The sequence below is a fragment of the Phodopus roborovskii genome, unplaced genomic scaffold, assembly GCF_943737965.1.
Source record: "Phodopus roborovskii unplaced genomic scaffold, PHOROB, whole genome shotgun sequence".
NCBI lineage: Eukaryota > Metazoa > Chordata > Mammalia > Rodentia > Cricetidae > Phodopus > Phodopus roborovskii.
In genome coordinates, this window is record NW_026126567.1 from 7,515,706 (window position 1) to 7,991,281 (window position 475,576).

At 46.3% G+C, this 475,576-nt stretch overlaps 1 protein-coding gene across 3 annotated transcripts; it reads left to right on the forward strand.

Annotated features, from left to right (window-relative positions):
* The first annotated feature begins 201,123 nt into the window (after window positions 1-201,123).
* On the forward strand, window positions 201,124-460,750 carry Asap1 (ArfGAP with SH3 domain, ankyrin repeat and PH domain 1). Of its 3 annotated transcripts, none has more exons than XM_051202528.1 (30): window positions 201,124-201,302; window positions 232,849-232,934; window positions 272,684-272,810; window positions 350,914-350,986; window positions 364,559-364,704; window positions 382,460-382,534; window positions 383,024-383,073; window positions 384,018-384,147; window positions 385,295-385,380; window positions 389,979-390,054; window positions 391,113-391,235; window positions 397,381-397,481; window positions 399,587-399,656; window positions 411,846-411,933; window positions 413,987-414,035; window positions 416,763-416,926; window positions 417,898-418,031; window positions 419,697-419,788; window positions 422,306-422,492; window positions 422,919-423,004; window positions 425,254-425,369; window positions 425,484-425,551; window positions 427,561-427,668; window positions 429,391-429,619; window positions 437,292-437,462; window positions 446,967-447,036; window positions 449,364-449,422; window positions 454,193-454,692; window positions 456,615-456,737; window positions 458,015-460,750. In XM_051202528.1, the coding sequence occupies exons 2-30, from the start codon at window positions 232,876-232,878 to the stop codon at window positions 458,087-458,089; spliced, it is 3,435 nt and encodes a 1,144-aa protein (XP_051058485.1). In that variant the 5' UTR covers window positions 201,124-201,302; window positions 232,849-232,875; the 3' UTR covers window positions 458,090-460,750. The 3 variants fall into 3 exon arrangements, with proteins under 3 accessions (XP_051058485.1, XP_051058486.1, XP_051058487.1); XM_051202529.1 differs by having other exon boundaries at window positions 201,126-201,302; window positions 391,113-391,199; XM_051202530.1 differs by lacking the exons at window positions 201,124-201,302; window positions 272,684-272,810.
* The last annotated feature ends 14,826 nt before the right edge of the window (window positions 460,751-475,576 follow it).

The following is a 475,576-nucleotide window of genomic DNA, read 5'->3' on the forward strand; positions in this document are numbered from 1 at the left end:
TTTGTGCTGCTCTGGAGCCTGTGTCAACCAGCATTTCCAAGTGAGAATGCTGCTCTCAGATTAGCTGTGGGCTCCAACCGTACCCAATCTTTTATTGATGAGTTACGGGGCTCGGAGCGCCCTGAAGGTAACACCATGGGCCTGTTTGAATTATTGATTGCATAGCCACTCGCACATTTCCATCTACCAAGCTGGAAGATCAGGGTACCATTCCTTGGTGGGCATCACGCTTTCCCAATCAACTCAATGAACCTGCTTTGTCGTCTACAGAGAGCAAGCTGCCCTCAGAGGCAGTCTGTTTCCGTTCTCTCACAGTCTCTTCGCAGTCCACTAGCCCCGCCCCTCTGGTGGCACTGACATCATCAAAGCAGAAAGGACAAACGTTTTGAGAGTGTTTTACAAACTGTTCACTTTCAAAGTACAGTATCAACTGTTCTTCATGTGTCAGTTTTCCAGGCAACTGGATATTCATAAAAAGGAATAAAATGAGCTCTGCCTACAAGTGGATTCTTGATGCTGAGACAAGCCTGAGGACCATATGTGGCTCAGAGGCTTCATTTGATTTGACAGGACTAAGCAGCGGTGGGGAAGCCTCCATCCCTGGTTGGTAAAGTTGCAGGGGAGGGGCACCACACCCTGCAAACACCTCTCACCTGTGCCCTGAAAAGAAGGCTAGGTGAGGCTCCCCATTGTGAAGTTGGAAGAATAGCACCTCGGTTTGCCTTTGGGACCTTGGGAGAAGGAAAACACAATATTACATCTTCCCCTGGGGTGGAAGTTTTAGCAACCAGAGAGCAGAAGAGGGATGAATACTAGAGTAACACAAAAAGTAATTGCATTGCTGGAGAAAAGCAAAAGCAACACCTTCCCATCCAATGTTACAGGGTCCCCTTCATCCAAGGCCATCACAGCCCTGCTTGATTCAGTCTTCCCTTCTGTCTCCCTATGCTTTTCGAGGGAAAAGGCAAATTCTCATCTTCTCATGCAAACCAGATTAAACTTCCTTATAGTCATTCAAGGATTAATGAGAAACACAGGGATTGGCTGATGTCTAGGCGTTCTCCACCAGTCTCTCATGCACCCATTTCTGCGGTCAATGGTAACTGCCACTCAGAGCAGCAGCAGGCCTCAGCCCATTCCTAACCACTGGAGTGTCAACGTCGAGCTTCCCGCACCACCACCCATGAGCCCTGATTTCAGCAGTGAAAGGGTTGTGGGTTACCAAGCCCTAACCCACTGATGACAGGGATGGGTCAACAGTACTTCTGAGTGACAGCACCTGGCGAAAATGACCAAGGAAACCTCTCGAAGCTGCCAATTTATAGGCCCTTGAGAGACCATCCTCTGGACACTAGCTGTAAGGGAAGTCCCCTCCCTTGGTGACACTCGGAGGTTAACCAGCTCAGATGACCTCCAGAGAATGTGCAGACAGCAAAGGTAAATCGATTGCTTTTGTGTTGCTAGGATAAAATACCTGAGAGTCAGCACGGGTTCCTGACCCACAACCTCAAACGTCGCCACCTGTTGAAGAAGAAACATTTAAAACACGAAACTTTGGCGGCTTCAGAACCATAACATTTCCGTCCCCTAAAGGTTCACGGCCACCTCACAAATCAAAACAGACCTACCTGGTTGGTCTTTAAAGCCCCGTAGTCTCTGCAGTTCACTAAATCTCTTAAAACCCAAGGCAGTGCCTTAACCGTGTGCTTCTGTAAAATCAAAAAGAAAGTTAAACCTCCAGCCTCCAAAAGCACAAAGGACACAGTCCTGTCTCAAATCCCCACCGCAGATAAAATCCATATAACTATATTTTCTCTCTCCAGTTTTGCCCTGTAGATGCCCTTTTTTCTGATTTTTACGTGTGTGTGTGTGTGTGTGTGTGTGTGTGTGTGTGTGTGTGTGTGTGTAACCTAAACACTGGCACTCTTTGAGACCAGAAGAGGTCTTTAGATGATTGGAGCTACAAGCGGTTGGAAGCCACCCACCATGGGTGCTGAGAACTGCACTTGGATCCTCATCATAGGCAGGATCACGCTCAAGCCTTGAGCCCCTATAAGGCCCTATTCTACAGTAAAGTTGGGGATGATGAGCAGCAGTGGAAATTGTTACATTTGGCACCAGAGTGTTGCACTCAAAACCAACCCAATGCTTTGTCAGGAGGCTAACTAAAAGATTTTCCCCACTACCAGCCTCTGCAAGGAAAATGTATTTCTCTCCTTGAAATAAAGGCAAGAACTTTTCATTTGAACATTACAATCTTCTTTGGGGGCAAAGGACCATTCCGTCCATGAACACATGGTAGAAAGGAGCTTTGTATCAACAAAACCATCATTTAAGGAAACGATAGCAAAGCCAAGTTGAGGTGAAATATGCTCCTTGTTCCCAGGCCCTCATTTCCCCACACTTGAGATGATAAACACTCTGGGACTGAAGAAGATGCCCAGTTCTGCCACTGCTAGCTAGAGAGCCACATCTCAAGCCCTGTGCAATACAAGGTGGGAAGAAATGTCAAGTTGTACCTTGCACCGAACTCATCTCTCTCTCTGGTCATCCTGCATTCTAGTAGTAGATACTTCAGTAATGGACTCTGTATATTATGTGTTTCTGTGCAATAGATCCTGAGAATTTAGTGAACCAGAGACCCAGAAGAGGCTCGACTGAACTGCTCTAGCTCAGGGTCTCTCATGATGGTCATGGCCAAGAGCTCAGCCAAGGTTAGCATCCAGTTAGGTCTGACTGGCCTTGGAAATCCACTTTTGAGTTAACTCCCTCACTCAGGAGAAAAGCTGGCTTAGTTTTTTGCCGGCTAATGGCAGAGTCTCCACTCCATGCCACATGAACCTGTCCCAGGGTCTTCCTCAATGCTTGGCAGCTGATTTGTCTCAGAGCAAATAATCCAGTCAGGAAGGCATGGTGCCTTTACCCAACTTGGACACGACACACACCTTTCCTTCAACTGCACTGCAGTCTTTACTACAAATCAGCAAATCTCACCCAGAGGGAGGAGACTTGGTGGCCTTTAAGAGAGTAGGCAAGCAGGGAGATGGTGGCGGCACACACCTTTAGCCCTAGCACTCAGGGTGGGACACAGAGTCAAGCAAATCTTCTGTAAGTTCGAGGCCAGCCTGGCCTACTGAGCAAGTTCCAAGACAGCCTCCAAAGCTGTAGAGAAAACCTGTCTCAAAAAATAAAGAAAAAGAAAAGAAAGGAAGGAAGGAAGAAAAGAGAGGGAGAAGGGAGAGAGAAAGAGAGAGAGAGAGAGAGAGATCCAAACTCCTCCCCTTCCTTGATAAAGAGCCCGAGGCAAGAGGACTAAGTAAACAGTCTCCAGTTCCTTGCCTGTGATCCTGTTTGTACAAAAACTTGTCACCATTGTGCAAAAACATTCAGCGCTGTCCTTGTATGGGACAAACACTCAATAAAGAAGAGCTAATGTACTCATCACTCACTGCTCACCACTTATAGAGGAAGAGCTGTGCCCGCCCAGTCCGGGGCTTGGGTGAGGGAGCCTTCAGCAGGGTTCAGCAAAGGTTGTGGTTGGAGGAGAGGGCTCTCCGGTAGAGGCTGTAGATTAATTGCATTAATATCTTTCTCGCACATGGGCACTTCCCTCTCACCTTTTGCAAATAAAAAACCACAGCTCACAACCCGCCAGCAGCACTGGAGACATGCCGCTGTCACTCTCTGATGCGCTCCAGTGGTCCTGACCTTTTCCATCTCAGAATCTTTGCAGCAATAATTGAACACGCTATGGGCGCTTACTCGGTCCCGCATCTGCCAAGATCTCTGGCAAGCTAAGTAACCTCAGTCAGTTAGGAGATTATGGAGTCCCTGCTGGGCTCTCTGCAACCCATAATAGCAGCAAACAAACACACACACACACACACACACACACACACACACACACACACACACACCTCCTTACCCCTCATCCAGGAACACCTGCCTCCTTTAATTCACCCATCTCTTTCCTAGGCAAAGGACCTGCCTTGGCCCCTCGTCAAACGAAAAGCAGCCTCTCTCGCTAGCCACTGAAGAGCCTGCTCCATGCCCTTGTTAATTCCTCCCATCCATCCGCTTGCCCCCCAGACACTTCCAAAGCCCAGAAGAAGAAACACATTACTGACCACGTCTGCCTTTTGTCAAACACAGTGAAGGCCCTGTGTGCCCCTACAGAACACACATGGGTAGAGTATCACTCCTGCTGGACAAAGGAGATGTGAAAGGAAATGTTGGCCCCAGCACAGCGCCGATGGGATCCAGAAACTGTTCCTAGATCGCGAGGACCTCTGGACGGCTCAGTGTGGAGTCCAGGGAACAGCTTCACCTGGAGGCTGCTGTGAATGCCCAGTGTGTTCATCCGAGAGCAATGAAGCTGCCTCGAGGCAAAGGCGGCCTCTCCTCTGCAGCCTTGCAGCCCTGTTACAGAGGCTTCTTTTCCTCGTGGCTATAAATGGGCCAAGGACAGCACACCGGTCCCTGCTAGTTTATTTCTCCACTGGAGGCTGACATCCATTAGCGAAAAAAGCTCACACGAGTCAAAACTTAAATTTTCATACCCCCAATCATTTTTAAAATTGCTCCCACGAAGCAGATTGCAACGACTTAGAGCCCGCTTGACTTGGATTCTCCAGAAGCCATACCAGCATCTGATGACCCCAATAAGACTGTGCCAAGAAGACCCCAAACTAGGACTTCCCTTCAGACTGCAGTGACCCAGAGACACCTCCCTGGCTGCTAGGCAGTGGCACGGAGACATCTGTGTCCCTCTAACTGTCTGCTCTCTCCACCAAATCCCGGTGTGTGCTCCTGCTCCCTCACTGGTTTTCCTTAATCCGACTATAAACGCACACACCCTTTGGAGCCCTCAGCTGGCTCTCTTCAAGAGCTCAGACACCAGGCTCCTTTAGATGAAAACAGGGCTTTCCAAGATGCCCGAACAGACACCCACCCCACCCCCCAAATGAAGGCGTGATCTGGGCGATGTAAACTTCGGAATGTCACGGCAAGTCAGAAGGCAGGAAGGGTACAGTGAAAACTTCCTGACACAGGAGAGCCTTTGGATCGGCTTTACAGACACAGGCTTTCCTTTGCTGCCATCTTGTGGTTACAAAGGTAAACAGCAGGCTGGGGGGGGGCATGGCAGAAGATCTCACAAGGACAAAGTCCTGTGCTTCCGGCAGTTTAGACAGGGGAGGAATTCCCACCTGAAGGGGCAGGGGACCAGGTTTAAACAGGTATAGTATTTCCTAGACCTAGCATCTTAGTGGAAATGCCGAATTTTTACTAAGACCCCGCTTTTCACGACGCCCTCTTGCCTCTCCATAAGTCGGCCAAGAGGTCTCTGAATTACAAGACACAGATGGCAAAAATCTAAGAAAGTCAAAACTCTAAAGGACATGAGCCCTGGAGCACGATCATGGAGACACTGTGTCAGACCTCAACCTTATCGCTCTGACTTCATAGTCTGGAGAAAAACATGGCCTCTGCTCGACTGCAAAGTGAGCCGAAGATGCCCATTATCTATGCTCTACTTATTCGCAGGCAGTTTATTTATTGAGCACATAGCGAGTGTAGCCATTGTGCTAGGAGCTGTGGGCATGACCTGCTTGAGTGATCCATTCCATTCTGCTCATGAGAGCCCAGACCTGGCTGTCAAAACTTGCATGCTCTCTCTCCCACTTATTAGTGCTGCGGGAACCTCTGGATCCTCCCAGCTGGGCTACCTCCTTCTGTCCTTGTGTCCTACAGCACTTTACATTGTCCCCATGGCCGATCCACAGAGATGACTACCCTTCCATCTTCTGCCCCAGCCAAAGAGCAACACCAACAAAACCATGCTGATGAGGTGCCCTATTAGCAACTTCCCAGACTCTTTTCTAACTCTCTTTGTCCCCAATTGTTGCCACACACACACACACACACCACAGCTGCATACACACACACACACACATGCACACATGTACATAAACACCTCACAGCTGCATATACATACACACAAAGACAACACACTCATGCACATAAGCATGCATGCATACACACAGGCAAGCATGCTTGAACACACACATACACATGCAAGCACAAATACACACACACACACACACAGACACACAGACACCTGCTATGGCTCCCACAGCCACAAGGCATACTCTCTGCAACTGACTTCTATCCTCACCTCCTCTTGATCACAGAGAGCTAGAGACACTGCAGTCACACTGCTCACAACGGGCAACTGTGAAATGGCATCTTCTGAGGAATTCTCTCTTGCTCTCTTTTGGGCTTAAACCTCTCCCTCAACAGCAACGTCCCTCTTTCCCACCTAAAAGCCAAAGTTGACCTTTCCTCTCCATCAGGTATTTTTTTTATTTATAATATTAACTCATTAACTCCAAGTAAAAATATTTATTTTGAGAATATGCAAATTAATGCACACACTAATCCTAAGCAAGTATCAATAATAACATTTAGATATGTTCATTTTTATATTTTAATAATCCTTTGAGAATTTCATATATACATACAATGTATGTGTCACTTAATCACATTCATAACCAAATCATAATGTTTAAACATATTCACCCCTACTCTTACCTCCAACTCCTCCCAGATCTCACCCTTATCTTATTCCAACCCTTACCTTCTTCCAACTTCATGCTTTGTTTTCGTTTGTTTGTTTGTTTTTGTAGCCAACTGATTCCAATCTGTGCTGTCCATATATTTCTGAGTGCAGAGTCATTCACAGTAATATGGTCAACTTACTAAGGGTCACACCCTTTAAGAAAGCTGACTTTCCCACCCTAACAAGCCATCAGCTGTCAATAGCTCTACAGCATGTAGAGTGAGCCCATTCTTACTCTGTTGAAATGTTGGCTGGCTTGATCTTGCCATAGCCTGCATGAGTTCATGAGTGTATCAGTTCTACAATGTTCAGAAGACACTATTTGGCTCTTTTGCAAAGCCTCTTGCTCTTACAATGTTTGCACTCTTTTGTGATGGTCCTTGGTCCTTTGGAGGAAGGGGAGTGATATAATTGTATCTTTAGTCAATGTTCTTAACCACAGACATATTTTACTACTTAGCACATAGTTCGGCCATATTACCGTGAGACATTTCAAATCTCTGAAACTGAAACACATTTCACAAATAAGTTAGCATCACTAATCAGCAGCATTTTTTTTTTTGTTTGTGGCTTATAAAATAAATCTGTGGCTTTCCCCATCAGTTTACCACAGCCAGTCATTCAGAACCTTCCCAGAGCCAAGGGGCTGCTTCTTTCAGCAAAGCCGTGGGTGTTTAAGGGTTGGGCCATACAAAAATGGAGCTGTAGCTCCAGGGAGGACAGCTGGAGTCTCCTGCTTCTCTCCTTGACTGCACAGATTTTCCAAACAAATACTTTTCTTACATAACTCGGTGAATACACACCAAAAATCACTGAACCATCCTCTTTAGAAGGGCAATTTCATGCTACATAAATAACATCCAAAAAAAAGACATTAAAAAAGAACAAGTTTCTCAAGCTAGACATGATGGTGCATGACTGTAATCATAACACTGGGCAGACCAGGGCAGATCAAGTGCAAAGCCAAGGCCAGACTTCTCTACATGGCAAGATGTGTCTAAGTAGAAAGATGACAGATGGATGGATGGATGGATGGATGGATGGATGGATGATAGATGATAGATAGATAGATAGATAGATAGATAGATAGATAGATAGATAGATAGATAGAGCAATGCTTATCAAGCAGGATAGTTAGAACAGCAAGAAGAAAGGGCACTTGCCACTAAGCCTGAGGACCTGAATTCAAACCCCAGGTCTCATACGGTGCAAAGAGAGAACCGACTCCCACAAGTTGTCTTCTGACCTATTTCTGCTTATTCCTTGTTTGCCTGTGCTCATTTCTCAGAGTCTTGAATGGCTTTAGGGATTATTTTCATGCAATTTTGATCTCGTTTTGAGTCAAGGTCACTCACTCTCCTCTTTTAGCCACCATAACCAGCAATCCCAATGTTCTTTGAAGGAGACAAAGTTATGGTAATTGTAGCTTATTGTGGTGAGTGTGTTGTGATGTGTGTGAGCATATATATACCCACATGCCTCTCTCTGTATGTGTGTGCACATACAGCCACAGGCCTTTGTATGTGTGTGCAGCTGTGTATGTGTGTGTGTACGCAGCTGTGTGTGTGTGCAGCTGTGTGTGTGTGCAGCTGTGTGTGTGCAGCTGTGTTATGTATGCAGCTGTGTTGTGTATGTGTGTGTGCAGTTGTGTGTGTGTGTAGTAGCTGTGTGTGTGCACAGCTGTGTTATGTATGCAGGTGTGTGTGTATGTGTACTCAGCTCTGTGTGTGTGTGCAGCTGTGTGTGTGCAACTGTGTGTGTGTGTGCGTGCGCACGCGCGCGTGCGTGTTATTGTTTAAGATACCATTTACGAACCAGTATTGCTCAGCACCAGCGTTCTAGCCTGTCTGTGTAAAATCCGGAGAAAGCAGGACAAGGCACAGAAAGGGAGAGCTGCAGCCAGCATCTCCTTGTGGAAACCCAGTGCCCATCCATTGCTCCTGTAGAGCAGGTGTGAAGGACATGGGAGGGGCATGGACCGGGACTTTGCACTCAGCCTCACAGCCTTTCTTCTGGGTTTCTGCTTTGGATTCTTCCCCCTCCTCTCTTCCCATGAGTGATGCTAGAAGCCCTGTGGTGGCTGTGTTGGGGCTGTGTCATCACATTCAATCATTATTCACTCATTCATTCATTTTACAAATACATATTGATTCCGTGAAAAGTTTTAAGAATACAGAGAAGGAGAAGAAAGAAAGAACTACCAAAACCTGCACATTAACAGGAAATCCATCTCATTGTAATAAAATGAGATGCCTCCCACTGTGGCAGAAGTGCAAGATGCTAAATTAGCGTCTTTAAAAAATTGGAAAAGTACTTTAAAAAGTACGTTTCCCCATGTTTCAGCTAGCCTTAGCTACTGTGAATTGAAATTAGCCATTGCCCCATATTTGCCACACAGCATTTATGTAATCACTCCCACCCTATCTCTTGTTGCTGGAAATCTCAAAATTATTGAAGACTCCAAGCAGCACCGGGGCACCAGGACCCAGGCACCCCCTTGCCCAGATTTCATGCTATTGACTATGCAATGTACAACTCACGTTCTTTGGAAATCGCCATATTGGATTCCATTGTGGAGAGACATACTCTTGATCTTGGGGATGGACTAGCTGGTATTTTGATGGTGTAAAGTAAAGCGAGGGGGGTTGGACCCCACGGAGTCCATGGACACTGATGACATTTAGAGGGGACTGGGTCTCTGTGAAATGTGAAAATATACTAACTGTCTAACAGGTGAACCCAGTTTGAGAGGCACAAGCTCTGGGCAGTGTGAAGACAGAAAAGTCTCCCCTGGTTATGAAAGCCAGGAAAGTCCCCAAAAGATGGAAAGTGGAAGATGGTGGGAGTGGGGGTGGGGACTCAGGCTGTGGCTCTTCTCAGCCAGCTAGTGATGTGCTGACCATTGTTTCAAATGATTGGGGGTCCATGTGTGTAGAAGTCAGATATTCAAGGGTGGGATGGCACCGAATGGAAATATAGGAAGCTGTGCACAAAGTGTAGCTTGTGTAACATATACATGGGTTAATAATTATGCGAAATAGTAGCCAGTAAGAAGCCTAAGCCGTCAGTCAAACAGTTTGATAGTTAATATAGCATCTGTGTGTTTTGTTTGGGGCAAATCGGCTGAGGCACCAGGCTGGAAAGAAACTCCAGCAACTGAGCAGTAATTAAGGGTAAAGGGGCCAATGACGTCAGGGGTGACGGAAAGTAAAGATCAACATTTGGAGTATGGGGGCCTTAGGAATGCTCTGCTATGGCGGGGATATGTCTATACACATTTTCCCAAGTGAAAAAGTGCTCAGGGAAGCTATGCAGTCCAGTAGATGACAGGTCAACGCAGGTTCATCACCAGAAACACCCCTCTAGCAGGAGACGTTGATAATGGGAGAAATTGCATGTGTGGGGACACGGTTTTATGAGAACTGTTTACTTTCTGCTCCATTCTGATAGGAACCTAAAATTTGTCTAAAAATACTTTTAACAATAATAAGAAAAAAAATGTACAGTTGTATGATAATTATAAAGCTTGATGATTTTAAAATCTCTTATTATAAAAAGTTCAAATGCAGATGAAAGGCAAAAAGAATAATTTCCTGAACACCTGAATATCCTCTGGTTACTCAATAATCATACCCATTTAGCCACATCTAGTACTGTGGTGCTTCACCTCTGAGTTTCTCCAAATCTGGGATTCTCGGGCATAAACCCCAGCACAGTTACCACACCTGGGAAATGGATAAAATGGGTGTTATCTATCTAATATATAAACCACAGATAATTTTTTCTATTGTCTCAGCAATGTCTCAAAAGCTCTGGTTCTCTGTTTTATTCTACTTCCGTTTTACTCGGGTGTGGATTACAAGTATCCCATGTCACCTTTAGTTTTATAGAAATGTACAATTTTTAATTATTAGAATTAAGGAAGTGAACCAGCAAGGTGGCTTAGCAGAACAAGCACTTGCCATGCAAAACTGATAACCTATAAGCTCAACCCTCAGAACCCATGGTAGAAGGAGAGAATAGATGTCTTGTGACCTCCACATGCATACTGTAACATACCTTCATTCAAACACACATATGATATTTGCAGCAACAGTAATAATAGATTTTAATTTAAAAAAGAAAGCAAGCTGGACATGGCAGTACATTCCTTTAATCCAAGCACTCTGGATACAGAAGCAAGAGAATCTCTGTGAGTTCAAGGCCAGCCTGATCTACATAGTGAGTTCCAGGACACCCAGGACTAAATAGAGAGACCCTGTGTCATAGAAAAAAGGAAGAAATAAAAAGAGAAAGAGAGGGATGGAGGGAGGGTGGATAGAAAGGAGAGAGAGAGAGAGAGCACAAACCAAGTAAGAACCCTGTGCCTTGCACACCATCCTGCTTCAGAGAATATGTAAATGTTTACACCCATTGCAGCGGTTCCTATGAAACAGAATGAATGGACCACTTTGCTCACTCTACCCAGATCCCCTTCAGCTCCTGTTTGGGTAAAAACAACAGTGTCAACCCTTATAAAATAGCAGTGATAACAGTTAACTGACATCCCACATCCTTTATTTATAGTCTAGGCACTTATTCATATCTCAGCCTTAGTTTCTCACCTGCCAACTAGGTCAACGCAGTGCTTGCTTTGGAAGTCTGTCACAAAACTTACAGATCACAGATAGTCCATTGGCTCACAATTCCATTAATGTTATCCAGGTTCTTGATAGGGTATCTTAACTACAGCGTGCCAAGAATCTGAGTGCCCTTGGATTTCTATGAGTAGCACAGAAACAACAGAAATTTATTTCCCACACCTCTGGACAGTTAAAAGCCCAAGAGCAATTTTCTAGCAGATATTTCCAAGTTCACGGACAGCATCTTCACATGGGGTCTTCACATGGCAAATCGGACAAGGCTTGGAAATTTTGTTGCTCATATATATATATATATATATATATATATATATATATATATATATGCCACCACCCAGAGACAGTCTCATGCCATAAGCTCCCCAGAATGAAACCTGAGAGCACCTACCACTAAGCAGTGCAGACCTATAAAAGGGTGTGGGTATTGCATGCTGAGTGGAAGTTCTGAAGACATCTGTGCCTTCCATCTAGTTTCTGCTGGAATTGATTTCTGTGTCTCTGTAGCGGTAGGGACAGTAGCTAGGTCCTGGGTTTCTAGAGGCTTATTTCATTAATGAGAGAGAACCCACTGGAAACGATGAGATCACATCTGGTATTGTTAACCCTGACTGCTCTTCTCTTCCTGATTGCATGGGACTTGAACTACCTTCTCACCTCTGTGGTCCTCAGTTTCCTTAATTGGAGACCAACAGCATCGACCAAGATGCCTTCTTCTAGCCCTGACATCCTCTAATCCTTTAGGATGGACTGAAATCAATAGTCTAACCCACGTGTTGACTCTGCCAACATCATTAGGTACAACAACAACCAAAAACTAGCTCAAGGCCAAGAAAGGAAGAAAACGCAGAGAGGATTCTATTAAAATAACAGAAACAAAATATACGTTTCTTAAAATTTTCAAGTGCAGAATGTTTTCATCGGGAATGACAGAGCATCAGTCAAGCTCTCTATCTTCTTCAACAGAATCAATTTTCTTCATCATGTGGGACCTATAAAAACAAACCACTGGTCCCACTCACACACAGGGTGAACTCAAGGTCAATCCCCTCACATAACTCCCCAGTCTTCCGGTCATGGCCCTTTCCTTACTGAACATCTTCACATCAGTTCCACAAACAAGTCAGTGCTGGAGAAAAATAACAAAACATTCTAGGAAAACTTCACGAAAGGATTTGTGTTTCCTTCCATATAATTTCTAGACTATCACCAGGAATTTGTGGATGCTGAAGTGTTTTAATTAATTTTACAACCACAAAGCCCTTTTATAAAATGTTCACTTCATATCACTCACCAGTCTAATGAATGACATCCAAATTCTGGCAAATCAGCAGTGCTCACTGACCAAAGGAAAACGTAGATCTATTCTCTCAGGAAGTACTCTGCTTCCTGTGTTGAAAACATATTGGGGGATTTTAAACCACTGACTCCACCCTCAAATCATCTGTTGTCTGATTAGAGATGTCAGCAGAAAAACTTAACACCAACTCCACTGAATAGACAGACTCGATCAATTCAATCTTCTTCACAGTGGAGATCCATTTCAGTAGCTGCCTGTGAGAGACACATTACCAAGACAGCAAGTGGTTACTATGTGTCTACAATATGCCAAGCGTATTATAAATGCTATGAGTGGATGCCACTTCATTTGATTCAATTAACGAACTACAGCAAAGACAGTAAAATAAAGGAGAAACTCTACCACTTTGTGCCCATTGATTAAAAATAAAAAAAGATGCCCTTGATGAAAGGGCTGACTAATTTGCTCTTCCTATGCTAGGCCTCAGATCCACTAGCTCTACCAGTATGAGCTTGTGGCCCCCATTGTGGATGGATTTAGAACTTTTATAAAAGATTGTTGTATAGCAATTCCCTTTGAGACAAAGGCATCCACCTTGTAGGAAAAGTCGTTAAGACATAGGATGCTCCCGAACCCCATAATGGCTCCCTCTATCAAGATATCTCTTTCATTGCTCTCCCTCTCTGCCCCTCCCCCCACCTGACCATCCCATTGCCCCATGTTCTCATCCTCCACACCCCCACCCCAGCACTTTACCCAGGAGACCGTATCTATTTCTCCTTCCTAGACCAATCCATGAATGTCCCCCTTAGGGTCCTCCTTGTTACCTAGATTCTCTGAGGCTATGGACTGTAGCCTGGCTATCCTTTGCTTTACATCTAATATCCACTTGTGAGTGAGTACATAAACCTGGTGCCAGGGAAATTCCCAGGAATCCACAAGGATGACCCCAGCTAATGTTCCTAGCAATAGAAGAGAGGGTGTCTGAACCAGCCTTCTCCTGCAATCAGATTGATGACTACCCTAATTGTCATCACAGATCCTTCATCCAATAACTGATGAAAGCAGATGCAGAGATCCACAACCAAACACTGGGCTAATCTCATGGAGTCCAGTCGAAGACAAGAAGGATTATTACATGTGCAAAGGAGGTCAAGATCATGACGGGGAAAACCACAGAGATAGCTGACCCAAGTTAGCAGGAGCTCACTGACTCCAGACTGACAGCTGGGGGACCTGCATGGGACTGAACGAGGCCTCCTGGATGTGGGTGACAGTTGTGTGGCTTGGTCTGTTTGTGGGAGCCCTGGCAGTGGGACCAGGATTCATCCCTGGTGCATGATCCTTATGGTAAGATACCTTGCTCAGCCTAGATACAGAGGAGAGGGCCTTGGTCCTGCCTCAACTCAATATGCCAGGCTTAGCTGACTCCCCTGGGAAACCTTACCCTCTCTGAGGAGTAGATGGGAGGTGGTGGGAGGTGGAGGGGGCAGGAAGAGGGGAATCTGTGACTAAGCAAAATGAATTAAAAACAATTTTAAAAAGACATAGGATGCTAGAAGTAAGGTGAAACAACAGAATGTTCCAAGGGGAGAAGACACTTTTCATCCTACAATGAAGCTCCTAAATGCAGGAAATAAACACTTCAATAGCTTCAGGAAGTCCATGAAACTGACCAGACTCACTCTCCCTCCACAAGCATACATGAGCTGTATGGACTGCTGAGAGATATTTTCAGACAAGTTGAACTGCCTGGGAAAATCAGAAACAAGTCAAGCTGCCTGGAAAAAAAAATCAGCGATAAGCCAAACTGCCTGGAAGAGATTCAAAATAACTGAGCTTCTTGGAAAAGACATTCTTCAACCTCTGAAGCTGCCGGTAGGTTATGTGGTTCACTCCAGTTTTCCAGATTTGGTGAGCTGTCATCCATGCTTGGGCAGGCTATGGTGAGTCTGCTGTCTTCAATTCATTTCTGTTCCTGTAAATACGCCCAGAATAACTCACTGGTTCACCAGGTTGGACTTGGCCTGTGCCTCTACCTTGATCTTTTCTTGGTTCCCTATCTGAGGTGAGTAGACATTTGTTCACATCTCCCAAGGAATATTGCCACACAACATAGTGTATGTCATGGCTTTGCTTGACAGTGCAGAGATACATTCCAAAGTTGGAGAAAATGAATCATGTTCACTCGGTTTACTGATATGACATTGGAATGTTTTCTCAATCTCCAGTTGTCAGTGCGGGGCCTTCCTTCCCAGACACTTTTCAGTTTGATCACACGCAAAGGGTACCACCACCACCACCTTCATTCTCAATACAATCCTCCTAATCTAGGTAACAAAGTTCAGTGCATCAGATTGTAATATCATCAGTCATGTTAGCTTCTTGCCCTTCCTTGAGATCATTGCAGAAAGGAACTGAATGCTACTGCCCTGCAATTACAAAACTCAACTACTTGATCAGGACCTAAGTAAGTGCTGTTTCCTACAATAGCTTTTCTTTCAACTGAAAACCTGTATGTTACACAATCACTTACTTTTCTGATGGATTATATCAACTTAAAATCCAAGAGGATGAGTAGGATTGCCTTGAAGGAATATGATATGTTACACCTCTAAGAAGTGGTATATATTCTTTAAGTGAATCTTCTATATCTTATTTCTAGAATCAGCTGCTAAGGTCTATGTGGGTTCATTTTGAATCTGTAAATCCTTATGACAATGCTATTCTGTATCAACACCTGACTGCCATACTTCCTTGGCAAAATAAAGTTGTGAATGCAATCTTACTAAAATGAAATGAGGGTGGTGAGTGTCAAACACCTGTGCAGTATAGTGTAAATTATTTTAATAACCAAGATTTGTGTGTGTGTGTGGGGGGGGGTAATCAAGAGATCAACATGATCAGATTTTTAAAAGCTGTGAACAGCTGAGGGAAAAGGCTGATTCCAGAGATGGCTATTCAACCTGCAGTCCACCGGTATGTTCACACTGGTCACCAAATGGTATTGCAGTTTCCCACACTTTCCTGTGTGGGACAGCTACTCCTCTCATTTCACAGCCTCAATATCTAAAGCAAAAAGAGGTCGCGGACTTGCTTGAGGTTACATAATCAGTAAACAGACCAACTCAGTCCAAATTTACCTCAAAACCTTGCTGATTGGAAGTAAGATGGTGAGGTTTCCTATAACATGTTTATGTGACTGGATAAAAAGGAAAGATACATTACTTAATTTACTGTGTCTTTTATTTTTATGTTGTTTTCATTTTTGTTTTATTGATCTGTTTTTGCAGTGCTAGCAATTGAACCTAGGACATCATGCATTCCGGGTAAGCACGCCACGGAACTACACAGTCAGCTAATACGTTGTTTTAATTTAATAATTTAATTAGGTTTGGTGATGCATGTACATGTTCATGTACATCTATGCATGAGTACATACACATGTGAACATACGTATGGAGGCCAGGGGTCAATATCAAGTGTCTTTCTCTATTGCTCTCCACCTTATTTCTAAGTCAGTCTCTCCATGGGCCTGGCGCTCATTGATTCAGTTAAACTGGCTATATTCAATGGGCACCAAGGATCTACTTGCTCCTTAGCCCCACACTGGGGTTATAGACCTATCTCATTATCCTTTACGTAGATGCTGGGGATACAAACTCGGGTCCTCATTCAGGGATGGAGCCAAACATAACATAATGTTTATCATTGAATATAATATTTAGTTTTGTTAATTAAGTTACTTTAGATTAACTTTGAATTTAAATTCTACTTGTTTCAAGAGGTTCATTGCAATGTAGTTTTGTTTAGTTACCCATTTTCCCTTTGTTCTGAACCAAAAACAAGAGCATTTCCAGTCTTCTGATGTAAGCCCCATTTTCTTGGGCTGGGTTCCTTGGACACTGGCTCCAAGATGAATATTTTTCACACACAAATTTGTAAGTGAATGCACTCAGGAACAAAAGCAGTAAGGACATGAAGAAACTGGCGTGGGCCAGAAGACAGAAGAAAGAAGATGGTGGCGAACTGTGGCGTACTTAGCACACGCAACCTGAACATGCCCACAGAAAACGACAGGGCTGAAATAGCTCTGACACTGGAGCCAAGGGGGTTGTGTGGCTGTGTCTCTGCATCCACCAGTTATTGGGTATAATGAGAGAGGCCTTGGACACAGCAACTCTCTTCAGCTAAAACTCAGCTTCTTTATGGGGCCTCAGCTTTGTGCTAGCAGCCCCTAATATGTACGGCAGCTGAAGGAATACCTCACCCATGCAGGGAAATACACCTTCCACCATACTGTTCTCTGCTGTCTCTTGGGAAACTCATCCCAACGTGCAGTGTTTCCTTCCAAATTCTGGGTAGTCTCGTCTCCTGGAAAAACTAAATAAAGAGGAGGGATCGGTGGGGTTAGCCATAGCACCCACCGCCACAGGTGATCCTAAGATTAAAACAGACATTATCACATCTTCCACCCATTTCCAAGTCTCCATTTTTAGCTAGTGTTCCCGTCGGTGTCAGTTCAATACTCGGCTTCCGGTCACCATGCATTAGGCTTTGTCTCCCTATACCCATCAATCAACGAGAGTGAAAGGAAAAGCACCTAGATTGGTGAAAGCATCTCCCCAGCTGGGAATCAAATAAACACACAGAGCCCAGGATTGCAGACTCTAGAGGAGGGCTCCCATCCCCCTTGGGTCACCGGAAGTGGTGGTAAATGACTGTTCCTATTTCTACCCCTCCACTCCTAGAGCTGTGTGTCTTATTACCAAGACAGAACGCCATATCCTGATCTTTGATTTGGCATCCAGAAGGACCTCACTAACACTCACAAAGTATTTTCCCTAACTGAGCTCAGGCCAGGAAGAGACCCTGAATACTTCAGGACAAGGAATGTGTTGATTCAGTGGGCACACAGCATCCACTACATAAAGGGAAACAAGACATGATTTCTGAGTGGGTTCATGAATAACTAATGGATAGGCCACAGGGAAGCAGGTGAGGACTCTGTTACATACTTCAGGTGCTAATGTGACTCATCACTGGTGTTAGGTTTTCTGGGACTCATCTACTTTACATGCTGGCACCTGGCATAGTTGTGTGACATAAAAACAGATGCTACTAAAATCTGCTTTTCCCTTTCCTAAATTTACCTACTTTAGAGTGGATTATTATTTCCTCCCAAAAGCTAATTGTATTTCCCACTTTTTAGACAATGAAATATTTTATAACTTGTCCAAATATTGGTTTCATAACTCATAGCTAACAGGACTTGCGTTGACCCAGAATGTGGCACTAGATCTCTGTTCTTGACCATGACAACACAAACATGATGAACTTACAGAAAAATAGCACAGTGACACAGAATAGACTCAGTGATTACCTTTTCAAATCCTCGCCACTGGCTACTGAGATGAAAATTAAAAAGAGCGCCTACTCCTGAGGAGTTGAGCAGGGAAAATCTTTTGGGCAGATGGTTTTAAACTTGGACCCGAGGACAAGAAGCTAATATTGAGAGGGGGACATGGGAGGCGCTGGAATAAGATTGTGTTGGTCCCAGTACCACAGTGGCTACAACTTGGTAAACAAAGAGGAAGAGAGAGAGAGAGAGAGAGAGAGAGAGAGAGAGAGAGAGAGAGAGAGAGAGAGAGCGCACCCACAGAGGCAAACAGCCCTGACTTTACATGAATGGATGTGGCTTCACTTAATGTAAGGGAAATTTGTTTTGTTGAGATCAGTGTCAACATCTGCTTTACCACTGGCCACCACCATTGGGAGAATGGGTTGGGTAGAAAACAAGTGCAATCAGACGAATGAAAGGTTATAATGATTACTGATCGAGTGCACATATCCCCTACCCTCACTTCTGTCTCTCTTCATCCGGGTCAGAGCAGAATAAACACCTCCCAACCCAGCAAGGCCCACTGACCTCTGATGAGGGGCAAGATCATTCAAAAGAAGAAAAAAATGTATAATCCCTTTAAGCTAGTTCTTTCCCTTAATACCAAGACCTCTTTCTCCTTTCGATGCCTCAAATAATGGCTAATAATAAAATTAACACTTTCTCCCAACAAACACCCTAAATTAAGAACTTAGCGTTCCATTTATAGTGTCCTTACCTGGCATAATTAGCACCACATGTAAAACAGGGGCAGTGGTTGGTAGTTTCCTCCCCGGAAGGCCATTTTTAGGAAGGCTACAGATTGTGTCTCGGGTACGCACCACCTCCATACCACCCCCTCCCAGCTGTTTCCTCAAACTGGGTGTCTGCTCACCTGATTCACTCTAGTTCTCATGGTAATGGAGCAACTTGGTAAACGGGGAGAGGGACGCAAGGCTAGAGCATCCAACATGCAGAATGTAACTAAGCTAAGCATAGTAATAGTAACCTCAGGGACACTGTGTGTCTGGAGCTTGCTGTAGGTCAAGGAACGTGTTAAGAGTTGGGAACATTTTCCCAAGGCACTACACGTCTCTCCAGTTCGTTACTAGATTACTGCCCAAGGTCCCACTGAAGTTAGCTGTGTCCCCAGCTCAGGAAAATGCCACCAGCCATGTACAGGGACAACAATATGGCAGTTGCTTTTGCTTACAAAGATCCAGTCCTTGACTTTTTCGAAAAGTTAACTTACATAATCATGTGTTTTCCAACACTGAGTTTAAATCTGGGGTTTCTCCTCTCCTCCCATGCTAAGTTGCTTACTTCTCAAAGCTTTTTTTTCTCCCTACCAGCTTGTGCTACTCCCAAGAAAGCCAATTCTCTCATAGAAAGTTCCTGTAAAGATAGCATGCCACCTTGCCTGGACTCCTCCATTTTCACTGTTGTGAGGAAATGACTGAGTAACTTTCTAGAGAACAAAGGTAAGGCTGATTTAACACTGTAGAAGGGGGGGGGGGTGGAGAATGGAGCCAATAAATGAGTCTCATGCAATGGCCAGCTTTACTCAGAGCATCAGACAATTTATCCTCTGAGGGTTAAAAAAGAGTCACATGAGTAAGGGGTGTGGTCACAAGGACAAGTTACACAGATGGAAAACATGTTTTCCATAGATACATATGAACAAATAATAATGGCGAGTTGTAATAAATAATCTGGAATAATCTCACTCCTATCCAGTACAACTGAAGGGCACAAAAGCGCATCCCAGGAACAATTTTGAAGAAACTGAGGTTACAAGACTCTTGTCTTATTTTCTTGGGAGTTTTCTCACAAGCACTGAGAATTCCTCAAATGACTCTACTCTTGGGCACTGTCCAGACAGCTGAGAAAAAATCTCAGCACAGGATTCTGAATTCAACCCCCAGAACCCAAGTATAAATGATAGGGTTAGGTGGAAAGCTCTATAAACCCAGTGGTAAGGAGAGGCGGAGATGGTAGATCCTAGGGTTCACAGGCCAACCAGTCTAGCTTACCTGGTGAGTTCCTGGCTAAAGATCCTGGGGAAAAAAAAAAAAGCAGGCAGTACCTAAAGATCAGCACTCAAAGTTGTCCAGTGAGCTACACACATACACTCTTACATACACACACACACACACACACACTCACACACACACACACACACATACACACACTCAAACACATACACACTCTCACACACAGTCATACACACACAGTCACACACACACACTCTTACATACACACACACACACTCACACACACACACACTCTTACATACACACAGACACATACACACTCTCACACACAGTCACACACACACAGTCACACACAATACTCACTCACACACTTACAAACACACACTCACACACACATACACACACATACAGGGCACAGTCATAAACACACTCACACACACCACACACACACTCTCTCACACATACACACATGCTCTCACACACATACACACATGCTCTCACACACTCACACTCACACACACACACACACATACATACATACACACGCACGCGTGCACACACAAACAGTGGGTTGCATTATATTTAGTTCAGTTTTGCAGACTCAGGGTCACAATGAATATGCCAGCTCACCTCCAGTCAGTGGCCTCTTAACCACATGATAGGATGGTAGACGGGCATTTTAGAGTGCATACCAGAGGCAGAGGTCACTTCCCCAAAGAAAGCCTGAGTGGGGCTGAGTGGTGACCTTCTCAGGCTTTTTAATAACTCTCACAATGAGAAAACCTGAAACCCACACAAATAACTTAATCTCAGGGCCCATGTTCCGCTCGCTCGGTCGAAGGCTTTATCACCAGGCTCCACTTCCTAAAGGTTCTGTCTGCTTCTTTCTCTGGCTGGTCTCTAGAGTTAGAGCTGAACCTAAAGAAAGTATGATGATGCTTTTAATACACTGACTGTGCTGCCCTAAAACACTTTATGACTTCCAGGGGCTGGTGAGATGCCTCCATGGGTGATTAAAGAGCTTTCGGAAGGCCTGAGTTCAGTTCCCAGCATCCATATCAAGTGGCTTATACCCACCTGTAACGCCAGCGCCAGGGGATGATGCCCCCTTCTGGCCTTCACAGACACTCACACCCATATGCACATACAGACACACACACACACACACACACACTTAAATTATTTTATCGCTCTATGTCTAATCTTTTTCAGTTATATAATTTACCTCTGAGCACAGTTTCTTCTGTTACAAAGAGAAATTGAATTGGACAAAACTGGCTTGAACAACAGATGATTTGTGGTTGGACAGTCCTCACAGTTGGAACAGGTTCAGAGAAAAACAGTCTAAAATGTGATAAGGCAGCATTTTGTGTTCAGAGATCGAAGGCAAAGCACATTTGAACATGGTCTGATGTTTGTCTGGCTGAGACTGAGTTTTGGAGTTTTGTTTTGTTTTGCTTTTTTAAGAGAGAGAAAAATGATATAAAGGCAAGTAGGTAGGGAGTTGGGGAAGATCGGGGAAGAACTGAGAAAGGGGGAAAACATACCATATGAATTTTTTCAGTGAATAAAACAAATAAACAAGTTCCACCACGTTGACAATAAACCATCACACACACGGGGTAAGCTGTGGGACGCTGAAGCCACCTCCCAGCCCTTCAATACTATCTGGCTCCACGGATTTTATGGCAAGTTGATAGGTGACAGCTCAGTGATGGCTCTATGAGGGACAGCGGGGGTTTTGTTTGTTCCTGTGAGGGAAGCGGTGATGCCTTCCAAACCCCTTGCATGTTAGAGTAGAAACTTAAAGTCTATGATTTTCTATATGTGCGTGTTTGTTGCATGTGTGACTATCCATGTGCACTGGCAAATATGTGTGTGTGTGCGCACACATGTATGCTTTCTCCAAGGATCCCTGGTCTCTGCCTTCTGACAGTTGAGATTGCAGGCAGGCCACTGCAATAGGATCTGAAGTCTGGTATTCATGCTCTACCCACTGACCCATCTCTATAACACCAGTCTATCACATATATTTAATGCCAAAGGTAAATGTAGATCTATGATTGATAGCAGTGTGTGCATTTATTTCTATTGCCTGAGAAATTAGCTACTATTGATTGGAGTATACTATATGCCATTTACATAGGGGCCCCTGTAAAAGTTTTGAATACAAGTATATCATATGAACGGAACGTCACTTGAGACATTTTAGTGAGAACATACTCAACACACGTGAATATGGGTTCAGTTATTGTAAATAATCTCATTGTTACCTGTAAATGAATTATGTATATGCTTCATCACTTCTACATATCAAGGATTCAAAAGTTACATGTTGAGAGAGATAACAGGATATGGGAAAGTTGAAGGGAAAAATGGAGTGTGTGTGATCATACTTCATTGAATGCTTGTATAAAATTCTCAAGAATAAAAATTATTCCCACGCTGATACAGTGATAACAGGAGCACAAATGTTAGTCTCCACCATCCTAACCATAGACTACATAAGAACAGCAACAACAAAACAGAACAAACATTGATTAAAAAGAGAAATCATTGGTTATAGAGCAGTCACTTCCAAAGAGCCAGCTGATTCAGTATCCAGTGAGAATTTGTTCCTCTTGGAAAGGGTCTTATGTGTGTACTTATGTAGTAGAAGGGGAAAGCAAGGGTCTGCAAGCTCCCCCAGGCACTAATTCCATTCACAAGGGTGAAAATTGCCCTTGTGACCCCCCCAAAAAAAACTCCAACTCTTCAAGATATTCCATTGGCTACAATTTGTCACACATAGACTTGGAAAGATGTAGGCTCTCAAGCCAGTCATCCTGTGACAGGATGTGTCCTCCACACATGTGTCTCCTTTTACCCCCTTGCTTGTAATCTGACATCAGCAAATCACAGGCCATTGTAGAGCTATGCTTTCTCGGCTGAGGGGTACACATTCTTCCACGTTGAAACCCTTCTAAAACTGAGATGCCCTGTGCACACTTAACACCACTTTTCCTTTATCCTCTTAAGCCATGTGTAAGTTAACAGCACATTTTTAAATCTAGTAGCATCTTAAGAGAAAGGAGATCCGCTTGTGCTGGTTTTCTTCCATTTTTTTTTTTTTGTTTGTTTGTTTGTTTCTGTTTCACTAGGGCCTTGTTAAGGCAGAAATGGAAATATATTCACTCTGGCATTTTGAGCTGCTAGCACAGGGGAGGCTTAGGAAAGGAGGAATGACTGAATAGACAGACAAGCAAACAAAAGCGTTCGCAAAGCAGAAAAGGAAATACATTTTAAAACGCCCCAGTGGACATATCCCTGGCCTCTCTCCCTCTGTTCATTTTCTACTCTTCAAACATCCCTCTGGTCAGAGGTTCGGTCTCTGGAGGTGACATTTTCTCCCTGGAGGAAGTGCTTTAGAAATACTCTCTGGCTTACTTTTCATGTCCTGTCAATGTCACAGAGAAAATTATTCACTTGGCATACTGCTTTACCCTGCAGGCTCTGGGCCATTTGGATGGTGCTGACAACCCCTTCTGAGACTGCAAAGGTTTTACTCTGACCCAAGACACCCAGTGACAGCAGCTCCTGCCAAATGCCCCTATCCCTGCACTGGGTACATGCCTTTAAATATCAAAGGGCCGGTATTATAAGTGTCCAGACTTTCCTCACACCTGCAAAATGAACATCTCTGAAGCCTGATTCTCACACACCTATAAGAGGTTCCTTAACACTACTATGAGAAGGTGCTAAAGCATAAATGACGATCCCAAAGGGCCCAGACTCACAAGGTACAATTAATCTACAGGGAGCTCAAGGCATTGAAGATGTGTTTACATAAGGTCTGGGGATAAACCTCGGTTGGTGTTCTTGTTACTTCTCAGGCATGAAGCCTTGCGCATGTAGCCACAGACTGACCCAAAACAGTAAATGACATCATAAACAAAATGGACCTCACAGATATCTATAAAATATCACACCTACAAACTACATAATATACATCCAGCTTGGCACCTAATGGAAATTTCTCTAAAATATTGGGACAAAAAGCAAATCTCATCAGATATGAAAAAAAACAAAAAAAAGAGATCTGTGTATTCCATCTGACACCAATGGAATAAAGCTTGAAATCAATTGAAAAAGCTCTAGAATATATGCAAAGTCATGAAGTCAACACATGATTGTTCGATGAATTGGTCACTGGAGAAATAATGGAAATTGTAAAACTTCACTGAACTCACTGAAAATTAAAGCACAATAGACAAAAATGCAATAAAAACAAAGCAGTCCTCAGAGGGAAAGTCATAGCTCTAAGAACCTATACACCCATAATCCCAGGACTCAAGAAGTTGAGGCATGTGGGTCACAAGTTCAAGTTCAGCCTACCCCTTTCTCAAAACAAAAAAGTATCAGTAAAAAAAAAAAAAAAACACAGAAAACAGCATGATGCTTATATGGTATATCCCACATGTCTAACATATGTGTAGTTGAAATCTCAAAATTAGAAGAGAGAAAAAATCAGGCATAACAAAATTGTAAGAACATCTGACTGAAAAGTTTCTAAAAATATTGAAAGATATCTATAAACCATGGATTGAAGAAATTATTTTACCTACAGGTTATAAATAACCCAGATGTAGACAGCTGGCAGTCTCTCAAGAATTTAAACATCTGCCTACCACATGATCATGTAGATTGTTTATACACCATAAGTGAAATTCATTTACAGCAGGGGAAACTGAGGCCCGTACACCTTTAGCTGTACCATCTGAAAGGAAAATAAAAGCCTGAATGAGGGCTCCAGATTGTTGGCTGAGACCTGAAGCTAGACCATGGTTGAGAGAATGAAATTCTGCAATCAACAGACCTGAATTTGAGACAGGCACAGAAGACCCTGGGAGCAATCAATTTTCTGTGAAATGAATGTAATATAATATTATGCACATAAGGCAAAATCCAGTGCTTAGAAGGAAAAACAGACATAGTTCAGACATTTCCTGAAATATGCCACAGCTCAAATAATGTTGGTGACATTAACAATAGTGTTCCCATGCTAACAAGGAGGAGGTCAAACTTAGACATTGCATCTCCTAAGCTACAGCTGGAGTACACCCCGGAGGCCAGTATGCACATGACCTGCCTGTTTGAAAGGTTGTGGCATTTCTTCCTACCTTTAAATTCAATTATTTTACATTTTTCCTTCACTGGGATCCCACAGGCAAGATCGCTTCTCCTTCTTAGCCGACATTTTCTTACTCTGTATAGCATGTTGCGTTTAGATTCCCCAAACCAATCAAATGATCAGACTGTCTTTTCTTCTCTTTCCGCAGCCACCTGCAGAGTTCACTAATGTCTGTTCTAGCCCAAGACTGGGAACAGCAGCCCTTAGTTAACAAGGAAGCCAAAAATATCACACTCCCTCAATGGAATAATTGATTCACTTTTGACCGGGCTTTCTTTCACTGTCCTTATTTTCAAAGTGATGCAGAAGGCATGCAGGCTGCTCTGTTCCTCTAACATTGATGAGATAGCCACACACTGGCACAGAAAACAGAGCTTCAAGTGCCCTTTCCATCCGTTTATCCACATAAGATGCACCAAATGTCCATGCGCCAATGCCAAGCACACTCCAGGGACCAGCAGCGCCCGTGAGCAAGCCAGGAAAAACAGTCCCTACCCCCACAGTCCTCAGATCAGTCCTGGAGGGACACAGCACGCCAAAAGGTCTTAAAATACATATAAAATTGTCATTTGGATAACAGCTGAGAGAATAAATCAGAGGCCCAGGGGTACTGCAGATACTGGAAAATGGTGTCCCTCTCCTCTCTTCACTGAGCTAAATATGGAAGGGAGTCTGGTGGTGAACAGATAGGAATTTAAGGAGAGCTGGCACCTTATTCGAATCAGATAAGTGGGACAGATAATATGAGTCCGAATGGCTGAGCATCTCTGCCAGCCTCCCAGAGTCTCTTCTGGAGCGACAGGCACAGGAAATCTAAACGCCACGCTTCCCAGAGTTTGCTGCAGTAGCTGTAGATGTAATAATTAGGAACTGTCTCCCATTGCTATGCAGAGGAATGTCACTGGATTTGGCATCATCATTTTATCCTACCAGGTCTAAAGAGGGTATGCCTTGAGAAACTGCTCCCCCAGCCAAGCCACTACTGACTTGAGGAATCTATCTATGCCTCTTCACAGGATCATCACAATTTGGCTTGTTGACAGTTTACACCTCTACCACAACAGAGGGGCCAGAGGGACAAAGACTCTCACCTGAGAATCAGGCTGCTGCCACCTGCTGTCTTAATTGCACAGTACCTGGGGGAGGGGTTAGAGATATATAGGCTGGGAAAGATGGGGACTCCATCTTTTGGGGGATACCCTCAATACTGCTGAGTAAGGCTTTCCAGGTGTGGACTGTTGGTGAGGAGGAACACTCACAACCCTGTAAGGAAACCTTGATAAACTCATTGGTTCTCCAGGGTGAACTTGAATAGAATCCTGCCTCAGTTTATCATTTGACCTGAGAGGACCTTGTCTGTGTCTCCCCCTGGGAAGGAATTTTAGCAATTGGGTTGCAAACTCTAGTGAAATAACCACCACACCTTTCTGACCCCCTAGGACCAAGACTTCAGGGGACAGTGTGTACTTGTGACGAATTGCTGGGGATGAGTCTGATTATCCAGCATTACAGATGTCTTTTGTGCCCTGATACAGCCCCTCACGCCACTGAGGTTTGGCACTGCTGTGATAGGCAGCTTCCCACACCCCACCTCAAGCCTAGGCTTTGTCATCTCTTTGTTCTCTGTCTCAGAGATTTTCCAGCATTTTGAAAATCCCCAGTCCATTAAGATGTATTGCGGTTAAATAAGGACCAGGATAAACAAATAGGCCGAATAGATGTTTATTCAGGGAGAAATAACTTACAACCTAGACAGATGAACACCAGGAAATTCAACCCGATCCGATCCTCTCCTGTCCGAGTCACGCCAGAAAGAGAGAGCGCCTTTCCTGGCCCCCTCCAACCTCCTTCCACAGGTCACTTCCGCCCATGGCTCCACCCCCCCAATGGGCGTGGTCAGTGCCACAGAAGGACTACCTCACTACAAAGATGGATCCTACAAATCCGAATGTGTTTACATGCCTGGGATGTCACAGACTAATGCCTCAACCTTTCACTTGGGAAGGTTCATTCCATCGATTCCCTAGCAGTGGGGGGGGGGGGGGGGGGTTATAGAGGAAGTGACTCCAGGTATTGTAACCGATGGTTAGTGGACATCTTCCCCATCCTCCCCATCTCTCTCTACAATCCTCACTCAGCCTTGGAGATCTACATGAATATCAGCACCTAAGCCCCCATCGCAGGCTCTGCCTTGGGAAATGCAGACACACAGATTGGAACACACAGAGTGGCTCCCTCCTTGGGGCAACTGTGTAGGATTTGTTCATAGAGTCCCGCTAGATCTAGCTCCCCAGAACGGCTAAAAATGTGTGTGTGTGTGTGTGTGTGTGTGTGTGTGTGTGTGTGTGTGTATTTCTCACAGGCATGCCCAGTGGTGTGTGTCCTATGTTATTCTAGATCCTGTCAATTTGACTATCACTACTGAATTCTGTGAAGGAAATTGAAAATAGCCTAGATGTCGATCAACAGCTAAAAGGATAAAGAAGATGTGCTACAACCACATAATGAACTATCGCTCATCTGTTTAAAAGAATGAAATCATGAAGTTCATAGGTGAATGGATGGAGATAGAAAAAAAAATCATTGTTGAGTGAGGTAACCCAGACGCAGAAAGACAAATATGCTATGTATTCACTTATATGTGAATGTGACTAAGAAAGCTACAGTTCATATAAACACACAGATTAGGTATAGAATAAGGGCCTGGGGAAGCAGGATGGATCTCTCTAGAAAGGTAAAACAGAATCTATAGTTAAGAACATACAGTCATGGATGATGGATGGACAATGTGCAGGACTGGAATAGGAGAATTAAAGGGAAGAAGGAGGGAGGGAGTACAGAAGGGACAGCTAAAGGGGGAAGCTATTTGGGAAGTCATATGGAAACCTAATACCATAGAAAGTTCCTAAAATATATGAAGGCAATCCAGATTAAATCACCAAATAACAAGGGAGACAGAGCCTCAACTGGATATCTCTCATCATCAAATGCAGTTTCCAGTACTACAAGATGGGTTATTCAAGTTGTTGGCCAAAAATATTTCACAGAACTCCCCAAACAACCCAGCCTACTGTGAAGGCTATTGGCTGCTCTCCACAAACTGGAGGTAGGGCCCTGTTGCTGAAGACAACGCCTATTATAATCCATTGAATACAGTGAAGTCAAACTGGTGCCCACCCAGAAGCCTTTACCCCTACAGACTAATGTTGATGGTACTGGAGGATACTGTGCAGGCTACCAAAGGAGAAAGGTAAGCACAGACCCAGCCGCAAAACCTTTGCTGTACAATGAGGATCTGCCCACAAGCTGTACTAATGTACTAGTGTGATTGTGATAGTGGCACAAAAAGCTTGTGGGATCAATTGATCAATATCTGATAGACTTAAGGCCCACTCCAGGAGATGGAACCAATCTCCAATGCTGCTCCACTGGGCAAGAAGAACCTGAGACCAGATAGGCCAGGGACCTAGGCAAAGACCAAATATTACTGTTCTGCCAGAGGAACAGAGCAATAAAATGCCTCCTAATAACATTTTGCTATACTTGTGTATTAGTGTTTTGCTCAGCCATCATCAGAGAAGCTCTCTCCTTCTTCTGAGTTTGGGGACAAATACAGAGACTCACAGCAGAGACCTTGAAATACTCAGTTCTTAAATGGGATGTCTCCATGAAATCCCTCTGCTCAGAGCCCAGGGAACTCTACAGAAGAGGAAGTTGGAAGAATGTAAGAGCTAGAGGGAATGGTGGACATCAAAGAAACAAGACCTTCTAAATACTTCAAGACAGACACAGGTATGAACTCACAGAGGCTACAGTGGCATGCACGGTCTGCATCTGGTCTGCACCAGATGAGGTCCCTGTACTGACAGGGAAGTGGACACACCCTCCATCCTTAACTCAGAAGCTGTCTCCAACTGCTACCCCCAAATGGAAACTTAGGGTTTTTCCCAATGGATTTTCAGTAGGACTATAAACCACTTTTAGGGGCGGGCCCCATGAGGTGGTCAATAGAAAATGACCCCAATGGCATCCTTAGGGATTCTTTGTTTCATAAAGATTTGTCCGAGCATTTTTCCTATGGGTCTTTTGCACATACATTACAGTTCCTGGTTTTGTGCTGTTGTGGGATTCTTGTGTCTGTGAGTGTATATGTCTCTGGATCTCTGTTCATTTCTTGTGCTTTTCCTTTGGCTCCTTTTCTTCTGTTTATTTTGTTCTATTCTGATTTGTTAGTTTTTGCTTTGTCTTATGTTATTATTATTCTTTAGAAGCCTGGTTTTTTTTTCTTTCTAACAAGAGACAGAAAGGTTATGTATCCATTCATGTAAGACGGAAGGTGAGGAGGACCTAGGACAAGTTAGGGGAGGGGAAACAATAAGAATACATAATAAAAAAGCCTATTTTCAATAAAAGAAAAATAGAAAAAATAAAAATAATACAAGGTATTTAATACACTTATTAAAATTAACCTACTAATTTAATATTTTTCCTTAAGGACCAAGTTTTTTGAATAGCTTTATTTTCCTTCCAAATACAAGAAACTTTATATTTAGGTCATTTAAACTAGGCTATTCCCACATTTCATGTTCTTTTCCAATGGTTTAGTTGTCTTGTTTCACTTAAATACAAAATAACGTGTGTGTGTGTGTGTGTGTGTGTGTTACTCTAAATGATATCCATATATTTTACTGGTTTTCTTTTTTCTTTTCTTTTACCAGTTTCTTATGGTACCTTCCTTGATGCCTCTATGTTCATTGTTCTTCTTGGTGATTTTTTTTTTTATTTTCAAAGTTTTTTTCTTCTATAACTGCTTTTATTTTGAGTACGCCTAAAATATCTTTCTCTTTATTTTATTCTTGAAACATTGTTTGGTTTGTTTTTTTTTTTAAACAAAATCCTAAGCTGTTACTTATTTTTCTCTGCACTTTGGGTGGATGGGATATGAATATGTATTTCCAGAACTTCAAAGCTAGTTTTAAATATATCATTCTTATGAAAAATGTTGGATCTGATAGCGTGTTGGTGTAAAGGGAAACAACTGGTAAAGACCAGAACAGAGCATGTGGAGACAAGGCAAAAATGATGTAGATGTCATAGGGAAAGTGGACTATGAGAAACATCATCTATTTTCGATTATTTTTTAAAATTAGCATACAGAGTACTGGGTTCCATCCTGGCACTTTTGAACATGTGTGTCATACTTCAGAGAAACACATTCTTACGGCATTCTGAATTCCCTCCTCCCTCATCATGGCAGCCAGTTGCGCTTGCAAGATATAGACAACCTAGCTGAACTATAAATGACAAAACGAGAAAAGCACAGGTAAGGACGCTTCCCAGAGCCTTCCCCAGCATACCCAGACAATAGGCAAAGATGCCGTCTGATGAGGGGAATCATTAAATACAGCGTCCATCGGAAGGAAGGAAGGGGCTGGAAAAAGCAAGTCATTGAGGCAGGAAGAAATATCTAAGATGTCTTCAGAATCTCTTTGAGAGAGGTCCCCATTCGCTGGAACAGATCAGCCTTTGCTCCATGGATCTCTCCCTCCATCTGTCCTTCCAGTGGGTCTATAGCTCAGATGCTACTCACAATTTTCTCTTCCCAGTGCTGGTAAGAAGAGCAATGGGTGTGGATGGTCATATCCACACACTGCTGAAGGGAGCCTGAACTCCTCTTCTAGAAATCAGTCTGCTACTATTTTAAAATGCATTTGTGACTTGTTCTCTCTCTCTCTCTCTCTCTCTCTCTCTCTCTCTGTCTCTCTTTCTCTCTCTCTCTCTCTCTCTGTCTGTCTTTTCAAGGTTTTCCCTTATTCTAAAAGGACTCCATGCATACAGAACACTTATGAGGATATTTACTGCATGAGTTTTTGTATTACAATTTTTTCTTTGAAAAAAAAAAGAAAATGTTCATATGCTCTATATAAATATCAAGGAAGAAGAAATATATTTGTGTATGTAAATACACTAGAAATAACTTCAGTATTCATCAAGGGGGAGCTGACAAAAAAGATCCATGACACATGCAATGAAATACCTCTTTGCTATTTGTCTTGGTTACATTTCTCGTTGCAACAGTAGAGTGCCCTAACAAAAGGGCAATAAACAAGGGAGGGATTATTCTGGGACACAGTTCTAGGTTACAGCCCATCACAGTGGAATGTCAATAGGTTAAGTGCTTGATGCAGCTGATGAAGTTTCATCCCCAATCAAGAATCAGAAAGAGATTAATGCTTGAATTTTCAGCTACCTTGTGGTCCTAAACCCAAGCCCAGGAAATGATGCCTCCCTACTTTAGGATGGGTCTCCCCACCTCAGTTAACATACTCACTCACTCACTCTCATGCCAGGAGGCTGGGCTAAGCTTAAAAATCCCTGAAGGTGTCCCTGGAAGTTTGTCTCCTAGTTGACAACACATCATATCAAGCTGAGAGCACTAAGCATTGCATTATTATAAACAAAAATTTGTGTGATTATCTTCTTCTGCAGGAATGTCCATGTCATTACATGAATTAGATTAAGTGAAAAGCAAGAGGAACACGGGATTCGGGGTGAGCAAGGAGCACACTTGGAGCACCTTTTTGTGCTTTGGGGAATTCATCCTGAGATCTGTTTTTAAAATATACTGGGATATCAATTAATCACTATAACATAAAATCAGGCAGTAGATGTGTGATCAAAACGTTTACATTGGCTGGTTGTCCTTTGGTAAATGAGTGCTTACTTCTATCAGAAACTAACAGTTTTTTCTAAGTATTTGCTTCACTTTTAAAGCTCTCCAGAAAAGTCTGAGTGTCATGTCCACCCCGTCACCCATACTTGATATTGCTTTCTTCATAATGTCAGCCATTCACATTGTGGAGAGGCGTTATGTCATCACCTAAACTGAGTATCTGAGTATCTCTCCAAGTTGAGACTACATTCAGATGTCTTCTTTTGTTCAGTGACTGTTCGAGACTTTGGCTTATGTTTAACTGGAATTCTTATCACTTCACTTGTGGCATGTATGAGTTATTGATACATTTGGGGTTCTTTTGTCTCACCTTTAGGGTAACACTAGGCAGGGAAATGGAAAGAAAGGAAGAATCTTTACAGGATGTGCTGGTGGAGGACCACTTAATGTTGCTTAATATACTCCATTTAATAGAACATGGAAATGGAAGGTCATTTAGTGTTGCTTGGGAGATTTTGTTTGTTCCTAGGCTTTGTCCTCCCAGGAGCAGCTATAAATTAGGTGTTGATGATTGCCCTGAAGTGGCATAACTGTATCTCAGAAGGTTAGAGAGACTAAGCTAAGCTCTCTGGTTGATGTGCAAGTTGCATTCCACGCCTTGTTCCGCCTAGAGTTAAAGAGATCTATGTGTCCAGATGGGCCTCATTCCCCTCAAGTCCTGGGTCAATGAGGTTAATGTGAGCCTCTCCCCAAAGAAAACCATTTATTGCCTGGTCTAGGCATTCACTAAAGGACTCTAATCCGCTAATGGCCCTATCGACAGAGACATGTGTCAAGTATCTTTCACCTAGGGGCCATATGTCTGTAAGCTTTAGATTTTAAGAAGCAGCAAATCAATGTTGTTACTCCATCTGCAGATTCTGTACCATGAGGAAGCTGCATCCCACAGATGGGCCACCCTGCTTTGCCATTAGCAATAATAGGTTTCTAACATTTGCCTCCTGGTAGCCAGTAGATTTTGTCAAAGGCATGAACTTTCAAATGCCATGGGGAGCCTGGAATAAAAAAAATTCTAATAAAAGAAATTTATATTTTTGAGAGAAAGGGCACCTCAGAGGAACTAACCCAGTCCTGTCCTAGGAGAGCTGACAATGAAGTCATTTTTCTCAACACACAAATTACACAATGCCTTCCCTTCATCAATGGTTACCTCCACCCATTGCAGTAATAGAAAACAGTGACACCACGCATTTCATAAAATACAACCTGCCATCAGTTATGACTTGTACCACTATTTTTTACAGCCAAGGATGAGAAAGTATCTGCCAGGGTCCAAAGTATGACGCACAGTCACTGAAGACACGAATCAGTCACACCAACATCTTTGAAAAGCTTTCATCTATTTTTGAGGAATTTGACAATTTCTGTTCCCATCAATTCCAATGCTTTGTGTTTAGCAGGAAATCCTCTTGCAAAGATCACACTAATGAAACGTAATAAGCATCATATCTTGTAGTTGACACTGTTCTTGGAGCCAATAAGCATTTGGCTTTTGCTTTCCAGGAAAAAGTGAAATTATTATTGCATTGTGCTGACTAGTCTTATGTCAATTAGACACAAGCTAGAGCTATCTGAAAGGAGGAAACCTCAACTGATAAAATTATCCCACAAATTCACCTGTAAGGCATTTTCTTCATTAGTGATTGATGGGAAAGACTCCAGACCATTGTGGATGGTGACATCCTGGGCTGGTGGTCCTGGATCCTATAAGAAAGCAGACTGAGCAAGACCTTTGGTGCAAGCCAGGAAACGTTACCTCCCCATGCCCTTTGCATCAGCTCCTGCCTCCAGGTTCCTGCCCTGTTTGGGTTCCTATGCTGATTTCCTTTGATGATGAACAGTAATATGGAAGTATAGGACAAATAGACAATTTCCTCCCCAACTTGAATTTTGCTCATGGTGTTTCATCAAAACAATAGAAAGCCTAGATAAGATACCTATAGATAACTATTTGCTTTACTCATTACAAACCTACCTTCTTTTCTGTTTTCATACCTCTCTGATCCAGGGGCAAATCACGGTACATTCTGCTTAAGATGTTGTAAGTGGAAAACTAAGATCAACACCCAGAGTACCAATAACGTGATTGAAGTCAGAACAGCATAGACACATATTCTCATGTGCATGGCCAGTGCAATCTCTGCTGCTTACTGAGATGGTGTTGCATATAATAAGCTAAGGGCATTTGCTGTTCTAGCAGAGGACCTGGGTTTGAGTGCTGTCTTAGTTTGGGTTTCAATTGCTTTGAAGAGACACCATGGCCATGCAACTCTTATAAAACAAAACATTTAATTGGAGCTGGATTACAGTTTCAATGCTTTAGTTCAGTCTTCATGGTTGTGTATAGGCAGCCATAGTGCTGGAGAGGTAGCTAAGAGTTCTACATCTTGATCCACAGGCAACTGTCACACTGGACATGGCTTTCGCATATGTGAATCCTCAAAGCCCACCTCCGCAATGACACACTTCCAATAACAAGGCCACACCTACTCCAACAAGGTCACGCTTCCTAATAGTGCCAATCCCTATGGGCCAAGCATTCAAACTCACGAGTCTATAGGGATCATTCCTATTTAAACCACCACAATTCCCAATACCAACAAAGTAGCTGACAATTGTCTGTAATTCCAATACCAGGGAATCTGATACCCTCTTTTTTGTCTCCCAATGTACCAAGCAAATACACTAGGTGCATATTCATACATGCAGACAAAAACACTCATACACTGAAATTATTTTTAAGAGGAACAAAAGACAAACCTCTCAAAGTCACATAGCCAACAAATGGCTGAATAAATCTCACTGAGGTCCCATTGTTCCTGAGAGCGCCTAAGCCTGTTAATTTGGAGAGTCTTAGACTGAGTCAGTAATTAAGGTTCGAGGGCCTGCGTCTTTGAGTCCCGTCTGTACACTGCAGCCCCATTTTACACAGCCCTGGCCTTCAGTTGTGCTTCAGTGATGTCTTGCCACACTTGAGCCTCTCGGCCTTTCTACCTGTTCTCATGGCCTTCTCTCTCTTTGGTTCCCTTCTCTTCTATTAATTCCCCCGACCAATCCTCCCGAATCTTTTGAGACTCAGCTCAGACGCCACCTGACTCTAGAAACTTGCCCTGGCAGTGTCTTTCCAAACCATGGTTAGTGCTTTCTGGTGTACTGTGTACTGCTCGGTACTGAAACTTCCCTATAGAAGACCACTCATCACGGAGCTAATTGACAGTCACCGTTCCCTGGCTCACATTCCCGGCCAGTGACTTCTCTAATTGGACAGACTTTCACTCTGCTGTCAAGCCCTGTGGCTATCAATCGTGCAATGATTTTATTAGCACCACATCTAACTAATGAGCTCTCATCACATCCTCCAGACAGAGCCCTGCACCCATTAGGCATGAGTAAAGTGTCATAATGAGTGCAGCTGAAATGTACCCACGGTCACAAAGCAAACCACGGCAGAAGGAGCCTGCCCGCCACACCGTGGTGTGAGGCAACAGTGGTTAGTGCCCTTTAAAGCCACACTAGAGGGCTCATCATAAAGCTAGGTGAGGAGTCATGAGAAGCCATTTCTTTGGGGAAACAACAGAAGTGACGAAGCCATATTAGGGTACAGGGAGTTAGGAGAGGCACCAGCGCCAACTCATTCCATAAATGTCAGACCTGGTACGTGATTTTAGAGACTTGAATCCATGGGTTCTAAAAGTTTTGAAGTCAAAGTCCATGAGAGGCAACTCTTGGGTAAAGAATGGACCCAAAACAGAAGTCCCCAGTGTCACCACTTGTTGTAATCCAATGTCCCACAAGTCAGAAGATCTGCCAAACCCAAAGACAAGCCATGACAGCAGGTGGGTTCCTATAAGTAGACGAGAAATTATAAAAAGACCACTCTCCTCCTGCAAGGCTTTTTCTTCAGCCAGGAATTTGCTTCTACAAATTTAGGAACAAGACACATGAATCAGACAGAGTTAAAAAAGACTCTGAACCATGTACAAAAGCAAGTGCTGGCATGCTCTCTCAGGATGGAGCTACCAGCTGATAGCTACAAAAATACCAACAGATCGGTCATCTGTGCCATGAAAGATGGGCAATAACGCTGGACAGCAATGTAAAAGGTTAAGACTGGAGCCAGCACCAATTCAGTCAAAACAGAAAGCCTTCAGAATTCACCCCAAAGTCTTCACAGGTGCCCTAGCATCCAGACTTCTAATCAACTCCAAAGTGAGGGAAACGTGGAATAATCTTAGCCCTAAAAGAAGACTCTTTTGTCATAAAGGACAAGATGGGTAAGCAAGACTAAGGACTAAGAACAAATTGTGACATCACTGGGCTTCTACTGATATGTAGCACTTCATATTCATTATGTGACTAAGTAAGTGTCCTAATTAGGTATCAGGAATTTTAAACTTTTGAAAAAAAAAAAAACCCAAGAAATAAATGTTGTTAAAATGACAGAGCTACCCATCACCAGATTTCAATTGTACCCTTGCTGGGGTGTAAAGGATAAGTCTGGAAAACACAACCAGTACCAAAACCCCCTAATGAGGAAGCATTTTGTGAGTGTAGTGTAAGGTACGGGATAACTCTCCTTAGATGGTTGGTCAGGAGTGCTCCAGACAAGCTGTTGTCATTGATCTTGGTTTCCCGCTAGAACTTGATAAGACCCCAGATGTAACACACATTGGTTATAGGACTTAGAGAAACCAAGTTGATACTGGCCAAGGTGCTTCCTCCTTGCTGGCTTGCTCTCATAGTACTGGAAGGCAATATGTAGCTTGGCAAGTTTCCCTGTCTCCCTCATCACCTAAGGCAATGCTAGACACAACATAGCAACATTGTGTTCCTAACATTGGATGATGAGCTCATTTGAATATTTTACTTACAGCCATGTTTACAGATCTCATTAAACCAAACACACATGACTTTCTCTGCAAGAGGTATGACTTACCCCCAAAGTAGTAGTAGTTGTTATTAGAGTTCACAGAGACAGAAAGTAGATGAGAGGTCAGCAGAGGATGGGAGACAGGGGGACGTAAGGAGCTCCTAGTTGTTTTTGGATTTTGGAAATCATGACAATACCTGAACAACTCTGCAAATGTGACTAATTTAAATATATATATATATATATATATATATATATATATATATAATAAAAAACATAATTTAAAAATTAGAAAATTAGCCAAGTGGTGGTGGTGAACGCCTTTACTCCCAGCACTCAGGAGGCAAAGGCATGCAGAACTCTGAGTTTGAGGCCAGCTTGGTCTACAAAGATACACAGAGAAACCCTGTCTCAAGAAACCCAGAAAATAAAAATTAAAAGTTGAGAGGTGCTATAGGAGTGGGTACTGGGTTTAAGTGGGCCCCAGACACTGGTATAAAATAGATTCAAACTTCTATCCAAAGAGAAAGGGGTATGGAAACAACAAAAAAGGCTAGTGGGCATTTACCACTACTAATTTGCCTATTATTCATATAAAATATAGAAACGTCATGCTGGTAAGGAACATGGGAGCTGTTACCGTGGAAATGAGGGTTCTGGGAACTGAACTTGGGTCTTCTGGGAGAGTACTACTGACTGCTGAGCAGCCTCCCCAGCCCCTGAAAATAGATATCTTGTCTCCTGAAGTCCAGTTGTGCAATCTCGACCATCTTGAATAAAGTGCCATGGCAAAATTTTCCTTCTTGGGAATCTCTTTCTTGCTTTATCACGACATTTCTTATAAGATGCGATGACTCAGAGCTTGTAGTTCCAAAATTCTAACAAATTCAAAACCTGAGTTCCCCCCTACCCTTCTCAGGGTTTACACGCCGGCCCAACCATTTCTCAAATCTGCTGAAGTCCAGCAGTTGCTTTGGCCAAAAACCAAGAGCCAAAACCAACAGTCGGCAAATGCACATATCTAGGACCTGTTTATTATTCTTTTGTGAGGCATAATCATGCATTGGTATAGGTCAGTTCTTATGATTCAATTACTTGTTTGCTAAACAAAACCATCATTGTAAAATTCAGCAGTCATGGGTGAAATCATTACAATATGGTAAATCAAAATAAAGTATAATTTACTCAAATGCTAATGGTTTCTATACAGATGATCATTTTTAACTGAACATCTTCCTCAAGAATATGTTATGTGCATAGACATGAGTAGACATCCTGGTTCCCCAGTTTGAGGAGTTTCCTGGACAGGAACTCTTCGGTGTGAGAACTGAGGCTAACTGAGACAAGTTTCAGACCACCCTATGTACCTCGACTGGGTGACAGACACTAAAGGGGGAGGGTGTAGAGAGAAGGGAAATCATCAGACCCGTTGTCAAGGCATTGCGATAGAGCAGAGGTGGTTTCACTGCTAAGGGTCCTTTCACTGTGTGTTCTTTCAATGTGACCGACCTCCTCCCTCATCAACTCATCAATGAGGACCCATCACTGGCAAGAAAGTAGAGGGATGTGTGTAAGTAGGACTCTCAGAGTAGAGATGCATATAACACACTTGTTATTCATCTTTGGAACACTAAAATAGACTTTTCAACATAATGTTTTCAAAGTTACACTTGCTCAAGATATGTCATATGTATTTCTTAACCTATAATCAGCATCACAAGAATCAGACCTGGGTAGAGTAATTCAGAGTTTCGTCTAGGAAAAGTACAGAATGCTTCAGATACAAGTCCCATCACATAGGAAGGAAGGTGGGTAGCCATTCTGACCCACTGCTAGAAGGAGAGAGATTAGGGTAACACTAATCATATATATGTGATGACTTATTCCTCCAGAGCAAACCTCCCCATCTACAGTTCCAGCTCCCAGACATCCATGTCCAAATCTATCCATGTGTCCAGAAATCCTAAGACCTCCTTGCCTGCCTTTATAGAAATAAGAAACAAGAGAAGAATTTGGGGTATTTGTTGAATGTATCTCTCGACAGCTTCCATTCACTGGTCCTACCTCTTCTGGGGCACAGTAATCTGTTTTAGTGCAATAATGCATCCTTCTCAAATGCCAAAGTCTTCGTCACTTACAATAAATACTTTTATCTCTCGGGTCTGAAAATTGGCTGTAGTGGCTGGAACAGCTACTTGCAACTGTAGTCAAGTCCAGGTGTGTCCCTCCATTCTCTAATACTGAAGCTTGTTGCTCCCTGAAGTTAACTCTCTTTCAAGAAAATTAAAGAAATGACAGCAAATTTTATTTGCCTCTGTTTCAGTGTGTTCACTCACCTAACTGAAACCAAAGTCGGTCATCTCAACAAGTGCACCAAAGGAACAGGAAAACATAGGCTTCCCCCTTATCTCCCTTAAGGAAAGGAGTGAGTAGATCATAATAGAAGGATTGATGGACACACAATATAGTCAGCCACATGAATTTCACAGGTGTAATCAATGCCCTCCTATCCGAAGCACTATCTCTAGTCATTTTGAGACAGATTCAAAAGTGTCATCACATTCAATGATTCAGTACATTCACCACTTTGTAGTGCCCTCATCATCTGGGAAGTCTACTGAAGAGTTCCATGACAGCTGATAGGCTGTGCCCTGGTGTGAAAATACGTGGAAAGCCCATGAGTATGAAAGAATGGAACACTAGGTTTTCTAATCTAGAATGGTCTTAGATCAGCGTCTCCTCCTCACATCATGCTACACTGAAGTAAACAAAGCTATCCATGGCCAAAGGTGTAGCACCTTGGAATACTCTTGCTACAGCATTTTCCTGGCTGCAATCTCAATTTAAAGACCAGTTTTGTTTGTTTGTATGTTTGTTTCAACACAATGATGCACCTCACAGCTTCCTTCCATGAAGCTCTGTCTGAGGTATCTCATATAACTCTTCCCCTCTGGTGCTGGAGGGTCCTTTAGAGACAAATGGTCTCCGTGCATCCAAGCATCCCCTTTCAAAGAAAGATGCACACCTCTTCCCAGCAGCCCAGCTACCTCTGAACATCTCTAACTGGTCTTTCTTTATTGGCCAACTACTTGTTTATTGTTAACACACCAGCCACCGTCCTAGGTCCTGGATACAGAAAACAGTGACACATGGATTGCCCCTCACAAAGACTCAGTGAGACTCTGGTGTCTGTAGGATGATGAAGATGCACCGTGAGAATTAAAGGAGCAGCCCAAGAATGACATCTTTTTGTTTCAGAAACTCCTCTTTGTGTTGAGTTGACATTTTTCCTTATATACTGCCTTAGACAGATTTCTGTTGCTGTGATAAAACACTGACCAAAGCAACTTAAGAAAAAGAGTTTCTTTTAGCTAACAGTTCCATATCACAGTCCATCACTGAGGCACGTCAGACAAGGACTCAAACAGGGCAGAACCTGAAGGCAGGAGCTGATGCCGAGGCCATGGAGGATGCTGCTGTTTAAATGACTTGTTCCTCATTGCTTGCTCAGCTTGCTCAGCTTCCGGGACAACCAGCCCAGGGCTAGCACCACTCACGGTGGCTGGGTCCTCCCAAATCAATCCCTAAGAAAATGCCCTATAGGCTTGCCTACAGTCTGAGCTTATGGTGACATTTTTGCCCCCCCCCCAACTGGGGTTTTCCCTTCTCAAATGTTCTATCTTGCGTCAAGTTGAAAAGAAGAGGAAGAGGAAGAGGAAGAAGAAGAAGAAGAAGAAGAAGAAGAAGAAGAAGAAGAAGAAGAAGAAGGAGAAGAAGAAGAAGAAGGAGAAGAAGAAGAACTAGCTAGCACATATAGTTTTAATCTGTTTGTCCAAGTGGGACCATCTCTGTAGGGCACTAACCTAATCTTTCTTCTAAATAGCAGCCCATCTGGTATTTGAATTTACTGATCATTTGTCCCTGAGCACAAGGTGTAAGGAATTCATGAGCTGAATCTCCCAAAAGGTTGGCATTATCTGTAGTAGATAATCAAGGGTCTGAGGGTGTTTTGGGGAACGGATCTCTCTCAAAGGGTCTATTTCCAGATCTTTGACTGGTCACTGCAGACTGTCATTTGTCCAGCTGTAGTGAGCTTTAAGCTGGTACGTGCCTCTCACAGCTGATGGCATGGAGCAAGCATTCCAAATTTGGTGTGGTTCTTCTCCTCTCTGTACCCTCCGCTCCCCCATCAAGTGGGTTGTTTTTTGTTTGTTTGTTTGTTTGTTTTTGCCTTCTGTAGCATCGTTTTGCTAAAACTCAGGGGTTATCATTCCTCTTCACCACCAGGTGGCGGTATGTGAGATCAGTGGGATTTCCTCCAGGCAGCAAAAGTCATACAGGAGAAACGCCCCTGTGTTAAAGCCCAGCTGGCGACAGTCGACTTCCAAATCAGAGCTCAAACACAATAAATAATTTCCAGGAATACTGTATTTGCTTTACCCCTGGGCATTAGATGACAAAGAGACTGCAGCCTGCGGATCCCCAAGCGGAGGGCACAGCAAGGCGGGAAGTAAAACAAAATCAATGGTCGGATTTTTTTTTACCACTGCCTATAGAAAAAAAAAAAAACAGAAACAGAACAAAACAAAAATGAGAAGCTAAAATCTCATCCCGCATGTTTGGGAATCACCCTAAAGAGAAGCCAGCATGCGAGACTCTTCATTGTGTGGAGACCTTGCTGTGATGTTTGTCATTTGATCACTGTTTATTAAGTTGAAAAGTACATAGCATGTGTCTCCCATGTGCCTGGCCCAGGCTTCGTAACATCTAAACTGATGTTCAAGTGTGCAAAGAGCTGCAGCATCTGACTGTCGGAGGCATCAGGGAAAACTGCATGCTCCACGCAAATGAAAGGAGAGAATACTGCGCTTGTGCTGGGGTGAGGATGGTGATGGGTTTAGGAGAGGTGTCCTTGAAAAGGGGCTAAGAGAGGGAAGCAGTCCAGATGGAGAAAGCACATACCAGGAGTGTGAGTAATCTCATTTGAATGACAACATGGATTCAGAAGACAGGAAAGGAAGTGACAGGGCACGGGGCCAGGAAACTAAAGCCCTACTTGCCAAGACAGCAGAGGGGAAAGAACCTCAAAAGGCTCAGCTGGAGAGATCAGTCACGGGGTATCTGTCCAGGTACAAGGGAAGGGCCGGGCTCACCTATGCACCAGCCTTGGCCATAAGTGTAGGAAGGAGGGGCAGGGGAAAGAGATAACTCAGGAGACTACTGAGGTCCATCGCCAAAAGATAAGGGCAAAAGACGAGATTCAAGGCAAGGTGGGTATCTAGCTTGGGATGAAAAGGAAACAAATAGCAAAGAGCGTGGAAGACAAACCAAGGTTATTAAGAAGGTAAAACCCACTGAATGAGTTGGCAGAACACTGTGGGCTAGACCAGGATAAAGCGGGGTTATGGATGTAAAATAAGGAGATGGGGGGAGGTTATGAAGTAGCATAAAGATGTGTGATGGAACTGGGATTTGGCTTAGCGCTAGAGTATACATCTGGTCTTATGCTCAATGCCTAGAGTGAGCTAGTGGGAGGGTGAGAAAAATATGCATATTTATCCCTTGCCTCAGTTCTAATACCTTGGAATGTCCTTTATTAACCTCAAGGCTGTGGTCCATAGTCTAGGCTAACAATGTGATTAACAATACTATGTGTGTTCATTTGATATGCGAAGATCAGCCGCACGAGCAGACAGTTGTACCTACATGGTCACGCTCAAGAAAATCTGAAACAAAGGGTCTGATGAACATCGGTGTTCTAAGACCCTACAAGTGATACCTCCAATTTCTAGGGTAAGTAAGTGCTAACTGCACAGGTCCACCAGTAGGGGACCACCAGAGACTCATCTAGATCCCTCGAGACCTGTGTACCATTTCCCTTTGCTGGTTCTGACCTGTGTCTTTCCATCGCATGCCCCCAGGGATGTCCAATCAGCAGCGCACAGGCTTCATGCAGCCAATGACATCTATGAATGTGACTCTGATACCATAAACTTACCTAAAACATCATGACTTTTCACGATTTTTATTTTGTAAGTTTATTCTGCATGAATGTTATGAGTATCCACATCAAATCATAATGCAAAAAAGATGGATGCCCCTGAAGGCACTGCCTGGGCCATTTTGGAGACCACTATAAGCAGATAGGCTATGAGCAACAAAGTTATGTTTATCACAGTTCTAAAAGCTGCGAAGTCTAAGGTCATGAGACTGGCAGATTTGGCATCTAGTGAGCACCCTTTCTGGTTCCTCAGACAGATGTCTTCCGACTGTGTTCTCATGCAACGGAAGAGTAAGTAATCTCGCTGGGGTCTCTTTCATAATGGCACTCACTCTCCCTGTCAGTGAGAGATCCACTCTCATGACCCATTTACTTCTGAGAACCCATTCATAATACCATCACCTTGAAGAATGGAGTTACAGCATGTGAAATCTGGTCTTTGGGGAGCACCTGGCCAATAATAGCATGATGATGATGACGACGACGATGATGACGGTAACAACAACAGCATCGCTGAGTCCTCAGTGAATTTCTAGGAAGTAGCAGAACCTGGAAGTCTTGGAGATTTCCCAACATGCACAGGTAGTCTGCTCAGGCAGGATTAATTATAATACCCAACACTATGCCCATAGCCCATAGCATAAGTGACATTGTCTCCTATAAACCTCAAACAAGCCATCATTTTAGAATAATTGCTTCTGCTTTACAGGTGAGGGATAGGATCACACCGGTGTGTCAGCTGGTTAGCCAAACACCCCATAATTTGTATTCAAACCAGGTCTCCATTCTTCCAACATCTGGGTGCATAATGAAGGACAAAAGTTAACACTGAAATTTTAACAAAGATTTTTTGTTGTGTGTGTGTGTGTGTGTGTGTGTGTGTGTGTGTGTGTGTGTGTGTGTTTCCTCCCTTGTGTATTTACCTGGCCCCCATACATCCTTGGGTCCTGCGTTCCTTTCCCTGCATCTAGGCGGCAGGTAGGACAGCCAATGGTTATTAGATGAGAAGAAAGATGACCCAGTAAAGAATAAAACAAAGTCTGCACTTTAGGGCATCCTGTTGTTTAAAACCTAATCCTCTAGCACAAAGACAAAAGGGTCTGTATGCTGTGTGGTGAGCGCGGTCTATGTATGCTTCGGGCTCTCTGAAACCACAGAAAGCAGCTTGCCTGGAGTGGAATAAAGGCCAAGGAGAAGAGAGAATGAGAGCCCTCTATCTACCCCAGGGTAGCCTAGGGGACAGCGAGATTGCCCAAAGGTCAAAGTTCCGAATTCTCAGGGAGCGGAAGGGACATTGGTGTGTTGGGTGCAGACATTTTCAGGAGAGCCTACTGAGTCCCCAAGTCTCAGTGTGACATCAGGGCCACAGAATGAACCTGGAAATGGCTGTCCCTCTACATGAGAGTGATGTCAGAGCCAGTCATGTGATCTCCCTCCCCAGCCAACGGAGACTGACTCACGGCAAGAGAGGACACAGCCTCGGATGGACACATGGCTGAAGCACAGATGGGAACATCACCTCGAGCGACGACAGCACACCACGCCTCTGCTCAGAACCCGAGAGATCAACAAGACGCAGGGAGCTAAGCTGCCCCTCCCCGTGAAGATGCCCAAATGGGCTGAAACCATGCATCCACCCCTCCCCTACACCGACAACGGCCTGAAAGCAAAACTAGAGTCCCTTGGGGGAGATAAAGAAAACTGCATTTCTGGTGCAGAGTCCATGACTGGGGGCCACAGTGTGCCCAAAACTTACCACGAGCACCAGGGGTGCCACACGGGTGTCTCCCTCAGCTGTTTCCCTAAGCAGATGGACCCAATGTTGGTGACACCCCATAGGTAGCAACACTATTTGTTTAGTCTGCCAGGACCTGCAAGTGAGAATTTCTGCTTCTACAGAGGAGGCTTCCAAGAAGTCCTCTCCTGGCACGGCTAAAAACAGGCTGCCAGCAGTGTGGATGGCTCCCGCGGGAGAAGGACCACGTGCCTGGGGCCTGGCTAACTTCTGCTGTGACCAACACCAGGACTGAGTAAGTCAGTCTTCACTTTGGTCCCCCGCCCGTCCTAACATAGATCTGATCATGCCTTCACCGCTTAGCCACGGGCGTGAAGTAAGGAAGAAGGGAGAGCCAGAGCTGAAAAGGTAAAAAGGAAAGGGAAAATGTGATGAGGTCCTATCATCCTCCCTTCCCATCCTCACACCTCTGCCCAGCATGCATCTCCAGGCTGAACCTTCCTTTTTGACAATGCATGCCTTCCATAGATCTCTCCAGCCTACAAGTACCTGTGCAAACCCAACAAGGCCTTCCCATGATACACTGTGCCCACAGGATTGTCCCTGTATTCCTTTCTCCAGCCTGATCACCTGCCACACAAACCCGACTAGACAGTCCACATCCCATTCTTTCTACTCACAGATGCTCCAAGTCTATTCTCATTGTCTACATACTGTTCCCACAGGCTTTCACACTGACTCCTCTCAACCTTATCCTACAAACAGCCTCGTTTAACCGTATCTTTAGTATTTGTACCATGTCATTACATGCTGTTACACCATGTCTATTGAGTTACAATTATTGTCAACACTGAACTATGGAGTTATGATTATTGTCAACACTGAACTATGGAGTTATGATTATTGTCAACATTTTAAACATACAGATACATAAAACTCTAGGGATATAATAATGCCCCATCTCTCTAATCCCCAAGGTAATGTGCCAAAAATGAGAATCATCTTCATTGTATGGGTGGGTCCTCATCATCGAATCTCAGCCTCGAATCTCTATCCCTCTGCGTGGTTCGATAGGTCATTTACTTTTCCTCTAATTTCATGCAATACTTTAGAATACCTACTACATGCTACATAGTATATACAATAGTTTGTTTGACTCCCTTCAACAAATTTTCAAAAGCTGCTGTTGATTCCAACTTTCTGTATAGAAGTTGAATGTCCAAGGATAAGTTTCTGTTCGAGTTACATAGCCACCAAAACAACCCTTCTCATCCAGTCTCAAATTCCATGCAGGGGTATCTAATCATGTCCATCACTTGCTTGACTTCTGATGAACAGTTCAGACTCTCAGATACAGAGAACAGAGGGGAGGTATCCTGAACAAGAGGGTTCAAGTGCCCCAGTCTCTGGAAAAGTGTGGTGGTTTGGGTGAGAATGAGCCCCACATCTGATATGTTTGACTACTCAGTTACCAGATAGAGGAACTGCTTGGGAAGGATTAGGAGGTGTGGCCTTATCAGTTGAGGTGTGCCACTGGGGCAGGCATTGAGGTTTCTCAACTTTCTCTGCCCTGTGCTTGTGGATCAAGGTGTAGGCTCTCAGCCACTGCTCCAGCACCATGCCATGCAAATATTCCACCATGCTGCCCACCATCATGGCCATGGACTCACCCTCTGAAATTGTAAGCCCTTTTAATAAGTTGGCCCCGGCATTGGAAATAATGGAAAAGCAACTAGGACAAAGACAGTGGACACATCAGCATCTTCCACACAGTTGTCTAACCTGGAGACTCCATCCTCTGGACACAGTGATGGAGCTTTCCAGATACACTGACAACAGAGCCTACCATCACATCTATCAGGCTAAATCCAAGGCCTCCTCAGCACCAGTCCGTTGTTTTTCTGGGATGACAAGACCTCTCCACCACTCTGTGCCTCACTTTCACTCTGTAACAAAACACCTGACTGTGGCTTCAACTCCACACACGACATTTTCCCCCATCTGAAGTCCACTCCCACCTCAGCCTAAAATAACTTTCAGACAGGTAACAGCACTCTGGTCTTACACATAAGGGAGTGTGCCCAGATGGTAAGAGCTGCTCAAGATGAATGGCAGGAACCTTTTAGATAAGCATGAAATTTGCAGTTTCCAACATTTGTCATCATTGGTTAGTAGGTCAGCTAACCAGGGCTAAAAAAAAAGAAAAAAAGAAAAGAAAAAAGAAAAGAAAAGAAAAGAAAAACGTGCTCCAAGGTCTGAATGTTAAGATGTTAAGGCCAAATGATTCTATGCTTTTAAAACTGAGATTTAATTGACTACAGAGAAGGGTGAGAATGGTCACCGGAAGTTAAGCATTCAGTAAAGGGTAAAGTCAACAGAGATCACTGAGAACAGGCAGGAGAATGTAAGGATGCAATGGCATCACCATGGTTACTACAGACATAGATGCGGGGAGTGATCGAATAAGATGGACCGGAAAAGACCTGCATCTAAATCACGCCACATCAGTCCTTACCATGCTGTCTTTCCACAACACTACCTCACATCCTACACAATAGAGGCATGGTGCATTATCCCTGACTACACAGAGGCTGGTACCTAATACAGTATCTACTATCTCACCAGGAGTTTTTAAAAATAAAATGCTGAAAGAGAGGATGAGGTCCCGTGGTCTAATGAGGTTAAGCGCAGAGTGAGCTGAAAGAGACACATTGTTTCAGAGCTTTAAACCTACCAGGTCTATATCTCCCTCCATCAACAAAAATGTATCCAGATGCCCCAAGAGTACCTTGAGTAATGAGAACTTAGTTTCTTCCAAGATGTCACTTCTATCAGCTTCAGGGGTGACAATGTTTTTCTTTCTAACTCCTTACAATGACTTTTGGGACAAAATAAGTGTGTGTTTTGTTAAATGAAGCCCCCTAATAGCTCCTGACTATGTCCAGGTGACAGTAAAGTTCCTAACCAGTGCCCCCGTCCGTCCATCGAAACCCTGACCCTTGTTTGTGATCTCAGGGAGGCCTCTACCATGGTCTCCTCTCCATCTAGCCCCCTGCAGTTGGCAGCACTAAGGACCTCATCCATTCTCACCCTGCAAACAATACATGTGTCTGTGGTCAGCCTAAACACTATGTCCACACCTGAACAGCCTACCTGTCACACAGCCGCTTCAGCCTATCACCCCCTGTATTTGACATGCAGACCTTATCATCTCTCCCCTACAGACTGTGGAATGTGAAATGATCCATCTGTGACAGTGAATTTCTAATGTATGGTAAGTGAAGTGGTGGCTACACACAATGACACATAAGTCTCTCTGCCCGATGGCTGCGGTTGTTCCTCTCTACCTTAGTCCCCCTTCTTATTTTATTCTCCAGCTTTAATGGGTAAAAGTTATACAACGAGGCATGTGCCTGTACACACACACACACACACACACACACACACACACACACACACACACTGAAATGTTAGCTAACATATCTCTTCTCACGTATCATTTCTTATGTGGCTTTCTTCTTGTTTTTGGTTGGTTGGGTTTGTGTGTGTGTGTGTGTGTGTGTGTGTGTGTGTGTGTGTGTGTGTGTAAACATGTAAGATCTTCTCACAGCTTTCCTTTGGGGTCCGTACACTTTCAAAGGCAAGTGTGGAATGAGAAAGGCGAGCAGCAGGCTCTGTGGCTTTAGAAGAGAGGCCATCCTCTGGTGTCCTCTCTGCTCTACCACAGCCCTGTAAACTCTTTCTTCCCATCCTTCCACTCAGATCTCCACTAATCTCATGTGGAAACAAAGGGCCTGCACTGTTGGATTTTGAACAACTCCAGTTCTATAAGTGTAGCATAAATAATGTCTTCGCTTTGCATGTTTTCTCATCTCTCTCTGCCATTCATTACTCAGAAAGCCTTCGTCGAGTACAGCCAAGACCTACATTAAAAAAAAAAATGGTGACTTACGGGGGACGGTGGAGGGAATGCCCTGGAATACTCAGTGACTGACATTACACTGTGTTACTCTCTGGGGCCATGACAAAGGACCATTGTTAGAGTCCAGCAGTTTCCTTGGCCCCAGGTTCAATGAAACAAATGAGTTTTCCTTAGACTAACTGAGTTAAGGACAGACTTGGACTCCAGACAGATGTTCCACACACATGACTTGACACAAGACTTTCTTATTGTTTTTGGAAGCCCTAAGAAAGCCAAGCACACACTTACTTTTTTTTTTTTTAATAGTCTCGTGAAAATGAGTCAGTTTATAGTGTGTTTTGAACTGAATTTTACATTCCTGTGGGCTGGTAGGTCTTGAATTGGTTAAAAACCTACCTCACAAGGAGTAACTTGGGAACCTCTGGTTCTGATTTATAAAACTCAGAATCTGCCAGGAGTGACGGCACATGCCTTTAGTCCCAGCATTCAGGAGGCAGAGGCAGGTGGATTTCTGAGTTCGAGGCCAGCCTGGTCTACAGAGCTAGGTCCATAACAGGCAGGAACTACACAGAGAAACCTTATCTCTAAAAACAAAACAAATGAATAGTCAGGTCAGAATCCCAGGTCTTGAACTCAGGTATACCTGAAGACAGCACTCTGAATGCTTTGTCGTACACCCCATAACGGGTGGCCACACAATCAACACCATGGCTTCAAAATATAACAGTCCGCTGCAGAATTTGGAGTACACAGCAGGGGTCAATGGGAACATTCATCTCTGATCCATTCAACATCAGCAAGAAGGCTGACCTCGTCCATTAGGTTTCAAATGCTTATGTCCTGGCCTGGGAAGACTGGGGCATGGGGAAGTGGAACATCAGGATATGTACTTGGACTTTCCGTAGGATCTCTCCACATGTTCTTTCTCACACGTGATGCTCTCCAGGTCAGCTCGAAGCTACAAGTTGTACATCCCAAGTCAGTGCTAGGCTGCATTTCCTCTCCTGAGCTGGCCCTCTGGAGTCACCTGTGCCACAGTCTGTGGATCGAGGCAGTCTCATAGGTTCTACAGAGTTCGAGAAAGGGAAGCACAGACCTCACCACCCATCACAGATGTGTCAAGTTCACAGCATTGGAGGAATATGTGGGGTGGGGTGTAAATCAGTGTTGCCATCTCTGAAAAATACAACCTGGAGCCCTCCCCAACTATCAAGCACGTGTCAGTGACCCCAGTACAGAAGAGAGGGGGGGAGATGTACTTGCTTTAAAAGGGAAAATGAGTCCTGTAGTGAGTGACCTAGTGATGACGTAGTCATGCCTGTCCCACCGCCCATCATCAGGGGGCGGGGTCAGCAGATGGCTGGTTTTCAACACTCTGTATTTTGACCAGTTGCGAATTTCTTTAATGGTCTCTGTCTGCTGAAGGAAAAAATAAAAAAAAAAAAAGCTTCTTTGGTGATGAATTACTTATAAATATTAAGAGCACTTTATCTAGAACCTTCATTTTTTAAAAAGTAATGTTACTACTGCTGAAGATGAATTTTTGTATTCTGTGCCCTTTTTGGCATATGCCATAATCATTTTGTTTTAATAGTTTCTTCACAGCTATGTAATTTCCTAGCTAGTGGATATATCATAACAAATTTGACAATGTAGACTAACGTAGTTCTCCTATATTATTAGGTATGAAGAGGAACATCTAAAAATCAGATCTTTATTTCCCTCCCCCTCCCCCACATTTTGAATCATTGCTTTAGGATATATTTCCAGTGGAGAAATTGCTGTACCAAAAAGAAAAAAATAACTTAAAATCTTTGATACATATTGCCAAATTCTTCCTCTCTGACATTTTATTTTTATGTCTGAGTTGGTTTCATGATTAAGTTATGGTTCGCATGAGGACACAAGTTGTATATTTTCAACTGATAACTCCATCTCTTATCATAGAGCCTGTCCATATGGGTATATTTTAATAATATTTATTTAATGAATAAAATGATTATGCTTAGTCATAGCCCCTTACCATGGTAGGTCCTATTCCTCCATGTTCTCATTAGATAGACCTGAGTGTGCTCAGGGTGGATCCAAAGGACAGCTTCCTAAGCAGTTACCACCCAGGACTTTTCTAGAAAATCTCCTGCCAGTGCAGATCTTATATATAGGCTGACAAAACCCATGTTTCTGGCTCCTTGTTCAACATAAATTCTCCCTCACTTTGGCACACATCTGGAAAAGATGCATATTTAAAAAGCAGTCTTGTTAATAACAAAGACAGTGTACATATAGGACACACTAAAGCTTGGTTATTTAGTTTCTGGTTTTCAAGGCAGCATCTTTGCTTTGGGGTTTAGCTGGGAAGCAGTCTGGTCTTGAGCAATTGTCCCTATCTGCTCTGCTTGAGGAGGCTGCTGGTTGAGAATGGCTTGCCTCATCCTGGGGCAGGCTAGCCCCAGCCTCCTGACCTGGGACTACTAAGGGTTCCAGAAATGAGAATAGAAACACACAGGGCTTCCTGAGGCCACTACCACTGTATTCCTTCACCCAGGCTTCAGCGGGAGGCCGGTCAGACTGAGGGATGACTCCACCCCTTAGGCAGGGGCGCTGCCAAGCCCCACACACAGCCTGCAAGGCAGGAAAGGAAGGAATGCAGAACCAACCACTTTTGTTATTGACCACAGTGTTTTCCCCAAGTAGCAGAAAAAGTTGGTCTGCTGGGTGGGGTCATTTAATCCTGTCCCTGTCAAACTTGACAGTTCTTTGCCCTCAGTAATTTATAAAGTTTCTCAGGGATGAAAGGGATTTTAAATGGACTATTCTGGCTAATTTCTTCCATACTGTCACTTTAGGAGGATGGAACAGACAGTGCCTGCCCACCCTAGTTTGTAAATAGATGACAAGTCTCAAGGAAGCTTCCCCACCTGGTGAGCAGGTAGGCCTGGCCATCCTCTGCTTGTGTGTGCCCCAACTGCAGAGGGACCTACATATCTCTTTCCATTCAGGAATGAAAGCCACAATTGCATTCACTTCTAAATTACCGATCCTTATTCAGAAATTAGTTTCAAGGGTTAGGGAACAGTAAAATTAGAACAGATATTATCTTGAGTCCATTTTCACCCACCCTAGTTCTGGTAACAGGCTTCACTAATCTCCTGGATTTAGGCCCAGAGCTCATAGAATCCCCCAAATGCCAACAATCCTCATGGCAGTGTCTGTCTACAGGATGTCATTACAGAGACAAGGAGGAGATAGCCCTGCACACACCCCCACACCCTGCCAGCTGGGAACTCCCTTAGTGGAAAACCATGCTATCTCCTTCACAGTACCACTCTGCCTGAATGTGCAAGCCACTAAGACATTATTATTATACTAATTCTGCACTACATTACGTAAATGTGTGCTTATACACAGTGTGCACATTTCTGCAATAGGAAACTGAAGATTGCTTTCACAGTAAGAAAGTATAATCTATTAGGAAACTCATTATTACTCTATCACTATATGCTTAGGTATATAATGTAAAGTTATATATAGAATATGCATGTGTTACATAACTCTGCATAGCACATAATTCTTTGTATAAAAATAAGTCTGAGATATAATTTAATAACTTTCAATGAATACAACATATGAGACTCTGGACATCAGACAAGGGAGAATAATAATTTGTAAGAGGAGAGAAACAAATTAGATAAGCTGTACAGTCCCCTTAGTTTACTGTGCTGAATGGTTCACTTGTCTGCCTCATGTGAGCGAGGGACAGTAATGACCTCCAACTTCATTCCTACATGTCAAACCTTGACCTGTCTGTATTCTATTCCCTTACCTTCTCCCCTGCCCAACCAAAAAATATCACCATTTTATTAACAAATAAGGAATGCATCATGACACAAAATGGAGATTCCAACTTGGATATTCAGCCATTAATACCACTTTATTTTCAGACTACACACAAAAGGAACCCCCAAATTTATAGCCACTGCCCCAATTGTTCCTCATAGCTCTGTTCTCAACAACAGCACTGGGAACCTGGGTCCTCTCACCCTCCTTTGCCCTCATCCTTGGCTGTTCAACCTTGTACCTCAGGGTACAAGATGGCTGGCTTTCCAAGACCCAAGATGGCTGCTACATGTCTAGATGACGTGTTGTGAACAAAGTGTCCTCCAGAACAGCCTCGTCCTCTAGTCATCTCAAAATCCCCATGGGGAAGTAGCAGGGGGTGCCCCCCGCCCAGGTCCACATTTCCTGCCTCAGAAGCCAGTGCTGGTTTTGTCCTTGGAAGCAGAAGTTCACATGTTCCTGCAGTGGCTCTGGTTAAAAACCAAGGTGATTTGTCGATTCATTTCTAGCAGGGAATTTAAAGCCGTAATTATCAGGTGTGGCTTCTCCCAAAGAAGAAGTATAAATCTGGCTGCTACCTGTAGCTCTCTGTTGTGACTGTGAGGTAGACACACTAATTATCTGCAAGTGCTGAAACAGATCTAAGGCGTGGCTGGTGGAACCCATATCTGTTTATGACTATGACAGAGAGCCCAGACTGGCTGAGCAGCTCTGTAAGCTAAGCTCAGTGCCTGTGGCAAAAGCAGTACATTCATCCAGGCTTGAGCCAATGGTTCATACCTCGCTATAAAGACAACAGCTGCATCCAGAATTTCAAAGAGAATGCAGTACATCAGCCAAGGACACAGGCACTGATGGAGCTGGAATCCTTTAATGGGTGTGACCTGTACTCTTAGCCAGTTCGCTTTGCTCCTTAAAGCTTCCCTTTCCTAATCCGTGAAAAGAGAGTAGTGCTTACAGCATCCTCTCTAAGGGAAAATATAAAAATTCTGAGAACTGTCTGGGTCACACACATGGTGCTGGCTGTAATTATGCTACTCGCCATCTCTTTAATGGAATGTTTCTAACTACCCTGAAAGACAGGTGAAGCTTGGGCACTGAGATAGCTTAAGGATGATAGATGATTGGGACCCAGATAATGGTTCCAAAATGGTATCTTCCAACCTCCCTGCCCCCATGTGATCAGGAACTCACAGCAGTTGTGTGAGGGAATAGCTTGATTGGCCAAGTTATCCAAGCAATTAGATCTCAGGGTCCACAGAGAGCATAGTTTCTTCTTTCTAGCTCGGCTGGTCCAAGCTCATCTCCTTTACACTGAGGACTAAGTCCAGATCTGAACAATTCGTGAAGGGCTGGTTCTGTGCCCCTCTCTGATGGCCACCTGTCCTTTACTTTGGTCTATGGTATCTCTTTGTTCTGTCCACCCAGTCATGTTCATTTCTATTGGCAGACGTTGGTCCCTGCTCATAGCTTAATCCATTATCTTATTCAAGATTCAGGTCACATATCACTCTCACACCACACATTCCACAGTAACCATTGGCCACTCATCCCTATAAAATTTATTATCTGATGATTCCTTTGTCACAGTACTTCATGCACATTTAAGACTAATAGGGACAGGGGTCTTCTCTAGTTATGTCTCTAGATTCTAGAATAGTCCTTGGCATATGCTGGATAAACCAAATAAAATATACATTGAATGAATGAATGAGTGAATGAATGAGATCTATAGGTACTTCTCACTTCCATCTCCTTTTGTCTCTTGGAGACCCTGCTACTAGTACAAGATGGTAGATATCTTCTGGGGACTTAAGGCAAGTTCCCCTCAGATTTGATGGATGATGGAAAGCTAGCATCTCTGAGGAGAAAAACCAAAAATGGCTTTACGCTGTGCAGATTTATTTTTTAACTTTTATTAACTAAATTTGTTCTTTCACAATTGACACATGTATATAATGCATTCCTTAATCTTATCCCCACCCTGGCTTACGGAGAAATGTCTCTATGCAACAAATGGTGGTGTGTCCAGAGACTCTTCATTACTCAGGGTGCCGAGAAGAAGGAGCAGTTGAGTGCTTAACCCTAAACAGGACGCTTACACCACTCTCTTTACGGCTTGGGAAATACTGTAAGAGAAAAACGGAAGGAATGAAAAAAACCAGAAGGCAGGGAGAAGGGCTGCAAGATACAATCAGCTGAGCATGTCACAGCCAATGCGCACACGCATGCCAGCAACTGCACTTGCCTGCACTGTGCCTGCATAATCGCACAGGGCCTGTTCACTGCCATTTAGAAGGCAGAAAGCCTCATAGGGCCCTACCTGTTCATGCTGAACTTTTGCCTATTAATTGAGGTAGCACAGATTCTTTTTAAGAGCATGTTTTCCCGCCAGCCTGGTCCCACAGCCATGTCAGCCCCAAATAACACACAGAGACAGTGTTTTAGACCTAAAGCTGCTGGCCTGTTACTGGCATTTCTTTTTGACTAGCTCTGTCTTAAATATTAATGCATTTCTATTATTCTAAGTATTTCCACGTGGTCTTGTCTTACCCGAGAGAGGGTCTAGAGTTGGGCTCTCTTGGTCCTACATGTTGAATCTCCCTAATTCTCCCTGATTCTCTCCTTGTCTCCTAATCCCATCTATCTTGCTTTCTTATTGGCCAATAGTGCTTTATTCATTAACCAATAATTGAAACATATTTACAGAATGACATCTCCCATCAGATTCTAATTGTTCTTAACAAAAAAAGTCAGAGTCAGATCTTGGGGTTCAAGCTGAAGATCAGAGAAGCAAAGAGTTCTCACCTCTACCAATGCTCAGACCCAAAGGGTTATCCTGCCCTCAGACTTCTCCCAACTGCACTGCTCCTCAGACCACAATGAGATCCTGTCTCATTTTATCTTATATTCCTCCCTAGTGCTGGGATTAAAGGGTGGGGTCCTAAGAACTGGGATCACCTTTGTATGAGCTCTGTTTCTCTTTTTTACACTGACTCTCTCTCATGTAGCCCAGTGGCCTTGAACTCACAGAGATCCATCTGCCTCTGTCTCCTGAGAGCTTGGATTAAAGGTGTGTGCCACCACCGCCTGGCCTCTATGGCTGTGTCTAGCTTTGCACTCTGGTCTTCAGGCAAGTTTTATTTGTTAGATCATAAACAAAATATCACCACAAATGGATTCTAGGGAGGAGTCATGATTTTCCTTAGCTATGTGCACATGTTAAGTGAATCATAACTGCCTTTAACTCCAGTTTCATACAAACCTGGCACCTTCCTCTGAACTCCACAGTCACCTACATTTGCACAGACACCCCCCACCTCCCACACACAATTTTAAAGTCAACAGGTAAATCTTTGTGAATATTTTACTATGCTCATCTATTATTGTCCTTGCAAATAAGAAATCAATGGAAGAGAGAGGGGAAAAAGCTGAACATCTGGCTCCCAGGCTGAATGGATTAGAGGGCAGTAGGAGATACCTACATTCTCCGAATAGAAACAGTATCAACTGATAGGGCTGTGGAAGATAGGATGTAGCCCAAGGCAAGTGCTTCTACATTCAAAGATGAGTGAGCTCATTAAAAAGGTGCTCAGTGTTTGATGCTGGAAGGTACAAGATGCCTCCTCCAAGGAGGAGGATGGGAAGGCTAATTTTATGTGACAATTGGACAGTACCACACCGTGTCCAGATATCTGGCTAAACATTATACCATGAGCTCGTGATGGTGTGAGGGGATAAGATTAACATTTAAGTCTGTAGACTTGAGAAGAGATCATACTCACCTGTGTGGGAGTCTTAATATAGTCCATTGCCTGAATAACACAGCATAATATGATACAATAAGACCAGACGTAAAAATCACATCCAGGCTGAACAAGGCAACCCATTAAGGAGGAAAAGGGTCCCATGAGTAGGCAAATGAGTCAGTGACCACCCCTGCTCCAATGGTTAGGAATCCCTAGGTCTGTAGTGAGATATTCACACACACACACACACACACACACACACACACACCTGTATCACTGACTGCGCTCCTTTGGGTGTGGTCACAGGTGCAGACGTGACTGTTTAAAAGGAATGAATTGGGGCTCAGAAGCCCTTTCAGGTCTCTGAGAGCCCCCGGGTGATGGGGTCGGCATTGCTGAGCAGGACCCCATGACAGTCACTTGTTTTGTGTAAGTTCTTTCCCTAAATAAACTCCACCTTAATTATACTGATCCAGTGAATCCTGAGCTCCATGTATCATAAGTCAGACCCCTAAGGCTCCCTGATCTCTTCAAGGCCATCAGTCCCAGTCAATGATTCAGTAGGCCATCCATATTCTCTCGGTGTCCCCGATTCCTCTGATTCCTCCCATCCCTCCTCCCTATCCTCTGTGGGTCTCCCTGAGCTCTGCCTAATTTCTCTGCGTCAAATCAATAAATAAAAAATGTAAACTTAAGTAATGGATTGTGTCCTAATAGCTGATGAAGAAGTGATGTGATCTCACTAGGTCCCAGTGTGTGATGTTTTGAATGGGAATGGTCCTCTTAGGCTCGTGTGTTGCAATAATTGATTTCCAGTGGGCAGAACTGCTTGAGATGAATTAGGAAGCGTGACCTTATCGGAGGAGGTGTGTTAGTAGGAGTGGGCTTTGAGGCTTTAAAAACCTGCGCCGTCCCCAGTTAGCTCTTTGCCTCATGGTTATCATATGATGTGAGATCTCAGCTCCAGCTCCAGCACTGTGCCTGCTGCCATCATGACCTCTGCAACCATAAGCCCCCCAATTTAAACGCTTTATTTTAAGTTACCTTGGCCATGGTATGTATATTATCACAGCAAGAGAAAAGTAACCAAGACAGCACCTGAATGTGCACAGTGGGAACAGAGGAGTTTGTGTCTATGAATGAAGGATAAAGGGATGAACGTGTACCGTGACTGAGGCAGCTAAAGAGGCCTGGTGGTGCATGTTCTCAAGAGTGCTGGCAGGATGACACTCAGCCATGCTCGCTTGCTCTGTTACCAGCTTGGGGCTTGAGTGGGTTGGATAGTAGCCCAGCCAAAACTTCGTCCTGCTGGAATATAAGAACATAACACTTTGGGGGCTGGAGAGATTGCTCAGAGGTTAGCACTGAGCTCATATTTGCAGCTAGGAAGTTTAATGAGGCCAGATTACTCCAAGGCCCTATTCTTTACCTCCTTCTACCCTGAATATCTTACTATTGTCACTCTATCTGTCTGTCTGTCTGTCTGCCTATCTATCCATCCATCTATCTATCCTTACTTCCTTCCATTGTTGCATCCTTCTTTCTTTTCTTTCTTCCTTCCTAACACAACCCAGGCTTTGTTCTACATTGAGACTGCAACAGGAATGATAGACACTTCAGGTTAAGAGTTCTGTTTGCAGTTGGTAATAAATTCCTGCTTGTTTGATCAGATGTGCTTGATCACATGTAGGCAGAAGGTACATGGGCAGGGATATAAATACATCAGGATGTGAGCCTCCGATTGGATGTAGCTGGAAAGTACACAGACAGAAAATATGTCAGGATGTATGCTTGTCCCCGATTGGACCTGATGGAAAATGTGAATTATGGCTTTTGCTTTATAAACCCCCTGAAAACCATGCCTCGCAGACATTTTCTGGGAACCTAGAGAGATGGACCTGGCCAGGGCCATCAACTTGGCCAGAATTTCATTTAAAAAATTGCTTTATATTTGGTTTTATATTGTGGTTGTGGGTTATTCTCTACCAGTGAGATTAACATTAGCCCTGACACATCAACATAGTAGTTAACTTCACGCCCAGTGCTAGGGCTGCATGTGGCTGGTCTTAGGGTGGCCCTATTCTCTCTATAGCTGATGGGTTAAGGAATGGTCAGGCCCTAATTCTGACCCATGAAACATGAGAGAGAAGTCTTCTAGGTAGGTGGTGGGATGGAGAGCTATGTGGATACCATTGTTCCTAGAAAAGAATCACAGAAAGAAATTTGCCCCTTCATTCTCCAGATTTTGTCATGTTTAGATAGAATACTTGGAGCTACTGGCACTATCTTGACACCTGCCTAAAATGCCAAGTAAGGATGGCAGAAAAGGGAGACTTGGGGGGAGGGGTGGCGAGAAACTGGCACTGAGTGCTATTGTTGAATGGCTGATTCAACCAGATTCAGCTTTGCCCTGGCCCCTGGAATTCCTGATTTGCAAAATAATGAATTCTCTTTTGTTTAAACCAGCTTGAGTCAGGGTTTTGTTCCCAGCCATGAAAAGCATCCTGACTAAGGGAGGATTTGAAGCAGCCTCTCCTCCCAGACCCAGCAGCTGAGCTGAATGCTACTAAGAATAATTACCAACAATGGGCTGCAGAGGCTGCACACAGAGTCTGGGGTGAAGCGGGTGGAACACAAGAGGCTCAATAGGCGGGGATGGAGGGGATGGAGAAAAAGAAAAGAAGCAGCTTAACGAAAGGAGATGAGTGTAGATGAGTGTGGAAGGTGCCTGGGATCCTGGGCTAGACCACAGTTCCCTAGGCGAGCAGAGTAAACCAGAGCTGCCACCAGAGTCCCACCATCCTCCTCACTCTATTCTTTTGAGCTTCTGATGCTCTCTCTCTCTCTCTCTCTCTACGGTGACCCCACAGCCAACACCTAACCATTCCTTGTGCAGCCACACCACCTTTCTTTCCACACATATGGGGTACCACTGGACTATGGTGTACAGAGTGTAGCGCCCCAAGGAGTCTTAAACGACCAAGGAATCCAACCCCCTCACTTTGTGATTGGAGATGCAAAGTTCAAGAAGAGGAAATAGATAACCTTGTGGAAGAATCAAAACTGAGACTAGGTGCCCTCTGTCCCCTGTAGCACAATTCCCTCAAGCTGACACAAAGAAACTTTGGGTGGTCATATTATCTTAGGAAGGACAGCACCAACAAGTCATAGTAATTTGTTTTCTACTAGTAACACTTCTCACAGGTTTGTTGTTGTTGTTGTTTGTTTACTTGCTTATATGCCTTAAATAATGATTGAGATTGAAACATAAAAGCATTCTTTCTAGAGTCTGTTAGTCTATGGGACATTGCTTTTCCCGGAGCCTCTTCCAGGAATAATATTCTATAAATAGCAAAGGCACAGATAGACTGGCCTGCCAAGGAAGAAAATCAACATATAAGAGAGGCAGAGTTAGGAAGGATTGAAAAGTAGACAAATTAGTGGATGGATGGACAGACTGATGGAGGGATAGATTAATGGATGGATGAATGGATGGATGGATGGATGGATGGATGGATGGATGGATGGATGGGTGATGGATAATGGATCTATATAGATGTATGGTTGGATATACGATTGGAGAAAGACACTGTCATTTGAGTCCCTAACTTAAAGCTGACTTGTTACATTATCCCATATACCCTTCAGTTAGCACTGACTGCATATGGATTGGGCTTTTCTTCTGCTAGTGGTGAGTTTTCACATTATAGTGAACAACAAATGATACACAATTTTCAATAACTTATCTAAAAATATTTATAACATACTTTCATATCAATGGGGCCAAGCTAGACTCTAAACTTATGCTTATTGTCAGATCTCCCTTTTCTGTCCTTAATTTCAAGACCAAGAATGAAGGAAGGAACACTTCCTCCTAATACTCCTGGTGTTAAAGGAAGTCAAAGAGCTACTATGAACTGTCTTTTAAGACCTCAGTCTACAACTGGCAACAGCCACATTTAGCTACACAGCACTGACCAAAACTAGTCTTATTGGCAAAACCTAAATTCAACAAAGGAAGAAAACTATACCCACAGGGAAGTCAAGGCAAGGAAGAGAAGTAAAGAAAGATTATAGGTATTTTTGCAAATTCACAAAAGGGGAGGGTCTTCTTGATTGACAGCTTAGCACTGGAATATTCAACCAGATGATTAGTTTGGAGTTCCTAGGAAATATTTAATAGCTAAACAAAATGGGGTGTTTTCCCAACCTTGCCTATCCCTCACTTTCAAGACATCACGTTTTCCTCCACTCATGTTTTCACTCCACTGTCTTTTCATCAGCTTTGACAAACTATTGATTTTTCTTTCTATGTTTAATATGGACTTTTTTTTTTAACTGTTGCTGGCCATGGTTAAATACTTCAAGCTGTCGTGAGATGGAAGGGTCTGGGAGACAGCAGCTCTGTGTGGGCTCAGTCGACATATCTGCACAGCAGAGGTTGTATAGTCAGTCATTTAGCTGTTTCTGTTACAGTCATTACTTTCTGGAAATAAACCACGCTGGGAAGAATGACAGCTCTGCCATCAATAACAGCAAGCATAAATTTCATACGCCTAAGACACTGGGGGCAGAGATAGAAGTCATTAGGCATGTTCTCTGTTGGGAATCTTAAGCCTCAAGTGAACCAACTTCGCACGTAATTTTGAAGAACATGCAAATTTGAAGAATATGTCCTTGATTCTAAAACTATATTGTTTAAGGTGAGTTTAAAGAATCCACTTTAGTTTGTAATCCTCTGTAGCAATCTATTATTTATTATTTATTAAAGCTTACCTGAGGGTACAGAAAGCAAAGCTAGCCACAAGCCACAAAGCCAGGCAGTGGTGATACACACCTTTAATCCCAGCAGTCATACTAGTAAGCCATAGAGCTAGGTAGTGATGGCACACACCTTTAATCCCAGTATTCAGGAGCCAGAGGCAGACAGATCTCTGTTAGTTTAAGGCCACAGTGTGCTACACAAAACTGATCCAGTCCTAAAGACAAACAGCTCACACAAAGGTGATCTCAGCACTTGGAGCCACACATCTTTAATCTCAGGATTTGAGCAGTATAAAAGGAAGAAGTAAAGTCAGTTTTAAACATCCATTCTCTAGCCACACTGAGGGCAAGACAGCCCTTTCTGTCTGAGATAGAGGTAAGAGCTAGTGGCTGGCAGCTTTTGTTTTCCTATCTTCAGCCTGAAGCTTGAACCCCAGTATTTGTCTAGGTTTTTATTTTTCATGTTACAATACTCTGGGGATGGAGACTTTTTGGTGACAGGTAAAGAGCTGGTATATTTTTCAGGGACCACACTAAAGGAAAAGAAAGGGTCTTCTACATAGATCTATAAACCATTTAACATGAATCTATCTGGTCATCTGCCTTAATGAGTATAATTAAAGGTGGTGCATTAATCAAGGCATATATTATGAACAATACATTGTCACATACAATGATCTAGTTCTAAGCCTGATGGGACATTTTGGGGCAAATACTTCACCTCAGTTTTTCCCTTCTATAAAACAGAGGGATGATATCACTGACATTACATGATTGTTAAAGAGTTCAACTGAAATAATAATAGAATCAATGTTCTTGCTGTAAATCAAATATAGACTTTATATACATGTAGTGGTTATTTTTCAGTCAGGAGACACGCCTTTGGACATGTTTGTGAGGGTACTTCCAGCAAGGATGAACTGAAGGCAGAAAATCCATCTTGAATGTAAGCAGAACTGTCCGTGGCCTGACACCCAGATTGAATAAAAGGTGAAAATGAGAAATCAGGCAAAATGCCTGCACTTTTCTGTTTCCTGACCACTGAGATGTGAACAAGCAACCCTGTGCTCCTACAACCACAGAATCGAGATGCTCATGCAGCTATCCCTTCTCCGCCATGATGAACTGTAACTCCTCAGACTCTGAGCCAAAATAAATCCTTCCTCCCCATTTTGTCACAGTGGTAACAGGGTTGATATGCCGTGTTTATTCGCTGGTCACAGCACACTCTGGGTGTGCTTCCTTCTATGGAGAAGGAAATGAAAGCATAGAGAATTTAAGGGATATGTAAAAGTCGCAAGTGCTGGTGACAGAGTGAGTTGAACATACATGCCATTGGGCACACAATCCTATCCACTCTACCATTATACCTCTCAGATGAAATAAGTGTGTGAAGTGGGCAGACTCCCAGGACATACAAACATTGACCTCTCACGTGCAGTTGGGTGATTTGTTTGTCTTTTTGATCATACGTGTGTGTGTGTGTGTGTGTGTGTGTGTGTGTGTGTGTGTGTGTGTAGGGTTCTGCCCTCTTTCAGTTCAGTAACCCCAATCAAAGCATCAAGCTCCCCTGTTTCCCACCCCTTCTGTGAAAAGGTGCCAGTAATTTTCTCTCCCAATATCATATAAAGTGACTGTGAGGTCCAAGTAATAAGAACCAAAGTCCCCAGCACCTTTAAATCCTCTACAGATGCCAGGTTTCTTTTATGACTGCAAAAAGCTATGCAGGGTCTCATAAAGAAATGTGCCACCCACCCTCTCTAGAATGGCCCCTTCAACATGCCCTCCTTGTCTTTCAACAAACCACAGCTCATTCTGATGGGGCCATTTTGGCTCAAGCACATTTGGAGCTTTTCTGGGAAATTGCCTTCTTAGTTGGCTTATAAATCAAGTGAGAAAAAATTGGTATTTGGGCCTCACAGACAGCCCTCCATTTCATTTTGGGAGCAAAAAAAGAAAAAAAAAAAAAAAAGATGCTTCTAAGCTTGCTTGCCTATCTTATTCATAAGAAACCGTTCAGAATAAATTATGCCTATTTAAAAAAAAAAATCAAATCCACCCCTAGAGAGGGAATGGCTTGACTCTTGAAAATTATCAGAGAAGTCTAATGCGGGAAGCTGAAAGCAATATCATCATTTCACACTCACAGCTTGTATACAACTGAAACAGAGGCTAAGGCCCATTGAACTGGCTTGCTGGGTTTGGCAACAGTATCAGGAAATGTATACCCATGATCTTCTCTGACTTGAAAATTGCCCTTGTAGTCATATCATTGAAGGCACTGGAATCATTGTTCTATTCGGTCCTTCCAAAAGGCATTCACTGGATGGTTATGGTGGCTAATGCCATAATCTCAGAACTTGGGAGGCTGAGACAAATGATGACTTGTCTTAGAGGACTAACATGGACTACATATCAAGTACCAGACCAGCCAACACTCCACAGTAAGAGCCTATCTCAAAAAAAGAAAGAAAAGAAAGAAGGAAAGGAAGAAAACACACTCTGCTTTCAAAACATTCACACTCTAGTTAAAGGCCCAGACCATAGCACACACAGGAACACGGAAAGTGTGGTGCTTGCTCTGAGGCAGCTGTGAGGTTGCCGTGAGAAGCGGGAAGGCAACAGAGCCTGATTGGAGAACTCTGGTGAGGGGCACTGAGCTGGGCTTGTAACAGCCGGTAATATTTTCAGAGGCACAGAAGATGCAAGGCCCTGAGGATATTTTTATGCATGCCCAGACCTCTGATGTGAATGGGTGTGGTGCCTCTGAACACAAGGGAAACTGACCGCACAGTGGAGGGTTTGACTCCCATGGCATAGACCTACATACCAGGTGCTAACATGTGCTAACATCCCAAGTCCAGGCTTGAAGAGTCTAGAAATCGCCCCTGCACGTTTCAGGAGTGATCTGCCCTCTAAGTCACATCTGCCAGCCAGGCTGTGTGGCTGCTGAGACCCTGAATCTTCAAGCACTTTTGGAATGACCCTCCTTCCTTCATTTATGTTTCTTTTTTCTTTTTTCTTTTTCTTTTTGCTCTTGTTTCTACTGAGTTAGTCTTCTTGCTTCATAGCTACTTGGTGCCATTTAGGTTTCCAAGTACAGAAGTTCCTAAATTGGAATGCACAGCTTCTTTGTAGGGTTTCAGGAGGAATTCCCGAACTTGAAGGAAACAAAAAAAAAAAAAAAAAAAAAAAAAAAAGCCTGTGGGGTGTGTGTGCGTGTGTGTGTACATATATATATATATATATGGAGAGAGAGAGACGGAATCTATAAAGAGATAAAATACCTACCTTTTAAATGTGAAATGTGTGTATATACCCCTACAATGTTTTATACATATACACACACACATGCTTTTTTTTTTTTAAACTGAGATATGACAAATTGATATCTTCTTTCACCCCACAGAGAAGCAAATACCACAGTGGAATTCATGGAGTTCCCACCTATGGCCTCATCATAGCAGGAGTATCTCATACTACTTAGGAAAGTTCTGCTATAGAATCTTAGAATGGTGTTTGTATTTCTTAGGGCTTTGAATGTCAGTTCTTATTGGACTTGCCATTGGGCCTAAGTACTTAACACTTAAAAAAATATATCCTTCTTTATTTCATAAGTGGAGTTTGATTCATTTTAATAGCATTGGTTTCTTTCATAATCTTTATTGAATTTATATATTTCAATCATTACTTTGAAAAAGTGACTATAACAAATAAATACCAATAATCCATGCATAGATGTTGTTCTCTGCGCTCTGAAGATAAACTAGCATAGTTAACTCTTTCCATCACTCACATAATTAATGATGTGACTGTTACAATGAAGAAATTTAGTCATAAATATTAAGTGAATGCAATGCCTGCCACACAGCCAGTGAGTAGCAGGGCTGATTATGAGGTCCGTTCTCAGAATCTGAATTGTCTGGCCTTTCACAGTAGCCCAGAAGGGATACAGGGAATGGTGCCCAAGCCTCAGTTTGGCCCTATAGGAAGATAAGAAGAGTAATAACCCTGCCTGGACTGGTGGAAGATAAGAATTTTAGTCCAAGTGGACAGGTCTATATCTCAAACTAGCAGTTGAAGTGGACATCATCCACACAGGACTACTTTTGCAGGTATGCATAATATTAGAGTGAAGAGGTCATAGAGGCTTGCAGCAAGGGTCCCCGAAGCTGCTAAAGGCAGGGAGTGTCTAAGGGTCGGATTCTCTACATGGAGTTCCCAAGTTGCCAATGTGTGAAGCTGGGAGGGTAAAGCCTGAGTTGCGGTGAAAACCCGGTCTATCAGAACTACCAGGGCATGAGAACATGAGACATCTATTAAAAAAAAAAAATAGCTGGCACCAATTGGAACCAGCCCAAGAGAGAGGCTTTGTATGCTGCAAGCAGCAGATCTCTGGTAGGGCTCCCAAGCCTGCTGGAGCCCAGATGACTGCATCAATGCCACAGATGCTGAGCATCAAGCTACAGGGTGTGGCTGGTGTTCTCTCTACTGGGTTTTGGCCCACTCTGATCCAGTCCCCCCTTCCTGTATTTCCATTCCTCCATTTCAGATGGGAATTTTTATACTGTGTTCTACATTGCAAACTGTAACTTGTTTTTAGGCTTTAAAGGGGATGACTGTTGAAGGTGATCACCTTAAGTCTCAAAAGAGACTTTGGAACTTTAAACAGTGTTGAGCGATTAAACCACAGGGACTTAAGAAGTTAGAGTGGATGCTGTTTGTACTGAGATGGCCATGAGGCCTATAGGGTCCAGGAAGAAATGCTACAATATGACTGTGAAATATCCCTCACAGAGACATGTATTTTAATATTTGATCCCCACCTCATGATGCTGTTGGGGGGGTTGTTGTGGGGTCTAGCTGGGTTGTTGATGAGTGATGGGCCTTGTGAGTTATTGCCAGGCTCCAGTTGTAGCTTAGGCTGTGTGATTCCTGTGATGTGACCAAATAGCTGCCAGGTGTTCTTACAACCATGGACAGGGCCCAAAGGCCGCCATGCTTTGCACCATTGTGGACTGTACCCTCTCAAACCTTGAGCCAGGTGTTTTGTCACAGCAAAATGGGAAGTATCTCCTTTTAGGGAGGGATTCCACAATGGGAACCAAAGATGGCCATCTACCTATGTTTTTTTTTCTGTTGGTGGGACCGTATATGAAAGGTAAGGCGTTTATCACCCCTGAACCCTGGGTATTACATACTTTACAATATTTGCTCCATCATGGCGACAGTGGGGGGGGGAGGTGTTTGTGTTTTTAAATCATCCCTCCAAATCGAGAAGTGCTTCCACATTGCTTAGGAGCCTCTCTGGTATAAAAAAAAAACAAGTACATGAGATATTGCTATCAATACGGGAGCGTTCTCACGATCCTATAGCAATGTTCTGTTGTTAATAATCTAATAGCAACCACAGAGTCCTTCCTAAGTGTGCCCATTTCAATTCCTCTGTGGCCTTCCATCCTCTGCCTATGCCCCCTCATTTCCTATTTGCCTGAAAGACTCTTAGTGTCTGGCACAGGATCAGAGCTCAATATATACTCTCCACTCTGTATGCTTGCTCTGCAAAGCCCAGCCAGTCTCCCTGGGGCCACAGTGCCCACTTTCCACGTCTACTCTCCTTTACTTGAACCTCCATACATTAATGGCACAACTGTCTCCTGATCATTTATCCCCACATAGATCACACATCTCTAGCTGATGCTCAAAAGTACATGTTGGGTTAATGAATAAATAATATCTAAATTTGCCCTGGGAGCTATAGTTACAGATCATACTCTCAGAAAGCAATAACCCTCAAGGAGCCAGGTCAGGTGATACTTTGCTGAGGAGAAAAGTATAATCCCAAGACCCCCCCCCTGCTCCCCCCGCTCCCCCCCCAAAAAAAAAAACAAAGTTCAGTTACTGATTGGTGTTTGGCAGTGTACTCTCGTTCTAAATACATCCTTTCACTTACTATCAAGCGTAAGAGGTTTGGGCAGCTCTCCAGAGGTCAAGGATGAGCAGAGAGTATGGAAAGGGTAAAGCAGTACACAAAAGCCATCATAGTCCAACATGAGGTATCCAGGAAAGCTTGTTGGAGGCACAGCAGCTCAAAGAAACACAAAGCACCACCAAAACGCACAGGTTAGAATTTATACAGAAAAAGCAAGGAGTAGATTAGGGTGGAAATCTCTTTGCAAAAGAGTTTCAAGGTGACACTATTAGAGGCATAACCTCTTCACACAGGTCGAACTTCCTGAGATCCTTCTTTCTCTCAGATTTGCAGAAAGCCACCTGTACTTCTGGAACCAAGGAGTCAGGGACAGTCCTTAATGCATAGGTATGTAGGAGTGGAGTCAGGGACCATCCTTAATGCATAGGTATGTAGGAGTGGAGTCAGGGACCATCCTTAATGCATAGGTATGTAGGAGTGGCCATCTAGGCTGTGCCTGCCATTCCTCCCTCTCTAATTGCTGGAAGCTCACCTAAGAAAGGAGGCCCTCCCAACCCCCCTGCAGAAGACCACAGGACATGCTGGCAGCTGGTGAGAGGCACTCACTTTGGGCTGAGGTCGGGGGATGCATTTTGCATTTGCCTCGATGCCTGGGTGGTCTTCAGGGCTGGTGCCAAGGAGCACACATTGTAACAATTTAGCAGGGAGACCACAGGCGTGGTTGGAGAGGCAAAGACCGGAGTGGGTTTTGAGATTGTCTCCAAGCCCCTCGTCTGCCCGCTACTCCCCTGCTGCCCACAAGATGAGAAGGTGACTTTGGCCCAGGACACTCGACCTCTTCCAGCAGTCCCTCTCTAGGCATCATGGCTGACCTCCCCTGGCCTTGGGTCACTCAGATAGAATATTAGTGGTGAGAATGCTTAGCATCCAGTGCCTTGTTTAGACCTCAAACTAATGAAGTCTGGAGCAGAACAAGAGAGTAGTAGTCTTTGTTTTCCAGGAGGCTGAGGGACACATTCTGTACAGTGACTATTTATATTTATTAGCCGTACTGTTCTAGAGACTTCAGTAGATACAGAAAGAGATTGATCAGATAACAGCTCCAGCTGTTGTAACTCTGACATGAGCCTGGTTTTCATTTTCTTTTAGTTCACAAAGACCAAAGAGAAGGTGGTGGAGGAGTTGTGAGAGCGGAGTGTGACAAAGGCCTCACCAGCCAAGTCCAAGAGGCCTCCAGCCCCAAAGGCTGAGGGCCTGGGCCCAATTAAACCCAAAAGCCCCCTTGCAGAAACAACACTCTTCTGTCTTCATTTCTGTTGCTGTGATGAAATACCTCAGTTAAAAAAAAAAAAAAAAAAAAAAAAAAAAGCAGCTTGGGTTAGGAGGTTTTTAAATTTACAGCTCTAGGTTACAGGTCCCCATAGTAGGGAGGTCACAATAACAAGATTTTTGAAGTGGTACCCACACAAAGTCAAGAGCAGAGAGGAAGGAATCCACACACTCTTATTAACTCTTACATGGTCCAGGACCCAAACTAGGGTATGATGCTGCCCATTGTGGACTGGGTCTTACATCTCAATTAACCCAATTTAAAAAACAAAACAAAACAAAAAACCAGCAAACAAAATAACAACTCCCTCACAGGCAAACCACCTGGTCTAGGCAGCCCCTCACTGGGCCTCAGTGCTTAGTTGATTGTGTCACGTCGACGGTTCACACTAACTGTGCAAATAACCACCATGCAAACAAAGCTAGCACGTGCCAGGCCCCTGCCAGACTGTGTGCCAGACTGTCTTGAAAGCAAGCTTGGACTGGATGGCAATGACCTTCGACACTGACCTCATTTGAGAAGCAACCAAGCCAGGGAAGCTGAGGAGGTGAGCTTCAGGGTCAGACAGCCTGTTTCCCATGAGGCTCAGCTTATCCATCTGTAGGTAAGAAGAGATGTAGGTTCCCTCCCAGGTTAATTCAGGAAGATGAAGATCAATAGGAATTGAACTGCTTAGTGCAGTGTCTTAACATCCACTTGCTGTGAAGGGAGGGATGATCAGGGTAATATATGATACATCTGAGGCACTAGATAGTTGTCAGGTGTTAGCTCTCTGGCCCCCATAGCTCTCCAGCCTGAGGGGCATCTGAGCTCTGCATGCCTACTGCTTGGCACAGAGTAAACCTTCCACAATCTTTGGCTTACATGGGAGAAAGGAGGCTGTGGAGCTGGTGCATGGCTTCTTTGGTTCTGTTATCATTTTGTACTGCAGCATCTTTCTGCAAACATGAGCCCACTCAACCACACACATGCACATACGCACACACACACACACACACACACACACACACACAGAGAGAGGAGAGAGAGAGAGAGAGAGAGAGAGAGGAGAGAGAATGACACGACACACACAGAGAGGGAGACACACAGACACACACAGAAAAACATGCACACCCACACACACCAGCAGCATCCCAGCAGTCTCTAAGCTCCAGGAGACAACATCAATCCCGAGAGGCACTCCTTTGCCATGGTGCAGTTACTTGCCAAGACTGATCCTAGGACAGAGCTGTAGCTGAGCTGACAACCAGGGCTGACATTCTGCAGGCTGACCCAGCAGGCCATGCTTTCTTCCCCTTCACCTGATGGTGACCAGTGATCTGGGCCCAGCTGTGCCTGGGCAGACACTGCTGCTTCTCCAGCCAGAGCGGCAGCACTTGGGGTGGGCGGGGGTGGGGGGGATTGAAAGGAAAACATGAAGGACTCTAAACTGAGAAAGAATGTTTAATGGACGTATGCTTTCCTATGGCAGCCACACAAAGGCACAGGCAAAAATAGCTACTGCGAACTGCGTCCCTGCTTTAAAGCCTCCTTCCCCTTCCCAAGGAGGTGCATATCTTTGGGGAGTTGGGCTTGTCTGGGAAGAGCTGCAGGTCAGAGAGCAGCTGCAGGCAAGGCGAAAGGCGCATTGCAGGGCAGGGCAAGGGGTTGGGGGGGGGCAGCTATGTCTGCCTACCAAGAGCAGCTGTTGGAGCTGGGATTGTGGAGACCTCGGAGCCTACCTCCCACCACACACCTGTACAGAACCCAGGTGGGGCCACCATGCCCACTGGAAGGAAAGTCAAGGTTGGTTCTCTTCGTTTGTCTTCAGGGTTAGGTTTACTGCCCTGTAGGTCCAGAACCAAGAGGCCACTGTTCGGATGGCCGGGCCCTTTCCCCTTGCTGAGGAAATTAAGGCCCTGTTCCAATGCAGCACACATTTGGGTTCCTCTAAAGTCAACAACCCTGTGCTACAGGCCAGTGACAGGCTGGGTCAGTTAGCTGAGTACTTGGGGTCAGGGATGGGCCCCACATAGCCTGTGTTTCCACTGCCTGTCCTTAGGAGTTGACTTCAGGCAAGACCCCAGTGGTCACTGGGGGGCAGTGACTCAAAGCATTCCCAAACTCCATCTGGGGGTGTTGAGTTTCTTTAAGGGCAATACTGTGCTAGAGCACACGGAAATCCATCCTCCCCACAGGGTCCTTGTTACTATGTCCTTCTCATAGATGATTTCTGCCCGGCCTTGGTCTTCGGTTCCTCTGCCTCCTAATTCTTTTCACTCTGTCTCTAGAACCATCTTTCTCTAATACAATCTCAACCATCTTATGATATATATATATATATATATATATATATATATATATATATGACTTCCAAAGTGAATGTGAACTCCTCTTCGGCTCATGTGTCTGTCCGTGTATCTGCTCATCATCTGGGGATGCTGAACCTTGAAAATGTAGAGCCTTGCTGAAGGAAGTAAGTCCCAGGGGCCAAGCCTTAAGATTTCTCCTGTCCAGTGAGCTTTCTGACCAGCAATGCAATGCAGCCAACAATAGGACCCTGCCGCTGGAGCCCTGCCTTCCTACAGCCTAACCCTTCTTCACTTACATTGCTTCTGTGTAGAGTATTTGATCACGGCAATGGGACAGTAACCAATGAACACTCCTAGTCTCCAGAACTGTGAGAAAATTAACTTCTTTTCCTTAAACCGCCCAACATACAGAATTTTGTTATGCTGGCCCAAGCAAACTCACACAGATGGTTTTTAATCTTTAAGCTTTTTAATACAGTGAAATGTATGGTTGGCTTCCTAATGCCATACTAACTCCCCATCTCTAGTATAAATATCACTTGGTTATGATGTAGTCTTTCTATATATTGTAATTTTTAGTTGCTAACATTATTGAGGGTTTTTTTTTCCCACCTAGATTCATGAAAGCTATTGGTCTACAGTTTCCTTATACTGTCTTTGTATTATTTGGGCATCTGCATAATAATGACTTCATGAAATGATTGACAAAATATTCATCCCTCTTCTATTTTCATAACACTATTGTATGAAGGAAGCTTTTTTAAAGGTTGACAGAATTTGCCATGATAGTCTTCAGACCTTTTTTTGGAGGGGCAGGGATTCCTTTGTGGGAAGACTTTATTCTCTCTCAGAGGGGGAAAAAACAAACAAACAAAAGACCTTATTTTGGAATCCGTTTTCTGCTCCCCCAACTCCTCCAGAGTGATACAATAAGAAAAGGTGACATTTGCATACATGTTGTGTTGTACAAGAAGACAGAGCCACCTGATGCTCAGAGAACCTGGTTCTTTTATAAGGAGAACAAAGGACACTTGCCCTTTGCTGCAGTTAAAGACACCTCCATCTTCCATGCCACAAGCAGACCTGCCCTGAGCTCTGGAAAAGGAAGCTGTATTCCCTAAGACTGCTGGCTACAAATACAGCCTTGAATACACTCCAGAAGAAAAGCAGCCAGTGCCTCTCACTGCAAGGCATGCAGGCACTGCATAAAGAAATGCCTTCAACAAGCTGTTAGGAGCTGGGTCCTTGTAACAGCTCTGCCTGTGCATCCTTGGGACAGCTGAGGAGAAAGGGGGGGGGGGTTGGGGGGACTTATGTCGCTTTCGTTGTTGATGAACGTGGCGTTCTCTTGCCAAGTGCTTGCTGTATGGGTTCGGGTCTGGTACTGACTGCATCCTCCAACACTGATGTGTCAGTTTGAAATGCATCAGCTTCTTTCAGCATCTCTACTCCTGTTCACTCTGGGTGCCTGTCTCAACAGTCACCTGTCAAAGCTTCACAGCGATTAATCCCAGTAAGGGCTTCAGGAACCCAATGTTGCACCAGCCTTGACAATTGCAGAAATCCTTACCTTGTGTTTGGAAATAAAAATTTTAGCCCTAGAAATATGATTTTCTTCATACCACTAAGAGTAAACACAATTCAGGGCGTATCTATATAAAATAAAAAAGTATTTCTGAGTTGTGTTGTTCTGATAGTAAATTCAAAATTTATGGCAAATCATGACTGGCTTGAAAACAAAATGCGAAGTGTACAGCTTTTCTCCCCCCTTATTTAGAATTAATTGTTGTGGAGAACAAAGTGGTTTTGGTACAAAAGAAGTTGTATTTTGAGACTCCCATAGATGGGTCAGCTCCATTGTTCACTTAGGTTTTCTTTTGCTCTGACCACACACTTCAGAGAAAACTGTGATGTCCATTAAAAAACAAAACATAAAAAACCAGGGCAGACATGAGATACCCTGAAGCTGTAAACCTGTTCTCGCTTTCTTTCAGATCAGACACTCTATAACCACTCTTTAGAATGTGTGTTGGCAGCAGAATCTCTTAGATTTCTCCCAGCTGAGAATATCTTTACTTCCCTCTTATTCCTGAACAATGGTCCCTCCAGGTACACTTTGCAACTGGCAGCTGCTTTCCTTCAACATTCAGAAAGAGCTGGGCCAGCAGCTTCCTCGTGGCCTGCCCAGCAGCAGGTGAAAAGGCCCGTACAACTCTGGAGCACTTTGTCAAGAAAATAATCCTGTTTCTCACTGGCTTTTTCTGAGATTCTTTCCCTTTGCTTTTACTTTCTCGGGGTTTAATTCACAGCATTTCTTGAATTTCCCTTGCACTTATCTCTGCGGGATTTTCTTGGCTTCTCTAACATGTGTGCCCGTGTAAATGTTCAACTTGACTGAATCTAGAGCCACCTATGACGTGGACCTCCAGGAGTGACCGTGAGGGGCCACCCTGACTTCATTGACTGAGGTGGAAAAGACCAGCCCACTATGGGTGACATCATTCCACAGCTGGGGTCCATTTGCACGAGTTCTAATTGGTCTTAATAATAAACACCCGCAGCCAGACATGGGGCAAATGCTGAAAGATCGGAGAGAGAGAAAAGCATGCCACAGCCAGCTCTTACCTTGCTAACGCCTCAGCCCAAGGAGACTGAGCTCGTGTCTCCTCCTTCCTTATGACTCCCTCCCTCTGCCCAGCCATATCACTTCCGGTCTGTCTGTACCGCCCTCCAGACCTCTATGGTTAACTAGCCGCTCTGCCCTCTGATGGGCGGGCAAGCTTTGTTAGAGTATAAACAAGGTATCACTACAGGTTCCTAGACTGTGGATGTGGAGAAAACGTGCTGAGCAGTAGAATGAATTCAGAACTCTCTGATTCCTGATTGTGGATGTAAAGGACCACCGGTTCCAAGCTCCTGCTGCCTTGATTTCCTTGAACTATGAGCTGAAACAAAACAGACTCTATCCATTGAACTATGAGCTGAAACAAAACAGACTCTATCCATTAAGTGCTTGTTTGCAGAGTTAACCACAGCAACAGAGAAAAACCTAGACAACCTGCAAGTTAATATATTTCACCCCAATTTGAATGAATTAGCTATTACTTTGTTGAAATTTCTAGACTCCTTTCTCTTTTAAACTATGATGATACAAATAGGAACTCTTTATATTACTGTTCTATAGTTCTACCTCCTTTTTAGATAGATAAACATATGATGATAGAGAGATAAATGATAGGTAGATAGATTACAGATAGGTAGAGAAATGATAGAAGGATGGATGGATAGATGATAGATAGATAGATAGAATGTCCTACTTTTGCATAAATTCTGTTCAATTTCAAAGTCCATAAGGTCACCTCGACTCTATTATTGTTTTTTTTGGTTTTTGTTTGTTTGTTTGTTTGTTTGTTTTTGCAATTACACTTCTGCTTCTGATCGGCTCTTTTTAAATTATCTGCCTTTCTTCCCTGTACTTGCCCGTTATTTTCAGTGCTGGGGAGCAAGCTCCAGGCACTATCTACCATCACCCTGCACTGAGCATCACTTTTGCTACCAGGAGTTTTTCTTCAAGAGTCTAGTTTCCCTCCTGACCTCTTGGGGTAAGGTGATCTCAGCTTCCCTTGCTTAGGCCTACCCAAGCGACAGGACTTTCTGTTCTTCCAGGAGCCTTGTGAGAACTCTGCTTAGCCGATCTACCTCTGCTTAGGCCACCTACACCTCTGCTTAGGCCTGCCTACACCTCTGCTTCACCAGCCTACACCTCTGCTTAGGTCTGCCTACACTGCCTAGGAATCAAGTTTCAAACACCAGCCATGAGGCTGGACTATAGCTCTGGGAATTTTTGCTTCAAGAGCTGAGCCTACCAGATTTTCAAAAAAGACCTTACATCTACATTTCCCCCAAATTATTCCATAAAATAGAAAATGAAGGAGTACTTTCATATTCTTTTTAACCAAGCCAGCATTAACCTGATGCCAAGACAAGATAAAAACTCAACAAAACAAGAGAAATATAGGACAACCTTCCTGATAAATACAGACACAAAATTATCTCATTATCTAATGAGATGATTACTAGAAAAGGCCTTGGACAAAATCCAACACCCCCTTATGATAAACGTTCTAGGAATACAGGTGACATATATCAACCTAATAATGTCAATATACAAGCCCACAGCCAGCATCATGCTAAGTGGGAAAAAATGCAAAGATTTCCACTAAAATCCATGTTTTAAACCTGTTCAATATAGTGCTTGAAGTCATAGCTAAAGACAAGGGAGAAGGAGGCAGAGATACACAAATAGGAAAGGAGAAAGTCAAAGTAGCTTTATTTGCAGATGGTATTATTATTCTATATGTATTAAAAAAAAAAAAGCCCCTACAGGTCTACAGGTTCCACAAGAACACTCCCAAATGCAGGCAAACACATTCAGCAAAGTAGCTGGATACATAGCCAGCTCAAAAATAATAGTAGCTTTTTTATATACCAATGATTAACACATGGGGAAACAGGAAAAGAAATCACAATAGCCTCAATATATAAAATGTGGAATAAATCAACCATGGAATGAAAGATATATAAAAGAAAAAAAAGGTGGAAAGACATTTCCTGCTTATGGGTTAGTAGGATTATTACTATGAAAATACCCATTCTACCAAAAGTGATCAGTGATCAATAGACTTATAATCCCCATCAAAATTCCAAAGTAATTAGGAAACACAAAAGAGTCAGGATATCCAAAAATCTTGAAAATTGGAAACACAGATGGGGGTATTGCCATCCCTAACTTCAGCATTACCATAATAAAAACAGCATGGTTCAGACACATTGGTCAACGGGAGGGAACTGAGGGTTCACATACATGCCCACACTCCTATGTTCATCTGACTTTTGACAAAGGGGTCAAATCACACATTGAAGAAAAGTGTGTCTCCAGCAAAGGATGCTAGTCAAACTGGATGGGTGCGTGCAGAAGAATGAAACTTAGTCCTTATCCTTCACCCTGCACAAAACTTAACTCTAAATGGATTAAGGACCTCAACAGAAAACCTGATAGCCTGAATCTGATAGAAGAAAAAGTAGGTAATTAATACACTTGAACTCAGACTCCAATAGCACAGGCATTAAGAACAAATAAGTGATAAACAGGGTCATATGAAAGTAAAAACCTTCTATGCAACAAAAGGCACCAAAATTTGAGTGAAGAGGCAGCCTACATAGTGGGGAAAATCATTGCCAGCTGTACATCCGACAGAGGGTTGTTGTCTAAAATATACAATGAATGCCGAAAAGAAAGCCCCAAAATACAAAGAAATAAACACTAAAATAACCACCCGACCTAAAGTGGGCTATGAAATTGAACAGAGAGTTCTCAAAACAAGAAATACAAGCGGCTGAGATAACATTGTTTTAAATATTCAATAGCCTTAGACACCAAAGAAATGCAAATTAGAACTACTCTGAGGTTTCATCTTACCCCAGTTAGAATTGCTAAGATCAAAACAACAAATGATTTTTTAAAAAGTGCTAGCATGATGTGGGGAAGGTGGAACATTTATTTACTGTTGGTGGGCGTGCGAGCTGTCTCACCCACTGTGGAAATAAGTATGGAACAGGCAGTGTGTGTACCATATGATGCAGACATACCACTCCTGGGCATACACACAACAAGGACATACATGATCATCCGTGTCCTTTGATACTCTATTCACAATGGTAAAGAAATAGATGCAGCCTTGATGTTCATCGGCTGATGAGTGGTGGGTTTGTTACTTTCCTGTTGCTGTGAGAAAACTCTGTGACCAAAGGAACTTTACAAGAAAGAGTTTATTCTGGCTCATGGTTTGTCTGCAGGCATGGAGGCAGGGGCAGGGAACTGAGTGCTCACAGCATGTTCTGCAGGAATGAAGCAGAGAGAACAAACTGGAAGTGGCAAGAGGATTTTTGACTTTCAAAGCCCACCTCCATCGATATAGACTCCTCATCAAGGCCCCACCACCTAAGCCCCTCCAAACAGCACCACCAACTGAGGAGCAAGTATTCAAATGCCTAAAACTATGAGGGGGATGTCTTCCACTCAAATCCCCGCAAGTGTAACATTCCGTTACATGATGCAATACTACTCAGCTGTAAAGAAAGGTGAAATTTTAAATGTTCAGGTAAACTGATGGAGCTGAGTGAGGTACCCCAGACCCTAAATGACAAACACTCCATTTTTCTCTCTTCAATTAGGGAAATTATAGAAGTTAAAATAATAGTAAGGGACCATGGGGGAGAAGGGAGGTAAAATATAGGTAATATGAAGGGGGGAATGGTAATAATGGAACAGGGTTAAATACGCTGAAGAATGGGAAAGCAGTGTAGAGGAGTCAGTACGGGATGAGATTATCAACATTAAAGAGCTTTGAAAAGGCCATATGAAAATTTACTCTGTTAAATCTTCCTAAATAATACATACATACATACACACACACACAAACACATACACACACACACACATATATATATATATATATATATTATATATACACACATCACATAACATGATATATATACACATATTTATATATACACACATATACATGGATATTCACTCACATGCATATAATACACATACATATACAATACACCATAGGCTAGCAAAAGTAAAAATCCTAGTTCTAGGTAGGGTTACTTCTTTTTGAGTTGTTGGTCAGTGAGGTCCCAAAGACTGCCCCCTAAAACACGGGCTGTTTCTATTGCTTTTGGTTACTCTCCAGAATTAAATTTAAATATATCACTTAAGATCACACATGACTTATGTGACATGATAAATCAAACTGATACTAATTTCGAAGCTTCATCCTCACTGGCTAGTTCTCATAGCGCTGGAAGGTCCTATGTATGCTGTGAACCTTGTGAGGTATAATAGCAACTGTTCAGCAAGTTGTGCCCACTGGTCCAATAGTGACATGTATGGTATAGGAGCAACCAACCACTTCATAATTGGATTTAAGGTTCATTCCCCAAGATGAAACTCACACCCACTACTGTTAACATGGCTAAAAACCTTGTGCCTGGCTGGATCACAGGTCCTAGAAGAGAACCTAATAATACCCTGTCATATGGACATAGTAGTAAACTGCCTCTAAGTTGTTATCTTCACATTTGTAGATCAGCGCATCCCTTAACCCTTACCAGGGAAGGGTTTTTTTTTAGTAGCCAACAATTAACACAGACCCACAGCATTCGATTTTCAGAAAACGAGAAGCCATGGAGTACTCAGATCTAGATGGGACACCTACAGCGATCATCATGGAAGAATGTGTGGAAACCCAGTCATAGCCAGAGGTAGTGGAGGTCTGAAGCAATAAAAGCGTTTGCCTGAAATGACAGCTCCGTGGCACACACAACCTCACAGCAGCTGTGACTGTACAAAACCTGCAAAGAACATTCCAGCAAAAATCGTGGAACACGGGAACAACTGCATGGGAGTGAAAGGCCGTCTTATTGACCAAAACATATTATATATATATATGAAATTGTCAGACAATAAAAAAAATAATATTAGTACTCGTTGTTTAAAAAAAAAAACAAAACTTTGATATGACTTAAAGTCCTTGTCAGATCATTGTAACATCTGATTCCGTTCAGGGTTGGAATATATTGGGTTGGAGTATATTAGCTATCTTCCTCTTTCATGTTGCAGTCTTCCTGACTAATGCTGTGACAAGCAAATGATGGCACTGTCCATGTTTTGATAGTCTCTCAAGTGGCTCTGGGCCATGCTTCACCTTTTTTAGCAGACAGCTCCCTGCTTTACTATAGATGAAGGGCCCAGCGATGTGTGCATGTTTAGCTCCCTCCTGGGCTCCATCCCGCTGACTCCCACTACTTCTCTGCAGAAGAGGAGAGCAGGAGTTCAACTGCACCCTCGTCCCTCTTTGCATCTTTCAGGGAAAGATGGAGCAGCATCTTACACCACCTGGTCGCTGTCAACTAATCTCAACTTCCCTGCAAACCTGGCACCTCACTCGCGAGTGCATAGCTCGCTCATCTGCAAAGTGGGGGCCTTAGCACACCTTGCAGGCCCTGGCCAGCACTAGCGGAGAGGATAGAGCGATAATGAGCTCCACTTCCGGCAGCCTTACTCTGACTCATGGACACAATTTCTCAGGGGAACTGTCTTACATCAAGAGTCGAGGCAGTAGAAATGGAGCCCTGGCTTGACCTGCCTTGTACTGTCTTCTTTGTATAATGTGAATAATACTAGTTCCCTATTTGTGAGCATTCTGTAAGATAATATTTATAAGGTATGTCTTTTAGGGCATATTAAACAGTAAACATTTACAAACTGAATAGTTGTTATAATAGCAGTCTGGAAAATTAGCCAATTATTTAATTGCTAGGAACTGGAATAATAAATGAACAAGATGTCTCGCTGCCCTCTTAGAACATGGCTGACATTAATATGATGTGTTAAGCAGGAGGCTTGCAAAAGAAACAACATGCTAAGAAAGCATGGGCAAAAACTGTCTTTAGAGGAAGTGATGGTAGAGGCAGGCCGTAATTTCTCAGGGGCCAACATGGGTATGAGAGTAAAGCAGTATTATGGGCAGAAGGAATGTTAAGAGAAAATCACAGAACTGATGTAGACATTTCTAAGCATGGCTTCCAAAACCCTTTGTCACGTCAAGAGGTGAAGCTGGTGTCTCCTATTCTGGCGACTGAGTCACACGACTGCCTTAGCAATAGAAGTCTATAAAAATGAAATTGGACTTTTCCCAAAGCCAGTCCATTTCCTGTATCTTTGAACGCACACTTGGAACTTGCTTGGTGCATTGCGAGAGAGACAAGCCACCACCCAGAGAGGCTACATATAGCTACCCCAACAGACAGCCCCAGCAGAAAGCTTGGCCAAAATCTAGAACCGACTACAAGCCACATGGATGCGCCATATGGGAAGCAAAGCTTCAGTCTCAGGTCAGCAGCCCTGTAAGATGCTACCTGAGACAGAGGCAACCCTTCCCTGCTGAGCCCTGCCCCAATGAAGACACATGAGCTAAATTAATGAACACTGCTCCTTTAAGCCATTACGTTTTGTGATAGCTCATTAAGAAGCAATAGTTGAGAAAGTTGGCAGACTATTTATGAATTGCTGGTTAGCCTAACTTTGGGAGGAACAGACACAGAGAAGGAGGGAGTCTTTACACACAGGAGAAGTGGAAACAGAGTCAGGAAGGCCAAGTGTGGAGGTTGTGTCTATGTCCGCATTTCTCCTGTGACAATCCAAAGAAATAGTCTACTAACACGGTTACAAACAATATGTTAAAATATTAAAGATTCTTTCCAAATATATGTTGCCACTAACGTATACATTTGGTTTCTGTGGAATCCTATTAGCGTATTGTGGAAGCTATGATCTATGAAAAATGCTTTAAGAAATTCTTTTCTGGGGATGGAGAATTGGCTCAGCAGTTAAGAGCACTTCCTGCTCTCCTAGAGGATCCAAGTTCAATTCTCAGCTCCCACATATAGTAGCTCAAAACTGCCTGTAACTCCAAGGGATCTGACATCCTTTTCTGGTCTCCACAGGTAATCTTACACATGTGTAATATGTGTGTGTGTGTGAGAGAGAGAGAGAGACACAGAGAGAGAATTTTAAAAAATAAAAGAAATTCTATCCCCTCTATCCAAGTGGTTTGAATATTTCAGAACTTAACCTTATTTCTACAACTTAGAAAAAGTTTTAGTTGCTCTGATGGTTAATGTATAACCCACAAAGTTCTCTCTCTCCCTAAAACTTACATTAGGAATATCTTACTCAGGGGGAAAAAGGGTTTATGTTTTCTAAGAACCAAAAGAACACTTTTTCCACACTTTCCACGAAGACTTGTCAGGCACAATCTGTTTGCTGGCTGGCTTGTCCTAGGCTCAGCTTCTCTGTCAGTACATGTATACCATCCATTGCCTTTATTTGGACCAGGTGGATTTCTATAGATTGAACCTCTGTGATTGTTTTTAGAGAATGTGGATGTATACAAAACTATGTCTACAACTTCAGCAAAGATTAGTCTTGTGGATAATGGGAGGAACAAGGTCACATATGGTTTCTACCCATTCAACAAACCCTTTACTGATCATGGGGCTGGTTGCAGAACACACAGAAGGAATCTGGACAAATGGGGGAGGGGTCTTGTCTAACAGAAGGTCATTGATCAAAAGCTTTATAGTCTAGAATGGAAGGGAAGTCAAAGGCAGGAATAGATTCAATAACGGCAAGCTTTAGCACATGCCTAAAGGAAAACACTTCAGACATGGTAATCAGGAAAGGTGATCTCAGAAGATGACAACTGAAGATACTAAGAGTAAAAAGCATATACCTAGGAACTTCTGCATTTTCTAGAGTTTTGCCAGTTCAACTGTATAATTTTGCAAGGTCCTGCCGATGGCCCACTTATATTACTAATCCTGATGGATAACTAACAACCAAAGTAAGAATATCATCTTTCCATTTTTGTTGGAAAGCATTTTCATAGAGTGAGTTCCTGACACATATCCTGACACAAAAGTATATATGCAAGTGTTTATTAAAAAGGCTTTCCTAGAACAAAAACAGTAGGAAGATGAGGGCATGGAAATGTGCGGGAAGACAAGCAAGGCTCTTTATGAAGACAAGATTAGCATCAGGAAACTGGGCTCGATTTCATAGGGAGTTGGAGACTGGACAGATCATGCCCAAGTTGTCCATGTCAGAGAGCAAGGGAGCTACAGAACTAACATCCATCTAAAGCTAACTCCAAGATGATACAAATTCCTAGGCACTTCTGGTCTTTGCAGGGGAAAAAACTAAGCAGCTTATAGCTGTCTAAAAGCACTTGCCTGGCAGAGAGTCAGGATCCAGCTGATGGGGATGGGAATACAGCCGTCTGAAGAGTCGCCTCCAACATCCTTGTCTGTAAGCATATGTATCTATCTCTTTCAACTGAGGTCTCCAGTATTTATTGCAGTCATTACTGTCTTTTGAGAGGTTATCGATTCCTGGTTGGACCTCCAAGTATTCATTCCTAACCTCAGTCAATACTGTTTCAGAATTAAAGTTGTTGAGAAAGCACTGGGCATTCTCACACAAGGTAAGAGAGGGTCACAGTCAGCAGAGTGTTACAGCCAAGACGAACCCAAGCCTGTGAAGTAGACGATTGCTTATGTTTGAGTCCAAATAGGAGAAGAGTTCCTATAGTACAATGAGTCTATACAAAAAAGATCGCTGGGTGCAGGTGATGGCTATATCCTCAGCATTTTATGGGAGGAACTAGAGGGTAGCAAGGAGGACAGACATAACACACTGGCCTCTCTGCTAACAGCTCAAGTGGGCAGTTTCAGGAAATTTATGTTTTGGCTACTTTAGTACTTGCCTTAAGTTTAGGGGCATCTAATATATCTAACGTCTAAAATACATGCATATGATTTTTTTTTTGAGACCAGGTTTTGCCATATAACATGGGCTAGCTTCAAACTCACAGTGATCCTCCTGCCTCAACCTCCCAAGTGCTGGGACTACAAATGTGTGCTTTCAGGCCTGGCTCACAGATAACATTGATGCATAAATAAATTGCATAAATTATCTTTGATTTAAGTTATTCATAGTCTGTGTTGCTGCCACTTTGTTTTGAGGTGTTTATCAGCTGTAGGACTTCCCTGGTAGAGTTTTTCAGGTCACTTATGTAAACTATCATATCATCTGCAAATAGTGAAAATTTGACTTCTTCTTTCCAATTTGCATCCCCTTGATTTCCTTTTGTTTTCTTATTGCTCTAGCTAGATCTTCAAGTACAATATTGAAGAGATATGGAGAGTGGGCAGCCTTGGCTTGCTCCTGATTTTAGAGGAATCACGTTGAGTTTCTCTCCATTTAGTGTGATGTTGGCTGTTGGTTTGCTGTAAATTGCTTTTATTATGTTTAGGTATGTTTCTGTTATCCATGATCTCTCCAAGACCTTTATCATGAAGGGGTATTGGATTTTGTCAAAGTGTTTTTCAGCATCCAGTGAGATGATCATTTCTTTTTCTTTTTCAATTTGTTTATATGGTGAATTACATTGATGGATTTTCATATGTTGAACCATTCCTGCATCCCTGGATGAAGCCTTCTTGGTCACGGTGGATGATTTCTCTGATGTGCTCCTGGATTCAATTTGCCAGTATTTTATTGAGTATTTCTGTCTAGCAAACCTGTCTAGTGTTTGGTAGTGGGGTATTAAAATCTCCCACTATAGGTGTGTGAGGTTTTATATGTGATTTGAGTTTTAGTGGTGCTTCTTTTACAAATGTGGGTGTCTTTGTATTTGGGACATAGATATTCAGAATTGAGACTTCATCTTGAAGGATTTCTCTTGTGATGAATAAGAAATAACCTTCTTCATCTCTTTTAATTGATTTTTAGTTTAAAGTCTAATTTGGTAGATATTAGGATTGCAACACCTGTTTGTTTCTTGAGTTCATTTGATTGGAAAATCTTTTCCCAACCCTTAACTCTGAGGTAACGTCTGTCTTTGAAGTTGTGGTGTGGTTCTTGTATGCAGCAGAAGGATGGATTCTGTCTTAGCATTCATTGTGTTAGCCTGTGTCTTTTTATAGGAGAGTTAAGACAATTAATATTGAGGGATATTAATGAGCATTGATTGTTAATTCCTGATTATTTTGGATTTGGTGGTGGTGGTGGTATTATGTCGGACTTCCCATTTTTATTTTGGCTGTTGGTGCATTTAAATAAACATATTTAAAGACACAGAAAGGAAACTCACTCTGTTTCAACATAGTATCAGAAAATTTGCAACTTAGCCAGCCTGTGCTGCCTCAACTCTTAGGGGCATTTTGTGGGAACATTTCAAAAGCACAGCCTGAGTGTCTCTTAGTCTCCCTGAAGGGGAAGGCCACACAATGAATTAGGAATCTAACAATTGTAGATGATAGAGGGGTTCAATGGTAAATGCTTCCCTGAGGTTTCACTCTTCCATCTTAGATTCTGGATAAGCAATCTAGTTTCCCACTGTTCCGTCAAAGCCTCTGAGTCCCTTTTACATGTTTGTATGAGTCAAGCACACATTTAATTACTAATTATCTTCTATTGCGGATACTGATGATCAAGACCCCTGCATGCCCAAAAAGAAATCTCACACTTTCCATACTGAAAGTGAGGATGGAGCTATTATATTTGCTAAGGTCCTGTTATGTACCCTAGCACTATTCCAGGCCCTTGGAATACATTGGTGAGGAAAATAGAATAATCCCATGCCTCTGTGTTGAGCATATTGCCATGAGGTTGATATTTCTTTTCTTCCCAGATGCTGGGTTGAAAGCCAGAAAGGATGACATACATCTATGCCCACACTTTCATATATTTGTCTTTGGGATATTATCGTCTTGGATAAAATCTTTTAGAGCCTGTAAAGTTATGCAGGATCTCTAAAAATATAAACAAAGTGGATTTTATCCTCAGTATAATTTTTAGCCTTCTAATTGGTTTCTAAACTTGCACTTGAGACTTACCATAAAGTGTGAATAAATCCAGTCACAGCATTTGAAAAGCAATTAACAATATGCCCTCCCAGTCTACCAGGAATGCATTATTGCAGCCTCTGAGACCTTCCCCTGCTCCTAACTCATACAGTCTCTGACCTGGGACTGCTAGCATTAGATTCTGGCCAGGAACCTTCTCTGTGCACAGCCTGGTTCTAGGTGTCTGTTGAGTGATGCAAAGGCTGAAACATGACCTCATCATCCAGATTTTAGGATCCTTGGGGGATACGCTTTGCAAATGCTTCCCTCTGGCTCCAAAACAAACAGGAAGAAAATCAGCATCTTTCCTTCTGACTCTGGAAAACAATTATCGTTAGCAAGAACTGGAGTTGATAGCAATTATAAGAATGACAAGAAGCATGATAATGAGATATTATAAACAACCACCTTCACAGTACTTGACTTTGCCACAGTGTCTTAAAGATTACAGTGTCTGTCATGGCCTTCATCCTTGCCCCAACCCTGTGCAGTGAGCTTGGCATAAATTGTCAGTAGATTTGGTACAGGATTATGGGATCAATGCAAGTTTTCCAGAGAGAGTTTAGGGACCAATGATTGGTTTTAGCCGTTTAAAAAAAAATACACAACACATGTTCATTTTTGAATTCACAGTGAACAAAAAGAGAAAGTAAAATAAAAAATCCTACAACCTGGAGGTATACAATATGTGAAGCAATGTCTCTGAGGTCCTTCTCTATAAGCAGAGTTAAAATTGTGCACATGTAGGGCTATCAAGATGGTTGAGCAAGAAGAGAGACTTGCCATGGAGCCTATGACCCAAGTTTGATCCCCAAGACCTATATGGTGGAAGAGGGAAACCAACTCCTTGAGGTTGTCCCCTTACTTCCACACATGCTCTATGAAATATGTGAGGTTGCATGTGTACACACACACACACACACATGCACACACGTGAGCGCATGCACACACACACACCAAATTAATTAATGCAATAATTAATGAACACATATATTTAAAGGGAGTACATAATACTTTCTCTTTTCATATATATTGTATAGCAGACCTTTTCAATGACAAAAGATAAACCTACACAATCTTAATTTGAAACACTGTGTTTATGCAGCATAACTGAACATTCCCTTTTAAGTTTTGCTGCTGCAACATATAATGATGGACTTTTATTCTCAACACTTTTAGAATTATTCGCTTATTTAAAATTACTTATTAGAATGCCATATCGAAGTGTGTGTGTGTGTGTATGTGTGTGTACATATGTATGCATGTGATTGATCAGCTATATTGACTACATAGGAATAGCATGTAATCTATGACATGACATTACACATATATAGATTCAATTGGCTATTTGTGAGCATCCCGCGATCCCCATAGCCACTCCTAACCTGGATGAATATTTGTCTTCCCTGAATAATTTAGTTCAAGTCCATTTGGCAAGCTGAACAGAGGAGATGTTACTTCAGGGATTCAGATCAAGTGAGAAAGGGGGCCAAACGGGATGTTGGGTCAGCAATGTTGGGATGATGGCTACAATTGGGAGGGAGGAGGAAGGGAAATGAACTAACAAATGCTTGAATGCAGTAAGAGCCTGGCATCTCACTGCTACAGAGGACAATAATAAGAGAAAAGACAAGAATGATACATGGTGTTAAGTTAAAGACTGAAAGAGCCCGGAATGAAGGACACATGAGTGACAATGAGCACACATCCTACCATACCTTCGTTTCTAAAGAGCAGCCTCAATTCAGCAGAAGCCAAGCCCCTTAAAGAAAAGGTTGACCTATGGATTAATCCGAGAACACAAAAGGTACATCTGGAATATCATATGTTAGCAGAAATACCCATGCCAATGCTAAAAATGTCCAAAGCGTTCAAAGAACTATAGAGGTGCCTCAGAAAGCTTGAGAGAAATCCCATTGGCTGCATCTCTAGGCATTCCTACTGGCACTTGGACAAAGTGGAACACAGCAGAGGTTCCTACCAGGGGCCCCAATGCACTTAAGTAACTGCCGTGGAAAATCGGCCCAGAGCTGGTACAAGGAGTGCTTCGCTGGTCCCTCGTAAGCCTCGGTTCCTCGTCATAGACGCAGAACTATTGTCCCAACAAAGCTAAAGACAATGGTGAGCATGAGAAGGGGGTGGGGTGGGGAACTGATGAACATATAACGTCACGTAAGCGTGTTTATTTCCTCTACACTGTCCAATTGATCAGCTTTGCTTTGAAATACAGCCCAGGAAACAGTCCAAGAGGTAACTACGACCTTCATAAAAGCCAGTGTCTTTGAGTAAACTACTGGTGTAGGCCAGTAATGGTGCAGGGTTGCTAATAGCTGCCACTGCTTGACCACTTGCTATGTGCCAGGCCCAAGGAAAGAAATACTTTAAGAGAGTACCTTGATTCCAAAAAGCTGATTATAGTATCTACTGATACAATCTTTCTTCCCCTCTACTCTGTTGCTATAATGAATTATGATCTTTCTTGATATTGAGCTAGCTTTACTTTTCATTCCTTCAGTAAGTCCAGCTTGTTTGGGATATATTCTGCTTTGGACATATTCTTGACCCTATTCCTTAATTAATTATTTAGATTTTATTTAGTCTGTACCATCATAATTAAATTTGCTTGAGTAAATGCTTTTAATGTAGTATTGTTTTTAAACTTATACCCACCCTAAAAATTATACTTTTTCCAAGTAGTGAGTTGTCCAGGACCCATACAGTAAGAATAGTTGGGATTTGGACTCAAGTATGATTCCTTGTACATTAGACAGGCTCTTTTTCATATCATCCTTTCCTTGAAAGACACAGCAAGAACCCTGCCCCAGGAGATAAGGCCATATACTGATGCAGATACAGAGATTTGCTCAGAGCTAGTTCTCAGTCAGAGAGGACAACAGGGTACATCTGTCAGCAAGTCTTGTATTTTCCCTATGAGTTGAGATGTTAGTGCAGGTAACCCCAAAGATTCTTTCTAGATCTACCTGTTTTCTTGCTAGACTTACTTTGTTAGTGCGACTTAGCCAGTAAGTTTCTCTGTAGGGATGGAAGCATAGCATTAACTTTAAATCTAGGGGGTGGGGGAAGGGAGGAAAGGGGAATTGTTACGCAAGAAGATAATTTGTCTAACAGCCTTATTTCATTTTTTACAAAAATCTACCATATGTCCGTTCTGTTCCTACCCTTTTATGTGTGTGTTCTGCTTGCTTCAGCAACATACTTTCAAGCACATATAGAAGCCGAGCGAGCCTCAGGCATAAAATCTGTCGCTGATAATTGGACCACTGTCTTTTGCTTGCTGGAGCCTACTGGTATTTAACTTACTTCATCTGCCCTGCTGCCTAGAGCAGTGATCTGTCCTCACTTCAAACCGCCTAAATCACCAGGTTCTGCCACTCGTTTAGAGCACAGTCTGTTGGCTTTGCCCACAGCATTTACTCTAGAACCTGACACGGTGTTTGCCCTTGGCTTCCGTACGGCACCAGTGTAAGAAAGTGACTCTTGCCTCTGTCACCGGGAAGCATTACACACTGGTTCCCTCCTTTATTCTTTACTCTTTCCTATAGCCTGGATGTCTGGATGTCCATAAAATCATATGTTGAAACCTAGTCCTCAGGGCAATTGTATTAAAAGGTGGGGGTCGTTAGGAAAGAATGAGGCCATGTGGATGGAGGTCAGGTGAATGAAACAGAATTAGTGTCCCAGAAAAAAGGCTGTTGGTGGGGGATGTCCTTCTGTATGTTGTGGGTACATGCTTCTCTTATTGGTTGGTGAATAAATGCTGATTTAACTAAAATTCCCAAACAATAAAAATGAACTGACTTTTAGGTAAGGATTGCTTCATCTGTGAACCAGAAAGGAGGGAGGTCCTCAGTAGACAATGATTCTATTAGTGCCTTTGTGACCCAAGGCGAGAACAAAGCCAATGGCCAAAAAAACAAAACAAGTGGAGAAAGATACATTATCTGAACAAAGGAGTCCACAAAAGTTATTTCCAAAACGGTGTCCTCAAACAAGAGAATCACGGGGATTCTATTTAGAAAGCCTATGTAAATTCTCTGGCGAACCACTGCAGATCTAGGCACATCCCTGAGCATGCTCAGTTAAGGTCATATTCCTGGTCACCCTCAGCTTCTGGTCATAGTTTAAGAAGGAAAGAGTAGATACTTAGGAGAGTGTGCAAGCTCAAGGTCATTGACCACACACTGCAAAGGTTAAAAATAGCAGATAGGGATGCTTATGTCCCTGAGCACATACTCAGAAAAACATAAGGTAGAACAGCACTTTGAAAGTGTGTTAACATGGGTACCCTAAGGTGCCTGCCTTACTGGGCAGCTAACATTTTGGCTTCAGAACAGGAAACCTCTTAAATTTTTGTTGATAAGCCACTAAGTCTGTGGCGCTTTTGCTATTGCAGCAAATGGATAAAGACACTATCCATTAACTGACCCTACACTATGATGATAGAGTTAAAGAATAAATTGTCATTACTGGTTTTGTATTTCCCCTTGGAGTCTTCAGGATAAAATAGCACAAAATCCACAAAAGCATTTCATAATGGCCTCCTGGCTAGAGAGTCAGATACTGACCCTGGTGTCTGTGGAGGGGCCTAGAGCTGCTGGTCTCTAGAGATACTCACTTCTTCTGGAGTCTGTTCGGTCAGTTTGTCCCAGGACCCCAGGTGTCCTGTGAGTCCAGGAAAGCATTTGGAAATCCTTGGCTGAGAGGAATTCAAGAATCTCAGTGTTTCTGTGTCTCAATAAGCTTGATTCTCCTGTAAAGTGGGCATCTGAGTGCTTTGGTTTGACTTCCCAATATCTTCCTCTGTTTTTCTGGTCAGGACTCTAATTTCTCCTTCAAAGAAATGTGCCCTGCTCACACTCCATGTTCTACTCTAGGTCCTCTCAACCGTACCCTTGGCTTTTTCAGACCACTGGGTTGGGCTTCCACTACAGCTCTGACCACTCTTAGAATTTCATAACGTTGATAATGCCGCTCTCATCTGGTTGGATCAGATTTCCTCCCTGGGTCTTCTGCTGAAACCCGGTAACAAACAAAACCTTCTTAAAGGGGGGGGGGGTTTCTAGATTGGAAAGCTGTTTGACTGGAACTGCCTGCTTCCTGCCGTCTTCCCCACTGCACGGAGACTCTGACCCATGGCAAAAATAGGGGTTACCTTTTCAGAGATGAGAGAGGAGAAATACAGAAGAAATGATGTCTCGGAGACTTGGGCTCCTGGCTGAGGTTAGATCGTCTCCGATCTTCGTTGCTAAAGGAATTTCACTTCTCTAGTGTTCACAATTCCATGAGAAAAAAATCCTATCCCGGAAACATTTCTGAGTCTGGGTCATGCTATGCTGTCTCTCACCAGCGTCTGCAGGCTAAGGCGGGAATAGACCGACAACCATTGCTCCATGTTTGTCTGATAGGCAGGGTTGAAGTGGTAACAGTTTCCATGTAGCCTCCTCCAATCTTCAGCTTCCTCTCCACAGACAGATATCATCTCCTCATATTCTTGCTTCCATGGGTGTATAAAACACATCCTTACCTGTCTTCATCTCCAGACCAGAGGGACCTGTGCGTCTCTGTCATCCACTGTTTACTAGATGGATACCTCCATTCATAGGTGCCCGGCACATGAAGGAGTTCATTAGTAGAAGAAGGCAAGAATTGCCTCATCTGTGTTTCCGCTGTCCACTCACACTCTCAAGAGAACACAACCATATTTTCACGATAAATTTACCTAGATTGTGCCCTTCACAGGCTCATCTAAAGGCTGAAATTATAACTGAGGAAACTGAGGCATAGAGAGTTATGCGAGCTCTCATAGTGACTCAGGGAGTCAGTGGCCAAGCTCTGCCTTATAAAAACCCTGTCTCACAGGAAGGTCTGCTGCTCTTCCTAGGGCTTACCTGGAAGTCTTTCCTCTCAAGTCTTCTTTATCAAAAAGTTAGGAGGTTGACTGACCAGACTGAAAACAACACAGCACATTAGTTATTCTTATGTCCAAGACAGAGAGCACACGGTAGTGTCACAGAAACATTACCTCGGCTTGCAGGAAGGGATGTTCCTTTGGGTCCTTTCCTAGGAAGAGAAATCAGCAGATTTAAAGCAAAGCACAGAGCAGGCAAGGCTAGAAGTCACATAGTCTTATTCTCTCCCTCCTCCCCCAACGGTGTTCTCTACCTAAAGTTGAAATGGCAACAGTCCTGCAATTGCTCAGCCTGTGGCCCAGGGCAGGCCGTTTGAACCTTGAGCACAAGCTGCCTTGACTAGCACAGTATTACACTAAGTGCGTGTGACTCTGGCGCCCACATAATCACGGGCATCAGAGCACCTGGTGTGATGTACAGCCCCTGGACTCAGCCAGGTGGAATACATCCTGTCTCTTCCACGTCTAAGTCCAGAGAGTTCACGAGCTTAACCGCCAGCTGCTGTCTGTTATTGATCCTCAGTGTTTCCTAATACAGAGAGGTCTTTTTTTTAACATCTTTTTAAAAGTACAGAGAGAAAAGAGAGACGAGTCAGCTGTTAAGAGACCTTGCTACTCCCCCTGCAGACCAGAGTTCTGGTTCCCAGAGCCCACATGGAGTCACTCACAACCAATCAACTACCTGCAAATCTATCTCCAAAGAGTCTAATTCCTTCTCAGGTTTCCATAGTCATCCAGACACACACAAATAAAAATAATAAAGATGAATAAACCATCACAAACACCCACATGAGGCTCAGTGTACTTTTGGACCTATTGGTAATTCAGGCAGATGAGGGCTATGAATTCAGAAATATCTTAAATGCCTTTGTATCTGGTTATACACAGTGGTATCTATGAACATCGCACATTAGTTATCTAACAAAAAAATAGATATGACATGTTGGCTTTAACTCATAGGTCTCAGGAGGAAGCTTGTTCTACACATAGACCTTGCATGAGAGCATTAGTTCATGCCTATCTACTCCCTATCAATAACTCATGAGTTGTAAATAATATATAAATTATCTTAGACCCCAGTGAGTCTGCATGTATGTGAGCAGGAAACTGTGCTGTGTTTCTCAATGGGCCTTGTTTGTTGTCAGTAGTCAGAGTTCTCAAAAGACATAGAAATAACATGCTACAATTACGTGTGTGTGTGTGTGTGTGTGTGTGTGTGTGTGTGTGTGTGTGTGTGTGTGTGATATGTCAGGGAGGAGAAGCAGAGAGCGTTTGGTTGATTAGTTGGTTGGTTGATTGGTTGGTTGGTTAATTGATTGATTGACTGATTGGTTGGAGGAATGATCTAACATAATTTGGGGGTTGGCAAACCCAAGGTCTGAAGGACAATCTTCCAGCCCAGAAACTGAGGCAGAGATAAGAGACAGTATTTCTTCTTTTCTAAAAACTTCATTTTTTTGTGAAGTTTTTATTTTCAACTAATTGGATGGTACCAATGCATGTGGGTGGGGGAAATCTGCTTTACAAGAAAGTAACAGATTATAGATGCTTGCCTAGATTGGTCCAATCAGACATATAAAAGTCACATCGCAGACATTTTCCTCCACCACTTTATGCAGTATGCATACTTAATATATAATGTATGTTTCCAGCTACTCAATAGACAAACATTTAAGGACTATTTTAACCCTGTCTTCTTTTCTTCCTTTGATCTATTATGTTTCCTAAACAGGGCACCATAATGGAAACAATGAGCCACTCCAGCTACTTGTAAAGGCTCAGAGAGATTGGCAAATATATCCCACGTTTTTCTCACCAAAACAGCCTACTTTACTTTTGCCAGAAAGCGTATCTGGTCTGCTTAGCAAGCTAAGTGTTTCATATACAAAAACAAAAACTGTAACTTAATAAGTTCAGTGTACTGGATGATATTTTGAAACAGACAGTTCACCATGTGAAGATATTTATAGGTGTCCTGGTCAGGAAAATATTGGCAGTAAACCAAGATACAATGAATTCAGAATGTTCCCTGTTGTGGGGTGGCACCGTGTCAGAGCCTTGGATGAAACTCAAAATCAAAACTTATAGGGCAGCTTCGTACCCAGCTCCTGCAAGAGGAAACAGACAACAGGTGGCTCACTACCACAGCGTCCAAGCAGGTAAGATACACACTGCTTGCTTTCATTGGTCAATCCCACTGCTCCTGGCTATAGACTCCCCACTTCTCAGACACAGTTTGTACTCAGCCGACCTCATTTGTGCTCTTTGGGAGTATACTGGTTTTCACTCTGTCTATAGAACAACTCACCAAAGAACAGTGTATAAGAACACATCTACCCAGGGTTGACTGCACGGGTTTGGATCCAGCTTCTACCACCACCATGACTGATTAACTAAATAGTGGATTCGACCTCTACCACCACACCACGACTGCTTAGCTGAATAATGCTTCGGTCTCTACCATCCTTCCATGACTGGTTAGCTGAATAATGTTCCAACTTCTATACTACCACCATGACTGGTTAACTGAATAGTGGATTCAACAGCCATCACCACCACCAAGACTGGTTAGCTGCATAATGAAATCAACCTCTTCCACCACCCCCATGAATGGTTAGCTGAATAATGTCCCAGGATTCATTTGTCTGTATTAACCTATCTGTAGAACAGGGAAAATAAGAAGGACGCTTCCAAGATAGGTTATGGATCTCAATAATTATCAGGTTGCCTGCTCCATATTACAGTTCTGTGCTGATTACTTTTATGTCAACTGGACACATCTGAGAGGACGGAACCTTAATTAATAAAATTCCTCAATAAGATCAGGTTATATACAGCCCTGTAGGGCATTTTCTTAATTAGAGATTGATGGGAGAGGACCTAACCCATTGTGCATAAAGACATCCCTGGGCTGGTGGTCCTGGGTTCTACAAAAAAACAAAACAAAACAAAACAAAAAAACCCCAAAAAAACAACAACAACAAGAAAAAACAGGTTAAGCAAGCCACAAGGAGCAAGTCAGTAAGCAGCACCCCTCCATGGCCTCTGCATCAGCTCCCCCCTCTAGGTTCCTACCCTATTTGAGTTTCTGTTCTGACTTCCTTTGATAATAAAAACAGTGATGTGGAAACATAAGCCAAATAAGCCCTTCCCTTCTCAACTTGTTTTGGCCGTGGTGTTTCCTCACAGCAATAGTAACCCTGACTAAGACAACTTGCCTGATTGTATTGCCTTTAACAAGGCCAATAAAATAGCCTGCCACAGGAACTAACAGATTTCAGTGGCTGCTTCAGATAAGAAACTATTGAGATGAGATGGAGGACAGGCTGCTTACTCACTGAGATGGGAAAGGCAGGGAGGGTGCAGGACAGTGATGCCCGCAGACAGGACAGAACCAAGCGTAAGGATGGAGACTGGAGCAGTTGAGGAAGCCCCAGACCGACAACCGGTTGCCAAGAGGAGAGGGAAAGAGCAGGGAAATGTTCTCTGAGCAGACAGCACAGATCAGTGTGTGGCAGTTCCTGGTCCTGCCCTCAGCTGTCTGTGTGCTATCATCCCACATCTGAAGGGCACGTGTTCAGAAAACTGTGTCAAATCTCTTTTATTCTGCTTCAGCACTTAGAAATTACGTACTAATGATAACAATTACCATTACGTTATTTACGTTTCTCCTTTATAATGACAAAATACCTGACAGACAAAAGTAAGCGGAGAAGAGTTCGTTTGCAGTCAGGTAGAGAGGGGTCAGTTTCCTTTATCAGGAGGTCGGGAGGGGGAGAACGCTGGCATTTGATTGGGCCTCTCCTTTTCCCTTTTAGTAGATCTGGAACCTCTAGCCCCCAAGATGTTGCCACCCACATTCAGAGTGAGTCATCCCTCCCTCAGATAAAGACTGTCTGTAAATGACAGAAGTGTGCCTCACAAATCTAATCCCAGTGACTCCAAATCCAGTCAATTGGCAATGAAGATTAACTTCCACAAACACCAACTATTATTGTGTGCATTCTGGGAAATAATACAGAACACTTAGTTGAGCAACTAGCTCACTGTAGGATAGCTGTATTATTATTGTTGTTGTTGTTGTATTGCTGTGCTGTTGCTGCTATGACAAATTATCACAGAGCAGTGGCTTAAAGCAATATGATCCATTCTGTTATATTCTAGAGACTGGAAGTCTGGAATCCAAATTATTGGACCAAAGGCATTAGTAGGATGGGCTCTTTCTCGAGGCTGTGAGCAGATGGAGCCGGCCTCTTTGACTTTGGCAGCTTCTAGCAGTCATGTGTTTCTTGACCTTCAAAGTGCAGCAGTCTGATCTCTGCTTTCAGCATCATTCACTCTCTCCATGTCCCTCTTTTGAGGGTACTGTGCTTACATGTAGGGCCCTCCTACACATTAGGCTAATATTTACAAATTCTTTTTACTATCCATGCAAGTAACAGTCCCAGATTTGGGGGTTAGAAAACAAATTGGGAAGGAGGACCATTATCGATCCAGCCATGTAAATTAATAATCGTGCCAGGCAGGTAGTGGATAATAGCACAGGAAATCAGAGGTGTGCAGTAGTCCAGATCTAGATTTGGTGTGTATCAAGAGGGTGAGTTCCTCTCATGGTGTTTGGTTGTCTTGGTTCCTACCTGCCAGAGTCAATGCTCAAAAACCACCAGCTGAATGTTCCGGGAGTTTCTTAACCCTTAAAAACTCCACTCTGGTAGTTGTCTTCCCAGCATTATCTGTGTTCTCACACTCACCTCTCTACCTAGCAGATGCCTCTCCTTGAGTAGCACTGGTCCTGGCTTCAGAGTTGGCCCAGAGGTGGATATGTTAGCCTCAAGGGTCTAATCCAAGATGGCGTAGGTTGGTTATGAGAAACCCTCACATGTGATGAATGAAAGAGGCCAGTCCTAATGATGAAGGCAGAAAGCACCACGGAATGAAGCTACTTAAACTAGTAATAGAGCCACCAAACTGTGTCTGAAGTCCTACCCCTGGGCAATGAGATAAGTGACTCGTCAGTACTGGAAAGTCAACTGAGAACACGAAACGAATTCAACCTAGACCTCAGAGGCACCACAGACAGTGTTATTTCTCCAACCAAGAATGATATGTCTGGAGTTGCTTAGTGTGCTTGCTCCCTTGTTCTGACAGTAGTGAGAGCTATGTGATGGCTGTGGGCAGGATATCGGGTGAACTCCACCGTAGGGAGAGCCGCACAGAGGCTAGCAACCATATCTGCAACCCTCAGCCAGAACGAGGGACACAGGCGGCGTCAATCACCAGAGGCTAAGTCACCTCTCATATAAATAGCCTTCTCCCTAGGTAAACTCTCCTTCAGAGATAATTACTTGAGAAATATTGTCCCTTGATTTCCCTGAAAGCAATCTCAGCTGCACTTTAATTCTCTCCAATCAAGATGCTATAATAAAAGCTCAAGAGGAGTGTGAAGTAAATTGACTTTTTTTTTTTTTTTTAAGAAGGATCTGGTAAGTGCTATGAACTGCTCTAAATCAAACACTTTGTTGTTTCATTTAATCACCATAATTCTCTGGGCAGTACCATTGCACTCATTGGACTCATGGGAAATTGAGGCCCCTCAGGCTCAGGACACTTACCCAAACTCATGAGTGGATGAGCCCAGATCTGAATCCCAGGCACGAATCCTCAACACTGGGCAATATTTCCATAGCCTCACATGGCCTCCTCTAAAAATACCACTAGCATCATCGTCCTTGGGATGTTGCCTCATGCAATGACCTCCACACCATCATGCGGGACTGCCCAGCCCAGCAGAGAAGCACGGGGAATGTGCCAAAGACAGGATCAAGGACAATGAGCAGGCACTCGGTGGCGTGCTCAGGTGAATTCACCAGGCAATCACAAAATCCCACTGGGTACAAAAGTAACTTGGGAACATCTTGGGGACCAGATGGTCTGAGGCACACCCCAAGGACAGCTGAGCTCCCAGATTCCGTAATTGCCGTGTTCTTAAAACAGGGGACAATCACAAAAAGGCCAATGACTCATGCCTGAAAAGGCATAGAAGTTGTTGTCGTCGTCCTCCCCCACCCACCCACCCATCCCCCAGAGGCCACCAAGCTTTGTTTGAAACTGAAGGAGAAGCTGCTGCTTCTGGAAGTAACAGGATGGAAAGGGCCCCTTGCCTCAGCAGTAAGCTAGCAGCTCATACCAGGAAAGAGTTCTGTCAATCAGCTGTCACCTCTGACACCAGCTCCCACAGAGAGCCACAATTGTGATACAGGAAGCAGAAAGAATGCTTGGCCACCCGATTGGCCGCCTGCCTCCTAGGGTGGATGATGAGCTGGGAGGATGCTTGAAATACTCAAAAGTATAATCAGTGGTAAAGTCCATCATCTAGGGTTGTTGTCAAGGAAATAGGTTAACAGCTGCAGGTTCCCAAGAGACACTTGGGGCCTTGATTGCAGAGGAATAACCAGGTTCCTTTTCAGGACTGAAAAAGAAATTCCCTCTCCATCCCTTCCTGTTCCTTCATGTTCTCATCTCCCATCTACCTCCCTCAGCCAGCAGTTTGTAGCCTGGTCTGTTCGTGGGGTCCCTGGCATTGGGACCAGGATCTATCCCTGGTGCATGAACTGGCTTTTGGGATGTCTTGTTCAGCCTCAATGCAGTGGGGAGGGGTTTAGTCCTACCTCAACCTGATGTGCCAGGCTTTGATGGATCCCCATGGGAGGTCTTACTCTTTCTGAGGAGTGGATAGGGGGTGGATTGAAGTGGGAGGAGAGGGGAGGCAGAAGGAAGAGAGGGAGAAGGAACTGTGGTTGGTGTGTAAAATGATTAAAAATTTAAAAATGATAAAGGAAAAAAGAAAAGAAAAGAAACTTCATGTTTGAGGATGTATACAGAGCTTGAAACGAGGGGAGGCAGAAGAGGACCTCTGACCTGGTGTGGAGACAGAAACAAGACAGAGTTCTTGGACCCTGGAAGTAGAAAGCAGAGACCACATTTGGACTAAAAGAATACCTGAAATTCATATTTAAGTGTATAAACAAGGTGGTAGAATTTTCAAAATGGATTTTCCAGAGTGGCCGTGTTTGTAGTTGCCGTGGTGCTCTGGAGGTGGTGACGGAAATATCTGATGATCGTGTGGCAGAAGAGGCTTTGATGGTCTCAGTGGTAGTGAAGGGACGGAATGGCTGGCTGTGGCAGCAGAAACAGATATTTGTGTCCTAGATTGGGTGATTAGAGGCTGGCAACACTGGAATTCGTGGGAAGGTCAAGATGGTTGAGATGATATCACCATCACCGTTATCATCACCATCATCATCACCATCACCATCATCATCACCATCATCATCCTCACCATCAGTGTATTTTGTTGGTTAAGGGATGACGTCATGGGTAGTAAAGACAACAAGAGGCGGTGATGAGGTTAATTTCACATATGTGAAAGTAGACTTGGCTAAGTTGCTATCATTTATTTCTGGCCTCTTATTCTGCAAGAAACTCTCCTGGCCACTGAATCCAATCACCAATTCAGTCTTTTAAAAATGCCCAAGTCCTCACTTTTAAACTCTTCTCCTGGTCAAATAGATGAAAGAAGGATTGGGCGGTGGGAGACTTGGTGCTCCTGTGTCCAAGGAGGCCTTGAATGAAAAGATCTTAGGGTCTTTCACCATTCCCTGGAATCACCCCACCCATTTCCCAGGCACCTCAGCCTCCTTCAGCCTTGTAACAAGCTGGCTCAGCACAGACATGAGGGCAGGCTAGGCTCCGCCTAAGGGAGCAAGTCTGTACAGAGAAAAATCCCATCCCTTCTACTTCTTGGCTTTGCCCCCTTCATGAAAGGTCTTTGAGCCCTTCATGAAAGAATTAAAGACAATAATATGTGCAAAAAATCCTGGTTCCTGGGCATGCCACAGTCCTCAATCAGACATAATCAGACAGAACTTCAAGAAGCAGACTCTTCATTCTTCAGAACTGTCCTGGCAGGAGCAAAGGTACTTTTAACACTTGTGCCCTCCTTCTGTGCCAGTTGTAAGATTTGGAGACACTAGTCTCCAAGGAATTGGAATTTCCCCAGCAATCGCATGCTGGCAGAAGGAAAAGGCTGAAAACCCACACCAGGCAGATAGGAAACTTCTCCCACAGAGACATTTCACAGTATTTGAACAATTTGTTAGACTTCGTTGTAGGACAAACTGGAGCCCAGGCAATGATAAATCGATGGGTGGGAACACACCTTACGCAGAACCACCTAGTGCCATGTACTTCTCACACTCTATTTACACCTAAACCTCATGCCAAGACCCTAAAGATGGACTTGGGCTGTGGGGAGAAGGTCACTCGGGTTCCTCTTCCCAATCGCGTCACATTGAATAATCCCCTTTCTCCTCAAGTAACTGTCACATGCCTTTCTGTTGAGGACAAGAGGCTATGCCTAGCTTGTATGTGGTGTGTGTGTGTGTGCGTGTGTGTGTGTTTCACATGCCTGGGAGGGCACAAGCACATGTATGCTTGCATGTATAAACCAGAAGCTGACACTGGGCATCTGCAGTCACTCTCCACCTCATGTTCCTGACACAGGGTCACACATTGAACCTGGAGCTCACCAACTGCCTGGAGTAGATGGCCAGCAAACGCCCAGGATCCTACTGCCTCCATCGCCGGGATCACAAGCACACCACCACACCTAGCTTTTTTTTTTTTTTAACTTGGGTTCTGGAGATCAAACCCCATGTTCTCTCTACTAATTAAGCCTCTTCCCAAGCCCCCACTCCCCCCCGGCTTGGCTCTTTTGATAAATGAACACCTCTTATAGGCCAATCCAAACACACGGGCTGGTTTGACCCTAGAGGTCACTTTCAAGGTTGACTTAGCTTCATATAGCAAGATGCTTTTCCTCTAAAGCAGTGGTTTTCAACCTTCCACATGCTGTGACCCTTTAACACAGTTTCTCACGCTGCGGCCACCCCACCCCCCATCATAAAATTGTTTTCATTGCTACTTCATAATGATAATTTTGATACTGTTATGAGTCATAATGTAAGTATCTGTGTTTTCTAGTGGTCATAGGTGACCCCTGTGAACAAGTTGTCCAACTCCCCAAAGGGTGGCAACCAGCAGGTTGGGAACCGCTGCTCTAAGATGAGGTTTTTAAATGGACCCCATCCAGTCTCACTGGTAACTGTTAGAGGAGAGAATTTAAAAGCCAACATGGGAAAGATGATGAGAAGACACAAGGTAAAAACCTCTGTCTGAGATGAGCTATATACACACAGGGGCGCATTCTCAGCCTCTGGTGACGAAGGCTTTAATGAGTTTATGTAGTAATGAGGAGTGAGTCCAGGGCAGGCCTTTGTCATAACCACTTAGGTGGCATCATTCCTTGCATGCTGGAAGCATCCAGAGGACATGGTTCTTCTTTCCCATCAGGAGGTTAGGAAGACTCCAGAGAGAAGGTGGCATAGAAATTAGGTTTTCTCACATAGAGATTTAGAGAAGGAAAAAAAAAAATCCAGGTAGACAAAATTCAGAATAATTGCCACAGTGAGGAGAAAAGACAAGAGGTTGGACAGACAACCAGCTTGGGGGGAACGTGTAGACCAGGTTGCAAGAGGACTTGAGAACCTCATATTTGGTTCTATGATTCTCATAGGACCACTGAGGCCCCAAATACAGACTGAGAATAGAGAATGACCTGTCGAAACTCCCACCCCCCTGTTACAGATGAGAAAGTATGGTTCAGAAAATGCAGGTGGTTAGGTCAAGGTCACACAATGTTAGAAGCAGAGAACTTGCCAGAGCACCTGGAAGGCTTCATCTTCTCGGCTTACTACATCACACATGGTCCCTACAAAGCTGAAAATGGAGATTTATAGACCCCATAGATCAGAAGCAGGGGAAACAGCCCCCTCCATCATCCTTCCAACCCCAACATTACACTGGGTCATAAGAGGGGCCAGGAGAAACAGTTAACCCAGCGATTTATGATGCAGGAACAGAGACCACCTACTGTGCCCAGACCTGAAGCACATTCCATGTCAATCTTGAAAATAACATTGAGCGTCCCTGGTTTGCCGGCCATATGCTAGCACTTTCTGCTGCCTTGGTGTCAGAATACAGTAGTCCTTACAGCCCTGGGTTCACATGACTGTGGGTCAGGAAACAGAGCTTCAGGCTGATCACGAATAAGACACAATTTACTCTTTAGTAGCCCTTATAGCCCTGAGTTCTCATGACTGAGAGTCAGGAAACAGAGCTTCAGGCTGATCACGAATAAGACACAATTTACTCTTTTGGCTCTTGTGTCTGGAAGAAAATGAATCCCAGATCATGCTGTCTGCATGAAGGGATGGCTGGGGGCTAAGCTCTTGACTGAGAAACCACCGGCAGCTGCAGACCCTGGAGAGGGTTATAGAAAAATCAGCCAAGACTCTCCTCTGGGTTGGGGCCTCAACTTACAGATGGTGTTCATTTCATGGGTCCAGCCTACCAAAGGTCACAGAAAATCATAGATGTCCTCAATAGAAGAACTATTGAGGACATCTTGGCCATCCCTCCTTCAAGATGAGACAGAAAGAAGAAATGTATCTCACACAAGGTCATAGTTAGGGAACTAGTAGAACCAAGTCACCCAGCTCTCAAGGCTGGTGCTTCCTTCACTGACTCATCATCTTCCTCAAGCAAGAAGAAAGGTTACAGGTCCATCAGTCATTATTTGAATGGCAGTACAAGACCATCTTCCCTGTCTGTCATCTACCATCATTCCTGCAACAGAAGCAACTTTTCAGCTAACTTTCAGGTTTGGGAAACGGGTTATTGTTGGCGTGGAATGTGTTCAGTATGGATAAGTTGACTGAAATAACATCTCACAGCCTAGGACCTTGGGGAATCCAGTGAATAGATAGCTAGGAAGAAAAGGGATTAGGGAGAGATGATAAGCGAGGGCTCCAAGACACTGAGGCAGGAACTTGGTTCTTCCGGGTGGTCGAAGGGAGCTGAAAGAATTGCAAAGTAGGAGAAAGGACAGTGGAGGTGGCCCGTTGACACTTCACACTTGACAAGGCCATCCTTGAATGGAGAAGGACATTTCCATGCATACTGGAATCATGAGAGGTGGCTAGCAGATAGGTGAGCTTACGCACCCAGCCTCACCATGCCTCCATTAACTTCTCTACCAGAGTAGAGCCCTAGCAGTTACACCATCATTCACTTGGTAGTTATAGACAGGATGCCAAGATCTGGGAGCCACAGAGTTAAGGAGGAAGTCTCCTCCCAAACTCCTGTGCTTTCCTAAGCTACGGGGAAGTGTTGGACTACAGTGGCAGGATGGAAACATGCTGCTTGGAGACTCACCGGGCAGCAGCTGTGAACCTGGTAGAGAGAGACAGGAGGATGATGTGGAGGACGGTAGAGCTAGAGGCAGAAATCGGTTAGCTAACGGCTAAAGATGTCTCAGGGAGAGGTAAGTTCTTCCATTCAGCAATTGGTTGGTGTTCTTAGAGTACACAGGCATAGTGATGGATTTGACAGCCCCGGCACTGTTTGCAGAATAAGTAGTAAAGTCAGATAATTTACATAAAAACTAAAACCCAAGATTTTTTTTAACCCCTAAGTGTAAATGGAGTCCTTGACTCTTGTCCCCACCCACAGCACTGTTTCTTCCTTGAGCAACAATCCCCTCCCCTCCCTCTCCTCAAATCCTCCAGACTCTTCCTCTCCTCCAGCTCTCTGCAGCCACTGAAGAGGCTCTTCCCATGGGAGAATAATGAGTTTTTTCTTCGTTATCTTTGTGCAACCCACACTCATATGAACACATGGACGCACACACACACATCAACAACACCCAGACCCATTCTCTGCTCCTTTATCATTGGACTGACAAGATGCTATATCTGATCATATGACAGCACGGTTGAGCCTGGCACGGTGTGTTCCTTAAATGGATCCTCCCAATCCTTCCACACAGAGGTAAGTGAACTTGCACCCAAGAACCTGTCGCTCTGCACACACCACTTCCTCTAGCTGTGCCTCAGACTCCGGTCTGTAAAGAAGACCCTCACTGGAGACGCCCATGTACCTGGGAGAGCTAAACTCAAAGCTGCCCCTTTAAGGATTGAGGCAGGATGCTGATGAGAGCCAATGGTTTCATCAGACTGCAGCGTCTTTCCCATTTCCCCATCTCTCCCACAGCACAGGACAGAATCATCAAGCATATTGGCATTATCCAGAGCCTATCAAGCCCCAGGAGACACACTCTGTTAGCTGAGTCATATCTCAGCTGACAGATGCTGTTTTAGCCTCTCAGATCTGCCTGGGGATGAACAGCATTGGAGCAGAGACCCAAGGGTAAATGTCTGCAAGCCTCTAATGGAAGAAGGCCTCACCCGGATGACCCTTTCTCAGCAGGATGTACAGTGAAGCCTAGATACTCCTCCCCCATGGCACACTAAGGTTCCAGCAGCCACTCCCAGACCAGATCCCAGCCCTAGGGATTCAGGGCTCATTGCACAGGCCTGAGAGCTGGCAGAGAGGAAGTTGTCCCCAGCCAGGGTTGGATTTTCATTACCAGCCCACCCGAGTGTTCCTCTGCTGTGCTTTTCAGGAGTGAAAATGAGACGGAAGGTCTAACAGGCTCAGGAGCCCTCCTGCTTTTTTCAGGGGTATAGAAGTAGGTGCAACGTGACCTTGTGTTTGACAATAAAATGTAAGCACAGAGCAGATTCCCGACGCGTGTGTGTCCCAGATGTTTCTGGACTATTTACTTTTGTTAATGGAAAATGGCTGAGTTAAGCACCCTCACAAGCATTTCTAAAGGGAATGTGTGTCTACATGTCTCATATCTGAGTGTGGACTTAGGAGGAAAGAAAAAGATGTCAGACATAGGGGAAAGCCCAAGAAACAACCCTGTCCAAGTGACAGCAGATGACAAAAGCCTAAGCCTACATTTAAGAACAAAAAACCATTTGTCTAATTATTGAATGTGCATGAGGCACCAAAGCTCTCCTTATCATTTAAACCATATGCCAAGGAAGAGGCCAAACCTCAGAGCAGGCAGTGAGTGCCCCGCCCAACCAGCCACATACCCAGTAACAGAGGTGGGATGTCAGGTTTCAAGCTCCAGATCAAAAACCTGCCCACCACCCTACTCAACTTGGAAATGCCAAGCACACACACAGGGATCACAAGAGGCCTTAGGAGGGTCTGTAATGCATGCATCTGCTTCATGTCAACATTTCCTTTTCATGCCTTAAACCGGTTCAAATGCCAAGTAAGTTTCTGCCTCACAGGAGAAGCACTGCATTCTGGCCTACAAAAAAGGACCGGCCTCAACATCTCCACTTCCCAATGGCTCCTGGAGAGTGAGTCACTGAGCTGTGACCAAGGCTGGGTTCACAGAAAGCAAGAAGGACATTAATGTGGCCATGGTCAGGGCCAACTGCACACAAGCAAAGGGCCCAAGTTCTCTGTGTGCGTTTTCTACTCCTCAGCCAAGACCAAAAGCATTGTGAGGACAGCATTAGCACTCCCTGGGCACAGACTTGGCTCTCAGTAAATGGTGATGATCCCTGGGTAACTATGGAGTAATTGGTCAGCTGAGAAGCAAATGTACCTCTCACCCTCTAGGAAGCTGAGACACAACAGGCCCTGGCTTGAGCTTCTGAAGCCTCAAAATCTGCCCCCTGCGACACACTTCTTTCAACAAGGCCACACTCCCTATGGGCCTATGGGGGCCATTTTCACTCAAACCACTAAGACAAACATGAAGGTCACATGGCCTTCTTGGTATGTTTGTAGGACCTGAAACCAGTCACACTTTGCCTTATAGAAATGTGCAAATAATATAGGAGTTACAGCTTGAGGAAAACAAAGGCAGCTATAACCTTTCATCTTCACATAGTGAATCCTAGGATGAGACCTAGCAGGCTCATCTTCTTCAGAATCTGCAGCCAAGCATGCGTACCAATGACTGAATACCAGAGGAATAGAAGGAAGTCAAGAAGGCTAAGCTGTTGTGGCAGGGAGGTGACCACAGGAGAGGTGTTAAATGAAGACAATGGCTCTTAACCAGTTCACTTAGACTTGTTTTGACATTAGGACCATTCGTGTGTGTGTGTGTGTGTGTGTGTGTGTGTGTGTGTGTGTTTGTGTGGTAGGGTGAGGTGTAAATGGAGTAACTGCTTAGGGCAGCCAGACTTGGTCTCCGATTCAGTCACAATGACACATACTCTTGAGTTTTTTTGATATCTTTCCCTTTTCCTACGGTTCTGGTGAACAAATTTCCAAATCTTCTTGATTCTTTGCTTCGCATTCTCTGTAAGCGTCAAACCTTCCCAAGTCTGTTTAAACTTCCACTCATATCCTGATGTTTCTTTAAAAGATCCCAGTTTCCCTCTGAAGGTAGCAGTACCCACAGGGAGACCTTAGTTTTGAGCACTCTTTCTTCCAATTTGCAAACTAAGGCAATCAAACTAGCAAAGCAGCTGTTCATTCATTCAAGTTTTCCTACCAAGGCCAGTGTGAGCAGAATTCATCATTAATTCCTTAGATCCCATGATCTCTGCAACCTAGTGTACAATTAGCCTGATTAATATAAATATTAGTGACTTTTCAATTGCTCTGATCAAGGCAACTCATAAAAGAAAACATTGAATTAAGTTTATGGTTTCAGGGGTTGAGAGTCCAGACTGGTAGAAGGGAAGGGCGGCTGAGAGCTCCCATCTTGACCCACACAGCAATGAGGCAGAGAGCAAGCACTGGAAATCACCAAGTCTTTTAAAACCTCAAAGCCCAGTCCCGGTGACACAACTCCTCCATTGAGGTCACAGCTCTTCACCCCCCCCAAACAGTTCCACCATCTGGGCTCCACATATTCAAATATATGAACTTATGATGGCCACTCTCTACAGCCACCACGGGAGCCCAGCTTCTCTTTGTTTATTCAAAAGAGATATACTGATCCCTCATTTGTGTCAGGCGGTGTTGGGGTCTCAGTAGATGGTGATGAGGTACAGCACATATTATATGCCAAGTTGTGTTCCAATTAAACTGTTCACATATGTGGGAATTGAGGCACAGATAGTGTACTAACAGTAAAGGAAGATCTTATCCCCATGCCCATATATGCCAATGTATATCTCTAAAGGAGTAAACGGGATAGTTTTGAGAGCTAATATTGTCAACTTGATGGAGTTTAAAATCACAGAGGAGACAGACCTCTGGGAGTTTCCACAGAGCATTAACTGAAATGGAAAGATCTGCCCCTTGTATGGGTAGTGTTATCCCCTGGGCTGGGGGCCCAGATTCAGATTAAATTTAAAAAGGGAAATTTGATGCTATAGGAGAATCCATCTCTCCTCTTTCTGCCTGCAGGTACAATGCAACCAGCTCCTTCATACTCCTGTTATCATGACATCTCCATTATGAGGGTCTCCCAAACCATATCCCAAAATAAACTGTGGTTTCCCTATGTTGCTTGTGACAGGTATTTTGTTCCATCAACAAGACAAGAGTCAACCAAATGCCAACAGCCACAGTTGAGCAAAGAGGAAAAAGCTAAGGAATAACTGCAAAAAGCAAGCAGGGGAGAAGAGGAACTCAGGTGGCAACCAGGAAAGGCAACAATTAAAGAAACGGTCAGGCTGAAGACACAGGATGGAAGCAGGCAACTACACACTGAGCTGAGGGAGAGCAACCCAGGCCCAAGGCCCCGTGGTACTCAGGGACCAAGTGACAGGAAGCCAGAGAATAGGAAGAGTAGCATATCGGGGTTGTGGATAGAGGCAGTGTAAAGTCAGACTCTGTAAGTGAAATAAAGGGTGTAGGGTAGGACCAAGATGAGCCACACTCATCAGCTATCAAGGGAGATGTGTGAAAACCTCATAACAAGGACACCAGCTAACAAGGTTAAGCTGTGCACTCTGCCAAGGCAAGAAGCATCCATGCCGAAGATAGCAACCTGGGTTCAGATCCTTGTTTCCCTCCATTGTGCAAAGTATTTACCTTTTCCACATGTCAACATCCTTCTTATATGACGAATGGATAATAATGTCTCCTTATAAGATTGAAGTGAAGATATAAAGAAAAATCTATTGCAAAGTGCTTTAAACAACCCAAGTTCATTGTCAGCTGTGTGCAAATATTAGCCATTACATTCCCATCACTACCTTCACTTGCTGCTAAAGTACAGCTCATGGTAAGAGCATTTTGGCAGCCCCTGTAATTAAAAGTAATAAATGCTCAGCTCAGGGAACTTGGAAAGCAGAGAAAAGCACAAAGAATTATGCATATTCACACTATCGAAAGAAAACCATAATCAATATTTTATAGGTTTGTCATTCCTCTCTGAGGTACCCCTGTAAATTTCAGTGATTTTATTATGTTTATGTAAAGTTCTATAGGTTGTTTGAAAAAAAAATCAACAGCCATCACAGGTTAGGATTTCCAAGGGCAAACCCTAGCATAGTTTTTAGGGGGGTGTGTTATAGAACAACACCCGAGAACCAAGAGAGAGAAAGGAGGAGTGGGGTTGGGGGTAGAGACCAAACTAATGCAGATACTGTTTATGTATGTATGATACACACACACACACACACACACACACACACACATACACACGCACGCACACACTCGCCTGCATGCATCTACATAGACAGTGGAGGGGAGAAGAAGAAGGAAAAGAAGGAGGTTCGTTTAATGGGAACTGTGAAATCCCTGATTCAGAAGACAGACCACTTTTCTTCTTTTTCTAGTTGCTTGTATTGAAAACAGGTTGTTCTCCCATACAATACATCCTGACCACAGTTTCCCGTCCCTCCACTCTTCCAAGACCCCCCATAACATCCCTCTCTCCCAGATCCACTCCCCCTCCATTTCCTCTTCAGAAAAGAGCCGCCCCCCAAGGATGACAAGCAAACAAGTCAAAACAAGATACCATAAGACCGGGAAAAAGCCCTCATATTGAAACTGGACAAGGCAATGTAATAGGAGGGAAAGAGTCACAAGAGCAGTCAAAAGAGTCAGAGATACACCCACTCACACAAAAACTCCAAGCTTAATATCCATGTGCTTGCCGCTTCAGTCTCTGTGAGTCCTACTTAGTTGACTTGTTGGGCCATGTTCTCCTGATGTCCTCCATGCCCTCCGACTCCTACAATCAATCATAAATCATATTAGCATTGGTTGCCTACACTGGGTATCTTCAATAAAGCCATATGTTACCCTATGCATTCAACAAGGCTGCACTATGGGTTACAACCTTTAAGTCATCAAACTGAGCATATACAGCGATTGCCACATCCGTCTGCATGCCCCTCTGAAGAGAGACCTTCAGTCTGGAATGCAAATGTGTGCTTCGGCAGGACACGGACAGTGTCTCCAGATTTATCACCCTAGAATGCAAGTGTCATAAATGCATCTCCAGCAAGATGCATCTCTAAATCTCTTTGACACAATACACTCTGTCTCTATTGCCAGTCGTGTTAATAATTCATCTTTTAATCAACCGTGCCAGTATTCTCCACTCAGAATTCTTGGATTGTTTGATATACATAAACGTATTCACAGAGGAGTATCCTCAGCAGGACTTGACACAACATAGGCCATCTTTAGGCAAAGCTTTAGTCTGGGACATACATGGTATTCTAGAATGTTCCGCACTTGGCAGAAATGACAGATGTTTTTTATATTAAAATTTTTTATTTTTCATTTTACATACCAACTCCAGTTCCCCCTTCCTCCCCTCTCTTCACACCTATCCACTCCTCATAGGTGGTAAGGCTTTCCTTGGGCAGAAAAATGACAGTTTATAATTCCACACCCTTCATGATCACTCATTACAGTAAGTCAGAGAGCAGCATCCACATGTAAGGCTCCTCCATCTTTTCATCTTAGATTCAGGATTGCCATTATGTTTACAAGACCTGACACATTTTGTAAGCTCAAGGCACGAGGTCCAACAGGGTGACAGAATGTCTCATAGGGGGATAGATATGGTCACAGGAGATGTCATCAGTCATCACCTAAAGATTTACACAGAAATTGCCCTCCAATAAATACGGGGGGGGGGGAGGAAATTGTAGATAATGGTCGAGGGAAATACAACATGGTTGCGATTCGGTCAAGCATAATCTGAAGTGGGCTGTTTGCTACTTTTTCTTCATCCAGACCTCTTCCTTCCACTCCTTGTTTCCTAGGAGGTCTTGGGTAATTCGGTGGGAAGCAGAGCATCTTTTCAGCGTAATGATATCTCAGGATAATACTGCGAGAGAAAACTCCTGTAAGTCTCTCTCCATCCCTCTTTTCCTTGTTCCCCATCCCTCTTCCCCTATTCCTCTCTTCCACCCTAAAAAGATGAAAGGCCAAAACAACTTCCTCAAGCAAGAAGAAGGAAAACTGCCAGCGGAGAAGAGTGTAGGAGAGGAAAGTAGTCGGTCAGGAGGTGGAGGTCTCCCACCGCATGAACGCCAGTGACGTCTGTCCAAAGCGAGACTGTACGGAAACTGAAAAACTTCACTCCGAGACGTCGCAGTCAGTGCCTTGCAATTTGGAGACACTCATTTCTGAGCAGTTGTTATTCAATTTTTTCTTGCTGGCGTGGAGTTTTTCTCAAGGGCTTTCCCAACAAATTTAAGTACAGCAAAGAGAAAGTCATGGGGAAGTGTCTAGAAATTCACCCACGACACATTTCCTCTTCCAAGTGCACCCTCCGGGGAAGCTTCTAGAATCAGGGTCTGCCACCAATGACTGTGGGTTACTCCCGCTCATTTCTCCTTGACTGCATTTTCAGAGAAGCCCCCCCTCTGCCTCCCTTCATTGAAGGGTACCACCACTCCTCACATCCCAGATTCCTCCCGGATAGGGTTACAAACCGCCCCAAAGCCAACGTCAGAAAAAGTCGGGATTCTAGACTCACTGGTCCAGATTACCACTGACAGACCATTCAAAGTTCAAGAGCAGAGGTCTGTTTACAGAGGATTTTGTGTCTTCTGCTCTCCCCAGACCTCTGGGTTCAAATTCTTTAATAGTTCCATTTAATTTCAACTTGAGCTCCCAATGCTGCCAAGAGGTTTCTGTCTAATGCTGGCCATATCGACTTTCCCTCCACCTGCCTGCCTGCCTGCCTAGAACAATTATAAATCACCTCAGAAAGGGCCACAGTGTTCTCCATCCCTGTCCTTCTCCACCCCAGTGCAACATCACTAGAAAGGTGACAGACATTCACTTGCTGATCTCCAAACAAACCTGAAAGGAGGCAGCACACTCCCATTCCAAAGCAAGGCAACGAGGCTCAGAAATATTGACTTGCCCAAGGCAGGGCTACTACTGGGCTGACATTTAAGGCTAGTGCCCCCTCGTCATTTGTCAAGATGCTCATCCTAACACTGTTGACGTCTATGCCTGTATCCCACTAGAACCCAAAATTCTAGAGGATAAGAACTGAATCACAGTGTGTGCGTGCGTGTGTGTGTGTGTGTGTGTGTGTGTGTGTGTGTGTGTGTGTGTGTACAATTCCATGATACAGAACAGGGCGCTTGTCTGCTGTAAATAATCTGACCTGAATTCAGTGACTGTCCACACACAGCAGCTCCCTGTTGTCCCTGAGGGATACCATTCCTGAGTGGACAGATCTGCATGCTGCTGGACAATTCAACTCCTAGTTCTCAAGCTCATCCTGGTATTTAGAATTTCAGCAACTACTCGAAGAGAGTATGAGTCTTGGGACATCTCATAAAACGTGAACCCCAGTCACCCTGATATCTTGATAAAATGCAGATCTGGGTAAGATGGTAGACTTCTAGCTGCAGTCATGTGACAGAGGAAAAGATTCAGAAGGAGGAGAAGGAAATGGACAGCCCTTCAAAAATTCTCAGAGGGATGCCAGTCAGAACTGAGCTCTAGCCACTCAGCTCCTGACTTCAGGAAGAGAGAAGCAGAAGCCTCATCCTAAAGGTCAGCCGATTCATTACTGAATTCTACCAGACCTTCAAAGAATAGCTAAGACAATCTCCACAAACTGGTCCATAAAAAGGAAAGGAAAGAAATATTCCCTAACTCAATTATGGGGCCAGATACAGACATAACAACGAACTACAAGCCAATGACCCTGACAACCATGTACACAAAAATTCTCTGTAAACTAGGCAAACTGGATTCAATCATCAAAAAGACCATTCCCCACACTATGGTTGACTTCTTTTCAGGACTTAGGGAATGGTTTAACATATGCAAGTCAATAAATGTAGTACATAAAATAAATAGACTCAAGGGCAGAAATCACATGACCATGTCAATAGGTAAAAGGAAGGCCTTTGAAGAGTCTGACATCCCTTCTGTCTAAAAGTCCTGAAGAAACTAGGAATGAGAGGGATGGAACTCACCATCATAAAATCTACTTATGAGGAACCTATTGCCAATATCATGAATGGGGGAAACCTAGAAGCATTTTCTCTAAAATCAGGGTACCCATTCTCACGAGTCTTACTCAACACAGTGATACAAGATTTAGCAATAATAATGAGATAAAGGAAGAAATAAAAGAGTATGAAAAGTAAAAGGAGAAATCAATTATCCTACTCATAGACAATATGATTCTACATTTAATAGCCACCATCAAGTTATGATTCTAAATTTAATAGCCACCATGAAGAATACTCCTAAAGCCAATAAACACTTTCTGCAAAATAGCAGGATACAAAATGAACATATAAATTCAGTAGCTTTCTCTATGATGACAATGAACATGAAAAATAAGAAAAATATAATGACATGATGAGAGGAAAAAATCAAGAAAGTAATCCCACTTTTTCAGCAGCTTTCAAAAATGAATGGCTTGGAGCAAACATGACAGAGGAACTAACAGTTGTTTCAAAGCTGCCATTCAGTTGCTGTCTAAATCATGGAGAGGTTCCCTGGCTTTAAAAACATGCAAGGTTATAGACGCTCCAGAAAAATCTGCCTCATTGAGGATGAACATAAACTCAAGTCTACAGGTTGGAAGAGTCATTCTTGTGGAATTTGGAGGTGAATTTAGGACTACAGTGGTTTGATCAATACTTCAGGAAGCAACAGATAAATACCTGCTTTTAACGTTAATCTCTTCCCTGTTGCCTACAGAGCACACCCCATAATATAGTCTTTATATTTAAGGTGCTGGCTTCCATGCTACATAAAATGAGTTCAGAGAGGGCCAGCGGAGAGTCCTGGCTATGGGAGGCACACCAATGGGTGCTCTTAAGTGAATTCTGAATCACTAAATCCATTCGACTGAGGAGACTGTGGCTGTCGTTAAGGTTTTCAACCTATTCACATTCTTACGAGAGACATTTACGGAGTCTCAGTAAATGTCAGTGTGTACCTGGAGACGTGTACTCAGGAAGTACTTAAAACTGAGCATCATTCCTGTCTTCATCATTGTGGCCATAGATTTGTGCACCTGTCTTGTTTGTGGACAGAGGAAAAAGCCCATGCATCTCTAGAGTAATGGCTTCTAAAGTATGATCCAATGATGCCAGAGGTCCTCAAGACCGCCAAGGTGCCTCTGGTGACATTCCCGTCACTGTACTACATTCGTGTTTACACTGAAGCAGGCATGAAATCGGCAGTAGGTCAAGCTGCTGATTCCTTAGGAGGGATACAACAGCAACACCAAACTCTTCGGTGGTCATTGTGCTCTTCCCTAGAAAATAATGAAAAATACACATTTCTGAACATTTAAAAGCTGTTTGTTGTGCTGAAAGCTCAGTGGTTCAGAGTACCAGCTGCTCTTCCAGAGGCCCGGGGTTCAATTCCCGGCGCTCACCAGGCAGCTCACAATTGTCTGTAACTGCAGTTACAGACCTGTCTCCCCCTTCAGGCCTGCATGGGTATAGCACACCAGTAATTCCACATTTATACATATAGGCAAAACACCTGTGCGCATTTTAAAATGCTATTGAAAGCTACTTGAATTTTAGAGCATACTTTTTTATTACCCGCGTTTAACTGTCTGTGTGCTTGTGTGCGTAGAAGCCAGAGGACCACCTTGGGTGTCATATGCAGAAAATCATTTGAAGGCGTGTTTATAATGATTTTGTCAGACCCAAAACAAATCATAAATGAGTGTTTATTGAGGAACACTTACACAGAGAAATATAAAGAACCGTGGGAGCGCTTCTTTGCCCTTCCTATCAGGTTGACTCAAGAGGAAAAAAAAAACAAAAACAAAAAACAAAAACAAAAACAGAAAAAAACCTGTGCAAAACAAAAGAAGCTATGCCTCACTCTTTCCTCTTCCATCTGCCTGAAGCCACGCCCAAAGGGGTGTGGCCGCCGTCCCAGGTTCACAGGCAAGACTGCTACAGCAACAGCTAAACTGAGCCTCAGAGGTTCTGCAGGATTGGCCTCCTCAGCACTGGGATTTGTAAGCATGCGCCACCACACTTAGCATCTTTTAAATACGTCCTGAAGATCAAACTCAGGTCTCTATGTCAGGAAAGCACTTCATGTCTGATGGAATTATGAAAACTGTTCATTTTATCTTGTCGTTGGATATAAATAAGCCTTTTATATTTTGTGAAACAAGCTGGCAAGTGTAGGTAAAGCATTCTGTTCCCTAGCACTGTCCCGTGCGGTCTCAGGGAAAGGGCTTGTGAAATAGTTCTGAGTTGCCAGCTGAAATAGCTGTGATTTTCATGGAACACCAGTTTTAGTTGAATGAACACCAACGGATTATGATTATTCCTAGCTGGGTGTTGGGCAGACATTTTACTAGAGATGAGTGAAGCAAGTCAGTCATTTCCAGAAAGGCAGCTGTCCGTATTTGCTGCCAACGGGGAAATTCAATTTTCTGAGTGGAGATTAAAGTTTCAGACAGTCTCCTCGTGTACAGTGACTCATGAGCAGAGCAGTGCTGATTGTGGTAATGAGTGCAATGTTTTGAAATGTTCAATGTAGATACGTCAACAATTAGGAGAGCTGCATAAGCTTGGTAAACTAATGACGAATGCATGTTGTTCAAAACCACCTGTGGGTTGAAAATAAATATATCCTATTTCTGCTTCCCAGGGAGATCCAGGTGCCCCCTAATCCTTTCCCTGCTGCCTAACCTCTCTGGGTCTATGCTTTGTCGTGTTTGGTTGTTATCTCTCAGAAGCCTGTTCTTTTCTGGGAGACTGAAGGGAATGGATCTGGATAGGAGGGGAGAGGAGGAGGAGCTGGGAGAAGTTTAGGGAGGGGAACCTGTAATCGGGATATATTGTATGAGAAAAGAATCTACTTCCAATAAAAGGGAAAATCTATTCAAATTGTGAGGTGAAAAAAATTAATAGAACCAAAATCAATTTTCTTTTCTGCAAAGAAGCTGAGTTTTCTAAGTGCTGTTGGGCACAGTAAGATGTAGCTTGAAACTGTTGACTCTAGGTAATGCTAAAATGATTGTCTCAAATTTTACCCTGAGTTTGGGGCCACAGTGGCAATTATAGAGGAGCTAAATTTGGATCTACCTGACATGTGCACAAATCCAAAAGTCGCGCTCTATCATGTGGTCCCAAATTGAATTCAGACAGGTTAATTATATATGAAGAATAAATTATGCCCTACAGGTGGTTGCTTGAGACAAAGTCACTCTGAGACCTCACTGCAATGACTGACAAAGGTCACCTGGTGCTGACTGACCTGAATGAGGCTCTCCCAATCATTTATGCCTAGCATCTGTCCTAAATAAGGGCCTGGGGTTTATTTCAATTATTCACCTTTTTATTGAAAATAGATTCTTTTCTTATACCGTATATCCTGATTATAGCTTCCCCTCCCTCCTCTCTTCCCAGGTCCCCCCCCCCCCCCGCCCCTCTGTGCTCATAGTCAGGGTCCCATAAAAATACTAAACTAAAAAGTCGTAAAACAAACGCAAAGGATGTGGTGGGGACCCATGCAGGGCCTGTGCTTGCTGCTTCTGTCTCTGTGAGTTTGAATGTGCCTTGCTCAGATCCATCCCCTCTGACTCTCACAATCTTCCCACCCCCTCTTTCACAGAATTCCCTGAGCGCCGATGGGAGGGATTTGATGGCGATCTACAGTTTAGGCTCTCCCTCTCTCTGCATAATGCCTGGCTGTGGGTCTCTGCATCTGTTCCCATCTGCTGCCTGGGGAAGCCTTTCTGGAGATGACTGGATAATGCACTGATTCTATGAGTATAGCAGAGTATCATTTTACTGATTTTTTTTTCTCTTTGTAGGCCAATCCTGTTTGGCTTTACCATACAGAGGTCTCTGGGCTATCTAGTCGCTGGTTCTTGGTTACGCGAGCAGTGTCGAATATGGGTTGCCTCTCATGGAGCGGGCCTTAAGTAAAATCAGATGTTGGTTGGCTACTCCCACAAGTTCTGTGCCACCAGCGATTGCGCGAGCATATTTACCTGTAGAATGAATGGATTTTCGGTCAAGGTTTTTGTGCCTGGCTTGGTGACCACTGTTACTCTTCTGTAACTTGCAGAGTTCCTCCTGCTCCAAAGAGAATAAAACATAGGGCTGAAGATGCCAAGGAGACAGCCGCTCAACTTCTCCAGTCCAATGAGAAAGGTAGGTGCTGTCCTTGGCAATGGGGCCCTGCTGGCAGTTTGTGGAGAGCAATCCATTGTCTTGGTGACAGCCTGGGTTGTCAGAGGATTTTTTCCATGGGATCCCCTTGGTCAACAATTCAAATCAGTTCAACCCAGTCCCTCCACCAAAAGCCTGGCCTGGCTGTAAGGCATGGCTAGTTGAGACTCCATATCTCCCATGGCTAGCAGTCCAACCTCCATAGATTTCAGGAAGTTTCCGCTGCACCAGGTTTCCATGCCACCACCCCCCAAATGCCCTTCAATTCCAGCCATCTCTCCCTGCATTCCATCTTCCCCCACACCCGATCGATCCCTCCTATTCCTATCCCCACCCATTCCCAGTCCACCAGTAAAAATCAATTGTGTTTCCCCTCTTCAGAGAGATAGATCCATGTGTTTCCAACACTCCTCCTCTTTACCTAACCTCTTTGGGTCAACAGATTATAGGTTAGTTATCATTTACTTAACAGCTAATGTCCACTTGTTACTGAAGACATATCATATTTTTGTCTTTCTGGGTCTGGGTTTCCTCACTCAGAATGATTTTTTTTAAGTTCCATACATTTGCCTGCAAATTTTATGATGTCCTTGTTTTTTTACAGCTGAATAATACTCCGTTATGTAAATGTACCACATTATCTTTATCCATTCTTTGGTTGAGAGACAACTAAGTTGTTTCCAGTTTCTGGCTACTGTGAATAATACTACTATGAACATAGTTGAGCAAGTGTTGCTGTGGTATGATAGAGGGGTATGGGTGTATGCCCAAGAGTGAAATAGCTGGGTCATGAGGTATTTTGACTCCCAATTATTAATTTCCAAAGTGGCTGTGCAAGTTTGCATTCCCAATAGCAATGGGGGAGTGTTTCCCTTGCTCCATATCCTCTCCAGCATGAGCTATCACTTGTGTCTTTGATTTTAGCCATTCTGGCAGGTGTGAGAGAGAATCTCAAAGGCGTTTTGATTTGCATCATGGCTAAGGATGATGAACATTTCTTTAAGTATTTCTTGGCCATTTAAGTTTCTTCTTTTGAGAATTCTCTTTATTTATCTGTACCCCATTTTTAATTGGATTATTTAGTTTGCTGATGTCTAGTTTCTTGAGTTCTTTATGTATTCTGGAGATTAGCTGTCTGTCAAATATGGAGTTGCTAGAAATCTTTTCCCATTCTGCGGGCTACCTTTTTTGTCCTATTTATAGTGTCCGTTGCCTTGCAGAAATGTCTTAGTTTCATGAGGTGCCATCTATTAATTGTTATCTTAGTTCCTGTGTTATCAGTGTTCTCTGCTCAGGAAGTTGTCTCCTATGCCAATGAGTTCAAGGCTATTCCCCATTTTCCAGGTTCAGTGTATTTGTGTTTATATTGAGGTCTTTGATCCACTTGGACTTGAGTTTTGTGCAAGGTGATAGATACAGATCTAGTTGCACATTTCTATAGGCAGACATCCAGTTTGATCAGCACCATGTGTTGAAAATGCTTTGTTTTTGCCATTGTATTTTTCTGGCTTCTTTATCATAAAATTAAGTGTCTGTGGGTATATGGATTTACACATGAGTCTTCAATTTGATTTTATTGTTCGGTTTGTTTTATGCCAACACCATGAAATTGTTATTAGTATATCTCTGTACTAGAGCTTAATATAAGTAATGGTGACATTTTCAGTTCTTTTATTGTATAGTATTGTTTTAGCTATCCTGTTTTTTGTTTGTTTGTTTTTCCATATGAAGTTGAGTATTTTTCTTCAAAGGTCTGTAAAGAGTGGTGTTAGAATTTTGAAGGGAATTGCATTAAATCTATAGACTGCTTTTGGTAGGATGGCCTTTTTTACTATGTTAATCCTACCAATCCATGATCATGGGGGAGTCTTTCCATCTTCTGATATCTTCTTCAATTTGTATGTTCAAAGACTTGAAGTTTTTAATCACACAGGTCTTTCACTTGCTTGGTTAGATTTACCCAAAGATATTTTATATTATTTGAGGCTATTGTGAAAGGTGTTGTTTCTCTGATTTTTTTTTCACAGTTTGTCATTTGTATATAGGAGGGCTAATGATTTTTTTTTTTAAATCTTGTATCCTGTACTTCACTGAAAGTATTTATCAGGTGTAGGGGCTCCCTGATAGAATTTTTAGGGTCATTTTTGTATACTATAATATCATCTACAAATAACAATACTTGAGTTCTTCCTTTCCAATTTATATCACCCTGATCTCTTCCTGTTGCCTTATTGCTCTAGGTAGAACTTAAAGTACTAGATTGAATAAATATGGAGAGAGTGGACAAACTTGTTCCTAATTTTAGTGGAATTGCTTTTAATTTTTCTTCATTTAATTTGATGTGGGCAATAGGCTTGCTGTAATTTGCTTTTATTATGTCTAGGTATGTCCCTTGGATACCTAATTTCTTCAGGAATTTTATCATGAAAAGCTGTTGGATTTTGTCAAAAGCCTCTGCATCTAATGAGATAATCATAGTTTTCATTCAGTTTGTTTATATGGTGGATTATATTTACTGAATTTTGAATACTGGACCACCCCTGAATCTCTGTGATCAAGCCTACTTAGTCATGGTGGATGATCTTTTTGATATGTTCTTGGATTCAGTTTGAAAACATTATTGGATTTTTCACATCTATATTCATGGTGAAACTTGATCTATAATTCTCTGTCCTTGTTGAGTCTTTACATGGTTGAGGTATCATGGTAACTGTTGTAGGATATTTGTACACTGTGTGAAGATATATTGCTGTGATTGATTTAATAAAGAGCTGAACACCCAATAGCCAAGCAGGAGGCATAGTCAGGATTTCCAGAGAGAAAAAAAGAAGAGGAGGAGTAATCAAGGGGCAGGGGCAGGAGAAATCAGGAGGCATGGAAAGGAAGCCTGGGGTGCAAGATGAAAGAACCAATGCCATACGACAGAATATAAATTAATATAAACGTGTTGATTTAAATTACAGAGCTGGTTGAGACAAGCCGAAGCTAACGATTGAGCTTTCATAATTAATAAGAAGTCTCCGTGTCAGTATTTGCAGGCTGGCAGTCCTGATGAGAAAGTAAGATTACAGGTAACTGTGGCTCATAAAAATGAATATGGCAATGTTCCTTCTGTGAAATTTGTGAAATAAATTGAGGAGTATTGGCATTTACTCTGAAAATCTTGTAGAATTCTGCACTAAAACCATCTGACCATAGGGTTTTTTTGCATTGGGAGATTTTTAATGACTGCTTCTATTTCTTTAGGGCTTAGAGATCTATAAAATATTTGTCTCGTCTTGATTTAACCTTGGTAAGGGGTACCTATTGAGAAAATTATCCATTTCTTTCATATTTTCCCATTTGGTGGAATACATGTTTTTGAAGTATGTCCTTATGATTCTCTGGGGTTTTGTGTCTGGAATTTTTCAGACTTAACATTTTCTTTGACTGATGTATCCATTTCTTCTATCTGATCTTCAATGCTTGCCATTCTGTCTTCCATCTCCTGTAATCTATGGGTGAACATGCCTCTAGGATTCCTGTTTGAATTCCGAAGTTTTTTGTTCCCAGAATTCCCTTGGCTTTGTTTTCTTTGTTGTTTCTATTTCCGGTTTCAGGTCTTGAACGGTTTTATTTTTTTCAACTGTTTCTTTGTGTTTTCTTGGCTTTATTCATTGCCTCCAATTGTTTGTTAATGTTTTCCTGGCTTTCTTTGAGGGATTTATTCATTCCTTCATTTCCCTCCTTAAAGACCTCTATCATTTTCATATACTTGGTTTTAAGTTCTTTTTCTTGTGCTTCAGCGATGTTGGATACTCAGGGTTGGCTATGGTACAATATTTGGGCTCTGGTGAGACATATTGCCCTGGCTGTTATTGATTGTGTTCTTATGGTGTCTAGGCATCTGGGTTTGGGGTGATTATAGGTCTAGGTGCTGACTTCTGGGTTTGTCTTTGTTGGGTAGGTGTTTCGTTCCTTGGTTTCTGTTTAGAAAGTGTAATCTGTGTGTTGCCTGCATGTCTAGTCAGCTAAGCTGGCATGTTCACAGGAAATGCCAGCTGCTGTCAGAGACTCGTATGCAGCTACAAGTGGAGAGATGAAGGCTAGGAGGGGATGGCAAGTGGGATCCATAGGAGATGTGGACTGTGGGACAGGAAGCCATAGCTGGTAATTTGTTACAGAGAAAGAGAGAGACTTAGGGATTATGTCTAGGAGAACAAAGAGAGAGGTCTGTGGGCAGCATACCTGGTTGTCTGTTGTCAACCATTCTTTTTCAACATTCATTCAACAAATATTTATGGACTCCTATTATGTGCCAGAAAAAAATCAGATCTTCCCTGAAGCTAATCTGGGTTTCTCGATTGCACAGGCCCTTTGCATGGACTCCTGTGTGTGTTGGGTAAGGCATTGTATCCATGTTGGCTAAAATGATTATGTCTTTCACTTTAACCTCCTTCACGTTGTTGTTACAATTGAAGGAAAGTAGGACCTGTATTTTGGAGAGTCCCATTAAGTTGAGATGCTGATTCATGTCTTATGGGTCTGGTGCAATGAGATCCTGTGGTTGCATGCTTACATTACTGTGAGCTCTGCCCGAAAGGAGTAAGTATGAGGATTTCTTCCTGCCCAAGGTGCTATTAAGGTTTGGATCTGAAATAACCACAGGCTGGTCCCAGCTGGTAAAGTCACTTTAAAGGCTGTGGAGTCTTAGTATCTGGGGCCTGGCTAGCAGACAGATTCCTGGGCAGACCTTTGAAAGTTATCCCTGGCCCTGGTTCCCCCAGTGTTTCTTCTGTTACTTGCTCTACTGCAAGGGGTGCATGAGTCCCTGCAGCATGAGGTCACCTCCGTGATGGACTGGGATCTCTCTGAAATCAGGAGCCAAGAGAAATCTTCCCTCACTCAAGTCCTTTGTGTTAGGTGTTTCTCGCAGTGATGAGAGGTGCATCTAAAGTGTATGCCAGCCCACAGACTTATAATGCAATGTTCCCAGCAGGATAAAGTTTCTTAGGCTACTTTCTGTGGAGCCTTGGCATGAAACATGTGGACGCAAAACAAAGGCCAAAGCAAGCCCACAGAAAATTCTGTTCATTTGTTCATTCTTTCAAAAGAATGCCTTTAGTCCCAGCACTCGGGATGAAGACACAGGTCGATCTCTGTGAGTTTGAAGCCAGACTGATCTACAGATCGAGTTCCAGGACAGGCTCCAAAGCAATACAGAGAAACCCTTTCTCAACAAACAGAGAGAGAGAGAGAGAGAGAGAGAGAGAGCTTTCAATCAACTTACATGAAGAACTTGGATGTTACCAGTAACAGACTTTCTGGAAATATCTGCAATTAAAGGCAAAACAAAACGAACAAAAAACTAAAGTTCAGTCAACCATATTAAAAGGAGATCACACTGTTTGAATAATTTCTGAATAGAAAATATTGTGAAATTGTTTTTTATGTTTCTTACAGGGAAACATGATAACACTTCTGACTCGTAGTCAATTTGTGTACTTTCCATTGCTGTCCTGTCAAAGTTAACTTCAAACATATTTAAGACTGTGTTAAGTGTGTGCAAATTTAGAAGTGTTACATCTTCCTGACAAGTTAGAACTAATTTTATTTCAAAATGTTTTCTGTAACTTGTGATTCTTTTGCCTTTTGCATTACATTACATTTTACATTAAGTCTGATACAATCATGGTGAGGCCCCTTCCTTTTCACCGTCTGTCCTTTACTGTAATTACTCCTCCGTCTCATTTTTAAAATGTGATTCTTTAGCGATCACACATCTGGCATACATGTTTTCATCCATTCTGAAATCTCTCATTTTTAAGGAATACCTGTTCTCCTGACATTCAATTAATGTGATTACTTGTAAGTCAGAGTCTAAGTAGCCATCTTAGCTCCTACTTTCTATTCACTGTACCTTCTGTTTGTCCATTGTTTGGTTTGTTGGCAGACTAGTTGGTTAGTGGGTTCCATTGGTTAATCGGTTGACTACTGGTTTGGCCAGTTGGTCAGTTGCTGTGGCTGGTTGGTTTGCTGTCGGGTTGGTAGGTTGGTCAGTAGGTTAGTTGGTTGGTTGGTAGGTTGGTTGATTGGCTGAATTGTTTGGGATGGTTAGTTGACTAATTGGGTTAGGCTGGGTTAGTTAGTTGGTTGGTTGGTTGACTCATTGGTTGGGCTGGTTTTCTTACTTTCTGTCCTCAAGATTAATTTTTTTTTTCTTTTTAGTGTTTATGTTCCTGTTTATTTCCATGGAATTTGTGTTCACTTTTTTAAGCAATTCAGAGGTTATTGCAGAGATTTTAATATAGATTATCCAAGTCTAATTTGACCTTCTGGAGGACAACGGAAAGTTCTTAAAGCGTGTTGACTTTTTTCATTCTCAGAAACTACTCTTGATCTAGAAAATTCCTCACTGCAGTGCCCAGAAGCTTATCTTTTAGGTGATTCTATATTCTGCCAAGTTGACAGTTAACAACTACAGAATGGTCATGATTTTGCTAGCATTCAACATGGCACTGACAGATAAACTCGGGAGAGTCCGAGTTTCCTTTAGAGGGTTAAGTGTATGAGACTTTCTGGTTCCAACGATTGAGTTATACTTTATTTGTTTATTTTCACCACTTCATTCCTTTTGCAACAATATTTCAAATACATTACCTACAAATATTGCTGAACTTAGGAAAGCCACCTTATGCTTTTAAAAGGGAGAATTTTCCCCACCAAAAACACTGAACTCAATAAAGCAACAACTAGAAAACAATGTTACATTTCTTCAACAAAAAAGTTACTGGAGGTAATTTACCTAGCTGGAGGTTATTCATGCAAGCAATGCTCTGTGAGTTTGTTTGGGTTTTAACAAAAACAGACAGACAGACAGACAGACAGAGAGAGAGAGAGAGAGAGAGAGAGAGAGAGAGAGAGAGAGAGAGAGAGAGAGAGTCAGAGTCCAGATATGCTTTCAGTTCAGTGAATGTAGCACGAGTTTACCACATTGACAGCATTTCCATTATCAGAACAGTTAAGGAGCATCTTGTGCTTTTGCTGATCCTTTTTTTGCACATGTGCTCATCTGCCAACTAAACTCCTGGGCAAAAGTGCCAAGTACACCTTCCTGAAGCTTATGTCTGTCTTCCATTCTCTTTCAATAACTATTTGAGTGGCATCCATAATTGTGAATATTGAATTATATTTACCCTTACCTTTGGGAAGCTCTTAGATAAATGTAGCAGATTCCAGATAGGTTTGAACAAACACCTCCATCACATGCATTTAATGTATATTGACTACAACCATGTATTATAGAGATGTTTACTCATCATTGATGATACAAAATCTCACACCAAAATAAATTATGAATAATGATATATTTAAGTGGTATTTGAATATGTTTAAATCAATGTGATTAAATATGCTGCTTAAAAAAATATTGGTTGCAACAGAGATATCTGTGAATCCATGGTTACTGTATCACTCACTATTCACAGCATCCAAGATATAGAACTAGACTAAACATACATTACGCAGCAACTGGGTAAAGTGCTTTATTAAACCATAAAAGGAAAGAAAATCATATTATTTCCATGGAAATTGGTGGAATTTGATATCCGTTAAGCAAAATAAACCAGAAACAGAAAGACAAACATCACATTTTCTTGCGTTTGCAAAATATAGTTGTTGTGGTGTGTGTGTGTGAGAGAGAGAGAGAGAGATAGAGAGAGTGTGTGTGTGTGAGAGAGAGAGAGAGTGTGTGTCTGTGAGAGAGAGTGTGTGTAAGTGTTGTGTGTGTGTGTGTACATATATATATATATATATATATATATATATATATGTGGCATGAAAAAGTAAGGGAGCCCATTTGTGAGGAATAAGGGCCTGGCAGAAGGGAAAGCAAGACAGGATATTGGGAAGGTAAATATGAAGGAAGTAATAAAATATGTGTATGAAAATGTCATAATAAAACCCATTGTTTTGTATGTTGACTAAAAAATTAAATTTAAAAGACTTAAAAAGTAATTGGCCTTCAAATTAAAATACTGGTTTCACTTTGTAATTTAATACCTATGAGGTTTGGTTTTAAACACAGTTTGTGGGGTTTTTTTTTCCTCATATATTAGATCCCGACCACAGTTCCCCTCCCCCCTCCCTCCACTCATCCCAATCCCCCTCCCCCAGACCCACTTTTCCATTTCCCATCAGAAAACAGCAGACCTGCCAGGAATATGAACCAAGCATAGCATGTCAAATTACAATAAGTCTAGGCACAAGCACTCAAATCAAGGCTAGCTGGGGCAACCAAATAACCAGTATAACAATGATTTCTATTTATCTAATATTACATTCTGTATAATAATAACTGATATAGAAGTGTAAGCATCTGGTGTATAATTTCATTTTCTAACATTTTCTACAAAGAACTCTGTCTTCTTCTTGAAGTCTCAACACTGATGCTTTTACAGCTCATTGCAAGACTTGGGAAAATCAATAATCCATTAGCTCCGTTTAAAGAATTTTGTGCAGGCCAGACCTGACCACCATGAATATGAAGTCTCAATGCCCTAAGTGGCCACAGAAGAAAGGTCATGGGCTGCTGCTTTGCTGGGGTCCCTGTTACACAAGCCTGAGAAGCACTTTCTACCGCTTTTAACCAGGTCCTGTGGGGAGACCTGGTGGATATCCTTAGCAAGGTGATCACCGTCACATGGCCGTTTTCTAACTGGAGAATGTGGCTCTTCCCACATGTCCATCTCTGGTGTCTGGTGCTGATGGAACCTGTGGTGCTCTGATGAACGCACCAGACCTGAATCCCTCACACTTCCTACCACTTCATATAGTAGCAGTAGATGACATTCTGAAAACATCAAATAGAAAATTCCAGAACTTAATAATCTACACAATTTAAATTGTGCATACGCAGTGTTCTGAGTAGCATGATGAAATTTCACACTGCCCCACTCTCACCCAGAACGTGATGCATTCTTTTGTCCTCTGTGTCCACACTGTCTAATGCCTGCTTATTAGTCACTTCACAACCCTGCCATCACAGTACTTATTTCCTTGGAACCCTTGCTTTACTTAAAAGCAGCCCCCCAAACATGGGAGTGTAGGTGGCAGCAATTTGCACACACCGAAGACAAGGCTGAAAATAAGCGAGACGAAGAAAAAAGTCAGGCTCATTTCTTTGTCACACCTGAAATTACAAAAACGGTGACCATGGCACATAACAAGTGTTTGGCTAGGATATAGCAAGTATAATCCTTGTTCTTGTTATTAGGTTATAACTTACTAAGTGTATGTGTATATGATATAGAAATGTAACACTTTAAAGCACACACACACACACACACACACACACACACACACACACACACACTTTTAGAGCCAGTATTGTCTGTAGTTTCAGGAATTCCCTAGGCCTCTCGATCTTCAGAGACAGGAAGACTTGTTATGTTGGTTCATTTTTTTTTTTTTTTAATGGCTACAAGAATCTTGGGGTTAAGAAGGTGAACTATTTGGGGTTTGGGAGATGGCTCTGCAGGGAAAGACTTGGGCATCACAACCTGGCAATCTGAGTTAGTCCTCCAAATCCAAGCAAGAAGACAACCTGGGGTGAGCTTCTGTGGTTCCAGCACTACTATGACAAGATGGGAAGCAGATGCAGGAATCACCCGGACATTCTCAAGACACCTGACCCAGAAGTGCAACACAGCAATACCAGCAAGAGAGACACTGGCCACAGCGAGCTAAAGGAGCAGACCAACTCCCAGAAGTTGTTATCAGGCCCCCACACATGCCAAGGCATGAACATACCAACATTCACATACATGTGCATGCATACACATACACACATACACAAAACAATCAGTGGTTTTTAAAGCTACACTGTTCGCGTTAGCTAAGACATGCAACCAGTCTAGGTGTTCACCATGGGTGCATAGATAAAGAAAGTAGGGTGTTGGGCTGGGGATTTATGTCAGTGATAAGTGGTAGTATACAAGAGACATTATGTCTAAATCCTGGGTATGGGAGAGACAGGCAGACAGAGAAGAAAAAAGAAAGATAGAAACAGACAGACAGAAAGATTGGAATTTTATTCAGTCATAAACAAGAGTGAAATTATGACATTTGCAGGAAAATGGATGAAAATTACTCTACTAAACAAAATATGCCACACACACACACACACCAAATATCACATTTTTTTCTGTTGTGTGGCATCTAGATTTAAATACATACATATATACATGCATACATATGTTGTACACATAAGACATGAACATAGACAAGGCTCTATTGAAAGGAAGTGGTCTAGAGGAGATGCAGAGGTGTAAATGAGTGTGGGTAATGGATTGCATGAAAACAGAGTGGCTATTTAGGGAAAAGGAAACCATCGAGGGAGGAAAACAGGGTTGTGGAGTGTAGGGAGCAGAAGCCCTGGGTGAGTGAAGTCCTGTGAAGGTGTATTGTTAACATGAGCACAGCCATGTCAAGGACTCCAGAGCCTCAGACCCATGGGAAATGGCAAAGTCTGCCCCACCCATCTCCTGTGAGGCTGGGATGGACGGCAAAGCCTCCCTTTACTCCCCCAAATATGTATGGCCTAAAGTCTGGTCCCCTATGGGACAGTCGCTATCTAGGTTAGCTAAACCTGTCTTCTTAGTCCAGCTATACACCATAAACCCTGTCCCTGTTTGTAATAGCTCCAGCTGTGTACAATAACCCAACTTCTCAACTCAACTGCATACAATAAGGATCCTAAGTGTCCAGGGTGCTGTAGCTGTAGCTGGTCCATCAGAGAGCCCAATGCACTTGATCCCATTTCTCTGTATTTCTATACCTCTGTCTGTCTGTCTGTTCTTCATTCCCTCACTGCCCAGACCAGGTAAAGCTCTTGCACTCATGTTGGGGAGGGCCAGGACAAACACAGTGACACACATTTCTAATCCTAGCACTGAGAGGCAGAGAAAGGCAAATCCTTAGACCTGGTGGCCAGCCAACCTAGCCAAAATGCCAATCTCTGGGTCCCAGTGAAAAGACTTTGTGACGGAAAATAATGTGTAAAGCAATTTGAGGAAGCCGCGCGTACATGCACAATACTTATTATAAAATAATAGTAATTCTTAAGAATTTTAAAGTATGTTGCCATTATTGTGCCTTGCACTGGCTTCGCTGGCATTTATGTAGGAATTTTAACCGCCACCACCACCCTTTTCTTTCGAAACAGGGTTTTGATGGGTGGCGTAGGCTGGTTTCGAACACATGACTCTGTTGGCTAACATGTTAGTGGCTAACTTTGTGCTTAAAGTTTAAAATTGCTGTGTTTAAGAGAGTTATAAGGCAAACAGGAGGGCGCTTCCAAGTGGTAAAGGAGGCTAAGGGTTAATGTTTATAATTGCCTGGTCTTGTACAATTGTAACAAAATTGCTGGTTCTGCTTCTGTAAACAAAAACATGCTTTGCATGGCATGACCTTGTACTTGGTGAAGACAGGATGTAACTTTGTGTTCCTTGCCTTTGAAAACCCCAGAACAAGGCAGCTGGGCACTGCACATTTGGGAATTCCAAATCCCAGGTGCCGACCTGGAGCCAGTATATGAAGAAAAACCTCTTCTTTGTTAATACTTTTTAATGGTCAAACAAAACAACCCCAGACCCGTAACAATGATCTTCCTGCCTTTCCTCCTTTATTGCTGGGTTCACAGGCCTGTGCCACCATGAACCATTTTAATTACTTTTTTTTAATTAAAAATTTTTCAAAAAGAAAAAAAGAAATCAGGGTTATGAAGCCATCGTTGGAGCCATTGGTTTATACGCTGAAACCATGCTTTTTCCTTTCTAGTGATAATCGTGAAAAGTACAACACCTCCTGGACCATTGGTGATGTTCCTGAGCTAATGCCTTAATCAAACTTGATGCTCCATTACTCGAGGTACTTGTTACCTGGTCCAGTATTGCTTTGAAGTTGAAGCCAACTTAATGGTTATAAGGATTCAGGCATTACACTGGCCTGCCCCTGTCACCTGGCAGAATGCACTCAGGCAGTACCCTGGTCAGCCCAGGGTTCCTTGGAGTCTGCACGAAGGTGTAAAGGACCCCTTTAAAATAAAGACCCCGACCACTTGATCTTTTTGCCTGCTTGTCTCTTTCTGCTCTCTTCTCTCACCCACTCTCCTCTCCTTCCTGCTGTTCCCCTGGGACAGACCAAACTTTCCCTGTCTCCTTCCTCTCCTCTGTCTCTGTGTCTCTTTACCTCTTTTCTCTTCCCTTCCCCCTTCCATCTCTGTTCACAGCTGGTCGACACCTACCCCTCACTTCGCTCCCTTTCCCAATAAACTCCACATGGGTTGGATGAGTTTTGTGGTTCGTGTTTCATCGCCCACAGCTGCACAACAATGGTGGCTCTTAGCTAATGATCCCTGGGAAACAGACACAAGCCAGTGACTGACTGGGAGCATCTTTAGGATCAGCACCAATGAGAAAGAGACCCAATAAGTCAAGGCAGGAGAAAGCACTCAAACATGCGGTGGTTTTGAAGAAGTCCGTATCCCACCCTTAGGGAACGCTGCAGCCGTGTCAAATGGAACCCAGGCAGACAAGTATCTTAACTCTTTCTTTCTGATGCCTATGTTTGCGTATCCCTCTGTGTAGGCTACTCCTGAAAGAGGACATGACCTGGAATCTCTCCTTTCTGAGGATAACTCTTGAGCCCAGACCTGAACTGTGACCAATTACAATATTTTTGTAGCACCTGGAGAAATACTGTGTCAGTCAAAAGAATAGCAGCATCCATAGCACCCACCACACACAGAACTTTTAGCACAGGTTGCCGTGGAAACAGGACTCCCATGAGGGGGCATGTAGTAGTTAGACCTAGTTATTATATAAAAAGGGGGCGGGTATTTTGAAGAGTCCAACAAGATGGTTCGTTGGATGAAGATGCTTGCCACCAAGCCTTACGACTTGAGTTCTATTCCTGGTGTTCACATAGTGGAAAGAGAATTGTCTTCCTGCTTCCACATGCTCACCATGTTACGTGCATGCCTGCACACACACCACATGCATGCACACACAGTCATGAATAGATATAAATAAATATTGAAAGAAACCCTCAATCTGGAGTTGGCTTGTCATTTTGTTTTTTGGAATCTTTGACCTGAAACACCACTTGGGATTTTGATGCTCATTCCCTCTTTGGTACAAATGAGGTGACTGAGCTGCTGGAGTTCATCCTCTTGGGGTCTCAGAACCTTTCTGCAGATCTGGAGCTTTTCTGTTTGACTTAATCCGTGGCATGACTCCAGCCCTTCATTTGTTTGGCAGAAGTGTCTGGCTAGTTGTCTATTATGCAAAATTTATATAATCTGTATTTATGATGCTTAAACCATTCAGAAAAAGTGCCCTTGAGAGTTCAGTTGCTAGGCATTTGCATATATATTCAATTATCATAATTTATTAAGCTTCAAGTATCTCTGTAAAATTAAATATAGTCATCTGTTGTCCAAGTACATGACAGATAGACGGGAAATTTATGCAACCCAATACTTACTCAATTCCAGGGACAATAACCATTTACAATATAAGGGAGGAACCAGCTTGTTGTCATTACTACATCATATCCTCCTAGTTTTACATCTTCTACACATGAGTAGCCTCAGTTAACCTCCCCCCAAAGCTACAATGTGGACAGGAAGCAAATTACTAGCGGGTATTTACAGACAAATGATGCTGAGACCAGCACAATGGCTCACTGAAATCCCTACACCCAGTAAGTGGTGTGGTCAGGGGAAAGAACATCTTTCATAGTCCAGGTGGTAAAAAAGAAAAGAAACCCTCCTATGACCCGGAAGTTCTAGTACAAATCCCTTGCGCCCTGGTAGAACACACTGAAGCTTAGCACAGCAAAAGGATGAAATACCATTCTCTTGATGATTAGATACATTTTGTTACACAAAAATTCCTTAAGTGAAGAAGATACTGAGACTGGCCATGATGTCATCTGCCATGTTGTGAACAGCTTATCCGGAGGCCATATGGTGGGGACTATGGGCAGCCTCCTGGGCCTCAGTATGGCATTCCACCAACAGCCAACAAAACACTGGGTTGAATTCTGTTGACAACCTGGGTGAGCATGCTATTGCACATCCAAGCTTCAGTTGAAAACATAGCCTAGTTGAGACCTCATGTGCAACATGGTTAAGGCCCTGATCATTCAGTTTCTAGGTTTCCATTGGCACATTAACCATATCCATGCTCCTGACCAACAGAAACATAATGTGTATTATTTTAAGCTCATATGTGATAATTTGTTATATGACCAGATAAAACAATTATAGAAATCAACCATAAAGTTATTTATAAGTCCATCTTCTTCACTCAGGTTTTCCCCAATGGCAAACTCATGTACAGTACTTAGATTTCCTGGGGGCAATCAGAAACTATAGAAACACAGCCTTCATGAACACACTTAAAGAGAGGTTAACAATGAGAATAAGACCAGTGCTGTTTCATAAAATTCACAAACACACACACACAAACACACACACACACACATACACATAATGACAGCTAAGATCCTCAACAAACCAGGTTGCCAAATACAGTGCATAGTGATGGACCTGGAAAAATCCCACAAATAAAGGGGAAACCACCAATAAGGTAAAATACACATCTACAAAGAGATGCAGACAGTTGAGGGGGAAGACACAACAGTCACTTCGGAAGACTGAAACAGACCATGCTATTGAAGGGGTGAGATGTCGACTTACCATTTGTCCATGGGATTTTTCATCTTCGGAACACACTCTTGATAGGGCTCCATTGCTCCCGTACTGTGGATGTTCAAGTCCACCCACTGGTGAAGACAGCTGTGAGCTCCATAATTGAGGCCGACTCAGTAGTTTTCTCCAGGTCATCCCAACTATCCTGAGAAGCCATTGGCCCTATAGCTTGGGGTAGTTCTTCCAGAGTTAGTGTGAAAATTCCTGCAGCTATGGATGCCACAGGGATACCTCCTTCCTTCTTAGAGTTCAAATGCTCATGGAGTGGTAAATACTCAGACCTTTAAGTCATTATATTGAAATACTGGCTATGGGTGTGGCCACCACCGCAAGTTGACACTAAGGAGTTAAACCCACCTGATTTTCGTGAAGGTTTATTGTATCTATATGCCCATGGGTCTTGATGTCGTAACAAACAACCAAATTACAATACATAATACAGTAACTTGTGCAAGAAACAATCCGCGTTGTGCTGACAGTGTTTCTATCCAGCATTCCTTCCCCATGGCTTGCCTCCAGGCTGGAATGATTGGCTTGGCATGGCGTCCCGCACTGTGCTGGCAGACCACACGTAAGATAAGAAGGAATTGGAATTGAAATGTGACTTGGACCAAAAGAGTAATGTGTCCTCCAGGGGTTGGAATCATTAAAGTTGTCCCCTGATGGTGTCATCTGGTCTGAAGCAACTTGGTCCTTTGAACTGCAGCCCTCATATTCATGACAATTGGAAGGGCCTCAGGACACTTGAGGCTTGCTTTTTGTTGCAGTTGGCTTCATGTACTAAGGGAGATGTGGAAGCAGGCAGCCTAGATTCTCAGCAAAAACTACTTATGAATGTTAATATCGTTTCGTCCAGAACTTAAAGAGGCTAACAACAGCCTAGTTCTCACAAGCCATTACCAAGTTCTTCCATTACAAAAAGCCTGAAGACCCCACGCTAGCTGCAGAATTCCCCTGTGCACAAACAGTTTTTGCCACTGAACTTTACTTAAGGATACACTAAGAGATGTAGTTCACACTCTGAGAGCTGATGGAACTACATTCTTTCATCTTCATAGGAATACGAAGCTCTTACAAAATAGCTAATACATTAACTTAAACTGTGCATATTTGATGCAGCTTTGTCTAACTTGCAATCACAATGTATAGAAGAACCCTTCATGTGTAATGCTATTTTCTTAACTAAATGTATCAGAAACAGCCAATACAAAGAAATAAATTGTTCTGGAAACAACCAGGGAAAATGACTAATTCCTTATATGACTACTATTTCTTCTTAATATTGGTAACTGAGATTATACATGAAATATATTAGACAACACAATGTAAAAGGGGAAAGATGTAAAGAACTTAGGAGTGACTAAAGACCTTTTCCTCTTCGGAGCTCCTTGCATCTAGATGTTTCTATGAGCTCGATGGTTTGTGGTTTCATCACATTCATTAACAGGTCAAAAGGCAAATCTTCATGAAAACCTTCACCAGCAAGACCATCACCCTAGAGGTGGAGCCCAGGGACACCTTTGAGAATGTCAAGGTCAAGATGCAGGATAAAGAGGACACCCTCCCCCAACAGCAACTCATCTTTGCTGGCAAGCAACCGGAAAATGGGCACACTCTTTCCTATTACAACATCCAGAAAGAGTCTGCCCTGACCTGGTCCTCCGTCTGAGGGGTGGCTATCACTTCTTCAGCCAGCATTCCCAATGCGCAGTGATGGCATTACTCTGCCCTATAGGCGTTTGCCCCAATTTAAGTTTAGAAATTGCAAGTTTCTTAATAGCTGAACTTCTGTTAAAAAAAAATGTTAATAAAGGTTTGATGTATGGTAAGCACACACACACACAAATAAAGACCTTCAGGATGCATACAGAAATGATACAATGCTGTTTCTAGGTAGTATACAAAATGTTACGAGTAAATGTTGTGATTCTGGAGTAAGTACTAAGGGTGGAAAACAGAAAATGTCATTTCATCTGTTTAAGCTACCTAGACAAAATACCACCCAGAGGGGGCAATTTGCTCAGTTCTGGAAAGTGAACATCTAAGATGAAGGGGCAAATGGGTTTGGTAAGGGTTTTTATATTCTGTTGTGAATGACTAGCTTCTCCCTATGTCTTCCCATGACTTCCTCTTAGTGTGTAAGGCTGAAGCATCCCCGCCCCCACCGCCCCCTTATCTTAGAAGGGCCCTATTCCCACCATGAGGGTCCAATGATCAACTTCATCCAAAATAAAGTGCATCCCAAAGATGTCATCTCCAAATACCATGTTACAGGTCAACATTCCAGCATATGAATTTGAGTGACATAATACAGTCCAGAAGAGTTAAAAACAAACCAGGGCAGGGTAGCTCAGTAGTAGATCGCTTGCCTCAATAATAGAGTACAAGGCCCTGCCTGAGCCCTAGGGGGAAAAATAGAGAAAAATATGCAAACAGTTCAAATGATGGCAAGAAATGGAAAGTGGAAGAATGAAGAAAAACATCAAAATGATAGAACTATATCAAACACATAACAAGATTTACATGAAAGGAAGATGATTCAGAGATAGGGATGCCCAGGCTCAGACACAGGGTGTAACTTTACCAGAGGACACAGATATAAGGGGTAAAACAAAATTCCAGCTCAGCCTCCCAGACTAAAATGTGAGCAGTTGTTTACACACTCTTCACAGAAGGGGTACTAGTGGCCACAGCCAGAATCCAGCAGTCAAGAGCCAGAGAGCCAGTGGATCCCTTGTTCTAAACACCTGAATCCCAGAGACTTTTGTGCCTGGCTCTTATTTGGAACACATAAGGGTTTATATCCCTAAAGGCTAGCCTTTGGAGATGGAGGAAAGAGGGTGTCTTGTTGATAAAGCAGGCCTTAAAGCCCTCCTGCACGCCTTCAGAGGAGTAAGTTCCAGGGGTTGTTACCAAGATCCATCCAGAAAGACACAACACCCTCCTGCAAGCACAAAACTTCCTAAAGCACTTACCTCACACCACCCTGCAATCCCCAGTGCTACCCTGACTGTGTCTTTATCCTTCAAGGTGGGTGGGGAGGGAAAAAATCCCAAGCCCTTGAACCATGACTCCTGCAAGTGAGGGGCTGCACTCTTCCTGAGATGACGCTAGACAGAAGGTGCTGTCCTGAGCATGACATTCTGCCAGCACACTCTCCTGGGCATAGTTCAGGAAGAACCAGTCACCCAGGTCCACCTCCAGGAAACCAGGAGGCGGGTGTGCTTCCCAGAACTGGCTACACTTCCTTAAATTCCCCAGAGAATAGTTTCCTGCCAATCAGCCTCAGAGTGATTACAATAAAACCCCAGCATTCCTTTAAAATAATAATAATAACAATAATAAATGCAACTGTCACCTGTCATGCATCTAACTGGAAGGCTAGGTAGCTTTTATTATTCTTTTGATAATGCCTACAATAGCTATCATATTGTGCCAGCCCCTGCGCTGAGAACCTTTTGTGAAACCTATCATTCAGTCTTCCCATTAAACCTGTGTGGCAGGTAATATGATTCCCATTTTCCTAGTAAAAAGTCTGAGGCTCATGGAAGTAAGTAGGAGAGAGGCCAGGACTGAAGGTTATTCTCGCTCACTGAAAAGATGTTCCCAGTGTCAGCGTCTTAAAAGATGGCAATAGTGCGCCAGCATTTTTAAATGACAATGTTTTTATTTATCTTTGACAATTTGACACATGTGCACTGCATAGTCTTCTCCCATATTCATTCCTCTTCTTAGCACTTGCAATATGAAAAAAAGCAACATTGTTGTGGCAGTTTGAAAGAAAATGGCCCCCAAAGGGACTGGCACTATTAGGAGGTGTGGCCTTGTTGGAGGAAGTGTGTCACTGTGGGGGCGGGCTTTGAGGTTTCTTTTGCTCAAACTTCCCTCAGTGTGACTGTCAGTCAATGATGGGAGATGCCATTATGTATATATGTTTCTCATACTGGTTAATGAATAAAGCACTGTTGGCCAATAGGAAAGCAAGATAGGCGGGACTAGGAGATGAGGAGGATTCGAGGAAGTAGTAGGAAGGAGGCAACATGGAGAGACTGGGGAGACCAGACGCCAGCCCCACTCCCCGGTAAGATAAGACCACGTGGAAATACTTAGATTAATAGAAATGGGTTAATACTTAAGACAGAGCTAGCCGATAAGAAACAAGTAACTGGCCAACAGAATTATATCAAATACAGAGTCTCTGTGCGTTAATTGGGGCTGGCACCACGGTGGGTCCGGCGGCGGGAAAAACTACTCATAACAAGTCAACTTCCTGTTGCCTGCAAAATGTAGCAATCTCAGCTCCAGTACAACATCTGCCTGCTCATAGCCACGCTCCCCACCATGATGATAATGACTGAACTTCTGAAACTGTAAGGGAGCCACCCCAATGAAATGTTTTCTTGATAAGAGTTGCCGTGGTCATGGTGTCCCTTCACAGTTTGTCATCACAAACACCCAATAAAGTCAAGCCACGAGGAAGACCAAACCACAACAAACAAAATTCATCTTTGGGGTCTAGAGACAGGGATAGGGCTCAGTGTATGGAAGCACAGTGACCTGAGTTTGGGTCCTAGAACCCATATAAAAAGCCTGGTGTGGCTAAACCTATACCTGTAACCCAGAACTGTGGAGATACAGGATGTGGGATTTCTGATGCTTGCTGGCTGTCAGCCTACCTATAGATTGAGGGAGAGACCCTGTCTCAAGGAAATAAGGAAAAGGGTGACAGAGCAGGACACCCAGCATCTTCCTCTGCCCACTATTTGTGCACACAGAGCTCTCACACAGGAGTCTTTTAGTAATATTGAATCCCTTGTTAAGTTATGCCATTTGTGATCCATAATAAGCCATCGATTCCAATATTCAGGGAGCATCTTCTGTATTGGGTGTCATTCCATAGTGTATGAGCAAAGCAAACAAGTTTCACATCTTTGCAAAAGTTTGCGGAAATTGTGCAGCCTACCAGGGAAATGAACAATTACAGAAGAGTATAGGACGGCTAGTAAGACAAAGGAAGTACACACAAACACACCTAACACAGCCTCCTCGGATGAAAATGACTATAAGGTAAAACCTACGATTGGCCAGAAAAGACAGGCACACACGCAACAGAAATTAGCCTCAGCAAAGGCAGGAGTTCAGGTGAAGGTCCAGATGTGAGGGAAAGTGTGTGTGCTCCTCCTAAGAGACAGAATGGAGACAAGCCAAAGAACTACAGGGAGAACAGAGAAGTGGATGCTATCAAAAGCCTTTGGTCAGGAAAGTACCATGGTCCCATTTTCATCTCAGACGTCTCCAAACACAGCAGGGGTTGTCTCGGTCTACACCATGCACTGGTAGTGGAATCAAGAGCAGAGATTTCTTCCCTATAGATCTCAAAGCTGAACATCCCATGGTGTAAGGGAATAAGAAATGCTGGAGAAGAAAGCTTGAACTCAGCCAATCAGCATAATTGTTTCATAAGAGTGGAAACCTCACCACCTGAAGACTTCGCCTTAGGTTCTACTCTTACATTTGGGAATTGTTTCAACTTGAGTTTTGGAAGGGACAGAAGTAATCAAGTGACAGGCACCCTACTCCACCATACATTCAATTCTGCCATGAGCTGGTTATGTGCTATGGTCATGTCGTTTCATCCATTGGGGTCACAGACTTCTACGTGGCAAATGGTGCTGACAGTAACCAACTCAAAGGATGGCTGTGAAAATTCACAATGGGACACACACACCAAGTGGTACAAAGAAGGCGAATAAACGGGAGAGTGAAAGAATCATTGAATTGTGCATGCATACTTCCCCTAGGAATATCTTAAGGTATCCCCCCCCCCAGAGGAGAGATGTTGGAAGCTGGGTGATGTTTCCCCTGTGGAGTCCTCCACAGATTCAACTTCTAGTACCCTGTGCTTGTCTCAGGGCTCATACTGAAGGTTTCCTTTCCAGAGGGGCAGCCAAGTCGGAATGTGGGATGAAGATGAATCATCGAGCTACAGGCAGACTCTGGGAGAGCTGGGGCATCCCAGAAAGTGTAGTATGAACAGAGCGAGGACAAAGTTAAGGGACAGGAGAGTAGGCCTAGAGCGCATCAGCAGACATAGTCACACCTGGACGTAGGCGACTGAGAACAAGAGCTCAGGGTCCCCAAATGGAGGGAGTGGAGAAAAGAATAGGAAAAAGACAGAGGATAAGAAATGTGACTTAGAAAAAAGATTCATTCCCATGAAAACAGGAAGGAAGGGACAAAAGAAAGCAGGGATAAAGTGGTGGCCAGAGCAGGGTCTGTTGGGGTTTAAAGAACTGAACATAAGCAATGAGAAGGGACAGGCTAGTCCAAAAACTAAGCTTAGCGTCACCAGAAGTTCCTTAGGTTCTGTTTTGTGCTTTTCATTTTGAAGGTTTGGGGAGGGTTTTTGTTGTTGTTTTGGTTTGTTTCGGGGTATGTGTGTGTGTGTTAACAAAGAGGATGAGCTGCATACTCCTGTGCTATGGAGAATGACTTTGAACTTCTGCTTCTTGAGCTGAAATCACAGGCTGCTCCCACCACACCTGGTTCAGGCTGTGCTGAGGGTCAAACTCAGGGTTTGGTTCATGCTAAGCAAGCACTCTCCATCTGAGCCACACCCCCAGCCTGTTTTCTTGTTCTGAAGCATAATTCACATGCCATACAATCTACCTATTGACTGTGTACAACTCGATGTGGTTTTATTATTATTATAGTCATGGAATTGGACAGCCATGCCTAGCAATTTAAGAACACTTTCTCATTGCCCCCAAATGAAACCCAATATCTTTGAGCTATCATCCTCCACGCCCATCCTTTCCAATTGTAGGAAACCACTAATCTACTTTCCATCTCCACGGATGACTCGCCCGTTCTGGCCATTTCACATTAATGGAATCATACAGTATGTGGTCTTTAGTGACTCACTTATTTCTCTTAGGGTAAGGCTTCCAAGTTTCACTCAAGTTGTAACATCTGCCAGTGTGCCTTTCAATTTCCAAATAGTATTCTCCTGCACAGCTCTACATTTAATTCATTAAGCAGAAGGTAGAAGCCTTCATCTTTCACATGAACTACTACCCACCCTTGTCCTGTTGGTAATCTTGGAGCACATCTTATAATATGAATGTACCACTTGCAGTCGTTAAGAATTTCTCTTTGGGGAGAAGTGATAATATGAGCAAAGGGGTCAAGACCATTACGGGGTCTTGACCCATGGAGACCTGAGCTAGTAGGAGCTCACTGACTCCAGACTGCCAGATAGGGAACCTGCATGGGACTGAACTGGGCCCTGAGTGTGGGTGGCATTTGTGTGGCTTGGGCAGTGTGTGGGACCACCGGCAGTGGGACCAGAATTTATCCCTAGCTTTTTGGAGCCCATTCTCTTTGGAGGGATACCTTGCTCAGCCTAGATATAGAAGGAAGGCCTTGGTCCTGCCTCAAAGAGATGTGCCAGACTTCATTGACTCCACATGGGAAGCCTTACCCTCTCTGAGGAGTGAATGGAGGTATGGTTGGGCAAAGAGGGGAGGGAATGGGAACTGGGATTGGTATATAAAATGAGAAAAGATTGTTTTAAAATTTAAAAAAAATATTGTCTAAAAAATAAAAAATTACTTTTATTTCAAAAAAGAACCTCTCTTTGTGTTTCCAATACAAAAGCACAATCTAGTGAGTCCTATCATTCTGATCCTTTGGAAACTCCTCAAACACAGCCTGCTCTCGTAAAGATCCCCCCACAGGAAGTACCATGAGACCAGAGTCGTCTCCATCTGTTTCCTTCATTAATGCATCCCCAACACCTTGTCTAGATCAAAGTAGTATCTCAATAAATACCTACACCTGTAAATGTTTTCATTTAAGTGTGCAGACAGCCTCAAAGTTGACTTCAAGTGATTCCCTCTCTGCTATTAAGACCTTTAGGTGACCCCCTTGCTTGATCGTGACCTGGACTAATGACTTGCTTGTTTACTTAGTTTTCAGAAAGGTCACCTTTAACCTGGAAAGTTCTTGAAACTCATTATGTAGCCTATGATACCCTCAAACCCGACCCTCCAACGTTCTACAGTATCAGCATCACTGTTCCCACATTCCCCATCCCCACCTCTATCCGGCTTCATTATGCAGTCCAGGTTAGCCCAAGTTGGCCTCAGATTCAGGATATCCCTCAGTCTAAGTGCTGGGGTCATATTGTGCACCAACACCTATACTAACTGGCTTCTAAGACTAAGTCTAAGATCTCCATCTTGATAACTCACCTCCAACCGACAAAATCCAAGCTATAGGATGACACATCCAAGACATTATGAACCATCTTGTTCTCTCTTGGTTACTCAGGCTAGAATAATCAGGTTGCCATCTTGTATAGAGGCCTGTGTGGTTCAGGGAAGAATTCTAGTAGCCCATGAGGAGTTAAGGGCTTCAGCCCAATGGCCAATGAGTGGATGTAGCCTGCCTGCTGTCACATACATGAACTTGCAAGTGGATCTCCCAGCCTCTGCTTGAGTCTTGAGATGAGACTGGGGCCTAGCTGCATTCTCATGAGTGACCAAGAGCCAGAACATCTGATAAGCCCTAGGGGATTAGGAACTGTAAGAAATGCTTGTCTTACCTTCTGCAGAAATAGACAACTAACACAGATCTGGGTGTATGAGCAGGCTGACTACCTAACAAAAGTCTAGAACATGGGACGGACCTTAGAACCAGGCAAGAACCAGGCAAGGAACTTTAGGCAATGTTAACAGAAGTTTACACCACCTGTAGAGATGGGAAGAACACTGGGTGAGTAAAGCACGTGTCACACAAGCATAAGAGTCTGAGTTTGTATCACAAGAGCCCAGGGAAAGAAAATGGGCTTTGTAGTACACACCTGTCACCCCAGTACTGGGAGACACAAACGGGAAAATTCCAGGGACTTACTGGCCACTCAGTCTAGCCAACCAGGTTCAGTGAGACCAGGTTCAGTGAGAGACCTGGTCTCAAAATACGAAGTAGAGAGTAATACAGGAAGACATCCAACCTTGGCCTCTAGTCTTCACACGCACACACACACACACACACGAATGAATAACACCTGCAATTGCACAGAATTTGGGACTTTGAGAACATCGGAGATCCAATCAAACATCGCCAGAAGCTGAAAGGAGGTATTTGTTGTGGCTCATCTGAAATCTCTACAACACTCTCAGCTGTAGTGTGTGGAAAGCGCACAATACAGCTAGTAAGTTGTATTGTCTCCTTAAGAATCTTTCCAAGAAAAGTCTTGAAAGATCCACCCTGTTTCTCCCCAGTGCCTATAATAAAATGTAAGAGGAGAGGGACAAACTGGGGAATGGGCCATAAAACGGAAGGGGCTGGGACTTGATGGGTCTCTAATCTCTCATCCTCCCTAGATTGTAAACAATCTTAAAAGCTAGAAAAACTTTATAAGCAACCATCAAATCCAGGGTAATGCCTAGAAAACATGGTCTGTAAACAGAGCAGGGGTGTGGGCTTGCCACAGCCAAAGCTGGCAGCCTTGTGGACAGCAGAAGCCCAGCTGGTGGCTCCCAGATTCCTGATGCACAGGGTTATGTGATGGGTAGCTCTGAATTCAATGCTCAGTGCTAGGTTTGGAGTATTTCATTACACAGCAATTACACACACACACACACACACACACACACACACACACACACACACGCCAAGCTTCTACGTAAGATGAATGTCACTGGGGCAAAAAATGTTTCAAAGCAAAGACAGCTAAAACCTGAGCTAATGTGAACTAAAGCCAACCTTCCTTTCTCCAATACATGCCAGACACTCAGGCTGTACAGGTAATAGCGGAGAAGAGAGAGATAAAAGAGATACTGCTGGTGGCTGGATTCAAGGGATCCTCCTTCCTATGGGGTATCAAAGGAACTTCTCCTAGCTAGTTGGCAGTAAAACGGGGCAGGACGCATCTTGTTCTTTGACCACAACTTTTGGTATTCTTTTCAGGGTGAGATGGTGAGGGCTCCAGTTTCCTTCTGTGCTTGGGCTATGGCTTTGAAACTGGCCCTTCTTCTCAAGCCCGACACCAACAGAACACTTAGTGATCAAGCTTGGGCCACACGCCAGAAATAAAGATGTACTAAGTTGTGAGATGGAGGAAGAGCTCTTCTCGCTGATCTCTTCACAGCACCCAGGGTCATGGTTACACTGGCATCCACACCCCTCGGAAGCCCTCACAGAGATCTCTGTGAAAGAGGACTCAGAAAAACAGGGGCGCCTGAGGATTCTGGCTTAGGAGAAAACCACAAGAGATGACCTCTCTCAACCGACTCCCCCATGTCCCTACAGCTCCACACACACTGGCATCAGATCCCCTCCATGCTAAGCTTGGTCCTCCTCAACTTCTTTCCTGTTCCATACAGGTCTTACTGGCTCTTCAAGTGCCCTTACCACTTCCCCTTCCTCAGCAGATGGCAGGTGCTGGCAAGCCACTTTAGAAGCAGTTTGCAAGTCCCGAGAACCAGGCAGCCTACATTTTCCAAGAAAAGACAAACGGGGGAAGCAGCCATGTGTCCCACGTGATGGTGACGTGTGACTGATGACAATCACAGCGCAGCAGCAGCAATGCAAGGCTCAGCAACAAAGACACAACACAGCCCCAAACCTCCCTCCTCTGCCCTTCTCCCCCTCATCTGGGCCCTCGGAGCTAGCACACATGGAACGCATTAGAATGCATGCTACAGCTCAAAGGGGTATCAGCTGAGCTCCTCACCAGGCCTGGGAGGGACCAAGATTCCCTCACGTGGACCTCAAGGCCATTCTCTAGCCCTGCTGGGAGTAGACTAGCTGAGCAGAAGCTGTGTATGTGAAACATACAGTCAGTTAAAAGCTAGCAATCAGAAAGTGAGGCTCATGGTGGATAGAGCGTGAAGTATAGAAGGCTTGTTTCCCTATTTCTCACCTCACCTTGATTTCTAAAGAACAGCCATTGATGTTGTGCTGAACTCCAGTCCCACGAATGAGATTCCACCCTGTGAGTTTCATGTGTAAACAAGGGTGGGGATCCCTCCTTGTTGATTTGTCACGGGCCTCGGTGACATTTTCTATCTAAAGTCCCTACCAGAGAGAGCCAAAGGCTCATAGCAACCTACCAAAGTGTACTGCTATTATTGGCTATTGTTGTCTGGTCTTTGTGAGCCTATCGTAGCAGGGGAAATTACAATAATCATGCTTGATGGGGCGGTATTTGTCATTTCCCATCCTGTCACATGTGTTCAGCCATCTGAAGACGATTTTATTACTAGTGTTGATGGCCCTTTTGAAAGGGAAATGGAAAAAAATGTGCAGACAAGGGATATGTGGGGGAAGGAATGGGAGGGAAATTTGGACTGATTTAGATCTACTTGGAAGCGAGCAGGAGTTGTGTGATCTTTCCTTGGGAATATAAGTAAGCATCTGTTTACCCCAGGTGGAACTAGCAAGAAATAACAACCGTAACAGTTCCATTCCGGTCTAGCCTGGTGAAGCAATGAGTTCATTAGGATTACTTACCGGTGGGTGAGTTGAGACTTACAGCAGAGCGGACAGTGTGTACTGTTGAAGAAAACAATCTCCTGGAGACTCTAGCAACAACTCTCAAGGATCTATAAATCCCTGTGTGGAGCTGGGGCCTTGTGAGACTGGCGTCCCCTCCAAGATGGAAAGTTAATGAGTTCAGTCTTGTGAGGGTCTCCTTTGCGTGATGAAAGTTCAAGAGGGCACTGCCCAAGCTGTGCCTGGAGGCCAGTGTCCCATAGCGTCAGAGAAAATAAATCACACTCCCAAAGAATGCAAGCCAGGTATGCCTGCCTCTTCCTTCAAATTCTAGAAAAGGTAAGCAAAACACCCAGACAGGGATACTGTGGCAGAAAGAGGACACGGCAGGCACATGTGTTTCCCTAGACCTCAATTTCCTCAGCTGCAAAATGGGTTTAGTGTGGACACCTACGTGGAGGTGGTGGCGCACTGGAGACGGGGTAAAAAGACATATCCATGCTTACAGTTATTGTGAGGACTCCCTCCAACCTTCACTGCCATCTTGGAAAATCTCAAACCACAGATTTCTCTCTTCCTGTGCTTTCTACAGTAACTCACACTTCTCCCTAAGACCTATTATCTAGTCCCACACACACACCTCATAGGTCATGTACTCCAGCTCAAGGACCAGCACTGTACCTTACGCAAGGGTTCCAAAGAACTAGCGTCTACTAGGCATCCGATAACACACAGCAGGCATTGGATAGCATACAGCAGGCATTGGATAGCATACAGCAGGCATTCAATAGGTGCTTATTGCACAAAGTATTTTTATTTCTTCAACCTAACACCAGTCCAGACAGATGAAAAGAAGACCAAGAATAACATGTGAGCATTTTCTTTGTGCCTTCAACCACTTGGCTACACCACCAGGGTCATCTGGATTTAGAATAAGAATAATGCAAAACACACTTTGAAACTGGTATTTAGAAGGATGCCTTGCATTTTTAGAGGCCAGGGGAAAGCACAACATAGTAATTTGGGGCTAAGAGCGGCTGGTGATGTTTCAACATGAGGAAATAACCACAGGCAAGGAACTGGACAGCTACCATGGAATCAATCCACAGGCCAGGGGGCAGAATCCAGATGCTGAGCCGGCCACATGGTCTTGCCCTGGTGCAGACCCTGGCATCACAATAGCAGCCTGGCATGGTGGCCAAACAGAGGTCAGTATCATTCCAACTGGAATAAATAAACCTGGCCAGTAGACTCTAACCCAAAATTTGCCCCAGGCATTCTATCTGGCCAAACTAACTGCCCTGGAAGTGGTTTTAAAAATGTCCTTGGTAGCAAAACTTTACCTTCAACGCATTGGGCTGAGACAATTGGATAGCCATTTTGAGACAGTTAAAATTACATACACACCTCGCACATTAACACAGACTTCAAATGGTCAAAGATGTAAATACTATTAAAAGGGAAGTTATGCAAGTTTGATGGGGAAAGACATGCGTTCTTTTCTGGTCTGGGGATAAAGGCTTGCTTTCTGTTCACAGCTGAAGCTTCAGAAAGAGTAAGATTATCCTGGTTTGTTTTCTATTGCTGTGATAAAACGCTGACCAAGACCAACTTGATTTTCTGTTTGGCTTGTATGTCCTGATTACAGTCCATCCTTGAGGGAAGTCAAGGCAGGAACTCAAGTAGGGCAGGAACCTAGAGGCAGGAAGAGAAGCAGAGACCATGGAGGATGTTGCTTGCTGGCTTGTTCCCCAAGACTTGCTTAATCTTCCTTCCTTCCTTCCTTCCTTCCTTCATTCATTCATTCATTCACTCCTCACTCCTTTCCTTCTTTAATTAAAATATAGTTGTACCATTTCCCCTTTTATTTTCCTCCCTCCAGCGTATCCCCCATTTGCTCCCTCTCGACACCATCCTCTCTCTCTCTCTCTCTCTCTCTCTCTCTCTCTCTCTCTCTCTCTCTCTCTCTCTCTCCCCAGGGTGACATCTCCCACAATGAGCGGTGCACTCCCATTCCCTGGCCTCATCAGCCCCCGCTTCAGAGACGAGCCTGTTGTTTACTGACCAGTGTTTTCCAATGAGTCACAGAGGTGCCTGAGTGGGTGAATCATGGCATTTGTCATGCCTCTAACCCTGTGCACATTCAGCCATCAGAGAGGCAACTCTCTGATGAAGTGCCTTGTCTCTATGTCATGCCACACGTATGTGAATTCACCTGTAGTTCCCGCTTGAGACTATTCCTCCTGTGGCACTGTGTTCCTGTGTAGGTTAATCATGCATCTCTACTCTCCAGGCATTTCGCTTTTGTTAGGCATCTGACCCAAGTCTTTAGAGTTGTACATTTTTCAATTTCTTCATCAGCAGGATTGTTCAGAGAAGATGCAGAATATAAACTTGAATGATTCTGGGTCTGCGGAAACGAAGCTTTTTTTGTGTCCCTGGATTACCTGGCTAGTAGCTGATATGAGGTGGACTGAGGGATCGTTCTTTTTTACCATTTTGCAGTGAAAGCTGTGCTGTCATGAAGACACTGAACAGTTGCCCAGAGTGTGTCAGCACTCTGTACCATCAGACAGCATCAGTAACCTGGCTCATTGAGTATGCACATCACACCCAAGATACCAGGAAAATGACGCCCCATGAGCAAACTCAGCCAAGCAGACAGAGCCGGGGGTTGCTGCTCCTCACATCCGATAGATACAGGAACGCAACTCTCAGAGTCCTTTCCCACCTGTTGGTATTTTTTTATTCTATCTATATTTTTTCTGTTTTATATTTTTGAGACTATAATATAATTATATCATCACCCCTTTTTTTTTCCTCCCTCTACTTCCTTCCATCTTCTGAGATCCTGGGCAGGATCAAGACCTGGTTTCCCAGAATAATAACCTCAACAGTACGTGTTTCTACGACTCTCCTTGTTTGCCTCCTTCTGTCCTTCCTTTGGTCCTGCTTACTGCAATGGTTTATTCCCAAATCAATAATCTCAGTGGTCAAGAGCACGTTTTCTCTTGCAGAGGACCCAAGTTCAGTTCCCAGCACCCATATGGTGGCTCACAAATACCTGTAACTACAGTCCTAGGGAATATGGTACCTTTCCCTGACCTCCAGGTACTTGTGTGATACACATACATATGTACGTGCATCCAGGAAAACACTCATATACAAAAAACAAATAAATCTAAAAGTATAAGTATATAAGTATTTTTTAAAAGAAAGAGGAGAGGGATAAGGAAGGGAACAAGAGATGATAATAGGTGGTGACTAGGATCAAACTAAATTGAAATATTACAATGAAACCCAAGGTTCTGTATAATTACTATAGTCCAAAATCAAAACAGTACAAACATTATTGTAAATCTGGTGAAAATGATGAGAATCTCTCGAGACATCAATGCCCTTTCTAAGAATTAAGTCCCCTTGCTATTTCGGAAAGACATACATGGACTCAGCTCACAGTGTTAACATCTGCTCCTGAGTTATCATCAGCTGTACATACGCTTCTGTTTATTCATCTGCCAAGCTATGAAGTGGAGAGAAGGAATACATGAAGAGACACGCAGGAAGACAAGTGGCATCAGTTGTCTCCTTCAGATATAATGATATTGCTCCATTTCTATTCTGCATTCTTGATTAGTGCTGACAAAGGGTGGTTGTTTGGAGCCCTGAGACCGTGCATGTGGGTGTGGTTACCCAAGCAGTGCCTTTCTAGCCATAAATCCTAGTAGCCTCTCTCCAACTCTCTCACTAAAAATAGCATGTGTTAGCAAAGGATGAATAGAAACGTCCTTGCACACAAAAGACATTTAGCTGTGTCTTTACGTAGACCAGACTGAAGCTAGACTGGGGCTCTTTGTAGTTGGGCTTGGTTCATCTCTACATCCAAAAGACCCAACTGTCCTCGTAAGATTTTCACCATACACTGATCCTCCAAGAAAAGGGGTGTGTAGCACATTATTTAAAGCCCCCCTCCACCGCCATGTCTACCCTGATGATTCATTTGTTTCTTAATTTATCTTGATCAATTTGCTATGGTGTGGCCCCTTGATGTCACCTCAACATCAGATGTTCAGCTGGAAGGATTTCCAAATACAAACCGTGTGGTGGACAAATGCTTCTTATGAAGGTAAATTGCTGAATCTAAAAATGAGAGTAAGCAAACATCCCCCACACTTGCCCTCCACCATGACCCTGGTGTCACCGTTCTTTTGGTCTCCAGCCACTCTCACATGAGTAGAACCTCACAGTGTCCCTGCTGTATCCCCCATTACAGGATCTTCTAGAATTTCTATTCTCATTAAAGTTAATATTCCACTTTAAGGTTTTGCCTCATTTTACTTTCCCATACTTCCTACCTTCATTTCAGCCAGCAACTGAAGAAAGACTTTATTTTAGCTTACCCTTCCAGGTGATAGCCCATCACTTTAAGGAAGTCTAGGCAGGAACTAGAAGGAGCTAGTCACATCACATGTGCAATCAACAGATCAAAAGCAAAGAGAAATGCAACTCCTCGGTGTTCGGCTCATTCTCTGTGCTTATATGGTTCCGGATCTGGCTACACTCGCCTGGTTCTCCCTACATTATTAACAAAATCAAGACAACCCCCTGTCCCGCACTGACATGGCCGTAGGCAATCTCACATTGAGAATCCCTTCCCAGATGACTCTAGATTGGGTCAAATTAACTGAAAGTAGTCAATATACCATATATTTGATGATAGTTTGCGACGTCATTTCTACCCTTTGACTGTTGTGGTAATCCCGTTATGAACTCAGAGTGTGCCCATATGCAAGTTGCTGCTTTATGGCCAGAATTTGAGGCTGTATCTTATGGTCATTTTAGCCTTCATTTGTTGAGAAGCCATGCTAGTATTTTCCACTGTAGCCACATCAGTTTATGCTCTCACCTACCATGCACTTGTAAATCAAAACCCCTCCATCTGCAGAGGTGGGTGCCCAGGTTGACTCCTTCAAATCTTCTGAGAAGACAGCAACAGAGGAGAGAGAGCACTCCAGAGACAGTGAGTGTTACCAACCATGACTCAGATGTCAGGATGCCATAGCAGACAGATTCAGGGTGGCTCGAGTAAGAAATGAGTGACAGTGTTAGTGCACTCGGGGGCATTGGCGATGACGAAGCCTTGGGAACTGCCTATTGGAATGGGACCTTACTTCACATGGAGCAACGGTCAATTGCTCTTTTTCCCCCCTTAAAAACTCCTTCTCTAAATCAAGCACTGCCCTGCAGCCCCTAGAATTGCTTAACAAACCCTCTACATATTAAAATATGTACTAACTCACTTCCTATGGGCTTACCAAAAACCAAAATTAGAGAATTGGGGGGGATAATTAACATCTATAAACTTGGACATCGGTTTTAATATATCCAGCCCCCATCCCAACCCTGTGGGTAGACATTGCTGTTCCTTATCTGGTCCAGAGTGCAGAGGGGCAGGAGGCAAATCTTCTGACCTCAGTGTTAGCTTCTTGTGGGACTTCTAACAGTGCAAGCAGGGGCTCTCTCCAATTCTTTTACTGACTTTTGGGACCTTACTCCTCATACTGGGTCACCTGGCCGAGCCTTAATACATGGGGAGGTGCTCGGTCTTACTGTAACTTGATATACCATGTGTTATTGGTTCTTACGGGAGGCCTGCCCTGTCCTGAACAGAAACAGAAGAGAAGTAGATTGACGGATAGGGGAAGAGGGGATAAGGGGAAGAAAGAGGAGGAGATAAGAGGGGGAAGGAGGAGCTGGGAGGAGAAGGAGGAGGGGAATTTGCAGCTGGGATATAAGTTCAGTTAATTATTTTTTTAAAAGAAAGCATTTAATTGGGGGCTTGCTCATAGTTTCAGCTGGTGAGTCTGCGGCCATCGTGGTGGGACCATGGCAGCAAACGGGCAGGCATGGAGCACTAGCTGAGTGCTTAGTTCTGTTCCACAACCACAAGGCAGAGAGAAAGGAAAAGAGTCATGTGAGAACTGTAGGGGCTTGTAGAACCTCAAAGCCCACCCTCTGTGTCACACCTCCTCCAACAAGGCCACATCTCCTAACCCTTCCCTAGAAGTTCCACCAAATGGGGATCAAGCATGGAAATATATGAGCCTGCAGGAGCTGGTCACATGTGTCAGGCCACTTCCACAGCTATCTTCCACCACATATGGCCACATCATGCGTGGGCTGCAGGGTTGCATGCCGGGGCCATGATGTAACAGAGCCTGCACTGAGATTTTCTATTCTGAGAATGCATTAGAGAGTTAATTTCCTCCTCCCAAAAAAAAAATCTCTGCGTGTAAGATCGGAGCTTCATCATATGTAAATAACAGAAACTAGAAAAAGCTGATGTGTGTCCTGCCTTCCTGTTGCTGCGATAAACACCTAGGCAGAAAACAAACTGGGGGAGGAAGGGGTTATTTGGGTTAACTTGATGTCACTGTCAACCACTGAGGGAAGTCTGAAGCAGAGGAGTGCTCCTCAGTGGCTTGCTCTCTGGGCTTGCACACTATTTCTCTTATGCACCCCAGGCCTGCCTGCCTAGCAGCAACAAGACCCACAGGCACCTGGACCCTCCTATGCCATTAATCCAGAGAATGCTCTACAGATAACGCCCACAGGACAATCTAAGGCAGGCTGTTCCTCAACTGTGGTTCTGTCTTCCCAGTCCACTCTAGTTTGTATCAAGTTGGCAAAACCCAACCAGCACAGTGTGTGTGCATGCGTGTGTGCATGCGTGCGTGTGTGCATGCGTGTCTTGAAATGAAAGAATGAAGCTAATTCTCCAAATGGTGGTAATCCACAGAGGAACCATGATGGTGCTAAGGGGGAGGATTGATTTCTTCTCTATATTGTTCTTATCTTTCCTCTTTCCTCTTCTCAGTTGTCCACAATAAGACTTTGTCCCTTTCCTAGTCATGAAAGCATCCATTGAGACATTTTTATGGTAACATCTAGGCAAAGGCTCTGCAAGCCCAAAGGAAACAGAAATGTACCTGTATCCCTTTCCATTCACTTTCTTCTCAGGACATGAGCTGCAAAATGAAAGGGCAACAGGTATTCACCATTGTCCCAAGGTGAGATCACAGAGGGATGACTCAGAGTGGTTTCTATTACCCAGACAGGAAAGCACATGAGAGCTCACAGCCACCCAGCCCTGCTCAGCGAGAGTCTCACTCCCAGGGAAATGTGGGACCAGGCTGCAAAGTCGGTTTGGCAGCATGCTCTGATCAGAGTCTCCAAATTAGCCATGGAAATAACTGAGAACTTCAGGCAAGCAGGTGAAGCCATTGTGGACTAAAGAACAACCACGTTTAGAAGCCACAGACCCCCCCACCCCCACCCCAGACCAGCTTATTGGTACTGTCCGTACATGCAGTAAAGATCAAAAACACAATTGTAAAGATTTCACTTGCTTTCCCCTTCCCACAGTCCTGAGCAAAACTAGGACTGTGAGAGCTTTATTTAAGCAATATCTCTTTTCTTCATGGGACTGTTAAATTAAAGGATCCTCCTTGCCTTGACGAGACAGTAGGCACTGAGGCCAAATAGAGCCGATCAGAGATCCCTTTCCTGGGGACAGAATAGATCTCCTCCCCACCACCAAGGAAGGCTCTTTCTTCAGCCTTTGTGGAGTCAGAAAGTTCTAGTTCCTTTAGGAGGAGGATTTCTGCAGCATCCCCCCCCACACACCTAGAAGTTCCCAGGCATCCTTCTAATAAAGCTTTTCTTATTTGTGGAAAGCAGAGTCCTGCTTCTGTTGCTTGTACCAGAAAAAAAATTTACTATTAATCATCAAGGGCAAATAAGTATGTAAAATCAATGGGATTTTGATTCAACTGTTGCTAATATTATTGGCATGTCTGTTACCTTTTTGGTTCTTACAGCAACCCAGCTGCTCAGAGGGGTTCGCTACCTTACCTAAGCTCAAGAACTAGGCACACATTCAAATGAGTTTTCACCTAAATCTTCAAGCTCCAGGATCAGAACTCTTTCCTGGAGCGACCCTCTGTAATATCACCTCTCTGCTGAGTGCTCTCTCTCTCTCTCTCTCTCTCTCTTTCTCTCTCTCTCTCTCTCTCTCTCTCCTCTCCCTCTCTCTCCGGGTCAACTAGAGACTAGGCAGGCTTATCCACCTGTCTTACAACTTCTTTGAAGGCAGAAAGAAAACTTTTTTTTTCTATGTGTATTGTTTTGGGTCAGAACTCAACTAGAAATCTAAGCATAAGGCTTCTTGCAAGTTCTCCTCCCTGCAGCCTCCTAAGACATTGTAGCATGAGCAAGTGGCCAAAGGAAAACCTCTACATCCACTCAGCATGATGCTACAAGTAACTACTCTAGGGCTACGGTACTGTGAGAACAAGGCAGACGTGGCTTCAACCTTTATGAAACTTACATGCTAGTAAAGAAGGTCTTCTATGGGTGGATAAATGAAAAATTAGATGACAACCATCAAAGCGAAGCAGAATAAAGATCCGGAGGTCAGCTGGGAGGAGAGTGTGTTAGACAGGCAGGGACGGCACATTTTAGCAAATTGGAATGAGGTAGAGAATGCCTGGAGGTTATCTGGGCAAGAGTTTGAAGACGGGACAGGTAAGGACACACTACAGGGACTTCGGGTACGACCACAGGACAACCAGAGGCCAGAGCTGGCTGGGGAGTGCTGTGGCCCCCTGGAAGAGGATGCAACTCAAACACAGGAAGGACTTCAAGTTTGGTCCCACGTGTGATGGAAGAGCTGTGTGTGAGTGGGAGGAGGAGGCAATGGCATGATCTGACTCCCTAAAAGTCATTCTCACTGGTGAGTGTGACCCAAATGCCCAACAAACAACGATAGAAAAAAAAACACTCAATATATTCATACAATGGGATATACTGTCTTAAAAATCAATATAATAAAGCTGCAGCCATCGAAACAGAGTGACACTGCCGTAAAGATGAACACTCTCCTAATGAAGAAGAACAGAGGTGCCAGAAATAAACCTTTTCTATGTCCGACAGCAGGAAAACAAAGTCTTCTCATTAAAGGAGACCATGAAATGAACATTCCAAGGACCCACTTGATGGAAGTGAAGAACCAGTTGCCACAAGTTGTCCAGGGCATGCACATACCCACATAAAATGCATGCATGCACTATAAATAAATATGATAAAATGTATTAAAAACAGTTTTCCAACAAGAAGAATGTATAAAAGTTGGAGATACTATGTATTGTAGGAGGGATGTAATAGTACACAGCAATGAAACACAGTATGGTGACTTATCGGCAGCTTATATGTTAAAAATTACCAGGGCGTGCAATGCTTCCACCTCTGATCTACACAGAGCTGAAAGCACCATCCTAAAGAGATTCGCATGTCCTATGGACTACAGCGAGACTCACGATGGCCAAATGGAGGCAGTGACCGATTGCTCATCAGCAGATGGCTGGGTAAACACTATGTGAGTGCAAAGTTAAGTATTATCCAGTTTTCAAAACAGATTCTGAGTTATGTTGCAACATGGGGAAAACTAGACAACATCATGCTAAGAGGCATAAGTCAGTCACAAGAAGACAGTTGTGTATTTGCAATTCTGTGAGATACTGAGAGTCCTCAACCTCCTAGAAACAAAAGCAGAGGGGTGGTTGGCAGGGCTGCAGAGTTGCCCGTGAGCTGCAAAGTTTCCATTCTGTAGGAGGAAGGGTTCTGGTGACAGAGGGGACATTGTTTGCACGAGTCTGAATTCGCTTAATATCACAACTATATACCAAACATAGAAAGTTTCATGTTATAGGTACGTTTTCACAATAAATTCTTGATAAAGAAGCAATGTATATTAATCATTACAGAGCAAATGAGCCTCTAAAGCTTTCTGTTAAGCAAATAAAAAAGCAAGACACACATAAAAAATATTTTTTATTGTACTTGCATGATATAATCAGAACAGGAAAACCCATGGAGACAGAAAGTAACTAGCTGCATGGTGTCTGGGCTGGGAGGAGGGAGAAGTGAGGAATAACTTCTTAGTGCATGTGAGGCTTCCCTCGGGAGCAGTGAGAGGGTTCTTAAGAGCCAGTGATGATTTCACAGTACTCTACTTGTCCTAAGTATCACTGATTGTCCGCTTATAAATTATTATACTTGTGGAGCTTATGCTTCTCGTATTTACAAGGCTCAAATACTATAGGCAAATACAGTATTTCTTAAATCTGGAAGATTCTTCCAAGTGGTGCATGCAGAGGGGGCTAGAAAAGCAACTCAAGGCCCCCCTCCTTCGCTAATGTCCATGGGAAATATCCAGGCACTATGTCAGCTGTTAATTGATGTTAGCATTTAACCCATGCTTCTCTTCTGTGGCACATTACTGCAGCTAGTGACAGCAGAGTTTATCCTTTCTCAGTCCAGAGGGACAAAAGGTGAGCTCAGCAATCACTAGGGAAGTCCCCCCAACCCCCCATTCCCCTAGTTTCAGGATCCCAGCAGACCACCCTCATGATATAATCACCCTCTCAAAGGGTGCACCCTCTAGTCCCTTCAGTTAGAGGATTGGGATTACAGCATAGAAAGTTTTGAGTGGAGGTACACAGCTGTAAGCTCAGTCCTTAAGAAGTTGAGGCAGGAGTTCAAGACCAGCCTGGGTTCCATAGCAAGACTCTGGGATCCATACACATTCAGACATCCATACACATTCAGACAATAGCGCATTTCTTCTCTGCTTATTAGCTAGAACTTTTCTATCAGTACATCTCTTTTCTTCTTCAATATAGCTCTGGGCGTTACTTAAAAATGTAGTTCATTAAGGTAAGGCAGCATATATTCTCAGTGTTTCCTTGCAACTTTATTCTTTTAATTCATGATTGTATTGAGATAGCACGTAAGATTTTACTTCCTAAAGAAGGAAATGATCGATCTCTCTGTTTGCTTTCCTATGGCTGTGATTTAAAAAAAAAAAAAAAAATTCTGACTAAAGCAAATTAAGGGAGAGAGAGTGCATTTGGCTCACAATTCCGGGTAACATCCTCGTAGGGAGTCAAAGCAGAGTGGATGCTACGCAGTTAGTCACGCTAACATCCACAGTCAAGGACAGAGAGCAATAAACGCACAAGTGCCAATAATCTTCCCTTCGTCCCCACTTTATGCAGGAGCCCCTTGCCCAGGAAATGGCCCACCCACAATTAAGATGGCTCTTCCTGTTAATGCAATGGAGATAATCCCTCACAGACATCCCCAAAAGTCCTTCTCCTGGGAGATTCTATATGCGGTCAGGTAGACAATTAAAACTAACCACCAGAATCTGGAGCAGTGCAAAACTAGACCACGCCCCAGGGCAAGGGAGTTCCAGGAATCCTTGAGTGTGTGGAAAGAATGCTTCTGTTGGCTTTGGTTTTGTTTTATTGTGTAGGAGGAGAGACCAGGGATTCCTCAAGCCTAAGGTGTTTCCACCCCACAGGAGCTCATCCCTGGGAAACCAGCTCTACCCAGATGGACAAGGGCCATGTCAAGATGTTCTGCTTTGTTTGTTTGTTATTGCTGTTTGGGGCAACGATGAATACTTGGAGACTGCTTGTTATTATTACCTTAACTGGCTATCACCTTCAAGTCCAAGTACCTCCCTTGCCAAAATAAGCTACCGATATATCTTCTACCCAGTGCTGGCCAAGCTGGTGAATTCACAACCTGTCATACCCATAGATCACTCCCCTAGATGCCTTAGTGGGTTCAAAGCGAGCTGCTGAACCAACAAGATGGGTACCATTTCAAGCCAATGTTAAAACCTGGACACTCAGCTCCATCCAGTCAATGTTAACCTCTGAAAGAGGCATAAGCTAAGCAGTAAAACAGATGTGATTCCAATGTGCACTCTGAGTTGATTGGCTGTGTGATCCTGGGGAAGTTCCTTCTCTTGTTCACTGACTCTCAGTTACCTCATCTCAAAATGTAAATGCTAGTAAAACACCTCCCTCACAAATGGCTCAGAGATGTCAAATAAACCATGATGTAAAGTTTTTAGCTCTGTGCTGGCACCCAGCAAGGCTCGGCCGCTATTAAGAAGTGCACTCAAGTGTTGTTGGCAACACGCAAGGGCTTTGTACTGGTTCCAGCGGATAATTATGCAAGGGACAAGCATGTAGGAGTCTGGGGAAGCTTTGAGGAGACTGTGGCGCCTGGATAGTCTTGAAAATTGAGATGTCTGCCAAGCAGGGAAGGGCATTAAGAGGGCGATGGAATATCTGAGCACCAGGGGCATGTGGCATGGGACAGAATGTCTGTGGCACAGTAGTCATGGAGAGAGGAGATGCTGGAAACTAGGCAAGAGCCAGACTCATCTTCAGTGCAATTCCAGGGAGCTCAAACATTACTCAAGTGGACATAAAGAAACACCAAGGACCAGAGCAGGCAAATTGGACTATTAGATGCCCATCTTAGATAGGTCTGTAGCCTACCCGTTGGAAAATGAATCAGGAACCCATTGAAAAGATGTCCATACAGGCCCAGGAAGGACGAGAAAGGGCTGTAGAAGGAGAGGTGGGATGTTAGCAGCTGCAGTGGAGATCGAGTTGCTGCTCTCCTCCCAGGGCTGGATGGTCCAGGCATCTTCTCATTGTGCTTTGTTTGCCACAGAAAAAAGCTGACAGCTGCCGGTTGCTATCTTCAGTCATGCATAGCAGCAGAGCAGGAAGGTAGCCTGCTGCAGGTCACAGATTGGGCAGGCTCTAGGAACATAAGGCCGCTGTGGTGGTTTAAAAGAAAGTGGCCCCCAAAGGGAGTGGCACTATAAGGGAGGTGTGGCCTCGTTAGAGGAAGTGTGTCACCGTGAGGGCGGGCTTTGAGGTCTCTTTTGCTCAAGCTTCCCTCGGCGTGACTGACAGTCAACTTCCTATTGACACTCAGCTATTTCTCCAGCACCATGCCTACCTGTATGCCCGCATGCTCCCCGCCATGATGATAATGAGTCGAACATCTGAACTGTGAGACACCACAATTAAATGTGTCTCTTCCCAGCAATAAAACCCCTAACTAAGAGAACCACACAAGACCATCCATATATTCATAGTATTCAGAGCCCCAAACTCTAGGAACCTAGTCAATGTACTCGAAAGATCAGCACAAAGCACACTCACTTAAGAGTTGTGTTCAGAGTCCTGCAAGGCAATGATCTTAAGAACCAATGTACTAGCCACACATAATAGAGGAAGCCTATAGTACCAGCACTAAGGAGGCTGAAGTGAACAGTCACAAGGTCAAGGCCAGCCTGTAGGACATAGCTTGATTTGTCTTAAAACAAACCAAAACAGCCCATTTACTGGATCCTTACTGGTACAAGGCACAACACTGGGCCCTGTGCATAAATAACTCTATCAAAGCCTACCCTCAGTGTAAGGCCTCACATCTAACACACAGTAGGTGCTCTGATCACCTGTCCAAGAAGAGCTGCCCTGGGAATAGCATGAGTTTGCTTTCTATGGCTCTGATGAACACAGCAAATCGGAGAAGAAAAGATTTATTTACAATTGTACCTTATAGTCTACCACAAAAGGCTGCCAGGGTGTTAAATCAATCCAGGAGCTAAAGCAGAGGCCATGGAGGAGCAATGCTTACTGGTTTGCTTATCATGGCATTACCGGCTTCGCTCTTAATACAACGCAGGGTCGCCTGTCCTTGGGTGGCGCCTCTCACAGAGTGGGTTATGACCCCTCCTGAATCAATCAGGAATCCAGAAAATGTGCCACAGATTTGCCTTACGGGCCAATGCTATGGAAGAAACTGAAGTTCCTTAAGGAACTGGCAGCAAACATGTCGAGTATATAGATATAGATATTGACAAGCAGACAGTTGAGGTCAAAGCTCACACAGGGAGTAGCAGAGCTTGGCGTTCAACTAGGTCTGGCTCAGCCCAATGTCTTAATCCCTGAGTCTCCGAGTAGATCATAGAAAAGGGGACAGGAGTTAGAGGAGCTTGTGTTGGGTGGGGTGGGGTGGGTGGGGATGTTGAGCAGGAACTTGAAGAATAACTTCCAGAGAAAACATTAGAGAGGATCAAAGCCAGTGGGGATGCAGTTCACTGCGCTGGACGAAAGCCATAGCTGGAAAAGCCACACAGCAGATGATGCCGGAAAATCCACGGAGGGCAGATGGTCAGAAGGGAGCTGAGTGCCTGCGTTACCCCTGCTTCCATCCACTGCTCTGGTGTGGAGGCTTCTGGGAAATAGCATAGCGCAGGTGGTTCTTACGCCTGCATTTGATTTGGATTTGTCTTTTCTTTTTTAAGCTGGAGTTCTGGAGCTTTTGCGCTGGCTGCAAAGGAGAATGTGGCATTTCCCTCTGGGGAAATGCTTTATCTTTGGCAGCTCGCTGGAGCATGAGTGATTTGGGCACACACTCTGTGACGTGGCAGGGCTTAGCTGCTTGCCATGAGCCAGGGCACCCCATGACTGGGCCAGTGGCTCAACACAGGAAGGTGTCAGGGCTCCTGCCAGAGGAACCAAAAGTGTCATCATCCCCGGTGATGACGTCAACAAGTTTCCTCTTCATTTATCACACTTATGATTTTGGTGGAGAGGAGAGAGAGGAATCAGCCTTGTTTGCATTTGTGTTTCCATGTCTCCTGGTACAGCTGTGTCTCTGGAACACACCATTTCCTACATGAAGGTCATGAAAAAGTCACAGGCTTCTTAGTCAAAATCCCTGGAGCTCTCAGGATGACTACTTGCTGCATGACTGGAAATGGGAGATATATTCGACCCTTCCCCAGGACCAGATTCCTCCTCTGGAAAGGGTACCCTCAGAGGAACATTATAGGTTCATCCGTAACATGCGGCAGTACTTGTCACACAGTCTGTGTTCAATAATCACTAAGCAAGTGTCATGTATTATGTCCAAGATCCATCTTTAATCTTTTTTTCCCATAAAGCCAAGCAGAATGTCTTCTGCAAATCCGTGAGGCTGTAAGAATTAGCAAATGGGGAAATGGGTAAGCAGAGGAATGAATGAGAGAATAAACAAATAAGCAGATGAATGAATTTGATAGCCCACAGACTCCACCAATCAGTGCAGCTTCTCTTCCCCAGTGTCTCCTGCCCACACACACACACACACACACACACACACACACACACACGAACACACGCACACACGCACACACACACACACTCACACACATACACCACACACACACACCACACACACACACACACACTCACCACACACACACCACACACACACCACATACACCACACACACACACACACACACGCACGCACACACACACACACACACACGCACGCACACACACACACACACACACACACACAGGCACCTGCTGAGTGCCTGTAGCACCCACATGGCTTGATCACTCCTTGCTTTCTGGGAGGATCTAGCGTAGCCTGACTGGCAGGCAGCTTAACTCCTTTCTTAAAGCAACTGCCCAGAGATCCACATTTCCCCACCTGCAGAGATGGGCCCCACCCCCAAGAATAAACCAAGGGTGTCCATCCCACATCTCCAGAGAGCAAGTCTCAGTGGAATTCAGACCAGAGCAATAGTTCAGCGTAGTGGCTGATTTTGACTCTGAAATGGCTCACCCACAGCCATACCAGTCAGAACACTGACATCAAGTCTGAAGTAAGATAGCTTTGTCTTGCTGGGTGGTGGTGGCACGCATCTTTGACACCAGCATTCGGGAGGCAGAGGCCAGCCTGTGAGTTCCAGGCCAGCCTGATCTACAGATTGAGTTCCAGCACAACCATGTCTACACAGAGAAACCCTGTCTTGAAAAACAAACAAACAAAAAAAGATAGCTTAATCTTAAAAGCACCTCCCCCCCCTTGTTTCCTATAGATGATCCCCTGATCCCTCTCCCTTCCCCCCACTTCTCCTCCAGCGTGGTTTTGGGTTTTTTGTTTTTGCTTGTGTGTTTGTTTGTTTTGTTTTTGTTTTAAGGCCATTTGTGGGAGCCAGTCTCCCAAGCCTGGCACCATGCCAATAATGATGATGATGATGATAATAATAATAATAGTGCAACTAGAACTTAATTGTTTAGACCTAATTTCAATTATCTTTCCCCCAAGCAATTCAATTGTTAAAAAAAACATACAGTCCCCACCCTCCTGTGTCTGACGGTCCCTTGTGTCTGCCCTGCCCCTAAGTAGCAAGCAGGAAGCCCTGGCTTGCATCTCCTGCACCATCTAAAACAGGCCTGCTGCCTCACTCCTGCAATCTCAGCGATGGGAAGTAGAGATAAAAGGATTGGAAGTTCAAGGACACCCTTGGCTACATAAGGAGTTCAAGGCCACCTAGACTACATGGGAAGAGAGAGAGAGAGAGAGAGAGAGAGAGAGGGGGGGGGGAGATACTTGAATCAAGATATTCAGGAAACAAGCTATAGCTATCCAGAGACTGGAGACTATACTGACCACCAAGATTAACATAGGAAAGAACCAATTTGCAAGGAGAGCCTAGAAGGGCCCCGCCACACTCTAGTGCCCCAACCTCTACTTCTACCATGCCTGATAAAACAGATCGGTGCACATTCCTCCATCTGAATGTGGGCCAGGCAAATGCTCAGACGGGTTCTTATAGTGAACGTTCAGCATTAAATAAGTGAATTCAATATAATATACACAGTGCCACTCGTTCCTTTCATATTGTAACAAACTGTATTAGTTACCAGGACTAGACAGATCTCGCAGAGGCCCTAGGTTTGTTCCCAGCATCCATGTGGCAGCTTACACCTGCTTGCAAGACAATCACCTCTCTTCCACAGGCACTGCACGCACATGGTGCATTTACAGACAAACACACATCCATACACATAAACAAGAAGCAAGTAAAAATTTAAGTTAAAATATTCACAAATATAATTTCTGTGTCTCAGGAACTCGTGTGTGTGTGTGTGTGTGTGTGTGTGTGTGTGTGTGTGTGTGTAGGCTTTACAAGAGCCATCTCATTCACATTTGATTTTAACTGCTTAAGTTATCTTATCGTGTTCCATTTTTAGAGCTGAGAAACTGGGGCTTACAAAGATGTCAATGAGGATTATGTTTCATGTAAATGACAAACCATCTAGCCCAAACTAGTAACAAGAAAAGGAATTTGTTAAGCTTCGTAATTGAAACCATCAGAGGTAGAGAAGAGCCATTTATTAGTTACCTTTTTGTTTCCTGTGACCAAATGCCTGACAAGACATGACTTAAGGGGAGAAATGTCTTTTGCTTTGACGTGAGTTCATATAGTCAATCCATTGTGGTGAGGAAGGCAGGAGTGGGGTTAATGATGCCAGGAACTGGGACTCCTTGTGTCCAGAAGAACCTAAAAATGGAGAGAAGAGAAGGCTGGCAGTGCACCGACTGTCTCCACCAATCTCCTGGCATTTTCTCTGGCATCAGTGGGAAACGGATGTACCATACTTCTGTGACTATAGCCTGTAGGACACTCTCCTGTCGCAATCAGATCTTAGTCTCGGGATGCAGAAGGCATGGATTTTCGTGGAAACTTATTTCCTATCTTGGGTCATCTAGTGAAGACTCACAACACCCAGGAGGTCCTGTACACCATGTAAACACACCCCACAAACAGAAATGCAAACGCAACTCCTCTTGCCTTGTGCCCGATGCTCCAAATTCTCCAGGCTACTCAAACCCTTCCAAAAGACACGTGAGGGAGGAAAACAAGAATGGAAAGGGCCCTCGGTCTCAACCAATTGCAGGACAAAGCACTTGCTTTTGCAAATTGTATTATTATTATTATTATTATTATTATTATTATTATTATTAAGATGTCACCAGGGCCACTCCCAGGACTTTTCACATGGCTCTGCAAGCCTCACCTCTCAATGAACCTTAAAAGATGTCACTCTGCCTAACCAATCCGACTGGAGACAGCAAGGGTAGAAACAGAGGGTCGGCAAGCAGACATCTAAATACCCCAGAGGAGATACAGTTAGGGGCTGAGATCAACCGGGCTCAAATATAGGGCAGGGGGACATGGCCTGGTCAGGTTCTGGGTGTATTTTGAAGGCAGAAACCTATAGGACTTCCCATCAGATCCGATATGGGCATGAGATAAAAGACAGGAGACAAGTATGACCCCACAGATTTAGTCTCTGAACCAAAATGTTGATGCTTCTCTGATGAGGGTGATGGTCTAAGGCTGTGCACTGTCCTAGCATCGTGGTAACACTGAGGGGCGCCCTGCATTTGGATGCCCAGGGGAGTATACTCTCTTCTTCTTCTTCTTCTTCTTCTTCTTCTTCTTCTTCTTCTTCTTCTTCTTCTTCTTCTTCTCCTTCTCCTTCTCCTTCTCCTTCTCCTTCTCCTTCTCCTTCTCCTTCTCCTTCTCCTTCTTCTTCTTCTTCTTTTTCTTCTTCTTCTTCTTCATCTACACATTTCTCTACCTTCCTCCTCCCGGCTCCTTTGGATTCCCAGAAAGCACTTGTTGCTTCCCAGCAGCAATTCCCGAAGCTCATGTTCAGTTCTGTCCTGATGCCCATGCCCCCTTCAAGCCTTGCTTTGACTACAAACACGCCTCTTCTTGCAGGGCAATGGTGCAGGGGAACTCTAGAGGAGGTTTTCCCAGCTCCATACAACTATGCTAATTAGAACCTCAGTCCCCACCTACTGCCTCGCCACCCCCCCTCCTTCTGCGCCTCTGACAGCCTGCTCCTCCCACAGAATGCAGAAAGGGAACTGGATTCTTGGGAGTCTTAAATGCCAAAATCTGTGCTCTCTTCCAGGCAATGTCTGGGTGTGATATCCTACAGCCATAGCCCAAATCCAGTGCCCGGAGATATGAGAGAGAGAGAGAGAGAGAGAGAGAGAGAGAGAGAGAGAGAGAGAGAGAGAGCAAGTGCATGAGTATGCATGTATACGCATGTGTGCCAGAGTGGATCTAATACTATCATCAATTTCAAGGCCTAAATTGTGTTCTCCATCATCGGCTTCCTGGACCAGATAAAAATTATCTTCTTAGGCAAAGCCTCTCCTTAAGATGGACAATCACAACCTCTGCTGCAGCTGCAGGTTTTGAAATAGGTGTCACTGCCACCATTTTCCAGATGTGGAAACAGGTTGAGGTCCTCTTCCCCAGATCACCAATGGACTCCTGCGCAGCTCCGGTCCTTTCCTCTCAAGAGGCTCTTTCATCAGACTGGAACTCTCCTCCCCAGCCCTTCCTCCTGAGTCTTCATCCCTTCCTTCTTCAACTCAAACTTCCCCTCTGCCCCTCCAGGAAGCCTTCTCCAACCGTCCTCTGCAGCAGCTGGGCTCCTGGTTTCTATCCAATCATCCCAATTTCTTTTCAACCCTCAGCAGGAAGTGAACTATGGTTTGTTCCTGCAAAGACCTGGCTACAGAGTGTGTCTCTCCCCATCATACAGGACAGGAACCCATCCTGCCTCATTCACCCCTATGCTCCAATAACTCAATAAGGTCTCAATAAATGATGCTCTTGACTAACACCTCCAGTTAATTTACAAGCCCGGGCACTATACACACCTTTCTCCACATCTCCATCCAATGGGTTAATATGATTCTACTGCTCACTGCATACTATGCTATGAATACTTGTATGCTCTCAGAGTAAGTGGGCACTAGGTGCCCTTGAATGTCAAGGATTTGGTGTTTAGAGCTATAATGAATTGAAACATTGTCTCCTGGATGGAGCTGGGAAACTCACAAGGCTCAAGAAACTCAACAAGAATCTTACAAGACTCAGGAAGTTCAGTGGAGTCTGAGTCAGGAGACCCTTCCATGAGGTTGTACAAACATGTCTAATTTGTACTGCCCATATATTCATGGGATCCTGGTCAAACTCCCAGTGGCAAGACCCTTAAAAAGAACTGAGTCTTCCACCCTCAGCCCCACCCCTTCTAGAAGCCATCAACTGTGAAGAGCTACACTTCAGCATCTTCTTCGCGATGTTTATGGATTCTCTTCAATAGCTTCATGCCTGAATTGCTTCTGATATAGCAGGGGTGAAGAGAACTGTCACAGAAGCCTTCAAAGCTATGAGTCTGCAGTCATCCATACCAATGCCGAAGACGCCTCCCTGCCCACCACGGCCGGCAGCAGCACAGGTTGTGGACATCAGTGAACCAACCCAGTTTCCAGTGGCAGCCTGGATCATGGAAATCAACATGGTTGCCAGCAGCAGCCTGGAAAAGGATACGTTTATTTTTTCAGTCTGTAAAGGGATCAGCTTCTGAACAGAATTCTTCGTTATTCTTGCCAAAATTGTCACACTTGTCATCGAAGTAGTTTCTAACTTGTTCAAAATTCATTTTGACCTACGGCTTTAGTCTCCCCATGCCCAGCATCCAAATTGCATCCCTGGCCCACCATCCTCGCCATCCTCAGCTCTGTACTCCCAGACCAAACCATTCTTCCAGGCAGTACCCTCATTCCATACGCTGGCCTCTGTAGAGGAGGCTCCGCATGCCTATCCTGGCATCACAAAGAAGGAACAGCGCAAGAAACAGCAGGAAGGGTACAGACACAAGTTCGAGGTTAAACAAATGCAGTCAACTGGGCTACAAGATAGAGATTTCATCACGGGATGACCAGCATCTTCATAGGCTGGTGCCTTTAGGTCCAGAGCCCGTGGGTGTGCTCCAGGGAGTACTAGGACACTAACTGGGGTCCATTCACCTCTGACTTTTCAGGAGCTTGTCAGAGAATACAGCTCTCTTACCCTGTTTTTTGTTAGTAACAATACACAATATGAAAAACTGGGTGAGTCTCATGGTTCTGTTCCAGGTCTACAGGAAACAGCTAGTGTCGACCTCTTTGCTGGCAGAGTAGCAGAGTCCCAAGCTGGAGTAAAGTATGTGAGAGACCTAACCAAACTGACTTTTAGAACAACCCATTCACAAGGCGACTCGTTAACCTGTCAATTCATTGATTAAATAAGTAGATCAATCAATTACTCTAAATACATGAATTTTTGAGAAGACAAACTATATTCAAACCACGGCAATGAGCAATGGCTTTTTCTACTTCATAATCTGGTCCAGGGTAGATCTCCTGCCAGGGGTAAAATGGTTTGCTGAAAGCTGTTCTTACAGCCCCGTGCTTGGGGGAGACCCCTGCCTGAGATCCATCTGTTTCTACAATGCCCTGTTGTTGGATCCCAGCATCAGGCATATTGCAAGGCATCTGGCCAAACCCATTGCCTGGCACATGAAGTATTTTGCACATGATCAAGACTCAGTAAATATCAGCTTAATTGACGTAAGTGTATGTGTACCTACAAATACATATGCATGTGTACATGTAAGCCTATTTATAAGAAGATCTCTGCCAAGGCAGCATATGGGAAGCGGCATATACATTAAGAATGTAAAACAAGAAAAGAGTCAGCCCAACCACTCCAATTAAGCAGGGAGGGGAAAAGACACTCTGTCCCAGGAGAACACTCTCTGCTAAGAGTCAGGAAGAATGTGAGAAACCCTAGTCCAACCAGTTTTTAAAAGCAGACCTACTCTGGAAGTAACTCTTAAGCCTGCTAATCCACTGATCAAATAAATGACTGATCCATTTGGGAGGACGAGCTACAGGAAGTCATAGTAGATAGAATATTTGTGCCACAATCTTGCCGATGTTCTCTAATGTGACTGCTCTTCTGTCTTGACATCTCCTCATCTACCTGGTCCATAGTGATGCTCCTAGGTTTCCAGCTCCTACTTCCCTCAGAACCCACAGTATCCCTGGTGAGTCCCACAGGTCCCATGGCCTTTGTTCTAGGTGTGTTCATATCATATCCCTGTGCTGGCCAGAATTTGGCATTGCAGTTACCAGCAAGCACCTCCAGAAATAATTTTTAAATTTATTTTTACACTCCAATCCCAGTTCCCCTCCCTCCTTTCCTCTTGCTCCGCTCACTGCCCCCACCACCACCACCCATCTGCTACGTAGAGAGTGTAAGGCCTCCCCTAGGAAGTCTACTAAGTCTGTCCCATCATCTCCTTGAGTAAAGATCAAGGCACCTGTCCACCCAACACAGGATACCAGACATAAAGCAAAAGATACCAAGCCTCCAATCCAGAAACAGTTTTTAAAAGGAAGGCTTTCCTCTGGTTCTTGGTTTCAGAAGTTTCACTCCACAGCTGGCTGGCTTCTGTGCTTGAGAAGGGCACCCTGTGGCAGGAAGGAAGGGAATGAAAGGACAAGGTCACTCTGTGACAGCCAGAGAAAGAAAGAGAAAGAGAGAGAGTCAAGAGTCACATAGGATAGGATATACTGTAGTGACCTACATCCAACCTCTTTCTAATACCTCTCCAGTAATGTCATCAGATAATGAATCCATCAAATGGGTTATAATCCATTGGCTAGATGTGAGTCCTCAGGATCCAATCATTTCCCATAAATAGTCTAGCTGGTAACCAAGGCCCCAGCATGAGACTCCCAAGAGCTTCTCCTATTTAAGCCCCAGAATATGTCATAAGCCCTCATCAATTCTGCAGCCCATGGTCATCTCCAAGCAGGGAAGTCTTCCTGTGGCATAGTTCCCCATACTCCGGAGACCTACTCCAGTGTAGCCTCTTTGGAGCCCCGGACCCTACGTTGTCTCCTAGTCTTTTGTTTCTGGGGCTCGATGGCACTTGAGAAATGTCTCCAGTTCTGCATCCACTTGGGTCAGGGGGCACTGATGAGTTGTTGCTGTCCCAGAGGCTGCTTCCCTCGCACCCTCCCCTATCAGATAAGTGGAAGGCTGGGACAGGCAGCCTGCTTCATGAGCAAGATGTTCAACTGGAGAAGGAGACTGAAGCACAACCTCTGACGCCCTCATGGACACAGGAGCAGCCAGAGGCTGAGAGGGAAAGAGCCAGGCTTTTATACACTCCTCTTCCAGATCCTTGAAGAGAAACGTGAAGTCCTCCTTCCAGTAGTGGACACATGACACCTCTCTTCCTCCATTTGATGTCTGCATGCCAAGTCTATGACATCAGGAAGAGTACTGTTACAGTGTCCCTTGCTTACCCCGCAGCGCATTCTGGCAAAGGCTAGTAAGTGTAGGATTCCAGGACTCCATTACTGAGTATCATTCCCAGACTGTCCTCACCTTCCTGGCTCCATGTGCTGTGATTTGTGAGAGCCAGTGTCTCCCAATCCCATCAGCCTCCCCGTCACTGCGCTGTCCTCGTTTCCATTCTAACTCTGGAAGTAAAGCGCGGCTGACACCGAGAACGCAAAGGGAAAAGCCCTTTATTGACAAAAGCAACTCCTGACAATTCTTTTGTATCCTTCCTAAAATATTCTGTGTGTTCACATAGAGGTGTGTGTGTGTGTGTGTGTGTGTGTGTGTGTGTGTGTGTGTGTATGGAGATGCATTCACATACACACACACACACACACACACCATAGTATTAAGTTCAAAAAGCAGTTCCCCCTCCCCCCTCCCCCACAAATGGCAGTGCTGGTGACAAATACCCTAAACAGAAGGATTCTGGCAGAAGGTTTGTTATTAAGTAAGCAGAAGCTTACTGGTGGGTTCCTGTTTCCCAGGAAAACCACTCCCTATGGTGACACTTTGTTTATGATCTAACAAATAAAGCTTGCCTGAAGATCGGAGTGCAAAGCTAGGCACAAGGATAGATGCCAGGCAGTGGCGTACACACCTTTAATCCCAGCACTCGGGAAACGTTCCCAAGCCCTAGGGGAGCTGCCAACTTTCCAATAGCTCACCACCTATTCTTTAAACAATAGAAATAGACTGTTAATGCATCTTTAGTTCTCTAAAAGCATTGTGGCTGGTCCCAACAACAGAAAAGAATAAACGGATCCCTTTCTATCCGTGCTGTCATGCTCACAACAGCCACTTCTAACATAAGATATAAAACTCATGGAGATTTAGTAGTATATTCAGAGGGCACCAGGACCGTCATAGCAGACCTACTGATTATTTCTGTGACCCCAGAAAGACCCTAGTGTCCTATAAAGTCAAATGTCTTCTCTCATCTTCAGTCTGGTAAACCATGGGTTTTCCTTCTGTTGCTAGAAGGGAACGTATTTCATTATTAAATAGCTCCTCTGTGTGTGTGTTGGGGGGGGGGACCACACATGTGCTACTGAACTTGTAGACACAGTAGGACCTGGGATGGAATTCAGGTCCTCAGGCTAGCCCAAAGTCTTCCTCCCATGAGCTGGCTCATCAGGCTTGACATTTATGCCTGTGGACTTGGGACTCAGCCCATGCCCTTTGCTGTTTGCCTTTCCCTGAGATCCTGTAGGACTTTATGCAAACATTGAGGAAGTCTCTCTGCTTGGTCTCTGACCCATTGGGAACATTTTTCCAGGCACATTTACTGCTACCTGATGACTTTCTAGCCATCTTTACAATGCAAAGAATTTTAATTTTATGTATTATCTTACAGAATCTTCTCATGGATTTCAGAGACCGTTGCGTTTAAGAAGGAAAAGCCCTTTCACGTTTTGGTATTATTTAAATAAAATCTCTCATGTTTTCTTTTAATACTTTCATGGATATTTTTTTAATTTAAAACTTTCCTTCACCTGGAATTGATTTTTGTATAGGAACTAAGAACTTCGTTTTAGATGGCTTCCATTTGTCTAAACAAAATACTGATAATTAAATAATCACCCTTTCTCCCACTATCTGAAGAAACCTCTTAACTATATTTCTGATCCATCTGGGCCTGTTCCTAGACTTTACACACGTTTTTGCTGGTGTGTCCAGACTTTGCACACTTTCTGCTGGTGTGTTAGACTTTGCACACTTTTCTGCTGGTGTGTCCAGACTTTGCACACTTTCTGCTGGTGTGCTAGACTTTGCACACTTTTTTGCTGGTGTTTCCAGATTTTGCACACTTTTTTGCTGGTGTGCTAGACTTTGCACACTTTTTTGCTGGTATGTCCAGACTTTGCACACTTTCTGCTGGTGTGCTAGACTTTGCACACTTTTTTGCTGGTGTGCCCAGACTTTGCACACTTTTTGCTGGTGTGTCCAGACTTTGCACACTTTCTGCTGGTGTGTCCAGACTTTGCACACTGTTTTGCTGGTGTGCTAGACTTTGCACAGTTTTTTGCTGGTGTGCCAGACTTTGCACACTGTTTTGCTGGTGTGTCTGTCCGTGTGCCATTCCAAACTGCTTACTTTATTCTGGCTTTATTGTGCCCATCGCTATCTTTCAGGCATATTCTACATTGCGTTTTTCAGACCTTGTACATTTTTTCAATAAATTCCTTTTTGAAATTATACTATGTATAATTGCACCCAAAAACAATGTATTACTTAATCTGAGCTTATGTTCAATTTAAGTATTAATTTAGGGACATTAGACATTGTGTAGTATCAGAACAACGCCACTTACAAATATTCCATTTACTTGTGCATTTGTATGTATTCCTCAATGGGATCTTTTAAATATATACTTATATTACATATAAAAGATATACTATATGTATAATTTAGTGTGTGTGTGTGTGTGTGTTGTTAGAACTAGAACCCAGGGCTTTGTATGTGTCAGCAATGCACTGAATTATACACCTATTTCCCTCATATACATGGTACTATAGCTCAATATGGAATATAATTTGTCAGTAGTTACTATAAATTAATTTTTTCTACTTTATCTATTCATTATGTTGGAAGGGACTTATCTTGTCACGCAGATGTCACGGTGCGTTTGATTGCTGATGATGACTTTTAGGTTAGTGAATGTAAGAACGTATTTATTTATACCTAATAATCTTTGCCCCATTAGTGTTTCCCACACCTTTTTTTACCCCCCCTCCCCAAGACACTGGCTACTAGAGGTATATGGCATCTTACAAACATTAATGGGACTGTTTCTAGGGTTCCAGAATTAAGTGCACATTCTCCTTCCCTCTCCCTCTCTCTCCCTCTCTCTCCCTCTCTCTCTCTCTCTCTCTCTCTCTCTCTCTCTCTCTGTGTGTGTGTGTGTGTGTGCGTGTGTGTTTACAGCTAGAATAGGGAAACGATGCTAAGTAACACTAAGAAACAAAACTGTCCCAGAAAAACAAACAAAGAAGATGAATTCAGTAGGCTCCCAGAGACGCCTTCTTTTTCCCTTCTCCTTATTCTCCAACTCTTGGATATTCCCTCTCCCAGGACCTCCCCAGCCCAGGATGTCCCTTCCATCACCAGAAGGGCTCACTGGAGCTCAGTTCCTTCTCCTTGTTTCCCCACTGATCCTCCACTTTCTCATGCTCAAAATAAGCCATTAGTACTGGGTCAGCCCACCTCCTGGGGTGGAAACCACTTCATGGGGCATCAACACCAGCCATAAGAACTGCCATTATCAAAGGCCTCCAAACTGCCACACAAACTGTCCTTGCACTGGGCCAAGTGGAAGCTGAAGCACAGGATCTTTTGCCTTTTAGTCCCACCCAGGGATGACTCAATGCTGTCCTGGAACCTGGATGACACGCTCACTGGCTCTCAGCCCCTGCATCAATGCCATGTACTTCCCAAGAAAGGAAAACAAATGGCCAATAGCATTTATAACTGGAACACTGGGGCCTTTGAGGACAAGTCTGCCATTTCTCTGGTCAGGCCGGGCAAGGAAAACCTTGACAGCTTGAGACAAGCGCTTGTTGAAATAAGTGTCCGGGTTTGACAGCCTGCCACTGCCCATCAGCAGCCCCATGATGGGATGAAATATCTGTAGGGAAGAACCAGGCTGTTCAAAGGAAGGAAGCCACTGCCAATGTCAAAACCACTATATGAGATGCTAAACCAAACATGAAATTGGAAAGTGAAGAAGACAGCTAGCTGCCACTGTTGTGCTTAAGCAAACTGATGGCGAAACCATCAAAACCATCAGTGGGTAGTAGACAAGGCCATGAACAGTTTCCAAGAGAAACACGTAAGGGTTTCTTTTCTACCTTATTTCTGTTTATTTGGAGTCTCTCAGCATTCTGCAAGCGGCATCCATGTTACACTGGCAATCAAAGCAGAGCTTTCCTATGAATCAGACAGCTGTTTTGAAAGGGCCCCGGGGTTCTTCCCTGTTGTCTTGTTCTACAGCAAGATGTACGTTCAAACATCATCGGGAGGTGACAGAGCTTTGGAGCCACCGTGGACACAGAGGGGAAGGCCAGTGAGTGGGGTCAGTCAAGGAAGCGGAGGACCCCCAGAAGGGAAGAAGCAGAGTGGCATTGCTTGGGTCTGGATCCCTTGCAAGATGCTCAAGGCCTATGGAACAGATCAACTGTTTATCAGCTCTAGGGTTTTGACCAACCACACTTGGGTTCCTAAGATCATTGCCCTACCCATAAACCAGAGGTGGTATGTGTGCCTTCAAGGACTGAGAAGTAAGAAGGCCATGCGTGGGAGGGGATCAGTGCTGGGCCTGATATGTGGCAAGCATTCAGGGAGTTGGGATCCAGGAGCAGCACTGCTGATAGAGGAAGGGAAGGAGGGAGGGAGGGGAAGGGGGAGGGAGGGAGAGAGAAAGGGAAGGAAGGAGAGAGGGAAGAGGGGGAGGGAGGGGAGGGAGGGTGGGAGGGAGGGGGAGGAGGAAGGGAGGGAGGGAGGGGGAGGGGGAAGAGAGGGGGGAGGGAGGGAGGTGGGGGGATAGAGGGAGGGAGGGGGAGGAGTAAGGAAGGGAGGGAGGGGGAGGGGGAAGAGAGGGGAGGGGGAAGGGGGAGAGGGGAAGAAAGGGAGGGAGGAAAGAGGGAAGGAGAGAGGAGGGAGGGAGGGAAGGAGAGAGGAAGGAGGGAGGGATGGGGAGGGGGTGTTATTCTTGATTAATGGAAGGAACACAAGATGGGACTTTGGTCCTAGTCCATAGGACATCCTATGCAGCCTACACATGTCACGTCATTTCCAGATCCCAGATGATCTCAGATATTCCAAGTCTGATTCTGACCTGCCCTGGGCAACATCTAACTCCCCTGGCCACTGACATTTCCATATAGAACCTGGTGACAGAGCCTCACGGGTGTGTCTTAGCTCAAAGCAGAGACACTACCGGCAGGCATCCCATTGCCGCAGTTGGCCGGACTTTCCACCGAGGAAGCTGACCTCTTGTTTGGGCCTCTCTGGCATTTCCATGGAGACAAGAGATTTGGCAGAGAGGGACTGGAAGTTCTTCTTCAGGAAAAGACTCCTCCCTTCCCCAGGGAGTCTATAATCCCATGACCCAACTTCCTGGAGCCACTGAAACCAAGGCTAGCTACCGCCCACCCAGGCTGCCTTCAGGGACAAGGTTCAGGCACTCGTTTCAAGATGACACCCTGGGAGAGCCAGCTTTGTCTGAACCCGGCTCTGTCTGTGCCCACTTGGCTTCTGGTTACCAGCAGAGCCTTTCCTTCCTTCCTTCAGGCACCTGCTTGCCTTTCAGATGCAAGAGGAATTCCCACCATCCTGCTCTGGCAACTGAACCCTTGTGGGAGGGAAGAGGGGGAGGCTGAACTAAAGCTCTGTCTCCTCTGTTGCAGAGTTTGCTGCCAGCAGACCACACCCTGAGAAAGGTCGGTGGGACCAGCCCTCTGAGGCCTGTGAACTAAGCACCCTGGCTTCTGAGGGGTTCCTTCCTCCTCAATCCTCTCCATGCTAAAGCAGACCCCTGCTGTGCCCTGTGCCACAGTTCTTGGTCTAATCATTGCTGAAATTGACCTGCTTCCCACACCGTATAGAGTGTCTGCTCCATTTTAATTAGTGTATTACATGTACTCTATCACTGAGCTACACCCCCCCCCCCAGCCCTTCAGTGTGCTTTCTCCTAGGTTTACAAAGCGGCTCACAGCATCTCTGCCTCCTGGTCATAGGAGTCTCCACATATCTCTTCCTGTGTGAACTTCGACAGTAGTCCTGTAATAAGTATGTGGGGGTAGTGCTATCCTATTTTACATGTTGGGAAATTGAAGCCCAGAGAATATTCTGGAGCTTCCCAGAGTCCCCCCAAAGCTAGCAAGCCCCTGGATTGGCAGCAGAAGGAAGCCTCAACGGACGCTATCATGACAGGGAACTGTGCCTTCAAAGAACGCACTGATGCGCCAGCACTCGGGAGGCTGAGGAGGAAGGGCGGTGGGTTTGAGGGCAGTCTGGCAATGTAGACACTATCTTTTTAAAAAAAAAAAATCATGGTTGAAAAGAATGACAAGCAATGTGATCCGCATGTGCCAACTGGGATCTACTCACTTGCCAAGAAGAGTGACAGCTTTGAGGAGAAAAGCTAGCAGGAAGAGAACGTGTTCATTCCCTATTAGTCACACATGTATCCTTGACCCTTCCTGGGACAACTGAAATACACAGAGGCTCAGGACACTATGCCCATTACAATGTGTCCTGTTAGATCATGATGGAGAAACCTACAGCAACAGATGAACCACGCTCATGGAAACTCATGAACTCTAGATGACACCTATGGAGACTTCAGAGGACCGAACTAGGCCCTCCATGTGTGGGAGACAGTTGTGAAGCTTGGACTCTCTGAGGGAGCCTGGCAGTAGGACTGTGATGTAATCCCAGTACATGAGCTGGCTTGTTGGAACCCACTCCCTATGGTGGGATGCTATGCTCAGTCTTAATGCATGGTTGTGGGACCCTGCCCTGCCCCAACCTAGTGTATCAGACTGTTCTTCTTCAGGCTTGTTCTGACCATCTAAAAGCCATTGCTGACTTCCTGGAACTCAAAGTCACACTCTCTGAAGGTCCTTCGCAATCCTGTCTAAGTCATACTCACATTCTTTTCCTCTCCCCTGTCAGGGCAGCTTCCATGAGCTGCCCTCTACCCCATTCATCTGTATACCTCATTCTCTGCCTCCAACCACCCGTCCACAAAAAGCCTTGGACCTTGTGATTGTTCCATGAATGCTGGATGAGTGTCATTGACGGTCAGCACAGACACCCAGAATAATTTGGAATTATGAGTCTGCTAAGTGGGTTAAACATGTCCATTCTCCTCTGCTATTCCAGAGGCCGGCGACCCTGTCTGTGTTATCTCTGTTGCCCCTGTGTCTAGGCACATTGCCTAGAACATAATAGACACTCAGTAAAGGTTTTTAGCTTGCAGAGCACAGGTCAGAGGCCCTAATGATCACCCACAAGAGCACACTTGCTGATTGTAGACTCTGCTGTCAGACAGCCTGAGGTCAAATCCTTCATTTGCTAGGTGTGTGACAGTCTGGTCACATCAAGTCAGGTGTATTAGCTCCTACCGCCTAGACATGTGGCAAAAATAACCCAAGGGCAGCACGCCTGTGGTTCGAAGCCAGTGCTTAACTTTCGGGGAAGCTTCTGTTGCCTGCCTGTGCTAACCGTGTGGTCACAGTAAGTCTTCCATGTCTCTGTTAGTAACTTTTCTCATCCCTCTGAGACTAAATACCCAAGAGGAAAGAGCAAAGGGTCGCTTTATTTCCGCTCAGTTCCAGGAGGCACAGAAAATCATGGGGGCGGGGAAGCAGGCCTGCAGAGCTTCCCACAGTGGTGGAAACGTGTGGCTGTGGCTTGTTTGTATGTTGGTGGCCAGGAGGCAGAGCTCAGGCTGGAATCAGGGCCACCCCTAATACCCTGCTTCTGCAGGCCAGTTCTCACCTCTGTGGGGTTACACAGCCTCTCAAAACAGCACCCCCCACTAGGAACTAAATATTCAAAACATGAACCTCTGAGGGACACAGGTTCAGTTTCAGTCCATAACAAGCCATCCTCGGCCGGCCATTTCTAGTTTTCTCCTCCGTACCAGATCCGATCATAACTGCCCCATCAAAACTCCGGTGGCATGGAGCAACAGGTGAATCACCCACACGAAACTACTAAATAAACAATTCTTCCACGCTAAGCTGAGGGCTGCCTCTCTCCTCCCCACCTCTGCAATTTTCTTTTTTGTTTGTTTGTTTTTGTTTTTTAGACATTCTCGTGGCTCTGCTAACCTCTACGGATACACTAGAGAATATGGAAACATCAAGCTGTTTTAATGAAAATTAAATGATCATTTATAATTTTTAGACCCAGACCACTAACATTCACTACTCATCTGACCCAGCTGTAAGGATGCAGGCATTATGCTGGCCTGCCCCTGTCATCTGGCAGAACACACTCAGTCAGCCCAGGGTTCTGTGGAGTCTGCACACAGGTGCAGAGAACCCCCCTTAAAAGAAAGACCCCTGCCACTTTCTCTCTTTTTCCTGCGGTTCTCCTGGGGCAGACAGGACTTTCCTGTCCCCCTCTTCTCTTCTGCCCTCTCTGTCTCTGTGTCTCTGTCTCTTTCCTTCCCCCTTTTCTCCCCTTTCTAATAAAACTTCTCACTTAAGTTCTGTCTGCCTGGCATGCTTGTCCCTCCACCTTGGCCAAGGTCCCCCTGAATCTTTAACATAACACCAGCTGTGTTGGGCATCTAATAAAGAGATAGACACACTGTGTGTTCCATTCTGTATTTGCTGTTTGTTTTGCCAGGCTGGTAATTTAACGGGGGCCTCAAAAATGTGAAGCGAGCTCTCTACTATTGAGCTATATCCCTAGTGTCCCCCTTTTAGTCAGTGTAGGCTGGAGATGCAGCTCAGACAGCAGAGTACTCACAGCCCTGAGTTCAGTCCTCAGTGCTACATAAACTGAGCATCATGTCATAAACAGAGTACAGTGTAATCCCAGCACGTGGAGCCAGGAGGATCAGAAGTTACAGGCTCATTCTCAGAGACATATTGAGTTCCAGGCCAGCTAGTAAAACATAAAAACAAATGCAATAAATAAATCTGTTTTATAAAAATAACTTGATATATATATAAAAAAAATAGACACCGTGACCTTTAGAGTATTTGCTTTGCTCAACAGGAAGATCAGAAGAAGTCAGAAGGGTGACATACGATTGAGACACAAACTGAAATGTCTCCCGTGTCATTGCATGAAGGAATGAAGAAACAAGGGAGCGTGCCTGTCTTCCTCATCTTGTGTGTTAATATAACTCCATATCTGTGTGCCAGTCCACTGGTCTCTGTGTCCAGAAGATCCAGAAGCACCAGGTGGCTCTGTGGAAACATGGACCCATTTACAAGAAAACTATTATCAGGGACCTGGTGGCACTTGTCACCAACCACAACTAACCCAGGGGGACACGGTCTAGACACCTTCCCTACCACTTGATGCAAACCTGGCCTCGGATCCTTCACACTTGTGTCGCTCCTCCCCATGATCAGCGTCAACTTGGTTTAGGTCTTCACCAGTTCCCTTGGATTAGCATGGCATCCTCCTCTAATGTCCCCCTGTCCCTTAGAGCCCGTCCTGGTCTCCAAGCATATGCCTGCAAAGAAATCAAGAATCCAGTGAAAGTCTGACAGACGGATGAGCACAAGTGTCCATTTGAAGGCCTGGCTAGAGGCAAGTTGCAGTGCAAATGAGGTCTGAATTGTGGAGAACTAAGAAATGCTGGACCAGTTGCTGGCATGGACTAACAAGAGGTCTGGAAAACTGACACAGGAGCAGGAAGATTCCTTCCCAGCCAGAGAGGAAGCATCCCGCACCCACTTGTTGAGCAAGCATCCTGCCTCCTTGACATCACTCTTCAATGTTCTGTCTTGGGCTTCAGTTCCAATGACCTGCATGTGCCCTGTTCTGCATGACTTGGCACTGTATCTGCCTCTGTCTCTATCTCTGTATCTATGTCACTGCCCCCCTCTCTCTCTCTCTTATCCTCTCTCTCTCTCTCTCTGACACACACACACACACACACACACACACACACACACACACACACACGACTGTGGCTTCCTAGAGTGTAAGAACTACTTCTTGATCTTACTGGTATAACTCTAATGTTTAACACAGCAAGGGCGAGGCTTAATGCATGTTGGTCAGGTTGGTTGAGTTGCTGGAGTCGATGCTTAGCATTTCCGCCTCACCTATCCTCAGCCAAAACCCTCTCTACCAAAGCCAACAGGATCCTTGTCAGACATCCAAGGTTGAACATATCCCTGAGTGCTTTGTAAGCAGGATAATTTGTCTCTTTGTGGGAGATCATGTCAGTCCCTTCTTTCTGGAAATAGAGTTATTTTTAGAAATCTTGGCAGGGAACAAGTCCATTTGGAAAGTGCCTTGGAGTGAGGTGAAGAAGAAGCCAGGAGGTGTCTCTTCTAACAACCTCTTACCTACATCTATGAAAACGTAGTATAGTGACGAAGGTCACCAGTACCCTCCCTGCCAACAGTATAATTAAGCCATTCTTCTGTGAATCCCAAGGACCTGGCTAGAGATGGTGCCATTCACCCAATAGGCGATGCATTGAAGGTTCCGTCCTACACTACCATTACAACCCTTGAACCGCCCTGTGCCTCCACTATAAACTTCGGTAATCCCCATTTTGAGTCTGTAGGACTGAGGCTAGGAAAAGCCAAATAGCACACTCAAAGCCACATGCATGCCATCACTCATCCAAGGCCAGAGACCCTAACCATTGCACATGCTTTCCTTCCTCTCACTCTTTCTCTCTTCCTGGGGAGAAGTTACTATAGCAACTCTTGGCCCATGTTCTTCAGGGAAAGGGGCCAGAAAGCATTTTCTAGGTCCTTGACTATATAAGCAATGCAGCAGGTGAGGTTTACAAGGAGACGTTCTTGGTCATTACCAAAGAAGGAGGAAAAAACACCAACCAGGCACTATTTATTGTTCTCAATAATTCCATTAGGTGGAGAATGTCATCATCTGTCTTCACTGTCCTCCTTGTTTAGGTGAGGGAACAATGGGAGGTTACGTGGCTTCTCCAAATTCAGACACAGTAAATAGAGGAAGGAAGAACCCATCCTCCAAGAAATCCTTCACCGAGGGCCTCAATGTGCAGACACTGCACTCTAATACAGGAGGGGGGGCAACAGCAAACCAGGCAGCAGCTACCCACCTGCCTGTTTCCTCTTCACATCAGCACAAAGGGCTGGGATGCTGAGGGCAATGATGACGACAGCTACGTTGATAACACTGATGCTCTCGTGTTCTGAGGACCTACCATGTGCCAGGCCTCAGAGTGCTCAACTGCAGAACAGAGCCAATCCCCTGTTCATGGGGCAGCTGGTGGTCATGCTCCCTCTAAGACCCCCAGCTCCCGAAGATCAAGTGGTGGGTTCCCTTTCACAGCTGGCCAGTGGGAGCCTCTTTACCATCCCTCATTTGTGCACCAAGTGATTCCCAGCTCGGGACCCAGCCAATCATATCTCACCTAACAATCCTGCCTGTTTCTCCTTCCTGTTCATAATTGCTATCCCAATGGCCATGAGCTCGAACCAAGGACAACATTTGTGCTGCCCTTCATGGCCTGTGGCCGTCATGGTCTGCCACTCCGACCTGCTTTAAGATGCTTCCACGGAGCTTGGGAACTGCTTTCCGTGAGAGATAACAGATCCTTTGTCCAGGGAGAAATGCAGAGCCAACTCCAGTGGGGTTAGTTTCGGAGATCACTTCACCATATGCCATTGCTCTTCCTCACAAAGTAACTGGGTGTCCTGCTCACTGAGACTGACTGCTGCTAGAACACAGAGGGCCAGTGCTCAAGACATGGACAGGACGGGGTCAAGCTTGAAGAGTTGTAGTCTACCCACAGGACCAAGTGACTGGGGTCTCCCCAAGGCTGCATACAATGTTCCTGTATCTGGAATCTAATGTCCCACCTCACACGCTTGCCCTGCAGAACTGTATACACCCTTGTAGACACCGGTGATTGATCCTGTCACCCGTGAATGACTCACGGGAGCGGATTCAGCACCCTCTTCCTCTATGCTAACAGCGCATCCTGTTGTATGTGCATTAGACAAACCTTATGGCAGGTGCTATTAACTTGCATATAGGCACGTGTTCATATTTTATTTTAAGTTGTGAGTGCCACGAAGAGTTTTCCCCTTCTGTGAACCCATGCTAGAGTCCATTAATAGCATTTCTGCATCCATCTATACCATTTAAGTCTGTCTCTGATTCCTCACCCGGCTCCTATCATGTGGCGAATGCTCATTAGCTGTAACTCATTACCTTGTAGATTTCGGCTCCTGGGGGGCTTGTTTCTGGGCACAGATGAATGGAAAGAAGCACGAACCAACGGCTAACATAATGAAAAGCCAATCCCATTTGCATCCTTATTTCTCCAGGAAGGAGATGGGATACCCAAGATATCCCTAAATTTCTCAGGCTCAGGAAGTATCCTGGGGTGCTGCTCACCAACTCTGGGGTCCTCCCCATGAGTCAGGTACACAAATTCTCACAGCTTGCTGTAGCTTGTTTATCGGTCCTAGCATCCTCTGTCTCCTGATCTGGCTCCTCCTCATTCTTTATTGTGGAGACAGGCTTAGCTTTCCATCTGCCCTTTACTCCCTCCCACTTTTAGTGAAAGGCCCTTCCCTTTACCCTCCTCCTTCATCTTCTCTCATTTGTGTGCTCTTCCTACCATCAAGGGATTGCCGCTTGAAAGCCCAAATCCTCTGCAGAGAAATAAGGGTCTCTATATGAGCAGGCTAGGAGTATCTTCTGTCTAAGAAGTCTTGTCCAGGTCATGGGTGTCTATCAAATGGTTGCATAAGCAAATGCAAGATTTACTCTGTTTACTTTTCCATTGATGCTGAGCTCGACAGTACCTACCGTGCATCCATCATGGGCACTGCTGAGTGGACCTTGATAGTAAGGAAATTCTAAGTATGACTAGAGGACACTCCTGTTCCTGGGAATACAGATCTAGTGTTTATCCCCAATCTTCTACCTTGTGAGTTATTTTGTTGAAGTAAAGAGAATCTGTTCTGAGAACCTTCACTTCTGTTAATTAGTTAGGAAATTAATCCAGAACCTGGCTGGGCTTTTACACTTGACCTTGAATTGCAATGGGCAGTCATTGTATTTGGAAATGATGATAGGGTCTTTTGGCTTACTGACTGCTATTGTTGTTATTTTAAAGATTTGGTTTGAGCCAAAAGTCCAAGAATGAGTCCTAATATAACTATGTTAACGTAATTAGCACAACAATGACAAGCACTGATCGCTATGTTATGTTTTCCCTCTGAGATAGGTAGTAGGGGGTGGGCCTCATGCCTAGCATTATGAAATTAAGATCATATCTTACTTAATTTTGTCAACAATTTTTCAAAAATAGGTGCTGCAGATCAGGAAACTGTACAGGGTCTCATGATCAATAGTAAACTTCCCCAAGGTTACATGGGCCATCGGGCCAGTGCCAAAATCTAGATCTAACCAAAAGCCTATTGGATTCCTACTCCGGTGTTCTCAGAGCCATTGCCATCTCCTCAATTTCACTCAAGGTAGCCTCCTGGAAACTGGACCAAGAAGGCCTTTGTGTCCATATGTGGCTCTTTCTCCATCGCTTGTCCCTAATTCCTACACACACACACACACACACACACACACACACACACACACACCTATGCAGACATGTATATTCATGTGCCCCTAGTAAAGGTAGTGAACTGGGCAATTGGCCATGAAGAAGATAACCCACCAACTGATAATTGGAAGCACTGTCTTTGCATCCCTGGGACGTGGATATGGTCCAGCATTCTGGGGCAGGAGGCCACTTGTGCCTACAATGCCCCTTGCAGGAGGCTCCATCCCTTTCTGTTTCCCACTCTGTTTGGAATCCATCTGCTCTGCTGTGGTGGCAAAGGTGGCTCTGAATTTGCAGCCTCTTTCAGCTCAGACTCTGATCTGTCATCCCTTGGACACTAATGGCTTTGGCTGTTGTTTCAGAACACTGCCTTTCAACAGGGCTGGAAAGAAACTGTTGATCTCCCAGACAGGTAAACAACCTCACTCTCCTTAAATATATATTCTTTAACTATCCATCCTGAACTTACTGAAAGGAGAGAGGCTGGACTGGGAAAGAACCTGCTGATGGCCGACTGTCTTCCATTATCACAGCAATCTGGCCTGTGCTCGCACATTACACTTCATGAAACCATAACTGGTCCTCAGACACATCAACAACCTGTCTTAATCACTGTTCTATTGCTGGAAAAAGACAAGAAAATGAAGGCAACTCTTATAAAAGAAGGCGTTCAATTGGGGGCTTGCTTGCAGTTTCAGTGAGTTCGTCCATTATCACCATGGCAGGGAGTATGACAGCTTGCAGCAAGCATGGTGCTAGAGAAGTAGCTGGGGACTATATCCTGACCCATGAGATGGGGGAGACTGGGACTGGCAGGGGCTTTTGAAACCTCAAAGTCCACACATGTCCTCCAACAAGGCCACGGCTCCTAATCCTTCCAAGCGGTTCACCAACCGGGTATGAAAATATATGAGCTTATGGAGGTCACTCTCATTCCAATCACCGCATGGCCTGAGGAGGCTTTTAGGAGATCTTTCCATCCCCACACCCCCACAAGCATCTAATGGAGATATTTCTTACAAGTTTCTCACTACGGTGGCTATATTCTCTAAGAAGATTCTTTGGGGGTAACTCCTCCATTTTCTGCTACCTCCAGGTGAGTTACCCATGTTTTACTCTCTGCTCATCACAGATTCCTCTAAGCTCTGAATACTGTCCTTAAGAAAGAACACCCATCACTGATACGGAGACAGACTTCCCCAGCCTCCTCTACCCAGGTGTTGGAATCCCCACATAGCACAAAGGTAGTTCTAACTATGCATGTTCGTGTTCTGTAATTGAAATTCATTTCAACTTCTGTGACCATTTAACATGGCTGTAACTTTTATTGTTTAATCAAAAGCTAATTGTTCTGTGTATCAGTTTGTTTCTCCATTGCTGTCACAAAACAGACCGAAACTGACTTATGGAAGAAAGGATTTATTTTGGCTTACAGTTCCAAAGGGTTAAGGGTCTATCATGGTCAAGAGACATGGCATCAGGTAGCAATGGTGGCTGTAGCAGGAAACAGAGAGCTCACATCCTTTACTGCGAGCATAAAGCAGAGAAAGTAAACTCAGTAGGGTGCATTTATATAGTCTCAAGGCCCTCCCCAAGTGATGCACTTCTTCCAACAAGGTTGCACCATTTAAACCTCCCTGAAGAGTGCCACCATCTGAGAACCACACATTCAAATACACAAGCCTATGCGGGACATTTCTCATTCAAACCTCAATGTTCTAGTTAGGTTTCTGTTGCTGAGACAAAACCGTAACCAAAAGCCACTTGGGAACCAAAGGGTTCACTTGGCGTATAGGTTACAGCCCATCATGGAAGGGAAACCAAGGAAGGAACTGAAACAAAGACTATGAAGGAACACGGCTTACTACTGGCTTGTTTCCTCTGCCTCACTCCCATATTAGAGGACCTCTTTCCCAAGAATGGCACCACCAGCTACAGTGGGCTCAGCGCTCCTACATCTGTCAGCAATTAAGTGCCCTACAGACATGTCCACAGGCCGGTCTGATAGAGCCACTTCCTCAATTAAGGCTCCCTCTTTCCAGGTATATCAAGCTGACGACTGACAGACACTATCTGTGATGCTGGCATTAAATCTGAGAGCAGCTTGCAGTCAATCTTGCAACACTGGTTGTCCTTACTAAGTCATAGACAGTATTACGCAATGCACACGGAGCACACAGAGGGAGTGGCCCCTTGGTCGCTGCATCTCGTACCACTTCATGCCTGCCTCTTTCATAACCCTTGTCAAGGAGCATCATCATGTGTGTGGATGCCTCACCCAGCAGACAGCAAGTTCCTCAAGGGCAAGGGCGCCATCCAATCCAGCTTTACACTCTGGACACTCCGTCAGATGCTTGGTGGACACTCTTTGGTTGAACTGGAGGGAAACTGAGTTCAGATACTTCTCTGAAGGACACGGGACAATCTTAAAACCTCAAAGGCTTCTTTCGAGTGGTATGTTTTTGTCCCTGTCCCCCAATCATCATAGACAGCCACATGTCACTCCAAGGGGCTCAGTGCATTGCTTTGAGTATTGGGTGACCCAAACACAGGTGTTGAATTTGATGGTCCAGGAAAACTTCAGCCCCCAGGATTAGGCTATCATGGAGGGGTCTTCTATAATGTCTTGGAGATTCCTCTCTGGCTCCTGCCTCTAGCTCAGGATAACATAATTCAGTCTGCACCACAGTGGCTTTTATCTGTGCGCTCTTACTGGCCATTGTGCTGTCGATGTGTTAGTTTCAAGTTTTCTGCAAGCAATTCAGGGACTTCATGCCAGCTGATGAACTCATACCAAGTGAACACTGTGGACTCTAAATGACGAGTAAGGCTATGAGGTGACAAAGAGTGATCTACAGTTACCCACGAACTGATGTCATTCATTCCCATGGTCCACGGCGAGTCTGGCCCAGGTTCTGGCAGCGACTGTTGGGAGAGTGTTAAAATATGATATACTGCCTGCCAATCTCTCTCTATTCTCATGACCCTTCTGCTTCAGCCTTCTGGGTGCTAGGATTACCGATGTGATGGTTAGTAATAACCATTAATTTGATAGACTCTAAAATTACCTGGAAGATGGACCCTTTGGTCTGTGGAGGGAATTATCTTGATTGTGTTGAGATGGAAGGACCAGCCCACAGTGTGTGGTATCATTAGTTGGCCAGGATCCTGGACTATACAAAATGGAGAAAGTGAGCTAAGCACAAGCATCCATCACTTTCTGCTTTACGGATGCAATGCGACCAGCTGCCTTGGCTTCCCTGTACTGGTGGACTGCACTCTTGAATTATGAGCCAAAATAAATCCTTCCTGCCTTAAACTGCCTTTGTCAGAGTAATTTTACCAACAGACAAAGAAGCTAAGACAATGTATACCAATGCTCTCAGTTCAGTTTACCTCCTTTAAATACTTGTAAGATAGCCCAATGTGTGTGTGCATTTCTGCGTGCATGTCTGTGTGCTAGGCACAGCTGGAGGCATGGTGCAGGCATTTAAATTTTCCATGGGAAGAATAAACTAATCTGTGTCCTCCTTACACCCATGGTCTCTTCTAATGTGTACAATTGTTTGAGGTGGATACCATTGCATACAATTCAGAGGGGAAACTGAGGTACAGAGGTGAGTGACTTTACCAAGTAGCGTGTCTTCATTAAGTAGTCACCAAACAAGAGATTTCTGATGGTTTATAAGGCCCCACGGTGACCTGGCTTTCTTAGACACCATCATAGAAGAAAACCATCTTAAATCACAATAACTCTCAACATCTTGCGGATTAATTATTTTTCATTGCACTTAGAAAAGTAATACACATTTTCCTTTTTGTTGTCTGGTTATGATCTGCTTGTCCTGAGGAGAATGAAAGTTCAAATATTAAAAAGTCATCTTGACCTCTAGAGAAATGTCCAGATGGTGAGTATTTGTAAATGAATGAATGAATGACTTAAATAGTTGAACAAACCAAGCCTTGGACTACTGTCACTACGGGGTTTACTATATACCTGGATATTTTCAAAATCTATCCACTGGTCTGTAGTGAGATATTCACTTTGTCTGCTTCTGTGGCACCTATTGGCCAACAGTGCTTTATTCATTAACCAATACGAGAAACATTTACAGAATGACATCTCCCATCACTGGTCTCCCTTTTAACCAGTATTTTCCTCTCCTTCACATATAGGTCAGGCCCTTGGGATTCAATCCCCCTATCACAACAGTTAGAGAGCCTCCACTGAGGAATTATAAGGGAGATTATAAGGTATGTGAGTTGTGACTTTTGTAAAACTGTACCAAATGTGCAATGTGTGAATTGGCTATCTCTTATATGAACAAAGATGGTGGAAGAAAAGAATGGGAGAGACATCGATTCTGGTCCTAGAGTGAGATCATTAGCCTAAGATTCTGACCCTGAATCAGCGAGTGAGAAAACAAGAGAGATTGAGCTATAGGGAAAGCCATTCGAGATGTCCCAGCAATTGTGTGAGCGGCTTCTTCATACACTGCTAATGTGGCCACTCAGAAATTCCAGAGTTCCCAGGCTGGGATGGGTTATGAGCTCTTTGGGACACCAGACTTAGGAGAATGGTGAACAATGATAAAGAAGGCAACCAACACCATGAATGCTTATGTTTCAAAATAATAGATGTTTGTAGACATCGGCTTATAAACTAACCAAAACTGGTTGTCTGGGAATAAAAAGCATCAATGTTGCATTAATATATTTCATTGAAAGTGCCAGGGAGGGGTGTTCTATTTGCCACTTGTGGAATTTATTGCATTCCATGTTTAAATTGAAGTGTCTAATTACACAATTACAAACGCTCACCGAAAGCATTTCCTTATGTAACATTATCATCTCATCTACCTGCTATCTCCATTTCATTATGTGCTTTTATTCTGCTAGACTCTAAAGATCTAATTGTGATTTCAAAGTGTCCCATTAAGCCAAAATAATGATTCTACCACAATAAACATCATGGCATGGTTGGTCCTGACTTGTATACATTTTGAAATGTCATGCTTTTTTTTTTTTTTTTTTTTATGGTTGTTTCCCAAGACAGTTACAGCTTTTGCAATTAGGCAGCGTGGGAAACCATCATTTTAACTGCTGTTAATGTCTCAGACCGGCTGAGCATCTCATGTAAGCAATTTCCTTGGCCTTTTGAAAACTAATAGCAATGTCTTTCATGCGTTCTGCTTCTTTCCAATTTACAAAACACAACCACATTTGTTGTTTGGTGTGACCCTCCTGTGCAGAGACTACATGCCAAGCTTGAGACCGCCAACAAAGCAGACGCTGGTGAAAACAGCAATGGTGGTAAGGAGGGACGGGGGAAAGGGGACAGTAATTTCCTAATTTCAATTAACAACTCCATATGGACTTAAGCACCAGCGTGGACTCGCTAAGAAACAACAGATCCCAACAGAATCATCCTGTGATCACACTACGTAGCTGAGATGACAGAGAGGTGTAATGACCAGCGCCGCCTTCCAAAATGAAAGCATCTTGACCTTCCAGCTTTTGGGTGAGTTACCGAGGAACCACAGTTCAGAGAATAGCCATCACCCGGCCCTCAGTCCTTCCTTTGGCAGCAGTTAGGAGACTTGACTGCAAACAGCACAGACTGGCTTGGGCCAATATGAGCACGCAAAGAATGTATTGGCAGGAATGCAAGCAGGCTGTTCAGGGATCAGCAGCCAGGCTCGGAAAACTGGCTCCCACTGCAACTAAGGGCCAAGTGAGGCTGGGCTACAGGAATCCCAGCCAAGAGCATGTCACAGCAGTAGCCTAATTAGGGTGTAGACGCCAGGGCTGCCAACCTGGACTCTTCGGTGCCACCAGATTTTGTTTTCTTTTTTATTAAAGAGCAACTTATGATGGTTACATGCACAGGAGCTGGGAGTGAAATTCAGTCGGTGGGGTGGTTGCCTAGCGTGTGTGAGACCCTGGGCCCATGTTTCACACTATATAAATCCAGGAATGGTGGCCCCTGTGATGCTAGCGCCTGGGAGGGGAGACCAGAAGAATCATAGCAAGTTTGAGTCCGGCCTTGACTACATGAGACCTCCTCTCAAATTTTAGAAAGAAGGAAAAGAAGCAAAAGACAAATTTTACACGTGTCAAATATAAGCTATGTCTGTGTAAACTCCTTGTTCAAAAATATGAAATTTTTTAACCCCTCGTCAGGCTTCTTGAGCTTCTGCCTGGTCAACACACCATCACTTTTCCCATTTCTATTACTACAAGCTAATTTGTCTGTTTGTGAACTGCACAAAGACAGAAACGGTATTTATTCCTTGTGGTCTTTTGTACCCGAGAGAATTATCTTCTCATTATATTTTCAATACCTGTGTGTACTCTTGGTTGCTTTTTATAGTAGTAGTTTACAGTTCATCGCCCTTTCCCTCCCTCCCTCCTTTCCTTGTAGTAAAGTTCTCTGTTTATGTTAATACTCAACTGTATCACTCAGTCTGTCGTCTATACATGTGGATTATTTATCCTTTGGGATTAAGTGAATGCCACTGCTATGAGAATGCTGCTGGTGAGTGTCTTTTGGAAGATGACTCCACCAAGTTTCCTTGAGCATAGCTGTTTCAGCATCACTAGTAGATGTTTGCTGAGGATCTTCTGCATCTCATGCACCCACTGCAAATAATCTGTCCGGTCCCGGGGCTTTGTACCACTTCCAACCCATGTAAGTGGTTGCCAGCACTCAGTGCGCCCAGCCCAGATCCCCTGCTCCCATCTATTGGCCATGGGGCCTACCATGCCAGCTTCCAGATGATAAGAGGGCATACTGCTTTTTGAAAAAAAATGTGTGTACATCTTCTGGTATTTTCCTCCAAAGATAGGATTCAGATATTCAGGACAAAACTTACCAAATTCCAAATGACATACACCATTTTCCAACGTGTGTGTGTGTGTGAGTGTGTGTGTGTGTGTGTGTGTGTGTATTTCTGAAGATCAGCCATGAAGCCTTGAAGATGCTAAGGCAAATACTCTACAGTGTCGAGTCTACACTGAACGATGGCACTCCAAGCCCCATCTTCCAGACTGTCATTCTCATCATGCATCACATGCCTCATCACTGACTGTCTCCCTCAGGCTTTTCTTTAAAATTATAAATAAGCCTATTTTCAGGGGAATTGTTACATCAGGAGTACAGGTAATATCACTCATCATACGTGAAAAGGTTAATCTACAAAATGAACACAATGAAAATGTTAAATTCTAATTATTCGGTATGAGGTGCCGAACCTCTGGACCTATTACTGCTAAAATGTAAAACACAGGGCAAGACAAGCCAGCGTCTGAGTCTTAAAACTTTAGAAAGCAGACTCTATGAAATAAACAGGATAATTAGGAGAGTTGCAAGGAGGCTACTGGGAATGTATCAAAGTTGGTACAAGGTTTGCTTGCCTAGCACGCGTGTAGACTTCAACCTCGCTTTGGTCCCCAAGGAGAGCACGCATTCACCGAACACACATGCAATCCCAGCACTTGAGAGGAGCACTTTGGAGGATCAGAAGTTCAAGGCCATCCTCAACTACAAAGCCTGTCTGGGCTACATGAAACCTTGTCAGAAAAGAAAATAGAATTAGAAAATGGATAACTTTCCCACTGTGTGATCCCTTTTGACATCTGGTCTCAGTGTGAGAGGAATGAACGGTCTCACACTCCGGAGATGAGCAGTTTAAGATGAAGTGGCTTTCTCAGAGTCAGCCAGAAGTATAGTGACGAAGACAGAGCTCTTTAAGCGGCATGGTTTGTATTGCTCATTCATTCATTCAACACACACTCAACGACAATTTGATGGATGGCAGGCACAGGAGACAAGTTGCTTGCAAAGTGGCTGTGGCCACAATTTAAAAGGAACATTGAGCCTGCTCTTTTCTTCTTTGAAGCAAAAGGTCTCTCTTCCAGGAGCACGAATGGAACCCAGGCACGGCTTCCGGGGAGTCATTAGGAGAAGGTCTCTTGTTTTCCATTGTAACTGTGAGGTCACGTCACTGCTCAGGGCTGCTCTGTGGAGGGAGAGAAGCAACTGCCTTGTGGTGCAGAAATTCCCATCACTCTTAGTTTTCCAGCCTTGCTATCACTAGCTGTGAGGTTCTGATGATCCTTGGGAAATATTTCACATTTATGCTTCTCTAAATTATTGCTGTCTTTGCTTTCTAGCAACTGACAACAGGCAAGCAAGATCAGGGTTTTAAAACATCGTGAGTGTTCATATCCTGAAAACTGTATATTAAGTACACATCCCCAGACTGTAAATACATTGATAATTACACTGGATATGGCTTATCAAATACTCAAATGAAAAAGTAAAGTTGGTCAGATTATACTTTTAAAATAAAATGAACTATATGCCAATTATAATAGATATCCTTCAAAAAATTCAGAAACATGGAAACAAGACAGGAAACTATAAATTCTGACCCAAAGAAAAAATGAATAGTTGTACCAGTGTCAGAAAATACAGGTTTTGGCTTGATCAAGCCAGACCACCTGAAACAGAGTACCAGGTGATCCTACATTCAAAACAGCTGGACAAAGCAGCCTTACAGACTACAGCCAGGATTTCTGAATCTTCTTCGAATCCCCCATGACAGTGCCCCTTACCAGCAGGAAGTAGTTTGGAATGAACGACGCCCAAATTCCCAAATATTGTCTATAAATGTTTGTTTTTATTTAAATGGACTTGGTTATATAAAATAAATAAATAAATAAATAAATAAATAAATAAATAAATAAATGAAAATACAGGATTTAGGCCAAGAAGCATTATAAGAGGTTCAAGAAAAAAACCCTCATATTGAAACCAGTTAAATCTTTCAGAGTAATACCATAAATCATAAGCATCATATATACCACCATATATATATATATATATATATATATATACACACACATATATACACACAAGTTTTGACATACACACATGGCAAAACTTGACAGAACTAAACAGAGAAATAAACACATTCATAATTATTATGGAAGAGTTTTGTACACTCTATGCTTATATCTCTATTCCCCTTCCTCATTGTCTAAAAGATTTCTCAATTATTTGCATTTCAAATGAGAGTCTGAAGCTTGAAATCAAAACTAGAAATAGCACTGATCACATATCCTAAAGAATTGATAAAAAATAACAAGTGCAAGTTATAATTTTCTATAACCTAATGACTCACAAAGGTTATTCTGTCTTTGACTGGAAATAAATTGGCTTAAATGGAAAATGGTACCCAGTAAACCAGGTGACAGAATCATTATTTCTTATGCACCCGTTGTGGAATAGGCACTATTTTTGGTGCTTAGTAAATGACAGGAAAAAAAAAAAAAAAAGAGGAAAGACAAAACCCTCCCTGTATGGAGCTTACATTCCACAGGGAAACTATAGCATAAGGAAATTAGCCAATGACACAAAGTATTAACAAAAATAAGAGCCTCAGAGAAGGAAACATAGAGAACAAGACTGGAATGAGGCAGATGTAAGGCAATGGTTTTACATTGTGGCAATATACACATATAACATAAAATTACCATTTTAGCCTTCTTTAATGAGTTCAGTGACATTACGTGCACTCATGTTTTTGTGCAATAATTAACACTACCCACCACCACAACTTTTACATTATGACAAATGGACATTTGGTCAGGCAAAATTGTTCAACACATAAGTTCGTTAGCTCTAGTCTGACAACCTGGGTTTGATCCCTGGGACTCAAGACAAAAGGGGAGAATCGGCTCCTACAAGTCGTCCTCTGGTCTCCACACATGCACCGTGGCATGCATGAGCCCACACATAAACATTCATGCACAAACCGTATAAATTAATAAATGCTTAAAGGGAAGACAGATGGAAACTATAACCCATTAAACACTGACTTCCTGTTCTCATGTTCCAGTCCCTTGTAACCGATTTTACTTTCCACCCCTCTGAATATAACTTCTGCAGGGATACTCTGGGTGTCTTCATAAGCAGGAAGACTGATTCTCTGAGTGAAGCACTCCAGAGATGCTAAAATTAGCAAGAATTGTCGATTGCCTAATAGAGATCACCTCCAAAGAAAACTACCCTATGAATGGAGTGTGGGGACATATGACAGCAATCCCAGCACTTTCGAGGTTAAGGCAGGAGGATCAAGGCCAGCCTGGATTCCGTGAGACTGTAGATGATATGGCAACACTACTCACAATGGGAAGGTTAAACCTTGGGGGGATGGGAGGGAAGACAAGTGGCTGCGGTGAAGGTTAACCAAATTAAGGGGATACAAAAGCCGCGTGGAAATTTACTATCTTGTAGCCAAGCTAAAAATTATGGTCTGTTAAATTGTTTAAAAGGAGTTGGATGGCGATATCCTGCATGGCTGGAAACAAGGCCATCTAAGAAACTGTGTGTTAGTAAATCCCCAGGGAAGGTATGGGGTGACTGTGAGTTGTTGAATGGAGAGTATGTGGAAACCTCCCAAACAATACATACTTTTGCCATTCTTTCCTATCGATGAAGACTCTGCACACCTTGGTTGTATGACAGAGAGGACATAGGAGCATCCTTACTCCTAGTTATCTAGAGGGTTCGATGCAGACTGCTATGGAGAAAAGATATCAACAGCTTTACCCAGTTATTCCCACTATGAAGAATCAAGATACCAATCCGCCAGGCAAGATGTATCCACTTGTCCAATAGTGGCGTGAATATATGGGGGTAACCAACTGTTTGCTGATTGGATATGAGGCTCAAGTCACAGTCGAAAATCCATGTACGGTACTGTTAGCCAGCTCAGAAGTTCATGGTGAGGGAAGCCATAGGCCCAGGTCGGAGGGACTGCTCCATACTGCCATTTATGTAAGTGGACTTAGCGTCAAACCCCCTTCTAAATACACATGCTTATATAGATAAAGGATCATCACTTACAACCTTCATCGGTGGAGCCTCCTTCCCATGAACTACAGTGAGTACAGCAGAGACTTTTGACTGCACAAGATGCAGTCAAAATAAGTTATGGTTGAGAGCTCAGCCCGAAACAAGATTTTTTGTAGTATCCCCTGTCAGGTCCAGGAAAACTATAGAGGAGAAAGTAAAAAGAATGTAAGAACTGGAAGATGGTGAGAGAGGGTGTGAAATGCCATATTATGGGCATGATATACCCACTGTGAACAAAATGGCTTAGGGGGAGCCCCAGAAAACATGATGGTCTTCAGGGCCATGATAGCAAGCTTAGTTTCTATATTAGAAATAAAAATGGTTGAATAGACCCATCTAGCCATTCTTTCCACGCTGTGTTTAGGTTTAGGGTGGCTGATGGAGGGAACAGGAACCCCTTCAGAGCTCCCTTCCAGCCTTCTTGTGGAAGGGACTACAGACAGAGAAGAGTGTACAGAGGAAGGACAGGAACAGAACACCTATAGGAGTGGGGACTAGCGGGTAACGGGATGAGACAAAAGGAACTTGTAGATGAGAAATCTAGGAGATGCTATCTGGACCGATTTGATGTTCTCATAGTTCAAAGCCAGCCTGGAGCGGAAGACCAGGGCAGACCTGTATAGAGCCCATGTGAGACCACCTTGAGGGTCTCAAAATAACTGGGCCAGACTCAGAGGGGAGGGGCAAGCAGAACAAGCAGCACATGCTGGCTGATCACGACTGTGAGTGAGTAAGGACCAGAGGGGCACTGGCTGCGTATACAAACTACCCCACTTGTCAATCCCATTCATGAAAAGACATGAAAGCAATGGCAACGGCTCAGTGAACGCTGAAGGTGTGATGCCAAGGGGCCGGGACAACCTAGGCTTTGGGGACGTGGGTTTGCATTCACTTAGCGCTGTGAGTAATGTGCAGTTCAAGAAGCAGGCATTGGGTTTATAGTTAAGTGTGAAAACATAATGGATTCATTTAAGGAGTCAGCAAATCTTGGGCCCAAAAGATGGAAGACCTATCGGGAGAATTAATTCACTGCTGCGAGCCTTGTTGTAAGAGGACATGACTCAGCAACTTGTGAGGTCCAGCAAGGACAACTGGTAGAGATAGGGTCTAGAGTCCTCTCGTGTTGGAATCCAGTGGTCGGGCGTCACCTGGGGAGGCTCACCAGAGCTGCATTTGAGCGTCTGAGGAGTGGCTACGTGGAGAAAAGGCTGGGCATTATTACCACCAACCCCAACCTCCAGGACCCCAAAGATGACCCGGAATGGAAGAAAGACGTGTGGGGGTGGGGGGAGGTAAGAAATATGGCAGAGAAGTGGGCAATTTTAGTAATAGGTTTACTATGAGACGAGGTCAGTGCGGACACTGGGCGTGGCGGTGCATGTCTGTAGTCCCAGATACTTGGAAATCTAAGCCAGGAGAAGCATGAAGAGAAAGAGGTCAGCTTTAGCAATGGCAGCAACTAGACCCTGGGCCAAAGAGGAAGAAAATAAGCATCTGTCCAGGAGGCCAGGACATAGTGGGTTCTCGGTGAAGGTAGGCATTTATTCTAGGGGTGGTGCAGAGGAACGGAGAGCAGAGACAGCCTACCCTGAGCTGGTGAGTCAACAATGCAAACTTAGCATCTGGATTCCCTTGCAGCCAGCGCTGTCAGAGCTGGCTCAGTTGCCTCTAACTCCTTGGGACAGCTCCTCAACACAGCTTCACTCCGGCTGTTTAGATTGACATTTTGGCTTTAGTGGTTCTAGAGTAGAGGTAAGTGTCTAGATTTTACTTTGGGTTGTGAGACTGGCCTTTAGCGGCTGAGCCATCTCGCCAGCCGCCCAAGTGTCTAGATTTTAAACAGGCCTGTCTCGGGATTCTGAAGGGCAGGGGCTTGGCAGCACTGGGCGGTATTACAAGTTCAGGTTTATATTTGTTAAAATATGTGTTTGTTTGTTTGTTTACTTGTTTTTATAAGTGTGTGGTTACCTAAGTGAGCTTCTGTGAGCCAGACACAGCAAGTTCTCTTAACTGCACAGCCATATCTCTAGCCCCTCGGGCTTGCATCTTAGGTAAACCTCGCTGGCCTCTCTGAGTATAGGGAAGTAAGTGTGCAGAGCTACAGAAAACCCTGGGTGGAAAAGCCGGTCTCAGTCTCATCTGAAAAGCATTTCCTGGATTGCACACATTAAGAGCATCATGCGTGGTCTGTTTCTCTTTCTGTTCATTCAAACTTCAGGTACACTCCTACTGTTTGTACCTGGATTTGTGCACAGGGAAAATCTTTTCCATGGTGCTGGGGATCTACCACACACCCTCAGGCACGCTAGGCAAGCACTCCACCATTGAACTATGCCATAGCCCCAGCCCTCTTCCCTTCTAAGACGCTGTCTCTTATTGAGTCCTTGGGAAAAGATATTGACCAGTGGAAATGAGTGAGCATTCTAACTCAGGCTGTGGACAACCCGGCAACTTCCTTTTATGATTTTCCTCAGGATCCTGCTGGTTTCATCAACAGCCTGGACTGTCCTGCCCGAGGAAAAGCTGTCCTTACCACGTATGGCCATCACCCGTGACAGCCTGGGAGACGGCCACAGGTGTGTGTAAATTACTGTGACAAAGCACCCCGACCAAGGGACACTTAGGAAGTTTATTTTGACTTATGGTTCCAGAAGCAGTCCACGATGGCCAAGTGGAGGCCTGGCGGCAAGGAACAGGCGCGGTGGCAGGAGCATGGGTCCTCACCTTCAAGCACAGGGCAGAAAAGGCAGACTGGGCACTGTGTGACTGTTTTCACTCTTAAAGCCTGTCTCCAGTGACACCCTTGCTCCTACAAGGCAACGCCTCCTAACCCTCCCCAAACACCCAGCATTGAAATACGTGAGCCTATGAAGAACAATCTCATTTACACTACCACGATGAGTAAGCCCCACACAAGTCAGAGGAAGACCACCCAGCTGATTATGCTGAAATTACCCATCCACAGAAACAAGGGCTCATCAGTGTTTGGGATGGCTTGCTACATTTGAGCAAAAACTAGCTGATTCACTCCCCTTGAGCTGCCGCACCCTCCCAAGCGCTGCTCTTTGTGTGGGACACTCCTCTCTCTTCCCCGCTTAGTCGTTCCGTTCAGTTCTGTATGCATCGCAGCTCGGGGATGTTTTCCCTGGTTTTTACTCACCCCCCTCTCCACCAGAGGCTCTCTTCCCCGTATGTTCTACTGCTCTGGTAGCAATGCTATCGTCGTGCTTTTGCATTTATTTGTTTTCATGATTTATTTCATTACGGTCCCCTTCCCCCCAGGTTGACTATGCGCTCCCAGAGTTCAGGAACAGTTCCCAGCACTTTGTAGATGCTCCCCGAATACTTACTAAGCTTGTATTTTAGTCCTGGAGCTCTTGGGGGGAGGGGTGGTCATTAAAAATGAAATTCTTCCTTACCTGTCTTTTCCTCCCAACCAGCATGGGAATTAAATAAATAAATAAATAGATAGATAGATAAAACCACAGGCAAGATATTGTTAAGCAATGTGTTTGATAATTCTTAAATCATTATGTAAATGTTAGTTCATAATTGTTAATGTTCTTAATTCTAGAGTGGCAACAGTTGGCTTTGAGGGAATTCTCCATCTCTGGTTCCCCTGAAATGGCCCCAGGCAGTTTCTTAGCAGCTACAATTATAGTGGCATAAGTAATCCAGTCTGAAAGCCCTGTCTAGCATTAACATGGGTATGTAAACATCTCTGCAAGAGCTAACTGGTAGCAATCTACAACCCCATAGATGCAGAATGCTGTTAGTGACAGCTCTGAGTTCAATTAAGGACTATTTACAAAAGCAACAGGGAGCTGTTTTCTGCCTTTTCTGAGACAGTTGACTCAGACTCAAGGAACTCTTGTTATTTACACTATGTGTATAAGGCTCTGATATATCTAGTTTTATTTCTTTTTTCCTCTCCTCCCGGGTCCTTTTCTTTTTAATTTTTCTCGTTGTTGTTGTTGTTGTTGTCCTCCTCCTCCTTCTAGAATAGTTTCACTGTATAGCTCATGCTGACCTCAGACTCATAGCCATCTTCCTCAGCTTTCCAAGTGCCCGGATTATACTAAAGCCTAACCTGCATTTCCTCTTTTCTGCTCCTTCCTTCCTAAATTCCTGCCTTCCTACCTTCATTCCTTCCTTCCTGCCTTCTTCAGTTCCCATTGCTTACATGGTAGTTCACAACCTTCTGTCACTCCAGTCCAGTTCCAGGGCTCTGAATGGTCTCTGCAGGTTCTGCATGGTACACATAAATTCATGCAGGCACACATACATTCACACACACACACACACACACACACACACACACACACACACACACACACACACAAATCAATCAATACCTTTAATAAATCTCAGGCTCAGATTATCTCTAAAATTCTCTTATAGTTGGAGTCTGTAATTTCCATTCCCAGTTTTTGTCCCTAAAGCTCAACATCCGGAAGAGAGTCTGTGAGAAATGGTGAACGCAAACACAGACATGCCCTCCAAGTACAACTTTGCTAAGCCTCAGTGTCCCTGACTGATAAATGTATTAAGACTCTAGCTTCAGAAATTTGAGATTAAATGAGACAATTGAAACAGGACACCAGAGTCATTAGGATGGTGCAAGGCATAGGGTAAGCACTTAGAAGTTTCAGGTATTCATATCATCATCGCCACCATCACTGTCATCACCTTCAATCATCATCATCATCATCATCTTCTTCTTAATTATCACTCTCCTCCACTCTAACCAGCCAGCAGGAAAGGCCTGGTCTCCAGTCTCCTGTGTCCATTCTCTGCTGACTCAGGCCCTGAGAGTTTTTCTCAAATAGCTCATGAGGGTGATGCTTTGAAGGGCATGTGAGTGTTTGTTCCTGAGCCACAGCCTGAGAGCAACCTGTGGACCTAACAGGGGCTAGGACACACAGCGGAATGGCAGAGCCTCTGCCTTTGGAGGCTATGGGGGAGAGATGATACACGCTGTGGTACCCTCAACTGCAAGCACAGAGCAGAGAGCTGACCAGCACTGATTCCAGGCAGCTGTGGGAATGCCTAGGAGCGGAAGGCCTCACTATCAAAAAGGGCAGAGATGGTTTTCTCTGGGCCACCGGAGGGTACCAGGTGAAGCTCTTATTAATTTCACACAAAATGGAAAAGGGCTTTTATTTGCTTAAGTGACTGTTACAGTGACCTTCTTGATCCTTTTATCACGGGGGTCCATTACAGCTGGAAATGAAGCTTTCTAAAATTAACAACCTAAGAACAGAAAGTAGTTTTCCAATGCTCCACAGCTCCAGAGGAAATGCCAGAGAGAGTTCATCTCCAGGGCCCTCGCAGGGGGAGCTTCGGCAGAGGGTGTCGCAATAACGGAACAATGGGGAAGACATTCTCATGACCAGAGCTCTGTTTTGGCTGTACCAGTTAAGTGTGTGTGTGGCTGGGCTCTGGCCACTAGCTTTTATTGACTTGACAAGCCCAACTCAAGGATGTGTAACAGATATTCCTGGCTCAGGTAACTCTTTGTTCTTTGCACAGCTCTGACCATCTCCACCCTTCTGGACACTGTTCTTGCTCTCCCAACAGGAAGAAATGGAAACAAAGCCAAACTTGCTCTGGGTTCCCTCTGACTGGTTATTGTCCTGTCTTCCACCCTGACTACTCAGTAACTTGAAAAACAATTAATTTCTACAATGCTGGTACTTTAGTGTGTTTTGTGCTGCTATGACGGAATACTTGACACTGGAGCCTGGGTAGTTTACGAAGAATATTTAGGGGTTAGGGCTCAGTCGATAGAGTGCTAGCCTAGTATGTATGAAGAAGCCCTGGGTTCGGTTCCCAGCACTGGAGGGAGAGGCCAGAAAATCAGAAGTTCAAGCTATACTACATATAAAATAAGAGGCTAGCCAGAGAAGGGGGGAGGTCTCATCCTTTTATCAGGAACCCGTGACTGTGATAACAGCATTGATCTAGGCACAAGGTCGCAATCCTCTTAATGGGACTACATCTTAACCCTATTTCATTGGCAATTAGGCTTCCAACCCATAAGTTTTGGTAGACACATCCAAACAATAAGTATGATGGTACATGCCTATCACCCCAGCAATGGGGAAAGAGACGCTGGAGGCAAGGAGTCTAAGTCAGCTTCTGGTCCATAGCAAGTTAGAAGCCAGTGTGTGCTAAATGAGACCTTTTAACCTTCCTATCAACCTTATGAGGGGGACACTTCTATTGTTCCCATTTTGTATTCAGGAACTAAGGCTCAGTACTTTAATTTACGATGTAGAAATCACACTGTTCATAAGTAGTTGAGCCAGAATTTGACCTAGACCACCAACATCAGAGCAGGTGCTCAGCCACTTGGTTCTTTTGGTTGGGGTGGGCTAACCTACTTCCTTCCTCTCCTCAGCTCCCACACAGTGTTTGTTCTGCACTAAGCATCTCCAGCTGGCCTAAAGTAGAACCGCTTATAGTGGACAGTTGTTAGGGTTTTGATGTTTAGCATGTCCGTTTCATTTTCCGGGGAACCCTCCGGTTCTCTTGGAATTGATGTTCCTGGTTGCTTTGGGTCCGGTGGATCTGAGATCAGATCTTTTCTTTTGCCTAGGCAGGATCTAGAATCACCTGATAGTTCTATGAGCATGCCTACAGGATATTATCCTGGCTGGGTGAATGCAGGTGGGGACTCTACCCCCTCTGGGTGACACCAATCCGTAGCTGAGATCCTGGACTCTACACATGGAAAAGGCAGCGCAGCGCATGCCCATCATCCGTTTACTGACTGTGGATATAATGTGAGCAGCTGCTTTTACCTAGACTTCTCCACTATAAAAGATGCACCGTGGACTGTGAGAAAAAAATGAACTTTCTGCCTGGTTGTTTGATCATTTTTTTTTTAATCATAGCAATGGGAAAGGAAACTAAGGCCCTGGCTCACTTTCAGTCCTATCTGTGAGCTTAGCCTCCCTTTGTATAATACTTCGCTGAGACAAATAGTCCCTGCATTATAGCTTTGCTGTGAGCATGATCGTTAATGTTGCAAATATAGGTTCTAACTAAAAGTGAGCGCTCAACGACAGCTAGGTCCTTTACCAGTGCTGTCATGATTCCACAAGGTGTCAATCACTTGACATGCTTCACACGCATTGCCCAAAGGTCAGGGCTACCATTTACTTTGTCTGGAAGAAAAGCTCACGTACACTTTGTTCCTTATCCATATTTCTAGTCACCCACGCTCCACTACAGACTCTGCTGCCTCCACCTTTGGTGAATGTACACGTTCCTTGGGTTCTCGCTTCTTTCTATAGGTCAGACGCAACCATCTATCACCTCAAGGATACCTCTTATTTTGACATGCCTGTGAGATCAGTATCTACAGGCCCCAGTTTCACAAAGTTTACTGGATGCATCGCCAAAGCTGAAATACTACGAAGAGGAGCAGGCAACGACTGAACGCCAACTAGACCCTGTCTGAACCCAGTACTTAAACTTTATTTCATTCTCAGAAACTTCATTTTATAGATAAAAACAAAACCGCACATGTAAGCCCAGAGAAGGGAATAAAGACTTTGACGATCATGAACCCAGAAGACGACAAAGTCAGGATTTGAACTGGGAACAAAGGCTTCTATCCAAAGGTTCACTTTTTTGGAGGAATGGGGGAATCTTCTGAGGCAGTTCTCAGGTAGCCCAGGCTAGAACTCCATATGTAGCCCAGGATGGTGTTGAATTCCTGATCTGTCTGACTCCCCCTCTCAAGTGTTGGGATTATAGTCATATGCTACCACATCTGTTTTTGGTGGTGATGGTGGTGGTGGCTTTGTCTGTTTAAGACAAGGTCTTCTTATGTAGCTCAAGTTGGCTTCAAACCTATAATCTTCCTGCCTCAGCCTATAGAGTAATAGGAGTATGGGCATGTAGTACCACACCCAGCAAATGCTCGCTCTCTCTCTCTCTCTCTCTCTCTCTCTCTCTCTCTCTCTCTCTCTCTCTCTCTTTTTTTTGGTGATGGTAGTGGCTTTGTCTGTTTAAGACAATGTCTTCTTCTCTGTGTGTGTGTGTGTGTGTGTGTAAACCAGAGGTTGACATCAAATGTCTTTGCCAGTCTATCTCTACCTACATCATCATCATCATTGCTGTTGTTAATACAGGCTCTCTCACTGAACCTGGAAGTCACCAGTTATGCTAGACTGATTGCCAGCAGATCCAGCCGTCTTCCTATCTCTGCCTCCCTAGTTCTTGGATGGCAGGAAGGCTTTTTACATTAGGTGTTGGGGATCAAACTCAGGTCCTTGTGCTTGAGCAGTAAACGCTTTACTGACTGGGCCATCTCCCAGTCCCCACAGAGTCCAGTTTATAATAATTCTAAGGTTATCTGAGGGGGAAAAATAAGATGATAGAATAAGACTTCTGACTGGGAGGGAGTTTCGTTGCCAAGAGATATTGGGCAATGTCTAGTGATAGTTTTGGTTCTTCCTAGTGGTTTTTGTTCCTGACATCCAGGCAGTTGCTGCCAGGAATGTTGTTCAACATTCTACCCTAAGAAGCCCCCTCCAATAAGGAATGAACCGGTCCAACAGCTCGACGGATGAGACACCCAACCCTGGAGAAATCAGTGCAAAGCAAGACAGTGTGAAGCTGGTGTGGGGCGTTGCCTTTTTAGGTGCAAACTCCCCCTCTTACCAACTGTGCAGGCTCCTCTACTTCCCCCTCCCTCCACCCGCAAGCCTGGCCCCTACCCCAGCTCGGCAGAGACTCAGGCTCTTGCCCACACCCACACTAACGTCTCTGAGCTAAGCACAAGCAGGGACTCATCTTCCTGCTCAGGCTCTTCTTCATGCTCTCTACGGTGGTTAAAATTACCATCTCCCTCCTCCTCCCAGGTGAGCAGCATTGTCCCTGATAGAGTGCCCTGCACCCCTTCAGCCAACATACCTTGCCAGCTGTCTGCTAACTCTCTGCTTAGCTTTACTGTTCCTGCTTTGCTAACACACTTGGGGCTAAAATAGCTTCTTACTCTCTCTTCCAGTCATGACACTGAAGGCACTTTATATCACCTGCCTTTGACTGTCCAGACCATGCGTTTCATGAGGAAGAGCTTTAAGGACCACCTGATCTATGACTGTAGGATAAATTCATGATGCTCTGGACCTTCCCCTGCAGTGCACAAAGTGACTCTCCAATAGCTCAGAGCCTGCCCGCATCCCACTCCCCTCCATGGGGGTCCAGTTCTGTCTTCTGCAATTGCTACCACTGGAGCAGAACCTTGCCATCACCCACAGATGCTGGCACACACGCCTGGCCTTCTCGGAGAACCCTCCACCCTTGCCTCCCACTTGCTAGACAGCCACATTTCTCAAAAGAGTTGTCTACACTTGTGCTCGCCCACTCACCCCTCAACCCACTGCAATCTGGCTTCCGATCCCTTCAGTCCATCCACACAGCCTGGGTAAAAGTCGCTAGCCTTGTTAACTGTCCAATGCAATGGATACTCACCTTCCAACCTTCACTGGACTGCATTTTCTGGAATATTTGTGAGTATTGGCAATCCCCTCTCTTTGGGAGTAATTTCTTCCCTTGATCTCTGGTCCTTTTCCGCTTCCCTCTTCCCACTCTTTAAGGAAATTCAGCTAGAGTTTGTACCCACAGCCTCAACCACCATGAAAGGCAGTATAGGGAAGTGGAGTCTGGAGTCCAAAGCCCCTGCATTAGCTAAATGTTTAGCTTTGGGCAATTTACTCAACGTTCAGGTTGCCTCAGTTTCCTTAACTATAAAATAGTGCAAAAGAGTTTTAGTCTTATTGAGCTCCATTCTGAACATGCAGTTTCATCTGATAGTGCAGAACCTTCTAGAAGTATCCAGCTAAGAGGCCTGTTTGTGTTGTCTTGGCTCAGGCACATAGGGAGTGCCCAGCCAGTCAGTATCCATGAATACATACTTAGATGAGCACTGTTCTGAACCGAGTTTTCCCAGAAGAGACCTGGAGACAGGGGGTTAGGTGTGGTTCCTTTATCTGGGAGGTGATACCAGGAAGAACAAAGGAGGAAGTGACAGAGGGAGATGAGTAGTAGAGGAGTGAATTAATGCAGTTACTGTTGGGGGGGTGAGTAGTAGAGGAGTGAATTAATGCAGTTACTGTTGGGGGGTGAGTAGTAGAGGAGTGAATTAATGCAGTTACTGTTGGGAGCTACTAGATTCCGTCTCATGATGATCCCCTGAGGAATAATCTTGAAAACATTTCACACCTCTTCTCTGGTAGAGAACAGAGTCCTTTATCTCCTTGTGGGTTGGGGGACTCTCCTAGAATTGTTGGGCACTTTTAAATGGGGCAAGATTCAACTGCCTTGGAGAAATTCCATGCACAGATGTGTGTACAAGGGGGATGGAGGGCACCATGTAGCAGCTGCAGATGTTACTAAAGGTGGGCCCAGGTTATTAGAGGCACTGTCAGTCACCTAGACATACATTCATGTTCTGCTTGCAGAAAGGGCTCCCATCAGCTCCTGGAAGCGTTGCTCAACTTCTTTGTACCCCTACCCCAACTCATGGTCTATATAGTTCCATGACATACCCTAATGAGACCTTACCTCTTAGTCTTCTCAATGGCATCCATGTTTATCTCTTTTGGAGAGCAAGAACATCTGTCCAGAAACAATGCCCAGAAACTATTGAATTCACTTTGCTCTCAATGTCTTGCTTACATTAAGTGGCCAACAAACATGGTCACTTCTGTTGTTGGTTGTTTTCTACTCTTTTCTCTTTGACTTTTTGGTCTTTTGGGGGACCTGCCACCCAGCTCCCAAATAAATACATAGAGGCTTATTCTTACTTATGAATGCCCAACCTTAGCTTGGCTTATTTACAGCTGGTTTTTCTTAAATTATCCCATCTACCTTTTGCCTCTGGAATTTTTCCTTTTGCTTACTTCTGTATCTCACTCTTACTCTGTGGCTGGCTGTGTGGCTGTGTGGCTGTGTGGCTGTGTGGCTGTGTGGCTGTGTGGCTGGCCCCTAGTGTCCTTCTCTCCTTGTTCTCTTGCTCCTCGATCCCCTTTTCTCTCTTTTTCTCCTTCTATTTATTCTCTCTGCTAGCCAGCCTTGCCTATCCTTTCTCCTGCCTTGTTATCAGTCATTCAGCTCCTTATTAGACCACTCAGGTGTTTTAGACAGGCAAAGTAAAACAGCTTCACAGAATTAAACAAATACAACATAAGAGAATGCAACACATCTTTGCATCATTAAAACAAATGTTCCACAGCATCAACAAATGTAAATACATCTGAAAATAACATTCTACAACACCCTTCATTTCACTGAAGAAAGGCTAACCATCTAATATGAACATCTAATGCAACAAGTAAAGTCTTCGGTTTCTGAAACTGGGCCCCCTGTATGGCAGACTAAGCTCAAGTTCCCTATGTACCCACACATGACCTTGAACTCATCTTCCTCCCAAATGCTGGGATTTCAGGCATGTGCCACCGTGCCCTGACCCATATTGTAAGACCTTTAATGAATAGAAATGCTGAGGTAATGATGTACCAATGAGACTACACTTGCCTCAGCTAGTAGTCTTAATTACTGTCAGCGTTCACGTCACTTCCCAGGACCATTAGCAGAGCTCACTGGCACTTTGTCCATTACACTGAACATTCCACTCGAGTCTGAGTGAAAGACACTTGGGGCTGGGGGGAGGGGGGCAGGGTGAATTGCCTTGCTTGCATAGGGGATAGACCTAGATCTCTAGTCTTTGCCCCACCCCACCCCCACTCCAGTAAGTGTTTATTAAGGGACTCCTGTGTGCTAGGATGGTTCTTGGCACTGGAATATGGAACAAAAGAGAAAGTCAAGGATCCTACTGTATTGCTGTAACGCGGCTTAGCCATGGGGAAATGGTAAGTTTCCAGAAAGATAAAATAGTGACACAAATTATGAAGAAATAAAACCAGGGATGGGATGCTAAGAGAGGGGGCAATGAGGGTGTGGGGGCCAGATCTAATGTTTGGGGGCCCTGGCTTCTGCGCTATGATTCACTGGCCAACCTCAGTTGGGTAGAAGTTCTCTCCAAATGGATGATAGCTCCGAAGGGCAGGACCCTGGGCGCCGGGTGCCCTGCGTGGAGCTTCTCCTATGACTTGTGGTCACAGAAAGAGTTGGAGAAAAAGACATGGATTTGGGGCGCAAAGCGCATGCTGGAGACAAGCTGGTACCCAAATTTCAGTTCTCAGCATGTTCCTTTCAGTTCTCACTTATCCACATATGGGTCCTTCCTGTAAGTCGGGGCTTCAAAGGAATCTGCAACACTTTAAGCAAAGCCACCAGGTTCAGCCTCCAGGTTAAAAAAAAAAAAAAAAAAAAAAAATGTGGCATTTCCTCGGGAAACCACAATGAATCACTCCCAATGGCCTCCCAGACTCCCAGGCTGCTTCTCCTAATCCTCCTGGAGCATCTTGAGGCTTATTAACACCCCCTCTGCCCAGTGGAGTTCCGCCCCCGCCCTCAGGTTAAGAACAAAATCTCAAATTTTGTGAGGCCTGGTGAGTTTCAGATTTCACCAGAAGGGGGTCTGCGTAGCCGCTGACCTTTCATTCAGACAGCAGTTTCAGGAAAACTCAAAGAAAAGCAATCACCCAGTGATAGGGAAGGACAGGACACGACACACGGGACTGATGTTGGAAGGGCAGACCTACCCTCAGCAGTGTAAATCCACATAGACAGGCAGAACACACATCCCACAAGTTAGCAGCCTTTTTCCTCTGAGGTCTTCAGACTGCAATAATAAAGCTAAGCATGGCTATCATTGATGTTTCCAGCGTGCCAGTCTAAGCTTCTGCTTCCAAATTAAGTCCACAAACACACCTTTTTTTTTTTTTTTTTTTTTTTTTTTTTTTGAGAAACTGGGGTTCAAGGAAGTATCATTTGCAGGAGAAAGGAAAAGGCCATTCTCCAACCTGGGTTCAGACATGGAAATCCATACGCTATCCAGATCATCCCTGTGTCATTCTGACCCAAAAGGGTCTTCCCCCCCCCAACCAAACCCCCCCACCCCAGGCACAGGGCAAACGAGAGAACTCGACCGAACGGAACCGGTGAAAGTGATGGGGAAAGTCAGGAGAGATTGCAAGGCCATCGTGGTAGCATGGGAGAGAGGCTACAGTCCTCTCTGGCTGTCCTAGCTTTAGCAAGCTCCACTTCAAGGCCAAGGTTTTCTGCTGACGAACCCCATCCCTGCACTCTGTGGGCAAGGACGAGGCCCGCCCCACGCACCCCTGCGGTGTCCTACTCGGACGACCCGCAGTGCACCGGCGGGCCAAGGGTTAAGCGCGGCGGGAGCCCCCGGCGCGGGGCAGCCGGGGGCCGGGAGTGCTTAGTCAGGATTCCGATTTCCTGCCCAAGTGTTTGGATTTCCTGCAGCCCGCGCCCGCCGCCGCCGCCGCCGAGCGGGATCGAGCAAGCGGCTCGCGTCGCCGGCCTCCTCCCCCTCGGCACATGGTCGCCCGCCCCTTCCTGCGCCGCGCTCGGCTCCCGCGCCTCGCCCGGCCCCGCCGCGCCCGCGATGGAATAATGCCCAGCGGCCCGCCCGGTCCCGGTGAGTGGCAAGGCGGCGGGGCGGCAGGGCGGGCGCGGCGGGGCGCTGCACAGCCACCCGCACCCCTGCGGGCTCTGGGTGTCCCTGTCATCCCCGAGAGCTGCAGCCCGGGGTCTGGGGGCGTGTGGGGCGCGCGGCCCGCTCTGCCGGGCCGGCCAGGCCGCCCGGGGGCTCGGCATCCGCAGCGCTGGAGGGCGCGTTCCCCTGCTCTGCGGAGGAGACCCGGGTTGGGGGAATGCGCCGGGGCGCAATGCTCCCCCGTTCCTGCACTAGGAGCGGACAGCTGCCCGGGGCTCTCCAGGTTCGAGGGGACGCCGTCCCCATCCGTGGGGGCGCTGTCCCCGTCCGTGGGGACGCTTTCCCGGTCCTCCTGAGCACACTCCCCTCCCGGTGGGGCTCTCTCCTTCTCCTCCCCGGAGCTCTCCTGCTCCCCCCAGGTACTTCCCCGGTTCTCCCGGGCGCTCTCCCCGCGCCGACTGAAGGCGCGGGCATTCGCCGCGGCATTGTCTACTGCGCAGTGGAGGAAAGTTCCCCTCGGCGCGGGACCCGGCCTGGACATGGCGCTGCCAGACAGGCCCCAGACCACTTACTTAAAGCAAAAGAAAACCGGGTTGGGGGGCGAGGGGAGCTGAGACGTGTCTGTGTCTTCCGCTTGTACCGTTGGGGACCTGATGATTTTTAGGAGAGCAACAGTAAGTTTAAAAGAAAAAAGAAACTCGCTGGTATCTGGTTTTCTGCTGTCTGATTCATCCCGAGACATCATCTCCGACACTCATAAGGCGGGTTCTTTTTTTTTTTTTTTTTTTTTTTTTTTTTTTTTTTTTAATCATGGAGAGGGTTAGCCAAGTCTAGACTATCATTAATTTGACCTTAGCCTTAGCTCTACTGTTCCAAAAGACCACTTTGTTTTTCTCCATCTAGTCCATCAGGTAGCCTTAACAGAATTGATTCTGGGATAGCGGTGGTACAGGGTTGCTGAGTAATGTTTTGAGACTGCAAAACACCGAATTTAATTTTTAGGCCAGTTTTCATGTCTGTTCTAACCCGAGTGGCCAGGTCTTCTTGCAGGGCCATTGGAAGCTGCCCACCCCCCAAACACACACACATTCCGTGTAGGGCCAGTGCGAAGGGGGTGGGGAGGTGGGGATCGCGTAGGGAAGAAAAGGGAGAGCAGAAAACCAGAAATCAACTGTTTGCACTTTTTATTAACGTGGAATGGAAGCTGTTCAAACAGGTTACCTGTCTTCTGAAAGGGCACATGACCATTTGGTGGCCTAGCCGGGAACAGCTAGCTTCTAATTCTCTAAACTCTGTGACCAGGCTGCCCTGCCTGTGTCGGATTATGACCTGCCAGCCATGAACCAGATGTGGAGTTGTGTCTTTCAGCCCTCGCCACTTTAGCACCTCCTCTTGTTCGCTTATCTATTATTGCTGCTGCTTTTGAGATACGAAGTTATCTGAAAGAACATACTTTGTGATAAGGCGTTTTTAAATTACCCTATTCAAAAGTGCATAATGATTTTTAGTACCTTGTATGCTGGCAAAATAAATAAATAAATATAAAAATAAAAAATAAAGAAGAAGAAAAGAAAATTAAAATATTACTCAACTTCTTCTGTTCACTGACCCAAGTGAGTTTGGGATTCGGCTATATACAATTGTAGTTATTATATGGGGGCTTGCTTTTCTCTATTCTCTCCTTGTGGTTGAAAACATCCAAACTCCCAAGCCACCAAAAAGACAGTGTGAGATTTTGTCAGAAGGTCTTGATTTTGAGTCCTCCTCTTTCTGTGAGCTGGGCAGCCCACCTACTTTCCTCCTCATGAAAGCTCAGAGGCTGGTTTTTCATTTTTAGTATGTGATAATGTTGGAGAGAAAGGACTTGCTCACAAGCTTGCCATTTGGTAAAGGAAATTGAAATTCCTTACACCTCTCCGGTCCTCCCCACCCACAGCAAGCCAGGTTTTCAAAAAACCATTGCAAGCCCTGCAGGCCCAGAGATGAATGTGTGCATTCAAGCTGAGCTCTCCGGGTCCAGACCCCCCTCCCAGCTGGCTGCTCCTTACTGAGCCCAGGTGGCTGTGGTCCTGAGGAAAAAGAAAACTGCCCTCTCACCTGTGCTGTTTCTACATTTTTCCTGGTGAGATCTTCCTGACCTCCCTTCATTCTCTCTTCCCCCATTCTGTCTCTCCCCCTGGCGTGTCTCACATAGGTTCCAGGGGGCTTTTCTAGAAGTCTGCCCAAATGGTTCCTACACTGGCAGTGCTGACAGTGACACCTATCACTTTTTGAGCACTTTTGGGATGCTCTAGACGTGTTACCCCTAGGAAGGACCGAGGAAGTGTTGGGGAGATGACTCAGTTGGAAAGAGTTTTGCTGTACAAGCATGAAGACCCTAGTTCAAATCCCTGAAACTCATGTAAAAAGTCAGGTGCCCTGACTCTGCACTGTGGTTGCTTGAGCTTGCTGACATGCCCTGGCCTGGCACTAAATACATCGAGAGACTGAGTCTGACCCCACTGTTCATGGGTATGTGTGTGTGACTGTGCATACACATACTAGTGTTCCCCCAAAAGAGGGGACTCCTTGGGAGCCTTTCCCAGAAAGGACAGCCTTTTCCAAATTCATCTGCATTGAGTCATTCTCTCTTGTATCCAGTAAACATTTGCTAAGTGGCTGCATTGTGGGAGGTACTAATCATGCAAAGATGAATAGCACCCTGGTCTCAAGGCCTCTTATTTTCAGCCTTATCTTTTGCTGTCAGGGTTATGTTCTCTCATTTAATTAATCGCTTACACAACCGTATATTGAGCACTTGCTCTACACTAAGTCTTGCATGGAGTCCCTGTGATACAGTGATGCAGAAGATCGATGGGACCCTGCCCTGCTAGAGCTTGCACTCCACTAGAGGAGGTAGGCATCCGGGAAGAAGCTGGTAATTTCTTAGGCATGAGGACTTGTAGGCTGTAAACTCCCCCCAGGAAATCAAAGAATGATGCCAAGGATGGGAATACAATGTTGGCTCTTGGTTTACTAGGGAAATCCAGGTCTGAGTCTGGAAAGGAGAGAAGGAAGAAGCTAGACTGAGAAGATGTGGGAGAAGGAAATTCTGAGGGGATGGGTGGTAATATACAAAGTCTTCCATGCATAGGAGGGCCCCAAGCACTCCAGGGAGTGACCAGAGTCATTGAAAGGTAAGGTCAAGGAGTATTTTAGGGCCAAGTTCACGCAGCCTGGAAATCTTCCCACCAAGTGTAAAGGGAGCGCTATTGAGTTGAGGCTCAGAAGTAGGATGTGACTGACATTCGAGAAGAGTGGGTCGTAGGGAAGCTGCATCAGGATGCCATTTTGCTATTCCAGGAAGGTGATGGTGGTGTAGGCCACAGTGGTGGGGAGGAGTTAGTGGGTCCTAGTAGGACTTGGAGATAAAATTTACACATGATGGATTATATAGAGGCGGTGTGGGATGGTTGGGGGCGGGGAGAGGACTCAACTTGAGTCTTTGGATTCTATCTCAATCAGCTTGGGGCATGGTAGCACCATATAAGAGACAGGAGAGGATGCAGGAGGAATTAGGTTTCTGGAGGAAAAGCTGGGTACTGACTGTGCTGAGGCTGGCATCCATACGAAGGTCTCAGGTGGATAGGAGGGCACAGTACCTTAAACTAAGAGACTCCTCATCTGGAGGTGGTGTTGTCAGCTGGAAGCTGAGCCACTGAAGCACTTAACTGCCACCCACCTTCTACGTTGTTTCCCTGAGCATCTTTTATGTTATTCCTTGCCTGGTGTGTTCTTCCTCTCCCTATGGCTGACTCCCATTTATCTTTTAAATGGGAGAGTCTTTACCTCCTGGAAGCTGCCTCTTACTTCCTGGCCCTCTTGTATCCTTAAGTGCCCTCAATCATGCTGCTCAACTGAGGTTACCTTTTTCTCTCCAGACCTTACGCCTAGGAAACATTCAGACAGGCCCTGTGACACAGTAAATACTAGAAGCAAATATAAGGTCAAGAAATATCAGTTGTTCTTTTTGACCAGAGGGATAGACGTGTAAATGAAAATGGTATTTTTTTTAAGGTAAGTGTAGTGGCAGTATATTAGTTTATCTGTTGCTGAAGTAATAAAAGAAATGTCATGGTTTAGTTTACCAGCTTACAGCTATGGGGGAGTTGAAAATTGCCTTGGTGTTTTCAAATCAAGGTGCTGTCCTTCTGGAAGCTCTAAAGCAGTGGTCCTCCACCTGTGGGTCTCTACCCCCTTGGGGGCAGGGGCTGCCGCATTAGGAAGATTGAGAACCAATGTTCTGAATAGAACTTCTTTGCTTTTATTCCCCAGCCTTAGAAGCCAACTGTGTACTTGGGCTCATGCCTCCAAAGTCAGCAATGTCCAAGTTAGTCTCCCTGCGGCCGTCTTGACTCCTACCTCTGATTCTCCTGCTTCGAAGAGCCTTTAAGTGTTTGCACTGGGCTGCATGTGCAATCTCAGCTGCTGCCCCTAGGTTTGTTTTAGCTGAGGACTTCTGATGGTCCTGCTTCTATCTTATAAATTGGAGGATTACAATTGGCGTCACGAGTGTACACGACCACCTCTGGTTTATGGAGTGCTGTGGTTAGAACCCAGGACTTCATACCTGTTAGGCAAGCATCAACATCTCCAGCCCCACTGTCCTTGTAAGATGGGCTGATTGGTGACATGGCTTCTGTTTTCAGCCTTCAGTCCTTTTTGCCCTGTAACAGAGCATCTTCCCAGGATGCACCCGGGGTTGGTAGGGGAGGTGCTGTGGGTGGTCAAGGGGAGAGGCTGCTAACCCAGCAAGTAGGCAGCTCAGGAAACATTCCCTATGACACTGGTGATGGATGTTTAGTCCTTCCTCTGAACTCTGCTGTGGGGAGTTAGACCTGATGGTTTCCTTTCAGTCCTTCTTACCCTGCCTCAACAGTGAATTAAATCGCCAGCCGTAAGAGTCCTCCCAGCTCACCTGTCCTCACACCCTCTGCCTAGCATGGGTGGCTGCTGCTAGGGGACTGTCCCTCTCATATAAGGTTGATTTATGATTCATTTCTCAGCACTCCGTGAAGCCCTTTTATACAGCTAAAACCTTGGTTTCCAGGTTATAGCTAATGTCCCTAACATGAGTCAGCCCTGTTCCCAAAGGCACGAGAGAGGACAGGAAAGATCCCGTGTTAGATAAGGACAGATATATCTGAAGTCTTAGGGGGAAACACTAGCAGAGGGCCCAGCCTGTGAGTGGTGCATGGGTGGGTGGCCTCATTGTCTGAGGACTCAGCCATGATGTGCCTAGCAGCCACGTTACCGTTAGGGGGTAATTAGGACCAGATTTCACCAGACTTTCAGTTAGAGAAAAATGGGCTTCTATCTCGAATATTCCTGGAAACCAGACACTTTGCTGAGACCGTTAGCACTCTGAAGATCAACCCCAGCATGCTGGGCTGCAGAGCTGAGGGTGTTGGCTACCTGAGGTTCTCCTTAGTCCCTGATATACCCCTCCCCCCCCAGAAATGCCCTTAGCCAGGAAGTGTGAAGGTGCACAAAGACTTGGAAAAACAGGAGTGAGCTGGTTCAGCTTTGCCTAGGGGGCCCAGTTGGAGTCTGGTTTGGGATGAAGAAGAGCTCCCAACGCCTCAGGGTGCTTCCTCCAGTCATAGCTGGAGTTCTGCAGAAGCAGACTCTGGTGGATCTCCGTGGGCAGCACAGGAAGAGGAATGTCAAGAAGGTAGCTGTACCCGTTCCAGGAAAGCCTGCACTTTTAGCCTGTCAAGTTTTAGACCTCCTCTGCTTTCGTAAAGCCCTGTATGCGTGGAATATCCTGTGTACATGTTACACTGAGGCTGTTTTTTATTTTGGATGTAAAAAGGATGTAGTTTTCCTGAGTTCTGTAACCATCACTGAAACAGGATGGCCAAGGGGAACGGTTCCCAGTAGACTCGGGGCTCTGCTTGTGACCCTGCTGCTCCTTCTGTTATATACTAACCATACAGACTTGACTGGCATAACATAGGAAGAGCACAAGGGTGACCCCCGTAGCTTTGTTGCGGCCATCTTTAGGGAAACTGTTCATTGGGTTGTCTTTCCTGAAACATGGAACATTTTGAAGGGGTTTGGTGGCATGAACGGCACTCCATTATTACATGGGGTGCTGAGCAGAAAGGAGGTAGAGTTAGATGTACTGGCTCACACCAGCCAACTATTTGCTTTGCTTGTAGACTATTCCATCCTTAAGTTTTCAGTTTTAATGACTGTTCATGTCACTTCTAGGAAATTCTTTTCAGTTCTTTCTCAGGTCATCCTTGAAGGGCTAGGGAGACGGCCCAGACTGAAAAGTGCTCCTTGCCTTTTATCCTTGGGTCCTACTCCTTCCTTAGGGCTTCTCGTCTGTTTCATAGAATTTCAAACATGCTGATATTCACATTCAGACTGACATCAATCTGGATTATCTACTTCTCCTATCTGTGGTATGTTCTGCTTTGGGAACATGGTGGTTTGTGCCCTGTGTATCCAAGGTATCTGTCTCTACAGAGAGTCTTTATGCGTCTGCAACAACCCTAAAGCTCTCTTGGGTCCTGGACAATTTCTTCCAGAGCTTCTGGGATGAATCTTTGGTCACTAGATTCTTGGTATAAAAGCTTTCCATACTCACAGTGTTCAGTATTTGCATGGGAACTACACACACCCCCGTTGCCCCAGAACCTAAGATAGTGGTTCTCAACCTGTGGGTTGTGACCTATTGTGAGGGAGGTGTTGTTGAATATCAGATATTACAGTTATGAAGTAGCAATGAAAATAATTTTATGGTTGGTGGTCACCACAACATGAGGAACTGTATTAAAGGACCGCAGCATTAGGAAGGTGAACTATTGGCCTAAGGCTTTTCCTGGATAGATGAAAAGAATCAATTGGGCCTTCTTTTCAGAGAAGACTTGGCCTTTATGGGCCCTGGCTTTGTAAAGGGATCTCAGTTTTCCTTTTCTCCTGGTAGGTACCAAGTTGGAAGCAAGTGGCTTAGATCTTTCGGGGTCCTTAAGAGGACAGGAGAAGAAAGAACATTCATGAAAATGTAAAGATGCCATTTTAAGAAAAGAGAACCCGGGTCTGTATGAGCACATTAGGAATGAAACATTGGCTGCTTCGGGGATGTCGAGTCAGGTGTTTGTCTAGCAGGCATAAAGCCCTGGATTAAATCTGGAATATTCCATAAATTGGTGTGATGGTGTACACACGTAATATCATTGGGTGATAGAAGCAGGCAAAGTTCAAGGTCATTGGCATCTCAAAAAAAAAAAAAAAAGGTTGGATTTGGATAGCAAGTATTTGCTGGGCTCGCTCTTATGTTGACTGGCTGTAGGTACTTCCTGCTGGTTAAGGAGGGAACCTGGTCCAGGGACCTAATAGCCTTCAGTGTCTAGCATTAACTATTGGTGAGGAATAAAACTATCTCAGAGGGGAAAATTGGGAGAGGAAGAGACAGAAGACAGACACACGGGTGTAAGAGAATGAACATTACTACATTAAGACAGAATTCTGGGTTTGAGTCTAGGACCTGACCCTGATTAAGGGCAGTAGGTCTTGCCTGGATTTACCTTCCTTTCCAGATTATGGCGGGGCTGTAGACGTGGGGAGACTGGGACCCTGTTGGTTACTCTCCAAGCTTGTTAATCACGTAAGGGCCATTCTCTGGAGTACTGTCAGCAGCTGGATTTGGGGGAGCTGAGCTAGTGCTGAGCTACCACACTGAGAGCCATAATGGGGTAGAGTTGATGTATTTGCTGAGCTTTGACTCACTGTTCCCTCTGCCCGCTCCTCTGAGGGGCAGTCTTCATGTGCTCAAGTGGCAGGTCATTGTCCTTGCCTAAGGCTATTATTGGATGAGTGCAAAATGTTCTTAGTGATGCCACAGGAAGCCCCTGGGCTTGGGAGCAATGATGATGATGATGATAGATAGCATTCCCTGTGTGTGGATGTTTGTCCTAAGCAGTGTCCTAAGCACTCTCTCTGCATAACTCATTCACTCTCCATCAAAACCCTTTGAAGACATAAGGTGTTCATCCTTGTTCTAAACACAGGATAAATGAGGTACAGGAGCTTCCTCACGGTCACCCGCTAGTAAGCGGTAAGATTCAAGCAAAGCCGTCTGAGCTCAGATGCAGTTAGTTCTGCCTTGGAAGTGTGAATCACGTCCTGATTCCTCATCTGACCCTGCAGGGTCCACCCTTGGTCTTTCTCATAGCCTCCCTGGGCTTTCGTTTCCCTTTCTGTAAATAGTGAGAAAATCTCACAGTTCTTGTATTTATTTATTTATTTTAAGGTGTTGAATAAGCACTATATAAGGAAAGGGCCTGAGCTCCTGGCATATGATTGGTTCAAGACAAAAGTGAGACAAGACTCTTCATTTGCATGATCAATGTGGGGAGCTTTATCAGCGGGAAGAGTTTTCCTCCATGTTTCGTCTTTGTGCCAGCTGAGGATTGATGATTGACTGTGTACTCAAGTATCGGGCGGATAGATGCAAGAGAAAGGTGTAATATTGGATCCATGTCCCTCCTCCCCATATAGAAGAGCTGGCAGAAAGCAGGCCTGAGTTTGCAGGGCCCAAGACATTGTCCCAGGGGCATGACTAGGGAGAGCTTGACAATGGAGAGCTACCACCTGCACTTGGGGCAGGCTTTCCATTAGTGTTCAGTGAAGAAGGCGAGACCGGTCTGAGAAACGGTGGGTCAGATCCTGTGGTAGGAGCGCAACGGTTATTTTGGGAGAGGTCTAAGCGTAAGTATGATTTAGTTGAAATAACACTGCATGCAGGGCTGCCTCTGGAATTCAGTTGTCCCCACTGTTTCCTGTCCCCCACTATCACGGAACTCTTCATGGGGAAACTCAAACAGCAGCATCTTTATAGACCTTCCTGTAAAATAGCCTTTAGCAAGCTTCCTCTCCTAGGACAGTTACTTCCTCAGGCCTAAAATAGACTGGCGGAGGGGTGGAGGGGTGGGCTCTCTGCGGGCTGCACTGCGTGCTGGGGCTCGGAGGTGTGCCCCCGGGGTTTGACGGAATGCTTGAGAGGTGGTAGAACTTTCAGGAGGTGAGAGGTTGTGGGAGCAATGGGTGGGATGGATGGGAGCTGCCATGTCACAGAGGCTGTTTCAGAGGGAGCCAGCCTGGTCCCCCACCCACTTCTCTTTGCTTCCTGGCTCAGAAATGAGACTGCTTGCTTGCTCTGACACATACTGTCACCACCGATAGCCAGCACGTACCACCCACCCCGCTATGAGCCTCACCAGAAACGTGCTGATACAAGTGTCATGTTTTGTGAATGTCTCAAAACTGGAGAGCTTTATACACACCTCTCTGTCTTCATGGGTACCAAGAGTCGAGCATTCCGTTGTAGTAACGGAACTTGGATTAATTTAACTTTCTTGTTGCTGTAACCAATGCTTGGCAAAAAGTAAGTAACTGCTTTAATCCCTGCACTGCGGAGGCAGACCAGGTGGATCTCTGTGAGTTCGAGGCCAACCTGGTCTACAGAGCGAGTTCTAGGACAGCCAGAGCTGTTACACAGAGAAACGGTGAAGGAGTAACTTATTTAGGCTGTTCTAGGGAACAGTCTGCCGTAGCAAGGAAAGCCCCTCAGGAGCTTTGAGGTCGCTGATTACATTGCACACACGGTCTCGCAAAACCGAGAGAAGTGAATGCTCAGCTCCCTTTCTCCCTTTTATTCAGTCTAAGACTGCAGCCCACGGAACGGTTCTGTCCAAATATAGTGCCTGTTTTCTCACCTAAATTAACTTAAAATAGAAACTCCCTCAATGACATGATGGGAAGACTGTAGCTCTTGTTGGGCTGGCAGTTAATATTAACTGTCTCGAAAGTCTTAAGACATAGTCTGTGGATGTAGATGTCTCAGGGGTGAGGGAGTGGGAAGACAGAGCAGATAGCAGCATGCGCTCACTGCCGTTTCCCCTTCTTTCCTGCTGACAAAATCCTGGTCTTCAGAAGTCTACATACCAGGGACTATTCAGGAAGCGAGCCATCACCATGGTCTTGTCCCCTTGATAATGACAGGTTCAGGCATGGGCTTATATCATTCTGGCCAATGCATTAGGGTGGAAAGCTGCGGGATTGGGGAAAGAATTTTAGGACTGCAGAGCATTGCTTGGCATGCACGAAACCTGGCGGCCATTCTCCAACTTGGTGTAGGGGAGTATGCTTGTAATCCCAGCGCTGAGAGGCGGAGGCAATGGGGGCAGCGGTTCTATGCCATCTTGGACTGCACAATGATCTTAAAGTCAGTCACAAAATCAAACAAGCCAACAAGTTCTGTGTTGCTGTGAATGGTTTCATACCGCCATTGGGACGATGAAAAAGGTATTTAGCTTAGGGAGAACATTTTGAAGACATCAAAGCAGAAGAAATGTTTTATTCATTGTATAGTACTCTGCTACATTAGCCAACCCTCTTAACCAGTTGGGTATGCTGTTGAATGCCTTTACTCCCTGCATTTGAAAGGCACAGGCGGGTGGATACCTATGATTTCGAGGCTGGCCTCGAAACCCCAAACCTAACTATAACGACGTGATGGGACAGCCATGTCGCATGCCGTTTAGGTCCCCTCTTTCATTGAACCACTCTGGAGGTCTCCACTGGGCTGTGTATGTCTCTGTCCTCACTGCCTTGCTCTCCTACTTGACTCCCCACCCCCACCCCTTCTGCACATGCGGCTGCCTCTCTACGGATGACAATGCACTTTCTCTCCGATTCCTTCTCAGACCCTTCTAGCTGCAGTTACCTTCCTGGATACCTTAACACTTGACACCCCTCCCTCCCTTTCCCCTCTCTCCCCCTCCCTCTTTCTTTATTAAGTGCCTACTGAATGCAGCCATCTCTGGCCATCTGAGACCCCATGTCAATGCAGACATGCATTCATAAAGAGTAGAGGCCTATGTGCTTTGTGTTCTCATGTAGGCACATACAATACCACGGGGCGTTTATTCCATGGGGCAGGTCAGAGGAGCCTTGCTAGGTATTATGTTTTACAGTGTGTGTGTGCATGCATGTGTGTGTGCGTGCGTGTGTGCGTGTGTGTGTGAGAGAGAGAGAGAGAGACAGAGACAGAGAGACAAAGGTATGTGGTATGTGCACATATGAGCATATGGCGGCACATGTGGAGGCCAAAACAGGGTATCAGGTATCGATTCATTTATTCTTTATTCCTTTGAGGCAGGGTCTCTCATTGAACCTGGAGCTTACTTTTTTATTTTTCAACTAAGCCAGCAGCCAACAATTCTTCCATCTCCATCCCTCTTAATGTTGGGGTTATAGGTGTGTGTATGTGCACGCACGTGTGTGCATGTACTTCAGCACCCACTGCCTAGCCCCTATGTCTGCCCCACAGTCCCTGTGGCAGGCTTCTATGGAGCTTCTGCAAATTGTCTAGCCATTTCCCAACTCAGTGATTGCTTCTTAGTCCATCCTTCAAACCACCAAGTGCTACTGCAGGCTCAAGCTTCAGTCGGGGCCACCTTTGGTCCCCTCCCATCCTCCTCCCATGCTTAGGGATGGGAAGGTCATGTAAAGAGGAAGCAATTAGGTCTCACTACCTTCATACCCAGTACCCTTATCATGCACTCAGCGAAGCTGTCACTGCGCAGTGCAGCAAATGGCTAGTCAGTCTATTGCGATGGCTTCTTTCTCTGTTCCTCTTTGACTTAGAGTCTGGCAACCTGTGTTTTGCTACAGTTGAAAACCTTGTGAATTGTAGCTGAGGATTAGAAGGACTCTCGCCTCTGTGGTCCAGGGTTTTCACACAGAAACGGAAGATACACTATGTCCTGGGCTCTTCCCATGGCCACCAGACTTGTAACTGGACAGCCACACGCTACCTCTTAGGGGTAGGTTGCTTGCATCCTGGTACCTGATATACCATGCTGAGGACTGGAAAGTCCCCAGAAGCTGCTGTCACAGTAGACAGTAAAAGCAGGTGTTTGTATATGCGGAGCTGCATGAGTTAGGCAGTCAAAAAGACAGGTGTTGCTCTTCAAAAGTCCTTTCTTCCGAAAGCATCTTAATGGACAGGACGTGAATGTGTGGGATGTTCACATCTCGGAACGAGTTTCAAGTTGGTTGGGATAAGCTGAGTTCAGTGAGGATATTTTAAACATCCAGTGTGAGGAAAGGAACCGTGTGAAGTATTTGCAGGTGGCAGCCATTGTCAGCAGAGCTAGCAGCAGCAGAAATGAAGTGGTGGATGGCAAGGCTCATGAGTCCCAGCCTAGCTTTCTACTGGCTGTTTGGTGACCTGAAGGAAGTTTGAGGCCTCTCTATCTAAGCTTCAGTTTTGTTTTCTTTCAAATGGAGGAAATCGGACTTCTGCTCTCAGGGCTGTGGCCAGAAGGCTCTGAGAGGTGTGTGAAGAGCACATGCCTGTACCTGGGGCCTAGAAGGGGAAATGGTAGCTGCCTTCATGAGAGTGGGGGCGACTGTTGAAGGTTGAATCATGCCCTCCAAAAATGTATTTTTAAAGTCCTAATCCCTAGAATCTTGGATCGTAAATAATTAAGAAATAAATTCACTGATGGAAATCAAGTTAAAATAAATTCATTGCGTGTGCTGGGTCCTTCCTCCCTCCCCTCATCCCTCCCTCCCTCCCTCCCTCCCTCCTTCCTTCCATTCCTTCCTTCCGTCTTTCTTTCCATGTGTCTTTCCTTCAACTCCAGGCTAGCTAGAGTCATCAGGGAGGAGGGAGTCTACAACTGAGAAAATGCCTCCACAAGGTCAACCTATCTGGCATATCCTTATCAATACTGATATGGATGAAGCCAGCCCTCATCTTGGTTTTGGGATGGATTCTGGCCCCTAGAATTATGGAGGAATAAATGTTTTGTTGTTTTAAAGCACCCGGCTTCGGGTGGTTGATTATGGCACACAGTGATGACACAATGGCAGTGATGCCGGCGATGATGGCAGTGATGGTGACATGGTTGATGCTGCTTCTGATGAAGGCCATAATGACAACCATAGCAATGCTGACAGCCACAATGACAGTGTTGATGGTGATGAACACAACCATGGCAACGATGGTGTTAAAATGACCGTGATGATTGGGCATCTGGCCTACGCCCCAGAAAATTGTCACACGTGTCACAAGCTGGCTTGTGACACTAAGCCTGCTGACATTTCTGCAGACAGTGTGCCCTGGAAGCACTTAGGGAGGAGTTTCCTGAAGGTAAGACATTGCCATCACCTAGCCTGCAGGGTTAGGACGTGTGTGAACTGCTTACAAGGCTAAGTAACTTCTGGTGTGCTCTGGGACTCCTGAAAGGAGGAGGGTCCCGAATTTCCGCACAGTCGGTGACTTTTGAATAGCAGTGAAAGCTGTTTTGTGGCCAACAGCAAAGACTGCTCAGGTACAGGGCCGTCTTCTTGTCTTCTAGTCTCTCTACTTTTTTTTGGACAGGGTTACTCACTGAACTCAAAGCTTTCTGACTGGTTATACTGGCTGACCAGCAGACTCCACTGATTCATCCGTCTCTGTCTGCCCAGTGCCAGGGTTTCAGATATGTGTCACCAAACTGGGTATTGCCAGTTTGAACGCAGGCCCTAGAGCTTACCCAGCAGGCATGTTACTGCCGGAGCCTTCTCCCCAGTCTCCAAACACAGACTTTTGAATGATGAGAAAGTAACCATGTAAGTCCTTTTTGGGAAAGGAGCTGCGTAAGTCCTTCTCTGTCGTGGAGACAGTAAGATGTGCAATGAAGAACATAGATCCAGCCATCAGAGTCCTGGCAGGCAGGCTCTTTGCTTTGCAACTGTGGGCAGCTTCCTTTCTCCCTCCCTGTTCCCTCTTCCTATCTATACCCCTGACATCCACTGCTGAGTGTTTTAGAGGCCGCTGAAAGAATACTTGTTTGGCCCCTGGAAGACTCTGGATAAAGTTGCCTATTCTCTCCCAATTCCATCCAGACACAAGGCTCTAGACAAAGGCGCATCAGTGTGCAAAACCCAGTTATTGAGGCAGGAACAGTGAATAGAATTGGAAAGGTCTGCATTTTGTGGCATGTAGGTGGACTTTTCTGTCCCATCAGCCACTCCCCCAAATAACCACACAGAGACTTAATATTAATTATAAATGCTTGGCCTGTCGCTTAAGCTTGTTTTTAGCTACCTCTTACAACTTAAACTAACCCATTTCTATTGATCTATGTGACGCCCAAGGTTTGTTTACTTCATGTATGCACTTCCCATCCTGCCTGCTCTGTGTCTCGTGGTCTCATGGCATCTCCTCCAACTCCTCCCTTCTCTCCAGCATTTCCTCTGCCCCAAAAATCCTGCCTAGCAATGGGCCAATCAGCTTTTTATTAACGAGAGCAACACATCTTCACAGTGTACAGAAGGATTCCTCCACAACAGTGTGGGGGTAGTTTGGGTCCGTGGAGAAGCTTCTAGAAGGCCTAGATGGCTCTTCTTTCAGGAAAACGCCCAAGTTCCCGTTGTTGTGTAGTTTTGGAGATTATCATGGAGAAGCTAGTGCAAGGCAGAAGAAAATGACTTCCGTGGTCTTGATGGCTTACAAACGTCCCTTAGGCAGAGCAGCAAAGCTGTTTCCCCTCTACCTGGCCAGTTGAACTGTCCCTTCCCTGCCCCACTGCTGATCCACAATGGTCCCTTGTCTTCTTTCTTAACATACTCGTACAGCTGGCTTAGCATGAGACACTAATGATGGTGTTCGTACTGTTTATTATGTGATGAGCAGGCTGCCATTTGCTGATCCCTAGGATAGAATATGAACCTCATCAAAACATCTGCCATGTTGACGTCTCTCTCTCTCTCTCTCTCTCTCTCTCTCTCTCTCTCACACACACACACACACACACACACACACACACACACACACACACTCACTCTGCTGGCCTGTGGTCTCTATGAGGCTGACACGTTTTCAACCTCCCTCAGTGCCTGCTAGTTCTCTAGGAAGTGACTGAGTGAATATACCTAGTCCCTTTCAACACGTGCTGAGCAGGGCATGGCATCATTCCCAGACACTGTCAGTGCCGATCCCAGCACATCCCTGGAAGTATTAAATCGTTAAAAGCCTCTGACAATGAGGTGGGCCCTGGGCCCTTTGAAGGGAAGAGCAAATACAGAGAATGTGGCCTGAGGCAGCTGTGTTGAAGGGCTCTTGGAGAGTGGAGTGCTCTCTGGGGCTTGTTGGAATGGCAGAGACATGTAGGTGACTCTCAGGAGAGGGGACGCTTATCTGCTTGACTGGCGGGCTGCAAAAGGGGGCATTAGACTTCCCTGGGCAGGCGATCTAGAGAGAACCAAACAGTGTCAGTAGACATTGTTCAGTTGGGTCTGCTGTATAGATCAGAAAATGCATGACAACAGTGTATTAGCACTATCATTTAACATTTGAAACAGGGTCTTCTGTGTCACAGGATGGTCTCCAACTCACCATCACCCTGCCTCTTCCCAAGTGCTGAGATTTTAGGCATGAGCCTGCGTACTCAGATACTCTCGATGGTGGATGTGCAGGTTGTTTACTTTTTTCCATTTGTATACTTGTCTCAATGCTTACTTCTGATGAGTTGTTGGAGGTGGAACTGACAGGCCAAAGAGTAGGCACATTTTCAGGGGTAATGCATGCTTCTAAGTTGCTATTCAGCGAAGTTGACCAGCTCATGTTTTTAGAGCAGGGTTTTGAGGGTATACACATCTTCAAGTGCTTGTCAGCCCCAGGACAATCAGTTACACTTTTCTTTGTATAGCTGATAGGCCAAAGGCATGCATCTTTACTTGCATTTTGAAATGTAATACTAATTTCCCCAAAGTAGTCTATGCATGTGTGTGTGTGTGTGTGTGTGTGTGTGTGTGTGTGTGTGTGTGTGTGAATATACTTCAATCATGCTTGCAGACTGACCCAAGCCAGTTGGAAGAATTTAATGCTATTGCCTGCTCCTGTAGTTTTACATAGACATGGCTTCTAGAACTGACTGCTGTTAGCTGTGAGCTCAAATTGCTGGTTCAACCTCTGAGGCCCTCAGTGTCCTCATCTCGAAAGTGGCTGTGGGAAAGTAGAGTTTCCATTTTATTATTATTACTATTACTATTATTTATTAAGAATAGTAGAAAGAGGCCATTTTGGAGAAACTAGTCTTGAACCTCTCTACTAAATGTTAAACCCCCCCAATCAAAGGTCATGGATTATTAAACCCAGGATCTGTGCCTCTGGCTCTCTCATTCTCTCCCTGGCTCTAGGCACCTTTGCGTGACTCGCCATCATGATAGTCAGCTACCACGGCTTCTTCAGGGTGGTGTTGTCCTTCCTAAGAGGCTGGCTCATGGAAGAGAGCTTTGAAGACATAGAGAAGGAGGAAGACAGAGGCTTTAGGGGGAATGCCTTTTTCTAAGTACCGTGGAGTAAGTGTGGACAGAGTTTGGAAGGGGCAGCAGAGAAGCCCAGCTGAGGGAGGGGACAGGAAAAGACCCTGTGGGAATCACACAGGCCGGAGAGCGGCAGCTGGGAAAGGCTGGCAAATGGAATCCTCAGACAGGCCTTCCTTGGAATGCGCTGGCTCAAATCATTGGGCTTTTCTTCTGTGACACAGCCACATGTCCCTGAACTGCACAGGTGTCTATCAGTCACACCACCTCTCCTTCCTCCTCAGCTTCATCTTCCTTCCCTTTTCCCACCCTGCAGGTGGTGCAACGCCCCTTCATGTTCTTTCCTGTCAGGCCTCCACCTGATGCCCCCAGCCCTGGATGCCTTTCATATTTGTAACATGAATAATAAAAACTCAGAAACAGGTTAAAGCTGAAGAGCAGAGAAGCAAAGCGGCCAAGCAACCAGAGAGCTCTCTCCTCTACCAGTGCTCAGACTGAAGGGGTGATCCGCTGACCCTCAGAGTGCATCTCCAGACTGCACTGCTCCTCAGACTGCTCTGCTCCTCACCAAATCTCAGATTGCTCCTGAGACTGCACTGAACTCCTTATATATCTCTCTAGTGCTGGGATTAAAGTCTGAGCTCTGTTTCTCCTTTAAACTGATTTACTCTCATATAGCCCAGGGTGGCCTTGAACTCACAGAGATCCATCTTCTTCTGTCCTGAGTCCTGGGATTAAAGGTTTGTGCCGCCACTGCCTGGCCTCTATGGCTGTGGCTAGCTTTGCATTCCGATCTCCACGCAAGCTTTATTAGATAGTAAACAGTATCACCACACATATTAGTCTACTTGAGATGGGGGAAGGATATCAGTCCGTACGGAAGCTGTCCTTGACCATCCTGGTTCCTGTAACGTGGACCGCACCCTGTCTATTCCTCAATGTGCTTTCCTTGGCCAAGCCTTTCCTCAGATGTCTGACACACTATCACAGATGTTTTGTTCTCATGATGCTTCTGTCTCCCTTAGTTTTCTGTGGCCTTGTCATAGCAAATCCTAGTGCCTTGGTATTTCAGCCCATGGGTTCTGGCATTAGGATGCATTCAGATACAGTATTTGGGGGTTATTCATGATACCTTGCATACAATTTAGTCCAGGTGACTAGTAGGCTACTATAGTAATAAAGCAACCATATCTGCAACAACAAAAAGTCCCTCCGGTGTTTATAAAATGTGAGGTTATTTTTTCTTCTTCTTCAAAATGGGTATTTCTGATTCCTCTCATGGTCATACTTGAACGTAGGCCTCTTCTGCTTTTGTGGCCCTAAAGCTTCTCATATTGTTCATTCCTTGGCAGAGGAGGAAGAGCCAGAGGAGACACACCCATTTCTTAAAAGCTGTTAATGACTTACATGATTTCCACCCTCCTCCCTAGCTTGAACTCTGACCCATTATCACCCTCAGTTTCAAAGGAGTCTGGGAAATGTAGTCTGTTGGTATACCCAGGAAATTTGAGATGGCTGTAAAAACACAGTAGGAAAGGCCTGGTTGAAGGAGTGGAGATGTTTGGTGTAGAGAAGCAGAAAAGTCCTTGGAAGTGATGCTTGTGCTCAGGGACATAGCTCCGGTCTAGAGGAGCTAAAGTTCTGCTTGATCCAAGGCACTGGGATGCCACTTGGTGATGAGGACACTGTAAGCAGCTGCTGGCAGGAGGAAGAAAGGAGGCCATAGACAAAGTAAACTTGAATGAACGCTGCTGGCCAGTGCCTAGGCCCTGTATTTATGTTCTATGACAATGACAATATCAGCTTACATGTGCCCGATACTGATATGTCCCACCCTTGCTTATAATTATTCCCATTTCATAGGTGAGTGAACTAAATCCCTGAGCAGCGATTATACCCAGGTCACAGTTAAGAGACAGAGTTCAGGTGTAGCTTCCAGGGAGCTGGTAACACACCATTGCCATTCCTGGTGACGTGAGCCCAACACTCGGTCTAGCAGATGGATAATACTGTCACTGAGAGAGTGTCATAATTTATGTTACAAGGAATGAATGAGGTCAACCTCATAGGAGCCGCTGTAATAATCTGAAACCAACCTAAGGCAGCGGGTATCATCAGCCTTGTTTCCTGGGCTGATGAAGAAAACTCAAGCGAAGTGAGACACTTCTCTGAGGTCACACAATGGGGAAGTCATTGGTTGTAAGGAGTGAGGCTGGCTTAAGGGAGACAGGAGGAAAGTGTACTGGGTCACGATTGTAATTCCATGGGCCCAGCAATAAGATGTTTTGTTCCAGTAGGAAACACACGCTCCCTTGAATTAGGATGGCTTTAAAAAGTGTTGGCATCACACACACACACACACACACACACACACACACTTGATGTAGAACTGACATAAAACTAATCTTACGGAAGCATCTGGTTCAGTGACATGGAGTCCATTGATAATGACAGACTATCATTTCTGTATAGTTCTGAGATGTTTCCATCCCCCGAAAGGAAGCCATGTACTCAGCCAACACACCTTATGGCCTCACTCCCCTCTTCTAGTCCCTGGCATCCACCACTCGGCTTCGCATCATCATGTATGCACCTCTGATGGATGTTTCACGTGTATGGGATTGTCCATATAAGATTTCATGCATGGCTTTCATTTAGCATCTTTTAGTATTAACATTTTAAATATCTACCCAGTGGTAAAGTAGATGCCAAAATTCCTTTTGTTTGAATGTTTTAGGTTATTTCCTTGGGATAGGTCCCTGCTAGGTAACCTTGGCTGTCTTGACCCCCACATCCCCTTCATTAATTTCCATAGCTCAATAATTCCATTGTGTGGGTAGATTTGAGTGTTTATTCATTTACCATCTAAGTTGTTGCTACTTTTTGGCTGTCATGGCAAGTGCTGCTATGAACATGCATTTACAAGTGTTTATTTGAGTTCCTGTTTTCAATTCCTTGGGGCATATGCCTGGGGCAGAATGGCTCAGTCATCAGGTAACTGTTTTTAACTTTGAGGAGCTGTCAGACCTTTGTAAAGCGACAGAGTGATTTTTCATTCCCACCAGCCAGCAGACCTTTGCCAAGTCTTGCTTTTTGCCCCTTTTCTTGTCTGTGGCCGACCTAACGGATGTGGTGTGTCACTGTGGGTTTGCTTGAAGCTCTCTAATGACTCCTGCCTTGGAGCTGCTTCTCCTGTGCTTTCTGGCCACGTCAAGGAGCTTTAAGAAGGTGTGGGCTGGTGTGGCATAGTGCGCCCTCCAGAGTAGCTGCCTAGGGGTTCCTGGGGGTCTGTGGTTTTGAGGGGCAGAGAGTGAATCTGGCAGAATCTTGCAAAGGTGCAGGCTTAATGGTGGAGCCCTGGGCAGAGCTGACACTTGGGCTAAGTGGGAAGCTGATCCTCAGCCTTGTCTCCTCCCTCCCATCTCCTGTTGGGTTCCTTGTTGACTACAACCTTTGGCTACTAGAGGGTAGGGAGCCTCTAGTTAGTTCTGAGGTTAGCTAAGGGCTGCCCTTGTGTGTTGGCCTCTCCCTGAAGTCGGTTGGGAAACTGGCTGTGGCCGTGTGGGATAATGCCCCTTTTACCATTACCCCCAGAGACACACAGAGGCCATCCTTTCTAAAACAACCTCTCCACCGCTGAGAGGGAATTCTTTTCCTTTTCTTGCTGCCCCTCCTCCTCCTCTCCTCTGCTTTCTTTCCCTCTCTAAGCCTGTATCATGCACTGTGTGGACACACACGGAAAAGATAACTCAGCGCTGCAGCAGGATCACAGAGAAGGTTCCAGACCAGGTGTACACTCAGATGCTAGCTTTTACTGGATCTGCCTGATGAGAGACGCTTCTTCTCCTTGGGGCTGTGGGGCTGTATTTGGCCCCATAGGCCAGTAGCCCACCTAAGACAAGCTTGTCAGAAATCTCTCCCCTGTCAACCCTGTAATCCCAGGAGCACAGATAACACACATAAAGTGGGAGGGGGCAGAGAGGAAGGGAGGGGGGAGAGAGGGAGAGAGAAAGAGAGGGAGAGAGAGAGAAAGAGAGAGGGAGAGAAAGAGGGTGAGGGAGAGAGAGGGAGAGGGAAAGAGAGGGGGAGAGAGAGGGAGAGAGAGAGTTTTTCCCCTGACCACATCCCGTGAGCTCTGGAATGGAACGGTGGCGGAAGTCCCACCCTTCCCGACTTGCTACCAGCCAGTTTCGTCATTCTCTAAGTTCCACTTCTTTTTCCAATAAGGCAATACTTGCTGGTTCTCTCTTCCGAGAGATGTCTAGGTATGCTTTCTGCAACGCTGGGCTTCTTGCACCGCTGTCACAGCATTGAGGTGGGAGGGAGAGCAGGGAAGGGCAGTTCTTCCAGCTCTATCTCCTGCCAGATTGAGCCAGGAAAAGTGCTCTGCAGAGGAAGCAGCCTGCCGCTGGAATGTCCTGATCCAGCACATGAAGTCCTCACTCAGGGCCCCTAAGGGACTCTGGAAACCGCCCAGCTGCTTTTCTGCAGCTGGCCGTGGGGAACAGCCCTGGCACAGCTGTGTGCCTTCCTTTGCACGTCATGTTGGGGTGCATACATATGCATCTGTCCATGCCTTTCCTGCGAGTGGTGGCCTCTAGTTTTGGTATGCTCGCTCTCTCTCTTTTTCTCTCTCTCTTTGTTTGAGACAGAGTTTCATGTAGCCCAGGCTGGCTTCAGGCTTGCTGTGTAACCCAGCATGACCATGAACTTCTGGCCCTCCTGCCTCTGTCTCTGAATCACCAGGATGTCAGGTGTGTGATGTGACACCACACCCAGAACTTCATGAATGCTCAGCCAAGTACTTTACTTACTGGGCTACACTTCTAGCCCAGTTTCTCCCATCTTTGCCATATTGTGACACATTTGAGTCATAGCCATTCAAGATTTTTTTTTGAGAGCAGGGTATCCATCAGGTCAGGCTACTAAGATGCTAGAATAGGATGTCTCGGGTATACTTTCTGTTCCCAGGAACCCACGTAGTGCTTGTGGGATGTAGATGGTATGACTGACCCTTGCTTCTCTGCTAGCAACTGAGGTCCCAAGGAGCTGGTAGCCCCTCCTTGGCTAGTACCCAAGACCATACATGTTGCCTCGCAGGGGACTAACTCATCTACCTTGATTAGATCCTTTTAATTCTCTGTCATGTGTGATAAGATATGAGGAAAATTGAGGAGATCAGGTTAATATCTAAGAGCACTTTGGTTTGCAGCAGGTTCTAGAAGACAGGTGTCTACCAGGGCATCCCACACCATACATACGTGCCAAGCAAGAAGTTTGCGGAGACCAGCATCCTGATAATCCTTTGGCAACTAGGACTCTGCGGGGAAAGTCTTGGCACGAGGTATTTGTTTGGTTTATTAATTTTTCAATTCACCAAACATCTCCTGGACCAGGAATGATCCTGGTTGCAGGATTTTCTCCTTCCCTGCAGGCTTCTCTGGAGAGGAAGGAGGAGAGGAAATTCGGTCTTGTTCACTGGAGAGTTTTTCCAAAATCCCTCCATTCCAGGTGGCACCCTGGAGTCCACAGCTTGTCCTTCCACATAGGTGACCCGAAACGGCTCAGGGAGGTAGTCCTGAAACTACACTGAGCCAGCGTATCCAGCTCAGTGTCCTGTCACTATGCTGATACCCCGTTGCACTCGGAGAAAGACAGCGGTTGAGATGGAAAATATTTAAAACCTCATTAAAAGCAAAGAATCTACAATAATGCCATTTCGAAACCAGGAAAACCCTCTTCTGTTGACAGGCGACGACATCCCTGAGAAACAGATTTTCAGAGAGTGTTTGAAGAGTGAGCCACCTGGTCCTGATGCCCCCTAAGTCACATAGCTCCCCTAAGTATGGCAGTAAGATACTTTGTCACTGGCTTTCCTGTGCAGGTAGAGAAAATAACCTGCAAGCCTTCTTGCATGTGCGTGTGCGTGCGTGCACGTGCATGTGTGTGTGTGTGTGTGTGTGTGTGAAGAGACAGAGAGTGCCTGAAGTATAAAGGGGACCCTCACCTCCCCATTTTGACCGTTCATGCGGAAGTGTTTCTGCCCTGTTCCCTTTTAATTGATTCAGAGAATGTATTCTGGCCACAGTAGGTGTGTCTGACTACTTGCTATGCAACAGGCATTCTTAGGGCTATGAAAATGGAAGTAGTCCCAGCTGCAGCACTAGACCATTCTGGTGTACCACCAAGAAACTTTAAAGCAGCATGTAAGATGGTGTGCCTATCTTGTCTTATCCCTGGAAGACCAAGTTTGTACCATTTGGAGACCAGAAGCCCCAAAGGAGGCCAAGGGAAGAATCAATTACCAATTTTTCTAGAAGGTCTAATTCACAGCAGTCTCCTGAAGTTACTCTTCTGTACATTTATATTTATTATTTGTTTACTTATTTATTTTTTGAGACAAGGTTTCTTGTATTCGGTCTGTATTCCCTTAAACTGGCTACATAAGCCAAGGATGACTTCCAACCTCTGATCTTCATTCTTCTCCTTCCCGAGTAGGTACAGAGGGTGCCATGCCTGGCTCGAGGCTACTTCCATTATACAAGCTTTTAAAACGACAACGCCAGGGTTTGGAAGGCTGAGAAGCTAACCTGTGGCTGGCAAGGGAAGAAGGACTCTGGCATGCCAGTCCCACTTAACGTTCAGGCCGAGAGCCTCCTAAATGCAAACCTTCACATTTGCATCTGGTCACAGCTGTGGATGGAAACAGACTGGGTGCCTTGAAATAATGTACATTTACCACCATACACCCCTGGTTGTAGCAACACAACACACATCGCACAGTGAGCAGTTTCTTAGGCCATGGCATTGCACTTGACATATTAGAATTCCCTCTTCCTTACCGTCTGTCTGACGTCCTTCCGCTCTACCTCAAAACATGATGCTGCCATCCTCTAGCTCCATGAAGCCATTCTATCCAGTCATTCATGTGATCTTTCTGCTTTAGGGTCACTTCTCTTTTTGTAAGTGCCCGCAGCTATTCACCCGTGTGACTTGCACCAGAAGACAGTGCCGCATCTGCCACCTCTTGTAGGAATGAACAGATCTGGCAAAAGAAAAGATAATCAGATGTCTAGCCCGTGTTTTTCCAGTGTGACGGGTACTCACTAGCATGTTGTATGTGAACAATGAACAGGAGGAGTTGGGATTCTTTCCTCATTAGCCCTGCAGATATGCAAGGGTGCCAAACCTAGGATTTATGAGCTACAGCTAGACTAGGCACTGTGTGGGTGCGTTTTCATGTGGGACCAGGTGTGCTCCGAAGGATTCTTTGGGAGATCTGAAGGAGGGATTTGGCTCCTTGTTTCTCCCATTGACAGTCCGGTGAGGTTTATGCTTGGCTTTAAGTAGATGGTATTTAAGTGTTGCTTAGACAGACAGACATTGTTTCTTTTTGAGTGTTAATTAGACATGCATTGGTTCTTTTTGAGGTTTGCTTATACATACATTGTTTCTTTTTTAGTATTGCTTAGAAATACATTGTTTCTTTTTGACTGTTGCTTAGAAACACATTGTTTCTTTTTGGGTGTTGCTTAGACACACATTGTTTCTTTTGATTCTGGGATTCCCAGTATTCATATCCTCACAGTGCTGGCAGAGAAAGCAGAAGTTGGAGTACATGAACAGGAATACACTTTCCGTGTCAAATGTGCTAACCTGTGAAAATGTGGCCATCAGAGAGGGAGGAAATGAGAGGACTGGCCAATTTGGGTGGCTATGTGTGTGGTTATTGCTGATGGGACAATGCAGGGGCATGAGTGAGACTGGTCTGGCCAGCTGCTGCTGCTGAGGATGCTGTGGCTTCTCCTCCTCCCCTTCCTTCTCCTCCTCCCTCCTCCTCTTCCTCCTGCTCCTCCTCCCTTCCTCCTCCTCCTTCGAGACAGAGTTTCTCTGTGTATCTTTGACTGTTCTGGAACTCGCTCTGTAGACCAGGCTGGCCTCAAACTCACAGAGCTCCACCTGCTTCTGCCTCCCGAGTGCTGGTATGTATTAAAGGCATGAACCACCACACCCAGCTCCTGGCCAGCTTCTTAAAAGTCCTTTTTTACTTCTAACATCCCAACTGAGGGATGCGTGAAATAGAGTCATGTCTTCTGGGGCCTAACCTGCTCTGAAAGGCCAGTGAGATTTAAAGAACGAAAGGACTTAAACGTATCTAGGCTTTCTAGTTTTATAACTGTTGTGCTAAAAACCACTCTGACAAAAATCAACTTGGGAGGGGTGTGAAGGGTTTATTTCACCTTACAATTTTAGATCACTGTTCTTGGCTGGGAGAAATTGAAGCAGGAACTTGAAGGCAGGCAGGCTCGCTTGCTCTTCCACACAGCATAACCTCTAACCAAGCAACTCACTTCACCGCTAAGGAAATGCAATAGGTAGGACTCATGGTGGCAGCTCCGTGGTTGGCTTATACTCAGCTAGCTTTCTTGTATAGTTTAAGACCACCTACCCAGGGAATGGCTCTGCACACACTGGGCTGGGGCCTACTACATCAGTTAACCATCATGATAATCCCTCAAAGACAAACCCTCAAGCCAATCTGACCTGGGCAGTTTCTCAATGGTGACTCTCCTCTCAGATGACTCTGGGCTGCTTCAGGGTGTCAGCTAACCAGGACACTAGGTTTCATTTGTTAGTCATAAAACCTCTAGCAAGAGGCTCATCCTATATTATTAGCCCATTCCCTTCCCTGCGAGATGGAACAACAATGACGCCTGCCCTCAGGTTGTTATGAACTCAAAGAAGTTAACTTTTTGTTGTGTATGATACACGGGCTTGCCACACAACGTGTGCTGACTTTGCTGTTTGAAAAAAGAGTTGTTATCCAGGCTGTGAGGGTTATTGTGACCTCCTTAGGATGGAACAAGAATGGGGATCTCACTGCCCTGGGCTTGGTGAGGTTGCAGGTGATTGTAGGTGACAGAGTAGGTGACACTAGGCCTGAATGCTGCAGGGAAGCACTCGGCCACAAGGCTTCAGGGGAACTAAAACTTACCATGCAACTTCACACACTGTTTCTCCTGCCCTTGGACCGAGTGGAAGCTGGGACACTGAGATGTTATTCCTCTAAGGTGACTTGCGGGCCTTGGAAGTAGCATCCTCTCTGTCACTGGAGCAAGCGTCACAGGACAGGATTAGCAGGCACATGAAATATGTCCATGATGCTGATCTTGATGACAAGGCTCTAAGTCAGGACCCCAGCTGCAGGTGTCATTTCTATTTTGGGGTTGTCACCATTGTGACAGTTATTTGTTCTATCGCCTATTGGTTATGAATCATTTGCTCTGTTTAGATAGAAGCTCCCTTAGTGTCAGCATCTCTAAGCCTACCCCGGCAGGAACCCCGGCATTCAGTGTCCCAGTGTTGAGCTCCAAGTACAGTAACTACCTAGCACTCAGAAAGTTGGACTATAGCTCTGAGCTTTGAGTGTTAGAATCCTCAGCTCATGCATGGTGTTATAGCTCCTTGGTAGAAGGAAACACTGAGTTTTGGTGGCTTTCTGGAATTCTTCTGCCAGTCTCAGCTCATCACAGTCCCTGCCCCCACCTTCCGGAACAATTCAGCTGCTGCTACGGGCATGTTTGGGGCTGGCAAGCCTGGGAGTTGTCTGTTCTTCATGCTATCAACTTAGCTTGCGGTAAATATCACAAGTAGATGATAAAACCACCAATGGGGCTTTATTAGATTCTGGACTGCAACACTAGTGGAGGCAACATAGCGGGGTGAACAGAAGGGCACGCTATGGGACTGATCTTAGGATCGCTGCTTCTTGTAAACAGTTGTACATAAGCCTAAGATGTCCTGGGCAAGGGCACCTCCCTACCAGATTGAAGACTGTTAGATGATAGATGGCTGTGGTGGAACCACAATGAGTCATCTCGAAGCTACCATGGCAAAACCAAGTCTCCTTCAGTCATTGAATGGTGTCTGGAGTTGCTGTGGCGGGCAGCGTCTCCCAGAGCAAAGCCAGGTTGGCATGGCCACCATGACAGTTGTGATAGTTTGAGTGACTGGAATGGAGTCTCTCTGGGGCATCTGGTGCTGGATCAAGGTTTTATCTGGGTATCGCTGTGTCAGTGTCCCTGAACATTCACACGGCATTTCCAGTTTCCTCAGCTGTCATGATGAAAGGTCTAGGAACTATCTAGGGAGAGTCTGTTTGGACAGCTTTTGTGTTTCCTGTGAAGTTTAGTTGCCACTGTCCCTGGCAGGCCTTCAGGAGTGGCATCAATGTCATTCATCCTTGCAGGCTTGGGAAGAGGGCAGAAATCATGAGTGGCTCTCGTCTACCCGATGTCCCTGCTCAACCCGTAGCACCAGTTCTGCCCTAGGTAGTTAACACTGCAGCCAGGCATCAGGGATGGCTGACGGCTACCAAGCAAGCAAGGGAACTGCCTGCAACTGCCAGCTTCAGTCATTAAAAAAACAAAAACAAAGAAGGAATCCTCCCCCCCCCCCGGCCCCTCTCCCCGCAGTACCTACATAAAATATTAAACGTGAAAGGACCACTCTTTTTCCACAGACCTAACCTAACCATGCCTGAACCTTATCAAAGGATGGAGCCTCCCCCGTCCTCAGCCACACTTCCTGGGCCCTTCTCCCTGCTAACAACACTGCATCATAAGTGTGATCGTGCCTCTCTAGGCGGGTGCTGCCGGAAACCAAAGGCAGAGGGAGTGTAAGACTATAAATATGGAAGATGAAGGCTCCCACCCTGCCGCGCCCCATGTTCTGCCTCATGCACCTAGGGGTCTCTCCGCCTTGGGGGATCTGCGCTTTTGTCCCCTCGTGTCCACTCATCCTGGTCTTGGAGTTTCTAAGCTTGCCTCTTGGGGGTGTAGAGGAGAGACAGACGGACAGACAGACAGACGGACAGACAGACAGACAGACAGACAGACAGACAGAGGCAGGCAGGTGTTGCTCGCAGCAGGGTGCGCTGTCCTTTCATGCGTCTGAGAGGTCTGATGATCTGCCATCTACAAGCCAGTAAGCCCAGAATGTCTGTGATGGGGTTCTGTTTGAGTCTGAAAGCCTGAGGACCAGGAAACCTAAGGTGCTGGTTCTAACCTGAATCATAAGGCCCAAGAACAAGGAATCCTGGTCTCCAGGGACAGAAGAAGATGGATTTCAGCCCAAGCTCTTTTGCTTCAGTCAGGCCCTCGGACAGCCTGGATGAGGCCCACTCGCCCCAGGACCACCCTCGGCAGACACATCCCCATACCATGTTTTTCCAGCTGCCTGGGCAGCTCTTAGTCAAGTCAAGCTGACACGCGAGAGTGACTGTCACACTGCTGTTTCCACTATTTCATTATCATCGATGCCACAAGAGTTCAGAAACGGGTAAACTCCTGGGCTAGGACACTCTGGGAGTGCTTTATAGAAGGGGTGGCATTTTACCCTGAAGAAACAAGTTGAGCGGCTAGGAGATGGGAAGGAATAATAATAGCACAGCAATATGTCTGGTGTGTTTTCTTTAGCCTCCTGGTTTTGTCTAACTACAGCTCCCACTGAACAGGAAAACAAATTAACGTTGGTAAATAGGAAAAGTGTCTGACGTGGTTTTATGAGAGGAAGCAATTGTCTGAGCTGTAGCCAGCTGCAGATGACTCCAGAGTTCATAACATCTTTTCTGGAAGGATGTGAATTCAGTGTCTGTGAGCTGCCCTTGAAATAAAGCCCAGATCCGCCGTGAGGACCGGCACTGGAGATGGTGTAATTGTAGTCAATATGAATATTAATTACTTAGATTGTGTCTATGACAGAATATTTGGTATAAACAACTCAAGGATGGAGGATTTATTTTGGATCATGGTATCAGAGGGTTCAGTCCCCGGTTGCTCAGTCCTTTGTACTCAGGCAGAGCATGGTGGCTGATGAGAAGTGTCTGTATCTCATGATGGACAATGAAATACAAATAATAAAAACCCAGAGACAAATATTGGGGTTCAAGCTGAAGATCAGAGAAGCAAAGCAGTCAGCTACTAGCTCTTACCTCTACCTCAGACTGAAAGGGTGATCTTGTCTCCACAAATCCTCAGGGAAGCTGGAGACTGAATCCTACATGAGACTCTGAACTCTTGTCTGTTTTTTGGGATGAGGGGGGTTGAGACAGGTTTTCTCTGTGTAGCTTTGGAGCCTGTCCTGGAACTTGCTTTGTAGAACAGGCTGGCCTTGAACCCACAGAGATCTGCCTGCACTGCCTGGCTTCTATGGCCATCTCTAGCTTTGCAGTCTGATCTCCAGGCAAGCTTTATTAGATCATAAACAATATATCACCACAGGGCAGGAGACAGAGAAAAAGAAGAAAGGAAGTCGTGGAATTATGAGCTTCAAAATCATGTCCACAGCAACTTAGTTTCTCCAATTAAGCCCCCTTGTAAAGTCCCTATCACCCTCCCAAACATTGCCAACAGCCTGGTTTCAAATATTTAGTACATGATCGCGCGCGCGCGCGCACGTGTGTGTGTGTGTGTGTGTGTGTGTGTGTGTGTGTGAGTGAGAGAGAGAGAGAGAGAGAGAGAGAGAGAGAGAGAGAGAGAGAGAGAGAGATGAATGTATGTCCAACAAAAATACTAACAACCCAGTTTGGGAGCTGCAGAGATGGCTCAGTAGATAAGAGTGCTTAGTGCTATTACAGAGGACCCAGGTTCAGTTCCCATCACCTACATCAGGCAACCTATAACTACTACTAACTCCAGTTCTGGGGATTCAATGTCTTCTTCTGCCCTCTGTGGGCACCAGCATGCATGCTGGGCACATAAATTCATGCAGGTGCATACACACATACACATTACATGATATTTTTTTAAAACCTACCATTTTGCTAGACATTATAAAATCTTTTTTTTTAAACCTATTCCTGGTTCTCAGCCTCTAAGGAAATTATTTTAATTGAAATGTATTATTTGTCTCACCTTTATAAAAGCCAGTCCCAGAGCGGGGTGAAAAAAAACACCTCAAAATTAAAACAGCATTTATCTCCAAGCATTATGGTAGTAAATTGTTTTGTTTTATGCCTTACTAGTTTCCTTGAGCCCTCTGGAAAGAAATATCCTCTGAAACAAAATCGGTCTCAGAGGATGAAGGGGTCTTAATGTGTGTGCTGACTTACAGCTCCATGGGAGACATCTGGTCCTTGCGTGGATGCTGACCTCATCTTAGGAGGTCAGCATCAAGACAGCAGAGCGCCACACCTCACACAACTCTTTCACACACATCTCTCTGAAGAATCAAAGTGTGTACTGATGCAGGCCAGGCTGGAATTATGGCCTCATTTCACAAACAAATGAGAGGCTAGCCAATGAACATGGGGCTCCGAGAACCCATCAGAGGACAGGGCTAAGAGGTAGGTGAGTGGACCAGGACTCACGCAGCGACATGTGGAAGTATGGATACACAGTCTCAAGTACCAGAGGCTAGCCTCAAGTGCCTTATGCAGCCTAGGATGATTTCCAGTTTTCTGATCCTTCTGCCTCTATCTACAGGTGTGCATGTGTTATGTGGTGCCGAAGATCAAGCCCAGGGTTCTGTGTGTTAGGCAAGCACTCTACCAACTGAACTATAGTCTCAGTCGAGCTTTTGGGCCTGGGTCCAGAGTCTGTTCCTTTCATGCACTGTCTCAAGCACATTGGGTTTGATTGATTGATTGATTGATTGTTTTGTTTGTTTGTTTTGTTTCTATGTCTGGGTTTTCCTTTCTATAAAGATGGCTAGCCATCTGTTTCAAGGACTTTCCTGAGGGTCAGATTGTCACCAGGAAATGCTGCAGGAATAGCTAAGTAGTTGTCATCCTGGCTGTGCTGTTTGTGTGCAGGGTTGCGGTTTTTTTTTTTTTTCTTTTTTTCTTTTTCCCCTAACTTGTAGTCATGCTCACTGGTGTTGCTAGAATTTTCCCTGCCTCCCCATAGGGATGGCCCACGTTTAAACAGCTTTTGTTCTAGAGCACCGAGAAACCACTGAAAGGTGGTAGGCTGGGGGTGGAGAAGTGGAAGATGACACCATCAGATTTCTATAAATTTTATCCTGCACATCAACTTGATTATGAGATGGAGTCCTGAGGCTGGAGCGATGGCTCATCAGCTCAGAGCACTTGCTGCTCTTGCAGAAGACCTGAGTTCCATTCCCAGCAGCTCACAGCATCCTGTAACTCTTGCTCCAGGGGAATCTGTTGTCTTCGTTTGGATTGGAGACTGTAAACACATGTCATATAGACACACTCATATACATGTAATTGAAACCCTAAAAACCTTGTTTGATATGGGTTATAAAAGACAAATGTCTTTGGCTGCTATGAAAATGAACAGTGAGTGGAAGTTTGATGCTGTCAACAGTGCTTGCACTGGCTGGGGCTAGGTGATCGATATGTGGATTTCATGCTACTCTCCCCTTGTATTCTGTATGTGCAAAATGAGGGGAAGGGAGACGGCGGTTTCACTGTGGGAGTGGTGATTAATACTGAAGTTGGATCAGTTGCAGTGGTCCTGTCTAGAGTTTCTGGGTTTGGATGGAGGTGTCACTCTGAGCTGGAAATCCCTGGAGAAGCACCAAGCAGGCTTGCTGGAGTCTACAAACCCACCTTTCTTCCCTTTCCATCTTACAAATGGTGAAGCCACTTCCTTATGCAATGTCTTTCATTCCAGACTTCTTGCATTCATTTCACTCAGCAATTAATTAAGCTGTGGCATCCATGCATTAATTAAAATCCTTTCCCAGGTTCACAGGAGTCGTCCTGAAATATGTAGGTTCATCTCCATCCACTTTCTTCCTGGGAAAGGTCTCTCTGCTTTCCAGTGAGCACACAGCTGCGTGTGCCTATGTGTCTATCTGTCCATCATACCTGCCACACACCTTTAGTTAGTTCACGCTTAAGAAGCCTGGGCCTAGAGAAGTTAATGACTTGTAAATTGCTCTCCAAGGCTGAGCCAGAAATAGAAGGCAAGAAAGTTCCTGAACAGTCTTGCACGGAGCTGTTCTGATGGAGGTGTCAGCCCCACTGTGGGGAGTGACACATGCTGGCTGTCCACCCTCACATGCTGACTGGCCACCCTGAGGAGCCAGAGTCCTCCTAATGGGGGCCCAGCCTCCATTGGTTGGGGACAAATTTTCTTGCCCAGCCCCCCTGGCTGACTGTGTCACCTTCTCTCCCCACACTATTCAGGTCGTTCTCGGATGTGACGGCTGAGACATGAGATCTTCAGCCTCCCGGCTCTCCAGTTTTTCCTCAAGAGATTCACTATGGAATCGGTGAGTGGTCCCTGGCCCTCCCTGTCTGGGGAACAATTGATGCTTGGGAGGTTCAGCAGCAACGCTGGCTAAAAAACAAGGGCAGGGCGGGTTAGAAGCAGCATCCTGGGAACACCCGTGCCCACTGTATTTGTAGCATGATGGGCCTCCAATTTTTTTTTCTTTCCTTTTTCTCCCTCCACTCATTTATTTGTGCATGTGTGTTTTATAGCATACATGTGGAAGTCAGAGGACAAGTTTGGGGAGCTGGTTTTCTCCTTCCACCATGTGGGTTCTTGGGATCCAACTTAGAGTCTTAGACTCAGTGGCAAATACTCCTACCTACTGAGCCATCTTGACTATCTTTTCTTGTTGAGACAGGACCTCATGTAGGCTCAGGCTGGTTTTGACGTGGCCGAGGATGGCCTTGAACTCGATCTTCCTTCTCCACCTCCTCAGTGCAGAGATTGCAGGTTTTTGTGGTGCACGGGGATGGGACTTTGGACATGCTAGGATGGCACTCTACCAACTGAACTGCATCCCCAGCCTTTTCCTGCTGTTTTCTATCTCTGTCATTACCTGTTGAACTTAATCCTAAGGAAATGCATAGGGTAGGGGGAAATGCAGGGTGGAGAGGGAGGTGTGTGTCAGGAAGTGGTCAGGAATTACAGTGAGTGCCACGTTAGCCAGCTGATGTTCACTGGAGATCTTTGCGTCCTGCCCACCCATCTGAACTGCTGCATAGGAGTGCCTGTATCGATAGTAACACTCCTGGCTGGATTTGAAGTCGTTTTCTCTGGCCCCGTGGCCCCTACTTATCCCCGATGTCTTCTGCGCCATTCCTTTGTCAAAGTGGGTTTACCCTATTTGGCAGCTGGGAACACTGACTCCTAGAATTGGGGCAGATAAGGAAGAGGCTGAGAAGTTCAACTTCGGGGTCAATTGGAGAGCTGACTGCTCAGGGAGAGCCCCCAGGAACCTACAAAGTCGGGAGGACTGACTGGCTGGGGTTGATTTGCTGTGGTTGGTATTGCCGGGAAATCAGTATCCTGTGATGAGGAGTGCATGCCAGTGCTGGAGGGAGCGGCTGATTCCTGGCCCTGGTTCAGATTTGTTTGATGTCAGTTGAGACATTGACCTTACGTCTCTTACTTCTGCTCCCTTATCTAGGAAAGGGGGTGGGTTAATAAATATTTATGTTTCAGATTTTTCTGGCACAAGTTAGAAAAGTTATGCAATCAAGCGTTTGGATATAGTAGGTACACAGAACGCAGTAACTGTTTCATTTTCAGGCTGAAAACACATTTTAAGGTTGGTTTCAATAAGCAAAAGTATTCCGATATGGTAGCTAGGGGAATGGCTCAGTTAGTAAAACATGCAAGTGTGAGGACCCAGAGTTCAGGGCTACAGCACCCATGCAAAAGTTCCTGCCCAGGGCAGGGCAGGGTCAAGGCAGTGTGAGTTTGTAACTCCAGTGCTTGGGGGTTGGGGGTGGAGACAGGTGAGCTTGTAATACTTTCCAACCAGTCAATATAGGCAACTACAAGCCAGATTCATTAAGAGAACATGTCTTATAATGTGCAGAAGTATTTGAGGAAGATTTCTGGGCGCAAAAAGATGCCTGAGCCGTGGCATCTGCAGGTGCATCCATGCACATGCTTAACACACACACACACACACACACACACACACACACACTGAGTGGGTGTGAGAAGTGAGAGGGGACTCAAGCCTGAGGCTTTTGATGTGACCCAGACATGAGGCGACAAGAAACTGTTTCCAAGGAAACAAGGCTGTAGGTGTCTGCTTTCATAGTTTCTTTATTATGAGATTTTTTTTTCAAATCCTGTTATGTTTTATTATGTTTTGTTTTTGAAGTTAGGAATACCATACAAAGTGGCATTAATTTTCAGGGCATATGAATTGTACTGTAATTGTTAGAACTCTTGGCATTCTCAGGATTAGGTTTTGCTATGAATGGCATAAAACCTAAGAGACTCTTGACTTTAAAAATATAGGAAGTAAAGGTGGGTGGTGCATGACTTTAATTCCCACACTCGGGAGGCAGAGGCAGGTGCATCTCTGTGAGTTAGAGGCCAGCCTGGTCTACGGAGTGAGTTCCAGGAAAGCTAGGACTGTTATACAGAGAAACCCTCTCTCAAAAATAAATAAATAAATAAATAAATAAATAAATAAATAAATAAATAAAGCACCTACTGTGCAAGCTTCAGGATTGGAATTCAGATCTTAGAACCCAGACAAAGGCTAGGCCAGTGTGGTACCCTGCTGGGAAGTCTACCCTTGGAAGATGGAGACAGGATCCATGGAGTAAGCTGATTACCAAGACTAACCACTTGGTGAATTTTATTCAACTGAGAAACTCTCTTAATGAATAATATGGCTTGAAGAAGGTTCCTGACATTATACACACACACCCCCCTCTCTCTCTCTCTCTCTCTCACACACACACACACACACACACACACACACACACACACACACACGACCCTGCCCATACATGTGCACATAGGTACATGTGAACACTTATGTACACATACATATTATACAAATGCATGAAAAATGCAGATAGTGCAAGTGTGTGTTTGTGTGTGCATGTGGTGGTATGTGTGTGTGTGCGTGTGTGCGTACGTGTGCGTGCGTGTCTGTGTGTGCGCGTGTGTGTGTGCGCGTGTGTGCGTGTGTGTGCGCGTGTGTGCGTGTGTGTGCGCGTGTGTGTTGTACACTCTAAATACCCAGACACAGATGATGAGAGGTGCTGTAAGGTCACAGGCCTCTTCTCTTGTTTCTCTGCCCCGTGTCTTTCTGTTCCCAAAGCTCTCTTATTCTCCCATGCTAGATGCTTTTTCCTGGCCATCACATTCACCAGAGGGTAAATAAATAAAAGAAGAATAAGAAGAGGAAGACAGGGTTTGTGGTGTTGCTGTGTATATCTTGTTGGTCAAAGTTTAATACTCTGGCTATACTTACTTGGAGAGAGAGATGGTTAAAATACATTCAGTGAGAATATACTTACCATCCTCTTTAGGCATGCTATTACTTACTGAGGGAATGCTGTTGAGGAGACAAGATTTGTAGCCAGACTGCTGGCATTCTAATTGCGGGACAGTAGTCGGGTGACCTTGAAAATCTCCTAACCTCTCTGAGCCCCCGGGATTCTCATCTGTAGAAACCCACTCCACACAGCTTCGCTCAGTGTTCTCGTAATGAGCCAAGGCAAAGCCTCGCCCCAGTGCCCTGTGTACCATAAATGCTCGCTCCGCCTTTGCCCTGACTGTGGCTAACTACTCCACTGCGCCCTCCGCCATCATGCCTGCCTCTTCCTGCCTCTCTGCTCTGTTGCCAGGGCTGCTGCTGCTGCTGCTGCTGCATCTGTGTCTCCTGCTCCTACTGCCCCTGCTGCCCCCATTCCCACGGCCTCTGCCGGCACTCACTGACATGCCACTCCTTGCCTCTGAGTCTCAGTGCTACCCTCCATGCTGATGTTGAGAGTCACACAGTAGCTGGAAGGGACCAGATACGATGGGCATCTGCTACTCTGCTGATCTCTTTCCTGACAGAGGCGCTGGCTTCTTTGTGTGTAAAATGCCCAAGTGTGCCTCTTAAGACATAGAGGGCTCTGTGTGTTTATCTTTTACTTCAGAGGGGGGAAAAGAAAATGTGCCCTTTCGGGATAGAGAGGCATCTTAGTTGATAAAGTGTGTGCTCTGTAAGTATGAGGACCTGAGTTCAAGCCCCCGAAGCCTTGAAAAAAAGCCAAGAGTGGTGGCACATGTCTGTCACCCCACTGCTCAGGGGGCAGAGACAGGGAGTTTGCTGGCCAGACAATCTACCTAAATCATGGAGTTCTAGGCTCAGTGAGGGACTTATCCTAGAAATTAGATGGAGAAGGATTGGGGGAGACTCCCAACATGAGCCTTTGACTTCCATGTACACACACACACACACACACACGCACGCACGCACGCACGCACGCACGCACGCACGCACGCACGCACGCACGCATATGCCACAGCGGGAAAGTGGTAGAATATCAGTGATGCCACACCGGCTGATTACAAAGCCTGTGTTCTGAACTGTAACCCAAAGACTTGCATTTCTGTCACTCAGTTCCTCCACTCTTTCAGTGAAGGGACAGTAATCTACTGCCTCGTTCTTAGATGCCAGAAAGCAGAATGCAGTGTCCATGCAGACAATACTCTCTTGTGGAGCTCTGTCTTGAGGAGGTGAATGCCGTCGGGCCATCAGATAGTGCAGGATGCCCAGGGGACCCAGGGAGGGTCTGGAAGCCAGCATAACACTGCACTGAGTGATTGATGGAGGGAGAAGTTCCCACATTAGTGGGCTCTCCAGCCTTATGTGGCCCACATTCAGCCAAATAAAACAGTGTTCCCCCCCCCTCTGCCAACAAATACTGAGAGGGGTCAGCTTTTCTTGTCTTGCCTGTCAGTGTCACAGTTATGAGCTGCCTGGCGTGCCAAGCAGCAGGCCACACTGTGGATTCAGTGGAGGAAAAGGAAAGATTAGGAATGGAGTCTTCTTCCCAGACTGTTAGTTCAGACAGAGTGAATGAGTGAGTGAGTGAGTGAGTGAGTGAGTGAGTGAGAGAGATCAGAATCCACAGCCAGCCGGGCAGGTACCATGCTCTCAAGTGTGGTGGGAAATGAGTAAGAGCCAATTATTTTCCATGCCATGCCTAACACCAGGAAGGCAGGCAACAGCCTGTGGCCGCTGCATCGGATTCAGAGACCAGCTGGCCTTGCTTTGCGGGGAGGGGGGGAGTGTGGGGTGGGGAGATTTCGTGTGTGCTGTGCCGATGACCTAACTTGAGCCTGCAGCCCTCCTGAGCCAAACCCTGGGAAGATCCTCTGCTTTCCAAATGTCAAGGCAGACTCTATCATTATCACGCAGCCGGCTGTTAGCCCAAATTGAATTCCCCTGCATCCAGCTGATGTCCCTTTTTGGCCACAGGGCAGGGGTCAGGAATGTGTGCCGAGCATGGACAGGAAACGTGTCCCAGAAGCCAAACGCAGAAGGCTAACCTCTCAACCCTGCATTTCTGTCATAGCTGGAAGGGTCAGGGTGCCTTGGGGGTCTGGATGCGAAAGAAAAAGAAACGCGTGATAGAAAAACAGTTTTCAATTTAAGTCCCATTGTGAAAGGCCTTTGGATATAATTGAAGTAGCCTCAAATTCCTGTGGCTGCTTTCCAGCTCTGGCTGTTCTTTGATTGTATACGTTTAAGCTGGAAGGTTCTCCCCAAACTGAGAGCCTGCAAAGTGTTACCCATCCCTCCCTCCTTCTCCCTCCCTCTTTCCCTCTCTCCCTTCCTCCCTCTTTCTCCCTCCCTCCCGAGAAAGTGAGGAGAGGCTGCAGTGAGCTGGGTCCTATGGGAAACCCTGAAATGAGTGACAAACCCTGATGGTCAGGCCTCTGTGAGCATCTTTCATGTTCAGCCATCATTTTAGAAGTGGTATTCAATCTGCGGATGCCTACATTCTCTTTCTTTTTCTTTTTTTAAGTTTATTTTTAACATTAACATTTGTGTTGATGTATATAATGATGGGTTTCATTATGACATCTGCATATGCAGGTCTCCTTGTATGTTGCTCATGTTCATACCTCACCACTGCCCCCTCCCCGTATCCCTTCTCATCCCTCTGCACAGTGCTCCTCTTCCTCCCACAACAAAGTTCCCCTCCTGCCTCCGTGTCGTGTCTCTGGTGTGTATGTATGTGTATGTGTATGTGTGTGTGTGCTGTGTATGTATATGAATGTGTGTGCGTGTGTGTGTAAAATATCCTGAGCCCTGTTTTCTCAAAGGTCTTTGTATCATAGACATGGTCCTACCTCTTGGGCTCTTGTTTCTGTTTTGATTGGTGGTCCTGTCCTGCATTTCAGGAGGCTAGGGGTTTAGAGCCAGGTGTCAGTGGGCCACCGTTTCCAAGGCCTGCTGCCAGATGCCCTCCTCACATCATCCCCAGCTTCTGTGTCGGCTGTCTGTCTGTCCTTGGTGCTTCTGGGATGACAGTCATGCTGCCTGTCTCTGCAGTGTTGTGTGTTTTCTTTCCTCCTTTCCCGTAAGAACGCCAGTCATACTAGATTTAGGGTCTGTCCGAATCCCTGCGACCTCACTTTAAAGTACACCTGGTTATACCCGCAAAGATCCTGTTTCCTTGTGTTTGTTTGTTTGTTTGTTTGTTTTTCTGATAGGGTCTCATTAGCCCAGGCTGTCCGTGAACTTATTTTGGAGCTGAAGTTTGGCCTTGAACTCCAGATAGTCTGGATTGTACCTCCCAGGTGTTAGGACTGTAGGTGAATGTCAGCATGATTGGTTCATAGATCCTGTTTTCAAAGGAATGGTCACAGTCATGAGTGCTGGTAGCTGAGATTTGCATATCTTTTGTGAGGCAATACAGCACCTTTCAAGCATTGACCATGATGCTTCCTAAGGCCCTGAGTCTAGGCTACTGCCTCACCTAACTCTGTGTTACCTTTGTAGGTAAATGGTGTTATAATTTTTTTACAAAAGCAGCTGGAGAGAGAAAGAAACCATGCAACAGAGTTCAGGTGGAAGGTTTTATTTTTTTGTTTGTTTGTTGTTGCTTTGTTTTGGTTTGGTTTTTGTTTTGCTTTGTTTTGTTTTTTAATTAAGGGAAAAGGATTGTAAAAAGGGGACAAGGAAGGGGCTGGGGAGACTGTCCTTCTGGGAAGAGAGAAGGAAGAGAGGCAGAAAGAGAGAGAGAGGAACAGAGAGAGAGAGAGAGAGGGAGGGAGAGGGAGAGAGAGAGAGAGAGGGAGGGAGGGAGGGAGGGAGGGAGGGAGGGAGGGAGGGAGGGAGGGAGAGAGGAACATATTGAATAGGCACAGGTGGTCTCTTAATGGCAGCAGCCGAGGGTGTACCCTGTCAGAATTCCAAAGGCAGGCCAGTACGGATGCCTAAATACTAACAAAAGATACATGTCTGCTGAAGGGGGGTGCCTTTCGTCACTTGAACGGGTGTTTTCCTGTTTCTAGCTGGGAAAATCTACCTGTGCATGCTCCCTTGTGTTCCTGTGGGATTCCCCACTGGTGACAGCAACTCTTGTGGCTGTCACCAGTGTTGTTTCCTGGGCTGGTAAGTGAGATGATTGAGCTCTGAGGAGAGACTCAGACCGGGAGGCGATGTGTCCTGGGGACATTTCCCTGCCAGTCTGCCCTGGGCATGTCATATCCCCTTGATGCTAGGGGTCTTTGTGAGGACAGCTAGAATCAAATAAAGATGAAGGGATTGCCTGGCTCACTTGGATGCCTGTGCTGGGGTAAGCCAGGACATAGTATTCCTCCCGGAAGAGGCATCTGCCTGGCCCACTCAGTGCATTTCCCAGAGCAGAGACCTAAGCTCACTGTGTAGGGCTGTTCATTCTCCGAGCATTTTGTCACCACATCCTTCAGGAGAGTATGTTCGTTAGTTACTTTTCTTGTCGATGTGACAAAATCCCTGATAAAAGCAGCTTCGGGAAGGAAGGTTTATTTTGACTCACCGTTCAAGGGTGCTGTCCGTCACCTCTGGGAGACAAGGCAGCAGGGTATGAAGGCTGTGGGACTTTACATCGGCAGTCAGGAAGCAGTGAGAGGACACTGGCCCTTGGCTCTCCTCCTTTTGTTCAGTCCAGGTCCCCAGCCCAGGGGATGCTCCCGAAGCCTTAGTTAGGGGAGGCCTTCCCTCCTGCCTCCACCCAGTCTGGAAGCTCCCTCACAGGCACACCCACAAGTTTGTCTCCTGCTGATCCAGAAGTGCAGTGAGTTGACAGTCGAGGTGGAGCGTCACCCTGTTTTTCAGAAACACGGAAGGCTGCCCCTTCCAGAAATGTCTGAGGCCGCGCGCAGCATTAAAAACGGGATACAGTCACAACCCAGGCAGAAAGTCTGCCCTACACTGAGCAGTGAGTTCAAGTGGCGAAAAACAGATTGAGCTGAAACAGTGAAAAATTAGGTAGCACTAAAGATAGGGTGGTCACTTTTTAAAGTTACTGGAGTAGTTATGGTACCCGGCTGCCATGTGAAGATAACCTTTGTTCTGAGGGGTGTGGCTTAGTTCCTTTGTGTCCAGCACCTGGGATGTATTAGGTGCTCACTAAATGCTCAGGGTTACTACTGGTCCTCTGAACCGTGGCGCACTCTTCGTAGGAAAAGACTGGGATTGGACATACAGGTGAACACACATTTCCCCATCCAGTATCTTGTTCCAAAGGACTTGCTTTTTGACACTCAGCAGATGTTGCACAGCCAGGTGAAAGATGAGACGGGCAGCCACAGGAAACAACACAAATCCTATGGATTGAGTGGCCAACTTGGGCTCCTCCTGCATGACCTTGGGAAAACACAGATACCCTTGACCTGGCTTTCAGGTCTGGAGAGGGGGTCTTGGTGATCAGCTGAATTGAGTGCCACTGGGGAAGATAGCTAGAGGCAAAGGAGTCAAGACAGTAACAGGCCAGGGTTACTCCGACACCTGTCTGTGTCATCCCAGTCTTGCCTTCTTCCTGTCCCAGTATCTCCTTATGGTATGACAGGACAGGTACGGAACCAAAATCTTTCACATCTCGAAGCTGTGACATGGACGTATTTCCTCTGGTTGGTACCGCGAAATGCTTTAAAAAAAAATATTTAAATAGTGGTAACATATAAATAAGGAAATTATCCCGTTTCTAAGTGCATAGTTCTGTCATAGTAAGTACAGTCACACTTGTGTTGTGTAACCACCACCACGCCCCATTTCCAGAATGTTTGTAGTTTGCAAAACTCAACTTCTGAGGCTGGGGTGTGGTTCAGTGGGCAAGGACTCTCCTGGCATGTGTAAGGCTCTGAGTTTGGTGGCACAACAGTCAAGACGCAAGCAGTCAGGCAAAGTCTCCCATTGTGTTCAACTTTGTATACATCAAATACCAGCTCCATATTCCTTCTCCACCCACCCCCAACATGTGGCTACCTTCAGTCTACTTTCTATAAATCTGTGCATTCAAGGCAGCACATATAAACGGAGCTGTACAATATTTGCTCTCCTGTGACCGGTTCCATTAGAACAGTGTCTTCAAGGCTCATCGGCATCACAGCATGGTCAGAATTCCCTTTTCAGGCCGAATAACATTCAGTGTGTGTGTGTGTGTGTGTGTGTGTGTGTGTGACCGTTACCTTTTCTTTATCCTCCATTCACTTATTCATGGACAGTGGGTCATTTGCACCCATTATGAGTAATTTTGCTGTGAACCCGCATGTATAAATATCTGTTGAAGTCTCTGCTTCTAGTTCTTCTGGGTCTACTCACAGACATGGAATTACTGGGCCGAATGGTAATTCTATGCTAATTGCCCTGAGGAGCCACTACACTGCCTTCCATAACAACTACACCAATTGCATCCCTACCAGCATAGGCCAGGGTTCCTGGTCTTCTGTTGCTGTTCCTTGTAATTTTCTGCTTTCTCAGTGGTAGCCCTTCTCATAGGTACAGAACACAACATGGGCAGCTTCACATTTCTCTTATGTTGTCTAGACCAATTAAGTAATCCGTGACTTTATTTAAGCCCTGGCCATAGAGAATAACAGACCCAAGTCATTGTTATATGCTTCCTGCCTTCAAGATATTCAGGGAGTGTTGGGGAAAATAAATATGCAAATAGGTCATTTCAAGCCAATATAATAGGGCTGATAATATATCTTAGTGGGCTAATAACGTGTATACCTTTATGCCTTGAATGCAGATTAAAAAAAAAAAACATAGCAACAAATATTGACTGAGTTTTATGCCTTTTTGTGAAGCATGTGAAGTCCTTAAGTTTTACTTAGGCTGGAAGGAATTTACCAGCATTTTCTATGACAGTAGACATGTTTGCCTGTCGCATCTGCCAGCCATGTGTCCTTAAGAGGCATCTAGTGGATGAAGAAACTGCATTTTTAATGTCTGTTTAATTTTAATGATTTACATTTAAATTCAAATGAGCTGCTGTGTTGGATCCTAGAGGAAGCACACACATCATCTACCTCTTCTCACACTTGACTGTACCTCAAACAACCTGGGGAGCTCGTCACTGAAAGCTCCTGGGTCCTCCCTCCAGTGATTCTGGCTCCTTAAGTTTGGAATGGAGCCAGGAATAGACATTTAAACACTACCTGTGATGCTGATACAACTGCATCTGGGAAGCATCTCCTAGTATCACGTCCCTCAGCCTTCATATCATCTTGTGAAATGTAAAGTTTGCTTTTCTACTAGCTGTAGTCATGTATTGCATAGCAATGTTCTGAGCAACCACACAAGATACGGAACGGTGGTCCTGTAAGAGCAGGACACTTAACTGTTGTCAAATGCTGTCATTGTGCTATGCGTGCGTTGGTGGTGATGTTGCAAGCAGACCCCACTGCATAGCCAGTTATGTAAAAGAATAGCACACACCATGATACACATCATACTAGACAGTAAGACTGCATTATGTGTTTATGTGTTCACTATACTTTTTATTGTTATTTAAGAGTATACTAACAAGAAGAAGAAAACATTCTGCCATTAGAGTCTTGAGTGTTCACCTGCAGCAGGCTTACACACATCTCATGTTTACCATGCCTCTCGACTGCTCCCAGAGGCCATATCCAGTGGTTATTGACCCACACCGTCTGAGTTTATGTGAATTGGATGTAGTGTGGCCTTATGACACACTACATTTCCATCCCTCTCAGACACACCAGCGCCGATATAAAAACAATGATTACCTGTGGGAAGGAAGGCAAGATGGAACACAATTAGTGTATTAGTCAGTCAGTTTCCTTCTGCAGGACCTGAACCAGACACTTTGGCATCATAAAGTAGGATTTCACTGCAGTAATTAAGAGCACACCGTGTCTGTCCTGGGTATGAGTGCTGGAGCCACCTGAGACCTTACTCTGTGGTCCTAGGCAAATTCCCTCATCTATAAAATAGTTGTAGCACTGTCCCTCACCTAAGACAATATGTGGAAAGTGTGTACTTGGCATTTGGCATAGATTAGAATAACAAAAACACAGTAGTAGATAGCTCTGTGTGCTTAACATGACTCAAACATGGCCCTCTCTCTTCTAAGCACTTGGTGCTGCTTAACTCAACCAGACAGCAACCTTGTAAGAAGACAGAGTCGCCATTTATGCAAGCTGACGTCCTCGGAGGTCTGGAAAAGTACTTAATAACACTGTGCTTATAGATGGCATAAGCAGAGCTCGGCTATAGGCAGTGGACCCTGGAGGCTGTAGTTCTTACATGTATCTCTTAGGGAAGCCTGTTGAAGGCGAGCCTCTGCCTCCTGTGGCTGTGATCTGGCTCTGAAGGGCTAAGCTTTGGAATTAATCTTCAAGTCAGTTCAGCTTCCAAGAAGCTCTTGACCCAACTGCCTCCCCCTCTCTCTGCAATCTGTTGTGTTTGAGTTGTTCTCTGTAGCATGGTGACTTCTTCATTATATCTCCCAGTTCTAGACTTGATAGCCCAAGTGCTGTATTAACTCTCAGCGGGCCCCTCAAACTCCATACAGGTTGAGCATCCCATTCCAATCATCTGAAATCTAAAATACTTCAGAATCAGAAACTCTTTTGGGCCTGGAACATGATGCCACAAGTGGAAAATTCCACACCGTGGGACTTCATTTTATGCAGGTATTAAGAATATTTGAAATTAGCTTCAGGCTGTGCTTATGAAGTGTTGATCAAACATAAATGAATTTCGTGTTTAGACTTGAATCTATCCCCAAGATACTTCCTCATGCATATGTAAATATCAAAATCAAGAAAATTTGGAAACTCAGGACAGATCTGGCCCCGAGCATTTCAGGTAAGGAATGCTCAGATCTCATGTCCGCCATGGCTGGCTCTTCCTGTTCCTACATGACATTGAATTGTGCTGTGAGCGACTGTTATCGGTGTCAATAGCTTCAGCACCTCTTGCCCAGCGTCCAGAGGCTCTCCCTGTGCCTTGCTGCCTGGACCCCCGTCCCTACCCTGCCTCTGATCATATTTACTAGCCTCCTCTGTGCTCCTCACAGGCGCTGTCCTGTCTTGGGATTCTGCTTCATGTCGTTTCTCTGCCTTCCAGGCCCCTTTCTCTGTGCCTCCTGGCATTCTGATGCCCACATCTCAAGGAAAGGAAAAGCCCCTCGGATTGCTCTTTACCTGCTCTGTAACCTGTCTTTCCTATGACTGCTCCCTCTGTACTTCCTTCACTGCCCTCTTCTTTTCTCCCCCTTCAGTGTGTTCGGGTGTGTGCTTGCACATAATACACGTGGAGGTCGGAAATCAGTGTCGGTTGTCTTCTTCAATCGCATCCCGCTTCTTTTGTGAGACAGGTGGACCTTGAGCTCACCAATGTAGTTAGCCGCGCTGGCCAGTGACGCCTGGAGAGCCCCTTGCCTCTGCCTCCCCGGCACTGGTAGATAGATGTGCACCCAGATTTCTATGTGTGAGCGCCAAAGATCTGAACTGATACCCTCAAGCTTGCACAGTAAGTTTACCATCTCATCCAGCCTCCCCAGTTCCCTCCCTGAGGCTTCCCCCAGCAATCTGCATTTCCCCTGGAGATGTCTGACCCCACCCCCACCCCACCATAGACAAATCTATGGTGGCTGCTTACAGCCCTCACTAGGATGGACACATTTGATAAATACACATTTGGTGACCTCTTCTCAGTTGAGCATGAGCATTAAGTGCCACATGCAGGCCTGTCACACATGAGACATTACTCATGTATTATCCAAGCCACTGACATTTAGATGGGTCTTGGGCCTCTTTAATGGACCTCGGTCCCTGTTGTCCTTGCTGCTCATCCTAAGTATTAGAACTTTTACTACGATGCCTCAAAAGGAAATAGTGGTCCTAGATAGCTGTTCCAAATCAAAGTTGATCGATGCATTGTACAAATCCGAACAGGGAATTTTTGTGGTCGTCATCGTCGTTTATAAAAACAAACTATGCTGTGTCCCCCCAAAAGGGGTCTTTCATGCCGATAAACGCATATATGTGTTTCCCTGCAGATTGATAACTCAAGCAATGACATCACCTCACGACCAAAATGTGCTTGCCAACCCGAGCTGGAGAATGACTGTTTGGGTGAAAACACAGAACTTTTAAAAAGGGAGGTTTCCAGGTTTGCCAAGGAACTATAGACAGGTCATTAATGTGGCTGGCTGCAGCAAGCTGGGCCACAGCTCCCTGCTTCTCCTTTTCATTAGCAGCAAGATAATTAACCCTTAGGCTCTGGGACTGCAGCTCCTGGCTGAAGTGAGCTGGCTTTGAGCTGCGTTAGAAACTTCCAGACAGTAGGAATGGAGTTTTCTTCGATGCAGTGAAGAGTGAATCTGACAGACTCCAGTCACACACGTCTCCCCTCGGTGTTCCCACACATGTCACCAAGACTGCTGCCAGACTTTCCGCAGGTCCCACCCCATCCTCAGGACTGCACAGAGTGGCCAGCATAGTTGTGAGGGAGTGTGTTGCCTGTGTGTGTCTGCAGTTTTAATTCTTGGGGACAGAAACTGAGTCGCATCACTTAAATTTTCCCTTTACTGTGACAAAGCAGGGTTTATTTTGGCTTGTGGTGTGGAAGGCATGGTGATACTGTGCCCACTGTTGGGGAGCAGAGAGAGGTGAACTCAATGCTCATGGCACTTTCTGCTTTTCGATCAGTCTGAGACGGCTCCCTCGGGGTTCCTCTTCCTGAGTTAGGTCTCTCTGCAAGTCTCACAGACAAGTCCAGAGATTTGTCTGCTAGGTGGCACCAAATCCAGCTGATTAACTGTGATACTGTCTCAGGTCAGCTTGTGCAATGAAGGGATTTCATTGTTCACGTGAGAGCTGAGACTTAGCCCCGGCAGGCAGACATTAGATTCCAATGTTTGTTCTTTCTTTTCTCTCTGCTTCACCACCTTCCTCTTGGTCACGGTATTAGTGGTATTAGTTACTTTTGTGTCACTGTGCCCACGGTACCTGGAATAAACGGTTGATTTATGGTTCCAGGTCTATCATGGCAGGGAGGGTACGCTGGAACATCGTAATCCACAGTAGATGCGGGAGGTGATGGAGGCTGTTCACGTCACAGTGGACCAGGCAGCAGAGAGGGAGACCAGAAATCGGGGGGTAGGCATAACCTTCATGTGCCACCCCATGTAACCTACTTGTGCCAGTCAGAACATAGCCCATAGAGGTCCCCACGGCCTCCCTGAGACCACTGAACAGTGATGGCTTAGTTCTCTGGTTTTCCGAGTAGGGACTCCCAGAAGTATGTGCCTTATAGCTGCCAGGCTAGCAATCCCAGAAGATGGAGAGCATTGCTTTCCAGGAGCTCTCTTGGATTCTCACAATTGCTCTTCCCAGTTTGGGTTCACCTGCCACACCTTCTTTTGATCACTGTGGACCAGATGATGGATGATTCTGATAGGACAGGCCTGCGTCACCTGGCCATTCTCAGAGCTGGGGAGAGTTTGAAGGTCTGCCTCATCGGAACGATAAGGAGGGATGGCTTCCTGGATGTGGGGGGGGTGGGGGGACTTGGAATATATGAGAACAAGTCCTGGGTGCTAGTCAGGCGGAAGCACGGATGTTAGGGTTTATGCAGCTTGCATTCAGGAGTCTGCTTGGATCTTTGAGTAGCCACACATATGTCCATCAGCAGCGGACAGCCCTGGTCCCCACGGAACTGCTCCAGTGTATGTGGACACGTGGTCAGAGGCTATGGCTGTTATCTATTTCCGCTGGAGCTCTAGTGTTCCACTAATGGCATGGGAACAAAGAAAGAATTTGGACCTATTGTTTACCACCAGACTCCTCTAAAATGTGAGTTTAGGTCTCTGCCCCTTCGTGCTTGCCATCCTGTTGGTGAGAGTGGATAGGGTTCTAATGTGACAAGCTGCAGATCCAAGGGGTAAGAGTCACGTTTCCACAGGCAGGCACTGAGCACTAAGGGAGTCCTTCCTGTGTCCCCTGGTAAACACTCCATTCCACTGTCTGCCCTGCCTGTGCATAATCTCTGTATTTATCTGAGCTTTAGCCCAAACAGAGTTCTTGGCTTATTAAAGTTTATTCTCTCTATCACTGGGGCTTCTTGGATGCAGGTCTGTAGCAAGAACACCCAGAGGCTGTGCTCCTTGCTCTGTATGGCTCCACCAAGCCTCGTGGAAACTCCCAATGCGCGTGACCATGTGTGGCACCGGCTTGTTCTCACCGTTCACCTCCTTTCTCTGTCTCACTACGTTTATGAGCCCTGGAAGGGTGGGGCATTATCTGCCTTGCTTACTTCTATGAATAGGTTCACAGTCGGTGCAACGTGGTCATTGCCTTTAATGAACGGATGCTTAGGCCATGGGGAGTCATTCAGAGATGCATGACCTGCCTAGGTTTCCCCAGACAACAAGAGGCAACACCCTTTCCATAACTCACACCCACCATCCTGTGTCCTGCTTGTTCTCCTAAGAACCATGGTTTTCTGAGTAGTAGCTGGAAGATAGGAATTATAATATATGACAAACACTTGCCTGCAATAGGCTGTAAATCCCACAGCAACACTGATTATGTCAATGCTGTATCTGACCAGTTGTCATTGATGCTTGCTAAGAGCAGGTCTGCCTGGCGCAAAGGAGAAAAGGTTAGTGTTTATCCCCATCACAGAAGCCCTTCCCTGCTGGTGGCTTGGGGTCCTTCCATCTTACCTCCATGTCTGTCTGGCCAGAGGCTGTCATCCCTGAAGTGCTGTAATTATCTGTGTCTGTAAGCAAGGGATGAGGTGTTGACTTGTCACATCAATAGCATGCTTAACTACAGAGGACCCTGGCTTCCCTGTCTCAGGGTAGGAGTAGGAGCATTCATGGTCATGCCACAAAGAGTAGTCTTCACTCTGAGATGTATGCAGGGAAAGTAGCTATGTCTGGAAAGTAGCCAGGACATCTGGGGTTTTGCCTGTGGTACCCAACTGCTGAGAGGCTGTGAGAGGACTCTTTCACCTCACAGGGAGATGGGTAATGGTGCTGTTCTGTAGCCATTGGCTGGCTGTCTCTGGGGTAGATGCTGGCTTCAGATTATCCTGGATGCAGGGATACCATTGGAGTCATTGGATACTGTTTTCTCCTTTGGTTGTGGTACCTGTACACCTATCAGGAAGATTATCCTGCCCCTTCTGTGCTGTGTGAATTGAACAAGCTACTTCCTGTAAGCTCTGCTTGATCACCTGGGATTAACAATAGTCAGTCACTTCAAAGACATGTTTAGCACCGTGCCTGGCACATAGTAGGTCCTTTGTGCTCAGCCCTGGTTCTGCTGGCTCTATTCTGAAGCAGGTCAGTTCCTCGTGTTGGCTTCCCGTGGAGTGATGGTCCCAGCCTCCTGATTTCCAGAGTGCTGACAGGAGTGTTTTTTTTTTTTTTTTTTTTTTTCTCATAGAAGGTGTGGGAAACAAATGAGTCTCAGGCTTAACTGGCTATGAGCATCTGCTCTCAGCTTTTGGAGCCTATGAGAGAAGTCTGAGAAGTGAGCAATCTGCCTACATTGCCCGAGAAGAAACGGATGATGAACCAGATTGAATGGGCGATGCCGTTTCTACATAGACAAACGAACAAAGAGTCTTGCGAGCCCTTTTGTGGGCCCTTCTCTGCCCATGCCTCTGCAATGCATGTCCCTCTTCCACCTAGCACATACTCATGTATCCTCGGAGACTCGGCTCCTCTCTGAAGTGGCTAAAGTAGCCACTTCCTCTCTCTTCCAGTCCCATTTCCCTGTTGTCACCGTTTCCATTTCTGAGCAAGCCGCTGTTGGGCAGTAGCTCCATGTGATGCAGTGCCAACGATGACTCTCTCGTTTTGCTGCCATCGGAACTGGTTTGATTGGCCCTCTCTGCCGCGTTCTCTGGGAGCCGTTACTTGTTTATTCATTTATTCAGCAAATATTTATAAAGCACCTGCTATTTTGCCAGGCATTGCTGCGGAGGCTGGGGATTCAGTGCACAGCAGGAGAGACAGGAAAATCAATACATGACATTAAAGAACAAGATCATTTTTGATGGTGTGTAACTTAAGAAAACAAGCCAGGGCAGAGCTCTGAAGTGGGAGGAACATGGGCAGGAAGGAGGGACCATGTGGAGTCAGTCAGAGCTGAAGGATAATGGGAGATAATGCAGATAGCTAGGTGCAAGGTATTCTGGGGGGGGGGGGGTGGCATGTGCAAATGCCCAAGGTGTGTGTGTGATCCAGGAGTGACAAAAACCAGGGCTATGATGTCACAAAAGTCAGAGGCTTGCAAAGTGAGGTCAGGGGTTGACCCCACGTAGGGCTTAGATTTTCTTCTGAGAGCTTTAGGCCTCCTCTGTTGAGTCTTCTTCCGTGACGTTGTAGCACCGTCACCTGATGCCACACATGCCGGTTCAGAGCTTGAAGTGTGGCTTGTCCGGCTTGAGATGTGAGTATAAAATGTATCCGTTCCCAAGAGCTGACCTGACAGAACAGATGCAGACAGATGTTGCCCTGGCAGCGTGTGGATAGGATGCCATTTTGGTCAGATGACCTATTATTAGATGACCCCCCCCCACCCGTGACTTCTGTGAGTTGAATGATGTGCCCGACATCGTCTCAAAGCCATTACTGCTCATTGCACTGTCCTGGGGGCCCTGAGTTACTTTTGCTTCTTTTTCTACTCGCTTGGTTACTACAGCTACCTCTTGACGGCCCACACTCCTCATTGAGACCCAGTACTCTATCTGGTAGGTAGAGACCTTGGGTAGCAGGTGCTTAACTTGGACCACCTAAGCCCACATTATTCCTTGTATCCAAGACTTCCACAGATGATATCCTCCCCAAGAGATCTTCTTGGTGATCTCATGCTGCAGATGGTCCAGGTCAGGGGTACATGGAGGTAACTTCCCAGGAGCACTTCTTAGCCCACTAGGGACTAGAGTGGGAGCCCTCCTTGTCCTTGGAGGGCTTACCCTGAGATGTACTTCATAGAACCTTCTAGCGGGGCGATCTCTGGTTGCCATCTGTCTACCCTGCTCCTTAATACACCCAAGACTGGCTTCCTTCCTATCTTTGTCTTACTCCCCTGTTGTCTACTTGGGATCAACTCCCAAATATGCTGTTGTACTCAGAGCCTTGTCTCGGGCTGTGGACCTAGTCCTAGCCTTGTGTCCAATAACCAGGTGTCCAGTAGAGAAGAGGGGCCACCAACTCCAACATGTTACTGTGCACGGGCTGGTCGCTCGTGTTTAGGGCATGGGGTGGGGGTGAGCATAACAACAACAGATTCCTTGGCTAGTCTTCTTTGGTCTCTGGACCTCTGAGCCCGAAGACAAAGAGCAGGGACAATGGTGTGTCAGCTTTGCAGTATGTCATCTTTCTTGTGCACACACCCAGGAGGACGGTTGAGTCAGAAGTTGACTCAGTGGGGCAGAGCCACTGAGGAGAGCATAGTCCTCTTGGATAAGCCAGGTCATGGGGCTCAGGAAATATCTCTCAGCAGGAATAAGGCCTCCACTGTTCCCCACATACAATGGAGTAGAGTTTTTATGGGTGCCAAGCCTTTGTTATTTTTTTTTCTAAAAATACCTATGCCTAACTCCCAATATGTGAAGGTTTTTGTGTGTTTTTAATTATCTGTTTACACCAGGTAGTTCTCTGGGCACACTGAAATTCATCCTAATTCTTTCTCCTGATCCCTATCCCCCTGTCTGTTTTGAAGATTTGTTTCTTTTACCTTACGTATCTGAGTATTGTGCTGGATAGTTTTTATGTCAACTTGAGACAAACCAGAGTCATCAGAGAGGAGGGAGCCTCGACTGAGAAAAGGTCTCCATAAAATCCAGCAGTAGGCAAGTCTTAGGGCATTTTAATTGGTGATTGATGGGGGAGGGCCCAGCCCTTTATGGGATGTACCATCTCTGGGCTGATAGTCCTGGATTCTATAAGAAAGCCAGTAGGCAGCGCTCCTCCATGGCCTCTGCATCAGCACTTGCCTCCAGGTTCCATCCCTGCTTGAGTTCCTGTCTGACTTCCTTTAGTGACAGACTACATTGCGGAAGTGTAAGCCAAACAAACCCTGTGATAGTTTGGATGTAACTGGCCCCATAGGCTCATAGGGAGTGGCATTATTGGGGGTATCTCTTTGTTGGAGAAATTCTGTCACTGTGGAGGCAGGCTTTGAGGTTTCTAAGCTCAAGATAGCACCCAGTGCCACAGTCCCCTTCCTGTTGCCTTCTGATCAAGATGTAGCCAGCACCATGTTTGCTGAAAATTCCGGCAGAACATGTCCATTGTATTTGAACATGCTGCCATGCTCCCTGCCATGATGATAATGGGCTGAACCTCTGAACTGTAAGCCCCCACCTCAAGTAAATGTTTTCCTTTATTAGAGTTGCTGTGCTCATGGTGTCTCTTCACAGCAATAGAAACCCTAACTAAGTCAGCTCTTTCCTCGCCAAGTTTTGATCATGTTGTTTCACCACAGAAACAGAGACCCTCACCAAGACAAACGTTTCACCTCTGCGTACGTACATGAACTATATGTATTGCCTGCTGCGTGCAGAAATCAGATGAGGGCATTGAATCCTGTTGATGGAAGTTTCTGTCCCACCCAGTCCCGTAGTCCCAAATAAACACACAGAGGTTTATATTAATTATAAGCTCTTTGGCTCATGGCCCAGGGTTCTCTTTTGGCTAGCTATCCCTTAATTATTAACTCATTTCTATTAATCTATGTATCTCCACACAGTCTTGGCTTACCAGAGAATGCTCAGGCATCCTATCTTCCCGGTAGCTACATGACGTCTCTCCCGCAACAAGAGAAATATATAGTCACCGCATACAGAAGGACCTTCCCCCACCTCCTCAGGATCCCCTAGAACTGGAGTTATAGATGGTTATAGGATACTTTGTGGGTTGGGAACCAAACCTGAGTCCTCTGCCATGGTATTCTGTCCAAGCACACGGGGCCATGTGACCACGGATTGAGCCCTGTGAATCAGTAAGCGCAAATAAACCCTTCCTGCCCTTGTCATGAATTTTGGTCACATCAGTGAGAGGGTGACTAGTGCAGAAAGATGGGCAGGGCCTCTGGAGCATGCCTGAAAGAATTCTGCTCTCCAGTGAGACCCCTTGTCAGCAAATGAAAGTCACTCATCACTCAGGATGGACAAAGGCCAGATATACAATATGTGACACACACACACACACACACACACACACACACACACACACACACACACACCTTTTATTATAGTATCTCAATTGTTAGCGGTAATGGATGAGGACTCATGGAAAAATCAATGCCTGGTGAGTTGTGGGGATCATGCCATTGTGTAAGTTGACATGGGTATTGGAAGGATCAAAGAAAGCAGGGAGAGGTATCAGATCTCGGTATGCGGAGCTGCTGGTATGAATATGCTGATCAGCAAACGTGTATTTGCATTCTGCCCCGGCCAGAGCCAAGCTGAACCATCACCGCATCAAACTTGTCTGTGCCCACTGCCAACTTAAATCCTCCCCTGGTTAAAAGAGCAGAGACATGCTTCTTTGCAACAGTATTCAAGGCCTCCCCCAGTGCTCCTGCCTAACCTCTGACCTCTTCCCATCCCTCCTCCTTGACCCCTGCTGGGCTCACCTCCCCCTGTCTGCGCTACCTCATAATGTGCCTTGCAGTTCCCTCTATTTCTGCCTGCTGTACATCCGTACGCATAGTTCATTCTACGCAGTGGAGCTACCCAAGGGCCAGCTACTTCCTTCCGAAGGCATCATGGCATCAACTGTTAGGTGCATTCTAGTGCCCTCTGCCCTTGTTCCTTTCTCTGTGTCTCATGTCCCTAATTTTCCTGGCATTCCAGTGACTTGACGGACATGTGTGGGGCACCCTCTCTGAAGGAACTGCATAGTTAGTGGAAGGTTTCCTGCTGGGTGTTTCCTAGCATTGCTGCAGGCCTCATCTGGGTGCCAGATACCCTGTGTGTGTGTTCTCTCTTCACTCCTTAGACTGTTACGTACGCACGTCGGTAACCTTGTTTCTCAGAGGCAACAAGTGAAGCTTAAAGAGGTTAACAGAGACAGTAAGTCCTAGTACCAGGATGTACACTTCTGCGATCAGACGCCAGCATTCTTAGGTTGCCGAGAGCAATACTGTCCTTTATTGTTCTACATTATACCGTAATTGTCTGTTTATGGGGCTGCCTCCCTGTATCAGCCAGGGTCCCAGCAGGAAACAGGTGGCACACTCAAGATAGGAATGGCTGAGAAGAATTAGATTCAGGAAGAGAGGGGGGCAGGAGACAGAGATGCCATAAAAGAGAATGGGGAACATCCCTAGTCCCGTGGAAGTCTCAAGAGGGAGGAGGTACCTCTGGCAAACGGGACCTAGAGAGGTTGTGCGGGGAGGGCCCTCAGACAGCACTTGCATGGCTAGATCCTGCAGAGGACAGGAAGGCCAACCTCCTGGAATGTTCCTCCTCTACTGGTGTGTTAGCACGTCGCGTGTCTGCACTGAAGGAAAGCTGCAGGACCAGTGGCCTGGAAGGGTAGTGTGGCCCTGTGGGTTACCTGCTATGACTCATTGGCTGCTGAAGAGCTGGGGCATTTCCTGTCCTTAGCTTTTACACCTGTAGCTTGTTGTGCTGAGACCAAGAGGCGGGGGAGGGGAGGAGGGTTGGGCAGGGTGAGGAAATGAGGAGGGAACCAGCTTTAGGAAATGAACAGTCCACGGGGTCTGCTTGCTGCTCACATGTGAGCATATCCATGGGAGTTCTTGGTTTGGATGTGGGTGCCTCGTGCTCATGGGGAAGATGCTGGCACAATCCCTCCAACTCTCAGCCTGTGGCCCTCAGAAAACTTTTTATAACCACTTGTCCTATTGTATGTGAATGTGGAAATCAAGGCCTCCTCCTCCTCCTTCCCGTCCTCTCCTTATTCCTCCTCCTCTTCTTTAATTTAAGAAGCAAGTAGGTAGAGGCTGTGTTGGTCTTACACAGTCTACAAGAAAACAGCCCAAGTTTCTGACTTCCCTGAACCTCATTCAGCAGCCTTTGCTGGGTGGGTAGAAATGTGTATCATCCTGACTCCTATTGTTCTATATAAATGAAGAAAAATTGCCACAGCTATGACATCACAGATACTTTTTTTTTTCCCGAGACAGGGGTTCTTTGTGTAATAGTCCCTGCCTGTCCCAGAACTCACTCTGTAGACCAGGCTGGTATCCAGCTCACAGAGTTCTATCTGCCTCTGTCCCTCCCCCGAGTGCTGAGATTAAAGGTGTTAGCCATCACTCACTGCCCAGCTATTTTTTTTTTTTTCCTCATCACAGATACTTTTAAGGACAAAAACATCTTAACCTTTTTATACTTACATTTCTTCATCTGTTGGCTGGGGACCATGTTATAGCTCTCATAAGATGGTGTAGGAATGGGAGAAAGTTTACCAGGGAAAGCTCTGAGAGGTGGGAGATGAGCTATAGTGGGAGTGTCCTTCCTTTCCCTCTGATTCATATCAGTAGGACCAATAGCCTATGGGTTATCCCCCTGCTGTGTGTGCGTGTGTGTGTGTGTGTGTGTGTGTGTGTGTGTGTGTTTGTGTGTGTGTGTGTGTGTGAGAGAGAGAGAGAGAGAGAGAGACATTCATGTATGTGTGACATTCGTGTGTGTGCCATGGCCTGAGTACTGAGGTCAGGAGACAACTTCCTAGAGTTGATTCATTCTCTCTACTGCGGATTCCAAACACTGAACTCTGCGTGTCAGTCTGACCCTGCCTGTGGCTCTTGTTCAGCATCCAGAAAATGCTTCAGTGCAGACTGACTCACTTCCCACTTTCCTTAACCACCCCCGCCCCCGTCTCTCCCTCCCCTCCTGTGATGGTAAGAACGAACTCGAATGCTCCCATAGGCCCATATGTTTGAATACTCGGTCCCTGGATGATAGAACTGTTTGGGAAGGAATAGGAGGCGTGGCCTTGTTGGAGGGGGGAGTGTCAATGAGGGCAGGCTTTGAGGTTTCCAACACTCCAGACATTTCCAGTGTGCTCTCTGCCTCTTGCATATAGATTAAGATGTGAGCTCTCAACTGCTCTGCTACCATGACCTTTCTCTGCCATCATGGACACCATCCCTCTGAAGTTGTAAGCCCATTTAAACACTCGGGTTTTGTAGGTTGCCTTGGTTATGGTGTTTTGTTACAGCAACAGAAATTGGGACACTCCCCTCTTCTTTTCCCTCCCTCCCTTGTTTGCTACTTCCTACTCTTCCCTTCTTCCCTGCCGTCGTTTTCCTCCTCCCTTTCCTGCTCTTCCACCCATGGCAACAGTCTGGTCACTTGAGGTCTCTCTTTTCAGTCAGCTCTCCAGGGTCTCCTCATTCATGGTCTATCCCTGCAGAAACCAGTAGATTGTTAATCAGAGGGAGTGCATTATGGCCCACAGGTCAGCCCTGAGACTGAGTAGAAGTCAATAATCATAAACCATCCTTGACATTGTGTGAGGTCCGTTGAGACCGTTGTATGGAATAACTAGGAAACCAGGGAGCAAATGTGCAGTTGGAAGAGGTACAAGGCAGCTGGTGTGATTGGGTCCTTAAACTGAGGTGTGGATTTTGGAAGGGTGCTTTGTTGATGGATGCTCTGATCAGTTATACCACTGTCATTGGGGTTAATTCATTTGTAGTTGTTAATCTCCTTTGCATGAAAATATGTAAGGATGCATGCTGCACTTTGAATCCCCAGGGTTGGGAGGTCAGACCCCATCACCAGGTACAGAACTAGACTGTGCTTGTTGTGACTTTAATGGTAGCTCTACTTCTCTGGCATGAATCGAGTGCTGAAAGGCTTCGATGGCTTCCTAGGTAGAAATGCAACTCTTTAAATGTAACAGGTAGAGAAATGTGTTGAGAAGTGGTTACACAAAACAATATAGCACTTCTCAGCAGAAGCATGGCCCTGGGTAAATGCATTCTGAAGCAGGGGTGGGGAGAGGCTGAATATATTCTGTGGGATTTTGATTTGGCCTTTTCCCTGTTCACAACAGGAAGGTCTGGGTTTAACTCCTAGAATGCATGGTGCTGCCCAGGTATAGTCTGCCCCACGTCTGCAGGACATCTTCATCATCTCTTCTGTGATTTAGTTGCTCTGTGGCTGAGGAACATGATGCCAGAAGCGGTTTCCAATGTGGACACAAGTGTTTGGTGGCTGGCTGAGGATGAGCAGGCTCAGCCCCTCAAAACTGCCTCTCCTTCCAGGGCTGAGCAGAGGATGAGACGAGAGATGCTGGAAAGAGTCCTTCCTTGTTAAATGAACTAAGAACATCAGCTTCTTCTGTCTTAGTAGTGTCACATAACTGAAGGCTAGGCAGTAGGAGTTGGCCATTGTTATAAATGGATACGTGTTAGAATCAAGTCAACTCTGGCACAGGCCTGACAGTTCAAGGCACTGAGGTCCAGTAGTGTCTCAGGGTATGGGGCTGTTTTCTGGCTATCATACTTTGGTATGATTTTAAAATAAAATTAAAAAATAGAAGAAATATTCTCTCTCTCTCTCTCTCTCTCTCTCTCTCTCTCTCTCCTTTTCCTTACTCTTGTGTGAATCTGTGAATTTATTCATCGGAAAACAGGGCAAATTATCTTATTTAAATACACTTGAAAGACATATATAAAATGTGTAAAATCAGGACCACAGGGAGTCTGGAACACAAAACCTAGAGTAGATATGTAACTGTGCCAACCACAGAGTCTTAGAGAATTTTCATACTGAAGCTGTAGACACACACACACACACACACACACACACACATACTCTCTCTCTCTCTCGTGTGTGTGTGTGTGTGTGTGTGTGTGTGTGTGTGCATATGTGTGCATGTGTTTCTGAAGGCCAATGTGTTTTCTGATTTTCTGAGACAGGAGTTTCTCATTGTCCTGGGGTTTTCTGTTTTAGCTAGACTGGTTGGCAAGCAAGCCCCAGAGAGCCTCCTGCCTATGCTCTGCATAGCATGTCCATGCCACCATGCCTGGCTTTTTTTTATGTGAATTCTGGGAATCAAAATAGGGTCCTAATGCTTGTATAGCAAGTGTGTTTAACAAACTGACCTGTTTTCCAAGCCCCCTGAAGCTGCAGATTCTTTTCTTAAGCCTTTATGTGTGTGTGTGTGTGTGTCTGAGTGTGTGTTTGTGTGTGTGTGTTTGTGTGTGTGTGTGTGTGCACTAATGCACATGCTCACTGTGAATCTCATCACATCTAACTCTTGGTGTTGAAATGTGTGTCTTGGTGTCATTTCCATATTTTAGCAATGAGGAGTTCATGTCTAAACCAAATTCATTCATGTGCTCTGAGTAGCTATGATGCAATTGTCCCATATTTATTGTATGCTATTATTGGTTCTAAAAGACCTACATGTAGCATGGTATCCTAACCATCTCATCACAACTTGGTCCCTTCCTCATAAACCACAAAGACTTGCTGTTTTGTTCAGGTGGTCATTGGCACCAGGATTTGATGAGTACAACAGACTGTCTTGACTAGCATGCCTATGTGTTCAGAATTTCTTTCTGTAGTGTCAGGTATTAGCAAATTTCTAGTTTGTGGCTGGTCGTTTTTCTTCACTGTAGCCACTTCTTATCATTCACAGGGTGACAGCTATGTCAAGGCTGAAAAATCTAAAATCCCACAAACCAGACTTTTGTTTGTGTATTAGTTACTTTGTTGCTGGTGAAAGGAAACCAAACGTTTGTCAGTGCACCAGTTACTTTGTTTCTTGCCAAAGGACTTTAAGGAAGGAAGAATTAATCTGGGCTCAGGTTTGGAGATGCAGTCCCATCATGACAAGGAGAACAGACCCAGTTGTCTGTGCAGCTGGCTGTCAAGCTGGCACCACAGCGCCTCCTCTCCATCTCTGCAGAGCTGGCCACATGGAATCCACACTCCGGGAGCATGGTGCTTGAGCTGGGTCAGCCTTTTCCTTTCTGTGAGTTCAGGAGAGCTCAGGGGCTAGAGCCATCCACATTCAGGGTGGGTTTTCTCTCCACACTTAAACCTCTCTAGAAATGCACTCATACACCTGGAGGTATGTGTCTTTGGTGACTACAAATCAGGTCGTGTCATATGACAAGCAAGACACAGGGAGACTGGGAACACCTGAGGGGTGTATCTGCGATGACAGCCATCGATCTGGTTCTTTTTCTTCTAAGCATGTAGGTCTCACTCAGCACATGAACTGTGTAGAAATGAATTTGCTGCCCGGGGACCTGTGTGATTTTCTTCCTGGTTCCTATGTTCTAGACAGAGAGACTGTGTTCCCACGGGGGTTGGCTGTCCCTATGAGCAGTGATTAAGCATTCTACCCAAGACCTGGAGACAGGATGGAGTCATTTGATCAGAATTCCTTCTCTCAGACAACTGCCTGTACTCTCAGGACTTTGACCTAGGAGGAGCTTAACTCGGGTCACCAGCTCTAGAGGTTGTAATGTGTAATTGGCTGCATCACACAGACCGTAGGGGCTGGGGGACCTGTATGCAAAGATCTGCCCTTTTTCCGGACGCTTCATCCATCCTTACAGTGGCTTGAATTCTAAAGAAGGCAAGCAAGGAAAAACTGTTCCTGACCCACTAGTACCCTACCAGTCTGCTGCTGGATTATAAATAACACACCACTGATAAAGAGCACAGGGGCCGTAAGTAAACAGCTAAACAAATAACCCAGTTAGGATCCCATCTATTTCAGCCATGAGAAAACTTTTCCTGGGCTCTGACCTGATTGTATTGGAGAGGCTGGGACAACATTGGCTTTAAAGCATAGAAGTCTTGGAGCTTAATCATCTCACTGTGTTTGGAAGCAGCCCTGCCTCTGCTCCTTTAGCCGACAGTGCAAAGGTCATCTAAATACATTTGCTTCTCCAGAGCTCGGCTCTGTGGGAGCTCACTGGCTCCTCTGAGGCTGATTTTCTGAAGCAATTGCTAAGATGGAATTTAAGTGCATACAAAATGTAGTGTGTGCGCATGGTGAATTGAGACCAGTCTTTTCAGCAATTCTATAACTCCACAAAATAGGCCTTGGGGAGTGTCTTCAAAATAACCTAGTAGGATCCCAAGGCCTCTAACATAAAATCTCAATTGTAGAGCACACGTTGGAAAAAACGACTACGATAGAACAATTTTAACTCCTTTGGAATTGAGCTGTTTCCATAAATTCTTGTTTGGCTCAACATGTGCTTAGCCTACCTTATAAATTAGGATTATGTTTCAACTGTATGTAAACAAAGTCCCAAATAACAGTTGAATTAGGTCACACGCATGCACGCATGCACACACCAAGCACCAAGCACCAAGCCAGAGAATCATGGAGAGGGTCCAAGACCAGGCAGGATCCGAATGGTTACCAGAAACCAGACTTTTCTGTTTGTCTAGTTCTACTCCCTGGGCCTATTGCCTCATGATGGAAAATGGCTACCAAAGTACCAGTCATCACATCTACATTACAGACAGCATGGAGAGGAAAGGAGGAAGGATGAAAAGCTTCCTCCTTCAGCCAAAGTAGCTCTTAAGAAAAAGAGAGAGAAAAGAAATGTGGATTCCCATAGAAAGACTTAGGTCGTTACAGGATTCCCTCACCTCGGTCGTTCCCGGTTGCCACCCACACACACACACACACACACACACACACACACACACACACTTCCTCAATACTCCATATCTTCCTTCATGGTCCCCTTTCTAGTTTCAGAGTCCGCACACATACTCACATCCACATATACACATAAATAGAAACATTTAATGTGAGGCTCTGCAAATGAGAGCGAACGTGGGATATTTGTCATTCTGAGTTTGAGATACGTATTTTAGTGCTTTCCCGGCTTTAACGCTTCTGCGCTCCCGCACAGGTTTCCTAGCCTTAGTTGCCTTTACAGCGTACCGCGTGTTCGTGATTCACCTATCTGTTGCCAGCTATGTAAACTGGTTCCATTGCCTTCCTGCAGTGACCCGAGCAGCAGTGAACGTGCATTGGTGAGTGGGCTGAGAGGTATCTCTGTGGTAGGCTGTCCATGGGGTACGTGGACAGGGGCACGTGGTACAGCTGGCTCCTGTGGCACCTGTAGTTCCAATCTTCTCAGGCATCTACACTAATTTCTACAGTGACTGCACTAGTTGCCACTTGTAGCTATTCATATACATCCCTCTTTGTCAGAGCCTCAGCAACACTTGCTGTTTTCACGATGGCAAACTTTCAGGCTGGAGTGAGCTGGAATTGTGCAGTGTTTCAGTTTGCGTCCCCCCGTTGGGTAAGGATGCTGAAGTGTGTGTGTGTGTGGTGTTGGACATTTGTGTTGTTTCTTTTGAGAATAGTTTACTGATTGTCAGTTGTCCTTTGGCATTTAATTCTAATAGTTCTTGTGTACTCTAGATAATAACACTCTGAAGTATGGCTCTTTAAAAGGGCACTTTCCCCAAAGTCCTAAGCATTTACGCTTACCTCTCACTGGGGCTGGTTAGTCTCAGCAGCCATGAGAGAGGCTGGGACATACGTCTTTTTGCTGACTCGGCTACTTCCTTAGATCAGACTGGATTCTTTTATTGAAGAAAGAGAGACCAGATAAAGGTTGTATAGCCAGTCCTCCCTGGCATTCCCAGGAGAGTACTGTTGCTATGTGGTTGAACATGTGGATTCAGGGTGTGTGTACAGTGCTGGGCCCATGCAGAGTGTGATTGCTGAGTCATATGGTAAAGTATTCCAGGTTGCTCCCAAGCTGTGCCAGCTCATGTCCCAGCAATGTGTGTGAGTCCCAGGTTCTCCTCCCCAGCAGCACTCACGACTCTCTCTTTCTGACCATCCTGCTGAGTGGGGCTGGTGTGGTTCTCGTTTGCCGTTCCCTGGTGACACATGTGGGACCTCCCCTCATGTCTGTCAGTCTGGAGTAAAGCCTATTCAACTCCTCAGCCTGATTCGAAATCAGTTATTTGTCTTTTTGTTTGGCTTGGTGAGAGTTTATGTATTTTTGGAGACTCTACCCTTGTCAGAGATGTGACTTAGGGCTGTTTTCTTCAAGCCTGTATCAGTTCCTTTTCTAGATGGAAGCCGCTTAGAGGGAGATTTACAGCTGGGAAGGCCCGTTGAGTCACATGAGACCAGAGAGAGGCAATGCTTAAAAGAAAAGGGTGTGTAGCTAGCAAGATATAGAATGTAAGCTGTGTTTTAAAGCTTTGTCTGAACTGCTGGTAATTTTAAAATGCTAAAATTAGTTGAGGGCAAATAAAAGTCTCCAAACAATGGAGAAAAAGTCAATTCACACACACACACACACACACACACACACACACACACACACACACACACCAAGAGGTTGAAATCAGTCTCTGGAATCATTCAGCAGTAAGGTCTCTATAAATTTATTAAGACAGCAAGTTTAGGACTAGGGTGTTGGCTGGGCAAACATGGATACCTGAGTCCAATCCTCAGAACTTGTGTAAAGGCTAGGTGTGATTGTGTGTACTTGTAATCCAGACCTAGAAAGGCAAAGCAGCAGAGGCTCTTTGGGGCTTGTGGTCACCCATTCTAGCCAGATCAGTGAGTTCCAGGCAACACTGTTTCAAAAACTAAAGTGGGTAATTCCAGGGAACTAGGCTCAAGGTTAATTGCAGGCCTCTCTGCACATCTCTGCCCACCTCCCCGCCAAACACATGTACTCATACACTTCCAGGGCATACATGCATATTTGCGTGTACACACAACAAACCAGCCCCCCCAACCCCGAGAAGTTTTATATTTAGTGCATATGATACTTCTCCATCTCTAAGGCCAGAACATAAAGACTAATTTTTTTAAATGAAGCCTTATAAAATTATATATATATGGAACAGAAGCTAGCTGCATCTGTCAAAGGTTTTGCTAACAATTAGAAAGGTTTTTTTCTTTCTTTTAAATCAGCACCCCAGTGTGATTTGGAATGTTCACGTTTTTGTGAAGGTTGCTAACCAGTAACATATGCTAAGAAAATTCTGCAGTGGGTGGGCAATTTTCCTTTTTCAAATGAAGTAATGCCCTACATTTCACAAGACTACTAACATTCTGATATGATACATGTCATTTTATGTGGGCTCAAATATGTTGCGGGTAAAGTCATGTTTCTAGAAAACAATCATGAGAAACTGACTAACGGAAAACATTCTTGAGAAGGTCCTGCTGCCCAGGACTGAGGGACTTTGGCGCTCTTGGCTTCTCCATAGTTCATGAAACACAGCCAGGAGCATCCTGACTTTTAGGCTTAGTTGTCACATGCTATTAAGAAAAATCCCCCGAGTTATGGGATGTTATGGCCGCAGGGACCTCAGAGAGCATCTGCCCCAGGCTTCTGGTTTCAACCACAGAAGAAGGAAAAGGCCAAAGGAGGTGACAAACATTGTCTAAGAGAGAGGAGCCAGCCAGCCTTCCTGGCATTCCACATGGCAAGCACCTCTGTGCTGCCATATACTGAGTTGTTTCTTCTTGAGTTGTGTTTCAGGGAAAAAAAAAAATAGGTCTCAGGCAGGGAAATGACTCAGTGGATTAAGGCGCTGGCCTTGTGTACCTGGCAACCTGAGTTCAGGTCTCAGAGCCCAGGTCAGTAGCTGGGTGTGGTAGGGTAGTGTGCATTTGCAGCCCCAGAGCTCCTGTGGCAAGCCGGGAGGGGGAGACGGGAGAATTGACCTGCCCAGAAGCTCAGGGGCCACAGTAGGCAGCACCTACACAGAAACAGGGGAGACCCTGACTCAAACAAGCAGAAGGTGTAGACAACTTCAGACCTCTGTGGTTAGCTAGTGGCAAGCTCCATTCGCTTACCTTCAGACAGGGTTTATTTGTACCACACAGATAGCTTGCACACATACAGAACATCTCTCTCTCTCTCTCTCTCTCTCTCTCTCTCTCACACACACACACACACACACACACACACACACACACACACACACACACCACATGGATGGTGTCCAATTGGGTTTTGGGTGAATCAGACACTTAGAAATCCAAGTCACCTTTGCCTGGACTTGGGTCACATTTGAAAATGGACTTTTTTTGAATGTGTTTGAACAGTTCCTTAATTCGTCTCTGTGTACACAGAACCCCTCTTGATGACAGGGTCTGTCTGATGCATGCCTTCAACCCTTGAACAGTTTAACTTAGTACCTGCTACGTATCAGGGACAGTACTGAGCACCTGGCAAGGACAACCTTGTGTAAACCTTCCCGCACACTTACAGAAGTCCTCTTGTCACAATCCTCCGTTTGAAGGTTAAAACTTGGGAATGAAGTAACTTGCCTGAGGTAACAAGTCCTGTGGAGCAAAGTGCTGGCGCTGAACCCGTGTGATCTGAATCCAGGTGGCACACTGGAAAGATTCGGGACCGTGAGAGAATAGTGGGGCAGAAGTAGGCCTCCTGGGAGTCAACAATACCACAGCGCCCACTGGAAATTGTACCAGGCACCTCAGAGGCAGTGATCTCTTCTTTGGAAATGACCACACTGGGTGCTAATCTCAAGAGCTCTGTGTGTGTTGGAGGCCCCCATGGGATGGGAGAAGGGGGAGTGTGATTAGGAAAAGTTGATATATGGTAGCTGATAAGCAAGAGCGGCACGGGCGGACTTAGATGTATCGGCTTTGGAAAGTAGGAAAGAGAAAGGTGATAGCGGTACTAAGATGGGGAAGAGAACGAAAATAGGAGGTGAGCGCGAGTTCTGCTTCAAGTTACAGTGATGGTGTGCCGGTACAGTTTGTGTGCACGCGTGCACGCATGTGTGTTTCCTGCTTTCAAACCCACAGCCTTACATAGTATGCAAGAGCCTACCTCCTTGCTATAACCCCGGCCCTCGTTACAGTTATTAATAGCAGAAACTATTTATATAGGTACTCCTGGTTACTTTGATGCATTCTGCATTAGAAAAGGGAGGTTCTTCCCACAGGGTCTGTATTCCCCCTTAGATATGGAACTGGGAAAGATGGAGAAGTGGGAAACTCTTGGGAGACAAGGTATCTGGCTCCGGCTCCCACACACCTGACAGGAAATACTGGGCCAGTTACCTGCAGGCTTGGAAAGAACTTGTCTGGAAAATTGAAAGTATTGGAAAGCCCATTACCCTGTTAACCCTCTCTGGTACCTGTTGCGTGTGATGAGAGATAGTGAAAACAGCTCTGCATTTCTCCGGTCCTAAGTCTTCTCACACCCCTCCCTTGTTGCCATTTTCTAATTCCTTCATTCATCTGTTGTCGTTCATCCTTCCAGCCCTCCAGGAAATAACCTATGAGCATCTGGGGCCTGGGTGCTCTAACAGTGAGTGAGTGTCCCACCCCTGACTTCTCAAGGAGTTCACAAAGTGGCTGAAGAAATAAAAATACTTGAAAGGGGGCCAGGGAAGGGATCCATAAAAGAGGTATATTCTATCTTGAGATAGCGCAGACGCAGTCATGATTAAGTGTGATCTGCTAACTTTAAAATGAAACCAGTTTACCCAGGGTAAAGCAAAACCTGGGTACCATATGAGTCGTTCACCATTTTTCAGGGAAATTGTTTCTTTTGCACAAACAAAATGAGACTTAAAATCCCAGACATCTATAGATCTCAGGTTTTTAGGAATCCTATAAAACACCATACTTTTTCTTCTCTGGAGGTTGTTTTGCTTATATTGGAAATGATGTATCTCGTAAAAAGAGGCACCAGTACAGTTCAAAACACATTTATGGGGAGCCTGCAGGGACCTGCACCAGACAGAGCCTTCTGTAGGGAAAGAAAAGCCTGCAGGGTTTGGAGTCAGGCAGACTGAATACCATAGGTAAAATATGGTACCTGTTGAGCTGGGACAGGCTGTTTGTGTCCAGTTCTTACAGCTGGAAATGTCCCAGCTCTGTAGGTTCTTGTGAGCATTTCGGGAGATCGTGCTTACACACTACGAAGCCCACGCGCCAGAAGTCTTCTGCCCTTCCTTTAATTCCTGAGGGATGTGGGTGAGCTGGAAATGGCCAAGGCTCCCGAGTACCTCTGGTAGTGCAGGAAACTCAGTAGGAAGCTCTGAGTTCTCAGCCAAACCTTGACACTGACAGAGCTTCGTGTCGCTGTGGGAAGTTCACAGTTGGCTGTGTCTACCTGAATCTGAAGTCTGTTGGAACTGCGTTGGCATCGCTCTGTGGTTTGTGACAGAGGGAGAATGCAGTTATTGAGAATGCACATGCACATGCACATCAATCCCCAACCAATAGAGCCAGGAGACTGCTCCAAGACCAGTCAAGCTTGCATTTAAAACTGAACTCGCAGAAGAGGGGAAAAAAACGTGTATGAAATGTGTTTGCCAAGTTGTCTGGGCCTTTGGGTCCTTTCACTGTCCCTGATTTCTCTGTTGAGCTCGCAGAACACTGACTAGCCACCAGGACATTACACTGTCCTGCTTCACAACCCATCATCTTCGGTTTTCCTGCCTCGTACTCCCAGTGTATAGTTGCTGTGAGGTTGAGTGAGGTCATGACTGCAGTGATCCAGCAGCCCGAGGTGTGTAATAAGCATCACAGTTATTGACTGCTACTCTTTTCATTTTATTTCATATTTGGTTTTTTTGAGACAGGGTCTCTGTGTAGCTTTGTAGACCAGGCTGGCCTCGAACTCACAGAGATTAGCCTGCTTCTGCATATACCACCACTGCCTGGCTTATTGACTGCTACTCTTTTATAGGGCAGAACAGAAATAGGTTCCTGAGTTCACTGACTTGATAGTCAGGCTCTGAGCTTTCTGGGCTCCCAGCCTTCTACATGCCTTTCCCCTCCTAACTCCTTTAGAGGGAACGGTAGGAACCAGAGAGGTAGAATAGAAGGGCTTTTGTGTGTCCAAACTAACCATGTTCCCTTCTCATGAGAACAACCTGGATGTTTCATGTGACATATTTAAATTAAATTAAGTACAATAGGGGCTAGAACAGGCTTTTAAAAAAAATATTACATGAATGCACTTGGGAAACACTTGTACAAAGAACAAGAAGAAAACAGCCTTTATTTCACAGAGAGGAGAGTAACGTGAGCCTAATAGAATAACACATGGTGTCAAATACATCACTCTTGCCCTGAGAGGGCTTTCTCTTTCTGCAGTATTTCTTTCGGCAGGAAACAAGTCTGCGGGTTAACAAGCGAAACGCACAAGGAAGCGTCCATGTTGCCTGTGTCGGGGAACACTGCATCCCACACAGCAGCTCTGTACAGCTCTCCATACAGTAAAGAGACCCGTGTTTCCAGTCTGCCAGGCTCAGTGTTGTGTCTCAGCTCAGGTTACTGTGGTGGTTGCACCTCAGGGCTAACGGGTGCTTTCAGGGACTACATGCTAACGGGTGTTTTCAGGGACTACATGCTAACGGGTGTTTTCAGGGACTACATGCTAACGGGTGTTTTCAGGGACTACATGCTAACGGGTGTTTTCAGGGACTACATGCTAACGGGTGTTTTCAGGGACTACATGCTAACGGGTGTTTTCAGGGACTACATGCTAACGGGTGTTTTCAGGGACTACATACATACGGAGCACCAGGGAGGGCAGTGCCTGACCCAGGATAGGTGCTCAGATCGTAGGGTCCTCTCCTGTATTCCAGGCTTGGTTTTTCCCCCCTGTGATAAGCTTTGGGCAATTCAAAGTCACGCGTGAAGTTGATGATCCAAAAAGAGAACATCAGCTAGAAATATCAGAATTTCTTATCTCCACATAAGGGTTTCAAGTTCCCATGTTAATATCTAAAAGATGGCATCTACGTAAGCTGTTTCAGGCCCTGCTAAGAACTTTATATTCCTTAGCCGGTTTCCTCTTGTAGAAGGGCACTGTCATCGTGTGCTCCCTGACGGCCACCCCCATTTACAGATATGGAAACTGAGACGGAGAGAAACAAAACCACTTTAATAAGGTCTGGTGGCCGCCATGTGGCAGAGATGTGAGCCCAGGCTAGTCTCGTTTGGAATCCACAAATAGATCAACGCTCCTTCCTGGGAATGGAATCCTTTGTTATATCCTCTAGAAGTTACCTGGCTTAGGCCATCCTTTTTTATAAGAACTTTCGTTCTAAAAGATGATCTGTGTATGTGTGTCTGGGTACATGCATGTCAAGTATGCCTAGATCTAAGAGATGATCTGTGTATGTGTGTCTGGGTACATGCATGGCAAGTATGCCTAGATCTAAGAGATGATCTGTGTATGTGTGTCTGGGTACATGCATGGCAAGTATGCCTAGATCTAAGAGATGATCTGTGTATGTGTGTCTGGGTACATGCATGGCAAGTATGCCTAGATCTAAGAGATGATCTGTGTATGTGTGTCTGGGTACATGCATGGCAAGTATGCCTAGATCTAAGAGATGATCTGTGTATGTGTGTCTGGGTACATGCATGGCAAGTATGCCTAGATCTAAGAGATGATCTGTGTATGTGTGTCTGGGTACATGCATGGCAAGTATGCCTGTGGTCAGAAGACAACCTGAGGGCTTTGTTCCCTCCTCCTACCATGGGTCCTGGGGATTGAACTCAGGTTGTTAGAGACGGTGGCCAACTCATGATGGCCCTTACAATTCATTTCTGACCCTGACTGGAATTAATCCTATTTGACATTACTTCCAAAATCCAGAATCATTACTAAGGGGTCTGGCCTCTCACAAGAATATGCAAATCAGCCGGGCAGTAGTGGTGGATGCCTTACTCCCAGCAATCAGGAAGCAGACGCAGGTGGATCTCTGAGTTTGAGACCAGCCTGGTCTACAACAGCCAAGGCTGTACAGAGAAATCCTGTTTCAAAAAATCCAAATAAATAAATAAATAAATACCAAAAAAAAAAAAAAAAAAAAAGTAAATCTTCCAAAGACTGCCTTTTCCCACACCCAAGATTCCAGATTCTGGGAATTAGAGTGTAGCCCTTCCTTCCTCTGAGCTTCTTCCATCCTCCACGTGACTAATTGAGAGATAACTGGGTTGTGGAATGGAAAGGGATGATGTATTTAGAGTCACGCTTCACACAAGAACTGTTCAAAGAGAATCCACTATGTTTCACCGTCTTTATCCGTATCTATTCTTGTTTCTAATAACATTCTGATTACCCTAATTTTACACATGGGAAAGCAAGGTCAGTGATAGGTGGCCAAACTCAAGTTCCAGGACCTGGAAGCATTTTCCTTTTGTTGGCTCCTTGAGGGACTTGGCGAGTGCTGTGACTGGCTAACATCGTAGCTCAGCGCAGCAATGGGTCTCAGGTTCAAAGAGTACCCTTGACTACCCATCTCAAGTTCCCTATCTTCTGATCGTTGTCGGTCATCTTGGTTCCAAAGTAGTTGGGAGAGTGAGGCTTGTGCTTGGAAATGTGACCCAGAGCCAATTCCCAGGTGACAGTAGTCAGCAATACTGGTGCCTCCCAGAAGGACAAACTAATACTACTGTTCTTGATGCATCCTTTCAGGACAACTATCTTGCCAGTGTGAGCAGGGCTTGGCAGAATGAGAGGCACAGAGGTATGAACAGTCTCGGACAGGGATTATAACGATGACAGCATAGATGATACTTGCTTTATATAAAGCCAAGTTCACAGAAGCCCAAGTCTATGTGCATCTGTTTTTTTTTTTTTTTTTTTTCCCCTCCTGGGTTTGGAGAGGATAGTGTATATTTCTGGGTATCTCCCTGATCTCCCTGTAAAGAAACCCAGCCTCTCAGCTTTGCCTACGTCAGAGCTCCAGGAATGGTGTTCAGGGTATTTGAGAAAATGGGAGGTGCAGATGGTTTGCACTAGGATTATGAGAGAGGATTATGGTCCATGCACCCCAGGAATAGTGGGTTGAGGTGAGAAGCTTTGAGAGTCTAATTGCATACCAGACTGAGGAGGTATATACTTACTGGAGCACATTATCTCTTTATTCATCTATTCCCTTCTTGGCTGGAGGAGGCAGGGGAGGAGCAGATATATAACATAATCTTCCGAGGAAAGTGAAACAGCAATCGGTGGCAGCAGCTTGGGCTCTGCAGGGAATTCAGTCATGAGAGAAATCCCTGGCCGCTTACCATTGCTGAGCTTACCTTAACAGCCTTTCGTTTATCTGCAGTCTAGTACAGGCACAAATTAGCTCCAGCCTAGTGGACTCTGTGTGGTCATTTTGACACACCTACCCTCCTATTTTAAGCCACGGCACCCAAACCCAGGGTGACAGTATCTGTGTTTAGGAGAAATCCAAGGCCTCTGGGAATAGACACGCTTATCCACCGATTCTAGCCTCCAGACAACAGTTCATATTTACTGTTTACGCCAGACACAGAGGACTAGCGCTGCTAGCCCAGGAGAAATGACAGGTACTAGATGACAGCTCTGAAGAGAAGGAGGGGGGACAGCCCAGGGGAAGAAGACAAGGCCTCTTGGAGGGAAGTCCTCTTGCTCACTGTTTTTCCTCAGTGCTTTATGGGAGAGCATTGCTGAGGGAGGTTAATTAGTCCAAGCTAGTGAGGGTCCCATTTACAGAATTTCCCAGATGCTGTGGAAAATGAGGTAGGACTTCCTTCTGGGTGGCTCATGCTTCAAAAGCTACATTTTGCAGCCATGGCACATGAGTTCGTCCATTGACCCTCAAGTCACTGGCCCTCTTCAGCTGCTAGTCTTCTCCTGCCTATTTCCCTACGAGGGTTTCACTCTTCAGGTGTCCCAAACTTTTAAAGTAAGAAGGCACTCTCATTTATATTTGTTTCTTTATTTACTAGATTTTTTTTTTTTTTGGAATGACTCTAAAGGTGTATTTCTCATACCTCTCTTTGCCAGGGAAGCATTTATTTGGTCACATTTCCTTAGAAGCTCTTCCTTTAGTAGGCTGAGACACTTGCCTGCCTTGGACAGTGCTGCTAAGAACATGGAGGCACAGTGCAGACCTGGTTTGGCCAAGCCAGGGAGATAAACAGCACACACTTTTGTTTTCTCTATGTGGGAAGCGAGCCTTTCCTGTGCACCCATGAACCTTAACTCAGCCTCCAGCCTGAGTGTCCTTACTTTCCACCTTTGTGTGAGGCATCTGCAGGGTCCCAGCTTCCTAGCCAATAGGATATTGTGTGGTTCACTCTGGATCTTTTCTGCTCACTTTGACAGAAGGCTTCATGGGGCATGCTTTATGTATGACCTTGTCATTTTCATACCTATATCCAACTCCTCCACCGAATTGCTTGTTTGTTAGCTGTCTGATCCTCCAGTGGAGGTCAAGTTCCAGGACAGCAGGAATGTTACCTTACTTAGACTTCCCTCATCTTGGAATTTGTTGGCAGTTTATGAGGCAAACCATTTCCTTTTGACATGAAGTGGTTCTCTCCCTGCCAGTCCCCACACAAGTCCTCACCATGGGTCCCTGAGCTGTGGGCAGATGGGCCAGAGTATACAACCTTAGCCTTGCAGGATGGTCAGTAGGCAGGCTTGGGTGGGCCACAGTGCCTGCCTTCCAAAGGCTTGTGCCAAGACCAGCAATGAGCTTTCAAGCACTCCTGTGGGCCAATCCTGAGACACTTCCCCAAGGCCTAGGTGGGTTTTGCTATTACTGTTTTTAAAATCTACTTCATCCATCATCAGTAGTGAGAAATCAGATGGGTATTTTGGACTGAAGATAGTAGACATGTTATGGCTGAAGTGGTCCTTTTCTCAGAAGAAACTTAGTTTCTGCTTGATAGGAAAGATCATTTGCTCCTGAGAAATAATTTTGCATCTCCTGATGCTCACCGTTCCTCTGGATTAAGGGGGAAAAAAGTATATTGCACATGGACAGGTGAAAAGTATTTCTAAAACACTCCTTTTAAATTAAATTTTAATCTTTTGTATTTTAAAACAATCTGCTGTCTGCACTAGGCACACATCATTGGCATTCAGAAGGCGGAGGGGGGGGGTAAGCCCTGGGTCCTCGGGCCTCGGCCCGCGCAGCAGGAGGCGGCTTTCCGGGCCTCGCTTCCTGCACCCACTCGGGACTAAAAAAGAACACGTACAACTTTTACATTTTTTTTTTTTTTTTTTTTTTTTTGGTCCTCTTTTTGCAAAAAACCGCTCGCGTAACCAGCTCGCTGCTGAAGTAACCGCTCCGGGGGCGGCTGGGTGTGTGTGTGTGCGCGCGCGCGCGCGGGGAGGGAGGGGGTGCGGTTCCGGAGCCCCACGGGCGCGAGCACGAGCGCGAGCGCGAGCATCAGCATCAGCGCGCGTGGCTGCGAGGTGGGGGCCGCGCACGGGCCGGGGCCGGGGGGAGTGGGGGCGCGGGGCGGGCGGAGAGGGGCGGGGCCCACGCGGCGCGTGCGCAGAGAACTTCCGTGTTTGTCCCCGTGACTGCCGCGGCCGCGCCGCCCGCGCGCGCGCGCGCCCGCCGTCCTCCAGCGCCGCGGGAGCGCGCGCCCGGTCACCCAGGCCTCGCCGCCTGTGAGCGCCGCGGAGCCGCCCGGCCCCGCCCCTCCCGGCCCCGCCCCTCCCGGCCCCGCCCCGCCCCCTGCGTGCGCTGGGTGGAGGGGCCAGGCGCGTCCCCGGTGGCCGCGCGTGCGCGCGCCGCTCGCGGTTTGAAGGGCGCCGCGCCGCTCGCCCCGCTCGTCTCGTCTCGTCTCCGCTCGGCTCGGCTCGGCTCGGCTCGGCTCGGCTCGGCCCCGCTCCCCTCCGCTCGGCTCCGCTCGCTCCGCTCCTCGCGCGCCAGGCCGGGCGCCGCGGCGGGTCGGGCTGCGCGCGTGGCGTTCATGAGCCGCCCGGCGGCCCCGGGAGCCTGCGCCGTGACTCACGCCCGCCCCCGCTTGTGTCTCGTCCCTCCCGCGGCAGGATGCCGGACCAGATCTCCGTGTCCGAGTTCATCGCCGAGACCACCGAGGACTACAACTCGCCCACCACGTCCAGCTTCACCACGCGGCTGCACAACTGCAGGAACACCGTCACGCTGCTGGAGGAGGTAGGCGGCGGCGGCGGCGGCCTGGCAGCTGGGTGGGCTGGGGCCCCCGGGGAGCCGGGGAGCCTGGGGGAGCCACACCCCCTCCGGCGCCCCCCCATCACCATCACCACCCCACCCCCCGGCCCCCGCTGGCCCCCTTGGCGGCCCTTCCCGGGGTCCTGCAGGCTCGAAAGCCCGGGGACGAAAGTGGGGACAAACTGAGCGAGCTCTGGACGCCCGAGTAGAAGAGGGATCCTCTGTCTGCCTGCACCCTGTCTGGGTGCCAGGCGCTCTGCCCGGCGCTTCCTTCCACATCACATCATTGTGACCCCTTCCTAACCCGCGAAGTACATGGCGTCAGGCCACCGAGGGCAGAAAGGCGAGGCTGCGTGGTGGCCAAGGTCACCACCAGCCAGAGACTTGGAGATGGGCCGTGAGTGCACTTCTCCGCAGCCCAGCGGGACCAGGCAGGCTTAGCTGTAGAGATAAGGGCTGGTGGAAAAACCCAAAGGGATGAAAGGGAACTCCGATTGAGGCTGTTGTGTTGCCACCTCTGGGCCTGTCTGTGTCTGCTGCTGGTCCCTTGTGCCTGAAGTGAGCCAAAGGCCAGGTGGAAAGGAGGTCTGTACGCACAGGTCCCCGCCCCCACTCCCCTTGCTCCACTGGCTTGGGTTTTCCAGGGCTTGGGGGCTGCTGTACCCAAGTATCCGCAGGATACTCCTCTGAGAGAGAGCTGAAGCCAGTGTGCAGTCTGCAGAGCTGATCAGAAGGGTAGATGCAACTAGAAACTGCGGAACGAACAGCTCTGCTGTCTGGGCCCTTCCGCAAAACCTTGTGGATGGATGGGCGTCCAGGAGCAGGGACAAGGGCAAAGCTGTTTCTTTTAAATTCTTCGATCCGTTAACGATAGAGTGGTGGGTGAGGAGGAACCTATAAACCCAGGTTTACAGCTTCATAAATAAGGCCTGTGTAACCTCCGTGAAAATAAGGCAGTTTCGCAGAAACTCAGTACAATTTCTCAGTGGCAGCCACAAAACATCACTCCCATCCTAACCAGCCAGGCCTGCCCTGGCTGAAAACGACAGTGTAGGCAGGAAGAGGTGCCCCTGCCCCTCCGGGATTATATGCTTGGTTTATTTGAGGCTCAAGGGGCTCTTTCTTAGTTAAGACCACCAGGGCCAGCCCTCGGTAATACAGGGAATCAAGAGTTTCTGTTTGGAATAGGCTTTGCTTCTCATGTTGTCTGATGTACCAAGAACTGGTACTGGATGCCTTATTAAGGGATGGAAATGTTTGGGGCCTAGAGACTTTCGTTGCCTGCCTTCCAGGTGCTATAAACAAGTCTGTTTATTCCAGTTAGGGTTGTTTCTATAGAGTTTTCTCTGGATTCGTTGTTAAGTGATGGAGACGGATGTTGAAATGAATGGAGAACTATCACCTAACTAGATGTCTTTGAAAGTCAGAGGTAATGTGCTACCCCCACCCAGTGAACTGTCAGTTACCTTACGGTTATTATCAGGGATTAAACACCGTTGCCAGGCATCCAACCTCCCAGTGAGTGTGCCTTTCATGTCACTGTAAGAACATGCTCATCTGGTAGCACCTGGCCATTTTTTTTCCGTTTCTAATTGGGTACGCCTCTAAAGGGCTTAACATTGATTAGACTGTGTGGGTATTTTCCTTCCAGATAACTTCAGTGCCTGCTAATAGAGCTGTCAGTTACTGTGCACACTCAGTGTTTGTGCAGTAGATGATAAGGGTGCTTGGTGTGATGTCTGTGTGCGTATTTGTGCATATTGAAGCAAGGTTTTAGAATAGTGTTAGTGTCATATAAGCATGTCTTGATCTTAGTTTAAGGTAACCACAGTTAAGTGCAAATGCAATAAATAAGTTTTGTTTTCCCCCTCCCCTCAAGTGTGTTGTGTGTTGTGTGTGTGTTAGAAACTTAGATAGAAAAATAAACCTTTGAGTTTGAGAAAGAATTGGAACCAGTCTAGAGAGTTCAAAAGTGACATCAGAATATACTGACATACTCTTGTCTCTAAAACATAAAAGTAAATGTTACATTTATACCAGTTGTATAGTCACTGGTAACATTTTATCATTTTTCTAAATGTGAGTATAATATTGGTTAAGAAATCATTTTTCTCAAGGTGTCTCTTCTAACTGTGTGTGGTGATCTATTTTTATATATAGGAAATAATGTGTTATTGTTGGATAATCACACGGTTGAATTTCTATTTTTCCTTCCAAGCTCACCTATATGGAGAAGGTATATTATTATGGACATCTTGAGTAGATCACAGCCTGCTTCTTCATAAATAGGAGGCTGGGTGTGGTAGGGCATACCTGAATCCTAGCATTTGTCAATAGAGGCAGGCCTGAAGCTAGCCTGGTCTGCCTAATGAGTTCCAGACCAGCCAGGGCTGCACGCTAAGACCTTACTTAAACAGTGCTGGGGCAGAGGACCTTCTGTAGACATGGCAGGACACACTATGATGCCAGCACTCAGACTGAGTAGGTGATTGTGAGTTCCCAGCCAAGGATACTTAGGAAGAGTCTGTCTCAAAAAAAATAAAAGATGCTGAAAAGGGGAGCAAAATTACTGCCCCCAAAATAAAAGGAAAAATTAGTGAATATACCAGGAAGTCTTGTTTGCATATACTTCACAAGTGAGAGATTTGGAAATTGCAAGAATTTGGCTTGTATTATTATGTGGTTATTCTTAGAAATAGACTTTTTGGGTACTCTTACTTATTTATTATTTATTTTGAGGGAGAGATGTAGAAACTTCAGAATAGGGAATAATTTGGGTAGCTTGGAATTCTGTCTGTCTGGAAAACATGTCTTCTTAGTTCTGGGAGTTATGAATATCCTGCCTTATCTGTGGCTTTTTCTGTTGTTTATATTACTAATTAACACACATGTCCCCCTTGGGACATCACTTTAGGAAATGAATCCGATGTCCGTGGTGAGAGGAGGCTAAGAGCTGACTTCAAGGCTTCTCCTTCAGTTCGGAACAAAACACATGGTTTGGAGAGTCAGGCTTTGGCTGGGACACAAGCCGCTGCCTTTGAGAGGCAGGAACCGATCAGCTGGGATTCTGCTGTTTCATCCTGGCCTGTATTTTCTAAGCACAAGGCCAGTACCTTGCTCACTCAGGAAGCAGAGCATACTAGTGTCTGTTGTTTTGCTTGTGACCCTTTGGACATTGTAAGTGGCTGGATCGTGATGTTTTCTTGAGAAGGGAGCAAGCAGGCATTTTAGGAACACGGACCAAGACATCAGGATACATTCTCCCATGGAAGACTAGTTAGGGCCTTGGATAGGAGGGAGAGTACATCAAAGTCCTTGGGGTGGGGGGGGTCTGCTTGGTTACCTGATTATAAGGCCGGCATTTTTCTTTGATGCTGATGGAGGAGATGTGCTTTGCTTATGTCTTTAGCTTCTGCTCCATATAAGGCCAGTTGTAGGCACAGGGGATGCATGGTCACATGTAGTCTGCTATGTAGAACTACATGCGTCTTTGAGGGAGAGTCTACACATAGAAATTTCTGAAGGGAGAAGGGCTGGTTTTACCTCTTTACTGAGAGGAAAATCTAGGCCCAAAGAGATCTTGGTAGTAAATAAAGGAGTTAGGGAATTCCTTACAGTTACCACATAAAGTAAATGTCTGCGAAGTTGTATTTCACTGACTTCTAGGGCACAAATGGGGGTTTGTACTTTGCAGTTTTGATCTCATGAAGAGATGTGTAATGTCCTTAGCCGCTTAGCTTCTCCTCACGCCCATGTTCCAGGGGATTCTTAATAGTGCTATTTAAGTGAACTATTTTTCCAAAGATGTGGCTGTGGGTTTCAGATAGAAATGTGAGAGCTTATGTAAGTGACCTATGGGCAGCATCTGCTCAGCACATCTTTGAGGAACATGTGTCACAGTCACATTGCCAAGCCATAGTGAGGTACGGGGGCTGTTATTTGTATTGCTTATGGTATGGGAGAAGCTAATGGTTAGTGTTGAAGAAAATTAAAAAAAAAAAAAAAAAAAAAGCTCACAACTCTTACTAGGACAGAAGGTTAAATTCATGGAATTAATAGAGAACATTCTTCACAGCAGTATAAGCCAGTATAAGCCATATCCTGCAATCTGCCATCCAGTCAGTACACACACTGTTGAGTGCATTCTACTGCTAGGCTTGGGTTCAGAGACGAGTAACTGCGTCTACAAGCTGCCCTCCAAAGCCTTCCTAAGGGGGCTCCGTGTCAGGTAGGGGCTCTGCCTGCAGACTTGTATTAATTCAGTTTTTTGAAGGCATAGAAGCATTTGATTAACGGTTGCCAAAGGTCTCTTTGATATCAACACTGAAACATTTGTCAGCTATTGATGTCCCCACTATGTGCTAGCACTATACTTAAAAAAAAAAAAAAAAAAAGATTTTACTTTGTGCGTATTGGTGTTTGCCTGCATGTGTATATTTTACAACACAGCCTGTTGCCTGAAGATGATTAGGGCTTCTTGTGTTTTGAGCCACCATGTGGATGCTGGGAACAAAGCCCAGGTCCTTTGCAAGAGCAGCAAATGTTCTTAAGCACTGAGCCATCTCTCTTCCCTCCCATATATGCATAGTGTTATTTAATGCTTGTCCTGCTATTGTTGAGAGTGTCATTTTAACAGATAACTCTGTGTGTGTGTGTGTGTGTGTGTGTGTGTGTGTGTGTGTGATGTGTGTGTGTGTGTATATGTGGTTCACAGCTCGTCAGAAGTGGACTGGGGACTTAGTATCAACTGTAGAGTATTCTTGCATACCTGTGTTTCTCTACTCTTTGTAGTTTTGGTCACACTATGGGTGTTGTCTTTTGTGTTGGTGACTTCTGTAAGTGAGGTCAGGTCTCTAGTGCTAACTTGATGTAGTCAAGACTAGTTAGTAACCTTCAAAGACTATGTCGTTTCAGACAACAAACAGCACCCACAAAGCCCTTCTCTGGGGGCCTTGGAGAAGGTCCTGTGGGCCCTTTCCCTAAAGTAGACAAGATGTATTTGGGTCTGCTCATGATCTCTTAACGATAAACCAACAGAAGACAATTCTCCCTGTGATACTAGTATCCTTTGTAGAAGTCCAAGCTCAGGAGGCCAAGCCTCTGGTTCAGTCTGGGAGTGATTAGGAGTGTTTTTACAGAACCTAGCAAAGGTCAGTGACTATTTGCTTCCCTTGTGTGTCAGAACTCATCATGTTCCTTAGAGCAGCATGTGAACCAGTCAGTTCTATGTCCCACACTAATGCCATGCCCTCGTGTATATCTTTGGTATTAAAAAAAACATCGCTTTCATCCTTGCATAATAAAAGGCATCATCCTTTCATATATGCATAAAAGCTCAAAAGTCAAATGTCCAAGATTTCTCACTAGGGTAGGTAACAGACTTAGACTTTGAATACAGACTGACTGACTGAGTTCAAAATCCGATTATATATATATTTTGTGGTTTTTTAAATAAAATTTAGAGAGGGAAGAAAAAGCAAGCCCATTGCTTAATTCTGCTTTGGCCTCTCTAAAAGTCTGCCTGTTACGGTCATGCATGGCACTGCCAGCAAGCAGCCCTCCGTTAGGCTGGTGAGCCACCAAGAGGACATGTGGCGTCCAGCTCCACCCTGCTGTGCGCATTCTGGAACTGTTGACCAGACTTTGGCCTGTGAACCTCCACAGATGTGGCTGAAGAAGTACGGTGGCTACAATTGGCTTCTTACAGCCTGTCTGTCCTTGAGCTGTCTGGCCATCCATAGCCTCCCTTTGCTCAGGATACTTGTTGCTGGGCAGTCACTGAATACAGCTGAGTTAAAGGGATGGCGAGTAAATACTATCTAGTCTGGGGTTGGTGGTGTGCAGGGAGGTTCTGCCTCCAGGCAGTCAGTATCTAACAGCCAGTGTGGTCAGTATAGAATAACCAGCTGCGGTATTACAGAAAGCTCGGTGAACACCTCTACTAGTGTAGTTCATAACTCTCATGCCATTGAACATTTGACTTGGACTCTTTCTTAACTGACCTGGCTAGCAGTACAGTGCTGATAATCTTACATACTGGGATTGCATACTGGGATTTCCAGTCACAGCTGCCTAAACGTGGAGAAGCTAAGTGTTAATCTTAACAATATTACTGTCTGCCAGAAGAAGCTTCAGGCTTCGCATCCCTGTCGAGTAAAGCCGAGTCGTCGGGGCCTGCACAGATTTTCATCAGCCCCTCTTGCTTTCAATGTGGAGACTGAGAAGGAACTCGGGCAGAGGTTTGAATTCAGGGCTTTTGACTCTTTATATAGGGCTCTTTGTACTGTGTCTGGGAGAATCTTCTCCAGCTCTGTTCCCTGGAACTAGCTTCTAGAAAGACCAGAATAACCCTGAAATCGGGAAGCTCATTTTGGACGTCCCAATTGGCTGGATTAAGTGCTGATCTCTGAAAACATGTAATGTGCGTGTTTGGGGGTGGGGCGGTGTCTGGGATGCCTAGAGTGTTTGTTTCCATGTATGTCAATTAGTCATTTGAGGATTTCTTGGCACATCCATTCTTACACATGTCATTTAACCATGAGTAACTAACTGATGTGGCTGGAGATGATGCCTAAGCCTCTGTTTGCTCCCTTGATGAATGGCAAAGGAGATAATGCCCATGAGACACTCGTCAGGTGATTTCATGACCTGGTAAAGGTGGCCAGAGAATATCTAAGTCTTACAGTCAGTACGTCTGCCATGGGGCAGGAGGCCAGGGAGAGGTCAGACATTCCTTAGTAGGTAAGTAAACGGGCAGAAGCTCTACCAGTGGACCAGTTGAGAATGACACATGGTTTGATGAGGGTGAAGCTCCTGCCAGGGTACCTTCGGCCCGGTGATTTCCAGGGTGTGTTTGCTGGGTAAACCACTGAAGCTTTCCTTGTGTCTGTTACCTTATGTAAAGCGCTGCGCACAGCCTGCCGTGGCGACACGGCCACTGAGAAGTGGTGGCCCTTGTGCTCAGTGCCACAGTGCTTACTGCGAGTGTGATCGAATGACTGTTGGCCTGTAATCGAGACGACGATTGGTAGATGCGTTTTGGAAAAGTGGGCGACAGAGCCGACTCTGTGTGCTTCGAGGACCTGGTAGTGAGCTGTTTTGTTATATAAGGAGTGCAGGTATTTGGTTTTTGCCCGTTTTGGGGAAGGCTTGTGTGTCTTGGTCCTATCCGGAATGCAGTGTGCTCTGCTGATTGTAGCTGGGATCACTGAGATCCCAAGCAGTTCTATTTTGGTTTGGCGGCAGGAGCTTTAAAGTGAGAAGGATCACTGTTTCGCCAAGATCCCTGGTGTGCCACAATCTCCTTTTGGTCCCGGTGAAATGAGTTTTAGTAGTATCTGGAGTAGGAGTGGGTCAGCCTAGGAGCCTCGTGACTCTGCTGGTTTAGACTAAATGTCTGAGTTCACAGTGGACTGACTCTTCCTGGACTCTGAGTCCCGTCTGATCAGCCCTGTGCTATGGTGCTGTGTGCGGTCAGTTACGTAAGAACTGAATTTTAATGCTGAGGCCACGCTATAATTTTCCTCAAAGAACTGGAATATGCCTCCCTTTGATAAGACAGTACCCAATTTAGCCACCCAGAAGTTGGGCAAACAAAATCAGAACCTTATGGCTCAGCGAGGTAAGGCCCACAAAGCAGTTGGAGCTTGGTGCCAGCTGTTGCGGAAAGCAAAGAGTTGGCTAAGCTAATGGAGGCCATTCTCCTCCTCTGCTGAAGTGAAGAAAATACAAGCTCTTCCCAAATCTGTAATTAACACAGCAGAGATACATACCTGGTATTCTATAACATGAGGTCCCGGGACCTAGGACTAGGGTGACCATAGTGGACATTCCCAGTGTGCAGTAGGGCTGTAATAAGTATGGCAATCATTCTGTCGAGCTCAACAGAGCTAGAAAAATGACGAGAGATCTTCTAGTCCTTTTGTAGATGAAGATGCTGGGTCCCTCATGTAAATTACAGATCTCTAACCACTCCCCTGCCCCATACAGAGGTGTATAAAGCAAAGCAAAAATGCAGCCGGAACCAGATAAACCAGATATTGGGAAGACTCCTGGAATATTTTATGGAACAGGAGAGGAAGAATGAGAGGCGACTCAGGTACAACTCACTTCTAGATTACCGGAAGATACGTTAACACTGGCCCTTTAGAACCCCCTGGTACCAGTTGGTATCTTTGTGCCCTGCTGTGGGGAAAAAGCACATCACATAGAGAAGTTAAGATTGGCCCAGCTTGGATTAGCAGATAGCCTCTGGTTTGGTGAGCTCTGGGCAGGCCGACGGGCCTGTGGTTGTTAGGGTTAAGCCTTCGTGGCAGTCCTTAGAGAACAGGGGGAGGCTAGGCACACACACCCTGCGGGACCAACACAGCAAAGCTGGTGACAGAGATCCAGGTTTCCCGCCCCCTGTTTGTGCTTTCATTGAACTAACAGTTGTATAGAGGCAGCAGAGCCTTGTGCTGGGAGAACCAGTGGGCAATGTAAGGCTGGTAAAGAGCCTGGTATGTGGTGCTGTAGTTTTCTTGCAGGTCTTAACCACTCACTGACCCTTTGGCCCTGCGTTCATTTGGGATACCGTGAAAGGCTGTGGTTTGCTGCCCTGTTTTAGCTTTGCAGGTGTGGTCAAGAAAGACCAACAATCTAGTCCAAAGTGATGAGTGCTGCCCTTTCCCTAGTCTTCCCGTTGGTACCCGGGGTAGATGCAGGGCTAGGCAGGGCAACCAGGTTCTCTCTGGTGTGAAGTAACCAAGTGGGAGGAGCTTAACAAGGCCGGAAGCTTTGCTTCCATGGAAAGGCCTCTTCACTACCCAGTTACACAAGAAAAAAATAAGTGTCTCTCTCTCTCTCTCTCTCTCTCTTAGAAATTAGTGGTGTCTTCCTTTATCTTCCATTATGATTTGTGTTTTATAAGCTCCAATTCCTTTTTCTCGCAATGTTTATTCATATTTAGTAGCATTTACATAAAATTAGATATTTCTTATTTCCACAAAGTGCAGATCAAAATTGGTGCTCACTGCTGGGCCAGCAGCTGCTCCTGCTGCAGTAATAGTAATATTTTTCACAGCATAGCAAGCGAGCACGTAGCCTCCCAGAGTGTGGAGCAGTACCAAGTCAAATAGCCGTCACTGCCCCAAGGCTTCTGCGCTTTGTACATAAGCATTGGAACAAAGTCAGAGTCAGCGACTGTTATAATTAGGTACCCAGTCTGCGGTGGGCATTGTGCTGGGTGCCCTACAGACACCCCCCTCCTAACTCTACAGCTCTCAGCAGCCCCAAGGTTTTACAGGTGACTGAACTCAGCTGCATCATGCCCTTCCCACCCCAGACCCGTCGTACAGAAATGCTGTGCATGTGTCAGCTGTGTGAAATAGAGCCAAGAGAAAGTGGCTGTCGCTGAACGCTGTTTAGCTTCAACTTGTTTGCTGTTGTTGTTACTTTTCCTCATAGGGCAGTAGATGACAGCCGTTCGATGGTCACAGAAGTGGGTTTTCTCCTAGTTTTAGAGCAGCCTTGTTCATGATGTGCCGGTGACGTTCACTGATGCTTTTCGGGTTTGTCTTTACCCTTTTCTCTCTTTTTTAGCCACTCTTACGGCTTTTGTTTCCTTTTGTATTATTGCTGTGTGTACATATAAATATGACCTGCTAAGTCCATTTAGTGCTGCATCGTCTACCCCTGTGTGTTCAGGGCTGACCACTTGGGGCCTCTTCCCTGAGGACGACTGATACCCCCTCTCTCGGTAGTCACCTGAGAGTGGGACCTCCTGAGCTTCCCCCGTCCACTTTGGCCTGTCAGCAGCTGCTGTCATCGTTCTTTCCGGTCTTGTTTAGGCAACTGCATTGTTGGGATTTCATGGCTGTGGCTTCTCTGTCATGTAGAGGACACTTTCTTATAAGACTTTCCACTCTCTTTTTCTGTGATGGCTCCTGAATCTTAAGTGTTATAGGTGTATCCCTTGGGGCTATTCTTTGCATTTTGACTAGTTGTAGCCTTTTATTTTGGATGAGGGGTGAATGGTATACTTACCTGTAGCTATAATGTCAGTATTTAGAATGAAATTGGAACTTACACATTCCGAAAAGAGGCAGTCACTAGGTTCTCCTTTTAGGTCCCACGGCCTCCTGTCTTTGCTTTTAAACACCCCTGGGACAACCCTCCTTTTTAACCTTGTTGGCACTCAGATATTAGATTAGAAGTATGGCTGTGATCATTTGATTTATAATTCTTGAAAGCAGATCTGGTGAAGGTTTCTGGGTGTGGCCAAGTCCGCCTCAATTGCGTGGTACATTTGAATTTTTTGAAGGTTATGTCATGACCGACTTGAACACCTTGATAAATTCCTTGTGTGTCCTTTGGTCTAAATTAATTGTGCTATCCCAGCAGTAATGGTGGCAGCCGTCACTTTCTGAGTGCCCGCTCTGTTCTGAGGACCTTGGGATCGATATTTCCTAGTTGTCACATCCTCTAGGATGTGATGGACCAAGTGATCCTGCCTGGCTTCTGTGGCCTAAACCTCGCTGTCCCCTGCCACCCTTCCTTGTTGGTGATAGCGCAGCAGAGTACCAGTGACCCAAAGAGTCTGCTTAGCATTTATTTTCATAGTGGAGACACATATGCACACGCGTATGCACACATAACAGCATACAAGCACACACCTTAACACATGCATGCACCCTGTGTGCTTGTCAGTGCAAAAGAAAAGCATGATTTGCTCCCTCTAAGCAGAGTGAATTTACATCAGTCGTCTGGGGGCGACCAGTTCAGATAATTTCAGAAGAAGCCGAACTCTCTGATTTGTCTTCATGGACAATAAGGAGTGAATTTCCCTTGCTGTCTAAACGTTTTCGCTTCTGATTATTAAGTCAACCAAACATTTCTCTGCCTGAAAACTCCTTCATATGAAAGTATTTCTTAGAACTAAAATGAAGTACACGAGGGCTGCATTTCTCGGGACTGAGCCCGGTACCTGGTGTGGCTCTTCATCAGAGGCTCTGTATCTCGTCAAGGGGAAGGGGTTTGTTAACCTCTCTGCCGAAGACCCAGCTTCCAACGTGTGAACCTTGGAGAAACACTCATCCATCCACACCAGGGATGCAGTGAGTGAGTGACTTCCACAGCCCCACAGGATCTGCCACAGCACCCACCACCATGCTGCTGTTTGCCCGCCTGCTGGCGGGAGATGTGTTGGGGGCATGGCAGATAGACTTGGAAGCCCAACAGGAAAAGAGACCCAAGGTGACATTAATTAACCTGTCTTTCTGAAGGCTGCCCCAGCATTTATTTTTAAAGACAAATTGCAATTCAGATTTTGTTCTTGAGCTTTGCTCTTGGGTAGGGAGAACTAACTTAACCAACCACTCTGTCAGTGAATTGGTAATAACATTTGAGTTTTTAAAACAGCCCCATCCACTTTCAGGCGAGTTTACCGCATTTGGGGTATTTCTTACAGTGTGTACTTTCTTCATTCCAAAAATCCCAGAGAATCACTGTTAAGAGACAGCCCCTGAAAAATGTTGGGCTTCTCTGGGTATACTTTCCTCTGAATGCCTTTCCTGGTGGGCTATTAGTCAGAGGGCACAGCTTTAACTCAGGATGTGTTCAGTTTCACACCCGAGATGGTCTCATGCAGCCCAGCACAGCCTTGGACTAGCCAAGGGTGACCTTGAACTTCACCCTGCTTCCTTTGCCTCCAAGTGTTGGGATTACAGGAGCATGCGGCCGCTCATCTCATAGAAAGCAAACAGTGCAGAGCTCCCCGGGGCTCCTTGTTTGATTCTAGAGTCCTGCTGCCCCTCCACTTCATATTCGGAATAAATAGCTACATAAATTAATACCTTTCCCCAAACTTTGTAAAGCCAGTCATCCGTGAAAGAGCCTTGTGAGTTAAGTGTGCATCTAGCTAGCACTGGACCGCAAGCTAAAGATGCTACGCTGTTTAAGCTGTCGGCCTCCTCTGACCGTTTCTACCATTGTGGAAGTAGACTTGCAGAGTTGCAAATCACAAATCTGTAGTGAGAACATTTGGATTTTTCAGAGGATGAGTGACCTGAAGCCTGGTAGTGGGCAGCTAGCTCCCTTTCTCCTATGGTTGGTGCTCAGGCAAGCACACCATAGGTGTTTGATGTGGGCTCACCAGGAATGAGCATGAGTAATGAACAAGACTGTTAATACTGGCACATGAACCCTACTTGTTTCACTTTGGGGAACAGGGTGGACTTGTATGTGTCCTGCGCCCAACCAAGCATCCTATGGCGCTGTATGGTGGGAGGTTAGTGTCCACTTAGCTTTCTTCTACTGTGACACGTGGCTGTCACGATCTGTTAGGTCCTCACGCACATCATGACCAAAATCACATTAAATATCGATCGGCTCTAAAGCACAATCAACCGTGAAATTCCCCATGGAAGGGGAGGGAAGCTTGTAGCATTTCCTTGCTCTGAAGGTTCCGGTCAGTGTTGCATTACCCATTGAAATGACTGAGCAGTGTCTAGCCTCCAGGAAGTGTCCCGTCTTAATAGCCAGCATGTACTTATCAAGCTTTTCTTCGGAACCTCGTGCTGTGTTAATTTCTTTCTGTAAACACTCCTTTAGCTTGTACGAGGAGAGGCAGATGCTTAGAGACGATTAGTCTGTTGAGTCGAACAACTGTTGCATGGTAGAGCTGAGGTCCAGACCTGGTCTTTGGACTCTCTGATAGCATATCGCTGCCGTAGACATCACAGCAGGTTTCAAAAGTTGGTGTGGGACAAACATGTGAGCACATGCATCATATACATCAGGCACACGAGCGTGAATGCAGGAATGTCCGCCGATGAGAGCGTTACTGTACTTCCGCCCTCTCTCCTAGTTGCCTCTAGTCTGAAGGCAGCACCGGGGGTGGGGTGCGGTGGGGTGGTGCGGGGTGGTGCGGGGTGGTGCTCTCTACCTGCAGAAGTTGCTACCCACTGTGAATTAATGTGTGCTGATTTCCCAACTGCAGTCCTTGCTTCCCTAGGGCCTACCCTTGTTTGACTCTCCGTCTGGTAAACTGCTGTTTGTCTGTCCTCTGCCTCTCAGGACCTGGTAGCTTTCCATAGCCCCCGGAGGTAGCCTTTTGCTGTAGGCATGCCCATTCTTCCTCCCAGCTGTGTGGGAGAGGACTCTAGGCACTGTCCCTAAGCAGGTCCAGGTTTTCCCCGTGTGGGCCCATGAGATTGAACTGCTGCCCTCAGGTCTATCCAGTCACCGTCTTCAGATTTTACTACTTCTCTGACACCCAGTTGAGTGACACCACCTGAATGAATAAGCCAAACACACACACACACACACACACACACACACACACACACACGCACACACACGTGTGTACGTGCACTGGGGGTTGTGAGCCCTGATCAGGGTGGAGTTTAGGCTGGGAGAGTCTGGAGCAGCTGTGTGAGGCAGAGCCGCTGAGTTGGGAGGAAATAATGCTGTCCTGGAGTTGTAGAGCCAGGGGGAGTCTTAGGAGGTCATAAGGTCAACCGCCTCATTTTCCAGATCACTGAGGCTGCTCATCAGCCCCGAGTTCACGTCCATCACCTGCTGACCTTGGGGTTATAGAGCCAGAGCACAGCTCCTTCAGTTAGAGCTTTCATTGATTGAACACTTGCGGATCACCAGCGCGTACTCTGGGTTTTGAGTGATTGGCCTTGTTTTGTCTTTGAGCCTGGCTCTTGTCACAAACAAAGCTATTTTAATAAGTTCTTGAAGCCAGAAGAATAGAAGTTTTCCAGCAGAAAGGGGCAACACCGTGTTGAACTTGGTGGTTCCCACCGGCCCCTCTCACTCCTGACCCCTTCTTGACTTAGTTCCCTCACTGGTGGTCTTGGTCTCCTCAGAACTACTGCCTGTGGCGTGTTTTTGTTTCGTTTTTTAAGGCTGATTCAGAGGTGACGCCTTTAGTTTACAAAGAACCTTCATGTGTACCGTCTTACTGTTGAAGAAACTATAGTTCAGAGACATCAACTCGTAGTCAAAACGTGTAACACATAGTAGGAGTTCTCTTCAGATTCCATTCGTTTTGTTATGCTGGAGACAGACAGACAACACTGGAAAAACATCATGTTGCACTGACTGTCTATGAAACTCCTAGGCAGGTAGCTGTGGCGCAGGGCATCGACACCATGGCAATTTTTCACCAGTTGGTATTTTTACAGTCTTATTTGATATGTGGGCTGTTCATTCCGTGTTCGGATGGTAGTTTCAATTTGCAAACCAAACTATTAGAAATGACTGTAACTTAGAATCACTTAAACATCTTTTAAAATATTTTGGCACCAATCCCGTCTTTTTACTAGCTTGTGCCATTATTTTCTCTATTGATGTGCCAAGCCATTCTTTGTTTACCAACACAAGCTCTGGCTTGAGCTTCTCTGTTAGCCTTGGTTTGTCACTGCCCCAACTGGAAGTATTGGAAGCATGGTCTAGAGATCCCTCTCAAGTGTGAAGATGTTTAAGGCCTCAGAAAGGTCGGTGGAGCCTTCCCGGTGATGCCAAGGTGTCATTTGCTCATTTCACTTCTGTTCTCAGTGGAGAGAGATTCCCAGGGGCTGTGTGATGAGTGATGGTGTCTTCTCTGACAGCTTGTTAAGTGTGTTTAGGATTTGGAACATTTTATGTTTTCATTTCTGTTGCACAAAATATCAGCAATGATATAGCCCATTGTAAAAAGCAACGGCAGTACCAGCGTGGTTGCTCATTGGATAGAGGCACGAGTTTACCACCAGCTTGGCTACCGGTGTTTGATTCCCAGAGCCCACGTGGTAGAGAGAACCGACTCACATTAAGTTGTCCTCAGAACACACACACACATGCAGGCGCGCATACACACACACACACACACACACACACACACACGCACTGTCTCTCTCGCATACACCTGCCACCCAGTAAATAAATAATGTAACAAAATGTAAAAAGCAACAACAAACCTCCTTGACACCTTCTATGTTTTTGGGTGCTGTGGGTGTGAGGAGCCCAGAGTTTAGATCACTCCCTCCTCGGCTACCTCTTACTTAAGTGTTCAGCCATTAGAGAGAGGTTCCTCTCCGGAATCAGGAATCAGGGGTGTGCACAAAGAACATAAAGGCCAGTCCCCTGATGGAGGAGGCACTGGGCATGTCAGTCGTTGGGTTACTTCAATGGCAAATGCAGTTTGCGATGCATCTCCCTTTCCCGAATACTGGGAGGGTTTTATTCTGTAGATGGAGTGAGTGAGTGTGGCTGGTCTTCACTGGGACGTGACTTTAAATTTTTTATTTTAGTGTTTGTGTTTGTGTTTGCATTTGTGTGGGTTGTACAGGTGTGAATTTGTGTGGGTTGTACAGAAGATGATCTGGATCACTGGTCCTCAGGTGCCTTCCAGTTTTGGCTTGAGACAGCGTCTGGTCTCTCTATGGCTTGGAACTTCGCCATGTGGGCCTGGATAGCTGGCTTACGAGCCTCCAGGGATCTGCCTGTCCCCACCGCCCATCTCACTGTTGCTGAGGTTACGGAGCACAGGCGCAACCATGCTCCCAGCTTTTTATGTGAGGTCTGGGGATCCAGGCTCGAGTCCCCCGGCTTGTGAGGCAATACCAGCTAAGACATTTCTCAAGCCCGACACATGTCGTTTTAATTGACTGTAACGGACTTGAAAACAGAAGGAACTGCACTCACTCTGCATGCATGCTTTAGAGAGAGTGAGTTCAGAATCGAGTTAGCAGTTTCTTCAGCTTCACTTGAGTGCTGCTTGAGTGGAAATGTTTCCACGCTGCAGCCTTGTTCTGCAGTAATAAACAAGTTATGTGAGTTCTCTTGAAAATAATCACTTATTAATTATGAAATATCTTATTATATGTTAAATGTAAAATAAGTAATTTGTTTTCAAGAGAAGAAACACGACTCTGCCCTGGTGTGTGTGACGTATGCTTTTCATATGTGATATGCTTTCCATGCTTTTCTCACTCTTTGGATTCCTGTCTCTCCATGGTTGATACAACTCATTCCTCCTTACGCTTTGTTACTTGGAGATTTTAGGTTTCGGTCTAATTTTTTTTCCCCTCCCTTTGACATATATTAGCGGTAAAGACCTCAGAGGAAGGCAGGCTGAGGATCAATCAGGGTCGCTCTATTTCTGACACCACAGTCCTCATTGGATTTCCAGACCTGTGCCTACACAAGCATCAGTCATATTGAACACCATTTTATTTATTTATTTTATTTTATTTTGCTGGTTTACAGGCCTCTCTTTGTCTAGACCACACTAAAAAGCTACGTAACCGTGTCTCGCCGATTCTTGCCTGTGTGCTGATTACTTGTAATAGTTCATATCTAATGCGCATGTGTGCCTCACTAAATAGTTGTCGAATGAATGCGTTAGTGATTCACTTGCCCCTTTGCCATCACAGATCAGCCTGAGAGTCAGGGGGCCGCCCTACCACCGTGGGAGTCTGGCTCCCCTCTCTCGTCTCAGGCTGCCCTGCTTTGGCTCCGGGATTGAATGCTCCACTCAGCACAGCTGACAGCGGATTGTATTAACTTTCCTTGGAGAAGGCAGCCGTGTGACATACTATAGATCTGACGTGCGTCACACCACGTTCACTGACTTTACCCTGTGTTCCTTCCAGGTACCTTTAGAACTTCTGTCAGGCAGGGAGGAGAAGCATTGCACGTTTCTTCCACTTTAGTTAAGTTATGAGCTATTTTGGGCTCCGTTTACATTTGTCCCGTGAGTGTGGCCTGGCTGTCTTCCTCCTGGCTCTCTGTCAGTCCCAGTTATTTACGACAGGGTACCCATGTACACTGCAGAGAGCGGGCGCCATCGTTCTATCTGTTTCTGAAGGGCTCTTTTGTGTGTGGTGGGGCTGCCCGTATCTTCCCATTAGTCACATAGACAGATCACAAAGTGGATCTCCAGTGGCTGAGCATCCTTTAGTGACTATTCGGGTTGCCACATCTTATTGCAGTCTGATAACTAATATTGAAATGATGGCTATTTTTTCCTTTCAGGTGGGTTGGAAACATTGGCCTGGCATCTGAGTAGCATAGCGCTGCTGAAGAGTTGATCTGATTAGTTTTGTGGCCCCCTAGGCCCCTGTCCTTTTCAGGGACCTTGGCCTGGAAAGGAGACACAGGGTTCAGGAAGGGGATGTGGCGGAATGTCTCGAGGAAGCAATGGGAAGGGACAGTTTGCAACTGCCTCGGTTACTTGTTTATGGGGGTTGGTGAGGTGTCCTTTCTGTCTCTAATTTTTGGTCTGCTAACAAACTGGACCCATAGTGACTGTGCCCAGGCAGCTTGAATGCAGCGAGACGTGGCCGTTAGCTCTCTGTCAAGTTTGGTTCTCTTTCTTTGACTCTTGATCCGGAAGTCTAGGGAAGCAGGCCCACTGTGGTCCATCCCCCAGCCAGTGTCACGCATCATCCCGCCCGTATCGGGAGAGCCCACTGGAGTGCAGTGCGCGCTGATCATCTGGCCGTCTCCCTGAATCTGGGGGCTAAGTTACTTGCCATCGTGTACAGTTTATGATAGTAGCCTCTGTATGGATAGGGCTGGGTGGAGTAAGAGCTATTTTTGTATGTTTTTAATATTTTTAATAGCCAGTAACTTCATATTAGAAACATTGTGGGTTTTTTTTTTTTTTTTAACGTTCTCTGCTGCCTAACTGTGTGCTTTGATAGATTTTGTGTTTGCTTTGGTTATAATAAGCCATTATCCTTGATAACATTTTCAGGCTACCTTGGGGGCAGCTTTCAAACCTCTCACAGTGATGGGGCACCTCCCCATAATAACCTGTTTATTGCACTGTTAATTTCCAGTTGTGATTTTTAATTACCGATGTTTCATTGAAGGTACCTGGGCCAGAAAGTAGTCCTTTGGTTCCCGTTGTGTGGCCAGAGCCTCGGTGCACTGTTATCCAAGTTCAGAAATTGTGTCCTCGAGCCAGCAAGTGGCCTGTAGCGGTTTCTTTTAACCGTTCTCTTGTGTTTTCATTTGGAGTTAACATCCTTCCAGCCTTTCTCCCGGGTCTCGTGGTGGTTATGGGGTCCTTCAGTGATAATGTACATTGGTGCGTTTTGTTGACCCTTTTTCCTGTCAGATGGGTTTCTTCAGCTCCCCCCAGCTCTCTCTGCTGACAGATCTTGAGGACCCTCAGTTCTGCTGCCCACACGAGTCACCTGTGTCTTTGGTGCAGCGTGCTTTTGGGGTATTTCATGGGCCTCCGTCATGGTTTGTCAGAGACTCACACAGGCCATTAAGAGACTCGTTACATGCTGGTTATGAATTATTAGGTTTTGGGTGGGGCTCCCTACTCTATATTCCCAAAGAGGCTCTTAATTGATGCCTCCGTTGGTTCTGCATTATAAAATAGCAGGACGTGCATTGCCCCTCATTTGGCTTCGCCTTCTTCCCTCGTGTGCTCAAGTAGGAAACAAGTAGCTGCCTTGGGTTGTTGGTCATTCAGTGAACACCGGCACTGAGTCACCTGATTGCTTACAGAGGGCTGTTTCTGCTCCTTTATTTGCATTATTTTAATTCAAGATGGTGGCTCTGTGGCAGTGGCCAGACAGCACTTGGACTTGGGTAGTCCCCTTTGCATGCAGCCTTGGCCTGACCTGTGTCTGACTTGGAAATTTCATAGCCAGGTATTTCTATCTTGTAATTGTTGAGGTGTGTCTATGAGAATATACTTTTATAAAACAAATCCTAAAACGTGTTGCAGTCACCTGACTCACCAGTGCCACAGAGCACAGGTTTCCAGCAGAGGAGTCAATTTGTTCACAGGTTTTTCTGACCTCCACCTGCCTGTGCCTGAAGTCATCTGCAGTATATGCATGTGGTCTACAGGTCCCCTTTAGGGGACATAGCCTCGACAGCACAGGCTGCTGTGTCTTTTATCAACAGTAATCATGAGAGGCAAAGCCAGGCCCAGAACCTGCCTTCAGAGTACTTCATTATTCCTTTCCTACCAGAGTGGTTGTACACTCTCCAGACATAGTTGATGTCTGGTTTAAACCAGCCTGTCCATGGTCTAATTTACAGGAATACAATGATGTCTTCTGTCCACTTTTGCTAGTAAAGGTGGATGGGAATAGAGACCGTATACTAACACGTTATTGAATGGTAGAATGAAACGAGTTAACATATTTAAATGCCTAATCTGTACCATAGATGTCTACATAATGGTCATCTACACAGTGATGGAAATGATGAGTGCTGTCAAACGAAATGGAATGGAGCATCATCTGAATTAATAGATGGGGAAGAGTGCTTTTGGTAGAGGAAGGGACAGGGCAGGAAGTGGATGCCAGCCCTCTGAGGGGACGGTAAAGCATCATTTAGCTCCTCATGTCATTGACAGCTATGAGCAGAAGTAAAGGAAATTAGGGAAGAAGGAACCCTTGATACTTGGGAGAGTTTGATGGACAGATACGTATTTGAATGATCTGGGGGGGGGTGTTTATTTGTGACAAAGGCACTCTAATGAGATGATGGCTCGTAATTAAACTTTTCTCTTTTGTATTAATTAAATGGAGAACTGTTGGGATTTGAGTGAGATGCCAAAATATTTTCTAGAGCGTGAAAGGGATTGTTTTTTTAATGTTGATATTATGGTGTAAAAAGTACTTTGTGTTATGGCCCATGGCTGCAGAAGTGTGAAGGAAGCAGGAAGTCTCTGTACACTAAAAATAGACCAGGTCCTTCCATTAATTTTGGGTTTTGATTCCTCTGCATTATCAAATGGGAGTTTATTTTGGTCCCACGGTGCAGTTTTTAAGGCCTCACAGTGGCTGTGGGGCAGTGTATCTGAGATGACAGCTGGCTTTACAGCATGGCACCCTGCCAGTTAAAGGCACAAAGTAGACCACGCACCTTGCCTCTTGGACCCTGGCTGGGTTTTAGAGCCGTGCGGGCCAGGTTTCTGCCAGGCTGGGAACTGGTGGAGGACTTGAGTAACAAGTGCAAAGCTGCTTTGGTGATCACATTTCCTGTGTCCCTTCCCCGGCACCCCGGAGCGGACTCCATGCACTGACTTCTTACTTGGGAGTGAATGGATGTGTTCCTCCTTGTGGCAGCCTTGGCAGCCGCCTGCAGGTGGATCCTCCTTCCCCTTAACAGCTGCACTGAGAGCCCTGCCTTTCTCCTCCTCCACGCAGGACCCTCTGAGCACCCCCTGCCTCCTCTGTACCAGCTGAGCACAGATCCCAGTTTCTGTTCTGAGGTTGAACATCACCTTGCAGAGACCTCTCCTGTTACATCGTCCCTTGTCCCTCCATCCTGCCGCTCTGGCTGCCCTGACTACACATGCTGTTCCTGTACCCAGGATGCTGCACACTGGTGCCTGTAGGGCAGGCAGTGTCCTGCTCAGTATTGTGTATTCTGGGCCTTCCAGAAATCGCCGTGGGTGCATAAAAGTGTCTCATAGTTGTAGTTTTATTATTATTTTTTTCCATTTCAGTCAGTGAGAGTGCTAACCTTTTTTTGGTATTGTGGCCATCAGCTGTAAACCTTTTTGTTCTTAAATGACAAATGTCCTGCATTAAATTGTTATTTTTGCAGCTGTGACAGTTTACTATAAAAATAAAGAAGAAAGCGTAAAGCATGATCCCTTGACCTGAAGGCGACCAGAGTTGATGTTGTGCATAACTCATGGGAAAGTGACTTAATAATCCACTTCTTTTGAATTGAAGATGGGTGCTTAGGAAATGAGGAGACGGTGAGGCGGTCTAGACTACACGAACGGTTCTGATTTCCTCTCAGAGAGCCACTTGGCAAAACAACGTGGAGAGTGAACAGAAACTCAGTGTGGAAGATTGTTTGTGCCTAAATTTCTGTGAATTTTGTCACAGTAGCACTTTCTGTTGTGTGGCCGTTTCCGTAGACAAGTCTGTGCCTTACTATTGTCTGTCTGTCTGTCCGTCCCTGTCTCTTTAATTTTGAGACAAGATCTCACTCTCTCCTGGGACTCTATGTAACCCAGGCTGGCACTGAACTCTGGGTAACCTTGCCTCAGCCCGTTGAGCCTGTTTTCTGGAGTTCGAGCTTTTTGGATTCTTGATCATTTTTTTTTTTTTTTTTTTTGGTTTGGTGAACTGTGTATGTGTGTGTAATTGTGTCTGTACATGTAGGTGTGTGCTTTAAGTGTTGTTCTACTTGTGCTGTGGAGAGCTCCAGCATCTCATGTCATATGTGAAGATGTGTGTTTAAATGCTGTCCTTGTCCTCCAGAATCCTGAGGGTTTGGCACATTCTCACTAGGTTCTGGTTACTAGCGCTCATCATCCCATGTGTTGGTTTTAAAGTTTCCTCATTAAAAAAAAAAAAAAAAACAAACTTGACAGTGGCTGAGTTCCTATTTCGTCGTAAGTGATGAAGCCGAGGCTCAGAAGTCAGGTAACTTCCACTGATAAAGGCAAAGAGTAAGGTTGCATCTTGTGCCTGGTAGACTTTGCAGGCTCACTTAAACTACCATATTTGAAAGTTTCATTCGTAAAACCCAAGTTCACGCTCTTACAGAGGGAGCTTACTGGCAAGTTGAGCCTTTTGAGTCAGCAGTTGGAATGGAGGCTGTAAGTGCCAGCCAGCTCTGTGACTGTTTAGTGCTCTGGACATGTTACTGTCAGCTGCTTCCAAGGAAAGAGGAAACAGCACACTGACCGAGCTGACAGGTGAGTCAGGATTGCTCTGAAGTCGTGCTCTCTCTGCAGGCTTCCTCCCTTGACTGCTTGCCTGGTTTGTCATTTTTATCACATCACAGCTCAGAGGGATGGGCCTCAGACCAACATGGCACCGTGGAGTCTGCAGACCTTTTAGGGCGTGGTCCAAGGGTGATGGGTCAAGAGCAAGGAAGGTCCTGACCGGTGCAAGAAAGAGACCGCCCATTGGCAGGAGATGGGTGAGGCACTTCTGAGAACACTGAGGGCTCAGTGAGGTTATTTCAGCAGATGTCATAGTTCCAACTCAGATCCTGGACCTCTACTAGTCTGTGGAAGACTTAGGTATGTCTTCTAGGTGTCCGGTCTACACATACTGAGCTGTAACGGGTTGGTCTAAACATTGGCCACATTGCCCATGGAAATAACTGGGTGCAGTACTGTGTGACCAGAGTATTGTTGTGGACCTCAGGGCAGACACTGGGCGCTTCTCTCATCAGGCAGCTGGTCTGATGGCTGTGATGCCTCAGTGGGGGCCAGTAAGGACGTTGAGCAAAGCTGTTAGAAGACAGGCCAAACCCAGGGATGTAGGTTTTACCTACTGTAGAATGAGGGTCAGTCACAAGCCCGAGAACAAATGACGGTAGGCCCGCATTGTAGGAGACATTATCCATGACATGTGCCATGGAAGGTGCAGCACCTACCATCTGCAGTGTGATTTGCCGGAGTCTGAAGGGCTTAGAAGGTAGACTTACGGGAGAGGGATCTGGAAGAAACATGCTTATCATCTCTGGAGGTCCTCTGTGTGATCATTTTCCAACCCCAGGGCTGGGAGACAGGCTGTGGGGAAACACGTCAAGTTCAAGCCTTGCTTTTAAATATTGGGGTTATCCCGAGAGAACCTCTGAGCTCGCTGCCGTCTGGTGACCTCAGCACTATTACATGTAGGGTATTTGCAGGCACTTGTTCTGGGTGTCCATCCTTTTCTGGGCTCAGCCAGGACATGTGGCTAATTCACTGTAAGACTGGAGTGACCAGCATTCACATATACCAGGCTCTTCATGGTTCGTACCAAAACATATGTTTTATTTGCATGTTAAGTCGTGTCAGCATCTTTGTATTTCAGTGGAGGCATCTAGTGTAGAGCTGCCTTTTATAAGAATGAAAAGGAGTGAGCATAGGCACAGCAGGCTTTGCAAGCAGGCACATGGGTGCTAGACTCCTGCTAGTGAGCTCGTCAAAGCAGATTGCTATTGTTTCCTGTGCCAGACCACTGGGGCTTTCTCCGTTCCCAGGCCTCAGTTGTGAAGGATGTGCCCTGGGAGGTGACACTGAGACATTGTAGTTGTGTCTTATGTCACCCCACACTTAAGCCTTTCCCGGCTTCCAGCAGCACACTTAGCAATTTAGACAGCTCCATAAGGCTGTGTGCTGTAGAGTTTAAAAGAGAAACAAACAAACAAACAGACAACGACAGAAAACCTCCATCTAGATCTCCAGGTCAGCCCCTTGAAGGTTACTTAACTTTTGTTCATTCATTTCCTCGTTAGGTGCATATTTCACCATAGTCTCTACTGGTACTGATCCTTTATAAGGCTTCATGGCATTACTGTTACTAATTGCATGATGGTTTGACATGAGTTAACCTTTTTGAACCTTAGTCCTGTCGTGTACATGTGAAGGGGAAAGCATCTATCCCAACAGCATGTTATAAGGTGTGGAGAGGCAGTGCTGGAAGTGTGTTAGCCTAGCTGTAACATGGGACAGCTGGTATACCCAGCAGGTGGTACTTGATAGTTCGTGTAGTTATAACACATGGTTCTGCTTTGTGTGCAGTAGCTAGTTGGTGTGTTCTGGTGGTAAAGCTGTAATGAAAGGCTATGCTCTTTGTATAGCCCATAAGCCTTCCTTGCAGCTAGAGCATTTTAACCTATAAAATGAATAGTTTAAGGACAAGCATCTTTTACTTGGCTATAGAATAAGGATACCAACATCTTTCTCAGCATGGATGTTTGCGGTGTGGCCACAAACGCGGCATGCACATAGCAGTGGTGGTCTTTTCTCACTGAGTGCTGTGTGAAGTTGGTCTCTCTTCTTACGGCCCATGTTATCTGAGCTTTTACTGTGGCGTTCTGTTTGCCTTTGGATACTTCGAGAATGTAATTCTCCAGTGCGCCCAGTTCTTCTCTCCTTTACAGAGAAATCGCCAGATTGGGCCCTAAGAAGAAGCTAGCTGCCAAGTTCCAAGTTTTCACAAAAGAGAGGGATGCAGACCCACTCTTAGTTACTACTGCTGCTGTTCTCCTCCTTCCACCACTCCACCCTTCCACCCTTCCTGTCTGAGGGTTTCCTGACTCGCTGAGAGCATCGGAGTTAGTGTAAGAAACAAGCACTGCTTCTCCGAGGACCCGGGAGCAGAGTTGTTGCAGAGCAGCTGGGGTCGCAGCTGTAAACAGGTGTCCTGCGGGGTTCAGCTGCCTTTGCTTGGCTCTTGCAGGACTCGGGGCTACACACCAGGCAGTATAGAACACCCTTGCCTCTTTCGTAGATGCATTGCTCCTCTCCCATAGGAAGCAAGGGTATGCGTTTGTTTTTCAAATCAGCTGCTCTCAAAACAGAGTGATTAATGTAGGAACCATGCAGTCGATCGTGAGGAGACCTCTTCGCTTTGTTTTTGTTTCTCAAGACAGGTTTTCTCTGTGCACACCTTTTCCCCGTGTGCCCTGGGACTCACTCTGTAGACCAGATGGGCCTTGGACTTAGAGATCCACCTGCCTCTGACTCCCAAGTGCCGATTAAAGGCGTGTGCCACCATGCCCGGCTGTTTCTTAAGCATCTAAATAAAACAGATGAAGCTGTAAATCCTGGCATTTCACAAGTTTTGTGTGGCTATAGAATCAGAGGCTTCACACTTCACCTGACCTTATGAACTAAGCTTCCTGTGTTGATACAACAAATTCCTTTGAGCACATCTGGGTTTGTGGTGCCTGTGTTGGCAGCTCCTGGACACCTGATGTCCTTGCTTTGCCAAGCGCTTCCCCAAGTCAGATCACCTAACTTTCCCTCAGTTTTTCTGTCTTTGGCAGAATAATGAGTCAGATGTAGATCATCATGAAAGCCTGTTACCTGCAACTTAAAAAAAAAAAAATAAAATCACTATTAAATGGGACTAACTGTCCAGTTACGAGATTCAAACCCTATGCTCTTTCTTACAAGACAGCCTGGGGTCATTAGGCCATTCTCCCAGATCTGCTGTTTTCTTGCCTGGGGGCTTCCGTTCTCATTACATTGCACACAATGCGCGCGTGTGCGCGCTTGCACACACACACACACACACACACAGAGAGAGAGAGAGAGAGAGAGAGAGGAGAGAGAAGTTAGCACGTGGCATTTTTGGATGTTTAGAGGTCAGTAGTAATGATCTTTCCTTCCATTCAGGAGCTGGGAGCTTAAGGCCCTATAGAATGCGGCTGCCTTGTGTGATGTTTGACTCAGAGGATTGAGCTAATTGGTGCCTAACAGGGCTGGTGAGGCAGCCAGAGAGGGAGGCACTAAAGAGAGAGAGGGCGGTAACTGGGGGGGGGGGGCAGCTCACGGGGAAGGTTCTCGCTTTCCCTGTCCTGAAAGTGATCTTTTCCTGTATTCTGGAGCACCGCCTTTGAGTCTTCCTCTGACTTGTTGCACATCCTCCTGTGTTATTTATTTATACCAGCGTCTGTCCTTCCTACCAGATTGTCAGCTCACTTAGGCCAGGGCTCTGCTCTGTTCACAAGGGTGATGGCTCCCCATAGCAAGTGCTCAATAAATATCAGCTGAACTTGAACGGAGTCTAAAAAACATTTTGTTTTTAGTTGAGTCTTCATCAAGTACAAAGAAGGATATTTTTAGAAAGGTTCATAATACTTCTGAGGTTTCATGCCTCCTGTTCTGTGTTTACATATATGACATATGTCTTGGAGGCATCCCGAGGCTATGTGTGGTGGCCTTAACATGATAAGTAAAGATCAGAGGTATCTTGGGATTGGTTAATGCATCTCTTCAGCAAGGAGAAGACACCGACACTTAGCAGATGACGCAACTCCATACCTGACCCACGTGTAAGGCGGAGAATCATGTTATTTACGTCTTCTTCTTACCCCAGACGCCATACGTGAATGTGGAGAGGCTTCCTGACAGACTTTGGAGTGTCTAGTTTTGTCTCTGCATTTCTTAAAACTCACATTATTTGTGGAGGAGAGCATGCCGTGGTGCACATGAGGGGACCAGAGAACATCGTGGGGGGGGGGGGTTAGTCACCCTCTCACCATGTGCGTCCCAGAGATGGGGCTCAGGGCATCAGCCTTGGCAGCCTCCCTCCCTCCCTCGTCCCTCTTGGGTTTCTGTAGACTTTGTCACCGAGCACTGGGGAGTCTGCTGACAGTTGTCTCATTTTTTTTTTACTCTGCGTCAGTATTTGCTGCTGCTCTTGTCCCCCCCCCCCCCCCAGCCTCACTTTTCCAAAGCGGACGTTGGAGAGACGGACAGCCGTGTACGGTGGCGTCCTTCATGCCGTCTTCACCGTTTCTCTGCCGCCGCCGCCGCTTTTCTGCATCTGGCTTTGTTTCCCCGTTACTGGGGATGGAACCTAGGCTCTCCGGGATGCTTAGGATACCCTCTTGTTGTTCTGGTGCCTTAAACCAGAGACGGGATGTGTTGCACACTGTGGTGAAGTGAGCCAGGGCGGTGCTGTTGATGTCTGCTGACCTGGCCGTGGTTTGGGTAGGTCATTTTACCCTTTTTCCATAGGTGAGCTGTGCTCTCAGAGTAGTCTGGTAGTAACTGAGAAGTCCTGTGTTTCTGTCACTATGTCCCAGGGGCCCTGGCCCTTGGTGCACACGGTAGAGAAAGTTTAGGCTCAGTTTCCCCCTTAGTTCTTCCCGCCTCATAGTGACCTACTGGTCCTTTCAGCTTCCCATCTGAGTGTCAGGTCTAACCCTCGATGCCCTCCCTCCCCTTGCTTTTGAGAGAGCCTTGCAGGGTTGCCCGGATAGTCTTGGCCTCGTGCACTGGTAAGACCCTTCCGCGTTGCTGCCAATACAGACGTGTACCATAGCACCCACTGGTCGTTATGCCCCTCATGTTCCCCAGCCCCAGAGGTCTGTGGCATGTGCTCACCCATATTTCATTTGGGACGGGGTCTCTACATAGCACTGGCTGTCCTGGAACTCACTGTGTAATCAAGATAACCTGAAATCCCCAGAGCTGTGCCTGCCTCCGCCTCCCGTGTGGTGGGATTAAAAGCTTGTGCCACCACGCTGGGCTGATACTTCGTTTTTGCAGTGAAACCTCCTGAAAAGGTCTCATGACAAATTTAGTATTATATTTATGTGATTGCTTCCTCGTTGTGAAATAATAACCACGTTGCTTTTGATTGTGAAGATCCTGTATGAGCTGAGAGCAGATCCATCTATGAATTACATAGTAACAACCGATATTTAACGCATTCCAGATAAAGGATACGTGGAGTAAAGCATGCCTCACAGAGCTGTAGACTCTGCCTTCCTCACTAGTGATGTGGCATGCTCCTCCGGTGATGAAACATTTACCCCCTGCATGTGCCCGTCCTATTTGTTTCTAGTCTAGTTATAAGTGTTGATTTCTCCATTCTTTTTTCCTTTTTAAAGCAAAAGTGTGTGTGTGTGTGTACGTACACGCACGCACATGTGCGCGTGCGTCTACATGAGTTTATGCATACCACATGCATGCCTGATTCCCTTGGAGCTGGAGTTATAGGCAGTTGTGAGCTGCTTGTTATGGAGGCTGGGAACTGGACTCTAGTGCTCTTAACCCCTGAGCCATTTCTTCAGCCCATATATATATATATATAAGTTTTCTACTCATCTTTTCTAGTAAATTTTAAGAAGGGACCTTGGAAACTGAGTTTTTTGAGTCTAAGGCTTTCACACAAACCATGTTCCATGAGTTAATCTCCCCACTGGTGGGTAGCTTGCCTTGATAGGGAGGGTTAGCTCCAACTTCCCTCCCATGCCCAGCGTTTGTAGAATATTTGCTCGGTGTTCTCACAGCCTACATGGAGGACGCCCACTACCTCCCCAGGGCCCACTTCTTGATCTGGCTTCTTCCTAAGGTTTGCTTGTTGCCTTTCATTCCCTGGGATCACAGTCTGTCGGGTAAGTGCCATAGACCTTTTCTCCACATTTTTTCTTCTTTTTTTTCTTTTTAATTCCTTTTTAGTCTTACTTAAAATTAGCAGCGGCTGTAGGCTGCTCCTGGCTATGTGAGTCAGTGCCACACCGACTAAGTGAAGGGACCGTTGTATTTCTGGCTGCACAGGTCTTGCCTGCCGTCTTCTGTGCATTTCTACCGTGATGTTCAGCTTCCTTTGCTGTTGCTTCTCCAAGCACCTGCAGTCCTTGCTTCAGAGGAAGCGAACATGGTAAGACACCAGGGTGTACCAGCAGCGGTGCTGATTGTAGGAATGGGTCCCACAAGACCCAAGGAGTGCTGCCCATTTTCTTTTCCTACAATTCTTATTCAGATGATGCAGCTTTCACTTGAAAGCCAGCTTTCAATCCTGAGTCTGGGTTTCGGAGCTCCCCACCTAGTTGTCTGGACGGCTAGTGCCAGGGCCAGGGAATGAACGTTGTTGGCCTTCTTCCTCTTCTGCCTTGCTGGTAGTTTTTTCTTAGTGACATCACATTTCCCCTTCCATAGACAGTGTCTTATTTCTGAGACAGGCGAGGGTGTGTGGAGGCATGCTCTCAGCCATCTTCTCTGGCATACATCAGTCTTAATGGTGTACCCTCCCTGGCTGTTGAGGTGATCAGCTGGGATGGTATGTTGAAAGGGCAGAGGGCCAGTCAGAGGGAACCATGAGAGCCTTATTGTGCTGTGTGGATTTCCCTGGGCTAGGTTATTTTACCTGCTGCCACAGACACATCACTGCTATCAGAACACAAGGAGCTCTTCCTGGAAATGTAAGCAGTAGTAAACCCTCCTCCCTGTGTTTCCCTCTAACCCCACAGCACAGCAAATGCTCATCTCCAGGAAACACCATCTGGTCCTCACACGGTCCCATCAGACTATTAGGAAGTGCTTTTCCATGTTTGTCTTCTCATAGAAACTGCCAGTGGGTGATTTTTATGCAACCGTTTGTAGAGTTTCCTGTTCCCTGTAGTAGCATGTCTGTAGACATGGCTTAAGAGTGCAGTGGTCATGTCTTCAGCTCTTCCACAGCAGCTCCAATGTGCCCTCCTCTCTCGTCGTCTGAGTTTTGCTTGCTGCCTGTGTCGATACTGCTCATCAGAGAAAAATGACCTCTGACCTCTTGTGCATCCCTGCATCCCTACAGCCGGTGTTACCTGGGTTCACAGTTGTCAGTGTCAACCAACAAATGGTGTTTAAAGGATGGGGATGAAGCCCCAGAGTATCTGTCGGGCTCCGTGGGTGGCTGCCTGACTTACCTTAATGAATTTATATTGGGATCGTTTATGAACATCTGCTCCATCCCCCAGTGACAGGAAAACAGCGTGACAGCAGGACCTCAGGTCTCCACAGCTAAGAGTGAAATTAAGGGCTTTCCAGCCGGAGCATAGCATAGTGGGAGTGTCAGTACCCGTGGCAGCCCCTGCGGGGCACCGGTGGTGGGCTCGGCCTGATTTGGGCTCAGGAAAGAGACTACAGAAGCCCACGCATATTCAGAGTGGATCAGACCACACTCTTTAAAAAACAAACAAACAGAAAAAACCTTCTTTGATTTCACGGTGGAATCACATTGACTGAGAGGAAACTAAGAGAATCAGAGAGTCCAGCTCTCTTCCTACCGCTCCAGCAAGCTGTGGTGGTGTACTGTGGCAGTTGGGTTTATGGTTAAATACGGTTTCCCCTGCCAGAGCCCCTCCCCCGGGGGGGGGGAGGGGGGGCAGATGTTGCTTGTGACGTGGAGAATAAATACAACATTTTGACCATGCAGCATTTGCTGATGTGGGAACAGAGGAGTGAGGAATAAAATGACACTCAGTCTTCTGAGTTAGTCTGATGAAGCTACAGCTGTATACTGTCTTTTCACTTTAATTTTTTTCTTTTTGACATATCTCTGATACTTCCCTAAGTATATATTATAGACAGTTATGGCGGTTTACAGAGGAAAGCAATTGCGGGGAAGCCAGAAGCAAAGCCATTACTGTCCTGGAGGCATGTGATGAACCGAGTGAAGGCAGGACCCAGGAAGCATCTTATGCTACAGCACTTGAGAAACACTCGCCGTCCATGTCCATTCTCTTTGGCCATTAACGACTTGTAATGGAGTCTGTGTACCTCGTTTTATTGTTTGCTGCCCAGTATTTTATTCTTGACTTGATTTAGTCGGGGTTAGATAGAGGCACGTGTATCAGAGGGAGGAAGACCCTGACTGGAACGGAAGCCTTACGTCACAGGGCCTTTTTCCGCCGTCCAAGTGAGTCTGGATGGAAGCTTGGAGCCGCGTCTGTGCTGCTCTGAGATCCAGACCTGCTTTTTTTCTCCCCACCTTTCTTGTGACAAGAGCTCCGGCTATCAAGTCACAGCGTGCAGATTCCAGAAAGAAAGAAAAGAAAGCCACCCTGGCACTCGGTACACTGAGAGGGAAGTGTTAGTGTGGCATCAAGGCCAGCTTGGGTTACAGTGTAGGAACCTGTCTCAGGAAAAAAAAAAAAATCAAATAAGTAAATAGGAAAAAGCAAAATTTGTCCATTCTAGCCGAGTCACCTAATGTTGGAACTGACTGATGACATCTGGCTATAAAAAAGGCTAAGAAACACGGGTTTTGGTTCCTATGGACAAACATCCTACTAGCAACAGAATTCCGTTGTCAAGGAGAAAAGGATACTGGGTAGGTAACCATAGAGCCTTGCAAAGCCAGTCAGTCGGTTTGTGCAGTAGAGACGAGATAAGCTCAGTCCCAGTTACCAACGGGGATCAAGTCAAGGCCGAATGTTACTGTAAGATTCCCGAGTTTCCAAGAGTGATACTGGGCATGAACAGCTGCACAGATAGCACACAACGCTGCACTGGTTACTCCTGCTCCTGCCCAGCCTCCTGTGACAGGGCGGCCTGTGCTGAGTGCTGAGCAAATGATAACTGCCTCACACACCCCCTCCCACTATTGAGCACCTCATAAAAAGTGGTGTGGAGGCTGAGGAATGGTCAAGGGTATCACACTGTGAAAGGTTTGCTCACTCAGAAGATCCATTGTGTGAGACCGAGACCAAGTGAGTGGAGGAGTGTGCTTACCTTTTTGACCCGGGGGTGGGGTTGGGTGTGGTAGGGGGTGGGGTGGGGGGGGAGCCGTTCTGAAAGATGACCTTCTCTGACCAAATTGTGGGCGACTCATTCTAGTCTTCCATCGGTAATGATCATTGACTTTGTGTGACACGGACTGTCTCAGATCATGGCTGTCAGCCAGTGTAAGGGCAGACTGTCTGTATGAAGAAGCCAGTGCTCTCCAGGGCCGCCCTGAAGGGAGGAAGAGCGGCCGTGGGGGGGGGGGGTGGAGGAGAAGAGCACAGGCGTGTCATAGCGAGGGGTTTGCACCTTCTGCATCCGGGATGTCTCTGTGCAGGGTGAGATGTGAAGATAGTCCGAACTCATGGTCGGGAGTCATGGGCTTGTTAGTTCACCAAGATTGTAAGCAGTGTTTGAGGTGAGACTGCCACATTTTCATTATTCTCAGCAGTTAAGGTTTCCTTTAGCGGAGGCCTCTGGACTTCCAGACGGGCAGCATCTTGTGTTCAGACCCTGCCGTCTGCTTTGACTGTGTGACTGGGCTTCCCGAATACCCCAAGGCCAGTCTGTGACTGCAGAGAGCTCTACCAAAAGTTTGCATGAAAGATGCTACCTTAAAACAGTTATTTTCTCTGACCCATTATTGCAAGTCAGAATAGCAATTTCTTTTTTAATGTAGGAGAAGGGGAAGGAGAGCTAAATTTACATATGATCTCACGGGGTGAGGGCAGCAAAGATGGACAAGTAAGTGCCCTTTAAAAAAACTTCAGTATAAGGTCACTGGGTTTTGGTTAAGACAGAGGATGGGTTTGGGAGTGGCATCCCAGAAAAAAATACTTAAAATGTTTCTGTAGGCCATAGGGAGTTTTGTTCATGGGATTGCAATAGATTTCAGCCACTTGGTCCTTCAGACCATCCACTCCCTCAAGAACACTACAACTCCAAGAGAATTTGGTTAATGAAGATGCATTCCTGGTTCTTCCATGAAAACCCAATAAGCTCTCGAGAGACTGGCCATCCATGATGGCACACCTTTAATCCCAGCACTCCAGAGGCCAAGGGAGGCCGATCTCCAGTTCAAAGCCAAGACTGGTCTACAGAGCAAGTGCCAGGACAACTAGGGAAACACAGAGAAACCCTGTCTCAGCAAACACACAAACAAACTATAAAGGAGAAGTTTGGGAACGCAGTGCTCTCTGCCTTACCTTCTGACGTGACCATAACTCCGCTGAGGAGAATGGGTGTGCTGCACACCTGCCCTTTGGCATTCTGGGTGGTGCCCCTTCCCTCTTTTCGGTTGACCCACAGAGGCAAACCCAAGTCCAGAATTCTAGGATCTGATTGAGAAGCTAAACAGCTGCTTCACAGGGAGCATTTCTGTGCTAGACCTTGTCTCCAGTGTACCTGCGTGGACATCTGCTTTAGGCATCGATAGAGTGAGATTCAGACCCTCTTGTTGCAACATGAATGTGCCACGAGGATTCCTTTAGCTTTATTTTCCTAGCCTGCAGGTTGAGAGTACGGTGGCATCTGGAACGGTTGGCCACCAAGGCCAATGACACATGTGAGGGCCTGACACAGCCTGCCACCCTCGTGGCCTGCTCAGCCTTTGGGTTCTCTACTTTCTCTCTAGCCAGCCCATCCATTGTACTCAGATCTGGAAAGTCATTTCTGAACAAGCAGAATAGCCCAGCGCTCCTCAGACTCACCTAGAGGGCTTGTTAGAGCAGGTTACTGGGCTCCACCTGGGGACTGTCAGAGTCCACAGGCCAGGTGTGCAGCCTGCAAATCTGCCAGCCCGCCCGCCCTGCTCTCCCCTCCTCCCACCAGATCTTGAAGACTGGCAGGTGCTCTGGGCTCTGACACACTGCCTATTTCTGAAAGACAGGAACGTGGAGGGACATCATAGAGCAAAGAGTAAGGTAGGCTGGCAGGGAGGGTCTTCCAGATCATCCATCCCCTGATTAATGCTCCTGCTTTGGCCCCAGGCTTCGTAGTAAGTCATCCTTACTTCAGAGGTGAAAATTAACACATCAAAAAAGAGAAGGACAAATGGAGGCCATTCAGACCATCCACTTTACACTTTGAGCTTGTTCTGTGGGCAGAGTTCCTGACCCTGACCTCCAAGACTGAAACACAGTTTGGCTGAGGAACAAAGCTGGAGCGCAGCAGCGCACTCCTCGAGGGAGGGTCAGTGGCACACCAGCGTCCTGCTCTCCTAGGACTCAGGAGAGCGCCAGAAAGGGACAAGCGTCCCTCAAGTAGAGCACCTTCCTCCTGGAAGAAGCATGCCTGGCATTGCTCCTGTAGAAATAGATCTTTCTTCCTTTTTAGATATTCTTTCACAAGAGGGAGGGGAATTCACAAACGCCTGGTGGTTGGCTGTCGGAGGGAGGAAGAGAGGCGTCTCCTAGGAGTGGATGCAGCTGCTTCGCTTCCTTTTACAATGAAATTTCAACCCACACCCTTCACTGGGTGCTGCTGTGTCCTGCTTAGGTGCAGAGGGAAACATAGTTTGGGTTTGAGTCTTGTTCCTGTTCTTTTAAAGGTACGGTGGTATCCAGGGCAGGAGGGTTCCTGCAGCAGTGACAGCCACCTCCTTAGGCATACCACTTGCTGCTTTGCACTGAGTGGTGTCCATGTGAAGAGCAGGCGTGCTCAAGGCTTATTTGGAATCTCTTCATTGGGGGAGTGCAGTGCATGCCCTTGTGGTTTGAGTTTAGATTGCCATTGCTTTAACAATTTGCTGCTATCTGGAGGTGCTTTGACTTACCTTAAAATAGATTTAATCATCGAGTTTGTCTTATGAACCCTTGTATAAGAGCCTTGCTCTCTCCAATAGTAAGAGACCGGTTGGTAATGTTTATTGTATTTTGTCTTTTAAAAATAATGGTCTACCGAATGGAAAATTCATCTGCATTAAAAGTGACCAGGAAGCAGACACAGTGTCAGTGTAGCGTCTCTTTGGGAGAAGAGATATTTACTCTTATTTCTCTTTCTCCTAGCCTTCCACCGCTCTCTGTCTCTCAATTAAATATTTTTTTTGAAACATTCGGTTCTTGTATATATGAAAGTATATGCCGCAGCTCATGTGAGTTCCTTTCTCCTGTGGATCATGACATTGAACTCAGGTCATCAGGCTTGGTGGCGAGTGACTTTGCATGCTGAGTCATCTCAGCAGCCTGAGAGGAGGAAGGGAAGATGGAGCATAGTGGAGAGCATGGGGGGGGGGGATGTAATTAGAATAGAGACGTACATGTACGCACATAGTGTGCACAAGAACACACACATGTAAATGCCATAATGAAACCCATTGTTGTCTAATTTAAGTCAGAATAAGTATATGGGAGGGAAAACAACTTAAAATTCATTTTAGTCATCGGGGAAATTTGAGCATAGGGTAGAACACAGGAACTCTTTGACGCAAACGTGGCTCCATCCCTCAGATCACAGCTGTCAGGCCCTCTGGTGGGTTGGGTAGGAACAGCCCCCCCCCCCCCCCCCGCTTCATTTCCCACGTCTGCCGTCCATCCCTCCTGCAGACATTTCTGACTCCGTGCTGGCATCCCCTCCCTCAAAATGACCGCCCCCTCAGCAGCAGCCTGTACTGCGCCTGAGCAGTGACTCCATAAAAATCGCGGTAACACTTCTGTCTCTTAATATCAAAGAGATGGTATGATATCCCTTTCCTGATTCTGGCCCAGCTGGGTGTTTCAACCCAAACTTTATGGTGTGTCCTCAACTGTCATGTAATCATGTGAAGATGGTTTGTATAGAGCTCAAGTGTACAGGAAGATAGATAGGGTGTTACTAAGACAACGTCCTGCCAGTTATGGGTGGTCAGAGCACAGACTACACATCCTTTGATGGACATCTACTAGTCTTATTAAAGAAAGCATTTTCCTTTCTTTTAAATTAAAGAAAATGTGATTTTATGATGGACTCCATAAGTCATGTGGCCCATTTTTCATGAGATTGTTGATGTGTTTTTAGCAGGATTTTGTGGTTTGGCTAATAAAGTCTGTTCAGAGCCGATCCTCTGAGCCTTCTGTCTAGTTAATATATCTACTGCTATTTTTATGACTTAATTGCCTTTGTGGTTAATTCACTCATGACACATCCATCACCATGAAGTTTACATACTTCCCCCATCTGCCCTATCTTCTTGATGACTCCTGGGGTGAAGGAGAGGTTGATGGGTGGGTTGAGTGTTGTTAGATCAGTAATGTGACTCACCGGTCTTGTTTAATTAGAGCAATCCTTGTAATTTTTAATGCACAGAGGCTACTACTTCCTGGTGGCTTTCCATCCACAGCATCTCATATGAGCCTGTGGCAAGTTGTCTTGTCGTTTGTAGGGAGTGAGTTGTCTTGTCGCTTGTAGGGAGTGAGCCTATGAAGGCCCGCCTTGAGTTGTCCCCTGCGCCTCTCCCACTGCGGCAGACAGTTGAATCTCATGCTGTGACGGGAAAGCCCACAGCAGCAGTTACTGCAACCCTGCCTGGTCACTGTCACTGCGGCCAGTAACATGGTAAAGCTGGGGTCTCGGCTGCAGAATCGGACAGCTGTGTTTTACTACCGTTCAGGGTATCACGGGTTCCACTCTTGCTCTTGGCCCTGGGCTGGGCCTGCTGGCTCTGTCTCGTGCCCATGCCGCTCTCCTTTCACATACCTGCTGCTTACTAGTTAGTCTAGTCGGTAGTTATTTCGGGGTTTATAGTTTCATCTTGTGTCTGTCAGAAATCTGTTCCAAAGCTAGAGCTTTACGAAGAAGCCTTACTAACTTGTGGTCTAGCCACGTTCAAGAGTCCCTTTGTTGCTAAAATTAGCAAAATTGGCATTGCACTGCTCACCCTTGTTATGGTGCCACCGTGGAGATCTGGTGTGGTTTTAGTCAGTGTGATTCACATTTTATTGGTTACTCAGTCAGCTCCGTCCCTGTTGTCTGCCCGTGACCAGCAGTCTCACTGTAACCAGTCATGTGGGCTTGGTTACTTTTTAATTACAGGGCCACATACATGTCTGGTGTCCATGGAAGTCAGAAGAGGGTGTCAGATCCCCTGGAGCTGGGCTTATGAATGCTTTTGATTCAAACCTGGGTGCTCTGCAAGAGCTCTTAACCATGAAGCCATCCAGCCCCAAGAGAAAATGCTCTGACACCTCATATTTTAAACCAGACAACTGAACATCTTTGTGGAATATCTTTCATCGTTGGAATACAGTTTGGAAGGCATGACTCCTAGTTCACTACTACCTTAATGACATGGGTGCCCCTCGTCGGTAGAGTGCTCCCACAGCATTCACACAGCCCTGGCTTTGATCCTCAGCACTGAAAGCAGAACACATAGATAATACATTTAAATTCTGTCTCACTAGTTCAGAGTGGTTATTAATGTTCAAGAATGTTATGCACTTGGTGCAAGTTTGTGCTGTCTGTTTTTAAATGTAACCGTTTCCTCAATTTTACTCCAGGAAGTGCAGACAACCGTAAAGGAGGAAGCTGCTCACTGGCGCTATACTTTGCAAAAAGCTGCTGCAGCAGAAAGAATGCATTTTGGAGCCATAAAACCTGTCTCCAAATCGTAGTGCCACAGCCCTGGTCCTTTGGGGTTTCCGGCTGGTGCTTTGACTTTTCCAAGTCATTTGGTGTCCTGGCTGAGGAGTTAGAGCATGGGGACCAGGGCTAGCGATGCTTAGCCTCCTGCTTTCTATTAGGAGGGCAGGTGAGAGGCGTGCAAATCACAAGTGAAATTCCCTGTTGAATCATTGCTTTTTTTTTTTTTTTTTTTTTTTTTTGCAAGAGAATAACTACAGGCTTGTGGCAGTTCAGATTTTGCCAGCTTAGTTCCAGGACCAGCCACAGTAGGCAGGAGTGGACATCACTGGCCTACTTGGTGTGGGTGGCTTGCATCTGACTCTCAGGGCCTATTCCTAGAGCTTATGCGTTCCACAGATCAAGAGCAACATTTTTTTTTTTTTTTTTTTTTGTGACCACCACTAATTTTTTTTTCACAAAAGTAGATGAAAACGTTTGACTTGTGGTTAGTTGAAAGCTGTTTACTGAACACTCAGTGTATCCCTCCACTCAAGAGCTGTTAAAGTGAGTGTTCCGTGTTTGATGGCAGTTGTTGTATATGGTACGGATTGCAGCAGTGCCCTGTATATACAGGGCGCATTTTAGGAAGAAAGACAGACAAAAACAAGGTGATGGAAAGGTTAGCTGGGGGGGGGGGGGTGACTCTTAAGGAACGAAATTGGTAGGTGGGCATGGAGGTGTGTGCCTATGACCCCCGCCATTCCCAAGGCAGGGCCGGCGAGTGATGTGAATTGTGAGGCCACCCTGTGTGGCCATGTCTTTTAAAACCATGTCTCAAAAAGCTGCCAGCCAAACGGGGGAGATTGATAGTACAGGGGAGGGACTGTCCGGAGAATACCTTGTAGAACAACTGAGTCCTGAGCTCCATCTGGGGTGTGACAGGGGCAAATGTTAGCCCGGCGTGGATGCTCTGGTCCAGGGAGGCCACTGACCGGTGCAGAGGCTGAGCTGGGTGCCCTGGACTGCACTTTCCGTTCCATTCTGCCCCAAAGACCTCATATTTTTACATAGGACCACAGAGAAAAAGCAGGTGGCAAATATGAATAAATATTAACCTAAACATGGCTGCCAAAGGCTTTCTGTGCTTCACTGGGATTGACTATGAACACACCCTGATGTATAAATCAAATGGTTTCCCAGGTCCTTGCTTTCATCATGGCATCTGCTAATTTAATCTTGAGCAAAAGCTGGTTGTCCCTCTGTGCCCTAAGGCTATTGACCTCTCTGTCTCACGGTCTCTGGAGTAAAAAGTCTAGATGGAGACGAAGGACCAGTTCTGCTCAGACCTTTGACCATGTGGCTCCTTGGGGGCTTTGTGCTAATGAGGATGGATAAGATTGTCTTTTTGCTTCTGAATTGATTTTGTGGCTTAAAAAAAAAAAAAAAGAACATTTATCAAAGGCTAAGGGGTTGTCAATGTGGGGAGGGAGGCATTAAAAAAGAAGCCATTATCCAAGCAAGTAGCTGCTCAAAGGGAGTTACTTATGGTACACATTCATAATGACTTGCATAAGTAGAAGACAGCCAGTGAGTGAACCACCTGCTGAATAATAGTACTTATCTCCGGAGTTTGCTGTTCCGGCTGTTCGCTAGTTTCCTGCAGTGGTGTGGCCTCCCATTCTTCCTTCTCACGCCCTAAGAACTCTTTCAGGTCGGTGTTACTGTCACCATTATCCAGGTTAGCAACATCAGGAAGTGTAACCTCTTCCGCGTTTTGGTTTTGCCGTCCAAGTGTAAGTTAGGCTTTGCTCTTTTGGATCCCAGACTTGAAGTTAATGCAGACAACACATGGTCTTGCCTGGTGATGGCAGAATGCCGTGAAGGACGATGACGAATGCTTTCTGAGCAGTAACGATTAACTAGTAACCCAAGTAGTTAGTGTCCAGCTGTACCCCGAGTAACACAATTGTATATAATCTCCCATGTATAACATGGAAAACATTTGGTTATATGAACGAGCAAATAATGTCTGCCCCATTTGAATTGTCTGACAATCAATGAAAATGCATACAATGAAACTAAACAAATAAGCACTAAGATGATAATAGGGTTTTAGGTGGTGAGAAGGGCTATGGAGAGGATGATGGAAGGGATACAACGGAACAATGACAGTGGGGGTCACAAACATACTTAGCAGCCTGGGATCGCTGCAAAAAGACTGAGCAGGAGCATGGCTGATGTGTTCAGGAAACAAGTAGATCTTGTAGCCCGAGTGTACAAAGAAGAAATTGGAAATGTACAGGACCGGGTACGCTGAGCCTGTGTCTTGTGGATACAGTCTTTGGGGTTTATTCTTTTTGTGGTTTTGAGTAAGGGCAAACAATCCCATTTAGCAAAGACTGCTCTGGCAGTTGTGAGGGCTTAGCATCAGAGGTGGGAACTCAGTCAGCAGGTAAGATTCTCTCCTCCAGTTAGAAGCACTTTCTGCGTTAAGATGGAGACATCCTGGGACACTTGGAGGATGGTGAGGTTAAACATGAGCTTGCTATGAACATAAACTGAAGTTGACTAGACAGGCAGTTACACACACAGCCTATTGCATAGGGCTGACTTAGTAAGGTTGGCTTGGGAGACTTTACAGGACTTGATTAAATTTATGAGTTAAAATTGTTTCTATCATCTTCTAATGTATGTATAACATCTCACTGGAGAAGAATTGAGAGGAAAGGGATGCTCCTCGCTTAAAGTGACTGTCAGATCTTGTAAGTGCAACTCTCTGTCTTGTGCGTTTATTCATATTTGAAATTACAACTATGCAAAGTGCTTTATTACATCATGAAAAACAGTAGCACTTAGGGGATTTCTCTCTCTCTCTCAAGCAAAAAGACCAGGGAGAGGCTGTATGTGTAAGCAGTGTTTCTCATTGGGGAGGATGGGGTGATTTTTGCCTTTCCCTTTCTGGGAGTACATTTAGTATTGTCTAGGGGGGGGGGAAGCCTTTCCTTTGTTTAGAAATGTATTGATAGCTTATTTTAAAGAGCACTTTAGCCATAGAAAAGTTGAGCTGAAAAATAGAGTTCTCGTATATCACTGGTTTCCCCCACTCCCACACCGACACCGTGGGCTCCCTTTGCATCATGTGTCAACGAGTGGTATAAACTGTGACAGCTAACAAGCCAGTGTCATACATCCCATCAAGGAAAGCCCAGGGTTTAGCGCCCGCTTGACGCTGTGCATTGTGTGCATTTTGACAAGTCTCTCTTTGACCGCGTTACTTTCAGTGCCCTAAAAGTCCTCTGTGCCCTGTGCTCTCCTCCCTCCCTGTGCCCACCCCTCGTAGCTGCTGACCTCTTATGCCTCCAGTTGGGCTTTTCCAGAACATCGGTACCGAAGAGCTTTTTGGATTGGTATCTTCCCTCAGTCTGTCTTTTCCTGGCTTGGTAGCTCATTTGTTTTTAGTGCTAAATAAATCCCACTGCCAGGGGTTACCAGTCTGTTTAATCTGTTCATTTAATGAAGGGTATCTTTGAGTATGTCCCTGGAGGCATTTTTGATTGCAGCAAAGATGTAATAGAAATGACATTGATAACTGGTAGCCCAGGTATACTGCTACGCACCCTGCTATACAGAGGTCATGGCTCTGACAATGAGTCATCCCATTCCAAACAGCATTAATGTGGAGATTGTTAAGCTCTGACCCAAATCTGTCTTATGTAGTAGTGTAGGGAAAAATATTCTAAGCAGACACTTCTGTTTGAAACCATTAACCTGACAGTGATCCCAGGAGCAAAATATAATCTAAATTCCATTTTGTAAGTGCAGAGACAATTTAAAGCTGGGCCCAGTGGCACTTGCCTATAATCCCGGCATTCAAAGGGCCGGCTATTTATAGTAAATAGCCAAAGACAGGATTCCAGTCTGCTCTTCCCTTCTGTATTATGTGTGGACGTTTTCATTTTAAACAAAAATGCAACACACCTTTTCTATGGTGACTCCAGTCTCTTGTAATTTGGAATGGATGCTGCACGTCTATCTCTGTTGCAGAGCGCTTGCCTAGCATTCACAAGGTTCTTGTCTTGGTTTGGTCCCCAGCACAAGAATGAAAAGCAAAATCATGGCATCCCTTGGAATCTTTCACCTTACCGTTCCGTGACTTTGAATACACAGAGCCTGCCTGTGTTATGGGAACCACACGGCTAAAGAAGCCATGGACCCTGCCTGGGGGGGATCTCAGTTTGTTTCCTGGTTTGGAATGTCTTCAGTGTCTTCTCCCTTCGAGGTGTTTGTCTCAGAAGCTGACTGGGCAGGGACACAGTGCTGGGGACCCACCTCTCCCGAGTCCGTCAGCTTACAGAGCTAAGCGGGATGGATGTCTTGAGTGAAGCCCTGGGTGTCTTATTCTGGGCACTCTCAGTGTCTGGCTTCAAGGGCTGGTCCCCTGCCTTTGCTCATCTTCCTGTGGCCATGATTTAGTCCCCCACAGGTGGCCGCTGATCTGACTGAAGAAGTTACTTGCTCTCTTCTGTGCCCATTAGCCGCCCGCCGAATCGATGTGTTCTACCAGTTTGTCCTAAAGAACAGCCTTAAAAGGCAACATTTTTATTTAGAGCTGTGTCTTCATAGTTAGCATTTCTCATATCGGTTAGCCCTCGGGGTTGCTGTTTATGGCAGTATGCATTGTAGTTGCACAAGCCCCTAAAATATTCTTTTATCAGTCCCATTCAGTTTCCATTGTGTTCATCACTTCAGAGAGTTTTCCCTTGTGGTTGGGGTAATTTTGTTTCATTGGTAAATTAGGTGAAAAGATAAGCCATTGTTTTGTAAAATTGTGTGCATACGTTTTATGTAATGGTAAACAGCAGCTGTAGGCAGATTGTTTATACATCTATGACTTTTGGAATGTTTATTCCCAGAGCACAGAAGTTTAGAAATCACTAGAACACAAGTAGTTGTTGAGTGGCAGGTTCTGTCATCTGTGATTTGGAAGGGACTTACCTTCATAGACTCTGCTAAATCTTCTCATTATAACTCTGGTCCTGTCATTCCATTTCTTTGAAGTTCATCAGTGTGCAAGCTTCGCTTTAGAACTGCAAGCACCCTGAGACACCCTTACTGGGCAGGGTTAGGGAAATCTGAGTGGAATGTGCTCTACACTGCATGCACGTTATCTGCTGCCGTGGGGAAACAGTGCATTATAAAACTGGGCTAGACTAAGGAGACACTGTGTTCTGTGATGGTGTTGAAAGAATGAGGTTTTCCTTCAAGACTAGGTTGTGGTCCTTATTACTTACCTGGCAGTGGGGACGATAGCCCCATAGTTACATCTTTACAGAGGTCTGCGTAAGGGCCAGGGTGCTGTTGCTTGTCATGCTCAGTGTTGATGTTTGTTCCCCGTGTATTCATCTGGGTTAATGGGCTTTTTGGCATCATTTCCTTTAATGGGTAAGGGGGATGGGTATCTGCACTGAGAAGCCCTATTATGTGTGGCTTTGCCAGACTGTTTTTGATTTAGCCTTAGCACACTGCCTGCTTTGCAGACAGACGCGAGGGGAGGGCTGCTGATGTTTCAGGGGAGATTGATCGCACCGTGACTGATGATGTTCTGGGAAACCTAGACCAGACAGGAAGTAAAGGATTAGTTAGGGGCTCCCATCCCTTGTCTTAGCTGAAGAACGGCTTTTAATTTTAAGGACCCAGTTGTTCTGAAAGAGAATAGTAAAAAATGTTTTCTTTTTCCACGTGAGGGTGGTTCTTTCAGATCACTGGGTCGTTTCTTCGGCTTAGCGCTGCAGATGCAGTAAGGACTTGCAGTTAATGTGAGAAATACTGCGGCTCACAGCCCCTGCTGACAGAATCTTAGAAGTTCTCTGCCACTGTTGAAACAGGGACACCAAAAACTCTAAGAAGTGTCCAGTGTGATTCCAGCTCAGAGCCCAAACTGACCTCTTAGGATATGCTTGCTCCAGTTGCTCAGAGCAACGCATTTGTAGCTCCAGATCCAGAAAGGACCAGTCATAGGAAAACCCTTAACCTCCCTCCACTTCACTAGGATCTCACTGTGTGTCTCTGGCCAGCCTCGAGCTTGTGGCAATCCGTCTCTACCTCAGTGCCGTGATTACAGGCCTGTGCTACCACACCAAACGCGTGACAGGCTGGTGTCATTTAAATGTCATAAACTGGCTTGATCTTAAGATCCCATACTTAATTAAGGTTGAATGGCGCATCTGTTGTCTGCCTGTTTCCGCCGGCCAATCACAGTGCATTCTGGGAACTTGTCTATCTTTAGTGGTGAATTTGCCTTTGTGAATTTTTCCTTCTCTTCTTACTGTTTGGCCAAGAAACCGTATGTGTTAAGGGCTGTTTGTTTTTCAGTTTTTGTTCTGGTTAAATTGTTTTTCAAGGAGCTGCCTCAGTCTTTGCCTAATTAACTTCCACACCCTGCATATGTGGGTCGAGTCACAGTCCTGTCCTCAGTGGGCTTCTGGTCCATTGACAAGATTTGTTTTTTCCATTTTTAAACAAAATAGCCACCTGATCTGTTTACCCTGCTTACTTATCTTAACGAAAGTTTTCACTACTTCCCTGGCATGCATAATTTCTCGTTTTGACGTGCAGTGTTTACGGTTGTTTTTTTTTTAAATCATTTACTTTCCACTGAGCTGCCTTTGGTCATTGACTCTTCCCAATATTTTCTGGAGAAAGTTTCTTCAGATTGCTGACTCCTTCGTGTCTGTCTGTTTAAACCCTAGATTTTTTTTTTTTTTCCGCACTGTTTTGTACAACATGTAGTCTGCCTTTGTGTCTTCTGGTAAGTTACAGGGTGCCAGCAGTACGGCCGCTGAGTGTGCACATCCCAGATCATGCGTGCTTCTCTAGCCAACCATGCACGGCACATGTTTGCAGAGAGAGGCTGGGAGTGAGGGGCATGCTGTCTGGATGGGACAGGGGTGCAGACATGACTTGGGAGTGGTCTCGAGGCACCAGGACTGCTGACCGAACTCCTGTGTAAATGCGTGTGCCGTCTGTTGTGGGCACCTGTCTCTGGGAAGATGGCGCCTGGTGTTGGTGCCCTCCGGCTTCAGAGTGCGGAGTGGGCACATGTGCATGTCGCAGGGGGCATAGCCTGACCCCACATGCTTCACAGTCCCTGTTGTTTCTCAGTTCCTGAGTCGACGAGCAGAGGCAGTGAGTGACACAGCCTGTTGGACACCCAGTGCGCCCCGCCCAGGCTTGAAGCCTTCTGGTATATAATTTGCTAGCTTTTCCCATCTTCTGTTGGACTCAACATTCATTTCAGCAGCAGAGGTACTCGTTTGTGTTTCTAAAGTATGCCTGGCACTGTACCCGGTGCTGGGATGTCTCTGGAAAGGAGGAACAGGCAGACTGGCAGTAATCTACAATGGGACACGGTCAGTGCCTTGATGGAGGTCAGTCTGAGGCCAGGGCAGGGTACCCAGCCTTGACTCTTGCACTAGAGGAGAATTGCCAGAGGAAGGGATACCTTAGCGTGGGGTCAGGTTAGAGGTGGGAGAGGGAGAGGTGTCGCACCCGAAGTTTGCTGGGGGAGGGGAGGGGGAAGGGGGTAACAAGCTGAGAAGGCAGCAGAGCTTTATCCCAAGAGCAGCAGGAACCAAACCCCCCAGAACTTGAGAGGGGAACTGGCACGCTCTGATTTTCCGCGTAGATGTACTGTGGTAACTGCAGCATGGAGCATGGACTGGAAATAGCGGCATGTGTAAAGGCTACATGTGCTTCCAGCGTGTCTAACCCTTGGCGTTGCAACATACCCTTGCCACGTACAGAGCTCGCACTCGAGAACAGCACTGTTGCGTTTCAGGGAGAAACACAAGCTTATCTGACGTCCTGAGTGAATTTATGTAAGAAATGCTTAACCTGTTGCTCCTTTCCTAGAACAGGAATGATGTTTGACCTAACAGGTCTTTTCCTGTCATTTGGGGCCTTCCGACCAATCGGAGCATTTATGTGGGTGTAGCCATCCCTATTAGATCACCCCCCTTCTCGTGGCTGCCATGGCCAAGGTGTGCGTGTCCACCTGTAGTCATCTGCCATTTGCTAGCCGTATGCACTGTGTCCAGTCTGTCTCAGCAGCAGTGACATGACTGGGAAACAGTGGCACTAAGTAAGTCAAAAGCCGATGTTGAGCTCGCACTCTCTTTGCGTGGACCCTGGGCCCCTCCAGAAGGAACATGTGCTGTCTTGACTCTGTTTACCTCTTAGGAATGGGCTCAGGGCCTGAGTTCTCCTCCGTGTGCTGGGGTGGTTTGATTGCAGCAGCAGATCTGCCTGCGCAGTCTGTGGATTGTATCCCAGCAGCCAGGAGCAGAGGGGCTTGACTTCCAGCTCTGCTGCATGGCCCCTTATGTCACCAGTAAGACAGGCAGAGTCACACTGAGCAGGCTGTAGAGGAGAAAACATGGGTATTGTTAAATCTGGCATACAGTTGAGAATAGTGGTAGCAGTTCCTGTAGATTACCACTCTCTCTATTGACTGCAGTTTTCCAAGGCAAATGCTTACACAGAGCTGTCTCTCATCATTTAATTATACTGTATCAGTCCCTTGAGGTTTCTAGGGTTTGGGGGGGTCTTTATTCCTATCTTCCTGAGTGACAGGTATGAATTCTTAGCATCCTCCCCTACCCGGTCAATTAATCTCGAATGGCACTGTAGTGTACAGAGGAAAACTAAAGGCCAGAGGCTAGGGAAAGGGCTCCGGCCTGAAGCATTTACAGGTGCCTGAAGCAGAGTAAGGTTGCCAGTATGTGAAAGCTAAGTTTGCTTGCTTGGAAGATATCATAGCTTTTCCTTCTTAAACTGATTGTGGAGTCAGCCACTCTGCTCTACAGGCACACACGTGATTAAAAAGAAAGGAGTGGTGTGGGGAGCAGAAGGAAGCTCTGCTTCTCCCTGACTAAAAGGGCAGAGCAGTGGCCCTGATAGGAGAGAAGGACTCAGTTCGTGAGATTATCTCCTCCGTCACCTTTCCAAGCCCCGCATGAAAGGGCAGCTGCTCTTGTCCTGTCTAGATGCCAACAGTTAAGGGCCACCACACAACTGACAAATTGAGTAGAGCCTACCTACACCTGTGCAGCTCATCTTGTCTTGTGCCACACCTTTGCTTGTGTGTGGTGCATGGCCAAAGATGGTGTTTAGGGGGGCTCTATTTGTACGATATACAGGAGGTGACTGGAGCATTGGGGGGAAATTGTGTCACCTCCCTGGGGCTCTGTGTCTTTACTCTATCTTTCAGAACCGGGTAACTGAGTGTGTCATAGTGATACTGTGAAAATCTTGTGCACATGTTGACAATTAGTTCCAAGTCACAGACCGTCACATGGGCAAAAGGCAGTTGGTGATGGTTATGGGGTAGACAGGTCCTCGTGGTTGATGACTGAAGGAGGGAAAACTTCAGGTCAGAGCCACCCTTTACATATGAAGCATTGCTGTTTTCTTCCCACTCACTTCATCTGCAAAATGCCCACGTCATGTTCACCGTCAGAGCTGAGGTATAAGGCAGTGTGGGTCAAGTGTTGGCTGAAGGTCTGTGTGATGCACACATTGGGAGGCAAAGCACCTTAGTGCTGCTTCCTAAGCTTCGAAGCCATTGCAGAGCCCATTATTGCTAGATGTACATGCAGGAGGTATTAGTTGCTCATTTGTTTCTCTCCTCTTCCTGTGGTGTAGCTGTTTAATCATCCAGTCTTGTGTCAGAAGACAGGGCCCAGAGGTTTCTCATACGAGAGGCATTTATAGTCTCATGAGCTTATGATCACTTACCAAAGTAATCAAAGGAAGGTGACCAAGTGATGGTGTCTTAGGGGAGACACCGTGACCACAGCAACTCTTGTAAAGGAAAGCATTTAATTGGGGTTTGCTTACAGTTTCAGAGGCTTAATCCATTATCATCATGATGGGAAGCATGGGGGCATGCCGGCAGACATGGTACTGGAGAAAGAGCTGAGTTCTACATCTTAATCCACAGGCAACAGGAAGTGATCTGTATCTCTGGGCGTAACTTGAGCATAAGAGAGCACAGAGCCCACCCCTACAGTGCCACACTTCCTCCAGCGAGGCCACACCTCCGAATAGCACCACTCCCTACAGGGGCCATTTTCTTTCAAACCACCCCTGATGGGTAATGGATGGTGAGCCTGAGATTGCCTTACACAAAGCTGGTTTGCAATCTCCTTAGCCCTATGGCTGATGGATAGGAGTAGGAGATGCCATTTCCTCCTTCGACCTTGGCTGTCATAGTTAGACCTGGTATGTCCATTGTGTGCTAGGTTGACCCGAACAACGTGATCATTCTGAGTGAAGGACACCTTAGTATGTTAGTTAGCTCGGTTTCAAGAAACAGTTAGCTGGCATAGACGCAGGAGGTAGGTGAGAGCCAGAGGCCCAGGTACTTAGGATGAGCCTAGGCCTGAGAGTGTCCCTGTGGAGCACTGAATGGCTGTGGGTTTTTGCATGTCAGCCTATCAGATAATTTCTACTTGTTTGTACTTGCTAAGTGTTTTTTTGCGCAACAGCACCCGAGACTGAGCTGCTAACTGGGTAAGATAAAGCATCTCTTCTACATAAGTTCTTCCCTTGTGAGATAGTAGCATCCCTCCTTTATAGCTAATAAAATGGAAGCCTGTAAGTCGTGCAGCAAACTCAGTAGCATGTCTGAGGTTTCCATACTGAGGAGTCAGAAGTCCTCCGACAGTGTCTTGCATTTCTGTAGCTGCACTGTACACAGCGGAAACGGAAGCCAGTGTAGGTGGCAGAGAAATAAATCTGGGCTAGGGATGGAATTTTTCAGTAAGCGACTCTTAAATAAGTCATCCTTGGGAGCACTTCCCTGGTGTTCCTGACTTAGAGCCTGGAACTGGAAACCACTCCCGCTTCTTACCTCTCACTTAGCCCTCGCTCATCTCTTCTGTAAGACCCAGCTCAGATGGCCCGCCCTCCTTACACCCTGCTTTTAGAGAGAGCTTGGGGGCAGGCAGGCACATCATTGGCTGCTTCCATACAAAGCTGACCACTCCGGCTTCTTATCCATCTGTCAAGACAGTCGGTAAACTTCACAAAGACCCAGAAAGAGTCCTGTTCACGACGTCACCCCAGAGCCTGATATACAGGCCCCCTCCGTAGGGGTTAAGTCACTGCGTGCTTACATTCATTCTTTGCTTTTCCAAGCCTTTTACCTGTTGTCTCCTTTGTGACTAGCATCTGGAAGGGAGAGGGAAGGCAGGAGATGCCTCTCAGATTTTCAGCCTGCCTCCTCTTCAGAGCTTTGTGGAGAGCATTGGAAGGAGGAACGCGGCCTGCCTTTGAGGATGATCTGCCCTGACTCACCAACAGGCGAGGGCTAGGGTTCTCTCTCCCGGCTGGCTGCCCTTTCATAAGTAGTAGATACAGGCCGAGGCCGGAGAGCCTCAGGAACAAGTGGCCAGGCTTCCCCTTATTGCAGAAATCAAACATGGGAGCTTGGGGTGCCAGAACACGTAAATAAGTGAACGGATCGCCTTCTGCTGAAAATTGGGTGCTTTGGCCGCCTTGTCAAGGTGTGAATGCTCGCCCCACCGACCATGCCATTTGCTACTTACCTTGTTCCACCCCGTTGGTCATGCTGGCTTGTCCCCCTTCCCTTGCAGCCATTTTCCTTGCCGGGCCTAAGGGAGACGGGGAGGCTGTATCACTGTCGTGCATTTCTTTCCTGAGCATGTAGCTGGGCGACAGAGGGGGCTTTAGGAGGTGGCATCGCCTTAGGAGACTGCAGTCCTGGAGTGGGAATGTGTCCTGGAACCTGACCACTTAGTATGTACACTCTGTGTTCTTGAGCAGTTGTCCATTTCCACACCCAGCGTCTTCCTTGGGGGACCATCCTGGTCCTGGTCTCATCAGCACTTTTCCAATGCTAAGAGAATCTGACACACCCACTCCAAGCTTGTTCTGTCATGTTTCATCACACAGCTAGCTGTCTTCCTCTTTTCTAGCCGGAGGGGTGGGTGAATGTATACAAGATGTGGAGGTTCATTTTTAGCTGCAGTAGAGGCAAGCCTCAGGGGAAGTGTTAAGATAACTGGATTTCCAAATGGTAACCTGGCAACTCCTACTTTCTGTTCCCCACCCTGCACAATGTTGTTTGGTTTCAGAAGAACTACTTCCCTGGTGAAGGCCTTCATTGGATGATGCATTAACTACACCAAGAGTCCCAGCATTCTTCCTGCCTTTAACCCAGGCTCTACCTCCATGGCTTGAAAGTCTGTCGCAGCAAGGGAGGATATAGAGGATAGGATAATAAAATTGGTCAGGCGGGCTTTGATACCGGAAAAAAACGGCTGAATGTCAGGGTATTCACCAAATGCAGGTTGCAACAAACAGTCCAAAGGAGATCACGGGACAGTTTGGGGGTCGCTGGGAATGGCTTAACTCTGGAAGGCTTCATATATGTGGCAGCATTCTGGAAGGCTCTCTAGAGGGACTAACATTCCTTGTGATGCCAGGCACGTGATTCTGTGCATACTGGGTCAGATGTAGGTATCATTCTAACTCTCATTCAGGGCTGCTTATTTGGGTCATGAGATCCTGTAGAACCAGGGTAGAAAGGAACCCAGCTCTGTAGGCGAGGTGGCTGGCGTAGCTTGTACTCTGGGGCTTCCCTGTCAGTGTTTGGTGGTCTTGCTCAAGAAATTTAGCTGGTCCTGTGTGAGAGGCTATGTGCTACCTTCTGGTCCCTCTTGTGGGGGCCAATCAGGTTGGCCTCCCTTGGCGTCTTCATGCTGTTTCATTGGCTCGCCCTGTTTGATGTCTTCACGTCGCCTTTATCTGTGTCACTGCGCGTCTGTCCCCCTGTCCTCTGATTTTAGTGCTCCTTGTAGAGCAGGCATTCAGCTTTGCTCTCCCACACATTCCCGCTTTGAGGCGGTGTTACCCGTGAACCCCAAACAGTGGGCCAGGATAATCTGTTTTGCTTTGTAAGTGGATGACTCCGGTATTTTGTTGTAGAACAGAAAGCCGGCTAATACACATTAATGTTATTTGTGTCTGTGGAGGGGGATGTTTGCCCAGACTTTAAAGCTGAGTATTTGTGATGTCAGAGGCTAGCACAGTTACGGTGCTCCCCAGCACAACAAAACAAAACACAAAGAAAATGGCTAAAGAGAAGGGGAGGGGCCTATTGAGCATTGGTTTGTTCTTAGTGCTCTGTGTGCTATAGCACACTAACTCCGCGGCTCCAGGGATCCACAAAGGGCTCCCCTTGGTGAGTGATGGTGTTGTCCAGCCACATAGGGAAACCTCGTATCGCAGTAAATTCAACGAGGAATACCTTTCTCTTTTTCCCTCGCACAGCATTTGCTAAATTTAGCCCCAGTTTCACCAAAGCTGGGCACTGTTTTGTACGAAGCAGGGTGGAGAGGGTTTCTAAGACATCGCTTGCTTCTTTGATACTCTGACTTGAGAGAACGAAGCACTTAAGCTGGTTAGTGTTTCAGTTTGCTAAAGGGGACCTCACCAAGGGCTCACAGTCACATCCTCACAGCATGATTGCCAGTGGTGGACGCAGCAGGGTAGTCGCCGTGACGCTGGCGGGCCTTACGCAGTTTCAGTGGAGGCGTCAAAAAGTTTGGTTTGATTACTGTTGTAAGCAGACTGATGATGACAGTGCTTTTCCTTTCTCTGAAAAGGAAGGTTTCCTTCTCTACTCATTAAAATGTTTAATCAGTACTCAGATTGATTCTTTGGGTCCTAAAACACTACACAGTTGCAGGTTATTGAACACCCCTGCTTTGACTGTGTCATCAAATCAAATTTATCAAGTCAGTGCGAGCGCGAGCAGTGCTTTGACTTGGGCAGGTAGGAGAGGTAATGAGCGGCCTTGGCTGTTGGGGAAAGGGTAGGAGCCAGGAATGCTAGGGAAGCGTGGGGCTGTTGTGTGGGTGTACAACGATGGTAGTTTCCCCCGTTGGGTCTCGGGCTTCCTCTTCCCTCCATCAACCCTCCGGGATATTGTCATCACACTTACAAATGAGGCATTTGAAATCACCGAGGTGACGTAAACTGTCCAGTGTCTGACCCCACGCTCTTCTCTTCCACTTGGCTGTAGCTCTAACAAGTGTGAAGTACGTGGGGTGTGTATCCATACTGTGCACCCCAAACCTGTTTGCTGCTTGGTTCGTTATACGATTATTTGGAAAGTACTCATCTGTGAATGACATAGTCACGTCTTCTCCACAACCCAGTGGTTGTCACAGCCTCTGTGTCACAAGTCAGGCAGTTACTAATGCCTGAAGACAACAGAGTAACACATTCCTGCTCGATTTTTCTGTGTGTCAGTAAAAACTGAAATATTATTACACCTCTCTCTCTCATTCTATTCTTCCTTCCTACCCACAAGGTGTAGCCCAGGCTAGCTTTGAACTCAAGACCTTCTGCCTTAGCCTCCAAGTGCTGGGATTATGGGGAGGAACCACGCCACACATGTCGTGGTTAAATTATAAAGTAGAAAATTAAACTTGCTCTTGGCCCTCTAAGCAGCCTCATAACTAATTGCTCCCAATTTTAAGTAGCTGGGTGATTTTCATTTTGTTACAAATTTTCTTTCTTAAATGGGCTCTTAGATGAATATGTATGTGTTACTCTTTTTCTCTTGCCTTTTATTATCTTGGATAAATAACCCTACAGCTCAAAGCTGGGAGAGTCCAGTTGTGTGATTCTATCCATGAATCGTATGTTAATTGGGAACGACATCATGTAACACTTTATAAACCCATGTCCTCAGCCAGAAAAACCACCATTCCTCCTGGTTGGCTCTCTTGACACCTGTCCCTCCTGGCCGGGCACAGAGGAGGTAGGAAAGGGACAGCAAGGGACACTATTAAAGAGTATGTGTGTCCGATCGGGTTAACAAGTCCAGCTATGTTCGGCCTGAGCCCTGTCATGTTTTAAAGGTCTCCTGACCTCCGTGGACCAGAGTTTCCTTGTCAGCGAATCCCCTCCGCTGCCACCGTGTGATGGTCAAATAAGTAAGGGGCGTGCAGATAACAGATGGAGGTACTCGATAATGATGGAGAGTTACTGACCTGGAAGCACAGACTGTGTTTCTGACCTGGTAGGCTGTTGATGTCCTCTCCTCGTTTTCAGCCATTGATTTCCATCATTGACTAGGTCAGAAAGGAGGAGTGTGTTCTAACCAGATTGACTGTTCCAGGTGTACACGCACCTGGCTGCTCAGTGGATCCAGTCCGCATCTCTCAACCTCCACTGTACTCCTGGCCCTGGCAACCCGTAGACAATTTGTGAGTTGAGAAAGACGTAGCTATCATGCGGTCAAACCTGTGCATTTTATAGACAGGGAATTAAAACGGAGGGATTAGTGTCTTACTCAGGATCACACAACTTGTTGTGTTTGTTGAAGACCCAAACTTGAATTTGAACCTGCATGCTTGTTTCAGAGGCAAATTGAATTTTCCCACACCAGGGTACTTTTCTGTATGCTAGTGGAGTGGGACTTCCCCATGACCATTTCAAAACATGGTTAAGCAATGCCACGGGCATGATTCCCAGCTCTTGCCACTTTTAGCTCCTCACCCCATACTGTGACACAGCCCTCGTGGCCCCTAGCAGTTATGAGAGGGCTGACAGGCTTTGTGGACTAGCAGTATGTGTGGGAGCCCCGGTTCCTGTGTGCCCACCTCGCTCACCCCGGGTGCATGGTTCACAACTGCAGTGAGGAACTAGTACATTCTTTGCCTCCCCCATTTGCTTCTGGTCTGTGGCAGCCGCACCGTTGAGGGGAAAGTGTAGGATTTATGTACTTGTCTCAAGTTTCCCCTCGACTTCATTGTGAACCATCTGGGTGACATTTGGAGGTTTTGCCCTTTCCTGAGAGGGCAGATGAGCTGAGAGACAACGGCTTCCTTCATTCTTTGTCGATTGTTTGGCTTTCTCTGCCTCCCTCGGTTCATCCACCTCATGTTGAAATGGGCTGGAGGTTTCCTGCATTCTTTGTATCTTAGGGACATTTCAGACAGGCTGGTGAACTGGGAAGCCTTTGGAACATACGCCGGTCGCTCTTAATCGGGAGAACACTCATAGCAGGTTTAAAGGAAAGATTAAAAACAAACGGAAGAAGACGGGTTTGGTGTGGTTGCCATGCTGTGATTAGTGTGCAGTGCGAATAGATCCTGAGTGGCCCGGAAACAAGAGCTACCTCTCCTCTGTTCCAGGCCTGTGTGCCTGTGTTTAGGAGGATCAAGTACTGTAGGACATGCACAGACTCCGTGTCCTATATCGGTCACCTCGTTCTTCATGTGTCTGAGTCTGATGTGTGTGGCACCTACAAAACCATGGCAGGTATGGAAAAGAGTTGAGTCTTGTTGGAGAGGACTGTTTCTCCGTCTGCGGCTGTTGTCCTCAAAGCTCGTTACTAACGGAAGGAAGCCAGTGGGCCTCTAGTCTGTTTTCATTCTGACACTGTCGTCAGCTACCATGGGGGGGGGGCATTTGCTTAAATGACGGGGTTATGTTTTATTGTTGTTTCCTTTCCTTTTGTCCGCTGAGTATAGGAATGGTCAGTTCTGCCACACCCCTCTGGTTTAGTAAGACGGCTGGGTAAGAAATGTGATTGGCCAGATGGACCCTCACAACAGTTTCTTTTGAAACTGTAACTAGAGTGAGGAGTCCGTACGGCACGCTCTCTCTTTAATATCTTGTAGCACTAACCAACCCTGGGTTTGAGGAGATGCTTGTGCCGATTTCCACGGCTGACTTTCCCATGGCCTGTAAGGTTCTTTGGGCTCTCTGTACACTCACAGGGGAGGGGATCTTGAGCACCACATGGCACTGGTTCCTGTCTCTCCCTGAGGTCCACCCAGCTGAGACTCTCCTGGCCACCACCTCTCCCTGCGGAGGCCAGTGTGACGGGCGCACACACGCTGCCCCTTCTCAGGAGGCAGCAGGGGCTGCAGAGCGTTTATGTAATATGAGGACAAATGTGGAAACTCTATGAGAAATCTCACAGATCACTTGAGAACTTGAGCTCACGACTGCCTGTCTGTGATGTCTCCTAAGCACTTGGAAGCTATTTCTATATCCTGTGCTTCCTTTATTTCCCACTCATCAGCCTCTCTGGTGCCATGCTACACTTGAGTTCTGTGGCGCTAATTTTGGAATTTTGTCACAAGAACACTTAACGTCACATCTTTCAATTTTCCCTGCTTTTTGCTTACTGTTTTAAAGATAAGCTCACCTAAACATTTTTTACGTGTGGTTAAAAATAGAATTGATATTTTGGATTTACTTTCTGTATTAACTTCTGGTTCTTTGACCTGGACTTTGTCAGGTTGTTTGTTTGGTTGGTTGGTTGCTTTTGTTTTTGTTGTCTCTGTCATAAACTCTGCACACCAAGTGAGCTGGGTGGCTCATGCCTCTATGGGTGGGTTTCTGCTGTTGCTCATAGACACTGTAGGCATTACAGACTGGAACCACCTTGTTAGGCAAGTTGCCAGACTAGATGAGACAGAGACAGTTTGGATCCTTTTCCTGACCCTGTGTGACAGGTTCCTCTGTCCTCATTCTTCCTCTGGTTACCAAGGCCTTTGCTTCTCAGCCAGAGCAGGCATCAAAATCAATGCAGACATTGTGGGCAGGGAGGTCTTTCTGGGCCCAGCGTCTGCATTTGAACAGAGTCTCCAGGGAAGGGCTCGGCTACAGGAGCCAGAACTTAGCTGTCAGCCAAGTAGGCTTCACCTAAAGAAAGTCCTGGCTGAGGAACTGAGAGCTAGGCAGGCTCTCTCCTAGCACTGGAATCTCAGCCCTCTGCTTCTGGGCAGCCGGGCCCCCTGTGTGTGCGGATACCCGCAGGCTCAACTGTTGTGCTCTGATTCCTTTACCCCTAACTCGCTTGCGTGGCTTTTCTGATCTGTTCCCTCTCAGTGTGGAGTCACTTGTGCAACCCCGCATGGCACTGTGCAGGACTGTCCCGTCTCCATGGTGGGCTCACACAGCCAAGTGTCTGTACCCTTTATTTTCCTCAGTTTGGGTTGGGCCTGCCAGCCTTCACCACAGATCTTTCTGGTCAGAGTGTGGGTTAGGTGTCCCCTTAGACACTCTGTGCTGTGGCCAGGGTGCAGTCAGAGTGGGGATGGACCTGTGCAGGACGTTCACTAACTAGCCTCTGGTCCGGGCTTTCTGTCAGTAGCATAAGATGTCAGGTGTCTTAGGGAGCTCACCCGTACTCCATAATTGGCTGCGGTAGAACACTACTGAAGTTTTGACTTAAGAATTATTCTAAGTTTTCATCTCTAATAACAGGTGCTGGCAGCTTGATTTTAGACAGATCTTTTAATGGTTGTTAAATGCTAACAAATCTAGTTTTTGTCATAGTAATACAATAAACTCAGATTGTAAATGGACTCGCTTTCTGAAGTTCATACAAGTAAAATAGATTGACCGTTGAAGATAGATATAGATATACATATAGATATATGCACGCACACACACACACATACACACATACACATACACACACATACACATACACACATACACACACACATACACACACACATACACACACATACACACATACACACACATACATATACACACACATACACATACACACACAAACACACATACACACACACATACACACATACACACATACACACATACACACATACACACACACATACACACACACACATATACATACATACACATACACACACACACAGACACACACACACACACACACACACACACACACACACACCCTCAAAGCACACATGGGGCTGTGCTTGGGAGTTTCCTGTGCCTGGGGACTTCATACTACATTAACAATGACAGCCCTAGCTTTCTGTGGTGTTCTGTCCCTTCTGACCCTTGTCAGCCACTCTCCTGTGACAGAAGCTTCCAGTCATTTTCAGCACTATCACATCTACAAACAAGGCTAGTAGGGTACTTTGAGTTTGGTCATATCTAACAGTTCTTACAGTTCTGGCTTTTGTGTGGAGAGTCACGACAAAAAGCAGGAAAACAGCTCCATCTGGATTCTCATGTAGCTCCTGTAATAGCTGCTTTCCTTCTGTGGACAATTCCTTAGCAGTGTAAGTGACCCTGTCTTGGAAGTGCTGCTGTCTGGCTCCCAGGCTTTGGTGAGGAGAATCCTCCGGGAGATGGGAACGGAGAGGGTATTGACACAGGGTCTTCCATCTGAATGTGCGTAAGAGCTACCACACAAAGCTGTTACGTCTGTCTCCCGGGAGTGTTGGTAAATGCATCAGTGGCTGCCTTAGCTCTCTGGGATCTCTGCTTCCTTTGTTCACTCTTTAGTGATTTCCTCCAGCTGGGGCTGGGGATACCATGTCGTGTCCCAGCGTGGGCATCAGAACATGTGGAAGGCAAGAAGGAGAGACTGTCTTCTGGGTACCGGCAGGGTTGTATTGCAGTCTCACCCAAACGCCACACGGGCATGATTAACTCACTCCTGTTTCACTGGTGAAGTGACTAAAGTCTCAGAAAATCAGAGAACTACAGAGTGGCACTGTGGATCCCGTGTCCAGAGCCTCTACTCCACAAGCCTCACCAGATGCCCTCTTCCAAGCTAGCGTGGTACATGGTAGAGAGTGGAGCTCATCTTCCATCGCCGTCTACGAGAGTCGGGAAGTAAGAGTGAAAGCTGTAACCCTGATCCAGTCAGATCATGGATTAGTTGGAGTGATGAGGGCTTTCTTTATGAGGGCAGCCCCCTGGACAGGAACGCAGATTCCTCCGTTTAGCTCCTCTGTGCGGTGCCTGGTCCTCTGCTAAATGAAGGAAACGGGACTTAAGAAAACGGGCTCTAGTTGATCAGACTTGATGAAATCGAATACTCTCTCATCGAATATCAATGCTTGCAGGCACGTGCCTTTCAGCGAAAGCCACAGGGGACAGTGAAGAGAAAGCCTGGGTCTGCCGTGTCACATGATAACCTATGGCACAGGTAGCAGCCAAGCACCTCTTTCTATTCTTCCGTTCAGGATTTAAAGAGGGTCCAGAGGTCCAGTGGAAAGGCTCAGGCAAGGAGCCACAGCTTCCCGACTGCAGCCTGGCTTTCTCTCACCTAGATATTCCTGTCTCTCTGCCAAAGGAAAGACTGTAACCTCCTCACCGCTGCATTCCTGCCAACCCAAAACTCCTCCGTGGCGGGGTGCCAGCAAGGGCCAGCTGACGTCCATCCACTCGGTGACAGGCTCGCCACTTCCAGCGCCATAATAGCAAGTCTTACCCTGTCTCGCTTGGGCGTGGTGCTTCTGCTGGGGAAGTAGGTAGTGCAAGCAGAGCGTTGTGCCTGGTGTGAAGAGAAGAGACAGCCCTTCTCCCCGGGGTGTGTAACCTGGAGGAGTTTCTCTGCTGGAGGAGATGTTTGTCTTGCTGTAGAGAGGCTAATGGAGACCCCAAACGTAAAGGGACATCCAGTGTTTCAGAGTTAGTAGCCAAGCCACGGTCACTGTGCCCCCCTCACCCTCTTTAACTAGTCGGGGTTCTAGGGTTTGGGGATAAGAAAGAATGATCTGTCTTATTAAAATAGTAGTGTAGCCCGTTTCTCACAGACGTCAGCGCTGCTCATACAGAGCTCTCAGCCCTGGCTGCCAGCTGTGGAGTCACCCGGCAAGCCTTAAAAATGTGCCCATACTTAGGCCATACCACAGGCCAGTGGACAGTGCTTCCATGCTTCCTACACAGTAACTGCTCTGGCCTGTGGTCCATGGCGTTGCAAGCCAGGTTTTGTGGACCCCCTGGGAGGCTGCCTGGGTTGCTGGTCAGGAAGCAGATACTGGGTCTCCAATCCTCCCCTTTATAACCACCTCCTGATGTTGGAACTGGGGTTCCAAATTGTGACAGGTTCTCCAGGTAACTGTCTGACAAAGGCCAGTGTGTGGGACATGATTTGTTTCTTTTCTCGCTTCTGTTCCCGGGTCAGTTCTTTGCTCCCCTGCTACGGCCTGGCTTCTGTTCCCACCCCTCCTTCCAACCCGAGTGGAAGAAACCAGGCCTAATCTGATCTGCCATGGTGCATGTCTCTGAAGCAGAGTCGTTCTGATATTACTTGTATCTGTTTTATTTATTTATTCAGCGGCGTTAGAGATCCAGCCCTGCTAAGCAAGCACTCTACCACACAGCTGTACCCCAAACCCTACATGGCTTTTGAAGCTTTTCTCCCTCGAAGGAACAGAGCACAGCTCTTCTTAATGTTAATTGTCACTAAAACCAACTTTTAAAAATCTGTTGATTTGCTGGTGACCCTGTTTCCCTTTGGCTTCTCCTCGAGTTTAGTTTATTAAGCTGCCCTTCGGAACATCTTGACAGTTGTCAGCTGTCAGCACTGACTCTGACCTGTCAGGGAGGTTGCTATGTGGGATCCCATGAAGCAGGGGCTTGCGTGCACTTGCAGTCACAGGCTGTGTGCTCACAAAGAGGGAAGACAGCATGCTCCTCCTCTTCTGTTTTTCTTTCGTCGCTTTGTTTTTACAGTGCATTTAAAACTCCATTAGCTTCCGTGTTTCTGGCCCCAGGAATTTCTAACCAAAGTAAATATTGTGTGTACTAGTCTCCCACAGATGTTAAGAGCTGAAATGAAAAGTCAATCAGAAGACATGGGGACGCACTACTCAAAGTGTGCCTTCCTCAAAACAGCGTCCCCTCCGTAAGTCTGAAACCCTCCCGTTCAACCCTCACTGTCTACATGCATCTCTTTCCTGTGTTTTATCCCCTCTCCGTTTTGTGGGGCTTGCCTAGTAAGACTAGATATGCGCCGGGTTGAGGAACCCGGAGGCTTCTGCCCTGTTGCTGCCGTGAACTGCAGCTGGGTAGGCAGCTCAGGGCCAGCTCTCCTGCTTTTCCTCTTCCTGCTGCTGTGTGATGTGGTACATAAAATACTCATTTTACCAGAACCATGTGCGCTACAACTCCTTAGTTAAAAGATAGAAACTACAGGGCATACACGTATGCGGTTGGTGGGTATGTCAGGGCATACATGTGATGCTGTGGGTATGTCAGGGCATACACGCGATGCGGTGGGTATGTGGATAGCACATCTTTATAATAGACCTGTACTTTATCGTTAAAAAACAACCAACAACAGAATGCAGCGGGAAGATGGTGCAGTCACTGAAATGCTTGCCATGTAAACACCGGAACCCAATCTTGGATCCCTACATTACATGCTAAGTGCCAGTATGAAGCTAAACAGGGCGGTATCTGCCTGTCACCCCAGCATTCCTGACTCAGACAAGAGGAGCCCTGGAACTGGATGCTCAGCCCATCTAACCACATTAGTGAGCTCCAGGTAGTGTTTTCAAAGGTGAACATGAGCGCAGTAGAGGAAGACACAGGAGTATGTCTCTGGCCTCCAAATTAGAGAAAAAGCTCACACACACACACATGCGCATGTGTGTGCACACATACACACACATATGTGTACACATACATAAACACATATAAGCACACATGTATACATACCACATGTACACACATACATACACATATATATATATACACAGTGTTCACAGACACACATGCATATACACATACATATACACACAGACACACACATACATATACACATGTACACAGACACACATACATACACACATATATATATACACACACACACACACACACACATACAACACGCATACATACGGTAGGATAAGGCTGAAGGTTCACCCTTTCTATCTGCTGTAAGGCCCAGTGCAGTGTAGTGCAGAACCATATGATACAGTACCATACGTACAGCATAGCTGTGTAAATTGAGCACAGGGTCGAAAGCCCTAGGAGAAATGTTGAATGAGGAAGGTTGTAGCCAGTGGGGACAGTGAGATTAGTCTGAGTCGCCTGTCCTGGTGACCAGTGAGGCTTTCCTGGGTGCCTGGATGGAGGTTACTCAGCATGTGGCTTTGTGTGCTGTTTGCTGTTAGATGAGAGATCCCTTGAGGGATGGATACAGTTAAAAAAAAAAAATGAAATTAGTAAAACTCAGTAGGGAAACCCTAATTTGAAGACAAGATAAAGAGCTTTTAAAGGCAGAAATGGAGTAAGTGTTGTTTTGTTGTTTTTACCAGTTCCCACCTTTACACAAACACTACCTTCCTTCCGAGGTGCCTCTGTTTCAGAGGATTTTTGTTGTTTCTTTTATTTGTTAACCTGAAACCAAATGACCTTTTTCTGCAGAAGTATACCAGGTGAGCATGTGACCTCTGTAATTACGTCCTTGGAGTATCTGACTCAGTGGCCATTTCTTATGCTTGCATGACTGTTTTTATGCACATGGAACAAAATATCAACATGTGTGAGAGATCCTACAGCTACACCTAGTTAACCCAGTGCATGTTTTCCACAGGCGGAGCATCTTTTTATGGTTACCCACAGAGATAATCCTGGCTACAGAATGCTGATATCTGGCACCATTTCAAGTGGCTGCAGGATTATTCTAGACAGGCTGAAAGTCACATGTACTGGTGGGCCCTAATGTGATCTTTTATGCAATTCTACATGCTTATGTACACGCTTGATCTAATGAGGGGAACTGTCCGTTCACAGGGGAATGGCTTGGTCTAGGCCTTCCCTTGCACATGTTTGGTGGCTGGTTATAGTTTCCATAATGGCTCAAAGTATTGTCATTCTGGGACACTTGAAACACATAGGTGACCCACTTCTCCAGAGCCCAGATAGTGCATCAACTTTAATCACGGAATGGGAAAGATGGATCGGTAGGTAAAGGCCAAAGCTGATGAGTTGAGTCCTATTCCCAGGACCCACGTTGTAGAAGGAGAGCACCAATCCGCACACATTATTCTTTAATTTTCATGGGATCGATGTTTCACACATGCACAAACACATAATAAATAAATGGATGTTAAGGCAAGAACTAAGAAGCTTGCCTGTGTCTTAGTTACTTCTCTCTTGTTGTGATGAAGCACTCTGAGCACAGGCAGCTAGGACCACACTTCCTCATGGAGGGAAGTCGGAGCTGCAGACGGACACTGCTCACTGGCTGCCCGCCTCCTCGTGCCTCCTCACTCATCTGCTTTCTTTCAGCGTCCAGGACCACCAGCACAGAGGTGGCACTGTGGGCTGGGCCCTCCCCATCAGTCATAGGTTGGGAAAATGGCCTAGAGGCTTGTGATCCGTGGCTCACAAGAGATGAGGGGGCCAATCACAGTTTTTTAAAATCTGTGCCTCTGTACTGAACTGGATAGCATAATGGCAAGGTGAGACCCGAGAGGGATCCTGGCGAAGTAGCTTTTTCTTTCTTTCTTTCTTTCTTTCTTTCTTTCTTTCTTTCTTTCTTTCTTTTTAAACCACGATTTGGTGTGTTCACATGAAACTTTAAAATTCTTTTGCGCTGTTGACCCGGAAGCACATGGAATTAGCCATTTGGTCTATCCTAGAGCATCTTCTTAACAGTTTCCTTACCTACACCCCACTCTCACAGTGATGGTTCTGTTCTGAATCTCTATCGTTGACATCTACTTTGGCGTTCTGCCTCTGACCAGTGGGTGATTCTCAAAGTCTCAGATTTTACTTTCAGATTCATCCACGACTGAACCAGCCTCTGCTTTTCCCCCTAACGTTGAAGAATGCTTCCTAGACAAAAGGCCAATTTTAGTTGGCCTTAATTCTCCCTCTGCGGCATTCCTTTAGTACTGTGTGTTTGAAATTCAAGGCCTGTTCGGGTTTCAAGTGCGCTTTTTGGAAAGTCTGAAACAGAAATGTATTATTGGACTGATAATGCCTTACGGAGGCCAATAATGGTTTTATGTAGGAGCCACAGTGCTGTTTTTGTTAGTGGCTTAAGTGCCTTTGACTGTTCTTTCTCCTCCGCCCCCTTCTCCTCCCTCAGGTCTCTTGAATCATGTTAAGTAACTTGATATTCCTCTTGTCCCGCATAATGTAAGCTAACATGGGCAAATTGTTGTGAGAGTGTACTTCAGGGGAGGGCTCCGGCTCGGCACACAGGAGTATAATCTTGTGACCATGTAAATGGTTCTTGAAGTAAAGGGTGACCAAGGGGCCTTGGATGTCTTTCGTTTTTTCCTTCAAGTTTAGCACACTATACAATGCTGAAATTTTAAACAATATTTGGAGGGAACAGATCATCCCTGATGCCTCTGATGCAACTACTTTTAGTTAGTTCTGTTTGTTTTTTTGTTTTGTTTTGTTTCAGTCTTTCCTTTTTTTCTAGTTTTAACAATGATCTTTGCCTTCTTACTTTGATGATAAAAATACTGTTTCATGGAGCTGTTTGTTACCAGCTCTCTGGAGATTGCCTAGATTTCGGCTAATAACAATCGGTGCTGTGCTCTGCTTCTGAGTCATTAGCCCTTCTTCCAACTGAGCAGTTTCCTTGGGCGGCATTGCCAGAAGGCAGCCGCTAAGACAGAAATAATGGAGTGCCAACTCCGTGGTGCTGTATGATGCCGTCAGTTGTTTAGTCGATGCCACATGGCACACCTGTCCATGGAGAACCATCTTTGTACAATTGACTGTGCTGTTAGCTGCTTCGGCCATCTCTGGGCTGGTGGCCTCGCTCATGTCCCCTGTAACAGACTCCATGTGATGTGTTACCCAGGAGAAAAGGTGTCGATCGTGGCCAATGGTCCCTTGAAGGGAGGAGGCAGTGCCGCTCTGGCTCGCTGCCTGGTGACGGTGAGGTAAAGGGAGCTCTTCAGTGCGCTCTGCGTCAGACCGTGGCTCCAGAGTTGGGGGCCTGGGTTTCAGTCCCACCCCACTGCTTACCTACTGTTTCAGCCGGGCAAGGTGCTTACCATTCTTCTTCGGAGAGATTGTCATCGTATTCTGATCATCCCTAGCATCCCCTGGTGGCATCTTTAAGTATTCATGTCTATGAACATCCCTGTTATTCTGCCCTGGGGAGCCCTGAGGAACCGCTCAGGGAAAAGAATTGACCCTGCCCTAACCCTGCCAAAACTGTCCATGGCTTTCTGCTGCTTTTTACGTAAGGGGCTGGATGTTCCAGCCACACCCTCATATTCTTTGGAAGATGTCCCTGCTACTTCCTTAGGCTTGGACGACTGGTGCCCCTGCAAACTCTGACCACACCGTTCTTCCTTCCTGCCCGCCCTTGCCCCTTGTTCTCTGAAGCCAGGTCAGGCACTTTCTCCCTGCCCCTTCCAGGCAGGACTTCTCTAGCCTCTGTGCGTTGTTAGTGTTTGCTGTCTTCCTGGCTTAAATGTACACAGCGCTGCTGTGTACTGCGTGTCTGGAAGGGAAGCGTCTACCTTCCATCTCGTGTTCAAGCTCGGGGGATGGGTAATAAGTGTGCTATGGAGCAGAGGTCTGTAGTTAATCCTGACGTGTATGATGAATCTCTGAGTAACTGAGCAGGAGTATAACTCTGAGTGTGTGTGTGTGTGTGTGTATGTGTGTTTGCGCGCGCGCGCACACACATGCGCGCGCACATGCGTGTCTTCCATTTGTCTTTTGAGACGGTTTCTCTGTGCAGCTGGCTGTCCTGAACTAGCTCTGTAGACCAGACTGGCCTCTAACTCAAAGCTCTGCCTACCTCTGCCTCCTAAGTGCTGGAATTAAAGGTGTGCACCAGCGCCACCCTTCTTGGGTACAATTATTTTTGAAAAGTGGTTTGTACTGTTGTTACGCAAACTGAGCAGATTGGCCTGGCTAGAGGCCGTCTCTTTAGAGAAGGTGACAGGAACCATCCTGTTTCCCAGCTGCATGGTTACACCACTAGCATGTGTAGACCAGGAGTGAAGGCTGAAACAGTGGCCATCTGAACTGAGATCTGGGGATCACAGGATCCGGCATACATCCTTGGGACATTTTCTGCTGCAAAAACAGGCGAAGGAGCATCCATGCTTTTAAGCCCGCCACGTTTCTCACTGTCTAATTTTGCTGCCTGCCTGCCATTGCGATTTGAGTATCTTTATTCTTTAAGTCCATCTCCGATGATAACGCACAGGCAGTTTGTACGTTCTTTCTTCGTTGACCTTCTACCATGCCATGTCCCCATGTTTAGTAATTTTCTCCCTCGTCCAGTTGTGTGTTTTGCTCTCATCAGTAAGAATTTCATACTTGCCGGTATCTTCAGTCAAAGCAATGGAGTCAGAAGAGCTCGTGTGTGCAGCCCAGTCCCCCAATTTCTTAAGAGACGAGTGACTTAATACTCAGAACCTCGGAATTCTCATTTCTGATATAATTGAAGATGCCTACCTCGCGTTAGGCAGTGTTTCATAGGAAGCTCTCCAGTGGTGTTGCGGTGAGCTTCAGGTAGCAGCTGAGCTTTGGAGCAGGACCTGCTGAGCTCTGTGCCCTGGTCTTGCTTTGTACCAGGTCTTTGCCCTGCAGAGATCAGTGTGCCTTACTTACTAAGATGTGCGGAAAAACAGTCGTAACAGAAATAACGGAGGCCATTTCACTTAGACCTCCTGAGCGAACAGAGCCGTCAGGAGGCCTGCTGGCTTTCGTACCTCCTGAACCCTCTTTCGGGTCCCTTTTGTGTGTGCATTCCTTCTTTCCTTTTGTCTGGCATGGACTTGAATTCATGTCCTGTGCCTTCCCTTTGTTGCTTGCGTATAGTGGTGTTTCTCCCACAGAGTTTGTACATGACCACTTGTGGCTTCTGCATCACCCTCCCAGCCCCTTCTTTCTAGCTGCTGCAGGAGTAAGATCTGATAGGTCAGCTCCTCCTCCCTTGTCCACACCCAGATAGGAATCTGTATGTTGCTGGGTCAGCCTGGCCTCGCTGGCGCTTTACCAGGACAGTCAGACGAAAAGTGTAGCTCCTGGCTACCCCTAATCTGATCTTTAGCTCAGGGACACCCTGTAATCAGGCGGGAAACACAGGTAAATGGGAGCTATTCCTATTAATACATATGTCTCTGGGGATGGACGGGAATCTTGTCCCTTGGTTCCATACTACACAAAAGCAGAAATACCCACAGGGTAAGTCGTTAGGGGAACTTGTTTGAGACGCTGTTCATTCTCTCTTGATGCAGAGCAGGTCTTTGGAATGTAGCTAACTCTGTCCCAGTGAGTCAAGACTTCCACTGGCTTGCATTTTTCATTAGTGTGTCATTTAAGCAAGTCCTGTGACTGGGGTCAATAGAACAGGCCTCTGTTTTCTCTTCTGCTAAGGTTAAAAAAAAAAATTCAAAGCATTTAATAATGTATCTGAAGGTAAACTCTTGTTTGGGGAGATGTTTCCCTAAAGTTTGGAAAGGGAGTAGTTTTCAGTGCCACCTATTATAAATTGGCTTTTATTCCAATGTGGATCATAGAAAGTGTGGGAGGTTCTTATAATTTAAATATCACAGACATTTGAATAATGAGAAATGCCAATAAACATTCGATGACTTTCTTATTTAACAGAGGATTATCCTAAGTGTTTTTACTAAAAAGGACAATACAGAAGCCTTGTTTAAAATATCTAATGTCCCACGTGTATTGTTTTATTTAGCAGCGCTAGAAATGGAGTATAAAATAAGTTTTCCTCTTTACATGCTGAATATTAAAAGGAAAATTATCATAGTTTTAGTGTTTAGCAGTTACTTACATTTGAAATTTTGAAGTGAGGAAGATAATCAGTCTTTTCCTTTCCTAGCTGTTAACCATATTCATTTTAGTCATTCTGCAAGTGTCCGTTCTGTAAACACAGTACTAAGAGTTGTGGTAGGTACTTGGAGTAGAGGTCAAGCATCAGTGATTACAGAACTCGGAAAGCACAGCTGAGAAGGGAGACCCCTCCGCGTTCCTCCTCAGGTGACGCGGCCTGCTTCCCAAACGCATTTGGTTGGTTGGTTTTAAGACAGGAACTTGCAGTCAGCCCAATCGGCCCTCAGGCTCCCTGTCCTCTTGCCTCGGCTTGTTTAGAAGGTGGGATGGCATGTGTACCCAGTACATAGATTTCCCCGGGCCACTGTCACAGGAGCTGAGGGGTTATCAGACTCTCTTCTCAGCCACTTTCCGGGTTAGAGAGCTCCCATAGGCTCTCTCTCCCAAGGCTCCCACCTCCCTCAGGTGCACCCTCTCACAGGCCTGAGTGGTCCATGGTTGCTCAGCACATGGGGTTATCTCTCCTGAGCAGCTGAGGAGCCAACTGCCACGATAGGCCACTGCAGCCTGTAGTTGCGGCTGCACCCTCATACAGGGAACGCCCGCCAGTAAGAGCCGGCCCCGGGTGTAGCCCTTATGCTAGACTGTTCAGACTCTGCACTTGGGCGAATGTGACAGTCTATGTCATCCGCGTGTAAGGTTCTTCTAGCTCTACAGTGCAATAAAATGAGGTTAACCTTTGGCCCTTGGAAACTGGATTTTCCATTTCAGCCCTGAATCCTGGTTAGCAATGAGGGTAGTTGAGCTTCACTGGGTGCAGAGGCCCTGCTGCCCAAAGCTCATGGTCTACTAGCCCCACAGTCAGAGTGGCTCAGTGAGGTAGAGATAGTACAGAGCACACACCTGCTGGAAATCTCTCTGTATGCCTTTGTCCCTTATCTTACTCAGTTGGATAATTAACCACTACATACTGTCCTAGTTTCCTTCCGTTTGCAGTGATAAATAAAGCCTGACTTCCACTTTCAAGCTATAGTCCATCATTGAGGGAAGTCAGAGCAATAATCATGGAAGAATGTCATTTGCAGGTTCATGCTTAGCTCGTTTTTTTACGCTACCTGAGGCCATCTGCCCAGGGATGGTAGGCCCCCAGTTAAGAGTCAAGACTGTCCCCACAGACATGACCACTGGTCAGCATGATCCAGACACTTCCTCAGTTGAAACTTTCCTTTCAAATGACTCTAGGCTGGCCCAGGATGACGGCTAAAGCTAATTAGCATGCAGACTGTACACAGTAGGACCATGCAATGTCATAGAAATACAGTAAATACTGGAAGTACCTGCTGGGGTGAGGGGAAAGGGAGGTTTTTCCCCCTAACTGGAAAATCTGTAAGTGGACGATGTTTGTCTTTTTTTTTTTTCCCCTTACTTTCTCCGACTTTACATGTATGAGTGTTTGTCTATGTGCCAAATGAGTGAAGCAGTACCTAAGAAAGGCCAGAGTGCAGTCTCAGATGCCCTGGGGCTGGAATTGTAACTGTCTGGGAGCTGTAATGTGGGTTCTGGGGTTCTAACCCAGACTGTCTGGAAGAACAGCCAGTGCTTGCAACTTCTGAAACATCTCCTCCAGCCTGCTTTCCTTACTTTTTTGAGTGGATAGATGCATACATACACATCATACACACACACACACACACACACACACACACACACACACACACACACACACACACACACGGGTGTATGTGTATATAATATATATCCCTGTGTATATATCTTTTTGTTTTTTAAGAGAGAAAAGTCTGTTGTAAAATGTTTATTAAAACAATCCTTAGGGTAGTTGATTCATATGTAATTAATTTAAAAGCCTTAATGGATCTTTATCTTCAGGAGAACTTTCCAAAAACATAGAAAGTGTGGAATTCTTGCCGTATAAAAGTGAAAGTCATTTGACTAAGACCTAAACCAACATTTTATAATTTCTTCCTCAGTTGAAGACATATAAATGCAAGCAATCTTCCTTCCGTCCATTATATGAGGAATTCTAAAATGTGTGCAAGTCATATGAGGCTGTGTTGCCTAGTAACTGGTGAGCAAGCCTGACAGGATAATGAGAATTGATTAGAGCATCATTTCTGAGTTATGCTGCTTTTGCATGAAATTTTCGTGTAACCCTGACTGCCCATGAGGAGCACTTGTCTGGATAGAGCTCTGCTTCTGCCTTACCTGACTGCCCTTGCTATGAAAAGTCCTAGACGCCGAGGAGGCCCTCTCTCCAAGGCAGGAGGACTGGCTGTGGTTAAAATGAATTTTAAGCACCTGAGTCCGCGTTGAGATTTTCTTCCCAGAGTAGAACTGAGGAGAAATTGCCTCTACTGTTAGCTGGAAAGGGAGGAGTTGAAAATAAATTGTTCAAAGCTTGTAGGGAGCAAGTGAAGGCTTTGGGGGAAATCCCAAAGGAGATGCTCCGATATTAAGCAATCCCGAGGCATGAAGGAAAAGGCCATCTCAGAGTGAGTGAGTCACCAGTTGACTATCCCCAGTCACACAGATTGAAGTCAGTTCAAGTCATGGGTTTGGTGAAAGGTACTTGGGGGAAACTTTTCTTTGTCTGTAATTTCCTTTTTTCCTCTCTTTCCTCATAGTTGAGTGTGGGAGTGAGGGGAGTGAAGGGAAGGCATAGATGTCCTTCTAGAGGTTTATTTTGGTGACTGTGGGACAGATAGGGGAAAGGCCTCTTTGCCGATTACTCCAAAATTGAGATTGAGAGGGAGGAGAGTAAGAAACATCAGAATTGAGACAGGCATTTCTGGGTGTCTGAGAGGAGGCAAGTCACTGTGTTATAGCCACATGTGAATCTATCAGAAAAACCAGAAGCTATTGCAGAGGTACAGTCTAAGAACTAACAAGTATGGTTTATTGATCACCTACTATATAACACCTTTGCATTGCTAAACAGTGGGAACTGTGAGATCCTGAGTCCCACCACATGTGGCCAAGTCCCAATCCTCATGCAGAGCTCTGTGTATTGGGGCTGGATTGTAACCCCCATCCACACCTCATCAGCTGGGTAGTGAGGGGACCCCTGGCTCACTTCTGAGTTGTGGAATAACTTAGAGGATCACTTGGTGTGGTCCTAAGTAGGTAGATAACACTGAGAAGTGCTGAGGCCACTTAAGCTCTTGAATGTGTCTTCCAAACCTGCTCCTTCACTGTGTCCTGAGCAGGCACATTTATGAAGTGGCTGGTGTGAGGTCATGAAGTTAAACTTTACAGACAGGACACTCCTCAGCACCCTTTAACTAGAGAGGCTCTATTTCCCAGTGTTCGCATCAGACATAGGAGCCACTTTTAAACTGTCGATCGCCTTTTAATTCTACTCCCAACAGCAGAGAAGCAATTAAAGGGAAGGTTGTCCCTTTCTTTATACTGATACTCAGTCTACAAAGAATAGCATAATGGAAGCCCTCTGTTTTAAGAAAACAGGATTTCTTTCCTGTCTTAAAATTGTATTTTTTAAAATATTTGCTAAAATTGACCGCACTTTTCTGAGAGATTACTTTTTTTGATCCTTATATGTTCCACCTTAAAAGAGCATTGAAGTCTTCAAACACTCTGTGTCTAAGAGACCTAGTAATAAATGGGGTTAAGGTGGCCTATAGTGACCCTTGATGTCAAGGATCGCCCATGCACGGCTAGCTCTGGGATATTGTGCTCCCCACCTCAGGTATTTGTCAAGTGAATAAATTAACAGAATGAGATGGAAGCTTTTTGTGACGTACTGTATGAATTCACACACATTTCTAGTCAATTGATAGCCAACCAGTCTGCACACTCAGAGCGGGGCCTAAGAATGAATGTGTGCAGTATAGAAGGACTCATGCCATAAAACATGAAACTTGACATCTAAAAAGGATTCATCCATAAAATGCAAAACCTGACATCTAGTGGGAATGTCTCTGAAGTGCTAATATGCATCTTGAGGAGCAGGGTCTGATTTATAGGGAACTTCACTTCTGCCAACAGGAAGATTTACCTTTATGGAAACAACACCCGGTGGTGAATGGTGTTCAGTGCTTTTAGCAAAGACGGAAGCCTTCATCTGTGTCTTCTTGAGTCATTGTTGACGTCCCCTGGGTCTGTGAGGAGTCCCTTTCTACCAAGGTGTTCTATCTGAGCTGGCTGTCCTCAGGGGCATTGTCTCAAAGGGGCATGCTGAGGACCAGCTGCTCTGCTGCTGCAGGAAAGCATTTCACATTAGCCTTTGACCTCTTTTAAGAAGCCAATGCTTCCGACTTAACCAGTGTCCTAAATTGCACTGAAATTTAATTTGCAAGAGGATTGACCAGATCTTTGTGACATTTATGTAAGACTTTTTGTCCATATTATGAATTAAGGACATCATGAATCACTACAACATTTAAAATACCATCAGTGCCCACCAATGCTCCAGAGAGCCATGTTTAAAACACAAGTCCATGACTTGAGAGAGTGTCTTCGTTAGAAGCAACTTCTTGTTTAATCTCTGTGCTGAAGCAGACTCTAAAAAGAAAAATCTTTAGTTACACAGGCGGTAAACTGCACTAGCTTTGAACAGGAATGTGTAGGAATCGGAGGATGTATCAGAGTGGTAAAAGCATCCACGCCTGCTCAGTGGGTAACACCCGGACAGAAAAACAGTGATTTCCAGCCTACTAGTTACTGAGAAAAGCTTGGTGCAAGGGCTACCAGTAAGACACTGGTTACTTAAATACACATTATGGATGTGTTTCAAGCGAGGAGGCTAGATGAAAAGGATAGTAGTGTTAGAGCCATGGGGCTATGGCTGAAATGTAACTGAAACTTCTTTTTGAACCAGCAGATGACTTGGGGGGATCAGGAGCTTGCAGCCAAGCCTGGGAACTTGAGTTCAGTCCCCAGGACCTTCATGGTGGAGGGAGAAATGTGACTCGAATTGTCCTCTGACCTTCACGTGTGTAACACAGTACAGCAAGAATTGGACCCCGGGCAGTCTTGTTCCAGATACCAGTCACTAAACTACTGGCGTTGAGCCCTGGCATCTATCTGCCCGGTACTTGCTCTCCATCCTGACTAACACTCGGTGAATGTGGGCCATCACAGCATGTCTTCAAAGCTCTGGTCAAGACCCAGATGGTGTATTTAGAACCCAGTGGGACCCTAGAGCCTGGAGGAGCTAAAAGGCTAACCAGCTGAGTCGTGTACCGTTTGTTCTTCACAAACTCTGTTCCCTCGAGCAGCTCCTAACACATACAAATTAGGGTCTTAGTCCTGGTTGAGGCTTTGCTTTCTTCAGGAACTCTCACTGTCTTATAGCATGGAAATGGTGTTGTCATGGATTTTTTTTTTCTTTAAATACCTTGCTGTACCTATAATTATTATTTTCCCAAGAATGGAACAGAAATTGCTTCTAGATGAAAGAGCCATGGTACTCGTGGGTGGGTATGCTACTCCAAACTTTGCAGCTACAACAGAAATTAGAGGTTCACAAGGTAATTGCTGTGATTACAGTTTTCTTCTCGGCCCCAGACAGGAGCTCTTGAAACACAATATTCTACTAATTTTTTAAATGTACAATTTGCAAGGCTACAGGAAATTACCATGAGTATGTGCTATTTCTCCCCTGTTTTCTATGGAAGTTAAACATATTATTGGGTCTTTTGAAACTGCAAGGGTAAAGTAGGCATGGCATGAATTAGAAGATATTGTTAAGACGGCCTAAAGTCTTTAGATATTCAACCATGTGATAGCGTATACAAGACTAATTTTAAAAAGGAAAATTTCTAATCACAGCATAGTAAGAGCTATGAAGAGTTTCTCCTTCAGTACTCTAGATTTTTAACACCAGAGAGTGACATGATGATATTTATTTTAGGAGCATTGTGCCTGGGTGTAAAGGTGGATGGGGTGAATATGGGAGCTTCAGGAAGCTATTAAAGGTCCCGGCTGGAGAGTGCGGGAAAGAGTAAGGCAAGGACAGGAGGAGTGGACTTAGATGACACTATTGAGATCGTCGTGGCAGCAGAGCTCGAGAGGAGGAAATCTGAGTGGCTTCCGGCTGAGCACCTTGACCTCGCAGCTTTCCTTATACTTCCTAAGTTCTGGGAGTACAGGCATGTACCGCCGCCACCGGTCTCCTTGACGCTTAACCCCAAGCGTTCTCTAGAAGGCGGGCACACTCTGACCTCCTCCCTCACTACATCTCGGTGGGGAGCAGTCTTGCCTTTACCGGGCGCCTGGACTTGTAATGTAGGCCTGACATCCGTGGGAGCAGATCTCCCCAGGTGGAGGACCCCAGCTGTGGGTGCCATGCACTGCCCTTACCTTCCTCCGCTGTGCCCTGTCTGTGGGTCACAGCTAGGTGGGAAGTCTTACAAGTAATCTCCGGCTTTGGTGACTCAAAGTGGCCCCCGCATCTCAGCTGCTGTGGGCTCTCATCAGTAAACCTATTTTCTGTAAGCCCTCAGGACACCTGACAGCCTCAGTCTTAGTGAATGTGGTGGGCCAGTGTCAAAAGCCGGGTTCCTGAAGAAGTCTTCATCCTGAAGTCAAGAGGCAGACCTCACTGCAGCTTTAACTGACAGCTGTAAGCCAGGCAGAATGTTTAGTAGCGAACTTACATGGTGACATGTTGCATGGGCGGCTCATGTCTGGTGCAATCAGCTAATGTAACCCCCGTGAGCACCTTCACCCGTAGCTGTGGCTCTCACCCATGCTACCCCAGAGAGCTGCCTGGGACTCTGAAGCAAAGCGCCAATCAATCTTGGTCTCTCTTAGGCTTCCTCGTAGAGCTACCGGGAAGGGAAGAGAGGGTTTCTGGAGCTGCCTTGCTACCGTGTGTGTGTTGTTTCGTTCCCCAATTCCTTAGTAAGGTACAGAATAGTGGTCTCTCTTTCGTGCAAATATGTAGTGTGACTTCATCATATCCACTCCATACCCGCTCGTGTCCCTCCCCCGCCTCCCACTGCCTTCTGGATCTTCTGCGGGTCAGAAGGGCCACAGGCAGTGTAATTGCTGTGCATAGGCTCTAGCTTCCAGAAGACTCCTGCATCATCCAGTGCCACCTGAGCTTCAGTGTTCTTAGTGTCTGTAGAGCAGGGATGGTGCAAACCCCCTTGTACATCACTGTGAAGGTTGAGGAAGGTAATGTACATGATACATGCCGCCATTTTTACGATCAGCCTGGAGAAGGAAGGTGTCCTAGTTAGGGTTTCTATTGCTGCGATGAAATACTATAGCAAAGAGCAGGTCGGGGAGGACAGGGTTTATTTGGTTCACTCTCCCACATCATAGTCCATCACAGAAGAAAGTCAAGACAGGAACTCAAAGAGGGCAGGAGCCGGAGGCAGGGGCTGATGCAGAGGCCATGGTGGGGAGCTGCTTACTGACTTGATTCCCATGCTTGCTCAGCCTGCTTTCTTGGGATGGCACCACCCACAATGGGCTGGGTCCTCCAGCCTCCCCCATCAACCACTAATTAAGAAAATGTCTTACAGCTGGATCTCATGGAGGCATTTTTTTTTTTCTTTTTCTTTTTCATTTGAGGTTCCCTACTTTCAGATAACTCTAGCTTGTGTCAAGTTAACATAAGACTAGGCAGCAGAGAAGGCAAATAGGGCTAAGATAAGAATCTGAGGCCCTTGGGGAGGGGGAAAGCAGCCCTCCCCTGGCCTGTGAAGCCAGCGGCAACACCATTAGTATCTGAGGGTTGGGGCTGACTATAGCCACCAAGCCCATAAAGTGGTAGGTAGCGAGACAGGATGTGCCCAGGTCTCATGGCCTCTTTTCCTGCCTTCTCAGCCACAGCCTCATGTTTTTTCCCCCCACGGCAGTACTCAGAGCCTTAGCTAAGCTCTGACCCTTTAAAGACTGGCTCCATAGACTGTCAGTAGGTGATTGCTAGAACACAGATGGCTCCTCAGCTAATGAGATGCTAGTTGGCATGTCCCACAAGGTAGGCTACCATTGAGTTCCGAGAGTGAGCTTCCCCGAGAGTCCCAATCCCAGCCTTTCCCTATTGATAGGATTAGATTCTCTGCAAAACGTTCCGACTAGTTGAACTTGGTGACAGGGTTAACTTTGAAGGGGATCTGTTCCACTTTCTCTCTTCAACTTGGTAGATTCAACAGTCTGCACAAAAGGCAGAACGGTTTGTCAAAGAGACCATTAGATATGCTAGCTGGCCCATGCTGACCCCTGCTGTTCCCAGGGCTCTGAGCCCTGATGAACTAAGTTCTCGTCTGTGGAAGTGGGGCCCAGGGAGGGAGGGGTCGGGCTGATCACTCAGTGCAGTCTCCATTAGTTCATGTCATGTAGGACTTGTGTAAGGCTTCCTTTGCAACCTCAGTAGTTGAAGGTTTGTTTGGTCAGGTCTTCTGGCCTTCATCAAGGCAAGGGACATCATCTCATTATTGATGTGTCACAAAAGTGACTGGCTTTAGAACGGCAAATTGAGGCTGGGAGCAGTTGTGGTATAATGCACCCTTGGGAAACAAGCGCTCTGCATATATTAGCACCCACCCCACCCCCACATTTGCTTTGTTTGTCTTAGTGAAGGAGATATTTCTTACAGATGATTGGAATAATATCTGGGATTCTAAAGCAGTACCTGGCAGAGAAACATCAAGGCCATGGGGTTCCAGTTAGGCTCTTGAGGCTCTGTAGTTTTGGATGCTTTCAATGCAGCAGCGGGCTGTGTTATCTGCTGGATATCTGGCCTCGCTCAGGAGCATCTGCCTTGTAGGGTAAGCGATGCCTGCAGAAGAAGGCATATTTCTGCTACTGGTCTGTGTTGTGCCTCGCTTTGGCATAGGAGTTTGTTTAGCCTGATGGTCAATTGCTGGCATGGAATAGTTCTTTGGAATCGTTCACAATTTGTCACTGAAAAAGCCTTGTTGAAACTTCTTCCCAGTTTTGAACTGTGAAGAAACCCGTCAAGTTGGGGCCCAGGACTTAAGCAGTGCACCACCTACACATCTGTCCATGGGTTACATCCCACCCACTCTGAGCAGCCATTGCAGTAGGCACAACAGAGGACATTAAATATCTAGAGAACTTGAGTCTTCAGAATTCTTTTTAATAGTCTCCAGCAGTGAGATAACAGCTTAAAGCATTTATTTGTGTATGATGCATCAACTTTCCATTTTCGGGGCGCATTATGCAAATCAACTTTTATTTTAGGTTGATAATTTCCCCTTTTGTAGCAGCCTCATTCGACTCCTACTAATCCTGAAACTAGCAAATGATAACGTCTTTGCGTCTTCTCACAGCAGCTGCTCTCGCCATGGCTCGCTCCTGCCTCCGGGCTGCCGTCCTGACTGAACCTTCCCTACCTGTGGGTATCTTGCTGGCACACAGCTGAGTTCCCCCAGGTGAAGCCCCCCCCCCCAGGCTTCACCTCCTCAGCTAACACAGTAGGGGCTGTGCTTAGCTCCTGTGCCTGCTCTCCTGTCTGCCTTGACTTACCTTTCATGCCGGCTTCCTTACCGCCCTTCCTGCTTCTCTTCCTGTCCAGGAAGTAAAGGGTAGTTGTCCACAGCCGTGGTGGAAAGTTAAAGGCGAAGGGAGAGAGTGGGTGGATGCCTAACGCACAAAGGACACTGGGGTGTTAGCTCTCTCCCTCTTCCTCACTCCCCCTTTCTTCTGAATCCAGGAACCCTGGAACCGAACTTGCTATTGCAAAACTATGTCATATATAAACTGACTACATCTTACTCACTTGGGTGTGTGTGTCCTAACCCATAACCTACACTTAGTGATTTATAATTGCTAGAAATGGTAAGTGTTTTCAGACTTGTTGGGTTTTGATTTAATTTGTGGCTACTCTGCTGCATTTATTCTTCCCGGGGAAGGGACAGATCTACTTCCGGCATGATTCACATGCCCTCATGGTTATCTTGAATTGTTCTCAAACCTGCATGAGTAGATATCCTGGTTGACAAACGGCCATGACCAAAAGCATCTTGGGGAGGAAAGGGCTTGTTTGGCCCATTTCCACATCATAGTTCACGATCAGAGGAAATCAGGGTAGGAGATGGAGGGAGGAACAGGCGCAGAAGCTATGGAGGAGTGCTGCTGGGTGGCTTGTCCCAGGAGGACTTGCATTCCTGCCCTCGTCCCTTTGCAGTGATGCCCCCTTAAGAACTGCAGGCACTTACCTCGTCACACTTTCATGCAAATGCATAGTTCACATTTTTCTCCTAGCCCTCATCTGACTTTATATATGACATTTCACAGGTAGTCGTTTGGCTTGAGGGAATGGAGCTTTTTAGCACATTTGAGGAGTAATTTCTGGAGGAGGCCCTGTTGGACTGAAAGACAACATCCTCTAGCTCGCTACCAGACGGGGGACTCATAAAAGTACATTTTACTTGCCTGCTTCTTGCCACTGGCCAGAAAGTTCGTTTGTGTTTGTTTGTTTGTTTAAAGTATCATTCAGATTTAGCTGTGGGTATCCCTGGCGAGTGAAACACTCTTACAAACCTTCACAGTGCATGAACTTTGTGCTCTCTGGATGAGGTTTTGGTGTTCGCGGATGAGTTGGAAAAGCATCTAACATGAACCCTGAGACATTGCCTCTCCATTCATTGCACCCCCCCCCCACACACAACAAGAACTTTGAAATCCTCCATGTCCTTTGTTAATTGGTGTTTTTGACTCCAGATACACACAGGCATTATTATAGCCCATGAACTAATTCTGAGTAGACCCTGAGAGCCTACACTTTGGGGTGAACTAAGACCAGATCTTGTCTCCTTCCTTGAAATTATGGGGAGATTCAGAAAAGCACAGACATATTTCCAGCACAGACAAGCAGACAGAGCATGCTTGAAAACACATAGGCTGTTTTTACTCTTGATGTGGGACACTGAACAAATCTTTCTCTCACAGCCAGGGCTTTCTTCTTGGTGGGGAAAAGGTCAGGTAGGGGTATGTGTGCGTGTGCGTGTGTGTGTGTGTGTGTGTGTGTGTGTGATGATATTTTGTATGTTATTCACACCGTTCATCAGATAGCACGCTCCACTCTGTCCTTTACCTTGTACGAGCAGTGTATTGGTTACTTTTCTCATGGCTGTGACAAAATATTTGACAAAAGCAGCTGAAGGAAAGGGAACAGTTGAGTTTGGCTTGCAACATTTGAGGGAATGCGGCCCATCATGGTAGCAGGAATTTCCCAGGGCTGGTTATGGTGCCTACAGTCCGGAAGTGAACGTGATGGATACTTAGCTCCTTTCGCCTCTGCTTTTTAACCAGCCCACCACCCAGGTTCAAGGGCTGGTGCCGCCCACTTTCAGGGCGGGCCTTCTCTCACGCCAGCCTCTGTAGACACGCCCTCACAGACCCGCCCAGAGTTTGTCCCTTAGGTGATTCTAAAGCTCAACCTGTTGACACTCAGCATCCAAAACGGCTTGCTCAGCTTTCCCCCTTGAAAGTGGTTGGTCATCCCCCATCCCTGCAGGTCCTCATTCCAGCCTGTTGTTGCAGATTAGAAGGCAGAGCTGTGCAGGGTTAAAGGTCAGACTTTGTTTAAATCCTAGTTGTGTCACCCCAGACAAGTTAGACCTCCCAAACTAAAGTTTTCTCTTCTGTGGAATGTATATAATAGTACTTAGGTCACGTGTCAGTTTTGAGAATCAAGTGGGATGATCCAGACGAACTTCTCAACGTGTTTTCTGCTCTGGACTAAGCACTTACTGAGTATGGATTACCTTTCTTCTGTTTTCAAGGGTATAAATGTTAGACCTTTATAATACTTGCGATTTCACCTCTACCCTCAAACCGTGGGGCAGGTAAAACATTCCCTGTCCTCTGTGGTGCAGTGCAAATGCCATATGAGATGGCTGGAGTGCTGAACAGATGAGCATTTACGAGTCTGGTGCTTGGTGATCTCCAGGCGATCATCTGTTGGTGACAGGAGATCCCAGCTTTCAGTTTATTATGGTTCTCTCTGTACTGTTACCCCAGTTAAGACAGAGATGTGAGTGCATATGAAGACGGATGCTAAAACAGAGTTGAAAGATTGGATGCAGTAGCCACAGGCGCCTGGGGTTCCAGGATGTGGCCTTTCCTGAAAACGTCTCTGACTTTGTGGTCCACGTGCTGTTTTCCTCTAGAAGGACTAGTGGGGTGTTGCCATGGCACAAATTTTAGAGCATACACAATGAGCACAGAAGTTGTAATAGTGGATGTGTACCCAGAAAGCCCTGGTCCTCTTCCAGGCCACTGATAGAAAAACCACACATTTTGGATTCAGTTTGCATCCCTGTGACATGTGACCTGAGACAGCTAGACACAAAATAAATTATTAAAGTGTAATTTTTTTTTTTTAAAGTGTTCTAGACAAGAGCCTGGGGTGCCACCAGGCTGACTTCAGTGGAAAGGGACTGGCTATTGCAACCTCTGTTCCCACGCCCAGAAGTCCTAGGAAGGGCCTGGTAGGTCGGCATGGACAAGGGGCCCGCCCACTTGGCTAGCCCTCACTGTCCAGAGAACATAAGCTGGAGGAGGACAGCAGCTGAGCCATTGAACTGCATGGGCTAAAATTGTCAGCCAGTGGTGGTGCATTCCTGTTACTTCCGCACTTGGGAAGCTGTCATCAGTATCATCTTTGCTTTTAATAGACAGGGTTTGTTTCTTAAGGAAATTGTCAACTTCAAAAGCACTAGGAAAAGATCATTCCTGCTTGCAATACTTCACCAGTTTTTGCCTAGGTGCATTTACATCAGATAGGTCTGTTTCCCTGGATGTCTGCGTCATTGTGTCTTAAGCTTTCCTCACTCAGCTTGTGAAAGAAGGAAGCAACTCTTAAGATTCCCTACATTTTATTTGCATGGTTACTGACACAGATTGCCCATTTCACACAACACCGAACCTTATGTAGTGACCCTAAGGAAACCCAGGTATGCGAAGCTGGGCACAGCTGGTTCCTTGCCAATGCCGCCACTTTGGTGCCCAACAGAAGAAATGAAGTTGGAAGTGAATTACTTTTTTTTTTTTTTTTTTTAATGTACCTAAAATTTCTAACACCCCTTTCTTTTTCTTTTTTAGGCTCTAGACCAAGATAGAACAGCCCTACAGAAAGTGAAGAAATCTGTAAAAGCAATATATAATTCTGGTCAAGGTAAGTTCTCGCCAAATCAGATCCCATGACTCATGAATGATGTTCTGAGTTGTCCCCATTATGTGTATTCACAAAAGACCTGAACAGAAGAAAAAGGTTAAGTAGGCCAAAGAATTGAACTTTTCTCCTTTTTCCTTCTGTTTCTACACTCAGCCAAAACCTGTCATTGTTTTTACAGTTGAAGGCGGTGTTACAATCCTTTTAAGAATTCAATACAGTGGTAGCTGATGGTTGTCACAGATGACAGGAGATACTTACAGCCTTTTGTGCATCTGGCCTGCCTGTGATCAGGTGACGTCATTTAAACATGCGGTAGTCTCTTGCTTCTGATTGTGCCTGTGCACATTGAACACCAGGACTGACACATGGATCCTCTTGGAGAATTAGGGAGGAGAAATGTTAAATTCATACCTCCACATATTCCCCACTGAAAAACAAAAGAAAGAAGTAGTAGATCTGACTCGCCTCGACAGTGTTTTTGCAGCCTCAATCACTGGTCGCTTCTCTAAGACATCAGCCCAGCTGTGTATAAGCTCACAGACAGCCTGGGAGGGGAAGATGGCTGGCTGTGAAGGGAGGAGCTCAAGCTCTGAGGCCGGCGGTGAACAAACTACCCTGACTGCTTCCCCATCTTTCCCAAACCCCTGCTTCTCTCGCCGTCAGTGCGGCGTCGGCACTAAGGAGCTGTTGAGAGCTTGGTGCCCCTGACCTCTGTATTACATTGCAGGAGTTCAATAAATGCAGCGTTCTCCTTAGTTTTCTAATTAGACGATTTTAGAGCTGGAAAGAGTATGGATAAGGCAAAACATGACCCCTTTGCTGGCAGCAGGGCTCAGAATCACAGGTCTGTGGGGAAACTGGATGGTCTTGCTCTTTAGACCACCTCCCCACACCTCAGAACATCACATAATAGTAATGTTGTCATGTTCCGTACCACTGCCTACTTTCTCTGTCCGCAACTAAATGCACGTGTAGTTTGTGGTCTGTCGAGCACAAGAGTGGCTATCTCTTGACGGAAATGCCAGGAGCCCCATCATGTTTAGTCCATGAAGCTGGGCATCTCTGCTGGTCTTCAGTCCACCTCAGAATACAGAAGAAGGAATGCCTCGGCCACAGGGCAGCAAAAGCTTTCCCTCGGGTCTTCGGTCTTTGTTCATGTGCGCTGCCATCAGCAGGTGTGGGGCCAGCCTTAGGCTGTTCTTCCCAGCTCACATGATCGATCGATCTGATCAATAACATCCCAGTGGGTGTGCCCCGCCCCCTGGGTTTTACTTGATCCAGATGTGACGGCCAAGGTCAGCCTCCACAGTAGTCTCAGTCTGGAGTGAGTATCGCCTCAGTCAGAACCTACTTGACACCCAGCTTTGACCTCACTCTGGTAAACTCCTGAGGTGTGGTGGGTGTTTTGTAGATAGTACGTAGCCCTTTGAGAAAGAGAGTAGAGCAAACAACAGAGAAACCTCAGGAGTGCTTTCCAGGGGTGCTTTTGCTGGCCCTCACCACGTGAGTGGTGGTTATTTGGAGACATGACGCTTACTCTGATGACTTCTCAAATGCTACCTTAGTTTTCATGCTGTGCAGTTAACAATGAATTCATACTTAATATAAGGAGATGCTCACGAGCCTTCATGGGGATTTGGAAAATGCGTAAATGAAGAATGGCACTTACATGAGTGCATTCTTTGCCTCTGCATTTCCTCACTGCTATCTCACACGTAGGGTATTCTGTGGAAGAGCCGAGACAGCCGTCACACCACCTGCCTGCCACATGGTAGATGGCTATCCGATTTTAGGTGGGGATGTGGCAATTAAAGGGGTGGGCAGCCTGCGGTGGGGGAAGGGCGGCCTTCCGGTCTGGTCTTATCTGTGGCACTGCCCAAGCCAGGAGGAACGGCCACACCCACCTCGCTGAGTCTCTTCCCCCTTCCTGGGAAATATGCCCCTGTCCCGCAGCAGCTCGCACAAGTTCTTGTGTGTGGGCCATGTGCTGTGCCCGCCCCATCTCCCCCTAACAGGTTCCCTTGCTCACACTGCCTTGGGAGGGTGGGGGAAGAGTTTCCCTCTGAGTTGTAAAGAGAGCAGTGAGGTGAGCACTTTCCTTCCACCGGACTGTTTCCCCGTGCTGCGTAGGGGCTGGTCACCAGCTTCCCCTAACACTGCTACCATTAGGGTAGCCGCCTCACATGTGGTGTTAAAATTGACATCGAATGAGATTTAAACTTTTGTTAGTCTCAGTGGCCACACGTGACAAAGAGACAGCACATTCAGTATGAACCTGGATCACCTATCTCCCTGAATGCAGGAGAATCCGTGTGGTCACCCTTGTCCCTGCTGAGTGGGAGCTCACATGAGACCCGTAAGCCTCATCCCTGGATGTTCGTTCATTAGATTCACCTGAAGGTTAGAAAGCACAAATGGGGCTGATGTATGCACCCATATCCTCAGGCCGTCCTGCAGCAAGATTGGATACTGGATTTACAGAGAAACTTACTTGCTATGTGTATCTGACTTGCAGCTAAATCAGCTGAGTGGCCTCTGACCTCCTTACAAGGGCCACTGTCCATCATAAGGACGTCTTTCATCTTTGTATGATGTCCCCTTTTTTGGCATGATTTTCAGTTCAACAACAGGAATTAATTGAATACCTTTCATAGGCTACTGTTCTGATTGTTACAGAATAGTCGGAGAGACTGTCTTTGTTAACTTTATGGTCCATTGGAGTTTACATCAGTCTGGAAAGTAGTCTTAGTAAGGACTCAGGAAGTGCTGTAAAGAGAAACCTTACAGGGCTCAGTGAGATCCAGAGGATCCGATGTAGTGACAGGGTGTGCCTCTGTCATAGAATGCCTCTCAGAGAACACGGTGTCCATTGGGCATTGATGCTGTACTCTAGACTAAGCCGGGCAAGCCAGTGAGGTCACTGCTATCATGCCCCTGTCTCGGATGGTAAAACTGGAGCTAAGCCCAGACACCTTACCCAGACAGAGTACCCTGCCTAGGAGTAAGATGAGAGCCTAGCAGCCCCAGCTTGGCTCATTACACATGCTGTACATGATGTCTTTTTACCTACCACGTGACAAGGCTTCATAAGTATATAATAAATTGCCTGTTGGATGTTGGCTGGATGGGTTCCTCATTGGAAATGTGCCTGGAATCAGTTGTAAGTGCTCACCTACCATGAATATTAGTAGTGAATCACTCAGGTGTAAACTGTGGACAGTGTGACCTGTGGGCTGACTTTGTGGTTCTGTGATGGGTATCACACAGAAATTGTACTTGTGGTGGAAAGTGTGATGTGGTGGAGATAAACGTAGATCGCTCGGGGCCCCTCACAGGCTGCTGGGACCCAGTAGTGTGTAGCCACAAGCCAAGATAGCTTTGTCAAACTACATGGGCAGCGCGTTGACATTCAATCCTGGGGAGGTGACATGTAATCTTTTAGAAGTATAGTTAACTGAGTTTCCTAAGCACTAAAAAGGGTTTAAAATATGTTACAATCCTTTGGCTTTTTCTGTTTGTTTGTTTTGTTTTTGTAGCACAAATAATAAAAACCAAAGACAGGTAATGGGATTAAAACTGAAGATCAGATAAGCAAAGCAGCCAGTCACTAGAGGCTTCTCCCCTCTACCAGTGCTCAGGTCCCCCAAGCCTCACACTGCTCCCGAGACTGCACTGAGCTCCTGCCTTGTATTCCTCTCTCTCTCTGCCCAGCCATGTCACTCCTGTCCCCACCAGGGCTGGGATTAAAAGCGTGTGATCCCAAGTGCTGGGACCAAGGGTGTGAGCTCTGTTCCTCCTTTAGACTGACTCACTCTCATGTAGCCCAGGGTGGCCTTGAACTGTGCCTCTTTCCCAAGTGCTGGGATTAAAGGGCTGTGTCACCACTGCCTGTTTTCTCTGGCTAACGAGTAGCTTAGCTTTGCACTCTGATCTCCAGGCTTTCTTAGATCATAAACAAAATATCACCACACCTTTTTCTTTACAAAGATAGAGCATAACTCCCCCTTCTTGAATATGACCCAGACTTAGGAACGCCCTTCTAATGAACAGCATGGTGGAGTAAGGCCCTGCGATTTCAAGGCTGGTTCATCTGAGTGCTAGTTTTCCCCCTCCCAGTTCTGATTGTTTGATTTGGAGGAGAAGCCACGCACTCAACTAACCCCATGGACAGAGCCCTCCCATCAGAAGCATAAACTGACAGCCGTGCAGGCCAGCCACCTGCAAGCCAGCCTGCTTGCCCTCCGGCCCTGGCTGACTCAACTGCAGTCTTTGTGAAAGACCAGGAGCCCTTCAGGAGAGGAGAAACAGGGTTCAGGCCTTGCTGCCCAGGTTGTCATGCACGTGTGTGCATATATGTTACAAAGCAGGTGTGGCTCTTCAGAAAAGAGAGCTTAGTGATACCTGCTGTGAGTCCGTCACTGGGTAGACTGGGTGGCTTTAGTCTGTCTTCTGCATTGGGTACACGAGTCTGTCTTCTGCATTGGGTACACGAATCTGTTTTTAGCAGGCTCTGTTGTGACCTTACTGTGCTCACGTATCCTTTTTCTTGGAGTAAAGACCCAGGGTATTTATATTACTAGATTTCGAATTGAGATGCTCACGTTATTTTATTTTGGGATAGACTCTCGTCTATCCCAGGATAACCTAAACTCCCTGTGTAGTTAAGGATGATAACCTTCAACTTCTGATCTCCTGCCTCCACCTCCCAAGTACTGAGACTAGACATACAGCACCACAGCTCCTGATTCGGTACTGTGATCTAGTTCGTGGCTTTGGGCATGCTAGCATGCTAGGCAGGTACTTTACTGGCTGAAGCATATGTCTAACCACAGAAATGTGTATTTTATTATTTATTATTATACGGTGATTTTCTTAAAAAGTCTTTGCCAAGATCAGCGTGCCTTTGGATCGAACAGTGAGGATGTCTGATTTATAAATTGCCACCTGAGTTACTGAAATGTGTCATTAAAATTGCTTATTTGATTTTTTTTTTTTTTTGGCTTGGAATATTAGGACAGAATTTCTGGCAATTTCTCACATGGCCCTAAATATGCTTCTGTCATTTTGTGTTTGTGTTTATATGAAGCAAAATTCTCATCATTGGCAAATACAAAACGAAATTATTGATGAGCTCTGAAACTTCAAGCAAACCGCAATTAAATGCTTTCTTTTTAAGGGTTGCTGTGCCCATGGTGTCATTTCACAGCAACAGAAAAGTGACTAAGATACTGCCCATTCAGTTAGTAAGAGCCCCTTTACCCTTCACACTTTGTGTTCATGGATCGAGTCCCCCCCCCCCCCCCCCCCCGCCTCACATGTTACTAACCCTGCTTATTAGACAGCTGCTTAGCATCGGGCATTTTCTTACTTATCATCATCTCATGAATTCTGACCCCTGCCTTCAAGTTTTGCCATTTGTTTTGTTAACCAGATCCCAAATGGGTGATCTGTATAAACCCTGTTAAAGGTAGAGTATTTTCATACAAGTGACTACTGTTTCTCATGCTGTCTAAATAAATCTATCACGTGCTAAGTATCAAGAAGACAATAATTTGTTAGAATATTTAAGAACATATTTTAAATAATGAGAGCTGGGAATTTTGACTTATTGTTTGCCTACACAGCATGTAAGGTCCCAAGTTGAGTCCTTAGAATAAATAAATACTTCGATTCTGTCTCTTGCTCTGTAAGCAGATATATCACATTGGGTTAACAGCTTGGATTTTTTAAAGATTTCTTTTTTTAATTCTATGTGTGTATGCGTGTCTTTGCGAAGGTCTCCATGGCTGTCAGAGGCCTTGGCTTACCCAGCAGGTGGAGTCACAGGTTATGAACCACCTGACAAGGGCACTAGAAACGAAAGCCAGGGCTGTGCAGGAGCAGTGCCCTCTCTCGAGTCATCTTTCTAGCCCCTTCAGTGCTGCCGTTTTGTTTTTAAGTGTCAACGAGTAGAAGGTTTAACAGCAAAAGTTAGGAAACCCAGTAATCTTTGTATTACAACTGACATCTTTAACCAGATGGAATTTAATTTTTCATATATAGCAAAGCATGATGTAAACAAATATAAAATAAAGGCAAATATAAAATATTAGATGAGGGAAGATCATGGACAAAGTTGCCTTGCATATTTACAACACAGGTCCCCAGCAAGAATGCAATAACTTCTGTAGGAGATACCTCTGATCCAGCTGAGTCCTGACACTCCCACACGGGGGTTCAGTTCCTGGGACTGGCTTGAAGTTCTGACATGATTCCAAAACCCTAGGGTGGTTTTCACCCATGCTGCAAAGTGACTGTCTGTGAGTCTGGATTTCCACAACCCTTTCCAGTTAGTTTGCTTAACCTCAGACTCCTAGAAACTTGTCTACCTGCCTCGTAGCAAGCACAGTGCAAAGGCTCCAGCTGTAAGGTGCTGGTGTTGAGTGGTCTGGAGGGATGTGGTGCTCCCACACTCCCCTGTGCCTCATCCTCCAGGAACCTTCTGGTGTTCAACTCCCCAAGGAGCTCCAGACCCTGCCCAGAGAACCTTGCAGAAGTTTTTAGCCCAAGTGGGTGTGGCCTATGCTAATAGACTAAAGGAAGGGCCGGTGGTGCCTGTCTTGGCAGTCTTCTGACTTCTAGTGTGTTCCCTCTGGGCTGTGAACAGGACCCTTCCTCCTGTCAGAGAAGCGCAGGCAGTTTCTTTATTGCGAGCTCTAACAAAAAGATGGAGAAAACCTTGAATTTCTGTACTGTGTCAGACACGAGACCTTCTGGATTTATGGTCTACATTAGGGAGGAATCATGAATGGAAACCAGAAGTTATACATCACAATTAGCAACACATACTACAAAGAGAGCTAGCTCCCCTCTGTATAAGGCAGTCTGCGTGCAGACTGGTAAGAAAGAAAGACAAGCAATTCAAAACCAGATTGAGTAGGTAAAGGAAGGAAAAGGAAATGTTAACAGACAGTAAAATACAGAAAAGCGGGCTTCCTCTGGTTCTGTCTTTCATGTCTGAGAGGCAGCAAATTAAGGGCAGTACTTGTAGATGTCAGTGAGTGTCCACAAAAAGGGTCCCTGTCATACAGACATTGCTGCTGGAGATGTGGTTGCTGAAGACAGCCTCTTCCGAAGGAAACATGGCAGTTCCAAGCCTGGAGTGTCCCTATATCCACATCCCCCTACAAGCCTGTGTTGTGTATATCTTTGCAGAGACAGAGCAACAGCATGTACAAGCTTGTGTTTGGAAATTGCCATTGAAGTGTTGGGTTTTGGTGGGGAAGCTGCAAACAACTTGGAAGGTTCTTAGTGGAGAGATTGTTATGTAACCAGCACCACAGCTTGCTGTGAAACATAGCCACAGTTGACATAATTATTAAGATGTGCGTATGTTGAATTTCCTGGTCTTTATTCAGTAGGAGAAAAGGAAGTCGTGGTGTCTTATGCGTGCTACCTCACTTGGCATTTTAAAAATTGAGATGAATACAAGCTCCTGTATTTGTGTGTCTGTGTTGGCCACAGAAAAGGGTGGGATTGGAAGGGGGAGTTAGAGTTTTATCTTTGTATCTCTGTAATTGCATGTGAATTAAAACTTGCAAAACAAGCAGTTAAGGTTGCAACACTGTGATTCATGCTATGAGGCATGTATAAGACATGAGAAGAGAGTGTGTCCTTTCTCTGTGCTCTAACACTGCAGTGTATGTAGCAGCTTGTGTGTCTTATGATTGCCGCTCCTGGCAAATGCACCTTTTTTTTTTTTTTTTTTTTTGAGAGAAGGTACATTATTTGTGCACGACCCACAATAAGCTTTTTAGTGAGCACTTGATGTAGCCAGACTGAGCTCTGAGAGCCGGATACATCATAAACGGGGTAAAGCTACAAGAAGTAATTGAAAAGTGGGTTTATACTACCTTTGAATGAAGAAGGCTGAGGCCTGGAACTTGGTGGCACTTCAGGGACAGATGTTTCGTTTCGGTAGACTCTATAGGTGGCATGTAGGCATGCACATATCCAGGCTTCCTTCCAGAACGCCCAAGCTCTGGCTCACAAGGTGATAAACACACGTTACTGTAGACCCTGTCAGAAGAGAATAAAGACCCCGAAGGAAGGGCCGGACTGAAGAAAGAAGAGGCGGGAAGACATAAAAGCGAGACTGACTTTGGAGTGAGTGATGGTACTTAAACACCTCATGTGCCCGAAACTGCATGTGGCACTTTACAGCCGCTCTTCTTGAGCTCCCCATCGTGACCCGACCCGCCAGCTAGATACCATCACCTTACCGCTACCTTACATATACCAGAATTCTCCAAAGTGTGCCATGATACTCCGTTTCTATCTGGTGCCCATTAGCATTGGCACGTTAACTCAGTGACTTAAAGGTAAAAATATTAGAAATTTTCATTGTATTTCATAGACATACCATTTCACATCTGAACTGGAGACCCTTGAAAAACTTAAGTAATTTCTAAGGGTTTGCACTTTTGGTGACTTCCCTTAAGGTCTTCCTACTCACTAGACAGGGGAAGTGGTTGGGATTTTGTGGGCTTGCTGCTCTTGTGAAAGGTCTCTCTCGTTCGTTAGGACAGCTTGGCAGTCAGTGGCTGGGAGAGCCTTGCCAGACCTGCTGTATATGGGAGGGGACGGAGGCATCGAGAGTTCAGTCCTTTGCGCAGAACCAGGCAACAAAGACCGAGACTAGGACACCAGAGCTCCAGGTCCTTCTTTTACAGACCAGGCCTCAGTCAGGCCACCCCTCCTCATTAGCTTGCTCAGCCTCGCTCAGCCGTTTACAATGAAGGTGGTAATAGCAGCACGTAATTGTGAGTGAGTGAGTGAGTTAATACAGAAGGAATACTTTGCACGGTTAGGCTCCTTAACTCATCAGAAACTCTAATTCCAGCTAATTATAACTGTTGCACTTTTGGTGAGACTAAGGCACAACGACGTCTGCTGGATTCCTGGCACTGACCCTAAACCCTTCATGTAGCAGATTCTGAGTAGGTGTTAACATGCTGTTCTGGCATATAGAATAGCCTAATAGAGTTGGGTCAGCAGAAGGAGGTTGTATTTGCAATCAAGCATATCTGGTCTCTAATACTGGCTTAAACCCTCAGATCCACTTTCCTATGAAACGACGCCTTCATGGCGGGAGCGATGGCTCAGAGGTTAGGAGAACCTGCTGCTCTTGCAGAGGACCTGAGTCTGTTTCCCATAATGCACATCAGGCAGCTAACACCCTCTTATAGCTCCAGTTCCAGGGGATCCAGCAGCCCGTTCTGACCTCTGGATACTGCACACATGTGATGCACACACAGATGGGCAGACACACACATGTGCATACAAATGCGAATAACGCCTTGAAGGAGTATTGAATGGCCCTTAGGATAGTTCCTGTGATGGATCCCAATACGTACTAAATACTGGATAAATGGCAGTTGTTCCAAGTTGGGTGGGCAGACCAGTCAGGAGGTTTGGTAAGTTCTACGACAAGTGAACAGCCCTCAGAGAAAGGCCCACTTAGGTGTCACTGTTGTTTGTGAGTTATTGACCGAATCCCCAAGGTGTGCTTAGGGCTGGAATTGTAGTGCACGCCAAAGGCATTCCCAGCGCTCAGGGTGAGCTTTTGGTTTCCTGATGTCAGAGTGATTTTGATGGCTGCACCACCCGGCAGTGCGGTTGCACTGCCGTGAGCAGGGTAGGCAGTGATGGCACCATTGTCGTCGTTGTCAAATACTTTCTGTGCTTAAATGCTAACCCTTTGTCCTCTGTGAGATAAATGCCGTCGATGTCTCCACTTTGCAGATAAGGCTTAGAGAAGGCCACTTGACCAAAGGACTGAACACTCCGGCATTGGAGAAAAGTTGAACGCACTTCCGGTTTTGCAGTTGAGCAGGGTGGAGCCTTTCCTCTAAGCTTCAGCCAGTGAATGGGACCTGCAAGCAAGACAGAGAGAGAGAGAGAGAGAGACAGATCAATAGGGAAAAGATTTATTATGTGTGTGAGGGCATCAGTTCTGCGAACTTAGGCGCCACCCCAAAAGGGCTATTAATTGTGAACCTCTCCAAAATAGTCTGTACAGCCTACCCGTTCCTTCCCATAACTAACCGTCTCAGAAGCCCCAAGGCTCTTGCGCCTCGCTGTTATTTCTAAGCCTCCCAGTACAGATCATAGGAGAAACCTTTCTGGGCTCTTTTATCTCTCGGAGTGACCAGGGCATTCCCTGGGCCTTTAGTCCCTCCCTTTAGTTACAAACCTGTTTCTGTGTTGGTCTCCCCCGAAGCCGTCATTTCCATCTTCTTTCCCGTACCCCTGAAGTGACAGCACATTCAATGGCTGACTGTCCTCTACTGTGGCTTCCCTCTGCCTCTGCCCAGGATACTCCCTCCTCCAGAGCAAGTGCCACTGCCTCTCATCCTTGTTACACATTAAAACTCTTCCCAGCAAACTCTTACTTTTATACAGGGGTGGGGTGTTCTGTGTTGGGTGGGGGGGTGTGGTAGGGGTACGATACTTTCAGTAAATGGTCCCTAATAGATTCATAATACAATGTGCTAAGTGATACTTAAAATGCATGCTGCCTGCCCCTGTGCTCTTCCATACGAGGTACGGCTAGCTCTGAGATAACAATGGCTGGCATGTTTGTGCTTGTGCTACTCCCACCATCCCAGAATTCAACTTACTATACCACTGCATTCTAATATCACACATAAATGACGTATCACTGTGTTTGGAAGCACACTCAAACCGATGCACACTTATTCACAAACAGGGACTGTGTGGGTATTCCAGATCTATGAGCTAGCCTATGATTACTTACTAAGACTGGCTCTCTGCCTCTCATCCATCACATCTTTGCAGAGGTCTGGTGAGGAGGAAATGGGTTATTATAGAGAGAGCAGTTAGGCCAGAGAACGTTCTCAACACAGATCAGCCCCCCCCCCATGACCTGTCTGTGCCCAGCCGTCTGACTTTTCAGTGAGTCCTCATCACTGGTCTGTCAGGCTTCTCATAATTCTTCCTAACCCTGCATGAGATGCTATTTCAGAGTGATAGATGTCAAGGGAGGAAGAGAGGAGATTGCAGTTGTGTGGGATGTCCAGGAAGGGGTTCCAGAACCAATCTGTAATAATGTCTTTATTAATCTGGGTAGCCAGTGGCAGATACTGTGTTAACCTACACACGTGTACAAATTTAATTTGCAACATTGTGCAATTTCAGGTAAGCAGACAATTCAGGTGTGCAGCCAGTGTTTACCACTTAGCACTGAGGTGCCTTCTCTCCTGGGAGGGTTGGGGTGAGCCTCATTGTTTCCCACTGAAATTCTCAGTGGAGAATGGGCTTCTGTGGCCCAGGCAGAAGGCTTGGCTTCAGGGCAGACGTGCACACAGCTTGTTGTTGAGCTGATGTGGCCTTTCTGTTTTTCTGAGGCGTAACTAGAGCTGCATTTTATCTTTTTTAATATCTCAGCCAGAAAAGCTTATAGCCACTGCAGGCACATGAATTTTTCATGCTGAGACGAGCAGAAGGCTTTGCGAGCTTCATCCGGTCTCCCTGGTTGACAGTGACGCTTCCTGCCCACTACTTGCCAGGCTGGTGTTCTGTTTCATGGATGCCCATTGCTCCTGTACAGTTATCGAGGCGTGTTTGAAAGTAAAGCATTTCATTTCAGTTTAATAACTGGGGATAAACGGCCTAAGAAGTTTCAAAGGACATAACAAATTCTTACTAATCCAAATTCAAATCCACCCAAAGCCCCTTGGGAAATGAGCAGTGTTGTCTGTTGAGTGGGCATGCGGAGGTGGCCAGATGCAGTCCATACTGCCCATGGAAAGATGTGCAATGTGGAAAACTACACAGAATTGCAGGCCTTGTGGACAAGGGAAGGTTCCTTCTAACTAAGGGGAGGCTTGGGATTCTTACAAATGCTGGTCGCTAATTCATCAGGCATCTATACTAGGCGTTACTATGGGCTTCCGCACAAGTGCAATTCTTTGTGCTCCAAAGCTGAGGCATAGAGAGATGGAAATCTGAGCCAAACTGGAACATATGAAAAGCTTGCATGAGAGAGCAGTATCACCTCCATCTCAGTTAAGCCAGCTGCCACATGTATTTAATACTAGCCCCAGGGTATGGGAGGGGCTGTGCCCCTTTCCGTTTCCGGCGAAGCTCCAGCCTGGGGTACCTGTAAGTGGCCATGTGTGTGATGGGAGCTCACATCTGCTGCATGATCTAATGGGGCCATGCAGGATGCTGCTTTAGTAACAAACCAAGAGCAGCAACCAAGAGACCAGAAGAAAGAGGGGCTGCTGGGTAGGCTGTTAGCATGGGATGATGGGAATCTTAAAGGCGGGATTCTCGGTGTTTAGTGGCCTTCCGTGGCCATTCTGAGGTAGCAGGGTGTGCAAAAGGAGAATCATGTATGACTTGACGGGTCTTGTATTACAGCTTCACTAATGCTACTTGCCAGTGACTAAGTGAGGTAAAAGGCTCCAGGAAGAAGACCCAAGGGTCCGTTGTCGCCTGCTGATCGGGCATCCAAGTGGATGTATTAGATAGGCAGTTAGACGTGTACATCTATGTTTTAGGAGTAGGCTCTGGGTTAAGGTGTCCATTTAGAACTTTTTTGAAGTGATAAGACTTGAGATCCCAAAGCAGTAAGCATACATAGGAAATAACAAAGCCCCAGAGACAGGGGAGGCTGGCCAGCATGGTGAGGTCAGACAGATGTGAAGACGGTGGAGAGGAGCAGCCCGAGGTGGAGGACCATCAAGGAAGTGTGAGAGCCTGGAAGACAGGACGGAAGGTGTTTCACAGGGTAGCAGTTGCTGTGTGTATGTCTGTGTGCTCCTTGGCACTACGTTCCGTAAGGCTGCTCTCAGTTTATAGATTTGAAAGCAACAGCTAGAAGGAAAATCCATTCCTAAAGAGAAGGCAAATACCTATTGTGTTGCCAGCTAGGGTAGCAAGCACGGAAGTTTTTGTTGTCATTGCTTTGGTTTTTAAGCCAGACAGTAAAGTAGCAAGCTGGTTAAATACCAAAACTGTACTCAAACACAGATCTGTCTTATCCAAGCATGCAAGCTTTGTACTTAGAGACGGTTTTTATATAAAAAAGAGTTTTGCAAGTGCTGCTTTACAGACCTAGGGTGTAAACAAAATAAAGGAATCAAGATCAGTGTGAAGAAAGAAATGAATGTGCTAGAACATTTGAGGTTTATTCCAAGACTGAGGTGGGTTTTTTTTTGGGGGGGGGAGGTGGTTTTGAGCGTTTTTGTTTTTTGTTTGTTTGTTTGTTTTGTTTTGTTTTGTTTTCTAGACAAGGTTTCCTGGTGTAGCTCTAGCTGTCCTGGAACTCGCTCTGTAGACCAAGCTGGCCTCCAACTCACATAGATCCGCCTGCCTCTGTCTCCAGAATTCTGGTATCACAGGTGTGTGCCATTCATGCCTGGCTCTTCATAGTTTCTTAATTGCTGGAGAATGCACTAAGGAAACAGGAACCCTTTAGAGAGAGGGGGCCCAGTGGTCAGCTTTCAGAGGGGCCAGCACTGTGACACATAACCGTCCCACACCTCTTCTTTGCCTCTTTTTTAGATCATGTACAAAATGAGGAGAACTATGCACAAGTCCTGGATAAGTTTGGAAGTAATTTTTTAAGTAGAGACAACCCTGACCTTGGCACCGCTTTCGTCAAGTTTTCCACGCTTACAAAGGAACTGTCCACGCTGCTGAAAAATCTGGTAAGTCTCCTCGTATACTGCGAAGCATAAGTGTGCCTCCCCCTGCACTCGGACAATAAGTCATTGCTGCCCTGCCTCAGCCCAGCCTCAGCCCCGGGAGTGAGAAGTAAAATAAAAATGGCAGACCGAGCAGTACTGTGGGGCCATCGTTTCTCACAAGTCTCAGGGTAAATTTCTGTCCTGTCCTTTAGCCCAGCACTAGCAGGGCGGATTCATTAAAGGGAGAGAAACGGCCTGGCTGTCCTGTGTCCTACCACTGCCACTGTGTTAAGATATCTCTTCTCAGCTTTTGTTTCTGGGGTTTTCTTTTTTCCTTTTATTGGAAATATTTTCCCCACATCGTATACCCTGATTGTGGTTCCCCCCCCCCAACCCTCCCAGTCCCTCCCCTCCTCCCCTCCTCCCCTCCCGTCAGGGTCCACTCCCTTTATGTCTCATTAGAAAGCAAACATGCTTCTAAAGGATGATAGTAAAACACGGTGAAACAAAACCTAACGTGCCATTGCAGTAGGACAGAACAAACGCAAGGCAAGGAGCCCAAGAAACAAAATAGATTCAAAGACCCACGCCACGTGCTCACACGCTCAGGAATCCCATAAAAATACTAACCTGGAAGCCACAGTACATGTGCAAAGGGCCAGGAGGGTAAAAAGAGAGGGGAAAAAATACATGTATATGCAGACTTAAAGTAAGAGGTGTAAATGGGGCTGGGGAGGGAGGGAAAAGCAGGACATGGCATCATCAGGCAAGGAGCCTCCTGAGGTGCCACTGAGCTTGCTTTCCATTGGCCATCTACTGCTGGGCATGGGGCTGCCCTTAGGAGTGGTTTGTTCCCCAGTGAAACTCCCTTAGAGGAAAATAAGCTTTCATTTGTAAGTGGTCATCACCTGTAGACGGCTTCTGTGTTAGGGATCAGGGCGTGTGTCCACTTCCCCTTTCTGGGTTAGGGCCCCATCTGACGCAGACCGGTGTAGGCCCTGTGCGTACAGCTGTGTGTGTGTGGGGGGGGGTTAGCCAATGAAAAGAGTGATGAAGCTTTTACTGCCAAACATGCACTGAGGATACACCCTGCCTGTGCCGTATCTCACTTGTATGAAGATAGCTATAGCTGCAAATCTTGATTCTTGAAATAATGAACCTGCCTTAATTCCTTTCAACATATCCTTTCAACACCTCCCTCCCCGCCCCCCCCCACACACACACAAACAACTGCCTTCAGGAAAAATGTTTTAAGGTTTAAGGAACGTGGATGGAAGGAAGAATCCTAAAACATAAGGTCTTTAGAGAATGTTGACCCAGGAAGGCAGACACAGGTTTTGTTTGCCAGGCACTGTGTCTGGGCATCACCGTATCTTAACTGCGTTCACACCACTGGGCTCAATTAAGCCTGTGTGTGATTGGTTTGGTGAACTAAGAACGCTTAAGAACTGTCACATTTGCGCTCGATTTGATTTAATCGGGAATCACCTAAGTCTTAAGAGGCAGGAGACTGAGCACAGCAAGGTGATTTGTTGCCGTATTTTCCTCCGTATTTATGTCCCGGAGGAGAGGCATCACATCCCCTCCTGCCTCCCCAGCATTGCACTCCTGCATCCTCTGAGAATCTGGGCCCTACATTCATGCCCTCACTATCTGTCACATGGGTTTCGGTGGCCTTGGGTGGCAACCCTGTCATAAATCCATTTGATGCAAACAGCTTGAAAAGCCTTCCTGCAATCTGTTAACCCGAGTATTTGACCAGTGAAAATGCTTCTTTTTTCCCTTGTATTAAAAACAGGGATGTGTTTGTTTTCCTGACAGTTTAATTTTAATTGGTGGTTTATGCCATTGAATAAGTCATAAATAATAAATCATATAACCTGAAAAAAAAAAGACATTGCATATACAATACTTTGTCTTTTCAAGAGCTGGAAAAAAGACAACGTGAACATAAGGCTTAATGTCGCTGTACTTTCTGTCTTTACAAGCCTGTGATGGTCTTTACCTGTTCTCTTAGACTATTTGACTCTCGTTCCCTCTTCCTTCTGGGTATTGCTTGCCACTTGCTGGGCTGGGGTGGCTTACAGGGCAGCAATCGTGAGGGCTCAGGGCTGATAGTAGGAAGGGAAGGGAAGCAAGACTCACCCTCACTTTGGTAATAACCGCCTGAGAACCCAGGAAGCTTTTCCCAGAGCTCCAGCTTGTCCCTGGGTAGCACACGTTCCACAAGAGCAAATGTGCTTTGACACTAGTCAGGGGCCGTCACCCGCAGAGTTCCCATACCAGTCTGTCCTATTTGTTTAGTACCACACAGGTTGCTGCTCAACTGTGTCTACATGTACAAGACAGTGTAGCAGACCTGTGGTCCTGTAATATGTCTGTGCGTGCGCATATAAAATCTGATGGTGGTGAAGGCCTTGCTGTGTGGTAAATGTGAAACCCACCAGACTCATCTTCCTAGCTGGTGGCTGTCCTGGGACAAGCCCAGCCCACACAGGGGTGGGGCTTGAGGGTTACAGTTTTGCTCCAGCCACCTGATCTCTGATCCACCAGGGAGCCAGGTGTCCTGGCTCTAAGCGCTGCCACCACACCGTGGTGACCTTCACCGTGCCCTCCCAAACTGAAGCGAACCTTCCCTTCCTTAAGCACTTTTCTGGCTGTACCGTGTCTCTGTGACAAGGAAAGCAACCACTGCTGTGCTCACGTGAGTGCGGTACCGTCAATGACCTAGCTGCCTGTGTTAGTATTGGGAGCCACCCTGAGGGTGCCAAGCACACAGAGCCCGTGTGGGATGTGTTTTCACACTGCTCGGAAGGACGCAGCCTAGCCCCGCCCTCTGCCTCTGCCTCTGCCTCTGCCTCTGCCTCTGCCCTGACTGTTGCTTCCACTGTATTGCCCCTGCTGTCCTAGCTTCTGCTTATTGTCTCTGCCAAGCTAAAGTGCTGGGCCAGCTGCCCCCTGGGTGCACTCAGTCCCAGTGGATTGTTTTCTTTCCTTTTGTTTGTTTTTGCTTGTTTGGGGGGGGGGTGTTGCTTTTTGCTTTGTTTTGTTTTGTTTGCTACGCCCTCTCTCCTTCATAGAAACAAGTCTGAGGTAAACAAAACGAAATTGTTGGCGACCTAATTTATTGCACTAAGAAAATAAAAATAAATATTCTCCATTTGAAGATGGTGATGGCATTCCCGGTAAGGGGCCATGGAATGGTCATGTTCACTGCAGTTGGTGCAGGGCACATGGTCACTCTTCTGGGCTGGCTTTGCTGGCTTTGCATGCCCTCGGACCTGCCAGTGGCCTTGATTTTATTCCCACAGCTTCACTGTGCATTGCCCTGACAGCTGCTGCTGCAGAGCTTGGGCCCAGGCTTTTCCTGGAAGCTTGCTGGGATGACGGCACCTTCCTTAGACCTGTGTGCAGAGACGCAGTTGCTGCTTGTTATGGGAGAGACAGAAAAGCCTGCAAGAACTGGAGGCCTGTAGGTCTAGTCACTTGTCATCATGTTGTCAGCGTCTAGATTCTAATAAAATGATACATGAGCTCTTGTTGCTGGGGAAGCTGAAGTAAACAGGGCCTCTCTCTACTGCATTCTCCAATTTTTGTGAGTTGAAATTTTTCAAAATATAAACCAAAGTCTCCAGCATTAAATCGCAGTCTGCTAAAGCGTCACCATGTAAAAATTCCATTGTAAAAGAAATGTACAGGGCCACAGTCCGTTGGTCTCTGTTGTGCCCTGAGGTGGCTGGGGTGTGGCCTTCAGCTTGTTTGCTCTGAGCTTCCCTAGGTTTTGTGAGCTGGTTTCCCTCCTGGTGAATTTCTGTCTCTAGCATCATTTATGTGGTGTTCAATCCGAGAAGACAGAAGTTGGTCTGTCTTCCTGAATGAAGGTGGTCTGTTTCTTTAGCTTTCTTTTCTCTAGGAAATGCTGCCTCTTAGTGGTGAGGAAGGAGAGAAATATGTCCTTGTTTGCCTGAAGAGGGTTCAAAGACAAGGCTCCCAGCAGCTGCTTCCCTGTAAGCCCAGAGAGATACTTGGTTTCTTCACCCGAGCCTCTGCTGTGGAAACATTTTCAGAAGCGCGTGAAGCACCTATGTAGCATGTGCTGTTTCCGTGGCGTATGGGTACCTCCCATACCTCTTACCTGTGGCCGTTAACACTGGTATGTTAGTGAGAAGGACTTGTTTTACAGTGCCCTTTCTTACGTGTGTGTGTGTGTGTGTCCACCGAAAGGAAAGCAGCCACCTGGTTGTGTGCTGGACGGTGCTGGCTGGTCCCACGACCCTAGCAAAGGCAGGGAAGCATCTACAGAGCATCAAGTACACTTAAAGTCCCCAAGCTGCAAAACTGTGCTGGGGAGAGACCCTCCGTGGTCAGAGGACACCACGTGCCACGCCCTCGGTCAGTGCTGCGGTGGGTCTCATCCAGGCAGAGCTCTTGGCGCTCCTGGGTCTCCTCTGCCTTTGCCTTTGCAAACGGTGTCGTTTAGCAGTGTGAGGGCAGTTACTGCTTCAGACCTGCTGGAGCCAAGCAGAAAGTTCCACAGCTGCAGAGCACTTCCTGTTTACAGTTCCTGACAGCAGAATGGTGTGGTTTGGGGGAAGGATTGTTTTTTTGTTTTGTTTTCATTTTTAATTTTCTTTCTCTCCAAGCGAAAATAGCTGAAAACAGGCATGGGATCCTGATTTGAGAAATTTTCTTTGAAATGTTTTAAAGAGTAGAGAGGATAGTGAAAGCTGCTGGAGCCCTGAACTCTAGTGCATCTTTGAAGAACTCATCATTTTACTATTTAAATTAAAATATAATCACACCATCTTCCCTTTGCTCCCTTCAACCTCTCCCATGCCCTGGCCCCCTTGATCCCTCCCAAACTCATGGCCTCTGTTTCATTGTTGGTATTACGTGCGTGTGTGGTGTGTGTTTGTGTGTGTGTGTGCGTGTGTGAGTGCGTGCGTGTTTTTGTGTGTGTGTGTGTGTGTGTGTGTGTGTGTGGCCTGCCCAGCCTATTTAGTGTTGCTCATGTGTATGTGATTTCAGGGCTGACCACTTGGTATTGGGTACCCACTGAGGGACTCATTCCTGAGGACACTGCTCCCCACTTTGAGCAGCCCCTCGTTGCCCCTAGTCCTTAGTCTAGAAGTAAGGACCCGAGGTTCCCCTTCCACATTGGCATGACTGTTGGAGTTAGAGCGAGTTCAGGTCTTGTTTAGGTAGCCATGTTACTGAGGTGTGGTAGGTGACGCTTCCCTGTCATTTCTAGAGGACATAATTCACAGCAGATTTCTTTGTCCTCTGACTCATAATCTTTCCATCCCCTCTTTGGCAATGATCCGTGAGCAGTAGGTGAGCTGTAGATGACCTGTTGGCTCTCCACAGAATGAAAATATGTAACGAGAAAGTATGCCATGCCTCCCCCATGCTCTGATGTGACTCGTGACCAGTTAGGGTTTGGGGACATCGTGTTAAGTGAGGTCTGTCCATGTGGGTGGGGCTTGATGAGCAAGGGGGAAAGTATTTGGGGTGTTTTGTTTTGACTGTAATGGTTACATGTGTTTACTATAATAAAATGGAATTGTGGGAAAAGATCAAAAATAAAGATTATTACATAATTTTAGTGCCTGGCATTTTAATGTAATATCCCTTTGAACAGTTTTGTACATTCAGATACAGATATTGATAGTTTACATATGCAAGAGTCTAGTACATATATCTTATGTTATGTCCTAAATCCTTACAGTTAGATAACCTAACGATTCAGGGTCTGTGCTTTAGATGAGTGGCCGGGTGGGTACCATGTCCTCTAATGCCTCCAAGGTTCCTGCAGGTGATGCTTGTCATTGACCAGTATTCCCTGTGCAGTGAGACATTGAGCCTCAGGATGAAAAGTCAGTCAGAGACCAGAATGAATCCCACTCCCAGTCAGAGCTCATCAGTGAAATGCAGTCCGTCACGGTGGAGTCGGCTGCCGGTGAAAATAAGTACCATATATTTGTTTCAGAAGCTTTTTGAATTTTTCTTGTCGTTGTGTTGTTTTACAAGCCTGTTCACCCTGTGTGACATCGAAATAAAACCGGAAAGTCATTTTCACAGGCTACATAGTGTATCTTATATACTGGGCCATAACTAATGGCTTGAAATTTTCTCTCACCAGTGCATAGTTGCTGTATAATAATAAATATATCCAGGGTACAGAAGTTGTGTGTAATCCCGGCTGAATTTTAAAGTAGCACAAGCAAGCTATTGTACATTAAAAATAGTTCAAATAGAAATTGAAATATTGGTTGGTGAGTAGGATTGAGTTTTCAGCCTATAAAATTTACATGTGGGAGGTCACACTTTTCATCAAGAGTGTTCACACTGTGTGATTATGGAGTGATCCTCAACTCCAGGTATACTCACTAAACAGCATCTGGAACTAGGAGAGACATGCTGTAAAGCCGTGTCCACATGAGAGGAAGGAGGACGGGATAGAACCTACTCACTCGTTAGGCGAGGTGTGGACAGAGTCACTTGAAAGGGTCACTGTAGTGCTTTTTTTTTTTTTTTTTTTTTTTTTTTTTTTTTTTCCTGCCTATAGTCTCACGTATTTAATACTAGCCACTCTGGACAGTAGAAAGAGATCCTGTCTCTAAATTAATGAAATAATTGATGAATTAGTCTGGTCTCACCCTGAGAGCCTTTAAGCCAGTAACATTGCTATTATTTTTTGTGGTTGACTTTTGCTTTGTCAAAGTTTGTATTTCTAGTGTCCTGGCGATATGTTCTGCATTGATTCAGGCACTTTGAATGTCATATGAGGACAGGTTAGTATCTGCCACGGAAGTGAGTGGGTGTAGTAAAAGCTAGTTTCCTCCTCCTGTCAAGTCTTCTGAAGGAATCTAGTTCAGAGTAAGAAGAAATCAGAGACTAAGGCACACAGCAGCTCCTCGGCCAGGTCGGGAATGGCAGGAGAAACGAGGCCAACTAGGCTTATTAAGAATTTTCACAATGCTCTTGCTTGCTCTGGGGGCCCAGAAAATCTGGGGGAAGATTACTTGGTTAGTACTCGGTCAGCATTACCTCCTGGCATCTTTCCCACCTCATTGGCCCCCTGGACCAGTCCTTGGTAGCTGCAGAGAACCACATCTACTGACTGTAAGAGCTCTTCACACCTGGAGTCTCCTCTGCAGCTCACTGCATTGCCTCTGAAAATGCGTGTTCTCACCAGCATAGATTTGCCATTAAGTTAGAAGTCACATTGACTGAAAAGCAACTAAGGCAGTGGCGCAGACAGTAACTTTCTGTTTGCGTGCCCTTTGTCCTGCACGCCCCTGGAGTTCTTTCCCCTAGCCCAGACCTCTCTGTAGGTGCCTGGGGAAAAGCAAATGCAGATGTTGCCCTTGGCGCTGAGAACTCCTTGAAGCTCTGGCTGGCAGCCCCGCCTCTGACCCTTTACCTGCTCCCTTGCTTTCCCATTTTTTCCTACCAGGAATGAACTCTTCCCGAGATTTTTCTCCTTCTCTCTAACTGCTTCAGATTAAATATTGCTTTGGATTCCTCTGGGGAATGCTGCCTAGGTCTCTCTTGACTCAGCACTGACCTCAGACAGGGTTGGCTGCCCTTCACACCTGACTGCCGATAGATACAGGGCCCTTCCTGTGGGCCGATGTCAGCAGCACTGGACACAGGTTATCAAGGCGAGCGTGGCTGTTTCGGGTCCACTTGCATGTGAACCGTCAGAGCCTTGGGCTGGGTATGCCCTGCCTAACTCCACAGAGTGGCCATGCACAGTGTGTCTGTGCCCCTGTCTAGGAACAGGAGCATCGAGTGGGTGAGATGGGAAACTTAACCCCATGCCTTGTTCTTTGGTGAGAGCTCTACTGTAAGAAGCCCTGCTGTTTCTCAAGGAGACTTGCAGTGCTCGTTTGTATGCTAGAAGCCTGGACACATGACACTGAAGAGCCTTGACTAATTCAGTGACTCTGAACCTTACTTCACTGGCTTCCACACATAAGACACATGAACTTCCAGTTGAACCACTTTGAGAAGGGCTAACTCAGAAATCTCGTGGTCAGGTGACCCTTGTTTTACTTGTGTTTATTCCTAATTCCTTTCTGCTTCTCCCCTTCTGGAATTCATTTCTAATTATATTTAATGTATGGCCATGATGGTTTTCCAGCCAGTCGTTTCTTATCCTCTCTGTTTTACACTGTCCTTTGGTCTCTTATGAAGACATGAAGAAAGGACCTGTTCATCCAGTCTGCATGCAGGTAGTCTTACTTCATCTGCCTTTCCACTGACTCACCATGGAAAGGTGTGAGAGCGGGCAGAACTCGTGTGACTTCAGAGATGTCTGCTTCACAAGCTGGGTCCTCAGAGGCAGACCACTCATTTTTCTCGCTCGCCCATTGAGAGAACAGGGGTGTCCCATCTTCACACTACTGGGACCCTTGTTTTGAGGTACAGATATTTAGTGGCTATTTATGAGAGTTGGGTTTTTTTGTTTGTTTGTTTGTTTTTAAGCTGGCAGAAACCATTTCCCTTAAAAGAGGCACTAAATAGCAGGGGTTTACATTGCCTGCTACAGTGAGGTCAGAATGGAAGTTAAAGACAGTACTAAGAATACAGACTTTCTGACGTGTTCCTCAGCTCAGCGACTTTTACCAGGTACCCACTATATGCCAGGCTCTGTGGTAGGCAAGGCTGTCCCTTTCTGTGCTGTGACTTTGCGCCTTCTCCTGTGTCTGGTTGGGGGCCTCCTCTTCTTTCCAGCTCCGCCCCAGGCTAGTTGTCCTGCCGTGGGGTGAGATGGAAAGGGAACCAGTGCCTTGCTTTCCCCCCTGGAGGAGATATTAAACCCAACCATCGTTTGCTTAAATTAGACAGAGTGTACTTGCATTGTTTTAAGTTCAGGATTTCATATCCCCTTAAGCTCCCACACTGCCCCTTTTCTTTGCATAATGTTTCCAGGAAAATTGGAATCCCTCCTGAATTCAGTCTTTTCAGATGCTATCTGCATGCATATGGTGTACGTACGTACGTTGGGTTTTCCAGCTTTCCCTAGAGCAACCTTTGACCTCTCTTCCATCTTCAGGTCAGTTGCACCTGAGACGATAGGCAAGTCGATTTCCACTCTGGCTGGAGGCGTCCCCTCCTTTAGAGGAATTTGGATTTTCTACTGTATGTTCATTTCACTTCAAGAACTTTCTAAGACTTGGGCCATTGGGCTCCATCCTCAAGAGGGTCTGGTTAGTTAGATTTGGGTCCATTTCTGAGGCGTTTCCTCGCAGCCCTCAGAGTGCTAGGACACACTTGTGGAGCCACCTGCACCAGCCGTCTGGAATTTCCTCGTGCCATGGGAAAGCTGACCCTCCCTCCCCCTCAAATTGACTACCATGTTGTTTTTGCTTTTAGATGCTGATCTGGTTTGTAACTTGCATTAACGATCAAATGTTTTCTTGGTCTCACAGGCCTGCAATCTTAATTACTCTGAAAGTTGAAGCATGGAGATTTAGGTTTAGCACCCTATCTGGACCCTGTCTTTAAAAAGAAAAACCAAAAAACAAAAACAAAAGAAAGTAAAAGGAGAGATGAAGACTGGTGGGTGCATAGTATGCATAAAGGAGAGACAGAGAGTAGTGGGCGCATAGCATGCAGAAAGGAGAGACAGAGAGTAGTGGGCGCATAGCATGCAGAAAGGAGAGACAGAGAGTAGTGGGCGCATAGCATGCAGAAAGGAGAGACAGAGAGTAGTGGGCGCATAGCATGCAGAAAGGAGAGACAGAGAGTAGTGGGCGCATAGCATGCAGAAAGGAGAGACAGAGAGTAGTGGGCGCATAGCATGCAGAAAGCGTAGAACCCACCCTCAGTCTTAAATAAGCAGGCAAGCACTGGATGGGCTGTGCGTGTGCTTCTGTGGTACCTTCCCTAGGAAAAAAGTAACCATTCATTGTTGCAAACTTGGAAAACAGAAGAGACAAGATGATGATAAGAATCACCAGTAAGCTTCTTATTCAGACATCTTTCTTGTGTGTAAATTTAAAATTAATAATCTCTTGAGACAGTGTCAGGTCTGTGATGCAGTGTTTCATAGCCTGAGTTTTCACCTATTTATGCATTTTGAAAATGTGTTCTATTTTGTATGCTGCAGCGGAGCTGGCTACGGCCTTTTATAACGGCCCTGTCATGCCCTCATTACCACCAGAGATCCTCTGCAGAGCCCAGAGCTGTGGCATGCCTTTCTTACATTCCTCCTATAATTTACTTAGTTTCCTATTTTGAACTTTGCATTGTTTCACTCTCTAGAACAGAATACTTGAGATCTGTCTGCATCCTGTGATTCCGTCTTGCCTCTTTATTGGTGTTCATCTATAACTTTTGTTTGAACCAGCTAAGAAGTAAAGTGCATGCATCCCAAGGCGCCGGCAGTCCTAGCGGCTTGTTAGCTCGCTCTGATCAGATTAAGAACCCCACACTGAAGGGGTTCGGGAACCACGGCCAGTGACTGAGGAGCTGAAGACAGATGGTGGCTCCTAGTGGAGGGCCAATCAGTTGTCTTTAAGGCTGTGTGGCTCCTGCTAAGTCAGCCATGCTCCAGTGAATGAATGGTTTCACACCCTAAAGAATATAGGCAGCAAAAGTTGAAGTCATTGGGTTATTAAGTTTATTTCTAAAAAAGGAGAAAGAGGAAGAAAGGAGACACAAAGTTGGAGGTGGGAGAGGATCTGGGACCATTTTAAGGGGGAAGATTTGTAAGGGAATAAAGCTAAAATAACACAAGAAAACCACTCTCCCTGAGGGAGCTTATACTCTCCGAGAAGGGTGTTACACAGCTCCTCAGGTTTTGTAGTTCGTAGAGATCTTAACAGAAAGTCTAGAATGTTGATGGGACTTAGGATTCGGCCCTTCTACCACTTCTAGCTTAGTGACAAACTGATGGATGGTGGTTCCTGTGTCACTCTGTTGGGACATGACCCAGCCTGACCTCTTGTAATGGTCTCAGTCAGCCATGGTTTTGACCCATTGAGTCTGAGGTTTTCCCCTACTGTGTCTACTTGTATCCTAGTAACTCTCTCAGGCAGAGAGGACACTAACTAAATGGTAGATCTGGAAAGCGACACCCACAGCCACAGTTGTCAGGCAAAGCCTGACGGCCTCTGGGTAGAGGGGCCCCTGGATCTGCCACTTGCAGCCTTATTCTAGGAGCAGTTTGAATGCCTTTTCTGACAGGGGAGCTGTCAGAACTGGGTATGGGGCAAGGGAAGAGGTTGGCAGGGCCAGACCTAAACTTGGGGATATGAGTTTGACTCTAGTTATCAGGAAGCAGTAATGGGTTTCAGACAGGAAAGTGATGTGGCCTGGTTGTCACTTTAAACGATGATAGCAAGACAGGAAATGAGAATGGCCTTTAGGGCAAAGTGGCCTTCGCTAACAACCTGGACATCTGTGTCATTCATGCTTTGGCCTCGGTCAAGTTACTTAACCTCTCTGAGCTTGCATCCCCGTTAATGTAGTGAGACTAAGACCCATTTCATAGAGCTCTCTGACCCCATTACCTAACTTTAGATAGCACAGGCTAAGTGCAGTTCCCCCCCCCCCCATCATTTTAATCAACAGTTCCATTCGGCTGTGCTGCCTAGGTGATGCGTAGCGCAATGGGACGCAGTGTTATTTTAAGAGATGTCCTCGAAGGATGACCAGAGAAACCGTCCATGGGGTTTTCGAATAGCGGGCGTGTGGTGCAGGACTTAGAAGCAGTAGAGTCCTGGTGCCTGCCATTGGTACCCTCTCCTTCCCACTACTGTGCCGCTTTCCAAATGTGTGTGTTTTAAAACCATCGAGGACAGCAAACCCAGTTGTGTCTGATGGAGCCCGTCTCCTGCTTAGTTAGCATTTTACATGGGTTTCAGCCCGTGGAACGCAGCTCACATGAGTCCCTCCAGAGAACAGGGACTTGTCATTTGCACCTCGCGAGAGGAGACCAGGCCTCGGAAAGGGTAAGCGTGAGTGACTTGCCCAGGGGTACACACAGCTAAGTGTGGTAAGGTCAGCCTGGTCTACAAAGCAAGTTCCTGGACAGCCAGAACTGTTACACAGAGAAACCCTGTCGAGGGTGGTGAAGGGGACACCTCTCTTCTGGAGGTAGAAATACCCGCAACCAATGAGCAAATCCTCCTTGCTTCCCCCTACTGCTTATGCAAACAAACAAACAAAAAAAAATTTAAGACATGATTCTAATCTAATGTCCATAATGGCAGATGGCAGTTGTCCGTTACATGTATATTGTATAATTTTAGTTTCCATTTATATTGTATAATTTTAGTTTTTGAGGCAGTTTGATATCTATTGACTTCAAAGCTACACCCCATGTCTCCTGTTTAAACAAGGTGCTACTTACAGCTTTGTGCGGCTGTCCTCACGGGCAGCTGCTGCCCCACAGAGTCGTATGAATGAACTGGTTTGGTTCAAGTTCACCGTTACAGGAAGGGAAACGGCTCGGAAGCTGAGTCTGCTGATTTTCCCATTACTGCGCTCAACATACACAAGGCTGTATCATGGCAGGGATGCACTTTAGAAAGGGAACAGGAAGGGGCCTGGCCCCAGGTGCCCTCCTTCCTTCACCAGCTCCCAGCAATGCCATCATCAAGATTGGTCCATTCGCAGTCCATTTGTACCCGGAAGCGCCGGCTTAGACACATGAAAGGGCGTGCACTTACTTTCTAACCAGTCAGGTCGATAGAAGTAGACATCAAATAGAGGAATCGCCCGTGTTTTGGTAGCATGAGTGGGTTAGAGCAGTACCTGATGGGCTCCCTCCTTTCCCTCCCCAGACCATATGCACTGGTACTGGCTAGTCGAACGGAATGCTGGGACACCGAAGAGATTAAACAGTCAGTCACAGTAACGATGGCCACATGCATCTACGAGTCTTCTCTTTGTCACAGCGTTCTGGAAAGCAGCCTAGCGGCAAAACTCTCTCTAAAGTTTCTTCTCTCGTTGTGTTCTCTTTTAATGTAGTTAGCACATAGAGTGATGGGTCTCACTGTGACATTTTCATACACAAATGTATCGTCATATTTTGGTTTCCGTTGCATCCCCCTACCATCCCGCCCGGTGTCCCCTCTTCATCGGTCCCTTTTCTCTCCCACGTGGTCCCTTCTTGTGTTCCCAGGTCACATATGGTCCGTCACACCCTATTGTCTCCTCTCCTTTTAGAACTTTTTCTCTCTTCCTACTGCCTGCCCCTTTTTACCTGAAAGTGAACTGTGTGCGTGCGTGCGTGTGTGTGTGTGTGTGTGTGTGTGTGTGTGTGTGTGTGCGCGCGTCTGGGGGGGAGAGAGGGAAAGAGAGAGGGTATGTGTGTGGGAGGTGTTGCATGTGTTTAAATCTAGAGCCCATGTGGGAATGAAAGCACAATATTTGTCTTTCCAAGGCTGGCGTATTTCACTTAGCATGATGATCTCCAGGCACCCACCCAAATAACTTTAAGATTTTTGGTAACTGCCTAGGGTGTGAAGGAGTTAACACTCTAGACAGAAAACCTAATTTATACCAGGGAATTGCCGATTTAACTGCGGGAGCCGGCTCATTATTTTAATTGGATTTTCCAAAGTGTTGAGTAAGTCAGCAGATTTGCGTTAGGTTTGCTTTGAGAGAAATTGTTTCTTTTCCTGCGGGGGAGGAGAGAGAACCAAGGGGCAGTGGGGAAAGCCTGTCAGAATTAGCTCCAGGTGACGAAACAAGCAAATTAATGTCCTCGTTAATTAACACAGCCTTGTGTGCATGTAGGAAGGCCCATTTGTGGACCTGGGCTGCTGGCCTTTCCAGTGGGCAGCACGCCAGGGCACAGCTCTAAGTCCAGCTGGGGGCTTGGGTTGGGCACTGTGGCCTGCGCTGTCCCTGTCCACCTGTTGGGGCCATCCCAAGGGCATACCTTCGGAAAGAAGGGATGAGTAATGCCTCAGTAGACAGATAAGCAAGATGGTGTCTTCTGGAAACCGTATGAAGGGGTTAAAAAGTCAAAACAGAACATATGTGTTTCCGTACACAGGAGGGGATGTTTTTACGTGTGTCATCCTCGGGTGGGATTGTGATAGATCATTGGTATAATGTCTGTCAGATCAGAGCAGTTTACGAGTAATAAGTGGCCATTTGTCAAAGCGTGTATTAGTTATAATTGTATTTAATAAGTCGCTTTTTATTTCTGCCTCCTTGTCCAACTTCCTCCGACTCCAGGGTAGGGTTTGAAGTGTGGACCGGCAGGGGACAGCCCCTTTATAAGGAGTAGCCATTTGTTAGGAACCTACATGTTTACTGCAATCACGATCATTAAGTTCACAAGCCACGAGTGGCTGACGAGTGGCAAAGGAAGGCTGTCCCCCCCACAGTGCTGGGATCCTGTGTGGATTGCCCTGCGATTGCCTGGGTGGCAGCTCTTCACAATTTGCCAGCACTTGCTTGGGTTGTGATGACTTCTGAAATACTAAGAAAACAAAAATACCGGAAGAGTCCGGAATCCTAAGACTAAACTCATGTAATTCGCCTCTGTCCTGGAGAAACACACTCAGGTGTTTGGTGGAACGGATGTTCTCTCCATTCAGATTTCCAAAACAGAAACAGAACAGTGTGCGCTCCAGTGTTGCTTCTAACTTCCCCTCTTCTCTGCGCCTCCCCGCTGACTCAGGCAGCTCCCAGCTGCCAGTCACTAACAGAGGGGCCTTTCCTGGGAAGAGCTGGTAAATCTCCTGTGGCCTTTTCCTGAGCTCAGTCACTGGGAAAACCCAGATCCCTAATATATAATGCCTTGTACGTTTGTTTCTTATTATTCCCCAAGAATACGTGTGCAGCTGCCCACAAAGAAATTCTTAACTCTTGGGGTTTTCCGTTAGTGCAGCGCCTCAGCCCAACCTAACCACAATGATGACATTGACTCCTCCGTGAGGCCAGTGCATAGTTTCTGGAGAAATTCATTCTCCAGAGGAACGTTCACCTTTAGCAGAAACTGCAGGTTTCACAATTGTGTTGTGTCATAATGTTGCCTTCTTGTCAAGGTACCAGCAAGCTTCCGTTCCTGTTTCGTTCACCAAGGGTTGGAGATTTGATGAACGCTGTGCCTTAGGACGGAATATTGAAATGTGCTTTTCACTGCTGTTTTTCACCGTTTTTTCAAATACTGGGGGGGGGGTTGTTTTGTTTTGTTTTGTTTTTGTTTTTAGTGCACTTTTGAACGTGTATGCGAATGTGTGTGTGCGTGTTTGCATATGCATACCCGTTGTGTGCGTGTTTGCATATGCATACCCATGCATCTGCCTAAGCTGTCGTTCCTCAGATGCTGTCTGTCTTGCTTGTGGAGGCTAGGACTGTCTCATTAGCCCAGGGCTCAGCTGGTGGTTGGTCATGGAACTCCAGGGAATCCCCTGTCTCCTACTCCCCAGTGCTAGTCACAAGTGTGGCCACCAGACAGAGCTGCCTTTTGGTTTTTGGAGGTTTTTTTGGTTTTGTTTTTGGACCTTTGTGTTTTAGTTTGGTTTTTGTTTCTGCCATGGGTCCTGGCATCTAACCCAATAGGACCTCATGCTTGCAAGGTAAGCATTTACCCACCAAGCTGTCTACCTCCCCAGCCCTTTAAATAACAGGGATAATGATGGAAATGAGGAGAGCCCTCCCCCTGCATCACCCGGCACAGTGTCCCCCCCCCCGCACCCCACCGGTGCCAGCAGGTTGCTGTGTTTCTTTAGAAATGTTGCCTGTGTGCAGCCTTTGCCCCACCTTTTCAAAAGTCGGTCCTGCCCACTGTAAGTACTTTTTGCTCCCCAGTGTATCACAACATAAAGGAGATTCTCGTAAGTTGCATAGTTTCCCGAGCCAGGCTCGTTGGTGGGCACTTGGATCCCGTGGGTGTGAGCAGCCCTGGAGGAGCACCTTGTGCACACAGTGATGCTTTCATACCTTCTGCCAGCCCTGCTGGAGGGGGCACTTCCGCGCGCTACAGCACTCAGGTTTGGGGCATAAAATCACGGGCACACAGATCCCGGTGTCAGGGAGTGTGTGTGCACTACGGAGATGCACAGTAAACACATGAGCAGGCGAACATCCACACAAGTGGTGGAGGGTGCCAATTTCCTTGAGGAAAGTTGGTGCCAGGATGGTCACGGCAGAAAGGAGGGTGCTGACTTGATTACTGAAGAATTAAGTCGGCCCTAACATCCCCCATCATCGACACTATCTCCTAAGAGCCTAAGATGATAAGAGGGTGCTGGGGGCTTGCACCTCCAGAATGAAATCCAGAGCTAAGGGCAAAGCATCTCTCCAGTTTCTTGCCCAAGGCCAGTGGTTCCCAGCCTTTTTTCTTTTTGAGGGCTGCAATCATAAATTCTAAGTGGTCTTTTGCTCTGTTTTCTAAAATCGTTATTGTGGATTCGTGTAGACAGAGTCAGGGTCTGCTTGCTACACAGAACTGTATCTGTATCTCCGGTGGCAAAGTCACAGAGACAGAATTGCCTTGGCAGGAATCCTCCGCCCTCTGGTGGTGCACACTGGAAGACCTCCCTCCAATGAAGAGATCTTGGGAGTCAGCGAAGAATGCTCAGATGTTGCATGTCCTAGAGCTGGTGGGAATCCCAAGGTGTGAGCACCAGGGAGGGGGCACTGAGAGACGGCAGAAGCCAGAGGACGGGCCTTCTCTTCCCTGCCCTTCTGCCCTCGCTGCCTGATTCATAGCTGGTGTCCACAGCCTTTCAAAGAAATAGGCACGCTTGCAGCACTTGCCAGGTACCTGTAAGCCATTGGCTTACTCCATCATGAGCTGTGGACAGTAGGGCACAGTCCCTCTACTCAAGTGTCAGCACCAGGCCATCGGACAGCATCTCTTCCTGCCTGCGTATCGTGTGGCTCCTCAGTGTTCAGTGAAGACAGGGTGGATAAGTGAACACGCTAACAAATGCACACTTACATGGGAGAAAAGTTTCTTAAAGGAGGAGATCCCCAGATGGATCTGTACTGTGGCTCTGCGGAGCTCTGCAAGCTCAGGCCTCCCTGGGAATCACCGGGGTCGTGTTGGCTCTGTTTTAAACCGTCCTTCGGCTGTCTGCTGCTTCCCTCCAGCTGGGCAGGAGCTCCGCAGAGCAGCAGGAAGCCTGTCCCTCCCCCAAACCTTTAAAGGTTTGTTTTAGCTGAGTGTCGTGGCTCGTGCCTGGCAACATGCAATCCTAGCACACAGGAAGCTGAGGCGGAAAGATTGTGAATTCAAGGCCAGCCTGGGCTACATTAGCCAGAGCTGTCTCAAAAGATAATAATAGCTGACTGAGGATACAGCTATGAGCAGGACAGTCGAGGTAGGTCCCTGGTGTCACCGAGCATCTGCTGTCATGCAGGAGACAGGAGAGATACAATAGCAGACACGGTGCGTGTTGTGTGAGTACAAAAAGGGATAGCGGAAGCCGGTTGCACACTTGCCCTCCGCATTGTTGACAGGCAGCCGAAGCAGAGTCAAACGGGGAGTTGCAATTGTGGCAGAGGTTCCCCCGAATTGTGCTGGGATGAGTGGCAGTCGTCTGTGCCCGTGTGTGCGTGCTCGGGCGTCAGAGCGCCTACAGCTGCGGCCCTGCACGTCACTCTCCCGTCCTCGGTTCTGCAGCTGCAGTGTGGGGATTTGTGCCATGCATACGCAGTGCACACACAATAGAAACACAGCTCTTCCCTGAGCCCTGGGTAGGTGACCCAACAGCAATAGGCTTCGCTGTTCGTTCCGTCGTGCGTTCTTTCTTTGTTAACTGTCTCCCATCTTTTCTTGATTTTGATTTTTCAGCTCCAGGGTCTGAGCCACAATGTGATCTTCACCTTGGATTCCCTGTTAAAAGGAGACCTAAAGGGGGTCAAAGGAGTAAGTGGTCAGAAATTGTTATTTTCGCTGTCGTTATGTGAAAGGATTGGGTTTGTTGGGGGTGTTTTTTCTTCCGCTTTTACAATCATTCTAGTAATTGTATTTGAAAATCCCTGAACATTTTCAGCATGAGATAAATACCTTGTGAAGCGGTCTTTAGAAAAAGTATGCCACTTCACATAGCGACTGGGAACTAGGTTAGGCGTGTCCAGAAAACTCGGTAGCTCCTCCGTGGGCAGGGGCGACGCTGGGCCCCAGTCCGTCCTGCACCGGTGGGGTTTTCATGGGCCAGGCTTTCAGAACCTCAGGGTCCTGCTTCTTTGACAGGACCAGGAGAGCTCACCCGCCCTGCCCCGCCTCTCGGGTTTCTGTGCAAGTGCAGTTTCAGATCTTCATAAAGGAAGCTGGTTCTGCTCAGATGTTCTTTCGCTTGTTTATTTGAGGAAAGATGAGTGGCAGTTTTCATTTTCTCCTTTTCTCTTCCCAAAGGATCTCAAGAAGCCATTTGACAAAGCCTGGAAAGATTATGAGACGAAGTTGTGAGTCGTGGTTTGTTCTCTTTGTTTGTTTTATTGTCATTGTCACGAGTTTCATAAGAAGTAAGTTGAGAACAGTTTGTCTCCTTAAGGGCTGAGAAGTGAGTGTGCCGATCTAGTTCAAAAAGGGGGCACACAATTATCCCATCACTCTGGAGGCTAACGGCCCTGTGCTTGTTACTCTGAGAGACAGGGGGGATAGGAAAAGATGTCTGTTTTAGAAGCTATGTAAACATAAGTTTGCATAATGAAGCCATTTCTGTGGACAGCGGTAGCAGCAGAGTGAGAGGCGGAACAGAAAAACTTGGGGACCCAGGGTGTTTTGCTCAAAGTGCATTTGTAAAACTTCTGTGACAGTGTACCACTGAAGAAGCACCACCTTAGGAACAGTCCTAACTGTGTGTGGACGGTTAAAATGCAACTGAAGCCGGACGGTCTTTAATCCCAGCACTCGGGAGGCAGAGGCAGGCGGATCTTTGTGAGTTTGAGGCCAGCCGGGTCTACAGATCGAGTGCCAGGGCTGGCTCCAAAACAAATACAGAGAAACCAAATAATAATAATAATAATAATAATAATAATAATAATAATAATAATAAATAAATAAATGCTGCTTGGATTCACTAGGATTGAACCCAAGGTCATGCACTCTAAACCAAGCTACATCCCCATTCAAAATCGGTGTTTCTGAGTGGAAGATAACGAGAGTTTCCATTTGTCTTCCATACACAGTTGCCCCATAAGCACAGCCCCCTCACCCCAATAGGGTACATGGAATGCATTTGATGCACCCATACTGGCACATCGTCACCAGGGTCAAGCTCGCACTGAGGTCCACACTTGGGGTTGTGCAGCAGCCACCTTTTTTTCTTTTTCTTTTCTTTCTTTCTTTCTTTTTTTTTTTTTTTTTTTTTTTTTTTTTTTTTAAGTGGCATCTGTTTTAATTACAGTGCAAAAATTGAGAAGGAGAAAAGAGAGCATGCAAAACAGCACGGGATGATCCGCACAGAGATAACCGGGGCCGAGATCGCAGAAGAGATGGAGAAGGAACGGCGCCTCTTTCAGCTCCAGATGTGTGAGGTAAGAGCAGCCCTGGCCTCCTCCCCCATCAGTCAGCAGACAAGGGTTGGTGCTTGCAGGAGGATGGACTGTTTCCTAAGGAATCTAATCTCCCTTTTTCTCCAAGCCCTTTGGGATCCGCCATTGCACTGTAGTCTCATGTTTGGGGCCTTGGTCCTATAGAACTCTTTAAGCCAAAACAGGATTCACTGGTGAGAACTTTGTTGTTGCCTGTGAGTGACTGGGGAAGGGAGTCCTGTGGGAGGTAACAGTGGTAGCTATTACAACTTAGGAGCACGTGGTGGTTTTATTTTAAAGCATGGATTCAGCTTGAGTGACGGTTTAAGTGAAGCTGTCCAATAAGAACGTCTGAGCTCATGGGAAAATGCAGTAAAAAGCATGCCGCCTTTGACTTAGAGCTGTGGTTCTCAAACTGAATTCCCACCAAAGCCTGTACCCCTTGAGGTGCGTGCACACTCATTATAAAGCACCTTGAGCAATGGAGATGTTTTCCAGCTTGTAGAATACAATGGAGAATATGTAATTTTTCTCCTGAGTTTTTGTCTATTTGTTTGTTTTCTTTTTTCCTTTTGTATTTCCTTTTCTTCCTCATAAACCTTTAGCTCCTTGACCTTTTCTGTTACGAATCTTCCTGACATTACAACAAGTAAGCAGCACAGTCTCGAAGATTCTGGCCAGTGATAAAATCACAGGCAGTGCCGTGTGGTCAGCTGCATCAACTCATCTTTATTCCTTTTCTCGAACTTGCTTCTTTTTAATAGAGATTTCTTCTGATTCATCTCCTCGTGTAAAATTTCAGCATGTTGTAGAACATTCTTGAAGAGACCACTGCCCCACCTGTTTTCTGCAGAGAACAGTCTGTCCTTCAGGACTATGTTAATCTAAGTTTGAGATCCACTGCACCAAGGGGAAGCAATCCACTTCCGTGCAGTGCCTATGCTGCGTTTCGTTCATGCTTGTGTAGTAAACTAACCGTAAGACCTTGGCAAACGCTAACACTGAATGCGTTTGTGCACACTGACTGTCCCAGCGGCCTTCCCCAAACAGAGCTCACCTACTTGCGCAGGTTTGAGAGCGGTGTTCTCCCCCATGAACTTGAGAGCCGCGTCTGGAGTTGCCAACATAAAATTCTGCTTTCTTCCAACAGTATCTCATCAAAGTCAATGAGATCAAGACCAGGAAGGGTGTGGACCTACTGCAGAACCTTATAAAGTATTACCACGCGCAGTGCAAGTAAGTTATAAAGTATTACCACACACAGTGCAAGTAAGTTAGTTATAAAGTATTACCACACTCAGTGCCAGTAAGTTAGTTATAAAGTATTACCATGCGCAGTGCAAGTAAGTTAATTATAAAGTATTACCACACTCAGTGCGAGTAAGTTAGTTATAAAGTATTACCACACTCAGTGCCAGTAAGTTAGTTATAAAGTATTACCATGCGCAGTGCAAGTAAGTTAATTATAAAGTATTACCACACACAGTGCGAGTAAGTTAGTTATAAAGTATTACCACGCGCAGTACAAGTACATTATAAACAGTATCACCACGAGCAGTGTGAGTAAGTGTGGCGTCACTTGCCTGCGGTTGTCGTCAGTAGGCCCCTTCGGTTCATTGTGCATTACTCTCCCTGTCTCGATTCTCTTTCATTTAGTGACTATTGATAGTAAGGCAGATGTCTTGAACTATGTAACATTGCAGTGTACAACAGACAACTCAAGCGATCCATGTCTTCCTCCACTGCTGATGCTAAGCACTTGTCACCAAGGCCATTCTGTTGACTCCGCCCCTCCCCATACACCTGTTATGTCATGTCCCTGTTAGTTTTACCATCCCTTTACTCCCAAGGTCTCTCGGTGAGGGTTCATTACCTAAATGTTACCGCTTGGGGAATTTCAAATGCTTAGCACCGTAGACAGATTTCTACAAAACAGTGCTCTCTCCTAAGACATGAACGTTGCTCTGCACAGCAACATCTCATGTGTCTAGGTTCCTTCTTCTCGTGAATCCCTGGTACTGTGTCTGATTGTTTAATCTTCTTTATTGACTGGGCTGGCGTAGATGAGTGCTTTGCTGGAGCCTCTCTCTGAGGGTGCCATTACTGTTGGAGTCTGTGTTAGCTGGTGGATATGCAGAGAAGAGAATGCAAGGCCCTTTCCAAAGCAGCCCAGTCAGATGAAAAAGTCATTTGAACCAGATAAAATACTCTTAAAATAAGGAATGCATAATTCCTTTTGATGTCTCTTATCCCATTTAATATCTGTGTACAAATGACACATTTAGGAAAAAAAACACCAAGCTTGAGATGGTTCATGGATAAGTCCAAACCCTTGCTGGGCAATAGGCCCTTCCTGAATACCAGAGTCATCTGACGTAGGTGTTTAGAGCTTGTAACACGAACCCCGGGGGCTTCACGAGGATATGGGAGTGAAATGAAATGAAGCATTTGGAGTACTTGGCAGTGGGGTCGTTGTAATGTCAGGAATCAGTCGTACATGTAATGGTTAGCGTGTTTCTGCTTACAAAAGGCTTGTTAATGACCAAATTAATCCTCATATAAATTTGTTGGCATTTTCAGCATAAATTCTACTTTATGTAAATGCTCTTGATAAGTAGAATATATTGAAATATCTGTGTTTATAAAGTGAAGAGTCCACTGGAGCCTGAGGGCCTGAACCCATTTTTGCCTTTATGGTGTAGTGGACCCATACAGATATTGAAATAAGTAATCAGTGACCCATGACTTTAATTTGAGGTGGACCTTCTCATCTCTGATCAACTTGAGGTTTTTCAGAAACATTTTAAACTTCAAAACTTTTACCCAGGGAAATGTCTATCTCAGTCTTCTGAATTGCATCTGTTAGTAGCTGATTTTAGAACTCTTTCTCAGTTCCCCTAAGTCTAGGTAAGCGTGTGAGGTGTGCTAGCATGAGCTTCTTTGCACACTGCATGTACTTAGCCTCTGTGAGTAACATTAACGAGCAGCAATATCGGAAGTGGCTGCAGCCTGACGCTCCTTATTCTTCTATTCTCCTCTGCTCCCTGCATATAACCATTCACCAGCCTCCTGCCAAAGGCCGGGTGTTTTCCTAGATTGTGGAGTTGGATGTGAGCGGAGCTGCTTTCTGGAGGTCTTTGCTGCAGGGAGTCAGGTACCCTTCTCATCACAGGCGCTCAGTGACCTGTGTCATGGGCACCAAGAGAAGGAAAGACTCCTCCAGGAGAGCCGAGAAGGGCAGGGTTATGTCTGAAAGATGGAGGGACTTGGGATGGGCCATGGAAGGCAGCTGGACTTTGGCCTTTGGGATCTGGTGGCAGAGTCTTCCCCTAGAGCAGAGAGATCAGTGGAAGGACAGCCCCACAAGCCTTAGGAGATGAGGTTCTGAGCTGTGAGGTGGCAGGATTGACTGACAGTAGGGTTCGTCTCTAAGTTGCCATATTGTTGGACCTAGGAACTCCACATCAAGAAGCTGGGAAGGTTTTCTTTCAGAGTCTTCCTTCTAGCTCAGTCGGTCCCTTCAAACTCTTAATATGCATGGTGGTGCCTTGTGAAGCCTTCTCTACTCGCCTTAAAAGATTCCTTCCAAGTGCTCACTGTGGTTCCCAGATGGTTTTCAGTAGACTCAGCCAAGTGCTCACCAGGGAATTTGCTGCGTAATACTTTGTGGAATTGTACCTCCCGGTGTGCATCCAGTGTTTGCATTGGAAAGGGAGCAAAACAAACTGTTTCTACCTGTTCCAGCTCACCCACTCTGCTGCTCACTCACTCACAAACATTGCCAATTACATCCTGCTTTCAAAACAAACCGCCCACTCCCTTTACCGCAGGACTGATTGTGATTTGCAGAGGCAAGAACGTTTACAAGCATTATTCTCTTTCCTAGCGCAGATTATCCTCAAAGGTAACAGATAGCTCCTAGGAACTTATGTGCAGCCCAGGACCTCGTGGAGTTATCAGTGATTTCCTTTTACATCATAGAGTCGGGACACTTTAATGCAGAAATGTTTAATAACTTGCCCGTGGTGGCATTTGTTTTTTAAACGTGTCAATATAGACATGGTAACCACAGAAACCAAGAGGAGAATTAGTCAGACACCAAAATTCAAAGCTTTGGTTATGAAAAGATATTGATAGGAAAATGGGAAGACAACCCACCAGATGGGCAAAAACATCTGTAAATCACTTGCCTAATAAAAACTGAGAATACAGAAGTACGGAGAAAGCAACAACAAAAGGGAAACTCAGTTTTTTGACTGGCCAAAATTTGAACAGCTATTTTTTTTTTTTCTGAAGGAGATAATGTAATTTGCCAAATACCGCATGATAAAATATTCAGCATCATTAATCATTAGGAAAAAACAAATAAAAGTCAGTAACGAGATACCACTTCATATTCCCTGGGGCAGCTATAATTAAAATAACAAAAGTAACTCTTAGTATGAAGAACAGGAAGCCCATGCATCACTGCTAGGAATGTAAGAAAGTACGATTGCTTGTAAAACTCTTAGATGAATGCCCAGGAGAGCCAAAAGCAGGTTTTCAGACAAAAGTATGTGCATGAATATTATATAACTTATTATTTACAGTGCTTGGAAACATGCATCTACCAGGTTAAACAAATAAGGCGATGTCCATACAGTAGGATATTATTCAGCCATGTGAAAGGATGTTGGTGAATGTTTAAAACATTATGCCAAAAGAAAGAAGCCAGACAGTGGAGTCCACATACCAGATGGCATGTGTGTGAAATACTCAGGAAAGGCAGACATAGAGATACCAGATTAATGGTTAGCAGAGAAGGAAGAGTGAGCGATGGAAGTCTTCTGGAAGTAGATGGTGGTCGTACAGCACTGGAAATGTCATAAAAATTACAGAATAGCATGGCTTTTTTTTAAAAAAATTTTAATTTAAAAAGTAAACACAGTTTAAATAATTTGAATTTACCTGGGGTGGTTAATATACATTGTCAGTTTAACCAGATGTAGAATCACCTGGGGACTTAGCAATCCCCCACCCCATGCCACCAGCTCTGTCTTGAGGGACTTTGCAGAGAACATTAACTGAGGGAGGAGGATCTACTCAGCGGTATAGCCACGCCTGCAGCTGGTACCGTTAACTTCAGGGTGTGTGCCTTAGATGACGTACCAAAATTTTGACTTGAGCTTGAGATGGGGCACCACGTCTACATTTAAAAATGTCCAGCAGTGGGTCCAGTACGCCAGAATTGTTGAAATGCCTTTGTGGTTAAATAGTGTGGCACTTCCCAGAGTGTTAAATGTTGTAGGGTATGCATGGAAGAAAAGGTCAGCTGACAAAACAACTTGTGAAATGTGTTTGAGACCGGGCGCGGCCTGTAGTAAAGGCTCTTCAGTGGTCTGCTCTTGTTATCACTGGGGGAAATGCAAGTATTGCAGCCGCCTTCTTCATGTGGTATAGAAAGCAGCCTTCCAGACCCATTGTACCACTGAAACCCTGTGGGCTCAGCACATGGTGCCTTCCGCCCGGACCTCAGTAAGCCGGGGCTAGTTTGCCTTTCTCTCTTTGATTCAAGCCTGGCCCAGCCACGGGAAGTGATCTATGTGTGGGCGAGAAGACATTTGAGATCAGTTAGGATGCAAGTGTTACTTGTACCGACTGTGACCTCTCCTCATAGTAGCCGTGGTTTGTTGGCACATCTTATATAAGCCCTTTATTTAGTTTTATGTTTATTTTGTGTAAACTTCTGGGAGAGGGTGTGGGAAGATAGGAGGAGTTCTCAGGTTTTGCACGTAATTCTATTCTTTTTTTTTGTGTGTGTGTGCCTGTAAAGTCACTGTTGTTTTCCATTGTAGTTTCTTTCAGGATGGCTTGAAAACAGCTGATAAGCTGAAACAGTACATAGAAAAGCTGGCTGCAGACTTATATAATGTAAGTTCTCTATGTAGCACATCCATTTAACTTGCAATCCGGCATTGGTACATCGGACATCTGTAACAGAAGGGTATTAAGCTGGAAAGGCCAGTGATGTGTCAGTACAAACTGCGCAGACAAGCCTTTGTTTTAGCAGCCCACCTATGTAAGAAATCAAAACTTAAACTTTTCAGAAGGGAAGAAGAATGTATAGAGATGGCATTACTATTACTTGTAAGTAACTTGGCTGATGAATATTAAAAGGAAATGTATTAGGAATGTGAGTACATACTTTTAGAGACGGTTTTAGAGTCACAAGTAACAGATTAGGCATTCCTGATGAAAAATGCTCTAAAATCTGAAACCCTGAGGATCACTGGCATGGCGCTATCAAAAGAAAATTCCACCTGTGACCACACTACAGTCAAAATACAGTTGTGCTTGCATATGTCAGAAACCAGATGGAGTAGGATGTTTTCTTTAGCCTGTTTGAGGTTATGAGAAACAAGTCAATTACATGTTTAGACTGTGGCCCCTCCCTGTGGAGTGGGGGGTGGATGGGAAGGTGGTGGGGGGGCATGGGAAGGAGATGGAGGGAGAGGGAACTGGGATCGCTATGTAAAATAAGGAAAAAATACATATACACACACACACACACACATACATACATACATACACATATACATGAATGAGCAGCAGCAACCCCGTCCTCATGTGACTTCCTGTGAACTTGGTGCAGTGCATGCTCCGGCCGTTGTTTCTCGGTCACTCATGTAGTTCTCTTCTGGCCCATTTAATTTTATTACCGTATTCTTTCTACCCATCCTTTCAAAAGCCAGAGATGAATGATCTTAGCGTTGTTTCTTAGCCTTGGTTAATATAGGGACTTAGGGGGTTTGCATCACCATGATTTGATAAGAAAGCCTGGCACATGATTTGCTAAGCCTCTGCCTCTTACATTAAAAACAACGCAGTATGAAGACTTCAGTAAGAAAACTCACCACCGCTACAACTATGAATTTGAATTGTTCTTACAGATGAATGGTAAGTAACAGATGTGTCTTTTTCTTTCCTAGATAAAGCAAACCCAAGATGAAGAAAAGAAACAGCTCACTGCCCTCCGAGACCTCATAAAGTCCTCTCTGCAGCTTGACCCAAAAGAAGTAGGTGGTTTATATGTCCCCAGCAGGGCTAACAGTGTAAGTGAGGCTGCTTGTGTTCTCTTTGTGTTTCTCCGTCTGTGAAACAGGCACATTGACAGCTTCCTGCTGGGGTGGTGGTGAGGACAGGAGATGAAAGGCAGAAGTGTGTATCTGTAATGATGCCCAGTCTAGAAATTGTGTCCCCCCCCCCCCCCCCCCCCCCCCCCGGTGCAAGGGACGTGGGCCTTGTATCCTCACCACTGAGAGGAAGAGGCCGGTAGAGCTCTGACCACAGAGCGAGCCTAGTCTACAGAGTGAGGCCATGTCTCAAAAAGGAGAAATCGTACTCCTTTGCCTCTTCATAAATAATGGGACCCTGGGTTTTAGTGCTGTATAGCCGTAAATATTTCTTCATGTTGCCTTTGGCGCAGACAGTACACCCCATGAGTATCTCCTTCAGACCATGGCCGTTATACTGGGAAGTCAGAAATGGTCTTTCATTTTACCAGAGAATAAAGGAAATAGTATGATAGAGTCCTTTAAAAGTTTGCCCCAGAATTAGGGAACTCAGTTAAGATGGCCCCTGGGTGTTGAAACCGTACAAGTCGACTGCCTGGTGGATTGAGATAAATGCAACTTTGCCCCTTAGTTACAAATGTCACGTTCGCAGGCATTGATACTTGCTGTGCATCTGGCTCTAGTTTATGTGCTGAGGTGAGGTCCCTTTATTAAGGAGCTGGTGGGGCAAAGCAGCTGAGTGAACAGTCCTGCCCAGAGTGTCCTCCCTGCCATCTGAGCTGCACGGTAGCCAGGGAGAACCCCAAACCAGTGAGAGCAAATGAGAAGTGAGAAATGGGACTCTGAGGACAAAACTCCAGGCTTGATTAGGAAGGGCATTGGATGCTGTGCTGCGGGACATGACTTCCTAGTAAGGATAAATGCACCGCTACATGGAAGAAAGTCAAATGTGCCTGTTTGTGCAGTATTGAAAGACAGTGTTTAATGCTTGCTTAAGGGATGCATTTGTTTTGCCAGTTTCTTACGATGTCTCACAACAGTGACATTCTCACTGTTTTTAAATTCCTAAAATTTACGAAAGGTATGCATGAGTCCAAAAGAATGATAAAGAAACCTCTGCCCCCCAAAAAACACACTGAAAACCTACACCAGCCCTTTCCTGTGGCCTTTAAAGATTTCTTTACTGAGGCCATACCGGAGATGCATATTCATTTAAAAATAGTTTTTATTCTTTTTCTCTACTCCAAGTTTAGGTCTACAAATGTTTGAGGGTCTGGCAGTGAGATGTCTGTTGTTATTTAGTAGTAGATATTCTCCTGCTCTCCTATCAGAGCAGGCCTGATTCTCAGGAACACTGTGTACTGATGCAAAACCCCTGCCCAGGCAGTCTCAGACTGTGACTGTGCCTGTGATCAGAGGCCTCAGACTGCCTCAGGAAAATTTCTCTGTTAGAAACTGAAGCACACATACTCTACTGACATGCAAACCCTGAGAAATAGTCTGTTTGAATGGCTTCTCAGTGTCCGTGCATTAGGAAGACCCAATTGGAAAGATTTGCCCATAGCCACACTCCATACCTTCATTTTGTTACCTGGGGTTCCTGTATGTAGACATCGTTCAAAAATCAAAGTCAGTTTGTTTTGTAAGGTATTGATGTATTTTGCTCAGCCTAGCTAGGAAGCAGAATTTCATAACAAAAGGAGTATCTGTGTGATGATGGGCATGATGTCATAGCTACTTAATTCCACCCGAGCTGATTAGAGGGTTCGCATTGGTATCTCCTCCCAAGTGTTTTATGCAAAAATAGACCTTTCACAGCATGCCCACCCATCCCAAAATAACTGAGCAAGTAATGGTTTTCAGTGACTTCAGAGTAATAGAAACTGTCCACCAGTGAGCAAACGTAAAGGGCACCAGAGAGCTCTTGTCCTCTCCCTAGTTTTTTGAGAAGATTACAAAGTAATGGAAAAGATTGTATGAGAATTTATAAGCACCACACAAGTCATTTAACCTACTTACGCTTTGCCAGTTTCTATTAGAGGAAGCTGTCTCAGTTTGGTTTCCTGTTGCTGCGATAAAATACACCGACAAAAGCAACTTAGGAGGAAAAAAAAAGGGTTATTTGGCTCACAGTTTCGGGTTACAGCCTGTGATTACAAGGATGTTGAGCAGCAGAAACTTGAAGCAACCAAGAGCAGAAGCAGTGAGTTAGTGAATGCATGATAGTGCTCACTTCTCTGCCCTGATACAGTCCAGGGTCCTCCGCCTGGGTACCACTCAGGATGGGTGGCTCTTCCCGTCTCAGTTAAAGCAACCAATATAAGCCTTTACAGGCTACCAAGAGGCCATCCTGACCTAACCAATCCCTGCTGGAGACTCCTTCCCCAAGTAGTTTTAGGTGTGTCAAGTTCAAAGTGAAAAAGAAATTTCAAGATACTTAGGCCAAATAGATAGCCAGCAAGACACCACTAAGACTGATGGCCTGAGATTGATTCCTGGATCCCAGTGGTGGAGAGAACCAACTTCTGCAAGCTGCCCTCTGACCTCAGCACACTCGAGCACACACAAATAAACTAATGCAAAAGAAGAAAAAGCAACTGTTCAAGAGTTATAGCCATAAACAGATACTTGGAAAGCTTATCCTTTTCCTCATGAAAATTCAATGTTTGTTATATTAGGCAAATGTTCAATGAAATGATTTATCTTCACCTTTTCTAACAGCCTAACTTCCTGAAAGGACTACTTGCTGCTCATATATTTCTAGGCTCTATTATGTTTCTCACATTGTGGATGCGGGTTGATGGACTCCACGTGCTGCTCCTGCCTCTCTCCAGTGTGCCAACACTACCCCAAGTTCATTCACGGGATAGAGGGGGGGGGTCTTACTCAACAGCCACCACTGCTGCTGTGAATGTGAAGCTCCGTGGCGGTTCAGTTTTCAGTTGAATACTAAAGCTAGCTTTCACAAACCCACTCAGTCAGTGAATGGGAATTGCATTCAGTTCAGTTTGGAGAGACGAGGTTTCATGGATTAATGGTGCATTTGACATGTCAGTGAGGCTTCACATCAACTGACTTCTGTGTCTCTGCTAAAGTGCAGGAGGTTGAATTGAAAATCAGTAAGGTAGATTCAGTAAGGTTAATACGTTTCCTAGCTCATGGCATAAAATTTCCTGAAGCTTTCAAGTTCATTGTTTATTTTCAATGTTCTCAATCTTTTCCTAAGTGGATTTGGGATTTGCAGTTTTCTTTCCTGAATACTTGATTGATTTCTGTCATTGCCATCAAAGACCTCAAGACCTCCATTCTTCAGTTGTATATGTTAACTTGTGAGTAGTGCTGATAATCTCCAGTATCTACTTCTTCAGAACTAAATGCATCTTTTCATGTATTGATAACACTTCTACTAAGCAAGCTGGATGGCATTATTTCTCAATGCAGTAATCATAATTCGTATGCCTTTATTAACCCATGAAGCTCATTAATTAGCAAACTTCTGAATTTATACGGAAAGTCAAAACGCAAAGTTGGAAGAATTTAGTGAGCCATGTTACTGTGCTGGTCAAGACCCTGGCTCTATTTAAAAGAAAACTCTAGAAGCTGGGAAGATTGCTAACCAGGTGAAGGTACCTCCCTGGTACCTACGTGGTAGAGGGAGAGAAGTGATCCCTGCAAGTTGCCCTCTTCCTTACCCATTAAATAAATATACAAATGAATACATAAATACATGTAAAAAGAAGCTTTAAAAAATAAACAGTAAGAAATTTTGCAGTGGCTGCCTAGATCTCATTCCAAACCACACCCCTACCCCAGATAATCTGGTTTGTCCAAATTTATGGAAGGAATGTAGCCTGTTGAAAACGAAGTTCTTTAGATTAAGGTTCCCAACACTGATATGATGGGCTCATAACTCCAGTTCAGAGGATCAGATTCTGAACTCTGCAGGCACCAGGCATTTGGCATGCACGTGGTTCACAGATATACATGTAGTCAAAACACTCCTGTGGGTAAAATAAATGTTAGTAAATAAAATGTATCTTCCCTTTTGAAAAACGGAAGAAAGACAGACAGACAAAAAGAATATCACTTGCAACCTCTTTCATAGAAGTCAGACTACCTGGTAACCCTGCTAGGACATCATCAGGACTGTGACCAGTCCGAGTGTGAGCGCCCCCTACAGTTTTATATTTGGGATCCAAGTCTCTCCTGGCCCTGGAGACACTTGGTTTTGAGCACAGATTCGTCACCTATAGAGAGCTTCACAAAGGCGCATTGCCCTGGCCATTCCCTCCAACTCTTCACAATAACCATCTGCATCACTGAGCCCACAGTGTGACCTAAAAGAATCGTGAATGCCACAGAGAAGCTCCTAGCTTTCAACATGTGCTGGGAACAAGCCATGAACAAATAACTAAGGGCTAAGGTAGCTCTTTCTGTACCATTAAATGCCAGTTATTTCTTGTAACTAAACATATTATTCTCCTCTCTTCAGGGACTGGGGAGATGGTTGTGAGGAGCCTAAAATACTTGCTACATAATTATGAGTGTCTGAGTTTGAACCCCAGCTCCTACGTTAAAAATAAATAAGTAAAAGAACAAACAAACACACAAAACAAGTGTGCCCATAATTTTGCCCTGGACATGTGGAGACAGGAACATCCCAAGGGCATGCTAATGTAGCCAGTGATGATGGGTTCCAGATTTAGTGAGAGACTGCTCAAAAAATACAATAGAGAGTAATTGAGGAGGACGCCCAACAGTGATCTCCAGCATTCACACACACGTGCACCCGTACGTGTGGATGCATGCACACAGGCATGTAAAGACACCCTTCTCTTCACTTGGGAAACAAGAACATAGGAAGTCACATGTGGCCCTCGGGTTGTGTGAGTGTCCCCTTCCTTTTGGTTTTGCTGAGGCGTTGGTTCGCTGTGCTCCCGCGATTTGAGCTTGTCAGCATTTACCTGAGGAGTGTGCGCCTCGTCTCCATTGAAACGCGTAAGACTTGATTGGCATAGAAATATTTTACTGTTCTCACATCCAAAGTTTATTATGATTCTAAAAGTTCATGGGTACGTTTTCTGGTATATCTTTATAATGATGTCTTCTCTGTGTATTTTACAAACTGTTTAAGTTATGGCTGATAAAGTTTGTAACACAATTAACTGTTTTCAAATGTTCTGCCTTTTTTTTTTTTTTTTTCTGTGTTGCGTTGCCCTTCCTGATCGAAGTCTAGGAGAGTAAGTTAATACATTTTGTGAGAATGTATTGTCCTACTGTGTGTCTGGAGACCTTTGTTCTCACGATGCAGCTCAACTCTGTCTTTTTGGTTGGTGTTTGTTTTGTTTGTTTATGTTTTACTTTGTGGGGTTTCCATAGTGTGGTCACCGGTTCAGTCTTCTTGGTTGCACACCGGTGGAGTGTCCAAGTGAAGCCAGATCTGTCTGCTTCTGTTGCCCTTGTGTGCATGCTCTTTACCGTATCGTACACGTCTCATGCCACAGGATGCCGGTTTCCAACTAAAAGTGTTGGCATGGGTCTGTTTCCCAGAGCGCTGTCTGCAGAGTGCTTCCTCGCCTGAAATGTTTGAAACCAAAAGCCTTTAGGTCTGTCTTTGGCATTCTAGAATGTGTGCATGACTTACCAACTGTGCAGTACTCAGGGATATAAAATGCTCCCAGATCCAGGACTGTTTTGTACATGCTGATAATCAAAGGTTTAAGAATTCAGATATTTTCATTGTAGGTGCTCAATGTGTAGTTAGTTAAATTAGAAGAATTGTATCCTAATTGTCAGGAACCCTTTCAGTGAGACTGTCCTTGGGTTTAGAAGGTTCTAGCGCACTCATAAGGGGAGAACAGGTGCAGCCTGAGGACAGAGCGCTGTCAGCCGCTCAGTCCCTGCTGTCTGATTCCACCTAGCCCTTCCTGTCCCTTCCTGCTGTGAGTGGAAACTGTCTCCTGTGTGTTTAAACTGGATTAGACCTGGACCCTAGGCTCTGCCGAGGTCTTGCTTTCCGAGTCTGGCAAACGTTGCCATGCCCTGTTTCCTCTGCTAAAATAAAAGGGAAGACTCAACAGCTCCCAAAGGTCCATAATCCTGTTAGGCACAGACCGACAGGCAGAGGCTCAATGTCTGAATGGAGCATCTGCAGCACTTGCTAGTCTGTGATTCTGTCTTCCAGGACTCTCAGAGCCGGCAAGGCGGGTACAGCATGCACCAGCTCCAGGGCAATAAGGAGTACGGCAGTGAGAAGAAGGGCTACCTGCTCAAGAAGAGTGATGGGTATGCGCACAGCCCTGGCCAGCCCCGTGTGGCCGGCCCCGTGTGCACAGCCCCGTGTGGCCAGCCCCGTGTGGCCAGCCCCGTGTGCACAGCCCCGTGTGCACAGCCCCGTGTGCACAGCCCCGTGTGCACAGCCCTGGCCAGCCCCGTGTGCACAGCCCCGTGTGCACAGCCCCGTGTGCACAGCCCCGTGTGCACAGCCCCGTGTGCACAGCCCCGTGTGCACAGCCCTGGCCAGCCCCGTGTGGCCAGCCCTGGCCAGCCCCGTGTGGCCGGCCCCGTGAGGCCAGCCCCGTGTGGCCAGCCCCGTGTGGCCAGCCCCGTGAGGCCAGCCCCGTGTGGCCAGCCCCGTGTGGCCAGCCCCGTGTGGCCGGCCCCGTGTGGCCAGCCCCGTGTGGCCAGCCCTGGCCAGCCCCGTGTGGCCGGCCCCGTGAGGCCAGCCCCGTGTGGCCAGCCCCGTGTGGCCAGCAGCCCCAGCAGTGCCTTCCACTGGGGTCTTGTCCAGCCTCTTGTCAGAAAAGCGCCTTACAGCTGACTGAACGGGTTCTCTTCAGACAGGTGACTTAAAAGAATGGTTATTCCGCAGCCCCCGTTTAACACCTGGCTGTGACCTCCACATTTAGGAGACCGAGAAGAGAGAAACTCACCCATGCTGTATCATTACCACGTTCTCTACTTGAGATGGCACCTGACCGCCCAAACCCCAACCTGGGTGGTAACCCTGAACATTGTCTCTGTCACAACCATTATTTCATATACCCTTACTTTTCTAACTGCCATCTCTGCTGCTTCTACTCAAGGATGGCCCACTCCCATCAGACTGTTGTGGCAGCCTAAGTGGTTGTCATTCAACACCTCAACAAAACACTCAGGGCTCTTTTTTGGATGTAACGAGAGGTTCTTCGTCCCTGCTGGTCCCACCGTCCTTCAGCCCCAAACAAACACACAGACACTGTTGTTCTGGTTGCACTTGGCCATGGTGAATGGCTAACATCCACGTGCCCCAGGAAGATTAGATGACTTTTCCATATGTATTATTTAATTGAACTCAGAAGTCATCTCTGTGAGCTTCTGCTCTGTGTCGCTGTACCTCTTCCTCATCCCCGCATACCCGTTGGGATGGTATCGGCAGTAAGTGAGAGCGCCCAGACTTCATCCTGGGTGTTGTGACTTAACGTCAGGTGTCTCCCTTTGTATTTCAAAGGCCTTCCTGCCGCTGTCCACTGTGGACATATTGAAGACTTAAACTGGCATAAGCCTGTCCTGAGTCCTCCTTTCTTTTGGTTTGGTCCCCTTCAGACATTTATTAGACACTCTCTCTCTCTCTCTCTCTCTCTCTCTCTCTGTGTGTGTGTGTGTGTGTGTGTGTGTGTGTGTGTGTGTGTGTGTGTGTAGGTCTACCTATGTCCAGCCTTATGCCTATCTATGCCCAGGGCTTTGTGAAAATGTGTCGATAGGAACTGTTTGAATTTTTTTCATCCTTTATTACCATCAGATCACAATTTTCAGAGTGTATCACATCTATTTGTGAATGGTTTTAACACAGTTTCATTTCCTAGAAGAATCAAAGAGATTTCTCTGGGAGGACCCTAGCATCCCTAAAAGGAAGTATGCAAGCCTCTTTTCTCCATATCCTTTGGCTCTTCCTTGTGTAATAGATATCTTGATTTTTTTAAAGCCCCACTATTTATTAATTATGGAAATAATCTACTAGCAAAGCCTCCTAGTTAAACCTTCACGGATGTGGCTAAGAATCCTTACGAACTCTGTCCCCTAATAGAGCTCTGGGCCCCCATCCCAGAGAAGGGAACTCTGAGTGCTAACTATATTAAACACATTCCTTCAGCTACTACAGTCTCCCTTTTCTGTTTCACTGTCAAAACAGTTCTACCATGAGCATCTCTGTACATGCCTGCCCATCTGAATTTCCTTCCACCTGGTATAATAACGGACACCTAGGATTTTCCATTTTGTGTGGTTTGGGAAAGGAAGCTGGTCTTATTTGGGGCAACTTTTCATAATTACTGTTTTGCCTCCTGCCGTATGGCTGCACATCCCACAGAGAATCGGGGGCCATATCGAGTTCTGTTTGACTTGCTTCCTAGGATCCGGAAAGTGTGGCAGAGAAGGAAGTGTGCAGTCAAGAATGGGATCCTGACCATCTCACATGCAACTGTAAGTGAACACAAGGCCCCCTGCCTGTCCCCTTTCTTTCTAGCCTCCTCAGCGACAGGCCACATGAGCTGAGCTGATGCAAGCAGCAGCAACGTTTGACAGTATCTCGGTTAGCGTTACTACAGCCGTGATGAAACAAACACCAGGACCGAAAGCAACTTGGGGATGAAAGGGTTTATTTTGCTTATGATTCCATATGAAGTTCCTCAGAGGAAGTCAAGGCAGGAACTCACACAAGGCAGAAATCTAGGGGACAGGAGTTGAAACAGAGACCATGGAGGGGAGCTGCTTACCAGCTTGTTCCATGCGACTTGCCCAGCCTGCTTTCTTCTAGAACCCAGAACTGCCAACCCAGGAGAGGCCCCACCCACATTGGGCTGGGCCCTGCTGCATCAATGGTTAATACCTGACAGACCTGCCAAGGGCCCAGTCCTACGGAGGTATTTTCTCCACTGGAATCCTCTCCTCTCAGGTGACTCTAGTGTGTATAAGTCACCACCAGCACAAATGAAGAACCGTGTCATTTGGGATGATCGATCCTTCAGAGTTTCTGGTTCCTCTTGTCCCGTGGTAGCCTGCCTGGCTCTGTATCTCTGGCAGAAATGTTTGGGGTTTTGTTTGTTTGTTTGTTGTTGGTTTTTCACTCTTTCGGCCTACATCAGGTAGGGCTTGGCTTATAATCTTACTTTGAGGAAAATAGAATTGGTTGTTACCCTGAAAAGCCTGTGAATTACTAAAATAATAGAGGATTTTTCTTTACTTGGAAAAACAATATAGAAAACCAAATAGTGCCTGTAAAATCTTTAGACATGTTGCTAGAGTGTACAGTAAAACGGGGCATTCTGGGTTTGACCCTTTTAAACTTAAATAATTTTTTTTTTAATTCTCAAAGAGGATAAAGGCTGTATGGGAAATGTATCACACAGGAGTGAAAAATTACAGAATATATACAAGAGTTTTTAAAATACTTGTACACCTTAACCCAGTAACTTCTGCTTGGGGAGAAAAAAAAAAAAAACAAGTTTAATTTTAGTAAGCCTGGGTTAAGTACTGTCCCTGAGAAGCTAAGCCGTGCAGTCAGTTGCAGATAGGGTAGTCAGAATGAGAGACGCGTGTGCCTTCCATCGCTGGTCTATAGGAGAGGGGTGGGGATGCATTGTGTTACTAGCTCATGACAGTCGAGAACTTCTAGAAGACGTACGACTCGTCTGTAAAATATATTTCACTCAGTCATCCCGAGAGCCCATGACACCCTTACTTCAGGTTCGTAGGTGAAGAAACTGCACACCGGGAGAACCATGGGACTTTGCCTGCTAGGCTGTCTCTGCAGAACCTGCTGTCTTTCTGAGTCTCGATGTCACGCTGGTCCTGCCCATCTTGCCACACAGAAGGCTCCTAGCATACTCTTTTTAAGATGATCTCGTGCATCTTAAAGATTGCTGTCCTTTATGGAATTTATTTGAGCGGTTGCATTGTCTGCCCCTCATCCCCGCAGAATTGTGTGACTCACCTCAGCTTCCCCTCAGTCGACCTTGCTGAATTATTTAATGCCGTGCTGATTGTGAACAGCACACCCGTCTGATACTTCAAATCCTTTGGACAAGTTAGTAGCTACTTTGAGGTTGTCTCTAATATTCAGCTTCATTGTCAACACGAGTGGATTGAGAATCACCTAGAAGACACACCTCTGTGCTTATATCTGAAATTGTGTTCCTAGAGAGGTTTAACTGAGAAAGAAATGGCACCATCATATAGCTGGGGTCCCAGAGTGGATGAAAAGAAGAAAATGGAGGAAGTCAAGTGAGCCAGCATGTCTTAATTAGGGTTTCTATTGCTGTGAAGAGACACCGTGACCACGGCAACTCTTACAAAGGAAAACACTTAATTGGGGTTGGCTTGCAGTTCAGAGGTGCAGTCCATCATCATCATCATCATGGTGGGACATGGCAGCGTGCAGGTGGACAAGTGCAGGAGAAGGGGCTGAGAATTCTACCTCTTTGACCCTCAGACAAGGGGAAGTAGTCTGGGACACTGGGCAAGGCTTGAGCACATATGAGACATCAAAGCCTGCTCCAGTGATAACACACTTCCTGCAACAAGGCCATGCCTATTAGAACAAAGCCACACCTCCTATAACGCCACTTCCTCTGAGCTTATGGGGGCAATTACATTCAAACTACCACAGTATTCATCCTTCCCCCTCCCTCCCTCTCCTTCCCCCTCCCTTCCTCCCTCTCCCTCCCTCCCCCTCCCTTCCTCCTCTTCCCCCTCCTCCTCCCCCTCCCTCCCTCTGTCCCCTCTCCCCCTCCTCCTCCCTCACTCCCTCCCCCCTCCTTCCCTCCTTAACTTAGGAGCCAAAGTAAATGGGGAAAAAATTAAAAAGTACATCCTTTTCCCCCTAGGTCCCCTTGAGTCTGATATTTTGTCACAGAAACAAGGGAAGTAGCTAACCGCTGCTAACTTACTCGGCCTTCATTCCACCATTCTCCATTCCACCATTCTCCATGCACTGCCCTCGGCATCAGAGCTGCAGGGGTAGATCCTAGTCCACACACCATCACCTGTGCATATTTCTCAGCATTTGTGAAAGGGTGACTTCCTGTATCTTCTACAGGAGAGCTCTTCCTGTCTTCACCTCAGGAGACACTTGGTGACACCCACAGTGGCTTTCCCGTGCCCTATTGCACTGCCATAGAAGGGTTTCCTTGTGGGAGACCACGTGTGTGGTGAGGGCGTCAGTGCATTGATTGCTTAGTTATTTGACCTTGGACAGTTTGCTAAAGGTGAAAACTGAGTTCTCTCCCCTTGTTTCTGTTTCCTGCCAAAAGACAGTACTGTGCTAAGCCAACTGCTTCCATGTGTTATAATTAACAACAAACAACACGTTGGCCGCAGCGTTTGGGTCTAAGCAAATAGACAGTGGCATCTGTCGTATTGGATCTGAATCCCTGTTTGTTGTTTACCCTGTGACCTTGAGAAGAGTGCTCAGTCCAGACGTCTCAGGGGATTCAAAGAAACAAGGGGTGGACCCGCTCTGAGGGTAACAGGGTGCTGCTGCTGTTGGTGGCTCATTGGTGGCCATGCTGAATCCTGCTGAATGAGTCCCTTCCCTGACTCTTTCTCTCCCATCAAGTTGTTACTGTTTCACACTTTTCCCTCTCTAGCCCAGACATTTCTGCTGACAACTGTACCACACTCCTGCCCCTCCAGAAAGACCATTGAACCCATAGAATTTGGATGGAAATCAAAACCAGTAGCTTCTCGGACAAACAGTTCACAGGGGTTCTGCAGAGGAAGGAGACACATCAATGGTCCTGTTCACATGGGCTCAGAGAAGAGCTACAGCCTCGCTCTGTACGGCCTCACTTAGTGCAGCCTCACTGGGTCCTGAAGACACCCACAGGCAGGCCGTTACCTTCAGTTCCCACTAGGCGAGAAGCAGGAAGGGGCCACTTTTGCTCACCTTTGGATTCCCAGCAGTTAGCACTGTGGTTTGCATGTGTAAGTAAGTGCAGTCAGTGCTCAGTGACGGCCTCCTTTCTCTTGTGTGAAGGCCAGCCCACGCTGACTCATTGTGAGAATTGTGTGCTAAGAGCTAGGATTGTATGTGTGTTCCCACATTTCCTTCAGTGAGTGTTTTCAGCCTCATACTGTGGGTGAGGTTCAGGAGACTACGCCCCATGCCTAACTCCATACACTTTGTGACGTTCAAACTCCCAGATCTGCTCTTTTCACAGACCTTCCCAGGGTTGTGGCTGGGTCTCTAAAACACTCTGTGAACAGTGCTCTTTGAGTCTCATCGCTGAGTCATTGTGCCATAATAGGGAATACTCTGAGATGTTCTAGGGAAAGCAATTAAGTGGTGGTGGAGGGGGGGTGTTAGCGGAGTTCAAAAATATACCCCAAGTGTTTTAGGAAGTTCTGTTTGAATCTGAAAATTGTGTAGTATTTTACACTTTTGAATACCTTTAGATTCATTCCCTTATGAGTAGCACTGAAACAAGCTATTAAGTTGATAGTTACCTTTTTCTCCAGATAGCCCAATAATTGCTTTGATACCACCCAGAAGTTTATCCAGAAGGGTCTGAGCTTGGCTAGAAAAGGTCAGGACTCCCGCCATACTAGCCCAGGCAGAGTGACTGAAGGTGACCTTGTGAGTCCACTGTTTTTGAGGCTCATCGTTTGCAACTGAAGGAGATGAAGAGCCTGGCTTGGTGGGGAACAGTTCCTTATTGCTAGAACAGATGCAGGAGTCCCACAAAAGAGCTACAGATGACCAGCAGAGTACAGGCCTGTGGGCCGTGCTGATAGGGTGAGCATCAGCTCCTTCAGGTGCCTGTAAAGTGTCCTGGGAGCGTGGCTGGGCAGTCCGCTAAGCCTGAACCAGTGACCATCCCCTCTCTGACACTGGATCTCTAGTGACAACTCTTTTGTACATTTTGGAGCCACTAACGGTGCCTGGTGTGTAGGTGGTTGTAAGATTAAGGGAGTCCATTGATTATGAGTAATTATAACGGTGCCTGGTGTGTAGGTGGTTGAAAGATTATGAGTCCATTGATTATGAGTAAGTACGGCGGAGTTGGCCTTCAGTAAACGCCAGCTGCTGTTGCCAGCGCTCCTTCATCTGCCTAATGTATTGCTGCGTCCGTGGTGTCACCCGCAGCTTATAGGAACCCTTCCGTTTGCTGCTCCCTTCACTCCTACGCATGCCTTACAAGGTCAGTGTGAGGCATAGCGTTTTACCCTTAGAAGTTAAATTTCTGCCTGGCAGGGGCGGGCAGTGGTTCTGTCCCCTCGGTGCACTGCACTGAAGGAAGAGTTGGGTGTCTCTCTCGTTGTCCTGGGACTGCCTGCATCGGTCAACAGTCCCCAAGCACTGTCGTCTTTCTGGCCTGTCCTCCAGGCAGGGCTTTACCGCATGCGGTGACAGTATGTGCTGGAAGATTGGCGCCTTCGGTGTAGTGTGTTTAATAGCTTGTTTCTGGGACAGGCCTTGGTGGCATTCTTTTCCCCAACCGGTTCCTGGACTCCCCTCTGTTCCTGTTTGTCCCCATTGTCCTTGGGAGAAGAGAATTTATTCCCTTTCTTCAGACAAATTAGAGAACAGCACCATAAATTCGAGGGGGACAAACTTGGGCTGGTAACCTGTTAGACTCACCATGTGGCTCCATTTCAGCCAGGTGTCTAAGCAGCAAGCGTGCCAGTCTTGACTTTGATAATCTTCTTTTGATAAATCATCCGGAATAACAAGGTTGTTGCATTGTTAGTGCTGCTTTGGGTTTGAGAGCCTTCCAGATTACCCCTGCTGTCATGTTCAGCAGAGACTGGAGGAGGCTGCAGTGTGGGATGGGGCCGGACCTGGAGAATTAAAATATAAGAGGGGTTCACTGCCCTCCCAGCTGTGGCCTTGGGAGTTTTATACAGTGCCTTGGAGGTCTGATACGAACACGTCACCCTGTGCCTCCAGTGTTGTAGGGAAAGTAAGGAGAGGAAACCTTGTCACAGTAAACGGGGTCCCCCACGGGGACTCCAAGTCCAGGGCTCACCGTTTTGCAGGGGTGGAGCAGCTGGTGTCTGAGTCAGTCTTCATCTAATGCTGCGTCTCCGAATGTGACCTTAGAGCGAAATGGGGTTTCTGTACCTCACTGTCCCTGCCAGACACACGGTAGTATGGCCCACACATCCTGCTCGCTCACCTTTGCCATCTTGACACGAACTAGTCCCTTGAGAAGAGGGACCTTCAGTTGAGGAACTGCCTCCATCAGATTGGCCTGGGGGCGTGGCTGGGGGACAGTTTCTTGACTAATGATTGCTGTGGGCAGTGCCACCCCTGGGCAGGTGGCCCTGAGTTTTATAAGAGCAAGCTGAGCAAGCCGTGAGAAGCAAGGCAGCAAGCAGCGTTTCTCCACGGTTCCTGCGGCTGCTCCTGCCCTGACCTTCCTAGTGATGGGCTGTGACCAGGAAGTGTAAGCTGAGTCAGCACACACACACACACACACACACACACACACACAGTTACCTTTAATAATCGTGTTTACCACAGGGATGGAGGGCAAACCAGGACGTGCTGAGTGGTTGTGAAGAGGTAAATGAATGCATTCATGTGGAACTCTGAGCTGGCTCATGACAACGCAGTTGTCCTTACTCTGAAGGCCTGCCTCTGCCTTGGTGTGTGAGGGTAACCGGAAGCTGCCAGACATCCTGGTCCCAGCCACTCCTTGCCCACTCCGTGGATGTGATGTAGGGAGAGTCTTCTTTAAAAGTAACAATAATGACCATAGCTCAGATGTTTTATCATCAAATTAATATATTTCATACTAATACCATGAGTCTGGAAGGTGTGGGGTTGAAATGGCTACCTTAAATGTTAATTTAATTTTGTTTTTCTTACTAGGCAGTTGTGGTGGTGCATTCCTTGAATCCCAGCACTTGTGAAGCAGAGGCAGGTGGATCTCTGTTAGTTTGAGGCCAGCCTGGTCTACATAATGAGTTCCATGACACCGGAGGCTACACAGAGAAACCCTGTCTCAAAAAAAAATTTCTCACCGACTTGCTTCCCACATGAGTTACACTTTATACACTGCAGTAACAGACATTTGTTAATTGTTTGTATGAATGGCTTTAAAAAGTAAACAGTAAGCACCAAAGGGTGAAATACCTCCATGAGTTATAGTAACATCAGCACCTCTTATTAGGAGCCTGATAAACTTTCCCACCATTATAGTGTTTTTATACTATTTAGTATTGACCCCAGAGTATAGCATACCCCCCAAAGTAAGGTGGCAGGTTCCTTTCTTCAGTAACAGGTTTTCTTGAGAATGACCCTTTTAAGCTAGCGTGGCGGCGCACACCTTTGATCCCAGCCCTGCTAAGGCAGAGGCAGGTGGATCTCTGAGTTTGAGGCCAGTTGAGCTACAGAGAAAATGTCCCCTTTTAAGTATTTCTCCCTTGCATATCCTCTTGCCAGAAGGAAATTGTCCAGGGGTTTTGCTAGCTGGGAAAGTTAGCTCCTTCAGAGGCAACACAGAATGAGGAACTTCAGCTCTTAGCCAATTTTTTTCTCCCTGGTCTGGCCAGGGACACTGAAGGGATGGATGGGGCTTGGTTGTGAGCGCAGAGTAACAATATGTTAAGAATGGTAGCATTTCTCAGAGGACGTACTGCATGATGCAAAGGGGGATGGAAGAGCTGACTCTCTAAGCGCAGAAAGAGCCAGAAAAGGACCAGCCCTAAAGACGGTTGGCAAGCTTCCCAGGAGGGAGGGTGCTAAGTGAGATACGATGGGTTCTGCTCTCTACTTTGTGTCTTTCTGTGAAAGAGAGCTCGGTAGGCCCCATCTTCCCAACCCCTGATTTCCTTGCCTGTGAGCTGGGTTTAGGAACAGTAAGAACCTATGCTGTCATTACTGGGGTGTCCCTCAACAAGATCACACTGCAGAGACGAACCCCTCAGGAGAGGGTTCAGGGAACAGCGTCTGCTTAGCATGTGGCCATCCTCTTACGTGGTAGAGGCCCGTCTGGCTGTGGTTGGTCAGCACGTTGCCTTGGCTTGGACAGTGAGCGCTCACACCTCCAGGGACCCTGTGTGGAGGAAGCACATAAAAGGAGACGTAGGGGCCACAGACTAACTAGTCCATGGGTGAGCCTCTGGCTGCTGCTGCTGCTGCTTCAGAATCCAGTGTTCTGACTTCTGGAGAGTGGAGTGCCGTGCTGCCGACTTAGAACTCATGGAGTTGTTCCAAGAACTCTATGAGAGTAAATACCTGCAGTTTAAGAGGTCATAAAGGAAAAATTTTGAAATACATTCAGAAGCCAGAGGTCTTCACCTGCTGAATTGGGCTGGGATTTCTCTCAGTGGCAGGTGTGTGGCCGGGACCCGACTTCAGCCAGGGGTTTATTGCAGTTATTGAGCACATGTCAGGTTCTTACGCTCCCCTGGAGACAGCAGGCATCTAACACGGAATGAAAACTCTGAGCTGATTAACAGCTCAGGCACCTCTGTTTCCAAGCCATGCTTAAGAGGTACAGAGAGATTTGTTTTATTTTTACCTCATTCTCATCTTATTTGTGATGCAGAGCGGTTCAACAAAGTGATCGGGTGTAATTTCATCCCTGAACAGCAATCACAGACTGCGCTACCCCGGGATGAGTGTGTGGGGCTTGCTTGTCATCTGGAGGCAAAGCCTGATGAAGTTGATCGTGCTGTCCTGTGAGAGCATGTCCACTTCCATCTAGCTGAGCGGCATGTCAGGCAGCCATAGCCCTGCCCCTCTGTTGTTGGAATGCACCTAGGAGTTCCCCAGTTAAAAAAGTTCTCACACCAGAAGCTTGAATGTGTTTACCTTGGATGAGCATGCTGTAAATTAAAGGGAAACAGAAAGAAAGGGGGGGGGGGAGAAAGAAAGAAAGAAAGAAAGAAAAAGAAGAAAGCCAAACAGATTTCAATACAATACACACAAGTTGAACCAATGCACGTTTAAAAATAAAAAAAGGCAGGCTCATCACAGAAATCTTGTTAAATCCAGAATAATAGCAGTGAGTACAGTAAGGCGGTCCAGCTGCTTTGCAGGGTATCCTGGCTTTGCTTCAGTGGCTTTGTATTACTTTATCAGAAGGTAAAATCTGTAGAAGGCTAAGCCTGGGTGTGTGGGAGCTCCGGGCTGGCTGCAAACGTCCAGTTTTCACAGGTCATGGCAGCCACATCGGGAGCAGGAGCTCTTCTTGTTAGGTTCTGCGGGAGGTAACCTTCAGGGGCACCGGCCCCTGCTTCCACTTGCTCATCGTCCAGGGCCTAGATGGAAAGCCTGTTTTTGAAACATGCACAAGAAGTCTCTGTCAGCTGTATCTGGAGTCTCCAGGCTCTGCCACGCTGTTCCCTCAGATGCTCATCCTTGCTCGTGTGTGTGACCCTGGACCTCCACCATCCACGAGTGCAGCTCGACATGGCCATGCTCTGAATATCTTCTCTGGTAGCATGCTGGAACTCCGAGTGTAGACACCTAAACCTCGCAGTCCAGTCCTTCCTGCTTTTCTGCTCAGCATGACCGCATGCCACTTGTCCCGTTATGCCCCACGCCTTTGTGCCTGCTGCTCTCCACCCGCTCCACCTTGGTCACGCTCAGCTGTACCTGGGTCCTCACTGCAAGGTGCCCCTCACTTAGCCTGAGTACTTGTGCACACGCCAAGACCCAGAGCCAGCACCGCTGAGCAGCAGGCATTCTCAGTGTAGTCAGCCTCTCCTAGAGCTGGAGGACAGCGGCGCTCACACGCGCTCCCAGACACAGACGAGGCCTCAGTCAGTGAGTGAGTGAGGAACTGTTGCAAATTCCCAAATGTTTCTTTTTGTCAATATGAAGTAAGAATGTGGATGAGATTCAGATGTACAGCTGTCCCCCCAAGGTCTGTTACCATTTCTGCCTTTCTATGCTGGCCTGCACAGTGGAGTAGAGGGAGAGCGGCTCAGGAATGGCAGTCAATGTCTCTCTTCCTCCCTCTCTTAACCTAGTAAAAGAAACCAAAAGCATCCGGTGTAGAGGCGAGGTTCCTGGGATGTAGCCACGTGATTGGTACTGTGTTTGCTGTATACGTGGCATAGTTTAATGTGCAAGTGTCTAACCATTAATAGGAAGAAAGACAGGAGACAGTGATGAGGGCCAGAGAGGGAGAGGGGAGCATGTGTGAGGAGAAGCCTGGTTCAGAACAGGGGCCTCTAGACACTGGGAAGTAAGGCCTGGAGCGTGGGGGTGGGGCGGAAGAACGGTACTGGGCAGCCAGGCCAAGTTGTGCAGTTTTGCTCTGATCTTAATCTGTGGAAAGATTATGCCTTCTTTCATCAGTATGCCTACAATTTAGCGTAAATGTCAAGAGGCTGTTTTTGGCGTTTCCTAAGTTATACAGCCGTCTGGGATTACCGTTATTGCTGTAGTGACTTCTGTGCTCGTGCTCTGTGCCCTCTGGACTTGGATAGAGCATTGCCTGCCCCGCCCCGAGGCCTTTTCTGACTTTCTTCTATCAGCATTGGGTGTCTCTGCTGCTCCATCCACATTATCGCCGCTCAGCCTGGGGTAATGTATGGGAGGTGCAGGCAGCATGTGCCCGTCTGTTAACGTGGCCAGAGGTAAAGGTGACGGTTCCGTGGGACAAACACCCAAGTGTGTGTCCAGCAGATGGTTTGAACCAGTGACTGCTTGGCGATGAGACCTCCCCTGTCTGTGTGCTGCTAATACCGAAGTCGAACTCAAACTCGCTGGCTCATTAAGGTTTTGTGTCTATTGCTGGGTGTGTCTGATCTTAAGAAGCACTTAGGAATAGTACTTTTGGAAAGAAGAAATGATTGCCACATTCCGTATGAATACTGTATAGTGCACATTAAACTTTAAAAGACAGATTTCTCTACTTAAGAGTCCTAAACATTAGTTTTAAAAGACTTTTTTTTAAGGAAAGCTGAAACCTCTTATTATACCTAATCAATTTCAGTTTGGGAAGTTCTTCCTTATGTCTGGCCCAAGTCTTCTATGGTATGAGTGCATTTCTTTTCATTTGTACAAATGGAAAACAGCTGCCCAGCCTTCCCAATGACAACCTTTGTGTGCTCACAGACAGGTAATGTCACCCCCAGCCTTCTTCCTCTGGAATAAGTGACTGATTATCCTATCTACAGAGTTTCCGTTTCCCGTCCCTTTAATCATTTCCTGACTTCCCCTACGGTTTTCTACAGCCTCCCTTAAATTCAGATTCCAAGCAGAACATAATACTCCAAGGGTCAGCATTAGCCAAAGTTGCTTCCTTCCTTCCTTTCCAGCCTCGCCAAAAAGATAGGTGTATTCCGGGCTAGCAACAGATGGGGTTGCTTGTGGGCAGTTAGCAAGCCAAACTCAGGTCCCTAAGAAACTGCCCGCCCTGTGGGTGCCGCTGATGATCCTGTGGCATGGACGACCCCCTAGCCATTACTCCCCTGCCCTTGTCTCCAGTTGTAAATCAAAGGCTCCTGCAATGATTGTGAACTCCCTGTGTCCCGGCTGTGCTCCCCAGGCCTCTGGCTGTGAAGCAGCTAGATGTGGGCCGAGGGACATTGTAATCTGCACTGGTCTCCCTGAGGTCACAGCGGGAAGGATTCTTCATGGCTTGCACAGGAAGCGATGGCCAGCTCCTTCTCTTGGCCCTGCTGCTCAGGGGAGCCACAGTGTGTGTGTTGGATCTTCTTGCTCAACACCATCCCTGTTACTTAGACTCTGAGTGGTTTGCAGTATGACCTACACCCCCTCCAGTTCCTTTCAAAAAAAAAAAAAAAAAATGCAATTCCTGAATGACAGGGCATTTTTCAAAGTCATGGAGTAGGCATACCGGTCTAACCAGAAAGTTCCCCAGACTTTTCATGCCAAAGTACGGCTGAGCTCAGGCATTCCTGGCAGTTTTCTTTAGTTGTATCTGCAGGAAGCAGGGGCCTAGACAGGTGCAGGCAGGCAGAGGGGACCAGAATGATCGTGTACTGCACCCCTAAGTTCCTTTGTAAGTGCTTGTAGGGTCTATTGCAAATGTTGGCTGAGAATTCATTTAACAAGGATTATATTATAAATCCTTACCATGTTTTTCCTCTCTTCAGATATTAGGGCTCATTACACAATGTATGCAGGTGATAATTGTCCTTGTGCTTTGGATGTTTTGCGATCTGTGCATTGCACAGTACTCACAAATGCCTGGGACGTCAGTATTGGGGTAACTGATTGCAGGGGCCATCCTGTATTAAGGAATGAAAATGCAGGTCAGAGACGTCTGTCTCATGGTAAGACACGGGCTTAGATGGGCCTGCTCTAAGCCTGGGGTTGTCCATAGCTGGTCCTAGAAAGCTGTTTTCCTAGGTTCTACCCAGTTGTCACTAGAAGTGAGGTATACTGTTCTTGACTCCAGTCTGGTTAACCTCCAGAAAGCTTGTGTATGGTTAGGAAACGTTGGGGAGGACAGATAATTTATTTCTCCCTCCTAAATGGGGTCAGCATTCTAATGGGGTCTATGAAGACTGCCTGCCAGCTCGACCGTGAGCAGAAACTTACAGGTCTGGTGTTTTATTGTAGTCAACTCAGATGGCCATTGTCTTCCTTGCTAAAACGGCTTCGGCGTTCTGAACACATGCCTGCGCAGAGACCGAGTAGAGTGCTGAGTTTGTTTGTAACTTCTGTTTTCCCTCTTACAGTCCAACAGGCAGCCGGCTAAGTTAAACCTTCTCACCTGCCAGGTGAAACCAAACGCAGAGGACAAGAAGTCTTTTGACCTAATATCACGTGAGTCAAACCTGTTTGTAAAACCTGTTTGGTCACTGTGGGTCTGACAGCTACAGGTGTAGGTATTTAAGCACCAAAACATTTCAAACTGGGGACCCTCAGAGTTGCCCCAGCTTGTTAGGGAGAGCCCTGGGGACCCTGGCGTTTTGTCCCTCCCTTGTTTGAGGCAGAGTCTTACTTTGTTCCCTAAGCTAGCCTTGGATTTGAGCAGCCCTGCCTCGGCCCCTCACCTGCCTGGATCTATAGGTTTGCGCTGTGAAGGCCTAGCCTCAGCCTGTGTCATTGTGTTTAGAATGTGAATGGGTGACCAGGTGTGGCGGTGCATGTGGTAGGCAGGGTCAAGGCGGGGGGGGGGGGGGGGGGGATGAGTTGGAGGCCATCCTGTTCTGCCTGCCAAGCCCAGGTCAGCCGGGGCTACATAGTAAGGCCCTGTCTCAGCAAGGAGAGTTAAGACTCTAGACTTGTACATTGAGCTGTTTCTAATGTCCCCTCAGACAAGAGTTTTCTGGTCATATTACCATGTGACTTGTTGATCTGCAGAGATACAGGTCTGGGTGTGAAGCCCGACGCCTAAGTTGTAGGAGATCCCAGCTTGCAGCTGTTAATTACGAAGTTGCAGATGCAGGAAGGCAGGTGTAGTACTGTAGCCACACATCCCATTCGTCCTTTACCTCCTTGCAAAAATCAGCTCCCTCCTTCCAGACAGTTACTTTGAAACGCACTGAATGGCTGTCACCACATACCTCTCTTTGTCACTGCACGGCACTTCGCTTTTTCCCTTGGTGAGGGAGCAAGACCAGCCACCGGCCCTGTGCCTGTACCCTGTGCTCTCTGTGTTCAGCAGTTGGCGTGAGCTGCAGTCTTTCTGGCCTGCACTTACTGACCCAGTGTGCAGCTGACTGCTCTACACTCTTCCACAGAGCAGTGGGACTCAGCCTCGGATGTATAGCTCAGGGGAAGAGCACTTGCCTGGAACATGCTCGTTTCCATTTCCAGCACCTCAAAGCCAAACCGATGAATAGGATAGGCCAGAGCCGCTCTACTCTGTGCTGTCCTGAAATACTGCAACAGCAGCATGGCGGGCCAGGAGCCAGACGACCTCTGAAGAAGCACAGATACATAGTCCTTCCTGCCCTTGAAGTTCTCTGAGAGGTTGATTCACTTGGGAGGCTCTTCAGATGCAGGCTACGTCTCCTGCAGCACCTCTTGTGTTCAGACCCCTGTGTTTTCCATGACTGCTGCGATCGTGGATGGCAGTTACTATATGGCTTGGTTATGAATAGGCATCAGTTACTGAGTGTATAAATCTGTCGGGTGGCATTTTGTATAATGTTGCTAATGCTCGCTAAAGGTCATAGTTCTCCATTTTACAGAGCAAAGAGCTGGGTGAGCTGGGCCAGGTCTGTAGCAGTAAGGAAGGCACTGAGAAGCACACTTGCTCTCCTAGCGTGCTGAGTGGGAGTGATGAGCCTGGAGCAGCCACATAAGGAAGGGTTCGGTGTCGCTTGAGTTAAATATGTTTAGGAGCTACTAGTATAGTCCCGTGTTTTTAAAATGAACCTGTCTTCCCGGGATCCTGATTCAGCCGGAGAGCATCCCATCAAGGCAGCTTGATGCTTCCTGCTGCTGTGGGAATGTCAGGGGGGATGGGGAGGCCTTCCTGGAAGGAAGTACTGACCTGTACCACGTTGACCCCCAAAACTCCTCTGGGCTAGATAGGACCTGCCCGGTTCTCAGGTGTCTTTCAAAGAGGCATCTCAGTCAGGTGTGCTTGTGTGTGCCGGCTGTCTCAGCCCAAGTGAGACTAACTCAAGAGAGCAAATTCAAGGCCATCCTGTGCTGTACAGAGCAAGACAGTCTCAAAAAAAAAAAAGCTTGGTATTTGTTCTTAAGGAAATTAGTATTAGTGAAGTGAATTGTTAAGCTGCTAATATATAACGGTATAAAAACATTACTAAGTGCATAGTTTATATTTTTGCAGGGACTTTGAGACTGTGTTATTGCATGTCTGGCAGTACTCTATTGTCTGAGATGTTCTGGTTTTGTGTTTTAGATAACAGAACATACCACTTTCAGGCAGAAGATGAGCAGGACTATGTAGCGTAAGTACTTTCAAAATGATGGTGCAATGGTTTGAAGTTAAAGCATTGTTACCCACCCTGGTGACTTGTCACACTCCTTTCCGGCCCCCTGAACCTTCACACTTTGCTCTCCTCTTCCTCTGTCCTGCCCACCTGGGATGTTCAGCCCCAGCCTCAGTACCACGAGGATTGTTGCTCCCGTCTCTGCCTGTAGCCTCTTCGAATGGCTCTGTGCGTCTGCGGTCCACACCCATGCACAGCTATTTAGAGACCTCAGGCTCTCGGAGAACAAGCACTGAGCCCTGCTCACCCCGTAATTGAACACTGCATTAGGTGTCTCACTCGGTGTTAGGTCACAGATGGGAGCCATTTGCGGTGTTCTCGGGTGCCGCCTGGATGCTTAGCTGTTCTTGTGAGAGAAGCAGAAGGGGCTAGCTCTCATAGAAGTCACTGACACCGTCCTTGCTGGACAAGCATGGCCCAGTCAAGAGTTGTCTCCTTTGAGGTCAGCCTGGGACACATGAGACCTTGTCACACACAGTCACTAGATTCATGGTCCTTTTGAAGGGCAACTCTTTCATCCTGTTCTACCAGATTTGAACTATTTCTTTTGAAAATTAATTGTCTTTAAATTAAAGTCTGACTGTCATGACAGACTTTTTAAATCGTGGTAAAGAGGCACTTATGGCATAATAAGGGACTCTGAAAGTGTGGCCGTGTTGCTGTGACCCTGTCTTTAAAACTGTGCAAATCGAGTGTGTAAGATACTGGTCCACACTGGGTATCCAGCTGTCACAGAGCCTCAAGACAGCAAACCCAGTCTGTGTTCAAAGTGAGGCTGTGGTAAGGGGTCCAGAATGAAGGGCCACCCGCCACTGACCCTGAGGGGACAGGGTCCTTGAATTGGGCTAGAGATGGATCAGGGGTTAAGAGCACACACTGTCTTCCAGAGGACTACAGTGCAATCCACAGCATGTTGTGTATCCCAAAACCACCTGTAACTGCAGATACAGGGGAGCTGATGCCTCCGACCCCCTCGGGCACCTGCACACACAACCACAATTTAAAATAATTTTCTAAAAAGATTTTGTAAAGCAGTCTCTGCTTTCTACCTTGAGACTAACAGAACAAACACTAAGTGATTTAAAGTGTCCCGGGTGCCCCAGACACTCCTGGGCTTGCCTCCCAAGTGCTCTATTTCCTGTGTCATCACAGAAATAAAAATACCCAGGATAATTCTCCAACCAAACTGAAGTTGAGCGCCACCTAGAGTCAAGTACGTGACTCGCACATACAGCACCTAGCAGCCTGGTTTGGCTTTTAAATCTCTTGCTGTTGCATTCACTCCGGAGGTTTTGTAGGCAGTAGCAAACTTCATATTCTGTTGCCCTATATTTCATCCCAACAGTGGGCTCAGGCTTGAACCTCTGTATTATTAATTAAGAGAAAACCGTCTGTGTTCTAAGTGTACAAAAATAATGATTTGGCCATGTTTTTATTTGTTTTCTTTTTTTGGTCTTTTCTTTTTTCCTCATTAATGAAAATAATACAAACCCTCGCCCCCATTTTTTTTCCCTTTGGTTTTTCATGACAGGGTTTCTCTGTGCAGCTCTGGCTGTCCTGGAACTCACCCTGTAGACCAGGCTGGCCTTGAACTCAGAGATCCACCTGCCTCTGCCCCCCAAGTGCTGGGATTAAAGGTATGCACCACCACCACCCAGCAAATACCAGTTTATTTTATGTTTGGGAAATTACAGCAGGGAGACATAACCGTGTACCCTTCTATCAGTTTTTCCCCCGAAGAAGAACAGTCACTCAAAAAACAAGTACATTTTGGTTAATTTTTTAAAATTTTTTCCAAAAAGCATAAATGCACAATTGATACATATCTATTTAAATTTGATATGTCATTTAAAATTTTTTCACCTCGACATACTCTGAACGTTTTCTCCTGTGTCATGAAAAGACTTTTTTCATGAAGCCATCCAGATAGCTCAGCGGTAAAGGCACCTGCCACACTCTGCCACACCCCCCCCCCCCGAGCCTGACAACCTGAGTCCCATTTCTAGGACCCACATGGTGGGAGACGTGAAGTGACTCCCACAGTTGTCCTGACCTCCTCACACATAAGGAAAACAAAAACAAGAAACACTAAATAAACAAACAAATGTGTCGCTAAAGAGCGTCTGGAAGCGTATGTTTCATGCTCCGCTGGTTGGGCTTTGACGCCTTAACTACGGCCCCTTCTGCTGGTGTTGCTTTCCCCATCACTCACAGAAGCCCCAGCAGAAGGTCAGAGGAAGCAAGAAAAGACATGATGGCTGGCAAAGCTCTGTCTGTGGTGGTAGTGGGTGCAGGTTATATCCTCAGATGAGGAGGCAGCGGAGGGGAGAGGTTGTGCGCCCTCTAGATGTGGTGTCCCGAAGCTTCCCCCTCCTCCCAGAACCGCAGCACATCTAAGAGCGAGCGTTGAAATGGGAGCCTGTGGAAGGTGCTCCAGATTTAACTCACAGAGCTGCATTCCTCAAATTATTGCCATGCTCCCAAGTTACTGTGCCCCTTTTGTGAGCATACGCTTTATGGCTGCTGTTAACTTACCCCTTCATTGTCCTTTCTCCTCACTTCACTGCATCGTTTCTGGGAAGCAGGAGGTGTTGAAAGTGCCTGTTGAAGGTGGGTTCCCAATGGAGGAAGGCAGTGGTGGCCATGCATTATGAAGACTACCTTTGTCTGGTATCTTGACCGCAGGTGGATATCAGTACTGACGAATAGCAAAGAAGAGGCCCTAACCATGGCCTTCCGCGGTGAGCAGAGCACAGGGGAGAACAGTCTGGAGGATCTGACCAAAGCCATCATCGAGGACGTACAGCGGCTGCCTGGGAACGATGTCTGCTGTGACTGCGGCTCATCAGGTATCGGTCCTGTGTGAAGACTGGCTTGCTCAGCGTCCCCCCCCCCCCGTCTGTGTGTGTGTGTGTGTGTGTGTGTGTGTGTGTGTGTGTGTGTGTGTGCCTCGTCTTCGGTGAGGCGGTTGCTCGAATTCCCTACACTGTGTAGGCTGACTCAGCCACACACGCTCAGCACAGGTTCCCTACAGGGGGAGTCATTGCCACAGTGTTCCTCTCCCTGCGTGTGCATCGCGGTCACCACAGGAATGAGAGCGGAGCATGGTGTTCATGTTATAAGTGCCCAGTCTGTCACTCCAGCCAGAACAGTGTTAATGCAAAGTCGTTCTTGGTCTTATCTGTGAGCTGGGGTCAGGAAAGCCCCTGTGAGGCCTTTCCTTATCTGCACCGGGAGGAAAGCATCCTCATTCCCCGGGCTCCTGTTTTCAGGAAACAGCATTGGCGAGCAAGGGAGCTTATTGCTAAGGATCTGCTAGTTTCTTTCTCTTTCTACCAGGCTGTCCGCACAGAGCCTGTGTCAGTAAGGTACTGGTGTCTTCCTTTTAGAGATGAGACGCCATGTGGGAATGAAAATGATTTGCTTAAGGTCAGGTGCAGAGCTGGTGCTTCTGGCCATGGAGCTGGAGTGAGGAGCCAGAGCGTCTCTGTCCTGAGTGTTGACGGTGGCTGTAGAATGCAGTGCCTAGCAGGCCTTCAACTCCATCACCTGGGATGAATGAGTCACTACGGCAACGATGTTCCATGGGCTCTCTCTCCTCTAGGGAGAGGGTTGAAGCAAATTCTTACTAAAGTAAATGACTTCCTTTTGAGTTTTAATTCTGCATTGAAGGGATGCCGAGAACCCCTGAACTAAAACTCAAGCACCCATTTCCTATATGCACCCTCTCCTAATTCTCCAAGTTTGATGCTGTGAGTATCTACTCTCCATAGCCAGCACTCTGACTGACACATCTTGTTTCGTCAAATCTTTTCCACAGAACCCACATGGCTTTCAACCAACTTGGGTATTTTGACCTGTATAGAATGTTCCGGAATCCATAGGGAAATGGGGGTTCATATTTCTCGCATTCAGTCTTTGGAACTAGACAAATTAGGAACTTCCGAACTCTTGGTAAGTCCTGCCCTGCACTTTAGGAGGAAAGTTCACTGTGTCAGATATATTAGCACACTGCTCTTAAGGGGTTTGTTTCTAATGGTTACAAATAATTATCAAATTAATGTATTGGCTTGAACCCTTAGAATTTCATTTTTGTGATATGTATTGTTTAAGTGTTTATTTCTTATTTCTGTGTCCTTTGGAGTAAAAAGTAGTTCACACTGGAGCTGCCTTGTGCCTTAGGGAGTGGCTTCTTCTCCCCTGCTGCTTTCTCTGTTGGGGATTAGTTTTCATACAGTTAGCTACAATGTGTGCAGAATACTTAGTGGTTTATATTATTAAAGCTAACCACTGAAAAGCTTTTCCCAATTTAATCTTTGCCACTGCATGTTTGTAAAAAGTGCATTGTCACAAACCCAGTTACCCCTTAGCCTATCTTATGTGGTTACTATGAGAATAAATTGCTTTATAATTTGAAACATGCAAAGGATATGAATACTTACATGTGGTTTTCTCTTTGGCCTCCCAGCAATGCTGAATCTTTGTGTAGCTGTTCTGGTCCTTGTGATAGACTGGAAACAGTAACAAAGGGGCCAGTTGGCTTTCCCCATAATTTTGTGCCCAGGGTCCACGCCATGAGTGATTTAATCCTAGTATGAAAGACTTTGCACTGAGAATGAAATTTGTTTGGAAATAGGTTTTCTAGAGCTTTTGAAGCACAGGTGTTCCCATTTTCAAGTGAGACAATCTAGGAACACCCAGACTAACCAAACACTTGACTGAGATAAAAGGGCCCACCTGAGGAGCATCCAAATGAACCAGCTCAGGAGAACAGTAGACCAGCTCATCTCTAGGCTCATCTGCATAGGAGCAGCCAGGAGGCCTTGCCATCCAAGCAACCACTGCGTGATAATCTGTCTGCCTTGTGTTGTATGAACCCATTCCTTTAGGAAATCTGAGATCACGCCTTTTTTTTTTTTTTTTTTTTTTTTTTTTCCCACTTGGGATTACAGAGAAAAGGCTCAGGCATAGTGAGCCCTGGAACGCATTCTTCTTCAGAAGCATAGAATTGGTGCCATGGCAGGTCCTTAGCTTGTAAACATGAGATAATGAGAAAATCTAGTGTTAAATACTTACTGTACAATTAAACCAAGACTTTTCTACCCAAACACTTGTTCGCTTTGCATGAATCTCACAGTTCTGCTTATGACAGAAGGCCCTTTCTAACGAACACCAAGATTTTCTTGGAACAATTCTGAGTTCTTGTCAGCTGTACCCACAGCACCCTACTCTATACCCAGGAGAGCAATAGTCCTGGCTTCTTTTCCGCCCCCCCCCCCGGAAGTATCTTAGTTCATTATAAAAAGGATATGTACACCCGCTTAAAAAAGCTATTCTTGATGAGTTTAGGCTCCCATGTGGAGGTCTGTCTGTCTGATCTCAGAAACTTCATGTTGGGGGATCGAGTTCAGACATTTATCACACCACATCATACCTGTAGACATCGTTGATTGTCTTAACCTGATTCTGAACAGCTCTGTGACAGCTGCTGGAAAAATTCTTGCCAACCAGAAAAAGAAATAGTTTATATACTCTGAGTCAGATGAAGGAAAACACAATAATAGTAGTCTATTAACCTGCGCTAGAGAGGTTACTATGTTTTGTTTGCTTCTATTACAGCTGGCCAAGAATGTAGGAAACAATAGTTTTAATGATATTATGGAAGCAAATTTGCCCAGCCCTTCGCCAAAGCCCACCCCTTCAAGTGATATGTAAGTATTTTGAATATATGGATTCTTCACCATCCTCTCCCCCTCCCCTCCCCCATTACTGTAAGCTAATGGTTACAGTATTTTCCCCATTATCAAGAGAAATCTAGGAAGGTATTTTGAAGCATGTCTCTGGAATAGGCAAATTTCTTCTCAGCAGTACCCTCCCTGGGAGCTGCTGGCAAGTCCCAGCTCTGTGTAACAGATCTTCCGGGACAGTCACGCCTGATCACCGTGTGCCATGGTGATAGACATGTCAAGGCAGTGGCTGAAGAGCTCTGTCAGACTGTCCAAGATACAGGTGCTGAACAACCCACTCGGGAAGCCTGGGGAGGCTGACAAACTGGCCGTGTCCGGGAAAACAAATCAGCCTTCCTGACCAGGATTATAAATCTATGTACCCTGGTACCCTGGACTCTGCTCTTCCACTTCTGGAAACTAGTATCTAATGCATAATAGAAAAATAGTGAGAGAGAGGGGATCTGTGCCTCTACCAGACGATGAAGCACTGTGTCTGGGATTAAGTGACTTCCAAGATTGTGGATAAACTTTGAAGAGTAAAGCATAGTCCAAAGCAGACTGTCTTTTGGGAAAGGAGGAAATAGGGAAAGACACATGTCCCCTGGACCTATGCCCACTGTCAAACTCAGAAACCGATTTGTGGCTAAATGTTATGATTAAATCCCTCTCATTACTCCAGTATCTACTCAGAGGCCAGACACATTTGCATACAAAGTTCCGTGTGATTGCGGTGGACGCTAAGTGGGGAAGGTTGCAGGTGTTTGAGTCCATGTCCTCCAGCACCGTCACTGTGGGCCACCCTGAGCTCACGTTTGCATAAGGAACTTGAAAATAACTGGGAAACTGATGAAAGTTTGTAGTCTGGCGTAGGAGCAGGCGCCAGACATGTTGATAGACACTTCCTGATACACTTCCATTTTGCTTTTGATCCACATAAATCAATTTATTTTAAAAAAAAAAAACTGAACTTACAGTTTAACAGGTGAGAAGAACTAGGAACGAGTAACTACGAGCTCATTGTCAAAGCCCTAGCCTAGAAGGCACCAGATTTCACCCCAGTACTTGAAAAAAAAATTAGAGGGAGAGCTCTTAAGATTGAATCCAGTGTCTCATACATGCGAAAAAAGTCTGCGCCTTGGCCCCTAGGGGCTGTGGATAAATAGGAAGGAAGAGTAATCTTACTCATTGATTGGGGAGGCTCCGTGAAGGAAGAAAGAACGCCAGTCTAAATATTTGGCCAAGGCTTCCACACATACCAAATGCACACAAGTATTAAAAACTTTACAGGACAGAGTCAGTCTAAAATCAGAAGTTAAGTCTCCCAGAAAGCCTCCTGGCAGCAACAGTGTCTTGTTGAATTGTGCACGTGCTTACAGTGTGCTCACCCTATGCTGCATATCACCCTCATCCTCAATGCCTGGAGTCTAGCCAGAAGGCAGACACTGCCCAAGACGCCAAACGGGTGCTTACAGACTCACGCTTGTATGGAGCGTGGCACAGACATTTGGCTCCGAGTAACTCCATTTCCAGGGGGTCCAGGGTCCTCTTCCCTTCTTCTCAGGGACCTGCAAGCAATCTCATGGTACATATAAACTCAGGCATATGTTTAAGTTCAAAATCAGCATATGAATCTGTAATGTGCCAGTGAATAGATGTCTCCATTTTCAAAAAGTAAAAACCCAAAGCTCATAGTTTAAGTACGCCCCCCATGCCACATCACTGGCACACTGTGGAAGGTAGCATTTGAGCCCAAACTCATTTCTCTGTTTTAGTAATTAGCTTGTGTAAGTGGAAAACTCAAGGGACTAGCAGAAGGCTTCTGGGGTTTAGATGATGTCACCTGACCCTAGTTCTTCCTCCCTGGCTCTCGTGGTTTTCTCTGAGCTGCCTTCCATGTCGGTCTTCCTCGGTAGGTGACAGAGGGGGCACTGCCCTACTGGGGCTCTGTTCTCAGCCTAGGGGCTGGGAGGGAGACCCAGTCTCCCAGCATTGCTTTAGCCTCCATGGTGAGGGTGAGTGGCCAGGCCCGGTGTCCCCAGCTCCTGCTCCTAAAGGGAATCTGTGCGGCGAAGCCAGCTTGTCCTTGTCTTTGTCACACTGCCGTTTCCTGCCTGTGGTGTTGGTTTAATGGCAACCTTTCCGAGCTTCAGTTTTCTCTCCTGTCAGATAGGGGTTATAGCAGAAAAATAAAACCGATTTTTCAGGGAGCTCTGCAAACTTTTGTCAGAGCTTTTAAAACCTTTCCATGTGTGTTGTTAATTTGAAGTATTAATAGCATGTTTCTTCTCTGTGTACAAAAGAAATCAGCTGTGATCTTTGTGCCCATTAATTTTGTCATTTTACATACTACCTACACATACCAGCAAATATCTGTTGGACTTGATCTGAAGCCTGGTTGGTTGTTTGAGTAGAAGCCCCGCTGATGAAGGGAAGTGGGAGGAGAAATGTTCTCATCTCTTGTAAAGCAGAAATTCTCCGACTGACCATTGTTTTCCTCAGGACTGTACGGAAAGAGTATATCACTGCAAAGTACGTGGACCGCCGGTTCTCCAGGAAGACCTGTGCCTCTTCCTCAGCCAAGCTGAGTGAACTGCTCGAGGCCATCAAGTCCAGGGATTTACTTGCACTAATCCAAGTCTATGCAGAAGGGGTGGAGCTAATGGAGCCCCTGCTGGAACCTGGACAGGTAAGGCCTCGGAGAGGCCAAAGTCAGGGTGTGAAGTAGAAAATGAGCATGTGGCAACACTTCTGTAACCCCAGCCCTTGAAATAAAGGAGCAGAGAGATTAAAACAAGCTTGAGGTCCTCCCTGGGCTGCACAGCTGAGATCTTGTCTCAAACAGCAAAAAAGGAAAACGGAAGGAAGAAGGAATGTGTTTAAATAAGGATCGTACTAAAGGGAGGGAAGAAGGGAGATAGGGGATCATACTAAAGGAAAGAAAGAAGGCGTTTAAAGAAGGGACCGTGGTTTTCTGACTCAGTTGAATGCAATGTGTGTATATTGGCGGACCGTATCCAAGAGATGGTGACGTGGTCCTGATAATTGCTTGAGGTTCCTGGGCAGTGAAGCTGCTGGACTGATGACTGCATCTCTATCCACCCATCCTTCTCAGGAGCTCGGGGAGACAGCCCTTCACCTTGCCGTCAGGACCGCAGACCAGACCTCTCTCCATCTGGTTGATTTCCTTGTACAGAACTGGTATGGCTTTTATTTTGTTACCCGAATGAACAGAGAATGATTTACTAGCACAGAACAGTCCTGTGTGGGACCTATACCAGCACTCACAAGAGTGCTCTGTGGTCAGCTGGTTAAAAGGCTTTTACAGGCCCTGAGAGCTCAGTTGCAGCCCCTTTATCTCTACCATTGGGGTCACAGCAGCCGTAGACCACAGTCTGCAAATAACTTAGTGAAGCTGGTTATTAGCAAGTCTTTGTTTATATAGACAGGATATAAGCCACATATAGCATACTAGCTAAAGTTGGCCTTAATCACCAGAAGGCACTGAGCAGCTCAGGTCAGTTACACTTGGGGGCTATCATTCATTGTCTTTGGTTTGATGTGAAACAGCCGTGGCCAGTTCCAAGCCAAGGACACCCTGACGGGTGTGTAGTGCAGAACACTGGGAGTTTGTCACTGCCCGATTCATACGGGGCCATTCCCCCGGATGCAGCAGAGCTTATCCAGAGAACGGTAAAGGAATAGGAAAGTTGAACTCACATAGGCCAAAGTGGGTAAAGGCCTGGCCTTCCTTCTGAGAGCCAGCACAGCATAGTGGCTAAGGGTATTGTCTCCAGAGCGTGCCTGCCCAAGCTCCAACCCCGGTCTGGAAACAGGGTTAGGGAGCCCTGCAGCCTCTCCCTGCCTTGCACTGTTCTGTAAGGTAGAAGCTACTCTACTGATAGTCCTGTGTGAGGTGAGTGTGGAAACTAAATGAGGCACTACATACAAAAGCTAAGTAAAGGTCGGGCATGGAGGCAAAGGCAGGTGGATGTCGTCGTTTACGGCCAGCCAGGACTACACAATGAAAGCAAAGCTCCGCAACAGTCAGCAGTGTCTGTCCCACGGTAGACAGTCAGTCAGTGCTGTTACTGTCCGTGTGTAATGATAGAAACACCATAGTTTTCCTATCTGTGTGGTCTTGAAGTTCAGTATTAGCACACAGAAATACAGGGTCATAAGATTAAGCTCAGTGGCATATACCTGTAGTCCCAGCTACTTGGGAGACAAAAGCAAGAAAACCACAAGTTCAAGGCCAGCCCAGAGTACGTAGGGCCAGATTTGACCCTGACTTGAAAAAAGAAAGGGGGGAGGGAGGGTAAATGGGTAAATGATTACAGCTAAAGGCGTATGCCATCAAGCCAGATGACATGAGGGTCTTTTAAAGAAGTGGATGTCTGGCAGCTTCCTGTTACCCTCACACACCAAGGCAGAGGCAGGCCTTCAGAGTAAGGACATCACTGTGTTGTCATGAGCCAGCACAGAGTTCCACATGAATGCATTCATTTACCTCTTCACAACCACTCAGCACGTCCTGGTTTGCCCTCCATCCCTGTGGTAAACACGATTATTAAAGGTAACTGGGTGTGTGTGTGTGTGTGTGTGTGCTGACTTAGCTTACACTTCCTGGTCACAGCCCATCACTAGGAAGGTCAGGGCAGGAGCAGCTGCAGGAACCATGGAGAAACACTGCTTGCTGCCTTGCTTCTCACGGCTTGCTCAGCTTGCTCTTATAAAACTCAGGGCCACCTGCCCAGGGGTGGCACTGCCCACAGCAATCATTAGTCAAGAAACTGTCTCATAGCCACGCCCCCAGGACCTGTATGATTGTCTTCTGACCTTCATACACAACACTAACATAAAATCAATAAATATAGCATAACAGAAATATGTAAGTGCTTGTGTAGCTGAGGATATGGATCAATTGACAGGGCTTGTCTGGTGTGCACAAGACCCTGGGTGCAGGGGGTGGAAAGGGAGGGACACGGAGCCACGTGTGGTAGTGCACACTTAGCATGTCCACGCTCAGGTACAGCAGGGCATCAGCAGTTAGGCTAGCCTAGGCTTTGTGAGACCCTGTCTTAGAGAAAACAGAAAAGTCTCACAGTGTATCTGTGTTTATTTGCAGTTTCTTTTTCTGGGGTTTCTGTTACCCACAATCACACATGGTCTGCAGCACTAAATGGACAATCCCAGAAATAAGCAATCCATGCATCTCAAACGGCTTTCACTGTAGTAGCATTTTATTATCCCATTTAATTATTGCCTGCTTTGCAGTGCCCACAGGTGTCGGTATGATCTGCTAGGCATGGGAAAAAGCACTGGAAACACGGGCCTAGAACTGTGTGTGCTTTCAAGCACACGTACACGTCACAGATGAGAGACGACCTGTGGTCACAGTTTTCAGTGGCTGAGTAGCCGCTCTTTCTAATAAGACTGCACTTTTTCAGTGGGAACCTGGATAAGCAGACGTCTGTGGGGAATACAGTTCTGCACTATTGCAGCATGTACGGCAAGCCGGAGTGCCTGAAGCTGCTGCTTCGGAGCAAGCCTACTGTGGACATTGGTGAGTGTGGCCGTTCTCAGGCCTTCCACGCAGGATCATATCATGCTCAGTGTCCCTTGCTTCTTGCGGCAGCGTCCTAGATAATTATCCCCCTGTGTTCTTCCACTGTTTCAGTTAACCAAAATGGAGAAACTGCCTTGGACATAGCAAAGAGGGTCAAAGCCACCCAGTGTGAAGATCTGGTAAGCAAAACTAAGATGGGGGGAAAGCTACCCAGTGTGAAGATCTGGTAAGCAAAACTAAGATGGGGGATTGTTAGACACTGGTGGCCTTCACAGGGTCACTCTGAGAGGCTGGGATTGGGCAAAGAAAAAGCAAATTCACTTTCCTTCCGAAAAGTAGCTAGAGAAATATAGACAAGTATTGAGGTGCATTTGAAAGAGTGTTGAAGCTGAGATTTGTCTCCTGGGTGCAGTTTTCACGCAGGGCATGCAAGGCCTTGGTAGAATAGACAATTAGGGCTATGCTTTGTATTTGCCAAGACGGCAAGCTGCTTTGCAACTAAAAGTAAAGAATTCTTTAGGGGGCTGGAGAGATGGTTCAGTAGTTAAGAGCACTGACTGCTCTTCCAGAGGACCTGGGTTCAACTCCCAGCACTCAACATGGCAGCTCACAACTGTCTGTAGGTCTGACACCTTCACAAAGACATACTTGCCTGAAGAACACCAGTGCAAATAAAATAAATTATTTAAAAAAAAAAAAAAAAGAGTTATTTAGGAAGTCGCTTCCAAAACCTAACCAAGTAGAATATTACATATAACGGTTTTGTGCATGTTCAGGACCACCCTTCCCTCCTGCTTGCCCGCCTTCTGTACACGTGCACAGTCTCAAAAGCTTGAATCTCTTAACCGTAGTGTACAGTGGCTGCTGTCCATTGCATCGTATCACAGACTGGGCGAGCTGTAAAGAAGACAGGTTTACTCTGACTCATGGTTCCGAGTAGAGGGCCTTTTTCCTCACGAGTAATCCCATATGAGAGACATGAGGGTATCTGTGTTCCCTGATCTCTGTCCCTCTTCTAACGTCACCAATATTCAGCCATTGTGACTCCCTCCTGATAACCTTATCTAATCCCCATCACCTCCCAAGGGCCCTGCCTCTCAGTACCATACCTAAGTTTCCACCCTTTTGAGACGCTAAATGAGAATCGAGTTTTAACTTCATGGACTGGAGATAGGAGTGTGTGCCTGGAATCCAAGCACATGGGAGGCTTCGGCAGGAAGATCACAAGTTTAAGACAGGCCTGAGCTACATGGCGAAGCATTGCAGTAACAAAAATAACTATGTTCCAGAGGCTCCAGGCCTAGCACATGGGAAAGAGAGAGGGTGGGAAAAGAAGCTGCCTCCACTGAGTTCACTTTCTTCAGAGTGTCCGTTTTCAGGCCTGGCGGCTGCACTTGTAGCTTTTGTTGCCCTGATGTTTCTATTTGTTTCTGTCTTGTCTTGTCTTGTGGAGTCACCATGGGAGACTGCCGTGGGAGACTGCCGTGGGAAGGGAAGGAGGAAGCCAAGGAGTGAAAATGAGGATAGCCTCAAACTTTTCATCTTCCCACCTCAGTCTCCCTTGCTCCACCCCTTAAGATGCATTCATATTTAATTTATGTTTGTGAGCTTTTGGCCTAAACGTGCGTGTCTGAGTAGCACTTGTGTGCCGGGCGCCTGTAGAGTACCAGAAGAGGGCTTCGGGTCACCTGGAACCAGAGTTTCAGGTGGTTGTGAGCCACTGTGTGGGGGCTGAGAACCAAACCTAGGCCACCCACAAGCACAGTGAGACCCATGTCCCCAGCCACCCGCACTGTGTTCTCTTGGAGTCTCTGCCCACACTTCCTAAGGCAAGAGCTATAGACTGGCTCAAACTTCCAAGCTCTTGCTCTTAAACCTGATGCCTCTTGATTTTTTTTTTTTTTTTTTTTTTTTTTTTTTTTTAATTTCCTAACCCATACTCTGAAATCCTAGGAATCTTTGCAGCAAGGAAGCTTTTGCTTTTGGAGAAACTCATGCGTTCAGACTCAGAAAGGTTCTACCTGTGTGTAGGTCTTCCCAGTCCCGGCAGCACGCATGCAGCCACCCAGCTTGTCTGGATAGAGCTGCGCCCTCCGGGGCGCGCCATTGGTCCTTTGGGAACGAGAAGGTGCACTGGAGTATTGGAGCTTTGCCATTAAGTGCTGTGCACTTGCTGTATGCTTTCCAGCTCTCCCAGGCCAAGTCGGGAAAGTTCAACCCACACGTCCATGTGGAGTACGAGTGGAATCTGCGGCAAGACGAGATGGACGAAAGCGATGACGATCTGGACGACAAAGTGAGTGCAGAGGGTGCGTGCCCAGGAGTGCTGCGCCCTCCCAGAGTTTGTGGGACGCTTCCTTGACATGCACAGATTTGGGCTTTAGGACCCCATGAAGCAGTTTGGTCCCTGTTGGTTGCCACTTCACAGCTGGACAACAGAAGCAGTGGGGAGTGGAGGGGATAGCTCATGCATTTGCAGGGCCAGCCGGCCAGCAGGCTGCAAGTCCCAGCAGCCAGTGATGGGGCAGAGCGAGACTGAAGGGGGCCAAAAGCCAGACTCCTTGCTCTTTAGGGCCCTGTGGTCACGCCTTCTCAAGCTCGTCAGCTAACTGCAGAAGTCCCACTGACATTCAGATTCTACTTGTTTGAGTCATATTCACCTTTAAAAGCTTCGTCTACACTGATGTTTAACTAGAACTTTGTAGCCTAGTCAAATTGTGGAATTAGCCATGTAAACAACTAACCAATAAATACTTCTAATTGCCACTTACAAGGGATTTACATGTGGCCTAAGTTGAGCTAAATATTTTTCTGTCAACTCAGAATGTCTTTCTGGAACTCACAGGGGTGTGGTCACTGTTCCCAGAGACCACTTACACACAAAGAGGACTTGGTGTCTTTTCTGAAGTCTCCTAGCTGATAGACAGCATCTCTAGGATTAAAGAGCCCAGGTCCCTGTGGCTCCCATAGGTGCTGGTGAACTAGCTCTAAAAGTTCAGTCATGTTTATCATGAGAGGTGTGCCAGGCACCTCCTGTGTGCAAGGCAGGAAGGAAGGACTCTCCATCCCATAAGCAGAGACACGACGCCTCAGGTGACAATATGCCTGTTATGGTGAGACCCAGATCGTAAGCCTTAGTAAGCCCCGACCACCACCTCATCAAGGAAGTAGAGAGGATAGATTAACTCTCGCAGAGTGGGAATATCCCCAGAAGGAAGGGGGGAGGAGATACCCTGCAGAATCAGGAGTGGTTTTGTTTTGTTTTGTTTTGTTTTTTTTAGGCCCAACCTTTTATATTTACCCAAGCATCCAGAAGCCACTGAAGGTCATTAGCAGGACTGGGTTTCCTACCAGCCCTCACCCCAGTGTATACAGTGAGGTGGGGGAGAGAGGGACCGGGGCCATTCTACTGCAATGGGGCCAGAGAGCACCTTGCTAGGAATGAGTTAGGAATGTCTGTCTTAGGTCTCCATGGGGATGCAGGTGATGTGTAGATGCTACACTTAGATTTGGATGGTGAATGAAACACCATATGGGCAATTGGAAATAGTTTGCAGCCCAAGATTGTGGGTGGGGTTTGGAGCTCTGAGCCGTTGGTTGGCGTGTGAGTAGCACTTCAAAGCCAAGTGTGGAAGAGGGGTGAAGGTAAAAGGTTTGTGCAGGGCACAGGGCTCTGTGTAACAAATCATAGGTTACTGAAAATACTGTTCAAGTGAAGCATGCATACCCTTTGCGGGAGGTGTTTGTTGAAGGCTAAATGTAACTGATCTCGCCTGTCACTTTGAATGCCCTGACCGTCCCTCGTTAGTAGTAGGAATGTTAGTGATGAGGATATAGGGAGTAGACGCCTTCCGTTCACTGTGTCACAGCTGCGAAGCTGTGGCGATGGCTGGCACATCACACATAGCCACAGGAACCAGTGACCCTTAAACCCACTCTGCGTGGGGGGGGGGGTCTTTTGGACACCTCAGGGACGGTCCTTGAGTCTCCTCATCTCGCCTGTTGTTTCCTGTGCCAGCCAAGCCCCATCAAAAAGGAGCGGTCACCCAGACCCCAGAGCTTCTGCCACTCCTCCAGCATCTCGCCACAGGACAAGCTGGCACTGCCCGGGTTCAGCACTCCTCGGGACAAGCAGCGGCTCTCCTACGGAGCCTTTACCAACCAGATCTTCGCCTCTACGAGCACAGACTCGCCCACGTCACCCACCAGTGAGGCTCCCCCTCTGCCACCTAGGAATGCCGGGAAAGGTATGGGCTTGAGGAATGCTTGTGGATTTGACCTCACAGCTGCTTGCTAGTCTGCTTTAAGTGGCAGGGATTTGAGCTGTCAGGGACAGCTCAAGACTGAGACCCTGTTGTCCCTCAGGCACCAGTGGTGGGAACCGTAGTGTCGTGGTTGTTCTTGGTGTGTCCCTGGTGTCTTGCGTTAAGCTCCTGTGAACTGTGTGTTTTTTACGGCCATCCTACAGAGAGGGAAGCTCAGATTAAAAGAGAAGAAAGGCTTTTCAGGGTCACAGCCAGGAAGTAGTTGAGCCTCGGTCTGAGTGTGTCACGTGACCTGTGCATGCTCCTTGTAGCAGGAATAATGCTTGGTTCTTTGAAAGGCTACTTTTCTCTGTACTGAGATGCCTCTGTTAAACATGTGGCTGTCTGGACTAAAGAGGAAGCTCAATTGATAAAAAGCTTCTCTTTTGTATCTGAGGCTCAGGGTTTGATCCCCAGCATTGTGTAAAACTGCACAGTGGTGATTGCATAATCACTATTTGTCCATATAACCCAGGCTTCATGCTTTCTGTTTGGTTGGTTGGTTGGTTTTGTTTTTTGAGATGGTTTTTTTTTTTTTTTTTTTGTACACCCTTGGCTGTCCTAGAACTCTCACTATCGACCAGGCTGACCTCAAACTCACAGAGATACACTTGCCTCTGCCTCTACCTCACAGGTTGCTGGGATTAAAGGTGTGCACCACCACTGCCTAGCTACCTTGGTGGTTCTTAATCTAATTACTTATAATCTTTTAATGACTTCAATATTCATTTCCCTTTCCTTTTATCTGTTACTTCCCACTCCCTAAAATATGAAATAACATACCTGCCATTAGTCTCCTTTATAACCTTTCTGTCATTTGGTGGCCTCTGTCCACTTATAGGATTCCTATTCAACTGAATTACTATCACTGATTTAAAAAAACAGCAGCTTTACCATACCAGCATCCACAACTATAATGGCAGTAATTACTGGTGCAGTAATTAAATGACCGGAAGTTCGTGATCATTATTGACTTCAGGGCAAGTTTGAGGACAACCTGGGTTTCATGAGACCCTGACTCCAGAGCAGGGTGGGGGTTGTCATAGTAGTAGGTAGTATTTATGAAGCACTTACCTCATGAGGTGCCTGCCACACACGAAGCTTTACACATCCTGAGCACTCCAAATGAGGTAGGTACTACAGTTACGGTACGTGGCAAATGAGGGATCAGAGCTTACAAATGCTGAGTGACTAACCGCCTAAGGTTCTCATCTACCTGGGACCCTAAGCCCACAGTCGCACACCCTGGCTGAGGCTGCCTTCCCCTGGAGACTTGGGGAGGATTGCCTGGGCTGTTGTCATTCTGTGTCTTGTCAGATGCTCTCCTCCCCAGCCTTGCATCTCAGGCCAGTGGAGACGGCTCCTGCTCTGACACCACAAAACACTCACCTGTTGCCCTACCCCAGTCAGTATAAAGCGTACAGCGATGCTAGCATCAGGGGTTATTACACTCAGGGCTACAGCTCAGAGGGGCTCAAAGCTGTAGCTGCCAGAGAGTCCAAATGCGGGATTCTCCCAGCGCGCTCAACCCAAGTCAGCCCAGGGTTCCAGCGGCCCTTGGTATACAGGGGCAGGCCTGTTTGAGGGCACTGATGCTGTTCTCTGGCAAGTGTGAGCTTTATTCAAAACTGTTTTTCCACAGCTTATTCTCCATTGAAACCGTGTTATAAATGGGAGCTGTGTTCTTGGGGAGACCCCAAATGGCCTTGTAGATCACAGAATAATAGGGACAATAAGGCTTTGGCGTGAGCAGTTCTCATCAAAGACAACAAGTGGCCTTAACAGCAAGGCGCCTGGAAGCTGAGCGCGCACAGTCTCCTAGAGCACACTTTTAAAGATCACTGACATACCAAGCTACGAATCCATACGCTGTGAGCCCTGTGCAGGTCTCCCCTCAGCAAAGCCTGGTTCCCCAGCAAGTCCGGCTTCTAACAAGAAGACAGAGAGGAACCTCCAGACCTGATGAGGAGATGGAAGGGGCTCTGAAGGGTTTCATGGGCCCTGGTTATGCGGTGACCCGTCTTGACAGGCAGAGCCAAGGGCCAACACAGCCCATCCCCACCTCTGCAGCCTCCCTGTGTAGCATCATCTCGCTGGGGCGTGGCAAACCGTGAAGTACATGCTCTGGCTCAGTGCCAGGCATCACTGGCCTGCACTGAATAAATTCTAACTAGCTCTTTACCAAAGACCCAGAAAACAAAGACTGTATTTAGTTAGTGGTTCAGCTGCTGAAAGGGGCTTACAGACGTGGCCTTGGCGACCGTGGGTTGACTAAGGATAGACCACCTTCCCCTCCCCTTTACAAATAAAGTCGTGCTTGAAAATGGAACTTGCTGTGCTGACTGACGGGGTTCAGAGCATTGGACTGTCTGATGCTGACACAGGCAGACAGACAGGCAGTCTCTGATGACAGTCACCAGGCATGGAACCATAGCTGCCCTTAGCCAGCTGGGCTCACATGCTCTCACGTGCAGAAAACGTGTAGTGTTTAGACTGGGATTCTTAGAGGCCACTGTTGAAAGGCCAGTGGAGATACTTGTGTGCCGTGGTCCCTGTGTTCTTTCCAGTCCATCCTGCTAACCAGCAGAGCCATCTGCATGAGAACAGCGCTGCCTTGAGTCAGTCATCCTTGGGATTGGGATTGCTTTCTCTCCACAGTAAGGGAAGTCTTAGTCCTTGACTGTAGCAGAAGCTATGCAGACTTGAATTTAGGGACCTCAGGACAATGGCTCCCTGTGACAGAACAGAAACCTTTGACAGAGTCCCCACAAATACAGGGGCATTCAAAAGACAGCAAGGAAAGAAAAGAATTTCTCCGAGCCCAGCCCGCCTTGGGCGGCCACAGATCGTGGAAAGCCTTTCAAACGTCCTTCCCTTTCCTGCAAGCTCCCTCCCCTCTGCCCACCAAAGCCCCAGGACCCCTTCTCCTGAAAGGGCAATCCAGCCCGTGTCTCTCGTCCTATATTTAGGCGACCCTGCTGAGTTTCTGGCTCTTGGTCCAGAAGGGAGGATTTGTCATTTGCCTTCTGAGTCACAGCTTTGAGCACACGCAGTGAAGTGACAAGCAGATGAGTCTGTGCAGTTCTGCCAGAGGGTACTCATTGAGCAACTACTTCAGGAATACAGGGAAGAGTGAAGGAGGCCTTTGTGAGCTCACAGAACAGTAAGAAAGCAGGCATGAAATGCACCGTCATGTCAGTAGGGGGCGATAGAGGAGGAGAGAGAAGCTTGGAAGGACAGGGTTTCCATTTCATCCTGCCCCACTTAAAACTCCTCTAGGACAGGGCCTGTGTAGAGGCTGCCTTAGCACAGTGCAAGAGAAGGCAGTCCATGTGTGTCTGGGGCTAGTACATCTATAAGCAACAGAAAGAATCGGTGAAAGTATGCCCCCAAAATAATTAGCTAAAGTAAGGAGTAGGCACACATAAAACTAGACCACATGTCCCTGGGAAGTGGCCGCTCACTTGCTGGAGAGCTCTGTATAAAATGTTGGCAACAGTTCTGCAAACTACAGCTGTGGAAGCGTTTTGTGCCCGGCATCCCCTTCTCAGAGGTGGGCAGTAGGCATCAGAGACAAGTGTAGAGGCCCACGGCCCAGGCCTGCCTCGGGGAAGAGCAGCACCGGCTGAGCCCCACAAACCTGGGAGACGTTTTCAGCGCCGATGCTCCTACACTGATGGCCCGGTCGTTTGCTGGGGCTCGTGTCCCCTGGGACAGCCCTGTGAGTAGCTTGCTATAACAACTCCTGGGCTTTGCCCTTAAATCACATTGGATTTGTATTTAGCTTGGGCTTTATGTTTTTTGTTGTTGGCCTTTATCCATTTCCCACATTCCTTTTTATTATTATTTTTTTAAAAAAAAAAAACTTGGAAATGAATAGAAACTTTACACATCAAAACTAGCCAAACCTTATAGTTACAATTCAAAATGGAGGCTGTGATGTTCCAGATTTCTTTTGTAAACAGCTCACAGCACCTTTGGCTGGCCAAGAGCTTTGTCCTCAACAGGGGACCACTGACTCAGGCTCCTTGGTCAAGTCGACCTGACTTGTAGGGCACGGAGAAGGGAAGAAGGGGAATCTCTTGCATGGGGAGGGGTCTTGGCGGTGCTGTGTGTACATAGCTTTACAGAACCAATCCTAAGCCCCTTGAATCTGCTACCTTTATCAGTGTCAGACAGAGACTGAAGAGCAGATGAGAAGCTAAAGCTGTTCTCTGTACAGAAGTCAGCAGACAGAAAAACATGTCACTCTGACAGCTCTTTCCTTCCTTCCAAAGTCCTTCTCTGTATCTATCTACTGCTTATCACAGTGATAGACACATACTTTAAAGCACCTTACAAAAAAAAAAAAAAAAAAGGATTAGCTACCTAGGAGGATCAGCCACATAAATGTAAGAGATCTGTTTGTAGCCGATAATAATGGGTTGTGGTCTTGAAAATTGCTGACAGAGTAGTAGATGCTGAGTGTCCTCACTGCAGTAATGCAGTGATGAATGTTAATCGGCTAGCTGAACCATTCCACAGTGTATACGTGTTCAAAATCAAGGTTTGTGCCCAGTGAGCATAGACGGCATTATTGAACAAAAGCAAAAGGAAAGGCATTAGAAAATTATAGAGCGTGTATCCGTATCACCAGCGTTAACTTAGATCAAACATTTGTCATCAACTATTCCATAAGGCATGTTAGAATATGTAAATTATGGCTCTGCAAACAAGCTTCTCAAAAGCGTGTCCAGATCATTTCTCAAGCCATTTTCTGTGAGATTGGGAAGTTGCGCTTTTAGTTGGTCTTCAAGTATAGACACCCTGGGTTCCCACTTTATGGAAACCCAGATGCACGCTGTACCAGGGAGTCATCCTGCTGGCCTGTGCCAGGAATTGTCGCATGGGCGTGCGTCGAGTGTCCAGGCTGTGCCAGGCCCCAGCACTGCAAAATGGAAACGTGGTTTGTCTGCCCCGTGGGAGCCTGCAGGTAGGGAGGGAAGAAGAGCAGTCGCTGTGCTGCGGATCGGGCTATCCTAATCCCCGGGACCCTTCTGGAAGCTCAGACATTAGCAGCATTCACTCAGAGAAGGGTGTAGTAAAGAAAAATCTGGATAAGGTTACATCTGAAACCCCCTTTAAAACAGAAGGCACCAAATACATCATAAGAAAGCTTCAAAGAATTGATTTAAAAAAAAAAAACATTGTGTGGCTTTTTTAAGGTGAAGGCAGGAGGTAGAGGGGGATCCCCACTGTGTGTCTGGGGGGGGGGGGTCCTGTACAGAGAAGCAAGCAAGCAGTTGTCAGGACTGAGCCTGGGCTGGAGAAAGGTCATGGCTCACTGAGCTGCGGCTTCTGGTCTTTGCTGGCCAGGCCCCTAGACGTGTGGGTCAGGATTCTGCTTTTGGTAGTGACTGGTGACTCTTGCATGTGATCATCCCAGAAATCACATGCACGTGGCATTTTGCCTCAGTATTTGGTTCTGGACAAATTTTGCAGCCCCATCATGAGACCTTTCATTAGACGCACTTCACCAGAAGGTCCCTAGGTGGCGATAAAGGTAAAGTGACTAGAGAAACTCGTCACTATTGTCTACTATCTATTTTGCATTTATTTTCATTTTCTCATACTGAACATGGTTTTTCCCGAAAGCCAAGCGGAAAATGCTGCCCTGCACCTGAGGGCCCGGCAGCACTGAGCCCTCTCCCATTCCGGAACCTGCTTTGTCCCTTTTCGGTGGGCTCCGCCACATCAGACCTCTTTTCTTGAAGCGCGATGGGACAGTACCAGGCCCGTATCTCACAGGATTATATTGAAAGTCAAAAAGGGTAACACATCCAGACACGGTTGCAGACGGCAAAGCATTGCACAGGTGGAAAGACTGTGGTACCAGTCTCCTAATTGTGAAAATGGTTTCTGAAACTTGAGTAACCAACAGTGTGAGTAGGCATCGGTTTAAAGTAACCATAAAGTTGCCACCATGTGTCACGTCAGCCAAACAGAGTCAGTCCCTGCTGCCTTACTGAGACAATTGGTCTGCCTTTGAGAGCGGTGGCTTAACCCTTGTTAGTACTAAGCATCAGTCAATAATTAAAACCGTCCCAAGTTTACCCAGGAAGCAGGCCAGCAGTACGTAAGATTTTCTCCTAATACAGGATATAAAGCCCTCGCCTGAAGCCTTTCTGGATCATCTGTATCTCCTATCCGATAAAGCATTTGGTGTGGCAGTGCCTTCAGCTTCTCTCGCCTCTGTCCCGTTCGCTTCCCTTCCCCCCCGAATGTTCACAGAAGCATCGTCTGTGGACAAGGCAAAAGCAGACCCATGGCAGTGTGCTCTGAAGAGATTCCCACACAGGTGTCCGGCACAGTGCCCGGCGTGCACCCTCGCCTCCAGAATGTGTGCAGTACTCCCCTGACATGGGGTTTGGGGTTTCCAGAGCAGTTCAGAATTAGAACAGAGGTCTCTTGAGTTCTTCTTAGGTCACCTTAGGTCCTTCCTGATTTAAGGAAAACTCATTTGCCGACTAGAAGACAAGCTTTAGTGGAGTTAGAAATCCGCCCTGAACACTCCATACCTCAGCCTGTGGGCCGCTGACTGTTGAGGTCACCGCACTCTGCTGTCCCCTCTCTTGATCTGGTGGCAGTCAAGTTTGTGGTTTACAGTGAGTTACTCATGGGTTGAAAAGTGTGTGTCCTTTCCTCTGACCACTGCGTCTCACTGAGGGCCCAGGTCCTTACCTTCTGTGCTGACCAGCGTTCGTCAGCCCTGCTGGCTCTTTGCTCTGCCTTGGTTTTTCAGATGAGCTCTCATCATATTTCCAACTGAACTTGTCATCCTTGAACTCCTTGTCCCCCACCCGCACCCCCCCCCCCAATGCTCCCAAGAGGCTTGTGCCACCATGCTTGGCTTGGCTAGAGTTTTCCTTTGTTTTAGTGTTTTTCCCGTCACCTACTTATCACTTGAATTCTTACTGTGTCGTTTCTCTTTTTTAGTTCTCTGAGAACTTTATACAGTGTATTTGGAGCATGCTCACTCCTCTCTCATTTCTCCCCTTCTCTGTCCATTTACCTTTGTGCCCCAGCCCCTTATTTCTAAACCCCGAAATACAATGTGTGCTACATGTTTATTCTTGGATGTATGGCCTTCATTGAATGGTGCTCACAACCCACCATGGACCTCACCCTTTAAAAAGCGACCCTGTGGCAGCAGCTGTCACTCAACCAGCTTCCAGTAGCTCTCTCACTAGGGGCCAGACTTGGTGCCCACTCCCCTCTCCGTGCTGGAGTCTTATCTGAGAATGCCCAGGTCTTATGAATGCTACCTCAGCAGCTGTGACTTCATATGTGAGCTTCCCTGCTGTTGTATCCAGAAAAGTTTCCTTGTGCTTCCCCCAGCCACCTCTGGCTCTCACGCTCATGTCACGGTGAGAGCTAAGCCTTAGGGGGGGGTGGATGTGATGCAGATGTCCTGGTTAGGGCCAGCATCCCACTAACCAGCAGTTTTAAAAATCCATTTGTGAGTCAGGGGGCTGACGGATCCCATGTTATACCACATTTTGATGAGTAATTACATACTGTTCTGTGTCTGTGAGACTGGGATTAACCCTCCTGCCCCGTTCAATTTCCTTTCCAGGTCCAACTGGCCCACCTTCTACACTCCCTCTCAGCACGCAGACCTCTAGTGGCAGCTCCACCCTGTCCAAGAAGAGGCCTCCTCCCCCACCACCCGGACACAAGAGAACCCTGTCCGACCCTCCCAGCCCTCTACCTCATGGGCCCCCAAACAAAGGCGCAATTCCTTGGGGTAAGTTTTCCCAAAGTCAGGGTCAAAGCTGCCCAGAGCCCAATAGTTGGGGGGGACCCCACTGGGCACTGGACAGTCCTCTTGTTAGGAAAACAACCATCCAAACCACACACACCCTGTCTGAGGACTTAAACGTGCGTGAATACGATTATACCTGCCTTCTAAGGCCTGGCAAGATTTTGAAAAAATGTTTGGGGCCACTCAAAACTATAGTAATAAATATAGCATCCTCTGATGTCATCAGGGAGCTGGTTCTAGAACACTCACCCCCGAGACAGCCAAGTCTGCAGATAACCCAGTCCTTCTTATATAGTGGGGTGTAGTGTTTTAATAACCTGAGCACATACACTTTAAAATCCGCTCTAGACAGCATATCTATACATTGTAAATGTGAGGTTTAAAAAAAAGATGGGTCCATGTTCGGTGCATACAATTTCTTCCCAAATATTTTTCACCCACAGATGTGGAGGGCCAAGTACAATCCTAACAGGAACTGAGCTTATCCTAAATCGCTGTGAGATAGCAACTGTGTGAAGTTGGACTTACGAATCTCATAGAACTCAGAACAGCAACATAATGGGCTAGGGTTAGGGATGTGTCTCCATGCTAGCTAAAGTGCTTGTCTACCATGCTCAAGGCCCTGGGTTCCATCCCAGTATCAGAGGAAAAAGAAGAAGAAGAAAAAAAGCAATCCACTGCTTCATGATAAACAGAATAGTTTTCTTATAAAACGGAAATCTTATGCTAGGCATTGTTCTTCACAACTTAACGGCTTCTGACGGTTCTTTATGTCAAGCCCTGGGGCCCTGCAGGAGGGTCTCTGCTCTGCACCCTGCCCTTCACCTCCCAGTCTCCTCACATGCTCTAGCCAAGGTGCTCACCCTTCCCTGGCGGTCTATCCTTTTGGCCCCTTGGCCTCTGTTTCCTTCCGGAACACTATCAGAGCTAAGGTCTTTGCATGTTTTGTCTGCCCGGCCAGAATGACAGTACCATGAGAGAAGTATCTTTGTCTGTCCTGTTCTCACCTGCATGGGATTCTTGGTGGCACACACTAGATATTCAGGGATCCCTAAAGAATGAGTTAGTTAATCAGCTGATCCACCAGCCACAAGGACTTGTCTACAACACAACACAAGACACTACTAACAGCAGCAACAAAGACAATACTTTGCATCTTGCCCGCTATCCTGCCTGTGGCACGTGGGTCTCCATTGTCCAGGAACCCAGGAAAGTCCTGGCCCACACAGATGGACTCTGCCAAGTGAGCACACTAGTCTGTGTCTCATGTCTTCCCACCAGAGGAGTCCATTGGGACTTTCCCCCTGCCTTTTTATAAATTGTTTAGCATATGAGAAGTAATTCAACTTAATGGTCTTAAAGGATTTATCAAAGGCCTACCTGAATTGTCCTGATTTTTGTTTTGTTTTGTTTTTGTTGGGTTTGGTTTGGTTTTTGCTTTTGTTTGTTTTGAAGAAAACCCAGAATATACACTTTAAGAATGTCACAGTCTTGTCCCAAATACCATAGGGTATGTGTGTGTGTGTCTGTCTGTCTGTCTCTCTGTGTGTGTGTGTGTGTGTGTGTGTGTGTGGTAGCCACTCATCTAACTCAGCAAACCTACCCAGGATACCTGCTGTTCTGTGACTTGAGCCTTCTCAAGTCCTTGTGCCATGGAGCTTGTGCTGTGAGGAGTCAGAGGAGTATACAAAACGTAATTACCCTCACAATGAAGGTGCATATGGTGGCCATGGAAATGCAGGGAAATGGAGGGTGTGACTACATCAAGAAGTTAACTCAGGATACATTAGAGATGGGTCGGCATGAACCAGAAACAATCAAGGCAAACGACTTAAGGCATGCAGGCACATGTGATCTTACTCTGGTGATTCCTGGGTGTTGCATTCCAAGGCTTTCAAGAGTCCTCAGGTCTGTCACAAGATAGACTTTGCCCAGATAATGTCTGCCAGAAGCCACAGGTTTTCTGTAAGGGCTTCATCCCACAGGTGAAGACTCTCTCTTCCAGACTTGACAAGCTTTGATCTCTGCTTGCTCCCTGTGTGCTAACTTTGCTCCTTATAACTTTGCTCCTTATAGAAACAGGGACAACCCTCAAAGCAGTGCACTGAGTCTCTTTTCCCACTTGAGTGTTAGCTAGCATCTGGCTCTTCCTTCTATCTGCAGTATTAGTGGGGTTCAGGACTTCAGAAGCTCAGTCGTTACCATGTCATAAAAGTTACTGTCAGCCAGATGTGGTAACACATGCCTTTAATCCCAGCATTGGGAGGCAGAGGTAGGTGGATCTCTGAGCCAGGGCTACACAGAGAAACCCTGTCTTGAGAAAGAAAGAAAGAAACAAACAAAAAAAAAAAAAAAAAAAACCTACTTCCTGCCAACAAGCTGGGAGCATTAGAGCCTTCACAGGCGTGGCCTCAGCCAGCCCTACAGGACAGAAATCACAATCTACCCTCAGCAGAAGTGGCATTGCTCCCTGAGACAGGACTGTGGTGGGCCCTCAGACACCCCGGGAAGTTGATTCAAGGTCTGTTTGTGAGTGACTGGTGTCCACATGCAGGAGCAGATTCTTGTGCAGACGCAGGTCAGTAGCATCATCAACATTTCGAGCGCACAGCTAGACTCCTGATGTCAGGGAAACCTGCACTGCTGGAGTGTGCTCTACTGAGTGGCCACTGCTTAGTGGCCTTGTCCCCTGCCTCCTGTTGATGCTAGTCAGCAGCCTCCATGCAGCATCTCCCTGGTGCCGCAGCTGCCCTAGGTGAGCAGGGTGTGTGTGTGTGTGTGTGTGTGTGTGTGTGTGTGTGTGTGTATGTGTGCATTCCTAGGTGCAGCAGAATCTCACACCGTATTTCCCCACTCCCACCCTGCAGAGGACCATGGTCATGGCATACTCTCACAGTGTCTAGAATGTCTTCCCTTGTACTTAGCCATAGTGATGCTTGGTGATCCTGGGACTTGTTTCAAAGACCACACTCTGATTGCCTCTGGCTGGGGGTTGTCCCAATGCTTGTGCCTCCTTGCCTGCCTCCCGAGATGTGAACCATGGTGTCACATTCTCCGCCTGGTTTTTGGTTTTCGAAACAAAGTCTGTCTCTGTACTTTTGGCTGACCTTGAACCCATGACAATCCTGCCTCAGCCTTCATCGCATTACAGGTTCGAGCCACCACTGTAGTAGTTGTTGTTGTTTTAGTACCTTTGCTCTTTGGGGCTCCCACCACCCAGTTCTTTCTTATGAATGCATGGCCTTAGCTCAGCTTGTTTCTATCCAGCTTTTCTTAACTTAAAATATCCCATCTACCTTTTGCCTCTGGGCTTTTATCTTTGTCTTTTCTGTACACCTTTCTTTACTTCTTACTTCATGGGCTTGCTGTATAGCTGGGTGGCTGGCTTCTGATGTCCCCCTCTTCTTGATCCTCAGTCCTCTTCCTGAATTTTTTTTCCTGTTTATTTGCTCTGCCTGCCAGCCTGTCTGTCCTCTCTCCTGCCTAGCTATTGGCCGCCCAGCTCTTTATTAGACCAATCAGGTGTTTCAGGCAGGCAAAAGTAACACAGTTTCATATGGAGTTAAACAAATGCAACAAAAAAAGAATGCAATGCATCTTTGCTATGTTCCATAGCATAAAATAATATTCTATAGCAACCACATGTGGCTTTTCTTTTTTGTTTTATTTAAATATATTTTAATGTTCTAACATATCAATCCCAGTTCCCCGTCCCTCCCTCTCATGTCCCCCCCAACACCCCTCCCATCCCACAACCCCCCACACTCCACATGTAGGGTGATGCCTTCCAGGAGGGGTCATCAAAATCTGTCATCATTTGGAGTAGGGTCTGGGCCCTCCCTCCTGCCTCTAGGCTAAGGGAGTATCCCTCCATGGGGAATGTGCTCCCAAAGTTCTTATGTGGCTTTTCACAAGCATTTGTTCATTGTTCAACACCTCAGTTTCTCTGACAATAAAATAAGGACTAGTACTATTCCTGTGTTATGCGTGGAATTCTCACCAAAGTACTTACTTAGCAAATGTTACCTACTGCTTGTAACTCAGCCTGGCATTTTGCTGGATGGCCACCCCTAGACTCCCACATGTGTGACATGATGCTATGTGCCCTTGGCTATTGTAAACCATGCCACAAACTCTGACTCTTATGACAATTGAAGCCTCTTCTCATGGTTCTAGAACAGTGATTCTCAACCCGTGGGTCTCAACCTCTTGGGGCCAAATGGCCTTTTCACTGGGGTTGCATATCAGATGTTTGCATTCCAACTCATAACAGTAGCAAAATTACAGTTATAAAGTAACAATGGAAATAATGTTATGGTTGGGGAGACCATAGCATAAGGAACTGTGTTAAAGGGTCTTAGCATTAGGAAAGTTGAGACCCTCTGTTCCAGAGGCTACAAGACTAACATCCAGCAGAAGCTATGTCCTCTCCTAGAGGTCTAGAGAAAGAATCTGCTCCTGCCTCTCTCCATTGCTGGTGACTGCCAATGTTCCTTCCCTTTTCTAGGATCCTTATGTGTTCACACTTGTATGTGTATGTGGGTGTCTGTGTGTGCATGCATGTGTAGCCTGGAACTTACCAAGTAGACTAAGCTAGTTGATAACAAGCCCAGGGATCATTCTCTCTCTCTCTTCTCTCTCTCTTTCTCTCTCTTTCTCTCTCCCTCTCTCTTCTCTCTCTCTCTCTCTCTCTCTCTCCCCTTTTCTCCCTCTCCCCAAGCATTGTAATTATTAGTACACTACACTACCACACCCAGTTTTTATGTGGATTTTAGGGATCAAACTAAGATCCTTATTCTTGGCCTGGCAAGCAGTTTATAGGTTGAGCCATCTTCCCAGCTGGTTTTGGCACCCGTGGGTGGCCATTCTGTAGTTGGTCCGAGCCTGCCCCTTGGTATCAAGAATTCATATCCATTCTGCACCCAGAATGCGTTCACAATAACACCTTCTCTCTCCTCCACCGGACTTGCCTCTTGTCCCTGTTAGTCCTCAGAGAGTGTGCTGCTCGGCCACAGAGCCAGCAGTGTCACCAGACCTGTGACTTGACTGTCCCCTTGTCCCCTTTCTGTTTATTGCTACAGCCTTCGGGGAAGGGGCTCTTGGGTTTTGTTTGACTGACTCTTTCTAGGGTTTGTTTGTTTTGAAATAGGGTATCCCTATATAACACAGGCTAGCCTGAACCAGGAATATTCCAGTCACCTCCTGCCAATGCTAGGGTTATAGGCATGTGCCACCACACTCAGAAACTTTCTCTGCTCAGTGTTCCTTCCCGTCTTGTTCCTGGACTCGGAATCTTTGGCAGTCAGCTCGTTTGTAGATGGCTGTGCTGAAGGACCTGCCTTCACTGACGTTTGTGACAACTTCTGTGCAGACTGTGAGCCTTCCCAGGGGTCCACACTGGCCATCAAGGACAGAGGAGGCAGTTTGAGGAGGAGACAGAGCTTGAGTTTGGCATTGGAAGATGAGGAATAGAGTAAGCCCCTCAGAACCCTGGGCGCCAGGCTCCCTAGCCTCCCGGCAGGCGCTCTGTCCATCTTAGACTTTGCATTCAGTTGCGGAGATCAGTCTTGCCCACAGTTTACGGGAAACTGCTGTTTCCTGGGCTTTAAGGATTCTAGACTAGAAAGGTTAAGAACTTTCCCTGGCTCTCACAGCCGGTACCGGGGAACCAGTGTGGCTGAGAGCCTGCACTCCTCACCCTGTCCACGTGCTGCCTTGCGTGGCATGGATGGAAAGGGCCGGGGATGAGTGTCACTCGGGCTGTCCCTCCCCCTCCTCCCTCGCCGTGTTTGTGTCTTTGCTTGAGACTCAGAGGGCTGGAGAAGGTGTTCCCCTTGGCAGAAGGGACAATCTAACAGAGGCCCCTGCCCTCTGGCGGGGCCTGTCTGTCCCCCGTAGCAGCAGCACACTCTGCTGTGTGGATCCAGCTTTGTCCGGGCAAGAAGAACACTTCCGGGCTTTTTTTCCTCCCAGAGCTGCGGTGTCCGCAGTGCCCAGAATAGCCTGGGCACCACATGACTGAAGTCCCACTCGGGGGTTGGATTCAGCCATCTGTCTCATGAGGCTTCTCAGGCAGGCTTGTGATGAGAAAGCAAAGGGGTAGCAGGCAAATGCAAGGTATGTGACCTTGGAAACTGCATTTCATCAAGCTTTCCCCTTTTAAATCACCTGCTTTAAAACAAATCATTGTGTATAAGGACAGAGCCTGCCTATTGGCCTCCAGGAATCACCTCTAGCCACTGACCCCTAAAACCCATGTGCTTTTTTTTTTTTTTTTTTTTTTTTTTTTTTTTCATCCTATAGTCAAAAGGCCTCAAGAAAAAGAAAAGAAAATATTAAGACTCAGAGTTGTTTCTGTCCTGGAAATCTTTTTAAATATAAAAAAAAATTTTTTCCCAGCAATTCTTGGGCTGAGCCTTCACATTCATCCTGTAAGATAGGATAACACCACCCCCCAGTTCGCAGGCAAGGAAATGGAGGCAGGGAAGTTAAACCGCTTCCGTAAGATCACGGATGGGTAATTTCAGAGGTGTCATTTGAATTCATTTCTGAACTCATGGCCCACACCCCAGTTGACTGTTATGAAAATCCCTGTCCACAGAAGCTCAGCCCATGGCTTCTAAGCCAGAGAGTTGGCCATGGGTTCTCCCAGTGCCTGCCCAGCACCTGACCCCAGCCTTCTTGCTGCCTTTGCCTGGCGTCTCTCCTCTCTTTAGTGCTGTCTTTCGGGGTTTTTCCTAAGCCCCATTTTTTCCTACCTGCACACTGGCCAGCCTCCGCCTAGCTGAGAATCACGTGATTCTTGTCAGTCCACCACAGAGGGCTTCCTGTCCAGGTCGGAGCAGCCATGCTGTGACAGGGGTTGAGGAGTTAGTTGACCCCCTGGCCTCCGGCAGCAGCGAGGGCCATCCATCACTCTGTTGCGGACCCCGTGTGGGAGGTAGGATGAAGGCAGGGTTTAAACGAGTCCACCAGACCCAAAACAAGTGACAAATAGGTGTTTATTAGGGAAGCACTCACAGATGAGAGTAAATAACTGGTGCAGTCTTCCTGCTCTAGAAGGTGCAGTCTTCTGCTCTCCCAATGTTCTCCGTAACTCAAGAGAGCTCCAACCAGCCCCTCCTCTACCTTATAATGGGTCAGGTCTGCACCTGAAACCACTCCCGAGGGTTCACTGACAAGATGCCAGTACGGTAGGCTCACAAAGGCCTGGAGAGAGTGACTGCCGCTGGGTATCAGCTCACTGGCTCCTATCATCATCCTATCATCACAGTTCCCACCACGTTTCATAGGAAGGCTGTGGAGAACAATGACCATTTGTGTCATGCTTCCTGCAGACCAGGACTGTGCTCACAGCCCAAAGCTTATCTTCCAGTGTTCTCTGCTGTGGTGGGCGCAACTGTTACTCCCATTGTGTGGGCAAGGAGATAGAGGCCGAGCAGAATAGGAAGCATCCTCCAGGCTCAATCCAGATCTGCCGTCCACCTGAAATCCAAAACTGGATTTGTGTGGCCCCCAAATCATCTATACCTTTAATTTCTTCCCAGAAGGGGATTGGGGGGGGGGTCAAGCAAGCCAGGGAGATGTACTTTAGATGTGCAAGACTTAACCCAAGTTTGGGGGGAGACACATCCTGCAGGTAGAACAAGAGAGGCAAAGTTCCAGAGGCCTACGACCATTTCCTTTAGAGAACAGCAAGTCCTTTGACCAAAGAGGAACATTAAATGAGAACTCTGCACATGCATGGCTGTAGGTGTGGGCCACGGCCAGCCTACCCTGATGCTCACTGAGGAATAGCAGAGAATACAGGGGCCTTCTCTTGCTGTTATCAAATTCCCTTCTGCATAACTGCATTAAACAGTCATTTGCTGGAAAGGGAATTAATGGGAACAACATCTTATTCCCCAAACATTGTTGCAGTTCGCAGAAAGTGTGGAAGTACCAGGCTTGGCATCCAGGGCTATGGGTTCAGCATGAAAGACCGTGCTGAAGAAATGCTTGCCTTGAAGGAGCTCGCCACTGAGAGTTCCCAGGGATGACCGCGGTAGTAGGCCACGGGCCCCTGGAAGCCCGTGAAAGGTGAAAGAGGGTCTCGTCACCTCCAGGCAGCAGTGCATTTGGAAGATGGCGGTGCTGTCTAAGCCCACACACTTCACTTCTTGTCTCGCTGTCTCCGCATCACAAAACATTCTCCCCGAAAGGTGCCGCTCCGCCCCGCCGGCCTCTCCTGATGGGACAGCTTTTGTCTGGACTGGGAGCAGAGCCGGTGGTTCAGGGTACAGACTCTAGTGAGGGCCTGGCTGGGCATCTCAGTGCTGACCCCCGGCCATGTGCTTCCCCTGGAGCTTTTGCTCTTCTTGGTGTGTAGACTGGAAGAGGTGCTCAAGTACTCAATTAGTGGTAGGTGCTGTTACTGTCCGGGCATCCTAGGGGCTGTATAGAGCACCCAGCCCGCGGACAGCGTTCTTGGCTTCATCGTTAGCAGCAGCAGTTCACAAACTTGGCTTCTATTTCCTTACTTTTAAAGAGGCTGACAATGCCAATCTCATGCTGTGCAGAATGGCAGCTGTGGGGAGAGAGCATATTTGCCAGGCACTGTGCTGTGCCATGAGACGGGGTCAGGCTAGGTGCTGCGAAAAGGAAGTCCCGGCTGGTGGGAGAGAATGTGGCACCTTGCAGAAGTCGAACTTCTAGTGGGGCAGTGTCCAACCAAACAAGGAGAGCCCAGGGTGGTGGGCTAAGTGCGGGCCAGAGCCAGGCCTCTGCGCTCCTACAGGAATCCGGACGAGAAGCATCTTCACTGTTTTCCACCCGGTGATCAGTCTCATGTCACAGAACTGCTCACGTTATGCTCACGTGAAGACGTATGCTCTGCCCATCTTCTGCTACCTGCACAAAGCACGCGTTCATACTCCTTTCCCTGTGCCTCCTACGGCACTAAACCATCCTTTATGTTAGTCCTCTGAGCAAGTCCTAAATTCTGGGAAAGCGTCGACTTAGTCTTAGCTTTTGTTCTTCCTGCTCGACCTTCAAGCCTTGCGCACAGTAGGTGCTAAACCGTGGTGATACTGAGTGGGTATTGACTATGCAAGTGTTGTAATGGCTAGTTTTCAGCAACCCACCCACACGTGGGCCCTCCCTCACTTGTGAACTGACTCTGCCATCCCCGTCTGGTAACCAGCCTCTAAATGAACTTGAAGTTTTATTGATTTTGTTTTTTTTTTTTCAGAGCCTCGGCCCCCAGATATCAACAAGTTCCCATGATCTTAGAAACCTCATGGGAGCCAGGCTGCTCACCCTGGCATAGTCTGTGGCTAGCAGTAGAAACTTTAGTCCAGACTACTGCTTGCTTCTGTTGTAACACAGAAAGCTCATGCTCTTCTGACTGAGGTCTTCTGGTGCTTTCTGGAACCTGAAGGAAGCCAGGCCATTTGCCAGCCTCTCTCATGTCCACGTCTAAAGATGGAACTTTTGTCTTGCCTGCAGGTAATGACGTGGGGCCGTCATCGTCAAGTAAGACGACAAACAAGTTTGAGGGGCTGTCACAGCAAGCAAGGTGAGCCACCACCCCGGCTGTCCTCTCCTTTTGTGCTCAGGATCACTATGGCCAGGCGTATAGACTTGGACTTTGCCTGCCTTCCCAGTGCGACTCGGTGTAGTCACCTGGCAGCACTAGTTAGGAAAAGAAATTGGACGTCCTTGCTCGGTTCTCCTGAGCACCTCCCTGCTGGCACCAGTAGGGTGCCCTTGCCTGGAACAGGCCTTGCTGTGTAGACCAGACTGACCTCTGCCTTCGTGATACTGAGGGTAAACGTGCGCACCACTGTGCCTGGTCTGTTTCTGACCTTTTAACTGAGCAATTTTTTTTTTAAGTCTAAAGATGTTTTTAACGTAAAAGTGAGAATGCTGTGTGTGTTGAGGTGAGAAGGACTTTTGCCCGTGTGTTTTGTGTGTGTTTGTTTGTCTGTTTTTAAGCTAAAAGCGGTGTTCCTCCCTCCCTCCCTGCACTGGGGTGGGTGGGTACTTTGAGAACTTCTGTAATGACAGAAAGGTTACCTCTCTTTCCTCTAGAGGCGCAGTCAGGAATCAAAGGGGCATGCCTGGGGAAGAGGGTCCTCTGCAGGTGGGGAAGGCTAGCTCTGAGTTTATATTAAAAATAAATACCTAAAACGTCATTTCCCTTAGAACTGTCATTTTTAGTCTCTTTAAACTGGGTGAGATCAGCCCAGTTACCAGGGTGGCTCTCTGTCCCTTCACTCACCTTCAGCCTGACTCCCTTCCTCCTCTCCGCCCGTCCTTCAGCTGCAATGGGACAGGTCATCTCTAGAGTGACAGGGCAGAGTGACATAAAGTGTGTCCATAGACAGGATCCAGTTGGTGTGAACTGGACCATTCATCCAGTCCTCCCCACCCTCACCGCCCAAGCGCACCAGAAGATGCCCAGGCACTTGCCGCACTGGCCCGCCCAGGAGCCTCCTGAAAGGGCTCTCTGAGCCTCTGGACTTGTGCTGACTGAGCAGTCATAGGCAGCCGTGCCTCCCCAAGAGGATGCTGAGAAAGTCGAGAATGGAATCTGAGTCCTCTCCTATTCCCCACCCCCCAGGGAGGGAAGTTGGATTCCCCAAGAGCTGGAGGAAGAGCCCAACAGAAAGGGGATCACACGCCCACCCTCTTCCTTCTCTCCCTTTGTTTGGTAGTTAGGTGGGAAGGCAGGTCAGAGGGCAGGGGAAAGAGGTCAGAGGGCAGGGGAAAGAGGCCTGGGCTCCAGAACGGGTCCCCACAGGTGCAGCCCAGGTGCTTGGCTGCCCTTGCTCCTTGAATACAAGTTGTCCCTCGGGTCCTCTAGGAGCAGCCCAGCCTCTTGTGAAAGGGAAGTAGTGGCTTCCAGCTAACAGATGTCACATTTGATTATTCAAACAACAAGGTGCAGACTTGTTCCAGGGACTTGGGTGTTTCTTTCCCTACTCATTTGCATGTCCTCCTACTCATTTGCATGTCCTCCTACTCATTTGCATGTCCTCCTACTCATTTGCATGTCCTCCTACTCATTTGCATGTCCTCCTACTCATTTGCATGTCTTCCAAAGAGGCCTGGGGACCTACCACTGATGATATCACACTTGAGTCTGCTTCTTAGGAAAGGGGTGTGGTGAGGGCTGCCCGCGGGATGGTAAGAGATGAAGAACTTCTGTGTAGGACACCAAGATCATAGTGTGCAAAGTACCATGAGCTTTCACACATGACCATGTCCCAACAAAGCTTTGAATGAGGGGCTTGGCTTGGCTTCACCTTTCCAAGTCCTTCTCCATCTGGGCCAGCCAGGACAGAGAAAGTACACTACAGTCTTTGATTGGGTGATCTTTATGAGGGTGTGTGTGTGTGTGTGCGTGTGTGTGTGTGCAGGGGTGTGTGTGCGTGTGCGTGTGTGTGTGTGCGTGTGTGTGTGTGTGTGCGTGTGCGTGTGCGTGTGTGTGTGTGCAGGGGTGTGTGTGTGTGCGTGTGACGGAGGAGCCACATGCTACAGCAGAGTTTGAAGTCAGATCTCTCCTCCCACCTCTCTGTGACTTCTGCAGATCTGACGGTATGATACACTTGTGTGGCCACACCTTTATTCTCTGAACCAGTAAAGGAATTTGAGTCCAGGCATGATGGTGCACACCTTTAATCCCAGCACTGAGGAGGCAGAGGCAGGTGCACTATGAGCAGCCTGGTCTGCATAGTGAGTTCCAGGTCAGCCAGGACAACATAGTGAAACCCTGTCTCCAAAAAGGAAAGGAAGAAAGGATACTTAAGGCAATTCTGAAACGCCTTCGATGCGTTTGGATCACAGATGGCTGTGAAAGGGATTCACTTCTAGATGCTAAACAGCTGTTATTTATTACAGCACCAGTTCTGCTAAGACTGCCCTTGGCCCGAGAGTACTTCCTAAACTACCTCAGAAAGGTAAGATCCCCCTCTTCACGCTCACTTTACAGAGGTGTCACTGCCTGTTATGGGGACAGATGGCCAACGGCCATCCCTTTGGTTATCCAATCTGTCCCAGGTGTCTAGAACAAATATTTGTTAGATGTAGAAAGTAGCCTCTGATTCTGTCTATACGCAAATACTGCAGTCTGCCCCTTTTCAGAAGATGTGTGGCTAACCCTCAGGTCCACTCTCCAGTCAGAAGCCTGACCAGAGGTGCTGAGGACCCATCACAGCTGCTTGGCTCACAAGTCGTGAGACCTGTGGCAAATGACTCGTTAACTGCCCACGTGGAGCCCTCCTCTGTAGCCGTGAGGTTGTGCAAGGACAGGGTGAAGTCATGCATGCTTCAGATGCCCTCACAAGGCAAGAGCAAAGGCAGCTTTTCCTGGGGTAGCATCTGTCACAAAGAGCAGGGACACCTGTGCCTGGGAAGCACAGGAAACCAGTGTCCTCTGTGTTGCCGCTTTGCCAAGCAGACACTTGGCTCTTTGAGCAACCTTCTGAAACCCTGACCATCCTTTTCATTGGTGAAACGGAGTGTTCAGCCTCTTACCACCACACAGATGAGGGCACAGAAAGGGCTCTGCTGCCCTGAGAGTCGTCAAGCCCCGCCTGAAGCACCTGCTTCCTTGGGTCTTGGTGGAAGCCTCCAGCCCGCGGGCCTGGGTTAGGGTTGGGGAGATGTGCAGAGGAGCTCTGACTGCACTGGTGGTCAGTGCCTACGGTCGGGGTCCACAGTAAAACCCCCACCCGGCCCTGTGCCCCAAGTCCCGCTCCAGTAGAAGGCAAATGAGAGCTTAGTGTCGGGACATCAAGATACATCAAGCTCTTCTGTCAAGTGGCATCTCTGCAATGAGGCTTAGGTGACAGAGTCCCAGGAGGCTACTGACTGTGGCACAGACAGGAAGGCTGGCTCACCCGTCTGTCTGTGTCCAAGTGGTGTGGTTTTCAAACTTCGCCTGCGCTGCCGCCCCGTTCCTCACACATTACTACCGAGTCCTCCCTGCCTCTCAGCTTACTTCCTCTAGATCCAAACCCACAGGGTTCTCGGTCCTTAGTCCAACGGGAAAAGCTGTCCCTCGCTGTCACTGTGCTCCACCATGGGCCCCGGGGCGGGCCCTGTAGGAGCAGTCAAAGTGTCGGTCACTGACCGCGACCTCAGGCAGTCCCCTGCTGCCCAGTGCTGCTCACCGCATGCGCCACCCTTCCTCTTAACCCCTCACACTGCGCAAAGCAAAGCCCTGACATAGGGCACAGAATAGCTATCTATAATGCAGCTGTTATACCAGGGAAATGGGCTCAGATTTATCCACTGGTAGATTCATTAATTCAAAGTTCTACAATATGATGGACACTACACTTGGCCTGCTTTATGCAGAACAAAGAGATACTCTCCATCACAGAGCCTTTGGCATATCTGCTTCCTGTTAATTACTATTAGCTCCTACATCCTTGATACAGTAACTAAATGATAGTTCCTACCTGGGCGTTATTAAACTGACGGTTGTTAGATCCAAATATAGAAACAGTATCGTAGAGTCAATGATTTGAGCCAGGGTACAATTTGAGAGGGGAATGTTAGACCCTGAGTTAGCCAGTAAGCCCCACCTGCCCGAGGACCAGGTAACCTCCTGGGGTTCTGGAAATTGTAGTTCTTAGAAAGTGACAACAAACCCTCATGGGTTTTGTCCATATGAGCTGGAAAGCTTCCAGGAGTGGCCCTGATCATATTCCATCGTGGTCAGTATATAAAACTTTAATTAAAAACTTATTTTAATTTGAAAAAAAAAGACAGTTTCTACAAGGCATAAACCTGTCCCTGCCACCACCACATGCCAGTGGTCTGCGATCCTTAGTTTCCCTTCCCGCAGGCCCCAGACTGCTGCACACCAGCTCCCGGCCCCTCCTGTACCACTGTCCTCTGAATCTCCCATCAGAGCACAAGAATGCATACCAGATCTCCCATTCTCCAGAGTGGAAGGAAGGTGGTTAAAGACAGCCTAGAAGGCTGCTGTATAGCTTTGTCTTTGTTTGTTTTTTGTTTTTATTTTTAGCAAGCTTGTTGTAGAGAAATTTTTCTGTGTGAATGTTTCTCTAGTCTTTTGTCTGGTTCCCTGCTCAGAACTCCATGTCCACAACAGATCCCAAATATGTCATTTCATGCGTGTACATTTCATGTGTCACTTCATGCGTGTGCAATCCAGTCATTGTGTCTAAAAACAGCCAAACATTCTTTCTTCTTAGTTGTCTCATAGTGGTGTTTGTTTGTTTATAAATTATTTGAATAAGGTTCAAAATAAAATACAGTTGGTCTCTCAATTCACTTACAGGTTTTTTTTTTTCTGTTTATTCAAATATACTTCATTGCTATGATAAAATTCCCAAGGCTGGTACCATCTTGAAGAAAGGTGGCTTATTTAGGCTTGCAGTTCTAGAAGTGTAAAGTCTAAGAACTCAGGGGGGATTCTCAGGTCACATAACCTACCGGGCCTGCATCGCCACGCTGCACGAACCCTGCTTTCTGGGCCTTGGTGTTTGCACCCTGCGTTCCTGTCTCTTCTGGGTTCCCGTCAGCTGACAGTAGGACCTGACCAGATGCAGGGTCCAGCTGTGGCATTTTCTGAGTCAGGCTCTGTCAGTCTTCTCTGAGAGCTTTGTAGCTGCTCATGGTCTGAACCAGGGTTCGTTCCTTGAGCCTCAGCCTGAGTCCCACGTGGCACACTGATTGCCCTTGCTTACTGTCAGTACACAGTCCCTCTGCCCCAGCTTCTTGATGCCACTGTAACATTCGCCGTAGCAGCACAGACCCACGTGGCTTTTCCATTTTCCACCACCTCCTGTGCGTCCCGTCCCTCCTGTGTCATCTTTGGGCCGTGAGCCACCGTGCGTGGTTCACAGCCCTGGACCGCCCTCGGGGTTTTCGTTCATTTGTTTGTTTGGATAAAATTCTGTGATCATCGCTGCATGAGGACTTTTGGGTGCCAGCATTTAAGATGTGTGTTTCCGGTAAATGAAGATCACAGCAAGACCTTTCCATTCCTACTACCACAGGGAGCCTCCATCTTAACCCCTTTCTGCCCACTGTAGATTGAAGGTTGCCAATTCTGTGCTTTCCAGGAGATGAACATACTTGTCTTAGCTTTAATTTTGTTGTTTTGTTTGGGGTTTGTTGTTTTTATTGTTTTACTTTCTAAGAAAATTTTTTTTTATTGCCTTGATGTATGTCTGTGCTCCACATGCTTGCTTAGTGACAATGTCCCCTGTAGAGGGCATTGGATCCCCTGGAATTGGATTTATAGGAGGTTGTGAGCTGCCATGTGGATGCTGGCTGGGACTCAAACCTGGGTCCTCCAGAAGAGCAGCCAGTGCTCTTAACAACTGAGCCACCTCTCCAGCCCCTAGCCACATCCGCTTGGAGCTCAGGGCGTGACCCCACGAGCAGGTCTCTTTGAGCTTTATTTCTGTAGAGAGGGGCATGGGCAGCTTAGCGGTCTCAGGACAGCTGTGCAGTGGGTACCTTGAGGCGTCTCCTCCGTGCCCTTGCCCTCTCCTCCGAGGATGCTTTCCTAAATGCAATACAGGGTTAGAGCAGCATGCTTGGTGTGGCTTCATGAGCACACACTGAGCACCCAGCTTCCATACCAAGAAAGAACCAGAGTTGTAAAACCAGAGCTCTTAATAATAGTAATGTAATAGTAATGTCACTCCTGTGGAATTATTGATACCCGTCATGTTCTCACAGTAGATTTTTTTTTTTTTTTTTTTTTTTTTTTTTTTTGCATCAACCAAGTCATGTTGTCCTCATAATGACACTTTGAGATAAAGAGTTTTAGAGGTCAGGAAGTTGAAATTCAGAGAGCTTGTGTAATTTGCCCAAGGTCACACAGTGACATGGTGTCTTAGGTATTGTTTTATTGCTCTTGAAGAGACACCATGACCAAGGCAGCTCTTATAAAAGAAAGTAGGTAACTGGGGTCTTGTTTATAGCGTTAGAGGCTTAGTCCGTAACCATTGTAGCAGGAAGCAGGCAGGTACGGCATTGGAATGATGGCTGTGAGCTTTACATCCCGAAGCCTAGGCAGCAGGCAGAGAGAGACAGTGACCCTAGTGTGGGCTTTTGCCACCATGCTATCCTTCAAGCTCTCGCACTTTGTTCACATGGATGGCTCTACAGACAGTGGCACTTTCCAGAGCTGACAGAGAGTGCAGCTGTTAGACAATGGGAGGGACCGACCTACAGACTCCCAAGCACATTAAGTGGGGAAATCAGTTTTAGACAAAGCATGATGCCATAGTGTGCACAGAGTGACATTTTCAAAATCCGGCACCAGTCACCAGAGTTTAATGGGTGGGTAACCCTGAAAGTGCTCTTCTAATTCTGAGTTGATAAGGTCATCTTGTACTGACTCAGTGGAACCCCAGAGCTGTAAGTTGTAGTGTAGGCGTTTTCCTGGTTTCCTACTTTATCCTTGCCTGAGCTAGACTTGGGCCAGCTTTGGGCTTGCTAACCCCCGCTGCTCATGGCAGTCAATGCTTTCTTGTTGTCTTTGGGTTGTTTTTGAGATAGGGTTTCTCTGTGTAGCCCTGGCTGTTCTGGAACTAGCTCCGTAGACCAGGCCGGCCTCTGCCTCCCAAGTGTTGGGATTAAAGGCGTGGGTGCACCACTACCGCCTGGCCAGGTCAGTGCTCTTGCTAGCTTTTTTCCGTGACTGTGCCATGACCACCTGTCGTTATCCTTTCCCACAGTGGCACTAAGGAAGACAGAAACCAGCCATCATCTCTCCCTCGACAAAGCCAACATCCCTCCTGAGGTTTTTCAGAGATCATCACAGTTGACAGAGTTACCCCAAAAGCCACCGCCTGGAGACCTGCCCCCAAAGCCCATGGAACTGGCCCCCAAGACCCAGATTGGAGAGCTGCCGCCTAAGCCCGGAGAACTGCCCCCCAAGCCCCAGCTAGGTGACCTTCCCCCGAAGCCCCAGCTCTCAGACTTACCTCCCAAACCACAGGTGAAGGACCTGCCCCCCAAACCACAGCTGGGAGACCTGCTGGCAAAGTCCCAGGCCAGCGAAGTCTCATCCAAGGTGCAGCCACCCTCAGAGGTCATACAGAAGTCACACACCGGGGACCTCTCCCCCAGTATGCAGGCCAGAGATGCCATCCAGAAGCAAGCCTCTGAGGACTCCAATGACCTCACGCCCACGCTGCCGGAGACACCCGTACCACTGCCGAGGAAAATCAATACGGTGGGTGGGAACCGGGCTCTTCTAGCAAGGCCCATTGTCCTTTCCCTTTCATGGTGCTGGGAACAGCTCCGAGAGCTGCGCGTGTGTGCTCTGCACTCTGCCACTAAGCCACATCCTCAGACTCGCGTGCTTCCAGAAGGTGGTGAGGGGACCTGTGCTCCACCTTAGTAAGGGAACAGAGGCCCCTCCTCTCTCTCCCACCGACTGAAGCATCCCTGGTGGTTTGGAGCCTGGTGGCTATAAACACTGCCTTTGGATCCCAGCTGGCGTGCTGTGGGGCCTGGCTTCAGTGCCCGATGCAGCTGCCCAGCTAGCAGTATGCTGGCATTCTCCAAGCCTGGTTCCTCGGGTACAAGAAGAGCTTGTATGGTACCAGGCTCTGGCAGCAGTGGCCAGCGAGCAGTGGCTAGTGGCCGTGTAAGGCGCTCTCAGCCGTGGTGTGTCTGACTCAGAACCTCCCCCACCTGTGGGATCAGCCTCTGCCCCCTCTCACTGTGTCTTCCCGCCTGAACCAGAAGGAAAGCTCCAAGACCCCCACAGATGGGTTTCGTAGAGGCCTTGCCACTCTGTCATTTTTCTTGCACTGTGTCCCACTCTGTAAGTTATCAACCTTATTTTTATGTAAAAGTGGTTTTTCTCAAGACCCCACGGTCCTTGTGTAAGCGCGACACTCCAAAAAGGTGTTAACAGCGCAGACGATGGTAGAGAGCCAGAGCTCCTTCCACTTCCTGTGCCTGGCGTCCCTGTTGGGTCAGTTTATTATAGCAGTGCTGCCCGCCTCAGGGAAGGTGACCAGTGCTCCCTGGGCTTGAGCTCACCATCATCGGCTTGCCATTCTTGCGGCCTCCCCTGGCACTGCTGGCGGATCCTCTGCTGTTTTGCTATGCACAGAACTCCAGTTCATGCTGCCTTAGAGGCAGTGTCTTGCTCAATCCTCACCATTATAAACGGACACATTACAGGCCTTCTCAGTCTCTCCGCACTGAGAGGACAATCGGCTGCTGTGGTTCTGGTCAACCTCCCAACCTCACCAGCACACATACCCCAGCCCCTCCCCCAGGAGCATCAGGAAAGCCAGGGAGGAGCCAGGGACAGAGGAAACAGACACCTTGCCCAGAGCACTTAAAGAGATAACTTGTCAGGCTGGAGCCGTGGCTTGGTGCCTGGGAAACACTGGCCGCTCTGCCACAGGACAGGGGTTCAATTCCCAGCACCCACGTGACAGCTTATAATGGCCTGCAACTCCAGTTTGAGGGGATCCAACACGTTCACACAGACATAAATGGCTGTGCATGAAATAAAAAAAAGAGATAACTCGCCATTTCCATTGCTAATAATCTAGTTAACTGGGTGCTAAAAATATTCCTTAGAAGGTGCTGCCTCTGTACACCTGAGTCCTCAGAGAACTGAATCCAGCCAGTAGCAGTCCTGATCGGAATCACATCTGTGTAGACCCAGGCTATTCCCTGGGTGTCCCTGGTGCTCCCTGACCTGTTTTGCATGAGGCCCTGGGAAATCCATCTGAGCTGCGCGTGCGTTCACCATGCAGAAAATGCACGTCTCCCTGATTTTCATAGCTCCTACTGCCATTTCTGTGCAAGTTGGTGCTGAGGGAGGCAGCGAGGAAGTACAGGTCTCTTCGTGCATTTTGGGAAAGCTGAGCTGTGATGGCTACCCGCATTGGTTGTCCTCTGCCAAAAGTTACCTGCTGACGCTAGCCAGACTTGGGGGGGGGGTGTTGCCACTCCTGAGAATGCACAGAGCCCAGGGAACATGCCGGTCTTCTGCACATGAGCATGTATGCACACACATGCGCGTAGCAACACTTGGGAAAGTCAAGCCTAGGCACAGAATGGCCTGCCTGGGTTTGCCCACTTTGTGATGTTGCTTCTCTCTATTCAAAGCTGCTTGCTTCGTTCTAGGGGAAAAATAAAGTGAGGCGTGTGAAGACCATTTATGACTGCCAGGCAGACAACGACGATGAGCTCACGTTCATTGAGGGAGAAGTGATCATCGTAACGGGGGAAGAGGACCAGGAGTGGTGGGTATGTACCCATGTCTGTCTTACCATTCATTCCTTCACCCTCCGCTCCATAGGTGGGTGTGAGGGTCCTATTAGATACATGGCCGGCCGGCACCACTAAGTACACGCTATAACAAGCGTGCCCAGGGAAAGTCTATGAGCCACCAACCAAACACGCATCCAAGTAAAGAGTTTAAAATCCTAATGCTGGTGTAGAACTCGCGGAACCCTCTGAAGACACACTCAGTTCAGGTTGGTGAGCGAGGTAGGCCAGGTCCCTACCACTAACCATGCTTCTCGGAGGAAAGCGGTCCCATGAGGCCTGGGCACAGCACACTCTCCCACAGGGACTTGGGGGAAGGAGGAGCGCTGGCCCGTCCCGGCTGCTTCTGCCCAGCTCTCCAGTGTGCCCCTCTGTGGATTCGGTGGGCATCTCATCTGCAGCCGGTGCACGTGCCCTCGCCATTTTTGCGGCAGAGCTTCTCAGCGCAATTAACATTGATCTCATTGAGGGAATCAGGGAAGTTTTGTAGCCGTGGCTTGCAGGTTTATGCTGCAAACGGTAAAACCGCCATAGGCCACGATCTGTCTCGGGACACCGACGACCTCTGCAGTAGCTGGAAGGCACAAGGGGCCTCCAGTGCAAGCTCTGCTTTTCTCTTTATAATCTTAAATTGTACAAGCCTGAAGGAGGGGGTTCCTTGTAACGAGTATTGTTTTTCTGCCTGCCGCCAGTCTTGTCCCACCGCCGCGCCAGCCCCAAATAATACAGAGACTCTGTATTAGATGTTATACTGTTGGCCAGTTACTACTTTCTTATCGGCTAGCTCTGTCTTAAGTATTAACCCATTTCTGTTGATCTATGTATTTTTCTTACCGGGGAGCCGGCGGCATACTGCTTTCTTCAGACTCTCCATCTTGACTCCTCCTTACTACTTCCTATTTCCTCCTTGTCTCCTAGTCCCTCCTATCTTCCTTTCCTATTGGCCAACAGTGCTTTATTATTAACCAGTATGAGAAACATATATACATAATGGCATCTCCCATCAGTTCCTTTTCCCCCTTTTACCAAGTTTTATGAGGAGGAGACTTTTCAGGGTTTGCCTGGGGCTCCCCATGCATGACTGCTCATCAGAGCATGAAGATGGACACAGATGCTGACACCTACGGGAGCCCTTCCTCGCTGCTTCCCTCCAGGAAGTGCCAGGAGGCCCTGCAGAAGGGCCGGCCTTGTGTGTCGTTTGCTCTTGTCAAGCACGGTGAGGGTGAACGCCTCTAACTGCGCCTTTCTCCCTACAGATCGGGCACATCGAAGGACAGCCTGAAAGGAAGGGCGTCTTCCCAGTGTCCTTTGTTCACATCCTGTCTGACTAGCAAAAAGCAGAACCTTCTGTCCGTCCACACCCTTCATGCCAGACCGCTGCCTCCATGTAATCCTGTATACCACGTGTATATAGCTGCTGTTACAGACCAAGAACTCATGGAAGGGCCACTCAGGAGGGGAATGTAGTGTGTGTTGTAAATACCCTGTGGTCTTCTGCCTTCGCCAGTATTAGGGTAGCCTCGGGGCCTGGTGCACCGGACCGGTTTGCCAAAGCCATCTATGGCATCTAGCACTTCCATCTCTCTGTGTGTGCTGTTTTGTGAGCAAACGAAAACCAGGAGTGTAGGAGCTGCTGGTTTCCCGGGTGAAGAGTCTCCAGCAGCTGTTGAAGGGTGCAGAACTGACTGCTCCTAACAACAACGCAGTATTCTCGGTGGCGCTACTGAACACGCAGCGTTAGCAGAGGTGGGTTCTGCGCTCCGGGCGGAACTTTAAGTCTGCCCCTGGCCTGCCAGCCTGTAGTCACCTGTGTACACAGTTTACAGCTACACAAACCTAACTTGGTATTTATTACAGAAAAGTGCTCAGCTAAATGTGTTACTCCTTCAGCAAATCCCCACTGACACAGAGTCCTCTGCAGCATTTTACAGTGTGTGCAGCCTCCTGCAAGCTTAGATGAGTGGATTTGTACATCCTATGGCGAGTGCCCACCCCTGAGATATTACCTCATTATGCAAAAATTACATATCCTCCATGACTATTTTGACAAAAAGCTTAAAACCACGTCTGATGAAGTTCGACTTTGAGCAACCAAGGACTGCCAGAAAATACCCACCTCTACGCTATGCATGCATCTAGAAGCTTACCCGAATCCTGCCTTTTATAAAGGAACGAGCAGTATGAAGAAGTGAGCTGTACATTTTTAAACTCGATTGCCATTAAAGCAGAAGTTACAAGATTGCAACAGTACTTGTTTCTGGTCACTCATTTGGCCTCTCTTCTCCGGAGTGAGTGTTTGCACACCGCTTTGACGCAGCCCCCACCCCCATCCCACCCCCCAACTGGTCTGAAGCATCCAAAGTGTCAGTTTGAAATATTTTCTTCATTTTGTTCTTGATTAAAACCTTTACTATTCCAGATGAAAAAAACTGTCAAGTGAATCTTTCGGTTTTTCTAGTGCAAAACCCAGGTGCTGACACAAGCTTTTCTTTCTCTCCTCCTTCCATTCTCTTCCTTAAAACTCCAGTCACGGATTGATTTTCTCATCTTGAACTTACCCAGTAGACACGTGCCCTTCGAGTCAGTTTATAACCGAGCTGTGGGACGCTGCTATGAATTGCACTGTGATAAAGCTCTCTGCAAGCCATCTCTGTCTGTCTGGCTATCTGTCTGTCTGTCTCTGGTTTGTTGTTGCTGGTGTTTCCCGTTTTGGTTTTTCCCCTCATCCCGTTCAGCACATTGCGTTTCCATCTTAGGCTGCAGTCTGAATTTGGGGAATGAATGAAGTAGTTGTTTATACTCCTGGGTCCAGGACTGTTCCGATACCAAGGTGTGTTGTCATTCTGGAGTCGTGTTTGCTTGAGTTGCTGTTTTGGCCACAGCACAGAAGACAAATATTTTTTAAGCAGATAACCTCAGCAGTGAAATGAGAAACATTGATTTCACAGAAGCACAGTTCGCAATGAAGCCTGTGGGAAAAGCCCCCTCATGACCCACGGTGCTCAGTAAACGCTAACGTAGTTTTGCATAAGTTGTTAACAGTGAGAACTCCGAACAGCCACCCAAGAAATAAACCTTGCATGACAAACCTTCAAAATCCTCTTTCAGCCGTTACTGGAAACTGATCTTAAGCAATTGCTTCCATAGTATCTGGACACCTGTGCATCCCCACATTGGGCCGAGAGCAAAAGGTGCCAGTCGGCTTGCTGGGGTGGGTCCCGCAGCAGCCAGCAGCCTGGCATTAGAGGCCACGATGGTCGTAGGAATGTGGTGGCTGCCCAGTGTCCCAGTCCATTCACACATTCCTAGGAAGCATTGAGGCTGAGATTTGGAGGTCTAGACTGACTTTTGCTCACTTGCACCTAAAGTGAGCCAGTTTTCAAACATAGCAGCCCCACCTCCAGGGTGCCGATCGAGTTGCTACATCCTCTTCTGCTGCTGGGACTCACACAGTTGTATGTCCATGCCTTTCTCTTCCGGCTTTTGTCTGTTTCCCATCAGCACTTTGAGTTCTCTCTGTGGGACATAGGAAAACTAGGTAGGCATCCCTTCAGCAGTCTTGTTAAGTTTAAATCTGACCTTGCTGTGGAACCTTGATGAGCCGCAATCTGCAGTTTTGTACATGACATGTTTTGGAGGTATGGAACCTTAAGGAAGAAAGCAAATTCATTCCTTCTTTTTTTTCTTTTCTTTTTTTTTTTTCCCTAGAAGGGAAAATTATGTCTGCAAACAGTATGTCTTATTTTACTGTTGGATAGCAATTGTTATTTATTTTTCTATTGCCTACTACTTGGACATGGTATATAGGAGCCCTGTCGTGCCTGCCACTAGCTAAATCCCACGTTATTACCTGGGAGTCACCACCAAGCATCAGTACACTTTTCATTTCACATGTATTTAATGTGACAGTTTCTCAGTACTGTATGTGTTAATTTCTACTTTTTTAATATTTAAAATTGCTTTTAAATAAACATATTCTCAGTTGATCCCAAGCATCTGAAATCAGGCCATTTTGTGAGTTGTCCACTACTTTGTTGACTGGGGGGGGGAGGATGATACGGTTTGGGGGTGGAGATGGGTAGCATAAGTCATCCTGTGCCACAGCTCACAGCGTAACAACCTGTAGCCTTCCGGGCTCACCTGAGTCCCACCTTGTGTGGACTTTTCAGGGAGAGACAAACATCTGTTCACCCCAGACATGGCACTCACTAGTAGCAATTCCTCCCAAGTCTAGCCTGATGGTCAGAGTATTTAACTGGGGCTACTTACAGGAGTTCCCGTGAAGGACAGGAAAATGGGCAACTTAGGCAGCTACACCACTAAAAAAACGGTAACACATTGTATCAGGGATGGGAGGGGCTTTGTCAACCCCTCACGCAGAAACCTGTGACCACCTGTATATCGAGGGTCATACGTTATCGTGCCGAATGCTGCATCTACCTGTCTTGCCTGACTGTGACTCCTGATGCAGCCACACAGCTAGGTAGACCAAATGGATGAGCTCCGTAGCATCTACTGTGCCCTCTGCGAACCCAAGGGGCCTGGAAATGGGGTGCAGGGACATGCATGCAGGGGTGGAGATTCGGGGCTGGAAAAACACAGCATCAGGAGTTCACACAGGCGGTTCTGGCTCTGAGGCTGGTCTCAAGATTCCTACAGTCAAAAAGCCTCGTGACACGGTTGTAGTCAGAGACATTAGTAGGAGCACACAATGAAGGCTCGTCAGGAAGATGCCACAGTTTCCTCTCTTTGAACACTAGTGCATTCCGTCTGTCACAGAGCAAGGCGAATATGCACCCAAGGAAAGCATCGTTGACGCGGAAGGCTGTGGCTTTCCCATCCGGATATTTCCCAGAGAGGAAAATGGTGACCCGAACAATCCAGGATCATGGACAGCCGGTCTATCTTGTGATAAGAGGCAGCCAGTCTCCCATTGGTGGCTTGTGGTTCCAGTCCTGTGCCTCACAAACTTCACAGCTAAACCCCGGAGAGCAGCAGCAGCCATGTCTGAGGGAACTAACGGTGTAGAAACTGGAGAGCCACTGGGTGCTTCCTACGGACAGCCCATGGCCCTTCACAGGTGCACACACAGCCTTCCGTCAAGGCGCAGCCAGAGTGATGACCTCCAGGCCACAGTGTGATAGGTAACCGTGCCAGCCCATGTCCTTCCTTCGCTGTTCTTGCCTTTTTCTGCTCTAAGCCTGTGCCCACCCACCAACTCTTGGGGTGTGGGGTGGGCTGGTTGGTGACACGGTAACTGATGGTCAGCTTCTGTTTGGCCCGTCTCAATGGTTCTCATGTTTGGAACATACTGGATCTCCGCTGGTTTGGTGGTATGGGGGTTATATGGAGTGAATGAGCTCACTTCTGCCGTGAGTGCTGCGCTAAGTGTGTGTGTCTGGCTGAAACTCTCGGCCTGGCCTCAGTGGCCAGTAGCCTGGATGAGGATGACTTCAACTGAATACTCCACCGGACCTGCTAAGCTGATTTACAGACACTCCCTTTGTGGCCAGAGGATAGCAGGCCTGTGGGTGCAATGACATCTCCATGTCTTCCCTGCAACACTCACAGGCCAGGACGGAATGCAGGCCAATGTCTGTGGGCTCAGCTACAGGGGGACTGGCAACAAGGAGGTGGCCTGTTCTGAAGGCTTTTATGGGTTCAACTCAGAGGCTGCAGGGCTGGAGGGTGGCATCCAAGAGCAGCCAGAGTAAGCGGCAAGAACAGGCAGAGACAGCCGCGAGAGTCACGTCGGCTGGCTGTGCTGCAGGAGGGTGGGGGACCTGCCTTTCCTTGCAGGGGTGCCGCAGACAGCTGGCCTGTGCTGGATGGGCCCCATGCAGAGGGGCTGATGGTGAGGCTCTGCTCTCCAGTTGCAGGTGGCACGGGTGTTCCCAGGTGAAGGTGTGACTTTAATAAGAGTCAAGCCATTTCTGTTGTTGGAGGCCAGACTTGCACCCGGAGACCTTCTGCTCCCGGTCAGAAATAAGAAGCCGAGTCAAAACTGGCATGCCCCAGCCTTCTACCAGATAGCCACCAGGGGAGTGTGAACCGGGGAGTTTGCCTTTCAGGGCAGTGATTGTGTTTGCCAGAAAGGCCCTACAGAGAGCAGTTCTCAGATAATACACACCCGAGTCAGCGGCCGTGTCCTAAAACATGGGACAGGACCAAGGAGGCGGCAGGGACAGCTGTGGGGCTTCGTGGGGACCCTGAAACATTGAAGGGCCCGAAAACAGGAGTTAAAGCTCAGACGCAGACAGCTGTTTGCACAAGTCTTAACCACACAGCAAACGTGAGCCAGGCGCCCGGAAGGCTTTCTCCTTCTGCTAGGGGAGAGGCCTTTGTTGGAATTCAGATGCCACCTCCCAGATCAGAGAGCAAGCAGGGCAAATGTGTCACTGCACCAGGACATTAAGGCTGGGCTCTGAGCTTCTGGGCTCCTCGACAGAGAACTAGCCAGCTTCCTGGACAGGAGGGAGCCAGGAATCAGCATTTTAAAGTCTGGGATTGTCACCAAAAGGGAGGGTGGTCTGGAGCCCTACACACGGCTCTGCACAGGGTCATGCTTGCGGCTGTCACTTGCTCCATGGCCAGGTGCATAGAAAAGGGTATAGACAGCGTGTTTGGCAGACCCAGCCCCCTCTGCATGCCAGCAAATGTGTCAACAGACATTACTGAGAGGCCAGCACATGCTGCTTAAGCCCCTGGGAGCCTCAAGTTTCCTTCATCGCGTGGTACTTCATGGCTTGCAACTACGGACCCAGCTCCGTCAGCCGGGGCATGCCACGGGACCCCCTGCCTCCTGCAGGACATCTGGCCAGCCCCACTGTGGCAGTTTGTGACCTGGAAGGGCCGCCTGTAATGTTGTCACTGAGGCCCCAAGGTCAATGCCAGCGGAATCAGGAGAGAGAGGTTCGGGGCTCCCTCTTTGGTTTTGCTTTAGGGTTTCTTTTGTTTAAATTTAATGTATTTATTGTGTATACACGCACCAGAAGAGGGCACCGGATCTCGACATAGATAGTCATGAGCCACCATGTGGTTTCTGTTCTCAAAACTTGTGGTGGTCCACCCTACCTCTGCCTCCCGAGTTCAAGGGCTACAGGCCCGGGGAATCTCTGACCCTTAACCTCTCCCAAGTTTCAGGGTCTGCCTCTGTGTAAATGGAAAGGAACCGTGTTTCCCAAATGAAGATAGGAAATGGGAAGGATTTCCCTCGCCTTCCTTGGAGACAAGTGAGAAATTAGGGGAAAGAATCTACCGAGTGCTGGACATGCAGTTGGTGATCACTTGGCCATCCCGGAATGACAGACAGAGCACATGGCGTGGTCAGTGGCTAGAAGGGACCCTGGAGGGGCCCCAGCAATGGCAGTGCAGGCACCAGCTGGGTGTGCCCATCTAGCCCTGTCCTCAGGCCATCTCCACCTAAAGATGTCAGCAGAACCCTCGGGGGAGGACTTGTCCCCCGCCACTCCCCAGCTGTTCATATATGAGTCACAAACTTGACACTGGCTGGCAACTAAGGTTCCCAGGGACTCTGCTTGGATGAACTTGCTAGAGTAGTCACAGAGGTCAAGGGAAGTTGCACACTGGGTTTGGTTTGGTTTTGCTTGTTTGGTTGTTTGTTTTACCCTGGCTGTCCTGAAACTCACTTTATAGACCAGGCTGGCCTCAAACTCACAGAGATCCTCCTGCCTCTGCCTATCCAGTGCTGGGACTAAAGGCGTGTGCCAGCACCGCCTGGCCTCACCAGGTTTTAATAGAGGACATTGCACAGAAACGAGCTGTGTGTGGAGGAAGGCAGGAGGACAGGAAGCAGGGCTTCCAACCCACCCTCCAGGGACTACCAGGGCCTTGGTTTCTGTCCTAGAGCTCTATCCCTCTGGGGTTTGGGAAGGCTTTCTTCTGAGGACAGGTTGGTTCAGTGATCCATTCCAAAGACTCACTGTCATCTTCTGTCCCCCTGGCTGGATAGGGCATAGGACTAAAAAGTCAGAACCCTTTCATCCTGTCTTGGTCTTTCCATAGTCAGCCTTAGGAGCCAGCAACCACCAGCCAGGCGTTGGCATATAAAAAGACACTGTCACTCCTGAGGTTCCAAGGAACTCAGAAGTTGTGTGCCAGGAGACAGGAGAAAGACCTGTACATGTGTCTCAAGATCTTTCAGGGTCACTCCTTCTAAAGGGTGTAAAGGAGAGCTGTTCCCCCTTTCAGAAGCCCACAGAGCCCTCACACCCCCAGAGAAGGTCAATGCCAGGGAACCCTGCCGCACTTGGCTCTACACACTTAGGCTGCATACTGCTGACTCCCACCCAGAAGCCAGGAGCCGGACAATGAACCTCTTATGGAGCCCTAAGCTGCAGAACAAAGATGCAAAGGGCACATTGTCTGAATGTGCTAGCCTAGTTCCTGCTCAGCTGGAGCCACTTAAACCTCAGCTGGGAACAGTGGCATGTCATCCCAGATACAGGGAGGCTCAGACAGGAAGACCATGAGTTTGAGACCAGCCTGGGCAACACACACACACACAGACACTCGCGCACGCATGCACGCACGCACTCACACACACACAAACACTTCAGCTACTAGGACTCTACCTCCAGGCACCAGTCAGCTGCTTCTCTCTGATGCTTTCTTCATGGCTGTGCCAGCCTAAGAAAGGACCAGCAGATATCCCCAGGCTGGCGCTTCCCAACCTGTCTCTGTAGCCTTGGCTTTCCTCTCCAGCCAAAACCTAGAAAGCCCATCCTTGTCTGTAAGTGTCTGTAGGATGTATTCGGTAATGAGAATAAACATTCCAAACTAGACAGAGGTTGCAGTGGGTAAAGTGCTTGTCCCAGCAGCCTGACCACCCAGGGCCCATAGTAAATCTGGACACAGAGGTGTGGGTATCTACAGTCCCAGCATACCACTCCAGGGCGGTGGGGAACCAGAGTTCATAGGCCACCTGGACTGATACAGAGAGCAGTAGGAAGAGATCCTGTCTCGACTGTCTGGACTGGGACCTGAGGTCCTCTGACCACACGTGCACTACGGCACATACCCACAAGCATGCGCAGTCAGTCCACAGCCCGTGCTGAATCCCACAAATGGCTGCCGATTCCAAAGAGCCAGACTTACAGGATTAGGTTTGTAAGATGCGTAATGTGCCAAAGTGGATGGATGACCTACGAGATCCATGGTCATGTGTCAGAATGAGGTAACCACTAGAGGGTGGCCCCGGGGGCCAGGGCTTGGGGTGCAAACACGAGTCTATGTTTTTAGGTGCCAGTCATGGATGCTTGCTCAAGCTTCTTGTGCTTTCCCATCTCTACGCTGGTAGATGTCTAACTAGCTCTTGCTGGTTGTATTTGTATATTTATTCATTCGCGTATTCAAATCGTTTCATGTAAATGCAATATATGTAGCAATAGCGATTGAAAAGAGGCCATGAAACTGAGAGGAAGCAGGGAGCCATGGAAGAGGCTGAAGGGAGGGAAGGGAAGGGGGAAATGGTACCGACACAGCACAGGTGTATGAAATTACAGGAAGATGTTTCTACAAGATACATTTAAATTCACTGTAGAAGCACTTTGAGCTAGATTTGGTGGCACACAGGTGATCCCAGAACTTGGGAGACTGAGGCAGCCGGATCTCAAGTTCAAGGCCAGAAACAGCTATATAACGAGACCCTTCCTAAAACGACAGAACAGTGTTTAAAAGAAACCCTTACTTACAGTGGCAATACCTGTCCCTGTGGCAACTTCATTTCTACCACAGACGGGGCAAACTACCAATATGTGTCTGAACAGTAGGCTAGGGAGAGAAGACAAATCCCTTCCTCGGGGACTTGGAGGCCAGGAGGAGAATGAGGGGAGATGGGCGAAGAGGGCAAAGGGAAGACTATGTTGGAGGTGGGTTTGTGTGCGTGTATGAAAATGCCACAGTGAAACCATTATTTTGTACAATTTGCATATAGGAATATTGGTAAATAGCTAATAGAAAACAGTGCCCTTTATCAAAAGTGCACTGAGCCCCCTCCAGAAGGCCATAAGATATACCTCAGCAAACATCTTTCTTAACAGTCTGTGGCTGGAGAGATGGATTGGTGGCCAAGAGCCCTTGTTGCTCTTATAGAGGACCTGGACTCAGTTCCTGGCGCACACATCTATAACCCCAGTTCTAGGGGACCCAATGCCACCTTCTGACCTCCTGAGTGCTGGAATTACCAAAGCACGCCGCCACACTCATCTTTCATTTCTTTTAGTTGCCAAGTAATCTTCCACGGTGGGGCTGCCCTCACCTCCTCCCACCTCTGTTATGGGCTGCGATGAACCCCGCTGCTGGGAATGTCTGCATGATGTTTCAGATGGGCTTGCTCTTCGTTTCCTGTGTTTGTGTGTGCCGGCCTTGAGAGGCAATTGATGAGTTGTGGGGCGTGGCCTCGTGAGGACCTGCCATGAGGTCTCCTCCAACAGCCACCCAGACTTCCGTTCCAGCAGCAGTGCAGGAGGAGGAGGCTTCCCATTTGTCAGTGTCCTCACCCACACTGGGGTTTTTTTTTTTTTTTTTTTTTTTTTTTATAGCAGCCATCCTAAAAAGGGTACAGCGATCTCTCACGGTGGCTTTGATTTGCATTTCCCTGAAGGCTTATGATGCTGAGCGCGGCTGCAGATCTGTGAAGGAAGATGCTTTCAGATCTTTTCCCCATCTCTAAATGTCTGAACTGTATTGTTTATCTATTGGTTTTATTTTGGTTTGGTGAGGGTGTTGTATTTTTCTTGTTTAATTTGGGTTTGGGGGTGCTTTTGTTTGTTTGTTTTTGGATTTTTGGCTTTTTGAGACAGGGTTGTGTGACCGGCCTGACCTGGCCTCAGAGTCATGTAAATCTTCCTGCCGTAGCTTCCAAAGTGCTACAGGTGTGTCTGGCTCTGCTGTTCCTACAGTCTAGATATAAATCCTTACCAGCTATAAGTCCAGCAGGTTATTTTTCTGCCGCTTGTGGGTTGCATTTTTCTTCTTCTCTTCAGATCACTGATTTCCTCTTCAAGAAAACAAAGTTTCTGAAGCACAAACTCCAAAGAGGCTGGGTGGGTCGTCTGGGACATGCGTGGTAGCCCTTGGCTTCACTGGTAGAATGAATGCTATGTTTGGTCCAACTTAAGATGTGGGCTTTGGATTTGCATGAACCTGCCTTTAAATGGAGTGGTTGCTGTAATTTAAGAAAAGCAGAGCGAGAGAGAAAGATGTCAGGCAACGGGGTTCAAGCAAAGGGTTTTTTTTTTTTTTTTTTAAATTAGGGGAAAAGGATCGTAAAAAGAAGAAGGGAGATGAGAGACTGATGGGGACAGGAGCATCAGGAGAGAGGACAGAGAGGTAGAGAGAGGGACGGGGCAGGAGGGGGTGGGGGAGAGGGGGCGAGCAGGAGGGGGGGAGAGGGGGGCGGGCAGGAGGGGGTGGGGGAGAGGGGGCGGGCAGGAGGGGGGGAGAGGGGGGCGGGCAGGAGGGGGTGGGGGAGAGGGGGCGGGCAGGACCCTTTTAAAAAGGAACACGGTGAATGAGCACAGGTGGTGCTCTTAGTGGCAGCGGCTGAGGATGTATCCTGTCAGGACCCCACAGGCAGGCCAGTACAGGTGCCTGAATACTGACAGTGATGGACATCTTCTGTTGCTGTCACTGAATGCCTGAGGCCAGGTCATTTATAAAGAAGAAGCATTTATTTGTTCTCAGAAGCCCAATTGCAGGAGGCCATCCTGCTGGTCATAGGATGGGGCTACTTCCTGCCTTCTAACAAAATGGAGGATGCCACATGTTGAGATACACTGAATTTCCAGAAAGGGGTATTAAGAAGTCACTTCCCCAGTAACTCACTAATCCACTTATGCAGGCGGCCGCTCTCTGCCACATCTCCCCAAAGACCGACCTGCCTTCAAATGCCACTCACATGAATCAGAGGGTTGAGTTTCTAGACACGACTGGCAAACGGCCATCTCCCCTTCAAAGCTGAGCAGACATGGGCCAATTACCCGGCTCTTCTGAGCCCTGAGTCTGCTTGTATGTAGTGAATTCCAGGCCAGACATAAATACACAGCAACACCTTGGGGGCAGGGAACAGAATGAAAGAAAAGGAGGGTGGGTCTTTCTATATGTTTTTAACTATGTACACATTTCACTAACACGTGTATTCATGTGTACGTGTCTACCTCTCTCTCTCTCTCTCTGTGTGTGTGTGTGTGTGTGTGTGTGTACATGGGTGGGAAGACAGAGGTTAACAAGTGCCTCCTCCCTCCTTTTGTATTCTAAGCTTTTTCTTTTCCTTTGAGACAAGATTTCATTATGCAGCCCAGGCTGGCCTGGAACTCACTCAAGTTCACAGAGACCATCTTGCCTCTGCCTTCTGAATGCTGGGATTAAAGGTGTGCACCACACCCAACTTCCCCCTTAATTTTTGAGACAAAATATCACTGAACCTAGAGCTCACTGATGGGCTGGACTGTCTGCTCAGCAATCTCCAAGAATCCACCACCATTAACCATTAACACTGGGGTTAGGGCTGCCTGTGGCCATGCCTAGCTTTTTACATGGGTGCCAGGGACCTGAATTCGGTTACTCACTAAGCCAACTCCCAGCCCATTTACCTACACTTTTAAAATAAAATAAAGACTTGCATCTGTTCTGGTGTAAGCTTGAGGCCCAGTAAGAATCTGCACGCTCTCTCTGTCTCTCTCTCTCTTCCAGATACACAGCCCCCCTTCATCCTACATACCAGCCTTTAGCAGGAGAAACTTGAACCTGGCCTCCTACAGTGATGGGGTCAGTGGTGGTGGTGTGATGGTGGTGTGATGGTTGATGATGATGTTGGTATTATGGTGTTGTGATGGTGGTGTGATGGTGTGATGATGGTGTGATAATGGTGGTGTGATGGTGATGGTGTGGTGGTTGATGGTGGTGATGGTGTGGTGGTTGATGGTGGTGATGGTGTGGTGGTTGATAGTGTGGTGGTTGATGGTGTGATGAGGGTGTGATGATGGTGGTGATGGTGTGGTGGTGATGGTGTGGTAGTTGATGGTGTGATGGTGATGGTGTGGTGGTTGATGGTGTGATGGTGATGGTGATGGTGTGGTGGTTGATGATGTGATGATGATGGTGTGATGGTGGTGATGGTGTGGTGGTTGATGGTGGTGATGGTGTGGTGGTTGATGGTGTGGTTGTTGGTGTGATGATGGTGGTGTGATGGTGGTGATGGTGTGGTGGTTGATGGTGTGATGGTGGTGATGGTGTGGTGGTTGATGGTGTGATGGTGGTGATGGTGTGGTGGTTGATGATGTGGTGGTGGTGATGGTGTGGTGGTTGATAGTGTGGTGGTTGATGGTGTGATGAGGGTGTGATGATGAGGGTGTGATGATGATGGTGTGATATTGGTGTGATGGTGTGGTGTGGCAGTGCAGACGGGCTGGTGGCAATGGGGATACCATACTTTTTTGTTTTGTTACTAAATTAGGAGATAAAGTAGTTTCCACCCCTTGCCCCTCAGGTTTTCTGTCCACTGAAACCAAAGGAAAGTCACGCCTTTGCTTTTCCTAGCCAGGGGAAATGGCCTTCTGTCTCCAGCACGGCTTCTTAGTCTCCCGCAAGCATCTGTCACCACACTCCTTGAGGGGTTGCAGCCGGCATATCCTGTGCTCCGGTGCCCTTGAGCTGTGTTACCATGCTTGTGATGCATAGCTGTGCTCTGTCTGCTTCCTAAGTCAGGTCGTAGAGCATCCTGGATAGCGCGGCGGGGGCTCGTGGAGGGGGTAGGGTCCTTCTGGAACTTCAGAAGCTGACTTCCCGTAAAGAGTTGATCCATGAGCTACAGGCATGCCCTCCTAAGATGAGCTGTGGGGTTAATAGTAAGAATGAAACTGTTGTGAAGTTCCTCTTCTGGGCTCCTGGGCCCCTGGTGGTAAACTCCCTCCCTTCTCTGAGTCAGTTTCAGAGTGGCTCTAACAAGCAGAAGTGTCTGTGCTGGTGCCTGGGCCGCTCATCTCTGCTCAGAGAAGATCCGCGCAGGCAGGATGCCTCTGCCCACACACCCCCAACAGGGCAGAGCTCCAGGGATGCCATAGAGGAGTTGGGCCCAGGGCCAAGATGAGGCAATCCTTGCCCCTGCCACACAGTGTGTTAGACTGTCCATTTGAGTATGTTGCTCCAGCACCTAACCTGGCATGGCGACCCAGGAGATGCAAACCCTGTACAGGGTAAGCAGACCTTCCGAGTCTCCAGGTAGAGGGAGGAAGCCTGCTGACTCAGTGAGGGTTCCTGCTTCTCACACACACACACACACCCCTGCCAGGGACCTTCTGAGTAGACGATCACAGTCATTCTCTGTAAGGTAACATTCACACACTTTTTAAAACTTGTTCGAAACGTCACGTGGATGGGAATGGGAAGGGAAGAGCTGAGGAGGAAGTGGCGGTGCCTGAGTTCTGGCCTCTCTACGTTCTCCTGGGCCCGCAAGGTCAAGTCACTCATCGCCCTCCCCCACCCCAGCGCCCCCATCCCCCACAGGGCATCTGCTGGTCATGCCTTTGCTCATCTCCTCCTAACGGGCCACACATACCTGCCCATCCTCAAGCTCCCACTTCAGCCAGCGCAGGCGCAGGGCGAGTCCCCAGCTGACATCGTCAAGTGGGCAGGGCCACTGAACCCTAGCCCCTCCTACCCTCACCATTTGGAAGAACCCTGGAGAACCAAATCTTTCCTGGTGGCCCAGCAGAGGTTCTAAAACTGATCCCGTTGGCATCAGTTGGCCTTGTTAGAAGCAAACTGGAAGCCTCTTGCGTTGGGAGGCGGGAGGCAGAAAGCTCTCCGAACGTTTGACAGTGAGTGTGAGGCCGGCCGAGCGAGGTTAGAGTGTAAGTCTCCGTCTCGACGAAACGAAGCATAAAAGGGAATGAAAACCATTCATTCCATTTGTTGCACTCCATTAGAAAGGGAGGAAGGTTGAGAAGGAGCAACAGGAGAAGGGGCAGTCATGGGAACAGGGCCCCACTGCAGGGACCAGCAACCCAACATGCTGGGCTGAGAGGGGGTAGAGCCTATATCCAGCCCCTCCCGGGGACCTGGCATGGCCTTGAGCGAACCCTTTGCTCTCCCAGCTCTGTTCTCTTCATCTAAACACTCTGCGTGTCCCGGCACCTGTGTATGTATGTCTCAGCACTTGTGCATGTATGTGTGCCATCTTTGTACAGGGTTAAGCTGCTGTTCTACCAGAAGTGATGAGCCTTGCTTCACCCTGCCTTGTAGGAGGTTAAGAAGGGGCTCTCCATTCTTATCTGGCTGTTCCCTTCAACTCAAGGCCGTGAAGATGGGGCTAGGAGTCCTGCTGAAGAGCTTCCATCAGCTCCCCACTCTTTCTCATACCCTGGAGAAGCAGATCCGTGGGCCTCTGTGCACCCCAGCATGAGCCGGAACCTCCAAGGCTCGTGGACGACTGAGAGAGAAAGAGACCCAGGGGCCGTGGAGACCCCGGTGTGTGAACCCCTGAAAACAGCTGGGCCCATGTGCAGGTCTGCCTGATCCTGCATGTGTCTGGGTTCAGGGAGGCTGAGAGACCTGGTAAGTGCATCCTGTGTGCCAGGAAGTGTTCTAACCATCCTGAATGTGAGTACAAGGTGCAGGCTGGCTCATCTATACAGATCAGACCCAGGGGCCGGGGAGGGGGGATTCTACAGCCTCTAGAACAAACAGGCCCAGTAGTTTATACCAACACATGTCTTATGGCCATGGAGGTTAGAAGTCTAAAATCAAAGGATCAAGGGATGTTTCTTGGAAGTTTCAAGAATTCATTTAGTTGAGTTTTCTACATTCTTAAAGCTGCTTGCTTGCCTTGGCTTGGGACCCTTGTCACTGACTTCAAGGCATGACAGTAACTTTTGATGTTATCCTCACTTTGGTGAGGTCTCCTGTGATTACAGTGTGGCTAGTCTCCCTCCAAAGTGGGGATGGCCAGTCTTCCTGTTCCAACATTACCCTCAGCTCTGGGAGCTTTGTCCATGGCAGTTTGGGCTCTCTCTCTATGTTTGTGTCTCTATCTGAATCTGTCTCTGTGTCTCTTTCTGTCCATGTCTCTGTGTCTGTCTCTGTATCTCTCTGTCTCTATATCTGAATCAGTCTTTGTGTCTGCCTGCCTCTCTCTCTCTCTCTCTCTCTCTCTCTCTCTCTCTCTCTCTCTCTCTCTCTCTCTAGCCAGGGCAAGACCAGTCTAGCAGCTGGCTGCCTGTGTTCAGGACTGACAGGCCAGGAGGCTAGCAGGTAGCTTCTGGTGACATGGGAGCCACAGCCTTGCTTAGCTCCCCTCCATGTCCCTGATCAGCTCCCATAATCTGGCAGCCTCCGATGCTCCAAGGCCTGTCTTTCTGACCCACTCCCTTCTTTCTTTTAGAGAGCATTTGCTACATAGCTACCATATCCCAGGCTCCGGGGACACGGAGAAAAGCGCACAGGCTGCTCTGAGAAGCTGAGAGCCCATTCAGCAAAACAGATGCATGTGGCGCTTACCAGATTGACAGCATGTTCCAGGAGGGGACACACACACAATGGTCAGGCCTCTTTGCCACACACGTAGGAGGCGCCAGGAACACCAACACCGACAGGCATGCCAACGAGGTCCATCAGAACAATACAACAGTGTGCTCAGACACATTCTTTTTCTTTTCAGAGACAGGCTCTCATAAGTAATCCTGGCTGGCCTGGAACTCGATATGCAGACGGTGTTGGCAGCCAACAATGCAGAGATCTGCCTGCTTCTTCCTGTTTCTGCCTCCTGAGTACTGACTGGGATTAAAGGCACAGGCCACAACACCCAGCAAAGTAAACTAAAAATACAAACAACTAAAACAGGTTAACTCTTTAATAAGCTGAGCTATAGGGCAAACATTCTGTATTAATATAAGCTTTGTGTGATTATTTAAAACTGGGCAGGCAGGACAAAAGAAAAGTTCTACTTTCATTTACATGTGACACAATCCCAGATGCGCTTGCATTAGAACACAGAATTTCATGTATGTGATGCGTGTGTGTGTGTGTGTGTGTGTATGCATTTCATAATTGCAATACAATTGTAGTTGTCTCTTGGTGTTGGCCCTAGGATCCATGTGGTTACCCAAATTCAAGGATGTTTATTAAGTCTACACATACAATTATGTAAACCAGACTGTCAAACCCACAGAGAACTGCCTGCCTCTGCCTCAGGCCTTCCCTGGGTTTGCTTTGGTCATGAAGGGATGTGGGATTTGTTTAATTGCAAACTGCTCACCCAGCAGGACAAAAGTAAGAACCAGAGGAGTCACCAGACATCCACCTTCAGTTACTTTTTACACAGAACAACATTTGATCCCGCAATCACTCAAGACATATTTTAGAGGGTTCTTTTTGAAGGGCTTTTGCACATTTGAAGGAAATTGCAGTAGCTTATGCATGAATGATACTACGAGATCCAATTATAATATTAAGATTAAAATAAAAGATGGCATCCCAGTGGTCAAATGAAGTAAAATTCATTATCTCATGTAGTCAGTTCTTTGTATCGCAGAAGACGACATTTTCAGTACCATTTACAGATGGACAAATTAGACTCAGGGGTCACATGACTTGCCTGTGCTCTGGAATCTCTGGAAATGGCAGGTAGTGTTCCTTACAGGTACTGGAATTCACTATTTGCCGTCAGGATAGATATCCCAGGCCACCACAGACTTGCCATAGGCTCTGCAAACACTATTTCCACTCTCCGTTTGCCTGGATCTGTCAAGCATATTAGGGTCTAGTTGAACAAGCAAGAGTCATTCTCCATGGGGCCAGGGAGTGAGCTCCTATCTGAGGCACACAGGAATGACCGGTCTGACTCTATCCGAGCAAGTGCCGAACTCCGTGGACTGCAGGCTTAGCATGGCCCCCTGACCATGCCCTCATCCTCCCCTCTTCTTCTTTGTCTCCTGCCCATGCCCAGGCTCTCACTCCAACTGTCCTAAGTTGTTTGAGGACCCCTGCCCCCAGCTTCCTAGAAAACTCCAAGTGCTTTAACAATTATTTCCATAGAATCAGCAACAATGGTGGGAGCCTTCCTAGGTTCTGCACATGGACTCATTGCCGTCCCGTTTCACAGTGACGTTCAGATTGAGCAAGTCCTTGGGCTCACTGCTATGTGATAGGCATGACCTCAGGCTGATGCCACCTGTGCCAGCTTCAGCCTCTCATGCATGACTCTGGGCAGGCTGCTTCAGAACGGTGGGGGGAGCTAAGTGGGAGGACAGAGCCTTTTGCACCTAGTTCATTCTGTGACCATCAAGAATCAAGACCTGTTTACAGGCTGCTCTGCTTGCCCTGCCAGCTTCAAGCCCTGTACCTGCTTCTCCTCAAGGTTTTTTTGTTTTGTTTTGGGAAAGGGTTTCTCTGTATAGCCCTGGCTGTCCTCAAACGCACAGAAATCTACCTGCTTCTGTTTTCATCCCGAGTGCTGGGATGAAAACACCCACCACCACTGCCCACCTCTCCTCAAGTTTGTAGCTGACCATCGATTCATTGTTCAGACTACTTTTCACGATGTAAGGTGGCTCTCCTACTTCACAGCCAAGGGCTGCTGATGCCTGGCAGGGCTTTGCGGTTGACCCGGGACCATGAAACGCAGTGGTGAAGGCGATTTTGAACTCATGCCGTTGGCATCTCAGGCAATTCCTTTCCTCTCTTAGCCTAAATCCCTCCCAAAACTTCTGAAAAGGACTTCTGCCCTCCCCTGGGGTCTGCTGTTCCAAGTGGGTCACACTACTTTTCTTGCTTGTCCCAGTGCAAGCAAGCTATCACCA

Coding starts and splice junctions, on each gene's coding strand:
- Asap1 (XM_051202528.1), top strand. CDS start 232,876: ATGAGATCTTCAGCCTCCCGGCTCTCCAGTTTTTCCTCAAGAGATTCA. Junction 232,935..272,683: donor AGAGATTCACTATGGAATCG/GTGAGTGGTCCC, acceptor CTCCCGCGGCAG/GATGCCGGACCAGATCTCCG. Junction 425,552..427,560: donor CCACCCAGTGTGAAGATCTG/GTAAGCAAAACT, acceptor TATGCTTTCCAG/CTCTCCCAGGCCAAGTCGGG.